This window comes from Dromiciops gliroides, chromosome 3 (genome assembly GCF_019393635.1).
Source record: "Dromiciops gliroides isolate mDroGli1 chromosome 3, mDroGli1.pri, whole genome shotgun sequence".
Lineage (NCBI taxonomy): Eukaryota > Metazoa > Chordata > Mammalia > Microbiotheria > Microbiotheriidae > Dromiciops > Dromiciops gliroides.
This window is the reverse complement of record NC_057863.1, coordinates 300,531,626-301,108,341: the sequence shown is the minus strand read 5'-3', so window position 1 is coordinate 301,108,341 and position 576,716 is coordinate 300,531,626. Positions and strand designations below refer to the sequence as shown.

Here is a 576,716-nt window from a genome sequence, read left to right as displayed (position 1 = left end):
GTCATGAGGAGAGAATGAAAGATAACCCAATGCACAGTCCATGTGTCCCAATGGTATCTATCCAATGTCAGGAGGACAGGAGGAATCCCCAAGTATTTTAGCTGGGTTCTTTATGAAGGGTTCATGGGAGTACTTGGATAAGAGTGATACAGACTGAGTTGTAAATCTGTTGTGGCCAACATCATTGGAGAGAGTTCCCACATCAGTAAGTTCATAGATCCATTAAAATATCTTGCCTTTAGCTGAAAACAACTCTGTCAACATTCTTTGCAGTTACAGTAGACAATTTGTGCCTCTAGGTCCTAATTAGCACAAATAATTAATCCAATAAAGTATCCAGTGTTGTATTTACACTATTCAAAATTATACTTATGTAAAATATGGTCATTGCTTCCAGCCCAATGGAAATAAGCAGTGTGAATTGGAACAATATAACCATTTCATGTGATTCAGTTTCCCATGATTTTAACATTGACTTTGACCTACAGTTATTTTCTTTCTAGCTATCAATAACAGCCAATTTTTAAAAAAAAATCAAAATAACAGGTAGCTGGGGCAAACAATAATGAATAGAACACAAGCTTTGGAATTAAAAATATCAAGGTTCACGTTCTGCCTCTGACATATACGAGCTGTGTGTCAATGAGGAAATCTCTCATTTTCCAAGGGAAGTTTGCAAGCTACAAATTAATTTCTACCATGGAACAAAATATTAGAAAAAAAATAGTATTTTTTACTCTTTCAAGTCTTATTTTTAAATAAATTGATACTTGAACTTATTAATTGATGAAGATCAATCATTATGTAATAACTAAGAGTTTGCCTTTTCTCTCTCCATTAGAGACTAATGGAAATGCTCATTGTGGGAGATTATCTAAGGAAGAAAGGTTCAGGATGGGCAGGGCAGGAGATGGTAATATTGCTTTCTTTAAACTGTTAGGACCACAGACACCACAACAGAAGGGCCTTCATATTGAGTTCTCAAATAGGCAAAATTATAAGATAAGTGATGCTCTTGGCCAATCCAAAACCTGCTTATATAGCATGACCAACACAAGAGCTGGAACAGCTGTGTGAGTGGGATGATTGCTATGAAGGCTACAAAAAAGCAACCCACTCATCAGTACACTATCTACACCTGCTTCTTCTCCTCATCAAGAAGCTTGAAAAACCTCTTGCATATGCTAATTTGTTTTCATCATTCTTTCTCTTTAATCGAGAGCAAGAAAACATTGCTTTATGCTATTCTGGTTTCCTAAAGCAAAGTGTTTTTAAGGAGTGATGATAAGACTTTAATCCAGGAAAAAATATGGCTAATGTGAGTATTGGATGACTCTTTGCCTTTCCTTTTTCTTACATTTCCATGACTGTATCCTTGAGGTCTTAGAAAAAGTAATGGCATGAAACATGTTCTTTTTCAAAATTCCTTAAGTCATTAGAATTCTAATCAATGCAATGGCCAAACATGCTTCTGGAAGACCATCTTCTGCCAGATAGGTGATGCACTTAAAAGACAAACTTATACATACATATATATATATATATATATATATATATATATATATATATATATATATATATGTATGTGTGTATATATGTGTGTGTGTATATATATACATACATACACAAACATACACACACACACACACACAGGCACCTGGCAAATGTAGTAATTGGTTTTGCTTGACTAAGTATATTTGTTAACGTGTTTTGTTTTTCTTTTTTTTTTTTCAAAAGGGGAGGGGTAGGAGGGATAGACAAGTAATACCAATTCAAAAAATAGAAGAGGTTTTTAAAAAAAAAACTAGGAGGAAGAAAATAGTGGTATCTTTCCTACTGAAGCATCTAATAGCTATTGCTGAAATCTATGCAGAATGATTAATTTTTTAGAAAATCCATTTATTAAGGTTTTTTAAAGTGTTTATATTGCTGAAACTTCTCCATTTTCAGGAGGCTTCTCACCCTGAGAGATACCTCTTCTCTGTGGCCTTCACACTCTGGAAGGTCCCTTTACTCCTTTAGTGCCATCTTTTGATTGGTGTGTTCTTCTCAAAACCTGCATTTCAAAGTAATACCCAGGGTATCCCAATACTTCTATCGTTTCTCTTCTGGCCTTTCTCCTGATGTTCTGTAGAATGCCTGTACAGATGTCTTCTTTCCTCCTGCCCAACTCCATGTTAATTTTCATCTCCATATTCCATGGTGTTATCCCCAGGTAGAACAGATGGTCCTTGAGGTCTTTGCTTGTATTAGCATTCACAGTGCTTAGAACAGTGTCTAGCACAAAGTATTATGAATTAATGAATGTTTGATGACTTGTTGACAGGGAAGACTCCAGTCAACAAATAGCGAGAGTCTATGGAAGATTTTCTGGAAGAAGAAAGCTCATTTTAGCTTGGGAAGGAGAAAATTTTGCCAGCTCTGTTTTTAGTTTTAGGCAAGAACTCCAGAGGATATGCCCATTCTATTTACCATTAAGGCAGCCAACTCTTTATCCAGGTTATTTTAAACTATGGCCAACCATAAAGATAAGGAGATTTTTATACAACATGAATGCAGACTCTCACACATCATCATCAGATAGTAAGCTATTTACTAACTTTGCCATGAAATCTAAATGAAGACCATCCAGATCAGTTTCAAAGAGCTGGTAGATTTGTATATTTGCTTACCAGGAATCAGTGTAAATTATGGTGAAGCATCAAAGTTGCGGGTGATGAACTTCCTGAAAGTCATATTTAAAGCAATTGTATTCATCAGATGATAAAACAAAGGATAATGTGGAAATTATTGACAGTATGGACAACAGAACATGGGCCCAATGTGACATTTCTGATGGTTAGAAAGTTACTTAAACCTCTTTGATCCTCAGTTTTCTGATATAAAAGGGAAGGAGGAAAAAGAGAGATGGCACTTGAAAGTGATTTATCTCTGTGATAAGAAAAAAGAAATTTAGGTATAGTAGAATTGAATTTTTTTTTGGTGAGACAATTGGGGTTAAGTGACTTGCCCAGGGTCACATAGCTAGTAAGTGTTAAGTGTCTGAGGCCGGATTTGAACTCAGGTCCTCCTGAATCCAGGGCCAGTGCTCTATTCATTGCACCACCTAGCTACCCCCAAACTTATTTTTAAAAGTATATTCAAAAGAAAAAAAAAGTATATTCAGGGGAAGGTAGGTGGTGCAGTGGACCAGCCCTGGAGTCAGGAGGACCTGAATTCAAATCCAGAGCAGACATTTGAAACTTACTAGCTGTGTGACCCTGGGGCAAGTCACTTAACCCCAATTGCCTCACCAAAAATAACTATATAACTAACTAACTAACTAAATGAATGAATGAATGAATAAATAATAAATAAATGAATAAATGATAAATAAATAAGTTTGATTATTGCCTTTTGTTCAAGGAAGCAGTGAAGCATAATAGAGTTTTTTACTTGGAATGAGGAAGATGGGTTTAAATTCTACCTGCAATGCTTAGTAACTGTGTGATCCTGGCAAGTTACAACTTCTTTAAGACCATTTCTTCATCTATAAAACTATTAGTTATAATAATAGCTAACATTTATATGTTTACTATGTACCAAGCACTATCTCATTTGATTCTTACAATAATCCCAGAATATAAAAGCTAGTATTATCATCATTTGAAAGATAAAAAAGCAAAAAGAAATTAACCTATCTAAGATCACATAACTAGTCAGTGTCTGAAACAAGATCTGAACTCAGATCTTCCTTACTCCAGTTCTGGTTCTCTATCCACTGAACCTCTAAGAGCAGTAGAAAATGGCACCTAATTCAAAAGATGGTATATATATTAAAAGAGATCATGTATGTATGTAGTATAAGTATCAGCAATTATTGGTATACCTCACTTATTTCTAGGTATACTACTTGCCACATTCAAAACAATGAATGTTTCCTTGTAACAATAAATAAATAAATAAATAAAAACAACTGAAAGAATGACTGTGCCTCATAATGTCTACAAAATGCTGTCCTTATGGTCTCCTTTCTCACTGCTGACAAGAAGGAGGAATATTTCATTACCTGTTTGCTGGGACCAAGACTAATCAATATAAGCACTCAGACTTTGGCCTCATTTTCCTTTAATTGTAATTATTGTGTATGATATTTTGCTTTTGCTTTTTGGCTTGGATCAATTTATATAAAATTCTTCCTTTGTTTTTTCCGACCTCCTTACCACTCAGTACTATTATGCAAATTACCCTATTTTTTTTTTTTTTGGTAAATGCTCTATTTCTTCTCTCCCACATAGTTCCTTATATGCAAACTGTCATACTGAAGTAGTTTTTAATGTTTGGGACAATGACACAATTTGGATTGTGTTGGCTCTAACTTTAGAAAATAACCATAAATTGTCCTATATAGAGAAGTATCTGTAGTTATAACCAACTAGTTCTGTTGACTATAGTAGTGGTCTCCTAACATTTTAAATCACATATGGCGTAAGGGGGGGGGCAGGATTCAGTACACATCTCGATTGTATGTATATTTGTTAATTGAGATGTTACTAAATTTAATCATTAATTTTAAATAATGTATACATTCTATATTAATCATTAAAAACATTATAAATTTTTACATAAAAATAATTAAAGTAGATATGATGATAGTGAAATAATGTTTTGGAAATAATGTTTTATTTGTTAACAATACAAAAACATTTTGCTCTTACTAAAATTATTAAGATGGTTTTAGTAAGGATAATAACATGTTTGATTATTTTTGAAAATCTTTAGCACTTTATGATATAGCTAGTCAAATATCTGGTTCTAAGTTTGGTTTATTTCTATACGTGGCTGTCATAGCTGGAAACAATTTCACAAAAATAACAGTTCAAAGTGGAAGAATGCATATGCTTATTAAATTGTGATACTCATTTTTCAATTCCATCTACCTACTATGTAAAGATTTTTGTTGAAATTCAGCCAGTAAATTTTGATTTTCCCTTGATGTCAATCGGTTGTTTGTTTTTTACAAACTAATAAGATATTGCATATTTGTATTTTTAACAAAATCTTTATTTAGATTTTTAAATAGGTTGGGAAAATCTGTATCCAAGGTACTTGAAATATGAAGCATTTATAAATGACATACTTACATTGTATTCAGAAACCCTGAAAAGAGAAAGTAAGTAGGAGAGAACAGTCAAGTGTCAAATTTTACGGAGAGGTCCAGAAAGATAAGGACTGAAAAAGGTCTATCACTTTGACAACTAAAAGATCATTGGAACCTTTGGAGAAAATAGTTTCAGTTGATGAGGAGTCAAGGATTACAAGGAGACTAAGAACCTGGGAGATTAGATGATGATGGTGTCCTAGTAGAAAAAAGGGAAGTTTGGGAGAGAAATTAAGTTTGGGATCAAAGATTATTTCAAGCTTCACTGAATCCCCCATCTATGCCTACTGACTCTTTTCCACTAGGGAAAGGAGAGAGTGGGAGTTACCAGCCATTTGCCCAGAATCAAAAATGCCTTCTGAGGGGTATCTACAACAACCCAGAGGTAATATGGGGGTCAAGGTGTGAATAGCCTAAATTGAAAGGGATAATTTCTCCTATTGTTGGCGCTCATGTATCTGCATTGAAGTTTATTTATAACTGCTCTGAAGAGCCAACATGGGCAACAGAGAGCCATAGGAGGCTGGGGATAGAGAAAGGGAAGCAGAGGAATATTGAGATATAAGACAAAGAGGATGGCACAATTGTGTTGGAGACAAACCTTTGGTAAGAAATGGCAAAGGGTGAGATGTGACCCATTTTACCACTTTCTGATTGGGTGATTATTTACACCTTGGGGTTGGGTTACAATCCCTTTGGGGTCATGCCACAGACCTAGTCTGGGGACTATTAGACTAGAGTATGTTGATAATAAGGTTTTGGAAACATGCCTAACTAGATAACCAGCAAGTCAGTCCTGGAACTATTATTACCATGTTTCTTGTTAGTCATTTAATGGGGAGCCTCTGCTAGGATTAGATTATCAGTAAAGGAGGTCATTTCTGGAAAAGATGATAGCTTTCTACTGAAAGACAGATGAAGTACCTTCCAATTCTTTTTCTGCCCTTTATGTGAGCAGATTCAGAATTAGAAAAAAACCTGGCATAGGGATAGAAAATAGAATTTCAACCTGAAACCCCAAGAGAATCTCAAGGACAAGGGGAACATAAAGAAAATGAACCTTAAAGGCTAAATGTGTATCCTCTGCAGGAAGTGCTAGGAGGAAAAACTATGAGCAGGGGGACAGGCAATGACCTTTGTTGGTCTCTAATATGTGTCCTCTGGCCACATGGGAAGATTAATGTGGTTGTGGGGGTAGGAGGAATTAGAAATACTTTTTTCTTCTTTTTGACAAACAGACAGTCATGGGGAATAGCTCATGAGGCTGTCATTTTCCTCTCTTTTTCTCCTTTTCTCCCTCTCCCCCCTTTCACTCTTCCTCTGCCTCTCTTCTATTTCTCTCTCCCTCAGTTTTCCTCTTTGTCAAAGCTCACTGCAGGAGGGTTTGGATTATAGAGCACTTCTGTATGTGTCCATCCATTAAGAGGTCAAACCATTTCCTTCTAACTTATTCTTCTCATCAATTTCCCTCTCTTCTCTTATGGAATCATACATTTAAAGGAGGTGGATTAGAGAAATCCCTGAACAATGTGAATTATCCCCTGAGCAAACTGTGATTACTGGGGATGGGCAATTGTTTGGAGACCACTGATGATATGCAAAGACCTACCTTTGGACAAAGGAAGATGCATTTTGATTCCTTAGGTAGAAAGATCTTGGAATCTAGCTTTTGAGCAAAGAAAGGGGATTTAGTAGGCAATACAAGTTTAGGGAATTGCCTCAAAGCTAACAATCCAAAGAGTTCCTGAGTTTGAGAGTATGGGCACCAGGCCTTCTGGAGAGAGATTTCCTGATGGAGTACACTCCTTTGATAGTAATAATGATAGCAAATATTAATAGTTTTTTATATCACTTCATGCTTTACCAAGCACTGAATTATATTACCTCATTTTATCCTCAAAATAACCATGTGATGCTGGTGCTAACATTATCCCCCTTTGAAAAATGAGGAAACAAAAGCTGAGAGAGGTTAAATGACTTGCCCAGAGACATACAGCTAGTATTAGAGGCTTTGAACTCAGGTTTTTTTGACTCCAAGTTTGACTTCTTAAGTTAGTTTAATTTCATTTGTACAGTGCATCAGCTAAAGTCATGAAAGGGGTACTGTGGAACATAGGTGGATTTTATCTACTATACCACCTGAAGAAAGTTACCCACAGAATTCCTTTGAATCATCCAACTTGGAGAACAAAGCTAATGAGTTACTCAGAAACTTTAGATTTCATTAATTAAGGTTTGCTTATTCACCAAGCTCCAAATCACGTTTTCCTTTCAGAGGAATAAGACTGTTTATGACTACAAGGAAAAGAGAGATTTACTGGAAGGACCAAGAGTTGTTTCAATAATTATGCCAACTTTGGTTCTGAGAAGTGGGGTTGAATCGGAGCTGGTGGACTAGCTATTTGAAAGTTTCATGTTTCTGAATTTACCAATGTATTCCTGCCACTCCTTAGCATCTCATGCATTTTCTAGGAAGTGAAATAAAACAGCTACCATATTCCCAATGTGTACATTGCACACTCAAGCAAGATTTGGGGGGATGGTCATCCACACTTAGCATGTTCTATGTGATGTATACTTGTTTTATTTCAGACATTTTCCTGTGTTAATACAAATAGGATCAACCAGTTGACTGGATCTTTGGGGTCAGATTCCTAAGATGGAAACCAGTCCATGTAAGTGCAGAATTATTGGTGGTCCTGGGACACAAGTTATAGCAAAGTTAGAGCTAGAATTAGATGATTTGGTTCACAGTTTCCAACTCTAAATGAGATCTCATTTTCCCTAAAGCATACTTAATAATTTATTTTTTCATTCTCCTCATTTTCTTGATTCTTACCATCATCATCCAGCTCATTCTCTTCTTCATTATCCCTCAGAAAACATGGGCTCCTTCTATTTCCAACATTAGTATTGGTGACAATGGCCAAGGTCTAAAGTCAGTCTCATGGAACATATTATGCCTAGTAATTTAGCACAGGTAATTCAAAAAAGGAATGAGGCACTGGAAAGGAGAAAATGGCCATTTAAGAATGGATAGTGAAGTGAGCAGAACTGAGAGAACATTGTGCACAGAAACATCCATATTTTTTGATGAAGAATTGTGAATGACAAACATTCTCAACAATACAATGGTCCAAGATAATCCCAAGGGACTGTTGATGAACATACAATCCACCTCCAAAGAGAGTTGATATTGATGCAACACAGACTGAAGCATGCTATTTTTCACTTTTTTAAATTCAAATTTTCTTGTGCAAAATGACTAATAGTAATGTTTTATGTAATCATACATGTATAAGCCATATCTGATTGCTTACTGTCTCGGGGTAGGGGAGGGAGGGAAGGAGGGATAAAAATTGGAATTCAAAACTATAAAAAAATGTTTATTACTTTAAAAAATAAATTAAAATAATAATAAAAAAGAATGGATAGTGGCTCTCACCTAACTAGAAGTAGATTGTAGGCATGCGTAAGATGAGCCTATCTTCTAACAACTTAATTTATAGTTTTCCTATGGTTTCACAGTATCCTTTTCATGACTTTAGCTGATGTACTGTGCAAATGAAATATAAATGAATATAACAAAATCAACTGAACTCCCAAACCAGAAACAATAAGTAACTTAGTTGCTAAGAAACAGACAGCCTAGTAGCCCAATGCGGTAAATCACACTTGTGTCATGTCAAAATATTTTAAATTTAAAACCATTACTATATTCCCACTGAAGAAATAGCAGTAAGCCAGATCTTACCAAAAAGGGTGGGGGTGAGGGAGTAATTTGCATAAAGTAACCATGCAGCACTAAGCATCAAACATAAGAGGATCAGTAGGCTTGCTACTCTTACAGTCCTCGAGATTAGCAATGTCTACTGTGTCATTAAATTTGAGGATTCTGAAATAATGATTATGGCTGATTGAGGGTAGTGGGAATGGGCTACTCTAATGGTGAATCTGAAGACTTATTGGTGAGTTTTTTTACGTCATTCCTCATAGGAAAAAATTATTTTGGGGGAGGATATAATGTAGGAAAATTCCATGAACAAAAGAAATACTTTTTCATCAGTAAATTTCTAATAGTGCTTGCCTGTACAATTTTAGCATATTTGCTAGTATTGTGTTTCTAAAATACATACTGTGTAGGCTTTGCCTTACCCCAGACCCAGGGATTTTAACTTCAGGGGTCTATGAACTTTTATATGTCTATATATCTATCTATATACATAGATAGATAGATAGATAGATATAGATAGATAGATAGATAGATAGATAGATAGATAGATAGATAGATAGATAGATAGATAGATAGATAGATAATTGTATTTCAATATAATTAAATCCTTTGTATTTTGTGCATGTAAATTATATCACAAATTATATCAAAATGATTCTGAAAGTGGTCCATAGTTCTTCAACAGATGGTCAGAGGGGTCAGTGACACAAAAAAAGATTAAGAAACCCTGACTTGGATGAAGTCTGTAGTTTCTCAGACCCTCAGGCAGTATGAAATGAATGACCACAGAGGCTTCCTTATCCAAAATTTCTCTCTCTCTCTCTCTCTCTCTCTCTCTCTCTCTCTCTCTCTCTCTCTCTCACACACACACACACACACACACACACACACACACATGCACAAACACACACACACATAGGCACACATACACATACACATATATATTGGACTGCCTCAGGACATGAACTTTCACCCTTGAGAGCTACACCTCCCCAACATACTGGAGCAAATTTTATTTATCCAACATTTTGTACATATAATCAAAACACATTTTCCCCCAAGACAGCTTTTACAATTACATCTGAAGTGAGATCTTTTATCTCCATTATTTTGCATACTCTGGTTTTTACATTTGCCAGACCTAAATCTACAAGGAAACAAAGTAATGTTTTGGGTAGATCCAGAAATAAATCCAAAGGTGGGTAAATTGGAAGAGCTATCAGAGAAATGGGATTTTCACTGAGATTAAAATGGAATAAAGAGAAATCCCAGGAAAATGCACCTTACCTCAAACAAAAACAAAAACAAAACAAACAAAGAAACAAAAAACCCTGTTAGCCAAGAACCATCTAAAGCAGAGAACTGTCCTTAACTTGATATTTGAATAATTATATTTCAGGCTCTATCACCCAGGCAGCTAAGTGAGATTGAGGCTAGAGTGCTGGGCCTGGAATTAAGAAGACCTGAGTTCAGATGCTTGTTAGCTACATGCAAGTCATTTAACCTTTATCTGCTTCCATTTCCTTAGCTATATAATGGAACTAATAATAGGACCCACCTCTCAGGGTTGTTACTAGGGTCAAATGAGATAAGCTCTTTTAAGTGTTTAGCACATTGTCTGGCATGCAGTGGGTGCTTAATAATTGCTTATTCCCTTCCTTCTACCTGGTGTTACCTGGCTAGAGTGGGAAGAATCTGAGTCAGGGAGCAATTCTTTTAACATCTCAGTTGTTAGTGCTAAGTTATGTGTTTCCTACAATCAAAAGTCCTCAAGTCATAAAAGGAAACTTGCAGGGAAAGGCATTTACAAATGGAGATAACACTTTTCTTTCATCTCCATATTGCGGTAAAACTCTTGGTGATGCATTGGAGAGCATGTCAGGTTTAAAGTCAGGGAACCTCAAATATAATCCCAGATTGTGTGGCCTTAGAGAAGTCATTTAACTCATATGCACCTCATTTCTTCACCTATAAAATGAAGGGATTTGACTAAATGACCTCAAACTTTAAATCTTTGGTCCTGTCATCTCTCCCAATATCAACTGAAATCCAATCTCTACCATGGCAGGGATAATACATTAAGGTATCAATGAAATTTAATACCTTAGATTAATTTAGGTTATCAGTTAGTTTCTCTAGTGTGATAGCTCAGAGAATGACAAAAAAGATCATTTGCAGTAATGGATCTAGTGGAAGGGTATATATGAGTAGGCTAGAAGAAAGTCATCATTGGTATGGGGAAGCTCAGGATGGGTGGGGACTTTACCACCAAAAAGGAAGAAAGGGGTGTTGAAAAGGGAAGTTGTAGGATATCAAAGACAAGGTTTGCCATTTTCATGGCTTCTCTTTAGGCCCGTACATGTTGACGTATGTATTCTTTATGATGCATATTTTCATCTTTAAAATTCCTAATTTGAAACCTCTGAACTATTTTTCTTAGTATAAAATATGTAAGTTATATAGCCCTTAAATTTTGGTGACATTTATCTGTTTTATTACAACCCTTAAGCATCTGTGATGATATATTCATTTTTCTCAAAGAAAGTCTGATGAGCCTTAAACAGCCTCACAATGGCAAAGATAGAATATTATAGAAAGGGAAGAAAAATCAAAACAGAGACCAGAAGCTGAGCAGCCGCATAGAGCAAATCTCTTCCCAGTCTCTGCATACAAACTAGGACCATCCTGCTTATCACTAAGTAGCAAACAAAGATAAAGGCCAGAGATACTTGGGAGATGTTCCTTGGGTAATTTCCATTGTTGAAAAGTCAGTTCCATTATACAAAGCTCCCCTTGCTAATAGGAAAAATAGCCTGTCATGGGAACTTTGATACTTGTCCTCTTGAACCTCGGGTGGCTTTGTTATTGATTTTCAAGTCATATATGACTCTTTTTGAACCCTTTTAGGGGTCTTCTTGGCAAAGATACTTGAGTGGTTTGCCACTTCCTTCTTCAGCTCATTTTACAGATGAGGAAACTGAGCCAAACAGGGTTAAATGATTTGGCCAGGGTCACACCGCTAATAGGTGTCTGAGATATGAAATCAGGTCTTCCTGATTCCAGGCTTGGCACTCTATCCATTGTGCCACCTAACTGCCCAACCTCAGGAGTCAGAAAATAAATGTCAAATTTTGTATGATAATACATAATGAGTCAACAAGGCTTTATAGTGGCTACTGGCATGCAGTCACCAAGGAGTACTATTGTTACGTGTTCATTTGTCTCCAACAAAAGGTAATTATAAGGGTTTTATGAACAATGATTCTTGAAACTAAAGGAATTTGGGGTTTCTTTCATTTATCCTTTAGTCTGCTCTTTGTCCTAGAGCAGGAAAGAAAAAAAAAAAAAAAAGGGCTATAATATATAGGGACTTCACATGGTATGAAATGGGATTTTACTTAGGATAATAGATCTAGAGCTGGAAGGGTCCTCAGGGGCCATTTAGCTCACTCCTCTAGTTTTACAGGTGAGAAAACTAAGGCTATGACTTGCTCTATGTCCTACGAAGAATCAGGGATAGGCTAATTGTCTAGAAACAGGGGACATGGAATCAGGAGGACCTGTCATCAAGTCCTGATTCAAACATTTACTAGTGGTGTGACTCAATTGACTTAACTTTTCTATGCCTCAGTTTCCTTATCTGTAAAATGAGGATAATAATAATAACCCCTACCCTACAAGGTTACTCTAGGGAACAAATGAGTTACTAGATGTAGAACATTTTGTAAACCTTAAAGTAATATATGAATGCAAGTTACTATTGGCTATTATTAACTGAAATCATAAAATCATAGGCTAATAGATTTAGAGTTAAGATATCATCTGCTTCCATTTCATATTTAGAGGTCATCTGTTCCGACCTCTTCACTTAGCGTTGAGGAAATTGAGGCACAGAGAATGTAATTTGTAAAAGATCACAGAAGTAGTAAGAGGCAGAATCAGAATTTGATCTTAGGGCCCCTGGCTGTGAACTCACACTATACCTCACAGCCCCTTGAAACTTACTTTTCTTGTAGGCCAGAATGTTGTATTCTGAATTGAAACAAGTAAACTGGGCCAATGTAGAGTAGTCTGTGCCATTGGGCTTTTCTCCAAGGTAGAATGGGTATAGTGCCTCTGATTAATAGCCATAGTCCCAGAGAAACCAAGAATGCTTAAATGAGGGTTTAGCAAACATTTGATTCTTCTGATGGCATTTGAATACAGACTGAAACCTAATACTCTTTCTTTTTTCTTTCATTTTTTTTATTCAAGTTTTCTTCAACAAAATGACTAATATGGAAATATGTTTTACATGATTACATATGTATAACCTGTATCAGATTGCTTACCGTCATCTCTGGGAGGGGAAAGGGGAAGAAGGGAAAGATATAATTTGGAACTCAAAACTTTAAAAAATCTGAATGTTAAAGAGTCTTTTTGTATGTCGTTGGGGGAGAGAAATAAAATATTTTTCAAAAAAAGTTTGGTTCTTTTGTGAATTCATTGGTTATGGGGAGTAGTTGAAATCTGTTCTATATGCAGTGAAGCAAGGCACTATAATTAATGGACTATTGAGGTGAGTTTCCTTTGCTAGAATTTTTTTTTTAAAAAGAAGGCATTTGCCAAGGAAAACGCAGGTTTAAATGAGTACATACTATGAATAATGCATATATACAAAATGTGTCTTCACTTTTCATCAAGATTTAAGAGTTAATTGTGGTAAATTCCTATTGTAATGACAAGGATAATGAAATACTCCTCTTACAATAAGAGTATCTTTAATAAAGCTTCCTGCCAACACCTTCCTAGTCCTTCCAATGAATGTCTCCATTTTCTTCCAGTGTTCCTCTTCCCCAGAGAAAAGTTGCCAATTCTACTGGAAATCATTCTTCTGTAACTGAGCTATGATTTCTCATCTCTCATGGGTATCATAGCTCCTCTCTTTTGAAATCAGGCTTTCCGGGGCTGGGGGCGGGTGATTAAATCTTTCAAAAAGTGTACATTTAAATCTAAAAATCATCTTAAGATTTAACCTTTGTCTTTAATGTGAAACAGAGAAGACCTGTACCTCAAGGAAGATAACAGCTGTGAAAAATCTTAAACATGTAACATAAACATTTTTAACCCCTCCAAATTTAATGTTATTTAGGGAATTTTCTCATGTTTGTTTTTCCATAGAGTTTTTTATCACTGCCAAAAGACATGACACATACCCCATTTATTATAGGAATGGCTTGAATATTTTTCCCATTTTTGTTATTCATGAGATTTCTAGTCAATCATTTCTTGGCCATGGAGATTTCATCATTAATTTAATACATTTTATTCAAAGATGGCCTCTGTGGCATTTCAAATGTGTTTTCATTAAACGTGGTGCTGTAGACTTAATGTTAGTCCTCCTCTATTTTTTCCCTTATAAGGTAAAGAAGTTCATCAGTGTCTGTCAATAAAATCTAAAATATATGGTAGCAAAAGTAAGTGAATGGTTTGATATCAGGCTTGATATCTTATCTTTAGATTCTGAATCAAAGAAATGCTTATAGGACCTAAAGAGGAAAAAACATGGCTGCTGGTTTCTATATGAATCTTGGGATATGAAAGAAAATAAAATCTCTATTCCTAAAACATAGTTACATTTTAAGTACCCATTTTTCCTTTCTTGGGACCAAGCAATTTGGTATAGAGCAGATGAAAATTCCAGGTCTTACTGAGATGAGAGTGAAAAAATGGTAACAGGAAATAATGAGGGAGACTCTCAGAGCACAAAAAGGGACATTTTTCTTAGTACTAATCCTGGGAAATATTCCAATAAGCAACAATGAAATGCTATGACAAATGCCCAGACTACAAGTATGACTGTGTTTTAATCAAATATTTCTCTTAGCCTTGATTTTCTATTGCTTACCGAGTAGTATAGATAGATAAGAAATACTTTGGTAAAAAAAAAAAGTGTTATTTTATTCTTTTTTCTTCTTTAATCTGGGTTTATTTAAAAGGATTAACTGTTTTACTAGATGTCAGTGCCTGCACTAAATCTATAAATACATGGATGTCTTCTCTTCCACCTAACTTGCAAATCATTAGATTATACATATGGCTTAACTAGGATGCACCATGGTTGTAATTATGTCTTCTAAGCATACCTATGTATAGCAGTAGCCTGAGTCTGGTCCCTGGACACCAGTTCTCTAAAGGGCTTCTATTATATTTATGCTGTACTTTAGACAGAAAAGAAATTAAAACTCATCCAAAGGACCTGCAAAATTGACTCTCTTATTGGTCCCATGTGAAAGTATTTGGTTGGTATTATTTGTTTCTGTCAACTTTAGAAATAACTGCAGAGCTTATGGAGGCCAAGTCAATATTACAAAAGTGGGTTCAAATTTAGCCTTATAGCAAAAAGGACTAACTCTCCATAGATGGTGGCTCAAACTATTATCAGAACCAAGTGATATTCACTTAGAGCCACTTATAAAATGGGAATTTGGGGTTCCACCAGGCTGTAGTTATCCCCAAAATACCTTTACATACCCTACCACTGCCATCTTCTCCTTCCTAGTCAGAAATACTACATTGGGTTAGACAACAAACTGCAATAACATTGCCTTTTGAAGGTCATTGTCAACATGCAAATATGATGTTTCTGAGTAAAGAGAAGCTTTTTTAACCTTCTCTCATTAAGATATCTATATCTATCTATCTATCTATCTATCTATCTATCTATCTATCTATCTATCTATCTATCTATCTATCTGTCTAAAGTAAATACAATAAATTTTCCACTCTGATTCTATACATGGGGCTGGAATCCTTCTATATAACCTTTATCAGATTACCTCTTATTCTTTTAATAAATTTGCAGTACCAATGCACCACTCCAGTTGACCATCTGTCCCTCATGCTCCACATATGATTCATCTAAATCTTTTCCCAGTCATACAATCTTCCAAAATATTTTTACACCCCTTCTTGTGCCCCATTCATGAAGCATTTAGAGGGTAGTGCAGTAGATGGAGCACTGGCTTTAGAGTCAAGAAAATCCTGAGTTCAAATCCAGACTCAGACATTTACTAGTCATTTAACCTTGTGTAAATTACTTAGCCTCTGTATGTTTCAATTCCCCCATCTGTAAAATGGGGAGATAATAAATAACCTCACAGGGTTGTTGTGAAGACCAAATGAGATGATATTTGTAATGTGCTTAGCACAGCACTTGGCATATAGTAGGGGTTAATAAATGCTTATTTTCCCTTCTACCTACTATGAGACAATCTCTTCTCATTCCTCTCTGCATGATGTTTTCCTTTGCTTTGGTTTACTTATAGTCTTAACCATTATGTGATGATAGTTTCCTATAATGTAGTTATATATCAACACTAGGAAAATCCTGATGTTAAAGAAATAGGCTGTCTGTCAGTAAGGAGTCAAGCCATCAATGGTAGAAAGTTTCTCGTGTGATCCAGTCAAATTTCCTGCTACAACCTTGTTATGAGCCCACCTCATTGTCCTGATTCGATCTCTCTCCTATACATATATGTATGTATGTGTACATATATATGTATGTAGGTATATATTATAGATGTATATGTGTGTATATATACTCAATCAGCTATCCATATTTATATGTGTAATCAAGGATGACAATTCTACCAATCTCTTTTATTTTGCTGTGAAATTCACTGAAGGGTCTCTGATATTTCAAGCCCTAATGAAATTAATATAGCATTTCCTACATATTGGATCATTTGAAGAATCTCACTCTCAAGAGAAAATTCTTCTTTTATTTGAACTTTGCTGAGACTGTCTGACATGACATTTGTCGATGCCCTAGATATTCTCCAACTTTTTTTTTTGTCAGGACCCCTTTATATTCTTAAAATTTATTGAACTCCCCCAAAGTTTTGCTTATGTGGGCCATGGTTATCAATATTTAATTAGAAATTTAAAATATTTACATTAGCAATTAAAGGTTTTTATTACCATGAAACTAATTTTGACCTTATAGACTCCTGTAAAGGGTCTCCCCAGGTACCCCTAGACCACACTTTGAGAATTGGTGTCATATATGAGCACATATTTCACGGCTGAAAACCAAATTATTTCAGTCCCCAGAAGGCTGTCAAAAAACTTATCTGTCTAGTCACATCTGTTAGTCTTGAAAGATTTTGATGTGTGCTTAGGTATCTTATCTAAGGAGATCTTTCAAGGTAGCCTTTTGTTCAAATGAGTAAAATGTTTTCTTTTTTTGTTTGTTTTTTAAAAATTAAATAAAGCATTTTATTTTTTCCCCATTACATGTAAAGATAGTTCTCAACTTTTGTTTATACAAGTTTTCCAATTTCAGATTTTTCTCCTTCTCTCTCCTCCCTCCTCCCTCCCCTATATATATACACACACATATATATACACACACACACACAGACACATACATAATAACATTAATCCTATTTCTGCATTAGTCATGTTATAAGAGAAAAATCAGAGCAATGATGAAAAACCTCAAAATAGAAAAAACAACAGCACCAAAACCAAAAGAAATAGTATGGTTCATTCAGCATCTATACTCCATAGTTCTTTTTTTTTTTCCCCTGGATTTGGAGATGTAAAATGCTTTCTTAAAATCAAAAGACAATATATATTATTATTTACATTGCTCATTCAGTTGTGTGTCTATAAAGACCACTTTCTGTGAAAGTCTACTAGTTCCCTTTGTAAGGTTTCATCAAGGATATAGTTCTTTTTGCATTCACAACCTGCACCCTGACTATCTTTTGAGTCTTCTTACAAACTACTCCCCCTTACACACTCTACTCTCCTACTTGCTATTTTGTTCCATCTTCTATTTCCATGCTTTAACAAAATTCTCTCCAATGTCTTGAATGCTCATCCTCATCAGCCATTCATTTTAGAATCTCTGGCTTCCTTGCTAACTCAAACCAAGCAAACCCTTCTGCAGGGGGCAGATATTGTCTCTCCCTTAGAAAGGAAGAAAAGAAACAAGCATTTATTAAGTGCCTAATATGTGCCAAGCACTATAACGCTTTACAAATATCATCTCATTTGGTCTTCACAACCATGGGAGATATATGCTATTTATTATCCCCGTTTCATAGTTGAGGAAACTTAATCAAATAGAAACTAAGTAATTTGTCCAGGGTCACACTACTTGTAAATGTTTAAGACTAGATTTGAACTCAGGTCTTCCTGACTCCAGGCTCAGCACCATATTTACTATGCCACCTAGCTGCTCGATTAGGATGTAATTTCTTTGAGGGTAAAATCTTTTTCTTCTTTTTGTGTTTTCCTTCAGTATAATTCCAGAATGCCCAAGAGGAGATATTTCTAGAAACCAGATAACTAAAGGAGATGCCAGAGCATTAAGATAAAATGTGTTGATGAAATGGACATTGGGAATGGCCTACTGAGAAAGAGACTGAATGTTCACTTTCCCTCTCACTCCATCCCCATGTTCCACTGTCTCTGTAAGTCCTGCTTACTAAAGGGGCAACTGGCCCCCCAATGGTTCCTGTCATTACATCAGTCAATCTCTCCCTCTCTCCACCCCCTCTCTCCTCTCTCTCTCCCTCTCTTCCTCCAACTATTCCCATCATGGTAAAACACCTAGGCCTCACAATTAATTATCTTTAATGAAGTGTTTGATCAGCTGGGTGACACAGTAAATAGAATGTTGAGTCTCTAGTGAGGAAGAAATCTTCCCGAGTTCAAATCTAGGTTCAGACACTTACTAGCTATGTGACTCTGGGCAAGTCATTTGCCCTGTTTGCCTCAGTTTATCATCTGTAAAAAGAAATGGAGAAGAAAATGTCAAACCACTCCAGTATCTTTTATTTTTTTTTTTTTTGGCGGGGCAATGAGGGTTAAGTGACTTTCCCAGGGTCACATAGCTGGTAAGTGTCAAGTGTCTGAGGCTGGATTTGAAAACTCAGGTCTTCCTGAATCCAGGGCTGGTGCTTTATCCACTGCACTACCTAGCTGCCCCCCACCCCACTCCAGTATCTTTACCAAGAAAACCCCAAACAAAGTAATGATTAGTCAGACACAATTGAAAGGACTGAACAACAAGCAGTACAAGTGAGCATATGGATCATGAAGATTAAATAAAACAACGATGAAATATTCTCCACCTTCAAGTAACTTCAATCAATCAGTATTTATTAAGTGCCAGACACTGCGTTAGGTAGCAGAGATACAAAGACAAAAATTAAACAGCCCTTAACATCAAGATACTTATATCGCATTGTTAGGAATACCATGTAACACATAAAAGAAAATACAAAATATATGCAAAGCAAATGCAAGGTAAATCTAAGTCACTTTGAGGAATCCGGGTGAGGCAGGAGCTTCTGGAGGATTAAGAAAGATCTCATTTAGAAAGTCGTGCTTGAACTTCAATTTAAAGTGTAAGGGATGGTAGGATGTGATTCCCCACCACCCACTTCAGTGGATGCAGTCACAAGATTTAGTCACAGATGATGAAGTTTAATGCGGTAGCAAGGTATTTGGCTCACCATAAAATATATGCAATCCCAATGATACCCTTACAAAATATTGAATACCTCTCTGACATAGAAAAGTGAGCAAACACATTAACCACACCCCTGGATAATTTAAATTGGTAACTCTATGACAGTTCAGAAGAGTACAGACTCAGGCTCAGGAATACTTTGTGGAGCACAGTCTTGTAGGGCTCTCACCCCCGCCAATTACCAGTGGTAATGATATCTAGCAACAACTTGCCTATAGGGAAACATACTATCTAGTAGTTCAATAGTTCCTTGATTTAAGAGAGTTGGATACATAATTGAAGAATCAAAGATTTGCACCCCAGACAGATATGGACAAAGAAAGTCCCATGAAGTAGAAAACAGCTTCAAAGATTGGAAACCCTGGCAGAAAGAAAAGAATAATCTATGGACTCAAGATAATGTTATACCTTACAATCAAGAATCAAGTTTTAGAGGGGATCAGACCTTGGAAACTGAGATAAGCAACCTATCTAGTAGACATATCACACTCAAAAGTAGCCTTATGAAAACTCCATGAAGAAAAAATAGATGTCTTTTTTTTTTTTTTAAGCAATTTGGTCCTCCTGACTCAAGGGCTGTTGCTCTATCCACTGTGTCACCTAGCTGCCCCAGAAAATAGTTTTCTTTGCCATATTTTTCTAACATATCATTACTGTTGTTCTTAGTTTGAGCCTATTCTTCCCCATGATTCTGTGTATTTGTGGGAAAGTCTTCTAATTGGCTAATTTGTGGGAAATTTTCCTAGTAAACTTTGTTGCTAGAAACCAATTATTCCCACTTGCTGATTTTGAAATTTGGGGACACACACCAACAGGGGCTTATGATCACCTACAAGTTTATCTCTGGAACCTAAATCAGTCATGTCACTGGAGATCCAATCTCTAAATTTTTACGTAGAAGTTGGTGAGTAGTTTAGAGGAGGTGCTATAAGAAGTAAAGATGAAAAGGGAGGGTATTCCAAATGGAAAGCCTTTGCAGAGGCTTAAAGACAGAAAACAGAATATCACTTGTAAGGGATGGCCAAGTAGGCTAGTTTGGATAGACTATCAAGTGCACAAAGTAGAGAAATATGTACTATGTCTAAAACATAGGCAGAAGCCACATTAGAAAGGGCACAGAATACCTGATAGAGGAGTTGTATTTTATTCTAGAGATTGTATGGAGCCACTGGAACTTCTTGATTAGATTATTAATTTATTGAAGCCTATGATTTAGGAATATTACATTGGCAGCTGTGTTGACAGATGGATTGGAAAGGAGAGAGACTAGATTCACCAATTAAGAAGCTCTTACAACAGTCTAAAGGATAGGTGATGAGGACATGAATTAGGGTAGTAGCCATGTGAATGAAGAATAGGAGATAGTTGTGGGCATGTTGTGCAGGTAAAATGGAACTGGAACATGTGGTAGAGGTAGGATTCAGAAGCATTGGCAACTGGTTAGATGAGGGACTGAGCAAAGAGAGTAAAGAGGAAATCATGATTTTCAGGTTGCAAATCAGGGTAACTGAAAAAATAGTTAATACCCTTGAAAGGGTGTGTGCATGTATATGTATGTGTATGTGTATATGTGTATGTATATATAGAGACACACATATACACACATGTACACACATATACGCATGTATACACATGTACACATGCATACACATGCACACACACACACAGACATACATGCATATGTACATGTGTATTGTATATATTATGTATGTGTGTGTATTATACACGTACATGTATACATATATTATATACTGCATATTTATTGTTTTAAGTATATAGCTTATTAACATACTAAGGATAATTGATGTATAAATATCATCAGCAGGGATAGTGAATAAACCTATGATTTCACTGGTATAGAAATCTTCTAGGTAAATAAACTTCCTCTACCAATGCAGTTAGGCACTTTCTATACTATTCATAGTCTTAAAGAGTTGCACAGGACACTGAGAGGTATAAGGAGGTGCTCAGGATCACACAACCATAATATGCTAGGTGGAACTTCAACTAAGGTCTTCTTAATTCCAAGGCAAACTCTCTATTCTCTAAGCTATGATACCTTTCTATAACATGCATGCAGATATTAATGTTATATTAAATTTAAATAAACTTATACTCCTTACATAAATTTAAAACTGTAATTGTTATTCCAGTCATTTTTCACCCAGTCATCAAGTATGTACACCCTTACCCGCTCCTTACAATTCTTGGGTGAACTGTTATCAAATCAACACACTAATCAGCCTCTAGAACTGCCCTATTGTTCCATCCTCCTATTAACCAACTCCTCAAACCTTCCCTGGCCACCACTTCCATATGTATTGTCTTCATCTATTTGAATACAATGCATAGAGTGCTAGGCCTTGAAACAGGAAGACTCATCTTTATGAGTTCAATCAAATCTGGCTTCAGACACTTAACTAACTGTGTGAACCTGGACAAGTCACTTAACTCGCCTCAGGTTTACATCATAAAATGACAAACCCACTCTAGTATCTTTGTCAAGAAAACCCCCCAATGGGCTCATGATAATCAGATAAGACTGAAAAAACTGAAGAACAACATTTGAATGCCAAGAGTTGTTGAAGGCAAGGGCAGTCTCCATTTTGTATTGATATTCCCAATGCTGCCAAAAATAATCTTCTAATCCATTGTAGTATTTCACCTCCTGTGCTCAAAAACCTTCAATGACTCCTTCATACATGCACAAGAGTTACTGTGTGGTGTGTTTAAGACTATTATAATCTATACTCCTTATTCTGCCACTTAGGATACATCCAAAAACTGGTCCTAACTTAATTTTCTGGTTTTGTTTTGACTTTTACTCTCCATGTGGTTTGTATTCTACTCAAATGGGATCAGGAAATGGAACTTACTAGGAGGATTTGCTTGAGATGAGCTTTGAAGGATACTAGGGATTCTAAGAGATGGAGTTGAGGGGATGTGTGTTCCAGGAATGTGGATCAACCAGGGAAAAGGCATACAGAGAAGATGGAAAGACTTCTATAATGAACAGCAATGCCAGTTTGGTTAATTGCAAAATGTGGGAAGGGAAGTAAAGAATAATAAATCTAAAAAGTTAAGTTTGGAGCCAGGTTTTCAAAGGCTTTATGACAACGAAGTCGTTTTTTTACCCAAGAGATATTAGGGAAACCGGTAGAAATTTTTTGAGCAGGGGAATGACATGGTCAGACCTGGCTTTTTAGGAAAGTCACCTGAGCAGATTAATGAGGGGAATATTTAAGTAGAAAGACCACTGAGGAGGATATTGCAGGAAGTGAGAAGGGCCAGAACTAGGGTGTTATGATTTGAATAGAAATAGATGGGTGTTAGAAAAATTGTGGAGATAGAATCAAAAATGTTTGTCAACTGAATGGATGTGTGAGGTGTGTGAGAATAAAGAGTATAGGATAACTCTAAGGTTTACCATCTGTTTGCCTAGAAGGATGATAGTGCTCTTGAAAGAAATAGGGAAGATGAGCAGGGTGGGTTTGGGGAAAAATATGAGTTCTGTTTTATCTCTGTTGAACTTTAGATTCCTGTACTACAAATTTAGGTATCTCATTCTGAAAATCAAATAGGTAGTTAGTTATATGGTATTAGAACTAAGGAGAGAAACAATATCTATCTGGAAGTCATCTGCATCTTTATGATTATTAAACTCTCATGGGAGCTAATTAGGTTGGTAGGTGAGTAAAGAGCATAAGATTCAGGATAGAGTTCTGGCATACACCCACAGTTAGAGTGTGAGAGATGGATGATGATCTAGCAAAGGAGTTTGAAGAGTAGTCAAACCTGTAGGAGGAGAACCAAAAAAATTAAGAATAATGAAATCCAAGTGACTAGAAAATATCCAGAAGGGAAATATGGCCACCAGTGGCAAATGCTGTAGAGAAGGGGGGAAGAAAAGGAGGAAGATTAAGAAAAGGCAGTAGGGGAAGACCCACTTGTATAAAAATATTTATAGCAGTTCTCTTTGTAGTGACAAAGAATTGGAAATTGAGAGGATGCCCATCAGTTTGGGAATGGCTGAACACTTTGTAGCACATGTATGTAAAGTAATACTATGTTATAAAAATGACAAGGAGGATTTCAGAAAAACCTGAAAAGACTTACAGTAACTGATGCAAAGTGAAACGAGCAGAGCCAGGAGAACATTGTACACAGTATCAACAACATTATGCTATGATCAACTATGATTGACATAACTGTTTCAGCAATATAATGATCCAAGACTATTCCAAAGGATTCATGATAAAAATGCTATCTATATCCAGAGAAAGTACTAATGAAATCTGATTGCAGATTGAAGCATACTATTTTCATTTTATCTTTTTAGTGTTTTTTTTCTTTTGATCTATTTCTTTTTTTCCCCCAAAACCATCCAAAGTACATGTCTTTATTTTTTAATTTTTTAGCAACAAACATTTATTTTATTTTCCATTTACATGTAAGGGTAGTTTTCAACATTCATTTTCATAAGATTTAGAGTTCCAAATTTTTCTCCCTCCCTCCTTCCCTTTCCTCCCCCCTCCAAAAGATCGCAATCAGGTTATATATGTACAATCCACAACTGTTCTTTTTATCAGTTCTTTCTATAGGGGTGCATAGTAAGCTTCCTCATTAGTTCCTTGGGAATGTCTTGGATCATTGCACTGCTGAGAGTAGTTAAGTCATTTACAATTGCTCATTAAACAATACTGCTGTCACTATGCACAATGTCCTCTCAACTCTGCTCACTTCACTATGCATTGATGTTCATTAGTCTTTCAAGGTTTCTCGGGGATCATCCTGTTTGTCATTTCCTGTAGCACAAGAACATTCCACTATAATCATATAACACATCTTTTCTCATCATTCCTCAATTGATGGACATTCCCTTGATTCTCAATTCTTAGCCTCCACCAAGAGTTGCTACAAATATTTTTTGTAAAATTTTCCCCATTTTCTCTTTTTTCATGATTACTATTGTTAACTGTTTCCCTTCTATCCTATTCCTTTCCCCATGATATTTATTCTATTATCCATCTTCTTTCATCCTATCACTCTTCAAAAGGGATTTGCTTCTGTCTGTCCCCTCCCCAACTCTGCCCTCCTCTCTCTTTATCCCCTTCCCCTCCTATTTTCCTGCAGGGTTAGAGAGATTACTCCACCCAATTGAGTGTGTACATTATTCCCTCCTTGAGCCAATTCTAATGAGATTGAGGTCTTTGAGCCAATTTTGATGAGTGTTAGGCTCATTTACTGCGCAGATTAAATAGATTACTCCACCCAGTTGGGTGTGCCTGTTAGTCCCTCCTTGAGGCAGTTCTGATGAGTTTAAGATCTTTGAGCCTTTTCTGATGAGTGTAAAATTCATTTACTGCCCTGCTCCTTGAACATCTCTTCCCCCACTCCATCAGCCTTTTCCTGTTACTTTCATGTAGGATTTCACTTCTGCCCCTCCCCCTCCCCCAGTGAATTCCCTTCACCCCTCAATTTAACCCTAAAGATGTTATCATCTAGCTAAGTAACACAGTGGACAAATTATCACCCCTGGACCCAGAGTGATCCCAGCCAAAACCTGCCTCAGACACAAGGCAGTCGCCCACTGTATGACCCCAGGTATGTCTCCCAGCTCCAATTTTTTTTATGGTTCTATAGGGTCTTGTGTTTGAAAGTCAAATTTGCCATTCAGTTCAGGTCTTTTTACCACAAATATCTAAAAGTCTTCCTTTTCATTAAAGTGCCATTTTTTTCCGCTGAAAGATAATGCTGAGTTTTGCTGGGTAGGTGATTCTTGGTTGTAATCCCATTTCTTTTGCCCTTTGGAATATCATATTCCATGCCCTCCAGTCCTTTAATGTAGAAGCTGCTAGATCTTGTGCTATCCTGACTGGGGCTCCACAGTACTTGAATTCTTTCTTTTTGGCAGCTTGCAATATTTTCTCCTTGACATGAGAGCTCTGGAATTTGGCTATAATATTCCTAGGAGTTTTCTTTTTGGGATCTCTTTCTGGAGGTGATCAGTGGATTCTTTCAATTTCTATTTTAGCTTCTTCTAGAATTTCAGGGCAATTTTCCCTGAGAATATCTTTGAAGATGGTTGTCTAAGCTCTTTCCTTGATCATGGTTTTCAGGTAGACCAATAATTTTCAAATTATCTCTCCTGGACCTATTTTCCAGGTAGGCAGTTTTTCCCAAGATATTTCACATTGCCCTCTATTTTTTATTCATTTGGATTTGCTTTATTGTGTCTTGGTTTCTCATAAAGTCACTGGCTTCCATTTGTTCAATCCTAATTCTTTGGCAACTATTTTCCTCAGAGAGCTTTTGTACCTCCTTTTCCATTTGACTTTTCAAGCTGTTGACTTTTTTCTCATGTCTTTCCTGCCTGCATCACCCTCATTTCTCTTTCCATTTTTTCCTCTATCTCTCTAACTTTATCTTCAAAGTCCTTCTTGAGCACCTCTATGGCCTGAGACCAATTTGTATTTTTCTTGGAAACTTTAGATATAGGGGCCCTGATGTTGACATCTTCCTCTGAGGTTGCCCCTTGATCTTCCTTGTTACTGAAGAAACTTTCTATGGTCCTCACCTTTCTCTGTTGGCTCATCTTGCCTTTCTTTTACTAGACTTTTAGCTCCTTAAAGTGGGGCACTGTTTCCAGGCTGCAGTATCCCAAGCTTAAGAAGTCCCAGGTGGTATGATTTAAGGAGAATCAGGTTCTTCCCTTGCCGGCCTGTTTCCTGGTCCTAGATGACCCCAGACCAACTTGCTAATCAACCAGCTTTGTGTGTTGTGGTTGTTAGCTCTTGACGAGCCTGTGCCCCTCCCCCACCTGGGCCACTTCTACTGGAGCCTACCTCCTGGTTCTCAGCAGGGGTGTAAAATCCAAGTTCTGCCTTAGCACCAGCATAGACCCCTGTAGTCTCTCCCCTGCCCAGGGCTCACCCCACTCACCAGACTATGAGCTTAGTTCCAGATGACACTGGTGCTTCAGCTGATTCAGAGGCTCTGGGGGTCTCCTTCTCTGGTGAAGACTTCCTGAGACTAGATCTGTGTCAGGGTGACTGTGGGGTTGGACCTGACTCCTGTATCAGTACAGAAGCTCCCTCCTTCTGACCTTCCAAGTTGTTTTTGGTTAGAAGATGATTTCAGCACATTCTTCTGTGAATTTTGCTGTTCCAGGCATTTTCCTATGGTGTTATTTGGATGTTTTTTGGAGCAATCGTGTCATTGGTTCGGGAGTTCACTTTCTTTCCTCTGCCATCTTGGCTCTGCTGATCTATTTCTTCTTTCACAACATGACTAATATAGAAATATGTTTTACATGATTGCACATACATAATATATTTAACATTTTTAACATTTAAGGGAGAATGGAGAAAATTTGGAACTGAATTTTTTTTTTTTAGTGAGGCAATTGGGGTTAAGTGATTTGCCCAGGGTCACACAGCTAGTAAGTGTTAAGGTCTGAGGCCAGATTTGAACTCAGGTACTCCTGACTCCAGGGCCAGTGCTCTATCCACTGTGCCACCTAGCTGCCCCCGGAACTGAATTTTAAAAAAAAATGATTGTTAAAATTGTCTTTACATGTAAAAAAATAAAATACTATTAAAACAAAAAAGAGATCTTTGCTAATTGGACTTATTTTGGGGGTTGGAAGTAATATTACAAAAGATTGAGAAAGTAATAGAAGGAAGGAAAGTAGAATTAAGATTAAGTAGCTTTTTCTAGAGAGTTTGTGAAGGGGAAGAGAAATTTAAGATGATAGTTTGAGGGGATAGTAGGGTCAAGAGAAGATTTCCTTTGTGTTTTTGTTTTTTTCACAGATAGAGGCATTTGTATATAACAGGAAAGGAACACATATATAGAGAGATTGAAAATTTCAGCAAAAGTAGAAATGACTGTGGGATATATATGTATTTTGGGATTCATGCAAACAATGATACACCAAAATTAAGACAACATATCAAATATCCAGCACAGGGAGGTAATATTTTAGATGAAGTCAAGGCAGCTTATCAGTGGTGGAAGAGCCACTTTCCATTACCACTTCAATTAAATTTCATGGAAGTATAAAAATAAGCAGTTTATATTTGTGTTCTATTCTTTTTGTTTGTTTTTGTGGAGCAATGGTTAAGTGACTTGCCCAGGACCACACAGCTAGTAAGTGTCAAGTGTCTGAGGCCAGATTTGAACTCAGGTCCTCCTGAATCCAGGGCTGGTGCTTTATCCACCGTGCCCCCTAGCTACTCTTTCTGTGTTCTATTCACAGTACAATATTTAGGCTTTCTATTTATTCATTTATTTATTCATTCATTTTTGTTTATTTGATTATTTATTTATTTGTTTGTTTTTGTGAGGCAATTGGGGTTAAGTGACCTCATGTTTACCAAAACAAAATTTACTAAATATTTTGTCTACTTATAAATTAGTTGTTTTGTTTATAAATGTTGGGAAACATCTCATGCTTCCAGATTATTGTTGAATGTAATGAAACTAACTCATAAGTTCATTTTTTTTTAAAGCTCAATTCCCATATTTTAATTTTATTTCAAAGAATCCAGTGTACCCAGTATTGGGAAAAGAACCCAAACCACTGGAAGTTTTAAACTGAGAAGAGTTAATACTTTCATTGAGAATGTTCAGATTTTTTTTCATATTACCAATAAATATTTCATTATGTTTAAGCTACCAATTTTTTCAGCCAAAAATAACTATGTGGAACTATTAAAGAAAATTGGAGAAATGGAAATTGTCATGCCTAAATGGCAATTGTAGCTAGAATATTTCAAAGGGAGAATGGAATAATTTGAAAGAGATTTTAACATAACAAAGTATGTAACCAGATATTTAAGATAAATAACCACTTTTCTCTTTCAATAGATGTCACCTTATTTATTAATAATTGTTATTTAATGAGGATTTAATCTACTTTTTGAAACTATCATTCTTGGTTGATTTGCTTGTTATGTAAGAGGAAGTCAAAGAGTTAAATGAATTTAATCATATGTTAAAGTCATTTTATTTAAGAAACATGAAATAAGGTGTTTTCCAACTATTTTTTGCAGAAACTGAGCATAACAATCATTCAAATATAGTAAGAGAGTATATACTGATTTATACATGAAAGGTAAATAATGTTTCCAAAAAAATGAAAATTCATCTTATTGACTCACCCTCTTTACTTTGAGAGGTAATAAAACTGTTATACTATTTTAAACTGTTTTACCCATCCATTCATTTATCCAACAAATATTTAAAATGAAAATATTTAAAATTTAGTTTTGCTGGATAGTGTGTAGCTTCTTTTCTGACAAGGAACATATGCAAAAATTGTAAACTTCTTTTCTCATGGGTGTTTCATTTTGTTTTCACTTATAAAGGTTGTTCCAAAAGTCTTAGTGTAGTGTTAACCTTTAGTAACTTAAAACTCACTTTAGTAACACTAAGATTTTTGGGACACCCTGATATCTATGATTAATGATGAATCAGCAGACTGAGAGAAATTTGACATTCTGCTCCATATATACTTGAATAATTAGGGGGGAAACCCTAATAGCATTCAGCAAGTTCTATTTTACAGTGACATTCTGTCACACAAGCTGATTTTTGGATATGCATTTATACTCATCAGATTCAAAATCCATATTTGGGGTTTGCTAATATTTCAAAGGCATGCTTTTTATACCAAATGGGCCTACTCACTTTTCCAAGAACTTGGCATTCCCTCTTCTGCCCAGTGCTTTTGCACATGCTGTCCTCCATATGTGAAGAACAATCCTTCCTCACCTCCACCCATGAAAATCCTTAGCTTTTATCTCTTACAATGGAAGGCAGTTATTCCAAATTCTCATTGGTCTTCCCACACTTATGGCCTGTTCAGTTCCATTTAGGACTGAGCTTGGTGAGGGCTTCCAAGAAAAAACCCCAGCAGAGAATGAGGGAGAATGCTTCTTAAACTAGAAACAGAGTAAAACTCCTTTGAGTTTAAGTCACAGTAGTCAGATACAATATGTCCTAAAAGAACCAGCAAATTTCAGAACCATTGTCAATGCACTTTGAAAGATTGTGGGGGGAAAATTAAGGGTATTATAGGACTAGAAAAGTACAAGTGTCCCCATTTGGAAGAAGAAAAAGGAAGAGAATTCAACCTATAAAACATGCTCCAAATAATTATTTAAGGATGTAGCTATGGTCTTCTCCAGGAGGAGTTGGGCTACTTTAACTCTTGTTGGAGTTGTATAGGTATGTGTTGCTGGTTTGTCTTGGGATTTCAATTGCCAAACCAGATGTCATCTACCAGTTAGAGCAAGACAAAGTACCTTGGATGGCAAAGGGAAACATCTCGAGATGTCTAGGTGAATTAGTATTTATTCTGAAATGGATATCTATACTTGGTGGTAACCTTGACAGTTCAGGAGGTCTAGAGGTCTTGAGTCCCATCAGGTAGGTTCTAAATGGCAAAAGGGGAGGAGTTCCTAGAAACTAATCCACTGCTTTTGGAGAATATGGTCATGAACTTGAAAACTGGCTTGACTGGCTTGATGTATGAAGTTTTTCAGACAGTCCAATGTCAATGAAAAATGCAAAATGCCTAATTAGCAGTCCTGCTAATGAGGTTTAAATATCAGGCTCCCCACAGATTTCAATATTAGTTAAAATAAGTTACTGAATCATGTTTTAAGGGTTTTTTTTAATGTCAAATGTATCTGAGTCATTCATGTTTAACATTTCTTTTCTGTGTAGGAATAAGATGCTTATTTCATACCTAGTTCATAGTGAACACTGAGTGCATTTCTATCCCCCACCTTTTCTAGGAAAGTCTACACATGTCATAAACTAAACTATGAGTAAATTTGTCCCAGGAGTGCAAATTTAATTAAATTAATTAATTAAAGGTTTAATGTGCCAAAGAATATAGAAATGGATTGTTTTATTCTCTCCTCTCAATTAAAGGTTAGGTACCCCAGGACTGAACCCATTGAAAACCAGATGCTTGGGTACAGAACAGAAAGTGGGAGCAAAATCAGCAGCAGTTTCCCATTGTGACATATAGGCTGAAACATGTATCATAGTTAGAATACATGTATATATGCATGTGTGTATATAACATATATGATATATATGTACACATGTGTGTGTTACTTTGGGTAGTATTGCCCCATTTATTATACTGGTGCAGTTGATTTTGTCAAAATCCAGGCAAACTATAACATTTCTCTGATCTACCAGCATAGCAACCCTGTCAGGGAGTAAATGAATTTAGTATGTGCTTGATGAAGCCAAATTATCACCAAGTCTTATCAATTAATCAAAAAGCATTATTAAAAAACCTACTGTGTTGGGCAGGTAGGTGGCACAGTGGATAAAGCACTGGCCTTGGATTCAGGAAGACCTGAGTTCAAATTCAGTCTCAGACAATTGACACTTAACTAACTGTGTGATCCTGTGGAAGTCACTTAACCCTCATTGCCCTGTTTAAAAAAAAAAAAGATAGACTTAGGAGCCAATTGTCACTGAAGCAGCTTTAAAAAAAAAAAAAAAAACTACTGTGTTGCCAGTACTGTGCTAGGCTGTGGTGATATAAGTACTACAAATGCAATAGTATTTATCCACAAGGAGTTTTCATTCTAATGGGTAGACAATGAGAATTACTCTGTATATATAAATAGATGTATACATATATTGATATTTATATATAGACGTAGTTACATATATGTGTGTACGTATGTGTATATGCATATATATGTATGTATATCTGTAGATAGATAGATAGATAGATAGATAGATAGATAGATAGATAGATAGATAGATAGATAGAGATATTGTTGTTTTTCAGGTGTTTCAATTGGGTCCAACTCTTTATGACCCTGTTTGGGGTTTTCTTTGCAAAAGTACTAAAGTGATTTACAATTTCCTTCTCTAGGTCATTTTAAAGATAAGGAAACTGAGACAAACATGATTAATGGCTTGTTCAGGGTAACTGAGGTTAGATTTGAACTCAGGTTTTCCTGACTCCAGGCCCAGTGCTCCATCCACTAGGCTAAATATGCAACAAAAAGACAACAGCCCTTTCCTTATCCCTCTCCTGAATGATCTTTATACTTTCCTCCAGTTTCAAATGCAATCTTTCTGAAAAGATATGTGTGTATGTATATATGCATATTTGCATCCCAAGCATCCAGTGCTTTGTCTGAAACATAGTAAGCAATTATTAACATTTTGTTGAAATGAACTGAACTGAATTTGTATTTTTTAGTATTTTGTCTGACAGCATGAATGCTGATAGTTGCTTATGTACTAAATGAATTAAAATCATAATATTCATGAGGGCAGTTAGGTGGCACAGTGGATAAAATACTAACTCTGGATTCAGGAGGACCTGAGTTCAAATCTGGCCTCAGACACTTAGCACTTACTAGCTATGTGACCCTGGGCAAGTCACTTAACCCTCATTGCCCTGAAAAAAAAAAGCATAATGTTCTAAATTTTAGAATTCCATAGATATTTTCTGCATCATAGGCTATGTCCCATGTCTAGGCTGAAGCACATACTATAACTAGAGCCACTTTTCATTTACTCATAGGATTTCACAGTGGAAAGAGCTTTAACTTTTTCAGATAAAGAAACTGAATTCTGAGAAGTTAAGTGATTTGCTCCAAATCACCTAGGCTTTGAATCTAGTCTTCTGACTACAGATAAAGGGCTCTTTATACTAAACTACACTGCCCTTCAAGGCTAGTAGGATTTAGGAATGTGCATCAGAAGTTTAGGTTAGCAGCCCAGGCTAAAGTTATAAATTTAGGAATCTTTCACATCGAGGTAAAACTGTGACAGCTCTTCTAGGTGGAGAGTGGTTATTGTATGTGTTGTAAATCTTTAAAATTTGTTACTATGGCTGAAGCATTTATGGTACTAGAGTGTTGGAATAGGTGATAGAATGGAACTTTTTCACTTTCTAAAGTGAGTGTAAATTTTCCCTTTAAGCAACAGAATGAACCAAAGGAATTTTTCTAGTCAAAATGGACTGTCACACAACATTTCATCCCTATTAAAGCTTGCAACCAGTGTTAAATCCCTCCATGAGTCATGAGTGAGCACAAAGCATTTGATACCTTAGTGTATTATGCCAAGAGCCTTGATGATTGGAAAGAAGCAGAATTATTTTCATGGGGTTTTTTTCTGTGCAACCATTATGTTTTGGTGAGGTTTCTCCTAGGAAATCTTGAATAACTAGAACAAGTGTGGAACAAGAGTTTACATCCTGTCAGGGACTTTGGATTTTTATTTGAATTGTTTCTGACAAGTGTTTGGCAGAGGAATGTTTATATGTCGGGGGGGGGGTGCACAAAAAGAAAACAGACAGCTGTGCTAGTGTTTAAAACAAAAAGCCTCTTCATCCCTAAAGAACTGGGAAATATACATAAAAATAGATTTGTATGGGAATTCAATTGAAAATATATGATGGAATTATAAATCTTTGATTTGAACAAATGAAGGCTTTCTGAATATTTCTCTTTAAATTCTCTTTCAAAATACTGAAATGTCAGCATTGAGAATTATTTCATTTTCCTCTTGTTTCTTTACATACATGCACACACAAGCACACACACACACATATATATGTATATATATATATATATATATATATATATATATATATATATACATGCATTATCACCATCATCATCAACATGGTCATCATCTCTTTGACAATTGTGTCTGTGTGCAGAAGAGAAAGAAACAATTATGGCTGCTGGGCCAGGTATCACCACAGGAAGTGGACTAAGGCAAAATCATGAAAGATACTGTCAAAGAAAAGCTGAAAAATTTCTTTGGGGTTCAAGGGGTGCCCCTAAGGAAAGATTTCAGACCTTGGGACATCACCCCAAAGGATGTGAGTGGATTGTGACCCCAGAATAGAAAGAAACTGGTACTAGAGAAGCCACTAATGGGGGGGGTCACAGAGGAGCTAATCTGATTTGTGGTCATTTGGGAAGGAAGCCTAGCATCTGATAGTTGTCTATTTAAAGTAATTACTATTATTAATTAGGAGCTAAGCTACATCACTACCTTCTGTCTAGACCTTCTAAATATTGGGAAACTGAGCCAAAACCTATATAAAATCAAGTAAATAAAAAACATTTATTAAGTGCTTGTGTTTATCAGTTTTTATGATTGGCATAGGGCAGCTAGGCGACACAGTGGATAGCATGCTTAAACCTCTTTGCTTCAGGTTCCACATCTATAAAATGAGCTAGAGAAGCAAATAGAAAATCACTCCAGTATCTTTGCCAAGAAAACTACAAATGGAGTCACAAACAAACATGACTGAAAAGGGACTGAGCAATAACAACAACATCAAATGTCAAGTTCTGTGCTAAGCACTTGAAATTAAAAAAAAAAAAAAGCAAAAAAACCCCCTCTCCTCAAGGAGATCACAATCTCATGGTAGAGACAATATGCAAACAACCATGTACAAAAATATGTATACAGGATCAAATTCAGAGTATTAAAGGACTCAAAAAGACTTCTTGCAGTAGGTGAAATTTTAGCTAAGACTTGAGGAAGAAAAAAAAGTCAGTCTAGTGAAGGCTTTTCTTTCTTTCTTTTTTTTTTTTTTTGCGGGGCAATGGGGGTTAAGTGACTTGCCCAGGGTCACATGAAGGCTTTTCAAAATGTGTATTTAGGGGCAGCTAGGTGGCACAGTGGATAAAGCACCAGCCCTGGATTCAGAAGGACCTGAGTTCAAATCCAGACTCAGACACTTGACACTTACTAGCTTGTGACCCTGGGCAAGTCACTTAACCCTCATTGCCCTGCCCCCCAAAAAGTGTATTTAAATACTTACTAGCAAAGTTACCAGGTGTATTGGATATTCAAGAACTAACACCTCTGGGAGGAGGGCTTACTGAGCCCTTTTCAGGGCTGCTCATCCACTTTTGGTGTCTACCTGGCACTCAATTCTTACCTGTGTCTCCAAGAAGCTGTAGCATGTGCAGTGGCCACTGTTTCAGTAGATAGACTAAAGCAGGTTAAGGGTAACTGATGGGCCTCACACTTGTTGGTGAGTTAGCGTGGTGTCTACCCCAAGCATGTGAAGACTTCCTCCAGTGAAATGGGCAGATGAGAAAAATTTGTTTCAATGGCCATGAATGCCGAGCTTAGAATGTGGTCAGACATTGAAGATGCCAAAGTCATCCACAGCATCCCAGGCCATTGCCAGTCATCTTGACATTTGTTTTACCACTGAACTTCAATGACTCTGGAAGAAAAAGTGAGGCTGATGACTTCCTGCAATTGTGTTTCACTTCAATTCACACAAGAGTCAAGAAATCATGTCATTGATGTCATTGGTTCTCTTGGAAAATGAAGGACAACAAGATAGTTCCAAAGGACTCATGATGGAAAATGCTCTCCAAATCCAGAAAAAAAAAGAACTGCTGAATCTGGATGCAGATCGAACCATACTATTTCTATTGTGTTTGTTGTTGTTGTTTTTCTTTTTTGAGGTTTTTCCTTTTTGCTCTGATTCTTCTCTCATAACATGACAAATGCAGAAGAAAAAAAAAAGAAAATGAAGGACAAACAGCAACCACAGCAAAATTGCTTTTAGAATTACTCCTTCCTTTAAAAGCAGATTGTATGTATTGGTTTTTGTTTGAAAATGTAAGATATTGGGGCAGCTAGGTGGTGCAGTGGATAAAGCACCAGCCCTGGATTCATGAGAACCTGAGTTCAAATTTAGCCTCAGACATTTGACACTTACTAGCTGTGTGACCCTGGACAAGTCACTTAACCCTCATTGCCCCACAAATTAGCCCAAAACCAAAAAGGAGGATATTGTCTTTCTTGATTAGATAAACCAACACAGACCTATCTAAAGTTATTGATATATTAGTCCCTAAAATTCCCCACTGTGTGCTTTACAATTAGATCTTTCTCACTTACCCTATTGCTCAAACATCACTTGATAAAGTTTTCTCTAAGACCACCTCATTTAAGAGATATGCTGTCTCTTGAGACTTACTAAACCAGCTGTGAAACTTGGGTTTAAAAGTCATTGTAGATATAAATATTGACAGATGCAGGACATGCCTACCTCCCTTTAGATATATGAAATTCAGAATTTTTTTATTATGAACAATGTTCCTTTTTTATTTTGATGTTCAATTTCTTCTAAAATAGGTTCTATTTCAGTAAGGACTATTTAATGACTCTCGATTCTCTAATCTATAGATTGGGGTGAGGTGGTAGTAGGGGAAAAATTTGCTCATATCTTTGAGGGGAAGTATTTGCCTTTTGCAGATCAAAAGTGTGGAGTTGCAAGTGGGCTACAGAAGTCTACTTACATTTCCAAGAACATGATGATAATAATGATCCAATCAGTGTTTGTTTACCATATGAGGTTAAGACAATGGTTCTTGAAGGAAGGCTTATGCCATGTAATAGAAAGAGCACTATACTTTGGAGTCTAGAGTCCTTCATTTGAATTCCAACTCTGCTATTTAGTAGCCACAGAAGGAACTTACTTCATAGAATTTCTGAGGCAGAAGGGACATCAGAGATCATTCATTCCAATAGTGATAAAATCTTGTGTTGATTCTATTTTTCTTTATGCAAAGAACCTCTACTTTATGTAAGAGTCTCCTCTTATCAAATCTAGACAATTACAACAACCTCATGATTGGTTTTCCTCCTCTCTTCCTCTTCTACTCTATATTTCATTTGTTGTGCAGTCATTTGAGTCATGTCTAATTCTTTGTGACCCTATTTGGGCTTTTTTTTTTTTTAAAAAAAAACAAAGATACTAGAGTGGTTTACCATTTGCTTCTCCAGCTCATTTTACAGATGAGAAAACTGAGACAAATGTAATTAAGTCAGTTGCCCAGAGTCACACAGCTAGTACGTGTTTGAGGGCAAATTTGAATTCAGATCTTCCTGACTCCAGGCCTGTTACTCTATCCACTGTACCATCTAGCTGCTGTACATACAGCTTCCATACATCTGTCCAACCACTGATCTTACCATGACACTCTCTACACAAAAATATTGTTGGGCTGCCTGGTGCCTCTAGGGTCTGAATGCAAAATCCTTAGCCTGACATTAAAACATGTACATACATATAGAATAGAATAGAATAAATGGGTGTGTATATCTATATCTATAAATATAGATACATGCTCACATATATACATATAAATACATATACAGAAATATGCCTATATATGCATATATATGCCCATTCATGTGTATATACATATACATATATATACATACACACACACACACACACACACACACACATATATATATATACACACACCTCTTGTATAAATCCTTTTCTGATCCCTCCAGCTGTTAATATAGTGGTACTTTAGTTCTCATCATTAATTGGTTCCAGAAGTGGCTAAAATGATGAGTAATGAACACATTTTTCCCATGAAAGGATAGAATAATATAAAAAGATCTCAAAAACATACCTGCTTGTGTGAAAATCTATAAACCTGGGTACTTTCGTGGTAGAAAACATTTGAGTAAGCCAAAATAGAAGAAAAGAGAAGTGGAGGGAATGAATACCAGACCATTCTGGAAAGATGAAAGAAATGAATGATGCTTTCCAATAGAAATAATAAAACTAGTACAGAGGTAAGATGCAGCAGTAATAGGAGAACTTAAACTTGAGAAGAGTTCATTTATGTGCCTAATATGGGCAATCACTGTGCTAGGAGCTAGAAGAGATACAAAAGTCACTGATCTTATTTCTGCCTTCATGAAGAGTATAATATATCAGGGAGATATGGCAAAGATACTATAAATGTGTAAAATATTTACATATTGCTAAACAAATTATGGTACATGAATGTAATGTAATATATCATCATAAGAAGCAATGAATGTGAAGTCATGAGAAGACTTATATGAACTGATGCAGAGTGAAAGAAATAGAATCAGAAAAACAATATACACAATAATGGACTACAACAATGGAAATGGAAATAACAACAGAAGAAAAGAAATTGGCCACTGTGTTAGTTATCAAGTTCCCAAAGAAAAGAAGAAAAATATCACCTCCCTCATATTCTGTCAGACTTGGATGATGTGATGATTAACTCTTTATTCTTTGTCACAAAGGATGACTCTCAGTAAGAGGAGGGAGTGATATTTTTAAAAATAAAGGTGGCTTTCAATAAAAAAAAATTTAAAGCAAAATTTTCCAAGTAAAAGAAATCATAGGTGTTTGAGTTAGTATTTATTAAAATAAATAAATAATTTCCAATTAATTTTAGTCAAATTTCATTATGATAAAGTAAAAAACCTACCATAAATGAATAATATTATGTATTGATCATTATTCTAAAATAACTGAATGATGGCTTTAATGAAGTAAAGACTCACCAAGTCCATGTTTTCCATCCTGGGAATAAATATTAATATATCCAGACACCGTACTAACACTTTCAAAATGAATCTACATTTCTTTCTCACAGTTCCAGGGCTAGCCCCCTGAGGGTTCAAGAAAGTCACTCTTTTTTTTTTTTTGCAGGGCAATGAGGGTTAAGTGACTTGCCCAGGGTCACACAGCTAGTAAGTGTCAAGTCTCTGAGGCCATACTTGAACTCAGGTCCTCCTGAATCCAGGGCCAGTGCTTTATCCACTGTGCCACCTAGCTGCCCCTAGAAAGTCACTCTTTAATGCCATTATATGGAAGTCCCACTTTGTGGGACAATACTAAGCCCACATACAATGACAGTTTGCTGCCAGTGATTAACATCTGAAGTCCACTTAACCAATTAGCTTCAATTGACTTGTACAAGGGGATATTTACTTTAAAGATGCAGCAAGAACAGAAGTACAAATATCCCTTCCACAAAAACCATTCTCCCCAATATCATATCCATTTCTGGAAAGAGTGTTCCCATACTTAACACAGTTTCTACATAGTATTAATTCTTACCAAGTTCATTTCCAAATGTTTCATAGCCAAAGGATAGACAATTCTGATTTTTTTTTTTGGTGGGGCAATGAGGGTTAAGTGATTTGCCCAGGGTCACATAGCTAGTAAGTGTCAAGTGTCTGAGACCCAACTGGAACTCAGGTTCTCCTGAATCCAGGGCCAGTGCTTTATCCACTGAGCCATTTAGCTGCCCCCATGCTCAGGGGAAAAGCTATAGCCAAAAGGTTCTCCCTGGATGATTACTCTGTTTTGAATAAACCCCACCTCTGACTGGAATCAGACCCTCATAGGATTTTCAGACCAGAACCAACCATGGAACATCCATGCATTCTCTAAATGAGAGAGGACAGTACTTCCATTACACATCAACATGCCTTTCTGGATGCAGTATCCTCAGTCTTTTCCACATGGGTGATCACATCAGTCTGCTCTTACAGTATCTGGCTGCATTAACTTAAGAAACAAGAAAAGGGATGGGTGATGTTAGGGTAGGACAAAAAGAAGGGAGCAGCCAGGAGGAAAATAAATAGACTGGAAGTATTTTGATACTGAATTCACCCACTGGCAAAGCCAAAGAGACACATATACATTCCTCTGTCCAAATCTCATTCCTCTGAGATAAAGATACTGATAAATTACACATCTTGCATACTATACATTCAGTCCTTTTAAGTTCAAAAGGGCATGGATTCATATAAATTAAACTATAAAAAATAAAATCAACATTAAATACAAGATTTAAATTTACACTTAGAAAAATGGTCTTTGTTGAATGAATGAATGAATGAATGAATGAATGATGTTGAATGAAAGCAAATAGTAACAGAAATGAATTTTTGTGTTTCCAATACAGCCTGGGGAAGTGAAAAGAGAGCTAGCTGCCTTTGGAGACAGATGATCTGCATTTGGATCCTGGCTTTGACACATACTATCTATGGGACCATGGACAAGTTACTGGACCTCTTGGAGCCTAGAAAAAAATGGAGATAATACCCATATCATAGGGTAGTTATGATGCAAGCACTTTATAAACTTCAAAACACAAACTATTATTTGACACAAAGTCAGAAAGATATGCATTGTTGCTTTTGTAGGGAAATTCATACTAAGTAAAATATGCTACTAACTTGAAAGTTCTCTGGGAATGAACAGTAAACAAAATCAAAATTGGCAATTTTCTCTGTGACTCTTCAGAGAGACTTCCATGGCAAAGGGGGCCAAGATATGCAAGGCTTTTTTCTCATTTCTCTAGGCTTCTATGCCCCTAACTTTAAGGACTGGAAAAATGTATGCATAATACTCTCTAAGAATATTGAGGCCAAGTCACTCTTCACTGTATTAAAGAATAATGTTTTAGGGCAGCTAGGTGGCACAGTGGATAAAGCACTGACCCTGGATTCAGGAGGACCTGAGTTCAAATCTGGCCTCAGACACTTGACACTTACTAGCTGTGTGACCCTGGGCAAGTCACTTAACTCCCATTGCCCCGCAAAAAAAAAAAAAAGAAGAATGTTTTATTTTTACACAACCAAATTAGCCCTAAAGCTATGTAAACCTTTCTTAATTTCACCCTTTTGTTTCAATGCTAGTAGGGGTTATCATTCAGTTAATAAAGACTTATTAAATGCCTACTATGTGCCAGGCACCATGTTAACTGCTGCAGATATAAAGAAAAGCAAAAGATAATCCCTGTTCTCAAGTAGCTCCCAATCTCATGGGAGAAACAATATAATTATGAATAAGATAGATACAGAATAAATTGAAGATGAGATAGTGAAGACATAAGCATAAAGGGGAATAGGGAAAAGCTTCTCATAGAGCATGAGATTTTTAGTAGGACTTTATGACAGGGGAGAGTCTTCCAAACATAGAGAACAGCCAGTGAAAATGCCCAGAACCTGGAAATGAAGTGTCTTTTTTTGAGTAACAGCATAGGTCAAAGACACAATAAAATGAAAGGAGTACCATTTTCTGAACAAAAAACAAAAACAGAAAAGAAATTGAGTTCACTTCAACATTTACTGTGTGATCTTGATTGAACCCTTCATTTAATCTCTCTGAGCCTCTCTTTGTTCATCTGTAAAATGTTAATAAACTTTGGTAACTATTTTATAGGGCTTATGTGAACAAAACCCTTTGTACAACTTAGCTCAGTATTTCCCAATATTTGTGTTATATATCTGAAAGAAGGGGGAGTGGGAAGGGGAAGCTGCAGATTTTTTTTTAATGGGGAGGTCTGTAAATGAATATATACATATTTACCCATTATTGGTGGCACTATGGATTGATCCAGATATTCTGAAAAACAATTTGGAATGATATGAGATGCCATTAAACTATTCATACCCTTTGAATCAAAAATCTCACTACTGGGCACATACTCCAAGGAGGTAGAAAACAGATATAAAGGTTCTGTGTACATCAAAATCTTGATAGTGGCATTTTGTGGAGTCCCAAAGAACTGTGAACAAAGGAGATGCCTATCCATTGGGAATGACTAAAGAATCATAACACATAAATGTAATGAAATATTACTGTATTTATGAGACATGATCAATATGTAGAAATTTATTTTGATTTGGGGACCCTACCTTTGGGCTGAGATTAGAAAGCCTTAGGCCCTCAGGGTCTCTTCTGTATGGGAGGTGCTGGTGCCCCTCCCCCTCTGCTTTAGCTGAGCCAAAAAGGCCTGTGGGCTGTACAAGACACCAGGTCAGACAGCTGGGGGAAAAGCTCCAGATCCCTCCATCCGGAGGAGATCTATCAGAGAGATCCTGGGCTCATCCAGGCTGGGCTCTGGTGTAGCCCGTGCCAAGGTCCCAGGAGTGCAGCAGGGGCACGGGCCCCAGGAGCCCTGGGTGTGGTACCCACAGGAGGCTCGAGCGCGCCTCCCCTCCCCCCAGCTGCAGCCCAAGGGTGGCTGGCAGATTAGTTTGGCGTGTATGGGGGCACAAAAAGCCCCGAGGTTTGAGTGGAGAGAGGGAAAATATATAAACTGGAGAGTTAGACGTAAAGGGGCAGGCCAGCGGACAAGATTAAGGGGGACTGACAAGATTAGAAGAACAGAGGAGGGCTGACAAGATTAGAAGAATGGAGACTAGAGACACTGGAAGGAGGCCAGAAGATTAAGAGGAAAGTTAGAAGAAAGTAGTTGAGCAGTGAAAGCGGGACATACCCTAAGGCAAGAGGCAGCTACCTTATTATATTAAAAAAGTTCCAGGCCAGCAGGTGGAAAGAGAAGCTGGAATGCAGTCAGGTTGTACATTTTATTTCCCTGTATTCTTATTTTTAAATAGTATCTCATAAAAAAACTCTGCTTTCATTATTTAGTTAAGAGGCTTCTTGATCTTTAGTTTATCAATTTGGGAGCAGTGTGGTAGAACTTTATAAACGGCCAATATTAAATTAATAGCAGTCTTTGGGGCAGCTAGGTGGTGCAGTGGATAGAGTACCGGCCCTGGATTCAGGAGGACCTGAGTTCAAATCCGGCCTCAGACACTTTACACACTTACTAGCTGTGTGACCCCAGGCAAGTCACTTAACCCCAATTGCCTCACCAAAAAAAAAAAAAAATTAATAGCAGTCAGATAGCCAATCAGTCAAAAATCCCAGATTAAGTATCCTAGATTAGTCCCCCCAAATTAAGCCAGTAAGTCAAAATATTTCTACAAATAGAAAGATATAAAAACATGGTAATATTTATATGAATGAAGGTGGAATGAAGCAGAATTAGGAAAGCAACATATACTATAAACAATAAAAAATGTTAACGGAAAGAATAATAAATCCAAACTAAACCCATGCAATTATAATAACTAAGGGGGCCTCAGAGAAAATACAAGAAAATGCATCTCCTCTTTACATTGAAGAGGTGAAAGAAAAAATATATGAATACAACATATGCTGCCATACACAGCTGATGTACTGGCTAGTTTTGTTGAACTACTTGTTTTCTTTCTTTTCTTTTTCTTCCTTCCTTGACTTGTGAATGAATTGGATTTAAGTGAGGTAGAATTGTGCAAAATCATCAGTCTCACTCTTTTCCAGAGTCATTGGGGTCCATTGGAAAGATAAAAGTCTAGAAGGTCATGGTACCCCTTCAGGTATTTGAAAGACCAACATGTAGAAGATGAATTAGCCCCATTTGGTTTATCTTCAAAGGACAAAATTAGCAATAATGGGTAGAAGTTGAAAAGAAGAAAATTCAGGCTTGATACCTGGGAAAACAAGTGGGTTGTCTCTCATTGAAGATGTTCAAGTAAAGGCTGGATGACCACTTGTCCTTGTATTATAGTAGATATACCTTTAGGGTCATGGCTTGGAGTAGATTGTTACCAAGATCCCTTCTGATGATGAAATTCTGTGAATCTTTGGGGGTTTTTCCATCATAGATGTTATTAAAATTAAATGTGAACCTTGGACTTGGTCTTTAAAAGGAGTGTAAATAGAGTCTCTGGAAGCTACAAATATAACTACTAAAGGTGAAAATAAAATACACATAGAAGTAGACTTTGTTTACCAAAGAAAATAGAAGGGATGTACAAAGAAAGCAGACTTGGTTCATTAGAAGAAGGTCTTCACATCATAGAAGAACCCTCACCTTTCTAACAAAAAAGAGAAATCTTCTTCCTTCTCCTACCAAGAGAGGAATAATTTTTTTCTTTCTTTTTTTCAAAGGACAATATAAAGAAAAAGGATTTCTCCTGGGGCAGAGCTAGACAAGCCTACTGCAACTAAAAAAAATGTTATTTTCATGAAAATATGAAAGGAAGTTTCAATCTTCTCAAAGTTGATATGTGTCAAGGAACCAATCATAAAACAATAAGTAAGTGCTGACTATGTGCCAGATCCTCTGCTGGGCACTAAGAATACACATACATGAGAAACAGTCCCTCTCAAAGAAGTTACATTATACTTGATGCAGGTTATAACATATGTGTAGAACACATACAAAGTAAATAATCAGAAATTGGGGTTTGGTAATTAACAACTGGAAGAAGCAGAAGAATTCTCTGGGCCTTCAAAGGGAATCAACAGTTATAAGAGGTGGAATTGAGGACATGTAACATCTGAGACAACCAATGCAAAAGCAGGAATGTGGGATTTGAAATATCATTTGTGAATGGCATAAAACTGGCCATTGGGCTGGAGCATAAATTATGTTAGAAGAATTAATGTGAAATCACTTTGGAAAGATGGCCATAGTGAAGGACTTTAAAAGCCAGACAGAAAAGTATATACATTTTTCCTTAGGTTAATGGGAAGCCATTTCAGTATTTTGAGCTGGTCGAGTGACATGATCAAACCTATAAAGGAATTCTAAATTGTCAGCTTTGAAGAGGATGGAAGGGAGAAAGGGTGAAACTTAATACCATTTTGCTCATTGGCCATTGCAGGGGGCAGCTAGGTGGTACAGTGGATAGAACACCAGCCCTGGAGTCAGGAGGACCTGAGTTCAAATCTGGCCTGAGACACTTAACACTTCCTAGCTTTGCGACCCTGGGCAACTCACTTAATTCCAATTGCCTCACAAAAAGAGAGAGAGAGAGAGAGAGAGAGAGAGAGAGAGAGAGAGAGAGAGAGAGAGAGAGAGAGAGAGAGAGAGAGAGAAGAAGAAGAAGAAGAAGAAGAAGAAGAAGAAGAAGAAGAAGAAGAAGAAGAAGAAGAAGAAGAAGAAGAAGAAGAAGGAAGAAGAAGAAGAAGAAGAAGGAGAAGAAGAAGAAGAAGAAGGCCATTGCAGTACTCTAGGTGAGAGGGAGGAAGGACCTGAACAAAGGTGTCCATGGATATGAGTAGACAATTGAGGACAGAAGGGAAGTTTTGAAAAAAACACACCCCCCCCTCCACACAAATACGTCATTGAATTTTGAACTCATATCCACATCTAAGTTGATAATAAAGGATTGATTTCATTAAGACTCAATGCTTTGCTTTGAAATGTAACAAGGAACTTAATGCTTTGGAATTCTATTTCAACAAGGAAGATTTTTTTTTAGCATCAGGAGAAAATGTCTCAGGGAATGGCAGCTCCATCTGTGCCCAGTGCTTGCTCTCTAAACCTAGAAACAGCTTGTGCATTTTGTCCAACTTTGCATTTTCCTTTAACTTGAATAATATGAAAATGTTTAAAATTTATTAGAACCATCTATGGCACAAGATCAACTGCCAAATCCAAGGACATTTGCTATTGAATATGTTAGTGCAAAGTGCTTTCCTGTCGATGATGTAATCATTGACTTTGTGTCTATTAAGGCAAGAAAAAAAATATTGCACCATTCAATTAGCAATGGTACTTGTATATAGGGAGATTTTGTTCTGCTGTTAATGCTACATATTTGAAATGGAAATAATGTTTTAAGAGATTGAGAAAAAGAAGGGTCATATAGACATTGAAATATTTGTAGCAGTATTTCTTATGAAAATGAATACTCAGAAGCAAAATGGCTGCCCAACAGCTGGAGAGTGGCTGAAAAATACAGAATGTAAATAGAAGGCAGTAAAATGACCATTGGCTTTGGAGTCTGAAGACCTGAGCTTGAAATCCAGCTGTGCTGCTTGCTATCTGAATGGTGTCACTAAATACGTAAGGGACATAGTTCTTCTGTAAGTCAAGGGGGTTGGTCTAGATGTTCTCTCAGATCCTTTCTAGAACCAAACGTGTGGTCTTGTAATATAATATTTTACTATAAGCAAATATGGAAAATTCTGGAAAAAATACACAGGAATACATGTCTGTTGAAATAGACTGAAGTAAGCAGAATAAGGAGAATATACACACCAAATATAAATGAAAACAACCATAAAATATATTGATTCATCTTGTTCCCAGAAATCAAGTGATGATACTCCCTTCTTAAAGAGGAAGTAGATTACAAGTATGGGATATAGCACACACTATTAAAAATATTCCTTAAGTCAATAGGTTTCTGCTTAACAGTTTTTCTTTGTTATAAGGAAGGATTATACAGTGGGGAAGGCATAGGTATATTAGGAAATGACTATAGTGAAAAAAGACAAAAGACATCAGCAAACAAAATCTATATACACATCAAACACTCAGGCATCTAGGTGAAAAAGTGCAGGACCTGGAGTCAGGAAGACAAGTTCAAATCCAGCCTCAGACACTTACTAGATAGGTGACCCTGAATAATAAGCTTAACTTCTGTCTTTCTCATGTTCTCCAACTGCAAAAATGAGGATAATAGCACTTATCTCCCCAAATTATTGAGAATAAAATGAGATATTTTAAAAGTGCTTTGCAAACCTCAAAACACTATAAAATGTTGGCTATGATTAATGTTTTGTTGATCATTAGGTCTAATAAATATTCAAAGTGAAAAGGAAGTGAAACTGAATTTTAAACACCTATTCCTTTGAAATTTAGATGAAAAAAATACCGAAATAAGCTGGATGTAGTATCAAATCTAAGGCAAAAACTGCCAATCCCTTAACCAAACTTCCTGTCTTTGAAAACTATAATATATTAGCAGCAGCAGCCATTTCATTAAATATCTTGTTATAATAAAAAATAAAACAAGTATAACTTGAATAAATGTCCCCATATGTTTAAATTTAATTTAATCTACAGTTCTGAAATCTCTCTCTCCACACTTGTCCCTTCCCTGACGCATTGAGAAAGCAAAACAAAAACAAAAAATAGTTAAAAAATATGTAGTGAAGCAAAAAACTTCTTGAATTAGTCATGTTTTAAAATATAACCACAGACATACACATGTACACAATCATATACATGTATTTGTCTGTGTATGTGCATATAAATGTATGTTGTATGTATAGAAACATACACTTCAATCTTCTGAGGCCATCAGTTCTCTAGAGAAGGAGCATCTCTATCTAGAGAAGTTTCCTTATGAGTACTCTGGAATAGTGGTGGGTCATTGTGTTGATCAGAGTTGCTAAGTCTTTCAAAGTGGTTTATTTTTACAGTATTGTCATTATTGTATAAATGTTTCTGTTTTGAATTCCCTTCACTTTGCATAATTTCAATAATTTTTCCCAAGTTTCTCTGAAAGTTTCTCATTCTTAAAGCAAATAGTATTCTATCACATACATATAACACAATTTCTTTAGCTATTCCCAAATTAATAGGCTCCCTAAGTACTTCTTAACTGAATACCCCAAATTTTGGTATATTGGTATATTTGGAATATTGTCTTATTGTTGTTTTTAATGAAATTATAGATTGCTTCTATGATTTGTCCTTTGACCCACACATTTTTAAGATTAAATTGGTTTCTAATTAATTGGTTTTGTTGTTGTTGTGTTTTTTGTTTGTTTGTTTTGCAGGGCAATGAGGGTTAATTGACTTGCCCAGGGTAACACATCTAGTAAGTGTCAAGTGTCTGAGGCCGGATTTGAACTCAAGTCCTCCTGAACCCAGGGCCAGTGCTTTAGCCACTGTGCCACCTAGGTGCCCCCTAATTAATTGTTAATATTTGTTCCAAAGGCCCTTTGTTTAATTTAATTTCATTGAATTGTGTCCAATAAAAGATGCATTTCATATTTCTGACTTTCTGCATTTATTTGTGAAGTTTTTATGTCCTAATACATGGTCAATTTTTATGAAGTTGTGATACACAGCTGTGAAAAAGATATACTTCCTTCTGTTCCCAATCAATATTCTCCAGAGGTCTGTTATATTTAACTCTTCTAAAATCAGTTTTGTCTGATGCTTCATGATCCCATTTGGTATTTTCTTGGCAGAGATACTAGAGTGGTTTGCCATTTCATTTTCTGGCTTATTTTATAGATGAGGAAACTGAGGCAAACAGTGTTAAGTGACTTGTCCAGGGTAAGACAGCTAGATTTAAAAACATTAACCTAGCAATACACACAGGAAAAATAAAATTGATGAAGGGGAGGAGCAGAGGAAAAAGCACCAACTCTGAAATCAAAGATTCTGGTTTCCCTCTTCTGACACTACTGACATTAATAAAATTGTTTAGCCTCCCTGTGCCTCAATTTCCTTCTTTGTATAATGAGGATGTTTGACAAGATGGCCTCCAATTCTCTCCAACTCTAATGCCATAATTTTAAGGTAAGAATTCATATAGGCCAGCTAGATTGGCATAGCAATACAAATATCTTGGACAGAGAATATTGCTGTATGATGAGCTTTGCCCAAAACTGAATAGGAGACTGAGCTGTGTTGCATTTGTGAAATTCTATGGCACTTTCAATAATCCCAAATGCTTCCTTCTCCCAAAGCTCATTATTTTAACACAATGATCTGTATATCTCTACAACTTCAAATAATGGATAAAAACAAGCTTCCAAGAATAAATAAAATTTCGTTTGAATTGAAATGCAAAAGAAAGATGCATGATGGGTGTAAATAGACTGTAATATTTCACATGAGCATTGCTGTTGAAAACATTATTAAGAAAGAGCTTTTACAGTGAAAGGGAAAATGGGATGAGGGGTAATGGGCAATGCTTGAACCTCACTTTGATTGGAATTGGTTCAAAGATGGAAGAATACACACACACACACACACACACACACACACACACACAAAAACAGTTGGGTTTAGAAATGTATCTTGTGGGGCAGCTAGGTGGTGCAGTGGATAGAGCACTGGCCCTGGAATCAGGAGTACTTGAGTTCAAATCCAGCTTCGGACACTTAACACTTACTAGCTGTGTGACCCTGGGCAAGTCACTTAACCCCAATTGCCTCACTAAAAAAAAAAAGAAATGTATCTTGCTCAACAGGGAAATAGGAAAGGAAGAGGATAAGAGGGTAAGGTGGTACAGCTGAGAGAGTGGTTTCAGAAAAACATGGAAATGCCTATGTGAACTGATGCAAAGCAAAGTGAGCAGAACCAGGAAAGCATTGTACACAGTAACAACAATATTATAATAATGGTCAACTGAGAAAGATTTACCTACTCTTATCAATACTGTGATCCAAAACAATGCCTAAAGACTCATAATGAAAAATGCTATCCACCTGCAAGGGGATAACTGATGAACTCTGAGTGCAAATTGAGGTATAATTTTCTCACTTTCTTTTTCTTGCTTTTTGTGATAAAGCTAATATGGAAATAGGTTCTGCATGATTTTACATGTTTGCTCAATAAATTGTTTGACTCCTTTGTGCTTGGGGCAAGGGGGCAGAAGAGAAGATTTGGAACTCAAAATTTAAAAAAAAGAAAGTTAAAATAAATAAATAATTTAAAATAATTTTTTTTGGTGGGGCAATGTGGATTAAGTGACTTGCCCAGTCACAGAGCTAGTAAATGTCAAGTGTCTGAGGCTGGATTTGAACTCAGGTTCTCCTGAATTCAAGGCCAGTGCTTTATCCACTGTGCCACCTAGCTGCCCAATTTTAAATAATGTAAATGGGTATGAAAAGAAAAATATAGGTAAGTCAGTATTTTAGCCAAAGTGTGGAATAGCAAATTGCCTTCTTGTTCTATTAATTAGCATCCACCAAAAATTAAAAGACCCAGAAGAGTGAATGAATTAAAAAAAAAAACAATGACTATATGCTAAGTACTTTGTTTAGCACTTGGAATATGAATGTATTCATTGTAGGTAATTATGTACTGTATGCCAACTCATTTCAAGTTACCTCTACATTGTGCAGAAGATATACATGTATACACATACATACAGACAAAAAGATGTATATATTGTGCTTATAGACAATATCCCTCTATGTATGTATTGTGCATATATGTATGTATTATACAATCACTGAGGAAATCTATGATTTGTTTTTCTTGATTATACATATGAATTTTAAGAAATGTTTTTCCCCCTACTTTTTAGTTGAATGGGAGGGGGAAGGAGAAAAAAAATCGATTTGTTACATTTTTTGAAAAACAAAGATGGAAAAGGTGATAGAGAATTTAAATGCTGCCTGTACTTTCAGATGAGATCACTATATTATTACAATATTATATTATTAGTTTTATTTAACTATTTTGAGCCTTTTCACAAAGTGGGAGCAATTTGTAAATGCATGTGATATAAAAACAAATAAAACTTTAAAAATAACAAAGCAATTTCTACAAGCATTCACCCCATCAAGTTCACTTACACATGCAGCATCACCAATTGACAGAGCTGAATGACCTCATACTTGCAGGCCACAGGTTCTCTACTGCTGGAATGATTCACTGCTTGTCTTAATCCCTCAGGATACTCCACTGAGCTGCACTGTCTATAACTGTTGGCAAACTTTGCAAGATCTTCCAGCTTTCAAAGTTAACAACACTTTGTTCTATCCCCAAGCCTTCTTCACCCAAGAACAAGAAAGGATAGATACAACAGAGACAGAAGACACAGCAGGACCATATGTTCATAAGCCACATTATGGCAGAGTGGATAGAAATATCCTAAGGTCACTCTCCCATGAGAAAGTCCATAGCAGTCCTTTCCCCACTCACCACTAAGGAAGAAAGAGGGGAGAGAGAGACAGAAAGACCAACAGGCAGAAGCAGACAGAGAGAGAGAAAGACAGAGACATAGAGACAGAGTCAGAGAAATAGAAAGATAATTTGTCCAGTTAGTGCCCTATTTATGTACATAAGTATTGTTGAATATTAAAATATAGCTTTTGCATCTGCCTGCCTCCTACAAACAGATCAGAGAAATAATGTTTAATTTCTCCTATACATCAGAGACAGATAGAAAAAACATACCTGTCCTCCTATGAAAACAGATCAGAGACAGACAGAAAAAATATCAGTTTAATATATTTTTGTCCCAAGAAGAAAGATAACAAAACACATGATCATATCGACACTTCCCTCCTAAGAGAGAAGCTCAGAGGACTCTCCATATCTGAGGGTATATATGCTTTTAGTTCACTGATTACAAGGCATTGTCAGTTTCAATAATATGATACAGAAATCAACCCAGGAGCAAAAAGTAGTTTGACAATTTCAGTTATAACAAATATGGAGGAAATGCAGAAGCATCATGATAAGACTACAGGATTCCAAAAAATGAGGCCTGGAACCTCATTGTCTAGTCCTCTATTATACAAACAAAAGCAGAGACCACCTAGCTACAAAAAGCTTAAATTCTAAAGGAGGAAACAAGATACACAAGTGAATGGTGGCCATGAAGTGGGACTTTTGGTCCTGAAAGTTACAGAGATGGTGAGTGAGGCCAACAAGCGTAGACCTACACGCCTCACCCAGGAAAAAGAACAAAGATGATTTGATCATGGTTCAAGAATGGAATGATTTTTTTTTAAATTGTGGACAAAAATTGCCAGGAAAGCACATGTGACTGGGTTTTAACATTCCCTAGTGGAGAGAAATATTCATATTTGTGAGATAATAGATTTATTTATTCAAATATGGAAGATTCCCAGTCATATGTTATCATGGATTATCAAGAATCAATAATAATTTATCTCAAGCATAATACAGCACAATTCACATGTTGTGTTTGCTTGATTTATAGGACTATTATAGATATAAATTATGCTAACACATTTACATGTAAGAGCATACAACCTATATATCTTAATAACTCTAAATTAATCTATCAGATGAAATCAGTTAAGGAAGAAAACAACTTTCATGAGAAGTCATAGCAATTTGTTTGCATAAGATATATCATTCATTCATTCATCACATGAAACTTCCTAGGAAGCACATAGACAAATGTGTATTGGTAAGGTCACTTTGTTCAATGCAGGAAAAATAACTGATGTAAATTTCAAAAGTCAATCACATTTTAGTGATGGATGTATAATGACTGTGGTAAAAGGCAACTACCACAACGACAAATTTCCCCTTTGCATTTCCGAGCAAAAAGGAAAACAAAAAACCTCTTCCTTGAGGATAAAACCAGTCATCCCAGGTGATCATTGCTTTATCATCCTAATAAATGAAATTAAATGTCCTTGCCTTAGTTGCAAATTGTAAATGTGATGCTTATGCCTTAGGCAGAAGATAAATCTGTAATTATCTTGAGATACTCTGCTATAATAAATGTGATATGGTTGTTAGTTATAACTTGGAAGATCTGATCCATTGGTGACCCCTATAAAATAGGTACCCATTATTCATTGTGTTTTGTAAAGACTATACATATGACATGCTCTGTGTCTGCTTTTCTCCAATATCAGATTCAGTCCATGTTATGAATTTTTGGCTTCTCATTACAAAATGTTGATTTAAAATAATTGTCTAATTACAAAGCCAGCTACAAAAGGGAAAGTTGAAAAATTTTAAAGTCTCTATATTAATCATATTCATGGTATTATATGTTGTCTATATAATTTGTCACAAAATTTAAAGCTACAAGAGACTTTGGAAATCATCTGTTTTAATTCCCTCACTTTATATATGAAAACAAAGACTTACTGAAGATGTAATAGAAGGGTCAGGTTGAAATAGATCACTTATAACATACCTTCTAGCTCATATTCTGAGATTTCATGAAACTGAGGCCTAATGAAATTAAGCTACCAGCATAGCTTGTTATCAGTAAGACTGAGACTAAACCCTAAATTTGCTGACTTCCAGTGCAGTGCATTTTCTAATTAAGTAGTATTGCTTTCTTTTGAAAGAGATTTCTATTATATCCTTGCTTCTATCAATTTAAGATTATATAATGTGAACATGTGGATAAATCCCTAGATCTCTTTTTGTCCTACACACCAAATATTAAAACAAACCCCCAAATTCTATTAATATTAATTGGTTTACATCCCTTGTGCATCAGAATTATTCCTTTTGTACTTATCTAATATTACTCAAGGTTCAATTTTCAGTTTAAATTTCCTAATAATCTTTAATTCTGAAGGCTGATGAAAACAATGCAAAAAAAAAAAAAAAGGAAAAAAAAGATGGTCCAGAAAACTAGGGAGACTTCTATATGTTCAAATAGAAAGTTCAATCACTTTAACAGGAATAATATTGTTTTGAGAAAATACCCACAAGTTTTTCAACCTTTCTAATAATTTTACCATAGTGATTTATTAGACAACATGGCACAATAGAAAGAATGCTGTTTTGGAGTCAGGAGTTGTTGAATAATTTCAGTTCTGTTTGACTCTTTGTGACCCCATTTCAGATTTTCTTGGCAAAGATACTGGAGTGGTTTACCATTTCCTTCTCTAGCTCATTTCATAAATGAGGAAACTGAGACAAATAGGGTTAAGAGAGTTGCCTAGGGTCACACAGCTAGTTTCTGAGCTCGAATTTGAACTCATGAAGATGAGTCTTCTTGTTTCCAACCCCAGTACTCTATCCACTGTGCCACACACTTGCCAAGAGTCCGGAGACCTGAGTTCAAATCCTTTCTTCTGGCCTCAAGGGGAGGAGGAAAGATGGCAGAGGAAAGGCACTGACTCGCCTGAGCTCTTCCCCAAACCCCTCAAAATATATTTAAATAATTATATAAGACAATTCCTGGAGTAGCATAACTCACAAAAAGACAGGGCAAAATCTTTTTCCAGTTAAAAACAACTTAGAAGTTCTGTTGTATGGGATTAGAGTGGAGCATAGTCTAGCACATCCCTGGCCACAGAAAACAAGGGAGCCACTTAATCAGTAGCAGCAGCAGTGACTGCTTCTAGAACTCTCAGTCCACAGATGGTAAGAGGGTTGAACAACTGGCCAGAAGGAGATTACAGGTATCTCTTTTCTAACACTAAGACAGGATTCTGTTGTTTTGCCCAAGTTTGGACACAGATCATAGTTCTGGGTGGCAATTCCAGGGCAAAGAGGAGCACTAGCACACCAGAACTTGAGGCCATAGTTGAATAGGATGCTCTTCACATTTCCAGGGCAGAAAAGAGTACTTGTGGTCTTTCAAAACAGTTGCACAACCCCCTTGAAGCATGGGACAGTGTGCCCTCCACCCTGGAAGCAGAGCCCTATTTTAACAAAGAGGTAAAAGTCAAGAAATAGGCTGGGAAAGTAAGCAAATAACAGAAAAAATTCTGACCATAGAAAGTTACTATGGTGCCAAGGAAGATCAAAACACACTCAGAAAAAGATAACAAAGTCAAAGCTCCTACATGCAAAGAATTTAAAAAAATGGTCTCAGGCCATGGATGGGTTTTAAAGGACATTAAAAATAAAGTATGAGAAGCATGGGAAAAAATGGGAAGAGAAATGAGAATGATGTGAAAAAATAATGAAAAAAAGTCAACAGCTTGGTAAAAGACACACATGCGCATGCACACACACACACACACACACACACACACACGCACACACACACACACATAAACACAAAACCAATGAAAATAACACCTGAAAAACAGACTAGACCAAATGGTAAAAGGGGTTACAAAAAGTCAATGAGGAAAAGAATGCCTTGAAAAGCCTAATTGGCCAAATGGGAAAGGAAGTATAAATGCTCACTAAAGAAAAATACACATTAAAAATTAGAATTATTCAAACAGAAGCTAATGACTTTATGAGAAATCAAGAAACAATAAAACAAAACCAAAAGAATGAAAAAATATCAGACATTGTGAAATATCTCATTGGAAAAACCAACTGACCTGGAAAATAGATCCAGGAGACAGAATTTGAAAATTATTGGACTACTTGAAAACCATGATCTGAAAAAGAGCCAGACATCATCTTCCAAGAAATTTTCAGGGAAAACCACCCTGATATTCTAAAGAAAAATAAAAACTGACAGAATGAATCCACCAATCTCATCCTGAAAGAAATTCCAAAATGAAAACTCCCAGGAATATTATAGCCAAATTCCATTGCTCCCAGATCAAGAAGAAAATATTGCAAACAGCCAGAAAGAAACAATTCACATATTGTGGAGCCACAGTCAGGATCATACAAGATTTATCAGCTTCTACATTAAAGGATCAGAGGACTTGGTATATGATACTCCAGAGAGCAAAGGGACTGGCATAACAACCAAGAATCATCTACGAGGCAAAATTGAGGATAATCCTTCAGGAGGTAGGAGTTGAGCCTTCAATGAAAAAGAAGATTTTAAGGCATTCTTTATGAACAGACCAGAACTGAATACAAAATTTGACTTTCAGATACAAGACTCAAGAGAAGAATAAAAAGGTAAACAGAAAAAGAAAATTATAAGGGATTTAAAAAGGTTAAACTCTTTGCATTCCTACATGGGAAGATGATACTTGTAACTCATAAGAACTTTCTCATTATTAGGGCAGTTGGATGGGTTATATTTAGACAGAGGGCATAGGTATGAGTTAAATATGAAGGGATCAAATCTAAAAAAAATTACAATTAAGTTTTGAGAGAAGAATGCACTGGAAGAAGGGAAAGAGAGAGGTGGAATAGGCTCTGACCACTAAGCTATCTAACTGCCACTACAGTCACAGGTTTCAATGATAAATCATTATGTGCAATAACATTTATAGTGCAAAATGAACCTCTGAGGCAAAGCAACAAGTACAGGCATGGGCCAAAAGTCATGATATTTTAATAACTTTTTGAAAATTATTTTTTCTTTTCTTTATTTTTTACCAGTTATGAGATTTGATTTTTCACACATAGTGCAAATTCGTTTACTATATATGCTGTTTGTGATGCTATAGAATTGTAAATTACAATAAAAAAATAAAGGAGTGGGGGCAGCTAGGTGGCACAGTGGATAAAATAACAGCTCTGGGTTCAGGAGGACCTGAGTTCAAATCTGGCTTCAGACACTTGACACTTACTAGCTGTGTGACCCTGGGCAAGTCACTTAACCCTCATTGCCCTACCAAAAAAAAAAAGGAGGTATTAAGTATTGAAACCCCTTTGTGACTTTTGGCCCACTCTGTATATTTTAAGCACTCCCTATGTGCCAGGCATTGTGCTAAGGGATAGAGATATAAATATGAGCAAAAAGAAAGACATTGTCTGCCTTTAAAGAATTTGCACTCTACTGGGGGAGGACCATGCAAAGCAAGGAGAGAAGGAATAAATATATATTCATTTCCATGCAGTGAACTAAGGGCTTTACAAAATTATCTCATTTGACCTTAATAACAACCCTGTATGGTAGGTGCTATTATTATTTCCACTTTACAGTTGAGGGAATAGGAAGAGAGAGGTTAAGCAACTTGCCCAAAGTCACACAATTAGGAAGTATGTGAGGTTAGATTTCAACTCAAGCCTTCCTGATACCAAACCCAGGGTTCCATCTACTGTACAGTCTAGATTCCAAGAAGAAAGCTGGAAAGGAATAAGGTATGAGTGAAAAGAAAGGGAAAAGGTACCCTCAGGAAAGTCAGAAACACAGCCAGGAAGGGAACAAAGAGTGACTGGACTTGTCCCTTCCCCTTAAAGGGAAGCACAAGGAACTCACCAATGAGAGAAGGATGCCAGTGTGGCAGACGGTTGTTACAGGTTCAGAGGGCAATAAATGTTTTAGGATGAGGAGACTTTAAGCACTAAGGGATATTCCATGATAAGACAAGAAATGATGTTGAAGTCCATAAAGTTAAGAAGAGCAGCAGCATGCCCCCTTCAACCTCCCCTTTGCTAAATTAGCCTCTGATAATACTCATACAAAGTAACTCAAATTCTCTTGAGTATTTTCCCAGTCTCTCCCTACTCTCTTTTCTCTCTGTCTCTTTATCTAGCTATCCTCTATCTTCCCTTTTTTCTCTTTTTGTCTTTCTCTGTTTCTCCCTCTTTGCTGCTATCTCACTCTGTCTCTGTCTATCTCTCTGTCTCTGTATCTGTCTCTCTGTTCCTCTTTTTCTCTAAGTCCTGATATGATCCATTGCCTGTTCCTTTTGTTCTTAGACTAACACATTAATACCAGAAAGTTAAAAGAAAAAGCAGTCAGTCAAGGCTCCTGGTCTAAAAGCCTTAATCCTCTCAGAATTTTGGAATCTGGTTAAGTGGAGTATATGAAGTATTAATCATAAAGCAAGAAAAGTGGTTTGAGAGTGTTAAGAAAACAGAGTTATGAAAAAGTGCATGGTAACTTAAGGGTTAAAACTGAGTCACAATGTATTAGAGTTGAAAGAAACCTTTGAGTTAATCTAGTCCAACTCTCACCCAGTGAATACAAGGCCCTGTGCTAGGTTCTCTTCTCTCTACAATCTCTTTCTTGGTAGTTGCCTGATTTCTCATGGGTTAAATTGTTATATCTATGCAAATGGCTCCTAATTCTTTTTTTTTTTTTTTTTGGCTTTTAATTCTTGATGTTCTGCATTAGTCCGTTGGACATTTCATACTGGAGGTCCTATAGACATCTCAAGCTCAATATATTTAATAAAAAACCAACCTCATTATCTCCACTTTCCCAATCTCCCCTCTTCTTAATTTTCTTGGTTTTGTATAGGATACCACTTTCCATGGGGTGTTTGATCATTTCATCTTACAGCGCTCCATGATGCACATACGCACCTGAATCATGAGCATGACCACCACTAAGATAGTTACAATATATGGGTCAACCACAGTTACTGAGAATGAAGTAGAAAATATTCTATGAAAAACTTATTAGGCTTGCCTAAACCAACATCTTCCATGATGCTCAATTACTTCTATTGATCTCAAATATTGGAATTATCTTCAAATGCTTATTCTCCCTGAACCCTCATATCCATTTGGAATTGACCAAGTTTTGTCAAACCTACCTCTACCACATCTTTTGCAGGCATCTTCTTTCTACTCACACATCCACTATCCTACCTCACAACATTATCACCTCTTGCCCAGACAAATAAAATAGTGTCCTTGGGGTCTCTGACTCAAGACTCTCCACCCTCCAATATATCTTTCCATGCAGCTTACCAATGTCATATTCCTAAAGCATAATTTTGACCATGTCACATGCACCCTCTCCTTCTCAAGAAGCTGCAGGCACAAACTGTAGCCTCTAAAGTAAAAAAAAAAAAGTTCTATTTGGCATTTAAAACCCTTCATGACCTAACTCCAATCTGCCTTTCCAGCCATATCATGCATTACTCTTCTTCACAACCTCTTGGTTGGTTGTTCTTCATTCCCAAAGAAATCCAAAATGACAGCACTATATTTGGGTCAAGGTACAGTGTGTGTCTAACTGTGGCTGATCGGACCAATATGAGCTCAGAAGGCTCTACCACAGGCCAGACATGAATAATCCATATGAACATTTGGAGTGGAGACATTTTTAAATTGGCACATCTTAACATTTCTTTTGAGCTACCATAATTCTGCTTGTCTCAGGGAGCACTGTGCCTTCTTTGATGTGGGCATGCTGTGCTATGCAGTATTTTGACAGCATCTCCCATGTCATGCAATCAAGTCTAAAGATCTTCAGAGAGACCTTGAGAGTATCTTTGTATCACTTCTTTTGACCAACATGTGAGCACCTGCCTTGCAACTCTTACCAAAGCAGGAAGCCTCTCCCACCACAGTCCATCCCTCATTCCTGAATCTTTACCTAGGCTATAGCCTGTTTCTGGTATTCTCTCTCTCCTTCCACTTAATTCTTAGAATTCCTAGTTTCTCTTTCAATATTCAGTTTAAACCCCACCATCACCTCTAAATTACCTCATATTGATTTTGCATATATATAAATGACATATCTCACTTTTCTCTGCCTGGTTTCAAAACCATGAACCAAGATGCCCGTCCAGGTTAAGCTCATCATCTCTAATTTCCTCACCATTCTGTGAAGTCATGACTTAATTGATACCACCTCCTTCAGCCTGCTCTCCCCTCTGACTGGAGGGCTGGAGGGTAGAATGCAAAACACCTCCTAATGCCTTCCTTATAGAAGACAGAAACTGGACTTTACTCACTTTACTTTGCACCCACTTCTCTGCCTGATTTCCACCCATTCCTCCCATTCCTCACCCCCTTCTTTCCTGCCTCCTTTTGTGTGTTATCTCCTCCTATTAAATTGTAAGCTGCTTGAGAGCAGGAATTGTCTGTCTTTTTACTCATGGTATCCCCAGCACTTAGCACGGTTCCTAGTACTTTGTTGTTCAGACTTTTCATTCATCTCTGAGTCATTGTGACCCCATTTAAGGTTTTGTTGGCAAAGATACTGGGGTAGTTTGCCATTTCCTTCTCCAGATAATTTTACAGATGAGAAAACTGAGGCAAATGGGGTTAAATTATTTGATAAGGGTCACAAATTTAGTGTCTGTTGATAGATTTGAACTCAGGTTTTCCTGACTCCAGGCCTGGTGCTCTGACTACTGCACCACCTAGTTGCCCATAGCTAGCACAAAGTAAGTGATTAATAAATCTTAATTGGATTGGGTCTTTCAGTAAATATTTCCTTGGTTTTATGTTGGCTCTGAAAGCAAGCTAGATTTCATTTTTCTCTTTACATCTATCTCCAATTCCTAACACTAAGCCCAGCACACAGTAGGTGATTAATGCTTTTTTAATGGACTGAATGCAGAAATTTCCTCTACAGCAAGTACTGACAAGTATTTACCCAGCTTCTGGCTTAATTCACAAGATTTAGGTCATTTTCTGTCTCAAACAATGCATAAATATGCATGGACAAAATAATTAGTATTTTTTAAACTATAAAAAATTATGGCCTATTGGGGGAAGGTAACAGTTTCTACTGAAGTAAATCATGCCTGATTAGAGGCTTTCAAAGAAATGTTCACATTAATAAAAGGGAAAGAAGGGATGTAATCTATATAGATCTTCAAAAAGCCTTTGGCATGGTTTTACATTAAAACATTGAATCCTCATTGGACAATTCCATCATTGATACATAACAGTCTTAGAGTTAGAAAAGAAAGACTAAAGAGAAACTTCTTTTAATAGAAAAATGTTAATGAAGAGTCCTATGTTACACATGTGTCACTTCATATTTTTGTAAATGATCTGTAACATTTGAAATTTACAATTTTGGAGGTGACACTAAATTTGCAGCAGTAGTGAAAAGCCATACCAGTGGGGATAAATGGAAGGAAGAGAGCTCTTGTAAAATTTATAGTAACTCAAATGATTGAAATTGAATAGTATTGGGGTAGGAGAGATAAAAAACATGTGAAGGCAAAGGGAGAAAGGGACAAAAAGTCAATCTAACTCATTCAAATTATTCAGTCTAGAAAGATAGGGAGGTTTAACTGAAACTTTTTTAAAAATGAGTTTTTATTGGTATATTTTAAGGGAGTTATGTTACCATAATTAACCCCATTATACATCCCTTATAACAAATTATATTTTTTAAAGAAAAAGAAAAAAGAAAGAGAAAAAATAGTCATAACATCACAAAGTCTGAAAATACGTACAATGTACAAAATTGATGGACTGACCACCTCTGTGTAGGGGTAGGGATATCTTCTCATAGCTTTCATTAGAGATATTCTTGTTCTTTGTAATTTTATGATGCACACTTTTTTGGTGGTTGTTCTATTTCCATTGTTGCATGTGTCCTATATATTACTTTCTTTGTTCTGCCTACTTCACTGCATCAATTTGTGTAGACCTTTCCATGCTTCTCTGTATTTATTACATTCATTTTCTTTCCTTAGCACAGTAATATTCCATCACACTCATATACCACAAGTTTTTTTTTCAATTCATTCCCTAATTGATGGCATCTACTTTGTTTTTAATTCTCTATTATCACAAAAAAGTCCTGCCATAAATATGTTTACTGAAACCTTTAGAATGACATGTTTTTGACAAGGAAGATAAGCATAGATTTTGAAAATACCATCATATGGATATACTCCCTTGAAAGCTGGAAAAGGGAAGTTAAGGATAAATAAAAGGGAAGGGGGGAGCTTTCTCTAATGAAGGTTTATTTTTTAAGATATCAAAGTAACTGATTCTAGAATTTGTAACTCAAAACTTTAAATTAAAATGTTTGAAAACTGGGGGGGGGGAAGTAACTCAAATGTATATGAATAAGAGTAATTTCCCAGGTGCTAAATGATTACATAATATAAATAGGCAGTTCTCAGAGGAAAAAATATAAGCAAGGTTTTAATCATTTTAAATGATGCAGGAGGGGGAGAAAATAAATGCTCATTGATTGAAAAATTAAATTAAAATTATATTCTTAGCTTAGCTTAACTTAGTTTAGCTTTGCTTCTTTTATCCAAGTCTTTCAATAAATCTTACACTGATGATTCCCTTAGCATGGTTAAATCTTTTCTTTACTTCTGTGACTGAACTGCCCTACAGTTAGAAAATTTCTACCCATTACTCCACTTATCACTATTCTTTACATTAACTTTCTGCTGATCTGAAAAAAATCTCCCCAAAACGAACAGTTGTGAAAGATTATCACTCTAGTTAAACTGGACAATGTAGCAGAGATTTGTATTCTACATGTCATGGAGGCTGAATCTGGTAGATCTTTTGAGCTCAGAATTCTATAGTGGGCTATGTTAATTGGGTGTCCATACTAAGTTCATTTTTAATATGGTGAGCCCCTGTAAGCAAGGGACCACCAGACTAATCAAGAAGGGCAGACTAACCTAGTTCAGAAATGCAGCAGATCAAAGTTCCTATATAAATTAGCAGTGTGATCAAACACATGAGAAGTCCTTGAGCTTTCAGCCTGGGCTAGATAAGAAGATCTAATCTTAAACAACTATTTTGAAGTACTCACTATGTGCAAGTAAGTAAGAATTAGTAATACAAAGACAAAAATGAAACACATTATTTTAATGAATTTTATATTCTTCCAAGGGGATACATCAGCTAGATATGTACAAAATTAATATGTAGTCATGTCATGGAGGGGGGCAAGGGGATGACAATGTAGGAGCTGGGTTTTGAAAAGAAACTAGGAATTCTTAGAAATGAGAAGGAGAAGGGAGTGTATATCAGGCACATGAAACAGCCTATAACAAGGCATGGAAATGAGAAGTGGACTGTGATGTGTGAGAGATGCATGCAAGTAGTACCCCACTTTGATGGAGTGTAGAGGTTGTAAAGAAGAGTAATGAGTAATAAGGCTGAAAAGGCAGGTTGGAGTTAGGGTATTAAGTACTGTAAATGCCAGATGGAGGAATTTGTATTTTATTCTAGAACTTATAGATTTCCCCTGAAGCTCCATGAACAGAGAAAGTGGGGGGAGAAGAATTGGGGGAAGTTGATATATGGTCAAAACTGTTCTTTAGGAATATCATTTTGGAAGCTGCTTAGAGAAATGACTGGAATGGAGAGATACTTGAGGGAAGATACCATCTAGGACACTATTGCAATTGCCCAAGGAAAAGGATCTAAAATTCTGAGCTAGGGTGGTGACTATGAGTGAGAAAAGGATATGTATGCCAGAGATGCTGTAGAGTTGATGCCAGAGATATTGTAGAGTTGGGACTGATAAAACAGCAATAAATTGGAGATATGGATTACAAGTAAGTATGGATTTGAAGGTAACTCCAAAGATTGGGGCTATTATTGCACTAAAAAATTGAAAACATTTGCAGAGAACTCACTCTTCTTCCTTCCTTCTGTCTTCATATTGCTTAGATGCCTTCCTCTACTATCTCCTATTTCACCCATCTCAAATAAAGTTGTGACCCTTTTCCTTGCCAAACATGCACAAGTGATTCCATTCTAGAACCAAGTAGGTTGTGTATCCTCATGATCCCTCCAAAAGGGGAGATAGAGACTGATGGATATCTTGTGCTCAGGATTGTTTTTTTTGGGGGGGAGGGCAATAAGGGTTAAGTGACTTGCCCAGGGTCACACAGCTAGAAAGTGTCAAGTGTTTGAGGCTGGATTTAAACTTAGATCCTCCTGAATCCAGGGCTGGTGCTTTATCCACTGTGCCATCTAGCTGCCCCCATGGTCAGGAATCTTTAAGCTACAAGAGACTACACTTTCTCCATACTAAATTTGGTATTTCTATGATATACACCAGGAGCAAAGCAAATGTGGGCCACCAGGATTCTTAAGGAAGGGTGAACCAGCCCAGCTCAGAAATGGAGCAGGTCAAAGCTCCCGTACATATTATTAGCAGGGTTTTCCTTGTCCTTTTTCTTTTCAATGGGAAGGTGGGAAGGAGAGTAAATGACTTATTCATTGAAAAGATAAAAATTAAATTTAAGAGACAATTATATTCTTGGTTTAATTTTATTTAGCTTAATAGCTTCCTTTATGCAAATCTTTCCATAAATCTTGACAAATGGTTCACCCAGCAGTTTTGTTGTCTGTTTTCACAAATGACTTCTATGTTCCTCTTTATGCTCTTAATTTTTATTTAGTTACTTTGTGCTATAGTATTTCTATACTTACTTGCCATGCCAACTGGTGGGGTGGACAGAGGCACCATGACAAAATACAATGTTTAAACACAATAACTAATAGGAAATTAAAGTTGACAATAAATAAAGAAATATTTATAAAGCATCTAATTATTCTTAAGGAGATCAAGTTACCAGGCAGGTCTAGGGTACCAAAAGCCCTGGGATATAAAATTACTGAGCCACTGCCAGTGATGAATAATTAGATTATTTAACAAAAAAGCATTCATTAAGCACTTACTAAGTACAAGGCACTGTGCTAAGGATGAATGATACAAACAGGAAGTGAGGTTGTTGAGTCAATGATTCCCTGACTCCACTTGGGTTTTTCTTGGCAAAGATACTAGAGGAGTTTGACATTTTCTTTTCCAGCTCATTTTACAGATGAGGAAACTAAGACAAATGGGGTGATGTTATTTGTCCAGGATCACACAGCTACTAAGTTTCTAAAGTCAGATTTGAACTTAGGAAGATGAGTCTTCAAGACCCCAGCCCAGCACTCTATCCACTTCACCACCTATCTTCCTGGAAATTAGCACAGTATATCTAATCCCGAAGCTCACACTCTAATAGAGGGAAATAACATACAGAGAAAGCTTTAACAGTAAGTCAAATAGAAAGATCGTATGGGATAATTTGGAAGCAAAGATGGTGGTCTGTATATATTGTTCTTACCAGGGCTCTTTGGCTTAGGATACTGAGCTGTCTCCAGCTGGTTTTGAAGGAAGGTAGGAGTAGAAATTGGTCATGGTAGTTTGAGACATTTGCCACATGTCACTTTCTGTCTCATTTTCAGGACATCTTGCTGCCTTGATCTTTGGAACATCTTGGAGAATGGAAAAGATACCATAAGATTAGAAAAGGGCAAATTCTAAAATTTTCAATAAAGGAATGAGACTGAAATCTGAGAATTATAGAAAAGTGAACTTGACTTATTCTTGACAAAATTCTAAAACATTATTCAAAGGATGAGCATTTTGAAAGGAAAGGGGTATCCATGAAGAGTAGTATTTAAAAAGGAATAAGTAATTACAAACCAATTTTATTTCCCTTTTTGATGTCATTTGAATTTGAAGGACTAGATAATGTAAACAAAACACTGTATATAAAGACTTTAGCAATATTTTAGCAGCATTTGACAATGTTCTTCATTCTGTATTTGTGGACAATGGGGAAAATGGTGAACAAAATCTTAGAGGTTAGTTTGGTTTGGAATTGGTTGAATAACCATACCCAGAGAGTAGTCATTAATGGGCAAATATCAATATGGAAGTAGGTCTTAAGTAGAGTACTCCATGGATTGCCTTTGGTCCTGTGCTATCCAATTTTTTTTTGAAAAATGAATTTCATGAAGCAATAGATGTGCCACACTTGCTAACGGTATGAGGCTTGGAGGAAACATGACTACCATGTTAAATAGCAGGCTCCAAAACCAAATAGTTCCGTGTTCTCATCAATTTGGATATTTCTCCCAGTGATGGAGATTGTAAATCATTCACTACTGTTCATCCTGGGCTACTCTTATATTGTTTCATAAGATTGCCACAAGGCATCCTACCAAAATACTGGATACCTTCCTTGTTTTCCCTTGACATCACAAAGATCAGTGGAACTTCATACGTGTGTCATTTCTCATTCTTACCATGTAACCAACCTGCTTTCTATCTTGTTCATATATTTTCCTGATGACATCAAAGTTTCTCTTTAGTTTCTATGTTGCAAACTGCTCAGATCCACCATGGACTTTTCCATTTCCCTATATGTGGCATTAATTTTTAATTCTTCAGAGACTATAGTATTCCAGATCTCATTGCTATATATTACATCCCAGTATATTATAAAATGTATTTCTTTACGATGATATTCAACACTCAATACATCATTTATTTGTCTCTCTCTTCTTGAAGAAAGGTTTCATGATATGCTGCCATGATGCTTCAGATAGAGGAAGGAAAGGGAAAGAGAATAAGCATTTATACAACAACTATTATATGCCATACACTATAATAAGCTTTCAAATATTATTTCACTTAATCCTCACAACAACCTGTGAGGTAGGTACTATCATTATTCCCATTTTACAGTTAAGGAACCTGAAGCAGACAGACATTGTGATTTGCCCAGGGTCACACAGCTATTAAGAGTCTGAGGCCAAATGCAAACTCAAATGCAAACTTCCTAATTCCAGATCCAATACTTAATGCACTGGGCCACCTAGCTGACTCAGCATGTGTGAATGGTCTATAAGCCCTTATCCTTTTTCATTGCTTAATTATGAACCCCTTTCCTCCAACATTATTTTCAATACCTTCCCTGCACCAACTTTAGAATTGAAGTCAACCAGTATCAAAATATATGTTAACTTAGTTTAGAGAATCTCAAGTTCTACTTAGAATTTCTATGGATTTAAAAAATCATATTAAAGAGTTATTTTTCAAAAGAATCCCAATAAGAATAATTGTACCTCCATACACATTTTGCAGATGTGAAGGTTACTAGCAAACCTGAGACTGGTACTCCCAGCTCCTTAGTTACAATTATCCTATATAATATTTATAATATTTACTCTCTGATGCCCCAAAGCCTTTGAAAATGTTTTAGATACCCCTAAGAGTGGGTTTGGAAGAAGCAGTTACCCTCACCATCATGATTAGCTTCAGAAGTGGGATACAATAATTTGGAAGGGGATGGGTTCTCCTATTATTGGAGGTCTTCAAACAGAGGCTGAATGACCATTTTGGAGAATATTTAGAATATAGGCTGAATTAGATGGACTTTAGATTCCCTCTAAATTTTTTATTCTTTCATTGCATTGAGATGTTCTGCCATTCATCACAGATAATATAAAAACCTTCTATTACACCCCTCTTTCTGCTGCCACCTTGGGCAATCTGATTCAAAGGGGTAGTGGTCCTGTCCTCATCAATCTATTTCTGAATCACTACTTCCTATTTGCACCTCATAAATGTGTTCCTGTAGAATAATATATATATATGATTAATGAATATTTGGCAGCACAATAAATGCAATTTGGTTGATGAGGTAGTGCAGCTTGGCTTGAAATACTTTATGTTAGTCTTGGTTGTCTTTACAGCAGACTCTGAAAACAAGCCACAAATAATTAAGAAGATAATTGGATTATTACAACTAAATAACATTTGATTAGACCTTAAAGAAAATGTCCATTAAACTAAAAATTATATAGTAGATCCATAGGGAAGAAAACTGATTAAGAAGACATGTAGCAGGAGACAATAGAAAGAATCTGGAAGTTAGGTAACAGATTAAAGATGTACTAAATAGAGATGTGTGACCTTGGACTGATTCCTTAAAATCCCTGGACCTCAGTTTCCTCATCTGTAAATAAGTAGGTTGAATCAGATAGCTTCCAAGGTCCTTTTAAGCTGTGAAACTGCTGCAGCTACTACTACTACTACTACTGCTGCTGCTGCTGCTGCTACTACTACTACAACTGCTGGCTGCTGCTGCTGCTACTACTACTACTACTACTACTACTACAACTACCACCTCCTCCTCCTCCACCACCACCACCACTACTACTACTAACAATAATAATAATAATAATAATAATAATAATAATAATAATAATAATAAATAACAATAACTAGCATTTATATAGCCCTTTAAGGTTGCAAAGCATTTTGCAGATATTATTTGATTTGATTCTCAAAACAAACCTAGGAGGTAAGTGCTATTATTATCCCCATTTTATATACAGGGAAACTGAGGCTAATATAGGTTAAGTGACTTGCCCAGGTGACAAAACAAGTAAGTGTAAAGAAAATAAGAGGCTAGATTTGAAGCGTGATCTTCCTGACTTTAGGTCCAGTTCTTTACTCATTGTGCAATCGAGGTATAATATATTGTAATTCAAAGAATCATTACTTATACCACCTCAAATCTGCTTCCAAAAGCAAAATGAAGAAATATGAAGTGCATGGTATTTTACAGACAAATTTGAATAACTGAAGATAAGTCAGGATGACAATGATAACAGCATTGTAACAATTATACATTGTGGGATTTATCCTTGGATTTTGGAAAGGTGGAGGGGGAGTTCCTAATCTAGTTATACTACATCTGTGCTAGAGTAAGTACTCTTTTTCAATCACTTTGAGGAGAACACACAGTAATAATGAGGATTGGATATCAGCCAAAGCACACACTTAGAAGTATTAAAATTTAATTTAAAGTTGAGAATACGAGCAAGTAAATGGGAATGAATAGAAAAAAAGCATCATGGTTAAGACTACTGGTTTAGGAACCAGGGCACCTGTTTTCAAATTCTAACTCTATCACTTACTACCTGTGGGATTTGGGGCAAGCCATCTCTACTTTGGTTTTTAGTTTCTTCATCAGCAAAATTATTGGGTCAGACTACATGACTTCTAAATTCCTTTACAGCTTTAAATCTACAATCCCATAAAACCCAAAACAGAATAAAGCTTTCAGTAAATGGTAAGAAGTATAAAAATAACTTCTTGAGGTATACTTGAAACAAATAGATCAAGGAAAAACTACAAGCATTACTTGTAATGGGTAGGATGATAGTAACAAATAAAAAAGAGAAGGTCAAATTAGTCAAGACATAATTTGCTTCTGTTTTCCCTACCAAAGAAAATGACCTTCAAAATGAAAAGAACAGAACACAAAAGGTTATGAGGAAACACAAACCTAAGACATCGTGAGAACACCTAGCTCTCCTAAATGAGTTTGTCACCAGAAACCAATAAAAAAATATCCTAGAGTACTGGATGAATTGAGAGGTTGACTGAAGTTCTGCTATCAGTGAACTTTGAAAAATAGTGGAGAACATGCATGAACTATAAGAAAAGACACATGCATATGTCCTAATTTTCAAAAAGGGGATCACAAGCAAGGATGTATAATATTGACTGGAAAAATTCTATATGAGCACACAAAAGATCTATGATTTTGTCAGTATGTAAAACTCTCAGAACAAGAATTATCTCTCTGCCTGTAATGACTCTCTGATGGTGGATGATTCCAATCTAGTTGTGTAGAAGACATTTTGCACCCAGGTCTTGCTGACTCTAGGTCTAGTTCCCTATAGACTATGTATGCCATGTTGTTTCTCTTGTAAAACTAAAGAAACTATGATTAAATAAATAATTTATTAGTATATAGAAAAGTAATTACCACAAGATAGCACAGATTAATCATGAAAAAATGTCAGGCTACACTTAATTCTTTTATCTATAAGGTTATTAAATTTAAACATTTTATTTATTTTATTAAACATTTCCCAAATACATGTAAATGTTTTTACATCCTTTTAAAAAAAATTAGTTCCAAATTCTCTCCCTCCTTCTTACCTCTTCTCTACTCATTGAGAGGGCAAACAATATATCAATTAAACATGTGAAGTCATGCAAAACATATTTTTTTTTGGTTTTTTGGGTTTTTTTTAGTGAGGCAATTGGGGTTAAGTGACTTGCCCAGGGTCACACAGCTAGTAAGTGTTAAGTGTCTGAGGCCAGATTTGAACTCAGGTACTCCTGACTCCAGGGCCAGTGCTCTATCCACTGCGCCACCTAGCTGCCCCTAAAACATATTTTCATATTAGCCATGTTGACAAACAAAACACACACACACAAAGAAGGCAAAAACGTTTTTAAAAAGTATGCTTTAATCTATACTTAGAGATCATCAGTTCTCTTTCTGAAGGTGATAGTATTTTTCAGTCATGGAACCTTTGGAATTCCCTTGGATAATTGTCTTGATCCGAGTAGCTGTCTTTCACAACTGAACATCGATACAACATTGCTATTACTGTACACAATGATCTGGTTCTGATCACTTTACTCTGCATAAATTTATATAAGTCTCCCAGCTTTTGTTGAAATCATCCTGCTCATCATTTATTACAAGACAATAGTATTCCATCATAATCACATACAACACCTTGTTCAGCTATTCCCAAATTAATAGTCATCCCTTCCTTCCCAATTCTTTGCCACCACAAAAAGAGCTGCTATAAAGATTGTTATACAAATAGTTCCTTTCCCTTTTCCTTTTATCTATTTGGTATACAGACTTGGTAATGGTATTGGTGGGTGAAAAGGTAGGCACAGTGGTATAGCCTTTTGGGCATAGTTCCAAATTGTTCTCCAGGGTGATTGGACCATTTTATAACTCCAACAGTGCATTAGTGTCCTAATTTTTTCCATATCCCATCCAGCATTTGTCTTTTTCCTTTTCTGTCATGTTAGAAAATTTTATGGGTCTGAGGTGCTGCCTCAGAGTTGTTTTAATTTGCATTTCTCTAATAAATAGCAATTTAGAACATTTTATGTGACTATTGATAGCTTTGATTTCTTTATCTGAAAAATGCCTGTTCATAGCCTTTAAGAATTTATCAATTGGGGAATGGCTCATTTATTTTATAATTTGGCTTAGTTTCCTATATATGTGAGAAATGAGTCCTTTATCAAAGATATTTGCAGGAAAATGTGTTTTAGTTTTAAAAAAACAGTTTCCTATTTTCCTTCTAATTCTGGCTGTATTAGTTTTGTTTGTGTAAAAACATTAATTTCATGTAATCAAAGTTATCCATTTTGTTTCCTGTTCTCTCTATCTTTTGTTTGGTCATAAACTCAGCTCACTTGCCTATAGACATATCTCATTCCTAGGGTTCAGGAATAGGCATCATGGGACCTAGATGTTGTGCAATCCAACTCTACCTCTTTTGGAGAAAATCCAGAATCCTTACTTGATTCTGGTGATAATGGATAAGTGGATTCCTTCCAGCCTTCTTTCCCCTCTACCCATCATTTTTTTCAGGAGTATAATGGTGACTCCTATTACTTAGATAAGCAGAGAGTGGCAAACTATAAACCTTCTAATAAGAAAAAGGATCATTGGGCCCTACTATGTTCTCTGCTTCTATGCCTTAAGGTCTATTGGAACAATCATCTGCCCTGAAACTATGTCCTTCATAGCTGTAGCCATTGATATTTTTTTGACCTGCCAATGCACCTTCCTATAGCTTCAACATTTGGATCACAAGGCACTCTAATCCATGCTACAGCTAATTTCTCCTACACATGATGTCTCTTCCAATTAGAATGTAAGTTCCTTGAAAGCAAGGAATATCTCACTTTTCTATTTGGATCCTCAACTCTAAGTACAGTATTACTTATAAGCAAAAAACCCCCAAATTTTTAAAGACATGCACAAATTAGAATTTAGGGGAGGTAATTGGTTTTCACTATGCTTCAAATGAATCCCCCCAAAAGAGGAATTGTTATTATATTATTGAACAAAATGAAAATGAACATTCAAAAAAAAAGAATAAATTAGGAAACTGTGCTTTGTGAAAAAGGAACCTTACACAGACAAACAATATTAGCAATAAACAAATATGATTTAAAAGCTTTGGCATCCAAATTTTTAAGGGAAACAGTATTTGATCTTCAAAAAGACAGACAATAACAGAATGATGTAGGAGACTTCAATATCCCTCTATCAGTTTTGGGTGAGTAATAGATAGATAAACAAAAAAGAAAGTATGGAAAATAATTTTTTCTGGAGAAACTAGAGTAAGAAGACTTCTGGTGTCTCCTAAATGATACAGAGAAATAATATACATATTTCTCTGTGCCCCATGGAAATTTTGCAAAGATTGGCCATGTACTAGGGCATATAGATATTGCGAAAAAATTTATAACAGCAGAAAAAGTCAATATATTCTTGTGTGTGAGTGTGTGTGTATGTGTGTTTTGTGTTGTTTTGTTTTTTACGGGACAATGAGGGTTAAGTGACTTGCACAATGCCTGACTTGTAGCAAATACTTTTTATAAATTCATATTGATTGACATATGTACCTAAATGGAGACTTAACAAAGGAATTTTAAATGATGAGTGGGTCAAAAAAGAAATGATAGAAATTATGTAAAAGCAAATGATGAAACAACATACCAAAATTTCTAGGATATAGCAAAAGTGGTCCTCAGAGGACAGCTAGATGGTGCAGTGGATAAAACACAGGCCCTGGATTCAGGAGGACCTGAGTTCAAATCCAGCCTCAGACACTTGACACCTACTAGCTGTGTGACCCAGAGCAAGTCACTTAACTCCCATTACCCTGCAAAAAAATATTAATAATAATTTTTTAAAATGTGGTCTTCAGAAGGATAATCATAAATTTCCAATCCTACATTGGCAAAATAGAAAAAAGAGGAATTAATGGAATTAATGTGCATTTTAAAAATTAGAAAATCAAGAACAAAAAATGAAACAAGCAAAGATAATTTGCCAAAAATTAGTAGAAAATAAATTGTAAACAAAAAAACCATAAAAACTGAAAAGATGATTCTTTGAATATACTAATAAAATTGATAAGCACAACTAATCTTATTAAAAAGAAAGCAAAAAGTCAAATCAATAAAATAACAAATAAGTAATGTGAACTCATACCAAAACTAGAATAAATAAAAAGAAAAATCTAAGCATATTATGCACAGTGATATACTAACAAAAACTAAGAATACAAAAGAAATAGTGAGATATCTTCAAAAATATAAAATATCCACACTATCAAAAGACCAAAAAGACATCTTCATAAACCCAATCTCAGAAAAGGAAATAGATATAGCTATAAAGGAACTACCATGGGGTGGGGGGAACTCCTGGTCTTGATGGATTCACAGGAGGATCCTATCAAACTTTTAAAGAATAAATAGCACCAATGCTTCACATGTTATTCTCAAAAACTGGAAAGAACACTACCACAAAGAAAAGGAAAGAAAGAACACTACCAGAATCTTTTTATGAGACAAATCTAATCCTACTACCTAAACCAGGGAAATGAAATAAAATCATAAAAAGAAAAATATAGGCTTATATCATTAATGAACATTGACTCAAAAACTTTAAACAAAATTCTATTAAGGAAACTACAGGAATTTATACAAAAAATAGAATCATTATGATCAAGTGTGATTTATTACAGGACTGCAATAATCATTCAACATTAGGAAAGCCATTAGCATAATTAATCATATTAAAAACCCAAACCTAAAAAAAAGCTCAAATGATCATCTCAATAAATGCAGGAAAAAACTTTTGAAAAAATACATCATTTTTATGCTAAAAACCGTAAAAAGTATGAACATAGAGGGAGATTTTTAAAATATCATAAAAAATATTTATCTACAACCAATAGCAAGCATCATATATAAGGAAAATACACTAGAATCTTTTCTAATAAATATGGGAGTGAAGCAAGGATGATTCTCTCCCCATTATTATTTATGTAATTCTAGAAATGCTAGCAATAACACTAAGAGAAAGGAATTAAAGGAAGAAAGAATGGTAACAATAAGATAAAACTATCCTTGTTTACTAATGATATGATGTCTTATCTGGAAAACCCCAACAAATCAGCAAACATACTCATTGAGACAATAAATATTTTCAGCAAAAGTACAGGCTACTAAGTAAATTCAACAACATTTCTATATAACAAAACATAAGAAGCAATAATACCAAAAGAAATCCCATTGCAAATAACTGCAATATACAAAAAATATCTGGGGATCAATTTCCCAAAACACACAAAAGACTTGTATAGATTTAGTCACAAAGCTCTGCTTAAAGAAATAAAGAACAACCTAATTAATTCAAAGAATATTTAATAATCATTGCTAGACCATGCCACTATAATAAAAATGACAGTCCTTTAAAATTGATTTATGCTTTTTATTGCTGTACCAATCATCATATAAAGGGAATGTTATAGAACTTGATAAAATATGACAAAATTTATTTGGATAAAAAAGATTTAAAATATTAAGGGAAATGATCGAAAGAAGTAAGGATGAAAGGGGAATAACACTATATTGTAAAACAGCAGCCATCAAAACTATCTGATAATTAAAGAATAGACAGATAAATGAAATAGAATATGGAAGATTCAGAAACTGCTTGAAACTAAAAAGCTTCTACATGGACATCATTAATGCATCTAGGATAAGGGAAATGCTCAAATACAGGGAGGAAATCTTTGTATCAAATTTCTCTGATAAGGGTTTTATATCCAACATAAATAAATAATTATTAAATATATAAAACTAATGGATTATTATAGTGCATTTATTGCATAATTCTGAATTACTTTCCAAAATTGGGGTCCCATTTTACAACTCTACCAACTATATTAATGTACACATATTTCTACTTTCTAAGTCCTCCAACATTGACTATTGACAACTTTTTTTTTTTTTTTGCCAATTCAGGGTATGAAGTGAAAGCTTAGAGTTGTTTTGATTTGTATTTTACTTATTATTAGTGATTTGGAACTTTTTTATGTGGTTGTGAATACTTTGCAATTAAAAATATTTTGTTCATAGCTTTTGATCATTTACCTATTGGAGAATGAACGCTATTAGTCTTACATGTTTAATAATTATTTATCTTGTATAGAAAACCTTTATCAGAGAAATTTGATACAAAGATTTCCTCCCCATATTTGAGCATTTCCCTTCTCATCTTGGATGCATTAATGATGTCTGTGTAGAAGCTTTTCAGTTTCAAGCAAAGCTTTCTATTTTATCTTTTGTAATTGCCATTTAGAATATATTATAGAGTATGTTGCAAGATGTTGATCTAAGCCTAATTTATACTACTGCTTTCCAGTTTTCCACTTTATCAAATGAGGGTTATCAATTATTAAAGAATAGAAAACTTTCATGTGAATTCCCATAGTGGAGGAAGAAAGAAATTGGTTTTATATGACCAATCCTATTTCTTGACAAGCTGACACTATACATAAATGAAAGAACATTTTAAAATTCCATCTATTTTTTTAAATTAAATTTAACTAGACGAACATATATAGAGCACAAAATATGTCAATCAATATGAATTTATAAAAAGTATTTGCTACAAGTCAGGCATTGTGATAGGCATTGGGCATGCAAATAAAATGAATGAAACAGTATCTACTCACAAGAAGGTTACATCATGATTAAATGTCACATGGGCATCTAAGTTGTATTGTTTAATGTTTTATTGACTAGTTGTCTTTTTGACTAGATAGATTTTTCCATAAGGTATCAAGAAACTACACTTTGTCAATTGCATAAGGGTTCAGAAAAAAATCAACTATTCTCCTTGATTTTCATTGGTTGTTAATTTAAAAATAAAAATATTTTGTATAATGACAATATAACAAATTCCTATTATCTATTCCTAATAAGTGAACTTCTCATTCATATATGGAATTCAGGATATTTTGTTATTTTGGAATATAGATATGTTTTATGTTATTTTCACTGAGTTCCAGAGTTGAAGTAACCTCTTTATGCAATTTATTAAGGGCAAAGTCAGTGATACTAAAACACAAACCTCCTAAATTCCAATTTAGCATTGCTTTCCAAAGTAGTTATTAAGCATATTGTGGTTAAAGACCTACATTTAGATATACTCTATGTTGATTACTTGGACATAGTTTCATATGAAGCTAAAAAATAGATCCTGGACCTATGACTTCATTAGAATAGAGAACTCCTATGTGAGAAAACTACCTCTGAAATACACGTTGGCACTATCTCTACAACTTAGTTTTGGAGAGGTTTCTAGGGTGCTGAGAGTGTGAGTAACTAACTCAGGGTTACACAACTCCTTGTGGGCCAGAGGTGATACAAGAACCCAAGTGACATAGCAAAAAACCAGCATCTTTATCTATCACACCATGCTGTTTCAACACTAGAACTCAGGGGCAGCTAGGTGGTACAGGGGATAAAGCATTGGCCCTAGATGCAGGAGGACCTGAGTTCAAATCAGACCTCAGAAACTTGACACTTACTACCTGTGTGACCCTGGGCAAGTCACTTAACCCTCATTGCCCCACAACAACAACAACAATAAAATACTGGAACTCAGTTCCCTCCCCACTGAATCCCCATAAAATTAGGAGTTTGAACTAGATAATGACTAACATCCTTTCTAATTTTTTAAAAGATATGGGTTTCGGGGCAGCTAGGTGGCTCAGTGGATAGAGCACCAGCCCTGGATTCAGGAGAATCTGAGTTCAAATTCGGCCTCAGACACTTAATACTTACTAGCTGTGTGACCCTGGGCAAGTTACTTAACCCCAATTGCTTCACTAAAAAACAAACAAAAAAAGATATGGGTTTCTGAGAATTCTGTCATCTCTTTGCATTTCTCCATCATCGTAATTATATTTTTATGTAAGGGCCATGCCTCTTATATATCAGTAGTTTGGTTGCTAAGGTAGAGAAGAAAATAAGGAATCGAATCAATGTGTGGACAATGTAAGGTACTAACCCTTTTATATATGAATACTTTGATTACTAAAAGGGGAAGAAAAAGAACGTCTGTGTGGGGGGAAAAAGACCTCAATAAAATCTGGTTGTGAAGAAAAAGTTTTCAGATAAAATGTGAAGGAGAAACACAGACTGTTAGGAGAACCAAATAGGGAATTGCCCTTTGAGAGAGAAAATGTATAAGGGGAGAGAAATGGTGACTGAATAGCATTGTGATACCTTAGCTTATGTATATGTGATTGTTTTTAGAGTTTGAAAGGTTGAAACTGATAGTGGTTTCAGATTATGGGAAAATAAATGACTGTCGGGTTTATATAGGTTCAGAAAGGTGGAAGTCATGAGTTTTATCTCCTAAGAGAAAGATAAGTCACCACTGACCACCACAAAGATCTAATTTAAGGAGGAGTCAAAAAGCTGGGAGTAATGGAAAAAGTCCATATAAGCCAACAAAAGCAATATTAACAAGCTAGCAGGAGAATCAGTTAACAGGAAAGCTTCAGATGTTTTGCTGGAAGCCTGATGATTGGAAAAGAAGAATTAGTTTTTTAGAGTGGACGACTAAAAATAAATTGGGATGGTTTCTGGGAAGTTCAATTGGAGGAAAATCAAACACTTTTATAGTTAGAGTTGTTATGCTCCACTGCCATCTTGAGAAAGGTGTATGCTTTATTGCTCAAACATTCTTAGTTGCTCTCTACTTCCCTCTGTTTCAAGAGGAAGAAAGAGAAGAAAGGAAAGATTTTGCATTTGCTTTTCTATGGCAAGATGCTTGGAGCTCCTTAGACAAGGCAGAATCCTGTTGAGTGAGGATTTGGCTAGGCTTGTCTAAATTGACCAAAAAGCCAACTTATGTAGTTCTGTTCTGAGTTATGCATTTCTGTAAATAGCTGAGAGGTGATTAGATCAAGTGGAATCATGTTGAGTGAAGAGAAATTAGGGTGCATCTACACAACAAAGTCAGCCTGAATAGCTCTGTAGTTCTCTGGCTTCAGAGAATTTGCATGCCACTGCAATAGTATAACATTTTCTCAGCTTTCTCTTAAGGGATATTGTGAATTAAGTGTAATTTCTTCCAAAAAGAACAAGAATACACACACACACACATAGCATCAATATAGTATCCATCCATCCATCCATCTATCCATCTATCTATCTATCTATCTATCTATCTATCTATCTATCTATCTATCTATCTATCTATCTATCTATCTATCTATCTATCTATCATCTGGGACACAGTATAGAGTTGCCCCAACACTTGGATTTTCCCACTCGGGTGTCTCCCTTGTAGGCACCTGATAGAGTTTGAGGCATGACCCCATGTGGTGATGGTCCTTCTCTGGGAAGCTCAGGTCTGCTGGTATGAGGACAGATTGAGGTGACAGAACTACTCCAGAGAGTGACTTGTAGAACCAGTGTTTTGGGGATAGGTTCCAACTGGTGAACATAAAACAACTCTCCCCCCTGCTTAAGAACAATCTTGAATATAGCTTCTATTGTGAACCCATAAAATGATTCTCCTAGACCTTCAATATTTAGGGAGCAGAGAGATATCACTTTAGCCCAGTGTCTCTCTCAGAGATTGGAGAAAAGACTGCCTAGCATAGTGACCCTTTTCTTGCTGCTTTCAAGGGAGGTATCACAATGATTCTTGAATAGGAATGGCAAGAGTCCAGAGATATTTAGACAACCCATGTAGATATACATACATATCTTACATGAGTACACACACCTTAACCTTGCATAAATGAATAATGCCCTGGCTTCTTCCTTCCAGTGCTAAACATAATTTGGATGACTGTCTGCAATTTCCATGTCAGAAATTAACTGCAGAGCAAGAGGGCTCTGTAGCTAAGACTATAAGGACCATAATGGACAGAAGCCATAGATAAGCAAATGAATAAATTTGAGGATAGTTGAAATGTACCAGAAGTCACATAGGTTACTTCTCCAGACATTTGATGGTCAAGGTTAAAGTTCTACTGAGGAAGAAGTGGGATCCATAAAACTGAACTGGGGATAATGTGGGAAATAGTTTGTTGGATCTGTAAATTCAGTGATTTAATTTACAGTGAAGGTATCCCCTTCCCCCATCCAGTGCAGAAAAGGAACTGCTCTGCAATAAATAGTCTTGGAGAATTGCCTGGGTGATTGAGAAGTTAAATGACTTACCCAGAGCCACATAGTCAATATTGTCATTTTAAACTCATCTTCTTTACACCAGGGTTAACTTTCTATCTCCTTCTTCCTATTAAACTGTGAACTCCTTGAGAGTTGTTATTTAGTTGGGTCTGACTCTTCAGGACCCTACTTGGGATTTTTGTGGCAAAGATACTGGAGTGGTTTGCCATTTCCTTTTCCAGCTCATTTTGCAAATGAGAAAATTGAGACAAACCTGATTAAGTGCATTTTCCAGGGTCACACAGGGAATGAGTGTCTGAGGTCAAATTTAAAGTCAGATCTTCCCAACTCCAGGCCCAGTGTTCAATACACTCTGCTACCTCACTGCCCTTGAAAGTAGGGACTGTTTTGTTTTGTTTTTTACTTTCTTTATATCTCCAGTGCTTAACACATAGTGGGCATTTAAATGTTTGATTGACTATCCATTATACCACACTTACTCTTAGGATCTAAGATAAATGCAAAATGATTTGGATGTTGTACAGGAGAACACAAACTGAGACAATCAGGAAAGGCCTTTTGAGGAAGTTGAGAATTAGCTCAGTGTAGTAGGAATCAAGGGGATCCAAAAATCAGAGGTTAGGTGTGTGTTCTATCTGCCCCAAATTATGGCATAGTGATGCAGAATGAAGAGAGCCCTGGGATACTACAGGGAAGGTAAACTATTGCACCTGCAAAAGTGAAAACAAACTGCTTTTATTGGCAGCAAACAGCAAGTGAGCACAATCCATTGAATGATAGCTAGCATTTATTGCACAATTTCTATATTCATAGAGTTCCAAACCATTCTGCATGTTAATGTATTCGATCCTCAGGACAGCTCTTTGAGGTATGCATTATTATTATTATCCCCATTTTATGGATAAAGAAACTGAGGCTTAGTTAAACATTAACTTCACAGGCTCTTCTAACTGAGGAGTACCTGAGACAGAATTTAAAAAATCTTCCTAACTCCAGGTCCCAGGCTCTATCCATTGAACTCCATACCAAATGGCAGATATGGTACTTTTCACTTCTAAGAGGGTAATGAAATTCAGTGTGACTTATCCTGCAATGATACACCACTAAACAGTAAGAAGCATTGTTCTTCTATGCAGGTTTGACTTGGTTGAGTAAGTGAATAGCAGGGGCCCAGCTGCCAGCTCAGTCCACTATCTTGACTTTTTGCTGTCTTTCAGACTTTTTGTCATCAGGTGCCCACCTAAAAGTCACCCAGTCTGGAATGGAGACTGACAGCTCCTCACTCCTACTTTGCTCTCAATTCTGTTTTTAGCTCCACATTACACATTCCCTGTGAAATTCCTGTTCTCAACTTGTGCTGACTCATGGCAATTGTGGCAGTTGAACTGTGTCAGCTGTGTTGGTCAAACCTCTGGGAATCTTACTGCAGGACTCACATGGCAAATTAGCTACTATTGGACAAATAATATTGACAGGAACATGTGTCACTTCTTGCCTTGCTAATGCTCCCAGAATGCAAAAGCCCCACCCACTGAGACAACATATAGTAATAAAGCTGTCACTGTAGCAATCACCAACCAGGAAATATACAGCTTTCCCATTCAGGCAGATTGTTCATGCTGGGGCAATTGCAGATGGATGAATTGGGGGTACAGGATATTTACAAAACATAAAATTACTTCTAGGACCATGGCTTTATGAGGAGGAGACCTTAGAGGTCATCTAGATCAAACCCTACATTTTACAGAAGAAACAGAGGCATAGAGGGGTTGTGGCACTCCTTAAGTAGCAAAGATAGTCATCAGCAGCAGGATTTGAATTCAGAACCCTTTGACTCCAGTACTGTCCCATGTTTCCCTTTTTTCTTTCATAAACAACATAAATATATTAATCAGTTCATGACTGTGAATCATCCAGTGGGGATCCAATAAACATTAGGATTAGGCAAATAACAATAATGGAATCAAATAACACAACACTGGGTTGTGTAAGTGGTGATGTAAATAGGCCAGAAAATGAGGGTACCACATTTGGAGAAGGTATTTGCACCCTTTTCAAACAGAGAAACCCCAGAACTTAACCCCTACATATGTTTTACTTAATTGATAAATTTAGCCCCTGGTTAACAAGTACAACTAGCTAAATAAGAAAACTACCAGATTGAGGGCTGGATTGAACTCTTGTCCTTCCCTGCTCTGTTCCCCATTACAACTGAGGGCATGCTTGTCTCAGGCAATTTGTGGCACTTGTCCAGGGTGCAAGAACTTCTGGCCACAGCTCTGGATTCATACACAATAAAGGATAAGGTTAAACACAATATTGTCCAAAACTTGCAAAAAACTGGTTGTCTGGAATGATAACATTCACAGAGACCCCTCCCCAGAGGATGCTGGAAGTTATGGGCAACCACGGCTTTGATTCTCTGTGTACTGAAAGCAGGTACCCCAATAACAAATAACTAGAAAGCATATTTTTCTACACTTGGAGATGATTGACAAATTTATGGTCAATTTTTTGTTTGTGTGACATTTTATCTTTATGGGCTATGAAATGTAAGCTTTCCTTCAAATGAGATTTCACTTAATGCTTACTTTGTGGTGCACATTTGAAATGGGTTGGAGATTGGTTCTTGTTTGATTCTGCCTGATTTAATTCAGAGCTACATGAAGAACCAATTTCAAAATTAGGTGCATTGTTTAATAAAAAGTATCCTCAGGCAAATGGAAGCTACCTGTTTGATCAAGACAAGCTGTTTCCAATTCACATCAATGACTTTGTTTAAAGAAATATGTGAATAGGAAACTATTATCTTACATATAATACCTTTGTTTTCTTAAATATGAGCAAGAGGAAAAAAAGAAAAAAAAAGATTATGCAATTGTTCTAGAAGTTTATTTGCAAATGAGTCAACGTGTGTTTTGGTTGCCTCTATGGAGACTTGACCCAATTGAAATGGAGATGGGTAAACATGATGACAAAGCTGACTGTCAATGTCTTTCATGAGGGAAAAAGAGTAGGATATATTATGAAATTGTATTACTCTCTAAAATTGGGTAGAACAAGAGCATGAGATTTTTAAATTCTGCAAAGAAAGCACAAATAATTTGGTTGGACTCTGCCTTCAAACAACAACTCCATTATGCTCCTTCCCCAGTTTAAAAGGAAGGAAGGAAGGAAGGAAGGAAGGAAGGAAGGAAGGAAGGAAGGAAGGAAGGAAGGAAGGAAGGAAGGAAGGAAGGAAGGAAGGAAGGAATGCTGTGTTCAATGTGTTTGATTCCAGGACAAAATTGGTAACATTAACATCTCCAAAACAAATTAAAGAAAGCCATCAGTATAAGCATTGATGAATAATGTCCTGCCCTTCATATATGTGACTAATGTTACTAACTCATTATACACCAATTAATGCAAGTACTCTGAATACTTTCTCCACCTGTGGATATCGGTTTGCACTTCCTCCATTAGTATCCCTCTTTCCATGTTGCCCTAGTATGATCAAAGAACATATTGCAAAGTGATTTGTAGGAATGAGACTGCAACAAGTAGCAGAACTCAGCTAATTGGCTATTCATAAACTTCTTCCTTATATGGAACTGAACTCTATTTCCTCTAAATGGCTAAATTTCAAGATAGAAGGAGCATAAGAGCTTTATCTAGTGCAATCCCTTGCATTTCACAGATTAAAAAAAAACAGGGGGCGGCTAGGTGGCACAGTGGATGAAGCACTGGCCCTGGATTCAGGAGTACCTAAGTTCAAATCCGGCCTCAGACACTTGACACTTGCTGGCTGTGTGACCCTGGGCAAGTCACTTAACCCCCATTGCCTGGCAAAAACCAAACCAAACCAAACCAAAACAAAACAAAACAAAACAAAACAAAACAAAACAAAAAAACCCTGAGAAAGGTATATAACAAACATTTGTCCAGTGCTTAGTATATGCTAGGCACTGAGATCCAAATATAAGCAAAAATAAAGACAGTCCCTGCCCTCCGGGACCTTACGTTCTAACGGAAGAAAACTATATGTAAAGGGAAGCTGAAAAGTAGGAGAGGGAGCATGTGCAGGAGCATGATGATGAAACTGTGAGAGTCAGAAACATAGCAGGGAGGAGAATAAAGGTTGGCTGGGCTGGACCTCTCTCCAAAATGGAACCCACAGAAAAAAAAATCACCATTGGAAAAAAAGAGGACTGGAGCAAAGGGATTTTCCAGAATTTACTGAGGCCTGTAGAGATTCAGTCACTTGCCTGAGGTCATACAGGTTTGAACCTTGGTCCTCTGACTCCAAATTTAATATACTTTCCAGTATACCCTTGGTATGTTCACTCATTAGTTCTTATTCTAGGTGCTGAAGCTGCAACTTTTCCCCCCATCTTTTTCTTCTGAACAAATATTTGTCTAAAAAGGGGACAGAAGGGAAACACAGTATCCTCTGAGCTTCTTCAAACAATCCATGGGATATGAATCTATGAGATCTCTGCTTTAAATGACTATCTAATCCCCATTCTTTGCACAGACTGAAAGAAGTCCTGGGTCTTCCAGAAGGGTGGAAGGTACATAAGCTTTGTCACATTAATATATCTAGTATCTCTTTGGGTCAGTAATCTCTTAACATCCGAGTTTCAAAACCAGGTACATCATGCTTTGCATAACCTAAGTGCTGGGTAAATGAGGGTTGTTTGGCAGTTTTCAGAAGAAGAAATCAAAGCTATCAATAGGTAACATTTAAAAAATGTTCTACATCACTACTAATTAGAGAAATGCAATTAAAATAACTCTGAGATACCACCTCACACTAATCAGATTGACTAAAATAACAATAAATGAAAAGGACAAATGTCAAAGGAAATGTGGGGGGAAACGAGACACTAAGGCACTACTGGTGGAATTGTGAACTTATCCAATGATTCTGAAGAACAATTTGGACCTGTGCTGAAAAGGCCATAAAAACATGCAAACCAAGCTAGGTCTGTATCCCAAAGAGACCAAAGAAAAGGGAAAAGGACCTATTTGTTTTGTTTTGTTTTGCAGGGCAATGAGGGTTAAGTGGCTTGCCCAGGGTCACACAGCTACTGAGTGTCAAGTGTCTGAAGTTGGATTTGAACTCAGGTTCTCCTGAATCCAGGACCAGTGCTTTATCCATTGCATCACCTAGCTGTCCCCAAAAGGACCTATTTATACAAAAATATTTACAGCAACTCTTTTTTGTGGTGGCAAAAAATTGGAAATGGAGGGGATGCCCATCAATGGGGAAATGGTTAAATAAGTTTTGGTATATGATTGTGATGGAATACAATTATGCTATAAAAATGATGAACAGGATTATTTCCAAAAAGTCTGGGAAAACATATAAAGTAATGCACGGTGAAATGAGCAGAACCAGAACATTGTACAGAATAAGCAACAGCAATGTTGTAATGATGATCAATTGTGAATGACTTAGCTATTCTCAACAATACAATGATCCAAAACAATTCCAAAGGAACTATGATGAAAACTATTATTCACTTCCAGAGACAGAACTGATGAATGCAGATTGAAGCATACTTTTTAAACTTTCTTTTTCCTTTTTGTCTATTTTCTTTTGCAATGGCTAATAGGGAAATATGTTTTTCATGAAAAAAATAAGGCCTATTGTAGAATATTGAAATAGTTGACAAAATAGTTTTTGCTCATTCAGAAGTCAAGACATAAGGTATAAATGATAGGAAATAGTTTGTAGTAAAAAAGAAAACTGAACTTTAGGTCAGAAAGATCTAGATTTGAGACCTGGTTCTCACTGTATGTATATGGCTGTGGGTAATTAGTGTAACTTAAGAATAACATTCGTGATCTATGGAAAGAAGATAAAAGACTTTTATAATTTTGCAAATTAGAATATATCTTACAAAGCATCTTGTATGTACTAGGATTGAAAATTTGGAACTTGAAAGAGATGTTGGTAGTTATCTAGTCTAATATCTTCATCTTACAAATGAGGAAACTAAGGCCCTTCATTGGTGAAATGACTTGACTATAGTCACAAGGTTAAGTAGCATTCAGAGCCAGGATTAGAACTAGTCTTTTGTGTCTTAAATCCATGTTCCTTCCATTATACCAGATTTAATTCACAGTGTTGTAAGGATCAAATGAGATTGTATAAAAGAAAGCACATGGTAGTCATTAATGGAAATGAAGCAATGTGATGTGGTGGAAAGAGAACTGTATTTGGTTTCAGAAAACTTGGGTTTAATTCCTAGTTTACCATCAACTTGTAATGGGATCTTAGACATTCAGCTTAATGGCTCTCAGATTCAGTTTCCTCCTAAGTAGCAAAGGGATGATAATATTTGTGCTATTTACCTCATGGGGCAGCTGTGAGGATCAAATAAGATAATACAGGCGAAAATACTTTGCAATCATTCAGTGCCATGTGAACCAATGTGAGCCCTTATTATTACAACAGGTTTTTTTAAAAAGACAAACCTATAAAGCTAACAAATAGCTTTAGATTATTTTTATGAATGACTTCAAAAACATATTAGAATAATCTTTTCCCCAATTTTTATGTTTTTCTAAACTAAAATTTACATTAAATTCTTTGGAGAGCAGGAATACTATTTTTATGATCTTCTAAAATATCTAGGGATTTGTTAGGCTAATAAAAAGCAAACCCAGTGTAAGTTAACGGTACTTTTATCATTAAGATGACTGAGGGAATTCCAAAAGGACTTACTTAATAGCTTGTCACTTTCTCTTATTCATTATAATCCAATCACCACAGAAGAGGTTGTATAATAAATAGTGTAATAAAGGGCTATGGTAACAGAAGGCATATATTGTATATTGGAAAGCAATTCATAACTTTTCCCAAAGGGATTGATTGAAATATGTACCTGCCTTAATTTGCGAGCAATCTTTACAAAACCCTCAGCTCTGGCTTTAACTTATGTGAATTTTAAAATTTTTCCTGTCCTGTTGGATAACTGTTCTCTTTCTGTTTTTTTTTAAATAAACAATGCTTTTCTTTAAATGCACACACACATGAAGGCATCATAGCATAGTAAATAGAGTACCAGGCTTTGAGGCAGGGAAATTTCTGTTGAAATCCTACCACTGATATTTACTAGAAGTGTGACCCTAGACATGCCATTCACTCTGTGCTAGTCCCTGCCAATTCTTGAGGACTCACATACAAAGTGACAGACTAGTTGTCAGATCCTTGTGTATTCATATGGCCAGGCAAAAGCTTACGCCAGGGAAAATGTATTTTTCAAATTTTTTTTAACTGTTGCTTTTTAGAGGGAAAACAGAGAAAACGGGATGTTCTCAGCTGTAGCCACTACCCAGCATCAAAGAAAATGGCAAAACTTTTTAGCTGTGTTAGGGGTAAAAGGAAGATGAACTGACATTAGAGACTGGAATGAGGAATAGAATGGATCAGCTACAGAGGAGCAAATTTAAGCTTGAAATAAGGAAAAAGCTCAACAGGTTATCCAAAAGTGAAAAGGGCTACATCTAGATGTAATGGACACCACCTTGCCAGATACTATTTATAAAAATAGTAGTTATTGTCATAATCCAGCTATCCCTTGAAGATCTGGTGAGGTAGAGTCTAACATCTGCAAAGTTCTTTACAAGCATTATCTCATTTGAACCTCATAATTCCATGAACTGAGTTCTATTCTTGTCTCTTAATGTTCATTGCCCTGCAAAACAAAAACAAAAACACAAAAAACCCATATGTAGTCAAGCAAGCTAATGTCCACATTGCCCATGTCTAAAAAACCAAAAAAATATACATGTGTACCTATGTATATATTTGTATACATACATAAGTCTTATTCTTAATTCTGAGTCTTTTACATCTCTATCCAGAAGTGGGTAGTATGTTTCATCCCCAGTCCTTTGGAATTATGTTTGGTCATTATTCTGATCTGAGTTCCTAAGTCTTTCAAAATTGTTTACTTTTACCATATCATTGTCATTTTATAAATTGATCTGGTTCTGCTCACTTCACTTTATATTAGTTTATAAATTTCTTCCTAAGTTTCTATGAAACCATTCTTTCTACCATTTCTTGCAACATAATAGTATTTCATTATATTTATATACAATAAATTGTTCAACTGATGAGCACCCCCGCCGAGATTCCAATTCCTTCCTGCTTCCAAAAGTGTTATAAATGTTTATATTTCCTTAGAGTTGATTTTCCTTCCCATAATTTACCCTCCCTCTAATTCACCCTTCTGTGTTCTCCCCTTTTCCTCTGTTTCCCTGTTGACTGAAGTGTATTTCTATATGGAACTGTATGGATATATGTATAGTGTGTATTCTTGCCTCCTTTGTTCAGGTTAGAAGAAAATAAAGTTTGAATGTCAGTCACTCATCCATCATTTCCTTATTATTTGTGTAGACTTCTTGCTCTCCCTGATTATATGAAATAATTTTCTGTAGCCTTCTTTTTGCTTCTTCTCCCAAACTCTGTGTATTCCTCTTCCTTTCTCTTTACATTATTCTTTTAAAATCCTCAAGACATAATAGAACCATTCCCAGTCCTTCTGCCTAATTAGACTCTTTTTATGATCCTTGATGATGATAGGGTTGAGAGGGGACACATCTATCATCTCCCCATATTTGAAAGTAAGCAATTTGTCCTTGTTTAGTCCCTTATGGTTCTTCATTGATGTTTACCTTTTTGTTACTCTTAAACTCCAGTGTTTGAACTTCAAAGTTTCTACAAGGCTCTCCTTTGTGGGGTGTTTTTTTTTCCACCAGGAAAGGTTGTAATTTTCATTAAAGATATTATATATATGTCTTCATATATGTCTATGCAGGTGTATGTGTATGTGTATGTGTATGTGTATATGTATATATTCCTCTGTAAGATTATATTCAGTTTTGCTGGGTAAGTTATTGTTGGCTATAAGTCTATATCTTTTCCCTTCTAGAATATCATATCCCAAGCTCTCTGCTCCCTTAAAGTGGTGGCTACTAAATTGTATATAATTCTGACTGTGGCTCCTTGGTACTATAATTCTTTTTTTTTTCCTGGCATTTTGTAGCATTTTTTTCTTTGGCTATGCTATTCCTGGAGGTTTTCATTCAAGGGTTTCTTTCAGGAAGTAGGGTTGGATTTTTTTTTCATTTGTTTTGGTTTTTTGTATTTCCATTTTGTACTCTGGTTCTAAGATCTGGAAGTTTTATGTTTTTTTTTCTTTTTTGGAAATATAATATCTAGACTCTTTTTTACTTATGCCATTCAGGTAGTCCAATGATTCTGAAATTTTTCCTTTAATTATTTGAAGGTTAGTTGTTTTTGCTATGAGATACCTTACATTTTCTTCTATTTTTCACTCTTGACTTTAACATTTCTCATCGTCTTATGGAATCATTTTCTTCTCTTTCATCCATTCCAATTTTCAGAGACTTTGTTACTTGCACAAAGTTTTGTACCTTTGTGCTAAGCTATTAATTCCTTTTCCAATTCTTTCTCCTATAGCTTTCATTTCTTTTCCATATTTTCTCTTTAGCTCTCTCTTAAAAAAAAAACTTTCTTGGCATTTTAAACTCTCTTTGAAGGCTTATTTCATCTGCTTCAATAATGCTATGTCCAAGCTGTGTTTTTCTTTAAGATTTTGCTTATAGATATTTTGGGACCATTCTCTGCTTCTGAGTTTGTGCCTTGAGTTCACCTGTTGCCATAACAGCTTTTTTAGGGTGAGATTTGTTCTGTTTCATTATGCTTCCAGTCTGCTTCCTGTCTTCAAAAATTAATTTTAGGGCTGGGTTTTGTGTACTTCTGGAGGGAAGGTATGGGCTAGACCTGTTGCTGCTTTCTTGGGGATATTAAGTGTTATTCTATTTCAGGATCTGGGGTACAGCTCAGACTGAGGACATGCAAGTTTTCAGTGTTCCCAAAGTGGCCTGGTTCAAGGCAAAGTCTGATCACTGCCTCCTTGGTTTGAGCTCTGCAAGTTCAGACTTTGGTTTGTATCTAAGCAATAGTAGAATGCTATTAGACTCAACCACTATCAGCCAGCTGGGAAACCCTGTTGGTTCGATGACAGAATTGTAGGCTCCCCTTTGGTTGGAGATTCCTGCCCTAGTTACTTCTCTTCAAGATTCAGACTGGGTTGAAAGCTGAATATGAGACCCTGATCACCTGGGGGTCCACGTTATATTACTGCTGCTATTTTTCTAAACTTCTTCATTCCCAAGTATGAAGGCTAGAACTATAGACTTCTTCTTATGCTACACCGCCATGCTTGGGTGTAGGTACTTTCCTCCATCTGCCCTGAATCTATGACCCAGTACTGGGAAACAGGCTATGAAGCTGTCATTTAGCACCTGTTCCTGCACTGAGCCAAGGTCAATATTTCACAGTATCCATCTTGTACCTACTCTTGTCCTGGTGCACAGCTTCTCTCTTGGTAATAGAATATTCTGCATGTGGAACGCTCCTGTCTACTCCCCATTGTTTGTGTCCACAGACCTTTCTGTTGGTCTCCCTAGGCTGCCCAGTGATAGAAAAAATGACTCATTGTGCCTTTTTCTTGGATTACAGTCCGGTGTGTTTTCTAGGTCTGTTTAAAGAAGATTTTTTGTTTGTTTTTTGAGGAGAGGGGGATAAAGCAGAGTTATACTTTTCCCTAATATTCCACCATCTTGTTTCTGCCTCCCTTATGAAACACTTGTGATGTGGATGTATTTAGTTTTTTTTTAAGTGAATTAGAGGGAATTCATCATGGTTTGCAAAAAGAGCTTTTGGAATGAGGAAAAAAAATGGTCAGTTAACGAGATCACGATTCATCACAATTACTCTGTAAGAAGAGAGAGGGGGCATGACTTATAGAACAGGCAGGTCTTGAAGTCAGGAAGGCCAAGGGTCAAGTCCTCTCTCTACCATGTAGCTTGGTAGTGCTAACCAAGGGTAAAGTCACTTGGTCACTTTTGCTTTCCAGGAAGCTCTCTAAAGAATACAAGGTAAAGAGGGCTTGTTCATTTGCAATGAGGAAAGGCATTTTTAAAAAATCCCCAGAGTTCCCTTTACTGATAAAGTCATAGATATGAGCTAAGATATGAACAACTAAACTATCTCATTGACACCAATTTAAAGTCTATAGCTCACATACATTTGAAAAGGGAAAGAAGCAATAATAATTTGCATTTCTATAGCACTGATGGTTTACCAAGAACCTTCCCTCCCCCCCCCCCCCCCCACACACAACCCATTCTATGATCTAAGTGGTTCAAGCATAGCCATAGTGCTGTGCTGTATGAGGCAGGGGAAGACTGTTGGATCTGGAGTTAGGAGAGAGTTGGTTTTCTATATCTTATTTAATACTTCCTAGCTATGTAACCATGGGCCAGTTTCCCTCTCTGAATCCCATTTTCCTTATTTATAAAAAGTAAACAATAAAGGGCAGCTAGGTGGCACAATGGATAGAGCACCGGCCCTGGAGTCAGGAGTACCTGAGTTCAAATCCGACCTCAGACACTTAACACTTACTAGCTGTGTGACCCTGGGCAAGTCACTTAACCCCAATTGCCTCACTAAAAAAAAAAAAAGAAAAAAAAGTAAACAATATACTTTTAGTATCTTCCTCATAGGGTTGTTTTGAACATTAAATGAGGTAATACACAATCATAAGCTCTTTAGATTTTGAGCTCCTTGAAAGAAAAAAAGTGTCTTTTGCCTCTTTTTGAATACTCAGCACCTAGCATTGTGCCTAGCACATAGTAGACACTTAATAAATGCTTATTAATCTATTGATTGCTTACTGTACATAAAGTGCTTTGCAAGTCTTATTTAAATATCAATTATCCCTATCACTCTGATTTAACAGAAATGAATTCGAAGCTCAGAGGGGTTAAGAAAGTTGTCCTTGTTTATATTTGTACTAATATCCATACCAAGGTATCTTCACTCCCAGTTCAGCATTCTTTCTTATACATCACACTTCCTCCTCTCTTAATGTTCATACTAAGTCATGCTATTTGAAACAAACCAATTTCCATGTAAATAGGCTTGTGTTTTAGGAGAATATTAAACAGAAACATATATTAAAGGGTAAAATACAGTTTCCACTGTGCTATGGGCTCATATCATCCCAAAGGACCTCTGTAAAAAGTTGTTAGTCTTGGGAAGTAGCATCAAGCTGACAGATTCTTATTAAGAGCCGACTTGAGTTCCTTCTATCAGATTCCAAAACCCATGAAAATTAGATTGACCTATAATTGTGTGACAGTCAAAGAATTATACCCTCTCTAACTAGAAAAGGAGGTATGCAGATATATACAAGCTCAGCAAGTAATATACTATACTGAAGATAAGATTTCTGACTTTGAAGGCATACGGTGAGTCTTCTTGAAGTCAGGGAAAGGGGAGGAGTTGGCATGAAATATATTCTACTAGAAGTGCCCAGGAGACAAACTATACCTTACCATTGACAAATGTCCCCTTTTTCGCCTAGATTACCTTACTACCTGTTCAATTCTTATATCGTTTTATGGATATGTGACATAATTTTCCTCTGTATTTCCAGAACTGCTTTATGTTTATATTTGAATTGCATAATCTATAATTTACATAGTATACCCAATGCATACTTAACAGTGATTTTATGAAATTTGAATTAACCTGGAGGCAAACATCCCAGGTGCAAATCAAAGAAGCAGACATGGGAAGCTTTTTAGAGATTGCGCAGAATAAATATGAAGGTGGGAGGGGAAAAAGAGAATCTAAAAACCATTTCCAATTTTTATAGCATATATAATAAGGAAACAAACACCTTTAGGAAGCACTGAATAGATTCATTTGAGGCAGTGTGATTTAGAGGGAAAATCATTGGAAAAGGAATCAGGGTATCAGGGTTTGAATCTTGGTTCTGTTAACTAGCCGCAATCTTTGACAATCCCCAAGTGAACCATGGACATCTTTTACTCTCTTTCAAAATAAAGGGTTCACACCAGAATTGGGGGTTCTTAACTTTCTTGTGCCATGGACCACTTTGCCCTTTGGTGAAGCCTTTTACATACAGTTATTTATTTTTTTTCCAAGTTCATAAACCTCCAGTTAAAAATCCTTGGACCACATAATCTCCAAGTTCTCTTTGAGTTCTGACATAGTCCAACAAACATGTTATTTTTAAATTCGATTTATTATTTCAACAAACAAAATTCCATTTTTTCCCTTCCATTGAAAAAGAGAAACAAAAAGCCCTGTAACAAATATATAACAAAAATAATTCCCACATTGATCTTTTCCCCAAAATATGTCACAATCTCCCAGAAAGTAGGTATCACTTTTCATCATAGGTCCTCTTGAGTCATGTCAACAAACATTTCTTAAGTACCACTATGTTCAGGTAATGTAGTAAGCACTAGGGATATAAAGGAAAGCAAAAAACAAAACAAAACAAAACAAAAAAAGTCTCTGCCCTCAAGATGTTTACTTTCTAATGGGGAGACAACATGTGAATCATTAGGTCCATCATCATTATCATCATTAGCATTTATATAGTACTTAACATTTACCAGACACTGTGCTGTGTTCTACAAATATGATCATATTTCAACCTTACAATAACACTAGGTAGTAGGTACTATTACTACCTGTCTTTTACTAGTGAGGAAATTGAGGCAGAGGATGAGTGATTTGTCCAGAGTCTCACATACAAGATATATGTATATGCATGCACACATATGCATACAAGTATGTACACACATTTACATGTATGTACGCATGCAAGTATACATGTATATACACATTTATATATACACATGCATACACACATACATGCGTGGATGCATATGGAATTTCAGAGGAATAGTCATTAGGAGCAGGGCATAGCAGGCAAAAATCTCTTGTAGAAGGTAAGATTTAAGCTGTCTTGAAGGAAGACAGGGAAACTAAGATGTGAAAGCAAAAAGACAGACCATTCCAGGAATGAAGGACAGCTAGTGCTAAAGCACAAAAAAAGGAAGCTTCATGTTGGTTTTTGTAGTTTCAGTCATTTCAGTAATTTCTGATTCCCCATGACGCCATATGGGAATTTTCTTGGCAAAGATACCAGAGCGGCTTGTCATTTCCTTCTCCAGTTCATCTTACAGATGAGGAAACTGAGGCAAACAGGGTTAAGAAACTTGTCCAGAGTCACATAGATAGGAAGTATCTGAAACTAGATTTGAACTTGGGAAGTTGTCTTCTTGACTTTAGGCCTGGCGCTCTATCCACTGCATCACCTAGCTGCCCTCATCTGCCTTCATCTGTAAAATGAGGGACTTTATCTCTGAGATTCCTACCAATTCTAGAGAAATGTTGAGTGATTCTGCTGCCTGTTAGATCTTTCCCACACACACCTCCATGGAGTTTTACTCTGATTCTCAGATAACTTAAAGGTTATGAATATTTTTCCATCACAACCCTGTAAGGACACAGGTCTACCACATGGGAGGAAATAGGGCCCTACCATCTCCTTATGCTATTATCATATATCTCTCCTCCATTTCTCAGCCCAGCTCTTTGAAATAAGTTTTCTACACTGCCTCCCTCATGTGGAAGAATAGCAACCAGGCCACTCTGGTTGGATTGTAGATTGTGTGGAGAGAAGTGTAAGATGATTGGAAAATGAAGCAGGAACTGGGTTATGAAGATTTTTAAATATCAAAGAGAAGACTTTATATTTGATCCTGGAGATAATAGGGAGTCACTAGAAAAAGTTACCTCAGCAGATGAGTGGAAAGTGGGGAAAGACTTGAGGGAATGAGACAATCTAGAAGGGAATTGCAATAGTCCAGGAAAGAGATGATAAGAGACTGAACTAGGGTGGTGGCTGTGAGAGTAAAGAGAAGGGGTAACAGGGGGCAGCTAAGAGGCACAGCAGATAAACAGGCCCTGGATTCAGGAGGACTTGAGTTCAAATCTGGCCTCAGACACTCGACACTTACTAGTTGTGTGACCCTGGGCAAGTCACCTAACCCCAATCGCCTTACCAAAATAATAATAATAATAATAACAACAATAATAATAATGGCAGAGTGACACATGTATGCATTCATCAAAAAAAAAACCATCACTCAACAGGAGCTACCTATACTGATGAAAACATGGGTCTAATTTTAAAAAGATGTCATTAAGTAAGCAAGAAGTTTATTTTCTTATATGTGCTTTTATTCCAAAAGAGTTTCATTTTTGGATTGAAATATGTTTTTAAAAATGTCCTATAATGCTTTTCTTAGGGTCCATGCCAAAAGACTAATTTATATGTTGGTAGTCTTAGATGGATTGTAAAATGAAGCCAAAATAAACAGGATTCAGATTATACTGAATACCCCTTAGAGCTATGGTGTATTTCAACAAGTCATTTGTTTACAAACAAATTTCTCCCAGACCACTTTTTCCTGCTTCTCAATCTATGTTACTATATAAAACTGGAAAGGGTGCACTTTGGATCATCTAGAGCATGGCTTCTTAAACTTTTTCCACTCACGGCCCCTTTTTGCCTGAGAAATTTTTACATGACCCCGGTTATATACGTATATAAAATAGGTATCCAGGGCAGCTAGGTGGTGCAGTGGATAAAGCACTGGCCCTGGATTCAGGAAGACCTGAGTTCAAATCTGACCTCGGACACTTGACACTTACTAGCTATGTAACCCTGGGCAAATCACTTAACTCTCATTGCCCAAGAAAACAAATAAATAAAATAGGTATCCATAACCTTTTACTGTTGTCAAAATTTTGCAACCCCCACATCAGTTATGGGAGCCATATGAGCTCATGACCCACAGTTTAAGAAGCTAGGACCTAGAGATGTTTGAGGAATGAGGAAACTACTTCTCCCCGACAACTTAAACTTAAAACCCTCTTCCACTTTTGTCCCCAAATTTAAATGAAGTCATTGGTCTTTCTCAAACTCAAATTGAGTTTTTCCTCCTCAAACAGAGAAATGGAATAAATCAATCAGGCGCAGTGACTAAGGGTTGACTTAGCAGCCTTGATTTGTCTACCTGCTTCCTCAACCATTTTCCAAACCTACCTTGTTTTCCACAGGGTGAAGGGGTTAAGGGAAAGACATTCATTTAGGTAAAAGAAGTGTGTTACAGAGGAGGTTAAAAAAGTACTGTTCTAAAAGTCAATATACCTGGATTCCACTCTGAGCTCTACACTTAGTTTACAAAGGAATTTTGGACAAATCATTTCATGAAGGACTTAGTTATCTCAAGTTGTTGGATTAGATGATATTTAAGATTTCTTCTAGTTCTTCATGCATGGTTGGCAGGGTGTTGAACTTGATATGAAGACTTGGGTTCAAATTCTTACTCAGTCCTTAAAGCACCTTTGTGTCTATGGGTGATTCAATCTCTCTCAAGTCCCAGTTGACTCATCTGAAAATAAAATAATAACTATAGCATGTATATTACAGGGTTGTTGTGAGTCTCAGATGATATTTGGGAAAACAATGCAAAACACAGTATAAATGTCGGTAATTATAAAAGTCTATGATAGCTGGTTGTTCTACATTTCCAAATAGCAGAGTATAGGAAAGGGACTATTGTCAGTGAGGAATTTTCAATAATGGAACAGCTTAGACAGTATATTAATGTTGTTATTTGTCCTTCATTCTTGAAGGGGACCATGATATAGGGAGGTGATATCATGACTTGCACTGAATTAGATTTTTTTAAAGCATTGCAAGGTCATCAGCCTGACTCCTCCAGAGCTATCTGGGTTCAGTGGCAAGATATATATCAGAATGACTGGAGATGACCCCAGATATTTAAGACAATTGAAGTCTAGTGACTTGCCCAGGGTCACACAGCTAGTGTTTATATGAATATGAAGGTAGGGTTCTTCAGGATCAGGAAAAAAATATCTGCTATTGTGATTGAAGAAGGAAAGAGTCTAGAGGTCTTTTATTTGTTATACAGTTCTTTTTAAAGAAAATTACTTAAGCTATACTTCATTTAGTAGTCTATGTAAATGTTGAAAATCAGTTTAAATGAAGATTGTTACACCCTGGAAGTATCTCCAAATTATTATCTATTTGTAGTCCATCAGTTATCCTCCATTTATCACTTATGTAGAACACTACCTTCAGTTTTGACTAAATCAAATCAAAGGCAAAATCCTAATTTAGGAAATCAGCTTCTTAAAAAACCCTGGGTAAAAGTTTTTTGCAGACAGGAATGAATGTTAAATTTCTAGACCTATAAGGACTGAGTGTAAAACTATATAATATTCTAAAAATAGCTTCTAAAGTTATTTTGTGAGCATATGATATACATGTGCAAAAATATGCCTAGCCAATAAGCATTTATTAAGCACCTACTATATGCCAGGCACTGAGGGTATAGAAAAAGCCAAGATATAGTCCTTTCCCTGTGCTTTACAATTAGTCTCATTTGATACTCCTAAGAACTCTGAAAGTAGGTGCTATCATCATGCTTATTATTACAGATGAGGAATTGGAGGAAAACGGAATTTAAGTGACTTCCCAGGATCACACAGCTAATAAGTGTCTTAAGTAAATCTTCCTGACTCTAGGTCCAGTGCTCTATCCACTGCTCCACCTCTATACAAAAAATAATAACTTCAGAAGCTGCTAATTGTTTTTTCTGTTACATAGTTCTACATCCAGAACTGTGAGCTATCTCTTTTTGTTTTTGTTTTATAACGTTCAGTTCTGTCTGGGCAAAATCCTTGAACGCTTGGGAATCTAATCCCAAATAATATGTTAGATGTGTGTTGTTTTAGAGACAAAACTGCGGATATAGAGAATATATGTATCTATGGCTATATGTGTATGGATATATATCCACACACCTATATATGATCACCCCCTATATACTCATTGAGACACACACATATATAGTTATAGATCCATACACACACACACACAGAAATCTATATTGTATACATACTTGCATGCAAGGATGGAGGTAAAATCAGCATTTCTCAAAAAGAAAAAAAAAGCCTAGTCTCATTTCCAAAAAAAGGGGTGAAATAAAATCGTCTCTTCATTCCTCATTCCCCTCCCCCATACCCGCTTGTATATCACTAATAATGGTTTCTGGCTACTGTAAATCACGTTAAAAGCACAGAAGCGACTACTGTGGCCGTTTGCTCCTTGTAGAAATTACCTCCGCAGCCCGCTTTGAAATGAGGAAGGAGGAAACCCCCGCCACTGATGTTTGGCTGTGCTGCAGCGGTTGTTGATGTAATCTCCTAGCCCAGCGGTGTTCCCCATCGCTTCCCGCTTCCCCGCCCCTCACCCCCTTTTCTCCGGCAGACGGAGACAGAGTGCAACTCTTCAGCCACAATAAAGGCTTTTTGTAACTCGATACCTTTGCCCACTAGTGCTGAACTGCTGGAAAGCAGGGGGCGGAAGGTGGGGGAGGTGACCGAGTGAGCCCCCTCGCCTTCAGTTTCCCTTAGAATCGTGATCTTTCCCTCTCCCCATCAAACCCTTTCCTCCACTGGGGCCTGCAGCGGAGGCTGCTGCTGATGCTGCTATCACAGCTGCAGTTAGAAGTGCATCCCAGGCTGTGGGAAGCTCATTTGGAAGATGAGGGGCGTTCCTCTGCTGTGCTCGGCCCCCACAGTTCCCGGACCTCACACACACACACACACACACACACACACACACACACACTTCTTCGTGCAGTAGTGAGTTGCGGGTTCTCTTCTCGCCCCCTTAAGCATCTAAGGGAGGGAGGTAAAGTGTTCGGAGGGGATTCTCCCCATTTCTCCCTCTCCTAGGGCCCTCCTCATTTAAGGGAGTTTGAGAGGATCTTTTGGTGGCAAAAGGTACCCTCGTCATTTCCGCTAGTCTGTGTGGGTGTGCCTGGGGTTTTAATTCTCCTTGCAAGAGGCTAGTCCGGAGCTTGGAGGGTGGGGGTGCGGGGGCCGAGCTCTTGGGAAAGAGAGAGACACCAAGGCCCTGCTGAGAGACTGGAGAGCTCCCCTTTCAAAGCCCTTGGTAGAACAGCCTTAACCTAATCCTTAGTCTTGCTTTAGGAAGGAGCACCTAGGAGCTGTGGTGGTGGCAGCAGCCACCAGTAGCAGCTGCAGCAGCAGCATCGGGTGAGGGCAGCAGACGTCTGAGCCGTGCTCAGCGCCCCCTCTTCCCGCCCGTCCCCCCCCCCGCCCCCCACGGGAGGAAAACAGCAGTATGAATTGGAACCCTACATAGAGAGAGAGACAGAGACAGAGAGACAGAGAGGGACGGAGAGAAGGAGGTGGGGAAACAGCTGAAGGGACTGAGCAGAAGGCGGAGGAGGAGGAGGAGGAGGAAAAGGAGGAGAAGGAGAGAGCTGCGATTTGGTGGCGTCTCCCTCCCTCTCCCGGGCTGGGCTGCCTGTCGCTGATGCTCTGGTTTTGCTGAGAGAATTTGCAGCAGGGAGTGCTACCGGGAAACCTGATACAATAAGGCAGTCTGCTTCCCTTCCTCCGGTTCCCCCGCTCCGACCCATCCATCTACCCAGAGAGCCCCCTACCCTCTCTGCGGGAGAAGAGGAACCAGGAGGGGAAAGATAAGATTTCTAGGGTGCTTTTTCTTTTCGAGTTCTTCGCCTGACAAAGAAATCGATCCCATTCCCAATGGCTCTTATCATGGAACCCGTGAGCAAATGGTCTCCGAGTCAAGTGGTGGACTGGATGAAAGGTAATTCCAATGGTTCAGGCTGTGAGGTTTGGGGAGAAAAGGGAGGGGGTGGAGGAGAATCCCCCCCCCCCAGTAACCAATTAATTCGTCATATCTTCTTTAATTTAGAAATACTCGGAAGGACATGGCTAATGGGTATAGAAATGCGTCTCATCAGCGCCGAGGCATTTGTTTTGTATTCCGAGTGAAATCTCTTCTAGCCCAGAGACCTATGGATTCCCGCCTGCCCCCCCGCCATCATTTTGAATGGGGCGATCGTAGGGTTGGGGTCTTCTGTTAACTATCCTTTAATATAACCCCCAACACACACGCTCAACCCCCATCTTCTTGTTCTGATTCATTCCACCAAGCTGGGGCCCTCTCTCTTCCTCCCCTAGAGCTGCAAGGCAGGTGTGTTTACCGGGGCAGACGAGGGGTTTCCGGGGGTTCTAGGAGAAGGTTGACCTCTCTTCTCTTGCACAGGTTTTGCCCCAGTGCAAAGGAAGCGCAGGACAAATCCGTGCCACCGGGGAGAAATCTTATCGCTGGCGCAGAGCTTGCCAGGGATAGAGCAAAGCTGGGGATAGTGATGCGGGGGCGATGAGAAAGCTCAGACTTTCTAAGTGATCTGTTGTCTCAAGCAGGTAGCAAAGCGTGGTTTATGTGTGTGGCCTTTTAATCGTGTCTATTGCTATTATCCTCTTCCCCCTACTTTTACAGTTACAGGAATGAGAAGGAAAATCACGAATGTGAGAGTCCCTAAATCTGTTGTTTGTTTGTTTGTCTCACCCCTACCTTCTAAGATCGCAGACACCTACTGGAAATCTCTCGCACAATTGCCATCCCTTCCCCCTGCTGCCCCCCCCCCCCCCGCCCTTTTCATTTTCTTAGTCTATCTCCGCACCTTTCCTTCCACCTCTACCCCTCTAATTTGCTAACTATTAAAAGAAAAATGGGAACACTAGTTCTCTAGTTAGAAATGATGAGGCGCTTCAGCGGTATTACGGCCAGTGCCGCGGAGGTGGTAATAAACCACTGAGGCAGCAGGGCTTTCCCCAGAGTCCACGCAAAGGATGCTCAGCGCGGCTCTGGCGAATCCGTCTGCTTTGTAATGCACGATGCTACTGGGATAGAAGAGAAGCGGGAGGATTTCCCTCAGGGACCCACCAGGCAGGCCGAAATCAATTGTTTTCAGTGCTGCCAATTCACCCCCCATAACCTCCCCCTCCCTTCCTGGTTCACTGCAGACTGGACTCTTGACAAAAACACTGAAGCTGCTGGTGCTTATTTATATGGTCGCTGATGATACATTACAATGTCAGGAACTGCCAAACTTCTCTCTCTTATTTGCAGTCTTCTTTTCCCCTATTCTGAAATGTTGCTGCTTCCTCTGGTCCACATATAAAGATATTCATTCCCAATTGGATTTTATTAAATGAAACACGATCTGGAGTCCATTTCAGCTATCCCTGTCTTCCCTAGGACCTTTTTATGAGAATAGAAATTGCTCCCCCTCCACCATCATCCCCCCTCCACCCCCCCACACTCCAGCAGCAAAATCAACAACAAAATTCCATATTGCCTACTGCTAAAATATTGGAGAGTTTGAGGAGAGAAAGGGATTTATCTAGACCGACACAACATGTGACTTTCATGAACTTAAGAGTTTGGAGATGTAAATCCATTAACAAGGGTCATAGTTATGCAAAGTATAAGATGCTCTAGATGGAAGTCTCCAAGACAGCTCATCATTTCTCATTTATGAATGTGCTTTAATGCGGAGGTAAGGTAGCTTGGCTTTCTGTGTCTCAGGTGAGTAGGCACAGCCCAGAGAAGACTAGCGAGATGTTCCCTCTCTTCCCCATACATATCTCTTTTCACTTTTTGTTAATTTCCTATAACTTGTGTGGTTTTTTTTTCTTATACATTTTATCCTCTTTTTCTTCCCTTTTCCATTTAGTTTTCTTTTCTGACCCATTTGTCTTTGGTTTCTTCTTCTTCTTCTTCTTCTTCTTCTTCTTCTTCTTCTTCTTCTTCTTCTTCTTCTTCTTCTTCTTCTTCTTCTTCATCCTCCACTTGTAGACTGTTTTTGCCCTTCATCTTCCCTCTTTGGAAATTTCCCTTCTTACAGTGCCACAGCTATTTCTTCTAGATGAAGAGAAGCTGTGCTTGCCTTCTTCTATGGCAAGCAGGTCTTGCTTCTCTGAGCAAGAAATGAATGCTAAGACACATGGAAAGTGAAAATACTGAACTAATTATTAGTTGAATAACTAAATATTTCTTTGTAATTGATGGAAAGCTCACTTCAGTTTGAGTCTGGTTAAACTCCCCAGAGAAAAACTGTTTTGACTCTATTGGTAGTCAAATTACCTGTATAAACACAATTTTCTCCTCCCTCAAAATTCCCATGATGCCCCTAGGCAGTTTCTTGGGGGCATCATGACACTCATCCTCCATCTTCTCTCTCCTCCTTACTTCTTCCCCCTTCCAGAAAAGTACAATTTCTCCATTCCCAATCCTATTTTGAAGAAAACGCTCAATAGTTTAGGGCCACTGCCACATGTCCAAAATATCATGGGCATGTTATGTATTGACCTTATAAACTTTCTAGAACACCAGTTATCCATTTAAAATTGATCCACTTTAAACTACGAGACATTTGAAACCAGGGTAATATTTTTTAGCTATCATATAAAATTACTATTGTTATCTTGAAGTTGGAGAACAGGTTTCAGTACCTGTTGGTGAAGTTTAAAAAAGGGACTTCAAAAGATAAAGGCAAGGCACCTGAGAACCAAAATCACTGAGTGCATGGGTTTGCACAGAAACGTCCTGAATTAGAAAACTGAAATAATTATTTGAATGATTCAGGTCTTAAACTACTTAATGGTAATATAATTAATTGATTTGAGGACTTGGGTTCTTCCTTCTAAATTTCTTATGTCATCACAGGTTATGACTATTTAAGCTTGGCTATTAGTGGGATGCCATCAGGAAAACAGTAGCTGAAACACTGGAAGTAGACATTTCCTTTAAAAAGGTGACTTCATATGTCACCTGATTATTTTCCTTTCTCTCTGCCTCTTCCCAAATGAATTTTAGTATAGAGCACTGAGAAAATAACTTTTAATCCCTGCCAGAGAAACATTAATATTTAAAACTTCACTTTAATTTAGGCTGCAGCTGTGGTATAGATCAATCATGTTCAACATTGCATATCTTTTTATAAAGGCAGCACGAAAGGATGAATATGACTGGAACAACTGCAGCATTGTGGGAGTTCTTCACAGCTTGCTACACCCTACTAATATGACACTTTCATCATCTTTAAAATGTAAATCAGATAGCATATGTTTTTAGGTATTCACAGCCATAAATAGTTATAACTGTGTGCAGCAATGCACACACTTAGTTCTCATTCTTAAGTATTTTTTTTTATTTGTTGAATGGAAAAAAACAACAACAGTTAAACAACCATGAAAAAATGGCATGGCCATATATTTTTACAAAATACAATTGCTGTATATTTTGAAAAGTGACACATGAATTTAGCAATCAAAGCAAAGAGAGAAGGGTAAACTCAATAAGCAACAAGTTTCCAAGATTCCAACTTATACCACATTTTGTTCAAAATTATTTTGTTAAATATAATTTTGCCTGTGCTGAGAAATAAATATATAAATAAATTGAATGACAAAATTCAAATATGAATTGCACATAGTAAAGATCTGTATGTTACACATAGTGGGTGCTGAATAAATGTTATTGATTAAATGAATGAATGAGTTTTCATTCTCTGCCTGTTTTTTTAACTATTTACTTCCTTATGCATGCACACACACACACACACACACACACACACACACACACACTACTGTTGAAATCTATAGCTTCACATTGCCCACTGATTCCATATATTTTATTCTGGTGCAGTGTGGTTCTACAAGAATTACCATTCCCTGTGTATCAGGAATCTGAATCCATAATTACATCTATGTATATCTGAAAATAGCTCATGATTCTTAAAGTAATAATTTTAAGCCTCAGTATTTAAGTGGAAAAGAAATTCTCCAAACGAAGACTAAATATTGTATTACATGGAATTTAAATTAAATTTGGTAAGATTTAAACTTTAACAACATTTTCAAGAGCAATGGAAAGAAAATTGGCTTTTGGAAATGTAACACTAAATCAACAGGGCATTACGTATCAAAAACACTGATGAATTCAAAATGTTTCATTAGTTTGACTCCCTTCCTAAATATCCAACTCTCTGAAATATGTTCCACTGTGTTTATTTTGACACCCATCATCAAACTGTTGCCAAAGTATATCCTTACATATATTACCATAACTTCCTTCTTCTTTTTGTGAGTTCATCCCCTTCTCACTGAAAATGTGCTACACATTAAGCTAAAATCATACTCCTCCAATATTTTCCCTTTATCTTTGCGGAATCAAAGTCTGACTGTGTTATTATTACCAATTCAGAATCATTTTATTCTCACTTACTCTGGCTTTTCTCAATTCCCCTATACCAGAGGTATGCTCCCTACTACTCCTTACTCCCCAGTCTCTCATGAAACAAACTCACTATTCCCTTTCACATACCATATTCCTACCTTTAATTCACATTTCCAGGTCTAATAATCATACTTCAAAAAAATGGAATTTCATCTTCCATTCTCTAACATTTGAGCACAACTATGACTGCTTCCCCAATGCACTTAAATCTGTATGCATATATTTATGTTAATTTCTTATCTGTCTTTTTTTCTACCTTAAAAGTTAACACCCTCTTTGGGAGAGGATATATTTATATTTTAGTTAGAATTTCTATTATTATTATTAATTTTCAAAATTTTTTCAGGTTGTCATTGACTATGTTTATTTTGAGAACTGTCTGATCATATTTGACCACTAATCTGTGGGAAAATGGCATTTAATCTTGTAAATTTATTTCAACTCCTTGTAAAATTTGGCTGAAATAATTTCTATTTCTTATTATATACCCCTAAATGTTTAGTATATACCAAGTACTCCCTTTCAACAACTGCATTAGTAACTGATAAAATGGCTTATAAGTGCATCATTTCTAGTCTGTAAGATATTGAGAAGACCATCAAGAATGTTTTCTTCCATTTGATAATCCAAACAGCATGTTTTAATTAATATTAGTTTAGACTCATTATATTTTGACTCTTATAGTTATTCACAGTGGAAAGATAACCATGGTTGGAACTGATTAATTTTTTGCCTCTTCTATTGGGGAAGAAAGTGTTTGTAACATAGGAAAAATGAAATAAACAAGAACATAAAAATAAATTGTGGTAGAGAGAAATTATATTTAGAAGGGCATTTTGCAGCTTATCTTTTTTCCTTAAGAATGCTAATAAAGCCTTTTTCTCCTCCTTTTTTTCTGGTGCATTTTATTTTATTTTTACCTAGAGCAAGGATGAAATTTATCTTAATCTTACTTTTATAAAGGATAATGTCAATATTTTCAATAAATCTTTCTTCAACTGAGAGAAATTAACATTTGGAATGAATTTTTCTTTGAAAATAAGTAGGGTAGAAAATTCTATATGTTATACATAATATTATAAATACAGAAATGATCAAATTAATTCATACTATCATCTACTTTTGTAAACATAGATTTGGTTCTTAATCTTCCCGTGACTAGGCAGTTTAAAAAAAATATTCACCAGTCATTTTCAATTTTGATTTTTTTTTTTTGCAATGGGCATGTTATTTATCTTACATGAAGCAGGAATTTACCCTGTCTACATAAAGAACATAATTCATAAAGACAGAATTTCATGGAAATATTAATTAAATATATCCTACACAAAATACTTAAGACATTCTGTGTCAACTCAAGACAAAAGAGCATGTGCAGATAGTTTCTTAAGACCATTATGTAATAAATATTTACTTAGCACATCTATGTGTATGGAGCTGTGATGGGCTTGCCTGTGTGTCTTCTTAGAATTTATGATCTAAAATGAAGAATCAATTCAAGGACACACAGACACAGAAGTGACTGTCCAAGTGCCAAATTAGTAAATTACGTAAAGAAATTTGCATCATGGATATATATTAAGTGCATGAGGTATGCTAGGGGAAAATGACATATTTGTGAGTATAGAGAGGGAAGATAATGCCTCACTCAGTTAAGATGAGATTTGTTGAAGCATCAGAATTTCAACAGGTATGTGATTATCAGAAGGAAAGGCAATAGCGCAACCACATTCAAAGATGAACATATTATAGGAGTAAGGCCACACTACAAAAGCCTATCTGAGTGAGATGATTACATGAAGTGACAGTGTATGCATTTCCCAGGGTGAAGGGGAGAAGAGGGCAGAGAGAAAAGGAAAGTGATAGAGATGATTAGATAGCACAAAATAAAATCTACATTTCACAAAAAATCCATAAGACCCAATATAATATCCTTATTTCAAATAGATTTTGCCTTACATATTTTTATGTTCCAGAAATGTGCAGTAAAGAGCATACAGTGTTTTTTCTAACAGATTGCAATCTACTTTTCAGTAATGATTTTGAAAAAATGACAAAAAACCAATAAAAATATTATTTATAATTAGGGTCAAGCCTTTAAACATTTTAATTTTATTGATCCAAAAAATTATATAACAAATAGACCTAGGGTTTTAATGTAACTATAATACTTTTGTAATATCAGATGCCCTTCTAATATAAAACTCATTCTTACATCATTAATTGCTATTAAGTTTTTTTTTTGTTTGCTTGTTTTTTAGCTCAGTCATCATATATGGTCAGGTCTTTGGTTTTATATAATGTTTCCCTATAACATTTACTGCATTGCACTTAAGGCATGAGAAATAATAGTAACATTAACAATAGATTTAGAAGTCTGAATAATCTCTATTGATAAAAAATCAATTTATTAGAAAAAAAAACTAAGGGTACCAAATATCTTTTTATTTAATGACAGTCTAATTATAGAGTATCTGATTTATTATAGTTATTTTCCAATCAGATTTATTATTTCAGGGACAGTTGAATGAATAAAGAATAAACTCATCATTAGCAGATGAACTGGATATAGTGGTGATTTTCTTTTAAATGATGAAATTCAGTTTTCTTACTACTCAGTATTATAAAGAAAACATAAGAATACTTTGCATCGAGAAGAGGGCATGATATTTGCAATCTTTTTAAATGAAAAGAAAATCCTTAAACCAGCTTCCCACAGATGGCTAAACAGAATGCCAATCAGCAAGCCCTCTTTCCTTTTGAGAATGCCTATGGAGTCCATTACCATCCAATTTGAATTCCCTTGTAAAGAAGCTTTTTTTAGGTACATCATAGAAATGAGACTCATGACCTAACTTGCCTGTCTAGGCTAGAAATAATGCTGCTTGCCATGATCATAACTTAACGTTGGGATGCCATCTCAAAGACCCCAAACTATGATTAGACCTGTTTTCTTTGGAAACATTTATTATTTAATGGATTATTAGCAGACTTTTTGTCTATGCTATCAGCATGATATACCAATGTAGCTTTCTCACAGCCAACCCAGAAGTCGTCTTGTAATTTAAAAATTAAAATGTGGTCATTCTCCAGACAGTGTCAATTTTGAAAATATTATTTGCTTTACTTTCTTAGATATTTTGAAAAGTCATCTGCCTTATTTAAGAATGAAAGATAATAAATGTCTTATTTGCTTCTCTCTATAAATGAAAAAATTATCAATTTCCCTCTTGGTTTTTAATATTATAAAATATTTAAGAGCATTTTTATAGTCTAGTAAAATGAACACTGTTTTGAATTTTTTAATGAACAGAAATGAAAAGCATAGAAAACCTCTTTGGCTTAATGGAAAGTATTATTTTCTTTATTATATTTAGTGTTGAAGTTGTATATAAATTAAAATAAATCAAATGAAAAAATTTCAATAACACATAATGTGAGAATCATGTTAGGTTGCTTATTCCATCCTTGTCTCATTTTGGGAAACAATCCTAGTTATTTTAATAAATTTACTGAGCTTCTTTTTTCAAAGATCCCAGAATAAATCTCCATTGTCCCATGTGTAAAGGGTTCAAGTTAATAAAGTAACATGGTACCATTGGTCAGTATACAGGTGTTTTTAAACAAACATATCATTAAGAATTTATCATCTGGGGCAGCTAGGTGGCGCAGTGGATAGAGCACCGGCCGTGGAGTCAGGAGTACCTAAGTTCAAATCCGGCCTCAGACACTTAACACTTACTAGCTGTGTGACCCTGGGCAAGTCACTTAACCCCAATTGCCTCACTAAAAAAAAAAAAAAAAAAAGAATTTATCATCCTTAAGATCTTAAGTGGGTATACTGCAAGTCTATAAAAAATTGAAGCATGTGTGGCAATTTATTAACCCTTAATGAAGTATTATTTTTAGAATTAATTTTTTCTATCTTTGATGCATATTGAAAAAGTTAACATAATGAAAAATGAAAAGAGCCTCATGGGATAATATAATAGAGAAAACATTTATTAAGTGTCTACTGTGTGCTAGCAACTAGGAGAGATGCAAAATTTAGATGACAGTCCAATAGGCAGGATGAGACAACCAAAACAAAAATACACTGTTATAATATAAAATAGTTTATAATAGTTGCTTATATGGAGTTGCAGAACAAAAACTTTCTGGCCATGGTGGCATTTGGCCAAGGTTTCAGAGGTTGAATAAGATTCTATTCAGGGTTTTATTTGTTTAACAAGCTACTGTTCTTCCTGGCAGGACATTTTGTTTGACTTTGCTGATATTATATTTTAGAAGTTAATCTTTAAAGTTTCGTCTAACTTCTCAGATTTCATCTTAAATTGTAGTGATTAATAGATTATTTTCTTCTCTGACTATTCCAGTATATCAATTCCAGGGAAAAAACAATATTTGTTACAGACATTTCATTAACCTGCCCCTCCTCAAAAAACTATGACTTAATTCAACTTGATTTAGCCTTATAGATATTCCAGTCAAGAGATGACTTTTAGTGTCACGATTTATTGACTAAAACCCAAATTCAAAATGGAATTTGTTTAAAATGACAATGTTTAGGTATCAGTGTTGTCACATCATCAACTTAAAAAACAAATCTATCACAATAGCATATATGCTTTGGGTTTACTTTGAGGTCATTCAGAAGGTAGATCATTCTAGTGAGAAAATTGAAAGTGTAAAGTGGGATTATTTTCACTGCTGGTTTATTCATTTCCTAAAAAGTGAGTTTTTATTAGTCTGACTAATCAATAGAGAAGGTGGTAGAAAGAAATATCCTTTTGATACTTAGAGTTCTTTTTCATTTGAATATTTTGTTCTATTGTAGAAACATGTTGGTTTAAATAGGTTTCATGCATGTATATATGTACATATACATGTATGTATATGTGAATATGTATGTGACACACACATTTCCTCAAGTGATTTCTACAAAGTCTAATTGTAGGCTTTAGTGGGGCACCTAGGTGGAAGAGTGAATAAGAGCTTTGCAGTTGGAGTGAGGAAAACGAGTTGAAATCCCCCTTTGGACATCTACTAGCTGTGTGACCTTGGGCAAATCACTAAGCATCTCTCAGACTAAGTTACCTTATTTGTAAAATGAGGATAAAAAAGTATGAACCACACAGAAAACTTATGAAGTTAAAATGAGATAAGACATATTGCTTTGCAAGCTGCAAAGCACTGTCTGTATAATGCTAGGTATTATTATTAGGCTATCACACAGCTTAGGTTTTGCGTTCTCCAATTATATTATTTAAGTACTTAAAAGAAGCTAACAGTCTGTTTGTTACAGAAGTCCAAAAGAGTTCAATAAAAATTATCTAAGTAATTGTGTTATGTGATCAATATGGAAGGACCAAATATTACCATAGCTATTTATTTATTAAATTTCTTATTGTAGGGCTGATTATAGAATTGGAAGTTGAAGAGGAATGTTTTCATCCATGCCTTTTCTCATTTCTCCATCTACTATCCATTTTCATTTTTATATGTTAATTTAAGGAATATGACTCTTGTATGTTTTTCTCCCAGTCATATTTTAACACTTGGATGAAGAAATCCTATTTTATTTTAAAAAGGTTTTATTGATGGACATTTTGCCTTTCATCGCAGATAATTAATGTGTCAATAATATTAAGCACTTTACATTTTAAAAAAATCTATAGAATCACAGAATTTGAGAGTTGGAAGGGACACCAGTAACCATCTAGCCCAACCAATAAATTGTTGAATGCAATAATAGCTTTTTTTAACTCCGTGTACATTTCTGTCGATCAGCCTCATTGATGGAAGGCACCCTGGAATTGGAAGTACTAAATAAGAACCCTCAGTCAATGTTAACGTGTTTACTCCATCTTTATAAAATGCTTTAATGTTTGTAGCCTGATTAAAGGAAACTTGAGTTATCATTCACTTAGGCCTCAGGCAGAAACTATTTCCTACTTCTTCCTTGTTGCCATTTGCAACTCTTGCATACCTGCATCTTGAAATCCTTGGCCAAATTCCCCAAAAGCTGTATTTGTATAGATAATTGCTATCTATGTGCAGAGGCAAGTCTTTTTACTCTGGGAATTATCAGATAAGAATGACTTATGGACTATAGCCCAAGGCACTGAGTAAAAAAATATAAGGGTCAGTCATACCAAACTTGAGTCCAGTGTTTAAGCCAATCATTGCCTCAGGATCCCAGATTTGTAGATTTGGGAATTCAGTAAACAGATGGTTTTCAGAGTCTTCATAAGTTTAAATATTGTAAAGTTCAAAGTGACATAAAGAAACAGAAGAGTCTATTCGAAAAATTAGAGGTTAGGTTTATAAAGCATAGAATGTTTCAAGTTAGAAGTGAATCTGTGTTTTAATTGGCAATAAACCTCTTGTTTCACAAGCCTGTAGGAAGATGGTAAGGAGAAAAGTAGAATTGGACATAGGACCATAAATAATCTCTTGGGATCCCAGAGCTAAAGCATTTTCTTCCATGATCATTATTTTGGTAACAGTGCTGGATGTGTCAACTTTCCCAATCCCACCAATGTTGTTCAATTAAAAGATGGCATTAAGATCATAAGATTTAGAATTATAAGGGATCTTAGAGGTCAAGTAGGCCAACCCTCTCACAATTCAAGCAACCTGAGATTTAGAAAGGTTAAATGATTTGCCCAAGGTAAATCACAAGCATTAAATCAAGGAGTTGGGCTTCAAAGCCTAGTCTTTAACTTTAAATGAAACACAATTTCCACTGTGCCATGCTGAAACTTTCATTATCTGGAAGGTCATTCTTGTTATCCAGATATCACCATATTTTTTTTCATATTACCATATTGATTCAGATATATAACAGCAAGCTATTGTTAGTATGTTAAATTGCCTCACTATTACAAGTTTTCTGGCATGGTTGTGGTAAAGTTATTTTTCCTTCTAGGTTTACTCCAAACAAAATGCCTTGAATTTATATATAGTAAAACCTCATTGAAAGGCAGCATGGTGAAGAAAGGTTTTGTTAAGCAATTTAATAATGCATAAAAGGTTGTAAAGAGAATGATTGTATCATAAAAGACCTAAAATTCAATGTAGCACAACTTAATTTAGTCAAGATCTTGCTAAATTCGAGACATCACTATTTGGGCTATAGCACCACTCTTACCTCTTCTAGTTACTACTTCCATTATGCCAGTGTCATAGACTCTGTAAGTTCTCCTAACTATTCTTCATGATCAGAAAAGCATGGATGCATTAAAAGATACTTAATTCATGTGAATTAAAATATTTATTGAGTGCATGTCCAGATTTGTTGAGAGGTGTCACTGCATTGGAAGAAACGTCACAGGATCCCAACTACAACCTTTGCTTCAATTTTATTTTAATTATATTAAACTCATTACTATGGTTGATGTCTTTCCACCCCCTCCATTACTCTATATATAACTTAATAAGTTACTCTTGTTTAAAAAAAGGGAAAGAAAAGAAAAGAAAGAAAATCACTTGGTGATCAACCCAATAGCAGTTTTTTTAAACATACTTAGGCTTTTACTCAGATGGTAGGCATACCATCATTGCACCCACTATTGGGCTCTCCAGGCCTAGCCTTTGAAATACCAGAGCCATATCTATGCTATAATGATACAGTATAATAAGATTATCATAGGAGGAAATAGACACAATAATTTCTAAATGTCACTCAATGATTAATACTCTTCTTAGAGTTGGCCTCTGTAATTCTCTGTTAATGAAATAGAGTTCTATTTTTTAAAAGCAGTAATAATTTTGAAAATCATGTGGGTTTTGGAACTTTTTGAGTGTTCCCAACCTTCCCTGAATATGGATTCAATATTTGCTAAATTAAGCAATTTTGGCATAATAAACCCACCATCTTTGTAATATTGTTCTTTTTTCAATATTGTTACCTAATTTACATTCATATTTAAAATAAAATAGACTAAGTTGATATTTTGGTTACTTTGGCTTTTTTCTAATTGTTTTTTGTTATAAAGGATTGATTGCTGGGGAGTGTGGAGAAGAAATATATACAGAATGAAGATGATATAAAAACCAACATATCAATAAAATATATTTTTAAAAACTAAAAGTAAAATATAGATAAAATATTTTCCCACATCAAAGAAAATATTAAAAATCTCAAGATTTGGATTGCCATGCTGACTGAATTGCTTCTAATGAAGATGACTAATAGAGACTTGAAAGGTTGGATGTGGGAATTCGACCCCTGGTTTGGTCATTAAGGTCCTCAAAGTAGGAGAATAGAATGTTTTAGAGATCACCTATTCAATCCTCTCATTTTTACAGATGGAGAAATTGGGACTCAGTTAGGTTAAATGAATCCAGCACTTACTATTATTAATCTATACTGCTCTTAACAATAGAGAATCTCACTCTTTCCACACCATATGATCATTGAGTACTTTTTTTCTCAAGCTGATAAATGTTACCCATAAAAAAGTGAAATGAGCCCAACTTCAAACAAATGCACAATTTTTCATGTGCAAGCAGAATATCTTAATATTCTATTTCTAAGAGCTAGAATTTCACTACTGGCACCTAGACTTCAAAAACTGTTGATCTAAGAGTTCTCTATTCCTGAATAAGTGAATTCTTATAATTTCACATGAAAATGTGAATTTTTAACAAAATTCATTTTGATTCCATAATATTTAGAATATATTCATAATAATTTCACAGAAATCTACAATAATGAAGAGCTACTAAAGTTCTTCTTGTGGCCAGTCTTTTATTTCATTCCATATCTGGCAATATACCAGTATGAACATTTTGTGCTTTCTCCCCACCCCACCCCAAAACCTTGCAGGATATTTGTTGAGTTTCACCAGAAGTAAAAGTACATCCCACCTTTCACTTCTGGTTTTCTCAGTACAATAGCCTAATTTCTGAATGACTCACCTATTCACAGAATCAAAAGTTTTCTTTCCAGTGAATAAGACATACTATAGCAACTGGTTCCATCCCTATTAAGAAAATCCTGCTTCGATATGCTATGTTGATTTTGCTAATCAGGACATAAAGGTAAGTGTAGAGAATCATTTGCCTATGCTGTTAAGAGGCAAATAGACTGGAAAATAAACCCAGCTACTAGAGGAATAGATGAAACCTCGTCTGATTCTTTTGTCTAGGAGCTAACAGGATTTTTTGAGGTGAAGATCTTGAAAGAAGAAAGGGACACCGTTGCTCCATACCTTTTATTTAATTTGTTGTTCAGGCATTTCAGTCATGTCCAAATCTGTTACCCCATTTTGGGTTTTCTTGGCAAAGATACTGGAGTTGTTCGCCATTTCCCTCTCCAGCTCATTTTATAGATGAGGAAAATGAGATAAACAAGGTTAATTGACTTGCCCAGAATCATACAGCTAGTAGTGGCTAGTAATGTCTGAGAATGGATTTGAATTCAGGTCTGCCTGACTCCAGGCCTTGCACTGTATCAACTATACTACCTCCCTACCCCATTTTACGTAATTTAGACCACGATTAAAAAAATAATACTGGCTTTTTTTTCTTTCCACAAAGGAATATCTGCATTGTTTAATGGGGTAAGAAATCTTTAAAACTATTAAACAAATAAATATTCATGGGCTGTTCATGTGTTGTGGGTAGCTAGGTGACACTGGGGTCAGAATCAAGAAGCCTTAACTTCAAATCTTGCCTCAGACATTTACTAGATGTGAAACTCTAGGAACACTTTCTCTTTCTGAACCTCAGATTCCTTATGTGTTAAATGAGGAAGTTGGGATCAAAGCCTTTTAAGGTTGCTTCCATCTATAAATCTCAGATAATATTAGATTTTTTGGTTGTGTTCATATGTACATAGAATTCGGGGGCATCTAGGTGGTGCAGTGGATAAAGCACCAGCCCTGGATTCAGGAGGACCTGAGTTCAAATCTACCCTCAAACACTTACTAGCTGTGTGACCCTGGGGAAGTCACTTAACCCTCATTGCCCTGCAAATATATATATATATATATATATATATATATATATATATATATATATATATATATATATATGTATATATATAAATGTGTGTGTGTGCATAGAATTTATTTCAACATTTGTTATTCTTGAGGTTGGGACTGAAAAATGAAGTTAGAATTAATTACTTAATCTTTTCTAATTATTCTTAGGGTTATAAACTAATCACTTGATGATTTGCATTTCTTTTTGTAGTTGGACAAGGGTTTTCAAATTCCATAATCTTCGATTGCCCATCCTAAAAGAAAATAAAATAGGTTTTTCAAGAATAGCACATCTAAGACAGACCCACAAATGTCTTATGAGAATAGAAAAGTTGACATAAAGAGTATAAGTCAATATGGCTTAGTAGATCAAGTACTAATCTCAGATAAGACCTAGATTCAAGTTCAGTCTCCTGACTAATAATGACCAGGTGACCTAGGGGTAGTTGCAATCTCTCAGTGTCTCAAGCAGCTTTCTAAGACTAAGTTTCACAACAGCTGCTGATTTTCACTGGTAGAGTGAGTTTCTTCATTTTGTTCAGTTATTTCAGTTGTGTTTGGCTTTTTCTGAGTCCATTTGGTTTGGTTTTTTTTTTTTAGCAGAGATACTGGATCAGTTTATTATTTCTTTCTCTGACTCATTTTGTATATGAGGAAACTGATGTATATAGGGTTAAGTGACTTGCCCAGGGTCACACAGATAGTAAGTGTCTGAGACCAGATTTGAACTCTAGAAGATGAGTCTTTTTGACTCCAGGCCTGGTACTCTATCCACTTCACAACCTAGTTGCCCTAGTTTCTTTATTACATAGCCCTAAACTGATGCAATAACTGTTTTTGATCCTCCCCTGCACCACGGAAAAAGGAATATAATAATTTATCATGTGTGTTGTTTGTTGATTCTTGAAAAGGATTTTACTTACAGCAAAATAGAATCTAAAAAGATAACTTCAAATAATGTGTCTCCCATGCATATGTTAAAATCATGTAAGAGACAGTGTAGTGCAGTGGAAAGAATACTGGATTTGGAGTGAGATTATTGGTTCAAATCTTGGCTCAGCTATTTGCTACTTTTGTGATTTGAGAGAAAGCACCTAGCTTCTCTTGGTTTCTGTTTTTTTGTTTTTTTGGGGTTTTTTTTTTGTAAAAGGAGACAATTGGAGTAGAAGACTTTGCAGAGGCCTTCCTTCTTTAGTTTCTTATTCTCATGGACTTTGTTCATTACATTATTTAGAACCATAGGAACATAGTGCTTATTAGAATGCTGTTGAGATTAAGAATTCCTCAGTTTGTGGTTTAGTCAGATGAAAGCAATTCGCTAATATCAGCTGAGTTTGAAATCAGCCAAATCAGTAAATAATGGAACCACAATTGAATGCATGAGATAACTGTTGGGGTTATTTGATGGTAGCTTTTGTTGTTAAGGTAAGTCGAAATGTAATTGTTATGATCATAACAGCAGCATACTTGAGTCTCTTCATTTATTTATCAGTGTCCACATAACATTTGCTATAGTAGGAATTTGTCATCATTGTTTTGGGTTTTACAAGTATATATTCTTTTTTAGTCATTCAGCTCTGTTAGCTATACATCAATGTACTATTTTTGCAAGTGGAGACCACCAGCAGCCTTGGCCAACAGGAAGAAAGAGCAAACTGGCCCACACTGGAAATGGAGCTAAGCCTTTCTCATTTGGTAGTAGATTTGGGCCATGAATACACGTTCAGCTTAGACAAATGATAGTGAGGCCCAGTATCAATAGATTTATAGATTAATGTATAAATGGTAGATAGACAGATATAAGTAAACTAGTGTTATGTAAGAAATAGAACTTGGTATATGTGACAGTGGAGCTGCATATTGGAAAATGGAGGATAAGATCACAGAATGCAAAACTTTTTCCCAGGGACTAATAGAAGTGTATTGTACTTGTGAAGCTAATAACTTTCTATAATCAGCATTTTGTAGAGTCAATTATACTATGGATTCTGTATCCTGCCTTCACAAGGCAAATGTCAGACATATGGCTGGTAAGCATCTTTCTTCCTGTTGGCCAAGTCAACCACATTCTTTCTGATTCTCCTATGTCATTCTTGTCATCTAACAAAAGAATGAGAGAGAGAAAGATCTAGTTAGAAGCAGTGTGGTGGCAAGACAGAGTATTGGTCAAAGTATTTAATGTAGAAGTTCAGTATTCTCCATATGTTGTCCAAGTTCTTTGAAAAACGTATTTATGTGTTTGTTCCACTATGTCAACTTTATCTGAAAAAACGAAGTTGATTTTGATGTAACTAACCTATCATTTTAGAAAATATTAAATCCTCAAATATTTTACAATCCAAATCCAGGGGAAATTTTTTTTAGTTGCCAATTTTTTAAGCAACTGAGAACCGAGAAAAATATAACAAAAATTCAAATTCATATAAAATTCTTATGGCTGGTACTGGCCAACAAGTCAACAAGCATTCTCTAAGGATCTATTATGTGATAGAGACATTGTGCTAAGTATTTGGGATACAAAATGGCATAAAGATTTCTTTTTTTTCAAGGTCATGGTCTTATGCCAATAGGCGGACACAATTCGGATTAAAGATTAAAGGGACCACACGAAGTTAAAAAAGACTATATCACAGGATAAATTGGTAAATAATCAACAGAGAGAAGGCACTATATTATAGGTGAACCTAAGAAATGTCATTTGTAGAAGGTGGGATTTTTAGGTGGACTTGAGGAAACTACGGAGGACAGAAGATTGAGATGAAAAGTGAGAGAAAATTCAAGGGGACCCCACTGAAAATAGAGATGGAGTGTCTTGTTCCAGAAAACAAGAGCCCAGATAGGATTTTACCTCGGTGGTTAGCATTAGAGGGATGCTCAGGACACATTTTCCTTCTATCACCTTCTGATGCTCTGTGAAGCTGCCAACATTTGTGTCTAAGTTTCCTTGGATAGGGTTTTACTCTCAGATTTTTTCTTCTCTTTTTGATTTGAATGTCCCATTCAGGATAAATTTAACTTAGTCTTTAGAAAGAATTTATTTTTCTTATTTTTTTGCTTCTTAGTTTTTTAACCCCTTACTTCATATCAAGCCCCTTTCTTCCTCATGATTTATTTCCAAAGCCTCAGATTTTAAAGCAAGTAATTGACAATTTAATGAAGTCACAAAACATAAGGTTATTGTTGCCAAAGGTTTTTTTTTTTGTCTTTCACTGTATTGTACATAAGTTGAGCTTTGAGACTCACCCTATGAAGTAACTGTATCATGGTTTCCCTACTGCTTCTTAGAAACATCCTATCCAATGCTTCATGACTATTTTCTAAGTTACTATTAATGATGCTCTATTCCTCATTGACCTTGTCAGGGATCTATAAAAGTTTTATCATTGTTGATGCGACCAATGATGGGCTCAATTCATTGTTAAGTATGAGTTCTGACAAAGAAGCCTATATGACAAAAATAATCTCCATTATTATGCAGTACATCCATTTAGGGAATAAGAAAGTGCTGGTTCTCATAGCAGAAACAATGAATTATCAAAAATAAATTAACTGAATAACTTTAGAGCACTGAAAGCAGGGGAGACTCACTGGTGAACAATGGCTTTTCTCATTTTTATTTTGCAAGTAGTAGTTGAGATGAGTATGAAGAGCTCTATTATGATTAAAAAGCAAATTGACCATATTATCTGCAATAGTTGATGGAGCAAAAGATTTTCTCTTGGGGCCTTTCCCACAGCTAGTGTTTTGGCATTTTGATACAAATAAGTGTTTTCCTTGTTAGTCTCATATTTGTTTTTTTTTAAACCTATTATGTGTTTTCCCTTCCTTTACTTCTTTTTCCCTTTTACTTCCTTTTCCTTTCATTTTCTTTTCTTCTATTCTCCTTTCTGTTCTTTTTTCTTTTCCATTTCTTTTTTCTTTTTTCCTTTCCTCTCCTCTCCTTCCCCTTCCTTTCTTTTTTCTTCTCTCCTTTCTTCTTTTCCTTTTTTCTCTTTCCTTTCCTCTACTTTTCTTTTCTTCTCTTTTCTTTCTTTTTTAAAAACTGGGTCTCCCTATCTTTCTTTGGCTATAAATGGAGGGGGATGCTCAAAAAATTTAACCCCACTACTGCAGGATTTTTTATCTGTTCTGTTTCCAGCGTTCACTGGTTTGTCTTTTGTTATGCAACCTGGTGACTCACACATACACACACTTTTCAGGGGCTCACCACTTTGGTTCCAGACTTAGTACAGACACCTGATAAGCTTAGCCCATTGCAGCCCAGAAGTATAAAATTCAAGACACCTACCAGCCTCAGCTTCACAAATAGCTGGGATTACAGTTATGTGTTACCATGCTCGGCTTGTGGTTTCCAGTGTAACTCTGAATACTAGAATCTCCGAGTTGGAAGGCCCTTGAAACCTAATCTAATCTCATTCCTTCCCTGAACCACCCTGCTTACCTTCCACTGGATCTATTGGAAATTTTCCAGTGTCCTCACTGATCTACCCAGAAATACTTAAACTAATCTAGATATGTCACAGAGTACAATAGGACTATTATATCTATTATTCTGTCCTCCACACAGCACCATTCCCAAAAGTTTGTCATATGGTTGACTCAGTGAGTTTGTGATTAAATAGGCCCTCTCAGTCTTTTGCCAATAAATTGCAAACCACATTTTCTCCATTCTGTAGTTGTGCAGTTGATTTTTTAAAGCAAGCTGCAGGACCTCACATGAATCCCAAATTAAATTTAATCCTGATAGATTTGGCTCAATGTTCAGCCTGTCAGGAACTTTTTAGTTCCTAATTTTGTATTTGACAAAATTAGCTGTCCTTCCTAGCTTTGAGTTCATCAGTGTATGTGATAAGCATGATATCAATGTAATCAAGCCAAGTTGTTGATAAAATGTTGAATAGGATAGGGCTAAAGACATATGTCAAGATAATTAATTGAGTTACTTTCTTATGTGAGTGAACTGAAATCAGTGAAACTGAAAGCCATTGTTAATTTCAAAGGTTTTTAGAAAAAAAAGTTATCAACATGATTCTTTGCTCCTTTTGTTCTTTTTAGATGATTAACTTTAATGATACTATATAGTGCTGTGAAAAATGTGAGTTTTATGAACTCCTGGAATGACAAGTTCATTTCTCTAGTTTTCTTTCACCCTTGAATCAACTCTGGCATTTTTTTCTGCCACAATTTGACACTACTAACTTCCCCTCTCCTGATCTATTCTCTTCTCTTGGTTTTTCTTGGTACTATCAACTGGGGCAGGTAGGTGGTATAGTAGATAGAGAATCTGGGCCAGAAGTCAGGAAGACTGAGTTTAAGTCTGGTCTCAGAAACTTACTAGCTCTGTGATCTGGGGCAAGTCTTTTTCCTACCATCTGCCATAGTTTACTCCCTCTATAAAATGGAAATAATAATAGCACCTCCCTTCCAATGTTATTGTGAGAATAAATGAGTTTTTATTTAACACAGTTGCCTGGAACATAGTAAGTGCTATATAAATGTCAGTTGTTGTTTCTTCATTCTCTTCCTACCTATATGATTACTCCTTTTCATTTTTTTCTGGTTAAGAATCACACCACACCTCCTAATTGCAGATATATCACAAGGCTATGCCATTGGCTTTCTCTTCTTTGTATCTTCTCTTAGTGACTTCATCATCTCCCATGGATTGATGATTTACAAGTAGATAAATTATATAAACTATATATCCAGGGCCCCGGTTTTCTCGTGAGCTTCAGTACTATGTGACCATTTGCCTAAAGACGTTTCACATAGATCTGCAACTTACACATATCCAGAGCTGATCCTAATCCGGTCTTCCCCAACATGCATTATTTCAACTAAAGTTCCTTACTTCTTCTCAAAGCTACCACCCTTCTAGCTCTCTAGTTTTTGAACCTCCAGCCTTATCCTTGACTTGTCCTTCTCCATTCCACATCCTCACTCTTTGCCTATCTTTTGTATCACATAGCCATGTCTTAGTTCAAAATGTCATTCCCTACCTGGACTATTCCAACCTCCTCCTAATTGCCTCTGCCTCACGTCTCTCAGTTCTTCAATCTCAAGCCCCCTTCCTAACTCTAATCCATCTTTCACAAAGCTTGAAAAGTGACTTTCTTTGAGCATATACCTAATCATGCCTATGGATAAAATATAGACTCTTTTTGCTTTTAAAGCCTTCAAAATCTGGAGCCTTCCTACACTATAAAACAGTCAAAAATAGCTTCTTTGTTCTTCACAGAACACTCCATTTGCCATCTTGGTGCATTGGACACTAGCCAATTCCCACTAGCATTCACTCCTTCCTCATGTTTTTGTTTTGTTTTTGCAGGGCAATGAGGGTTAAGTGACTTGCCCAGGGTCACACAGCTAGTAAACGTCAAGTGTCTGAGGCTGGATTTGAACTCAGGTCCTCCTGAATCCAGGGCCAGTGCTTTATCCACTGCGCCACCTAGCTGCCCCTCTCCTTTATTTCTGTTTCATAGTATCCCTCACTTCACGACTCAGCTAAAAGATCGCTTTTTTTCTCACACACCTCATAACCAATACCTTGGCAAATACTATTTCATTCTACAACATCCTTCATACATGTCCTATTCTCTCTTCTGCCACCAGTATAGTCCAGGCATTCATCACTTCATGCCTGGAATATTTCAATAGCTTTCTAGTTGGTTTTCCTTGGCACAAGTCTCTTCATTCCAGGCCATTCTCCACTCAGGTGTCAATTGATCATCTAAAGTATAGTTCTGACCACGTCACTCCCCTCTATTCAGTAAACTCCTGTGGCTCCCTATAATCTTCAGGATTAAATATAAAATTCTCTGTTTGACATTCAAAGCCCTTCATAACCTGACCTCCACTTCTTTTTCAGTCTTTTTATACTTACACGCTTTCATATACTTTGCAATTCAGGGATAGTGGCATCATTACTGCTTCTTGAATTCCACCTCTTGACCATAGTATTTTCAGCGGCTCTTCTCTATATCTGGAATTTTCTTCTTCCTCATTTTCTCTTCCTGGCTTCCTGGACTTCCTTCAGGTCCCAAATATAAATCTGTCGATAGATAGGTAGATAGATAGATAGATGATAGGTAGATAGATGTAGAGATATAAACATATAGATATAGATATACACACACATATACAAATACATATGTATGGTATTTGTCTATCTCTATGTGTGTGAATTTAATTTATATTTATACATGTACATGGCACATCTCCTGATAGAATGTAAGCTTCTTGAGGAGCAGGGACTTTTTCATTGTTTATCTTTCTATCCAATTACCTATCATGTAACACATAGCAGGAACTCCATAAATGCTTATTGATTGGTTGATTGATTGAAATTCATGCAAATTTTAAAGTGAATAAATACCATTCTTTTGGAAATTGGAACTAATTCTCTTGAAACAATCAAGATTGTGCAGTAATAGCTGAGTTTTTGTCCACAGCTTTGCAATTAACCAGCCATATGACCTTGGTGAAGTCCACACTCTCTCAGTCTTAGCTTCCACATTTCTGAAATGGGGGAGGAAAATTCAATCAGGGGTTGTTTTTTATGTCATGGGTTCCTTTGGCAGTTTGGAGAAGTATTAGGACACCCTTCTCAGAATAATGTTTTAAATGGATAAAATAAAATAAGAAGTACTACAAAGAAAGCGAATTATATTAAAATTCAATTATCAATTTAAAAAAGTTATTGGGGCAGCTAGATGGCACAGTGGATAGAGCACTGGCCCTGGATTCAGGAGGACCTGAGTTCAAATCCAGCCTCAGACACTTAACACTTCCTAGCTATGTGACCCTGAGCAAGTCACTTAACCCTAATTGCCTCACCAAAAAAAAAAAATTGATTGAACCCCATTTAAGAAATCTTGGATCTCTAATGTTACTCTGACTAAAATATTTTCATTCTATACTGCTTAAAATCACACACAACTTGTATGTGGGAGAGAGGGCTGCTAAGCAGATTTAGCGATGAATTTCATTTGTTTCGGAGTCCTGAGTAGGTTTTTGTCCTTCAGAGTTTGCAATTAAACTTCATGGATCAAAACTCTGTATGTTCTTTCTTTTCCCAAGGACTTACTATGTTAATTTTTTCCCCTCTTCATCTAGTAAGAGTAAACTGATGTGTGTTTTTATAACTTTGTTGATTTCTGACTTGATGTTCAATTCTATTGAATTTCAGTCTACAGAAACATAACAAATTAGAAAAATATATACATTTCCATTTCATATACTTAATATGTAAGTTGACTGTCATTTATGTATTTACATATACACATATAGAGTACTGAATATATATTCAAGATGACAAGAAATTATTTGACAAAAATCATTTGATATTTTAAAATATTACATTTTACATTGCTTAATTCTTCAGTTTTCTAAATTTTTTTAATGTGGAAATTATAAAATGCATGTGTAAGCTAAAGATTCACTCTTGAAGTCCACAGGTATCTCTTTATCACTTACTATCCATTGCTGCAGGAAACCCCAGTCACTCTTTTATTATATTTACTTCCTCATGATCATGGTCATCCTGAGCAGATTTCCTTCTGCATGCCTGGACAACTTCATTGGGTAGATCAGAATCATTTAGAATCAAGCCACAAAGGTCAGCTTACCTTACCATCAGAAAGCAGAGGAGACACATTCTTTTGAGGCTTGATCGCTAGGCAACAAGCTCCTCCCTTCCCTCTCTCTTTGGTTTCTCTCCCCATGCCCCAGTCCTCAGAAGTATAAATATCTCATTTTTACCATAGAGGCTAAGTGGTAAACTTTTTGTCTGAGGGTCTTCATTTTTTCTTGATAAATTACATTTTGAACTTCCAACTACATTTAGTAAACCTCAAATGTGTGAAGAAGGCAATTAGAATAAAAACAAAACCAAAACCAAGAACAATAAAAATTTTAAAGCCTAAACTTGCAGGTTGATTTAGTATGTTTGAATATGAAATCCTATACTTTTATTGGATAAACTATTTATTGAATATCAAAAGAAAGTAAGGATGAAGGTTTTTAAGTTCAAAAAGGTAGTAATGTCGGTGGCATCTGTTGAGGGATATTCTTTGCTGTTTAGTATGTCATCTTTTATGTTGTAGATATTGTGCATATTATATTGTTCCTTTGATTCTTCTTTCCTCAATCTCAATCACCTCATATATCTAAGTATTTCTGTTTCCTTGTATTATTCATAAATGTCATTCCTTATGATACAATCAAATTCTATTACACTCATAAAGCACAATTTATTTCAACCAGTCTCACAGTGTTAAGTATGTAGTTTGATTTATCCAAGTTTCTGTATTTGTTTTTCCTTTTTGCCTATAATAGTTACTGCTTGTTTGAATGCTTTTGTATAGATAGGTCTTTCCCCCTGATAAGTAACTTGCTTGGGTTATAAACCTAAAAGTGAGATCATTAGTTCCAATGTTATGAAGATTTTTGAAATCTGTGTTGTGTGATTCCAAATTACTTTTTAAAACAGTGCGAACAATTCAAGACTCCATTGGCAGTGCCTATTTTTCCATAGTACCACCAACAATGAATTTCTTCAATCTTTTCTCATCTTTGACCATTTTTATAGGACTCAGGTTAGTTTGCATCTCTATGATTATTACTAGTTTTTTATCATTAGTTTCAATATTTTTTCAGATGGTCATTGACTGTGCTTCTTTCGAGAATTGCCTGATCATATTTGACTACTAATTTGTGGATAAATGACATTTAATCTTGTAAATTTATTTCAACTTCTTGTAAAATTTGGCTGAAATAATTTTATTAGAAATGTTTAGAGGGCAGCTAGGTGGCACAGTGGATAAAACACCTGCGCTGGATTCAGGAGGACCTGAGTTCAAATTCAGCCTCAGACACTTGACACTTACTAGCTGTGTGACCCTGGGCATATCACTTAACCCTCATTGCCCCACCCCCCAAAAAAAAGAAAGAAAGAGAAAATAAATGTTTAATATACTATTTGGTTTATTTTCCACCTCCCTCTCCATTGTGTTGTTTTTATTCTTATTCTGATAGCATTTTTATTGTATTTTGAAATAAAATTTCTATAATTATACCTGTTATAATAAATATTCATCTACAAATCTTTGAGAGATGCCACAATGGGGAATATATCTGTTATGTATTTAGCAACATTTACAATTTTAAAAACATAGTTGATATGTAAATTCCATAACTGCCTTTCATTGTATTCTCTATACATATATAGTAAGACTTGGGTGTTAAAAAGACTGAATTAGGTTTTTATTTAGAAAAAAACTAGTTTGAAAAACTGTGAAATGAAAATATTTTATTTGTAACATTCTGCTTTTTTGAAATAATGCCTATTCTCAGGAAAGTTTATTTTTTCCTAATATAAATTAAGATGGCATTGAGAATTTGAAGAAAGGTTCTGATGGTCCATTGAAACTATTCTGAAGTCATTGATTCCAAAGAGAGGAATGAGAACAGATGCATATGTATGCTTTTGAAGGCAATGACTTTCACCATAATTACAAGAACAATTTTCAGATATCAGACTCACATTATATCTTTCCACATTTTCCATTTATTTATTGCTTAAAACTAATTCAAAGAGGACTTTGAATAATCTTTACAATCCAACAAAACAGACATGTTTGGGAATCATTTTATGTCCAAACTTTAAGTTGTAGTGCTAGGCAAAATTTATACACATAATATGTATACATGTGTACACACATGCACACACATACATGAATATTTACCCAAAAGAAGCAACACATGCATATATTTATATATTGGATTCCCATGTATTTACATGTAATATATACATGTATATATGTTTGTGTTTATAGTCTGAGCTAAAGAGAGATTGAATATGTCATAAAATATTTTCCAAAACTAAGCAGATACTTTTGTAAAAATACCAAAGTACAAAACTGTTATAGAGCAGTTGATCAACATTCTGATTCTTCTTTTAGGAAATATTAAAATGATCTTGATAAGAGGTATCAAAATTGCAGCTGGACAAAACCAACTTAACATATAATTGTGGGAAATTTCAGAAAAATAAACAAAAATATAATACAACAGAGATAATGCTAATTTGTGGTTTTCAAAGTCAACATGTAGTCTGAAGAAATAATTTCTATTTGCCTTTCATACCACTAATTAAGACCAGCAATTCTCAAACTTTTTGTCCTCAGTACCCATCTTTACACTTAAAAATAAGTGAGGACTCCAAAGATCTTTTGCTTAAGCAAGTTATTTATCATGTTGAAAATTGAACCATCTTAAATATTACTATGAAAATAATTTTGACCTTGAAATTTATCTGAAAGATAAATACCTCATTTTGAGTACTGCCAATCTAGATCAATCCAAACTATTCATCTTACATGATGGAAATTGGACCCCTAGATGTTATAGTTAGTTAAGGGAGCCAAGGATTCCTGATTGCTAATCCAGTATTCCAATACTGGACTTCTGTGACTGTTAAAAAAAATAAAACAGTCGGGGCTGCTAAGTGGTGCATTGGTTAAAGTGTCGGCCCTGGATACAGGAGGACCTGAGTTCAAATCGAACCTCAGACACTTGACACTTACTAGCTGTGTGACCCTAGCCAAGTCACTTAACCCTCATTGCCCTGCAAAAAAAGAAAAGAAAGAAAGAAAAAGAAAAGAAAAAGGAAAAGAAAAAAAACCCCAGCAACATGTTCTGTTTCTTATAGTTTCAGAGTTGGACAGTATTTTGCTGGATGACTTTGAAAAGCTCACTTTGTGGGATGACATCAGAGCTCTCTTATAATTGTGATTGAGTTTCCAAGTTGCTATGATGCAGTGAAAGATTCTGAGAAATTTTGTGAATAGAGAGAAGGGGATGAATGGGAGCAGAGTTATAAGGGTAGAATTGACAAGACAGAGAAAGAGAATGAATGTAAGGGTGTTTTCCTATTTCAAAATTCTTTCCCATTGCATTGGCTATCTTTTTGTATTGTTTTTTCACCATTAACACTTCAAGCATTCTTTTTACCAATATGTGACTCATCTTATTCTTTATTGTCATTATTACTATAATTAATGTTTATTATTGTTATTATTATTATTATAAGAGCTTAATCACTTAAAAAAAGAATCATGGCATAAGGCAGTTTTGTCTTTTGCTGACAGTCTCTGGTTTCTGATCAAAGATGGAATGAGCACTTTAATTGCCCCTTCCTAAGAAGTATTATCTCCTTAGGACAACAATGAGTCATATTCCCAGGCCAGCAGGGAGATGCTAGCATTATTGGCAGCCACCTGCGCTCTTCATGTTCCATGACAAATGACAGACTAGCTCACTGTGAAACTGAAATCTGTCTCCCAAGTGTGTTAAGTCCCTGGAAAAAATAAATGTTAAAAAATTCAGGACTGGACTAAAATTGGGATGACTCCCTTCTTAAAAGCAGCAAGTTTGAACTCATCAAATGGGACATTTTCTTTTCTTTAAGTTGCTTTTTGGAGCAAAAATAAACATTTCCTCTGGCTAATATATTAAAATATTAATATTCTGCTTTGTTTAAAATGAAGGAATTAAAACTTGACACCCTGTTTTGGTATCTTTCATTTGTTAATCATTTTTGAGAAAGTCCTGCTCAGTAGAGAGGTGAAGACCTTCTGAGTCCCTGTCAACATGGGACTGTGCAGTTGATTAGAAGACAAGCTGTCTATATTTTTATATGCTGTTAACCTAGTTTTTCTTGGGCTTCTAGCTTGTTCTCATCTTATGATTTTTTGAGGAGGTTTATTAGAACTATTTCTCTATTAGTGAGCCAGTATAACACAGTGGATGGAAGGTTGACTTGGAGCCCTGAAAACATGATTTTAAGTTTCATTTCTGATATTTACTGTGCGGCCTTAGCCACACTACTTAACTTCTTTAACCTTAGTTTCTTCATCTGTAATTTGGAGATAATAACATTTGTGGTGCTTCCCTCACAGGATTCTTATGAAGTTCAAAGGAGATAATGTTCATTAACACTATTCAAGAACATGGGCTTTGGAGTCAGAGGACTCAAGTTCAAGTTTGACCTCTGACATTTACTACCTGTGTGAATTTTGGAAAAGTCACTTGGTCCTCAGTTTTCTCACTTGTAAGATGTGGCAATTGGACTTGGTGGCCTTTGAGTTACTTTCTAGAATCAGACCTATGATCCTCTGAATACCATCTATCGTCATCATTAGAAAAAAACTAATTAGCTACTCTTGAAAGGGATCATAGGATTTGTGAATTGAAAGGACTTTAGTGATTTTCTAGTCCAAAGTCCTTATTTTACAGAGGAGAAAACAGGTCATACAGGTAGTAAGTTTCAGAGCCACAATAGAAATCTAGGTTTCCTGACTCCAAATGAGTGTTTTTGTCCTTGCATCTTCATGAGGCTGTCTCAACATCAAAAAAGAAGATTCAGATAACCAGATTTAAAGTACTATTTTATTGAAGGCATACATACAATAATTTTTTTAAAAACTCATTTGTTGCTAATGTTAAAGTTTCCAAAATGGATTTAAAAATACAAAACTTTTCAGTGAAATGGTTTATATGTCTATGCCTACCTGTACAAGTTATCCTATCCAAATTATTTTGCTGAGATGTTAACTGTGTAGCCCAGAAAAGAACTTTGAGGGTTTCTTTACTGTCTTTGAAGTCTTGCTTCAAATGTATGATTCATTAATTTTAAATGGGCTAATTTAACATGTTTGGGTAATATTTTTATTTGTATGTGGGTTGTTTAGTGATCTACAGTAAAGAATAACTCCAGTTGCTATGTAATTATTTGCAGTTCTCAAATTAACATTTGAAAAAGTCTTAATCACTTGAGTCCATTATGAAATCTATTTTGCTGATAATGTAGTTGCATTACTTTCTTCCTAATTCAGAGTGAGGTAGTGAAGGCTTGCTCTCCATTTGGTCAATGTTCCATTGGAACATTGTCTGCTCTCAGGTTTGAGTTTTGGAGGTTTAGACCCTAAAAAACATCAAAGATTCAACTGACCCACAATAACTCCTAGTTGTTTATGTCTTGGAAGTATAAGACTAACAGAACAGCTATCCTTAGCTAAAATATCATGGTTCACCTGAACATTTAGAAAATTTGGGGGATGAAGAAAAAAAAAACACATTATTCATTCAATCTTCCCTTTGTGGCAAGAGAAAGCAAGGTAGGGGAAAGTGTTTAGAACTTCATTCTCTTCTGTCTTGATATTGTCCCTGGGCTTAGATGATAGGGAAAAGAAAATTCTACTTTTTTCTCTCCTTTGGTAATAGGCCAGTGAGCAATTTCATTTATCTGAATTCCAACCAAGCATAGGCAGTAGGCATAGTAGATAGGGTACTAGACTGAGTCAAAAAACTTGAATTCAAGTTATACATATCACACTAATTATGTAACTTTACATAAATAACTTGACTTCCTAGTGTATCAGGCAACTCTCTGGGACATATTTATTAAGTAGGTCATAGACTTGGTTGAGAGGATACCTGTGCCTTAAGTCTTCTACTCTGAAGAAATCTATATTCTAAGTACAGGGCCGTCTATGTGAAGCTTTTCTGCTTTAAAATTTACATTCCTCATCATTTAATCAACAAGCATTAAAAACTTAGTATATGCTAGCCTCCCCTTATTTTTTTTAAAGAAAGTGACATCACAAATGGCAAATAGTTTTTGTAAATATAGGCGCTTTTCCTTTTTTCTTTGATCTCTTCAGGATATAAATCCAGATCTATATGGATCTGCTGAACCAAAGTTTTATAATTTTTAAACATATTTTTATATTTGCATAGTTTTATAGTTCTTTGATCATAGTTCCAAATTGTCCTTCAGGAGAACAAAGTTTACAAGTCTACCAACAGTTCATTAGTATACCTATGTTCTCACATCCCCTCCTGAATTTGTCATTTCTGATAAGTATGAGGGGGTACCTCAGAATTTTTTTAGTATGCATTTCTTCTAATCAAATAGTGATTGAGAGGGTTTTTTTCATAAAACTATAAATAACCTTGATTTTTTATTCTGAAAATTGCCTGTTCCTATATTTTGACCATTTATCAATTAGGGAATAGCTTTTGTTTTTATAAATGTTGTCTAGCTCTTTTTTTAAATCATGGTCTTCAATAGTCCAATATTTCTTAATTTGTCTCTCCCTTAAATCTGTTGTACAGGTTCAGTTGTTTATCTGGTGAAATATTTCACATTTTCTTCTATTTTTTCATTTTTTTCAATTTGTTTTATTGTTCTTTATATCTCATGAAATTATGAGCTTCCACTTGCCCAATTGTATTCTTTTTAAATCATAAAAGTATTTTATTACTTTCCAATTAAAAATAGTTTTCAACATTTGTTTTCACAAGATTTTTATTCCAAATTTTTCTTCCTCTCTCCCTTACCTCCCCTCTCCCCAAGACAAAAAGCAATCTGATATAGGATATATATGTACAATCACATTAAACATATTTCTGCATTATTCATGTTGTGAAAGAAGAATCAGAACAAAAGGGAAAAAACCTCAAAAAAGCAAAAACTAAAATAGAAACAGTACTGTTCAATCTGAATTCAGAATCCACAGTTCTTTTTTCTGGATGTGGAGAACATTGGCCATCATGAGTTCTTTGGCATTGTCTTGGATTATTGTCCAATTTTAATTTTAAGGAATTATTTTCTTCAGTGAGCTTTGTACCTCTTTTTCCACTTGGTCAATTCTGCTTTTTATGGAATTCTTTTCTTCAGTGAATTCTTTTCTTTCCTTTTCCATTTGGCTTATTCTGCTTTTTAAGGAATTCTTTTTTTTTTCAGTGAATTCTGCCTCTTTGATCAGTTGGCCAATTCTGTTTTTGTAAGGTGTAATTTTCTTCACTATATTATTTGTGCCTCTCATACCAAGCTGTTAATTAACTCTTTTCATAATTTTCTTATATCTCTCTATTTTCTTTTTCCAATTTTTCTATACCATTGTTATGCCTTTCTTTAAGAGTTTCAGGAATTCTTGTTGCACTTTTGTCCAATTTGTGTTTTCTTTAAGGCTTTGCTTATAGCTATTTTCACAGTATTGTCTTCTGAGTTTGTGTCTTGGTCTTCCTGCCACTATTGTAGCTTTTATGATCAATTTCTTTCTTTTATTTTTTTGGGTCAATTGCTCATTTTTCTAACCAATTTCTTGACTTTGTACTTTATGTTAAAGTTGGGCTCTGCTCACCTCAGGGTGGGGTGGTACTATCCCAAGCTTCAGGCTTTTTAATACTACTGTTGTCAGGGCTAGTTCTAGGGCTTTGCAAGTTTTGGAGGCTTCCAAGGTGGTGATATCTGCAGAGATATGTAGTCATTGTTCTCCTTGTCTGTATTCTGGTCTCTAGCTAGAAAAGTCCCCTGCTCCCTTGCAGTTGCAAGTGCTAGTACTCCTCTTGATCTGAAACTGTGGCTAGATCCCTTCCTCTCTTGTGACAAACCATAAGCACTCCTCACCATCCCAGAACTGAAACCCAGAACTGCTTATGGGTAATATTGTTGCCAAATAGTGCTAGGTCCTGTACTTAGTGCCAGAAAAGGGTCCCCTGTAATCTCTTTCTGACCAGTTGTCTGACCCTCTTTTCATTTCTGTGCTGTAGAGCTCCTGAAACTTTTGTTGCCATGTTGTAGCCCCCTCCAAAGTCCACCATGTATGTTTCTGCTAAGTGTGCTCCAGGCCAGCACCTAGCATCATGTTATAGACCTCTTCTACTGACCTCTTAAATTGTCTTAGGCTGGAAAAATGTATCATCCTGAACTTTTGTTGGCTCTGCCACATAAGAATTAGATTTAAGGTGTTACTTTAAAGTTGTTTGGAGGGGGATATTGGAAGAGTTCAGCTGGATTGCTGTCTGCAGCCAACAATTTTGGTTCCATATCCTGTGCTAGACACTTTGTAAAGCCCTTCATGGTGAAAAGAGATACCAACATAAAGAATGAAATGATCCCTGCTCTCAGGAAAAGATAGTGATTGCTCTTCCATTTAGGTGTGTATGGAGTTTTTCATGGATACTTCTTTGGGGTGGGGGGAAGAAAAGGAGTAGTTTAGAAATTATTTTCCCCCCAAAATCATTTTAACATATTTTGTACTTAACTAAATCTGATTTTAGTTTAAAAAAACACTATGTAGAAGAAAATAGTTTTTCTTTTAATTCAGTATATGTACACAAATTAGGAAATAAGGAGCACTGCAGGGAAGAAGTAGAAGCAGAGACAACATTTGATTCTTGATATGTTACAGACATCCCCCTTAGTCTGTTCATCTTTTTTCCTTAACAACTGACCTTCCTGCTCTTTTATAACACTGTAAATATGCAAATATAGTTCAAAGTTCTCCTAGTCCCAGTCGTTTTAAAAACCCCAAAAAACTTATTTAAACATATGTGAATTATTTAACAGTAATGTAGTCCAAGTTCCCAGAATAAATAATTTCCATTTCTACAACAGCTGTCCCTTGTTTTAGCTTCTGCTCCTTTTGGCTGAGTTGTACCATTTTTGAACAGTGAACTATTAAATTGAGGATTCTGTCAAAAGCCAGGATGTAAATGATACTAATAGCATTAGAATGAATAAGCTTAGAAAACTGGGTTAAGAAATGATCAGGAGGAAGCAAGAGGATTGGATAGTCCATTAACAAGATAAATGGTATTCTAATAATCAGGAATTGGCTGCAATTTAAAATGGCAAGGTTTTGACTTTTTATGTCATATGGCTTAAGGCAGCCATTGCTATTTTAAAAAATGATAATAATGTGGCATTATATTTTTGATAATTCTTTAAAATTATGCCTTTATGGTTTAAGTGGTAGTAGATTGTACTATGAAAATAAATATATGGACCATCATTATTTTTTTTCAGTAGCCGGCCATATATTTGGATTTTGAATCTTACTTATTTACTACATTCTGCTATTGCTAGACCAAAACCAATCATTCTTTTCTCTATGTGTGACAATTGGAGTTAAGTGACTTGCCTAGGGTCACACAGATAGTAAGTGTTAAGTGTCTGAAGTCAGATTTGAACTCAGGTCCTCCTGACTCCAGGGCAGGTGCTCTATCCACTGTGCCACCTAACTGCTCCCAGCCAATCATTCTTAAATGAACAAGAGCATTTATCTCTACTGAGGACTTTTTGTGGTTAATTGCACTTGGCAGAATAATCTTATAGCTGATTTGACTATTGACTAGTTAATTCCCCTGAGAAATCAAGAAAAAAACCTCAATTCACTAGAGTATAAAAAGACCTTGAGAGGAATTTCTGAGATCTTGATATTTCTTCTTGCTGTGACATAACATAAAAATGAACCAAGGTACTAACATTGGGGATAAAGAGTTGGAGATAGACCCAGAGGTATTGTGGAGATAGATATGATGGTCATAACAAATGAGTGGATAATGATGTAATAAAAATAACTTACATTTGTATAGAAGTGTAAGTTTATACAAAAGCTTTCACATATGTCATCAGTGTATTGTTATCTTAGAATAAGAATAGAGGGAGAACCTCATATTCAGTGGAAGAGGGATTAGACTTTTTTTCACTATTTCCCAGAAGCCAGAACTAAGACCAAATGGTGGCTGTTTCTTTTTTTAAAAATAATTTAGGGGGGTGCAGCTAAGTGGCGCAGTTGGATAAAGCACTGGCCCTGGGTTCAGGAGGACCTGAGTTCAAATCCAGCCTTAGACACTTAACACTTACTAGCTGTGTGACCCTGAGCAAGTCACTTAACCCTCATTGCCCCATCAAAAAAAAGTGTATTTTCCCAGTTACATGTAAAACAATTTTAACATTCATTTTTTTTTAAAAAAATTGAGTTCCAAAATCTTTCTTCCATACCCTGCCCCCATCCTTGAGACAGTAAATAATTTTATATAGATTAACCATGTGCAATCATGTAATACATATCTCCATATTAGTCATGTTGTAAAAGAAGACATAGGCAAAAACCAAGAAAATAAAAGTGAAAAAATAGTATACTTCCATCTGTATTCATACTCCATCAGTTCTTTTTCTAGATAAGGATAACATTTTTCATCATCAATCCTTTGGAACCGTCTTGGATCATTGTATTGCTGAGAATAGCTGTCATTCTCAGTTGATCATTGTACAATATTGCTGTTACTGTGTTTAATGTTCTTCTGTTTCTTCAAAGTTCACTTTGAATCAGTTTTTGTAAATCTTTACCGGTATTTCTTAAATCATCCTGCTCATCATTTCTTATTGTACAATAGTTTTCCATTATCATCATATACTACAACTTCTTCAAACTTTCCCCAATGATGGACACCCCACTCAATTTCCAATTCTTTGACACTAGAAAAAGAGGTGCTATGACTATTTTCATACAAATAAGTCCTTCCCTATCCCCTTTTTAATCTCTTTAGGATATAGACTTAGTAGTGGTATTGCTGGATCAAATGGTATGAACAATTTTATAGCCTTTTGGCCATAGTTACAAATGACTCTCCAGAATGATTGGTCCAATTTGGAACTCTACCAACAGTGCATTAGTGTCCCAATTTTCCCACTTCCCCTACAATGTTATCATATTCATTTTCTGTCATATCAGCCCTTTGATAGGTATGAGATGGTAACTCAGAGTTATTTTAATTTTCATTTCTCCTATCAATAGTGATTTATTTAGTTACAGTGCATTAGTTACAATAGTGCATTTTTTAATCTGACTATAGAAAACTATGATTTCTTTGTCTGAAAACTGCCTGTTCATATCCTTTGACCATTTATTAATGGGGGAATGACTTCTAGTGTTATAAATTTGACTCAGTTCTCTATATATTTGTGAAATAAAGCCTTTATTAGAGATACTAACTTTAAAAATTATTTCCTAGCTTTCTGCCTTCTTTCTAATCTTCATTGCATTGGTTTTGTTTATGAAAAACCTTTTAAATTTAATAAAATCATCCATTTTATGTCTCATAATCCTCTCTCTATCTCTTGTTTGGTCATACATTCTGTCCTCCATAGACCTGATAAACTACTCCTAATTTGTTCACGGATCACCCTTAATGTCTAAATCACAAAATTGACCTTATCTTGGAATAAGTTGTAAGATTTGGATCTATACCTAATTTCTGCCATACTGCTTTTCAGTTTTCCCTGAAAGTTTATGTCAAATAATGATCTCTTGATGCAAAATCTTGGATCTTTGGGTTTATCAAACACTATGGTCATTTGCTACTGTGTATTGTGTACCTGATCCATTCTACTAATCCACCACTCTATTTCTTGACCAGTGCCATGTTGTTTTGATGATTACTGCTTTATAATACAGTTTGAGATGTAGCATGGCTAGGCCAAAATGGTGGAACTTTCATAGAGATATATCTCAGTTTGATGTAAGGAAACATTCCCTAATAATTTGATCTACCTCCAGGAGGGGTTACATCAAGAGATCTAATGAGTTCCTTCCTCTTCAGTGGAGATCTCTAAATAGATGCAAGATGACCACTTCTAGGGGATAATTATATCCCTTAGATATTACAGTGGGATCCCTGTTCAGTTTTGGTTTAGACTAGATGGCATTTCAGGTTTCTCCAACTATGAGATTCTGTGAATATACATATAACTGGATCAGTCTTCTAGCTTTCATTTGTCCATTTGGAAAATATTCTGCTATTTCCATCACAGATAAAATGTCAATAGAGGCATACTCTATATTCCTACATATGATACAATTTTTAGAATTACTGTGAATGTTTTGTTTTTAAAGCCAGTCATCCATTTGCAATCTTTTCATACTACTTCTTCCACATACTCCATGATCCAAAAAATGGGATTTTTGCAAATGACGCCACATTTTCCCAACTCTATGTCTTTTGAGTGACTGTCGCCATGCTTGAAATTCTATCCTTCCACATGTTTGCTTCATCCTCCTTCAGTACTCAGCTCAAATTCCACTTTCTACAAGGGTCTTTTCTCCAATACCACTTTCTATGCCTTTTGAATTATTTTATCATGTATGAATCTAACAAGCCTTTCTTTATATCCTCAGCATTTAGCAATGTGCCTGACACATTTTGTTGTAGTTGTTCAGTCATTTTTCAGTCATGTCTGACTCTTCATGATCCCATTTGGGGGTTTTCTTAGCAAAGATTCTTGCTTTGTTTGCCATTTCACTCACTAAAGTATCTGAGGCCAGATTTGAACTCCCAAAGATGATTTTTCCCAATGCCAGGTCCAGTACTCCTATTCATTGCATCAGCAGCCCTTCCTACAGTACATTGAGCAATACAGATGGCGATATTGACTCACCCTTTGGATTCATCCCATTCTATAGCAAAGAAACTAGTGTTAAAAGATGTTAGAGTGAACTAAATTTACTTATAGGGCTTCTAAATAGTGATTAAATACTTGTGATTGAGTGTAAATCAACCCCTAACATCCTGGATGAGCTCCTGAGATGTATCCTTTGGTTTGTCTTCTTTCCCCTGAAGGAATCTAGATTCCTTTATAGTGAGTACAGTCCTAGAGATTAAAACACTATGTGTGGATCATTTCTCTGGTGTGGATCCCATTCCAATGTAAAACTTTAGGGAAGTCTCTAAGGCAAAACTTCGATATATCTTATGTCTAGGTCTCTCCAAATGTGAGTAACAGTGTCCCTTCCCAGAAAGATATTCAGTGTACAATATAGATATGAATATGGGACAACTCTTTGTTTCTTCCACCACAAAAACATCGCAAGAGAGATGGTGGGTAGTAATGACCTATAGAAAATTCTATTTTAATTTTGCTAATTAGCAAATATTTATTAAATGTTTGTTGGCCAATCTATGAAAAAAAGACCTGGATTCTACCCTTTAGAATCTTTAAATCTATAGGAGATGCAAATATGGTACTACCAAATACCAGCTCACCCTTATGTCTCTTGAGTATGGTGCTTCTGAATCCAAAGATGTACTTCTAAGCATTCTGATTTAATTCTTCATTCTTTTATGAAAAAGGAAAAAAAAAAACAGAAACAAGATCATGGAATTTGTAGTCTATTCATATTATCTATAATCAAGAAAATATTATGTAAAGCATTTTTCTTAGTCAATCAATAAAATTTGGAATATTGCCATTAATCTTAATCTAAAAGTTTAAGGGAAATTTATATTGGATTATTTATTAAAATATATGCTTATGATAGACTATATTTGAAAATGTTATGAGATATACTAGGTAATGAACTTTCAATGATAATTTAATTTTAAAATTTTTATAGAGTAAGGCTTTTCCTTTAACATTTAAAAACTGAAATAGAGGGGCAGCTAGGTAGTGCACTGGATAAAGCACCGGCCCTGGATTCAGGAGGACCTAAGTTCAAATCTGACCTCAGATACTTGACACTTACTAGCTGTGTGACCCTGGGCGAGTCACTTAACCCCCTTTGCCCTGCAAAACAAAAAAAAACACAAACAAAACAAACAAAAAAACCCTGAAATAGAAATTTTTGTTTTGTTTTGTTTTGTTTTGTTTTGTTTTGTTTTTTTAGTGAGGCAATTGGGGTTAAGTGACTTGCCCAGCGTCACACAGCTAGTAAGTGTCAAGTGTCTGAGGCCGGATTTGAACTCAGGTACTCCTGACTCCAGGGCCGGTGCTCTATTCACTGCACCACCTAGGTGCCCTTTGAAATAGAAAATTTTATAATTAGATTATAGATTAAAAGTTAAAGACATAATAGACTTAAATTTAATTTTAAAAATACTTCTTTCTCTTCCAGTTACTTAAATACATGAAAGCATTTTGACATTTAATCAATACTCGAAATTACATATGCTAACAAAAACAACCCAGAAACTATAGATTATTCAAAATTATTATTTGCACAATGTGCTATGTACTGAGAGTATAAGAACTTTATTTTTTGGTAACTGACTTTTTTAAATGATTATTTTTCTGATTACAGTTGTTTTAGCATTAGATTTTAATCAATGAACACATATATGTGGGCTGAATCCATAAGTAAAGCTATAAGTTTTCTATGGAGAATCCACATATAGGTAACTAAAAATGAATAAGTAGAATAGTATAGAGTTGAACAAAAGACAGTTTTGCTACCTAAAATAAAATAATGCAGGATTATTTTGTCCTCCTCTCCTCTTCCCTGTGGGGAAGAGGGGTGTCAGACTGCTCTTCTCCGAATTCTAGGGGGGATACTGTGGAAATTTATTTTGATTTGGGGACCCTACCTTTGGGCTGAGATTAGAAAGCCTTAGGCCCTCAGGTTTTTCTTCTCTGTGTGGGAGGGGCTGGTGCCCCTCCCCCTCCACTTCAGCTGAGCCAAAAAGCCCCATGGGCTGGGACACCAGGTCAGACAGCTGGGGAGGGGGAAGCCCCAGCTCCCTCCACTCTGAGCGGATCTATCTGAGAGATCCTGGGCTTGTCCCGGCCGGCCTCTGGCATAGCCCATATAGAGGTCCCTGGGCACACAGCATGGGGCATGGGCCCCTGGAGCCCTGGGTGTGGTATGCATGGGATGCTAGAGTGTCGCCCACCCCCAGCTGCAGCCCTAGTGCAGCTGGCTGATTAGCTTGGTGTGTATGGGGGCACAGGGAGCCCGAGATTTGAGGGGTGAGAAGGAATATATATAAAGGGAGAATGCTGAAGGACTAGGAGGAAGGGAGAGGCCATAAGGTTAAGAGGTTGGAAAGGAATGGACAGAAAGGTGCCACAAGGACCATAAAGAGAGGAGGAGATGGTACAGGAGGTTAGAGAAACGGGGGCGGGAGAGCAGAGGGCACAGAAGTGGTCAGCACAGGGTACAGGTTGGAGAAAGTGAAGATTAAGAGAACAGGGATGCTGGAGCACTAGGAGAATGCTAGAAGAAGGTCCATTGGTATGTAGGAGGAGGCTAAAAAAGTTCCAGGTGCAGCAGGTGGAAAGAGATGCACCGGAACGCAGTCAGGTTGTACATATTATTTCCCTGTATTCTTAATTTTAAATTGTATCTAATAAATAAACTCTGCTTTGATTATTTAGTTAAGAGGCTTCTTAATCTTTTGCTTATCAATTTGGGAGCAGTGTGGTGGAACTTTATAAATGGCCCATATTAAATTAATAGTACTCAGTTAACCAAATACTCAACAGTCCAGATTAAGTACCCCCAGTCAGATTAAGCCCCCCCAAATTAGCCTCAGCTAGTTAAAATATTTTTACATTTGAATGGCGACCCAGATGGGACACAGCCCAATTATAATTTTTCTAAACTTATAATTTTTCATATAATCATATTTTTCATAAGTTCAGTTATATTTTTCAAATTAGATATAGTTATTAATAATTTTTTTTTACAATACTAAGGGTTTGGAGTTTCTAATACTGTCTCCCATAAGCCCACATCCACTGTGTTCCCCAATCATCAATCAACCAATTGACAAGATATAGAAAGAACAGTATTTATAAACAATCTCTTTGAACTTGGAAGAAACTGTTCCCTTTTTCACACAAAATTCTTGGATACAGGAAAGTAGACTCAAATACTTATGAGCACATATGGCCAAAGGATAGATTCAAAGCTCCTGGTTGCTTGAAGCCTTTGTTAATGTACCAGGTTCTGTGAAAAGTATTGGGGATACATTGAAAGACAAAAAAAACAGTCCCAACTCCTAGCTCATAGTCTAATGAGGGAGATGATTTATAAACTTCTGTGTATAAACAAGATATGTACAGAATAGCATGGAGATATAGTACTTAAGAGAGGGAAGGAACTAATCTTAAGGGAGATCAGGGGGCAGCTAGGTGGTACAGTGGATAAAACACTGGACTTAGATTCAGAAGGACCTGAGTTCAAATCCAGCTTCAGACACTTGACACTAGCTGTGTGAGCCTGGGCAAGTCACTTAACCCTCATTGCCCTGGAAAAAAAAAAAGAAAGGAAGATCAGAAAAGGATTCTTCTAAAAGACAAGTAGGATTTTACTTGTGACTTAAAGGAAGACAGGGAAGCAAAAGTGATGGAGATGAAAAGAGAGAATTCCAAGCATGGGACATAGCCAGTGAATATGAGTGTTTCCATGATTATAAAGATAGTAGGGTAGAATAAGGTAATCGTTCTTAACAGACAAAGAACTTTTTGTGCCTTTTATTTGAACTGGGACTGCCTTATTGTACTGTGCTTCATAGGAAATACATTTCTTAGGAGTCACATGATCACATAATGGGTCCATTTAAATTACTTCTCCATTTCTCTGAATATTTTTTTTTATTGTGAACTTAATCAACAAATAATTTCTGTTTAAAAAATAAGCAGTTTATATAAGAAACTGTTTATAGTATGTGAAATTCATTGCTTAAGAAGTATATGTTAACAGAATTTTTAAGGTTTTTGTTTATTTTTAAATTAAATCTTTATCAAAATTATACTGCATATTGTCATTTTGTGTTTTCCACAAGTTTTTTTTAGATTGTATTGATATTTTAAAAATAAAATTATATCAAGGAATTGAAATAGAATTAAGTCTACATATATACTTAAAATAGGAAATGGAAAACAGAAAGACTTCAAAATGGGAGGGAGACAGATTTTTTGAATAATAGTGAGAATTCCTTTTATATAAGTATGATGCATGAGAGCTCCATATTGTAAAATAATTAAATTCACACCAACACCAGAACGAGTTTATTTTTCTCTTATTTTTTTCCATATTAAATAGTTGTGATTTGTTTAGTTTGCTTTGTTTTTTGTTTATATGGGTTTTAATTAGTATACCATTCCAATAAAATTGGGGAAATATTACCAAATAAACTACCACAATTTTCAAAATGACTGTTTTGCCTTGACAGATTAGAACTGTACATTTCTTTCTGAAGACTTGTAAAATGGCTTTTCAAATCAGAATCACTAATTTCATCATTTGGACATAATAACTTGTTTAGAAGTGGAAAATAATTGGTTAGTACAACTTGGGATTTGAGATGGAAAACCCTTTTTTTCATGTAGAACCACTTCTACAGTTATTTGGTATGTGTCATTTTGGGGAAGTAATATTAGTATTAATTTAAGGATTTTGTATGTGATTTAAAAAAATGAATTGGGAAACAGAAGCCCATCTACCACATGATGGGAAGTGCTTGAAGCTAAGACAAGAGGGTTGCTTTTCTAGGAACCGTTATTTTGAAGTGACCTGATCCTAGAAAAAAGGGGGCTGGGGGTATGTTGTTTGAAAAGGGTTTGTTGGTCCACAGACAAATTTAAGAAAGATGATAATTCAATTTTTAAAAGTGACATATGGTTTCTTTGTTTTTTGTTGTTGTTGTTGTTGTTGTTGTTGTTGTTGTTTTTCTTTTTTTTAGGTAATGGGGGTTAAGTGACTTGCCCATGGTCACACAGCTAGTAAGTGTCAAGTGTCTGAGGCCGGATTTGAACTTAGGTACTCCTGAATCCTGGGCCAGTGCTTTAACCACTGCACCATCTAGCTGCCCCTGACATATGGTTTCTTTAATCCATAGGCTTCTCACCAAAGTATAATTTTAAAAATAAAGTCTTATGTCTATGATAAATTGGGTACTATTAATATAATGAAGAGATTCTGACTGAATCTTCAAGGATATTAATATGATAAATGTTAAAATAAAGAAATAAGGATGGAGGGATGGAAGAGAGGAGTTTCCTGATCATCTTGATGAAATTACAGCATAGTAATCTTTGTTTAGGACTTGTCATTCTGTCTCCCTATGCATAGGAAGTAGAGATATATATCACTTGGTACATCAATGAGGAGTCTTAGTGATAGGAGAAAAAAACGAACTAATTGGCTTAGACTATTATTTTGTAGCATTAGTTTTTTGTCCACTGTGATGAAAGAATCAAATTCAGAATCACCTTTTATCTCTGACACACTGAGAGAGAAACTAAAGTGAGAAAAGAGTAGTCCCATTTAGATTTCTTCAACCCCAAATCCCTGAACCCTGATATCCTAGTCCCAGCCCTAGTGTGTTGTTCAGTAGTTTTTCAGTTGTATCCAACTCTTCATGACCCCATTTTGGGATTTTCTTGGCAGAAATGCTGGAGTGGTTTGCCATTTTCTTCTGCAGCTCATTTTACAGATGAGGAAACTGATGTAAATAGGGCTAAGTGACTTTTTCAGGGTCACACAGCTAGTAAGGGTCCGAGGATAGATTTGAACTTAGGAAGATGTCTTCCTGACTTCCAGCTTGTACTGTATACACTCCCCCCAACAACAAATCATCTTACAAGGAAAGTGACAGAAAGTTTTAGCATTGAGAGTTCCTCAGCCCCAGTCCCCTGGGTAGAAGCAGGATGAATTTCTGGAGTTCAGGAGTTCTTGGACCTTGCATTAGAGAGAGAAAAAAAGGGTGCAGCTAGCCTTCTGGTGACATCCCTTTTCACTCCAGATAAGCTTTCAGCTTTATAGTGCTATTTTGAAGTATGGTAAACCCCTATGAAGAAGAGAAATTTGGAGTGAGAAGGGATGTCACCAGAAGGCCACCTGGAGGAGTTGGGGAATTGGGGTTGATTTTCTAATTTGCTCCCTAAAAAGCTCAATTTTGGTGTCCTTTCTGGGAAGATTCCAAATCTCAGAATGGTGCTACGAACCTGGACTATTCATAGAAGGAGGGAGTAGTATATTTATTATGTATGAGTTGTTGTGTATCCTTTATGTGGATTTTATATTTTCTACTGAGAAGAATAAAAATTGTCCTGGATCTGATATGTACTTTATTACCTGCAGTGCTTGTAAAGGAGCTGGGGACCCTTTTACCCACATTTGTGGGGATCTAAATATAAGCTACCTTTAAGCTACATTCTGAGATTTCTTAGAGGGTGGGAGGATATGAAATGTGTTAAAAAGTGAGATTAAGATGTTAGCATTTTGGGGGGCAGCTAGATGGTGCAGGGGATAAAGCACCAGCCCTGGAGTTCAAATCCAGCCTCAGACACTTGACACTTACTGACTGTGTGACCCTGGGCAAGTCACTTAACCCTCATTGCCCCCACACTCCACCCTCCAAAACAACAAAAAAAGTCCCAAATGTTGGCATTTCCCTGACCTTTGAACAGTTCTTCTAAACCCAGACCCGATAGTATTGGGGAACAATTCATATATTTAAGAATCATGCAGGGTATCCCTGTGAACTGTAGGACCACAGGAAGAAAGGTGCTCACTAACAACCCTGAATGCTTTTTTTCATAAAGGAAATTATTCTTTTCTCTTTTTTCTTAATTCCCTTTTTTCCTTCTATTGCTAATTGGAAGCCAAGAGTCACTCCTAAAACTGGACCTATTTATTGTTAGCCTTTCTTTATTTTAAGATGCTGTGCCTTGGGTCTCATAAGGATACAGTTTACAAGGAGGGCCATTCTGGAACCAATTCTAACCTGTGAGAGCCCATTTGTAAATGTTTAGCATTAGTGAAACCCGATATCTGCAACCACTTCCAATTGGTGTTTAACTTATTGTTTTGTTGATTTAAGAAATATTAATAATGCTGATTAGATTTTTAAAGTGTGTGCCTATTCCCACCCCCACCCCCCAGAGTCTGGGTGTTAAACATTTACCAACACAAGCCTGCATTGCTCTATAAATGTTGCTTGAGGATTGCAATAGAAGGATCCAGGGATGAAGTCATCACCAGATTAGAGGCTCATAATAATAACTTGCATTTACATAGTACTTTAAGGTTTGGGAAATGCTTTATACCCATTATCTCATTTAAGTCTAACCACATGCCTGCATGACAAGTAGTCCTGTACATTGGAAAGAACATTGAGGCCTAGACTCTAGTCACAAAGTCCTATCAATAACTTAACTAATTTTGAATAAGTCTCGGAATGTCTCCAGGCTGTTTGTTTCCCAAGGGCCCTGGTGGTAGCATGATGGAGGAGAGAGTGCACAGCATTGGGTCAAATGGTTCCTTTTGATGCCCAGTTATGCCACCTTTTAGCTATGTGTCCTTTTTAAATAATTTTCCTCCTCTGAGACTTAGTTTCCTCATCTTTAAAATGGTGATAATAATATTTGGGCTGCCAACACCCCCCCCTTTAGTTTATATTCACAGAGAGTACACAATACCCCTTATCCCTCTGCCTCATTTAATATAATTCACATGCAAGTCCTAATATAATTGAAAATTAATATTATATTAATATAATTTGAAAACTAAGGACTACATTCACCACCACCACCAACAACAACAACAACCTTGGTCATATCTTTCTCAGTTTTATATTTCAGACATTGCCCTGAAATCCAATGCTCACCTTTCTACCAACATTTTGCACACTAAGCCTTCTACCATGGAGTCAGCTATGGCCATATCCCATGGCCTGTTTTTTTGTTTTGTTTTGTTTTGTTTTTGTTTTAACAAAAGAATAGTATGGTTCATTCAGCATCTATACTCCGCAGTTGTTGTTTTTCTTCTTGGATTTGGAGATCCTCTTCTATTATGAGTTCCCTGGAACTCTTCTGTACCATTGCATTGGTGAGAAGAATATAGTCCATCACAGTAGATCAACACTCAATGTTCATGATACTGTGTACAATGTTCTGGTTCTGCTCATCTCACTCATCATCAGCTCACGTAAGACCCTCCAGGTTTCTCTGAACTCCTCCTGCTCATCATTTCTTACAGCACAATAGTACTTCCATTGTATTCATATACCACAACTTGTCCAGCCATTCCCCAATTGATGGGCACCCCTCAACTTCCAATTCCTTGCCACCATGTAAAGAGCAGCTATAAATATTTTGTACATGTGGGTCCCTTTCCCCTTTCCATGATTTCTTTGGGAAGAAGACCCAAAAGTGGTATTGCTGGGTCAAAGGGTATGGACAGCTTTATCACCCTTTGGGCACCATGGCCTGTTTTTAAATAGGTCTGGGAAACCAGCTGTGTCCAGTGTCTTTCCTCCTGACACTCTTTCCCTTTTCCCCCACCTCAGACACACAACTATACTTTTTATTTCCTGGCATTCTCAACATCTCATAGTTAGAATTGGCATCAAGATTCAGATCCAGACTTTAGAAAAAGAACAAGAGTAAATCATAGACATAGTTGAAATTACATGACATTGGAATTGATGAAATGGAGACTCCTAAACTGATTAGGAAGTTATATTATGGGGAAAGGGGACACCTGAGTTTTGCATCACATTCAAGTTGCTCATATGATTGGGAATATTGAAACCTTAAGTTTGATTTGAAACAATCACATTAAATCATAAAATTGAAAGAGACTTAAGAGCCTCATTTTAAATCTGAGGAAACTTAAATCCAGAAAGTCAAGTGGTTTGATCCAGGTCACCAGCTATTAGTGACAGAGTTGAGATTAGAAAGCAGGTTTTCTAATTCAAAATGGAGTAAATTGAGCAAACTTTTCCATGTTAACCATTGCTTTGAGTCCTGGGGAGTTTTAATAATAAATTATGTGTGAATCATTGACCATGCTTTAACCTGTGTTTAGAATAGACAAGTGAAACCTGGAATAGTGGGGAGTGGGGAACAAGACCTGGAGTCAAGGGACATGCTTACAAATACCAGCTATGAGATTTAGTACCTCTGTGACCTTGAGAAAAGTCACTTTACTTTGCCCAGTGCAGTTGTCTTTTTGAAAAGACAATAGTAGGGGGGCAGCTAGATGGTGCAGTGGATAAAGCACAGGTCCTGGATTCAGGAGGACCTGAGTTCAAATCGGCCTCAGACACTTGACACTTACTAGCTGTGTGACCCCGGGCAAGTCACTTAACCCTCATTGCCACACACAAAAAAGGGAGAAAAAATAGAAATAGTAGGATTAGATCATCTCCTAAGATCTTTTCTGAATTTAAATCCATTGAGCTCTCTGTTGAAGTTCTTTAAGGGCTAACACAGATGCCACTTCATTCTTCTGTGACATCAGCTTCCCTTGTGAAAGTGAGTTCTCCCTTGTAATTATTTCATATCCCTCTGCATAGATCTATTTTTTCTAATTATAGTCACTCACACTCCCTTTATTATATTTGTGCACATATTTTCTCTATTTAGAATTTTTATTGTGATGGAACCCTCTGGTTTTTAACCTTTGTGTGTCATAGGCACCTTTGCTATGCTAATGATGCCTATGACCAACTTTCAGAATAATGTTTTCAAATACATAAAACAAAATACATAGAATTACAAGGGAGACTAATTAAGTTGAAATACAGTTATCAAAGGTTTTTAAAAAAATTTTAATTGATAGACCCTTGCTCTAGATTACAAGCTCCTTGCATTCAGGATCTGTGCATATCTTTCCTCTCCGGTTTGTAGCACAATGCCTAGCATATAATAATTGTTGAATTGGATAATTAGATAACAATAATTATAATTGTATAATAATAATAAGATGTAGAAAGACAATATGGTATAGTGGAATGTACATTAGATTTGGGGTCAGGTGTCATAGATTCTCAGTTGTGCCATCAATAATTGTTGCATTCCCTCTGAGCTATCAGATTCTTCATTTGCAAAATCGGTAAAATAATCATAGCATTGCCTACTTCACAGGATAATTGTGAGCATGAAATAATAGAGTATATGTAAGGCAACTATGATGAGAGCTAGTATCATTGTCATTGTCATTATTACAGAAAAATAAGAAATAAGGAGATATTGTTATCTTTTTAGGTACTTGGCATTATGTCAAATTTGTCCTACATAAGGGTCACTTTTATTAATTCTATACTATAAAGTCTCACATTTCTGTTTTAGCTCCTACACTAGATTTCACTTAAACCTCATTGCTATTTCTCCGAACATGGGTTGGACAAGCTTTTGTTTGTGAGACATTTATAATAACAACTTGCTCAAAACCATGCTGCATAGCAGAGTATTTAACAGCATAATCATTCATTGTAGATTTTCTTTTTACAACTTGAAAGGTGTAGAAACAATTCCAGTTAAGCCAGAAAACAAAAATAGCTTAATAATTTGAAAGAATTACAGTGGCTGAAAAATAAAGAGCATTTGTGATTTACTAGATAAACATTTATAAAGTGCTCACTTAAGTGTCAGACAGTGCTAGGCACTGGGGAAACTAAGAAAAAAAAATGAATACTTACCTTTAAGAACCTAGGCTTCTAAGATAGAGAGGTGGGGGAGGAGAGGGCAATAACATGAATATAGAGAAGCAGCACAAAATACACACAAGTAAAAATTAGTAAAGAGGAAGAGGGCATGAAAAGCTTATGAGATTATCATGATGAGGGAAAGTGTCCTATAGAGCAAAGCATCTTAAACTGTTAGTTATACCCCATAGGGTTGTGTAATGGAAGGAAGGAAGGAAAGAAAAAAAGAAGAGAAAGAAAGAAAAGAAAAGAAAAGAAAAGAAAAAAAGAAAGCTGTGTACATTATGGTTTATAGGTTAAAACTATCAGAAAATGGACTGTGAATGAGCTGTCATGCTCTTTTCAAAAGTAGAAGTATATTAAAGATTATTCAAGATTAAGGTGAAATGTTAGTATACTTAGAAAGAAATCTATTATCAATACATTAGAATAACACACTAAATAATCAACAAAAACCATTAAGTACTTATAACATTCAAATTTGAGAAGTAGACTATGATGAGTTGGAAACTGGAGCAATATAGGGACATTGCTTTCTTCTTGGACAATGGTTGCTTTATTCTCCTTATTTTAAAAAAATGCTACCAATCCTGATGATTTTGAAGAACTTTAAATGTTTAACTGAAGTTCATTCATTTGCAAGTGAACACTTGAGTTTCTAGAGGCAATTTATTATGTAGGTCACCCATAATTATCTTTTTAGTATGATGACCACTGATGAAATGTTCCTTTAAGGATAAGGGATAAAGCTTCAACATTTCTTGGAGGTAAGTTCATTTTGAGATTGAGTTATATAACTTTTATCTTTAAAGTACTCAATACCCTTATGTAAAATACAGTTGAATCTAAAATATGAATCATTTTCTTAAATTATTTGCAATTCACTTAAATATTAAATTAAGGAAAAATGAAAAGGAAACAACTCATTCTTTTTAGTTGTTAAGGAATCCATCCGTATTAAGGGTGTTTTAACAGCTTTAGGAAGTAATGTTGATAAAATAAGTGTGTTGGTCTTTTGAATATCTTTCTTCATGATTTAATGATTTTTGGCTGAATTTCGAACATGTCTTTAGTTCCTCCTTTCTTCTAGACAAGAGAATAGACCTTTTGAAAACTTTTTTTAGAAATGGGAAATGTGTTGTTTGGAACAAGTAATATTTTATTCATTAGCATATGTGATAATTAAAGAGTGAGTACACAAAGCAAAATGAAGAAACTTAAGGTACAAACTTATTGCATTGCTTGCCATTTTTTCTGTCTCTTCCATGTATAAATGTATATATAATGAATAAATATAATGCCAGTAGCTCATACTTATAAAATGCATTAAGGTCTACAAGGCACTTAGAAGAACACTATAAGGTAGGTAATGCAAACTAACATTCACTTAGGCAAACGAAAGAAGCAAGTCAACCATCCAAATTAAAGGTAGGGTTACAAATGTTTCCCCTTTCTCTTTCGCTTTCCTTTTTCTTTGCCTGTTGTCTCTGTACCCTTTCATTTTTGGAAGAAAGGCCCTTTAACTGGTATTTATGTGGGGGAAAACTGGGGGAGGGGGGGAGTAATTTAATGTATTTTCAATCTCTCACAATGCTATTAAGATGGATTGGTGAGGGTCGGGAATGAATGCATTGAGTCCAATTCATGCTTCCAAATCTAGTCAGACAAATTTACTTGACACATGTTTTGTGCACACATGCAAAATAAATATGTCTTACTTCAGAAATTTTTTACACACCATTTCTTCCTTATTTTATCCACCCAATCAATGCCCCATTCTTCTTCATAATACCACTTACGCCAAAGTAACACTTATGAATGTCAGGCCATTCAGCTCCACCAGACTAGGTTTATCTCTGGGTGACTTGTTGTCCCCCATTAGACAGTTACCTCTCTGAAGTTTGGTTCTGGCACAGGATCTCCTCATATAAGTTGCATAATCTTCACAAAAGTGATTAGACAAAACCCCACAATTATAACATAGTAGGTAGTTTTCTGTGGTACAATAGGAATTATTCCTGTCAGAAAATAAGAAAATATCAGGGCCAAAATTCACTTATTGATGTCTGACATCATTTTAACTATGATGAATAGCAGGCATTTTAAAGAAGCCACAAACTAAAGAGCCACCGTCCTAGGATCAAACTTCAATATTGTTTAGATAGTCAACACATATTTCTTTTCTTTTCTTTTTTTGTTTTTGTTTTGTTTTGTTTTTTGCATGGGGCAATGAGGATTAAGTGACTTGCCCAGGGTCACACAGCTAGTAAGTGTCAAGTGCCTGAAGCTGGATTTGAACTCAGGTCCTCCTGAATCCAGGACTGTTGCTCTATCCATTGTGCCACCTAGCTGCCCCCGCCCCCCACACATTTCTTAAATGCTTACTATGTGTTGGTCTCCTGAGTACTAAGAATACAAGTAGAAGCAGAAAGACAGTTTCTGCCCTCAAGGAGCTTACATTCTGCTAGGGGAAGACAACACATGGAGAAGTTGAAAAGTAGGGGAGTGGTTGACTCCTCAATTCCTAATCTTATAGCATAATTTGAATGATTTACAATTTCCTTCGAGGACAAACTCTGAAAGTTGATAATAATAATTCAAAGATAGTGATAGAATTTGTGATTTTATAGATATGGGGAACTTCTGGTTGGGGAAACTCCCTCCATCAATGCAGATCATCCTTTTTTTTCCTGCAATCTAGCCGTTCATATAAGTGGGAAATATAGACTCATTATGGCCATTTTTTCTAGTAAAGGTATCTGATGTATACAAAAGTCAGTTTTATCCTCCAGAAACCATTTGACGAAAACATTTATTTCTTTTCATCAAAATGATAATAGACATTGTTTTAAAACATTATGTTAACAATTAGCTATTGTGTTTGCTTCAAATCAAACTGATCTCCCTTGGTTTTACACAGTTCACTTCAGGTCCTGAAAATATCATAAGAACTCACATCAATGAGCTAGAACTTTTTTTTCCTGGTAAAATAAAATCTAGACAGCAGCAGTCAGTAGACACTTTTGTTTAGGACTGTTATCTCCAATTTGTTTTTGATTGTGCACTACATAAGGAATTTTTTTCCCTGGTAAATATGTTGGGGGTGGGGTGAAGAAGGAAAGGATTTCCCAATGGTATATGTACAGCTGCTTCAGTAAGTGCTCAGTCTGGAGAAAGGTTGTTATTGTCCTCAGGGGTAATTCTGGCCTTTGAAGGGGGATGGTTGGGAGCATTCATGGTTGTAGGAGAGGTGGAGTGAGTTCAGTGTTGGGTTGTAATGGGTGAAGGGTAGTTGTAGTTGTCTTGGAGACAAAAGCCATGATTGTGGGACAGATAGGATGTTATCCATCTTCTGACTCAGATTGACTGATCACACATCCCTTAAAGTCATTCCAAGGCACTCTGGTCTAGAGCTTTCACTCTAAAATAAGGGAGATGTATCGGATAACCCGTATAATTAACCAATCAATAAGTATTTATTAAGCATCTGCCGTGTGCCAGGTAATGTGCTAGGATCAGAAGATATCAGTACAAAGAATGAAACAAGCCATTGTCAAGGAGCCTACCTTGCAGTGCTATGAACTTTATAGTAAAACCATTATTCTGCTTTTTAAAATCTTGCTTCTAAATGCATAGTCCTCTGATTCCTTAAGAAATGAAAATTGAATTTAAGGAATTTCTAATGATTCTATTACTTGTACCTCATTACGTGCAAAAGATGTGTTCCTGAAAAGGTGGTATCTAAATCAAACTTTTGTAAACCATACACAAAAGTGAAGGGGATTTTGTATTTTAATACACCTACCATGAATCCTTTTGTGGATAATTACTCCCTAATTTATTAGGTTTATATATATATTATTTTTTTAAGTGAGGCAATTGGGGTTAAGTGACTTGCCCAGGGTCACACAGCTAGTAAGTGTTAAGTGTCTGAGGCCGGATTTGAACTCAGGTACTCCTGATTCCAGGGCCAGTGCTCTATCCACTGCGCCACCTAGCTGCCCTATATATATTTATATTTATATTTAATTTTGGTTGTACTGAAAGTTAAATACACCTTTTTCTTGTTGGGTTGGGGAATGATTAGCCCTGCGATTTTATCAATGTAAAAATTTTGCCCATTGCTGTAGCTTGCTACCTGGTCTGTACATGATACTCTTAGAGTGCTCTCTGAGGACACCATAAGGTTATATGACATGTCAGTGGTCAGATAGCCAGGATATGTCATAACCCAAATTTGAACCTGAATCTTCCCAAATCCAAGGTCTATCTTCTATCCACCAAACCACACTCCATCTTTGTATACCTTCATAGATTCACAGCACTTGAGAGCCATATGTGCCCCTATGGATTATCTATTCCAAGCATTTTCAAATATCAATTTCAAATTTTCAAATTTTGATTTATAGTAAAATATTTTTAGAAATGATTTAATCCCAGGTACTAATGATATCTAAAAATTACTAACCCTATTTTTCTTTTAAATAATCTTATATTTTCAAATTACTTTTATTATAGGTAAAGCAACTTAACAAACAACTTAACGTAAAGGATAAAACTGTCCACTTTCAATATATTTTTAACCAGAAGAGATATTGGATGTTATAGATCAAAATGATTTTACTTCCATAAACCCAGATCTGTGGGGATTATTTTAGTTCAACACATTTATGCTTTCGTTATGTTTATGATTGGCAGTCAGGCACTACAGTGGATAAGGTGCTAGGCCTGGAACCAGAAAGACCTCAGTTGGGGCAGCTAGGTGGCACAGTGTATAGAGCACCGGCCCTGGATTCAGAAGGACCTGAGTTCAAATCCGGCCTCAGACACTTAACACTTACTAGCTGTGTGACCTTGGGCAAGTCACTTAACCCCAATTGCCTCTCCAAAAGAAAACAAAAAGAACAGAAAGACCTAAGTTCAAATCCAACTCAGACATGTGTTGGCTATGTGATCCCAACCAAGTAACTTAACCTCTCTTTGCCTCATTTCCCTCAAATGTGAAATAGGGATAATAGTAGGACCTACCTCCAGAGTGTTTGTGAGAATCAAATGAGATGATATATGTGAAACCCTTAGCACAGTGCCTGCTACATAATAGGTGTCACATAAATGTTAACTATTATTATGAATGTTATTGCAAATTTAAATATTTCTGTCTTTAAATTCATTGTTTTATTTGTAAATATCTTTGTAAATTTACTGGAAGCATTGTTTCTCTCCTCTCATTGGCATCTTTTGTTCAGTCATATAGTTTTAGGGAAGCTGAATTAGATTTATATTGCTTTTTGTGCAACATTTAAATTTAAAAATATTGTTAGCATGTACTATGCATGAGGATCCCTATCAGATGATGGAGATAACTAAAAGCATATTTATGCTTCTGTATTTGTAATAATACAGAATAGTAATAATGGTAATAACAATACTTATATAGTGATCTAAGTTTTCCAATGGGTTTTGCATTTGTTATCTCATTTTTATCTTCACAACACTGTAAAATAAGTGCTATTGTATTTCCAAAAGGTATAAAGAAAATTTATTCTGATATCATATTTTATCACCACTCTACCCCAAACTCCTAGGCTTATATGTAATAAGTCCTAAGGGCTAAGGTAAAGTAGAACAGCTTACTTACATGTAAGTACTAAATGCTGTAATATACTGTTACTACTGCTGCTGCTGCTGCTGCTGCTGCTACTACTACTACTACTGCTGCTGCTGCTGCTGTTACTACTATGACTGAGGTAGGAGCTATTTTATACATGCAGAAACTGAGGCAAACAGAAGTTAAATGACTTGTTCAGGGTCACACAGGTAGTATTGAAAATTGGATTTGAACTCAGGTCTTCCAGGGCCTGCACTCTATCCAGTAAGCCACCTAGGGACCTGACACAATTAACAGAAATGTTATATTGACTCCAAACTGCTATTGCTATCTACACGAAGTAATAAATCATCATTGTGAGAAGCAGAATAAAACCTGAATCACTGATTATTAATCTGGGGTCCACAGACCCTAGATTATATAAATTCATTCCCTTGGAAAGGGAAAAAAAGATGTAATTTTTATTTCAACATGATTTCCTTTGTAATTCTATGAATTCTACTTTATGCATTTAAAAATATTTATTTGGAGAAGGCTTTAGTAGACTGCCAAAGGAATCCATAATATAAAAAGGCTTAGAACTTCTGATGTACACTGATGAGGATATTCTAATTTGAGACCAACTCTCAAGAGACAGATGATAAGTGTCACAACATGTTCTCACTGGTTTTGACTCAAGACCAAAATGAACAAGAGGCTTGGTTTTCAATGATTCCTATGGTTTTATTCTTCAATATACTAATTAAATCTTTTACTATTTAAAGGGTTCAGTAGGTCAGGCAGTGAGGCTACCCACCTCCCATTGACATTCTTGGACAAGTCATTCAGTTTTAGGAAGCTGGAATTAGACATATTCCTAGAACAATTTTCAAAATGTAGGAAGATTTTGGACCCTTCAAAAACTTTTAAAAGATAGCAAACATTAAAGAGAACAAACCTCACAGAAAATCCATCAATTTTCCAAGATTGCATTACTTATCTTTGTGTCTGAAGTATACCATGTTAGAAAATAAATAACATTATTAGATTCAGACACAATTTAGAGAATAGAAGAGCCAACATAGCTATAACTTACTGCCAAATGAGATGAAACATCATCAAATACAATTGCTCCATTACTCTGCATATTCAGGGCTTCGTAGCATCATTTTTAGTTTCCATTATTTTTGCATCACTAGATTGCTTTTTCGACACTGCTACAAATTTCTTATCCCAGTTTTCAGGTAGAATTCATGGTTTTTTTTAAAGGATTTTAAAATTGGTGTAGAGGTTTGTGAAGCCGGCTCAGATTAAAAATGAAGTGAATACATGCCTGCCATGACTGAGTATTGAAGATGCAAGTTTCTATTTTTAATCCTTTACCTGTTTTGTTTCTTTGCCTCAGGGAGGTCAGAATCTGATACACAGGACAGTGTACTTTGTTGTTATTGAGTGACCCAAATTATTTTTAGGTGTTTGTTCATCTTGTTAATACTGAAACTACACGGAATTTGGTTCCTGCCTGTCTGTTGACTAGGAAAACATATTTTAGGTACTTATTATGTCATAACATTTTATTAGCATATTTGCTATTCTTTTCTTGAAAAAAAAAAGATTATTGATTCATTTTAGGTCATAGCAAAAATCTTTGATAACCTGGAGAAGTAACCTTGAATGCAGGAGACCAAGCTTTAAGATTGTTATATGGATTACCGATTTAATAAAGCAACAATTATGTCTTGTCTTACTCATAAAGTTTAAAATCTAAGAAGAGAGGTGTATATTATCATTGTCAAGGAAACTAAATTAGACATCTCATGGACTTGCAATGTCTTCTGCAATTTCTAGGGGGTTCACTTATCATGTTTATCTCTACAGTTTTCCTTTTATTGCTGCTTGTTTGAAGCCCAGGGAAATTGCTTGGAGTTTATTTTGAATTTTTGGGTTGTCCAAGACCCTCAGTTTGTGTTTTAGTTCTCTTTCATGACACTGATTTACCACTATCTGTGTATAGGCTGTGCAAAGTTTCAGAGCCATTTGTGTGTGTGTGGATGCAAATCTTGCATTCCATTTGGTCTTTTCATTGTAGTTCTCAAAAGGCCGGATTTGAGAATAAAATTGAATAATGGCCAGCCAGAAAAGTGTTTGCACAGCTGCATTTAGGCAGTGACCAAGCCTTTAAAAAGCCTAGTAGGAGGAGAAATGAATAGAAAGACTTGTTGCTTTAGTCATGAAGTTTCTTGGACACTGCTTTGTATGAGATGAAGTCATTACATATGTTGGGTCAGGGCTCTTCTTCCCTCCTTCCCCTCCCCTCCCCCCACCACTTACTCTGGTCTCCCAGAACAACTAATTAGCCTCTCTGTCATTCTAGTAATTAGAAAATATTTTTCTAGGATAAAATGACATCAGTAAATAATGCATGTAATGTACCTAAAATTAAATCTAGCATTAAACGTCACCCTGACAGCTGTCTAATGCAAAGCTATGGGGGAAGACAGTATTGAAATAGCTGTCTCTTCGCCTCGTGAGGTGTAGCCTATGAAAGTAGGCTACCAAGAAATAATTTAATCAGAAGAATCAGAACAGCGTTAAGCTCCAATAAATAGTGGGTCAGCATCAATGTCAGATTCAGACCGACAACATATTAAGTTATGACTTGCAACTTTGCAAATAGCTTTGAAAAGTTTGCTCAGTGATTCCTGGCAAAAAATGGCAGTTTCACAGATTTGGATCTGGAAGGGACCTTAGTGACCAATTAGTCTAACCCCCTTTATTTTTTAGGAATAGTAACTGAGGCCTAAAGAGGAGAGGTGACTTGGAGGAAAGTGTTACAAGAGTAGCCATTGATGGAGAAGGGATTTGAAACTTGGTCCTCCATTTCATATGAATCATAAATTGAAATAATCAGAATAACAGAATAGGTTCTGTTGATGGAGCCATTGTTCAATATATGTATGTCTTTGACACAAAATTGAGTAGTTTGTTTATTTATTTAAAACCAGGATTCAACATTTCAGGTTTATTTGCATAGGTTTGAAAAAGGGCTTCTTTTAACTGGTGCAATTATGGCTACAGTCAGATGTTACCTTTTTATGATATATATAATATGTATATGCATATATACACATACATACATATATGTGTGTGTGTGTTTGTATATATAGGTAGGGCAATGTGGTTAAGTGACTTGCCCAGGGTCACACAGCTAGTAAGTGTCAAGTGTTTGATGTCTGATTTGAACTCGGGTCCTCCTGAATCCCCCTAAAATATTTCTTGATAATTATTTTAGTGCTTAATATAGTGAGGGCCCAGGATCTCAGTGTGAGAACACCAATGCAAATAGCAAATAATTAATAACCTTCAGTCTTAGAGAGTTGACTGAGGATCACGAAGGGAAAATGTGATCCATGATCACAAAGCTACTAAATTTCAAAGGCAAAACTTGAATCCATACCTTCCTAACTCCAATTCTAATATTGTATCCAATATATCTAAATGTAAAAGAAATATTTGAGTCATGAAGACTCATCTTATTCAGTTCAAATCAGGCCTCAGATACTTTACTAGCTGTATGACCCTGGGCAAATCACTTAGCCCTGTTTGCCTCAGTTGTCTCATCTGTAAAATGAGCTTGAGAAGGAACTGGCAAACCACTCCAATATCTCTGCCAAGAAAACCTTAAGTGGGTTTTCATGGTTAGACACAACTGAAATGACCTAAACAACAGAAGAAATTCTAGTGGTATAAGATCTTTGTTATGGTTGGAAAACTACAACTGGGTATAGGCCACAGGAGATTCATCAATTTCTTCTTGTTGTTTCATTAATTTTTTCTCATTGCCTTAGAAAACACTATAGTGTATAGAAGTATGTATAGAATAATTTTCCATACCTATTTGTGTTTAGTGGTAGTCAGCTGTAGGGTGAGGGGTGGGGGAGAAAGATACAGGAAATTTACTTGATAGCTTTATTCTATATTTAAAGGGAATAGCAAGTTGTACATAGCAGCTTTTCAGTTTCATGTGCAATATTTTTTTAGAATTATGCTCTGTTATAAAAGTGTTTTATTCTGTGAATTAAATAATTTTTAGATTAAAGAAAAGAAAAGAAAACACACTAGTGTTAGAGGGCTGAGATCCCCACCCTAAACCTATCCCAGAGCTCACATGTTTCTGTATCTCTTCAGCATGCTTTTTTTTCACAAAGTCTCTGTGAGAAAGGTAGCACTAGGATATTCATCCCCACTTTACAGATAAGAAAACAACTTCAGAGTGACTAAGTGACTTTCCTAAGGTCACTTTGAGTCTCCTGTTTGCCACTATTGTAGCTTTCTTTCTCTCTATTGTCCTCACCTGGCAGCATAGTGCCTCTAGCTATATGACCCGTTTTTGTGAGTTAGGAGGTTGGGAGCCTGAAGGAAAGCTGTGTGAGAGCAGTCACTAGTTTGTGGAGCCTCCTTGCTATTTGGTGTGTGCTACATACTAAACTTTACCTGAAGGGTATTATGATATGCCATACTCAATGTAATAAGGCTAAAATACTGCTAACCAGTAAGAGAGAAGCAGTTATTGTACAATCTCTCCTTTATGAAGTCTTTTATAAATGCTTAATGACAAATGATCAGTTTTTTTTTTACTGTCTATAGTTTCCTTCTCCCTTTTCAAGGGGTTGTTTTACTGTTTATTCTTGTATTTAATTGATTATGATGATGACAGTAGGGTGAATAATAAGGCAGGTAGTACTAGTCAAGGTTGATAGATTGTCATCTTTACTTTTGGGGAAAATCAAGAAGAGTTTCTAAATAATATTTAACGATTTTGTATTGTATTATGCTGCAAAAAAGGCATAATATATGCAAATAAGGCTTTACAGAAATAATATCCTCTGGGATAATTTTTAAAGTATACAACAGACATTTTCCTCATTATTTTAGTTGCACTAATAACTTGTCTAGTCTAGATCATAATCAACTTGCCCCTAATGGGATATAAATTTTACAGTGGAAACTTACTGCTTGTGGCTAATGTCAGCATAAAATGTCATTGTCTAAGGAAAATTTCTCTTACATAAATCAGAAATGGGAAGCTAAATGATACATTGGTATAATTTAGAAATGTATATGTTCATAGATACATATACATACATACACATTTATAATACACACTTACAGTATCATTTTGGTTCATGAATTCCTGAGAAATTGTCAAGGCCATGTCTTTTCATTCCTTTGGTAAGAGTTGCTTGGCTAATTTCTATTTCTTGGCTATGTTACGGATCATAGTATTCACAATGCTCTAACAATACATTCGTGAAAGCCTAAATTGCATGTTACTTCATTATATTCATGTCACACTTCAAAGGGATTTGCCCCTACGTGATTGAGGAAATGACACTGTAATTTGTCCAGAGCTTATTGTATCAATGATACTTCAAATACCTAGGTCCAAAGGTTGTTGTTAGAAAACTGTTGATTTTCCTCCACCTTTGGCAGGGGTTTTTAACCTGGTCTGTCTGAAAGATCCATGGAATAGATTTTATTGGGGGAGGAGGCATGTACTTGGATAGGGGAAATGCATCTTTATTTTCATTAATATTTTGATTTCTCTTTTAATTCCATGTATTTTATTTTATCAAAATATTATTCTGAATATGTATCCATAGGTTTAACTAGATTTTCAAATGTTTCATGAAACAGAAGTGATTAAGAATTCCTGGCCTCTTGGCACTTTACAGAGAATCTCTCTCCCATTTTGATTCTGGGTTCACGGCTGTGTAGGGGTGAGATGGGGTTGGAAAGGGATGTGAGGTTGTGATAACAGAAAAGAGAAGATGAAAGCTCACTTCTTGGAGCTTTCTCATGGGACAGAGTCTTTTTTGTTGTATCCTTCAAAGAATCTTGTACATTTCAATACTAAAGTAATGCACTTTCGGGGAGGAAAATATCATGTTCTGTTAGAGAAAATTTTGCCATAAGGTGTTCTGGAATTGAGTGATGTGCTTGGGGAGAGAATGTGAAAGTATATGAGTAATTGGCAGACACAGACTGAAATAGAATTTGTCCAGGGATAGTGGCCTAATTTTGTTAACATAGTTATTTTTAAGGAATTCCATAAGACCTATATTTGTTATACCCATTCTGAAAATATTGACGTAAAGGAAAATCACAAGTTCTCCAACAGGTGATTTGGTATAGATATCCATAGAGATGAGATTAGCTGGTATTTTTCATTGGTTGCACAAGAAGCTAAAAACTCCTCACCCATATTATAAAGGTGAAGAGAAATCATTATAGGGTAGATGATTGATAGATAGGTAGACCGCTATAGCTAGACAGATATAGATGTAGATGATAGATAGGTAGGTAGGTAGATAGATAGAAAGATAGATTAGATAAATAAACTGAGGGATTGAGAGATCTAGATAATGGATATAGCAAGGCAAGAAAACCTTGAACAGTATAGATTTAAAATTATAAAAACAAGGCTTATTGTGTATTATGCATACAATTCAGGAGTTGTTTTGAGATTAGGCTTAATAGCAGAGGAATCTTGTTCTTATCTTGTTTCTGTGCCAGGTCATGTCAATACATAATTGATGGTTTGCTTAGTCATCAAGTGAAATGATTGATTGGCAGCCACCCCATAGCCAATCCATAGTTAAACTCTGTGATGTATGTATCTTTTATGCATTTTAGTCCTGTCCTATGAATTTCATTGGTGCAAAGAACTTCCAATTTTAGAAATTCCATCCATCAATGAATATTGGAGATTTATAATTCATATTCTTAGTGCATGATTTCTGTATCTGGGCTTAATGAACTTTTTTTAAATCATAATTTTGATAATTACATTTCAATATATTTGGCTTCCTTTCTAATCCTAGCTATTTTATTTTATGATTTTTAAAACATATTTTGAAAAGAGAGCCAAAGATTTCATCAGGATGTAAAGGAGATCCATAAAACTTAGAATAACAACAACAAAAGTTAAGAATCCCTGGGTTTCTTTTTCTTGCCTCAAAGTAGTCTGGAGACACTGATAAGTTATGTAATCAATCTTCTAGTATATAAAAGACAGGACTTGAAACAAACTAGGTTTTCATAATTTCAAGGCTGACCCTTTATCAATATACCAACCTGCTTTATTATTATATTATTGTTTTCTAAATTCTCTTTACCCTGCTGCTTGTTATGCTCTCCATGAACCACCAAATCACAGATCTGGTAAAGATCTTGGGTCATGTAGAAAGAATAGCACTGTGTAACTCTCTTGTAATTTTTTTTTTGGTGGGATAATGAAGGTTAAGTGACTTGCCCAGAGTCACACAGCTAGTAAGTGTCAAGTGTCTGAGGTCAGGTTTGAACTCAGGTCCTCCTGAATTCAGGGTCAGTGCTTGATGCACTGCGCCACCTAGCTGACCCCCTTGTACTTTCATAGTGTATCTTGTGAACCCCTATCATATGTCTTGCTAAGCAGGAAGTTTCATGGTGATGGCTCCCTTACCTTATTCTGCTTATTATTCCTTGCAATGCCCACCACAGTGCTTGGCATATGTTCATGAAATAAGCACTCAATGAATATTTTTAGAATGTCAAATGTGGGCTACCCTGCCCATTACTATATGGGTTTGATGACAACAGTTTTATAAAATTTTAAAGTCTGAGAATGTGTAAGGCTCTCCTTATCAACTCAAATGCCACCCCCACTCCAACCCAGTTGAAACCATAATATTCTTGCCCATTTGTTTTTTATTATAAATTTCATTATAATTTTACCTGTCCTTGAAAGTTTCAAAGCATCAGAAACTGGTACCTGGTACAGACATTTGAATTCATTTAGCAGAATCTCTTCTTTTTCAATTCAAGAAACAGGCCTATAGAGGTTATACAATTTGTTCAAGTCACAGAGAATAATATGGTAGAGCGGAGATACAATCTAAGTGTTCTGACTCCAAATCCAACATTGTTTTTCCACCATATCATCCTGCCTTCCTTTTGACTGATATAAAGTTTATGAATTAATCTGATGTGTTATCATTTTTAATACATTAATCTGTTTTATCCATAAACATCAAATATTCTTCCTCTCTTTATATCAGTCATTATAGTTTAAATTCATCCTTATTTTAGTCATAGGTATTTCTAAATTAATTTCCACGCTTTTATTATTTTTCCCTCATTTTTGCTGCTGGTATATGAAAATTAATTAATTTTGTACACTAATCTTTGTTCCTCGCTCGAATTTTGTAATTGTATTCAGCCTCACTAATAAATTGTCTCCATCAATTCTTTAATGTAAAACAGTTGTATTTTCTATCCATGGCATTAGTATGTCACCTAAAATTAATGTTATTGTGAATTTCTTATTCCCAGTGTTTACTTCTCAGATACCTTTTTCCTGATGTTTGAAGTTTCTAGAATGTCTAATGGGATGTCAAATATAATGTAAAAACAAGCAACCTTGTTTCTACCTGTTTTTAGTGAGAATACTTCTAATCTTTCTCATTTCATATTATTTTGATATTTTGACTCTAGGTAAATATTTTATTGTGTTGAGAAGAACGTCATTCTATTTTCTTAGAGTTTTTCATAACAAAGAAATATTCAATTATGGTAAGGGCTTTTCTGAATTTATTGACATAATTGTATGGTTTTTTGAGTGCTTGGAGTTTATATGTTTAATTATGTTGATGGTTATAGCATTTTTGAATGTTTTGTATAAAATGAACTTTACCATTATGAAAAACTCAAAACAAATAATTTCTACTTACAGTTATGGATTGAACATGTGATGTTCTTGATTGCTAGTGATTGCTCCTTTATTGAAGTTACAAATATATACTGAGTTGGTATACAAGTTACATATTTATACTTATATGAGATCTATACCTGTCATTCATAACTGTGTATCTAGATGATACATGATTTAGTAGAAAGACTTCTGGATAAGTAAGAATTTAAGAGATTTGAGTACCAGTCACTGACTTGCTTTGCAAGCTTGGGCAAGTCACTTAAATTTTCTGGGAATCAGTTCCTTCCTTCTATAAAATGATGGGCTTGCAGGTGTGTAAGATGACTATCCTGTTAGTAAATCTACTCTGATATTTCTTAATCTGGTATTGCTATTTTGTCCTTAACCTTTCAAGTTTATTCTATTGAAGAAAAGTTTTCACTTATATATCTGTACTAGTCAGAGAGAGAGAGAGAGAGAGAATCTTGAAGTAATTAGGAAGATCTGAGTTCAGACTCACTTCTATTTGCTAGTTCTGCAGCCACTGACAAGTTAAAACCACTCAGCCTCTTTCAGTTTCCAAATCAGTAAATGGGGATAATAACACTTATTTCAGAGTTGTCATGAAGCTCAGCTGGGATAATATATTTAAAGCACTAAGCCAAGGTCATTGATTATTATCTCTAAGATTATTTCCTGTTCTGCCATTCTATGATTTTAGGGGTTATTCCCCTAGTTGAATATTAAATTCTTTCAGCATATATTTAATTGTTTAAAATTAAGAAATGAGAAAATGGGGGAGGGGATACTATAGGGAAAGATTCTAGCTTTGCAAAATTTGGGGCAAAATAATATATTACCATTTAGGGTTTATTGAGCCACTATTCCAGAATTCTTAAAGACAAAATAATCTGGAGAAAGGGGAGGCATCACAGGAAAATTAATCTCTGGGCAGCCTTTGGTAGAAAGACATGGATTAAAACAGGCAATAATGACCACTGTTGTTTTTTTTCTCATCTCTAAAAATGATTACAGGAGATTACACCATGACTTTAGGAGATCCAGACATTTGGCTTTTCACTTTGTCACTAATAGACTCAGAAGGCCTCCATTCTTTAAAAAAAATCCCATCCCTAAACCTATGCGTCTTGGTTGTTATCTATGGGGACCAATTTTTAATTGGGGAGTGTTAGCTAAGTGGCTCACCACAATATTGGGGCAAGGAAGGAGACCAGCAGCCTCTCTCAAAACAGAACAGGATTTATTTTAACAAGAACTAACTTAAAAAAAAAAACACAAACAGGATCAGTAGGATCAAGGGAAAGGAAATAAAATGGGGAAAGGGGTAATTATCCAACCTAAAAAAATACCACCACCCAGAAATCAGCTGAGAATACACAGCAGATCTCCTGTCGCCTTCTAGCTTCCAGCTAGAATGGCAAATTCTCCTCCCCATTCCCAGAAATCTCCACACAGCCTCCAGCCAATTGGCTGGCTGCTCTGACAGTCACATGACTGCCCTCACTAGGCTTCCAATCATTATAATTTTGCCAGGCCCATGTAGGCATCGAGTGGTGATGACGTGAGGTGCCAGCACCACAACAACGGCTATAACCAATGGGTGGAGCACTGTGGGGTTTGCTAAGCCCCAGGCCAGTGGGTGCCGAGGCATAAAAGCCTCAAATAACAATTAATTCTTTACATATCCCAATCCAGAGGATGGTTAATCCCTCTGGAATATCATATTATATGCCCTCCAACCCTTAAATGTAGAAACTGCTAGATCTTGTACTATCCTGACTGGGGCTCTGCAGTACCTGAATTCTTTCTTTTGGCAGCTTGCAATATTTGCTCCTTGACCTGGGAGCTCTGGAATTTGGCTATAATATTCCTGTGAGTTTTCCTTTTGGAATCTCTTTCAGGAAGCTATTGGTGGATTCTTTCAATTTCTATTTTACCTTCTGCTTCCAAAATGTCAGGGCAATTTCCCCTGACAATTTCTTAGAAGGTGATGTCTAAGTTCTTTCCTTGATCATGGTTTTCAGATATACCAATAATTTTCAAATTATGTCTCCTGGATCTATTTTCCAGGACAGCAGTTTTTCCAAGAAGATATTTCACATTGCCCTCTATTTTTTTATTCATTTGAATTTGCTTTATTGTGTCTTGGTTTCTCATAAAGTCACTAGATTCCATTTGTTCAATCCTAATTCTTAGGCAATTATTTTCTTCAGAGAGCTTGTGTATCTCCTTTTCCATTTGGCTTTTCAAGCTGGTGACTTTTTTCTCATGTCTTTCCTGCATCACCCTCATTTCTCTTTCCATTTTTTCCCTCTACCTCTCTAACTTTAGTCTTCAAAGTCCTTTTTGAGCACCTCTATGGTCTGAGACCAATTCGCATTTTTCTTGAAAGTTTTAGATATAGGGGCCCTGACATTGCCATCTTCCTCTGAGGGTTGCACCTCAATCTTCCTTGTCACTAATGAAACTTTCTATGGTCCTCACCTTTCTCCTGTCTGCTCATCTCACCTTTCTTTTACTTGACTTTTAGCTCCTTAAAGTGGGACACTGTTTCTAGGCTGTACTGTTCCAAGCTTCCAGGGGGGTCCTAGGTGGTATAATTTTAAAGAGGGGCAGGTTCTTCACTTGGCTGGGCTGTTTCTTGGTCCATAGATTACCCAGGCCAACTCACCCAATCAACCAGACAACAAAACCCTGTGTGCTGTGATTGTCAGCTTCAAACGAGCCTGCGCCCCTCCCCCACCTGTGCCACTGCTACTCAAGCTTACTTCCTGGTCCCAGCAGGGGTAAAAAACCCAAGTTCCACCTCAGCACCAGCAGAGACCCCTGTAATCTCCCGCCTGCAAAGGGCTCAGCCCTCCTCACTAGACCATGAACTTAGTTCCAGACAACACTTGCACTACAGCTGATTCAAAGGCTCTGGAGGTCTCTTTCTCTGGTGAGGCCTTCCTGGGATTTGATCTGTATCAGCATGACTGTAGGGTGGGCTCCACTTCTTTTTTTTTTTTTTGGTGGGACAATGGGGGTAAGTAACTTGCCCAGGGTCACACAAGTAGTAAGTGTCAAGTGTCTGAGGCTGGATTTGAACTCAGGTCCTCCTGAATCCAAAGCCGGTGCTTTATCCACTGCACCACCTAGCAGCCCCTGGGCTCCACTTCTGTCTGGGCACAGCAGCTCCCTCCTTCCAACCTTCTGAGTCATCCTTGTTTGGAAAATGATCTGAGCACATGTTTCTGTGGATTTTGCTGCTCCAGGAATTGTCCCTATGGCATTATTTGGAGGTTTTTTGGAGTGATCGTTTCATGAGTTGGAGAGCTCACTGACTTTCCTCCACCATCTTGGCTGTGCCCTGGAACTCCTAAACCTATGCTTCTCTATAGTTGTGAAATGCTAGGACAACATACCATTAAAGGGACAGTCTTCTAAAGAAAGGAGCATGGCATGAGGTCTTATGTTTGGGACCATTACCTGTAATGACAGTACTAATAGACCTGAGAAAATTCTGAAAATGCCTTTAAACATATTCTCTGTTTGCCCTATTTATTACTTGTTAAGTATGGCAGACAGTTCCCCAGCACTGAAGGTTAGCATTCCCTAACTACAAACAGACTTCCAGTAGTCTTCTTTCTGTTTTCCCTTTATGTGAAAAATAGAATTTTAGCACAGAGGGCCATCTTCAAAAAAATCTCAGAACAGAGATCAGTGAATTGATTTAATGACTCATTATTGTTGAGAGGAGCTTTCTTGATCATTATTGCAGAGCTATTATTTTGATTTGTTAAGCAAAGACATATTTATGTGTACATGGAGAGATAACTTAAAATGACTCCATTAACAGCACATTCTAGAGAACTCGCACGTATTCCTCACTTGGATGACTAATATTCAAGGAATTAAAAAACAAGAATATTCATGACACTAAAACTTTATTGAATATTGATATGTGTTTCATATTTAATTCAGGAGGCATTTTAGGACCTTATTTGTGGTTTCTCAAGACTATTTCTATGTCATTAACAACCTCAACAGGTTTTCGTTGTAGACCATACCACACCTTTAGAAGAAAAACAGTTGGGAGCAGCTAGGTGGTGCAATGGATAAAGCACCAGATAAAGCAGCAGTCCTGGATCAGGAGGACATGAGTTCAAATCCAACCTAAGACACTTGACACTTAGTAGCTGTGTGACTCTGGGCAAGTCACTTAACCCTCATTGCCCCTCAAAAACAAAACAAAAAAGAAGTAAAACAGTTATAATTTGAACTTCCTGACTGATTAAGCCTAGGAAAATGAGAGTTTCTTCTATAGAGTACAGTTTATAGTTAAAGACTGAAAACTAGGAGAAACTCAGAGATACTAACAACAGAAAAAGAACAATGAATCAATTTATGTTAAGAAGGAACTAAGATCTTGGATAAAATGTTATGAATGCTAGTTATTCATTTAAAATAAGGAGAGGCACTGGCTCTGTGATTTCACAGGTAGAGGGACCTCCTAAGTGAGAAAAAACCCTCTATCAATACTGGGTGGCACCTTGTTTGGAATTTATACTCTCATAGAGTGCCTAGAACACTGAGCAGTTAAACAATTTGCTCAGTGTTACACAGTCCTACAGATCAGAGATGGAATGCAAACCCAGACTTCCTGGCCACCTCTTTATTCACTGTATCACACTGCCTCTCTACTTTTAAGTAAGATGAGAAAGAAATCAACAAGTATCAGTTGATTATGAGCACTGTGCTAATAGAATTGAAACTTTGCTAGGGTTGGATATAGAAGCTACCTTGTTTCAAATCTCAGCTCTGACATTTATTAGGTTTATGATAACAGGCAAGTCTCAACCTCTTTGAACCCAAGTTTCTTCATCTGTAAAATGGGATTATTAGCACAGATGGGTTGAATCTCACAGGGCTGTAAAGATTAAATGGGATAACTGATAATGTGTATAAAATACTTTGTGAATCTTAAAACACTCAATTAATATAATGAGCTATTATGTAGGAAGCACATACAGTCACTTATAGCATTTAAAGTCTTTTAGAGAGATGTGATATGAACATTAAAAATAGATATAACAAAAGATTAAATTAACAGTTCAAGATAAAAGAAATATTCACATATGCATAGAATAAGTGAGTTAACCTGAAATGGTTTAGTTACATGTTATAGTTAACTAAATGTTCCTATCAATCTATAATATATTGTATGGGTATGATCATTTTTTTCAGTGTGCTGGGGGAGACAATCAGGGTAAGTGATTTGCCCAGTGCCATACTGCTAGCAAATGTTTTGAGTCCAGATTTTAATTCAGACCCCTCCTGACTCCAAGGCTAGTGCTCTATCCACTGTGCCACCTAGGCTGCCTGACACAATTAATTGGGTTTTTTGTTTGTTTGTTTGTTTTTGGCGTGGCAATGGGGGTTAAGTGACTTGCCCAGAGTCACACAGCTAGTACGTGTCAAGTGTCTGAGGCCGAATTTGAACTCAGGTACGCCTGAATCCAGGGCCAGTGCTCTATCCACTGCACCACCTAGCTGCCCCCGACACAATTGTTAAGGAATTGGTAGGCAATTTATTGTATTTAGGATGTTCAGAGGAGAGAAATCAGATCAAAATAGAGTGGTTGAAATGCTCAATGGACAAGATAAAATTTTGAGCTTAAGACTTAAGGCTTCAGAGGATAGTGAATGGACAGAGAGAGGAAGAGAGAGACCTTTTGAGAAAGCTGGCCCACCATGTAGCAAAAAATACAAAGATGAGAAAACAGTGCTTTAGAACAGGCATTAAATTTATTTTAATGAAATGGGTTATCTATGGGTGGGAGAAAAAGGCTGAAAATGCAGGTTGGTAAGAGCCATATAATGTCTTTAATGCTACATTAAGGAGTTGCTATTCAGTCAACATGCATTAATTAAATGCTTACTATGTGCCAAGCATTGGGAATATGAAAAAAAAAATTTTCAAAAGCATGGTCTCTACCTTTAGGGAGCTCACAATTAATATCTATATCCATTTATCTATATCTATGTATCTATATACAAGATCAATATAATTTAGATTAAAGTTATCTATTTCAGTTGGGATGTGAGGGATCAGGAAAAGATTTTTCAGAGTTAAGCTAAGAGTTAAGCTAAGGATGCCAAGAAAGTGAGGAGTTTGATCATGGTGGAGAGGGGGGCGCATTAAAATTGTGTAAGATAGCTAGTGAAAAGGCATGTATAACTATGAGGAAAATGAAGAAAACCTCTTTTTCTTTATGGGAAATGAGTTTGGGGAGACAAAAGACAGGAGGATAGAGATCCTCCATGTTATGAGTTACCAAAAAGTCTTTGAATATTTGAACAACATGGATATTTAGCCTGAATTTTTCATATAATATCAAAGGAGTTAGAGTTGGAAAGATTTTAGAGATGAAGTTGATTGAGTGTCTAGCTCCTAGAAGGCAATTTTTGTTTCATTTTTCTCTTTATATCTCCAATGCATGATACACAGTAGGTACTTAATGACTACTTGTTAATTCACTGAACATTTAATCCTGCCATACACAGATCATCTAATCTAAATATAGTACTCTTCCTATTAATCAATTAAATACGCATTTACTAAGCACTTAATATGAATTAGGCAATGTGCTAAGAACTGGGGATACAAAAAATGTAAAAAAAAAATCTTTGCCCTCAAGAAATCCACATTCTAATGGGGAGGAAACATGTAACCTAGGTACATGCATGATAAAAATGGAATAGATAGGAGGTAAAGTATTGGTTGATTCTCTATAATACACTCTTTTACCTTTTATCTTTTGTCCTACCCTGATATTTCTGAGCAGAATATTACTTCATTGCTTCTTCTTTCCAGCTTTTTAAGTAAAGGACAGCTAGGTGACACAGTGGATAGAGCACCTGGGCCTGGAGTCAGGAAGACCTGAGTTCAAATCCAGTCTCATACAGTTACTAGCTGTGTGATCCTGGGCAAGTCACTTAACCCTGTTTGCCTCAGTTTCTCATCTGTAAAATGATCTGTAAAAGGAAATGGCAAATACCTTCAATAACTTTGCCAAGAAAACCCCAAATGACATCTCAAAGAGTTGGGACATGACTGAACAACAAAAACAAAGTGCTTTATTGGCCAAGTATCTAGGCTAATAAACAACTTGAACTTTCTTTTTTTTTTCTTTCTGTCCCAGCACCTACAACAACAAATACCAAATACCCACTTGTTGAAGTGAATATAATTTAATATCAGGATTTGAGAATGGTTAAAAATGTTTTAAGGCAAGAAAAAAAAGCTTCTTTTGATTGATTTTACTACTGCTGTATGTGTTTGTTCCACTTCCCATAAGTGTGTTAAATCATCAATTTGTTCCTTCTTCTCTAGCCTCATTTTTTGTCTTCCAAAATTCTCATTTATTCTCACATTAATAAGTATATAACTTTCATACAATGGTGTTTTTTAATAAATTCATGATTTGTTGCTTAAATGAAAAGCTTTGTAACCCTAAGAACTTGAATGTAAATTTCTGATTTCTCTAAGTTCTGGGGCTGGGGGGTGGGGGGTGGAGGTTTGGGGGAACTTTTAACCTGGTCTCAAAACCTCTCCAAAGTTACATGCTTTCACAAAGAATTCACTCCACTTATTTTTGTGGTATTTAAAAGTCGAATGATTAGTCCAAAATTTCAGAAACATACTGAATTATAGGCCTAGCTTCAGACTGGCACAGGAACACTTACTGTTTTTACCTTTCATCAACTTAAATGCTATACTTTGTATGAAACATATTTCACTGTGTTGTAGTTGTCAAAAATAGTGAAATATATGGGCATAGAAAATATCAATTTTCCCAAACTTTTTAAGTCAATATCTTGTGACTTCTTGTGACAAAGAGTCATGGTAGCATTTAACCTGTGTCCATGTTCTTTCTAAATCCTTAACAACAAAGCACAGGAATTTAGATATTGAGCTGATGATATAAAACTCTTCTGACATTTTTTTCCTTTAAAATAATTGATATGCATTTTTGGACCCCAAGATTTTTTTTCTTCTCACATAGTTATTGAGAAGAAAAATTAAGGGATGTGGGGAAAGACTACATTTTTTAATGAAGTATGGGATTTGAAGGTAATAATCCCCCCATCTTCAGGATTATTTTACAAAAGCAAATAGATTAGTGGTTGTTTTCAAGGATAGTATTCATTTTCTTTACTTGTGATGGAAGTAAGTTTGAAAGCCAGGTTTCACATGGAAATATTGAATACTTTATATTTCTGTGTTTTAAGTTTGGCTAAAGATTGTAGGAGGGGAATTTCTCATTAAATCAAAATGTGATAATTATGATTTAAGTGAAATGATATACAATCAGTCAGGGTTTATGAATCATTATGTATTTGCCATACCAGCCTGGGAGTGAGAAAGCCTAAAACTCACATCTTGTGGTATGATCTGTTGCAGTTTTACTTTGGTATTTGAATCCCAAGCATATAGGATGGTGCTTGACTAACTCATAGCATTAATCTATAGATCCAGTGATTTGGTAGATTATTTCCTCTATGTCTCATTTTCTCTGTTTATAGAATGAGTAGACTGGCAAACAAAATTTTCCTAAATAATTTTAAGTCTTTAATTACAAAATTTATAAATTAGGATGTATCCTAGAAAATTGAGCTACATGGCTAAGTATAGGGAAGGGAATTCCAAGAAAATTGCCATAGAGCATAGTTGTTTTCATAATTTTCAAATATGACAGAAAAGATATCTCCATAAAAGTTAAGGAATCAATAATACTATTCTGATAGAAATAAGATTTAGCAGTATGCATATTTTATCAACTCTCCATTCCTTCTCACCCTGTGTGTTTTTTGTTTGTTTTTTCTGTAAAGCCTCCAGATAGGATCTAGTTAACATAGTAGAAGTTTCTATTTTTTCTTTAATATCTGGAATGCCAGTATACCACTTGATAGTAAATGTTTCATCTCCCAATATTGCTATGTGACTTGTCCATAGCTTTTTCTACATGCACATCTTCAGTAATGTCTTGTAAGTGAATTCTTCTGTGTTTGCCCCACCCTGATATTTCCGAACAGAATATTGTTTCTTTGCTTCTTCTTTCCAGCTGTATTCTGTTGAATAAGAAGAGCTTTTTAAATAAAAGGGTAGCTAGGTACACAGTGTATAGAGCACTGGGCCTGTAGTCAGGAAGACCTGAGTTCAAATCGAGCCTCACACAGTACTAGCTGTGTGATCCTGGGCAAGTCATATAGAATATGAGGCAAGTCAACAAGCATTTAAGTCAAGAATTGAAACTTAGTGATAAAGACAGGTCTGCCTGTTTGTTTGTTTTTTTATTGAGTTCCTTCCTCTCATCTTTTATAATTTGCCTTTACTTTATACTAACAATGGTATTACAACCAGGCTTTACTCAATTCTTTTCTAAAGAGTACTGCTTAATCATTGTGGTCATTTAATGAATAATAGTTATGTGGCGGGAAATCCTATTTGGGGGGAAAAGGGGAGAACGAAATCAAATAAGTAAACACATCTACCTGATAGTCTAAAGTAGTTTAGGAATGAATTCCCCCAAAGGATCAAGTGTAGAATTTTTCTTTTCCTTAATTCCAGCTTTAAGGGTTACCATCTTACTCAGAATCTTTTCACTTATCATACATAATTATAGAATGTCCTTAAAATTCTTTTCAGCTTTACTTTTTCCACTTATTGTTGGGGTTAATCTCTTTTCCTTTTTTTCTCTTCATTTTTTCTATAGGCCTGGATGATTGTCTTCAACAGTACATTAAGAACTTTGAGAGGGAAAGGATCAGTGGGGACCAGCTACTTCGAATTACACACCAAGAACTGGAAGATCTGGGAGTCACTCGCATTGGCCATCAAGAACTTATATTGGAGGCAGTGGATTTACTGTGTGCACTGGGTGAGTTCTTGTAGGATATAAAACTTATGGGAAGGAAAAATTAATTTTTCTATCACTAATATAATATTTTATTAATATGATATTATGAGATGAGTTTAGATATTCATCAAGGGTATTTTTGATGATTATGTTAAAAGGGAAGAGAAAAAGTTTAAAAAGTGATATTCCACAGTAGAACACATACTTACCGTCACACAATAGATACAGAGAATAAAAAAAAAATCTCAGTGTGTTTATTGTTTGTTGATTATTTTAAAAATGTGTGGACCAAAACACCACCTTAATGCATTACTCTAACAAGACAATTCCCACATCCAGAAACAAATCATATAGGATTCTTTGAAAGATATAATAGCTGAGATAACATTATTCAACAATTCTCTATTATTAATATCCAATGAGGTAATAACAGAGAGATATAGTTTGCTAAGATATTCACCAATGTCAGAGGAGGTTCAATATACAGTTGTAATTGAAGAGAGATTACAGATAAATGATAAGGCCCTTCAGTTGTTCCTGTTTGCACTTGTACATTATGCTTATTACATGAAGCCACAGAGTTTCCTATAATCAATCAAAAGAACTTGAGACCTAATTACTCAGTCAATAAAAACTAAACTGATGAAAGTCCCATATTATCAAAACTACAATATGTATTTAGCTAGACAGCCTATTGAACAGATACATTCATACATGTGCACACACACATCATACACTTGTACACCTTGGACAGTCCACTGCAAATGGATAATTAATTGGGTCCAGAATTCAACAGGAATAAGACTGGATTTCATTTGGGAAATTGCAATGACGCCAAACTTATTCCTTAAACAAAGTACATCTTTTAACAGCAATGTCCTTCCACTGATTTTTATGGCTTCAAGGCATGAAGCAGTATAGTTTCTAAAGAATTGAGTTGAGGATCAGCTAATGGTCAGTGGAGATATGTATAGTGGGCCGAGCAGTCTGCAGGCACATTAAAAAACAATTATGAAAGAAAAGCAGTATAAAAAATGCCAAAGAAATAGAGCTAGGTCTTGATTTTGGTGAATGATGAATTACATGAAGTTGTCTCATTATTCTGATTCATCCTGCATATTTTCCATTGGACCAGAACTACATTTTACAGGAAAAAGTATACCCCCAAATAGTAAAACTACAAATATATACTACCATTTTACAGGTCACTAATCCTGTATGTGAGTTGTGCTTATCATGTAGTGAGAATGCAAGGTGACTGATGTATACTGTCCACATACTTGGAATTCTCATAATGTCAAGAGAGTATGAAAAAAAAATCCCTTATAGGAAACTCAGAGAAGGACATGAAGGAGAGTGACACAGTTCAGGCATGATAGATTATGACCCTTGCCACTGAATAGAACACATATGTCAAATGAAGAATAACTCATATTCCCCAAATTCTCATCTGATGGGTACTATCCTTGAATTCAATAGTTTATAGAATCCAAAACTTAAACTTCAATCTAAAGTTTGAGCTTTTCCAGTCTTTTCCATCTCCAGGTCATTGCCGGGTACCGATTACAGATATAAGTTTTACTGCTCTATAAAATTTTTACTACAAAAATATTTTTAAAAACTTTCAGTTTTTTAAAAATTTACTCTTCTGCCTACTTCTTTGCACATTACCACTTTCTACCCTATCCTTTGACACCACTTCTATTTGGCGATGTACCTAGAAATTCTGAATATTCCATAAGAACAAGGAAAAGCAATCCGGAATAACCATTAGGTAAAGAAAAAATAAAATTTTAACTTTTTGTAACTAAAATTACTAATTTACTAACTCTAATTTAACAATAATTAGAATAATAATATCACCAGACTTGCAAGATGTTAAATTAAAATCCACACAAATTATCAGTATTTCTATATGCAATAATACCAATTAAATCCAATAGAAGAGATAGAAGGAAAAATCCCATTAAAGTAACTACATAATGTATAAAATATTGGGAGTCTACTTGTCTTCAATTTATATCTTCTTCCATTTTTCTTCCTATCCCCCATAAAAAGCTGAAAAACCTTCCGCTCACATACACACACACACACACACACACACAGAAACACATATTCACACACATACACAGAGTCTTTGGAGAGTACAGTTTAGTCTGTACATAGTTTTTTAGTTGAGAATCAGTGCCAAGTTACAAATTATGAAGCCCCATATCTCAGCTGGTGTCACCATGTTCAGCTACTTGGGAAACTTAAAAATAGCAACTTGCTCTGAGAGTTTTTCATACTATTCTTTGGGGAAATTCAATCAGTTCTAAAGCACCTTTCCCTCTAAAGGTATTCATTTGAAATTCATATTGCAGGCATTGTCTCTGAATATAAAGAGATGACAGAGTAGCACTTTTATGGAAAAAATCAACCTGGGAAAAAAAAGTCATGTCATTTCTCATGGTTTCTTCCAAGCATTCCCCTTGAGAATTATAAATTACACAGTGAATGATTATTCCAGTGCATTAAGAGATAGCTCATGTAGATAGCTCTTAGAGGAGAGAAGTGGATATTTAAATGATCCCTATACCAAGTTCTCCCAGGGCACAAAATATTTCCCAGGAGAAAGTTTCATGCCAAACTCTGCCCAACTATATTTATAAAGCCAGATTTTGGTTTCTAAAACTTCTTGATATCTCATTCTTAAATGTCTTCTCTAGAACCAAATCTGATCTTCAGATTCTCAAACTTTTTTGATATCTCATTCTTAACTGTCTCCTTCCCTGGGTGAATGTATTATTGTCCAGTCATGGAATGGGTGCTCCTACTAGATTATGGTAAAGTGATCACTGGATCACTTTATGAAACAGGCACATTCCAATAAAGTTGCCTGTGAAACACATTTCTGAAAAGTAGATCCTATTTTCCAACTGAGTTCCACTATAAAAACTGTAAATATTTTTCCAGAGGAAAAAAGTGCTCCAATATACTGAGTTGGATAGGCTCATGATATTTATGTTTATAGTGGGTGCTATTTTTGTAGCAATTTCAACTCATTGTTGTAACTTCCCCTGTCATTGAACATCTTTGTGCTTTGTCAAAATGTTTCTCCTATATGACTCCATATTTCTAGATCCTAAAACTTAGGGTTTTTTTTCTTTCTTTTTTAATTTGGATGCTTACAATCTAATAGAATCTAATCTAAACAAATCTATTTGAGCTAGGTTTTTTTTTCCAATTAAATGATTCTGGGTACCATAGTAAACTCTCCCAATGAATCTTCACCTTGTATTTCTAACTGGAAGACACCTTAGAAATCATCTTGTCTGAGGAAACTGAGACCCAATTCCTCAGTACTATTAGCTTAGAAATTTCTTACAACCTGAGCTTTTAGTTCTATTTTTAAAAAGTAATTTTCTCATTTCATAGATTTTTAAGATCATAATTGTATGCAATTTGCCCGAGGTAAGCAATATGTTTATAGTCTATATTATAAATACATTTGTACAACAGTTTCATCTCATCATCACTATAATAACAACAATTCTAATACCCTTGTGTAATGCTTTTTCATTTACAAAGAGTATTCATGTAGATTTGTTTATCTGATACTACAGTTTTAAGGAAGCCTGTAGAAGTTGTGGTCATCTTATTTTGTGGGATTAATCAAAGTGAACTTTCCCAAATCACACAATAAGGGACAATGGAGAAACTCAAAGCTAGGATTTGGGGTCTCAAATTTAATACTTTTCCCCCTGTATCATGCTGTGGTTAAGGCATTTAGAATACCTTATACACAGTACAAATCTAATAAAAGTGAGGAGAAATTTAATTGCTTTAAAATACTGCTGAAGTAGCTGCACATTAGTATTCATAGAGGAATAAATGTCATCATAATGATTTATTTATGCATGCAGTTATTTTATAGTTATTTTTGTGAACACATCATAGGGAAGTTACAACACTATTTTTCTGTTTGTTTTGTGTGTGTGTGATGCAGTTGGGTTAAGTGACTTGCCCAGGGTCACACAGCTAGTAATTGTGTCTGAGGCTGGATTTGAACTCAAGTCCTCCTGAATCCAGGGCCAGTGCTCTATCCACTGTGCCACCTAGCTGCCCCCTATTTTTTCTAGATATAGAATTACCCTAGTTGTTTTTTGATCCATGATAAATAAGCTTCATTAATGCTAAAAAGTAAAAAAAAAAATCTAAAAATCAAATATATATTTTCAGGATTCCAAAAATCTTTTAAAATATTTTGTTCCTTTATCTCACTGTTTTTCTCTCCTTAGCTTTAAGTATGGAATGGATATAATCCTTGAACTGAAATGCTATGTTAAGGAAATACTCCTGAAGAAAACTTGGCATTTGTTAATTGTTAAAGATGATGAGTATGCCAGATAGTATAAAGACCATGTGGATTTGGGCATAGGTGTAGATTGTATGCCATATAAGGCAATATCTAAAGTTCAAGGGGCCCTTTTTGTGGCAAATCCACTTGGTTTTCCATTAGTAAAGGAGTCTATTCTTGGGTATTTGCTTCAGGGCCCAGAATTTAAACTCATCACTGAAACTGACCTCTTTCAGACAGATTTTATAGCCTACATTAGCCAAGAAAATGAAACTCAGGCAAGAGAAGGTAGAAGATGAAGAAATTCTGTCCTTCCCTATCTAAGAAAAATAGTCCAATCCTACATTTGGCCTGAAGGCTATATAGAGGTTGTTTCAGGTAGATTTCCTGGGTGGGAGGGAGCATTTTGAGGTTACCTAAGAGATAAAATAATAACTTATTGGATGAATGGTGTTGGTATTGATCTACCTGTAAGAAAGTGGACTATGAGAATTTGTGGGATAGAATAGTTTTTAAATAGAAGATGAAATCTTTGGTTTTGAGGAATGTTGTTTTAATGGTATTTGTAAGGTTTATGTATTTTCTTAAAAGTTTGATTTTGAGGGACTGCTCTATACAAAGCATTCTTTTTATACTAATTGTATAAAATTTGAGGTTTAAACACATGTTGGTCTGCCTATATTATGTGCATCTATACTGACTGATCCTGGATATGTTGCTAAAGAAATTGAGTCCCACAGCTTTTGAGGAATCTTTAAGAGTTCCTTCACTCAGCTGTCAAAATTCTTGAAATTCCTAACTCTTATGTCTACCTATATTATTCCCCTGCTCAAAAAGCTCCAGGGACCCACTTTTGCCTCTATAAAAAAATTTATACAATTCTGATCATCTTCTGAAACTTTTCATAGTCTGTCTACATTCTGCTTTTCTTGACTGACTGGATACTACTTCCTTTTATACTTGTCTTCCTGTTTATTTTCTCCATGCCTGACACTGACTTCTCCTATCTCCATAGCTTTGCTTGGGCTGTCTCCCATGCCTAGAACACATTTCTTACTCATCTCTGCCACTAAATATAATTTACTTTCTTCAGAGCTCATTTTCTCTCCCTTCATTTGTGACCCATTCCTTGGAGTCTTGCCATATCCCCCCTTTTGGAAACCACTGGTAAATAGGGTTAGGGTCACAAAGTCATGTGGATCAACACTGAAGTTGCCTTTGTACGCCACTTGTATTGGTTATTTGGCCTAGCAAAGTCATGAACGTCAGAATTTTCATGCTAATACAACCTGACCTCACCCTCCCCACATAAACTGTGGTTATGTAGGACCTTCTACAAACTCTAGTGACCCCATTCGAAGATGTGCTTAGAATTCTGTCCCTTACATCAGCTAATTCTTCCACACTACTCATCCCTGAATTCCAAGGCAATTGTAACACACAGTAATTAGTAATAGTTTCATTTTTTTACCACACCCTTATGTACTGGTCCATAATAGTCCATTGATGGTAGAATGAGCTATTTGTTATGGAAGATGAATGCATGTGGGCAAACACAACAGACCCAAGTACTGTCAGGACAATCTTGGCAATTGTAATGAAGTGTTCTGGCTTTGATCCTAAATACATTTGACCTGAGTGGATAGCCACAAAGGTCAACATTCAAAGTATTCTTCAAGCTTCATCCCCTTCTCCTGTACCACTATAATATAAACCTACTGTAACATTAATCATATTACAAACCTCTTATTCTATGACTCTTTCCACTACCCTGTGCTCTTACCTGTGCCCCCACCCCTAACATCTCCCAAACTTCTGAACAGTAAGGCTTGTGGAGGAAAGTTGTCCAAAAGTTTGTCTTTGCTATCTCAAAATGGAAAGTATATCTATATTATAGACCTGAAGTTATTTTAAAATGAAACCTGTTTGGAAAGAAAGGGATAAAATTTCTGAGCTCTCAGGATGTCTTTCAAACCTTTGTTTTTATGATTGATTCTTCACACTAGAATGAAACATGTAGATAGATTGATGAATTGACAGATTAAGTAGAAATAGATACACAGTAGACAGGTGAACAGACTGGTAGATAGATAATAGATAGATAGATGATAATAATGATTTTGATGGTGGTGATGATTATGATGATGATGAAAGATAGATAAATAGATAGATGGATGGATGGATGGATGTTTGATTTGGTCTATTAAATGCTAATATTTGCTGTGGAGGTGCACCTTTGAAGTCTTACTGCATTTAGGTAAACAAAAGACAGTATTGGTGATGAGAAGGTCATGAGATGTACAAGTCTCTAGTACTGAATGACCATTCCTCTTGCTGTTTCCAACTCCATTCCTTCCAAGAACTCCCTGCCATGTCTGGTAGTCTAAGCCTACTCTAGCATTAAAGTCACCCAGAGTTATAAGCTTTTTCTCTTTTGAGACACTTATGATGAAGGTCTTCAAGCCTTCATAAAATTTTTCTTTGACCTCATCAGGATGCATCATGGTGGGAGCATAGGCACTGATGATAGTAGCATGACATTTTCCTCTAAGTGGCATTGTCATGAGTGCATTGTCCTCTAAGTGCATTGTCATGAGCCTGCCATGCACTCCTTTTTGTAGGCATATAATACAGGTAGATAAATATTAGAGAGGTAGGTTGATAGACAAAAACATTTGCTAAGAAAACTCATGTTACTATGTCAGAGAAATCTTGCTGCTTTGTAGGACAATGTGCTAAGATGATCTTAAATGTCACTTTTTTTTTAAATTCAGAACTATGGCCTGGAAACTGAAAACCTCAAAACCCTTTCTCACAAGTTAAATGCATCTGCCAAAAATCTGCAGAATTTTATAATTGGAAGGAGGAGGAGTGGCCACTATGATGGGAGGACTAGCCGGAAATTGCCAAATGACTTCCTGACCTCTGTTGTGGATCTGATTGGAGCAGCTAAAAGTCTGCTGGCATGGCTGGACAGGTAAAATCCCTCATATATTTTATAGTACAAACACATATGCAGATATATGAAGTCTTTTATTTTTGTATTATATCATTGAAGTTAAGCAATATATATTTAATTTTACTGTACTAACATATTTGCCCTTAAGTGATTTTAGTTGAAATATAACATTTCATCAAAAAAGTATTGCCAAAATAGTCTCAATAACATAAATGCTTTTGCAATAGTATAATAATGAGTATCTAGTTCACTCATATAAATTTAGTTGCCATTTTCTGAAATCAGGATTATAAGAATGACAAAGGATATACTTTTTGCAAATTTCTCATTAAAAGTATATATTCTTTCCTTGAATTTGGTAATGGACTAAGAATCCTAGATGTATAGCTGCTACAAATACAAGTTGTCATTAAATAGGTATGTATGCCAATCATTTGATTAAAAGCATTTATTAATTGACTATGATGTTCCAGGTATTGTGCCAAGGTGCTAGGGGTCCAAATAAAAAAGTGAGAAAATCCTTTCCCTTCAAGAGTTTACATTCTACTGGAAAGACATGGCATTTTTAAAGATAAGTAATTATGGGACATGTAGAATAAATAGTGATTTGATGTGGGCCACTTGCAACTGAGAAAATCAGGAAAGGCCTCAAGCAGAATCTTGAAGAGGGCTAAGAGGTCAAGGAAGTGGATGAAATGTAAGACAGTGATCTATGGCAGAGGGACAGTCAATGCAAAGATGTAGAAACAGGAGACTGAGGGCCATCTATAGGAATAGCAAGTAGATCAGTTTAGCTCTAGCAAAGTGGGAGTGGAAATAATGTGTAGTTGTCAAATCAAATCAAAATCAACAAGCATTTATTAAGTGCCTGTTATGTGGCCAGCATTGCTGTCAATATAAAGGCCAAAAAAGCAGCTTGAAAATATTGGACGGAGTTGCATTGTAGAAGTTTTTAAATGCTGAGTTTATAGTTTAGACCAAAAGCAGACCAAAGGAGAATTGATAAGGCTTCTTCAGGTGAGGATAGGACACATTCTCTAGGAAAAGTATTTTGGCAATTTTGTGGAGGATAGATTAGAGAGGGGAGAGACTGAATAAAAGGAAATAAATTCAATCAATTGATGAGCATTTATTAAGTGATTACTAGATGTCAGGCACTAGGGATGCAAAGACAAAATGAAATAATTCCTGTCCACAAGGATCTTCTATTCAATTGGAAGAGATTTTAGATATAGATATAGATACAGATACAGATACATCTGTATACACAAATGCATATACGCACACACAAATATTTATATTTGTGTATATGTATACATATGTGTACATGTGTGTATATAAACACATCTCTGTTTAGATACATGTGAATGCATATATAAAATAAATTCAAAAGAAATACAAGATAGTTTGAAAAGGAAGAAAGAGCATTGACAGTTGGGGGAATCAGAAAAAGGCTTCATGTAAAACACAGTGTTTGAACTGAATTTTGAAGGACTCTTGTGGGATTCTACATAGTGCAGGTGATGATGTTATATCTTGTGAGAATATACATGTAATGTCATGTGTAAAAGGAACAATATGGAGGACTAGACCTCACAAACTCTGAAAACACCTCCAAATAAGAATTATGCTTAAGAGGTATAGTAACTACACCTGTCTCCATAGGCCAAGGCATTAAAAAGTCTAACAAGTTAACAACCTGAGGAATTAAAAGCAGACATGGCTAATCCCTATTCTGTTACATCCTCTTTCAGGCCCTTTTCTTTAGCAGGGTACCAAAATCTAACCCATGAGCTTGTGCTCTGGTATCCACTCTAATTCCCTTGTTGCTCCCATAGACTTTGTTAGCACATTCTGACTGTCCTCTCAATTTTGGTGGCAAAAAGCCAAAGACCTTAATTCTATCCACCCCCTCTTAAGGAAGAGAAGAAATACAAGATAGGAGAAGCATACTACACCTAGAGCAGCCATGTTCTGCAGCAATGAACAGCTCAAGAACTAAAGACTGGAGGGAACTGGGACACAGGCATCTGTATGAGCCTCCAACAAGCCTGAAGGAAAAGGAACTGATAAATAGTTAGACCCAGTGCTACCTACCCAGAAGTCATTTGGGGCAGAGAATTCCCCAACATTGGAAGAGGCTGAGACAACTTTGATTTTCAGCATTTGGGGGATGAACAGTCAAAGCAAGAGGTGTAAAAAAGTGAGCGATGGGGGAAATAAGGGGAAAAAACTGAAATTATCATAGATCTCAAAAATAAATTTTAGTGAAAATCTTGAGCACAAGCAGATAAGTCAACAGGAAAAGTATTGAACACAGAAGGGGAAATGGCCACCAATATATGTAAATTACTCTAAACATTTCTGAATAAATACTGAAAAACAAAATTTAACCAACACTGGAAGTACCAGAAAACTCTATGGATTTGCAAGAGTACATGAAATCACAGCATGTTATTTCCAGATAATGTAAGAGAGAAATGACAATCATGCCCGCAGAATTTATGAACAACATAGTAGAAATAATGGGCAGAAGAGAAAAATCTGAATCCAGAGTGGTGAGAACAAAAGAGAGAACAATTTTTTTTAGAATATAAATATACTGAAGCATAACCTAGAAAATAATAATGGAAAAGTAATAATGTTAGAAAACATGATCTCTACATAAGGAATATATTTGGATCTCAAAGATAGGATAGATAGAGACAACTTAAAGATTTATAGATATCCCAGAAGAATATGACAAATCACAAAAACTGAATGCTAAAATCCAACAAACAATACATGAAAGCTGCCCAGGAATTCTGAAAACAAAGTACAAATTGAAATAGTCCACCGATCACCTCTAGAAAGGGGGGGGGGGGAATACCTAATCTCTACTGCAAAGGGATTAAACTGAACAATTTCAATATCATACATACATACATACATACATACATACATACATGCGTACGTACATATGTACTGTACATTTGTCATTGGGATTGTTCAGTTTAACTCCTTCGTGTCATAGTGTGTGTATGTGTATATATATAGCATATATATAAATATATATATGCACACATAGATTTACAAGTATATGTTTATATAAATATACATTAGAGTTTATATGTATGTACACGGATATGCATTTATACTTATTAGTCTGCAAGTGACCAGGAAAAAGACCTAACAACATAAAAGAAAAGAAATTTTAAAAATACAAGACTATTATGCACTCCATGGAAATCACAGGAGGGAATGGAATAATATAAAAGATAGTTATCATAAAAACAAGAATGTTTGATACATTCTTACCAAAAAAGATATGAGCAAATTATTCACTTTGCTAACACAAAAAGGAAAATAACAGCTACTACAGAAAGCAAAAATAACAAAATAAATTATACCATAGTTAGATACTGTAAAAAGGAGTGAAAGAGAAAGAGAATTAAACCTATGCAGTTAAAAAAGCCCTATAACAAGAAAGTAGCAACAGAAGTTCCTTTTGGATATTTCTTTCTAAAAGTATACAAGATTCTACCAAAGGCAGAATTTAAATAGGTGAAGTGCTGTTGAAGGAACACTCCTAAAACAATATAACCTAAACCATACTCCCTTTTACAGGTGAATTAGTGATTTATTTGTGCAAAGAAAATGCAGGTAGGTCAAGGTGCATTAAAATAAAGAGGGGAGGTAGAATATAGAGGGGAGATGTATGGTGTACCCTCATCAAGTTAATGATAAACAGTGAAATGAAAATAATTCCTGTTGTCTATCAGGAAGAAGAGGGGCTACAGGGAAATGGTTTGAGGAACAGTCAAATGAAAAATTTTATATGGGAAGAGAATGATTCAGCCCTACTGAAAAGCCCTCTCTAGAGCAAAGATATATTGTATAATAAGAGAGGGGAAATTTATAATGGGAATTATTTGCTGGAATGAGATGCTCAGAGTGTGGTACTTCCTTAGACAGAACTCTGCCTCAAGAGAATGGCAATCAGTGCTCTTGGAGATAGCCACCATTCTGGATGGTGGGAATATATGGGCCAATAAAGGGAATTTCATGGAAAAATGGGAAAGAAAATTATCATAGGAAGAGCAGGGGTTAGAAATGAGACCATGCCAGTTAGGTGGCACAGTGGATAAAGCACTGACCTTGGATTTAGGAGGACCTGAGTTCAAATCTGGCCTCAGACACTTGACACTTACTAGCTGTGTGATCCTGGCAAGCCACTTAACCCTCACTGCCCTGCCAAAAAAATAGAAAAGAAAAGAAAAAAAAAGAAATGAGACCATGCAGTCAAGGATACAGAGAAATTTTTACTCTGTTGCAGTATTACTTTCCTCTCCATCAAGTAAGGGAACCGATACTACTAAGACTGAGGAATAACAGAAAAAGGTGGAAGGGGAAAGATATACAAGGCAATAATGTAGAAATTGTTTAGAAGGAAACTTAAAATAGGTAATTTAGAAACTTTAATTCCATGAAGATCATGAAGACTAAAGAAATAAATATACAAGTATCATGAATTAAAAACTAAAAGTTTACAAGTGACAAATAGCGAAGAGAATTAATGAAGAAAATGAGGTGAAGGAAACCTTTATAGAAAAAGATGCAGAAAAAGAAAAAAAATCTAACAAAATAAAGCAAAGGAAGGGGGAAGGATTTTCATTATTTACTTAACAGAAAAAGAGAAAAGAAGTAGAAGTGTTAGATTACCAGATTAAAAAAAAGAAAGGGGCGAAAAAGAATTACTAAATTACGTAAGATTCCAAAACCAATTAAAAGGATGGTAAATGGAAAGAGGTACTTGATGATTATTATAAAGCCTGTGGAAATAGGGCTACCTTAAAGTAGATTAATCAAAAGAAATAAAGAAACTAGGTACTATCCTAATAGAGCATACACACACACACACACACATATGTGTGTGTATAGGTATGTATATGTATGCATGTATGTATAGCTTGCATAACTTTTCATGTGTATAGATTAAATAATTAAATAAAGTAAAAGAGGATGACAAATTGGATAAAGAAGCAAAACTCATTAATCTGTTGATTGCAAGAAACACACCTAAAAATCAAAGACATGCACAGAATAAAAATGTGGACCTGGAAGAAAAATTGCTATGTATCAGGTGAAACCAAAACAACAGTTTTAATCATCAGAAAAACAGAAAGAAAATCTTATATTATAATACAAACTAGGAAATTGCATTATACTTAAATGAACTATAGACAACAAGGAAATATCAGTATTAAAATTAAATGCTCCAAATGCCTTAACATATAAATCCATAAAGAAAATATTAAATGATTAGAAAAATGCAAACATGGTAATTCAATAAAACCAGAAGACTTTAATGTACCTCTCTCAATTTTGGACAAATCTAACAGAAAAACAAAAAGGAAAATATAGAATTGCAAATTTTTCAGGAGAAACTAGAACCAAAATATTTATGCTGTCTTCTAAATGGGATTGCTAAAGAGCATACAGATTTCTCAACACCAGACAAAGAAAAGTAAGAGAGTGAAAGAGGCAGAGTTATAGAAAAGTTAATGAATTGATGACAAAAAGAGTTTAAGATCCCTCTGGGACAGATGAGTGGATATTGTTAGGTGGTACAGTTGATCAACCAGAAAGACCGAAATTCAAATCCAGCCTCAGAAATTTGCTAATTTTGTAACCTTGGACAAGTCTTTTAACCTCTAGCAGACTCAGTTTCCTTATCTGTAAAAACAATTATAATAGCACTTGTGTTCCAGAGCATTGAGTAGAGAAAATAAGGTAATATTTATAAAACATTTTGCAAAATTTAAATATTATATAAGTGCTGATATTATCTTTATTGTTGTATTTAGAATAGTATTGAACCTTATAGGTTACTAAATCTAATTCCCTCATTTTATGCATGAAGAAACAGAATTCAAAAAGTTACATGACTTATCCAAGGTAACATGGCAAATGATAAAGCCAAGATTAAACTCAGGTCTCCTGATTCTAGTTCTCTGAGCAGGAAATTAGAGGTGTGAGTCTGGCTTGGAAGAGATATGTATTCTAGAGATCAAGATTTTGGAATTGTCTGCATAAAAATGACAGCTGAGATCACCAAGAGAGTAGAGAGAGAGGAGGCCAGGGTACAAGGATGAGCCCTATGGTACACACATGCAAATGTTTCATAACATGGATGATGGACCTACAAAGACCAAAAAGGATAGTACTAAGAGAATCAGACTATGAATGTTACAAAATCCCAGTGAGAAGCAAGTGCAACATAATAAAGAATGATGAGGTCAAAGAAAAAGGCCATTGAATTTGGCAGTGAAGAAATCAATGGTGACTTTGGAAAGAGTAGTTTTAGTCCAAAGGCTGGAATGAAAGCTAAGATGATCAGTAAGCAGCAAGTAAGAAAATGACCATAAGTATAGATTTTTCTAGAAATTTGGCTAAAAAGGAGAGGATGGATATAGAACAGTAGTTTGCAAGTATAGGAGAGTTGAGAAAAGGGTTTTTATTTACTGAGGAAACCTGGACCTTTGTAGAGAGTAAGAAAACAGACATTAGTTAAAGAGAAGTTGAAAATCAGGGAGAGGGGGATGATTGAAGGAGCAAGCAGCTGGAAGAGGAAGAAAAGTAATGTATCAAAGGCACAAGAAGTAGGGTTTGCATTGGAAAGAAGGTCCATATCCTCAGAGACTGGAGAAAAAAATTGATGGGATGTTTTTATCTGCAAGTTTTCTACTGTTGACAGACAGGTTTTATCGGTATCCCCTTCTTCTTCCTGCTTTTTCTCCCAATTTTCTCTAAGCATAAGTCAGTCTGTCTTTTTATATGCAAAACAAAACTACTGACAGCATTGAAAACTGATCCTTTAAATGTTTATAGAATAAGATGGATAGCACTGCATAGGAATACTATAAAATATAAAACCAACTGTCCATTTAAATGAGATAATTGTATCTCTTATTCTAGAAACCTAGTTCATTACATTTCCAAAACCAGATATCAGTTCTAAAGCTAACCAAAGTATTTTCCCCTTCTCTTTTAAACACTGAATTGAATGAAATAGTTCCTTAGAAGCCTCTCCCAGAGGAAAAAGCCTGGAAGTTAAATCACAGTCAGTAACTTTGGAATTTATTTTCAGCATGTGTTCACTTCTATTTTTAACCCACACCCTGCTGTTCTTCACACCTCATCTTTCTTTAAATTTATTTTATAAATCTGTCCTGTCAATCTATGTGTGGACATTTTAGACCTTTTCATATAATGGCCCCATACCAGCACCAGTAAAAATGTCTAAAATTATATTGAGTTACCAATGTGGTCTTTCGTGGTTTTCTTTGAATTGTCAGACATTGAATTCTGCTCCTTTGAAAATGCTCACCAGGGGAATGGTTGCAGTTCTTCTCTTTTCTGTGGCAAGAATTTGAAGGGCAAAAATAATTTCCAAAACTATGGTTTATCTGCAAAGGACCAAAAATACTCCAAATCAGCAGGTTTGAGGTTACTGTTTAATGTGAGGTCTCATCTCCTTAGTACAACTACTTAATAACTTTGTCCTGATACCTGTTCTTGCTTCCAAGAAGAACAGCACCATTGATGTTAATTCTTTTGCTTCTAGATGATACAATAAGGCATAGATTATTACAGATCAGGTGGAAGTTAAGTAATTGGAAATTTCCAAAGCTAATCTTTTCAATTTATCATCCTTGAGTGAGGGCCCACAATGAATAAAGCACCCATGCCATCTTAGGTGTTGGAGGAGATACAAAAATAAACAAGGCATTATCTCTGTTTTCAAAGATAGATGTGTACATTAATGAGATGATGGTTATAAAAATACAGTTGGCCAGAATTGGATCCCTATGCACCAGTCCCACAACTAATATAAGAAAACAATAGCAAACAACATTAGAATCCATTATATGGGGAGCCAAGAATAGATGGTTAGTTCAATGAGTCATGACTGATCCATCTTCAGAGTCAGATGTTGCAGAAAAGTTGAGGAGATTGGGGACTGAGAAAAGTTCATTCAGGACATAACAGGTGATCTTCAAGAAATAATTTATAGTCATCTGAAAACTCATTATTGATTAGAAAAATGCAAATTAAAACAACCTTGAGATATAATTTTACACATATTCAAATTGGCTTAAATTATTGAAGGGGAAAGCAGCAAATGTTGGAGGGGATGTAGAAGAAATGGCACATTAATTCATTGTTGGTGGAATTGTGAACTGATCCAATTATTGTGGAGGGCAATCTGGAATTATGTAAAAAGAGTTATTAAATTGTCTATACTTTTTGACCCAGCAATACCACTAGATCTGTTTCCAAAGATGATTAGAGAATAAGGAAAAGAATCTATATGTTCTAAAATATTTATAGCCTCTCTCTTTGTGATGGCAAATTACTAGAAATTGTAGGGATGCCCATCAATTGGGGAATGGCTGAACAAGTTTTGGTCTATTATTATGATGGAATACAACTATGCTACAAGAAATGATGAGCTTGATGACCTTAGAAAACATGAATAGATGTGTGAAATAATAAAAAACAAAATTAGCAGAACCAAGAGAACAATGTATGCAGTAACCGCAATATTATTTTAAGAATAATCGTGAATGAATGTCATTTTGACTATTGTAAATACCCAGATAAACTACAAAGGAAGTATGAAGGAAGACACTATCTGCATCCAGAAAAAGAACTGATAAATAGTATGTATAGAATGACTACACACACACACACACACACACACACACACACACACATTTGTGTCTAATGGCAGCCATCTTTAGGGGGGGAGGGAAAAAGAAAAAAAAGAAATCTGTATGATAATTTTATATAGTTAAAAGGAATAGAAAGTTGTACATAATAGATTTTCAGTTTGATGTGCAATCATCTTTTTTATTATACTATGTTATGGAAATGCTTATTTTATTCCAAAAATTAGAAATAAGATAAATAAAACATTTAAAAAAACTATTACAATGTAAGTTATTGGAAAGAGATGTACAAATGAAAATGGATGAGGACTAAATTGTTGATTAGGAAGTAGAGACAAGCATTTTAATCTTCTGGAAAGATGTTTGGTCATGATGGGAATAGATAGGAAGATATCTCTTCAGAAAATACTAAGGTGGAAAGAAATGTGGTTTTTATTGGGGGGGGTAGAGAAAACATAGGAAACCTTTGCATGTTCCTAGTCAGAAAAGAAAGATCCAATGGAGAAGCAAGATACAGTTGCACATTGAAGATGCAAAAGAGAGAGGAGAAGATTGATGGAGCAATGTCCCGGCAGAGAAGGTAGGAAGGAAATGGATGCAGGGCACAAGTCCTGAAATCAGAGAGTTAAAAGAAATCTTTGAAATCATCTACATAGGTACCATGGTATAGAGCCATGGGCTCTATAAAACAGGGATTCTTAACCTGAAAAGCATAAATTTTAAGGAGTCTATGAACTTGGAACTTAAATTTTGATAACTGTATTCCATATAATTGGATTCCTTTAAGACCCTAGGTATTTTAGTTTATGCTCTTAAATACATTATTCTGAGAATAATGCAAAGGTATCCATGACATATACCAAAAGGTTAAGACACCTGCTATAGAGAAAGAGCACTTTATCTGGAGATGTGGATCAAATCCTGACTCCACTGTTTACTATTTTTGTTATATTAATCAAGACTATAGGCTTCTATGAATCTCCATTTCCTAAATTTGTAAAATGAAGGAACTCCATTTTAGAATGAAGAATAAAAATTTCTAAGCTGTCTTCTGGCTCTAAACCCTAGTCCAATCTCTACTCAAATAATTAATCCTATGCACTAATCCCATGTCCTAATGAGTGGTCTTATTCTTCTATTTAAAGGCCTCTAATGGCAAAAATCATCACCCTGGCAGCACAATCTCATTTTGTTACTGTTGCTGTTGTTCAGTCATTTCAGTCATGTCCTACTCTTTGTGAGGTTGGGATTTTCTTGACAAAGATACTGGAATGGTTTGCCATTTCCTTCTCCAGATCATTTTACAAATGCAGAAACCAAGACAAAGAGGGTTAAGTGACTTACTCAGGGTCAGAGAGCTAGTAAGTGTCTGAGGTCAGACTTGAGGTCAGGAAGACAAATCTTCCTGACTCCAGATCGAACTCTATCCACTGCACCACTTAGCTGCCTTTGTTCCCATTTTAATAATTTCTAGTTTGAAAGATTCTCTTTATACTGAATCAAAATTTTCTGTTTGGAATTTCCAACTTTTTTCTTTGAGTCCCAGCAAAGCAAGTGAATGCCATTTGGGTTGCAATGATGAAAGTAAGTTCCAATAGCATTGGTGTATTCTTTAAGCTAGCAAATAGTGTTAGAGAGGGTTGTGTAGGGAGGTTATAGGAGCAGAAACAAAATGAAGTTTATGGAAGCTGTACCCTTGCATGGTTGGGACTATGGAACTCTGGAACTATTTGTGTGCTTGCCTTTGTGTATGTATATGTGTGTGTGTGTGTGTATCTATATCTATCTCTATAACTATATCTGTATCTATATCTATATCTATCTGTCTATCTATATATATGGTGAGGGTGGTAGGTGAAGGAATGGGGAAGTGTGTGCATACTTATTAGCAGTTTTGTTCCCTAAGGTTTTTGTATCTGTAAGCCATTGAGCAATAGTATTGCTTCAAAGCCCAGACACACATGTCAAAACAAAAGGAGGATACCTAAGCAAGGTTAAACTGAGTTTTTGATTGGATTGCACCATTTGAGTTCACACTGGAAGATGTATAGTCACCCACTGCCCTGGGGCTAAATTTTCTGACTTCACAGTTGAAAGGTATAAAGGGATCTGACTGGGAGAATCTTTGTTCAGCTTTTAATGACCCACCAAAATTGTAGTCATTTCTATTATTCCTTTTCCCCTGAGTTATGCATAAGTATGACCATTAATTGAAGAAAATGACATGACATTAACTTATGGTACTGCATCATGATGATTTTTGGAAAGAGCCCAAGTTTCTATAGCTGATTTAGATTCAATAAAGAAATTTTATCTTGACCTGCAGAATCCTTAAATACATTGGAAATATGGAAAAGTGTTTTCCATTGGGAAATAATAGATTTTTCCTTTTAATTGAAAGTAGATAGAACAGTGGAAAAGCAACTATAGAATTAGGTATACTAGAAGTTTTGTATATCAAATGGATTTTCCTTTTTCTACAATTTGAAGAACAAATGATACTATTAGACATATTTATGAGGACATTCATATTGTGCTAAATCTTATCATTTAGCAAAGTTTTTCAATTTTATAGACTTTGACTTTTTAAAATCTAAAATTCTAATACTTTTTGATCAGAACAGTTCCAGTGCTTAAAGTACCTTTTTTTATGCTCCAGTGCAGCAAAAATAGTCTGATGATTGTTTTGTCTATTTTTGCTTTTAAAAAACCTACTATGCAATTAGATTTTTAATCTATTTCATGTAACTGAGTCTACAGATCACTAGAAAGATATTTGAATACATGCATGCATATATGTATTTATGTATGTATGCACGCATATATGCATGTATATACCTGCATAGGGCAGCTAGGTGGTACAATAGAGTGCTGAGCCTAGAGTCAGGAAGGCTTCTTTTCTTGAGGTCAAAGCTATTTTCAGACACTAGCCGTGTGACCCTGGACAAGTCACTTAACCTTGTTTGCCTCAGTTTCCTTATGTGTAAAATAAGCTGGAGAAGGAAATGGCAAAGCATCCCAGTATCTTTGTCACAGAAACCCCCAAAGAGCTCATGAAGAATCAGGCATAACTGAAAGATGACTAGTATATATATATATATATATATATATATATATATATATATATATATATATATATATATATATATATATATATATACACACCTACATATATATTATGCACATATACACCTACATATATATTATATAATAATATAATATATATGGATATGGATATATATCCATATAAATTTCTAATTAACTTATAGGTTCTTAATGTTTCATTTCATCAGTCACTGAGACATTTATTGTTAGAAAACACTACCACTTTTAAGTGGGCTATGAAATGCCAATGAATTTGAGTGAGAAGATAAATAATTCACTCAGGCCCAAGAAGATTGAAGAAAATATGAAATGACCTTATTGAAGTTGAAAGTTGAGAAATTTAAATTGGAAAAATGTCTCTGATAATTACTTTATGATTTCATCTAATTATTAGAAGTATTATTGTGACATGTAGAATCTCCTTCTCTGAAGGGCTTTAATACTAAGGTCAAATCTCTCACCTCTATAATTTTTAAAAATAAATTTCAATTTTACATTTTATTTTCATACCATAATCATCCCCACTTATATACTTCAGTTCTAAATAAACATCTTTTTTAATTGTCAAAGTGACCATGTCTGACTGTGAATATAACATTCAATACCAGTATTCCTACACTTTTCTACCAGAAGAAAACAGACATGCTTTATCATAAATTCTCTAGGACCAAGACTCATCATTCATTTAATCAATCTTTCTTCCTTTTAGTCTTCTCTTTGACTAAATTATTGCAATCATTGTGTATATCTATATAACTATAATTGAAAAAGTAAAGTATCTATGAATTGGAAATCATGAACACTTTAAGTCATTTATTTTATCCTTTTCAAAATTAAGATTAATTTTTTTCAATTTTCAAATTTTTTTATCCCTTTTGCCTTGTCCTGATAAAGAAAAAGTAAACATTTGCAACAAATAATCATAGTGATCTATAATTAATTCTCCCATTGGCCATGTCCAAAAATGTATATCTCCTTTTGCATATTAGTCCATCAACTAGTATCATCAGTCCTCTAGAATTCAAATTAATCATTGTTCTAACTGGAATTACTATGTCTTTCAAAATTGTTTTGACATGTTGATATTATAGTATAAATTGTTCTTCTGTCTCTATTCATTTTGTTCTATCATTTTAAATGTTTTTCCAAATTACTCTAAAACCATCCCCTTCATCATTTTCACAGTACAACAATGTTCCATAATATTCATATTCCATCGTGCGTTAACCCATTCTCCATTTTTTTTTGTGGGGCAATGGGGGTTAAGTGACTTGCCCAGGGTCACACAGCTAGTAAGTGTCAAGTGTCTGAGGCTGACTTTGAATTCAGGTACTCCTGAATCCAGGACCAGCGGTTTAACCACTGCGCCATCTAGCTGCCCCCACCCATTCTCCATTTGATGAGTAACTTTTTGGTTTCCAGTTCTTTGTCACTCAAATATTTATATTCTGGGGGTACACGTTTTTGGATATGGCCAATGAGGTAATTTTGGCATCTCTAGGCTTCTTTTTTGCAAGAGTATTACTTTGTTTTTCTTTTGCAAGGGAAGAAAGAAAATAAATAAATTTTTGAAAATTGAAAAAAATTGAAAAGATAGACTAAATTGGACTAACTTAAATAATGACAAAACATGCATAATTCTCAATTTATACATATAAGAGCTTTTCTTCTTTAAAAAAATCTCTTTGGGATATGTAGACTTGGTAGTGATATTGCTGGGTCTAAGGATATATATGGTTTAGAAACTTTGGTGATATAGCAATCAAATGTATCTTGATAGGATCTAAAATATCTAAAGCTTAATTACCCTTTTCTGTCTCCTAATCCATTCCTACCACTAGGAAGTTACATCTCTGTTTAAAATTGGCCTCTACAGAATGATAGATCACATGGAAGGATAGATCATATAGCCCAAGGCAAATTTATTCATTAATAAGCACTTAGTAATCATTAAATCACCATTAAGTATCTGGGATACCAGTAGAAAGAATGCTCCCAAAGAGTAACAAGTACATATATATGCATATATATATATATATGTATATATATATATATATATATATAAAGAGAACAAATGCTACTAATTGCAAAGTAAGTAGGAGGGAGAACACTAGTATTTCAGAAGATTAGGAATAACTCCATGTAGAAGGTGAAAGTTGAATTTTATATTGAAGAATAATAAGGAATCATTGAGCCTGTAGTGAAAAGGGAGTACATTCTAGACATAGGAATGACTAGTGTAAACTCACAAAGATATCAAATGAAGATGTCTCTGTAAAAACAACAACAACAACAACAACAAACAAACAAAAAAAAAAAACGGAGAGAAAGCCAATTTGAAAGGACTGTAAATTGTGAGAGGGAGAGTGATATTCAAAGAAGTTGGAAAGATAGGGTAAGGCCAGGTGAAGTTTGTAAGACTTGAACAAGGGGGCAGCTAGGTGGCACAGTGTATAAAGCACTGGCCCTGAATTCAGGAGGACCTGAGTTCAAATCCAGCCTCAGACGCTTGACACTCACTAGTTCTGTGACCCTGGGCAAGTCACTTAACTCTCATTGCCCTGCAAAAAAGAGAAAAAGAAAGAAAAAAGACTTAAACAAAAGAGTTTAGATTATATCCTAGAGGCAGGCAATAGGGAGTAACTGGAGCTTATTGACCAGAAGAGTGACATAGTCAGATATACACTTAGGGAAATTACAACAACATCTCTTTAGAGAATGGACTGGAGTGAAGACTTGAGACTGGGTACAAGTTTGGAGGCTTTTGCAATAGTAGGTCAAATCACATCAATAAAAATTTGTTAAACATCTATTATGTGCCGGCTACTGATAAACATTGAAGAAATAAAGAAAAGCAAAGTAAACAAAAACCAAAAAGTATTGATGATCCTTGCTATTGATGATCTCACAGTCTGATGGGGAAAACAGCATGCAAACAATTATGCAGAACAAATTGGAGATACCAGAAGAAAGGCCTTAAGATTAAGGAGGAGCAGAAAGAATTCTTGCAGAGAGTGGGACTTTAGCTGATATTCCAAAGAAGCCAGGGAATCCTGAAGATGAGGAGGGAAAAAGTTCCAGACAAGAGAGCTGAAAATATAAGGAAAAATCAGGAAATGGAGTACCTTGTAGAAGAAATAGCAAAGAGGCCTATGGCAGTAGATCCTAGAGTATGGTCAGGATGGTAAGATGTCAGAAGATTGGAAAACAGAAAGAGGTGAGGTTATGAAGGGCTTGCAAAACCAAATGTATTTAATGCTGAAGACAATAGGAAGCCACTGAAGTTTGGAATAAGGAAACGACATGGTCAGACAGAAACTTTAGGAAGTACAATTTGACAGCTGAGTGAAGGATGTATTGGACCGGGAAAGGACTTGAGGTACGGACACCAAGCAGCAGACTATTGCAATGATTCATTCATGAGGTACTTAGCATGCAGCCAGCACTCATAACTATCTGTTTAAAGTTTCTTTTTAAAAATTTACTTAAATGTCACATTTACCAAGCTTAAGAAAAAGATCTTTACCTTGAATTTATATTCTGCATTTAGAGTCTAAATATGGCCTTTAATATCCAGTGATACACACTGACTGTACTGTATTAAGTATGTTTTGGGGTGGTTCAAGAATGATTCCTGTTCAAACCAATTTTCTTTTCCTTTTATAGATCTCCTTTTGCTGCCGTGACTGACTACTCACTCACCAGGAATAGTGTCATCCAGCTCTGCCTGGAGCTAACAACAATTGTTCAGCAGGTATAAACCCATTACTTATTTCTTATTTGTCAGCTATGTTGTAGTCACTCCTAATGGGACTAGTCCTTTATTCCAAGATTTTGTATTAACTGATTCTTAAATTCTTCACTTGTAGAGGAGGTCTGTGGCAATTATATTAGGTATTAGAAAAAAATAAGCAAATATTTCTCAGAAAGGGTTGTGCACAGTTCTATGTAAAGAGGGATTGACTGTTTTTGAAGGACTGGAAGAACCTTCATGCGACCATAGATTTTGAACTGGAAGAACTATTGAGGCAACTGAGTTCAATCCCTTGATTTTTCTCAAATGAGGAAACTGAGATACACAACTAAGTAAGAATCTGAGGCTGGTTTTCCAGATTCCAAGCCAGTAATTCTATCCGTTGGGTCACCTAGCTTCCTTATAACAACATGATCCAGAGACATGACTCCTCTACCTCCCCTCAGCCTAAAGATCAAAGATCTCATTATAACAAAATAATGGAATCCTAGAATTTTATGGACTTCACAGTCTCCTCTTTCCCTCCCTCTCTCTCTCTTTCTCTCTCTCTCTCTCTCTCTCTCTCTCTCTCTCTCTCTCTCTCTCTCTCTTTCTCATAAACACATGTAGCTCACTATAAATAAGTATATACAGATAGGCAATAGATAGATGGTTGGATGGATGGATGGATAGATAGGCCTTGTAATTTTATTGAATTGGCTATTACCAAGAATAAGTGCAGACTCCAATCCATACATGCTTTCTTGTCCTATTCCAATTTTGTTCATATTTTCCAAAGATCCTCCAGAAAATATATTGCAATTTTTTAAAGATCTTTCCTTATATAGGGCTTATTAACTTTTTTGTGTCTTGGACTCTTTTGTAGTCTGGCAAAGTCTATAAACCCCATCTCAGAATAATGTTTTTAAATGTATACAATAAAATATTTAGAATTACATAGGAATTGAAATATAGGTATCAAAATCTTTTTTAAAAAAACAAGTTCATGGACTTCTACTTTGGAACCCCTACTCTAGATTTTTCTACATTTTAAAGGTTCTTACAGATCACTTGGGCTTTTTCCCAGTGTTTTCTCTTGTTTCTACTGTGTGACCAGCTCATCTTCTTTTCCATTTCTACATTTCTTCAAAGTAGAAATCACAAAGTGTCAGTCACTACTTTAATTCCTCAGAGACTGGGATATTCTGAAATTTGTAACCAGTAAGTAGCACCAAGAGGTCATTTGTCTTGAAAATATTGGTCTTTGCACTATGAAGCAGCTTAGTATTATTAAAAAGCCATCTTTCATGCATCTCTTTGACAGACCTGGAGCAGTTATGTCTGCTTTTAAAGTTTCCACTAAGATTCAAGAAAAATTTTCCTCCCGCTTTCTTTCTGCCTGATTGTGGCAGTCTAGATTGAATAGGGGAATACATCTTTATGTGAATATTTTTAGAGTCTTTTTATAATTTTTATTTTTGGTAGGCATTTTGGAACAGAAGTATGACAAAAGTATCCTGGCTCTGCCAATTTGCTAGACTTTTTGAGGTTGAGCAAGTCCTATAATATTAGTTTGGGATTGATGATTTAGAATTTTTTAATAATATAAGTCAGATTCTGAAATAGTAATTCTTGCAGGATGTGACCATTTTGATGATGAGGGGCAGAAGTGTGACTCTTAAGGTCTGAGGTCTGAACTTATTTCCAAGTCTAGCAATATTAACTTGCAGTTACAAGCCTCCCACCTAATGGTAGAGGTCAATGGTACCTGGAAGTCCCAGATTGATTTTTTTAAAAGAAGCTCAAGTCTTGAATCCTATAAATAAAACTGAGTTTTATGTTGGAAAAAAAAAGCAATCTTTCCCGAATGCAAACCACCTGGCTTTCTTACTCCTATTCAGTTCTAGTGTCAAGTCTTCAGTACCTGTCTCAAATACATATTCCCTAGCACTAACTACAAACCAAACGCATGTCATAATATGGGCAATACTCATTTCCATTCATTTTGTGTGTGTGAACACACACAACCACAGATACACAAAACACATTATATGTGCATGCATGCCTGTAAATGTGTGTACACACATACACATGCACCCAAGAATTAAGGGGAAGGTTTTTTTTTACCCTCTCATTCTAAAAAACTGGACCTTTCCCCCCAAAATACTCATGGATGCCAGATGATCCAGCAAATGGTGATAAGTTCAAACAATGAACAGGACCAACTGGAGATCTTTAAGTGACTTCTATTTTTATTTCCTAAAGCTACACCACAAATAAATTACTTTACATGACAGTTATTTAGGTATATGAACAGATGTATGCAAATAAATACATGTAATCCTCAACAAAGAATAATTTTCTAGTTTTTAAAGTAAATAAAGGTCCATTTTTCTGGACATCAACTAAACCTTTTCAGGCCCCTCACCCCCATGGTGTTTGCCTTTTTCTAGTTCTACTTGAGTATTAACCTTTCCAGTGAAAAGTAGAGAAGGTAAGCTATATGGGGAAAGAGGTTGAAACAGGTGACTAAACTTATTGCATGATTATTGATAGATTTAATTGATCACATTTAATTAATTAGTTTTCTCCCTGAAAAGAATTTTCATAGTTTATTGTCAAGAACTTTCTCACAAAAATGATTTTTATTATATATTTTTAAAACTTCCAATTCTTTTTGTTAGACTTCTAAAGATTTTCTTGCATCATTGCCCACCAAAACAGCATATTTTCTGTTTTGTTAACATTTTTGGAGCCAAACTTTTTCACTTTTGTATAATGAAACATATCAAGATTCCCATTAGAACTGTATTATGGCAAGAGATGTCATTAGGCATTGAGTCAGGGAGTACTTCAAGGAAAACTGAAGCATTTCCTAAGATTGTGTTGCCTTGCCTAATGTCAGTGACTTCCCTCTCATCTCACTTCATTGGGGTAATCAACAGGTCCTCTGATGAAAATATAAAGACAAAAGTGAGATACTTCCTGCCTTCATGGAGCCTGAGTTGTACTAGGGGGTCACAATAGAAACCAGGCAGATTGGCCTTGCTCTGAGGCCAATTATCTTTCCTTTTCCCAACGGTCCAATTCAGTGGTTCACTAGCCCTTTGGGGGTTTCTGACAATGGTCCAAGGGTTTCATGCAAAAAAGAAAATTGTAATGTCCCTTAAATGGCAAATAATTATTGAAAATGTTGTGTAGTATGAAATAATCCTGGGGATTCACCATAACTTTTTGTTGTTGTTGCTGTTGCAAGAGGGTCTCAGGACAAACAAACAAAAAAGTTTTAGGAGACACCTCACTATACCATGCTACCACTTCAACATATCAATAATAACAATTTATGTAACCTACAGTAGTAGCTAATATAAATATAGTACTTTGTGAAATCCTTTACACATAATAAGTCATTTGATCCTCACAACAATCTTCTTAGGGTGGGTATTTTTATCATTCCCCATTATGTAGACAAGGAAATAGAGAATAAGAGAGGTTTAAGTGAATTGCTAAAGGTCTCACAGCTAGTAACTATTAGAGGCAAGACTGGAGCTCAGCTCTTCCTGCAATAGAATAGACAAATAGAAAGATCAATACAATTAGAGTGAAGGAAACAGTTTCTGTATTGTTTTTTTCATGTGCATAATTTTAAGCATGTGTTCTGGTGATACCATATTCCCTAGTAGTACTGAACAAAAGGATTTCCTTCAGAAGATTTCCCAATAATCTCCCTGTTGTTGAAGGGGATTGATTTAGATCTAAGAATGGAATTAAAGCAGGTAGCAGAAATTTGAGTGAACTTCCCATATGCTACAAATGGAAAGAGATTGTTTCTGACTTTTTAAATTGTCAAATGTACACTCAGTATTTTCATAACAATGTCAGATGGGTAAAAATCCCAGTTTCTCTCTGTCCATGCTAGTTTTGTACGTGTGTTTTTATTTTTTTTTTATTCTGAATTTAAACACCAAATAAAGTGTCCATTCATGTGTACACTGAAAAACTGGAGTGGCTTGTGCGTGGAACTGCTGGTTTCTATTATGTATAGCTTGCTTTTCTTTTATATAATAAGCTCAGCATGAACTTCCAAAGCTGCTCTGCTTGTCTGTGATTCCTTCTAGCTTTCCTTCTGTTCTCTTCTCAGTGTTTATTTTTTGGAGACCTATCCACAACCCTTCTTTCATTCCTCCCTGCCTTCCTTTAGAAAAAAAGGGGAAAAAGAAATATGAAGCAAAACTCTTATTACAAATACGCATAGTCAAGAAAAAATAAATTTCAGCATCAATAACATCCTAAAATATTCATCTTATTCTGCATCTTGTATCCCTAACCCTCACTGTCAGAAGATAGGTAACATGCTTCAGTATTAGTCCTCTAGAATTGTGGATGCTTTGGTCATTACACTGATCTGAGTTAAGTCTTTCCAAGTTATTATTCTTTGCATTATTGTTGTTGCTGTATAAATCATTCTTCTGATTCTGCTCACTTGTTTAACAGGAATTCAGGAATTGTCCCATACAATTAGTCTAGAAAAGTGCTTCCTTAGCTTTTTAGTCTCAGGACCATTTTACACTCAAAAACTATTGAGAATCCCTTAAGCTTTTGTTTACATGGCTTATATCTATCAATAGTTACTATATTAGAAATTAAAACTGATCAATGTTTTAGAATATTTAATTCATTTAAAATTGTAATTAATTTTAAATATTCAATTTTTAATTATATATAATTTTAAATAATTATAATAAATTGGAATAATTCAAATAGAATAACTTTAAGTTACAATTTTAAATTATTACAATTATTTTAGAATTATTTGATAAAATTCATTCAATAATTTAATCCAATAACTAATCTTAAAATGATACTACCATACACAAATAACATTTAAAACATAAATAACATATTTTATTTAAAATAAATCTATTTTCAAAAACAAAAATCATAACTTGGAAGAGTGGCATTGTTTTATATGTTTTAGCAAATCTAATTTATTTCTTAATAGAATATAGCTGAATTTTCATATCTGCTTTAGAATCAATCCATTGTGATTTTGGTTGAAGGATATGAGGAATCCAGTCTTACTTAGATATGCAGTTGGGAAAAGGAGAACTATTTTCATAGGCACATAATGACTTACTTGAGGCAGGTATGTGGTTCACTGGATAGAACACTGAGCCTATAGTCAGAACAATGTGAGTTCAAATACAGCTTCAGACACTAGCTGTTGATCTCTGGGCATGTCATTTAACCTCTATTTACCTTAATCCACTGGAAAAGGAAATGACAAATCACTCCAGTATCTTTACCAAGAGTACCCCGTGAATCACAGTCATATATGACTGAATTGACAACAATAACAAAATTATGTAGTTATTATTATGATAATAGTCTTGACCTCAGAGTTCTTCTAAAAAAGGCTCAAGGACCCCTATGTGTGCATAGTCCACACTTTACAAACTATTGATGTGGAACATTTAAAATATTTAAACATCATTACTTTAGATCTGGGGAAAATCTTATACATCATTTATCCCTTCTTCATTTGTCAGATGAAGAAATTTTAGACAGATTTTAAAACAGGACATGGTAATACATTAAAAATCAATATTTATATTTATAAATATATTTATATAATAGAAATATTATATATTTATAGGATTCCTAAATATTTATAAGATAAGATTCCTAAATTTATCCCTTTTTCAAATGTTTTCAAAAAATCTTTTTCATTAAGCTTTCTACATGTATACATGTATATATAATAGCATAATTTATTATTTAAACTTTGTTGATAGCTTTTACTTTCATATCACCTAAATTTTCCTACATCCTTCCTTGCCCCTTATCCCAGAAAGTCACCCCATAAAACTAAGAATTTTGTTAAAAAGATGAAAAAGACAAAAAATAATCAGCGGATCCTATAAATTAACCAAAAAATCTGAAAATATATGCAATGTTCTATATCCATGGACCTCTTACCTCTGCAAATAAGTGAATGGAGGTATCATCTCATATCTTTTCTTTGGTATCTGAACCTTTCAAAGAATTATAATCATTAGCCTTTTTCTTGCCAAGCACTATACTTTTGCAGGTTTGACAGTCTTACAGATAATATATGAGTATATATGTATATGTGTATATTTTTTAAAAGAAGGTACTATTAGTAGGCTTTAATTGTACTTATCAATGCCAATAAAATCTTTATATTAAGATTCTGTTGGGGCAGCTAGGTGGCACAGTGGATAAAGCACCAGACCTGAAGTCAGGAGTACCTGAGTTCAAATCCGGCCTCACACACTTGACACTTACTAGCTGTGTGACCCTGGGCAAGTCACTTAACCCCCATTTCCCCACCCCCCCAAAAAAGATTCTGTTGCAAGATCTTTTATTTTTTGGTTTCTCTTAATTAGTGTGCCTCATATGTCCAAACTTGAGATATTGAAGTGTTGTAAATTAAAACTAGTAACTTAAAATCGAGCATTTGAAGTGTTTTAGATATAAATTTACCATTGAAAAACCTTCATTACTTTTAGTTCTTTAAGTAGCATAAATAGGTATGTATAGAGTTTTATGCATGCCTATAATGATGTAGGAAAAAGCAATAAATTTAACTCTTAATCTTGAAAATAAAATCCTGATTAATTGTGAATGGATATACCTGGTTCTTATTCTGTTTCTCTCAAACATATGGAGTTGGATTATATTTCAGATGTAAATTTTGAGTATCTTAATTCTTCTGTGACCAACAAGTAGTCAAGAATGTGCCTTCATATGGTATCGCTAACATTCTCTTAAAAAACCCAGGGCATGGGATGATAAGAGGCTTTTCCCTCCATAAAACCACTGTACATAACAACTGTCTGCTCATGACAGAAAGGGAGAAATGAAGCCAATGTGTTTTCCTTAAAGGAATAAAACATTCTTTTTTTAAATACTAAGCAATAATGTTAGAATTGAAGAACACCAGATGTTACCAGTAGGACTTGGAGAATTAGAATGTGATTCTGAATATTGCACTGAGGGAAAAAAAAGTTCTAAAATAATTTGTAGCAAATGTAAACTTATGTCATAGAGAGATGCATGAGAACACAGTTTGTATCAGATACTGTACCCATATTGCTATTTTGGGTCCCCACCATCTGGAACTAACAAGCAGTTCAGTTTTTGTTTGTTTCCCACAGATATGGACACCTGCTATTGACAACTACTCCATAGAGAACAAAGCACATTATATTCTTGCCTCCCTACAGGAACTCCTAACAGCTGCACTACTTGGCATAGCATTTTTCTTTATGAACTCTGAGCAGGATAGCAGCCAGTTTAGGTTTTGCCATATACATGTTAGGAAATGTTGTTTCATGTAGGGAAGATTGTTTTGTGGCTAAGCATCCATCAGGCTTCAAATCTATTAGGCCCTAAATGAGAACAGTATGTTTTAGGGGGGTTTCCCCTTTAGCTTTATGAGTTTTTTAAAATGATACATTTTGTTTTGACCCAACAGAGGCTCTGTCCGGCCAACAGTCAAACCACTTCCCAAAAATATGTCCCCTGTAAAAAGTTAAAACGACTTAAAAATCTGATTTAAGAGCAGATTGTAGGATCAGAGAACTAGAGTTGGAAGAGACTTGAGTCTATCTAGTCCAATCCTCTCTTTAAAAAAGGGTCACAGAGGTATCCAGCATCAGAGATAGGATTTGAATCTTAGTTCTCTGAATCCAGGGCCAGTGTTCTTTTCAGTATTCCTTGTTTCCAAGGACCCTGAGGTACAGGGAAATGAAAGGGTTTGTATCCTGTTACAAGTCACGGGTAGTGAGCTTCAGAGATATGTGTTTATCTTCTTTTTTACCATCAACTAGGAAATCATCAAATAAAGAAAAAAAGCTTGGAAAAAGAGGATTGCTAATGCAACTACAAAATTATAACATTCAGCTTGGTTTTTAAAAATGCATTTAATATATTAAATGTAACTTGATAGTATCAACATTGAAACTCTCTTCTGTGTACTTTATAAATATTTCATTGGTCTTTTGTCCTTGTATTCATTTTTGCATTCTTATCACTACCTTCCCACTCTTTCTCCAAATTTCCCCTCTCATCTCTCCTGAAAAGCCCTCCCTTGTAGCCAATGCTCCATTTTTTTTAATGTGCCATATTGTCTTTTCTTAATAGCAGCATGATATTAAATAAAAGGCAGACCTCAGTGTTAGGAAGATCTGGGTTCAGTTTCTGCTTCTGGCCTATACTGGCTATGTGACTACCACAGAAATAGAAAACAGTAGCAGTTTGAGGGGATGGCTAGTAGTCCTCTTTAGATTGAATTTAGAGTTCTTGAATGAGCAGTACACATAAGGTAGCTCAGAAAATGCATGTAAAAAGAGACAGACAGACAGAGAGAGACAGAGGGCAACACAGAGAGAGACAGAGAGAGAAGACAGCAAGAAATGTATGATTATCCAGAAAAGGTGATTGAGGAGGTCAGACATAGAGGAAGAGAGCCAAAAGAGAGTGGTGTCCTGAAAACTAAGGTATTCTAGGAGGCAGAGGTGAGTACGGAGTACTAGAGACAGACAGGGAGGTGGGAGGTGGAGTGTCAGATGTAATGAACAGTCAAGAGACAATTTTAACTGGACCACAGAGTGATTTGTGATAAGGATGGAAAACCAAGTTGATCATGTTGTGATCATCTTTAAATGCCAAAATAAGGAGTTTGTAATCTGTCCTGGAGATGGTAGGTGATCACTGGAGTTTACTGAGTAGAAGAATAACATAGAATGCACTTCAGGAAAACTGGAAGATTACTGTGGAAAATGGATTGGAATGAAATAAAATAATCAGAGAGAAAAACTAGGAAGCTATTATAACAGAGAGTGTCTCAGAGAGGTTAACAATATCTAAAATTGCTGTGAGATAAAACAAGGATGAGGTCTGAGGAAATACCATTGAATTCTCTCATTAGTGATTTTGAAGGGTTTTTTAGATAATAATAGTTTCATATCTAATCTTGAAAATTGTTCATCTTCTTTGACTTCTTATTTACTGTGGATATTACTTTGGGATAGTGATTTCTTCCTGGCTTGATGTACAGGCCTTTAATACTTGCAGCAAATAAATCCTAGGCTAGTGGATTGCTCTAATTTTGGAGTTCAGAGCTGCAAATAGGGCTATAGCTGATCAGATATCTACACGAAGTCTAGAATTAATATAGTGAGGCTCCAGGAGTAGGGGGATAATACACTACTTAAAAGGAGAGGCAAAATAGCCCATGTTGGGGACAAAGTCAAAGCTTCCATGCTGATCAGCAGTGGGAGCAGGCCTATGAGTAGCTACTATACGTCCAGTCTGGTCAAAATAGGGAAATTCAGTATCAAAAGAGGGAGGAAGGAAGAAGGAAGAAAAGAAGGATGAAAATAAGGAAGGAAGGAAGGAAGGAAGGAAGGAAGGAAGGAAGGAAGGAAGGAAGGAAGGAAGGAAGGAAGGAAGGAAGGAAGGAAGGGAGGGAGGGAGGGAGGGAGGGAGAGAAGAAGGGAGGGAGGAAGGAAGAAAGGAAGGAGAGAAGAGAAGAGAAGAGAAGAGAAGAGAAGAGAAGAGAAGAGAAGAGAAGAGAAGAGAAGAGAAGAGAAGAGAAGAGAAGAGAAGAAAGAGAAGAGAAGAGAAGAGAAGAGAAGAGGGGGAGGGAAGGGAGGGGAAGGAAAGGGAAGGAAAGGGAAGGGAAGGGAAGGGAAGGGAAGGGAAGGGAAGGGAAGGGAAGGGAAGGGAAGGGAAGGGAAGGGAAGGGAAGGGAAGGGAAGGGAAGGGAAGGGAAGGGAAGGGAAGGGAAGGGAAGGGAAGGGAAGGGAAGGGAAGGGAAGGGAAGGGAAGGGAAGGGAAGGGAAGGGAAGGGAAGGGAAGGGAAGGGAAGGGAAAAGGTAAAAAGAACAGTGTGTCTGCCATCACTCAGGTCACAGCATTGTTTTGCTCACTCCTCATTCTTTCAGTTAATTTTGAAGGGTAAAGCATCCTTCCTATGATACTGTGGATTCTGAGGCACTTGAATCCATTCCTGAATGATATATACTACTGATACTTGTACTTCATCTTTAAAACATACTATACCCCTATCCCCCATCTTTTCTCTCAGTCTGCCATAAACCATTCAATATCCAATATCCTCTCTTCTCTCATTCATTCTTTCCCCCATACTTCATGGGAATGATTCTAAACTAATTTCCTTTCATCAAACATCTTCACCTAACTCACCTACTGACTCAGTCTCATTTAATTTGCAGAACTCTAGCCCACCTTGTGACAGGGCATTCTGCTCTCATTTCTCTGAAGTAGATGTTGAGAATAAGTGTTCTGCCAATTAAGTGATTGATTTGTTGATTCATCTTTCACTGCCTTTGATATGGTGCAGGATATGAGTCATCCAGGAGAGAAATGACCCATATTTCCTGCTATTTATATGACATCTTAACTTGCATAGCCTTGATTTTTTTTCCAAGTCTGAAACAACAATTTCATCAAGGTATAGAGCTCTTGGTATGGAAAAATCCTTCCACACATAAGTAATTCATCCACTGCTTTATTCTTAGACACTTGTTCATGGCACTGAAATTTTAGGTGTTTTACACCCAGCATGACTAGTAAATGTCAGAGGCAGAAGTCTACATCTTCCTGACACCAAGTTCAGCCATCATTTCACTGTTTTATTGCTTCTCATGTAACTTATACCATATATAACCATACCATACCATGATACCACAGATAATATATCTAGATATGTTGTAGGTAGCTAAGTGACTTAGTGGATGCACTCTTAGACCAGAAATCAGGGAGACCTGAGAAGAAATTGTCCTGTTTTTCTATTTGCATCACCATCTTTTAGCACAGTTCTCAGAACATAAGTGCTTAATAAGTTTTTAATTCATTCATTCACTCCTATTTGAAACTTGTTAATGTCCCTATGCATCCATATTGGATTTTTTAGACAATTCTTTCTTGTCTTTTTTCATCAGAACATAGAACAAATAATCTCTCACATTCTATCTTTTTTTTTTCTATCTTCTTGAAGTAGAAGGATACTCTCCTTTGGGAACATTCGTATTATACCATTTTCTTAGAAGCTTGTGTTGTTTTTTCTTATCTCTTATCAAATTACCTAATTAAAACAGTATTTAATACTTTCTAGTAGTCATTTTCTTTTTTAACCTAATCAGTTTCTTAGCCCTGGATTCCTGGGCTGGTTATTAAAAATTTACTATATGTAGCTTGGACTCAGACCCACTTGGCTTCTTCCCAACCGTCTTTATGTCATGCTACACTCATAACTTCCTTCTTCCTACCCTGCATTTCTACTTTAGTTCCGAGAATAGTAATCAGACCAATACTATCAAAATATTCTTCCTTGTGCTGCTCTTCTATATGGGTTGTCTTTCTGTATCAGAACATAAACTCCTTGAGGGTATATTCTATGTCAGTGCTTCTATTTGTACAGTGTCTAGAATATAGTCAGTTCTTAATAAATGCTTAATAAACCACAATCCATTGATTTTCTTTTCTCTGACCAAGAAAACCAGAACTTTGGGTTTGCACATGTGTAAGAAAGAATGTATGGTGAGCTGTGAGATAAATGAAAACCTGAGAGCAATCCAGAGAATAGCTACTGAGAGTTGGGGGCAGGAAAATAGTTATTAGTTACTCTCATGAAGATGTCTTTTTCCTGTTGGTATTTATTAGTTGATAATATTTTCAGAATTAGGAGTATAAAAAGCATTTCAAGATATTTTCTCCTCCAGGAAGATCTGAATCTAAATCATCATATATTTTGTCTTATATTTTTCTTCTGACATGAATTTTCTAATAAAATCTTATGAATAGATAAATGTTATGATTTGGGAATATAAATTATAGGACTAATAATTTTATATTTAAGTGGCTTACCAAAAAAAAGGAATAAATAATCTTTCCACTAAATCCCATTTATAATTTCTAAGTTAATTAGTCTTTTGCTATTAGAAGTGAAGATATTCTCATTAAAATTAACACGTAGTTTTTCATTAAGAGAACTAATTATTTTTTATTTGAGTCATTTGTGAATGACCACCAACCAGACAGGTTTTGAGTATAAGACTGAATTTTAATTATCTAGCTTAGTCAATAGAATATCATCACCAGAAAGTTAGCCTAAGATGATTTTTTTTTCTGTTCACATGAAAGTATCATCTAAAGCATGGATGGCTTGTAAAGAAACATTCATGAAAAAGTTCTTATGCTGATAAAAGTACAGATTCTTGAAATATTAAAGGCAGTGATGATGGTTCAGTACTTTCTTACAACACACATTTTTAAAGAACTCTATATTTATAGTTTCCTTTAGAAGCCCTTGCTTACCACCCTTGAAGGGTGAAAAAGATCAATATTTTTCCTTTTATGGATAAAGAACTTGAGTCACTGAGAGCTTGATTATTGAGGGTTCTTCACTTTTCTCTCTGTGGCAGAGAGAACAGAATATAAGAAAAGAATGCTAGACATATAAGTGCATCTCCCCATTGCCTTCTAATTCTATTCCATTCAACCTAATGAATACCTATTAAGAGTTTCCTATAGGGGCAGCTAGGTGGCACATTGGATAGAGCATTGACCCTAGAGTCAGGAGGACCTGAGTTCAAATCTGACCTCAGACACTTGACACTTACTAGCTGTGTGACCGTGGGCAAGTCATTTAACTCCAATTGCCTTACCCCCCCCAAAAAGTTTCCTATAACTGAGGAGTAATGCAAAAATAAATAAATAAAATAAAACTGGTTCAAATTCCTTGCATTCATGGCCAACCAGAATCTGACTCTCATCCCCCTTCCCAGCCTAATCAATTCATGTTTCACTTCATTTAATCTGCCTTCCAGCCAAACTAGAACATTCTCCATCCCCAAAGCTTAAAATCATAGAACAATAAACTTGGAAGGAGGCTGAATGATTATATGCTCCAGTTTTCTCCTGAATAGATCAATCTCTCTACCTCACCCAGCATAAGAAGTCACTCAGTCTCTACTTGAACTCTTAAATTGATGGGGGACTCTCCTGGTTGAGCATTCTATTTTCAGTTATCTCACAATTAGTTAGGAAGTTGCTTTTTATGATGAGTTGAGATCGATTTCCTTGTAATATCTTTTATTTTGTCCTGCTTCTTAGCTCTGAAAACTAGAAGTCTAAATTGTTTTCTGCACAATAGCCCTTATCCCCCCTATTCTTCACCTCCATGCTTTTATTTATGTCATTCTTTAAAACTGGAATGTCGGGGCAGCTAGGTGGTGCAGTGCATAGAGCACCGGCCCTGGAGTCAGGAGTACCTGAGTTCAAATCCGGCCTCAGACACTTAACACTTACTAGCTGTGTGACCCTGGGCAAGTCACTTAACCCCAATTGCCTCACTAAAAAACAAAACAAAACAAAACAAAACAAAACAAAAAAAACTGGAATGTCCTCTATATCCCTGTAGCCACTTTTGAAATACTAATCATTTCTGAAAACTCAGCTAAGATATTGCTATATATGAAATGCCCTTCTACCTCCCAGCCAAAAGTTCTCTCTCCCTCCATTGAATTCTCAATAGACTTTTTATGTTTACTATTTTTATTGTAGTTTTTGTTTGTTTGTTTGTTTTGCAGGGCAATGAGGGTTAATTGACTTGCCCAGGGTCACACAACTAGTAAGTGTCAAGTGTCTGAGGCCGGATTTGAACTAGGTCCTCCTGAATCCATGGCTGGTGATACATCCACTGTGCCACCTAGCTGCCCCAACGCCACCTAGCTGCCCCTATTGTAGTTATTGTATCTATACTGTACAGGTCTTATGAACACAGAAATCTATAAGCTCCTTTAGGGCAGGGGTTGTTTTCTCTTTATCTTAGTACCTCCCCAGCACCTAACACAGTGTCCAGCACTTCCATGATAAATTTATTTTCCCAATAAACTTCTTGAACTGAATTGAATTGATCTAAATTGATGCCAAGGAATATACTTACAAAGCTTTGTAAACTTTGTAAGCTTGTTTATCTTTTTTCAAGCTAGTTAAGGAAAAGGTTGGCATTTAAAATCATCTAGTATATAGACTGAGTCAAGAAGTCTTCATGAGAAAAAAATGTTATAAATCAGATTGAAGTTTAAATACTATTGGAAACACGTCACATGAATGAATACCAAATTTACTTTAAATGAATTGCTTATATCATACACAGCTGAACTGTGTCATCTAATAGCCAAATTCAGCTATCAGATAACGTATACACAGCACCCACTGTCGTCACTGGGAATTGTATGGGAATTTCTGGGGGCAGAAATTATGCTTAAGTTGCCAGTAAATGAGGCCAATTTATATAAGCAAGGTGTAGATTTCTTTTTTTAAAACCATCTAGGGCATGCATTCATTACTAGACTTTCAAGAAATCTCATCTGAACATTTATGATGATGGCATTGCTTCAAAATCTGTTCTGTTTCAAATTATGTTTCACTCAGATTTAATTATTTTTATTCCCTTTGCAACAAGGTAAGGTGGTCAATATCTAAAAATACACTATCATGAACGGCTTTTCTTTTTCCTTTGCAAATAGTGGGTGGTAGCATAAGACAGCTGAAAGGGTCATAAGATACCTTAAAGAAAATTTCTCACTAGTAAAATCACAGATCTGGACCAAAAGGCAAAATATTTGATTTCAGTTTTGATATGATTGGATAGCGTTTGTAGTTTCTTCAGAAAAATTGCAATTTTTCTGATCCTTACCTCCCTCCCCCCCCCAAAAAAAAAGTCTTTAGGAGACATTTTCATTATGAATTAAGAAAAAAATCTTAAGAAACTCTTTCTTGAAAACTGAAATCTCATTTAAAGTCCTGTCAGCAGGGAAAGTAAGGAAAAGAGATTTATGCCCACACATTTCTTGTCAGTGTTGAAGTAATCATCATGATGATTTCCCTGAGTATATCAGCTCATCCTCAAATTATTCTGAGTAATTTTTTACACTTTCATCTTCAATGTGAAAAAGAGACTCAAAATGTGACCATATCACAAATGAATACAAAACAGTGTTTGCTAACAGAAAGAGGATATGAGATATAGAGAGGGGGCCTGAACAGAGGGAAGACAAAAGGAGGCAAAGAGGAACTGGCTTTAAAATAATGGCCCCACCAAGATGATTTCTCTTTGCACTCAATTAGTTCTGAATTGGTTTCCTTCAGTAGAGTTAACTTCCAAAGATGGCATAACCTAGAAAACCCTATAACCAATCTGTGAAACTTGTGAAAGCTCACGAAAAAAGTTAAATGAAGTTTTAAATTATCAAATTACTCTCCACAAGAGAAAATTTTTCTCCAGATTCAAATAAATTGGTACCTTCCAGATTATACTTTTACTAAACTTCTTTCTTTTGTCTTTGCTCACTCCCAAATAAATTTTCTAGTTACAATCATTAGTTATCAAAACAAAGTGTGGGGGCCAGCTAGGTGGTGCAGTGGATAAAGTACCAGCCCTGGATTCAGGAGTACCTGAGTTCAAAACTGGCCTCAGACACTTGACACTTACTGACTGTGTGACCCTGGGCAAGTCATTTAACCCTCATTGCCCCACCAAAACAAACAAACAAAGAAACAACAATAACAACAAAAAAGCAAAGTGTGCAACAATAACATTTATACAACTAGCTGGAATTTGTTCTCAGAGTCTTTAAATATCTTCATACTAGTTGTTTTTGCAAAAAAGTACATTGGATTGCTTTTAAGAAGAAAGAGAATTGGGGGCAGCTAGATGGCACAGTGAATAAAACACCAACCCTGGATTCAGGAGGACCTGAGTTCAAATTGGGCCTCAAACACTTGACACTTACTAGCTGTGTGACCCTGGGCAAATCACTTAACCTTCAATGCCCCGTGAATGAATGAATGAATAAATGAATGAATGAATAGACAGATAGATAGATAAAAATTAAACAAATGAAGGAAGAGAATTTTGGTTAAATACTTATTCTTCAACAAGCACAGATAAATTCAACAAATATTTACTAAGTGCCTGCCATAATGTGCAAGATGTTTTAAGCCCTTGGGATAAGACAAAAAAGAAACAGGCCTTGGCCCTCAAGAAGCTGATAGTCTACTGGAATATCAATAGCTGCTCTTTTCATTTTTACTTATGTCTTTAAAAAAATAGCAATCAATTAAAAGAAGTTTGTTGAGAGCCAACTTTGTGTCCAGAGGTATGCTAACTACTCCATAAATAGAGAAGGAAACATAAAGTCTGGTCCTACCTTGCCCTTGTAACTTTATATTGCAAACTGTAAACCCTATGTACAGTTTTTCTAGTAGACTTAGATTTAGCACTTGAATTTTACATATCTTTTAAAAATTATTTCTTCTTTCCACCACAATTGAAATGAAAAGAAACACAAAATCCTTATATTAAGTATTTATATTCAAGCAAAATAAATTCTTTAATTTCCCATGTCTGAATAGATATGTATATATGTGTGTATATATGTGTGTGTGTATATATGTATGTATGTAAGTGCCAAGGCTGGTCCTGCTAATACTTTCTTGAGGTATCAAATGATAAATTATTCCAGACCCTATCCAAGGTATCCACAAATCTCTCTATCTCCTTATAATGACTTGGACTAGGAAAAAAAAGACTCAGTTTGACTTTTTTTCTTGGACATACTGATCAAGATTCTGTCTAGTATCCTTTCTAGATCTGTTTAGAAGAGTTTGAGCAGGGGAGGTGGGAGCTTATCTGTACGTCTTCCTACTCAACCATCTCAGCTCCACTTGATAGATAGTCTTTTTTGATATTTTTCTTTTATTTTTTCCAATTACATGTAAAACAATTTTAACATTTTTTTTAGATTTTGAGTTCCAAATTCTCTCTCTCTGTCCCCCATTGAGAAGACAAGTAATTTTCTATAGGTTATACATCTGCAGTCTTATAAAACATATTTCCACTTTAGTCAGGTTGGGAAAGAAAACATAGGCAAAAAAAACCCCCCAAACAAACAAGAAAAAATTTTAAAAGATGCTTTGATCTGCATTCAGATTTCATCAGTTCTTTCCCTGGAGGTGAATAGCATTTTTCATAAGTCCTTCAGAATTGCCTTAGATCATTGTATTGGTGAGAATAGCTAAGTCATTCACAGTTGACCATCATAAAATATTGCTGTTACTATATGCAATGTTCTCCTGATTCTGCTCACTCCATTTTGCATCACTATATCTAAGTCTTTCAAGTTTTCTCTGAAACCATCTGTCTGTAATTCTGATGGGTAGTCTTAACATGCTATTCTGACAGAGCTTTTTGCTTCCCTATGCTAAATATTTTATACATCTTCTTATGAGCTGTCTTCCCCCTTTAGAATGTAAGCTTCCTGAGGTTTAGGAAGGTTTTGTTTGTTTGTACTTATATTCCTAGCACTTAGCATAGTACTTGAAATATAGTAAGTATATAGTAAGTAAGGCAGCAAGATGGTGCAGTGGATAGCTATCTGGGTCTGAAGTCAGGAAGACAAGTTCAAATCTGGCCTCAGACACTTACTGACTGTGTGACCCTGTGCAAGTTACTTAAGCCTGTTTGCCTCAGTTTCCTTATATGTAAAATGATCTGGAGAAGGAAATGGCATATCATTCCAGTATCCAATACCAAGAAACCTTTAAAAGTGGTCACTAAGAGTTGAACACAACTGAACAACAATGACGATATTAGAAATATTGACATTATATCTGTTATCAGCATTTCAGGTTTCATGAAGCAGTAGCATTATACTCTGTATGACTTTACAATTTTGGTGGAGATACCAGTTAGGAATGTTTAAGTTCAGAAAGAAAACTTTTAAAAAGATGCCCTCCCTATGTAGAACCTGGAGCAGGTTTAGTGGTGAGAAATTCCTTTTGCAATATAGATGGAACAACCTGAAGGAGAAATAGGCTGTAGGACCAGCCCCTCTCCTTCAAATAAGTTTGGTTGTTTGTTTGTATGGTGAGATTTATAGGAAATTGGGCTTAGATAAGCTTTAACACTCTGATAAAAGGATCAAACATTAATTCTGGATTTCCTAATGCTAAAAATATTTACTTGCTATAATCCATATCTGCATTAATTTCACTATAGTTTCTCCACCAGAGTTTTTCCACACTGGCAAGTGTGTTGGACTTGTAGTTGGGAGAGATCTGGGTTCAAATCCTTCCCCTGACTCCTATTATGACCATAGGCTGCCTGACCTTGGGCAAACCATCTATACAATGAAGATAGTCATATCTGTAGCATTTACAGGGACTTCTCAGGTTATTCCTTTGTAAACCTTAAAGTATCATATAAATGGCAGGTGTCCTCCTTATTACTATTATTCTTTCTGTTGTTACTAGTAATCAGGTTTGCAAGCATAAAGCATTTTAAACTGTGACTTAGTAAAAGGGGAACCCCTAGAAGAAGGGTTCTTAACCTTCAGGTGTGTCATGAATTGCTTTGGCAGTCTGTTGAAGTCTATGGATTGTCTCCCCCCACCCCTTCAACAGAATAATGCTTTTTAATGTATAAAATAAAATATTTAGGATAACAAATGAAACTAATTATATTGAAATCCAATTACCAGAATATTGAAGAAGGAGAAAATGGTCATGGGTTGAAGGTTAAGGATCACTGTGCTAAATTTTTTGTCAATATCAATGAATTATCTTATTTTTGTCTAGCTCTAGAAAGAAGAGTTATTAGTGGGTACATTTTACATCATGAATCCCATTGCTATTCCAGTGAGGTCTACAGATCCCTCAAAACAATGTTTTAAAATGTATAAAATATGATACATATAATTCTTTTTTGTGAAGCAATTGGGGTTAAGTGACTTGCCTAGGGTCACACAGCTAGTAAGTGTTAAGTGTATGAGGCTGGATTTGAACTCAGGTCCTCCCAAATCCAGGGCCAGTGCTCTATTCACTGCACCACCTAGCTGCCCCAATACATATAATTCTAAAGGTGACCAATAAGGTGACCAATTATATTGAAAGACAGTTGTCAATCTTTAAAAAACCATTTAATAGGGGCAGCTAGGTGGCGCAGTGGATAGAGCACCAACCCTGGAGTCAGGAGTACCTGAGTTCAAATCTGGCCTCAGACATATAACACTTACTAGCTGTGTGACCCTGGGCGAGTCACTTAACCCCAACTGCCTCACTAAAAAAATTAAAAAAAAAAACAGTTAATAAACCCAAACTTAAGAACTTGCTCTCAAATAATATTTTTGCCACTGTGATGAAGAATGTTTCTTTGTCATTTTAAAAAAATGAAAATAAATACACAAACTCATTCACTCTCAAATTTAGTTCCTTAATGAAGTCTTCTAAATTTCAGAGACCCTCTGGAATTGTATGGGTTTCATCCACAGACTAGAGCCCCAGAGCTTCAATAGATTGCACCCAATTTACAGTTCTTGTATTTTATGGGGAGGTTCCAAGATCACTATGATGTGATTTTGATTAAAGCATTAGTTTCTAAAGAATATCAATTAAAGGGAACTAAGTAAATAGAAATTAATTAGGAAGAAACACAATTGTCTTTCTTAGTGCTATCAATGGGTACATTTAAATAAGATTCTTATAATGAGGGGCAGCTAGGTGGTGCAGTGGAGAAAGCACCAGCCCTGGAGTCAGGAGGACCTGAGTTCAAATCCAGCCTCAGACACTTGACACTTACTAGCTATGTGACCCTAGGCAAGTCACTGAACCCCAATTGTCTCACTAAAAAAACGATTCTTATAATAAATGGTATTGCACCTAGTTTGTCCCAGATTTTGGTCCTAAATGCTCCAGTTTCCTCCCATATTCCTCAGTTCAATTTCAGATCACCTAGAATGCTTAATATTCAAGTAAAATTTGAAAACAAACCCTGGTTATAAAAGAAAGAAGCATTTCAAAGAATCATGGCAGTATAACCATAGGGCAGTGAATAAAAATGGAAAATTTGTTTAGGTATGGTTCAACAGAAGTTAATATGGTATCAAGCATAGATTTAGAGCTAAAAGGAACCTTAGAAATCATCTAGTTCAATCCCTCCCTAACATTTTACATATGTCAGAACTGAGACCCAGAGAAACTAAATAATTTGCCTAAGTACACACAGTTGAGCAGAGCGAGTTTTCAAACCTAAATACTCTGATTGCAAATCCAATGTTCTTTCCATGACTTGCCCTTGCATGAGTGAAAGACTGATGACCATTTTAAGCATCTTTAATTATCCACAGCTCATTATCATTATGTAGGGGTATAATGAATGCAGTTTTACAGATCTGGGGTTCAGAGTCAGTTCCTACATAATTGTCTTCAAACAGTGCTAGTTATGAACAAAAAACTGAATTTGGATGAGATTCAATGGAGTTAAATAAGGACAGGAGGGAAAACATGGCCTGACAACTGCTGAGGCTGGTGTCCAATGTTGTAACTGGAACCAGTATAATTAGACAAAGCTAAATTAGATAATACACATAACATCCAAGGTCAAAACCAATCGAGGAAGAATTATTCAAATTAACAAGCAGTAGAGAATTTGCTATCTGAATAGTCAGTACTAGAGCAAGGGCTAAGACATAAAGAGTTACCAAACTTCAGAATCCAAAACTGTACATTAAAACAAAGATCCAGCCAAATAAGAAGATGTTAAGCTGATGTTAGCTCACATGAAAGTTTGGCTTTCTGTCTTCTTTTGAAGCCAGCATTGACTCAACTCAGTTCCTTGGGCAGTCATAAATAGAGCAAGTACCATTATATAAGACCAGACAATAAGCTTAGGAAATCCAGTCAAGAGTCCAGATGTGTAAATTAAGTAGACATTAATACATAGGGAACAAGAAAAAAATTGAAGGGGTGATGGCAAATTGAAGGAGCAGATGGAAACTCTGTCCTATTGGCAAATTAAAAGGACAAATTTCTGCAGAATGAAAATCTGCACAAGCATAGGAGGAAACTATCTAAACTTGATAATAGACCACAAATGAAGTATATGTTTTGGTGCAGTGATATGAAAAAAAGTCACCAGGTTCATGGGATGAGAGATTATATGTGTAGGAAGCATAATGCTAATTGTTCCACTAGATACTGCCTAAAACAGATCTTTGAGTTTGAATGCCCGTTTGGGGAGCTTTGAACCATAGCTAAAATATGAGAAAATTGAGGATGCCAAATAGACCAACTAAGCTGTGCAATATGTTAAAAATAAAAAACAAAAGCTCTGAGAACCTCAAATTTTAAAGTTGTAAGGGACCTTAGAAGTAATTGGAGCATAAGAATTAGACATTAAAGCTTCTCTAGATGTCATTGAGTCTAAGCTTCTCACTTTACAAATGAAGAAATAGAGGTTTAGAAAAGTAGATGTCAAGTCCAGTTCTTATTCAAGGAACTGGGTTGATAGATACAAGCAGTGTAAGTGGAGATTGAAATGAACTGGTGACTTAGAAGGGAGAAAAAACAAAAACCTTTGCTGAAATAGAGTAAAGAGATTGAGAAATGACAATTCTACTTCTGTTTAACACAAACAAAATGATAATAGCTCCCATGTATATAGCCCTTTAAGATTTGCAAAGTACTTTATATAACTTATAATTAGTCTTTACAATAACCTTATGAAGTAGATATTGTTACTATCCCCATTTTATAGTTGAGGAAACTGAGAGATTAATTGACTTGTCCAGGGTCACATAGTTAATAAGCATCCAAGACAGAATTTGCATCCAGATCTTCCTGATGCCAAATCCAGAAAGAACTCAACTCTCTATTCCACAAAAATGACAATGAGCTTCAATTGCAGGAAGAAAGATTTTCAAATAGCTGATGAAAAACAATGACAACTTGCTGACTGTGAAAGTAGAGGTTGAAAGAATTCTATCCCGAAATATACATTTTTGAAAGAATAGACAAATAGTTTGTTTAGATTTACTACTATCTGAAGGCACCAAGTCAAAGTAAATGGCCTATAAACCTCTTTCTAAGCCTATGATTCTCTTTTTGAGTGCTGACCTAGACTTAAAGTAGCATCATTTCTTGTGTAATTTTTGAATTTCTTGAAAGATATTTTATTAAGCACTATCTTATTAAGTGACCAAATCTTGTGCAAAATCTCTAAAATAAGTTGGTTTCTTTTGACCAAGAGACTGCATTCTAAATAGAGGAAATACACAAAGACACATTCGCCAAAGATATTTGTCCTACAATGTGACTTTTTGCCAGCTATGAGGTCAATGTTGAAGTTAAGGTTCCTTTTTTATTTAATTTTTGGTTTACTTGGTGTATAAATACTAATAAATAAGTCCTGTATTAAACCTAGAGATGAATTTGTTTACAAGGCAAGCATAGTTTCTCATTCCTTTCCCTTTTGTAGATATTAGAATTTCCATGGTATAGAGAGCAATGGCTGTTTGCTGGCTCTCAGAGAATATGGGTTCAATTCTGGCTTAGCCTCTCATTGCTTATTTGACCCTGGGTAAGTCAAAGGTCTCTTCCAGTTCTGAATCTATGATCTTATTATCCTGTCCAAGCAGACTTAGAAGATTTAGAGTAGGAAACTGACCATGTTAAAGCTAAGAATCTTCATTATATGGCTGAAATACAAAGAATTTATTTGTATTAATGAAATCCATATTGTCTCCTGAATTACCAATCATTGTTTTAATTATAGGCTATGTAGCTTAAATTCAGTTATAATTTTGGTCAAAGGAAAGGAGTATAGATTATAAAATAATGAGTAAGTTCTGAAGTTCCAAATATCTCTTCTAAGAACATAGGGATTGATTTTTTTAAAAACCACACATTTAAACTATACTTCAGAAAGCTCAGAATATCATGGAAAGATCATAGAAGGTAAAAATGAACAATCTTGTTTGTGTAAAGTTTTAAAAGATTTGAACAAAACTGAAAATAATGAAGTTAAAATTGGAAGGGAAAGCCATTAGCTGAGAAAAGTTTTGCTCCAAGTTTCTCTGATAAAAGCCTCATATCTAAGATATATAATGAACAGATCCAGATTTATAAGAATAGGACTTATTTTTAAATAGATAGAGGGTCAAAGGATACGAATGAGCAGTTTTATGAGGAAGAAATCCAGCCTATCAACAAGTATATAAGAAAAATGCTCCAAATCTCTAATAATCAGAGAAATGAAAATTAAAGCATCTCTGCCATCCCACATTAACAAAAAATTGAAAGAACAACTGTTCTTTGAAAAGAAAGTCTCATTGATGCACTATTTGTGGAGTTGTGGGTTGCTCCAGGATTCCAAAAAGCAATTTGGAACTCTACCCCCAAAGTCACAAACTGTGCATAACTTTTGACCCAGAGATACCATGAAGGGGGATGTACCCTAAAGAGATCAAACAAAGAGGAAAAGGACCCATATTTGCAAAATATTTATAGTAGCTCTTTTTCATTATAGCGACTCTCTCGAAACTAAGGGGATGACCATCAGTTGGAAATGGCTGAACAAATTATGATATAAGAATGTAACGGAATATTATTGCAACATAAGAAATGGCAAAAGGGAGCATGTCAGAGAAACCTGAGAATACTTGTATGAACTGATGCAGAGTGAAGTGAGCAGAACCTGAAGAACAATATATTCAGTAACAACAACATTGTAAAGAAAAACTACTTTGAAAGATTTAAGAACTGTGATCAGTGCAATTATCAGCTATGATTCCAAAGGACTGATGATGAAGCATGCTACCCACCTCCTGACAGAGAGGTGATGGAATCAAGATTCATATATGACTAATGTGGGAATTTGTCTTTCTTGAATATATATTAATGTATGTCACAAAGTTTATTTTAATTGGGAGGTGAATAGGAGGGCTGGGCATAGTCTATCCCAAAAGAAAAGATATAAAAGGATCATTGAAGTAATTTTTAAATGCACAGAAGATAACAGAAGGGAGGCCAGAAAGAATTACAGATAAACAAGACAACTTTGAAAGTTGCATGTTGAATATATCTAATGTTTTAAAAGAAAAAATGTTGCATTTAATAGTGACTCACTATGTCATGTATAATTCTCTTTCTATTGTGTTTTATTGTGTTTTATTGTTGTGTTCTATTGTGTGTTTATGGAAATGCTCATTTTGTTTGGTGTTTGTGAAGTTCAGAATAAAAATAAAATCTAAAAATATATAAATGTTAATGTCTGAAATAAGGCATTTTCTATTTCACAAATTATAGCCCCAGAAGTTATGTTTTCTGTCAGTAATGAAAAGAAATGTAATCCAAGTTTTCTATGTAATTGAAACTAAAAAATTAATACGAAGTATTCAAAGTAACCAAGGTAGCTCTTTAGGCTTCATGTGCTGGTCTATTCATTGCTATTTAGTCAGTGAGAAAACCATGGAATTTCAAATTCTGTAGAAGATGTAGGGCAGGGAGTTCTTAGTTTTCTCTTAACGACATAGCTGAAAAACTTCAAACTCATATTTCTTCAAAGTTGCATTGCAGAGTAATTAAGGGACTTCACATTTGGGAGAAACTTCAGTGAAGTCTTGCTTTTAGTATCAGGCACAATAAAACATCTTTTCTACATAAGAACATAACTGCCAGTTTATTTGTAAATACTGAGAGTTCTACTGTTGAAAGTTTTATTGGGCTCACTAATGGTGATGCAAATAATTGTTAAATATGCTAAAATGTAAAGGGGCAATCAACTCCATGTACCTTCTACCTTGAGACATCAACTTTTTTTTATTTGTTTCATGGACCTCTTTGACAGTTTGATGAAATCTATGGGCCCCTTCTCAGAATAATATTATTTTCAATTCATAATTGAAGAAAATACTAAATTTTAGTTGGAGGTTAGTGGAAAAAATTTTTAAATGTTTTTTTCCCTTCCAAACTCACAGATCCCCTGATGCCTATTCTGTTCTACCTGGATAGTAAGCAGATTTATATGGCAAAATCCCAACATTCTTCTCTTGTCTTAACATCTCCTCATGACCTTTGCAGCATGAGTTGGTCAGTCTAGGTACTGACCTCAGAACCCTATACAATTGGGAGGTTACTGTGCTCATCATTTAGGTATCACAAGCCAAGGAGAAACTCCCAGTCTATGCAAAGAGTCAGATATAGGTCAGTCAGCTGAATCTGACCCCTTGTGCCCCCTCTATTCTGCTTCACTCCTGAAACAAAGAATCTGTGTGGCCAAGTGGAAAAAGTGTTGGACAAATACAAAACAATTTTCATTCAATCCTGGCTGTCCTCCACATTAGTTATGTGACTATGACCATGTCACTAAATCTCAATGAACCTCCATTTCCTTATTTGTAACATAGGACAACTAATGATTGCTATGGGGCTTACTTTGAATGGAATGTTATGAGGCTCAAATGAGACCACACCTATAAAAAGCTTTCTAAAATTTAAAGTGCTTTATACATGTTGTTAATTATTTTTACTTCATTAAGAGCAAATAGATGAATCACTTCAGTGAAAGAGCAAAAGACCAGCCTCCCATGTCCTCTTCCTGCTTTGTGTTAGTCTGCCTTGTGCTTACATGAAAATTAACTCTTCTCCTTCAGAGTGGCATTGTCCAATCTATTAATACCAATATACTTTGAAATAGCTCATGGTTAATTAATACTTCACAGGTGTGAGATCACTAGATGCTTACCAACTTGCCTTTGAGGCCCTGAAATCTAAATTTTCTCCTCTCTACCTGTTGTTGTCATTACAAAAAGCATTACTGATGCTCCAGGTTTTCATTTTCTATAAAACATTAGAAACTTGAACTTGTATATTAGCAAAAATAAAAGAGGATTCAACTTTACAATTTACTTAAATTAGCATCTAAAAAGATATCATTAATAATTTGATACAGCTAGACATTTTTACATTGACTTTTTAAAAGATTTCCACTTTGTAATTTTGCTTGTGCAAAGGTACTTTGATGGAAAAAGTTTATGAATCTCTTGATGAATGTACGTGGCATTTTCACCTAAGTGTGTTATCTTCAGTAAGTTATCAATTTCAGTAAAAGCAAGTCATTCCAGTTCCCTAAGCACCAAAAATAACATGGCAGAGAAGATCCCATTGACAGAGGTGGATTAGGTCAGCTATGCTAAATTGAAACCTTCCTTTAAAACTAGAATTCTTAACCTTTTTGGGTCCTGGCACTCCTTTGGGGTCCATCTCAGGAAAAAATGTTTTAAATGCATAAAATAAGTCATGCTAACAAGCATTTATTATGTGCTTATTATATCAAGTAATGTGGATAGAATATAAAAAGATTACATTGGAACACAATTATATTGAAATAAAGTCATATTTTTCACAATTCAGCTAGTGGTGATGTAGAAAGAGAACTGGGTTTGGAATCAAAATGACCTAAATTTAATTTGGCCTCAGACACTTATTATCTGAGTGACCCTGAGAAGTCACTTAATCTCTGTTTGTCTCATTTTCTTCAACTATGAAAGAGGGATAATAATATCACCCACTTCCCAGGATTATTGTGAGCATCACATGAGATATTTGTAAAAATCACTTAAGCACAGTGCCTAGCACATAATAGATGCTGTATAAAAGATTAGTACTTTCCATCCCTCCCCATATTCTCAGGTAATTTTATGGACTCCCTGAAATCTATGTGTCGACTTCTTGGGAGTTTATGAACTTCTGGTTAAGAATCCATGCGTTAGAATACAAACTCATTGTGAATATGGATTATTTCATTCTTTGTACTTATTACCTAACATAGGCCTGACACACTGTATGCACTTAATAGCTATTGATAAATAGGTTAGTTGATTGATTGCTCTTGTATGATCATGTTTTTTCTCTTTATAGTTGGAGAAACAAGTTCAGAGAAGTTAAATTAGTAGCACAACATCACAAAGCTAATTAACAGATGAGTTTCTCATAAGAACTAGGAGAGAGTACAGTGAGTTTCTGTAGAGTATCGCATAAAAGATGGTGGTACAGAGGGAAATAAGTAAATGTTGTTACACAAAGGTTGTATATTTGCATTCAAAAGTAATTGTACAGCTAAATACTTTAATACATAATTCGGCAATTCTCGAAATGGGGACCCTTGGGAGTTGCTCAGACCCTTTCAGGGGGTGCATGGGGTCAAAACTACTTTCATAATCATACTAAGTTTTAACTTTTAGTGTGGCAATTATCCATAGATAAGAATCACATTAACAAAAACGTGGCGTGTGCCTCAATTATTTTTATGAATGTAAAGGGGTCCCGCGACCAGAAAGTTTGAAACTCAAACCACTGACCTAATCAACCCTGGGTTCTGCTGATTATCCTTAATTTACTATATCTAGGCGCAGTTTCCTACTGAATGAGAAATTCATGCCCCCTTACCCTCAAAGCTTCATTCAGAGTTCTGCACTAAGTGGTCAATTAAACAATGTTTATTAAACAGCCACATCCATGGCACTGTCCTTGGTGCTGAGAATGCAAAGATTAAAAGGTGATAGTCCCAACCCATGAGGAGCTGATAGTTCTCTTTTTGCTTTTGTTTGGATTATATGAGGATATACATGAAGCTAGGTGAAGATTAATTCAGATGTTTATTAAACATCTGCTCTGCAAAAGTTACCATTTGGAGGTACTGGAGATAAAAAAGGTGGAAACGTTAATAGACCAAACCCTTAAGGAGTTATGGTCCTAGTCCTAGTTTATTTACTAATTTGGCAAATTACTTTATATTTTTGAGACACAGTTGCTTCATCTATAAAATTAGGGTTGATTGACTATATGACTTCAAAGATACTCTTCAGTTCTATGATTCTTATACTTTCATTTCTACAAAAATCTTCTCTTGTCATAGCAGGTGGCAAAAGGAAGAAATAATACTTATAGGTTTGTGGGCACTTGAGACTATCAAAGGGGTGATAGTGAAGTCATGTGAAGTATATTTAGAATACATTAGGTGAAAATACATCTGATTAGTACCCCAAGTACTGCAGGATAATGGTGAAGGGAGAACTGACCAGTCATGCCTCAGTGTTACTAATAAGTGGAATATCATGTTTATTCACCTTAATCATTCATCTGTGTTCTTCAGGACAAATAGTCAGCTATCTTTGATGTATCCAAACTTAGTTCAGGGACCTGGAAGCCCTTTCCAGAACATTTCCTCCCCAATCACCTATTCACTGTACTATTGAACCTTCTTTCTTGGAAATTTTCCTGATATTGGCACATGGGGAGGTTTGGTTTGTCATTATGATGTGAAGCTGTGGGTGTAATAATTGGCTAGAATGTGCTCTTCACTGGTGACTCACAGGGAAGCTTCTGTCTGCTAAACTAGGAATAAGCCACATCTGGAATTTTTGTTGAATGATTCCTTTTCTTTGTGCCTAGTAGACTGGCTGCAACATTTTCCTCTAGACCATTAAGGTGTATGTTGCAATAGGACATGATTTTGAATAGTGATTTTGTCAAATGTCACCAATCAGTATGATATGTTGTATGGCTGTAGGAACCACAGATGGAAAATAATGGGACTAACAATGAATGATTATAGGGTCCATTTTTTCCATTGTTTTGCCCCAAATAGTAAAATTTTTCACCATTTTCTAAGAAAAAATATAGAAATATACGTGTGTACATGTATACATATATAATCTATGTATAAGATATAGTTTTAATTAATAATGAAAAGATAATTATGGATGTATATGTGAATTTGTGAATAAGTCATTTTGTCCTCAAAACCAAATTGAAATTTGATTCACTCTTCTATCTAATTATCTGCTAAGCATAATTTTATCGTTGGGGAAATATTAAGTGTGACTATATACTCTGGAATATTCTATCTTCTTTCATGTTAATAAACAAATAAATGCAAAGTTGGACACCAATAACTCAGAATTCTGATCTTGCCTATGCCACTTATTTGTGACTGTGGGGTTTAATACAAGTGAGGGCACTGTAATAGGAAGCTTGTAATATCAAGCATTGTAGACCATTGTGAAGAATAACTTTAAGATTATCAACACTAAAATTTCTAGAATTTAAACCTTTTAAACTCTGTAAAATATACATTCTTCCTAAAAATTATTTTATTCTGGTAACTTTATTTCAAAAGACAGTTCTTATTAAGAACTTAAATATTTCCTAGCTGAATTTAAAATTATAATTGCATGCAACATAGCAGTATCTTACATCCCAAAGATAAATATTTCCCTTCATCATACGAAAGGCACAACTTGATTTTTATGCTATCTTATCATCCTATTTGCTAAAGTTGTGACTGTGTGCACATATTGCTAAGAAATTTTATTTACATTTGATGATATATACCTCAGGTGCACCAAGCTTACATAAAATCCATGCATTGAAAAATAAGGAATAGAGAGTGTTAACATGTAGGAAGAAAAATTTTTCCTCTATTCTGGCGAGCAAAGTAATAATGTCATTGTTCCACAGAGAGGATAACTGATTATGATCTTGTGTGGGAGTAGTGAGGCAGTGGGTGGCAGTTTCTTTGCATACTTACTTTGCTGAAAAGGAAAAAAGTTCTTAAAAGGAAAAAAAACTTCTATACATAATCTGCTTTCTAACTAATTCAGTGACTTGAAAACATATTGCATGGTTTGGAGAAGAATTTCATGGAAAATGATGAAGAAAATGAGCAGACAAAGATTTTTCAGTCTTCAGAAGTAATGGAAATATAATGGAAAATAATTTTCTGCTGCTGATTATTTTATTAGCAATGGCTTACTTTTTTTTTTTTTTTAGTGAGACACTTGGGGTTAAGTGACTTGCCCAGGGTCACACAGCTAGTAAGTGTTAAGTGTCTGAGGCCGGATTTGAACTCAGGTACTCCTGACTCCAGGGCCAGTGCTCTATCCACTGCACCATCTAGCTACCCCTGGCTTACTTTTTTAAATAACAATTTTGTTCACCTAAAGAGAAATGGGTATGTCACTCATCCACAGATAATGAAACTATATCCAAATATTTGATCCAATGCATTAATTTAATACTTCTTCAATCTAAAGCATTATAGCAGGTACCAGGGACATAAAGACCAAAAATTGAAATTATCCTTTGGCTCAAGTAGCTTTCATTCTCCTGAGTGGGGATAGGGGCACAATATGTACTCAGAATACTCAAATATTCAAATGCATCTGTTATTTCATTAATTTGTGAAAAGTCCCTTCAATATTTATAGCATCACATCATATCTACCTACCTGTGCTATACATGAACATATGTAAGAAAATAAACAAAGCAATTTCAATATGAAAAAAAAATTCATGAAGCTGTAGAAATAAGAAAAGCCCTCTATAGGAAATACATGATTTGTGTCTTAAAAGAAATAACTAAATGGTGTGCCATGAGCTTCTCTAATTGTGCTTTGGAATTTGGAATTGCAAATAAAGGAACATTTAGAAGTCATTTTAATATACTTTTTATATACCCAGCATACATAGCATGGTAAGTATAATATTGACAAAATAAACAAATGTCTATCCTTATATGTCATTGAACATTTTCATTAACCTCAAAACTGATCAGGAATTGAAACTGATCATGAAAACTTAACAATCATGGCTACTCTTATTGAGGTGAAATTGTACCCAAGTGAGTCTCTTGACTCTTGAAGTTCTCCTGTTGCCAATTTAACTTCAGCATGGGCCAAAAGTAATGAATAAGTCTGATATTCTAAAAATTGTTTGGTAATTTATTTCCAAATATGTATATATTTCCCATATATACTGTATATGATACTAGGGTATTGTAAATTATAAACAAAAATAAAGGAGTTATTAAATATTGAACCCACTTCATGACTTTTGGTCCACCCTGTATTTCATATGCTATGATTCCTTATGACAAGGAATAGTATACTGTGAGCAAAAGTAGCTGGAGAACAATTTATCTTAGGGTTCCATGAGGTAAACAACAGAAAGCAGCTGGCTGCTCCCATTGGGGACCAACCATGCACAGTCATGGAAGATGGCTTGGTACAGAGAATAGCTCATGGTCCTGATTGGTTGGAATTGAAAATGCAAAGGGAAGTAATATGAGCTAACACTACAAAGCTACATGGGAGCTAAATTATCAGGCACCTTAAAAGCTAAGCTGAAAATTCTGTATAAAATCCTAGAGGAAATAAAAATCCATTCAAGTTAAATGTGTGTCTGTGTGTGTCTGTGTGTTTGGTCAATGAGAGAATGGTCAAGATCCTTGTTTTCACATTTGTGTAGTGGATGGGTTGAGGAAAGAAAAGCAAGATTACTAATATTAAATTACTCATGGAGGAAGGAATACATAATTAGAAGACTGCAACAAATGGTTCAAGGAGGGACATTGAGAGAATTAAAGTGAAACTAGTTGAAGTTTGGGAAGAATTATTTTATTGTAAAATGGGAAAAGGGTTGTCAACAATGACTACATAAGTGTAAATGAAAAGATTGCTAAAATGAAATTGAACTCTTAGCAACTGAAAATTTAACAACGATTCCAGAGATCGCATAAAGAAATATGCTGTCTTCCTTTGGGGGCAGAGGGAGTTACAAAGGAAGGATGTGAAATCCATTGTCAGAGGAAGTCCCTGTGTGGAGGTTTTTGCTTAACTATTTTTCCTTGTTACAAAATGGGTTCTTTTTCAGGGAAGGGAACTGAGGTTTTCCAAATATGAGATAAAGATGGCCCCATACTTTCATTGGTATGGGAAATTTCTTCTAATCAATGTCAGCACCTTCCCGCAACATAGTCTTAGAGAGTTTCCTGAGATGATGAGAGGTTAAGGAATTTGTCTAAGGTCACATAGTCAGTATGTGTCAAACTAAGGCAGAACTTGAAACAAGGTCTTCCAGACTCCAAGACCATCTCTATCTACTATGCAAGGATACATCACTGAAGATTATATCAGGGTATTAAAATGAAATTTTCTGTGGAGTGTAAAGGCCTACCCGAGTTATTGAGGATATATTTTTCCAGGAATAATTTCAGGATGTTTCTACTTAAAATTCAATAGAATTTCTAAGTTTAAATGTGTTGTGTTAAAAGGCATCTCTGAATAATAAAGGTGCAGCTCTCTTTATATAGCTTTCTTATCCATGTAAAAAGCTTTGTTTAAGCTAAATTTCTTTATAATTATCCTATTTTCCTATTAAATTTCCTTACAAAATTGTAGTTTAGGAAAAATTAGCCTGTTACCATAAAATTGCACTTAAGAATGCAACAAATCTCTACAACTCACTTACTGAAACATTTTGGTAGACTATTAGTAATAAATAATTAGTATGGCATAGTAGGTACAGAGTTTGCTTTGAAGCTAGGAAGACCTTGATTTAAGCCCATCTCTGACCCATTACTGACTGTGTGATCCTAGGCAAGTCAACTCTATAACACTCTAAGCTGTAGAGAAAATACCAGCCTACATTAGTACAGGAACTTCTCTGAGAACTGTCAACATCAGTGAAACTATAGGTTCAGTTCCTATTAAGAATACTGTTTCAAATATACCAGAAAATGTCATTCCTAAGTATATTATTTTAATTATGGCATGTCACCTTAAAGTTCACATTAAAATTTATAATCGAAGCATAATATCATGGGTTGAAGTCATATGATTCTATTATTCTCCTTATACTTTTAAAACAGTTACTGGGAAACTCTTTGGTTACTCAAACCATGTTCTTTAGTGTTTAGCTTTAAATACAATCTTCCTTCATATCCACTTGCTCTCACCACCTGGTTTGGTGCATTTAATCTCCTGGGGCAATACAACTAAGTCACATAGGTAGAAAGTTGGTGTAAAATAAGGTAAATGGTATCTGAATTAAAACTTGAAGGATTCTACAAGGACCCAAAGTACTTGGATATTTCATTACTTCATTCCATAAACTATTATCGTGTCAACTTTGTGCCAGACTGCTCAGCGGTATTTTTCAATTAATTGTAGGTTCACAACCCTTCAATTTGGTTTAGGTTACTTATAGTCATCCCTGAAAAGGGGTATTATTGTATATTCAATTCAATGAAATCAACATTTATTCAGTGCTTATTATGTTCCAGGCATATGCTAAGCACTGTATATGATTTATCAGTCTATTACTGGTCTTTATTTACTTGGCAAATCATAGAGTTAGGATGGACCTAAATAGTCAGCTGAGCTATAGTATACCCCACAAGTGGTCAGGTAAACTCTGCTTGAAGACCTCTTGCAAGAGCAACCCCTTCCCTCTCATGGCAGCCTGTTCCATTTTTGCACTGCTCTAATTGTTAAATAACTTTTCCTCACATTAAACCTGATTACAATTCCCATCACCTAGTACTGCTAATTCTCCTTCCTGAATGGGATTGAGAAAAGTAAATATAATCCCTCTTTTACATGACAACCACAAATAATTGAGGACAACTATCATTTTCCAGGCCTGAGTCTTCTCTACTTAGGGCTAAACATCCTCCCTCCCCCCACTTTCTTTGTCTAAGTCCCCATAAGGTTTGATATTGAAGTTCTTCACTCTCCTAACTGTCCTTCTCAGAATATTCCCTAGCTTATCCATGCCCTTCCACAAATATAATACCCATAACTTTATCCAATATTCTAGATGGAGTTGGACCCCAAAATATACTTGTCACTAGCAAAGTTTTAGAGGCATTAATTTTTGGAGGGCAAATGGTTACATAGCATCTTTGCCTACACTTTTAAAGTTGGGGTTTTTAAGATTATCTCCAACTGAAATGCCATGAGAAATCACAAAATTTTTAAGTGAGGTAGGATTCTTTTTAACTTGATGTTTGTTTCTTTTCTCCCAGGACTGCACAGTATACGAAACAGAGAATAAAATTCTTCATGTGGTAAGTATGCTTATAATTCTTCACTAGATCATATTTCATTTTTGTTACTAGCATAAGTAGGTTAAAGACTGCAGACCCCACAATTGATATGTCACCCCAAAATCTATGGACAAGGTCAGTAAATTGCATTCCTTATAATGAAAGCTACAAAGGATTAACACATACTGTACCATCCTGCACTGTGACCTGGAGAAAATGCTCTTCTACTCTTACCTAAATTCACTGTAAGTACATTCCCTTTTTTCTCCATTTCATCCATCAGGACCATGAAGTTTTAAATTACAAAAAGTATATTAGAAAGACCTAATATAAATAATATGTCTAGCTGAAAACAAAAACAGAAGATTAAAGTGCCCAGTTTAGACATATAAACGAAAATTTCCTTCATAACATGGAATGAATAGTTGTTTGTCAGATATCATAAATCAAAAGAGGAAAGGTGCTAAATAATTCCTGGGGATTGTTTTCACTTGAAGAACTGGGAATAGGTAGCCTGAAAATTTCCCATTAGCCAAATTCTCTTACATTTTCCTGATAATATAAATTTTCCCTCTGGCGAAATAACAGGCCAGGCTTGTTTTCTTGAATTGATCATATATAAAGATAGGCTTCAGATTTTAAGTGCTTTCTAGGTCTGCTTCCTTTAGAATAGTAATGAAATGACATTTCAGAACTGCATATTTGTCATCTTACTAGGTGACAGTCATTTTTACCCTCTTTTGTTTTTTTTTTATTTTATTTTAAGAGACCTCAACAGTATTTTTTTACCATTCTTTACTAAGGAAATTGCAACCATTGAAAAAGGTACTCAGTAGACCCAATATAGCCACCAATCTAGAAAAGTAAACTGCATATCAGGGTATCAACATACCCAGAGGAATATGTTGTTTCCAACATGAGATTTCAATCTAGTTTGTTTTTAGGTTTGGTTTTGTTTTTCAAATGAGATGCATAAAAACCTTATACATTATCACATATATTTTTGTTTGAGAGGTATTACAATAATTGAAAATAGGTTCTCAATGGACAATAAGGGAGAGAAAGAGTAAGGAGACCTGATATTAGTGCTTTCTTTGACACTGATTTTCTCTATAGGAAAAAAGGCCAATTATTTACATTTTGTTTCTGAATTTTCCCATCTAAAAGATAGCATTAATAATAATACTTGGTTCCTGTCACCCACAAAACTGAGATCAAGCTGCAAAACTTCACAAAGATCCTAGAATCTTACTAGTGTCATAGATCTTGACCTGGAAGGAAACTTGAAAGCCATCTAATCTAACCCATTCATTTTGCTATTAAGTAAATAGAGGCCAAGGGATGGTAAGTGACTTGTAGAAGGTCACACAAGATACATGCCTGCATGGAATTATTGGGATAAGAAATATAAGAAGGGGGCAGCTAGGTGGCGCAGTGGATAGAGCACCAGCCTTGGATTCAGGAGAACCTGAGTTCAAATCTGGCCTCAGATACTTAACACTTACTAGCTGTGTGACCCTGGGCAAGTCACTTAACCCCAATTGCCTCACAAAAAAAAAAGAAAAAAAAAGAAATATAGGAAGATTGCTTTTATTCACAATTTTTAAAAATTTTATTTAAATATGACCCACCTGCAAAATTGAAACTTTTCAGCATCTAAGTACTCTCTAAGCAGTCCTCAACTTCCTGTAATTATTTACCTTACCGATGCCAAAAGAAAAAAATGCAAGAATTATTCCCTACATGGGGCATGTGGGTAGGCTAATTGCATCCTCTTTGTCTTGTGAATACCGAGGGAAGTAGCCGAGTGAAGAGTTTTACCTCATTCATGTAGTTGATAGCTGGATGAGATCTAGAACTGGAGGCTATGGTTTCTCAGACCTGCTCTTTCAATCCTGAGCCAAATGAAATACCTTCTACTTCATCATTTGTGCTAGATATGAATATGATGGATGCATCAGTGATCTGCAATTTAATCAGTGTAGATCCTTGTTAAAGAGGGCATTTGTGATATTGTTAAAGGTTTTTGAGCTGTTGCTGGGGCTGACAAATTCATCACCCCATGGCCACCTGGTTGACAAGCCTCTGAACTTTCCTAGACAGGTCCTTGAATGATAAATATATAGTTCATCCTACCACACAGTGTAACTAAGGAATGTAAAACTAAGTAAACATTGTTATTCATAAAATGGGCAGTTCATAGATTTATTATCCATATTTTATATTGTTAATTCTATAATTAATTAATATTTCCCTTCTTGCAGTCCACATTTGGGAGTACTAGATATTCCTGAAACTCAATGTGTTACCTATCCCACCTTCATCCAGGTCATTCCCTATGGCAGTAGGCATTACCTCCATGTCTACCTTTTAGATTCCTTATCTGTTTTCAAGGTTTAGCAAGGGGGCAAACCTCTCCAAAGAGCTTTCCCAAATCCCCTAAGATTCAAGTGTTTTCACTCTCCTCAAATTTTCACAGAGCACTTTCTCTAGATCTCTCATTTAGCTGTGTAACTCTGGGCAAGTTAATTAACTTCTCTGAGCCTCAGTCTTCTCATCTGCAAAATCATGGGGCTAGATTCGATAATCTCTAATTTGTCTACCACCTCTAAATCTATAGTCTCATGTGTTCTAATCACCCCTTACCCTGAATTATATTTATCAGTGCATGCATTATTCTCTCCCTGCTTCTATTCCAACAAAAGCTAAGCCCCTTAGTGTCAGAGACTAGGTTTTCTTAAACACACATACACACACATATGCACACACACAACTTGTGTATCCTTAGCATTTAAGACAATGCCTTTGCTAAGATGGCTATAAAAATAAATGTTGAATCAATGTACTATAAATTATATACCACTCCCTTCCTCATTGTGATGTTACTAGAAAACTTTATAAGATTCAAGTTTCCAAAGTGTTATGTTATTACTATTACTCAAAATTATACCCTCCAGAATAATGATAGATGGAAATCCTTTATACCATTTTTTTTAAACTGGGCTTGTGATTTCATCAGGGTAGGAAGCCCCCACTATATTCTCTGCTTATAGTCTTACTGACTTGCCTAGAACACTGAAAACTTACCTGATTTCACCAGAGAGTCAGACAAAGAGGATACTTTAGTCCAGGTCTTCCCAACTACCAGACCAAGTCTTTATCTAATACATCATGCTTCCTCTTATATTCTATTTTCTATAAAAATAATTCATACATGTTCTTGAAGTAGCTGTTCTATCCCTTTCAATACTAGAAAGATCAGATTTGATGACACAAAATATATGATGCAACAATCTTTTTTTTCCGTTACAAAGTGGGAAAATATAACCCTTGTAGTTAGAGGTATTAATCCTTATAGTTCCCAATAAGGCAATTTGACTTTATCAAAAGAAAACAAGGGTGAAATAGATAACTAGTATGTATGTAGCTTCACATCAGCAAACCTTGGGGATTAATTTAGAATTGGTCAGCTTTAAATCTTATAATATGATTTTCATAGCATCTGCAAGACTAAGCAAATGCAGTACCTAACTATTTACAACACCTTAATGTTAGTAAATCTTAATAAGTATGGTTAGTGACATAACTTCATTGTCCACAAATGTGTCTGTTATAATTCAACTCCTTTGTTGCTCTAGTTTTTTTAAAGGCTATTTAATGAGGCAAAACAGTATTGAAATGACTCTCATTTTCACAGCACAAATAATTTACAAGACCAAAGAGAATTCCTCTTTGCTATGTTATGCTATTAATTGTAGTTTTGACCGGCTACCCACACACTGCTTTGGCTTCACTGAAGAAAGAGAGCAATGCATTTATTTCAGTAATTCACTTCCTTCTCAAAGCATAAAGATTTCTGCCTAAACAAACATTGGAAGAGATGGTGTGTTCTTATTTCTATTGCTCAGTAAAGATTCTGAATGGAGGACTGGGGGAAATAGATAAGACTTTATCCCTCATCAATACACCAAAGAGTCATTCATCTCTCTCTTCTATTAATATTAGTAATAGAATCTGGCAAGATACTATTTAGTTTATAAAATACCAGGAAGTTCCAACTCCTCAAAAATAACTAACTTCGGCCACTTTAATCATAAAATCTTTTATATGATAAGAATATCTGTAGTAGATTAAAAAATGCAAAATAATATTAGATATTCAAATATAAGCAAAAGAAGCCTATACATACCATAAAAATGAAATCTTTGGGACTACAGAACCCTATGGCATTTTATTTCTGTGGAAAATTTTTATTTTAACACAGTTCTTTTGGAATAAATATTACACTGTCCTATGACAGAACTGGAATAATATTTTTCATATAGGTAGTTCTAGCACACTGAAAGAAATAGAAGAAATATAAGAAACACAAGTCCTGTCCTCATGGAGTTTACAAGATATGATCCTTTTAAAGAACAATCAAAGCCTATTTTTATTTTTAAAATGGTAGGGAAAGCAGTATATAATGGTTTAAATTGAGTACAATATGTGAGACAAATATGATTTCCCACAACTTAAATTAAGGGATGAATTAAAATTTAAACCAGATAGGACATTCTCTCCTTGGGTTTTTATATCTCATAAAGTAATTAATTTTGTTTATTATTATTATTTTGAAAAATACTCTGGACAGAGTTCTGCATCCTGGTGCCCTTCGGTATTTTAATTATTTTATTAATATCAGACTGGATCATGATATCTTTTGTTTTTTTCTTTTACTTAAACCAGAAAAAGAAGATTAGAGTTTGTATAATTGGATTAGAAGGAAACATTGAATAGATTTGAACATTTAATACTTGAATATGATCAGTAGCATGTTATAAAAGTTTGCTTTTCATTCTATTGATGTGCAAAGCTGAAAAAGATCCATCTTATATCTTTGACTAGTAATTTCAGTGTTCAATAAACTAGATTTTGACTAGATCGGAGATGGAGGTGAAGAGATTTAAAGGGAAGTAAATGGATACATTTTTCCTCAAAAAATATTTGTTAAAATTAGAAGGGAACTCAAAGGTCTCCTTTTTTTTTTTTTTTTGGTGAAGCAATTGGGGTTAAGTAACTTGCCCAGAGTCACACAGCTAGTAAGTGTTAAGTGTTTGAGGCTGGATTTGAACTCAGTTCCTCCTGACTTCAGGGCCAGTGCTCTATCCACTGTGCCACCTAGCTGCCCCTCAAAGGTCATTTAATCCAACTCCTATTTTAACCAAATCATAAGGCCTGCCTATATCATTCCCAATGAGCATGAGGAGCTCCACTTATAAGTTTGTCATTAACTCCACAGAGGCAGCCCATTATATTATATTATATATACAGCTTTGTTAGATTGCATCTTTCTAGTTATTCAAAATATGCCTCTTTGTAACTTTTCCCTTGTGCTCCTATTTCTGCTATCCAGGGTCAAACACAACAAGTTTCCTTTATCTTCCCATAAGAATCTTCCTCTGGCTTAGCATTTTCTAAAGGACATCATGTTCTTCATGGGCAGTGCAGTGAAGCAGTGAAAGTCCTGCTTATCCTGGTTGTCATATGCCACCTGTCTAGGTTGAGAAAAAGATCTGATACACACTGCTCAGAACTAGGAAGCAAATGTTGCTATATCCCCACCCCCACCCCTACTGCCACCCCAACTCAGCTGTAATTCATTCTTTGCTGTGCTAACAACTTTGTATTTGGACGGAGGAAAATAATAGGCAAGATATAACATTTCAGAATTAAAAGTTGCCCTAGAGTTGCTCTAGGCCAGTGGTATCAAACTCAAGTAGAAATGGGGGGTCACTAATTCATAAATAAGGGAATGTGTGGGCTGCATATTAAATTTTAAAATGTAATGTTATCTATGTTTTATTGTATTTTTATTTATTTTGTTAAATATTTCCCAATTACTGTTTTAGGTTTGTACTCAGGAGTGTTGTGAACTGTGAATTTCAGATCTCTGATCTAGGCCAGTCCCTATCTGAAGCATAAATTCTGTGCGCAATATCTTTGACAAGTGTTCATACAACCTCCACTTTCCCAGCCTCTACTGGGATAGGAAATTGTCTCCTTAAAGAATGTACTTCCCTGTTGGATTACACTAATTGTTAGTTTATACTGACTGAGAATCCACCTCTGCAACTTCTATCCAGTTGCAACTGGTTCTATAATTGGGGGGAATGAAGGGAGAAAATATAATCCCTCTTCTGCATAAAAATGTCTCAAATATTTGCAATCATGTTTCCCTTAAACAGCCTTATATATCATATTCCCTCTATCCTTATAAATCATCATGATATACACATGTGGGTCCTTTTCCCTTGCTTGTTTTTGTTTGTTTTGGGTGGCAATGAGGGTTAGGTGACTTGCCCAGGGTCACACAGCTAATAAGTGTCAAGTTTCTGAGGCTGGATTTGAACTGAGGTCCTCCTGAATCCAGGGCCAGTGCTTTAACCACTGCACCACCTAGCTGCCCCATCATCATGATATATAAATAATTTTTTCCTCCAGGAATTAGCCCAATTCTTTCAACTAGTCTTCCTATGGTATTGTTATGAGTTTCCTCAATATCTTGAGCCCTGGTCTCTAGTCTAGCAATTCTTAACCTTTTTTGTGTCATGTACCCTTTTAACAGTAATGTAGAGCCTATGAATTCCTTCTCAGAATAATGCTTTCAAATGCAATAAATAATATACATAAGATTATAAAGGAAACTGGTTATATTGAAATACAGTTCTCCAAATATTTAAAATAAATCATGACAGATTAGGAAACCTTGCTCTAAACTAAAGCAGTTTGTCCAAATGTGGTCTAAGGAGACTATCATCTGCCTCATTTTGGATAATCCAATATTTCACTGGTGTGGCTACTCCTTCCACTAATGAAGATTGCACTTTCTCTCTACCTTAGTAGACTAGCTTCATGATTCATGGCCAAGTACTGTGTGCATATTTTTAGTTTTAATTCCCTCACTTGGGGTGCCAGTCTTCTACTGATGAACCTCTCTATACCAGGAGGGGGCAATATTCAGAATAAAGGAATACAGTTCATTGTGGAAACCCGAACTTGAAGCTTTTACATCTTGGTTGAATCTGTCAAAGCTTGCTTGGTGTAGCTCTCCAGAACCTAAGTGGTATCTTCTCTCCATGATGAGAGATTAGAGTATGTCTTTAGGTGATAGTGCATACTATTAAATGTATATGATTTCACTAAAAGTGCCAGCAAGCATCATGAAGGATGTCCTGCAAATAGAAGAGGTATTCATGCCTATTGGTGGCATGAATCCATAAGTGTTCCCATTTGAGGTCAACATTGTGCTAATTCTAATGAGCTCTAGAATACTATAATAATATAATATAATTGAAAATCAATTATCAACCAAAAAAAGATTGATCAGCCATCCACACCAGAAAGAAAAAGATGAAAATGATCATTGCCTGAATTATGACATGCCACTTCGTGGACATACCACTGCATTAATCCATCAAGATATATACATCTTGGAAATGTGCCATAGAGGAATAATGAGCTGGGTTGGTCCAGAATTAAATAAAATTGGACTGACTTATCTTTGGAAAACTTCAATTTTAATGATCCTGGCCTATTTTATTCCATTAAATCTTCCTGTCTTAATACAAATGGTTTCATAGTGATGCTATATGTGTATATCTATGAATCATGGAAAACTAGTATCTTAGAAGAATCAAAATTGTCATTGATCTAAAAAGGAATAGGAAGATGCATGGAACATGAAAGTTGTCTTCAGCATGCTAGTAATGATAAATTTTTTGTGATCCATATAATAATAACAGCAAAATATGATAGCTGGACAACCTGAGTGCTGCCCAAGTCGCCATGTATATTAAATGTCTTATAGAAAGACCTCTGGCATGTGTGATGGATTGTTTGTGGGAAATTTATTAAAGGGCATGAACAGGAATCACTTAAAATGAGGTGGTTTTAATCAATGACATTGTGTACCATGGAGGGGGCATCCATGCAGGTGAGAACTCATAAATAATTAAAGTGAGTTTGATAGAAGAAGTGACATAAAAGCCATTATTAAGAAAAAGATGTAAGTCAACCATGTGACAAGAATGAAAGGTATGAGATGAACGACCCAAGTGATGTACTGGTTGTAGTCTATCAGTCACTGAATAAGCATTTATTAAACACCTGAGATGTGCCAGGTACTCTGCTATGGTTTTTGTATTATGAGAAAGGGCTGCTTTGGATTTGTAGAATGAAGGGACATTATTTAATTTCAGATGATGGCCACAGAATCTTAAACTTGAAAGAGATGTCCAGAGCTCTCCTAATTTATTTCTTTTTTCTCTAGAAAAAAATTTTTCATTAAGGAAATTTGGGGTAACAGAGGTAGGAACAGTATTGAGCAAGTCCTTTAGTGTCTGGTCTCAGTGAGCTGAAAAATAAGGAGTTCAGGGCTTGATTATCTCCAAGATTCTTTCCAAATCATGATCTTAGAATCTAATATTAATTGGGGGAAAGTTTCATTGAAAAGATCTGAGTAAAATCCTATTTTTTAAGAAATGCACTTCTGTTACTTTCAGATACAGATAAGACAAGCTGCTGATTAAATGTTCCCAAGTCAAAATCCTGATTTAGCTCAGAGACTCAATTGTAGAATAAATTGAATTTCATTTCTAAGCTACTGCACCCAGCCTAAGATGACTAGATATTTTAGGCCTCATTGTCATCTAAAGCTATATCACTCCCAAAACTTTGAATTGTAAAATTCTAATTTCAGACTGACAACCTGCTATCCTTCTTACTCTGTTCCCTTACTCCCGGTGACCCTTCTCAGTATTCTATTTTTTAGGACCTCTGGTCTCTCAGCCCCTCCACATTCTTTCAATATCTCCCCTCCATTCTAACTTCACTTACTTCTGTACCTGGACTGAACATCAATGCAATAAATAATCATCCCCCTAGAATCTCTTGACTTTGCCATTTCTACACTTCCTATTGTATCCTGGCTAAGCTCTAGAATCCATCTTTATCATGTTTTTTAAAAGCAAAACAAAAATATTTTCATGTGTTTCAATACTTTATTCAAATCATAGTAGAATGTTCTCTTGTCCAAACTAAACAATTCCATGTCCACAAATTTTTCTTTCCTTTGACACTTTCTTCAGAAATAACTTTGTTACTCTTTCTTGAACTATTATTTCCATAGCCCTTTATGGCTAAAGTTGGTCATGACTCACTAATGAGAATATGACTAAAGTAGATTATAATGGAAGGCATATTCTTAGGCCATGGAAGGTTATGATATTTTTATGATGTCTTTTACACCACTGTTTTGTTTCACAATGGCAACATATTATTAACTCATATTCTGCTCATAATTACAAACAATTGGCCTGCAAGAATCTTTTAGGTTAAGTATATCCTCTTCAAACTTAATCTAATGGGTATCATTCCTTAATGGTGCAAAGGTAAATATTTATCATGCAAAGCTGATTTTTTTAAATCTATACGAGATGGGTGTTACAGTGATTATCACTTCTACTCCCACGTACATCATTCACTATCACTTTTATTTTTTCTTTAAAATTCAATGTTTAATATTCAAAATTTGATGACAGCCCCTAGGTTTTGACCTCAGCCCAGGTCTGGAAAGCCATGGTGCTTCTCATCTTTAGAATAAACAAGATAAAAAGAGATAAAATAAATTTAAAATAATTTTTAAGCAAAATTATTCTGTTAACCAATAACTAATTGGAGGCACCTAGGTGGTACAGTGGATGGAGTGCTGGGCCTGGAGTCGGGAAGACTCATCTTCCTGAGTTCAAATAGGGCCTCAGACACTTACTACCTATGTGATCCTGGATGAATCACTTAACCCTGTTTGCCTCCGTTTCCTCATCTGTAAAATGAGCTGGAGAAGGGAATGGCAGACTACTCCAGTATCTTTGCCAAGAAAGCCCCAAATGGGGTCATGAAGAGTCAGATACTACTGAAACAACTGAACAACAAAATAACACTAATTAATAGCATTTAATGAATGTGAAATACTTAGGCCAAGCTGATCACAAAGTGACAATAAAACTGTTATAACAAGAGTCATTTTCTATCTTTGATCAATTTCTTAGTCACCTTTGGAAACCACAGCCTAACAATTGATGTTATTCAACCATGAACTCTCTGCCATTCTTCTTTTAAATGTCATCTGTCAGATTCCAGAACACGGATTCTCCACTTAGAGTCTTCACTGAGCTTAGATCTCAGTGCATTAACCAGCGAGGATGAAGAGAACACATTCAGCTATAAGGAGCCTGTAGTCCAGACCTGGTTACTTTCTTGAAATAGCTATACTTTTAAACACAGCATCCTTTCAAAATTCCACCATTTCTCTCTAGTCATTTGTGAGTTGAAATCCCCTATCTCAGCTGTAGAATGATACTAAATCAATAACCAATCATTCATTAAACACCCATTCTGAGCAAGGCAATGTGCTAAATGCTAGATACAAAGCCTCAGTGCATGAATTCCTGCCTTCAAGGGGTTTAGGTTCTGTAGAGGAAAACACACACATGTCTGTATGTATATGTTTATGCCCATAGAGATACACACACACATATATGTATATATATATATATATATGCATACATGTGTACATCTATACAAAATATATAAAAAATAAACACAAAGTATTGTAGCCAGAGGCTAGCAAGGGAGAGATACTAGCAGCCTGAAGGAGCATGAAAGGTAGCATTTTGGCTGAGTGTTGAAGGACCTAGGAATTCCAAGAGACAGAAGTAAGAAGGGAATACACTGGGGGCAGCTAGGTGGTGCAGTAGATAAAACACCAGCCCTGGATTCAGGAGGACCTTTGTTCAAATCTGGTCTCAGACACTTCATACTTACTAGTTGTGTGACCCTGGGCAAGTTATTTAACCCTCATTGCCCCACAAAAAATAAAAAGGGAATACACCCCTAGAATTAGTGGCATTCAAAACTCTTCTGATTATTAAGAAGTCCTATCATAATTACACCCTGTGTGGCACCTAAAGAGTATAATCTCATGTATAATGCAGATTTAATGGGATTTTAAAAAATAAAATTAACAAAAACCCTCAAATTTCTTTAAATTAGTGAAATTTTTCTGCATTTTCTACAATTTCCACATTATTTCTTTTTTCCTTTTCATAAAAAACCATTTAATCAATGAAGCAATAAAGTTATACTTTTATTAAAGATTTTCAACATTATTATTATTTGTTAATCTCATTTGTAATTTATCTCACTTGGTTATTGTGACGATGAAATAAGATATGTATGCAGGGGCAGCTAGGTGGCGCAGTGGATAAAGCAACGGCCCTGGATTCAGGAGGACCTGAGTTTGGGTCCAGCCTCAGACACTTGACACTTATAGCTGTGTGGCCTTGGGCAAGTCACTTAACCCTCATTGCCCTGCAAAAACAAAAACCAAAACCAAACCAAAAATAAGATATGTATGAGAAGCACTCTGTAAATCTTAAAATGCTATATAAATGTAAACTATTATTTTTCATTTCATGTTATAGGAGCTTAGGATATGCAATAGAAATTTTTCTGTTTGTGGAATTTAGTAATATCTGAATGGTCTATCTTAGACCCCTTCTCTAGAGTTGGATTTATTGAAGCATCTGAAGAACCTTTTTATAAAGGTGCTGTAGAACCATCACTACCACAACAATAGTAACAAAGGAGCTAAGATTTCTATAGCACTTACTATGTAAGTGCCAGGCACGGTCCTAAAAACTTTATAATTATTATCTCAATATTTTACCCTTACAACACATGTTCATGCATAGCATTATTTATCGATCTCTATGTGGATGTGGATTTTATGTGGATACATGTAAGTATACATTACATAGCTATACTTCATATAGAGATACAAACATAGCTATGTATTTAACTATAAACAAGGTAGTCCCTGACCTAAAGTTTCCAATCCAATAGGGAAAGTGCTACATGTATATAAATAAGTCTGATATAAACTAGAATGTAATAAAACTAAAGGAGAGATCCATGGAATTTAATTTATTAAAAAGTCCAGAGTACATTTTATTGTATTCAATATTACCTCCTTTATTAAGAATTGTTTATCTAGATGGTCAATGGTTGCATATAAATATCTACAGTCTTATTTCCCAAATTTCACGCATTTACGTGCATATCTAGTTTATTTTATATCATTCAATTCACCAACTATAAAATATCCTCTCAGTAGAATCAATAACCATACATAAACAGTCTACATTCTATAGATTTTTCATTACATCCTTAACCTTTTTCTTTGATTCTTTTTCTCAGCAATCAGGAGGTAGTCAAATTTTAGCTATTTTTTACTTGAACTAGGAATCTGCCAGTATCATTGTGGAGTCACCAGTCAGGATCATTTTTATCCTCTCTTGCCTGTCTGGAATGTTTTAAGTGTTTATTATTTCCAATCTTGAAAGCAGAGAGGCCTCTCTCATCTCTCTTACCTTCAAAGTTGGAGTTTCTGGCTCCAGGGTTTTGTTTTCTAAATGCTTCACCTTTCATAACTTTTTTTCATGTTTCTATCCATGGTCTCATGGTTTTGTCACCTTTCACTTTCCCAATTTTTATACTTCAAGTTGTAGATGGCCACTGTCTCCTCCAGAAAGGAAATCCTTAAGCATATATACTTTCATCTTTTATTTTGAGACCTCACATATTATGTTATTGTACTTCCCTAATATAGTTAAAATATATTTGTGGAGCAATTTGAGCTAGATTTCCTTTCCTGCCCTAGCTGTTTAGAAGCTAATTGAAATTAGGGTTAACTTCAGCATATTCACTGAAAAATCTCTATACAAATACAATTTGCTTATTATCTGACAAATGTATAATTTCTCTTGGTTGCTTTAAAATGAGAGTTAGAATTATTTTAGGCACAAAAATAAATACATTGTGATACTATATTGGCCAAATTCCCTTAATCAGGCCAATGAGATGTTGTAAGGCATAAGCTTACATGGGCTAGATCTGGAGGTCATACAAGTCAAATTGATTTATGACTCAAAAGTTGTCATTGGTGAGTGCTGGAATGGAAAGGAACATTGTGATTCAAGGATTGAACTTATTAAATCTAGAAGGAGCATGACTGGAGGTTATCAACAAGAATCTAAATGGGATGATATAATTAAATAGAAGCAGAGATAGAATTTTAAAATATTAGTGATTAAAGTGAGTATGCTGATTCCTTCTCCTGATCTGATCCTGTGTTGGGAAGTATGGGGAAAAGGAGTAACCAGTACTGAAGAGTGTGGCAAGGATATGTTGCCTTCAGGAGAAAGACAGGTTTCAATAAGCACCAGAAAATGAAAAGAATAATTGAAAAAAATGAATTCTAGGCTCTCTTTAATAACAATTAGAACTAGGGATTTTTTTGGTAGCAAAACCCCCCCCCAGGAAATAAAATATGGACCTATTAATTGGATAATAGTTGAACAAATGGAATATGAATTTAATGAGTACTATTGCAGAGAAAAAACCAGCAAATATGAAGGATTTAGAGAAACATAGGAGGTCACACTGATTGATACAGAATGAAATAAGCAGAGTCAAGAAAACCCTGTATAAAATGACTGCAGTAATTTTTTAAAACATTAAGATGGACAAATTCTTGTTAATTTCAATTACTAAACTTAGTCTTCAGAGAATACATGATGAAACAAATTTCTCTTAGCTTGGTAGAAAGGTGGGAGTAAAGAATTGCATCTACTGTCAATAATATTTTTATCAAGCACTTTTCCTTAAATGTTTTTCAGTATTAAAAGAAATAGTTCATGAGAAGGTATATCACAAGTTGCCACAGCAACAAAAAATAAAGTTGGTGTTCCCTAGGGCAGAATAGAGTAGGGGAAAAGCAGAAAAGATAGGAACTGAAAAGGGGTTGAATTGACCTAAATAAGGGTGAGAATACAGGGAGGTAAAAGTTAAAGGGATTTTCTCCTAGACATAATGTATTTGTGATTCATATAGATTAGAAGAGAGGAGTCAGGAATTTGCTAGTATCCAGAAGGCAGGAAAACTACCAAATAGGGAGAACAGTAAATCTCCCCAAGGTTCTAATTGCAATTTTGGTGTAAATCTTCCTTTTTCTTCAGAGGTCCTTTCTCTCAGAGAGAGCTCCTTTTGTTGACTTAGTTCCCTAGAAGTAATTAGGTGACAAGGTGGATAAGGTGTTGTCCCTTGAGTCAGAAACACCTGAATTCAAATCCAGCCTCAAACACTTACTAGATTTGTGATCTTGAGTAAGTCATTTAACCTCTTTTTGCTTCAGTTTTCAAAACTGTAAAATGGAAATAATAATATCTACCTTCCATAATTGCTGTGAAAATCAAATTAGATATTTGTAAAAGTGTTTCACACAGTGCCTGACACATATAAAGCACGAGGTAAGTATTTATTCTTTTCCCCTCTTCAGCCAAGGCTTAAATTTATTTGGAATATTTTTGTTACTTTTCTGGAAGTTTTATTGAAAGAATAGAGGGTATACAGAAAACTATTTCAAATCATGATAAATGGCATATGATTCAACAAAACTCTTTTTGAACTGTTTTTTTTAGAGGAAGAAATGTTAATTGACCTACACAGTACTTAAAACAATTATTTGTAAGATGAAATGTACCCCATCCCAACATTCATGAGAATCCATCACAGTTAAATCTTAGTATTAAGACACTGTAATCTATCCTACTCATTTGAATCTAAATATATGGTTGCAAAGTCTCTGTGAAATATGTGACTATGTTACTGTATCTTTTTTGCTATTTCAATATGTTCTAGTTTGGCTAAAACCAAAATGTTATTGCAGCATTAATTTTTAGAACATATAAACACATACTGCCCCCGAAGTGATTAAATTTCATGGAAAAATAACTATAATGAAAGATTTATTCTAACCAACTTTGCAATATGCCATGGGTACTTACATGTATATATTTCAGAAGCTTTCAGTGGATAAAGCACCAGCCCTGGATTCAGGAGGACCTAAATTCAATCTGGCTTCAGACACTTGACACTTAATAGCTGTGTGACCCTGGGCAATTCATTTAACCCTCATTGCCCCACCAAAAAATATTTGAGAAGCTCCTGTTCATGTAATTTTTAATATACTGTCAGAAATTTGTTCTCTTATTTTGGATAGGGTATATTTTCCAAATCAATGATTTCTCCTCTGACTTTAAAAAATATATCTTGGGTAATTGAGAGTAAGTAATATATGGTGTGACTGAGAAAACATTAAAGTGTATGATTCAACCTCTTTAGGGGAAAAATGTGAAAATAAGAATGGTAGAAATTTGGGGGCTAGCATGTGATACTGGCTGAGAGGGTATTAAATACAACCTATGTTACACAGTGTTACATACTTTAAGCAAATATATTATCATCAATCATCATTATGATTATTATCTATTTTTATCCTTGGATGAAAACTTCCTGGTCATTATACTGGTAAAAGGGAACAAGATAGGATTCATGAACTTAAGTAGGTAAATTGGCATTGGGTTTTAAAATAAAAAAAATATTTTGCAGTTGTTATTTTAAAAATAATTAGACGGGAGAAAATGATAACTAGCTAAGCAGTTGAGTTTATCTTGTGAAACTGCCAATGGTCTTCTTTTATGTTGCTTTATTCTGCACATCATTATAACATGCAGTCTAATCTTCTTGCATAACTTTTTGCAGAAATAATATGAGTTCGAAAGTTAATGAGGGATGGATGGATGGATGGATGGATGGATGGATGGATGGATGGATGGATGGATGGATGGATGGATGGAGGTCACTTGCTATCTTTTCTTGATGCTTTTGTTTTTCTTGAAAAAATTTCAACCTGGTTAAGCAGATATTTGATATCCTTTATAATTTATTTGGAATATTTATCCTAATATTTCTTTTTTGCTTCCAGTGTAAAACTCTTTCTGGAGTCTGTGACCACATTATCTCCCTTTCGTCTGATCCCTTGGTTTCACAGTCTGCTCACCTGGAAGTGATCCAGCTAGCAAACATCAAGCCAAGTGAAGGGCTGGTAAGAAGTACGCAGTTTATTAAAGCCATCAGCCATGAGCAGTTAGTTAATACTTTGGGGGGTGGGCGGGGCAATGAGGGTTAAGTGACTTGCCCAAGGTCACACAGCTAGTAAGTGTCAAGTGTCTGAGGCTGGATTTGAACTCAGGTACTCCTGAATCTAGGGTCAGTGCTTTACCCACTGTACCACCTAGTTGCCCTCTATGATCTATTTTTAATTAAAAATTAGATAACACAACTGATTTCCTTTCTAATCCTGTGTATTTTATTTTATGCTTTTGAAAACATCATTGTGAACATGAGTCTATAGGCATCAGCAGACTGACAAAAGGGTCCATGACATATAACTGGTTAAGATCCTGTTGTTGGGCTAGTAGTCACGAATCATTTGGTTGTCATATGTTTATTTTGGTTATTCCTGGATACCTAAAATTTGGAAGTAATAGAAGCAGAAATTAAGTTCAGCATGCTAGGCAGGAAGCAAAAGGTAAACGTTCAGCATAGAGAAAGAAGAGAAATGAGGGTCTCAATCCCGATTGCAAGGATGAGAAGAACGATCAGTCATATCAGTCCTAGAAATAGAGCCATTTAAAGGCATTTACTGCCCTGTTATTGGGCACCCTCTATGAAGAGAGTAAGCAAATCTCTAAATGTGTTGCAGTGGAAGTCACAAAAGCAATTGGTTTCTTCTCTTTCTCCTTCTTGATGCCTGATATTTAACCATTTCCCCCTCTCTTTAGCAGCATATACTATCAGAGGAAGAAAGACAGGAGGGGGGGAGGGAGGAAGGAAGGAAGGAAGGAAGGAAGGAAGGAAGGAAGGAAGGAAGGAAGGAAGGAAGGAAGGAAGGAAGGAAGGAAGGAAGGAAGGAAGGAAGGAAGGAAGGAAGGAAGGAAGGAAGGAAGGAAGGAAGGAAGGAAGGAAGGAAAAATGAATTTAGGTGAGTCAGTTGTGTTTGTTAGCAATTCTCTGAGTATAAATTGATTTGTATTATTCCTGTCTTCCATTGCACTGGAAAGCAGTCTAGGATCACTCTTTATTTAGTTAGACTTGAGCCTGAAAAAAAAAGTTTTGAAGAATTTTATTTTGTTAGTGAAATATATTTAACTTCCAAATCAATTTCATACATTGTTCTTAAAAAGCATCCTCTGTCAGCAAACAATTTCTACCTCTCTAATATAATCAGAATGCTCTTTCTTCATTACAACTGTAATCATAAACTAATTATGTTTAATGCAAAAATGAGGGTTGATTGATCAACCAACCCTGATGTCTTTATCAGGTGAAGCCATATCTTGGCTGGATCAATAAGATATGTAAGCTAGGTTTGAATGAGTCCTAGAAATATCCCTAGTTGCGATAGAAAGTCTGCTTAATGTGGTTTAAGGACTTGCTTGTGCCCTGATGAAAACTTGTGTAAAAGTAGTAAGTTTAATTTGGAATCAGAACCTAGCAGGGGAAAGGAAGGATTGGGGAATATAAGAGAAAGGACTGAGCTGGAAAAAAATCAGCAACATAATGGATACAGGCAATGAGAGAGAGAAAAGGTAGAAGTAACTGTGGCAAAGAATAGAGAGATCTAGGAGGATCATTGGTCCTACAAGCATTTGCAGCAAAAGACTCAGGCTGAAGCTGCCAGTTATATCCATATCTTCAAGGACTGAGAAGAGTTCCAAGACAAAAGTCTTCTCTCTCCCAACTTCCCCTCTTGGTACCTATTTATTAATAGACATTGTAACATCCTCTGCTAATGTCTTTACCTAAATATTTCCAGTAACCTGGATTTTTCCTCAGCCACAAAGATGTCACAGGTTAGCTAGAGATATACAATTAAATTAAGGCAGAGAACTGAACCTCTGCCTAAATGTTAGAAATTTTCCCAACTAGGGCTGCTGAACAATTGTGACTGTACTCCTAACTTTTCAATTAATATAAACTTCCTAAAATAGCAGAGCAGAGAACTATGTGGATCTGGGAAGCTTATCCCAAAGCTTAAAATAAACTAATTTTTGTAACATGGGGTGTGGCTTTATTCTCCCAGGTTCAGCCCATTAAACTCACTGGTTAGGAAGGAGAAAAAGGGTGGGGGCAGCTAGGTGGTGCAATGGATAAAGCACTGACCCTGAATTCAGGAGGACCTGAGTTCCAATCTGGTATCACGCACTTGACAATTAGTGGCTGTGTGACTCTGAGCAAGTCACTTAACCCTCGTTGTACTGGGAAAAAAAGGAAGGAGAAAAAGGAAGTGAATAAGCATTTATATAGCACCTACTATATTACAGGCATTCATTGTGTTAAACCCTTTTTACAAATATTATCTCATTTGAACCTCACAACAACCCTGTGCAGTAGGTACTAGTTTTATCTCATTTAGTAGTTGAAGAAACTGAGGCAAAGGGAGAATAAGTGTCTTGCCCAGGGTTACCCAGCAGGTAAGTATCTGGGTCCAGATTTGAACTCAGGTTTTCCTGATTCCAAGCCCTTAGCTCTATTCATTGCAACACTAGATAACTAGTAATAGACTATAATACTCACTTTCAAGTAACAATAATCTGAGATAAATAAATGGTATGGTGGATGAGTGTTAGACTTGGACTCAGGAAGACCTCAGCTCCAATTCCATCTTAAATATTTGCTTAGCTATGTGATCCCATGGGCAAGTCACTGTCAACCTCATCTTCCTTACCTATAAAATGGGAATAATAATAGCACCTACCTCACAGGGCTGTTTTGAGGACCTACTGAGCTCCTAAGATTCACTGTCATTGAAAATTTGTCACCCTATAGCCAAGCTCTGTTCAGTCCTCTATGTTATCCAGGCTGGTTTTCAAACAGACCTAAAATCTAAATAGAAGGTCATTCCATAATGAGACTTCTTAGAGCTTTCACTCTGCCTTTGAGGACCCAAGCTTGCCTCTAGAATAAGATGAGACTAATTGATCAGTCTTAATCTGCAGGATATTAGGTAGTTTGGACAGATAACTGGCACAGTGGTTAGAACACCAGGAGGACCTCAGTTCAAATTTAGCATCCGACACTTGACACTTACTAGCTGTGTGACTCTGGTCAAGTCACTTAACCCAGTTGCCTCAAACATCCAGGGCCATCTACAATCATCCTGATAAATATCTTGCCACTGGTCCCATTTAGTCTAGAGGACAGAGTGTGGCTAGTGACTTTGCACAGCCCTTCCTCACTTAGGTCCAATTTATTGCAAGTCATGACTTCTTTCATGGTCCTCTTCAAGAAAGAAGGACAAACAACAATTAAGTAACTCAGCACAAAGAACAGAGGGGCCTCCAATTCAGGTGTACTTGGGTTCAAGTCCCTCTTCTTGTGACCCTGGGAAAGTCATTTAATTTCTCAGTTGTTTCAGGTAACCCTAAGTTGGTAAAGAAGGTAATGACCAGGGGCAGGTAGGTGGCACAGTGGATAAAGCACTGACCCTAGATTCAGGAGGACCTGAGTTCAAATCTGGCCTCAGACACTTGACACTTATTAGCTGTGTGACCCTGGGCAAGTCACTTAACCTTCATTGCCCCGCCAAAAAAAAGGCAATGACCTTTAGTAGAGAAGGTACTGACCTATGTTGATAGAGATGAGTTCTCACCTGGAACATGGATGAAATAATAAGTTGGGCGGGGGTGGGGGGGAGAGGCCATCTATAAGTATAGAGATTTGGAAATATTCATTTGTTTTTATTTTCTTTTCAGAATAACTAAATATGTAGCTTTTCTGAAAAACATGTCCTGAGAACATTCCCTTTATGCCAATTTTAAGTGTTCTTGAAGATTTTTTTTATCATTTCTAAGTGATTGAAAGTATAATCGGTTTATTCAGGTAGTAATCTTAAGACATATTTCTTTAAAAAGAAATTAATTTTAAGTAATGGGATCTTCACTAGGAGGAAAAACCTATTCTTTCTTTTTCTAATAAAGCTTTAATAACCTTGATAATTAAAATAATTTAAAATGAGAATACTTAATTAAAATGTGAAAAAAGCAAATCATGGGTTCCTTCTTTCCACATTTTAAATGTTAATAACTTCAATACATCTTTAAAAGATTATCAGCTATACTTTTTAATTTTATCTTTTCCTAACAAGCTCCTCACAAATTAAATTTTCTGTAAAATCTTTTGCACCCTTCTTTCCATTGTTGTTTTTGCTATGCATTGTCATTTCATTTCAGACTGAATCTTATTCAAATGTCATCACTCATCTTATTTGAGTGGAATTTCACCTTCTGTCTTATATTAGATAAAACCATACATTGATACATATTGGTCTGGATAGTCCCTTTTTTGTTGGTTCAATCATTTTTTTAGTTGTGTCTGACTTTTCATGACCCCATATGGGGTTTTCTTGGCAAAGATACTGGTGTTATGCAATTTCCTTTCCATCTTATTTTGCATTTACAGATGAGGAAACTTAGGTGAACAGATTTAAGTTACTTGCCCAGGATTATACAGCTAGTAAGTGTCTGAGGCCAGATGTGAATTCAGGAAAATGGATCATACTGACTCCAAACCCTGGGCTCTATCCACTGTGTCACCTAGGTTCCCCTTCTCTGTGACTTAGTGTATGCTCTTCAAAAGTTGCTATAAACTATCATCTTATAGGCAATCTTTAATGATCCAATCTACCTTAGCTACTATGACTCTAGATAACAGATCGAAATTCTATTTAGAAGTCAGTACACAGGGGCTGTACTTGAAATCTTGAGATTTTTGCAAAAGCTTCATGTGTTTGCATTCTGGTAGCAATACCCTTTGAAAACCATCATGCACTGGAATAGCATGTTTTGGAATTTTGTCAGAAATTTATGAATAAAATTTGTTCCATGAAGATGCAACAATATGAAAGAAAGGGAAAAAAGGAAAATACATATAAATGACTTGAGGGGTCCCTGAAATGTCCATTTGCCTTTTGATAGCTACTATTCAGGTGTCAACAAGGAGCAACTACTGTCTTCCTGTAAGATTCTACATGTGGCTTTTAATTTGTTGTTTTGTCCTTCATTCTCAAAGAGGACCATGACATTGGGATAATGTCATGATTTGCAGATTTAAGTCAGGGAGGGCTGTGCAGTCACCAACATCAATCTCTTCTCCAGAGCCATCTGGATTTGTTGGCAACATATATAGATCAGGATGACTGGAGATGGCCCTGGATGTTTAAGGCAATTGGAATTAAGTGACTTGCTTAGGATCACAGAGCTAATAAGTGTCTGAGATGAGATTTGAACTCAGGTCCTCCCAACTTCAGGGCCAGTACCCTATCCACTGCTGATAAGGAAATAGATTTTAGGATCTTCCATTGTCATGTTTATTTTCCCAGAGAATGTGAGTAGCTTTGTAAATAAGACAGACATTTGTCTCCTCTTATGAAGTACTTAGCTTTCTTCCTGCAGAAATAATTATAATTACCATGCTTGATTTAAAAAGACATGCAGGAAACCCAATCCTATCACCAAAAAAGTAATTTGTAACATGAAATTCAAGTCAAGTAGTTACCCCTGCTAACATGGAGTCTTCTCTTTTTCATTAGTGAACTCTAGAAACCCAGATATTCAGATATAGGGTTCCTTCATCATTTTAATGATAGCAGTGTACACTCAAGAAAGCATGTGACAAGTTTTATTCCACTGATTATTTTTTTCATATGTGAAATTATTTTTTGAATGGGAATTTTCCAAATACTTCAAAACTGGTTTCTGATGATGTCTTTTCCTCAGGGCATGTACATTAAATCAACATATGATGGCCTGCATGTAATTACTGGAACCACCGAAAATGTAAGTATTGTAGAATTTGTCCAGGCCCAGAAAAATGTTTTTCCTCTTCTGTTCTTAAATAAACTACTGTGAACTGGAGTCAGCTTTTAAATAATAGGATAGATTAAGATGCCAAAAATGGTTTACAAAATTGGTGTTGATCTCAGGTGTTTTTCAGCTATTTTTTATTCTTGTTTAACCCTGTTATTTACTGAAATTAAATCAAACGCTTTTCTTCCATGGTGCCACTTGTCTTAGACATGTATTATAAATTAGTGTGACTTAGAAAATAACAGTAATAATCCCTTATTCTTAATTCTATAAAATGTATTAATATTTTGATAAGACAATTTATGCAAGAAAGAATATCAGGTAACTCAAACATCTGAATATATACTCAGGAAAATATTGTATAATACATAGTAGAAATGAATCAGTAACTAGAGGTCAAACAGAAACTTCAAAGGGTAAACTTTATTTAAAAAATCTTTATTGTCTTAAATATCATTTGAAGTAATATCAACATTGAGGTTACTATAGTACATATTCATTTTTTCTCCTTTTCACTTAATTCCCTTTTTTAAAGAACTGTCGTTTAAAATTGTTTTGGTTTTTCTCCTAAGACTTAGCTAAATCATTGTAAATGTTTATGCATTCAGATTGAAACATACATATTTTCAAGTTAATACTTTTCTTCAACATTTTCCCAGAACTTGTTCTCTTGAATTTTAGTCTTATTAAATTCTATTTATTATATTATTTTCTTGTGTTTTTATATTTTTCATATAGAAATTTTCAAATACTTGTATTTCTTATCATTCATATAGTGTGTAACATGGTTTGGTTTTGTTTTGTTTTGTTTTTGGTGAGGAAATTGGGGTTAAGTGACTTGCCTAGGGTCGTCACACAGCTAGTAAGTATTAAGTGTTTGAGGCCAGATTTGAACTCAGGTTCTCCTGACTCCAGGGCTGGTGCTCTATCCACTGCGCTACCTAGCTGCCCCTTGTAATATGGTTTTATAGCAATTCAATTAACATCCTCAATATTTGGTTTTAAGTTTGTTTCACTGATTGATAGGTCCCATGAGAGGAAAGCCGAATATTTTGTTTTTTAAAGCAATTTGTACAATATACTACCTTTCCAGTTAAACAGACGTTTTTCAAATTCAGGAAGATATTTCAGTTTCTACTCTTTTCTATTCTAACTCTGTAATATCTCTTCTATTATTTTTCTGAGTTGTTACACAGATATGAATTATACCGTAATTATGACATGTTCCCTCCACCACCACCATCAACACTAATTTCTGGGGCCAGAATTGATTTGCTGTTACAGCTAAGGCCATTGATTTGAATAACTGAGATCAACTTGTTGGTGAAACTGCTTTGTTATAAGCAATGGGAGTATTTCAGTACCCAAATCCTTTGGATAAGGTCTTCTAACCAAGGCGAATAGCTTGTGGGAAATTTCATGATATTTATTTTTAATATTTGATAAATTAAAGTAGTTTTCTTTGGAAATGTCTTTCACATCATTAAAACAATAGATAACTAGAGACTTCTAGGGGATATCTCACACTCAGATGTCTTATTAATAAGTATTAACTTTTTAAATTATAGCACTCATCCATTTTGACTACTGCTACTTATATTTTTGTTTTTTATTTCATAAAGATTCATTAAGCTAATTCAAGGGTTCTTAACCATTTAGTGTCATGGACCACTTTGGCAGTTTGGTAATATCACTTGTCAGAATGGAGTTTTTTAAATAATTGAAGGAAACAAAAAAATTTCAATTAGATGTTAATGAAAATTAAAATGTCATTTTTTTTCCATCCAAGAACATGGATCAGTCTCCCCTGAAATCTATCCATGGGCAAGAGGTCTATGCCGCACAGGTTAAGAACCTCTGTTCTAAAACCTTGTTGGTCTAAAGCTAGGATGTCTTAAACTATTTGTGTATCATGGACCCTTTTCATAGTCTGGTGAAGCCTATGGACCTTTTCTTAGAGTAATGTTTTAAATGAATAAAATAAAATAATGTAAGATTACAGAGGAAGTAGGTATATTTAAATAGTTATTAAAACATTTTAATAGCCCCAGGTTAAGAACTATTGAGCTCATCTAAACAAAGGGGAAAAGAAGTCTGAGTCCTATACCTTGAAGGGCTACAAGCAGCTTGCTTTTAGCCAGATCTGAGACTCCTTCTTTGTGATATAATGAAACCTGAAATGGTACACATTGTTAAGAATGTGCATTCTGGGGCAGCTGGATGGCAAAGTGCATAGAAAACGGGCCCTGGATTCAAGAGGACCTGAATTCAAATCTGGCCTCAAACACGTGACACTTACTAGCTGTGTGATCCTGGGCAAGTCACTTAACCCCAATTGCCTCACAAAAAAAAAAAAAAAAAAAAGAATGTGCATTCTGCCAGGATATTAAAATTAGCATCTTGATTTTCAAGTAGTAATGATGATTTTTGTCAATGTGGTTAACTATGAAGATAACCTCCCCAAACTAAGCAGATTAAAAATTCTTTGAAAACCCACAGTCATGGGGAACTGCCCGAAGACCTAAAAGACTGCATCATTTTCAGTGGTTGCATAGCCAGTGTGTCAGAGGCAAGATGTGAACCTAGGTTTCCTTAACATTGAGACATTACTTATCAACTAAGTTATAGTGCTTCTTTAATGCTAAATATGAAGCAGTCACATATTTTCAGTATAGTTCAATAAATAATGCCACCAATTTGAGTATATCAATAGCATAGAAACAAAACAATATAAAAACTACATTTTAATATCAATTATCCAGGTATTACTGCACAGCTCTCATTTCACAGAACCTACAATATCATAAAGTTAATTTGCTAAATTCTTTATTTATTTTCTAGAGCTTGGTTCTATGACACTTGATGAGAAAAATTATATCTTTTCCCAGTAATCTCTAACTAAATTTTAACATTTTTTTCAATCATGAATGAAGGAGGGGGAGCTAGGTGGCACAGTGGATTAAAGCACTGGCCCTGGATTCAGGAGGACCTGAGTTCAAATCCAGCCTCAGACACTTGACACTTACTATCTGTGTGACCCTGGGCAAGTCACTTAACCTGAATCGCCCTGCAAAAAAAAATCATGAATGAGGGAAACAAATATTATTCTGAGAATAATCACCAGACTGCCAAATAGGTCCATGACATGCAACAGGATGAGAAACACTCCTCTGGAGATATGTTGGTGTTATTAGCCTTCTTTTTCTTACCCAATATAAGAATAGAGTGAAAAGTTAAAAGATTGCTGAATCCAGTGGAAATGTTATTTTAATTAATTTGTTTTAGTTTTGTTTGCTAATATATTGAAAACATAAAAAGTATAAGGAATAATATGACTTGTAATTAAGCACTTAGAGAGAAAATTTTATATACTATGAAGTAGAGTTTTGATATCATCTCAAAGGTAGGGTACTAGGCCTGCCTCTTCATCTTTTAATTTATTTTCTCTAGGTTTTTCAGTACTATTATTATTAATGATGCAATAAGTTAGCAATTTAAATATCTCATCTCCAAAGCCTGAGTATTGCTTATGCATGTATGCACTTTTGAAAATATTGATTTTCTGATATTCACTTAAATTATTTATGCTAAATAGCATATAAAAGACAATATTTTGAAATATATTTATGTTGCAGTGGAGACTTGAAAGGTTGAATGTGTAAGGTTTGTAAACATTAATGTAAATTACTATTTTTCATTGGAAAAGAACACTGAGAAACTTGATTATTTTTAATAACAACTACCTATGCTTAGTTTAGCATTTTTGTTTCCTGACAGTAATATAAAGTGAATATTTTGCTTAGATAGTGTATAAATGGTCATTAAAATCATTTTTAAAGATTTATATATATATATGTATATATATTTCTATACTCTAAATAATAAATAAGATTTATTTTCATTCTTTTAGCAAGAAAGGAAAGATGGGATAGTAAAAAGAGGTCTGGCTGTAGGGTTAGGAAGTCTTGGTTTCAAGTCTAGCCTCTGACACTTATTGTCTATGTGACCCTGGGCAAGTCACTTGACCACCCATTGCCCCAAGCAATTTTCTAAAACTATATGTTGCAGCAGAGTTGATCATCCAGAGTGATAGAAAGGGTTCTTCAGGGAAATCACAAGTCTCCTTCCACCAACTCAAAAAAATAAACTTTTTTTTTAATTTAGAGAGAAATTTAACAATGAATAAGAGTCATGTTATCTTTTCTTTTATTTTTAATTTAGTCACCTGCGGATCGATGCAAGAAAATCCATGCTGGCGATGAAGTGATTCAAGTCAATCACCAGACTGTGGTATGTATGCTTACATTAAGTGTCAGTGGGGGGAAATGCTTTTAATTTACTAAAACATGAAAGGAACAAGAATACATTGGGCTATCTGCTCATAGGCACACACACACACACACACACACACACACACACACACACACACACACAAAATCAAGTAACCTCTATCAATGGTGGATAGCTACTTTATTCTTCCAAATTGTTTGATGATATACCAAATGTGGACCGCAAGAACATAAAAATTCTAGTGTTTGTAGTCACTTGCTAACTCTCTGGTAAGAACTGGAACACATCGTCTTTAAATTGCAATGAAATGGGAGAACAGCAATTGCAAATGAAATTTTTAAAAGGATGACATAGTATTGTTTCTTTCATACTATGAGTTTTTATCCTAACCTTTTAGAAACTAAGTGATGACATAGAAAATGTAGATTTCATTCATAATTGCATTAATCCTCTGAATGCTCGCTTAGCATTAACTTATTAATTGTGTTTTTAATAGGCTTCTGATGGTTATTTATATTTAGTATAATAGTGCTATTCACAAAAGATTCTTTATTTTGGTATAATTTCATTCCTAATATTTTTCTGAAATTTTAGATAATGATAAATTCTGATTCTTGACAATGCAAGATCCTTTTCATTTGAAAAATCATAGTCAGTTCACTTTTTCTTTAAAAAAAATTGAAAGCATCTTAAAATGAGCAGCAGTAAGAAGTCAACAAGAAGCAAAAATTAAAACAAAAATCCTAGAGTACTAATTCAGTAATCCTCACTTGTAGAAGTATATTTCTTCATTCTTTGCAAGGATTCCATTTATTAAGCCAATCAGCTCTTTGGAGATTATCATAATATTCTGTCACATCTTTTGGTATTGAGTATACTATTGGTATCAGAAATTTACCAGAAGAAAAACTCATTTGGAGGACTAGGAAACTTTTAATCACCATATTGTAAGGAGGGGCTGAGGCATAGTTAATATTTCTCAGTAGTTCATATCTCCTGGGTAAACCAACCCATTTAGCTTTCACTTGAGAAACTGAGAGTCTATGTGATGTTTCGAAGGCACCTAGACACTAATAATTAAAGTCGTGGTGTTTTCTTTGATGTGCTCATTATCCAAGTACAGTAAAAGTTAATAAAAGCTTAAAAAGTGAAGTCTGTGGGTGTGAGGAGGGGATTGAATAGCATAGAAGATTGCTGACAGACAAAGCCTTTCACATGGAAATTGCAAATCTTTCAGTGGCTGGAAAACTGTCTCACCCGCTAATATAGAAAGTGCCTACACAGACTGGAGCTTCAAATCTTCTGCACTGTGGATGTGAATGCATGGAGCAGTGGGGGTAGAAAACAGCTTTCCCAATAGAGTGTCAAGAGCTAGGCCTCAGGGAGACAGACAAGTATTGTGAGAATTACTCCTCAATCAAACCAGGCAGCAACTTCTGGGGTCTTCTTCAGAATGTGGTCAGCATGGGATGGCAATTATCTTCAGCTCCAGTTAGGATACCCATGCCCTCTCTTTTTTTTTTAACTTATTTTTAACAAGTATAAACTCTGTTTGAATGTGAGTCTAGTGAATGGAATCCAGGAGGCTTTAAATTCATAAGGAAAAATGCTTGCATTGCCTTTGAAGTTTGTAATTGTTATTCTGCTTAAGAGTCAATGAAAATAGAAGTGCATCATGGCATTATCAAATACAAGTATCTCAGGAACATCTCTGAGTGAATTAGGAAAATCAATATAGGTTGGCTATTTGGAAATAATTCCATGAAGATTAGATTTTTATGCACCTGAAATTTTTTTCAATGTCTTTGTGAATGTTTTATATCACAAGAAGCAGAAAGAACAATCTGGAAGATATTTCCTGGAGGTCAAGAGACTTGGGTTCCATTCCTGGCTCTATTGGTTTGCTAACAACTAAGTAATTAAATTAGTTACTAAACCTCCCTGGGCCTCAGTTTGCTCATTTGATACCCTACCTCTGATTGGGGGAATAAGGTAAAAGGGGGGATAAGTTCAGAAAGGCAGGCAAAAACAAAGTGTCCGTTTAAAAATAGGAGAGGAGAAAAGAATTAAAGGCTGGGAATGAACTTAACTGGAGAGACTACTCATCACAGGATAATAGCTTTGAAGCCAGGGGAAACTGAGACACAAAGAAATTAAGCACCCTACTCAAGGACACATAGATAATAAGAGGGGTACCTTGGATTTGAACTCAGGTCCTGTGACTCAAATTCTTTCCATTGTACCACATACTACTGAACCTAGAAATATCTTTGACATGTGACTGATGAATAATATTGCCATTTGAGACTTGATTTTAGCAGCAAAATCTCTGTTAGAAGTTATTAACCTGCCATTACCCACCACCTCTGATGTCACTTCCATTGGGGTCAGAGACAGATGTGGTCTTTTGTACTTAGGAAACTGCTTGGAAAAGCCAAAACTTGGCTCTGTATCACAGAGGAAAGTGCATATCTTTAAAATGTATGAAATTCCTTGGATATAGACATGCTAGCTAAAGCAATACATTCTTAATGTTAATTATTGTGACTTATCCAAGTTGAACCAGAAAGCTGATAATGGTTGTTTTCCAATTTATATATATAGTCAGCTCTCACATTCCTAACATATGGTATTCAAATCCCCTGACTATCACTTTGCTGTCTTACTTCTAGACTGTAAGCTCCATGAGAGCAGGGGCTATGTCTTCTTTAAATTTTCTCTCTCCCTACAAAGGGCTCTCTCAGTAGGTGCTTAATAGCATAAGGAATCGAATTGGTGAATGACTGTCTACCTTTTGGCTTTTGTATAGTTTTTGGATGCCTCCTGCATTGTGCAAGAACAAAAAGAAAACAAAATTTTAAAAATTGATTTTGATCCTATGTTGTAGCTCTGATGAAAGATGTGATTGAGACGCCTGGTTAAAATGAAGTTGTCAAATTATGTTTTGCAATTACCCTTTCTATGCCTATGTCTTTTTCTAATGGAAAATGCAGTTGGGTCTATGTTTTTGATAAGATATTTATATTAAATTGCAATCTATTAAAAATTGAAATGTACATTTAATTCTAGTTGTTTATATCTATTAATCCACTGAGCATAATATTGAAATCTTGTCTCTCTCATTATGTCCTAACTGAAAACACTGTTAATCCTTCAGTAAAACAAAATTCTATAGATGCTAAATTACTGTGTAAAAAATGGGTTATTTTCTTCTTTTGAAATACAGTAGGAAGGGACATGACATAATGTTGCAGCCCAAAGTCTAAGAAAGTTGTATGAACCAAAGAATAATTAAAAATCTGTTTTTGGAGTTGCTAAAAGAGTGACTAAGTTGTCCAGCAGAATTATTTGCTTCTAATTTTGATTTCTTTTTTAAACTTGAACTTTCTTAAAAATCTTTTTATGCTTCTTTTTAAATTTGAGTTTTCAGTTTTCAAAGTAGCAAAGTTTTACATATATAGAAAGTTGTTAATGCTCCAGGTAAGAGGCAAGGAAAAAGGAATTTGTAAATAGACAATTTAAGGAGACTATAACCACAGTTTACAATCTCTAGCAAGAAGACTTAGCTCCTCAGGCACTACTCACGTTCTTAAAATTCTACCCCCTCGGTCTTCTACTGTAGAAATCTACCACTACACCTTAGTTCGAACCAGCTGCCCAAATTTCACTTTTAGTGGTTATTTAGTTGGTAAGAATATTTATAGATAATAAAATTCTTTGGGGAATATTCTAAAAGCAAGAACCCATAAATTTCCAAGTCATCAATGCTATCCATATGCTTTAAAAAAAAACAAACAAACCAGTAATTCTGTCCACATACTTTCTTAACTAAATCAAAAGTTCTGAAAATTGTCTTTTTTCACTACTGTGTACTAATAGTATGTATAGTATTAGCAATCAATATATACACATATATTTGTGCATGTGTATATGCATAGATGCATGTGTTTATATGTCTCTGTGTATGTATGCATCTGTAATGTACATATACATGTGTCTACATATATAGATACACATTTGTATCTACATATACACACATAGAAGAAGCCATTTAGCACCCAGATGATTATGCCACTGGAAGGACCAATATTTTCATCTAAGGATTAACAGTTCTCAACTCCCAATGAATTGAAAGTAGATAGATAAGGACTTTCAAGAAGATGGCAACAGAATTTGGACTGCAGTATGTCATTAACTAAATGGGAAGAAAGTTCAGTTTCTCTCTTTGATTCGCCTTTGCCCAAACCCTTTAAAGATTCACACCAGGAGTTGGTGAGGAGAAAGAGGAGGACAACAGGGGACCAAGCAGAAACTGATGTTGGGAGTTAGGGAGTTTCTTCTTAGCAAATTCATTTTTGCTTCAGTAACTGAAAATTGCTTTCAAATTTCTTTAGATTGTTAATATCTGATAGTTTTTTAACCATAGACATTCTTTTATAATAATGGTTTACATTTAACATTGTATCTTGGAAGGTATTATGTGAAAGGGGGTAATTTTTGGACCAAAAGATAGTATATGTTTTAACACTATTATATTTGCTCAGAGATCCTATTTATTCCTTTTCATCTCATCACTCATGGCACTGTCTGATTTAGTTGCTATGAAACTGTTAGATAAAATCCTTCTAATGAGCCATCTTAGAAGTAGAGGAGCTCATAGCAACTAGAAGCCAAAAATTCCTGAAGGCTTAATATAAATCTCCTATTAACTGTTTAGGCTATATGCAAATCCTTGACTTTTAATTTGTTTGTAGTTACTGATAACATTTTAACATTAATTTTTAATAGTATCTCCATTTCTTATATTAGGATCACTAGAGTAAAATGCATATTACTTTGTAAAACAGTTCTTTTAGTTTGATAGTTTGTTGATTACATGACATGTTAAATTATATACTCTATTGATTAACTGAAATTAAAACTATTGTAAAAAGTGACCACTCATTATATTCTGATGATCCTAATGTAATAAAATAGTTTATATAGAAAATGTTATAGTATATATTCTAACACTTGAAATGTGTTTGATAGTCTAGCATAATGATTTTATTAGAAAGGTTTCCAGATAGGAAAGATTACTTCTTTTAAATGATGCTCAGGATCTTATGGACTACATACATGCTAATTTATTAAAATATATGCCTATATCTATACCTCCAGTATTACCCTTTTCCAAATAAAAAGAGAGAGGGATAAAGACAAATCAGAGGAAGTAACAGATTTAGGACAGAAGATAGGAATGGGCAATTGATAGATATCATAGATTGTAATGAAGAATTGTTGAATTTAAAGTAAAGTTCTTTAGAGCATTATGAAAGAGGAGTAAATACAGTAAACAGTAAAAGTTGCTTTCAGTTCCTTCTAGTTGCTTTTATTTCAGATATTAGTTCCCATCTATCAACATGATTACAGGAATTAGTATGATAAGGGGAATTTTTATATATGGTACTCAGTCACAGAACCCCCCCCTAACATTTTATGTCTTCTTTCTCCCTGAATTCTTTCTTGCAAGTCAGGTTGTAGTTCTTTTTTCTTTATTTTTAAATTAGACACATCATAAATTGAGCATGATGATGTATCTTCATCTCCAGGCTGGCTGAAGATGTGAGAAAATAAAGATTTCTAAGAATAACTTCATTTAAATCTGTGAAATTGTTTGTAGTTATGCAGCAATCCATTGAATATTATTGTTTCTTTAAGAAACATTCTGTGACTCTAACAAAGTGCATCTTTGTTTTGTCTTTTTGTTACCAAAGATATTTATTGCTTCATAACTCACATTTTTAAGATGCTTGCACCTTTGCACATTGCCTCACTGTTCACTCTAACAATAACTTGACTTTTTAAAAATTTTAGCAAAATTACAAAATATATACTGTGACAATTCTTGAATATGTTTTGATTTTTGCAAATGTTTACATTTACTTGGTTTCTAGAGTATGTTAAAGTATAATTCTTAAATATAAATATATGCATGTACGTATAAATGTTCTGCTCTTTCTCAGAATTGCTAAATGGTAGGTCTTTATATGAACATATTTTTTTTCTGTCCTTGGGCTTGGGATTAGGGGAGATTACTTTAAAATGCATGAACATATATGTGTATTTCTTCCAGGTACAAAAGGAATAATGAAATCAAAAGAGAGATTTAATATTATAAAATCCATGCAAGAATAGTAACATTAAAATTTTATCCTAAGAAAATCTAATTATTGGAAATTTTAGTTATCAACCTGTTTTATTTTTATTCTTTTTTTTAAAATGTTTTGAAAAAAATTTTTTCTTGGAGAAAAACTTACCAGGGGAATATTTCTGAACATAGATTAGCTATAATTTAGTGAAAGAGACAGCTTTTTTCCCCCCTCTGGCATTATGAAAGATAAACCAATAGAGCTCCTTGAATGAGTAAAGTTTGATATGTCTTCACCTTTCACTGTGGTGCTGTTACATTCCTTAATAGAACCTTCTACCCTCCTCCAATTTAGGGTAGCCTGTGCCTTTGAGGAATCAGTGCACATTATAAATGTCCAAGTAATGAAATAAAAATAGTGTTCAAGTTTTCAGAGTGTTTTACTCATGCATACCATGAAGTCAAGGGGGAAAATGATAGATAGATAGAGAGGTAGATAGGTAGGTAGATAGATAGATAGATAGATGATAGATAGATAGATACACATAGACACACATATATATGTGTGTGTGTGTATATACATAATGCATATTATATATATAGACTATATAGAGAAAAATCTCTATGTGTGTGTGTATATGTCACACATACACACATATACCATATTTAAAACAGCAATAAGAAGGGATATCCCCCATACTGGCCTTAATGAGTCTCTGTATTAATTTATTGAGAGAGGCAGGCATGTTAATGAGGCTAAGAGATCTATTAAAAGCATAGGCTAGGGAGGGAGAAAAATTGGAAATTGGAAATCTTATATAAACAAATGTTTAAAACTATCTCTACATGTAACTGGAAAATAATAAAATGCTTTTATTTAAAAAAAACAAACAAAAAAGCATAGGCTATACCTGTTGGAGATGAAGATTAGGCTATTAAAGATATGTCACTCTTTTCTATGACCTGGGTAATTTAAGGAAGTATAGGGGGAAAAAATGATGGTTAATAGCTCGCCTTTCATTCAATTCCTGCTTTAAAAAATCCATCAGAGAATTCCAGTGTAGAGTTTGGGACTTTTGATGGCATATAAAGGACTCCACAAGAAGGTTTAAAATAACCGAAAAAAAATAGCTTCTGCCAATGATTATTCTGCGTAAAACTGGGGGAGCACACTTGACTCTTTCTCTTCTGTATGTTTATATATTTACACATTAGCAATAGATTATGATGTCTTCCATTAAAAGTATCTTCACTCTTTGTTCATCCATTATTTGTCTATTAAGATATAAAATACTACAACAAATTTGTATAAATTCAGAATATAGTATTAATCATGATTTAAAGTTAACTGTAAACATGGGTCAAATAAAGTAACAACTGCTGAGAAGGGCTCACACTGACTTCCCTCAATTAGTATTCTTTTGAGTTAGAGTGCATGTTTTAGAGTAGCTAATTTATTTGGGGTATGGTTTTTTCCCTTGTACAAAGGAAATTGAAATAATTAATTCTTATTTTTATTGCTTTCATGTAAATGCTTTTATAATCTTTTCTCAAGGAAATCCTTCTTTTAGTCTTTTGTTAAAAAAAACAAAACTAAAATTTTACTTAGTGTAAGTGAACAATGGATGATTTCTGGCTAATCTTAATTATATATTTTCATGTTATGGTAGAAATTAAAATTCTAGCTCTTTAGTAGAATGAGTATTTTTTGAAGGCTATTCTTGGATACATTTGACACATGCATAATTCATGATTTACCTTTTTTATTGCAATGAATGAATGATTGTGGAAGGGGCTAGATGAGGATTCTTCCAAATGTACTGTAGTTTAATATTGTAGACCTTGTTCATTAATATTTTACTAAAGGGAAAAAATTGGGCAAATTTCTTAGACTGGTAATGCTGATTAAAGTCTTAAAAGTATAAATCATTAAGCACTGCAAGGTCTGTGATATTAATAACTTCTTCAGAAGACACAAGTGTATTATAATTTATTAGTATTAAGTTGATATTTGCATGAAATTTTCTACACATCAGCTTGTATTGACTAGTTAAATGTGGTGAGGGGGTATGCATTGTGAGGAAAATGTTATTTCTATCACACACTTTAAAATCATCTTTGTAATGTTACAAAGGAGCAGGACTCTGTGGAGAATATGTCTTCACTAGGAACATCTGCTACAGGCCCCATTTACTAGCTTTAGTGGAAGGGTTTTATGTTAAATTGAGTTTTTTCATGACTTTCCAAAGGAGCAGGAGGATATTCTTCCAGGGATGAATAATACCAACACAGATGGTGAGATTCATCCCTTTAAAAACTCTGCCTTTTAAAAATTTCACTTCCCAGGATATTTTAGCTTCACATTGGCTACAACTTCTATTGTATGTGCATTATGTGTATGTGTCTAGCTACAGTTATGGCAAATTTTATTCTCTACCTTTTTGAGACAGAGGGAAGATCTATAATTTTCCATACATTGTCAGAGAATGTTATGCTGCCCTATGACAATGCTCTCATAAAAAGGAATAGGTGAGTGGGATCATCCCAGAGTGAGCCAGACAGGCTTAGCTTCTTCCATCCATAACCCTACAAGGGATGTTATGGCACATTCTAGACTCAAAGTGGGTATGTTGCACCTTTAGCGAGTTAAAAATTGGCATGATATTCACCAGCTCTTTCTTGGAGCCTCCATTCTTGAAGCACATACTTTAAAAAAAAAGTAAACTCAGAGAATTGAAGAAATGTACCTTTCTGGGGGCATCTAGGTGGTACAGTGGATAAAGCACCAGCCCTGGATTCAGGAGGACCTGAGTTCAATCTGGCTTCAGACACTTGACGCTTACTAGCTGTGTGACCCTGGGCAAGTCACTTAACCCTCATTGCCCCACAAACAAAATGAAAAAAATGAAATGTATATTTCTCCCTTCTTTGCAGAGGCCAGGAACTGTGAATGTAAAATATTTAATAAACTGTAGTATACAGTTGATTTTTTGATAGGTTTTGCAGCATTCTTCTTTTTAATTAATCCTTTGTTACAAGGGATGGCTAATGGGGGAGTCGTGATAGTTACATATTTATAAATGAAGGTGATATCAAACAAAAGCCATACATAAAAAATAAGATTTTAAAATAATGTTGGAAAACTCTAGACATGTATTCTAGACATATAGTCTGTCATTCAAAGACCAGCACAGCTAATTCTGGTGGGGTCCGAGTGGCCACAGTGTGATTAACTTCTTGGTAACGACAATATTTAAAGACCATCTACCAGGTCACAGAGGTGATGTCATCTTTATCAGTGGAGGGAGTACCCATGGGAAAGAAATCATAGGTATATTTCCAGTATTTAATCACTTTTAAAGTCAAAGACGTCTTTATGCTCATTAAAAAACTCCATTCCTTCAGTCTGTCTGTTCTGTGTTATTCAGTCCCCTGTAAAGAACAAAATAGGGTTAATACCCCTTTCATAAGGATTTCGTTCATTTGAAGGTATTATTAGTTGACCTCCTATTTTTTAGCATGAGTACTCTTACTTTCTTCTGCCAGGCCACATCATATTGAAAGACTATTGAACTTAGAATCAGAAGATCTAGTTTTGAGTCCTGGCTATCTACCCACTTCCTTTCCAACCTTGGGCACATCAACTGACTTCAGTTTCCTAATCTATAAAATAAGGGATTTCTCAATCCACCTAGATATTCCAATCCTCTGACCTGTCTGATATCCCCTTAATTCGTGTTCTTGTTCTCCAGAATGACTACAGAATTTCCATATCCCTCTTAATGGCAACCTCAATTATAGAACATGCCTTTAAGATCACAACTAATGCTGTGTGAAAAGGGAAAGGATACTTTCTCTGCCATGCATAGACAGTTTACTTTGAGCTCTCTGTTTTTAGTTTCTTTAGCTTTTAGCTGGTATTTCAGCAGGATATTATTACTTCATTTTCAAGTTGTGATCTGCTGTGACACCCCACAGACTTTTTCTACCATATTTATGCATAGTTGCTCTTCTTCCTTCATGTGCTTATGTAGGACCTGTCCAAGGTAAAATGTTGCTCCTCATCCTGACATATGGTATTCCATTATCCTTTAGCAACCTCATCTTCCCTAAATATTAGCAACAGCTGATAGGCAGGCATAACATTATGCCAAGTATTGTGGAAATTTACCTGGGGGATCCATATGAGAACCCTAACCTTTGAATAATGAGATATTAAAATTAATAAAAAGAGAGTGGTAACTCAAGGAAGTACACTACCTAGTTGTTGTTTTTTTCTATCAGAGGCCAAGTATTACCTTGTAGAAATTAAATACAGGCTGTTCTTCCAGGGAGAGGAATAGGTGAAAGACCTTAAAGAAAATCTCTGTACTTAAAGCTTATGACAAAGGATGAAGAATTCTTGGATAAATTAAAAAAAAACTAATTGGGGCAGCTAGGTGGCACAGTGGAAAAAGCATCAGCCCTGTATTCAGGAAGACCTGAGTTCAAATCCGACCTCAGACACTTGACACTTACTAGCTGTGTGACCCTGGGCAAGTCACTTAACCCTCATTGCCCCTCAAAAACAAAAACAAAAAAACAAACAAAAAAACCTAATCCATACAGGAAGTCAGGAAACATAAAATGTGGGAAGATGAGGAAAATAAATTTTGAATCACTATAACTATTACAAATATTTTGCTTTTCATTTACAAAATAGATCTAGGTTTTCTGAGAGGGATTCAGGATTCCATGCTTCATGGAAAGATAAGGTGAACCCACAGGTACTGGAGGATTCAGTATTATTACTGGCCCAAATAAAAACTGCTGGGCAGTATGACCATGTACATATGTACACATGGGTAATCAGTGTGTGTTCTGTCTTCCTGATGATTATATTTGAAACATGACAAAGAGCCTTTCAAAATGTATTAAATCTAGTTGCTACTACCTACTTTTACTGATTCATGAATCTGCCAAACAAATTTTCTTAAGATCATACAAAGAGACTCTAAAATCCTGGAAAGGAAAATGAAGTACTTAAGGTCACACATGATGCTTTTGTTATATCTTTTCACTGAAGGCTGGCGTTTTGGAAAAGAAAGAACTATGGACTGACATAATCTTATTTTGCAATCCTCTAAGTATTAATATCAAGTGAGGACACACAGGCTCACCAAGCATATTCAGACCTGTCATGGAGGATGCCTAGTACATAATCCAAATTGAAGAGAGAGTCCACAGAGATGGTGAGGTCTGTAAGTTCCCGGCTGTACATGAGTGGGTGTGCATGTCCACCAATCCTCCCTGAAGCATGGCAGAGACTCCTTATGGAGATTCCCTAGTAACTCAATAGCTGAGGGACTTCTATTATGGAGATTTCAACTCATCAATGTTTAAAAAACACAACAAACTTTATAACAATGGAAGCTGTCTGAAAATAGAATCAGTTTCTTCATTAGGTAGTGAGTTTTTATAAGTTGGTGGAGGCAGGATTAGTTGAAGTTTTTGGAAGAAGCCAGATCACTCTTGTGTAGAGGTAATCACTGTGGTGAGTAGAATTTTGTACCAGATGACCTCCAGAGAGTCTTTCAACTCTGAGATACTGTTCGACGAGTCTATAAGTGAAATGAAATATGACTGGTAAGTGATGGTGATTTTGGTATTCCTAAAGGTATATCCTAGATCTTGGCCTATGTAAACAGTGTTATATTTTACTAAATTGCTAAAACAGTGATATATTTTTGTGAAGTGGCATATTCAAATGATTTTGATCAGACCATTAGAGTCATAATGTAATTTAAATAATTAGATGAAACTTGGAATGGCTAAAATAGCCCCTAAAGTTCTTGTCATTGTGACCAAAATAAGTACCTCTCCATTTCCTAAAATGGCTTCCTTCTATGACCACGATTCCACCCAATGTCTATTGAATCCACCCAATGTCTATTCACTTGCCATAAACTCATTACTGAACTTTTTTTGTTGCTGACCAAGAAGGTAAAAAAATCCTTTTGATGAAGCCATATTGACTCTTGGTGATTACCTATTCTGCAAACTTCCATAAACCACCCCTTACAGCACAATCTAGGATTTTGTCAGGAATAGCAACCAACCTAGCTTAATTCCTTTCCATAGCCTCTCAAAGATCAATGATAGAGGCTCAGTGATCACAACTCTTAGGTCTGGGCCTGGGGACTTGAAATCAACTTGGGCAGTCAGGCACCTTCTTACTCAACTCTCAAGTAACTATTTCTTTTCTGATCCTTCCTGTCTATTGTGTATACTAATAACTGGGTTATCCAATAGTTATCAAGAAGCCAGGCTTTCCATGGATTCTAACCCACTTTGGTTAAGTCATGAATTCTCCTTAAAACTTGCCTCCAGGGGGCAGCTAGGTGGCACAGTGGATAAAGCACCGGCCCTGGATTCAGGAGTACCTGAGTTCAAATGCAGCCTCAGACACTTGACACTTACTAGCTGTGTGACCCTGGGCAAGTCACTTAACCCTCGTTGCCCCACTTAAAAAAAAAAAAAACGTGCTTCCTTTCCCCTCCCCCCTTTTAAAAGCACGCTAAAGAGAAAGAGCTCTTTATCTGGAGTTAAGATCTGAGTTCCACCTATAGCTCTGCTACTTAATATGATATTCTACAAGTAATTTAAGGTTATCGACCTCAGTTTTCACATTTGCAAAACTTGAACAAGTTGGTTGAACAAGAATAAGAAATTAATGGTGAATTATATTGGCTATCATTTTGGTTGTTCGAATGAGGTTATTAAATGCTTCTGCCAACCATAAAGTGATATGCCATTCTTTCATGAGCTGGTAAGGTTTTAGAGAAGGGATTCCTACTCTTTTAAAAGTTACAGTAGCCAATTCTTTAACTAGGGGGTAATATATTTTACAATTAAATTAAAGTGAACTAATACCAATCTGAAAAATAAATGACATCTCTAGATATTACTGGAGATATGTTGAGGTTTTGCAAGAACAAGTCAGTTTTAATGGGGAAAGACTGTCATAAATACTGTTCATCTTTACTTTCTAGCTCATAAAAAACTAATAATTTTTTGAGTTTAAAGTTATGTAAGTTTATGAAGGTCTTCCAGTTCAGCTGAAGGCAAGAGGAACAGGTGATTATATTGATATGTAATACAGAGGGAAAGAATTAAGGATTGTAGGCATTATCCAAAAGAAAAAGAAGGGCCTAACATCTATGTAATTAGTCATCATGGCATATAACAGAAAAAATGTTAGTAGACTGAAATTACAAAAATATAGGCCTTCTAACCACATTCTTCCCTCTTAAGGAATTTCTGAGAATACTTGGAAATTTTCTCTCCCATGACTCCTATATAAAGCAATTAATGGAACTATTATGTGTCTATTTTTTTTAACTCTGAGAAAACTTTGAAGTTGTATTTAGTTCTGGCTGCTCCAGAGAGCTCATGGTAGCCTTCAGAAATTGAAGCTGAAGTTTTTCTCAGATCATTAAAAATGTATTTTAATACCTTTCTGATATATCTGACAGCCTTAAATCTTGGATTTCTGACCTGATTAGTACATTAATTTTAAAAATCAATCAAAAGGGGCAGCTAGGTGGTGCAGTGGATAGAGCACCAACCCTGGATTCAGGAGTACCTGAGTTCAAATCCGACCTCAGACACTTAACACTTACTAGCTGTGTGACCCTGGGCAAGTCACTTAACCCCAATTGCCTCACTAAAAAAAAATATCAATCTAAAATAGTGAACTTGTGATGCTTCATAGTACAATCTTAACAAATATAATTCAACTGTCTCACATTTTCCCTCCTTCAGCCTTCTAATAATAATAATAATTAATAATAAACCCACCTACTATGCTCCAGGCAGTGTGCTAAATGCTTTATTATTATTATTGCATTTGATCCTCACAACAAACCTTGGGAGATAGGTGCTTTTATTATTATTCCCATTTTGCAGATTACAAAACTGGGGCAAATGAGATGTGACTTTCCCAGAGTCACACAGCTAGTAAATGTTGGAGGTCAGATTTGAACTCAGGTCTCCCTGACTATAACTCTTCATGACTACTACACTATATCCACTATGCCACCTAGCTGCCTCAGAGTATTTGGCTTTCTGTTTCTGCATTTTTATTGAATACTCCTGTAACTCAACAAACTATACTGATTAGTTTCTTCTTAACACTGATGAATTTCTAGATAATGTATTTGTGTTCTTGGGATAGGTCAGTCCTAGTTCTTGTTTCTATTTTGTTTTAAAATATTGTTTTGCTATTGGTAGTGGTTCAAGGAAGGTTGTAGAGAACTACTAGTAAAGCAATGATAGGTGGGAAGATTTAGACTTTGGATTAAATTTCATATGGAATAATTTATCAGAGTTTTTCATTCTATCTGGATAAATTCTTCACTTAAATCGGCTGAGAAAAGGAGGAAAATAATTGCGCATTTCCTATATTTCTAGTGCACTTTTATTAGGACTCTACTACCTGAAGTGATGCTTGCCTTAACCAAACCAGTAGTATGGGAGACTATAAGAGCAAGGAAAGGAGGTGATGATTTATTTTGCCTTTCTAATCCCCCTTGCCTTTATTTTTTCACGTGTGTGATCATGGAAAATATTTCCATGTTGATCATTTTGTATGACTCAAATAAAAAAAAGTGAAAATAGCATGTTTCAGCCTTTATTCAGACAGTTATCAGTTCTTTTTCTGGAGGCAGATAGCATACTTCATCATGAGTCCTGTGGGATTGTCTTGGAAGATTGTATTCTGAGAATAGCTAAGTCATTAACAGTTCATCATACAATATTGCTGTTACTGTGTACAACGTTCTCCTGGTTCTGCTCACTTCACTTTGCATCAGTTCATGTAAGTGTTTCCAGGTTTTTCTGAAATCATCCTGCTTGTCATTTCTTATAGCCCTATAATATTACATCACAATCATATACCACAGCTTGTTTATCCATTCCCCAATTGATAGGCAGCCCTTTGATTTCCAATTCTTAGTCACTACAAAAAGAGCTGCTATAAATATTTTTATACAAATAGGTCCTTTCCCCCATTTTTATATCTTTAGAATATAGACTTAGCATTATTATTGCTGAATAAAAGGGTATGCATAGATGTATAACCCCTTTGGGCAAAGTTCCAAATTGCTTTCCAAAATAGTTGGATCAGTTCACAATTCTAATAACAGTACACTAATGTGTCCCAGTTTTCCCATACCCTTCCAAAATTTATCATTTTCCTCTTTTTGTCATATAAACTCATCTGAATAGTATGAAGTGGTACCTCAGAGGTGTTTTAATTTGCATTTCTCTATTCAAGAGGGATTTAGGTTTTGTTTTTTTCATATTACTCTATATAGCCTTGATTTCTGTCTGAAAATTGCCTGTTCATATTCTTTGACCATTTATCAATTGGGGAATGACATATTTTTTTTATAAATTTGACTCTGTTCTCTATATATTTGAGCAATAAGGACTTTGTTCAATACTTGTTGCAAAACTTTTCCCCAGTTTTCTGCTTTCCTTTTAATTTTGATTGCATTGGTTCTGTTTGTGCAAAACTTTTTAATTTTATATAATCAAAATTATGTATTTTACATTTTGTAATGTTCTTGGTATTTTCTTTGATCATAAATTCTTCTCTTATCCATAGATCTGACAAATAAACTATTCCATGATCTCCTAATTTGAAGCTGATGACTTTTAAAACATCAACATATAATTAGTTGTTGAAAATGGACACACTGAAAGGATATTTGGCCATCTAAAGTTTCCCATATCATTTTGACTTCATTTTATTCTTAAACAACTTTTTGAATCAAATAATAGCTTATTGAAAGCATCACTATTGCTGATCTTTTACAGGCAATTCTTGCTTAGGGATATTTTCCATTTCTCCCAGTTGTAACTCAACAGGCCACTCATTTAGACATCTGTGCTGGCTAAATAGCCTTCCTTGGTAGGAAGGATGGACACTTAGATGTAAACTCATGTTGTATTTTCTTCTTACCATGCAAAAATGGTTTCTATGACATCATGATTGCCAAATACATCATTATAATATGCTAGCATGACTTTGCAAAGAATTCCTTCTTAAAATATAGTAAGGTCTTTTCCCTGGCTCCATCACTAAAGTGGATTTCTTATTAATTTATTACCAAATGAGTCTGTATATTTGAAAATACTTTAGGAAAAATAAAAAGTTTGTTGTAAACATTTAGTATAATCACCATTACCATAGAGCTTTGAATTTCCCAGATCTTCCTGTTGTTGTTTGTTCTGTCGTTTTTCAGTCATGTCTGATGCTTTATGACTCTATTTAGGGATTTCTTGGCAAAGATACTGGAGTAGTTTGTCATTTCCTTCTCCAGCTCATTTTGCAAATGATGAAACTGAGGCCAAGTGGGCTACATGACTTGCCCATGGTCACACAGCGAGTCAGAGTCTGAGGCCAATGAACTCATTGAATGAGTCTTTCTGATTCCAACCCTAGTGCTCTAGCTACTGAACTACTTACCTATGCCTATTTAGGATTTAAATTTAGACTTTGAGGGAACCTACTCAAATCCCCTCATTTTATAATTGAGAAGATGGAGACCCAAAGAGATAATAGCATTTATGTATGTCACACAGACAATAAGTGACAGAGATGATAATTAAACCCAAGCCTTCTGATTCCAAATACAAATTCTCCTTTGACCATCCTTTTTGGAATCCCAATTTCTTGCCTTCTTCCATCTCCCCTCCAAATTCAGATAGATTTATAGCTTCATAAGAACATTCTCATATTTACATTTAATTCAAATATAAAATATGTCTCTGCCTTATCTCATCCTTTTTTTACTTATCCCTTTCATATTTCTGTCTTTTAATTGGAATTCTAAACTGAAATCAAGTTACATCAATCAATAAACTTTTATTAAGCACCTTCTACATTAGCAGAAACTGCTGAAAACCTACCATACTATCTTGCATCATCCTGAACTAACTCATTTCTAAATTACTTCCTCATCACAACTTCTGAGTGGTATATTCTGCTTTTGTTGGGAGAAACCAGCCAACTAAGAGGGGCAAACAGTCCTTCCTCATCTGCATCTAGTCACCAGGAAGACCTTTTTGTTTCCTGATCACTAGGAAGAAATTAGGCAGACTATTAAATTTACAATTTTAAGTTATATTCTCAATTCAAACCAACTTGGCTCCTAAGATACTTTTCAAAAGAAATTCTGACAATTGCACTTATATTTATGAGGAGAAAATTGTTTGTTTGTTTGTTTAATCTCTTTGCTAAGTGTAATGTTTTCAAGGTAATAAGAGAAAATGTGGCATCTGTTCCCAGACCCTCCTATAAAATGAAGTTCCAGGATTTTAGCTATTTGACACTTCATCATAAGCCATTGCAAATTAATGGAAATGATGTTGCCTGTTTTTTTTTTTTTAGAAAAGAAAAATGGGTAATGAATGAGGTAATTTAGAAAGGCTAATAGTTAAGTCAGATTTTTGGAGAATTTTTAAAGTACTTCTTTGTAATTAGATAATATTTTTGGGAATGACATTCAAATAGGATAGCTTCATTAAATCCTACATATTGTATCTGAAGTTTATAAGCTCATTTGATACACAATCACAGTAGCTATTACATGCAAGTAGCATTACCTTGTAATTTTTTTTTTATTTTAGTTTTATAGCCTAGTAAAAGGTTTCTTTTATTGAATCTTTCTTCCATACATCAGAATGTAGCCTTGGTGTTATTGGTACCAAATACTAAGATTATAATATTAGCCCCATTTGGAAGGAGAGACAAAAAAAGCCACATAGACTTGAAAGAGTCTAGGGCAGGAGCAGGGGTGCAACAAAGACTAAGTGTTTAATTTCAGGATGTTGTTTAGACTTATTCCATCATTTTTTCTGTAATATGAGTGCTTAGAGAGAGTGCCTGGTAGAATGGATAAAAGACTAACCTCAGAATCAGGAAGATGTGGGTTCAAATCCTATCTCTGGCACATCCTGGCTGTGTGACTCTGGACAAGTTATTTAACCTCTCCATATCCCATGTAACTCTATGACTGCAAGTTGTAGAACAAATCTACACTGATAGATGGAGTTTTCCCATAGGGAATTCCCCATACTAGTGAATAACAAATCTATGCTTTTGTCCTCCCCAAAGAAAAATGAATACTTAATTTTCAAATGAAGCTCATGGTTTGGACTAGAGAGAAGGGCAATCTCAATTGTGGCATTGCTTTCCATTGTAACTGTGTTCCATATAGAATGTCTGTTGTAGCCTTTGGTCTTCTGTGGTAAATGTCTTTTGTATTGCCTGGTAACAGACCCTATTGGGATAACTTGGTTAATCAATTCAAAGATTCATTGTCGTTGTTGTTTCTTTGAGTATAAATCCTAAAAATGTTTATGGTGGTACGCCTATGATGTCATTTTTACTAATCTTATTAAAGGGGGAAAACATGGAATCTTGAATGTTGTACCTCAATTTTATTGTGATGATTTTGCTGGTTACCAGGTGGGGTGGCAGTTGAAAAATTTGGTGAATGCTCTACGAGAGGACCCGAGTGGTGTTATCTTAACTTTGAAAAAGCGACCTCAGAGCATGCTTACCTCAGCACCAGCTTTACTGAAAAATATGAGATGGAAGCCCCTTGCTCTGCAGGTAATGAAGCTTAATCATAAGTCATACACCATCATTGTAGCCATAGATTACCACAGTGATGCTTCTTTATTATTGTGCCTCATCTCAGCAGCACATGGATTATCTTTGTATGCTTTGGAAAATTTGTTTGTGAAATGATCTCTTAACAGCTTGCCCTGCTAGGCTCAATTGTGGTTAAATTTGACAGGGTTATTACAATTAATCTCTAGTCTATAAATGGCCTTTACCCTCTCCCCTCACACTTCTTCACCAATTGATTTATAGACATTTGAAGTATTATCAAGAGAACCACAGGATACCTCCTGTGGAAAGAATCATAGAACATGAAAATGTTTGGTTTCCTTTTGTGCAATGACACTTCTAAAGGTTTTATTTTGACATCACACACACACACACACATACTCACACATACAGAGTTTAGACACAGCTAAATGGTAGCTTACAGAATAATTTTTAAATGCCGCAAAACAGTAATTTATAATACCATGAAGAAAATGAGTTGCACTTTAGTTTTGAAAATATAATCAAACAGTTTGAATTTACCCTTTCTTTCATCATCTCCTTTACATAATAATATAAATAAATAGGTAGATAAAAACTAGTATGCCAAAAAATTGGAAACCATTGCATTGGAATTTCACTGTTTTATTTCAGTAGGAACTACAATCATGATTTATACTCTGGACATTATTAAAATTATAGTCATTAAGAAATAGATATCTAGAGGGTGATAAAAGTATGCAATTGATTGATGAACGATGAGAAAAAATTCCCCCATTATGATTAGGACATAATCTTTAATAACATTACAGAAGACTTCTTTTCTTTCTTTCATGAAATCTCCATTTTAAAAAGACTATTATTCTGTCTGAAAAAAGACTAGGTTTTGAAAAAAAAATTAAGTGGCCCATCGAACATTATACATTGTCCAGGTTGAAAGAAAGAAAGAAAGAAAGAAAGAAAGAAAGAAAGAAAGAAAGAAAGAAAGAAAGAAAGAAAGAAAGAAAGAAAGAAAGAAAGAAAGAAAGAGTAAGATATGAAAATACCATTGCTGTCACTTCTGCTTAAAATATTAACAACTTTTATAATTGTCACTAATATCTTTAATAAATGACTTTTCTAATGGCTAAACTTTCCACCAGCTTTCAACATAAACAGCCTTACACATTTTCTGATGTGCTGTTCATTGGACCAAAATTTAGCATTATATTTGCACCAAATGAATGTCATTGAATTTTTTCTACAATAAGGTCTTTGAATTTCTAGATCTCTTTTTCCCCAAAAGAATACATATGTTGACTATCTGTTAATCAACAATAACTGATATATAAATTCTTTCGAATGTTTAATTAAGGATCTTTGCTATACTACAAGGTGAAAAATGTGAATAAGTCATGGAATCAAGTTTTAGCATGTCAGAAGTGGGCACTAGATACTCTCACATCATTTCATGGCATTCTATTTTCTCACTGCATCATAAGTTGCTTTGTTCTTCCACCCTATTGTTTCTCATTGGCATAGCTTCCACGGAGGATCCTTCATCAGGGTCTAATGGGTCGGGGTCAGAGTTGAGATGAAAATGAAGGCCATTTTTCCAGAGATAGCCTTTATTTTCCATGAATTTGCAATGATATTGAATAATTCTTTTTTTAGCCCCTCATCTCTCATTTCAAACACCAAACAATCAATTCCATGTTCTGTGCACATTATTCCAAAAGAATATCTTGACTAAAGATATTAATGATTTTTCCCCCTACTTTTAGAATGTGGCTACAAACACAAAATGAAGTGGAGAATTAAGGTAACTACAGTATCCAAATAAGAATCACTTTTGACTGAACCAAATAATTAAGGGAATCCTTAAGGGAAGAGTATCATCTTCAATTGAATAATTGCTCTAATTACTTCACTTTCTCAAGTACATTTTGTAGGTTTGATGAGAAAGCAAGACAATAAGAACTTTGATAGAAAACTGTTTCAACCTATTTTTCATGCCAATGTTACCACAGAATAGGCCTAAAAACATTTAGACTGGTTTTCTAGACACCAAGGAATCTGTCCCATTAGCTGATTAATTGAGTTCATTCCTCAGTGTCCTCTTATTGTAGTTGTGTTATTTTCAGCGTCATATTTTTCACATGGCTCTAACAGATGCAAATGGTACCTGTGTTCGAGGACCTGTATCCACATGTCATGTATAGATATTTTGCAAGTGACCTGTTTCTGTTATAGAAAATAAGATACAGAGAAGTCACCATTTGATCCTTTCTGTAATGAGTGAATCTTAATAAAGAAAGATCAGTTTTGACTTAAGACTTCCTAGTGGTGTCAAGGATGTTCTTATGAAGAGACTGTGTGCTGTGGGATTTATGGAGTAAGGAAAACTCTCTTTCCCACCAGTATCATTTCCCCGCATTTCATAGTTATCAGATTCATCCATGAGGTCAGATTTTGATGAGTAAAAACAAAAGATAAGTAACTCTGGAGGTAGAATATGTGAGGTCAAACCTAGTCACTGACACTACCTGTGTGATCTTGGGCAAGCTACTAAGTCCTTGGGTCTCAATTTTCTCTAGTAAAATGAAAGCATTAGACTAGATGGCCTTTAAAGTCTCTTCTAACTCTAAATCAATCAATTAATAAACATTTATTAAGTGCCTACACAGTGCTAAGGATTGGGGATACAAAAAGAGGCAAAAGACAGTTCCTGCCCTCAAGGAGCTTACAATCTAATGGAAGAGGCAACATGTAAACAAATATACACAAAGCAAGCTATGTATAGGATAAATAGCAAATAATTAACAGCAAAAGGACACTAGAATTAATAGCGGTGGGAGAAGGCTTCCTTTAAGAAACTGGGATTTTAGTTGGGACTTCAAGGAAGTCATGGAAATCAGCAATTAGAACAGAGGAGGGAGCATTCCAGGCATAGAATGTCCAGAGGGAACAGTCAGAGAAAACATCTGTAGCTGAGAGATGGAGAGAGCGTCTTCTTTGGTTATCCTATGCTAGGATAAAGGAAAGACGGGTAATAAAATGGTAGGTGATAAGGGAAACTGTTCCTACCCACTCCCCAACTAAGTCTGTGAATGACTTTGCTCTTTAGCAGCAAAATGGTTCTGTTGTCATTCTCATACAAGGAATAAGTGCTAAAATGAACAACATTGAAGGTCTGCAGAATAGGAATAAGCACTAATATCATTTTCAGGATGTCTGCTTATGATACTAATACAAATACATCAGGGCAGCTAGGTGGTGCAGTAGATAAAGCACCAGCCCAGGATTGAGGAGGACCTGAGTTCAAAGCCGGCTTCAGACACTTGACACTCACTAGCTGTATGACCTTGGGCAAGTCACTTAACCCTCATTGTCCCACAAAAAATAAAAAATAAAATAAAATAAAACAAATACATTGACATCCAGAGTCCTCATATAATCACTTAGATTTGTGAGAATCCAGAATCCAGAATAGAGAAATCATCTTTGTTCTCTTTTTGTTTCATTCTTATTGTACTGTTATTGATTAGTTCACTACCACTAGAACCCTTCCAACTATAATAAAATGGGGAAGAGTGCAAAAAAGAAATTCTCAACATCATTTCTTTGGGTGTTTTTCATTTCAATTATAGTATATGCTAAATTATTAGTTAGGGTTAATTTTCAAGTTTTAGAATTCCTGGTGAAGTAAGCTCAGCAATACTTTGGTGTATTTACAATCTAAAAGAGGAGAAACATGCAAACAAATACATATGAAGCAAATTATATATAAGATAAATAGGAAATAAGTAATAGGGGAAGGCCCTGAAATTAAGAAAAGTAGAAGGTTTTCTGTGTTTATTTTTCATTAATTATCCCCAAAATGGTGATTGTCTAGATATAAAAGTGTAGATCATAAATGGGTAGATGCTAATATGTGTTCAAATTATTCTTTAAATACATTTTATGGTTAAGAAACAATTGTTTAAATTTTTAAGGAACTTATGCTGCAAATTCAAATAAATTAGCCATGAATTAAGGTTATTCCCTTTATTTTAAAGCAAAAACATGAATTCTAAGCAGGATTAAAGCTTCAATAAAAGTTTTGGGTGGTTTTTTGTTTTGTTTTGTTTTGTTTTTGTTTTAGTTTTAGTTTTGTAAGTATTGAAAATAGTAGTGGTTTCCAGCAGAAATAATCCAATGATGAACTTTGATTTGCATTTCCTTTGGTTCTCCAGTCATGAAGTGGGATGGCTAATTAACAAGAATAGCCCATCCAACTTCCTTTCCACCCCTCACTTACAGTAAGTTCTTATTTGTGCATTTCTTGAAACTTGGAAATCCTAAGGCATACATACTCATCTCAAAACATCCAATTTAAGGAGGAAAAGCTCCAGGCCTTCAAACAACTACTGTTGTTGTGTTCAACACTACCAACAATCTTTTTTTAAAAATAAAAGTATTTTATTATTTTCCAGCTACATGTAAGGATAGCTTTCAACATTTGTTTTCATAGGATTTTTAGTTCCAAATTTTTCTCCTACCTTCCCTTTCCTCCCCCTCCCCAAGACAGAAAGAAATCTGATATAGATTATATTATGTACAATCACATTAAACATATTTATGTATTACTCATATTGTGAAAGAAGAATCAGAACACAAGGGGAAAACATCACAAAAGAAGGGAAAAGAAAATAGTACAAAAGTAGAAAAAGTATGGTTCAATCTGCATTCATAATCCACAGTTCTTTTTTCTGGACTGCCAACAATCTTCTAATGATGTATTAAGCAAGCAAAACTTCTTTGTTATGGGTTTGTCATTGTTGATAGATATGTATGGATAACCAGATCGTCATCCCAGAGGCCCGTAGTAACACTTTTTACTTTTAGAATGCAAATCAGAGATAGCCTGTGTCTTCCATGCTATATTGGAAAAGCATCCTCTGTGGCTGCTTTACCTGACAAATTGTGATAAATATTTGGGGGGGGTAGTGGGAAGAAGAGAAGAATAGCATGACTTCTTATTGAGGCTCCTTCGAATCAGGGAGAAATACCAATTCAATTGTGAGCTAACCATGAGAAGTGATTTTTAGATATAGATATTTTTAAATGATTATCCAAAGATCACTTGAATTGGTTGTTCTTGTGACAAATATCATTCAGGGATTGTGTGGGCAAATTCAATGGGCACAGAATGATTTTCTTAAGAGTCTCTTTGAAGAGATTATTTATTTATTTATTTTTTCATAACAGTCCAAAAATAACTCCTTACAGAACATATCCTTAAATGGTCATTAAAATTGGTAGAGATATGCAATTCATTGTGCAGATAGTTCTTTGACACAGAACCCTGCATAATGCAAAGTCAAACTGTATGTATTCTTGAAATTATATTCATAATCTGTTTTTAATTTATAATAATTATACTTATTTCTAATCCATAATATCTACCTACATTTATTTACATGGTTTTGTTTTTTCATTGTGACTTTTGCCATAGATATCTATATATCTAAGTGCCAATTTTGCATGACAATGAAATATCTTGGATGAATAGGAGAAAGTTTTTCCTTAAGCATGGGGAGGGATAATCCTTTTTAAGCAATGAAAAGAGACCAACTTCACAGTCATTATGCCCATCAAATGACATTGTTTTCCCTGAATAACTGAAAATGCTAATTATGTGAGCAATATTTATTTATTTATATTATGTTCATAATAAAATTATTTTAATACAAAACAGCACAAACAACTTTTTTCCTTCTCAAAATAATAAACCAAAAACTATTTTACCTGTAGAAAATCAAAAGTTGATATTATAGGTTAAAGTCTTTCACTACTAATATATAAAACTGCCAGGAATGAAGCCAGTGTTATTGATAGAAAAGGGTGGGAGAATCAATGTTTAACCAAAGATGTAATTCTGCTTGACAGCAGGGCTCAAGTGATTCTATTTTGCACATATCCAGATTAGTAAATAGCTTCAGGCATCTGTCACATCAAATTAAATTAGCCCATTGTTTCAGTAAATCAAATGAAAAGTCTCAGACACACTTGTGTATTTTAACAGAAATTAATGAAAGAATCATATAATTATGATTATGATTTAGAAAGCTACCCCATGCCTTCTTTCCTTGATAGCATAAGAATGATATAGAAATTCAAAAGATTTTGCAGAACAATATTGAATATACCCCTAAGACTAAAAGGTGCTAGGTAAAGTAAATCAATGTACACTCAGAGCAATGGAGTGCATTCTGTTAGATGATTCAGTGGAGTAAATTAATCATTGGTGAACTGAGACTTGACCAAGGACTAACAACAGTATATGATTTAAAATTGTTGATGTGATGTATAAGGCATGGATTTTGTGTGTGAAAGTCATAATATACATATATATTTATATACATACATACTTGTTAATTTATAGATTTGTGAGTAACTATACATAATCATTTTTATAGATGAATATAAGAATGATTTCCTGGTCAAATTCATAAACATATTCCAAAAATTTCTATATCATCTACATCATTTTATACTGAAGAAAAAATTTCTCATGTTCACTCAAGAATAAAATCATTCCTGTTGTATAATATTTAGACACCAGAGAATCTATCACATAATTGATAGAAGAATCATTCATTTAGTTTTTCTAGCACTTAGATGTTTTTCAGAATGTCTAGCTATAATTGGGCAGGGGAGGGGTTGTCTCCAATTTTTCAAATTAAAGGTAATGAATGGATGGTACAAAGATTGGATGTGAAAAAAGTAAAAGTGTTTCTAATGACCAAAGCCACTGAATCCTCTTGACTTTTAGCCAAATTCTCAAGAATTAATGTCCATTCACAGGAAAATATTCAGAATGATTTAACTTCTCTGGATCATTTATTTGGCTCAACTATCCCAAGATGCCACATTTATAAACACATATAAATCTATATGTGTATATATATATATATATATATACATATGTTTAGATATATAGATTTATTTTTGTGGGACTGGGGAATAAAAATAAGTTATGTTATCAATAATAGAAAGAAAACCTATATTCATGCCATGCTGGACAAATGGGAGATTTCAATTCATATAAGCCTACAGTGGCCCCAGAGTGATGGCCTAGTTTCCAAATTGGTCTAATCAGATTTCTTTGTCATTTTTCTAGAATGGAAAGCAAACTATTGATTGTCATTTCATTAGCTGGTTTGAGTGTACATGGAGTCTATTTAATTTATTTCAAAATATTATTTTAATTGGAAGTTTCATTTATAGTGTCCTTTAGCTGTGTAAGGGTATACTCAGAATCAGTAGTTTAATATGCAACAAAAGAAAAATAATGTGATTAAGGTGGTGAGTTAAACTGATTTAGGTAAAAAACATGACCCAAAATTTGTACAGGGTCCATAAGATGTAAAGCTGGAAGGGGCCTTACAGCCAGAATCATAGTATTTTTCTCCAGATGTAAAGATGAAGGGTGCTAACCAACCCTCTCATTTTGAAGATGAAGTGAAGCAATTTGCTTAATGTCACACATATAGCAAATAAAAGAACTAGAATTGCAACCTAAATTCTTGCTTGGCCTAGTAAGGACTAATTTTCTTAGCATCTGAGGTGATTTGAGACTCAGGAAGAGTTCTCTCAAATTTAATATCTTCCAGAAGTATTTGACAAACCAATAAAACAGGTGGGTCCAATAAGAAAGTTTAAAATAGAATACAACAATCTGTTGGCAACATTAAAAAGTATATGCCAAAAGTCAGTCTTCAAATAATGTTGAACATAAATGAAAGGGGTAATGAAAGTTGTGTAATACTACATTTCTGGAGTATTTTAAATGGTTCTTAAAATGGCATCTCTAAACTGACTTGAAAACAGATCTGTTAGAATAATAAAAGTCCCTGTACTTTGTGTTGCCAATTTGATACAGCAATATAAAATATATTCTGAGAGCTGGATTGTGTTGGTATGATATTGAATTTTAATGAAGTAGGGAATGGATGACACTACCTCCCAGAAGATCATTGTGGGCCTTTTGGTTAGAAGTGTTTAAGGAAAATAACATGTGCTAACATTTGTTCTGTTTTCAAGATTATTAAACTCCATAAAACAGGTCTCTTTTATAAAGTGAAAGCACCATCCTGTAATGAATTCCTTCCAGTATGCAACAAGTCCTTCTATAAGCTCTCTGGTACTCTCTAAGGCCCAACCAAGCCCTTTTGAGTGGGATTCAAAATGGAGTCATGTCATACCAAGCTGTGCACTTTAGAGAGGATTATTGAAGCAAAGCTTCGTAGCAATTATTATAGTACTATGTTTCTAATCACAAGAATACATATTATGCACACCCTCTAATCACTGGCAACATGCCTAATGCAGATACATATTTATGCCAACCTGGAATTGTGAGCAAAGTAGGGAGAAACATAAGGGTTAGAGAAGAAAAAGTAAAAACAACCTTGAGATAAAGATTCAAAATTACAAAATGAAGGAAGTGAAATAAGTGGTCTTTGTTTCAGTTGTCTTCTTTTCACTCTGACATCCCATTAGCCATGAATGAAAGCAGTAGCAATTGTATTCTTTTATTATTAAGAATGTCATAAATGGTGGTGACTTTTATGGGGGGAAATGGAAGTAAATACTAGTGTGAGCTTTAACTTGCTTCGTATGTAATTTTATCTATTCTTCCACATTTAGTTAAAAAAAAAAGTAGCTAGCTCATGTTAATTTTATGCCATTGCATCTCGTCAAATCTCAGCATGTACTCTTTGGAAAGAAATATTGTCTCATTTTCAGGTGGCATATCCCACCTCCATAGAGGACCCCTGAGGAATCGCTCATCTTACGTTCCATAGTCATACTTCTCATTGATTGTTTCTACTATGACAAGTTTGATTTCAGCTAAATGTGCAGAGCAGGATCTGAGGAGTAAAGTTGTACTAGGTGATTTCCCCTCAGCAGAACTCAAGGAAGAAATTGAACCATCTTTTATCTGGACTTAGCATTTTCTCTCTCAATAATATCCTATAACTTAAATTTATCAGGTGGCTCCTCTTCTCAAATGGTATAAAAGAGATCAGAGTATGACAGAAATGATATCTTAATGATTTTGAGAGAAGGAAGAATGACTGGTGCTTGTAGAGAAGAAAGTTATGATAGAGCTTCACAGATCTCACCAAGTTTCTCTGTTGCCTTATGCAATGAGAAAACAAGATAGTAAAATCTAGAATAAATATAAGAACTAAACCAGGTAAACTGAGAAAACTTACAGCAGAACCAAATGTAAACCTGCAGAAGCAACATAAGATTGTAAAACAGTCCTGAATTTTGGTCCAAAGGCTGTAAGTTAAAATCCCAGATCTGCCACTTACTTCTATGACCTTGTTGGGCAAGTCATTTAACTTCCCCAGGACTCAGTCTTTTCATCTGTAAAATGAGAGTGTTGAACTATATGGCCTCCAAGGTCCTTTCCAGCTCTAAATCTATGATACTAACCAAAATCAAACAAAATAAAAGAAAAAAAAAGAAATTGAGTCAAACACTGAAAGGACTAGTTAACTCTGTTGAGGACTTTTGAATATGATGTGTTTTGTTCATTGTGTGGATTTCCACAAAATAATAAGAGGCATTGTGTTTAAGCAATATTATGCCATTTGTGTCACCTGGAAAATTTTTACTTCTAATTATTTGGTTAACATTACACCATTCACTATCTGCTCAGTTTTTTGTTTACTTGATTTGTTTTCAATTTTATTTGTTTAAAGAAGATCTTGAATAATCAATATTTATACCATCTGGCCATATTGTTTGAAACATGTTGCCTTGTGCATGTTTTTGGTGACTTCATTTCCTTCTCTTTTATTAATTTTAAAAGTACTAGAGAGATGTTTGTATTTTCAGAATGGTACTTAATTATCCATACATGACTCTTTTATGTTGCTATGTATTAGCTGTTTTCCCTTTTCTACCAATTTGACCATACTTAATACTACCTACTCTATATTTCATACTTCAACTCTTCATTGACCAACTAAAACCTAAGCTTAAAGGATTCTGATTCTTGAAAACAGTGTTTGGTTTGATATTATGTTGAAATCTGCTTAACAAATATTAATATTTCTCAATTTGTAAAATATGACATTTCTAATGAAGCCACTATCTCTAAGTATGTATTTATATAAGTAAACAATGATGGGGAATTAAGTATTGTCATGAATAATCATCAACTTTGGGGAATAACATTAGAATATTCTTTTTGTTTATGATAAGTTTATTAATCATTTGTATACAATAATTGAAGTACTTCATTGTGTAAAAGCCCTAATGATTTTTTATCAATTTTATTTGCTTTAATGATACAAATATATATTTAGATAGATTTATACACACATTCATGTTATTGTATACAATGGTGCAAATATATAATTTAAATCTCACATAATTATATATACATATATTTTGTTTTAAATAAAAGCATTGAAATCTTTCACTTATTACCATAAAAATCCATATCAAACCATGATCATATGGTAGGAAATGTAGCCTACAAGATGGTAATTATTCTTTGTAGTTTCTGATTAATTGTGCTTTTCTCTATAAAAAATGTAAAGTTGAATTATGTATGTCTACATGGAAAACCAGTTTAATTTATTTGAGCAAATTAGTCAATTCAGTGAAATAATTGGTCAGTTTGCTCAAATAATTGAATTGACTCACTTTGCCATTGTTTTGATTAATTAATTTAGCAAATTCATACAGAAATTGTTGGAATTCCTAGCTTATAAAAATTCACAGACAATAAAAATATAAAAATTCTATCACGAGTGATAGAATGAACCAGTAATATCTACAACAACATGACAAAGTACACATTAAAATAGTAATTTAGATAAACTTCAGTTTTCAACATAAGTTGGCAAAAAATAATGCTTAAATATTTTGAAATGACCATGCTATGTTCATATTTCGAAAAGGGATTTGGTAGGAATCTAAAGAGAATAATTAGTTCTCTGGTGCTCTCTCTTATACGTAATCTCCATGTTTGAAAATCTTTCATAAATGTAAATCACAAAACCCCTTATGCTTATAAAGGGTAAAATGACTTTTTTAAAAGTTTCAGTGGGAGATCCAGAAAGGAAATTCTAGCTTTAAAAGGAAATGGAGGGCAGCTAGGTGGCGCAGTGAATAGAGCGCTGGCCCTGGAGTCAGGAGTACCTGAGTTCAAATCCGGCCTCAGATGATTGACACGTACTAGCTGTGTGACCCTGGGCAAGTCACTTAACCCCAGTTGCCTCACCAAAAAAAAAAAAAAAAAAAAAGGAAATGGAGAAGGTAAGGAATGAGAGCACAGGAACTTGGGGGCAGCTAGGTAGCTCAGTGGATAGAGCACCGGCCCTGGATTCAGGAGGACCTTATTTCAAATCCAGCCTCAGACACTTAACACTTATTAGCTGTGTGACCCTGGGCAAGTCACTTAACCCCCAATTGCCTCACAAAAAAAAGAGAGCGCATAGGAACTTAAGATTCTTATATCTTATTTTTAGAATTAATTAGTGCCAATATCCTAGACATTTTATTTTTTTCTGTTATCTAGTATTTATTTTCTTGCTCCCACATTTTCTAAAAAGAAAAGAAGGAAAAAGGGAGAAAGGGAGGGGGAGAGAAAGGAAGGAAGGAAGGAAGGAAGGGAGGGAGGGAGGGAGGGAGGGAGGGAGGGAGGGAGGGAGGGAGGGAGGGAGGGAGGGAGGGAGGGAGGGAGGTTCTTATATTGCATAAGCAGAATATGTAAAACAAATTCCTACAATGGCCACATACAAATAATAACAATATTTTTCACATGTACTTCTTTCTCAATCAGATTCCATTTTAATTCTGTTTTTCAAGGTCTCTATGATATATAATGAGGGTAACATCTGAGCTGTTCCATCCTACACATTTTACATGAGAACTTAGAGAACTTGGGTCTCATTTTGGATGCCTTGGAGAAGTGTTATCTCATAGCATCCTATTTTCTAATGTGGGAAGTACTCCCCCATATCCATGAAAGTGCTAGAATCAGAATATTCTTTCTTCTATTTGCTAAATTACGATTACATGTCCTTTGGGGTTTGAATGTGGATATGGACTTGGGGTATTAAAAGTTATCAGTGATTGTATTTTTCTTGATTCAACTTCTCTAGGTAAATGTGAAACATTTACAGCTCAACACTGTGAGCTGTTCTTTGAGATATTTAGCATGAACTGCACACCCATTTTTCAGTTTCCTGAAGTTAGAATGTCCCGGCCTATACTAGACTGATGTGACTCTGAACTTTCAATTAGAATGACACATCTTCTATCAAGTAGAGTTGGATATTTAGGTGACCTTTATAACTGCAAATTCGGGGGCAGCTAGATGGCACAGTGCATAAGCACCGGCCCTGGATTCAGGAGTACCTGAGTTCAAATCCGGCCTCAGACACTTACTAGCTGTGTGACCCTGGGCAAGTCACTTAACCCCAATTGCCTCACAAAAATATAAATAAATAAATAAATATAACTGCAAATTTCACCTTTTCCAAATTGGGGGCCCATTTCATATGATCCCATTTCTAACAGTTGTAAAAATCTTAGAATGTCTTTCACACAAGAATTCTATTTTCATAAAACCCTACCTATTTCACTTATTCTGCCTGACTATTTGACAGATTACAAAACTGCCTTCTCTGCACACTTGAACATACCATAATGTCTATCACTTCTCTACCTAGCTTTGATAAATGTTGCTTCACATTTTATCCACAGGTATATTGCACACCCAAAAAAATGAGAGGGAAGAGTGAGAAAGGGGGGAGAGAGAGAGAGAGAAGGGGGGGAGATTATCTATGCTTTTATGCTTTCTAGTTTGTTTGTTTTTCTTATAACCATTCCACATAGATGGAAACTTCATATTCTATTCATCAGGATATGTGATTTCAGATTCCTCTTCAGACAGGCCATGTAATGGAAAAGGATAGAACCATAAACCAAATAGTGAAAGAGAGACTGCCCAGTGAATGAATAAATAACATATTTTACTTTGGTGTTGAACCTAGTTATTTAAATGACTTTTTCATTAGTGTGTAGTTGTATTGACACATTATTAAGTAGTTTGTAGATGTCTTTATATTCAAGGAACATATTAAAGGAACAGAAGTAAAAATCTCTACAGTAATTATGAAAACTATTTTTAATCTAGACTGAAGAGTGAAGATGCAGTTAGCCCTGTAATACATTTTGTGGTTTTGTTGCACTATTATTTTAGAAATATTTATTTTAAAATTTGGATAGCCTGGGCAGTTAACACTAGTCAGTGTATGGGCAACAACTTTTATTTGAAATATAATTTTACAGGTGTGTAGGGTAATGGTAGACTTATTAACCATTGTTACAAACTCAAAAATGACTAGTGTGTTAATAACAGTGTCTCTACAGATTGCTTTCTTGAATCACAGATTCATGTTTTCACATACTTACTGGTCTTTTGGGGAAGTCAGGAATCTCAAACACCATTAATTAACATAACAAGAACTCAACAAGAAGCCTTACTTTTACTTTATATAACAAACTGACTCTGTTAATGCTGTGATGCAGACAAGCAGAAAGAGATTCTTGGAAACGCAGCTAATCTAGACTATAAGAAGCCTTGAAATATACCTTCTCTAGATGAGTGATATACGTCACATTGAAGCCATTACTTCTAAGCCAGACTATAAATTGACCTTGAAGTGGATGGTAGTTGATGACAGCATCTAAGACTAAAGACCGATTTTCCTGATTTTCTTTTGTAGTGTTTTCCAAGGATTTATTTGATCCTCAACATTTGATCTAACTACAGGCTATAGTGGTTTGTCTCTCAAAAACACAGAAATGCAACTTTTTTTCTGATCCATTAATCTTCATATGAGTGAGCTTTGAATCCTTTTATTTTTTTTTTACATTTCTTCTCTTCCCAGAGGGTGGGAGGGAATATGAGAGACCCAATAATTTTCACTTGCTGTGGAATAATGAAAGATTATATGTCATTGCTACCTTCTAAATACTCAGTCCTATTCTGATACCCAAGGAAGAAGAAAAGAAGAAAACTCCATTCCTATAAATGAGTTCCAAAGAATTTGTGTAACCTAAGTAACATGAATCTTTTTTCAGCCAGTTCAGAAGCATAAAAGCATAAAAGAAGCATAAAAGTAACTATTTCTCTTTTCTCTTTGTGAATGCCAAAATAATTTTCTGTTTAAAAGAGAACACAGTAGATGATATTAAAATGATAACCATGTCATTGTTGTTGTTGTGTGTTGTTGTTGTGTGTGTATGTATTTTTCTTTTTCATTTTAACCAGCCTCTTATACCTAGAAGTCCCACAAGCAGTGTTGCCACGCCTTCCAGCACCATCAGCACACCCACTAAAAGGGACAGCTCCGCTCTTCAGGACCTCTACATACCCCCTCCTCCAGCAGAGCCCTACATCCCCAGGTATAGCTTTGTGATACTGTGCTTTGATCTGCAGCCTCTGATTCACACCAGCCACTTGGGAACAAGCATGAGTCTTTGCTAGGGTTCTTTTCCTTGACTGTTTTTCTCCTACCAGTACAATATGAAAAGATTCTAGAATATCCCTGCATCCCACACATGATACTGACATGTATCTGTGACAACAAAAGCAATAACAATTATCCAAGCTCCGTGGCTAGAATGCTCCAGACTCCTAAATTGTTTTGAAGGCTTTTTTAAAGGAATGTAGCAGAGGATATTAATAACATCATGTATATTTGTGAAAAAGAGGCTGTGGGGCATAGGCATTTGAATTTTCTGACCTTTACATATTTGAAATGTCTATTTTTATTGTCTTTTGATAAGAAGAAAGACTTAAATAAAGTGAGTTCAGAGCACAATAGCATTGATTTTTAAATGTATTTTCTAAACTGAGAGGTCTTACCTCCATTTCACTTCCAGACTCCTGCTTGAAATTCCTGACATGTCTGGAAGAGTGTAGCTTTTCTGCTGTGATTCATTCTGTCCTGAAGTGTTCTCACATTCAACCTGGTGAAATGCTGCAGTGCAGAAAACTCAGGGAGGGCTTAACACTAAATGGGAATAATTGACAGCAGAGGCAAGAATTTGCTTCCATTTTTAAAATTAGCTATATAGTTCTTCAAAAACTCAATTGGGTAATGATTCCAAATCTTTTTTTTTCAAATGGCACATCAAACATTTAATGTTTCCAGAATCAAGGGTTTTTTATGTGTGTATGTGTTAATAGTGCAAACATGGGCATCAGTGACTACAAAATTTAACATTATTGCCTAGAGTCACTAGCTTTCTTTACAAAATCACTGAATCTTAAAATGGGAAGAGACTGTAAAGACTCTTCTCTTAAGCTATCCTATTCAATTATCACCTATACATCCTCCAGAAATAGTCATCTAAACTTCCCTTGAAGACTTCCATTAAGAGGTAAGTCATTACCTCTTGTGTCAGCCTATTCCACTTTTTGATAGCTTTGCTTGTTAGAAAGTTTTTCCTTATATCTAGCCCAAATTTACTTCTTTGTACCTTCCACCCATTGACCCTAATTTTGCCCTGTGTGGCCAATCAAAATAAAGCAAATATCTCTTCCATATTTCAACATTACAAATATTGGAGGATATCTATCAGCCCTGTCCCCACCCACTTTGTGTTTTCTCTTCTTCTAGCGAAGCATTCCTAAGTCCCATTACCCAACTTTCATATATCATGCTATCTAGTCCCCCAACTATGCTGGTCACTCCTGTTTGTTAATATCTTTCTTTAACTTTATCACCCAAAACTTAACATTCCAGTAGTGATCTGAATTAGGACTATACTATCCTGTATCCTGGACACTGGTTTTCTTAATGCAACCTTAAATTATTTGAGCATTTTGGCTATTATGTCTCATTGTTAACAAATTGAGTTAAGAGAAAAATTATATGATCTTTTTCATGTGAACCATGATCATTTGAACCTGGGTTTTTTTCTTTATCTAAATGTAAAAACTAACATTTACCTATGTTGAATTTCACCTCATTGTGTTTGGTCCATTCTATGATGTCAAAGTCTTTTCCCCCCTGACTTTCATAGAATAAGTCAGCTTTATTTTACCAGCTTCCTATCATTTACGTATTAATTAAGCATACCTTCATCTATATCAGTAATAAAAATGTTAAATAATACAAGGGAAAAGACAAATTCCTGGGAGACTTTACCATTGTGTTCCTTCAAAGTTGACAATGACCCATTAATAGCTATTATTTGGGTTCAGTCATCAACCATTTCTGAATCTCCATAATTGTGCTGTTGTCTATTCCACATCTCTCCATCGTGTCCAAAAGGATAACATGAAACACTTTGCTGAAATCCAGGTAATCTTTATGCAATATTCTTCTGATTTAGTCATGTAACATATTCACTAAGAAGCTATCTGACATGACCTTTTCATGATAAAGCCATGCTGACTCTTAGTGATTATCATTCCCTTTATTAATATTTACAGACCATCAATTCGATATGTTTTATAATTCTTTGAGTAATCAAAACCAAGTCTATTGTATGTAATTTGAAGAATCTGCTTCCTTCCTTTTTTCTCTTGAAAGTCAGTTTAGCCTTATAAGGTACTATGGCAATTCTTCCATTTTCCATGATCTTTCAGAGATCACTGAGAGTAACCTAGAAATGATTCTTTTAGTTCTTTTGGTGCCCCAAGATGTAATTCTGGAACTGAATAGAATTTGTCACTAACAACACCTGACTTTATATCCCTACCAACACCATTTTGGTTCTGTTTTTTCCAAACTAAATGATATAAAAATTATTGTGGCTTCTCTTTGTCGATTATCATCCACCCACTAATCAATTTTGCTTTTTTTACAACTAACGTAATAGCTTAATAAAAATAACCACATCTAACTTACTAAAGCTTCCTTTTTTGTCCAAAGCACCCTTTGCCAAACTCCACTCATGCCAAACATTAACACTTATCATTATTTTTTTTTCAAAAAAAAATTTTTTGGTGAGGCAATGAGGGTTAAGTGACTTGCCCAAGGTCACACAACTAGTTAAGTGTCAAGTGTCTGAGGCTGGATTTGAACTCAGGTCCTCCTAAATCCAGGGCCAGTGCTTTATCCACTGTGCCACCTAGCTGCCCCTGACACTTATTATTCTTACAGGATGACTGCACATTTTTTAGCCATAAATAACTTGTTATGTTGGCCAGTGAATTTCATTTGTTTTCACAGAAGTCTTTTTTTAACTGCTTTCCCATTTCTTTCTTATTGGAATTGCTTTTATTTTCATCTTTAGAATTTCTTGAGCATCATATTCTTCTGAAGAAAATTTCCTCCATAGAATTTTAATCTGTAGGATACCAAGTAGCCTTTCTCAGAAACCCTTTTAAAGTTGTTCTTCAAAAATCTAAGGTACATGTTAGATGCTTCTTAGCTTTTTTCTCCTCTCTCCTAAATTCTAAAATGGAACTATTATGTTCTCTTAAAGTTCTTATCTTCTTGCTTCAGCAACCATTTTCTCCTTTGTAGTGAGCTCAAGTTCAAAATAATATTTCTCCTTTTTTTGTCCATCTTTGAAAGGTTAAAAATATCATTGAGGAAGGCTAGTAATGTATTCATTATTCTGCTTTTGATGAAGTAGAGCCCCAGATGTCCAGATCATCAATATCCCTCATCATTACTATATAATATCTCCATTCTATACTTGTATTCTGTTTTGTAAAGAGTATATATATATATGCATATATACACATATATACTTCACAAAAGAGATGTGGAACATATACATATATGTATTCATAAATACATGCATACATACATGTCTTTAGGTCAAGGAAATTGTAAGATTTTATAATGATAATATTACTTCAGTTTCTCCTTCTATTGATTGTTACCCTTTCTGCCACACTACCTCCTTGAGATTCATGCATTTCCTCACATGAGTATAGCTTCCTAAGGTACAATGCATTTCTGCAAGCACCACCTCTTTATTCTGTTCTTCTGGAATAAAGCATAGCCTTCCAGCATCATATTTTAGGGATGAGTTCTATCTCAGCATGTCTTAGGAATAACCTTAAGGTCAAATTTGCTTCCTTGCTTTCAGATTTTGAGTTTATGTCATTAATTATCCACATTTTGGGAATTTTCACATAAACATCTGAAGTCATGAATACTTTCTGGATCCTATTTTCAATTTCTTCTTTAAATCTGTTACCATCTCTACCATTATTCTTTCAAATATTGTAATGACATCACTATAGTATCTTATACCTTGGCAGCTTCACATGCTCAAATTTCTCCCTCTAATTAACAATTTCAAGTTTCCATTCAAATATGTATACATATGTGTGTATCTTTTGCCAGCCCCAGATAAGAACCTTCCAATCCTAACTGAAAGCCTTTCACTTCTATATTTTGAGCCTTTGGTACCTAGATATATAATTTCACTTTGAAGTCAAGTGCACATGAACGTTTATGCCCATTTGAAAGTTTCATTTTTATTTCATGAGAAGGCATTAGATGTTTTAGAGTGTTGTACAATAAGGAATAATGAAAATATATGATTGAAATATGAATTGAATTATCTTTTCTTGATTGTTTTTCTTGATTTTAACTGGAACTAGGAATGACAGTTTACAGAGCTCTTATTCTCCAGGTGAATAACCCTAAAGGATTAAGTAATCAGGACTAAATAAATCTGTATTAAAAAAAAAAAGTAAATCCCTTTCTAAAGTGACAAAAAATTTTCCCATTTTGCCCCTTCTTCCTAGGTAACAAAAATGAGTTTCCTGTAAAAACAGTATACACCTTTATTAAATAACCCATGAAAACATAAATTGACACTATTAGGTCACATTGATGTGGTGAAGCTATGAATGAGAATGAGATATCATTCATAGTGAGAATATAATGAGAGATATTCCTCATGAAAAATTTCAAGAACTACCCAAGGTGATCATATTTATCTTATGGATCACATCAATCCATATGATGGTAGCATTCCTTTAGAGTAACAGACTTTTCTCCAAATTGGAGATTCACCACCTTGGATAAGATATGAAGTATTTTAAATTCAAATTTAAATGAAATTAAAGTTATCATAGCCCTAGGGTAAAATGAATTGGAACAATACATTTGTAATACAGGTTAGGTGGAATCATTTTTGTGTAACTACTGGGCTTCTAATATATTTATCCCAGGAAAGACATGATAAACACACATGTGTTATTCTGGTTTCTCTAAAATGGCAAACATTTGGCTATTCATGATGAACTGGATTATAAAGCATATTTCTAAAATCATTGAATGCAAATTTCCCATTCTATTTATGCTTCATATTGACATGCAAATTCATGTAAGCATAATAATATTATGCATGACTTTGGACATTGCCAGATTTCTCATCTGTAATACAATTTGAAACATGCACAATTTATATTTGGACAACTGTGAAATTTAATTACTGTTGTCTTATTTCTCCTATTTCTGTTGTTAAATGATGATGAAATAGAGAAAGAATATTTATATTACTAATGCATTAAAAGAGTGAAGATCAAGAGAGAGAAGAACTGAAGTGATATTGTCATCATGGTTTGCTCTAGACCAGCTGGACAGAAGAAAAACAGGAGGTGATCAGAAAACAGATAATGAGCCTGCAATTTAATTGACAGTTAAGGTTCCCTGATGATCTGAGCCTCTTCCTGTTTTACTTTTTTTTTGTAGTTTTTCTACTCTCCTTGAATCAATTTATGATGAACCATCTCAAGATGGAAACAACCATGGTTCATGGTCTTCCTTCTTATTAGACAGGTAGTAGATCATCATTATTTAATTTCTTCCACATAATGTGGCCATAGAATTAAGATGTTGTGAGTTAGCCATAACATAACTTTCAGTTCCATTTGATTCAGCTGTATTTGTAGGGATTTTAAAGCCTAAATCATAGAATATAAGGATGAAAATAGATCTAAAAGGTCAGTTAATCCTGCCTGAACTTGAATTGTAGAGGAGAACTTGTATTCCCCTTTTAAAGTACCTCCCAAAAATTGTTATATAGTCAATTACTTCTCAAAGACCTCCAATGATGTGGCCTCATCACATTCCATAGATTTCTCTGATTGTTAAGACATGATTCTCTACATTGAATTGAAATTTTCCCTAAATCCTCCACTGGTTGGTCTTATTTATGTCCCCTGGAGATCATAAGAATAAGTCTAGCCAATTTTATATATGAAAATCTTTCAAATATATGAAATAGCATGGCTTCCCTAAGTCTACTTTTTGTTCAACTAGGTATTCCCATTTCCTTCAGCTGATCTTTGTATCATGCTTTCAAATTCCTTCTTTATCATAGTCACTCTTCTTTGAATCAATCCTACATTGTCAATTCATGTAAATGTGACAATCAAAATTGAGTGTGATACTTGAGCTGTGGTGTGACCAGGGAAAAGTATGGGGGGACCATCACTTCTCTTACTATTGAAAGTTAGCTTTTATTATGAAAGTAAAATATAATCACATTAGCTTTCATGGCTGCCATGGATAAACAACTCTTATAGGACTAGCATGCCAGTATGATCTCCAGGTCCATTTCACTTGAACTCTTGCCCAGCTGCATCAACCCCAAACCTGTTCTGGTGCAACTGAGTTCTTAAGCCATGTGGTAGAATGTGTATCCTCACCTGTAGTTCAGCAAATGCTTGAATGTGGAGAATTTGTTATGAGCATTTAAAGCCAGGTTAAGTATCAGTACTCTCTCAGCCATTTGAAAGATTCATATCAATTTACCCAAGATATGTGTTAAGGAAAATAGATAAAACAATTTTCCATGCTTTGTGACACCTTTAGGTTTCAAGAACTTTGTTTAATTATTCTGAAGGGCCTAAAAAGGCAGCGCAAGTTCCCATGTATTAAAAATAATGCTACATAGTTCTAGTGGACCTAAATCGTTCCAAGAAGTTTTTTTTTTCAATTCGATTGGTCCTGAACCAGTAGACCTCCCTAAGTACACATCTGAAGATTTCTGTAACCTTGATGTGGCCTCTGATTTTAGCCTTGAAGTAAATTTCCTATCTACATAGCATAATAGGAATTAAACAGCTGATTTCAACAACCTCTTTTTATCATTCAAAACTTATTTAGACTCATGTTTTTACCTCTTAAGCTTTATAATACAGAATGTCACTATCTGATTCTTATGCCATTCACTCATGCCAGTGATTGGGATTCATTATATAAAGAATCACAAAGAAAAAAAAATAACTGATGTTGAACAAAAAGTATTTTCATCTATAATCCATATATTCCTAAAATGACATCTCTCTGCTATTCTCATCTATTTTCTCTTTTTTCTAACCACTAGAACAAAGTAACACCAATATTAGCCATCTTTCATGTAATATCTCCTCAAATACCAGAATACAACCATCATGTTACCTTCCTACCACTATCCACACACACCCTGCCAGTCTTCTTTTCTCCATACTATACTCCTAGTTCGTTTAGTTAATTCATAGTTTCATGTCCCCTCCCCATCTTTCTCACCCTTTTCTGTAGGTATTTCATTTTTCCAATGTACTCCCTAAAATGTGGAGTCCAGAACTGAATACAATGTTGCAAATGTGGTCTTACCAAGGCCAAGCAGATTAAGATGGTCAGCCCCATCATTCTAGACACCATGCTTTTTTTTAATATATCCCAGAATAGCATCAAATTTTTAGCTGGCAAATAACAGTATTAGTTTATGTTGAGTTTATACTCCACTATAATCCCAAGGTCATTTTATGTTAATTTATATATCCCATATCCTGTACTCCTGAAGTTGATTTTTTTTAACCCTTTAGGTCTTTATATCCCTATTAAAATTAATAATTTTCTTCCACTCATTTTTCTAGTTTATTGAGATCTTTGAGCATTCTGATTTTGTCATTCATCACATTAGTTATCCTTCCCAGCTTCATGTCATATGCCAATTTGATAAACATGTCACTTCTGCCTTCACCTAAGACAATGATGAAAGTGCAGAATAGAACAGAGCTAATAACAGAACTCTGCACTGCTCCTCTGGTGTCTTTTTTCTAAGCTGACATCAAAACAATCTTTTTAATTCAATTAGTTTTGAATGTACCTTAAAGTATTGTCATCCAGTCTATATCTTTCCATATTGTCCAGAAGGAAAGATGAGGTTCTTGGTCAAATAGCATCCTGAAATCTATGTCTATGTCATTCCTCTAATGTACCTTCTAATAACCCTGTCAAAAAAAGGTAATGAGGTTATTTGGCTCAATGTGATGAACATTTTCCTTTCAAGATGCTTCACAAGTCATCACTTTGATAATATATTCTAGAACTCTGCCAGAAATCAAACCTTCCTAAATCAACCAACTAAAACTTGGAATAATACACCTTCCTCTCCTTTTAAGAACTGGAACATTTACCCATTTCCAGTTCTGTGGCCTTTCTCTTTTTTCTACTGTTTTTCCAGGGAGGAAGACATATTTAATAGTAAAGAAGTTTAAATGGTCCCTTATTTAATTATTTTCAGAAATTACATTATCCATTGATATGGTTGTTAATATGCTCCTGGAAATTTCCTTTAATTTCCTGGAACTGGATATGGGTCAAAACTGGAAGAACTATAGAGACAGCTAGAGACTTTGAACTGTGCTAACACTGCTTTTAAAGTGTATTTTTTTTTTTAGTTTTTTGTTCTTATCAGTGTATTCTTATATCCTAAAAATGTCACTTGCTATGTATGAAGGAAGATAAAGGAGCATAGGAGCAGACATCAGGGGACCTGAGTTCTAATTCTAGTTCCATTACCTCTTCACATAAATTGGAGTAAATTGTTTTACCTCTCTAAGCTTCAGATCCCTCCACTATAAAATGATACAATACTTGTTCTGCCTACCTCATGGAATTGTTTTGAGTATTAGAGAATATATACAAAAAGATTTGAAAATTGTGAAGTACTATATAACTGAATGATCTTTTTATTGTTATTTCTCTTTCTCTCCACTCCTTTCACCTTCTTTCTGCTCTTTTCCAAATCTCCTTTTCATTCTCCTTCCTTCCCACCATAGGGATGAAAAAGGAAATCTTCCCTGTGATGATCTCAGTAGGCACCTAGTGGGCAAGCCAGTGCATAAGGGATCTGAATCTCCAAATTCATTTCTTGACCAAGAATATAGGAAGAGATTTAATGTGGTTGAAGAAGATGCTGTTTTATATTGCTATGAATATGATAAAGGAAGATCAAGCAGTCAAGGAAGAAGAGAAAGCACTCCAACTTATGGTAATTTTTTTCTTATTCTGTCTAGAGTTTTGGTAGGCATGATTTACTTGTTATTCACCTCAGACTCAATGAAAACTGCTTTTAGGGGTTTGGACAACTTTTGATGAGGTATATGGCTTCTCTGTGCATATTTAATTGACCTGTTGATTTTATTTTCTTTTGTCAAACATCATTTATTCCACCAAATGAGTAACATGAGCTATAACTGTAATGATGAGCTCATTAATAGTTCCAAAAGCACTGTTTTCCATTAGTAGAAATATATGTAGTTAGAAGTATAGTGTTTATCCTAAGATTTTCTCAATACCTTATAGCATTTGTCTATGTCAAGAGGTCCAAAATCAGTACAATCTAAGATTTCATCTGTTCTGAATTCTTTTTCTAAGGGAACCATTAAATGTACAAGAAGAATGCAATTGTTCACACCTTTTCCCTTTTTTTGGAGATATGTTATCAAAGAGATCTTAAGATTTGTCTTTTATTCATTCATACATGTATTGAGGGCCTACTATGTGCTTGATCTCACATTAAATCCTAGCAACATATTAACTTTTTCACGTGTTCCATGATTTGCTAAAAATTATTGAAATTGAGGTGAGTGTTTGGATAAAATGTAACATTAAAATAAGAAATCAGTTGTCCAGTACTTAATGAAGTTCTACGCACTTCTTTGAGCTTCCTACTCAATGTCCTAAGGAAGTCACGGTCCTTTCTTCAGGTGCTTGAGAAAAACCTAAAACCAATATCATTCAAAAAATATGTATGACTTTTTTCTCAGGATAGAGAGGTACTTAGAACTACAAAAGGAAATAGTAGAACCTATTAAAGTATAGAAGATCCTTTGTTTTATACCCTTTTGGGAGCTGCCTAATGAAGAAAAACTAAGGAATCTGCGCTAAGTTGTACCTAAGGGATGGAAAGGAGTAATACTAATATTTTTTAACTTTTGAAGCCAATATAATAGAAACAGACTAAAGGTTTTGTGGAATTAGCTAGAGTTTAGCTTTGTTTTAGTGTTCCCAATTTCTAAATTATTTACCCATAAAAGCACTCAGTAGAAATGTTTGTGGGATAACAACATAGTTTTCATGCTGAGATTTTCTTGAAATTTTGAAGCAGTGGTAATATAATTAATATATTTATTTTAAATGTTTTAGTAAACAATTCTATCTATCTGCCAGGCATATGCCTTTTAAACCATATTTTTTTTCCAAAACCATCATATGTTATGTGATGCTATGCTATATCGCTCTTATAGGAAGAGTCAGAATTTGATGTATATGCTTTAAAAAAAAATTTCTCCCCTGTACTGTTTTATCAAAATTTATAAAATATCTCATATTACCCTAAATTAAAAATATACAATTCAAAAATGCACATTTTAGACTATTAAAGCATAAAGTTGCACTAAGACTTTGGAGGCACCTTATATGCTATTTTTTTCTGAACACCCATACATCCCAAAGTAAGCAATAGTTACTTTTTTCCCCTACTCTGAGGAATTGCACCCTTATGGATCTAAATCTCTCCCCCACCCCATACATACATCTTGCCTCCCCTTCCCCAGTAAGATAAAACTTTGGTTAGATGTTGGTAGAGAAAGCATCACAAGGTTCAGTTCTCTAGTAAGTCTCCACATTGGGATAAATAGATATTTATCCTGTCTAAGGAAGAGATTCCTATGAGCCCACATCCTGACAATAAGCATGATTCACTCCAGAGGAAACCCTTAATAATATCAACCTGAGTGTTAGCTTTTATTCTCTTTTCTCTTTGTGCCCCTAAAAATCTCTCCAGCCCAGTGGTCTATTCACACCAGAAGATGCCTAACCCTATCATAAGAAGTACAGGGCTTGTTGTAATGGACTTTATTTTCTCTGCTACAGCTGATAGAAACTTTGGTTTCACCTATAGAAGGGTTGCTGCTTTTTGTTCTTTGTCTTCAGTATATACTAAGTCCAGAAGCCAAGTTCCTAACTTCCCCCACAATTTTCTCAATTGTGCTAGCCACCATCACATTCTATACAGGTTACCCCAAAGCTTTTAAAGCTTAACAATGCACTAAGATTTTTGAAACACCTTGTATTGTAATTGGCTATGAACATATAGATATGCAATCATTCTTTCTCTTCAGTTTCCTATCCATCCTGAGCCTTTCTGAATTCAATTTGATTATACAACCATTCATTAAGTGCTCACTAAAATAGTACTGTTGTCCGTGGAATAAAAATCCAAATAAAAACAGATTGTACCCTCAAAGAGCTTGCATTCTTTTGGGAGAGTGAGGAGGAGCGAAGACATAAACATGAATGACTGATCAAAGGAAGAACAAGATAAGTGGAAAGGAGAAGTCAAAAGTTCCAAAGGTCCAAAGACAAATTTCATGAGGAAGAGATCGCTATTTGTAACATGTTCAGGATAACTTGTGTGTCTGTGATATTATAATTCTGCTGATTGCAAATATTTGGTCATTAACACCAAAATACTTTTGACTTTTCTTCTTTGTTCATTTGGGCACCTTGGTGATTCCTGTATCTTCCCCATATTTCCTTTTCTTTCTCCACAGTGTGATCTTGAAGCTCACTTAGAATCATGTACTCCTTTTTTACAATTTTCTAGGTTGAGCTCATCCTCTTTACTCTTCCTAGTAGGTCCAAAGCAAAGCCTAATTTTTTTTTTCACTAACCTCCAATTGGCCTACTAGACTCTTACTCAGTCAACAGTGCCTTACCTTAAAAACTGGGAATAAGAAAAATCCCCAGAATATGGACTTGACATCTTTATCAAGAGACATTTAAAAGACATATGATATATACAGAATCCTCAAAAATCTTGATCCTATATACAAGGCTGTCTAAAGTGATTGGGCTGGGTTTAACATCCAGCAGGTGCAAAGTCAAAAGCCAAAGAGTTCAATTCACAAAAAGTTCTAACCAAATAATAAGAGCAAATCCTTCTCTCTCAGAATCTCAGTATATCTCAGAATCAAATATATAAAACAAACAGCTTCATGTCTAAATTAAATAGTCAGTAGATAGCACCTTTACTAAGATCAGTATATTTCTATGAGGTCTTTCTTGTGCTAATTTTGACTTATATTATCATTGTTCACTGGGGCAGCTACATGGCACAGTGGATAGGGTGCTGGGCCTGCCTGGAGTCAAGAAGACTAATCTTCCTAAATTCAAATCTGATCTTAGATACTTCCTAACTGTGTGACCTTGGGAAAGTCACTTAACCCTGTTTGCTTCAGTTTCCTCATCTATAAAATGATCTGGAGAAGGAAATGGCAAGCTACTCCAATATTTTTTGCCAATAAAACCCCAAATGGCTTCATGAAGAGTCAGATGCCTGAAAATTATAGAACAACAAATCATTATTCATTATATTAAATTTTTAAATATTTTCTTAGGTATTTCTAATCCTGAAAGGAAACGTGCGGAAAGGGCAAGAGAGTCAACTTCCCAAAGCAGAAAGACTTGGGTTCAAGTTCCATTTCTAACATTTTTGGCCAATTAAGTTACTTGTCTCCTTAGTACCCCAGCCAATTTTAATAACACTATGAGTTTCAGAGTAATGCCAATCTCCCTTGATAGAGAGGATTTCCTTTACCACTGAAATCACAGATCCAGTTCAAAGAGTCCTTCTCTTTATATTTTCAACAAATATAAGTAATATATTCTTAAGGTTGTTAGACTGATGAGATATTATGCCAAATAAGTTTTATGTCAGTTAGGTGACATTCAGTAGACCCCTGGGCCTGGATTCAAGATCAGGTTTCTAGTCCAGCCTCAGATATTTATTACCTGTGTGACCCTAGTCAAGTCACTTAATCTCTAAATTTCCTCAACTTTAATATAGGGGTGAAAGTAATAGATTCTATATCACAGGATTCTTATGAGATATGGGGAGATATGGGTTCCTATGAGATATTATTTCAAATGAAATAATGTTTAAGTCTTTTAGCATAGTGCCTGAAATATAATAATTAATAATTGTTTATATTTGCAAGGGGGGATCCAATTATACCTGAAAGCAGCAGAATCTGAGGAATGAGGTAACACTCTGGTGGGATGTTGAAATCTTAGTTAATTATATAATTAGAAATAGTATTAAGTAATAGCTAAGATGTCACCCCTTCATGTTAGAGCACTTAAAACATCAGGTGGACCCCATAAAGTGGGTGCCCAAAACAGCAAAATTTTGGCATATGTATGAATAATGACAAGAAAAGTGCTAAAGAGGACTGCCAAAACTTAATTATAAGAAAGATTCCAAAGTGAGGCTTAACTTAATTGTTAACTGTTTTTCCCATTTGATTCAGCCAATGATTGAAAATGGAGCCTATCCCTGCTTCCCCTTTACTTGGCTATTCACAACCAATTTTTCATTGGAGGTGATGAATTGATGAGGTACCAGTATAATACAGTGATTCATAATCAGAAAAGTGATTTCAAATCTTACTTGAACTCAGTAGGGTTCACTTTCTACCCATGGCCTTTGGTAAGTCACTTACCTTCTCAGCATCTCAGTTTCTTCTGCAAAAAATGAGAGTGTTGGACCTGATGACTTCTAAGGTCCCTTCAAGCTCTGAATCCATGATCCTGTTAATATCCTCTGAGCTAAATCATGACATTGTTTTAACCCTATTCCTGCAGCTTATTCTGCCCCAGCTCTGTTTTAGGTAGAAGACTCCAGGCTAAAGTCAGAGAAGTATAAAGTTTGTAAGGGAAAGAGGGAATATGACAAATTCCCTAGTATTCAAGCCTCTTTTCATACCTATGTTATATATCTTAGATGCCATCAGAGGTCATCCAGATTCTCAGTGAATAATATGAATAGAATTTGTTTCTAAATATGAAAGGCATGAGAGAGATCTATTTAAGGATGCTTTTCTGTCAAGTTTTTTATAGACAGATACTCCAGAAAATGGACTGGCAGCAAATCAATTTCTTGATGATGACCATACCTCTATCTCAGTTCTTATATTAACAAAGATCTTCAATTTCATTCCAAGTAACCAAAGTTTGAAATTAAAATTACTCTGTGCTGTTGAACAAACATGAAGGGTCATCCAAATGACCCTTCTAGCAAAGGTGGAATGTATGTGTCTGACAGTTTATCCCCAAGTGACTCTAATGAACCTAAATTTAACTATAAAGTATGTTCATTTCCCCTTAAGGTAGGAAAAAAATGTTACACAATATGCCTTGGAGTATTATAGACATTTTAACTTTGGTTTGGTAAATTTATTAGAAATTCAGAAAGAAAATAGTGCGTATATGGTATTTTCTTTTCCGGTAATAGTGGGCTCCATGCTTTCTATTAATTCCTTGGTAGGAAGTTAGGCTCTTAGAGGTACTGCCTGGTAGACCTTTTAGTGTACTGCAAAATGTATACTAATAGATTCAATGTCTTGAGTGATTGCTTTACTCACAGAAAGTACAGCAAGAAGAATCTGCTTCAGGGACCCTGATCTAAAACTCCTTTTCACAGTTTATGCTCAAGTCAAACTGAATTATTCATCCCCCATATCTATGATTTGCTTGAGCTATCCTCTATAATTGAAATTCCTCTTTGGGTATTGAAATCCTACCCCCCTTTTATGGCCCAATTCAAATGCTACCTCCTTAATGAAACTTTCCCCCTGATCCTCCCCCTTGGCTATGCACTTCTCATGTGCACTTATTATTTTGTCTACGTCTTATGCTACCTTTCTAGACTGAAAGCTCCCTGAAGACAAGGGCCTTGTTTTATTTAAAAGCAGGTGAATGAATGAATGAATAATAAGATAGTCAAAAGCAGAATCAATTATGAAAACATGTCCCCTAAATTTATACCACATAACAATAAAGCTATATGCAAAGTTTGACTTTTCCACACAAAATATTTCTTATGGGGCAGCTAGGTGATGCAGTGGATGAAGCACCAGCCCTGGATTCAGGAGGACCTAAGTTCAAATCCAGCCTCAGACACTTGACACTTACTAGGTGTGTGACCCTGGGCAAGTCACTTAACCCTTATTGCCCTCCAACATATATATATATATATATATATATATATATATATATATATATATATATATATATATATATATGGGACAGAGAAAAATACCTTTACTGTCTTTATTATAGATTATGGGTCATCATTCAGTAGGTTATGGGGTAGAAAATTCCAGAAGTATAAAAATACAGTTTTGTAAGGTTTTCTTTTCCTTACCTCCTTCTGAAAAAGTAACCAAAATGAAAAACTATCCCAGTTTATTCCTTCCTAAAATGTTTGCTAGCATGTAGGCATAGATGAAAGCTGGGACAGATGGGTACAAAGCTGACATAAAGCAATACCTAAGGCAATTGCTAAGGACATACAATGCCCACCAGGAATATATTCCTTTCTTACCTTTTTTCTCTTCACCTCCATTTTCTCTGTGATCCAGTCTTTTTCATTATTCCTTCTTCTCACCTCAACCCATTTTGATTCTTCTCCCTTTAGACATTTTCTGTTGTTGTTTTTTTTAATCCCCTGCCTAAACCTGAGACCTCTTAGTAGGACCCACTGGCCTTTCACTAACACCTATATCAGCACCCCATACCTGAGAAGTTCGTAAGAGGATCGATTTAGAGCTGCAAGTTCTTGGCCGATGAGCAAAATTGCAAATTCATTGATGGAAAGAATTATTGTACTTCTCCCAAAACTAGAGAATTGTCATTCTTGCCTGGGTCTGTTTAGAACCAAAGTCAATGTTGTTGTTCTTGTTGTTGTTTTGCTGTTGTTTTAACTGCTGTTTGAAGGGATCTTATAAGTCATCTAGCCTGACCTCTTTATTTTACAGGAAATGAGGCCCAGAGTATGATGACTTGCTAAAGGGCATATATGTAAATGGACAGAGCCTGAATTCAAATCCGAGTCCTCTAACTTCATATAAACACTTGTTCCTTCTATTTGCCTACAGTAATGAACTGGAATTCAAATAGATTTTAATGACTAAGTTAGCAATAATGTAGTATGTGGTACTTAGAATGGGTACTCAGAAAAATATTAACAGTAAAAAAAAAGTGATTTAGTTTTCCAAGGTAACATCAGTGCATCCACCAAAAAAAGTGTTAAGAAAAATGGGAGGGCAAAAGATATTCTTTTAAAATCAGCTATACCTTATCTTAGAATATCTGCTAATTTGCCAAAACAACTGCCTTCAAAATTAATGAGACTAGGGGCAGCTAGATGGCGCAGTGGATAGAGCACCGGCCCTGGAGTCAGGAGGACCTGAGTTCAAATCTGGCCTCAGACACTTAACACTTACTAGCTGTGTGACCCTGGGCAAGTCACTTAACCCCAAATGCCTCACAAAAACAAACAAAAAAAATAATGAGACTAATAAGCTATCAATGAATCATTTGGCAAGGCAGCGAAGCCATTTGCTATGTATGCCTTTCCTCTCTCTCCCATTTGCAGGCACTTCATACAACCTTGGAAATCCATAAAAAGACAGTCACAGTTGGTCAGTTGCCCTTGGGAAGGAATTGGACATTGTTATAGAAAGAAAGCATATTTCATCATAAAAACACATAGAAATGTTGATTGAGAGCTAAGAATCAAAACTCTTCCTTGATTTATTGAAAAATCTCAGATTTCACAAAGACCAGGAGAGTGTCCACAAATAAACTCCTTGGTCTTCAGAGTAAGCTGTTTCTTAGTTGCATATTAGCAGATACTGAAGAAATACATGTATTTCTATGACATTTAGCCATAAGATCATTTTTCATATGAGTAGTTTGACAACAGAATATCAAATGCCATTTTCCTTTTACATATATCAATTACTGGGTGCTTTAAATTTATATATATATATATATATGTATATATATATATATATGTTTGATAGATAGATGATAGATAGATAGATAGATAGATAGATAGATGATAGATATTTTAGCACTCAAGTTGGATTCCCCTAGATGGTTAATAGAAAACGCAGCATCACATAGTAGGTAGGGTGCTATACCAGTCAGCAAACTTTGGGTTCAAATCCTGCCTCAGACACTTATGAGCTATATGACCCTGGGCAAGTCTCTTAACTTCTCTGTGCTTCAGTTTCCTTATCTGTAAAATGGGTGTTGACGGCAGTTCAAGTCTCTTCCAGCTTTAAAGCTATTGTCCTATGCATTTCATCTGGACTGGAGTATAGGAGACTTCATTGCCAATTCTTAGCACTCTGGAACATCCTTCCTACCTCATCTACCACTGTACTGTGTCTTTGAGAATAGCAAAATTACAATAACCCGGTAACATATTGCAAATTTGTCACTGTGTCAAGTGGACCTACTCAGGTCCTATTTTATTCCTGATTTCAAAAGCGTAGCACATCCTGTTCTCTATGATTTTGAAGCTATGTAATCTTCACTAACAGAAAAGGTTTGGGGAGAGTTGAGAACCTCAGCAATGAAACATTTACCACTTTGAAAAAAAGAGAAAAAGAGGGAAGATGGAATCCAAATGGAAACTTGCAGATTTAAGTAGCACATACCTATTAGCAGATACAGATGTAGAATTGAAATGTATTCATCAAATCTCTAAAGAAGAAATATGAACCCAGGCAGAAGAGCTCTAGCCTCAGTTCCCTCAGCTGACAAATTGAGATCCTGATAGCTTCACTGCCTGTCTCACAGGATTGTGACAAGGATTAAATGAGATAATGTGTGTAAAGTGCTTCACCGATTATAAAGTGCTCCAGAGATGGAAGGAGCAGTTATTATTCTGTAATCACTATAATAACTCTGGATTTTTAAAAAAATAGCGCCTTCTGTAATCAGGGCTATTTGGTCAGCTTAGTAAAATAGTCTTGTGACCAGATATGACAGTAATTGTGGACTCAGACAATGCAGATAGCTGTTAAAAAAGCAATTTCATGACCCACAGAGTCCCCAGCAAGTTGTAGACTATGCTGAGGTCATTTCCTAATGCAGAAAGTAAAAGAATCTTCAAGGGACATGTACCTACTAACTTTTTCCAGGAGGGAAGGATTTTCATTTTCTCCTTAAATAGTCTTTCTTTTTGGAGGAAGAAACACCCAGGCTTTTTCTTCACATTATTTCCATCCTGCAGGATCCTTCCTGGGAAACTAACCTTATATCTGCCTCATATTTCCCCTCAGTGGTGCAATGAAGGGTGGGTCATAGCAAATGAGCAGTTAAGGACTGTAGAAAGTAGGAAGTCCAAGGAGATGGCAACAACATAGAATGCCCCAGTCAAACTTTCAGTCTCTCCCAGGAGCATGTTATCTCTCGACTACTGGGCCTTACCAATTTAGTCTCATAAAACTGTGAACAATTTACTAGCACACTTCTAGCCTCTCTCCCTTTTTTGCAATAAAATAATGACTAGAATGAAGCAAGGTAAACAAGTCCCGGAGAGGAAAAATTTCACAAGATAATTCAAGGAAGAAAAAGATGTCACCAAGATTAAGGAAATGAACCTTAAGAAAGGATGTTTTTTATTAGGTGTGGGCTTTATGTAGGATTTGATGAAAAATAAAAGATTAGGACTGAAAAGCCAATGCAATTATTAAAAGACATAACAATTACTAAATATATTAATTAATTTAAAGGCGAAGATCAGAAATTCTGCTCTCCCTACTAGACAAGAAGAGAAAATTCAACTGACAATACTGACTTAAAATACCACTCAAAACAGCCTACAGTTAGAGTTCTAAGCTGTCACTAGTGACAAATAGATACAGAGGCCCACTCTCCTTCCCCAACATAATAAGAGGTTCAGTTTCTTTTTATTCCCTAAATTATATTACCTAAAAATAATGATCCCCAAGCCATTTTGAGGATCAAAACTCTTTCCCTCTCAGGCCCTGACATGTTAGTAGCTGTAATAACTACTGATTGAGAAAATATAAGATGACAAAAAATCATAACAAACTGAGTAAAGCTTTTTAAATGCATTTGTCTTTTATTCATCACAATAGCATGAAAAATAGCAATACATACCTGTGCAAAACATTATTCAATCCTCAGGAGGTATGTTTCTCTATTTATTATACCAAGTCACACTGCATATTTTATTGGCTAAATAAAGATCAAGGTGACAGTGCTTAGTGAGTGGGGAAAAAAGTGAATTTCCAAATGCCTTGCCATAACAATGACCCCAGGGTGTACTCAGAACTACTGAGCAAATGAAGCTGGAGGCATCAGTTCTTAACCTTTTTTGTGCCATGACATGATCCCTTTGGCAAGTGGGTAAATCCTAAGGATCCCTTCTCAGAATAATGCATAAATGCATAAAATAAAATGCATAGAACTATGAAGGAAACCAAATATACTGAAATACAGTTATTTAATTTTTTTTCAAAAATACACATGTAAAAGTTCATGAATCTCCACTGCTTTGGCAATGTCAAGAGAATTGTGTTATAAAGATGTAGAATTAACAAAAAGACCTTCAACCTTTTCCCCTGTGTAACAGGCAGCTAATGGTGTTCAGTGAGCCCAAAGTCAGGAAGATCTGCGTCCAAATCAGCTTCAGACACTTTACTAGCTTTGTGACCCTCAGCATTGTTTGCCTCAGTTTCCTTATCTGTTAATTTTGAATAATAGAAGCACCTACATCCCTGGCTTATCATAAGGATCAACTGAAAAAAAAGTTTGTTTAAGAAAGAAAGAAAGAAAGAAAGAAAGAAAGAAAGAAAGAAAGAAAGAAAGAAAGAAAGAAAGAAAGAAAGAAAGAAAGAAAGAAAGAAAAAAAGAAAGAAAAATTCTTAGCATAGTGCCTTGCACATTGTAGGTAATATGTAAATACTTGTTCCCTCATCCTTTGTCACCTGACATAGCATCAAATATTTGGAACAGAAAGGGAGCTCAGAGGCTATACACCTGCCTCATTTTACAATTCAGGAAACTGAGGCAGAGAGTTAAGTGACTTATCCAAGGTTACACAGGTAGCAAATGATGGAGTCAGGATTTGAACCATACCTTGATGTACCATGTTGACTCCTCCAGCTAGGGAAATCTAATGGGGACAACCTGCCTTTATATTTCCTAGTATTATAGATGTTCAGCAGGGGAAAATAAAGCCCAATATGTTGTAAATTTGCCTAGTTATAAATTTGGAGAAATGTCTTTTGGATTAGCCTGCATCTCTAGTAACTAAATAAATGTTTCAACTATAAGTCCTTGTGAAAAAGGTTCATAGAGGAGAAAATATCCATCAAAACTTTACCCAATTAAATATAGTCTAAATAATAAATATAGTTTAAATAATATAGTCTCCACTAAAAGCTTCTTGTGTTTCTAAAGTTTGACTTATTTCAGAAAAGTATCCCTTCTTCATGTCAGTGTGTTGGCCATGGGCAAAATAGAAAATAAGGTAACTTCTACAGAGCATGGGGAGAAGAGGGGTATAAAATATACAAACACACATATATGGATAGATACATGCATACATATATACACATTAAAATATATACATACATGTATATGCAGATATCATACCTGTTTATATGTGTTTGTGTTTATGTATACATATGTGTGTGTATGTGTGTATTAAAGAGAAGACCAGATATTTGAAATACATCCCTAACTGAAACTTGCAATATGTTTTCCAGTAGGAAAAAAATGTAATAAATTAGGGTAAATTGAGTTAGGATTACTTGAAGGAGTACTATCCTGTTACTGCTATATTTTAGTTCTATTATAGTTTAGTAGAATTTTGTGCTGTGGTCTAGAAATCTCACAACCATTTATTACATTTTTCCTCTGCAAAAAGAAATGTGTTCTGAGTTCCAAATAACTAGGTCATCCATTCTAAAGTAGAGTGTTTCCTAAAGAGATAATTAATATTTTATTTCTTTATTTAGCCTTGGCTAAAAAGCTAAGAACTGAGTAGAGCAAATTTCAGTGGTGATAAAAGACCAAAATTAAATAAGGAAAAGAGTGCCTAGAACAAACTAGATCTCCTCAGGTCAGTTGAACATTGTATCATTTCATTCAGCGTTAGCTAGAAGCAACGTTGGAGACCATCTAAACCAAGCCCTTTATATTAAAGAAAAGAAAATGAAGTTCAGATAGTGGTTAAATGACTTTTCCAGGGTCATATAGTTACAAATTGGGATTAGAATGCCGACCTTCTAATTCCCAAATCCAGTGTTCTTTTCACTAAGCACCCTGGACTGATGACATAACTCTCTAGGGTATTTGAGTAATTAATAGATCCATTCACCATTCTTTTCAAGAAATGAAAGGGAATCTTAAAAGGACTGAGAAAAGATGGATATTGTTCCCACCATCCTAAGGTGGAACAAAAATGAATAGAAATCAAATACCGATTGGATCAAAAATCAATAGGTAGGAAAATACTAGAATAAAGAATAAAAACAATTTTCATCCATCAGGAAGTGTACAAGCTACCGCAGAAAAAATCAGTATGGCTTTTTGAAGAGCAAAACATGGCAGACTAATTTAATTTCCAGTAGAGCTACAGTATATAGGAACAAGTTTACAGAAACAAATCAATTCCTTACCTCTACTTTTCACCCTTTTTTTGATCAGCAATAGAAATGTTTTCCAAATAGGATGACCTGGCCAAACATCTTGTCAGCAGAAAATGGCAATTAGATTTATTTTTAGTTATTTTTATTGAGCATTTTCCCATTTTCCCCCAATTGAGGGAGATTGTATTCACTATGCCAGGCACATGGATTAAAAAAAAATAGCTGACCACCTTGCAGATCTTTAGTAAAATGTGCTTTTCTATTAATTGGGGCACATTGAGATGCAGCTTTGGGAAATGGCTATTTTCTTTTTGTTTTCTTGATGCATATTATAGTACTGTGCCACCTAGTCAAAAAAGGAGTGCTGTGAGCAAATCCAATATGAGTGCCCAATATAAGGACCCCCAGGAAATCAGATCCAGTAAGCATGTGATGACAGAATCACAAAGAAATGCAAAATGTAAAGCATGATAGAATGGTATTCTTGTGAACTAATTTTTAAAACTAACATTTTTATTTAGATGTTTGTTAAAAATAAAATAGTGGGGGCGGCTAGGTGGCGCAGTGGATAAAGCACCGGCCCTGGATTCAGGAGTTCCTGAGTTCAAATCCGGCCTCAGACACTTGACACTTACTAGCTGTGTGACCTTGAGCAAGTCACTTAACCCCCATTGCCCCGCAAAAAAAAAATTAAATTAAATTAAATTAAAATAAAATAAAATAAAATAAAATAAAATAAAATAAAATAGTAACATTAGAATTTGAGATAGCCCTGATGCCTAGAATCCTAAGAACAACAGACCATTTAGTTTTCCCATGAATTTTAAAAAATTCTATTTGGGCTTCTAATTGCACCTAAATATAGGTGAGTTGACAAATTGCAATCAACATAATCTGCATGTTTCAAATTGGAAAGACTTTAAACCATCAACTGTATTCTGATCTGCCAAGACTTGTCATTTATACTGGAATTTTTCTTACTACTTTATATGAATGCTCTATTAAACTCATGTTATAAAATTTTGATGCAATAAAATATGAAATAAGAAGCCAGCCTTACAACCAACAGCATCTTTTATACTTGCACAAATAATGTGTTTACTTCTAAAAATTACTTTCCAACATTGATGTTTCTGTGCCTTTTAAAAAAAAAAAAGAACTCCATGTCTTTCAAAAGTTATATTTTAATTACAGTCATGTCTTTCTGAATTTCTTGTGCAGTGTACATCTTTGATATTCAGGTAGAAATGCTCCACACTGATTATATGATTTATCATTCTGCCAAGATCTAGAATAAATGACAGGCCACTTTTTCTTACCATGAATGCTAAAAGTATGTGCCATCCTGGGCCTTACTGTGCCAATTGGTGTGTCCCCCAACCAGCTATGGACATACAAGAGATATAAATTATAATTCATGTCAGAGAGAGTCACTACAACTCATACCCACTTTAGGTTTCCAGAAGTGATGTGAATATTGGAAAATGGGATCTTGGTAGCCAAATAAATACAATGATAGATGCATAGATGATAGATAGAAAATAGATTAGATATAGATATTAACACAATAAATATACAGATATGCTTAATAGATATAAAATCTGTTTTTCTATATATAAATATTAAGAGAAAAATATTTAGATAATAAAGTATAGATCTAGATATGATATCAATATGTATATAATTGATCGATATGTAGATATTGAGATAAATATGTAGAATTAAAGTATAGGTAAACGTAGAAATGCAGATAAATATATAGCTATAATTGGCATAGATACAAATATCTTTGTATAGACAGATATTAAGAGAAAAAAACATATAGAAGATCAGATGAAGTAGACTGATATAGGTATAATTGACAGCTATATAGAGAGATATTAAGAGAAATAGTGATAAAATATGTGTAGATATATGAATATTAAAATAATTGGCATAGGTAAAAAGTATCTGTGTTAATATATGTATATTAAGAGAGAGAGAATTTTTTTTAGTCCAAAACTCTGATTTAATTTGTGTTGGGAACTCTTACTATGGAAACTCCCATTACCAGTGAAGAGCAGCAACCAGCCTGAGATTGGAGCACTGAGACATTAAGTGATTAGCTAGTATGGTAACACAGATGGTATGTGTCAGACTAAAAACTTGAACCTAGTTCTTCCTCACTCCAAATCCATTGTATCACACTGCCTCTCATATAAAATATTCTTCAAATAAAATACTCTGAAATGAGTATAGATGCCTGTCTTTTGGTTCCATGACTTAGAAATTACCAGTCCATTCTGCAAAGTGAAAGCGAACCAGTTATTTCAAAGAAGCCCAAATGAAAACCAAACCAAATATGATTTTTGGACTGAATTGTCTACTTTCCAAGTGGTTCTGTTGGCATATTATAGACATGGTAATGGATGTAATGCTTTTCAAATGTCAGTGTTGTATGATACTGTGAAATACAGCCTGCATTCATTTGGCAGCCCGAATCTGTGAAGCAGGATGGGGGAAGTGGCTGAAGGTCTTGTTCTTCAGTTTTTGTCCAATCATGCTGCCCATGACTGACTTTAAGATCGCAGACAAGACTGGCTTTGTGATTTGAGGCAAGCCACTTATCTACCCCCTTCTGTGAAATGAGTCATGTTGGCCCAGTGCCTACTTCACAGAAACTTAAATTCTTATAACTTCAAGGAATCTTAGAGATCCTCTTCTTCAATCCCCTTCATTTTATGGATGAGGAAACTGAGTCTCTGAGAGGTGAAGTGATTTGTCCAAGGTCACACAGTGACAGAACTTCAGTCACTTGACCATAAATCCATTGTACCACAAATGAGATCATGGCTAAAGCTGTTCACACACCTTGAAAGAGAAATGTGGAATAAAAACTTTTCTTAAGCTCATCTGTTTTATATCTAAAACTTCCAAATGTTAGTTTAGATGAATAAACCACCCCTAATATTTAAATGGAATTTTGCAAAGCATATTAAATCAATTATAAGGACCTGTATCCTTTCTGTTGGTATTAAACCAAAATAGAAACCAATTTCTGAGAGCCACATATTGACTTATGGGACCATAAACTATGCTGAATTGTACTTTTATTTATTTTGTTAAGTATTTCCCAATTTCATTTTAATTTGGTTCCAGAGGAGCCAGGAGTTTGACAACCGTGCTGTGGCAGATGTATTGAAATCAACTCTGGCATTTTATAGAATAGTTCCAAATCCTATTCATTGGTATCATTTATCTGTAATCACCTAAGATACCTATGGCATAATTTTCTCAAATATGTTAGCTGGCAGAAGTGTTTTGCTGCAATTCCCTGCATCACTCTGATGTCCTTGAGGTCCATACCAGATAGCTGAATTCAAAGTGAAATTGCCTTACACTGAGAACTTTTTAGTACTTTTACTAATTAAACTGCTTGGAGTGGCTAGGTAGTGCAGTGGATAGAGCACTGGACTTGGGATCAGGGAGACTCATCTTCATAAGCTCAAATCTGGCCTCAGATAGCTACTAGCTGGGTGATCCTAAACAAGTCACTTAGACCTGTTTGCCTCAGTTTCCCCATCTGTAAAATGACCTAGTGAAGGAAATGGCAAACCACTCCAGAATCTTTGCCAAGGAAATTCCAAATGGGTCAGACAAAGAGTTAGGCATGACTGAAATGACCAAACAATAAAACAATCAAACTGCCTTGGAATGGAGTCCAATACCATCTCACCTCCTTGAATTCTGCATAATATAGGAGAGAGTGATAAACCAAAATGTTATTATAATCCTTATCAGGATGAATATATTATATTGCCTAAAGGAGAATATTGTGTGGTTGTCATGAATAGCTATTCCAGGATTTAGCATTTATCTATCAACCTCTATCTATTATTACTGAAAAAAATTAGAAATCTAACTAGAAATCCAATATATAACTCCATATAATAGTTTCAATGTGTGTGCAGCACTCAAAATAGCTAAAATGTTCTAGGTAATTTAGATTTTTCCTTTTAAGTCCAGTGCACCTACATTAACCCTCTGGGAAAACTGCTCAGCTTTTTACTGTCTTCCTTCTGAAAATTTTTCCATATGCCTATAGGAAGTTAATAAGATGCTTCTCTTTCCCAACTGGAAAAATTTCAAGTGCTAGTGCAGTGACTCAGTTTCTTATTAATATAGCCCTATTGGAGAATGGTTGGAACAATGGAGCTGAAGTCAAAAAGTTCAAATCCCACGGTGGGTTTCAGTTTCAAATCCCACCATGGCCACCAGTCCTGTGACTCTTCTCAAGTCATTTATCCTCAGTGGCCTTCAGATTCCTCATCTATAAAATGAGGAAGTTGAACCTAATGATCTCTATGGACCCTACCAGCTCAAATCTCTGATCCTATGACTCTTCCACAGCCTATGATGATTTTTAAAAACCCAGTGTGCCTGAGACAGAAAACCTCAGTTCTCTAGCCATCATTATTTAGCTTCCACTTTCCCTGGCAAAACGCCACAGAGAGACAAGCAGCAGCCGCCTTTTTTGATTTCACCTTCTAGATCCGAATGTACCTTTTCTTCATCTACAGCTAATAACACAAAATGCTGACCATGAGTATGGTGAGTGTGTGTATATTAGCTGTGTCTGAGAAACAGGACAAATATGACCAAACAGAGGGGAAAAAAGATGTGATATGAATTTTGTTCTCTGTGTTTAGGCAAGCTACGGCCTATATCTATGCCAGTGGAATATAATTGGGTGGGGGAGTATGAAGATCCCAGTAAAATGAAGAGAGATAGTAGAAGAGGTAAGTGTCCCAGAATCTCAGGGTAGGCTCTGTATTGTTTAAACTGTAAGTAAATTTAGATGTTCTTTAAAGTAGGCTCTTATGGTTTAAGATTAGTATTTTTCAAATCATGGGGTTTTTTTCTGTGATTGACATAAGAAAGGCAGTTTGGCACTATGGGTAGAGAGCTGACCTTGAAGTCAGGAAGATCTGGGTTCAAATCCTGCTTCATACTGGCTGTGTGACCCTGGGCAAGTCACTTCAGTGTTCTAGGTCACTCTTAGATAATAAGTCACAGAGATGCTGACCTGCATTGGTAGAAAGAGTTTCTTCATCCAGGAGTTCCTTATACCAATGAAATCACAGGTCTAGACCCTATCATTATTCTTGTATTTGACAGAACATTGTGCTTTATTTAGCTGAACCACCAATGCAACAATCTTAGGCCAGGTGCTCACTGATACATTTAAAACGTTAATTTTTAATCTCTTCTAAAGAATCCTATGTAAGACATGTGGATTTAGTTAAAAGAGATGTGAATATTGTATAAAAATGAAGACTTGATTGTTATTTCAAAATGGACATTAGGAAAAATGGAAAACTGATGAAAATTTTATCAGAATAAGTACATACAGCCAGACCATAATTAATCCCCATTGGACACAAAAATCTAATTCCATCTCAGAGCTGTTACTTCTTCATATTTCAGAGGGCCATGATTTGAGTACTGCATGTGCTGCCTCTGTCAATGGAACTCAAAATCCCTACACACTATAATAGATAACTTTTTTGAGTTGCAAGGACTAACTTTCTGATATTGAGACTCTCTGAATGTAGCCAGACATTCTCAGATGATGGAGCCACAATCCATAATCAATTCAATACTCAAAACATCTGTAGATTGATAGGAAATGCCAAGGCATTCGCTCCATTGACATTGCCTTGAAGAATCCAGTCACCTTTAGACCTTAATGAAGGCTCTGTAGAGGGGCTTTCTGATGTTATGACCATAAAAGTAAATATTTGCTTATGTGCTCAGGATAAATAAGAGAGTGGGCCTAATGAAAACCAAAAAATAATAATTTTTAAGTACATACACAGTTATTTTGAAATGGTGATTATCATGCATATATGTCCTGTCAGACTCAACTACTATGTTAATGACCTAAAATATCACAAGCTTTTTTTCCCCCTCATTCTGTTTGGTGTTAGAAATATATTCCTAAGCAGAGATGGAATGTGGGTAGGACAGGATTCTGCTGTGGTATTTGCTATAGGAAAATAGTTTTGTTCTAATCTAGAGTTGAGATGAGGAATGGATAGAGGTCAATAGAACTGATATTGATGGCATCAATAATGAGAATTTGAGCCATTGGAGATTTGGTGGGCCCAACAGAAGTTGAGTCAGCCTCATAATTTTTTAAACCTTGCTACAAAAACTGTGCTACTGCTTTCCAAAAGTCATAAGGCTGTGGATGAGGCATCTTAAAGAAAATTCACTAAAGACTAAGGAGTCACTCTAGGCTAAGGACTTAATTCACTAAGATAACTTATTACTTAATTAGACAAAATGATTTTGAGTTTTCATGTTGATATTAACCAACTTTTAAAGTATTCATTTCATTATTACACATATCAACTAGGTGGCACAGTGGATAGAGTGCTGGCCCTAGAGTCAAGAGGACCTGAGTTCAAATCTCACCTCAGACACTTTTTAGCTATGTGACCATGGGCAAGTCACTTAATCCCAATCACCTTAAACATCTGGGGCCATCTCCAATTCCCCTGATATATATCTTGCCACTGGACCCAGATGGCCCTGGAGGAAAGAGTGAAGCTGGTGACCTTGCACAGCCCTCCCTCACTTAAATCCAATTCGGTGAAAGTCATGACATTACCTTGATTTTATGGTCCTCTTTGAGAATGAAAGACAAACAACAACAATAATAAATATCATAGACTGATCATAATGAGCATCTTTTTCCTTAGCATTTGTGGACCTGATTTTATAGGGATTTCCATTCTGACATATTGATGCACAAAATAAAACCTTATTGAGTTGATTTATCTATTCAATTTTCTAAGTTTCAGTTATTTCCAAACTTCAATGGATATTTCAATAGATCTGTGATCTCATTAATATGGTTACTCCCTAAAACAATACAGATAGCATCCTATATATGCCCTCTCATCCTGTGTTACTTTTGTCTATGTCTTCTTTTAATTGTCCATAAGGGGTCCACTCAATGCACTGGGGACCTTCCTCTAGAGATCTTGACAGAAATTTTTGTGACCTAACATTATATTTGCAACAAGTTTGGGGGAAATGAAAGAGAAAAAATGTTTATCATATGTCACCTCTAGAGCACTATTGTTAGGTTTGATTTTCTTACAAATAGATTCTTAAGTCAGCAACATGTCACATAGAATACCAACCAGAACATGAATTTTAATCATTTCAAGGAAACTAGCATGCCATGTGCTGCCCGATCCAGCTTGTTCCATAATACCAATTCATTGAGTGTCATGTGCAATTTTATTATGCAGAACATGAATTTCAAAATCATGAGTCAGCTTAAAGTTCTAAGAGTAAAACCATTAATATAATTAGCAAATGAGAATTGTAGTTCTGGAAGCCAGTCACTGAATTACTTATTCTAAGTGATGCTTTTCTCTTTCTTTGTTTAGAAAATTCCCTTCTTCGGTATATGAGCAATGAAAAAATTGCTCAAGAAGAATACATGTATCAGAGAAATAGCAAGAAAGATACAGGGAAAAAGTCTAAAAAGAAGGGAGATAAGAGTAATAGTCCAACCCACTATTCCTTGCTACCTAGTTTACAAATGGAAGCTTTAAGACAGGACGTCATGGGCACACCTGTGCCAGAGGCCACCTTATATCACGTGAGTAAAATTCTCAAAGGTTTGCTGTTACTGACTTTATAATAGTATTTGTATGTGAGTTTTGATGGTGGTAGAGATAAAGGTGAGTGGTGGATTATGGATCATTTTTATTGTGGTTTGTCACCATTTTAGGCTATTGAGTCAGCTCAGTGGTGGCATCTGAAGTAAGGAAGACTTGCATTCAAAACCACCATCAGAAACTTACTAGCTGTATGACCTTGGACAAGTCATTTAACTGCTATCTGACTCAGTTTCTTCATCTTTAAAATTAGGATAATAACAGCACCTATGCCCCAAGATCAATGTGAAGAAGAAATGCAACTTTTAAAGCGCTATGCTAGCTATTTAAATGCTAGCTATTATTTCTGGGTCCTCAAGATTACATGTTCATTCAGGTTTTCTTCATAAAGACAAAAAAGCATAATTATATTTATCTGTTATATGTCCAATAAACATATTGAATATATATGTACATATGTGTACATGTATAGATATATATTAACACTGTTTTTATATAAAGCATTGTGTTGATAGAAAAGTCACAAAATTTTGCAGGAATGTAAAAATGTTATGTCTACATTTTCCTTCATTTTTGCTCATTCTGACTACATCTTCAATATATAGAGACTTTTTTTGCTCTAAAGTAAAACTAAATTAAGCCTATAATTTTGAAAAAAGAGAAATCTGTTAAGATAATGGGAGTGTGCACACACAACTTAATAATCTTCAGCAATGAAAATGAAGAGAATAAAATGTTAGGGAAATGACAAATATCCTCTCCCCCACTGGGATTTGCTCCAGACAGATAATTTAAAAGTTGAAACTCTTAGACAATCATCAAAGACAAACAGTGAAGTTTTCTATGCTCTGTTGAAGTACAGAAATATTGGACTGTAGTTAAACAGACTTAATCATAGGTTAATGAAACCCGGAATTCTTTTTTTTTTAAGCATCTAATTGCTTTCAGCATTCAAAGAGAGAATAGCTATTATACAGAATTTTGCAGTGAACTGTGGTATTTAGAAGAGAGAAATGTACTCAACTTCATTGTTTCATTTATGGGAAAAAGTTAAACACTTACACAAAGAAGAAAGCAAAAATATCTAGGAAAAGCCAGGCCACATCAGCTGATTAGCTAAATAAACTTAGAAAAATAAATAAGCAGCACATTGTAGCCCTAGGAACATAATATGTCAGATTTGGTGTGGGAATACTGTTGCAACCTAATTGTAGTTACTGCTGTAATAAAGTGTGTTTGAAACAGATGGGTTTCCATCATGCCATAATGGAGCCAACTATCTATTCATTTGTTGGAACAACATGTTTATCTGAAGGCTGTCTTTGAGGCTCCAATGTTTGATTCTTCACCATCATCAAGAGGTCTTGTGGAGCATTGTTGATAATGCACTTCAATTAATAAGGTCTGAGAGACTACAAAACACTCATTCCCTTTCCCAGTCACATGCCCAATTGTACATCAACTCATACTCAATAGATCTGCTCAACCAGTAAGTTTTGTTTTTGCCAACACTTTTCAGCTGGGATATAACATCTAAATAGCAGAACCTTTGAGAAGTGAGGGAAAATACTTAAGCAGTGTGTGCAGTAATCAGAAAAATTAGAGCAAATGATTCCTGTAGTGGGAGATTTATCCATGTGGAGGTTGATTGGTTTATAATGGGTTTCAATAAGTTTATTAACATAGCAATTTCAGGGATCTAAATGTGTTTATAAATTACATTCCATTCTGCATATTTTAAACTGAAATCAAAAGAATTTTTAAAAACTCTAATGCCAAATGCAGCCCTGAAAAGAAAACTGCAAATTTATTTCATCATTTGGTCATGTTTGTTTCTAGTTTTCCCTCCTAATTATAAACACAATTTTATTAAATTTTTGACAGCCACCATAAATTACGGTCTATCTAGAATGGCTGGGGAGTGAGTTGTTCTGGTTAATTAATTATTCTAATTAATTGAATTGTTTTGCCATATACTATGCATTAGGGATCCCATCTCCATCCAGTGTATAAGGAGGAGCTACTTTTTATTTCTCCAAAGTCTTGAGATCACATTGCCAGAGGAATGGGAGATCAGTGTTGACAGTGAAATCCTTCAAGAAGGAGAGTAAAAACCAGGAAAGGAATGAGGGTATGATGGTGGCAGCCATCTTGTACATTGCCTAGATAAGACTTTGAGCTCTAATGGTGGATTCCAGTCCATTATCCTGGAATCCCACAATGTTTCTGGTATACTGATTTCCAAATAAATGGAATAAAATGCACTTAAGACAAACTATCAAACATAGTTTACTTAGTGCCATTGTTATAGGGTAGAGCTTTTAGAAATAAGATTTGACTGAATATGCCCTAAGGGCAGTATCCTAAAATTGACCCTTAAAGTTCCCCTTTTGGTCAAATTGTTAATAACAACTCATCTATTCTGCATGTTGTTTTCATAAAAGAGGAATACAAAAAAAATGTATTACCAGTTGAGTTTTCTGGTTGTTAAGATTGTGAATAAATTTCTCTCTTAAAACATACCTAATAACAACTTAAAGCATTGAGTTCCTTCAAGTATCACATTCTAACAGTGAATCAGACTATGTCTTAATCTGTGTCCTAATGATAGCTAAAAGTATCCCTTAATAGTAGCCTGTATAATACTTTCCTTTTCACTTATAAATGTTGTAGATGAGACAAGTAGGTTCAGAGAAGGGAAGCATTTTGCTCAAGGTGGCTAGTAAAAATCTGATGATAAAAAATATTATTCTCCATTAATAGTTGGTTCATGATCATGAAGCCAAGTGTATTCAATTATTCAACTCTGGAATCACACCTGTGATTAATATCACCCGAAAGAGCTACTTAGGTACTACAAACCTTATTTAGTTTAGTATAATGCAATTCTTAATACAGAAATTGTCAGACTTGAGATTTCATATATAAAATCATAGTTAGATTATCTACTTTTACTAGAAAGTTCAAAGGGTAGAATTCCAGGCAATAGTCATCACTCAAGAAAATTTATCTGTGATATTATTTCATTTGATTTCTATTTCATCTTTAGGATATATTAACTTTATGGATCTTAATGGTTTAGAGAATTTTTAGAAAGTTATTTTAAGGGGAAATATTCTGCAATAGGTCTGTCTACTAACATTGTTAAAGTACTTAGAGCCAAGATTCAGTGATAAAAATTTGGGTTTCATTATAACAACAAAAAATTATTTATTTTATTTTCCAAATTATTATTTTTGTTTGTGATGTTTAAAATCCAAATGTGTGGTCACCTTAAATTAGAAGCTTTAGCACCAGTCTTTGGGCATTCAGCATTTCTTAAAGCATTCTAGGTATTAGGAAAAAGGAAAACACGTAGAGTTCAGAAAGTTAAGAAAAGGCCTATCTAGCCTATAGTTCCAGCCTGGTCTAGTTCTTCCTCAAGTCCTCTACCACAAGCCTGCTTCAACCTTAAACTCTCTAGCAAACTGAGTGTGGAAGCTTTTTATAGGTCTGCAGGATAGAAGGTCCCTTACACACTGCTTCAAGCTGATTGGTTAGCATCATTCAAATCCATTGGTTCACTGGACTTGAAGGTGGTCTCATGTTGATTTCAAAGTCTTTAGCTTCTGAGAATAATACCTTCTTAAGGGCTGTGTGTGTGTGGGGGGGGGGGGTTACAATCTAATTAACTTTAAGTAGGCTAATGGAAAAGTCAATCACTCTCACTTAATTCAATCAGTTTAATTCAATCTCCAGGTGGGCCTTTGAGTATCTGCCAAATCCTATTTTTTTCTTACATGTTGTTGTTTAGTCAATTAGTCATGTCCAACTCTTTGTGACCCTATTTGGGGTTTTCTTGACTGGAGTGGTTTGCCATTTCCTTCTCCAGCTTATTTTATAGATGAAGAAACTGAGACAAATAGGGTTAAATGATTTGCCCAGAATCTGAGGCCATATTTGAACTCAGGTCTTCTTTACTCCAGGCTCAGAGCTCTATTCATTATGTCACCTAACTACCCATAGACTTATTTTATATAAGCTCCTCAACTTGGCATTTAGAATCTTTCATAACCTAAGCCCAACCTAGCTTTCTAGGAAATTTCCTTTCCTACTCTATTCCTTTTAATGTACACATCCAAACTAATCTTATTACTTGTCCTTCCACATGGCACTCCATCTTCAATCTCTGTGCCTTAGTTCTGGCTATGCTACATGCCTGGACTGTGATCCCTCCTTAATCTTAGAAACCCTAGTTTACTCAAACACAGTCTTCTATATTAAGCCTTTTCTGATGCTACCCCCACCCAGGTGCTAGTCCCTTCCATAATAATTTTGTATCTATTTTATATACCTATTTGGTACATCTTTTCTCTCTCAGCTTGATCACAAGCTCCTTGGTGGCAGGGGCTTTTTAAAACTTTTGTCTTTATATCATCAGCACCTTTATCTCCTCAGTACCACAGTCCCTGACATGGAAGAAGGTCTTTATTAAATTCTTGTTGATTAATTAATTGATTAATTGATTTAAACCTTTCTCTAAATAAAGTTTTTAAAACTCATTAATATATAACAAATGAATTAGGAAACCCCAAAACAAAATGTCATGTGAAGTTCAGGGTGGGGAAGATAAGTAAGAGAGAAGGATCAGATCTTAATGGAGGATGTATTTACATTCCATTTGAAGAGATAGGTAGGAATTTAGTTGGTGTCAATGGGAAGGGAGAATAGTTCAAGCATAGAAAAAAAAATGTGAGGAAAGGCTTAGAATTGAGAAAGCCATGATTTGTCAGTGTATGTGCATAGCACTTCTAGCTAAAGTTGAAAAGATTAAGTGATACCAGATGGCATAAGACTTGGAAAGTCAAGCAAAAGAGTCATCAATAGGTAGCCACTGACTATTTTTGAACAGAGTATTGAGATGATTATACCTTAGCAAAATAAAGACTACTCTGAAAGTAAAGGGCAGATTGCAGGGGGTAGAAATTAAAGGTGAGAAAACTTGTTGGTAGATTATGAAATAATCTAGGAAGATGTGTAGTGAGGCAGCAATAGGAATAGAATGTAAAAGAGGAATGCAATAGACTGTCAGAATTAACATTTATAGCATTTAGTAACTTAGCATTTGAGAGGTAAGGGTTAAAGTATAAGAGGATCAAAGTTTCAGATGTGAAAGGCTAGATGAATGGGAATGGTAAAGTCAGAAGAAAGAGCAGATTTAAAGGTAAAATACAATAAGCTCAGTTTTGGAAATGTTCGGTTTGAAGCACTGGGATAATATGTCAGTTGTAAGGGGCTAAAATTCTAGCCATACTATCTAAAATCTAATGAGTGGTTGCCAATAAATTATAAGCTTTAGCAATAGTTTAGACTTTTAAGCATTTATTAAGGAGAATAAGAATCTGGTAAAGAGAGAGAGAAAAGCCTAGATTCATCTATCTATCTCAGGGAGCTACAATTCTCCTGCTCAGCTCTCCACAAGAGTCCTGGTAAAAGACAGCCAGAGCATCCACCTCCCCGCCTCTTCCTGCCACAAGCAAATGTCACTTCCTGACGCCAAAGAAAAGCTGCATGGCCTTGCCCTCAGAGGCCTTCTCCTCATGGTGGAGCTTTCCTATAGTAAGTCTCCAGCAGGTGGCATCATTCCAATCATTACACAGTACAAATATGTTGCAGGCATATACAAAACCAAAGTCTACAAAAGAGGGAAAGACTATCAGCCCATTACAAACATGCTGTATTCTTGACAAGCCAATCTACTTGCCATTTTGTAATTCCATCTCCCACTGCCACACTTTTGCATAGGCTGTCACTTAGCCTGGAATTCACTCCTTCCTCACATATACCAATTGGAAAGCCCACTTTCTTAGTGTCTCATGTGTAATCTCTTATGGAAAATCTTTCCTGATCTCACTATTTGTTAGTTTCTTCTCTCTCCTCAAATTATCATGTTTATATTTACCTGATTATAGGTCACATTCTTCCAGTCCAATATGAGCTTCAGGGTAGGAATGTTTAATTTTCATCTCTGAACCAAGCACAGGGCCTTGTACCTAGTAGATCCATAATGTATACCTGTTAGATTGAAATGGGTTGGAGACAGAAATTTGGTTGAAGCCATGGTGGTGAATGAAAAAGATAGAGAGAAGAGAATAGGACCACAGATTGAACCTTGGGCAAGGGGGCTCTATTAATGTGTTGGAAAGAGAATAGGAGGCTAGTTAAGGAAACAGAGGAATGACTAAATATGCAAGAGAACCCAGGGAATATATCATCTCTGAAATAAAGGAAGAAGGAAATACATAGAAAGGATTATCAACCTTATCAAGTACTATCTAGAGTTAAAAGACAGTGAGACTTGGGGGAAAAGTTCTTTGGATTTGTTGATTAAGAAGTCATCAGTGGAGGGGCAGCTAGGTGGTGCAGTGGATAGAGCACCAGCCTTGGATTCAGGAGGACCTGAATTCAAATTCGGCCTCAGACACTTAACACTTACTAGCTCTGTGATCCTGGGCAAGTCATTTAACCCCAATTGCCTCACCAAAAAACCAAGTCATCAGTGGGAATAGCTATGTGGTGCAGTGGATAGAGCACCGGCCCTGGATTCAGGAGGACCTGAGTTCAAATCAGGCCTCAGATACTTGAGACTTACTAGTTGTGTGACACTGGGCAAGTAAGTCACTTAACCCTCATTGCCCTGCAAAAAAAATATGTATTCATGTGTCTACAATTCTATAAAAGCTTTCCCTTAACCATTATACCCAATTTGGCTACCATGTCTTTGTTATTCTCCCTGCCAAACTTCTTGAAAAGAGTTATCTCCTAATGCCTTCTAGTCTTCACCACTTACCCTTGTCTTAAATGTGGCCTTTCTCCTTCAACTATCCAGAAAATGCTCGAAAAGTTCACTAATGACTTCCTTTTCTTGTGGGACAATAAGGTTTAAGTGACTTTCTCAGCATCACACAGCTAGTAAGTGTCAAGTGTTAGGCCAGATTTGAGCACAGGTCCTCTTGAATCCAGGGCCAGTGCTTTATATCCACTGCACCACCTAGGTGCCCCCTGAATACATTTTTAAAGTGATATGTTGTTCAGTCATTTCACTCATGTCTGACTGTGACCCCATTTGGGGTTTTCTTGGCAAAGATACTGAAGTGATTTTCCATTTCCTTCTCTAGCTCATTTTACAGATGAGGAAATTGATGCAAACACAGTTAAGTGACTTGCCCAGGGTCACACAGCTAGTAAGTGTCTGAAGCCAAATTTGAACTTAGGAAGATTAGTCTTCTTGACTCCAGGCCCAGTATTCTGTTCCAACTAGCTAAAAGATGAGAACTTCCTATTACTATCCTAAAGTTACAAAAAAGTTGGGAAAGTGAGAGGTTATATTGTTGTTGTTGCTCCAAATGCTTAAAAGGTCGATTTGTCTCAAGTCTTTAAGAAATATTTGTTTTTGGACTTCCTTATAATGAGATGCTAGACCTGAATTGATTTCTGTCCAGCTTCCTACCCTCTTTAACTGGCACTGAGGAAATAACAATGCATGTTAATATTTTTATTAAACTAAGGCAAACACATGGCATTGCTTCTAAACTAAAGAATGAGCAGGTGTTCTGAAAGATCTATTGGAGGAGGAGGGATATATCAAATGATACAGTTAAAATTGTCTTGGACCTCTGAGGCACAAACAAGGAGAGCACTAACACAGCCACACTTTGTATGGTTGCTTAAGCCTATTAGACTCTGTAAGAATTTATTTTTCCTCCTTCATTCCATTTTTGCCTCAAACTTTTGCTTTCAGCAATTGAATTTCACTGAGAAGATGAGCTCTTTCTATTAAAGACCCTATACCTTGTTCAATCTTCATGTTAAGAACTTCAGGCCCCCTCCAAGAAACTGGACTACTTAATATTCCTTGATCCTCTCTTGTCTTTCTTCTACCTCCTCACATAAATAACCAACCTGTGTTTGATGCATGCAGCTCATTCTCTTTATGAGTCTAGCTAATGAAAGTCTTCTTTCCCTTCAAGGCCTAGCCTAGTTGCTGCCTCCTCCACAAAATCTTCTCAGATTCTGTTAGCTAAAAGTGATCTCTCCCTCTCAACATGTTCATGTAGAACCTTACATGGATATTTCCTTTCCTTTTAAAGTTTGAATGTAATTTATTTCAGGATTTCACTTTTACTCCCCTTTAAATGGTTCTTATTAAAGAAGATTCAGAATGTTATGGGGAGGACTGTAAAGTGAATTATTCAGAGGAATTAGTGACATTAATATACTCGGTGTATATATTATAGTAAAAATAAATAAAAAATAAACAGAGACTTTAAGAATTGGGCTGAAAATAAACTCACTTAACTCAATTTGAAATTTTAGGAGTAATTTTTTGTAAAGGCTCTATCTGACATTAATATCTGCAGTAGTATTTAGAGAACAAGAGCTGGACATGGTGGCACATGATTATAAATTAAGCTACTAGGGAGGCTGAGGCTGATGGGTCTCTTGAACTTGGGATTTCTGAGAAGTAATGGACTCTAATGATCAGGTTTCTATAGTAAAACTTATCATCAATATGTAAACCCATTGGGAACGCAGAGGAAGAATGGTACCAGGTTTCAGAGAGAGGGAGGAAGAAAGAGAGGAGACAGAAAGACAGAGAAGGAAGAGAGACAGAGACTGAGAGACAGAGAGAGAGACAGAGAGAGAGAGAGAGAGAGGGAGAGAGAGAGAGAGAGAGAGAGAGAGAGAGAGAGAGAGAGAGAGGCTGAAATAGAAATAGAGACAAGAGTTAGTATAAAGAAATATAAGTTCTAGTTATGGCTCTGATATTTACTAAGGCACCTAGGCAGCGTATTGGACAGGGCATCAGATGTGGAGCCAGAAAGATCTAAGTTCAAAATCTGCCTCAGCCATTTAGAACATGTGTGACTAAAAGTCACTTTATTTTATGCCTGTTTTCTCATCTATAAGATATGGATAAGAATTGTATCTAACTCACAAGGTTATTGTGAGGATCAAATAAAAGACCATATCAAAACACTTTACAAACTTTGATTTGCTATTTATAAATAATATTATTTTTACTAACCATGGGAAAATCACTTAATTGCTTTTAGACTTAGTTTATTCATTATTCATTAGTCAATTGGAGTAATAAGGGTAATATGAATTAACTCTAAGTACAGCTACAGGAAAAGCACTTTTGAAATACTAAAGCATTACATGAATATGAATTATTATTTTATAGACCCCTTTTCGGGGTTTTGGAGCTCATCTATCATATTCTCCAGGCACTTGGCAAATTTTTGAATATGGTAATTTGTCCAGATTAGAACTTGTAAAATGAATTCACAAATAAAATTAATTTTAGACCTTCTTGTTAGGAGGCCAGAACAACTAACATTTACGTATGATTCTAAAGAAAGCATGTAAGCCTACTTTGGAGAAAAAAACAGCAATGAATACCCTACTTTTAGAACCTAAAAAGCAGCAACACAGATTTTGAGTAGGTGTCCAGAAACCTGGAGTGTTCCTTTTGTACCAATCTGACATATGTTGCTTGGTCCCAGTCTTCATTACTTGGAATCTTTTTGTTGGCATTCATATATGGAAGTTTAATGGTGTTTCATTTCTGGTGCATGCAATGTAATTTTAGTCTTTCCAGTCACTTTGTGAAGGTTTTTTTTAACAAAAACTTCTGAAAAATATTCTCAAAATATATCTGATACAAAAGATGAAACCTTGCCTAAAGATAAGAAATGGCCTGCTAATGTCATCATATTTGACACTCATAATGAGTTTTACCTCTAATTATAATTAGAGTTTAGTTTTTACTCATGAGTAATATAACTTGCCAGACAAGTGCATTGTGTCAGTGTCAAAGTAACTAATAGAAATGTACTGTGAAAATAGAAAGTAAGGGGAGGATGAAAGATTTCAAACATTTCTCATTCACTTAGCATAGAGAATTTGCTCATTTCTGGACCATGCTGGATAAATCAACTATTGCTAGAATTTATCTGTATGAACACCTTGAGTAGGGATTGTTTTCATCATTTTATTTGTAGCCCTTGTGCCTAGAAAAGTGACTTGCATTTTTAGTTGGTGGTTAATAAATGTTTGTGGATTGATTTGAACTTGATCTCATATAATACAGAAAGGTGTTCTCTTACCATGTCCACACATTTATGTTAAGCAACAGTCCCCCATTGGTTGGTCTATTATTTCTAACTTTTACAAAATCCTTGATGCTAGAGAAAGAGGACTCGAGAGAGGAATAGCTCTGTTTTCTCTCTGCCGTTTTTTGTTGTTCAGTCATTTTCAGTCATGGCCAAATCTTTATGACTCCATTTGGGTTTTCTTGGCAGAGATACTGGAGTGGTTTGCCATTTCCTTCTCCAGCTCATTTTGCAGATGAGGAAACAGGAGCAAATGCGGTTAAGTGACTTGTCCAGGGTCACCTAAATAGTAAGAATGAGGCTGAATTTTAACTCAGGAGGGTGTCTTCCTGACTCTAGGCATGGCACTCTATATACTCTATCACCTAGATGCCTACTGCCATTTATTAGCATTATTAGATTTGTCCCAAGCCCTGGCTCTTTTTCTACATTTTTATCCCATTTCTCATGCCATTAGCCCTTTCTCTTTGCATGTAAAGAATTCCATTAAATATTTGATCCATAGAATTTTTAAGATCAATCAATAGTTTGCTGCATAGAAATCTACCATATTAGCCTCTATAAATACAAAAGATATTTAAAATTAAACATGGATAGAGTGCTGGGCCTAGAATCAGTAGGACTCATCTTCCTGAGTTCTAATCTGGTCTCAAATACTTACTAGTTGTGTGAACCTGGGCAAGTCACTTCACCCTGCTTACCTCAGTTTCCTCATCTATAAAATGAGCCGGAGAAGGAAATAGCAAACCACTTCAATATCTTTGCCAAGAAAACCCCAAATTGGGTCATGAAGAGTTGGACATGACGAGGAAAAAAGAATAACAGCAGACTGAAATGATATTTTTCTGAGCAAAAAGAAGTTGGCACTTCTGAAATCTTTTTTTTTAATCTGTTACCTTGCATAAATTTCTTTCTCTTTCTAATCCAATTTTCCCATTTGCAAACATAACAATTCTTCATAGTTGCTTTAAAGATTAATGAACCTTAGGGAAGGGAGGAATAGAAATGCCAAATAAATTCTCAACATTATCATGATGTGATTTCAACCCCAATCATAGACTATTTTTAAAATTCATTATGTCTTTAGCCTTCCCTACTTTTGTTCTTGTTTAATCTTAAACCATCTTCAGTGTATACTTTAAAGGCAAGAAATGTTAGATGCTGTCAGTCAATCAACAAGCATTTATTAGGCTCTTAACTTGTGCGCTGCATAGGTCATATGAAGAAAAAAGCAGGGAAATTTCTGATGGAGCTTATGTTCTGTCAGAGAAGACAAAGTATCAAATCTAAATAAAAGAGAAGGGGAGTTAGAAAGTACTTTTAAGATAACATTTCTAGTAGATGAATTGTAGCGTGTGTGTGTGTGTGTGTGTGTGTGTGAAGTTTAGTTTTATCTCTTTGAAAAGTTTCCCCATTGTATAAAGTATATTCTCCTGGTCAAGGTCTCTAACTAAAACCCAAATATAGAAAATTATCACCAAAGTTGCCCTACCACAAGACATGGTTCTGTGTTAAAGGGTCACTTTTCAAAGCTCCAGTGGCCATGAATAATCTTTTTACTCATCAGGGTATTTCAGTGAAAGCTAAGATTCTTGGAACTCACTGCCCTGAGTCACAGCTGAAGTGTTTTGTTATCATGAGGTATGTATTCTTTCCTAGGACAATCAATTTAAAGAAATAAAAGGAGCCCAAAATGAATGGTTATATCAAGTTCTTTCAAAAATAAAACTGTTAAAATGATAGTCAGAAAGTGAAACATCAGTGAATCATAAAGTTCAATTAAATAATGACTTATTTCCCTGATGTGTGTAGGTATAGAATGTCCCCAAAGCCTTAGTACAGTTTTGAGATATTAAATCTAATACTACACAAAGACTTTTGGTACAAGCTGTAAAAATTTTTTAAATAAAAATGTTTAAGTTACTGTGTGAAACAGCTTCTGTTTTGTCCTTCTTGGTGATATTCTTAGCAATATGTTGACTATGCATCCTATGTTACTGGGTCATTCTTTCAGAATGTTTATTTTACATACTTATTCTTCACATGTGTAACTTATTTCTTTATTTTCCTCTTTGAATCCTCTTTGAATCTAGCAGAGGAGAAGCAACATGGTATACTAGATAGAGTGCTGAGCACAGGGTCAGGAAGAGCTGGATTCAAATCCTACCTTTGACAATTCATAACCATGTGAAAGTGGCATCTTAACATGAGTTTCAATTTCCTCATCTGTAAAAAAGAGATTTGTCTAAATTGTCTCTAACATCCCTTCCAGCTCCCTATCTATGATATGTGCATAATAAGGGGTTCATAAATGTGTGTTGAATTGAATTTGGTTTACTAACAGACTCCCAAACAGAAGCCTCTGGGTGGGAAATATGGTTTCCAATTCTTTTCCAAACTAGCCCTCTCTAATAGTCAATAAAGGAAAGGCGCCCTTACTAACCTTTCGAGTATTGAAGGTCAAACATCTGGAATCTCTAAGGATCAATGGGGTGGGGGGAAGGAGATTCAGTCACCTTAAACTCTTCAGGTCAGCCTTTTCATCTGTAAGGTCTGACCATTTTAAATTTGCATATTCATAGAATATCTGAAAATGACTATGCTTTTAGTGTGGAATATAATAGGTGACTCTACATGCAACTTTCTGAATGGAAGTTGGAAGGCAGTGTCCTACAAGATGAAATTTCCCCCATAGAACTGAAGGTGATAAGAGTGAAAATACTGGCCTTCCCCACTTCAGGAAGGTTTATCCTAAAAAAAAAAAGTGAACAAAATTATGAGAACCAACAATGAATCCAGTGGAAAATTGCATAACAAATCAATGAAGGTTCACGTAACTGGAGAAATGGAAGAATTGGAGGATCCTAGATGGAGGGCTGGAAAAGTTTATACTTTATAGTTGGCTTTTCAAGTCCACACTTAGAAGAGTCATATTAAACACATTTTTATCAATAAAATCTCAGGTTGCCTTTCCTGATAAGCCTTCAGAGGTAGCATGGACCTCTGTGCAAAGATAAGACTCCAGAAGTCATCTACTCCCTCATTTTACAAATGTGGAAACAGGGACCCAGAGAAGTTAGATGACTTGCCCACAGTCTCACAGATACTGAGTGATGAAGCCTGGTATTCAAATCCAAGTTTCCTGAGTTGTCTGGTTAGAAGAATAATTATTAAGTTATTTGTGGCTAAATAGGCACTCATCTTTGGATCCATTGACTTCCTCATCAGTATGGACATGGGGTTTTTAAGTTGCTTTGAGTTTTAATTAATACTTGATGTAAGTTTGAAGGAAAATGTGATTACAGTTCTAGCTCTTCTACCCTGAATGAGCAATGTAAATTTTTAGCCACTGTTTTCCTTATATTTCCAAAACTAGGTTATTATCATAAGCTCCCTCTTTCATGAGGTTTTGGTAAATGTTACTAAATAGTATTGCAAATGCCTTTGAACCAGAACAGCAATATCATTTTCTAATTTAAAGAAATTCACAGAAGCATATCAATGGGAGGTGGTTTAATACAAACTTGTTAGCCTTATTGATATTTCTCAGGCTTAATTGTATGTTCTTAAATTTCCCCCCCACTTATGTAGCTTCTGTCACAATTCGTGTTGGGGACAAAGGGAAGATCATCAATAGGTAGATTCATGCCAAAGAATCATTCTTTTTGCTTTCCCTCCCTTCATTATTTACTCAAAGTTACATGAATTAATGTATATTATTTTCCAAATTGTAACTAATTATCAGCCACCTTTCACCTGTCTTCACTCAGGCTGTTAGTTGAAGAATTTGTCTAATAATGGAGGACTTTCTTTCTGAGGTTTATGAGTCCTCTCTAAAGAAGGGAGGGGTATTTTAACCATTTTCCTGATAACTTTCATATGTTCAAATTCCTTTGCATGAGTCATTGGCCCAGCCATTGATTTTTTAACTTTCTCTAGATCTCTCCCAGCAGCAACTTCTTTCCTAACTTACCACAGTTTGTAGCCTTAAAAATTCTTACTTGGAATGGTCAGGTAGCATTTTTCAGTCAATGAAAACTCAGGTTACATTTGCTGCCAAATTTTCAGAGTTTGCATGTACCACTGTTCCTGGAAGACTTGATACACAATGTCCTACCACTGCTCAAAGATAATCCAGCATGTACTGTCAAAACATATGTCAGGATGTCCCAGCCTCCTCAGGGGCTCAATGTAATGTTATAGAACCACATGGTGCCTATTTCAGTACTGGGATTTTCAAAGGAATGGATGATGGAAAGTCCTGACAGTCATTTAAAGGGATATATTAGGACTATCAGTTAAAAAGAATCCTTAAGAGCACATCTTTACATGCCATAAAATATTTGAAATCTCTTAAATATTTTTTCTCCTCCCAGCTACTTTGCACTTCACACACACACACACACACACACACACACACACAACCTCTCCTCCATCACCACCCTGACTTGCAAAAATTTGGCATTCTTTGGATTATGCCAAAATATAGAATCTGGAAAAATGCATCCATTTGAGCTGCCAAGTCAGAAAATTTCCTCTCTGCTCAGAAAGTGGAAGGAGGAATGAGGTGCCTTTGTTTCAAGTGATTGAAGATTACTTTGCAATTTTTCTTATCAATAAAGCAACAGGGTTTTCTTTTGGTCACTGAACAATCTAAGTATTTCACAGAAAATTAAAGCAAGAGGAATTTTCTTTATGACAACAAGAGAGAGCAATTTGATTGCAAATTTTTCTTTAAACTTTGGCCATTTACAACTTGAGAAGAATCTATTAAGGGAAAGCTTTCAAAATGAAACTTGAGAAACTGTTGATCTCTTCCAAAATTGAAGTAAACACTTCCAAAAAATTCAGGAAAAGAATGACCCAAATAAGCCTACCCTTCTCCTTCCTTCCCTATACAAAAAGTGTTGTCAGATGGGGGTTGGCGCTGGAGGGATGGGAGAATTGAACAGAATATCTGTCAACAAAAATGAGAAGACAAATGGTCTTTTCAGACAAAGGTATGAAAAAGCATCTTTTGTAGCCAGTCAAACAGAATGTTATTTCATACATCACCATGGTCGAGAAGATTACCAACAATGCTTCCATAATGGTCCTTTATTTTAACACATTCTATTTTTGTACATGCAATTATGAATTCAACATATTTATTCAGAGTTTATCATGTAATTATTTGCATAAATATCTTTTGACACGGATTTAATGCACTTTGCCAGTCATATCTTGAATTTAAGTTTTAACTATAATATACAAACAGCAATCTCAGTATCAAGATTGTTAACAAGCTTGGATAAAGTATTCTCCCCCCACCCCTTCAAATCTACCAAAAGGATATAGCCCATTAGGAAATAGAGCATTCAGTAATATCATGCATGATTATTGCTGGCAAAGGAGCAACTCAGCATTCCGGGACAGGGATTCCTCTGTTTTGAAACAATCAGCTGATTTGTACATACGTGCTTCATAATCTCCCAGATGTGTTGATGGGTGTTCCCAAATATTAGAGTTTGTAGAGAAATCTTGGAGAGATAGTGGGTTCCAAAGTAGTTTAAGCTAATAATGTAGGAATTTCTGAAGTTTCTTCTTTAAAGAAGGGAGGGGTATTTTTTTTTTTTTTTGGTGAGGCAATTGGGGTTAAGTGACTTGCCCAGGGTCACACAGCTAGTAAGTGTCAAGGGTCTGAGGCCGGATTTGAACTCAGGTCCTCCTGAATCCAGGGCCGGTGCTCTATCCACTGCGCGGGAGGGGTATTTTTAACCATTTTCCTGGCAACTCTGATATCTTCAGATCCCTTTGGATAAGTCATTGGCCCTGCCATCTTTTTTTTTTCAGGGCAATGAGGGTTAAGTGACTTTCCCAGGGTCACACAGCTAGTGTCAAGTGTCTGAGGCTGGATTTGAACTCAGGTCCTTCTGAATCCAAGGCCAGTGCTTTATCCACTGTGCCACCTAGCTGCCCCCTGAGGACTTTTTTTTCCTGCCATCTATTTTATATCTTTCTCTAGATCCCTTCCAGCAGCAACTTCTTCCTTAACTTAATTTGTAAGGAAACATCAAGGAAAAAATAATGTAACAAAGTTAAAATAAATTTTATAGATGATGGCATTGAGGGGGTAAATCAAGTATCTTTATGAGGAAGGCTTTAATATATCATCAAAATAAGCATACATTTTAAATGCTTTATAAATGCCCAATGACTTGGACTATCACCATTTCTTACAAATATTTTTTAAAATTCAATTTTATTTTATTTTCAGTTCCAAATTCTCTCCCTCTCTTCTTCCCCTCCCTGAATCACTGAGAAGGCAAAAACAACAACATTTCAAATATACAGTCATACACAACAATTTTCTACACTAGCTATATTCCAAAGAAGGAACAGAAGAAATAGAAAGAAGTAGAAGAAAATATGCTTTAATATACACTTTTAGTTCATCAGTTCTCTTTCTCTCTGGAGGTAAATAGGATGTTTTAGCATAAATTCTTTGAATTATGATTGGTCATTGTGTTAATCAGAGATACCAAGTCTTTCAAAGTTAAATGTCTACAATATTGCTGTTACTATGTAAATTGTTCTCCTGGTTTTGTTCACTGTATTCTGTATCAGTTCGTTCAAATCTTCACAGCTTTTTCTGAAATCACATCCCTTATCATTTCTTATAGCACACTAGTATTCTATCATATTTATATACCATAACTTGTTCAGCCATTCCCCAATTGATGGGCACCCCCTCAGTTTTCAATTCTTTGCTGCCACAAAAGAACTGCTATAAATATTTTTGTACACATGAGTCCTTTTCCACTTTCTTGATCATTGAGTCAAAGGGTGTGTACAATTTAATAACATTTTGTGCAGAGTTCAAATTGCTTTCCAAAACAATTTGTGTACCTATTTTGATTTGGCCCAAATTAGTATATCTATTTTCCCACATCCCCTGCAGTATTTATTATTTTCTTTTTTTATCATCTTAGTCAATCTGATGGTTCAGAAAGAAAAAGATAGTAAGGTAATACCTCAGAGTTGTTATTTCCTATAGCTTTAACAACTATATAGGAATCACCACCATATAAGGCCAAGAGAGTTCAGAAATTTTCTCAGCCAGAAAAGAGACAGGTCATAGAAGACCAAAAACAATTTAGAATATAAATTCATTCACAAAATACTATAGAGCGTGACAGTCTAAGATTGAGGCAGCTAGATAGCATAGTGGATAGACTGCTGGGCCTAGAGTCAGGAAGACTCTTCCTGAGTTCAAATCTGGCCTCAGATACTTACTAGCTTTGTGACCCTGGACAAGTTACTTAACCCTGTTTGCCTGTTTCCTCATCTGTAAAATGAGCTGGAGAAGGAAAGGGCAAACTGCTCTAGGATCTTTGCCAAGAAAACCCCAAATGGGGTCAAGAAGAGTCATACATGACTGAAAAACAACTGAACAACAAAAACAAGTCTAAGATTACTTCTCATTAGCTCATAAAATAGTGAAGAATAAGGGGCAGCTAGGTGGTGCAGTGGATAAAGCACTGGCCCTGGATTCAAGAGGACCTGAGTTCAAATCCGGCCTCAGACACTTGACACTTACTAGCTGTGTGACCCCGGGGAGTCACTTAATCCTCATTGCCCTGCAAAAAAAAAAAAAAATGTGAAGAATAGTAGGGAGAAAAAGCAAGTCTTTGGAAAACTTGTTGTGAGACTCAACCAAGTGTAATACTTCCAGGAACATTTTTAGATGAAATTAAAAAGAGGACAACAGTGGGGAAGGGGAACAGATCTCTTAGCCTTTCCATATCAAATTAGTTTCACCCTTGTGGAAAACAACATTTAGATTATAGAACCTCACCCTGTGTGCACACATGAAAATGTATGTAGAAATAGCACCAAAGAAGACAAAGTCATGAAAAGCATCAAACCAAGAACACACAGAAGAATCCCATACTGAAGGTGAAACAGTTTTTAACATATCTAGAAAAAGTACAAAATCTCAGAATGAGAATCACAGAATTTTTAAAGTTGAAAACACCCTCAACACCATCCAAATCACAACTGAAAGGTAGACCCCCCCCCCATAACGTACCAAAGAGGTGGTCATCCAGGCTCTGATAAAAGATCTCCATCCAGGGAGAACCCATCACCTCTTAAAGCAGCCCCATTGAATTTTTTTTTACAGGGCAGTGGGGGTTAAGTGACTTGCCCAGGGTCACACAGCTAGTAAGTGTCAAGTGTCTGAAGCCCGATTTGAACTCAGGTCCTCCTGACTCCAGGGCCGGTGCTCTATCCACTGTGCCACCTAGCCGCACCCCACCCTGCCCCCATCCACTTTTGAACAGTTTTCATTCTTAAAAAGTTGTTGTTTTTTCCTAACAAACTTAATGTTTTCCTCTTTGCAACTTCTATTTATTGTTTCTGGTTCTACCCTCTGGGATGAAGTAGAACAAGTCTAATCTCTCTATATACAATACCTCAAATACTTGAAAATTGCTATCATGCCAAATCTCTTCTCCTGAGTAAACATTCCCCAAAATTTCAGCCAATATGCGTAGGACATTAGTTTGAGGTCCTTGTGGTTGACCTCCTGGACACTCCAGCTCTCTTTGAAAGTCCTTCTCAACTATGGCACCCAAAACTGAACAAATACTCCTGATATTATTAGATCAAGGCAAAGTACGGAAGGACCTTCATTTCCTCTTTCCTGGAAGCCATATTTCTCAATGCAGCCCAAGATCACATTAGCCTTTTTGCTTGCCTCATTACATTGCTTATTCATACTGAGTTTATGGTCTACTGAGACCCCCATATCATTTTCAGACAAATTGCTGTTTGACCATGCCTTCCCCCATTCTTTACTGTAGGTTGATTTTTGAACCCATTTAAGACAATGTTTTATCCTCATTCATTTTCATTTTATTATATTCAATATAATACTCTAGCCTGGCATTCACTGTGCTATCCCCATTCCCAATTTAATATCATCTGCAAATTTAATTTCCCTCAGCCTATTGAAGAATGAAGTGATTATTAATGCTGTACAAGTGAGCTGGGCTCACTTTTGCAAATGTTGAAGAAAGTAGGCCAGATTGCATTATAGAAACAGCACTTTCAGTAAGCTCCTTGACACACAAGCCTATCTTTTTAATATTATCTTAAATCCAGGAAAACCTAGATTCAAGTCCCACTTCTGACAGATACTGACTGTGTGACCCTGGGCAATTCATTTAGCCTCTCAATGACCTAGGCAATGGACTGAAACTGTAATTTTCAGAGAAAATGCTGACCTGTATCTGTAGAGGGACTTTACTCACCCAGGAGTTCCCTATACCAGTAAAATCATAGGCCCAGGGCCTATTCCCCCTTTTTTTCAGTGATGCTATATGGCCAAAAATCTTGGAATAGTGTCAAAGATTTTAAGCTGTAAGTGACTCAAAGGGCAGTGGAGAGATATTTGGGAGGTTATGATGTATGTGAGAAGTAGCATAAAGATGTTGTACAAGAGATGTAAGCAAAAGGAAGTGGGCCGGCTATGGCTCAGGAGTAAAGGATGATATATGGACAGCAGACATGCTACACTAGTACCCTTGGAATGCTAAGACATTGTAGATTTAGAAATGAACATGATAGTTGTCATCTAGATCAACTGTGTCATATTATAGATGGGGAACCTGAGGCCCAAAGAGGTCAAATGGCTTGCCCAACATTACACTGGTAAGAAACAGCAGAGCTAGAATTTTATCCTAGGTCCTCTGTCACTGAATCTAGTGTGTTTTTTTTTTCTTCTATGCTACATTGGGTCTAAGATTTATGTAAATTGAATGAGAATTTTGGGAAGGACTTAGACAAGATGGGATCACTGGATAAGTTGAGGATAAGTAACCATCTACAGAGTTGGAGGGGATATGTGTCAATAACATCATTGATCCTTTGAAATATTGGCTTCTACATACCTGTTCTATTTAATAATGAGGTTATATTCATGTAATCTTGATTTCTAATTTCCTCTTTTTCACTTGGTCATAGCCAACTATTTGGTAGTGTCAAAAAGGGGGAGGTTGTGTGTACCACACTTCTACTCAGGTAACTTTTCATTACTATCTCTTCATGGTGTTTCTTTGATTAATCCTCCATAAGAGAAAAAAAATATGCATCCAATTAAATTTCTATCACTCATATTGGGGGGAATGAGATCATTTGCATTAGAAAAGGCTATATAAAATATAGTTTACTTCGGGACAGTTTACACTTCAGGATAACTTAGGACAAGTCATCCGGTGACCAGTGACATGAGGAACACTTTGCTGTCAGGAACTTAAAGTCTATGTAGTAATTTAAATCATTAGAATCCTTTTTTGCAAATATAACTTCTAATGTAATATTTTAGATTGCCTAGTGAATAATTTAATTGTTTTTTTCACCTAACTTTCAAAAGCTTCAGACAATTAAATTAACTCCTTCAACATAGCAAGTGTTGTTCCACTTTAAAATATTATAAAATTTCATTTAATCAGATATCATTTTAGCCTTTATTTGAGGTAGACAGCTCTTATCTTCAATAGAGCTAACGGGGCAGCTAGGTGACGCAGTGGATAGAGCACCGGCCCTGGAGTCAGGAGTACCTGAGTTCAAATCTGGCCTCAGACACTTAACACTTACTAGCTGTGTGACTCTGGGCAAGTCACTTAACCCCAATTGCCTCACTAAAAAAAAAAAAATAGAGCTATCATTATTGAGGGTTTAGGAAACCTCAAATTTCAAAAGGGACTAGATTGGGGGCAGCTAGGTGGTGCAGTGGATAAAGCACCAGCCCTGGATTCAGGAGGACCTGAATTCAAATGCAGCCTCAGACACTTAACACTTACTAGCTGTGTGACCTTGGGCAAGTCACTTAACCCTCATTGCCCCAACAAAAAACAAAAACAAAAAACAAAAAAAAAGGGGACTAGATTGATTAAGTTCTATAATAGGGGTCTCTGTGGAAAACCATGTCAAATGCATGGTATTGTAAAGAGAACATGAATGGCATAAAGTCTCGGTTTATTTTTATTTTAAGCAACCCTTCAATTTTTGATGAATTATCTGAAAATTTAACATTGGAACATCATAAGTTATAGCTCTTTGAATTTTGTATATTGAATTTCACATAGACTAACCTTCCAAAAAACAATCACTGACATTTTGTCATCTTTTAAACTAGTAAACTGATAAAGAAAGAAAGAAGGAAAAAAACAAAATGAGAAATTATAGAAATAAAAACCAGGAGACAATTTTACAGCCAAATAATTTAGGGGAAAATAACTACATTTAAACTGGTCACACTTAAATAGAATGCCCTGGATAGTTATTTTTAGTTAACACAATGCCTTCAAAGAAGAAAAATATTTATGCTTAATGAGTTATGTCTTTGGAGCTTTCTTAAAAACTGATTGGGAGTTGTTGCTGAAGCAATGTCATTTGAACCCAGTGTTCTGAAGCTTTCATTTATGTTTTGTGTACCTTGAGCACTTGATAGACAATTTATTCTAGTTTGTGTCTACAAATTACCTTGTGCAGGTATTCAGAGCTAGAATTCACCTCTATTAATGTGTTAATGATAAATGTATAAGAGGCAGTTGGTACAGAGGATAAAGAGCCCTCTAAGAGATAGAAAGACACCTATGCTATGTTTTGAACTTGGTACTCTGTGTTCAGTTTCAATTTTAATTTTCCCAGAAATCAATTTAGAAATTAGAAAGGAGAGAGGTAAAACAGAACAGCAAGTTCTGGGCTCAAGTTTTACCTCTGACACCTACTAGCTATGCAATGATGGATAAATCACTTACAATATGGATACATCTCAATGCTAAGACTCAAAATGGCAGATTAGGTGTCATCTGTATAGGTAAAGGGAATTTGCTCACTGAGAATTCCCTATGCTGATAAAATCACAACTAGCCCTTCTAAAAAATAACAAACAACAACAACAACAAAAAGCATGTGTCCAAAGTAAGCAAATGGTAATCTAGTTACAGGCACCTAGGTGGCCCAATGGGTACAGTACTTGTCTTGGGGTCAGAGAGACCTTAATGCAAAGCTTACCTTAGACAAATATGAGCTGTGTGGCCCTGGGCAGGTGACAGCCTCTTACTCTCAATTTCCTTATGTGCATAAAGGAAATAATAATAGCACCCACTTACAGGGTTGTTTTGAGGATTAAATGAGATAATATTTGTAAACCACTTTGCAAATCTCAAAGTACTGTATAAATAGTAACTATTACCATCCAATCATTAAAATGTTGCATTAGGTTTCATATGAGCAAAGATCTGCATATAGGAACCTCACTAGTGCTAAATATGAACTTAACTCAGAGAGGCACAAGGATACAGTTCTTTTTGTTTGTTTTTAAGCAGTAGAAATGGAGACAGGAGAAAACTGGGCTCTGATCCTGACACTTATTGTCACTTAACCTCTCAACCTCAGTTTCCTCATATATAAAATGGAGATAAAAATACCAACCCCCCTCAAGGGTGGTTGTGAGAGTTGAATACAATCATAACATAAAGGACTTTGTACAATTTAAAGGGCTAAACATTTTTCATTTGGGATGTTCCTTTAGGATTAACCACTCTGCCATAGCAAACTTCTTTTTTGACTTTAAAAAATAAAGTCTTTGATTACAAGTCAGTTGATTTACTTTCTTTGCAGATGCTGGTCTCTGAGTTTGGTGAGATGACTCTTGTTAGTTTATGATAGTGTTCTAAACTGGCCAAGTTTGATTCTCTGTCATCATTTAACCTCCAGCAAATATAATTTGAAATGTATTTCTGCAAAATCTAATAGTACAATGTATCAAGCAGGCAATCATTCAGGCATTTTGAACACAGTTCCATTAATGTGAATTTCAAAAAGTAATTTGCTTTTGCAAAGCATACAGTTTTTAAATAATTATTAAAGTCTAAGGGGGATTTTTCCATTTTTTATTACTATATCATGAAAATCAATCATGCAGAGTGTGTAGAGTAATAACAGACTCACACTTTAAAATGTATTTTGCATTCTATATTTGGAATTAATTTCTTATTCATTTCTTTTGAATTTCTTCTCATGAATTCCATTCATTTCCCTTATTGAAGAGGAATAAAGGCATTTAATCTCAGGTGAAATGATGCAAAGAAACTAACATAATTGCACAGTCATTGAGGAAATAGTGTTGTTACTAAATTTTCTTTCATCTAAATAGATGTTTATTCATATAATACCTAAGGCATAAGAAAACTGCTCTTTATTGGCATTTTATTTCAGAAGAAATGCAGAACTAGAAATTATAACATCAGTGAATGAATTGTTTCAGGAAAAGTACTGAGAAAAATAAACGACTTGACCAGAAAGATGATTAACTTTACAAAAAACATTTTTTGATCAAACAGCAATCATTTACTAAGTGCCTACAGCATGCCAGGCATTGTCCTAGATGCTGGGGATGCAACAACAAAAATAGTTAGTTTTCGCCCTCAGGGAGTTTATATGCCACTATTTTTCATAATGAAAAGTATAACTACAATATGAAACATAATGTAAAGTATGTTTGAAAAGAATTTTCCCGTGAGGTAAATTATTAAGTTATGTAAATAAATTATGTAAATGGGAATTCTTTAAAACTAATTCAAATATATTAAGTATGGATCTCAGGCTTTTTCTGTGACACAATTCATTGGATAGGAGAGTATACTAAGTCAAAAACTTAACCTACTTTACAATTATGCAGCACTATGATTAATAAAAAAAGAGTTTATGGATTGCTACCCAGTGACACCTATTCTATGTTTTGAACTTGGAACTTTGTGTTCAGTTTCAATTTTAATTTTCCCAGAAATCAATTTACGAATTAGAAAGGAGAGAGGTAAAACAGAACAGCAAGCCGCAGAAAAGGAATCTTTCCCTAGAATTTAAATTTAAATCCAAAAGAAAAAATAAATTATTTCGATGAAATAATGAATAGAATTTATATACAGAATGTTTTTTGATGAATGTTCAGTCCATATTCTTAGCCAACTCATCATCTTCTATTTTCCTGCTCTCTTCTACTTACGTTGTTTCCTGTGAACACTCATATCAGAAGATAGGCTAGGCCAGAGAGTGAAAGTAAAAGATCACTCTGAGATCATGTCTATATAATGCAAAAAAATTAACCATTTTCATAGAGACAGGAGAAGAAATTAGTCAAACCAATTAACTGAAAATTTGATGGATTGTGTTAAAACAGCTGAGACTAAACAAGTCTAGTTGTGTGTTAAACTCGAATCTTTATTTGCCACAAAAACATTTGAAGGAGATAGAAGTATCTTTTTTGAGATACCTATGAATCAAAATTATCTATGCTATGTCTGACTCCCATGACTTAGATAAGCAGAACATGAAAGCATCTGCTGGATTCAACCAATGAATCAATGTTCCATCTGTAATTCTGTCAGACGTTGCAGGACAGCACAATAGTTAGATATCATGAGTTTGGTCTTTTTAAAAAGTTATTCAAGGGGCAGCTAGGTGCGCAGTGGATAAAGCACCAGCCCTGGATTCAGGAGGACCTGAGTTCAAATATGACCTCAGACACTTGACACTAGCTGGATGACCCTGGGCAAGTCACTTAACCCCCATTGCCCTGCAAAAACAAAAAACAAAAACAAAAGTTATTCAATTTTGGGATACAAAGTTAAAGGACAACTAGTCTACTTCTGATTTTCAATATTAAGAAACTTAACTAGATTACATTTTAACTAGATTCAAGGTTTTTAGTTCATAACTGTTTTCTATAAATATGCAAAATGGAGAATAAATATTCCATTTAAAAGATATTTGGGGGGCGGCTAGGTGGCGCAGTAGATAGAGCACCAGCCCTGGATTCAGGAGGACCTGAGTTCAAATTAGGCCTCAGACACTTGACACTAGTTCTGTGGCCCTGGGCAAGTCACGTAACCCTCATTGCCCTGCCAAAAAAAAAAAAAAAAAAAGATCTTTGCCAAACTTTTCAAGAAAAATATGACTTGAGGCTTCTTCATTGTTTCTCAATTTGTGAAAACGGTAGTGTAACTTTGTTTTTTAGGACATAGCATTAACTGAGCTGCCTGTCATCAGCAAATCCTTTAAAATAAGGGGAGGTATGCATTGCCATAGAAACTGTAAGTTGTAATAGCTTGTTTTAGTTGAGAAATGAGAAAAGGAAGCTTTCTGGTATGCTGCTGCTTTCACTGGGGAAAGAAATTGTGTTTCAAATGGATAACAATTTTAATAGCTTGCTTTCAGTTGAAGAATGCCTCAAATCATTTGGGTTTCTAAGCCCTACATTTAAAAAAATAAAATAAACCATGTTCCTTTTTTACAAGCAACTTAACAATGACTACAAAGACCCACAATTGGGTTACATCAATTTTTGAAGTCTGACAGTTCCTCATAAGTCACTAAAGGGGGAAAATAAGAAATGGGGCTAGTGGTCTGCTACTAGGAATAGCCTGGAAGGCCAAGAAAATTGTCACTGTGTTTCTGGAAAGCTATATAAGTATTTTTGTCAATAGAATAATTTTAATGGAAATTGGAAGGTTTGCAACATAAAGGTAATTTACCAAAGTCTTTTTTGTACATTAGAGAAGATTTTTGTAATTAGAATTCTTGTTCTCTAATTTTTCTATTTCTTAAGTTCATTTGACCATATAGTGAATTTTCTTTAGTGTATGAAGGAAGGTAGTCCTGCTCAACATTGTCAGTTTTGCAAATAGCACAGGAAGGTATCAGTATTATTGTATAAGCAAAAAGGATATGAGTCCTTAAGTTCCAAACTTTCTGAAGCTGAATAGAGAGCCCAAGTTATACCCACTTTTCTGTTAATAAGTGAACTTGTCTTTTTTGGATTGCTCACTTTTTTTTAGAAAAGAGAGAGATCGGGGCAGCTAGGTGGTTCAGTGGATAAAGCACTGGCCCTGGATTCAGGAGGACCTGAGTTCAAATCTGGCCATAGACACTTGACACTTACTAGCTGTGTGACCCTGATCAAGTCACTTAATCCTCATTGCCCCACAAAAATGAATGAATGAATGAATGAATGAATGAATAAAAATAAGAGAGAGAGAGAGAGAGAGAGAGAGAGAAACAGTACAGCAGAGTGGATAGATAAGAGTCCTGGAAACCAGGAAGCCCTGGATTCAAGGATTACCTCTGACACATACCAGCTGTGTGATCTAGGACAAGTCACTTAAACATTAAATACCTGGATCACTTGGGTTTATTTCAGTTTACTTATAATCTCATTTATCTAGTCAACTCTTTCTGCAATTTTTAGCATCAATTTAATCTATAAAAAGGAGAAAAATCTAACGTGTCTCTCATGATAATATCTTGTATTTCTTTAGCATGTTAAAGGTTTCCAAAGATCTCACCTTGCAACAAACCTGTGAGGCAGTTATTACAAGTGTTATTATGCTAATTTTTTACAATGAACCAATTAAGGCTTAGAAATGTGAAATGACATATTCATAGTAAGTGACAGAGGCAAGACCAAACCTAGGATTCCAGACACTCTGTGTAATAGTCCACCTTGCTACCTCCTTGTCCTCCTGGGAAAATTAAGAAGATGAACCAGATACCATATGTAACCTCATTTTGGAATGCTTTGATAGCAAAGTACAAGGTTCAAGTGTCATCTTCTAGAATTAAATATTCTTGTTAAGTGGAATAGCCCTGGAGTGCAGAACAACATCCACTAATTCTGTGTTCACTATTCTTTCATGTCTTTGATTCTAGACATTTCAGCAGTCCTCTCTGCAGCATAAGTCAAAGAAGAAAAACAAAGGTAAGAATTAAAAATTGCACATAAATACTCACTCTCAGTATCTATTGAGTGCCCACATTGTGCATGGCTCTCTGTACTGAGCTATTGTTGTTATAATTCTGTAGTTCAATCATGTCTGATTCTTTGTGACTCTGTGGACCATAGCATGCCAGGCCTTTCTGTCTTCCACCATCTCCCAATTCTACTGTGGTGTGAAGAACTAGCCTTTCTAAATTAGTCTGAGGTTTTCTTTTAAATTCTGTTCTCTTGTATTTAAGGAATAGAAAAATTTGGAAAAAGAGGACCTAAGCTCAGAACCACCTCTGCCTCCTGTGTGACCTCTCTTGGCTCAGTTTATCCATCTGTAAAATGAGGATGTTGTGCTAAATGACTTCTAAAGCCCCTTTCAGCTGTTAAACTGATTCTATGACTCTAGTAAACACAGCCACCAGTACAAAAGCTGCCTATCAATAAATAAGCATATATTAAGGGGCTGTTCTAGGAGAATGCCTCTTGCTTTCATCAGAAGTCATGGTCTCATAACCTATAGCATAGATGGGATAGCAAATTCCTTACTGACCTGTGATTCCCTTAGTGGTGAAAGAGAGCTGAAAGGTGTTCATAAGTGTATGGCCTATGTATAAACAACAAAATCCAATTAAGGGTATTCATCTGTCTTGTTGGAGCCTAAACGTACCTTTTTGTGATCTGTGGGTTTCTCTCACAGTTTCCTAATGAACAATTTTTAAAAGTATTTTCATCCATTGATGTCTTTAGGTCCAATTGCAGGCAAGAGCAAACGACGAATTTCCTGTAAAGATCTTGGCCGGGGTGACTGCGAGGGCTGGCTTTGGAAAAAGAAAGATGCCAAGAGCTATTTTTCACAGAAATGGAAGAAATACTGGTTTGTTTTAAAGGATACATCCCTGTATTGGTATATTAATGAAGAGGTAAGCCATAAACATATTTCCTTTTTGTGTTAATGATTTTAGGAAAAATATCCAAAACATATATCCAAAGCATATAATCACAGGAAGACCATTTCACAAGACTAATGTTAGTCGTCTTTCCACCTGTACTCTTTAACTAGGCATTTTTGTGGGTTCTAAAATGATATTTGCTTAAATTATTTTAAATCTCTTTGAGTACAATGAAACATAGCTGCCCATTCTCTGAATATAACTAAAAATATCAAGCTAACTCAAGCAAAAGCCTGACTAAAAGGATTCATGGAAATATGAGACCATATTAAAAACTCTTTGCCTTTGCTCAAGGTCTTGTTTACTTTCTTTTCTGAATTTTTATTTAGAATTTTAAATACCTGGATCCCTTGGATTCAGTTCAGTTCAGGGAGAAAAGCTGCTGTTGGAAATCTACAAAAAGCTATTTTGATTGGCCTAATATCCTGTTCAATTGAGGGGAAGAGAACCAATTCACAAAATTTTAGAATCATAGAATCATAATTTTGGAATCATCAATAGCCACTCAGTAAGCATTTATTAAACACCTACTCTATGCCAGGCAATCTCCTAGGTGTCAGAAATATGGGAAGGGACTTGTATCATTATTTAAAAAAAATATGTATAGCTCAGGTATGCCATTCTTCTGATTCTTTTTTTCTTTTTTTTGCACAAGGCAATAAGGGTTAAGTAACTTGCCAAGGGTCACACAGCTATTAATTGTCAAGTGTCTCAGGCCAGATTTGAACTCAGGTCCTGAATCCAGGACCAGTGCTTTATCCACTACTCCACCTAGCTGCCCCCTTCTGATTCATTTTTTTGATAGTCTTTACTAAGCCCATACTTGATAATAATATTTGTCTGGTGTAAAATTGTCCTTCTAGCCACATATTTACAAATACCACCTTTTGGAATTATACCAAAATACAGTATGCTACATTATCATGAAGCTGCTCAACTTGCCAGGAGAACTGTCTTTCTTTAGATGTTTCTCAATGTCTACATTGGCCTTTACTCTTCTGCCACAGTTGTATGCTTATTTATAATTTTTTTAGATGGTATTTCTCCTACGTGAAAGAATTATGTCAATGTATTCCATTGGCTTTATTTTTCTTATCAAATAGCAAAATGATTGCTATCTGGGGTAGAATCTTTGAGTAAATTTTTGTGGCTCTTATGGTCACTACTTTTTCTCTTTTTTTGAGGCAATTGGGGTTAAGTGACTTGCCTGGGGTCACATAGCTAGTACAGAGAAGTTATTTTCACTTATATTTTTATATATTTTAGATATCATATGCTTTTCTATTGCTTGTATTTGGTTTTGCTATTCATCACCCATTTTCCTTTGTTACATACTTTTGATAATTTGTGTGTGCATATCTATGTAACAAATACACTATTTTAGACCACTACAAGAGCACTTTAATTTCAGTAAATAACATACTTTGCTTTTAGTCATAAATTGGCCATAATTTTTTTCTTCATTGAGATGATCTGGAAAGAATGGCAAGAAACACTTCGGTGTCCATGTTTTCATTTGCTGTTAGACCACTGAACAATGAATCTACTGGTTTTTAAGTTATATTTTATCTTTCTTAATGTTAACAGTATAGAATTGTGGCTATTCTTATCTACCAGTTTCTAAATGTTATAATTGGTTAGTTTATATTGTCAATGGTGAATTAACAACTCTTCAGAATGATATTATTAAGGGTAGCTAGGTGGCGCAGTGGATAAAGTATGTGCCCTGGATTAAGGAGGACCTGGGTTCAAATCCAGCCTCAGACACTTGACACTTACTAGCTGTATGAACCTGGGCAAGTCAATTAACCCTGATTACCCCACCCCCACCCCCGAAAAAATGAATGATATTAGCCCTTGGGAAGTGAATCAGTTCAATTCATATTACAAGCCATGCTAAATTCCAATTTCTTTTTGTTTGGAAATAACCACAAGAACAAGAATAATAGCATTTATGTACTACTTTAAAATTTGCAAAATGCTTTCTATGTATTATCTCTTTTGATCTTTATAGTAGCCCTTACAGGTTAAGTAACTTGCACAGTCCCACAGCTAGAAAGTATCTGAGGCAATATTCAAATTCAGGTCCTGATTCTAAGTCCAGTAATCTATCACCAGTATTCTAGCAGCACCTAATAAGTAAGAATGCAGAACTTGAGGCCAGGAAGACCTGAGTTCAAGTCCCACTTCAGACATTTGCAACCTGTGTGTGACCCTGGAGAAAGTCACAACCTCTTAACCTCAATTTCCTCATTGATAAAACGGAGCTAATAATAGCACCTAATTCATAGGATTTTTTGAAGATCAAATGAAACAACATATGTAGAACAACATACAAACCTGAATTTATAATACCTATTAACATATTGATATAGGAGAAAAAGAGCAGCTTGGTGGTACGGTGGGCAGAACACCAGTCCTAGAGTAAGGAAGACCTCGATTCAAATCCAGCCTTGGACACTCTAGCTGTGTAGCTCTCAGCAAATCACTTAACTTTGTCTGTCTCAGTTTCCTCCTCTTTAAAATGAACTGGAGAAGGAAATGGCAAACCACTCCCGTATCTTTGCCAAGAAAACCCCAAACAGGGTCACAAAGAATCAGACAGAACTGAAATGACTAAATAACAAATAGGAAAAAAAGTGACAGTAAATGAAGTGGCAGATAATGATCAAATTTTCATTCATTCTTCAAAAACCATTCAGTAAAATTCAGTACTATAGGCACTGCTATGTGAATTTAAGATAAAAGCACTGAGTAGTATATTCCAAAGAATGAAAATGTCCCCAAATCTGAAAAAGAGACCATTCATTTGTTCCTTAAATGGGTAACATTGAAGAAAATAAATATTGTAAAGAATCAAGAAAATATTTTGACCAAAATGTTTAGCCAGTGTTTTCACATTGACCTTTTCAATTGAATATGCTCACACAACAATTATTGTCAGTAGAATCAATTTTTGTTGCAAAGAACAACATATTTGTTTGTGTAGACTATAGAGCTGGAAAAGACCTTAGAAATCATTCAGAGATCAGAAAATAGAAGAGAAGAGAAAATATAGAATAGAAAATCTGGCTGTTTTTGAGATAGTGCGAGTCCATAGGCAAAATTAGAATGAAATGTTTAGGAAAAGTGCAATGTCATTTCAACCAGAATGATCAAAAAGTATGGAATAGTGCCCCCCCAAAAAAATGAAGAAAAATTTAGGAACGAGATCGTGATAATCTCAAGTGGCATAAAATAAAAACAAAGATAAAGTTTTTATCTAAACTTAGGCATTGACAAATTAACCTATCATAGTTCCTCATATTTAAGGAGGAAAAAGAAGCATTTATTAGGTTTACATAGTGTAATTTAAATACATTTTATATGTAGAATGTTGTTAAAGAGCACTTTTAATTACATACCATGTACCCAATCTAGATAGTCAAAAAACTAATTGATCTCTACTAATACATACAGATATTCTAGAATATGCAAAATGGTGGTTTTGTTTATTTAATAAAATATGGTTCATGTTTGTTGATTTCATTTTTGGGGACCAGCATGTAGCATAGTGTCTTGCTAAGGGGCACTCTATCTTTTTTATACATTGTATATTTTATTATTATGTATTATTGAAGTGAAAATTTTTAAAATTGAAGTTGTTTGGGCATTTTTCTACATTTTTAAAGTCTAAATCTTCATATGTAAATGTAAAAAAAATCATGCAGATTGCATTAGTTCTGAAATGGTAAAAATTTGGACCTGAAGTCATTACTATGCTAACCAAGGGCTATCAATATTTTATTACCTTGCTGGAAAAAATGCTTATTTGAATTTTTTTATTCACCTCTAAGTTAACAAATTCTAACTTCATAAAAATGAAGAGGTTTTTTAATGACATGTTTCATTTTTAATTGAATTGTTTCATCAAAAAGTTACTCAGAAGATGATGGAAAATACTATTTTTCAGAGGTGGCATGAAATTACATAGAGTTCAAAAGGAGGAGCCACAATTGTCATTTCTAAAATATCATTCTGGCCTCCGATTTAAGGGAACAAAATGAAAAGTCAGTTTGATACATCATTGGGAATAAATTAGGTGATTTAACTGTCAATCTTCTGTAGATGATGTACTAAAAATAACTTTTTTTATTCTTTAGGATGAAAAAGCAGAAGGATTCATCAGTTTGCCTGAATTTAAAATCGATAGAGCCAGTGAATGTCGCAAGAAATAGTTAAGTGTGGTTTTGATTTGCCTTTGCCTCCAGACTGGGGTCATGATCACAGAAACCCATAGACTTGTACTCTTCTCATAGGATGCTCTTGTTCTTGCTGGGCAGCTGTTTTCAGTTATCTCCAACTCTTTGTGATCTCATTTGGGTTTTTCTTAGCAAAGATACTAGAATGGTTTGCCATTTCATTCTTCAGGCCATTTTACAGATGAAGAAACTGAGGCAAACAGAGTTAAATGATTTGCCCAGGGTGACACAACTAGTGTCTGAGGCCAGATTTGAACTCAGGAAGATGAGTCTTCCTAACTTTAGGCCCAGTGCTCTATCCACTGTGCTACCTAGTTACCCCCAAACTAGGCTAGACTGAGCAATGTAAGTATGTGTGACCTAATCAGAGAAGTAATATAGATGGATAGTTTTGTTCTTCTTTAAGACTGTCATTTTTCTTCTAAGTTAGAGATGAAAGATTTTCTTTTCACATGAGCAGTAGTATTGTATATAATATATACCTATTTTAAAAGCATTAGTTTTTCTGATCAAATGAGATTAGAAGAGTCAGGATACCAGGGCCTTATCTCTGGAATTGGCTCCTGTGTGACTTCATGAGATAGTCACTTAGTTTCTCCCTCTCTCTCAGTTTCCCCTTGTATAAAGGGAGAATAATTATGGCTACTCTACTTAAAATAATCCATTGCTGCATGGCCTCTTGCCTCATTAGGATCCTGATTTAATCAAGTCTTCTTCCTCCCTTCACTTTGTTTCTTTGATTTTTGTCCTTCATGAAAATCTTAAAATTGAAAAGAAATTGCTTGGATTGGTTGGGTTAGTTGCCTTTCTATTCTGTTCTTTTTCCACATTCTTCAGCCCCTCTTTTTTCCCTTTCCTTCACTTACATAGTGTCGAAACAATTTTAAGGTTTGACTAAATCGTGCCATGTTCCCCTTTATTTGACCCAGATTTTTTTCATTATTAACTATCTGAATAGGACTCTCAATTGATGCATGGATCCAGAGATCAGCGATTACAAAAAAGCTATTTTGAAAATGTCCACATGTATCTCTCAATATGTAAACTGCTTAAGGTACTTGGGAATAGTACTAAACTTGGAGTCAGGAAGATCTGGGTTCAAATATCTTCTCTGATTGTTGCTTGACACTGGGTAAACCATGTAATTGATCAGAATTTAAAGCAGCTTCCTGGGACCTACCAACTGAGGCATATTTGTCTCCAATCTGCATTGAAGGAAGGAGTCCTCATATGCTGGGAAATCAAAAATCATTTGTGTATTAGCATAGGACTCTATTTGAATTTATACCCACTTCTTCCACTTAGGTGGTTGATAAAATGTAATGACTAAGCTGATTTCTTGAAAGACTTTTTTTTTAAAAAAAACTGACCTTCCTGTCATAATGGTAGAACTACTATTCATATGGACACAAAAGCATTCTTAAGGTATGTTCATGAATAACAATAGAGTGTTTAATTTTTTCTGCCTGGAAATAAAATACATATTACTTTACCTACTTTTATATTCTGTTCCTTTTTACAGTGCATTCAAAGCTTGTCATCCTAAAATCAAAAGTTTTTACTTTGCGGCCGAACATCTGGATGATATGAACAGGTAAAAAAATTAAATTAACCAAACTTTACAAACCACAAAAAGCTAATCTTATGTGTTGGGGGACACCTCTTATGATTGTAATGACTTTACAATGATGCTTATGTATATTCAATAGTAGGAGTGTATCTAAGACCTAGAAAGTTTTGATTAGTGTACAGATCCCCCCCCCCTTAATTGAACCCAATCATCATTCCATAAGACTATTGGAATATCTAATTTTAATCTGTGACTTTTTCTTTGGTGTCAAACAGTCATGATCACTCACAGCTATTCAGTGAATTTGTTAGTTATCCAAATGAATATTAATCTAAATTTGAGCATTTTTAAAAGCAGAGCTTTTTTTAATTGAAACTCTCAGTTGATAGAGATAGATATATACACAAATATGTGTGTGTATGTATACATGTGTATACACGTATATGTGTGTATGTATATATATATATACACACACACGTGTGTATGCCTGGAATTCTCAATAGCTGAAGTGAAGTGTCTTTCATCTCAGGTGCTCTATGTCTAAGGAAGCTGACATTTTTTCTTTTTCTTTCTGTTGCTGACCACTTCAAAATGGCCAATTTTTAAAAGATTTGAGAGGTGTATGAATGGTCTTCCTTCACCTTCTCTCATCTGAATAATTGCAGTAGTCATCTTGTCTCCAGTATCCTCTCTCTCTTATCCCTCTTCTCTCCCTAATTTCACATAGCTACGAAGATCAAGAACCCTAAAGTACACTTCTAACCAGGTCATTCCTTAGTGAAGATCAATTCCAGTGGCTCACACTTGCCTCTAAGATAAAATACATACTTCTCCATTTGGCATTTAAAACCCTTCACAATCTGGGATGAGCCTACCATTTTAGCTTATTGGACATTACACTCCTTCATGAACTCAATATTCCAGCCAAAATGGCCTGATTGCTATTCCCTTTTCATTTCCCACCCCCATACTTTGCACTCACTGCCCCCCATTTCAGAAAAGCCCTTCTTCCTCACCTCTACCTCTTGGAACCCTAGTTTTCTTCAAAGTTCATGTCAAGCACCACTTCCTACAAGAAATTTATTCCAATCTCTCCACCTCGTGCTCTCCTTTCCCCCAGTGTCTAGCACTTTCCCACTGAAAATTATTTTGTTTGTACTTTGTACTTAATTTTCTTTGTTCTTTTGTCTTTGTATTGCCAGTGTCTGGTACAAAGGGGGTTTGTAACAAATACATATTAAATTGAAGTGAATTGAATTGTGATGATCTGAGGAATCAAGGAAAATTTGGCCATATGCAACTTGATAATTCATGGAGAAATTCTTCCCAGGAGCTAAACAGTTCCCTAGATGGATGGATACCATATTATGTTTGATTTGAGCTATTTGTCTCCCTTCATGTCTCCAAAACCCCTCCCTACCTCCTTCTCTCTCTCTCTCTCTCTCTCTCTCTCTCTCTCTCTCTCTCTCACACACACACACACACACACACACACACACACACACACACACACACAATATTGAAAGTAGATAGAATGTTTAGCTAAATCTGATCATTCCCCATTAATTGACACAGGTTGACCAGACATATATATAAATGTTGTACCTACATAAATGTGGACCAAAAACAACACACACACATGCACAAATGCACACATGCACATGCACACACACAGACTGATTTTATCTACATTTTAGATCCAATGTTTGTCACCCTATATTACTCATAACACCTTTTGCCATCTTTTCCCTGGCCATAATGAATAAGCACCCAAACTTTTAAAATACATAAATAATTGTGTGCTTCCATAGATAAAATAAAGGAGATTACATAAAAGCCCTAATGCTTCTAGCTAGAATCTAGTTCCTAGGCTTTTTTCCCCTAATGCAAGGAGATGAATGTTGTGGAAGAGTAGGAGGCAGATACAGAACCAGATGGTGCATAAAACTTGATAAAAATGATTTACTATTAATGAGAAAGCTGAGCTTTTTATGTGATCTACACTATCTTCTCTTGATTTATATGACTTGATTATGGAAATGCCACTTTCATTACTATTTGAAAAACTAAACAGTTTTTTGTAATCTCAATTTAAACTTCTCCACAAAATGGAGAATATTGATTAATTTGTACTGGTGGGGCCTTGTTACTTTGATTTTTAATTGCTCTGCCAGGCACCATTGAGCTGGAGGCTCACAAAGCATTGCCCACATATTGAGCTTACTTACTTCAGAATAGATGTGAAGAGTTTACATCATGATCAAACAAAAAAGTGAGTGACCAATATCCATGAGTAACTCTCATAAAATCACATATACTGTGAAGGCTGGCTTTGTCCACAAACGAAAGAAAACATATGCACCACTAGTAAAAAGAATTGTCTACAGTTGTGGACCAGTTCAAAGGAATCACCAGGATCTTAGAATGATAATGAATGACCTCTTTATCTGTGACTCATTCTAATCTAATTTTGTTATCTTAAAAATGACACTAATTTTATGCTTTGTTTTTCCCCCAAAAAAGCAGATTTGTCACTTACTCAAAAAACCCACCTCATCCCCCATGGCCTTTTTCTTTTAAATAGCTCAAAAAATATCCTGACCTCACGGTCCCTGTTCCCAGACATAAATCCTGATATTTTTCAGTGACATGTTTTATGAAATGCTAAAATCAGCCACCATTTTTGTTATTTTCATTTTTTCCCAAGAAATGTGTCTAAAAACTGTCCTGTATAAAAAAAAAAACCTTCAGAACACCTCAGACATTTAAGAGTATTTATAATATAAGCTAAAAATGAGGCAATATGACTTTAAGAGCCACCCAGACTACAATACTGTCTTTTCTTTTTAATTATAGTTCAGTCATCTTTCTCCTTTTGTTCATACTCATATCCCTGACAATGACTTTAATTAGGGAAACATTTTAGTACCACTTGTTATTTTAGGTGAGACAAGAGGTACAAATAGCAAGAAAGTACTTGAGGGGCATTATTGATGGGAATGTGCTTTCCTCTGACAGGTAGGTTTCTTTACTTTTACATAATAAATTGTTGGTGTGAGTGTATGCATATGATTTATAGACACATACCTACATTTTCACATATAAGAAAATCTTTTCAGTAAGCAAATCATAGCAACTTTGAAACTCTCCTTTAGATTAAGACTTATGTGGAATTTTCTCAGGCATTATCATATTTGCTTTTTTATGAAAATATGATTGTATTATCCCATGCCACATATGAAAATGGATTATCCATCCTAAAAGCCAAGCGCTCCCCTTTTGTAGTCCATTCTTATTTGAAGAAGCTTTGGTCATGAAAGGTAAATTTTCTCTTAATGATTTTCCCCATCTGGATCCTTGTGAAAGATCCTATGTTAATATAATGTGTCAATCACTTGACAGGCATTTATTAAGTACTTACTATGTGCCAGATGCTGAGCTAAGGGCTGAGAACACAAAGAAAGGAAAAAAAAATCACTGTTCTCAAGGAGTTCATGTTCTAATGGGGGATGGGAGAACAGACAATATGTAAATAAGTCTATACATATGTATGTTTATATGTAAGCATATAGATATGTATATACATATATGTAAGATATATTCAGAGTAGATGGAAGGTGATCTGAGAGGGGAAGGCATTGTCAGCTGGTAGTATCAGGAAAATCCTCCTGCAGAAGTTGGATTTCAGCTGAGTCTTGAAGGAAACCAGAGAAACTAAGACGTACACTTGAGAGGACAGACCATTCCAAATATAAAGGAGACTCAATATAAAGGCACAAAGACAGAAGATGGACTGTTATCCTTAAGGAATCACAAGTACACCGGTGGATCTGGGTCAAAGAGTTCATGGAAGGAAATAAATAAAGACCAAAGTGGTAGAAAGGTTTATAAAGAGTTTTAAATACCAAAGAGAGGAGTCTATCTACATTTGATCCTGGGGATCCTGGGAATCCACAGGAGGAGAATAGTGGGGTAACACAGCTAGACCTACACATAAGGAAAATCACCTTGGCAGATGACTAGTAGATGGTTTGGATTAGGAGAAGACATGAAACACAGAGACTGTAGAAAAGGCTATTGTAATAAATGGTACAGTCAAGAGGTGGTAAAGGCCTCAACTAAGGCTGTGACTGTGTGAGCGGAGAAGAGAAGACATATAGGAGAAATATTGTGAAGGTAGAAACAAGATTGAGTAACAGGATGGATATGTAGGGTGAGAGTATCTATAGAGTAGAAGATGGTACCAAGATTTTAAGCCTGGGTGACTGGGTGGGTAGTGGTACCCTCAGTAGTAATAGGGAAGTTCGGAAGAGGGGGGCGTTTGGAGAGAAGGATAATAATTTCTCTTTTCTGCGTGTTAGATGTGGAATGCCTGCAGGATATCCAGTTAGAAGTGTTAAAAATGCAAAAAATGATGTATGAGTGTATCTCGGGAAAGAGGCTAGAACTAACCATATAGTTTCAGAAAACATCTGCATAGAGAAGTTCACAATTATTTACACCATTTTCTTAAATGCCACAAGAGTACACAACGAGCTTCTTCTAACACTTAGTTGACAATTCCTTTCATGTTTTTTTCTAAGAGGCTTTTTTTCCATGAGCAGAGAAACTCTGCATTACTCTTCGGAAAAATTCCATCTTATAAGTATTTTAAAAAATAATGGATGCTTTGGTAGGCCACTCAAGAAGTTTTAAAGTGGTCTTTTAGTTTTACATCTTCAGTGAATCTTATAGAAAAAAACTGACCTTTTGATATTCTTTGATCTCTAAAGGACCTCATTGTTTTTATAATGCTCATCAAGTGGAATTTCCTTACAGAATTGTGTACCAAATAGAGAAGTATGAAGAAGCTGGGATAAAAATCTTTAGTGGTATTAGCTAAGGTGTCCTTTTCTACTTTATTCATAAAGTCTTAAGTCAGATATTCTCCAGAGTACATAGATAAGTTATTTACCTCATAAGTCATGTTTCATGGGCCAATCTTAGAGTTGAAAAGAACTGGATATAAACCCCACCACTCTCCTATAGGCACTGTTTCACTACAAGCATATTTCCTATAACTCATCAGGAGATTAGTTGTCAGCTTTAACCTTCAATTAATGATTTTAAAGGGCTTAATTTGCATGTCTTATTGATTCGTGGTTCAGAATTTTCTAATATGTCTGTGTATTTTGTTTTATTTTTTTCAAATTTTGGTATTGTCACTGAATTTGATCATCCTTTATCGTATCCCTTTTATATTCTGCATTACTTCCCAAACTTAGGTGATATAATATTCTTATACAATTTGGGGATTTTGGTGTTGGAGGGTCCTTTGATTATTATAATGCCTGGCATATAGTAAGTGTTTAGTAAATCCTCGTTGACTGACATAGTTTCTTTTTAAATTTCCTATTCTTTCAAAATAGTATAGGGTCTAAATGACTATCACTCTTAAAACAAAGGGTTAAAGTGCTTTCAGGATAGTTTTATTTTCCAAGGATAAGACTCTACAACTCCTTTCATGACATTATAACCATCTAAATCCATGTTGCCACCTCCCGGCATAAAAGATAAAATATGGAAATAGCTTCAAAGGATGTTGTCTTTCACTTGTCAAGATGGATAAGTTTCTATCTCTGTGTAGCACAAAAAGAAAAAAAATATTGGGTGCAGTTATCCTCTGCTGTTGTTTTTGGACTATGTTATTCCAATAAGCAATAGAATTATCTCAGATGATATTTTTAAAATTATGCAAGATCTAAATACTGATACCAAGTAACAGTTTAGAATGCAGAACCCACTTTATTTCTGATCTGGAAATAGATTTGATACATAATTCCAGATTTACCAATGGGAGGTTGTCACGTTGGTTTAAAGATTTAGTGATTTGAGAGGCTGATGTACTGTGAGCACTTGGATAATGAACACAGTGAAAGCCCCCATGGGGGGAAGGAAAGAGGCTGCATTGCTCCAGGCAGCTGACTGCAGTTGACCGTGGCAGTACTCCTAAAAGACAAAAGAATAGCAGTTTATTTTTAACTTATTTTGCTCAAGGAAATAAATCTTCAGGATCTGAGGAGGGGTTATAAGTGTGCATGCTAACAGAAAAATAACAATCACTTCACATTGAGAGATGGAGTTCAAATTTATCCCCATGATGACTTTTTTTCCCATTCCATAAAACACATAATGTGCTTCATCAAAACATATAACATGATCATTAAGACCCTGTGTTTGCTACACAGAAAACGTATTCCTCTCACCAAAGAGCTCTGAATCTTTTTTTTCCCCTATCAGACCAAACTAAGCCTAAATATGCTTAAATCTTTAGAAAATGGTGTTAGTTCTAGGCCTACAGACAGCTGAGATAATTGGGGTAGTGTCACATCTATAAACATTAAGCTTAATGGGGCTTTGATTATTCCCAAAATCTTTATTTTACAAATGTGGTACATCTTCACTAAAGCTTTTTCCATTGGAAATAGGACCTTTGGTAGGAGAACAAATTGTATGGTGGCAAAATGATAATCCTTGGGGACCAGATAAATCATAGTATGGAAGAAAATGCCATATAGAGAACAATCTTTCCCATATCCCCTTCAGTTCATTTACAAAGTGTAAGAAATCATCATGTCATAGCAGTATTGTTGATTTTTGAAAAATATTTATTCTTTCAGATGGCTAAATAGACTTAACATGCTAGCTGCTGGGTATGCAGAAAGAGAGCGGATCAAGCAAGAACAAGGTAAAGTACAATTCATTTAACTTTCATTTTTACTTATTATCCTTGATTTTTTTTTTTGTGGGAGTGGGAGGAGGGCAGTTGAGGGCAATCTGGTATATACCCTGGGTCAGGAAATTATCACTTTCATAGGGTTTTTTTTTTCCTTCTCCTTACATCCTTCTGTCATGATAGAGGCAAGACATAGCCTTTTCAGGTTCTGCATAATTTATACATGCAAGGGTATATATATTTAAAAATAATGAAGCAGTGTGGCATTGTGAATCAAGGGCCAATCTTAGAGTTGAAAAGAACTGGATATAAACCCCACCACTCTCCTATAGGCACTGTATGACCATGGGCAAGTCATCTGACCTGTCACTGCTGTAAGACTATAAGTTACAAATGAGTTGTATTGGCAGAAGGAGTTTCCATACTGAGAGTTCCAATCACTGTTAAAATTCCAGATCTAGCCTTTTTTTTTAAACAATGCATAAAGTAATAATTGTAGTTGACATTTATATAGAACATTTTTATTTATATAGGTTTACAAAGAACTTTACAACCATTATTTTATTTGAATGTCCCAACAACTCTGTGGGTAGGAGCAGTGTGGTATTGTGAAAAAAATGATAGGTCTAGAGTAAGAAGACCTGGGTTCATTCCCATCACTGATGCTTACTATCTATTTGATCTTGAGTAAATCAAACCTCTCTGTGCCTCAGTTCCTCATCTATAAAATAATAATAATAGCTAACATTTATGTAGTGCCTACTATGTGCCAGGTACTTTATAAATATTGTCTCATTTTATCCTCACAATAACTTTGGGAGTTGAGCGCTATTATTATCATCCCTAAGTTACAGAAGAGGAGACTGAGGTAAATAGAACTTAAGGGACTTTCTGAGAGTCAAACAGCTGTCTGAGACTAGATTCAAACTGAGGTCTTACTGATTCCAGGCCCTGTACTCTATCTACTGTGCCAACTAGTTGCCCATAAAATGATTGGTTTGGATTAGATTACTTCTGAGATCCCTTCCAGATGTAGGTCTGTGATTCTATAGGATAGGTGTTGTTGTCCCCATTTTACAGGTAAGGAAACTGATGTTCAGGAAGATTAAATGATTTATCCCCATGGTCATGGTTTATGAGCATTGGAAGCAGAATTTGAGCCTGATTTCTGCTGATTTCAAGGCTTTATACATAATGCCTCCCAGGCCTACTCAGTGACAGAATTGTTCTATTTTCAGAGCAGTTCCTGAGTAAATAACAGGGATTACTTGTTATTCACTCTTTTCTCTTCAAATAGCTTGTGATAGCAAAATATTCATAACTTGCAAACATTTTGTCTGTTATCACTAGTCCATGGAATTAAGAGTTTGTAGGAATTATAGAGAAGAAAAGGGGAAATGAGAGACTTATTTAATAGTAGCACAGGCTAGTATACCTCCCAAACATGTTGTGACCCTGAAAACAAAGGGCTCTTATATATAGATTGCTTATGAAATTGCTACCTTCATGGGTAAAAATTTTCATAATTCTCTTTTCTATAATTGTTTAATCTTCTGTAACCCTATGGATCACACTTACTTTAAGATTACAGAAGATTACAGAGCATGACATTACACTGTGGTAATGGACACTCACTACTCACACACACACACAAACACAGAGCTATGAGATAAAATAGCTTTGAGGCAACTCTGCTTTTTCCAACCATTAACCAAAATATTGTTTCTATTAAGCCTACAGAAGTCTAAGTATTTTTCCAATATGACTTGAGGCATTCTGAAGGCAAGAGATTGACGTATGGGGACCACATATTTGTATTTGTATCTCTAGAATCAGAATAGAATCCCAACAGATGTGAGAGTCGGGTGACTAAGAAAGCTTTGGCAGGATTTGGGGATCTCTGGAGTTAGTTAATAAACCCAACTGAAATTTCAGAGTAGCTTCTAAACTGTAAATTCCAAAGAACTTGTGATACAAAGTGGGTCACTTGACCAGTCAATAAATAAATGCTTAATGAGCATTATGAGGAACATAAAAGAGACAATTCTCAGTCCCATCATTTTCATGAAGTAGCCTAAGAACAATTTAAGATACAATATATTAGGAGATGTTAATTAACATTCAGTAGAAGGAACTAAGTAATTATATGCTAAAAGAATCCAGAGTAAAATAGATACATAATTCAGTGAGGTTATTCACGGAAGGCATGACAGAAAAATAGAGTTTCAAGTAAGATTTTAAAGAAGGTAATCATTATAGGGGAGGAGGAATTATCTTCAAAAATAGCTGACTGTGATAGCATATGCCTAGAATCCCAGCTACCTGGGGGGGTCTCTTGAGTTTAAGAGCTCTGAGTTGCTGTGGACTATGCAGTAGGATCAGATGTCAGCACCAAAGTTCAACAATTAGGGAATGAACCCTTGCCATGGGGATGAGGTAGGACCAGAGTAAGCAGATTAGTGGAGGAATCAGCCTACTTCCAACCTAGGTAAATTAGGGAGACTCAGTCTTCAAAAAATAAATTTAATAATAAATAATATTTAATATACTTAATATATAACATTAAAATAATATAAAATATTTAGTTTAAATAATGTATCTTTTATGTAATAGAATGACATTTGTATTACATATATTTTAATAATAAATATATTTTTTATTTCCAATAAATAATGTGGAGGCACTCTGTCAAATAGATATGTGCAAAGGCACCACAAAGGAGGTTTCAAAATACCCAGTGTCCAAAGTTCACTTCTTTATTCTCAAATTGATTTTATTTTGTCCTCCTGGTTGAAATTTTTTTAGCCAGAGTTAGGGGTTAGAGGGGCTAGAGGGGGAAGCAAGCCATTCCCTGTTATATTTTTATCCAAAACCACTGAATAGTCAGGTGTAGTGGTGTATTCCTGTAGTCCTAGGCCCTTGGGAGGTTGAAGCTAAGACTAAGGACCACTTGAGTCCAAGAATTCTGACCCATAACATTTGGGTGTGTTCACTAATTTTGAAATCAATATGGTGAGCCCCAGGAATGAGGAATTCCAGAGTTGCCTATCCCAGGACAGAAATGGTGTAGGCCCACAAACATGGAGCCTTTCTGGAATTGAGTCAGCTTCATCAAATCAAAAGGTTAAATAAAGAGGGGCAGCTAGGTGGTGCAGTGGATAGAGCACCGGCCCTGGAGTCAAGAGTACCTGAGTTCAAATCCGGCCTCAGACAATTAACACTTACTAGCTGTGTAACCTTGGGCAAGTCACTTAACCCCAACTGCCTCACTAAAAAAAAAAAAAGGTTAAATAAAGAGTCAGAGGTGTGGATGTTATACTGAAAGGAAAATGGAACTTCAGAAAATAAATTTATATGAATAATACCTCCTGTATTTTGTCCCTCAGCATCACTTTGATGCTGAGCATGGTCTTGATTAGAACAAATTTTCTTTGTACGATTTTTTAAAATTTTATAACCAAAATTTCTTATGAATGAGAACATTAGAAAAGCATTTTGTGTACACAAGTTCAGCTAACTATTTACTTCATAGTAACTTACTCCATAGGTTCGAGCTGTTTGTTTCATCATGTGAGTATATATTTTAGCATGTTATAATATACTTAAAATAATAATAAAGAAATGATAAATAGAAGTATGCATAGAATGATTTTACATGTATTTATATATACATACAAACATTAGTGTCAAATGGGAGCCATCTCTAGGGTGGAGGGGGGAAGGGAAGAAAAAAGATTACATGATAACTTTGTTATATATTTAAAAGGAATATAAAGTTGTACATACTAGATTTGCAATTTCATGTACAATCATCTTTTTATTATACTATGTTATGGAAATATTTGTTTTATTCTGTAAATTAAAAGTAAATATATAACTAATAATATTTATAAAGTCATGATAATAATAGTTCACATTTATAGCATTTATAATTGTAAAGCACCATATTTAATTGGATTCTCACAATACCCAGGTATTGCAAATATTATCACCCCTGTTTGACAAATGAGATAACTGAGGCTCAGAGATATTGTTATTTTCCTCAGGTCATGCAGCTAGTAAGGGAGAGAACTTCATGCCTTCTGATGCTGCTGAATCCAATAAACTTTCTACTATAGCACACTAAAAATTCAGGAGATACACAGATATGAAATATAAGATATAGATAACATAAATTTGTTGTTGTTTAGTTTTGTCCAACTCTTTGGGACCCAAGTTGAGGTTTCCTTGACAAAGATACTAGAGTAGTTTGCCATTTCCTTCTCCAACTCATTTCACAGATGAGCAAACTGAGTCAACAGTATTAAGTGACTTGCCCAGGGTCACGCAGCTAGCTAGTAAGTGTCCAAGTTTGGATTTGAACTCAGGTCTTCTTGACTACAGGCCCTACACTTTATACAATGTACCACCTAGTTGCCCCAATATATGGGTAATATATAAGATATAGATATATAGTAATATAGGGATAATATATCTATAAAAACAGATATAAGAATCTAGGACTTAATTCAAATTTCACCTTAGGACATTATTAACCAAGCATTTTAATGTAGCTCAGGAACACAGAATTTTCCACCTTCAGCATAGGATCAGACATTTAGAGCTAGAAGGAATCTTCATCTAACACACTTCCATCATTTTTTAAATGAGGAAAATAAGTCCTGGATAGGATAAGTGACTTCACCAAGGACAAGCAGATAGTAAATGGAAAATATGAAATTCAAACTCTAACTCCAAATCTGGCTTTCTAGCCATTGTACCATCCTGCAAGTTTGGATGATTATTTATAGAAAGAGAACTCTCTTCATATATGTGCTCCCCATTTTTAATACTCCTGTGGCACCATCAAAGCAGTATATTTTAATACTCCTGTGGCACCATCAAAGCAGTATATTCAGCATTGAAATTTAAGAATTTGGGGGGCAGCTAGGTTTTACAGTGGATAGAGTACCAGCCCCGGATTCAGGAGGACCAGAGTTCAAATCCAGCCTCAGACACTTGACACTTAGCTATGTGAAGCTAGGCAAGTCACTTAACCCCAATTGCCTCACTAAAAAAAAAAATGAAGAAAGAAAAGAAAAAAAAGAAAAGAAATTTAAGAATCTGATCATGAGAAACTTTATATCAAATAGTTATTTGGAAGTAAGAGAAATTCTAATAAAATGCATAGGAAAGACCTTTGTCATAGAGAACTTGTCAAGGATTATTTTCACATAAATGTCCAGTGTAGCTGAGGAATATCACATTAACTTGATGAAGATCTCTCCTTTACCTGAGAGACATAAAAAATTAAGTCTCTTTATCAATTGTCATCCTCTAGAAAGATGTGCCAACATAACCAATAAACTAATGATTTATTAATCTTTTTTTTCAATTTAAATTCATTTTATCAATACTTCCTTTTCAGGTATTTATCCAATCTTTATAAAGTTTTCATAATTATTAAGTGAATGCAATAAATAGTCATTTTATAGTTTTTTAAAATAATAAATAGTGGTCTTTGGGAAAATGCTTATTGCTATAATAAAACCAGAAGGTTAGTGGAAATTTGCTATTCCCTATATTGTAGTGTTTATCATAATTAGTTCTTCATTTAAATCTTTTGTTTTGAATGCCACAATAAGTGAGTCAGGACTTAAAACTTAATTTTTAAATTTAGATTTAGGGCCAATGATGAGAAAAAGACATGTACTTTTATGTAGGGTGAAGCAACAGTGTAAAGTTTGAAAAAAAATGTATTTTAAGTCTTGAGTACCCTTGAGTTTTAGCATAACCTATTAAAAATTGAGTTGTGGTGAGAAACATGATGGCTTCTCTCTGTGATATCATTCTTGGTTTTTGCTATCCATCTCACATGCAGAGCTATAGTTAAAAAAGAGAGAAGGGGGAGGGAGGAAGGGATGGAGAGAGGGGGGGTGGAGGAAGGAAGGAAGGAAGGAAGGAAGGAAGGAAGGAAGGAAGGAAGGAAGGAAGGAAGGAAGGAAGGAAGGAAGGAAGGAAGGAAGGAAGGAAGGGTGAGTTTTCTCCAGGTATTTAATCTTTTTTTCTGGAAAACCTAAGAAACTCTAGATAGGTATTATGAAAAATGCCCCCCTAAAAAAGCTGGCATCATATGGTACACAGGTGCATAGGCACAGAACTACTGAGAAGAAATAGTTTCTTCAAACTTCAGAACTTTGAGAGATATTGGCACAAATATTCACTATGATGGAAAAGGTATCGTGGGTATTTAGAAAGTCTCTTTGTCCATCCTGTTATAGAAAATGTTTTGTATATATATCTTCACTTTAAGAAAGATGTGGGGGGCAGCTAGATGGTGCAGTGGTTAAAGCACCGGCCTGGATTCAGGAGTACCTGAGTTCAAATCCTGCCTCAGACACTTGACACTTACTAGCTGTGTGACCGTGGGCAAGTCACTTAACCCCCATTGCCTAAAAAAAAAAAAAAAAAAAAAAAAAAAAGATGTGGAAAGAGGAAAAGTTTTAAGGGGAAACAGTAACAGGGATTGACCAGTGACGCAGCAATGTAAACAGATGACTATGTTGGAGGCTTCCTGCGATATCATTAGCCTAGTTACTTCTTTTGAGTAGAGCACCAGGTAGAAGTGCTGAAGTGAGCTCCATCTTTTCTCTTCAATGACATTCATTTTATTTTGTTGTTCTTTTCATAATATGATATTTCAGACTATCTTGAGGCTGCAGAACACAGAGCATACTAAAATTCAAACCACCACCAGTTCCATAGATTTTGGCTTTTGGGAATAGTGTGGGAGAATTCTAAGCAAATGGATAACTGCTCAAACAAGTATTTATTTTCAAAGCATTGTCAAGGCAGCTAGGTAGCACTGTGGATAGAGCATCTGCCTTGCGGTCAGGAGGATTTGAGTTCAAATCCGGCCTCAGACACTTACTAGCTGTGTGACCCTGGGCAAATCACTTAACCCCTATTACCTCCCCAAAAACAGCATCTCCCAGGTGTCGGGCACTCTGCTAGGTGTGGATGACACTAAGGCAAAAATGAAACCATGTATGTCCTCAAAGAGCTTACATTTAACTGGAGAAGACTGCATATATGTATAGAAGTCTATGAAAGATAGATAACACAGTAATTTGGGGAAGGAAAAGCATTAGCAGTTAGGGAAGGGATAAGATAAGGCTTTATGTATAAGGTGGCACCTGAGCTGATTTTTTATGAAAATTAAGGATTCTAAGAGGAAAAGAGGCGAAAGGCATACTGTCAGGAATAGGAGAAAACAACTGCAAAAAGGTATGAAGATGATGAAAAAACTGTAAGAAAGCTGTTTTGAAAAAGATGAAAAATTAATAAATTAATTAAATTTTTTTGAAAAGCTAGTTTGGCTGGACCTTGGAGAACATAAAGGGAAGCTCCAAGGGCCTTCATTGCACAGTGGCAAGGCCCTTAAAATTACTTCCCCATAAAAATTTTAGGCCCTTAGAAACTTGCTTAAGCTACAGCATGTCAAGATTCACCCTCAATGGTCTTGGCCTAAATGTTCATTAAAGTGAGCTTCAGTTGCCAGATATTTCCTTTGTAGGACCTAAACCAGATTTTCTGGGCTGTCCACCAGAGAACAGACAGAGAAGACTCCATTAGTGCTGGTTGATTTCTCTTGACTCGTTTATGGGCAATTTGGTGCTAGCTCATGTTTTAAGGGGTGCTTTTAGATGAGCCTCAGTGACAAGTTGTTCCACTGAGAAGCCAGATATGAATTCAAATTTATTGCAGGAAACTGTTACAGTAATGGCAAACTTTTCCCCTGGTCTATATATTTTGGTTCTAGATATCTTCCTGAACCTGCACCTTGGTGTAGCCTACTTAATCCCTCTAGTGCTAGGCCATTTTTGTTCACTTTTGCTTGAGATTCTTAGCATGAAGAGGGAGAATTGGAGATTACTCAGTGGTCCATATCTTTAGGATCCTCATACTATGTTTTGTTTTTTTTTTTGGTGAGGCAATTGGGGTTAAGTGACTTGCCCAGGGTCACACAGCTAGTAAGTGTCAAGGGTTTGAGACTGGATTTGAACTCAGGTCCTCCTGAATCCAAGGCCAGTGCTTTATCCACTGCACCACCTAGCTGCCCCTCCTCATGCTATCTAGATGTAAAATAAGCTACATCTCTTAGATTTTGTGGATTGATGGAAACTGAGCCATTCGGCAAACACTCATTAATGAAGCAGATATTATGTATCATCCCTGAGCTAGGTAAATGGAGATACAAAGTTTAGTTAACACACTCTCCCTACCTTCCTAAAGTTTAGAGTCTTGTTAGGTAAATTGGAGAGGTATAGAAAAAAGTAGGATGTGAGGTGAAAAAGGGAAGGACATCATCAAGGGATCAAGAAGACTTCATGTAGTATTTAGCTTTTGAAATGGAATCCATAGAAATTCAGTACAAGAGGATAAAGGAGGGAATTTTGACAAAGGGAAAAGCAAGAGTGGCAGAAAAATACAAGTTGTATTTATAAAACAGAGAGTAGCCCAGTTTGGCTAGGAAAATATGGAAAGACATAATAGGAGATTAGGTTCCTCAGTGGGGGGAACGATTTTTTTTTCTGTGTCCTAAATACCAAGTGCAGTGCCTTACATATGTTGTTATTGTAGTTGAGTCATTTCAGTTAAGCCTAACTCTTCATAACTCCATTTTAGGGTTTTCTTCACAACGATACTGGATTGGTTTGTTATTTCCTTCTCCAGCTCATTTTATATATGAGAAACTGAGGCAAATGGGGTTATGTGACTTGCCCAGGGTCATACAGGTGTCTGAAACCATGCATCAAGAAGATGCATCTTCCTGATTCCAAGTCCAGTGCTCTATCCACTTCACCACCTAGCTGCCTCTACACATATTTGACACTTACTAAATAACTGTTGCATTGCCTTGAATTGTATAGTGCCTTGAATGACTGGCAAAGAACATTGAGCTGTACTTGGTGGGCAGTAAGGAATCACTGAAGATTGTTGAGCAAAGAAATAACAAGATAAAATATATGCAAAAAGAGTAGTCTGGAAGCAGTGTGAAGGATAGATTAGAGGATGGAAAGGAAGTAGGAAAGTTAACTAGGAGGCTATTTCAATAGTCTTGGAAGATGGTAATAAGAGCCTATACTAGAATCATGGCAGTGGGACTACAGATGAAGGAACATATGCAAACATACATGTTTCTGAGATTGAACTTTTGTTAAAAAAATATTTGAAAACTGACGATATGAGTGAGGTAGAGAAAAGCATCAAAGATTCAAAATTTTGTTAAGTACAAATTCTTGTTCTTTGGTTAAACAGAGCATAAGGAGAGCTAATAAAATGATTTGGTAACAGAGGTGGAATGTGTAATGTGGACAAAAGTTCTTGCAGATTATCTGTCCAATGATAAATTGACAGGCAGATGAAATCAAGAGAGGGAGAAAGAGAGAAGGGGGCAGAGAGAGAAAGAAAGAGGGGGGAGAGGAAGAGATGAAAGAAGGAAGGAAGGAAGGAAGGGAAGAGGGAAGGAAGGAAGGAAGAGACAGAGACAGAGACAGAGAGAGAGAGAGAGAGAGAGAGAGAGAGAGAGAGAGAATATTTACCTTCTTCCCTGTCCCACAAAATCCATTGGTTTGGATAAAATTACTGGGTTTTTTCTATATTGAGCATTCACCTACTGGCTGGGAGTGGGAATTGGGAATGAGATATTCATGAAACATTCAATTATGTACCTATTCTGCTACTTTTGGCGTAATCTTAATGTGTCTCTCAGGGTTGCCCCCACTGCCACCAAAAAAAAAAAAAATACAGGATCTGCCAAGTCATTTTGTCTACCAGCTTACATTTTCTTTCCTTTTAACAGAATTCTGGAAGTCTGGAACTTCCAGCCCACACCGGCAGATTTGCCCTTTTTCATTTGGCAAGTATCAGTGATTGCCGTGTGTTTCAAAATAGAGGTGGGAGTATGGTGTCATGGCGACTGATGTCAGCATGACTCTGGAAACAGGGTTGGTTAGATAACCAGTCCATTGAAGACAGTGAAAGGAATTTTCAGCATTGTTTTTTTTTGAGCTCTCTGTATGAATATCTCCAGCATGTGTGTGCATATGCAGCATGTTCGTTGTAATCACTCCATTTTTATGGTAGAATGGTATAACTGAAAAAAAAAATAATATCCAGTGACCTGATTCATCAAGATGTGAAATGCCTCAGCTTGGAACCTAGGCAACCCTATAATAAACTTCAGCATGGGCTCTGCAGTACTCCCCAGAAACATGGAGACAGAGTTATTCTCTTTGAGAGAAGAGTCACCATGAACTGACTCTGTCAAACGGAAATAAGAGCATTTTGATATGGCCCTTCCATTTGTTGTATTCAATTACACATCTTTGAAAGTTTTACCTGGAAGTTTGTTTTTCCCCATATCCTAACGGTCTGTCTATCTGTGTGATTTTTAGATTACTGGAGTGAGAGTGACAAGGAAGAAGCAGACACTCCCTCGACACCCAAACAAGACAGTCCCCCACCCCCCTATGATACATATCCAAGACCTCCTTCAGTAAGTGAGCAACAGAAATTTGCTTTTCTGTGTAATAGCAGCTGCATTAAACTGAAATTCTTCAAGTCAAAAGATGGTGATGGTGACCGCAGAGATGTTCATGATGAGTATGATGATGATGGGGGGGGGGGGGTAGTGGTGATTGGAAAATAAAGTCAGAGTTCAGTATCCTTAGAGAAAAAGAAAGTTAAGATCTATAACCAAAAATGCAAGAAATAGGCACCATCAGGGTACAACGCATTTACCAGGCTACTCCTGCAGTCCAGGTGCTGGTGATGAAGATTTGAATTTAGTTGGTGGCTGCATGAATAGAAAGAGATAGTGTAGAGATGTTCCAGACCTAGCGTCAATAGGATTTAGCAACTAATTGAATATATTGTTGGTGGTGGTGGTCCTTTATTGTTTAAGAGGACCATGACAGATGCCATGACTTGCAACAAATTGAATTTAAGTGAGCATGGGCTGTGCACTTTCTCCTCCAAAGCCATCAGGATCCAATGACAAGATATGTTATCAGGATAACTGGAGATGGCCCTGGATGTTTAAGGCAATTGGGATTAAGTGACTTACCTAGTGTCACATGGTTATTAAGTCTCTGAGATCAAATTTGAACTCAGGGTCCACCCAACTTCAGGACCAGTGCTCTTATCCATTAGGCCACCTAGCTGCCCCAATTGTTAATCCCAATATAGGAGGGCAAAGGAGAGGGAAGACTTAGAAGTGACTCCAAGGTGTGAAACCTGGATGACTAGGAGGAGGTTGGCCAAAAAAGATGATCATTTTTATGAAGAAAATTTGCTAGAATGGTGTTGGATTTTAACAACTGCAGAAATATCAGGTAAAAAGTATTTCTGAGGGGGCAGCTAGGTGGCACAGTGAATAAAGCACCAGCCCTGGATTCAGGACTACCTGAGTTCAAATCCGGCCTCAGACACTTGATATTTAACTAGCTGTGTGACCTTGGGCAAGTCACTTAACCCCCATTGCCCTGCAAAAAAAAAAATATTTCTGGGAGTGATTAAAAAGGAATTATGCAAAGAATATATGCCTCTAAAAGAAACCTAATATTTTCCTTACAAGTGTTTGCAGTACAAACATTTTTGTGAAGTTCAAATATGAAGTACAAATATGAAGTACAAATATGAAGTTCAAATATGAAGTACAAATATGAAGTTAAATAAATTCTGTAAAGCAATAAAGCAAACCTTTTCCTAGTTTTGGGAGCATTCAAAAGAGTATCATAATATATACATTCATTTGAAGTCCAGATCAAACACAATATATATTTGATATAGATATTATATTATATTGTATCATTGTATAGTATAGTATGTTATATTATATCCACTCATAATAAATTAGATATAAAGACATATAGAAACACAGAAGCAACCTTAGAAATCATTTAGTCTGCTCATTCCCATTTGTAGATAAAGAAACCTTAGCCCTGAAAGACTAAATAAAAACACAAAATTAATAAATGTTTGCTGACTTGACTTGAAGAGCTGATTTCCTCTCATTCCTATGCAAATACACTCCATAAATCATTGGTTGGCTAAGATCATGCAATGACAATGGTGTCGGTTACAAAACGATAAATTAAGTGGCAGGATACAGCTGTCATATTTCTTCCTCCTTTCCATTATATAACTCTGAATATTGAAGTGCTGCTAAATAGCATTTAAGGATCACTTTACTGACCTTGGTCAAAAAATGTTTATAATCATAAACTGAAGAAAATCCTCTATTTGATTATTAGAATTCTTGACTAAAAGTTCCCACAAACCATAATCTTTATAATATCAAACCATGAACAAGGAATGACCACTCATAATTATTGCTTACTCATTAAGACTGCTTAGCTTAATATAATTAGTAATGTCTTTCAATGAGGAATATTTTTGAATTGACCTGAGATCCCCAACTGATCAATTAATAAGTGCTTACTACATGAGAACCATTGCAGACTATAACCCATCCATGCTTTCTTATCTGATGCTATTCTTATTCATGTCTTTCCCTAGACTCTTTATCAAAGATCCACCCCACACAGTAAAAGTTCTCCTAGAATTCATTAAATATTTAAAAATTTTAATACCAGTACAGCTTCAAGCTGCCATCTCCTATCCCTCACTTTTGCTGGTTCTCCTAAAATTAAAAAGTACTGATAGCTTTTGCTTTTTATATCGTGGTTATTCCCCAATATAATCACCTTGTAACAAGAACATTCTGCTTCTGTAATCCCCCACCACTCTACTGATAGGAAGGAGATGTTTTTCATGGGCTGTTCTCTGGAGCCAAAATTCTATCTTTCCTTTTTTTCAATCATGTATTTCTACCATTTTTGCATGTAAATCAATAAGGGATATATACTTAAATGCCCAAGTATACATGAATTGCATGCTCAAATTTCCTAGCAGAGCTTCTTCTTTGATTACTGTAATGACAGTCTTCACGAGGCAATCAGGGTCTTACATTAACAAATGAATAACTATCCCATTAGAGCTACTAACTAGATCATATTTAATAAACTGGCTAACAGTTATTCTGTTTACTAACACTAGCTTATTTATCCATAAAGATTCATTCTCTCCATCACTGAGATTTAATCCTCTACAGAGCAAATCAGCACAATAATTAAATTAACCTGGCAGCATTGGCCTACCCAGTGGAACCTTGGAACTACCCCCTGGAGACTTTCTAAAAGGGAGATGCTTAAAAAGATGAGCAGCTGAAACTTCTACCAAGTAGAAGGAAAAGTGATTTAATAAATGACCTTAACACTATAGCAGAATTTAGCAAAGGATCTGGCACAAAGAAGGCACTTAATAAATGCTTGTTGACTTGACTTAAAGGGCTGATTTCCTCTTATTCCTATGAAATTATACTTCATAAATTAATTATCAGAGTTGCTAAGATTTCATAATGACAGACAATGGTGTCAGCTATAAAACGATGAAGCGGCAAGATACAAGTAACATATTTCTCCCTGCTTTCCATAATGTAACACCATTCAAGAATTAATATTTCAAGGTATTTCAGATTATTATTTTAAAAGAAGAGAGGGAAAAACCCAACTCTAGCCTTGTTTAAATGGCTCACTGTATACAATAACACCTAAAATTTAGGAAACCAATGATGCATATTATGACTTAAGATGAGGGAAAGCAAATAGCTGCTGCTTAGAGAAAATGCCCAGTTCTATCTCCTTCCCCCTCTAATACTCACTGTAGCCAGAGGACCCCAAAGCAATCTAAGAACTCCACTGGGCAAGGAATGTCTCCACCCAGCCATCCTTGGTCTCAATTATAGCAAAAATTATTAAACTGACTTTCTAGAAAAAAATTAATCTTTTAAAGCAGGTAATCAACCATATCAAATGAGGGTTTGATAACAACCAGGAAGCTTACATGAAACTTAGGAATGCTTCACTTTTCCTGTCAGGGAACTGTGCTGTCACATATATTTCTGACATTTGTACTGCAATAGGATTTTATTTATCTGCAGTGCACACGTATCTGAGCAGATGCTAAATATAATATATGTTAAGAAGTAACTCTGTAAATGCTTTCTTTCCCTGGAAAACAATTTAATGTGAGGACTCATGATACAAAAGGCTATGACAGATTTTCTACAGGGTCTGTAAAAAAAGGAAATTTGCTAATAGAGGAACAAAATGTTCTGTTACATTGTGGGGTTTCTTTTCCCTATGTCACATAAATTTTTTAAATGGGGACTTTGCACTAATAAGCATTTGTGGGTTCCAGATAGATACAAATTAATTTGTAAAAAAAAAAAACTGTGGCATTTGTGATAACCAGAGCAATAATTCTAATAACTGTTATAATATTTTCTTTATAATTGTAAGCATATTTTGACTAAGGTCTATAAGTGAACCTTAAATGCTCCTTAAAAGTACTTTAGAAAATTTAATTTTTTTAGCTTTAATTCCATATGCAACTTTTTTCTTTTAATGTAGGCAGTTTATTTTTTAAATTTTTTCTCATAAAAGTATTTTATTATTTCCAAGTTACATTAAAAATAGTTTTCAACATTTGTTTTCAAAAGATTTTTAGTTCCAATTTTTCTCCCACCCTCTCCCCAAGACATAAAGCAATCTGATATAGGCTATCTATCTATCTATCTATCTATATCTATATATAGATATATATGTGGGTGTTGGTGTATATGTACAATAACAGTAAACATATTTCTGCATGTTGTAAAAGTCATGTTGTAAAAGAAGAATCAGAACAAAAGGGGAAAACCTTGAAAAAGAGGGAAAAAAAACAGAAAAAGAGAAACAATATGGTTCAATCTGCATTCAGAATCCACAGTTCTTTTTTTCTGATTGTGGAGAACATTTTCCATCATGAGTTCTTTGGAATTGTCTTGGGTCATTCCACTTCAGAGATGAGCCAAATCTATCACAGTTGATCATCACACAATGTTGCTGTTATTGTGTACAATGTTCTCCTGGTTCTGCTCACTTCATTCAGCATCAGTCCACTTAAGTTTTTCCAGGTTTTTTCTGAAATCTGCCTGCTCATTATTTCTTACAGCACATTAGTATTCCATTACATTCATATAGCACAACTTGTTCAACCATTTCCCCAATTGATAGACATTCCCTCGAATTCCAATTCTTTGCCACCACAAAGAGAACTGCTATAAATATTTTTATACATATGGGTCCTTTTCCCTTTTCTGTGATCTCTTTGGGATACAGACCAATGTAGGCAGTTTAAATGTTTAACCTTGTAATTTGTTACTGACAGTTTTTCCTTTTAATACTTTCTCATTTAAAAAAATAAATAAAAACCTGCCATGATTTTATTTTAATGCTTCCCTATCCATGTCCATCACAATGCAAGTTCGATGCTAGTCAACAAGCATTTATTAAGTACTTTTATTATGCACTAGGCATTGTGCTAGGTAATAGGAATACAAAAAAAAAGCTTTTAAAAAAAGTCTTTTCCCTCAAGGAACTCATATTCGAATAGAGGAGGCAGCATGCAAACAACTGAGCATACAAGGTTTATACATTCTAAGTGTCAATTAATCTCACAGAGGAGGCACTAGTAGTGGGGGTTGGGGGGGCATCAAGATTAGGAATAGCCACCGGCAAAGAAGATTTTAGCTAAATTTTGAAGGAAACCAGAAGAGAGGTTAGGGCAACAATAAAGGGAGAGAGAGTGGAAATGGAGTGCCCCATTCAAGGAACAGCAGAAAGGCTGGCGTCCTGGATCACAGATACAAAAAGGGAAGCCAAGTACAAGCAGATAAATGTTGAGGTTTTAGAAAAACCCCAGTAGGGATGAAGTTTGGTAACAAAAGTATCCACTTAATTGCACGAGTTCTTTTGCCTGGTAGTTACCAAAGGTATTTTCCTCAATGATAAAATGGTGCCCATTATTTCCGTGGAGACTGACCAAATACAATCCTTCCCACAGATGAGCTGTGCCAGTCCATACGTGGAACCCAAACACAGTCGGCTCTCCTCTACAGAGACCTCTCAGTCACAGTCCTCTCATGAAGAATTCCGCCAAGAAGTGGTTGGGAGCAGCGCAGCCTCCCCCATCCGTAAGACGGCCAGTCAGAGAAGGTCCTGGCAGGATTTAATCGAGACGCCCCTGACCAGCTCAGGATTGCACTACCTTCAGACTCTCCCCCTCGAAGACTCAGTATTCTCTGACTCAGCCGTCATCTCTCCGGAACACAGGCGGCAGTCTACCCTTCCAACTCAAAAATGCCACCTGCAGGATCACTATGGGCCATACCCCTTGGAGGGAGAGCGAATGCAGGTGTTGAATGGAAATGGGGGTAAGCCTCGCAGTTTTACCCTTCCCCGGGATAGCGGGTTCAGTCACTGCTGCCTGAATGCACCGATCAGCGTGTGTGACCAACCCGAGGATGCTCAGCAGACCGAAGTGGAGGAGGACGAAGAGGAGGAGGATGAAGAGGGGGAAGCTGTGGGAGAAAACATAGGGGACAAAAGTAAGTATATTTGTTCAATTGCTTAACTTTTATATTAAAAGTCTTAACCTTTCCAAAAACTTATTTTAATAGAATTTCTTTTCCTTTTTTTTTCCTTCAAAGATTGGGTCTCATTGCTTAAGTGATTAGGTCTTCTTTGGTGGCCTGCTTTCAGTATTTTAGTCATTTGAGGAAAATGAAGAGGAATGTAGCTTCAATTCCCAAAATCATCAATTACAACAAATTATCTTTTCCCCAAATTCTAGGGCTCATTCTAAGAATGGCCACTTTAATTCCCTATTTCTTCACCCATTCATTTTGGTTCCCATTTGTGTACATTATCCCTTTAGCCCATAGTTTTGTTAAGGGATTATAAATGTTTTGAATATGAAATAAGAGTAGCTTCAACCTGAAGAAGAAAAGAATATTTAATTTGCTACTCTAGTCTTTCCTTTTAGATAATTCAAAGGGAGAGATTCCAGAGATCATTTACATTAAAATAAATTTTCCCCATAATATTCCTATGAACTGTAAATATACACATATACATAGATAAAATTTGATTTCCAAATAATTATCCTACCATAGTCCCTTCCTGTTCTTACCACAAGCATTTTTAATACAATTACTCTGTATAGAATACTAATCAAGATACAGGTACAAAGTTTAGATATGACACGGTCCCTGACCTCATGGTGTTTATAGTCTAATAAATATAAATGTATTTTGTGGATTGCTCCCATGATCTGAAATAAACCTTTTTACCATAAAAACCAGTTGGATTTGACCTAATGAAGCCATGGGTTTGGCACCCCAAAAATCCAGGTAGCTTTGCTACTTGGGGTGATGTGTATTCTACTGGCTATACCCTTAACCTCAGCAAGTGTGGGATTCTGATTACACTTGGAGAATGGGTAGTGGGCACAAACTATTGCCCCTGATAGAAAACCAAATGCAACTCAAAGCCAATGTCTACTAATAGGTCAATTGCTCTCTATTTATCACAAGTAAAGTTTAATATATTTTAAATAATACTTTAGGGTTTATTTTGAAGCTTATCTATAAAATAGTCAATCCCTGTTTTCACAGGGTTCTTTATGATATCAATTAGTATGATGATAGAATGCATTAGCTCACATTCCCTAAAGCATAGCAATTGCACATAACAAGGAGCTGTATAACAAAGTTTTCGGATAAGGTGATTCTCCCCCAAAGTAGCATCCCGGTAGTTTCCACTGCACTTGAAAAAGATCCTTCTTCTGCCGTTGCTCTCCTTCCTATTTGCTTAAATTCCGTAGACATAGCATTAGATTTCAAAACTATTTAGGAAGACTCTGACAAGGAGGCATGCACAAGCCATCTAGAGGATGAAGTTCAGAAATTAAAACTCAAATCAATTTTACTATTAAAATTATTAGAAACATTAGTTTAAATACTTTGAAATGTACTGAAAAGGGAATTAGAAAGTTTCTTTTAGCTCTTTCAATTTCATTCAGTGTGCCAAACAACTATTATTGTGTTGCTTGGGGGATTTTGTTTGTTTTTCATGAAGTGGATTTTTTTTTTGTCATCAGTTTTAAGTGGCATTAAAAACCAGACATAGACTGCTAAACTCAATTTTGTCCAGAAATAATTTCATCATTATTAATACAGCTAAGAAGCCTTTGAAGTTTAACTGATCTTTTAGGCTGAGAATCTAATAATCCCTTACCAATGCAACATGTAAAGCTGGGAAGATGAAGCAGAAGGAGAGAAGTAGTTGGGTGTATTTTTGTTCTATTTTATCAGCCTTTCAGTTGAACATTCTCCAACGTCGTCAGATTTACCCTTCCTTGAGCCCCTTCAACAGTTCCCAGTCTTTTCAGGCTGTTTTCAGCTTTTGTTTTGTCAATCATTTAGTAATCTTTGGTATCTTATAGTGGGGTGCATTTATTTTAGAGTCATATAGATGCCTCTTCTGCGTCAACTCCGCAAGTTCCCACATGAGTTGAGAGGGCTGCTGATTTTGGAGCAGCCGCCACATTTAGCACAACTCTTTCCCCCTTTTTGCATTGTTATTCAACTGGCTGTTCATGTAAAACATATTGCTTGGTTTCATACTGTACATTTTATCTTTGTGCTTCATGATGTGGAACAGTCCCTGCCTTTTCATATGTCCCTTACTAATGGGCAGTATGGTTTGATAGAATTGCTTTGACATCCCCTTCTCTGCCATTCACTATCCCAAAGGCACAGAACTTATCTGGATAATATATGGAAGTTGCCACCTGCTTACTTTAGGGTACCTCCAAACTCCTCCTGACTAAAATTTATTTTATGCCAGAAGTCTTGCTAAATGGTGGAATGTGTGTTTAACTTTCCTTTTCCCATAGTATTTCTCTTCTTTAGAGACTGTGTATATGTATATGGGTGGTTTGATGAATGGGACTGTGTATATGTATATGGGTGGTTTGATGAATGGGAAGTAGAAATCTTATTCCCAGTGATCCAAATGTGACCTCTCCAGTTTAGATAAGACATGCTATGTACATTTACAAAGGCAAATGGACAGTATAATAGGATAGAGTTCTAGACTTGTCATCAGGAAGACCTGACTTTGAATACCGCCTCAGAAGCTTATTAACTGTGTGACCTTGGGCAAATTGCTGAACCTCTCTAGGCCTCAGTGTGCTTATCTGTAATATGGTGATAATTATGGTATCTAACTCACAGGATTGTTGTGAGGTTCAAATGAGATAATAAGTCTCATTTATATTTAATTATATTTAATAAGTCTCTTAAATCTCTTTATAAACTTAAATGCTATACAAGTGTTAGCTAGTTTTATTGTTGTTGTTGTTGTTATCATTTTTATTAGGTTGACAAGAAGAGTCTACCATCTAGATCACTTACTCAAATAGCCTCATGTCTATAACAAGGTTCTTGCCTATAGTGGAAAACAAGATAGAAACTATACCTGTCAGGCCCTATCTTATATTTCCTTTCTATGTTCTGCAACAAAGGGTATAATTCTGACCATGTAGTAGGTGGGAAGCAAACTTACCCTAATAACATGGTACTTCTGTCCTGTTTGGAACCAGCACTTGAACTGACCCACCACACTGAATTTTCATCAATCAGATATCGACCCATAGAGAGAATAGATTTAATTCTTCCATTTCAAAAGATTTTCCTGAATTCAGTCAAGAAAATAAAAATAGGAAACGTGGCAGACGCTTCTAAACTGAACAGGCTGTGATTGACAATAAAAGAGTTGTAGTGATTATGGAAGTTTGTCAAAACACAATTTCCCAAATCCACAATTCAAATTCTATTCCAGTTGTCTTAAAAATGCTAAAAGGCCTTGTATATGTTGCTTTGCATTATTTTGGCCTTCAGTATTATGTCCCTATAATTATAAAGGTACTTTATATTTTCCTTTGAAATTGAGGTGTTCAGCTCCAAATCTAGTTGTAATTTGCTGCAGTTGAATTGATGTTGACTTGAAATGGGCGATGCTAAAATACACGGGTGTACAGTTCTTTAGGTACTGAAAAGACTCATTTAATATATTGTGTTTGGGTATATATCACTGTAAAGGAGTCAGATTTGGGAACTTGAGGAGTAAACACATAATCATACCCACCTTAAGATAATTTCTGGATTCATTGAATAATAAATAAGTCAAATGGACATACTTGTATAATGAGGGTACAAGAAGATATATACACCACCACCTCTCTCACATCCTGAATATTTGCTTTGCCTGTTCTGAGAAATAAGGCCTCATACATATGTTTCTGAATCTTGGTTTACCAATTTGGCTTGGCTCAGACCACCAACTAGTTCTGGATGCCCCACAGATGTAAGAGGATGTACAATTTTTAAATTACGTAGACAAAGGGAGCTAAATCATCTAAATTAGGCTGAGCAAACACCAGCTGCCTTTTAATACTCTAACCGTGAGTAAGTCAGATTAGGTTAAATACACGGATGGAGTCTCAGTCTGCACTGATGGATGTTCATATCTTACTCTTCCCATCTGTATGTATCTCTGTGCCACATCCCTTCTCTGTCTCTGGGTAGAAGAGCTATTCTAACTAGCCTACATCTTATCAGCACTAGAGAAGAAAAACAATGAGGTTTGATCCCAATTAGCTTCAACAGGAGCTTATGAGAGTATATCTGTTCATAATACTTCAATTAATTGAAAGTATATGATATGACAGCTTGTGTCTACCAGGAATAATCACAGAATGAACATATGAAACATATTATAAATGCAAAGAGTTAGGAGATAGAACCTGGACCTGTGATTTCATTGATATTGCAAAGTCCCAGATAGGGAAACTCTCTTCTAGTGCAGGTCAGTATTTTCTCTATAACTTAGAGCCTTAGAGAGTTGCCTAGAACAATAAGAGATTAATTGACTTGCTCTGGATCACACCAAGGCAGGGCTATATGTGAGTGGTATGACTTGAACAACAGGTCTTCCTGACTGTAAGGCCAGCTCTCTGTGCACTCTATGAATCAGCCTTTCTTACATAATTGCAAACTCCAGGCAATATTGTAAACTATCTCAATTCTACTGGAAAAATCAGGTATTTCTATTACCTTTATCACTGGATGCTAGTTGCATAATATTTTAAAACATTTTAAAGCTTTTTTTTTTCAAATCTTCTCACTGATTTTTCCTATGGCAGTTATGGTAGCATCTAATTTCTACCTTCATGTTTATCACTATTTTCATTTACCCTTCATGGATAGAATGTGCCTCATTTCAGCAGCCCATGATTCAATTCAGTTAATATTAATATGCAGATATATCATATAAGAAATTGTGCTAGATACAGGTTACAAGTTACAAAATTAAAAAGAAACATTATCTACAGTCAAGGGGGATGCCATATAATAGTGGACATAAGATATGTACACCAATACAAATAATGCCAGATATAAGTACTATGAGAAAATTTAAGGACAGAGAGGTAATGCCTGAGCTGAGTTCCTTGAGAACAGGGAGAGTTTCACTGTCGTCCATATCCACAGAGCTTAGCGGGCAATTTGTAGGAGATTAATTAATGTTTTGTTAAATAGTGATGGATTGATTGAAGACAAGGAAATAAACAAATATAGATGAATGAGAAAAGTGTATTCTAGGCACAGGAAATGTCTTGTTCAGATGCAAAGGAGTGAGAAAGTGATCGTGGAACAGGAGAGAATGTCTACAAGGAGAGAAAGGGGGTAAACAACAGCTTCCAATGCTATAAAAAGGCAAGGAAGATGAAAACAAATAGCCATTAAATCTGACAATTATAGGTTTCCTGGTGACCCTGGAAAGAAGCACATTCATAGACTGGTGGGGTTGGAAGTAGAGGACGAGGGTTTATAGATCTCGAGCCTCCCTCAGATGCTGTCTAGTTCTGCCGCTCTTACAGATGAGGAAACTGAGGCCTTGGGAGATTAATGACTTATATAAGGTAACATAAGCAGTGTTGGATGCCCAATTTGAACTTTGTTCTTTTGACTCCAGAGCTACTGTTTTTCCCACTATATTACACTTACTCCTTATATAAGTGTCATAAATGATAGTTGAACCCAGGTCTTACTATAAAGCCAATACATTTTCCATTGCACATTTTGCCACTCCAAGGAAAGAATGTTTAATAAAAAGTGGAGTCAGTGAGGAAAGAATGCTCTTTCTAAAGGTTTGACTATGAAGAGATGGAAATATGTAAAATAATTATTTGAAGAGTCAAGGGAAGGCTCTTGGAGACAAAAGGAGGAACAAAGGTCAAGAAAAACTGAGCATATCTTTGTTGGTAGAAGAAAAAGAGCCAGTATAAGGGGGAAAGATCACCAGTTAGTAGGCCTTGTTTTAATTCATACTTAACTTCAAAGTGGGTCAAATGAAAACTAACTAGAAAAACTGTAGACATTTGTTGCCTTTGTGTAATAGCTAGTTCTATGAATGAATGAATGAATGAATGAATGAATGAATGAATGAATGAATGAATGAATGAATGAGTGAATGAATGAATGAGGTTGGCAAGATAAAATCTGGCATATTTACAAATGATTTAGGACTAAGAGATGTTTCCCAATGACTGTATTTAAAAATACATCTGGGAAAAAATAATTATGACCTAAAGTTCTTTGTATAGAATTAAACTGTTGGAGGAGGTCAGAATTCAAAGTTAGATGAGGTGTCTCAATATACTGTGCTAGTCATTTAATTTATCTGGGCCAACAGCCAACAAAGGAAGGGCATGATGACTATACCACTGCAGTGGGAAGAAGTCTACATGAACATTAGCCAACTCTTGCCATTTTAAGGGCACTGAAAGAATTCTCTATCGAATCACTAAATTCAGTGTGAGGTAAATTTGGGAGCAGGAGGAGGATGTAACTTGGCATGTAGTCAGTGGGAAGTTATTCTAGGAATATGGAATTTCTGTAAAGAGAAAGAGGCAGCCAAACCAGGACAGGGAGAAAGTCATTTCCAAGCTTGGTGGCAGATCCCACCACTTTTTGTCATTTGAGAGCAGTAGTACTAGCACATCAGACTCATTCCTTAGTTTAGAAATTATAGATGGTCTTTGGATGGGGATAATCATAAAGGGATTTTCAAGGCATAGTAGAGTTCTCAAGGGAATAAATGAAGTGGGGCACAAGAGCTTACAGAGAAAAAGAGGTCTGAAACATTGGCAAAAGAAAAGAATCAAGGGAACTTAAAGATAAAGGCAAGATGTTTATATTTTATGGGAAAGTATTTCCTAGAAAACATTTAGTCTTTTTAAAATGTGTTGAGTACCATCCAGATTGGTCATATAAAGAAATCACATAAAAGAAGAATATAATGAAGTAACTCATATTAAATATTGAGCAATTTTTTTTGTTTTCTTTTCTCTTTTTTTTTTGGTTTTTTGCAGGGCAATGAGGGTTAAGTGACTTGCCCATGGTCACACAGCTAGTGTCAAGTGTCTGAGGCTAGCTTTGAACTCAGGTCCTCCTGAATCCAGGGCTGGTGCTTTATCCACTGTGCCACCTAGCTGCCCCATATTGAGCAATTCTTTATGGTCATTCAATTCATATATTAATTATTGTATATAATTTTCAGAAACCAAAAATCACATATGATGTACTAAGCTTTAATGTTAGCAAAGGAAAGAAGGAAGGAAGGAAGGAAGGAAGGAAGGAAGGAAGGAAGGAAGGAAGGAAGGAAGGAAGGAAGGAAGGAAGGAAGGAAGGAAGGAAGGAAGGAAGGAGAGAAAGAAAGGAAAGAATCCTTATTATGATAGTCTGTTTTTCTTTTGTGCAGCTTATGCATATTTTCTACAGAAATGAGCTTGAAAAAAAAAAGATGCATTTGCATTATTTTAAAAATTAGTTGGGCCCAGCAGTTCATCTGATGAGATACAACTAAATGTTAGCAGCTTGATTATGTAGACTTTCTTCAATTAATTTTAAATTTGCATTATTAGCTAATTTCTAGGGGCTGAAAAGATTTTTTTTTGCTTGTTTGTTTTCATATATCATTGCACATAGTTCCCCTTCCTTTTTGTCTCTGTATATAAGGCAATGCAAAAATAACAAAATGCATAACCTTCTCCTCATTGTGTATTTGATTCAGCTTACTTACCACTTGGGAAATAGCCACCATATTTCTGTTGCTAGCTTCTTGTCATTCCTTCCCTCTTAAAACTTGAAATCACAAATTATTTTTGTCAAAAAAATTTAGATTTTAATTTTAAACATAATGTTCCTATTATGTCTTAGGGTGGAAATGGAATATTAGCAAAAAGAATAACCGGTCTTTGTATTACTATAGTTTCTCTAAGGCTCAAAGCTTTCTTCTCTCTTCATAAGGGAGATGTAAAATCATTATCATTATTGCCATTTCAAAGATGAAGAAAATGTGACCAAGAGTAGTAAAGTGATGTTTGACAGAACATGAGCAGATGTACGAATGTGATCCCACATAATCTAGATTAGGCAGTTTTTTTTTTCTCTCTACCACAATATACTAGCTCTCAGGAAAGAGGAGGGATGACTCTGAAACCATTAGTAGCACTTGGCTCATCACTGCAGGTCTCCTTTGGAAATGTTCCATCTTATTCCTTACCCAAGTTCATCTTAGCTGTGAAATGTGATGAAACTGCAGCCCAAAGTGGTTCAGTTGCACCTCAGTGAATAACCAGCCATCCTGCTGCCACCAGCAACATATTCTCAAAAGAAGTGTTAATAAATAAATAATGAACCCAGATTTAAAGGGTCATTAAAAAGGCTCTAAATGATGCTGAGTAGTTCCAACATCCTGGGTAACTGATTCAAAATTAAAGTCACTTTTGGGAGAATGAGAAATTCTCCTTCATTCTAAGAAAAGAATTTATGGTATGTATTTTTAAAGTAAATACATTCAAATTCATCAGCAATATTATGTTTTACCACATCAGGACACTGACAAGATCAGCCATTCTTTCTCAAATTAATGTAGTAATTTTGCCTATTTTCCTCAAATCTTCTAACTTTAGTAAATTTATTGTCTATATCTCATTAATAATAGTCACACACCAAAATTATTATCTTTTTAACTTGTCCAACTTTGACTCAGGTAAGAAACAAGGATACTATCTATGATATTTTTCTTAATCTACTGATTCCTGTGAACAAATAAAATCTCAAAATTTCATGATTTCTTGTTCAGTTTTTGGTGTCATTACCTAGGAGCTGTAAGGTCAAAGAATTTGTGAATATTTAAGAGAAAACAAGAGCCCAGTCTGAAGAAGGTGATCTAAAAAAAATGAATGAATGAATAAAAAGAATATAATCTGACAAGATGAGGGGCACAAAAATCTAAATTCTTTAAGTAAACCAGACCATATTTAATTAGCCATTTTAATCTGTATTATAAAATTGTGTCACGGGGTGGCTAGGTGGTGCAGTGGATAGAGCACTGGCCCTGGATTCAGGAGGACCTGAGTTCAAATCTGGCCTCAGACATTTTACACACTTACTAGCTGTGTGACCCTGGGCAAGTCACTTAACCCCAATTGCCTCACTAAAAAAACAAAACAAACAAACAAATAAAATTGTGACACTATATGGGGATGTGACTTTCTGAGATTTTAGGTAATCAGCACTATATGATCAGCAAACAAAAGATTAAGGAATAATAAAATCACAGATCACATCCTTATTTCTTGATTGCCTCAAGGGCATCCTCAGTGAGATCCACAGTCCCTGAAAGGAGAGCCACCTACCAATACACAGGAAGAAACAAGTAGATGAGGATTATAAATTGCTTTAGCTATGTCCAGCAGTTGAATGGGCAGCCCATAGAGATACATTTTGGATAAATACTGCTAAAAGACATTGAGTCAGTTATATAATTGAATAGGTGTAAGACAGTGACTAGATTGCATTTGAGGAAGTGGAAAGCTTTTTCAAGGACCCAGCCTACTTCCTAATATAAAACTGATATTTCTACACTAATATTCTCCTGAGAATCCTAATTGGCTATAGATCCTAGAACATCACAATTTCTGAATAACCAAAATTGCAGGTGATTAACAAAAGTGAATGGAAAAAATGCATGGTTGATTACAGTGGCTTACTAATAATGACTTGTACACAAAAAAAGTGTTATTAAAGACATCATTTTTTTTAAATCCATGATCAGAAAAGGAAGTCTACTGGTTATGTTGTAATGGTGGAGAATAATAGTTGATTGTCTGATACTAAACTGGAATCCCTAAAAGGCTCAAAGACCTAGACATTAAAACAAGAGTTCTTAACCTAATGTCCATGAACTTCAAGTGTAGATAGATAAATAGATAGGTAGGTAGGTAGGTAGGTAGATAGATAGATAAATAGATAGATAGATAGATAGATAGATAGATAGATAGATAGATAGATAGATAGATAGATAGATAGATAGATAGAAGATAGCAGTATATATGTAAGAACTTTATTTTAATATCATTGGTTTCCTTTATAATCTTATATATTCTATTGTAAATATTTAAATATATTATAAACAGAAAACCATCAGTCATCTTTAGTAAACTGCCAGTGATCCACAACACATAAAAGGTTAAGAATGTCTGCACCTAGAGAAAGGCATTGAGTGTTTTGGACAGATTTTCTGTGGCATCTTTTCAAAAGAAGATGGGTGACATCACTCAGGATGACAGATGGAATGGTTGGGTTAAAATTTGTATTAGTGGAAGTAAGCACAGTTCCTCCAAAATAAATCTGTAATCACCTGTATACATGTGTTACAGTCTTTTGGTTTGTTGCAATAAAATACTTCAAAATGTGGAAGTAAAATAGTGAAGACAGCAAAACATTCCAGAAGTCAAAAATGAAGGTAGGGAGAGAGAAGCAAGGACAGTCAGGAATAATTCTGAAAGGATACAACTAGGTTTGTTTTTTCTTTTTTTTTTTAATTAGAATTCAAATTTTCTCTTGACTGGCCACATCAGCTAAATTGAAAACAGGTATCCCTGTTGAGACCTGTGGAGTAGAAATTTAGATCCAGGTGACCCTAATATTCTAAATCATTCATAATCTATTCTCCCCTTAAATTATATATGTTACATAGAATTCATTCTTTGGAAGAAGATTGGTGTAGACATCTGTGGTTCAAGATTCAAAAATACTATCAAATTATACTATTCAATCTAAAACATAGTAAATAGTATTGGAGATGGAGAAGAATGAAAGAGGAAAAGAAAATAGGGAACACATATCTGGGAGTATTCTTGCTATCCTAACCCAGACCCATTGTCATTTTTTATTGAACAAAGAAGTATTGACAAGTGTATATATTCATTCATTCAACAAACATTTAAGTGCTTACTATGTACTAGGCACTAGAGATACAATAACAAACTGCTACATTTAACATCAATGTCATGCCACCAACGCCAGTGAGATTTAACACATTTCCAGGTCACCCACTACATATTTAAGCACCACCACTGTGACCTCCTCTTCCCTCCTACCCTTTACCCCATCCCTGCCTACCTTAGCACATCCCTCTTGGCCAGAATCAGATATACTGGAAATTAAACAATTAAATAGAAAACAAAAATATTAACATCCATGTTATTTTTTTTTATATATTTTCTGTGTTCTCTCTTTCCTGTGTGTTTTAGATGTCTGTTACTCTACATTTACTTTGTGTCTTCACAGTGAGCCCGCATGAGAACAGAATAAACATTGAAAGGTCCTTGTCAATGGTTTAAAGGCCTTGTGAAAAATAAACTTATTTTCATAACTAAAGCTATTTCTTTAAAATATATATCATTTTGTATTTATCCATCTTAAGTGTGTTATTAATGCTTTCTGGGGTTTTTGATTCCAAAGTAATTTCCCAATACATATACATCATATGAATATATTTTTGTGGATTTGGGGATTTGAAGCTAGGACACAATACTCTAAAAATATCTTAACACGGGGGCGGCTAGGTGGCGCAGTGGATAAAGCACCGGCCCTGGAGTCAGGAGTACCTGAGTTCAAATCCGGCCTCAGACACTTAACACTTACTAGCTGTGTGACCCTGGGCAAGTCACTTAACCCCAATTGCCTCACTAAAAAAATATATATATATATACCTAAAATATCTTAACACGAATGCAAACGAAGAGATATACAACTTCTTTCCAAAAGTGTTGATCATTTTTAATCATAGAAGAGAGAGTTTGTTACAATTTGCAGGTTTTAAAAAGTTAATAGAAAATGGAAAGTGTTTTTCAATTTGAATTCATGTGGCTAAACACATTTGTCCCTTACATAAAACTGGGTAAGCATGAATAGTCAGTTAACCTCTCACTTTAGGGCATGGAATAGGAAAATTCTTTGAAATGATATTTCCATGGAGTAAAGATGGTTCAGAATTTGGGTTCATTTTTTCAATGAAGCAGAAAAAAATGACCAATAAGTATTTGTGTTTGTTGTCCTTTTGTCTTCATGCTGAATTCAATTCATTTCAACAATCATTCAGCACTTACTACATATATGTAAGTCAGCCTGGTATAGTAAATGGAGAGCCAGTCTTGACTTCAAGATGGCTAGGGTTTAGGTCCTGCCTTTGACACATAATTAACTGTATGACCCTAGTCAAATCTTTTTTTTTAGTCCAGTAGGGTTAAGTGACTTGCCCAGGGACACACAGCTAGCAAGTGGCTGAAGCCAGATTTTGAACTCAGGTTTTTCTGATTCTAGGGCCAGTGCTCTATCCACTGCTTGACCCAGCTGTTCTCCTGGTCAAATCTCTTAAATTCTCAGTCTACTAGGAAATTCTCTAATACTATAAATTGTGGATCATTTGTCTATCCATAGTGGTAGCAGACTTTTACTACACTCACTACAGATCCACTGTGGAAAAAACCTAGCCCTCTGTGAAAGCACTGAATCCTACAGTTTGAAAAATATTAAAGAAATAGCTGTTCCAAAGAGAAGCCATTTCTTGCTTGCTTCATGGTATGAGTTCTGGTTTATTTCCTTAGAATCATTATGTAGTTGTGGTGGTGGTGTTCTTGTTTTTTAAGTATTAGCAAAAATGTCCCAGAGAAGTAGTTTTCTGCTTCCTTTTAAGTTTCTGGTTAATGAAGAATTAAACAGAAAATAACACTGTGTTGTTTCTGCTATGGTTGTTGAAAATCTTTCTCTACTCGATTAGTCTACAGACCTATTGAAGTATTTTGGGGGTCATAAATATAATTAAATCTTCCTTTGGTAATTGGAAATCTCAGTGTGAATGTGAATGTGAATTCTCATTCTTTGGCACACCTAGATTGCTATTTTAGATAAAGAAGATATAGAAAATTAAGCTTAATGTGTATATAACAGTAATTCTGATAAGGTTTGAACTGGCTACTTTACAAGGGTGACCTAAGTGGCTAAAGACCCCATTAACTTTTTCCTCCCAGCTCAGGAAGATAGCTCATTCCCACCATAATAGCTAGCAATAATAGCTAGCATTTATATAGCACTTAGAGGTTCGCAACGCTCTTAAAAATCATTATCTCATTTGATCCTCATGACATCCCTAGGAGGTAGGTGCTATCATTATCTTCACTTTACAAATTAGGAAACTGAGGCAGGTAGAGGTTAAGTGAATTCCCCAGGATCACAGATAGTAAGTATCTGAGGGCATCTGAACTCAGTTCTTCCTGACTTCAGGTACCATGCTTCACCCATTTTGCCATCTACCTGATTTTTGATTATCATCTAAACATTATTTGAAAAGACTTTATAATGAAAGTCAAAAGTCAATAATAGTCATTAAACATTTTTAAGTACCTGTTACATGTCCATCACTGTGCTAAGTGCTGGGAATACAAATATATCGAAAAAAAAGATGGTCTCTGCCCTAAAGAAGCTTATGGTCTAAGAGGGAAGACAAAACAAAAGTATGACTTGTTTATTCCATTGTGCTTTAAATTCCATTGCAGATTACATTTCATTCTTTAATAAGCTTGATTTCTATTTATGCATCTCTTCTATAGGTAGCTTAAACAGAAACCAAATCCAGGCATGATGTTTTTAGCACTAAGGTTTCATAGTTCATCTTCCCCTTTTCCTCTGCTTCTATAGCAGTATAGTGTTGCAAAATTCTCATTGGTTATAAATGTGACAAATGTTACCTTCTTTTTCAGAGTGCCAAAATAATAGTCTACCCTAATAATGATAAATTGTGTTTTATCTTTAAAAGAGGGAACACGGCAACTCTAACTAATAAAACTATATTTCTTCTTGACAGCACTATGCAAAGTAAATGAGTCAACCCATGGAGCATCCTACATACATTGTACAAATAATTACTACCTATAAAACAACATTTTTCAATCAGTTTTGACTGGATCCCTTGGATTTCCAGAGTGGAACCAATTACTCTTATCTTCTTTTAATATCATTTATGCATCACTTAGAAAATAAATTAGAATTGGATTAAGCTCATTTTTGTGGCATTTTTTTCTCTTTGGATTGATTCATACAATAAAAAGTTGGCAATTATGTTTGGAGAATGAGATAGTTTAGTTAATCATTGGTATGGCTAATATGGATGGGAAAACACATTTTGAAAATCAATTTATATAATTTAATTTTTCTTGGAGATTCAAAAGTCCTTTTTAATACCTAAGGTTCAATAATATAAACATCAGTTCCCGTTGTAATGTAGTTATACAGAAATACCTGTTAAGTGAAAGTTATGGCTAATAGACTGTGAGGAGGAAAAACTGAATGCTGGTATCTGGGAATCTTGGTTCTACATATTTTTAAACATAGTTTTTCACTTTCTTCTTTATTTAATAACCCTACCTGATCATCATTCCAAGTTTTATTTTCTTTTTGTTTCTTTGGGGGGAGGAGGGAGTCCTACATACTTGTTTTTTACCTTCTTTTCTTTATTATATTTTGGTCAATATCCTGTCATGGCACATGTAAATTGAGGAGCCATTGTTAGTACTACTTCTGCAAGTAATGTTTCCCTCAGGAGAACACTTCCCTGGAGGGTGGTAGATATATAATCTTCCCCTAATCTAGGTTCTTAAACTGAAATCCATGAACTTGCTAGATTGTTGAGAGAGAGAGAGAGAAAGAGAGAGAGAGATATGATAGGCAGATAGATGATAAGCAGAGAAAGACAAATTTATTTCAATGTTTATTTCCTTTATAATCTTATGGATTTCATTTTATGAATTTAAAAATATACAAAGAAATGAGTATGTGATAGGCTTCATTAGGCAGCCAGAGAGGGCCATGAGTATCACACACACACACACACACACACACACACACACACACACACACACACACACGCACTTTTTGTTTTTTGTTTTTTAGTGAGGCAATTGGGGTTAAGTGACTTGCCCAGGGTCACACAGCTAGTAAGTGTCAAGTGTCTGAGGCTGGTTTTGAACTCAGGTACTCCTAACTCCAGGGCTGGTGCTCTATCCACTGCACCACCTAGCTGCCCCCACACACACATTTAGAGTACTTTTGTGTCCAAGTTTCTTTGGTTCAATGTGGATTCAGCACTGTGAATTATCAAAAGAAGATTTTAGAGCATCCTTGATAATCAATCGTATATGTAGACAATGTACTGGTTCCATAATTTGTTGTTCTGCATCTCTGTTTTTTTCTGTTCTTTAGCTACACTAAAACAGTGTTTTCAAAAAGAAATGGCAGGAGGTATATCTTAGGATCAGTGATGGGCTTTAATATAATACTGCTACAAATCCTGACTGGTAGGGTCCCACCCCTAACTTTAGAATGTATTATCTTCTTTGCAACCTCCAGAGTTATTGGGCTGCCCACTCTTGATTTAGATTCTAGAAGCCAAGGCTTATGGAGGGTTCTTTTTTTGTTCTCCTAATTAAAAGAGCTATTATGCACCAGCACCAGAGGTAGGCTAGATGTTTACAATTCCAAAAATAATTTTGTACAAAGGCAGGAAAGCATGTGAATGACTAAGTGGGGCATAAAGCCTAACTTCTGGATAGTAGGTTAGCTTGTAGTGTCTTTGTGGCATATTGTGCTCTGGTATTGAGATATTGGACTAATGTATATTATATGTTAATTGTGATATCAAGATTTTCATTGTATGCAGTTATACAATATATAGTGTGATAGGCTATAGTATATGCCAGTTGGTATAGAAACCTGACACATTATGAGAGGATGAAAACTTGGAAGGAACCTTAAAGGATACTTAGTCCAATCTAGGTACTCTCCTAGAGCCTGTAGAAAAAGGAGACAAAACTAATGTGGTCCTGCCCCTCAAGAAGAGGAGACATTCTCTTGAGGAGACAATATACTTATCTCTTTTTGCTTCAACCATTCATCATACACATAGTTTCAAGATTCTTTACTATCATAGTTACCTTCTTCTGGAGTCTTGCTAGCCTATTAACAACTCACTTAAAATTTGACAACTGAAACTGAACACATTAATCCAACTATAGTTGTTTTTTATCATAAAAAAGTGGAACAATTACCTCCCATGATCTAAGGATTGTATTTCTCTTAAAGTCCTATAAGTTTGTAGTAGCTTTGGGGGCATCAGAATTAGTCCATGGAGTTTTCATTCAACTAAAGCTCCTGTCTTTTTTAAATGAACTGCTGTCAATCCAGATCTCATTTATCTTTACCTCAGATAGTTGATATTTTAAGCCAAAATGTAGGGCTTTTCATTAAGATTTGGTTCGTAATTCTAATTCTTCAACATCCTTTTGGATCCTGATTCTAGATTTAACATAATAGTTATTACTCCTGGCTTAGTGTTGTTTAAATTTGATAAGACTGATTTCTATGATTTCATCAAATCCTTGCTAAAAGATAAAAAGTGTGAATAGGTCAGGAAAAAAGGCAGAATGCTGCATCATGCCCCCTTTCTCTAAGGTGACAGTAATCCATTAAGCAGCCTTCCAATAGCTAGCATTTATATAGAGAGAGCACTTTAAGGTTTGCAAAGCACATCTAACAATACCCAGTATTCTCTAATTTCATTTTTAGAAACTTCAAGATGATATGTTTGTATCCTCCCAATTTTATTGGTATTTACACACATCCAACAACTTATTTATTATTAGTCAATAAACATTTATTAAATGCCTGCTATGTGCCAGGCACTGCACTAAGTACTGGAGATCCAAAAAGAAGCAAATAAGTCCCTGATCTCAAGGAGCTCACAATCTAGTTAGGTGAGACAACAAGTCAACAAATATGCATAAACACTTTAGATATACATGATAGATAGGAAATAATTGGGAGGGAAGATACTAACACTAAGACAGGTTGGGAGAGGCTTCCTGTAAGAGATAATATTTTAGTTGGGACTTAAAAGAAGTCAGGGAAGTCAGAATATGGAGATGAGGAGGGAGAACATTTCAAGAATGAGAGAACAAAAAAAAATGTTGCTGTTCATAATTAAGTCCAAAATAGCAATTCTCCCCAAAAGGCCCATATAGATTTTTTTAATCTCTTGAGTGATGAAATCATTAGTAAGTCAAAAATTTTTCATCTACATGCTTTGACAGATTCAAACTCCTAGCAGAGGTCCCCAAGGACTAATACAACTTGCCTCTGTGTGGGTTACATAATTTGTATTGAGAAAATATTATCCCATTTTTCTATCAGGCAAGACACTTTGTAGTATAATCCCCCCATATCATTTTTGTTTCTTGTTCTTTTTATATTCTGAGTCAAATGTTCTTCCTACACTATACTTAAATTCTTATGTTTGTGTGGGTTTTTTACAAGTGAATATCTTCTCTCTACACAATGGTGCCATAGACACACTTTTCCTTGGAACAAAGTGTACCTTGCAATTCGATATTCCAGTCATGAATACAATCCCAACTCTTCTGTGTTGCCTATGAAATGGACTTTACCTTGTGTTTAAATTTCAATTTCACTTTGTTGGCTACCCCAGGGTTCTGTGACATTTACATCCTATTTTTAATTATTCATGGTAACCAAGCACCCATGCAAAGCATTTCTGATCATCTAAAAATTCTCTTTAACAAAAAGCTTCAATATCATTGGCATCATCTACTTACCTTGTATCATTCAATAAATTTGCCAGAGTTGTTAACAAGAAAACTTGAGTTGAAAATTAGCTTTGGCTTATTCCCTAATCATCCTGAGATGGCTATATTTAAAAGCAGTGAATGTTTCCAAAATAGAGACCATGAAAATCAGAGCCAATGGTTTAAACAATGTCCCAATAGAATGATTACATGATAATTGAAAGACCAAGATATCTAGAAAATCTCTATCACAAAAATCATTATCCTATTAAAATATATTAAACTGACTTTTGAATTAATTAAGAACTATAGTTTTATCTTATTTGAAAAAGGAAATTTGGTTCTGTAATTTAATAGTTTTTATCCATAAATTGGGAGGGAGAACTTTATAAGAAAAAAAAAGCAATAGCTCATCCATAAACTTTATTGTTTTATAGATAGAGAAATTGGGGCAGTGGAATAGTATTATACCAGGTAGAAGACAGTGTTATAGCTAAAATTAGAAGATATGATGTTGGGAACCCTGCATCTACAAATAATAGCATTAATAAAATATCATTCATATATAATAATCAATTATTAAAGAACATGGTCCATTTTCTAAATTTGGTTATTTTCAAAGCACATAAACATATGGGAAAGAGAATGATTGAGGTTTCACTGCCATTTTTCCAGAATAAAGTCCTGCCTTTACACATCCCCATTGTATTGTCATTCCCAAATGAATAAACATTTTCATTCCTAAAACTTATCCTAACTCAAACTCCCTAGATTTGTATAAAACTTCAGATTGTAGAAGGAAATGATATAAAAACCACTAGACTTTTCATTTTGTTCAACATTTCAAACTCTGAAGATGGGTTAGTCTCACTCATTTACATTATTGATAGGGAGAGCTAAAGGAGATCAGTCTGAATTCGGATAAAATGCTATATCAAAACTGATAAAATAATAAAAATTTAATCCATTGTGACATTTTTATTCTTAATAATTCATAAGTTAATGAGCTTGATATATTTAAAGTAGCAAATATCACAAAAAGAGAAATAATAGAACTTTTATTAGTATAAAATCTCAACACTGACCTCTGCTCTAACAATATTGCAGAGAATAGAATAATAATGGAAAAAATAAAATTAAGAAAATGGCATACTATTTTTTCTTATTATATGATCTCTAATAATAGTCGTGCCAAGTGTATTCTGCTGTTATTCATCAGTTTCATTTTTTTAAATGCTTTTTTTTGTGGGGCAATGGGGGTTAAGTGACTTGCCCGAGGTCACACAGCTAGTGAGCATTAAGTGTCTGAGGCCGGATTTGAACTCAGGTCCTCCTGAATCCAGGGCTGGTGCTTTATCCACTGCACCACCTAGCTGCCCCCCCCATCAGTTTCATTTTAAAAAGTTTATTCTGATGAAGGTATTTTTTCATCTTAAAAAAAAAAACATGTAACTGTGAATTATTATTACAACATAGAAGTAATAGTATTAGTAATAATAATAATAATAGCATTTATATAGTACTTTAAGTTTTCCAAAGTGCTTCATATATGTTATCTTATTTGATCCTTACAATAGCCCTATGAGGTCAGTGTTACTATTATCCTCATTTTTAAAATGAGGAACCTGAAACTAAGAGGTTAAGTGATTTGTCCAGGATCACACAGCTCATAAGTGTTTGAGGCAGGATCAAAGTCAGATCTTCCTGACTACTAGTCCAGGAAGACTATCTACCACACCACCTGACTGTCCCTAATGATGGCAGTAACGAAATGGAATGCTTACATAAATGCTGTTAACTATTGAGACATATAAAGACCAGTTCTTAAGAATTTAATAGCAAGGTGGAAATCATTTAATCAGATAACTAATTTGGTAACTTTTATATTAGTATTTTTCCATAATCCCTTTAAGATTTTGTTTCGTTCAGTCAAATGTGAAGGGACATCACCTTGTGCATAGAAATTCATTCCTATGAGTTAACTAACATATCTTTTTTCTTACACAAGCCGCAGTGAGAGAAGTCACTAATAATAATTTCCTCCTAATAAGTGTCTGGTAGCCAGGTGATGCAGCTGGATGTGGAAAATCTGAGATCTAGTTCAGCCTCAAACATTCAATTAGCCTCTATGTGCCTCAGTTTCCTCCTATGAGTTTCCTTCTTAATGAAATTAGATAGCAATAGCACCTACCTGTCAGGGTTGCTGCAGGAATCAAATGGGATAATATGTGTGAAGTATGTAGCCCATAGTAGGTGCCATATAAATTCTAGCTAACATTATTATTATGATGGCTCATGAAGAAGTAGCATATGACATGTCCCAAGTCATGGAGTAACCATTTTGTGGTTAAACTGGTGAAAACACCACATCCTATATTACCTCCTTCAGGTAAATAGAAGTAAAAGCAAAAAACAAAATCTCAAATTCATGTGACCTGGCTGAAATGTGGTTAACACCCACAGCAGTAGGAATTGCTTTAATACCCCATCTCATCAATGATTTCTCATCTTCAACATACAATTTTTTAAGCAATAAACATTTTTATTTATTTATGATTTTGGGTTCCAATTTTTATCCCTCCTTCCCTCCCTGCCCTCCCTCCTTCCTGAGGCAGTAAGAAATCAGATATGGGTTATACATGTACAATTATGTAAAACATTACCATATTAGTCATTTTATATAAGAAAACTTGAATAAAAGAAAAAATTAAAGAAAATGAAAAATGGCATACTTCAGTCTGTGTTCCATCAATATCAGTTCTTTCTTTGGAGGTGGATAGTATGTTTTATCAATCATCCTTTCGGATTGTCTTGGATCATTGTATTGTTGAGAATAGTTAAGCCATGCAGTCTACACTTTTAGTGAACTCATTCTTAGGCATGACTAAGTGAACACCTATGAAATTCTTTTTTATTTATTTTATTCTGAACTTAAATAAAACATTCATTTCTATAGCATAGTAGAATAAGGGAAAAAATGATTGTACATGAAACTGCATATCTGTTATGAACAACTTGCTATTTCTTTTAAATATATAATAAAGTTATCATGTAACTTTCTTCTCTCCCCTTTTTTCTTCCCTACTCCCCCTGCTCTAGAGAAGACTACCATTAGACATAAATATGTATGTTGTGTATTTATGTAGAATTATTCTATACATACTTCTACTTACCAATTTCCTTCTCTAGATGCATATGTCTTTCATATGTCCTTCGTAGTTGATTTAGGCATATATATAATAGTCAAAATAGTCACTCACAGTTGTTCTTAAAACAATATTGTTGGTGCTGCATACAATGTTCTCCAGGTTCTATTCATTTTGCTCTTCATTATTTCATGCAAGTCTACGTATTTCTAAGATCCTTGAGCTCATCATTTCTTATAGCACAGTAGTATTTTATCACAATTATATGCCACAATTGTTCAGCCATTCCCCACTTGAGGGTGATCTCCACAAACTCCGGTTTTTTGTCACCACAAATTCTTACCATCACCCCTTCCCATTCTTTCATCTCACCCCCTCCTTTCCAGCTGTTAAATCAGCTACCTTTGTAATAATTAACTGTAGGTTGAAGAAGAGAAGGTTTTCAAGTGTCATTTCTTCAGTTGTTTATTAGGAATACCTATTAGTCCAAAGACAATATTAGTATATGCTTTCATTGTCTCTTTTGAAACATTAGAGCCTCTTGATTCTAAGGAAGCACTTAAAATTAAGAATGCAGTTACATTATTAACCTTTATTTCCTGACTTTCGATACTGAGCTTGAGATTCAACTTAGCTTCATTGGATTTGGTTATTTATCTCCTACCTTTTCTAGCTGATTACCATGGTAACACTAGAAGTTAGATACCAGCTGATGATCTGCAGGCTTTGTGTCTGCTGAATGCAGTATACTGCACTTTACTTTGGCCAGCATGTTCCCACAGGGAGTTATGGACTGAGATTCTTTCCCTGCTTTCCCTCTTACCAGGCTGACTTTCTAATCACCAAGAAGATCCTATCGGTGGGCTTCAAAGCTGAGCTGTGCAGCTAGCCAAAGTACAACTTAACCTAGAGCATCCTTGAGAGCCAAGGCTTTCTGTGATGGAAGTCTGTGTTCTATTAAGACCATGTGTCTGTTACTTCAATAAATTTATTTTCCATGAAAAAAAATGGGCAGAAGGCTTCCAAAGGGACAAAAAATAATGTTTTGATGCTATTGCCCAGAATTTCTATTATTTCCAACATAGTTCATTTTTAATATAATTTATGATAGGATTCATACTAGAATAATTCAATGCATTTCTGTTCTCATTAATGTAGATACTCCCTCAACATAGATTGCTGCCTATCCATACTGTCTTGTCCTAGGTGACTCTTGTTCATGACCTTCCTGTAAATCCTCTGCAGAGAAAGGAAATTTCACTAGACTCCATCAATCCTAAATATATTGTAAGATTTACCTATCCTTTCTGAGAAATTCAATGCTGCCCATAGTTTCAGATTCTGTTAAAACTAGAAAAGGTAGCATAGATCTTGTAGGCAAATAGAGAATGTCAAAGAGCAAATTTACACTTTGAAATGCTGAATTCTAAATGTATTCTGAGCCAGCTAGCTCGAGAAAACTGAGGTTAAGGTGAGGAAATGAATGCATTTGCAGCTTCGGAATGAAATCAACTCTACAATTATAATTGTGTTTTTGTTTTGGTTGGTAGCAGAAAGTTCACAATTCATTGCTGTATTTGAACTACAAATTAATCTGTAATACGCAAGGGAACTTCTGACATTTTAAACATTTGGATTTTGCAAGAGAAATCCTTGCCCTAGTAAAATCCTTGTAAGATCCTGGTTTTCTCTAATTACTCTGGTTGAGTACAAAATTAAACTTGTGATACCAACTCTCAAATGCAAGTAAAGCAAGAAGTCTTTTCTAAATCTTATGTGGTCATTTTTATTTTTCCATAAAATTGTGACGAGATCCATTCAGGAATAGTTGGTTAAAACTTATTTTAAAGTATAATAGTATAAACATGTTATTCAAAAAATTTCATCTTTAAAAGGAAAATCCTTTCTAAAATATGTGTTGTTACAAATGAGAAAACTGAGACACAGTGAGATAAAATGATGTTTCCAAGGTCATAAAGATACTTCTCAGAAAGGTTGGGACTAGAACCCAAGTTCCCTGACCCATAGTTCAGTGCTGATTATATCATATACCAGTGCTTCACTACATAACTGAAAAAAAGGAAGAAAAGAATATGGTAAGCCTGCCCCCTGAGTGTTGACACCCTTAAGTCTTCCCAAAATGTTATTTGGATTTGCATCTTATCTTCTCTTAGTGTTTACTTCTCTCTTCAATGAGAAAGATATTTTAAGTTGTCCCCATTGCTAAGAAAAGCAATCACATTTGGGCAGTCTACCAAAAGTAGGTTCCTTTACACAGTTGCCAGAACTGTTAATGAGCAAATGATTCCAAATGTCAGACTGGTATGTCAAGGAGCTTAGAAATAAGGCATTAACATTTAGAAGCTATTGAAGGGGAAAAATCTATATTGCAATTATGTCTAATATTGCAAACTCAGAAAGAAAAGTAAACAAGAAAAGTTAATTTCAAGCCACCACAACCTTAAACAATGTTAAATTATGACCTTAAACCTTCAGCATTGCAATTGCTTCTCCTTCCCTCCCACACATACTGTCTTTCCACCCACACTGCAAAGGATTTAGTACTTCTCATTTTTTGCGAATTGACAATTCTCTTTCCTCCCACTCAGTCGCAGAGGACAGAACATTCTGCTAGGGCTGCTGTCTGATATAAAGGATTACACAGGTAGACCACACTAAAACTGAGCTGCCAGACCTTTAAAGATACATTTTATTTTAGTGTGAAAGTAAGAATAGAAAAAAATCTGTATGTTCAAAAGTTCATAGAAGCTTATATCACATGACATATAATATATAATTATTGTATATTTTATATCACATTTATTATATATCTCACATTATATATAAACTATAATCATAATATGCCCACACGCCACATCATAGCATCCCTAAACTGCAGCATGTCAGAGTTCAAAGGAATCTCAGTGGTCATTTAGTTCAAAACATACTTCAAAGAGAAGCTCTTCTATGACATAGCTAGAAAAGGGTCATTTAGACCAGAGATGTCAAACACACACCTACAATACTTCTGAGTGGCATAGGAACTAGTTTAAAATGTAATTGGGAAATATTTAATGAAATAAATAAAAATATAAAACGTAGATAACCTTACATTTTAGGGCAGCTAGGTGGTGCAGTGGATAGAGTGTCAGGACTGGAATCAGGAAGACATCTTCCTGAGTTCAAATCCAGCCTCAGACACTTACTAGCTGTGTGACCCTGGGCAAATCACTTAACCCTGTTTGCCTCAGTTTCCTCATCTCTAAAATGAGCTAGAGAAGGAAATGACAAACCAGTCCAGCATCTTTGTCCAGAAAACCCCAAATGGGGTCAAGAAGAGTTAGACTTGACTGAACAACAACAACAATTATATTTTAAAACTAAGTCAATATGCAGCCCACAGGATTCCTTATGTATGAATTAGTAGTTCTGTTTCTGGTTGAGTTTGACACCACTTATCTAGACTTTGATTCAAGACTACTAATGGAAAGGAATCTACTACCTCCTAAGGCTGCCCATTCCACAGTTGAATATCTCTAATTGTTAGGAAAAATAAAAGATTCATTTATCTTCAATTGCTTTCCATAATTATTAAATCATGCTTCTTAAGTAAATCATTTGTTGGCTAAACAGTAAAGTTTACAAACTTTGCAAAGCAACTTGACAGTAAACGTCAAAGTCTATACAATGCAGAGAAAGTTGAACATGCTGCAAGGCCACATAGAGTAGGAGGAGAGGGGAGGGGTTGATCCTATTTTTGGAAGCAAGTAATAATGTGTAATGTAGAGGCCCTACCCAATCAAAGTATGCACAAGTATTCTGTGATTGTCATCTGCTTACTGTTTACTACAGAAAAGAATTTTAAAGGAATTTAATTTTAATTTAATTTTAATGGGGGGAGGGCAGGGAATCAGTTAAGGCTTCATATAGAAGTTGGATCCTGAGTGAGATCATGAATGAAACTAGGGACTTTAAGAGATAGAAGTAAGAATAAAGTACATTCCAAGCATGAAAGACAATACAAAGACACCAAGCCAAGAGATAGAATGCTATATATCAAGAACAATAAGGTCTGTTTGCCCAGAGTCTGATCTAGACTCTATACCCATAGTTCATGAATGTCTAGTATGCATAATATATAATTAAGCCTGGAAAGGAAAGTTGGGGACAGGTTGTAAGGAGTTCTAAGTGCCAAGGAGAGTTGCATTTTATTCTAGAAGGAATAGGGAGCCTCTGGAGTTTATTAAGTAGAGGAATGATATTGTCAGACTTGCTTTAGGAAAGTCATTTTGGCAGCAATTTAGAGGATGAATTTGAGTAGAGAGAGAATTGAGGCAGGAAGACCTCTCATTAGGTAGCTATTCTAACAGTCCAGGTGACAGTCCAGGTCCTGAGCCAGTGTAGTGTCTGGATGAGTAGAGAGAAGACACATGTGAAAGGTGCTATAGAGGAAGAAATGGCAAGATTTGGCAACCAATTGGATATGTGAGAGTGAGGGAGAGTGAGGAGTTGAGTATGATATTGAAGTTGCAAACCAAAGTGACTGGAAGGATCAATAATGCTATAAAGAGAAATATGCAGTTCAAAATGTCCAATAGCTACTTTGTGATATGGAACTGGTTTACTATAATAGATGGAGACTTAGGAAAGTATTTGTAGTTTAGGAGTTGGTTGGTCAGCATTTGGTTTCGGGGATGGGGATCATTTGCATGCTTGTTTCATTTCAGCAGATTGCTCTGTTCCTTGAAGTTGGTTTCATTTCCTGCATTCATTTTTTTTATCAATTTGGTGCTTAATATTTACTTGCTCCACACTGATTGATTGTCTTCTGTGGGCTCAATGTGACCTTCCAGTGATAATGGAATCCTCTTAAAAAGCATTTTCCCTTCATTATAAAAATGTAAGACTGTCAAAAACTGAAATTTTCTGTAAGCAAAAATGATTTTAGTAGAACCAATATGGCATCCTCATTCATATTCTCAGGTTTCAAAGCAAAGCATCCAGTATTTTCTTTTGTCTAAGGACAAACGTCAATCATTGCAGCTAATGAAAGGGGTTACTTTAAAACATTACTTAATGTATTAATTAAGATAAATGGACATTTAGTTTTTATGTACACAATATATTATGGGGGAGTTATAGAGGAGGAGGAGAAATATGCATTATATAATATTGATTTTTTTTAAAATCTATATTAAAATGTTAGAAAACATTCCTTTTTAAAATATAGCCTTAGGGGGCAGCTAGGTGGCTCAGTGGATAAAGCACAGGCCCTGGATTCAGGAGTTCCTGAGTTCAAATCCAGCCTCAGACACTTGACACTTACTAGCTGTGTGACCCTGGGCAAGTCACTTAACCCCCATTGCCCCACAAAAAAATTAATTAATTAAAATATATTTATATAGCCTTAAATGTGTTCCGTTCCAGAGATTATGAGGCATATACAGAAATGGCAGTTATTTAAAAACAGAAGGATCATATCTCTGTCCCCACCAATAAAAGGGTTTGTTGTTTTGTAAGAAAAGAAAATATAGCTTTGAGTAGCCAATGACATGAAACTTCATCTAGTTGTAGGCCCTAAATTTACATAGAAAAATTCCAGCTCTTAAAGTAGTTTATAGGCAATGAAATGAAAGGAAGTTCTAATGGATAATATTTGTTCTGTATCCTTTCTAAAGCTATACTTTAGGGGAACATTTTGTTGTCCACTTAATAAAATCCAATCTTTTGAATTATAGGATTTCAACATTAAGAACCAAAGTCAAGGGTAAAGCATGCTATAGCCACACCATGAAGGTATCATTATTCTTTTTCAGTTGCAACATTTTCATCTAATGAGGATAATCAAATATAATGCACAATTTCAGTTAGTAAAGAATGGGGAGGGAATAAACATGTATCTGGTGCATACTGCATGCCAGCCACGATCTAAGCAAGTTCTTTACAAATATTACCTCATTTGATCCTCACAACCCTATAAGGTAGGTGCTGTTGATTTTACTGAAAGATCAATAGGCCTTCCCTGTAGTCACAATTTATCAAGAATGGGTCTTTTGCTCTTTCTAGTATGTTAATATACCATCTTAGACACATTTCTTCTTCTCAGGACCCATTTAACAATAATTTAAGGGAAGCTATTATTGCTAACAATACTATTTCCCCAAACGTGTGGTTGTACTATTTGTTTAGATAGTTTGTCCTGTTGGCTTTAGAGTCTTTCCTTTGAAAAATCCATCATCCTAGCTGAAAACTTTATTTGGTGTTTGCAAAAGGACATTGATGGTACTTCATTATTCTTTCCGTATCATATGATCTCCTGTGCTAGGTGGTATGTAGATGTCGTCATTACTTAAAGAGTGACTGACTAATCTTGAAAGGGCAGTGCCTTAAAAAAAAAAAAGTTTGTTGTATTGAAATTGAAAGAACTTTGTTTTCAAAAGGGGTAGAGGTGAAAGGGTGGAAGGGCGGATAGCATGAAAATGTGAAATTTTGTATGGTAAGAAATTTTCTGGCTCTAGAATCATAGAAACCAGCTTCAAAAACTTGTCTTTTACATTTTTTTTGCTTGTGCAACAAGTAGGTATGTCATGATCCTCTGTGGACATCAATTTCTTCAACTATAAAATGAGGACATTAAACTAGATGGCCTTTAAGATCCCTCTGAGCTTTAAATCTACTATGTTTTTAATAAGAAATTTGACATAATTAACAAAGAAGACATTTTGGTTCATTTACTGAAATATAAAAAATTAGTCATAGGATCAAATCAGTTTGCTCACTTAGTTTGGGACAGCAAGGTAACACAGTGAATAAAGTGTCTGACTTGGAGTCAGGAAGACCTGAGTTTAAATCCAGCTTCACACACTAACTAGCTGTTTGACCCTGGGCAAGTCACTTAACCCTGTTTGTTTCAGTTTCCTCATCTGTAAAATGAGATGGAGAAGAAATGGCAAATAACTCCAGTATCTTTACCCAGAAAACCCCAAATAAGGTCATGATAAGTTGGACAGGACTGAAAGAGCTAAATAGCATTTGATTCAACTATTGAATTTAATCAACTCAGATAAAACAAATACACACACATATCAAGAAACTTTACATTTTTAAGTTACATATTTCTAAATAGAGGAAGGGGGATATAATGGCTAGACTGCAGGCATAAAACCATAAAGATTTTGGTTCAAATTCTGCATCTTACACTTCTTGGTTTATATGACTGTGTACATGTGATTTAAGTCATTAACATATATGCTCCTAGGCAACTACCTAAGATTTAGCTTTTAAGTCTTAGCTTTTAAGATCCTTTCCAAATACATATATATTTATGAAGAATGCAAATATACTTCTATCTATGCATATATCACTTATTTACTATGCAAAAAAGCAAGCCTGGGTTGTTGTTGGGGTTTTTTTTCTCTTTATGGGATATAATATTCCTTGTAACCATTTTCATTCTGTATATGATAACTTGCTTTAAAATGAGGCTTCATGGGGCAGCTAGGTGGCACAGTGGGTAGAGCACTGGTCCTGGAGTCAGGAGGACCTGAGTTCAAATCCAGCCTCAGACATTTGGCAACTTACTACCTCTGTGACCCTGGGCAAGTCACTTAACCCCAATTGCCTCACCAAAAAAAAAGAAAATGAGGCTTCTAACATCTTAAAAATTACAGATTTCATGTAGAAGTCATATTTCTCCAAAATCTAAGTTATCTGCCCTCTGAGGGTGGTCATACATTCCTCTGCAGGCAGGTGAATAAGAAGCCAAACGAGCCAAGAATATTTATTTCAGTTTGCCTCAGAGTGAACAGGAAGTGCCAATTCAGTTGCTAAAGTCTTGAATTGGCCCTGAAATGTAATAGTTGTAAAACATTTGGAATTCTTCACATTTTAAGAAGCTGTCAGTTTCATTTCTTTACAAGAAAGTTTTCCCCCTTTCAACTCTGTGATTCAAGCAGGATAATAGGTACTTACTATCCATGTATATACATATATATATGTATATGTATATTATTATGCATAAAGCATATGTGCTATATATGTATTTGTGTGTATGTTTATATAAGTAATATATGTGTATATGTATAAATATATGTATGTAATACATATTACTTGAATTTGAAAGGGAAAGAGCCCACATTAATTATAGAAATGAATTTCATAGTACTTTTTAGACTCTAATCATATAAGTGCATATGTTCATTTACTCTGAAATATATAAGCAGTTCTTTGGTCATTGTCCAATCATGTTTGACTCTTCGTGACCCTATTTGGAGTTTTCTTGGCAGATACTGGAGTATCTTAGCTATTTCCATCTCCAGCTCATTTTACAGATGAGGAAACTGAGGCAAATTGGGTTAAGTGACGTGCCCAGGGTCACACAACTAGTGTCTGAGGCCACATTTGAACTCAGGAGATGAATCTTCCTGCCTCTAGACCCAGCATTCTATGCACTATGGCACCACCTAGCTGCCCCAAAACAGTACCACCTCTCGGTAGTTACAATGCTGGTCTTGAAATTAGAATGCTTATGTTTCAGTCCTAACTCTTCCACTGTGTGACCTTGGGAAAGTCACTTCAACTATTTGGGCCTCAGTTGCTTCACTTGTGTAATGGTTTCAACCAGAAAATCTCTAAAGACCCCTTTCTTCTTCAGATTTCTTGTTGTTTGTCCTTCCTTCTCAAAGAGGACCATAACATTGGGTGATGTGGTCATTTGAACTGACTTGGATTTAAGTGAGAGAAAGCTGTGCAAGGTCGCCATCCTCACTCTCTCCTCCAGAGGCAATATATTACATATAGATATATAGAGAGATATATGAAGAGAGAGAGAGTTAGATAGAGATAGAGAAAGAGAAAGAGAGAGGAGATAGAGAGAGAGAAGTAGAGATAGAGGTAGAGGTAGAGGTAGAGGCAGAGATATACGGGGAGATTTGAACTCAGGTCCTCCTGACTCCAGGGCCAGTGCTCTATCCATTGCATCACCTAGCTGCTCCCTTAAAATCTATAAGGTCCCAGTATATACAATGCTAGAGCTGGAGTCAGGAAGACCTGAGTTCAAATCCAGCCTCAGACTTTTACTAGCTGTGAAACTGAACAAATCACTTACTTAATCCTTGTCTGCCTTAGTTTCCTCCTCTTTAAAATGTGAATGATTATCATCACCTTTGTCCCAGGATTGTTGTGAGGATCAAATGAGATAATGCTTATAAAAACACTTTGCAAACTTTAAAGTGCTACATAAATGATGGCTGTTGCTATTATTAATTATTATTATTGGTTCTGACATTCTATGCCTCTATAACCCCAGGGGGAAAAAATGTTTTGTACTACTTATAAAATCATAGAATGCTAGAGCTGGAAGGGATTTTAAAGGTCATTTGATCCAACTCCCAGTTTTAACAAGATGCAAAAACTAGCCCAGACAGAGTAAGTGTTTACCCAAAGTCACAGGAAGAAAATCAAAATAATAACTCACTGTTTTATGCTGCTTCCTGGTTAGAGTGTACTTTGTGTATACTGTATTAATCATTGAATCCTCACAGGGCAGCACTGTTGGGGGCAGGATGGTAAAAAGAATATTGCCCCATTTTATTAAGGACACTGAGGCTCAGAAGGGTCATGTATTGCCCAAAGTCACAAAGACTTCTAACTCCCTATCCATTAATCTTATCACAATACCATGCTTCTTCTAGATATACCAAGATAAATGCTGATATGATCAATTGGAAATAATACTTTTAAAATAGGCTTTTAAAATTAAAACCAAATCTAGAGTATCACGGGGCAGAGGGGGAGGCAGAGAAAGGCTACATTTTGGCAAAACTCTTTTGTTTCATGTATATATGTATATATGTACATATATAAACACACATACATATATACAGTGTTGCAAAAACCTTACTGTAGTTTTTTGGTTTTGTTTTTGTTTTTGCAGGGCAATGAGGGTTAAGTGACTTGCCCAGGGTCACACAGCTAGTAAGTGTCAAGTGTCTCAGGCCAAATGTGAATTCAGGTTCCCCTGAATCCAGGGCCGGTGCTTTATCCACTGTACCACCTAGCTAACCCCCTTAGTGTAGTTTTAAAGTACATTTTTTAAACTGCTTTTGGGACACCCCAGATAGATAGATAGATAGATAGATAGATAGATAGATAGATAGATAGATAGATAGATAGATAGATAGATAGATAGATAGATAGATGGATGGATAGATAGATATAGATATATGCACATATACATATATTATACATATACACACACATATAAATATGTATATAAAAATATATATACATACACATACACACACACACACATATATGGGCCTGTATATGTCTAAGACTTTTGGGACACTCCATATATGTATGGGCCTGTGTATGTCTATGTGTCTCTTTACACATGTATTTCACACATGATACATATATGTGTGTATATACAGGTATATGTGTGTGTGCCTATATACGTATAAATGGCTCCTTTGTCAACAAGTTTAGTTCTTGTACAAGCTGCTTCAGATTTAGAATGGGCTAAGACATTTGATTTCTAGAAACTAATTTAGATATTTAAAAGTTCTATTGGAAAACATTAAACTTGCTCTAAAGGGCACAAGAAATTTATTTATTATTTTTTTTCCGTAAAGTGGCCTGAATTTCAAATGTGGCTATTTCCTGTTACTATATTCCAGGGAAATTACCACCAATTGAAAACCGTGTTTTTAGATTTTTCATAATAAAGCACATTATTAGTAGGAGTAGAGTTGTAGTGATACTTATAGATTGTAAAGTACTTGAGGAAAGAAACTTTGATTCCCACTTCCATTTTTCTATGGCATCTAATGCCAAGCTAGTTCCCCAAATCCTTCTAAAATGAATGAATTAATGAATGAATGAATGAATGATCTGTGTCTGAGATTGATTTCTATTTTCTGTTGTAAATGGTCATATGGGGATTTGTAACAGCTACCTAACCTTAACAAAATTAGATATGCTTAAGTATTTCCTATGAAGGATCAGTAGAATCCTTGCCTGATCATTAATTGCTACCATATCTTTAAAATATAAAAGACCTTGTCTACTCTTACTAGAAGTCTCTGGCAGTCCCTTAATTTGAAGAATGCTTCAGGTCAGCCACTTTATAATGTGGATACAGATTTTGGGATTTTTTTTAACTTTTTTTTTTTTTAGTAAAGGATAATTGTTAGAATACAATGTAAATAAGACTTTGGTTCTAGCACTAATTTAACCTAAAACTTTATACCAATTTGACTTCGTATTTTTTAGTCATTTCTTCAGTCATGTCTGATTCTTTGTGACTCCCTTTTGTGGTTTTCTTGACAAAAATACTGGAGTGAGTTGCTATTTCTTTCTCTGGCTCATTTTACAGAAGAGGAAACTAAGGCAAACAGGGTTAAGTGACTTGCCCAGGGTCACACAGATAGCAAGTGTCTGAGACTGGATTTGAACTCGTGGAGATGAGTCTTCCTGACTCCTGGCCCATCTCTCTGTCCACTGCACCACCAAGCTGCCCCCTTCCAAAAACATATATTATTTAAATCCAGCAGGGAGGTTTTAGACAATAGAAGAGCTATTGTCTGAGCAGGGATGGAAATGTAAAATTACACATTTATAAAGGAAATTCCCTACCAAATGAAACTCATAAATTACTTATATTTTAAATGGAAAGATTTAATCCTTTTATTGCCTATGAAAGTAGCTAGGTGGTTCAGTTGATAGAGCAAAGGGCCTTGAGTCAGGAAGACCTGAGTTCAAATATGGGCCCAGACACTTAATAGTTGTGTGACCTTAGGCAAGTCCCTTAACTTCTGTTTGTCTCAGTTTTTTCATCTGTAAAATGAGGGTAATACTAATAGCACCTACCTCCCAACTTGTTGTAAGAATCAAATGAGATGATAATAATTGTAAGCACTTATCACAATGCCTGGTACACAGTGTTTACATAAATATTAGCTATTGTTATCATTCCTTTTCAATGACAATTCACTTGAATGTCTACTGTTCATTATCTACTCATCACCTCCCTCCCAATGAAAGGGAAAGAGACTGCATTGTGAAGCTCCGATGTGAATGGAATGTGAAGCACTTTGCAAAACTTAAAGTAAGATATAAATTGTGGTGGTAGTTGAATCCTTTCAGCCCTGTCCAACTATCCATGACCCCATATGGGGTTTTCTTGGCAAAGATATTGGAGTGGTTTCATTTTCTTCTCCAGCTTGTAATGATTGGAATGACACCACCTGCTGGAGAGTTACTGTAGGAAAGCTCCACCATGAGGAGAAGTCATCAGAGGGCAAGCTATGTTGCTTTTCCTTGGTGTCAGGAAGTGACGTTTGCTCGTGGGTACGGTCTATCAAAGCTACCAGCCAATTAGCTTGGAGATGTGTGCGCAAGAGGATGGGATGTTCCCAGTTTCTCAGGAGGTTTGTGGGATGAAGGAGGTATGGCTCACTCTCTTTCGTGAAGATTCTTGTGGAGAGCAGAGCTAAAATGCGCACTCCCTGAGATAGATAGATATAGGCATCTAGGCTTCTTTCTCTCTCTTCACCAAATTCTTATTCTCCTTAATAAATGCTTAAAAGTCTAAACTCTTTTTTAAAGCTTATAATTTATTGGCAACCACTCATTAGATATTTTAGACAGACTAGCTAGAATTTTAGCCCCATACAAGTTCATCTTACAGATGAGGGAACTGAGGCAAAGAGTTAAGTGACTTGCTATGGGTCATACCACTAGGAAGTATCTGCGGTCAGATTTGAACTCAGTAAGATAAATCTTCCTGACTCCAAGCCCAGCACTCCATACACTATAGCACCACCTATTTATAGATACCAATTTACAAAAAATTATTATTTTTAGCCTGTAATCACCAGGCCTCCAGTCTAGTGCTGACTTCATTCCCTAAGCCTCCTACTGCACTCCTGCTGAATTCAAGTAGTGTTTATAGAGCAATTCAACCAGGCTGGGGGAGGCTGTGTAGAAATGTATGCAAATACCTTTCAATTTAATTTGCGTTATTATTAACACTTCCTAAAGTCCAGAAAATCAGCAAAACAATAAACTAAGCACTCATTTATAGCCGTTAAGGATTTCTGAGATATAATTGCTCAGACTAAAAATTTAACAATGGACTCTCAACTCTGTACAAGTTGGATCCAGCACACCCCTGGATTTATTTTCCCTTGCTTTCTGTTCACTTGTATTGAACCTGAATATTCTCACCTTCTCTAAGAACTTTGGGTTGATGGAGGTAGTAAGTGGCTCACCTATTAGTAACTGCTCCCTCTTGCACCTGCAGAAATATTTTGTCTGCTTCTTCTATGTTTCCCACTATTTCTTTTAAGAGGTAAGAATGAGTCTATCTCCTATTTCCTTCATCTCTTGAGTATTCAGTCCCATGCTCTCTTTGGCTGATGTTTCTGATCTATAATTGCTGCCTTTTCATCCTCCCATCTCTTGTAAATTTGTACAAACAGGTTTTCTATGCACCTTCCACTCCTCCTCTCCCTGCACCTCTTCTTCCTGCACTGCCCCCCGTTCCCCCCCCCAGCTATCTCTGTATAACTCAAAGGTATTTCCTCCCTAGGGATCAGCAGATATTGCTGACAGATATTATTGGGATGTATTCTTTATTACCAAGCTGTTTGCATATCTAATGACCATTTTTAATGGTACTTGCATGATGATTCATTGCTTGGTAGTCTTTAATGGGACAGGATTTTTTTTACTATAATAGGAAAAATAAATAGAAGGAAACTGACCTTCTAATATCCTCCATGGATTTAACTTCTGGGTTCTCAGAAAACTTGTAATTGGAAAAATGGCTCCACTTTGTGTTATGTGCTTTTTACACATATTGTTGATAGTGGGAATATGGATGTACCTTAGTATAATAGTAAATCCAGCTCCATCATTCCATTCCAAAGGAACCAAATAATTGTTATAGAGCATCTACCTCTAATTCAGCTAAGCTAATTATTTCTCCATGTTCATTATTGCACCTAAAGCCTATCAAATAGGAATCATTCTTAGCAGGGATTCAATGATCAATTATCTTTGGATTGTCATGCTTGTATTGCTGATATTGCAAAATTTGGTTTTTTGAAAGGTTTGAAAATTATTTTTATTTTATATAGTATCTATGATAAGTCATTATTTTATGTTAAGGGCCAATAATCAACCAAGGGGGAAAAAATCAATCAAGGGACACATAAGTTATTTTATCAGGATGGAGAACCCCTTCCACCTTAGCCTATAGGATAATAGATTTAGAGCTAGAAAAGTCCCTAGAGGTCCAAACTCTATATTTTACAGATGAAGAAACTGAGGCCTAGAATTCTTTTTTTTTTTTTTGCAGAGAAATGACGGTTAAGTGACTTGCCCAGGGTCACACAGGTAGTAAGTGTCAAGTGTCTGAGGCTGGATTGGCACTCAGGTCCTCCTGAATCTAGGGCTGGCGCTTTATCCACTCTGCCACCTAGCTGCCTCCAGAGGCCTAGAATTCTTAAGCACCTTGCCCAAGGTCAGTCACAGGAGAAGTAATTGGTTGAGCTAAGATTATTAACTCAGGACCTATGGCGCCAAATCCAACGCTCTTTCCACCAGCTGCACAGCTAGTTAAGTGTTAGAGACAAGGCTTAAATCTAGCTCTTCCTAACTCCAAAGGCATCAGTCTAACCCATTTCCCCAAGCTGCTTTTAAATGAGAGAGAGAGAGAACTTAAAAGAGAAAGCTAGATAATAATAGAGAAGAAAAACACCCAAGTTGAAGCAGAGGGAGATTTACATTGAAAGGCCCAAAAGTGTAAAGGAGATAGAGTAAGCTATGGAGACCCTAAAATATTTGGGGGGGGGGGCAATGAGGGTTAAGTGACTTGCCCAGGGTCACACAGCTAGTAAGTGTCAAGTGTTTGAGGCAGGATTTGAACTCAGGTCCTCCTGAATCCAGGGTCGGTGCTTTATCCACTGTGCCACCTAACTGCCCTGAGACCCTAAAATATCAAAAGACACAGAAATAAATATAAAGATGAAAACATTCAAGTAATTGACAGGACATTTTAGGATATTACTACTGTAGACAAAGCTATGTCTTTGTACCTTTTATGACGTGCACCCATTCACACATTTTAATTCATCCCTTACCAAACTACAAGTTGGCTTGCATACATATACTATGTTGTTGTTGTTGTTGTTTTCTGTAGAAACAGTATTATAAATTGAAGTTAGGTAAAATAAAAGGTATTGATAATCTATTTCAGATACATTTATAATTTAAACTGACTTTTATGAGCTACTCAGGAAAAACACCACCATTTATGACATTGTTTCTATGGAGAATTGAGTACTAAATTCCAAATCACTGACTTACAGATTTTGGAACACACCTGTTTCTAAATTAGAAGTTGTTTATACTTGCAATTAGCTGAGCTATTATAATAATTATACCTGGCATAAGTAATACTATTAGTTTATGAAGTGCTTTACATATATTATCCCCTTTGAGCCTGGGGGAAAGAAGGTAAAAGTAGGTGCTATATTATCCCTTTTTTTCCCTTAATAGTCTTCTTTTTCCCAATTACATGTTAAGTTTTCAACATTCATTTTTGTAAGATTTTGAGTTCCAAAGTTGAATAGTTTTCAACATTCACTTTTGTAACATCTTGACTTCTAAATTTTTCTCCTTCCATTCCTTCCTTCCCCCATCCCCAAGATAGCACACAATCTGATATAGGTTATTTATGTACACTTATTATCCCTTTTTAAAAAATAAAGAGTCTGAGAGAGGGTAAGTAACTTGGCCAGGGACTCACAGCTAGTAACGCAGAATTTGAACCCAAGGCTTCCTGACTGGAAATCTAAAATGCAGTCTACTATATGATTCCGTGTTGTGATTAGACTTCTGATATTTACCTACCTAAAGTCCAGGACCAATTAAGTATTTATTAAAGAATATACAAACTTTCATATGTCATCTAAACAAATAAAATAATTTGTCTAATTTTATCCAAATTAAAAATTCTTGGCACGCCATCTTTATTCTCAAAAAAAAATGAAGTTGGCATTTCATATTCACTCAACACCTTTTTCCCAAATGTAAAGAAAGATCATATAATCAACAAAAAAATTAATCCTTCTGATTTCTGAACTGTGCTTCTTCCTATTTTCTAGTTACCTAGTGATATAGGAAATATTTCTTTCCCCATTTGCCAAAGTAAGTTGCCAAAAGGCTTTCTATTGGTTCTTTAAATTTATATGTTCTGCTTTTATCCCATTATTAGTTTTTCCTTCACATGTTCATAGTACTCTGCTTTGTCATGTGTCTTAATAGGTATTACAAAATGCTATAGTTTAAATCAGTCCTTGGCCAGAAGTTGAATTTCTCATATTAGTATATGCTAGCAGGATCCACTGTATATTCTAACAAAAAAATGATTCCTGTTTCTTAAATCATTCAATTCTGTAGTCTCAGTTTCCCCAGGTAAAGATACCCTTGGGGTACCTTGCCCCAGGATATATGCCTTCTCATCAAATATGAAGACACTTTCAGTTATTCTTCCTCCATTACTGTCAGACTTTCTTCGAAAGAGACCAATGTATCACTTCTTATGTTGAAATGCATGACTTTGCTGGAAGAAACAAATGAAGGAGCTTCTCTTTGATCAATTTTTCTACCACTTCATAGATTAGGAACTGAAAGAGTAGGCAACCTGAGAGTGACACACCTTAGGTAACTGGATGCCAAAATGAGCCAAATAACTTTTTCTTGTAATTCTTGAATTGATGGAGCTCAGGCATAATCTCGTAGAGGAAAGAAATACACTTTAATGTGATTATTATGACATCATTTAGACTGTGATTTTTATATATAAAAAGCTGTACTTTTAAAAAAATATATGGATTTTTTAAAATAAAATCAAGATTGTAGAAAGATTTATCTGTCTTGGGTTACCCAAGAGAGATATTTTAAAGGAAACATTGCCTTTTTTAATGTATAAGTAGACTTGCATGCAGATAGGGAAGAACTTATGGTACTAAAAAAACACATACAAGTCTTGCCAAATTTTGATATTTTCTCTTTTATCAGTATTGCATGATTCTATTTCTAATACAATACTAATATGATATGGAAATGATAGCACTCGCAGGTCTTTCATCATATTGTATCACTGCTTTATCATATTAGGCTAATACACTGCGAGAGTTGATAGAACCTCTCCATGCCCAATCGGATCCACTTCTCTTGGCACTGAACCCAATGGACTCACAGATTGATAAGCTAAAGTTTAGAGAATTTAGATCGGAGAGAGTTGACACGGCGCAGACTCAACTTCAACCGCTTGCAAGCAACTTAATGGCCTCCGTTCCGAAAACTTAATAAGTCCTTCTTTGATGTTTCTAACAGAAAACAGACTTTTATAAGTTTAGACTACCAAATGTCTACATTTGGGGCCTCCAGAAAGGGATTTTAAAGGGGCAGAGCAATCTTATGAAGAATACATCCTTTCTACACTGGGACTTAGGCATAAAATCAAAGCCAAGCAAGATGGAGGACAATAGCTGAAAAACTGCCATCTCTATGGGAGAACAGAAGGGGAAGAGGGTTTTTTAACAGGTCAAGGGCTCTTGATTGGTGACACTTCTATTGTATTCTTCTGACATCAAGGAAATAAAGAGGGATCAGCTTTGGTAACTATAAAATCCTGGCTTTTTGTGGACTCTTCACTATCCTCTGTCAGGAAAAGTGGAGGAATAAAATCCTGTATAAGTGTGCTTTGCATTTTTTTTAAATTACAAAAAGTTGATCTGTTGTATCATCCTAAATTAAGTGTAATCTGCCACAGCAAGGTATACACAGCTTGTTCTAAGACTTAATATGTCTAATATTTTATCTTGCATATTCTGATGTAACTGAGACTGACTTAGATGACAGTGATGAAGAAGATTCCACAAGCTGGGCTTTATTAGATCCCTCAGATAAGATTTTCAGTTCTTCTTTGTCTTCTGGGACTTGTATGGAAGTGTTGTTGCCTCATAGGACAAATATAAGGTGTTATCTATAAAACACTTTGACTCCATAGGGCTATAAGTTTGTTTTTCAGACCAGGTTTTTGTCTGGATGTCATTCAAGCTAGATTCAGATGTTATTATTTATTATTATGTGCTGGGCATTCTGTGGCTCAATATTAGCCTCTCTCTCTGTAGTGGATGTGAAATTCCTTTTATTTAGTTGAATATAGATATACCATAATAGTTTCAATGCTAATTACTGGATATTTCATACTGTGTTATGGACAGATAATTTAAAACTGTATTTTGAAATGTTTTTTTCTTCCTGTCACCGCAGTGTGTGGTATTGAATAATGTTAATATCTGTAAAAATATATATTATATAAAAATAAAAATGTATGACCAATTGGTATGTAATCATTTTAGATAGAAAAATAGTATGCCAAGTATATTTGATGGTAATTTCCTTCCTAAAGAGAAGTAAAACAGAGATGAAATTCATGTTGTAAATAAAATCACATCAATCTGCCTTATAGCTATTGCTAATTTTAATATATTTCTTTAAAATATTTTAAATACTATGGCTATTGATGTGAAAATTCATCAAAAGTACCTTTTATTGGTATTTAGTATCAATGATTTTGAATTGGAATGATCACCACACTTTAACCATAGCATAAAACTTCATGACCCTGATAGTTTTCCCTGATTAAGGAGTACAGTATCCATATTAATGTCCAAATACAACCATTGCTACTTAGCAGAGCAATGTTCTTTCACGGATAGTCTGCTTAAGATCTAGATGTTTGACAACTGATCAGATTTCCCCCAATTCCCAAGTCTTTCAATGCCTGGTAAAGGAAGCATCCAATGGAACACCTAACTTTTTACATGTGAAATTGTCTTTCTAATCACACTCCTTTACTTGAGGCAATACATGGATTCTCTGTCAACAAAGATTTGGAAATCTAGAACATTCAAGATTAAAGCTAATCTAAAAGGCTGAAAACTTAATGAGTACATTACATGGTTTTCATTATACTTCATTTACAGGCAGTAATAAAGTTGCTCTAAAACTAATTGAGGGTCCCAACATCCCTTCCTTCCTTCATTTATTTACTGAATTTAAAAAATCTGTTCGAGTACTTACTATGTGTAAGAAATAAGATAAAGCACTATATGCAGGGACATTATTAATTACCATTTTGAACAACATTAATCAATGGTACATTTAATAGCCTTTGCCTGTGTTGGGGGCAGCTAGGTGGCACAGTGGATAAAGCACCAGCCCTGGATTCAGGAGGACCTGAGTTCAAATCCACTTGACACTTGACACTTACTAGCTGTGTGACCCTGGGCAAGTCATTTAATCCTCATTGCCCCACCAAAAAAAAACAAACAACAACAACAACCAAACCTGACTCTCTAGGTGAAAAAAAAAAATTAGGAAATATCCTTTGTCTGTGGCCAGAAGAAGCTTACATTTTGACATTATATGGCAATAGGTTAAAACCAGTTTTCTTTCTTCTGGGTGTTTTCCTTTTCTCCACACCTATATTGAGGCATTCTTTATCACTGTGAAGGAGAGATCTGAGAATCATAGAATTAGAGATGCTAGGGACTTTAGATGCCATTGAGCCCAACTCCCAAATTTTATAGATGAGGAAACTGAGTCTTAGAAAGATTTTAACCAAAAGTTTACCCAAGGTCACAGAGTTAACACCAATGTCAAAAGTAAACATGATTTAGAGCTGAAAGGGACCTCAGAGTTCATCTAGTCCAACCTCTTAATTTTACAGATGAGAAAAATGGAAGCTCTGGTGGTAAGTGATTTGTCCTAAATCCCACAAGTACTAAGTAGAAGAGCTGGTGTTCAAACCCAGGTCCTCTGAATCCTAGTTCAGCAGGAAAACACACTCTACAATGTCGAATGCCTTACATTACACTGACAGAGGCCCCCTCTTGCCTGCTTCAGTTACCCATGCACTACTCCATCCTCCTCCCTCCATTTTGTTTATATTTGTATTCTGTAGTGATTAATCATTTTAACTGTATAAGAAGTCTGAATAAATGGTTCATGTTTAATTTGAACATTAAGTAATGACTTGGAAAACATAAGAACCAGGGTGTTATCAGCTCACAGTAAAGAGCATTTTAGATGGGAGGTCAGGGGACCTGGGTTTTTAAAACCTGGCTCTGTTATTTATTACTTGTGCATGTCCTAAGGTGAGTCACTTAACATCTATGAGCCTCAATTTACACATGTGTAAAATTAGATAATTAGACTAAACAATCTCTCAAGTCTCTTACAACTCGAAATCTGTGCTCATATGCTCTCTACCACCCTCACGGAAGTGCATAAAAACTTCTTATGTAAGGCTGATGTCACCCTGTATATCAATAGACTTTTACACAGAGTGACACCAATAAGCTGGTCCCAACATCCAATATACTTGTGACATTCATGCAAAAATGCCTTGTCCTTTGTGAAAGAAAAGGGCAAGCATTCCTTGTGCAATTAAGAGAGATAACAAACCAGTGAGACTTAAAAGAAACTGCTGTTTATATAAGGATTAAGGCCTCCAAAATTTGCTTGATGACTAATGCTGTTATGTGTAGCATCCCGAGCCATGTGTCACTGAACCTTTTCCAATCTTATGTGCTTATAGCAACAGAGCCTTGGAACATAACTCGCTTTCTAAAGAACCAATTGTTTTCATAGGTACAGAAGCTATTTTTTTTTAATGAATGCTATCTTCTTCCTTAAATGAACATCATGTCTTCCTTAAGAGTGAACAGAAAGAATTCTGTAATCATTTTAGAATCTAATGGGGGTATTTTATTTTTTGCCAGAAGGTTCACAGAAAACAACCAGATTTTGGTTGTCTTGGTTATCCAGATTTTTCTCTAAACCGTTCCACCTCCCAACCAATTAGCTTTTTCTTTGGCTCCCAATTTGACCTCACCTGCAAAGTGAACTTTTCTTTAGAAATTTTAATAAAGATTCTCCTAGGGGCAGCTAGGTGGTGCAGAGGATAAAGCACCAGCCTTGGATTCAGGAGTACCTGAGTTCAAATCTGGACTCAGACACTTGACACTTACTAGCTGTGTGACCCTGGGCAAGTCACTTAACCCTCATTGCCCCACCAAAAAAATAAAAATAAAAATAAAGATTCTCCTAGCTCATTTATCACCTTGCAACAAAATTTTCATGGTGGAGAGATTCAGAAGGAAATTTAGGTTTTGATTTTTCTCTCTCTCTCATTATTTCTCATCAAAGTTAAACAAATGCCACTACAGCAAATCAAAATAAAAAAGACAGAATTGAATAATCACAGAAACTATACAAACTGTTGCATGGCTCAATCTTCCCACATGAAGAGAGAGAAGCAGAAAGATACAAAGACAGAGAACATTGTCATTACCCAGTTCACACTCTGAAATACAAGAAGGGAAACCAAAGGAAAGATCTCTTCCTATTTGAGAAAATTGTCACCGTGTCAATAAGAAATTTGCTAGAATTCCAACCTACTGTTTTATTTTAAACTTAGCTAACCTTTCCCATGAGCTTTTCTTTTCTACCTGCAACCATGAAAATATATTCAAACTTCAGGGCCCAACAAAAGAACCTTTTCCAAGCTCATCACATTCTTAGATTAGCAGAATAAATGGAATATAAATGAGGCAACAAATGATAGTCTTGCCTTTTCACCTCCAGCACCTGCTTCAGTACATTTGCCATCAGAACTGAATTTCCCTGACACAGCAAACAAATAATCAGTGACTTAATCGTAAACCCTATTGTCATTGCTGGAAATTTTATAGGAGGGAGAGAACTTTATCTGTCCTCTTTGCAAAAACAAAAGAAAAAGAAAAAAAACACACATCTTAATTTGCCACTGGCCTGGCTTACACATTTTTTAACATAAATAAGAATGTTTTCCTCTTGGGGTTTAATCAGGAAAAAAGTGAGGGGTGGGCAAAAAAAAAAATTTCATTATATAATAAATGAATCCATGAAAACAGCATAGCTATAATTTAGATATGCTTGTCTACAATTTACCAGCTCTTTAAAAACACTCAGTGATGTGTCCAAGAGCTAGTTCTAAGCCAGGACTCTACTAACTGATATGGCCCATTTAAAATTTGAGTCTTCAGGAAAGCAGACCTCACCAGGTTGTTTTTATTGGCTCTAAGCAAGCCCCAGTGTCAACTAATAGGTTTAAGAGAAGAAAGAAAAGGAAGGATTTTTAAGAGAAAGAAGCCAGAAGAGGAGAAATGAGAAGAAGGAAAAAAAGGAAGAGGAAAATAAAGATGTTCCAGTGTTTGTTATTGCAACATTTGCAGAACTTGGCTTAACTGGTATCCATTCAACAAAGGGCAAAGGAGCTAATTTTTAATAATGGAAAATAAAGGTCTGTTTTGTTTTGAATGTTGAGTTTTGTGTTGTGTTTTAGTTGTTGAGTACAATAGATAAGATCCTCCTGTGACTCTGAATTCTCTTTAAAATATAAGAGAAACCTATCCTTTGTCCAGTCCAGAATTGTGAAGGCTGGCTAGTGGGTTGCATTTTGTTGTAGCCTGGCAATATAATCCATCCTGCTTGCTCCGTTCCAGTACTTTGTATGTGTATGTGTATGTGTTGGGGGGTCGGGGGAGACACATTAATAATCACTGATAGGAAAGGTATGTACTGTGCTATTACCACATTGTAAAGTGTGTTCATGTCCTGTCTACTGAGATGCCCTGTTTAAATGTGCTAACAAGAGAAAAGTTAATACTCTGGACAACTGTCAAAATTCCTCATTGATTGATGCCCTCATCTAGTTGTCGTCTTTTTTCTTTGAAAAGAAAGAGAAAAAGACATAATTTGTTTTGTTATTTGTGTAACAGAATGACTACATAGACCCCTTAATGCATGAAAAATATTAACAACTCATAAAATACAAAATCAGCCTTAATAGGCTCTATTATTTAGAGAATGGGAAAAGCAGTCTAGGTTAAAATGGTTTTAAGATAAAATAGAGACTCATTGACATTGTTAGGTAATATAAATCAGAACCATAAGGAAATAAAAAATTATACCACAAAAATACTCCAGCCTCCTTTAAATCCTAAAACTATAATCTAAATCATTCTCCCCTTCACCTCTTTTCTAGAGTTGAAAAATTAATAATAGTGCATGCCACCCTAAATCTTAACTACTATAATTCACATCTGGTGAGCCTCTCTCCTGTGTCTAACTCTAAAAATCCAGCACAAAATTTTATTTGCCCAGTTTTCTTAGCGTTAGCTATTGCCTGGAGGCAAGAGTCTGGAGTGACTCAATAATTTTAGGGTCCTTGGCTGGACTATGATTTTATGAAATAGTAGCAAACCTCTTCTCTACGCTATCACCTTAGTTAAGTTATTCTTTAAATGTGCCCCAGTTTCTAGAACTTGGTTCTTACTTTCTTATCTACCTTATGACTGTGTATTCCTTTCTCCAAACTAATCTCTGTAGTCAAATCACTACCTTCTTGTTAGTGTGTGAGGCTTCCTACCTTTCAGGGCATCCCATTCACTCATCCCATTTCATGGCAATAAAAGACATTGAGTTGAAAGAGGATTAAAAGAAGAAGGATTGTAATAGACATTTGTAACTTTACATCTGAAGCTAGTATTAGGAATCAAACCTAGCCCAGTATTTAAAAAGTGAATATTCACTCATAGAACACATTAAGCATATTATAGGTGTTTGTGTAGGGGAGAGGGGTGAATCAAAATGATCTCTACCATTTTGATGGGAATACCTCTCTCCACCACCACCACCACTACTGTGGAGTTTGTCCATATTCTATGAGAAACTTCCCTGATGGAGCCCCCTTACATTTATTTTATTTTCTTTCAGGTGCAGACCTGTGATTCCATCAATGCAAGAAACTCCCTCCACCAGTGCAGATCAGGGACTCATCTCTAATTAATCTGAGAGTTGCCTGGGGGCACTGAAATATTAAGTGACTTACCCAGTGGTCACATAGGACTTGCACCCAGTCTTTCTGCCTCAGAGGCAGCCCCTTGGTCCACTGAACAATGCTGCCTCTTGGGTGCTTAATAAATGTCAGGAAATAACATCCAACTTCTGTTCAATGATATTAATGCAATGTGCCGATAACCTCAAGAAATTTCCTAATGGAGGGATGATAGCTCTGAGTGACTAAAATCACACTTGTTGGAACATATTGCCTTCAGCAAAATAGTTGAATATGAAATTTATATGAAGCTCTTCTTTAATTCTGAAAGAGATCCATTCTTTTAAGCTAAGACAATAGAAATATGATTTGATAATATGGAGTCTTGGCTTCTAGGATATAAACTGCCTTCTCTTAGCTTCTCACATTACAATCTTCTGTTACATGTCAAATTCAAACAAATACTGGAACAGTTGAGGAACTTTCTGAAAGCTCTGTAGGGAAGTACTAGTGAAGCAATTACAAGTGGCTTCACTAGACAATAAATAAACTGTCAGCACATTAGGTACAAAGATCCAGATTGAAAAAGAGCACAGAAAACACTGAATTCTGCTTTCACAGGCCAAAATTATTTGTATTCTCCAGAGTTGCAATAATAAGTTTAAAAAAAAAACTTGATATTGTCTCATTATACAATTCTCTATCCCTAAGGCAAAAGGGGTGTGTGTGTGTGTGTGTCCTATAATAGAAGCACTTTAGAGTCCTGGCAGACAGATCTCAATGAAAAGAGGGAAATGAGAAACAGGTAGGAAGGAAGGAAGGAAGGAAGGAAGGAAGGAAGGAAGGAAGGAAGGAAGGAAGGAAGGAAGGAAGGAAGGAAGGAAGGAAGGAAGGAAGGAAGGAAGGAATCCATTTCCTAGAATCATTCTCTAACAAATTTCTTCCTGTTACATTCTGATTTAAAGTACCCTTTTACTAAGTTCAGTTTTGTTTTTTCTTTCAATTTGGAGCAATGGCACGTATAATTGCTATCATATTTTATGGTGATTTTACCACTTACTATGAGAGTAATGTGACATTCTATAATTTTGCTTGTTGTACTCTTGGAAGATTTATTACAATAAAAGGTACTTTCAAGTGTATCAATACTAGTTACTATGAATTCTAGAGAAAGACATTCTTCAATCAGAAACTTTTCTTCGTTAGCACATCTAATCTCGTTATACTGATAATTTATCTTCATTATAATGACTCAAAGCACTATGAGATGTTGAAGTGCATTCTAAATCATCAAAAAATGATGAATTTATTCATTAGATTGTACTTGTAGTCTCTGAGAATTGTCAACAAGTATGTACAAATCAAAACCCTCTCAAGAGGCAGAATGAGGTATCAGAAAGAGTCCTGGACCTGGATTCTGAGAACCAGATTTTGCATCCTAGCCCTGCTGGTGATTCTCTAAATGACTGAGAAATCATATAAGGTAGCTGGGCCTTCATTTTCTTATCTTTTAAATAGGAAGAGTGAAACAAGATGACCTGTGAAGTTCAGATCTAAATCTATGATACTCATCAGAATATTTAATCAGTCAGGGCACTTCCCTGCTGGTAATGAAACTTTTCCTATAATATTCTTTATCACATTTAGCCAGCTGTTTGCAGTTTTGTGAATGGTATTAACATGTTTTCCATCTAGTTTATTATTCTAGTTTTCAGTTTTAGACAGAAATGATACATCTTGATTTTAAAAGTAAAGAAACACTGGAATAGGCTTTGGTTTGGTTTAACGTGTCAAATAATAGTTAATGTTCTCTTCATTTTCATTTTTGGACATTGCAGATGAAATAGGAGAAGAAAACCTAGCAGACTCATTGCAAGATTTATACAAGGCATTGGAGAGAGCCAGTTTGTCACCTCTGGGAGAACACCGAATTTCAACCAAGCTGGAATATAAGAAATCTTTCATTAAAAGGTGTAGTGATCCAATAGTGAATGAAAAACTGCATAGGCTGCGAATTCTAAAAAGCACTTTAAAGGTAGGATGTACAAGCAGAGGAGAAAAAAATCCTATTTCAAAAGTTCATTCTTCAACTACAAATGAATTGTTCTAGCACAGTATAGAAATTCAAAATAAGATGTTTTCATTTGTTGACTTTGATTATTTTGGGGGGGATGGGAAACCAATGTGAAAGAGTGGGAAAGGAGGTCAGCTAGGTGGAACAGTGGATAAAGCACAGGCCCTGGATTCAGGAGGCCCAGAGTTCAAATCTGGCCTCAGGCACTTGACATTTACTAGCTGTGTAACCCTGGGCAAGTCACTTAACCCTCATTGCCCCGGGAAGGGGGGGGGGGGGAAGAGTGGGAAAGGAAAGTCCTGGTCCTCTTAGTATAATAATTGTATTGAGAGGAGAAAATATGATCTTAATTTTTCATTAAAATCTCAGATAGGTGTCAAATCCTTTGTAACAGCTCTGGGTGAGAAACAGGAAGCAATATGCACATTTGCTGAAAATACAAAGCTTTCGCAGAAAAAAAATTTGCAGAAAATACAGAGCTTTTTCTAAGTGTTTTAATTTCCTATGATAAATATTCTATGTGCTGTAATTTCAGAGAAAATTGCTTAAAGAATTGGAATAAAAATAGTAAGCTTTTTAGTGTTTTAAAGTTTGCAAAATGCTTTACAAATATTATCTCATTTGATCCTCACAACAACCCAGAGAGGTAAGTTTTATTATTATCCCCATTTTACAGTTGAGGAAACTGACAGAGAGAGATAAGTGATAATAATAATTATTATTATAATTATAAGATAAAAGAGATAAGATAAGAGTTATCCAAGGTCACACAGTTAGGGAGTGTCTGTGTTCTATTGACCAAAGTAACTAGCTTCCATATAGGGTACAGCATGATTAAAAACACAGAGTCCAGAAAAGCAGAGTTTGTTATTTGGGGGACAAACTCCAGTATTACTTGGCAGGAAAAAGATAAGGTGCATGGTATACTAAAATGGGAGGATCTTGAATGCCAAACAAAAGTTTGTATTTTACCTTACTCAAGTAACTGAAGAATTTTTTTTTGAGTAGAGGAGTCACATTATGAGATCTATACATAAAACAAATTAAACATTTAGCAATAGTGTAAAGGATTGATTGGAGGCACAGAGGCAGGCAGTCAAATTAGGAGACTAGATGGATAGTGATGGGGGATAATTAGCAAAGGGAGAAATTTGCTTTAGTGAGGGGTAGGGACAACTTCTCTCTGATAGAAAGAAATGAGAGAAAAAGTAGTGTTACTGTATTTTAATACCTCGAGTATAGGCTTTTGGCAATGTGTGTTAGATGGCTTCAGTCTTAATGTGTTAAATGGCTTCAATCTTAAATAGAGAACTAAACCATCTACCATAATCATGAGGAATGAATATATGTTTGAGAGCTTGGGTGCAACTAAGTAGCACAATAGATAAATGCCAGGCCTGGAGTCAGGAAAACTCATCTTTGGAAGTTCAAATCTGGCCTCATTCACTTATTAGCTGTATGACCATGGGCAAGTCACTTAACCCTCTTTACCTCTGTTTTATCATCTGTAAAATGAGCTGGAGAAGGAAATTACAAACCACTCCAGTATTTCTACCAAGAAAATCCCAAATGGGTGAGGTTTAAGGAACGACTAATGGCATATGTCTAAAGTGAGGTGAAGAAGGTTGTTACTGATGACATAAGTAAGGGATAGTGTAGTCAAACTATGGTCAACATAAATATTGAAAAAGTGGTCAACATGAAAATGGGAAAGGGGTGGAGAGAAATCTGAGTCAAGTACTAAGGTCATTAATGAAGTTAAATAATTCAGAGATTGGTGAATAATGGTAAAAAAGGTGGGAATTGTTATAAATAGATTGCATGTATCTTAAAAGAGGACGAACTATTAAGGGGTGGAAATAGAGAAAAAGTCTGGAAGTGCTATCAGGAAGAAAAAAATCTGCCAAATTCTTTTGCTCTGTAAATGTGGGTAAGTGAGTAGTAAAGTGGTCAGCAATGGATTGCAAAGATCATTAAGTCCCCTGGGTAAAAGTAAAAAGTAGAAAATTCAAGGATTTAGAAGAATTTGTTGCTAATGGGAAATATGGGGAGGGGGCAGGGAAAGAAAGGGTTGTTGCTGTTTAGTAGTTTCAGTCAGTCAATTCTCCCCTGGGGGAATTGTTAACAAGTATAGTGGAAATAGTTTAAAAGACTGGCAAACTGAGTAGGTGTGGACCTTCACTGGAGTAAAATTTATTACAATAAGAATCAGTTGAGGAGAAGGTTATATAGTCACAGATCATTTTGATGACTAGGATTAAGAAATGAATGTAATAGGAAGTAGATCAGAGTTATCAATATGGGAAGGAAAACTATTTTATTATCAGAATGTAGATAATAGAAGAACTTGAAATGTTAACCTAACGTTTTCCTTGGAATATGGTATTAACTATGCTATTTTGTTTTTCAGGCTAGAGAAGGAGAAGTAGCCATTATAGATAAAGTTCTAGACAATCCAGATTTGACATCGAAAGACTTTCAAGAGTGGAAAGAGATGTACCTTGACCTCTTCTTGGATATCTGTCAAAAAAGTACCCCAAATGACCCATTAAATGTTTCTTCTGAAGTAGATGTACTTATATCCTCTCTAGTGCATACCCATTCATACATTGAAACGCATGTGTAAGCGTCTTGTCTTCACACCATCTGGCACCCTCCTGTCCTTTGAACAAGTGCATAAGGTAGTTTTTATATTCATGTGTGGGAAACTTGGTAAATTATATTTTAATGTTGCTGAACTATATGAAGTAAACCTCATGATATCACTGTCTTTAATGAACATTTGTATATTTTATATGCAACCAGTGCTCGGCTTGTGTTTACCTTGTGCAAAATAAACCGTCTTTAATAATTTAAAATTAATTTTTGCAAATAGCTGTGGAGACAGAAAGACCTCAAGTAGTAAATCCTGAAGACAGTTTACTATTGGAACTTTACTGTCCCTTTAAGTTAATTTTATATGAAACAAAACTTTAGAACTGAATCACATTTTTCAGATGCAGACATCTTGTGGGAAAGAACATAAATCTTTTATATTTATTAAAATGTGCTAAGAATTTTCTTAAACACTGCACAAAGTTTAATGCTGTAGGTTTATTTTTGTGAAATGTAGGTTAGTACAAAAGAAAGTTAAGCAGAATAGAAAATCATTGCTATAAGAAAAGTTCAGGTATAAGATATCCATGTCTTAATAGTTAATTAACTTTTGAAAGCTAGATAATGAAAATGTTATTATTGCAAATCTACAGGAACTCTAAATGGTATATCAGGGGAAAGCTTTGTAAGGTTTTTTTGTAAAAAAAAAAAAAAAAGACCAAAATCAAAGAGATAGCTGCTTTATTTTTTCTTGGTTTAAATCTTTCTTTATTTTTCTAGTGACGGGATGTTGTGAGAGTGAATAGGAATTTGAGTATTGATTTTTCTTTAACAGATTTAACTCACCCAATAAGGCAGCTACACAAATAACACCAACCTCATGTTTTGAACTACAATTCAAAAAAAAAAGTCACTAAGTATAAATTCAATAAATGGATTTTACAGTTAGCTTACTTGTTTTCCTCATCTATGAATTAGACTAAATAATTACATTTAGAGACAAGAAAGCAAAAATAACTAATAAGTTAAAGTTTGGATGTATTAAAAATTTGGGAAATATTGAGGAAAAAATTAAGATGTACTTTGTGTGGGGCAAAAGGGTACTGTCTATTCAGAAATGTTCCAGTGAGTTATATGTGTGAGAAACAATGGACATTTTTCTTCTATTCTTGAACTGTTCTATAAAATGGAGTGTGTATGTGGGAAACTCCTCTTCATATATTTATAATTATTAGCTTGTTTTTGAACGTGATCTCAGCATGATGATGATTGTGCTGCTTCTCAGTGTCTGGCTGCATAATTTCAAAGTCACAATTTGATATTTTAAGAGGAGGGGTCACCCCCTCCCCATCACTGTCTATCTTGAGAACTACTTTTAATCAGCTTTATTACTGTAGCCTGTTAAGCTCAGTGAATGTACTTTAATCTTGAAGAGCTCAGATACTTTCCAGTGATTATCCTCGCTGTGGAAGAGGAAGTGAAAGTTACACAGGGGAGCCTTCTTTTGTTTGCTTTAAAAATTACATTTGAATTGCTATTGTTTTGCAAACTTTGCACAATTGTACAGGGAAAGTGGCCTTTCTGCTGCCCATTTTCGGTACTTCTATATGTTATCAAAATGGATGAGGAATCACATCTTAATGTTCATATGAGATAGGATTTGAGGTCCAGTGTATTATTTTTGTCATTTTAAAAAAATCTATTTGTAAAAAACAAAACAAAATCAACATTTACTTACTGCATGAGTATGGACACTGATAACATTAAATTTGTGGATTTTGTACATTTAGTTTAAAAAAAAAATGCTTGTCCTGAAATGAAGTGTGCTCTTCTAACAAGCATTTAAAGGCCTGTTGTTGTTTAATGGACCAAAAACATAAATATATCCATAAAAATATTTGATAGCAATGAATGAGTAATGCACATGGGACAGATGATATCACGTGGCCACCAGGCAATTAAAGGAAAGGACTAGGTCTGTTGCCATGCAACAGTTTTTCTGCCTAAACTTTACTTTGGTTAACAGGTAAAAATTAAACCTTTATACTTTTAAAACACTTGTGGATAGCCTGGCATGAAAGTGTGCATTGACACCATTCATTGTGATGCCTTCTTGAATAGCATTTCAAGTGCTAATCTGACTATTAATTTCTATGAACATTTATTAAGCACCTACTGCAGGTGCTGTATTAACACGGAGCCTGGAAAGGGAAAAGGGAGCATTGTAGAGAGAAGTCAGAACAAATACAGCTATCAAAGGAATACTTATAAAGCACTTCATTTATTAATATAAAACGTTTATGCATTTCATACCCTTGTAACCAAGTCATGTAGTCATCCTGCTATATTAAGTGTTCTAAATGTTATGCTGTAGGTGGCCCAAGCCTGTTTAGTTTAAACAAGCATTCTCTCTGAGACCTTTAAAAACTGGATTTTCCAGTTCATTTTGCACAAAAATAAACCTTCACCTTATTGTGTATTCCATCATATAGCTTTTCCCCCCAGGATGGAGGGAGGAGGTGATAAAGAAGAAGGGAAAAGAAATCACTTTTCTTTACAAAAAGAATATGTGGGAATCTGGAGAGCTTTTACTTAAAGAAGATGGATGCAGAAAATATTTTATTTACTGTTAGACCCCCATCTTAATCCTCTTCCTTATGAACAATAATTACTCATGTATTAGTGATACTAAAATGCTATCAAAACCATGCCAGAAAATTAAAAACAAACAAAAAACCCTACCCAAAGGCCATACCACAAGTTACTTTCCCAAAGATTTTCTCAGTTCAATATTTGCATAAGACATTAAGTAAGATATAATCACAATTATAGCTATGATATGTTCAAAATCATAGTTTTCCTTCCAGCAATTTTATATTGTTTAATGAAGACTGTCTCAGTCAACTATTTACTAGAATAATACCATCCTCTAGAGCTATCATTGCTAACATTTTCCAACACTTGAGTGGCTTCACTTTTTTTTTCTTTAGCTTTGGCACAAAGATGATTTTTATTCAATTCCTTGTAAAATTCAAATTTTCAGTTATAGCTTTTTAAAAATAAAAGGGGATAACTACTCTAAAACTTTGCTAACCCAGTTATATTTTTCCAAGAAATCAGGTTGCTGAAGCTAAATCATATCTTTCCTCTTTTCTATCTTCTCTTTTACTTCCATTCTGCCACCTTTTGAGGGGGAGGGGAGGGGAATCCTTTCTGGAACTTAATGTCCGGCTGAAACTGTCTTCAGTCGTAGTACTTCGTTCTATCTGCTTGTCCATAACCTTCACTCCGTGCAATCTCATAAGATCTAAAGTTACATTGGAAGAGAAAGAATATCATTTTTGGGACAGTGTGCTAGTCAGGGACACCCACTTTCATAACTGCGCCAAGACAACTGCTTGCTGAAATGAGAAGAGCATGAGTTAATGCACCTCAGCCTGTGTTTCCACTTTCTTTATCTTTTCAACCCTTTCCTCTTCCTCCTCTTCTGATAATTGCAATACCGCGCACTTCAGACCGCTCCAAGCCTGGGGCATGTAGCAGCCAATGTCCTCCCAGCAGTCGAGGTCCAAATCGTACCCTACCACGTTTCGGGTGGGCACTTGCCTGGAATCTTGCCACTTTAATCCACCTAGCAGGAGTGCAGTCTCCTCCACCACGGCCAGCCCATAGCAGAAGCGGTCATAGAGCAGGGGCCGTAACCGCGTCCACTGATCTGCCCCGGGATCGTAGCGCTCAATCTCGGAGAAGAGCTCGTAGCGCCCCAGAAAAGCAAACACTGCACCGCGTAGCGTGGCCATGTGGTGCCCAAAGCGGGCGATGCTCATCGGTGCCCTCTTACTCCACACCTTCTCCTGTGGGCTGAAGGCGTACACGTCCCGGATGCTGCCACCTCGTTCCAAACCCCCATCCTCCGGGCGCCCTCCGAGCTTTCCCCCGGATATATACACGGTGCCACAGGCCCCTACCGCTCCGGCATGACCATACACTGGCTGTGGCAACTCCTGGGCCGCTGTCCAGCGGTCTCGGACCAAATCGTATATCTCCACTGAGGCCAGGGCGGCCCCGCTTGTGCCCACACCGCCGACAGCTAAGAGGTTGTTGCCCACCGCACCGCACCAGAAGTGGGCTCGGGCTTTTTGCATGGCAGGCATAGGAGCCCACACGTCGAAATGAGAGTCATAGCGGTGCACTTGGGCCGTAACCTCCAGTGGGAAGGTTGGAGAAAGAGAAGCGGAGCTGTCTGTGGGACTCTCCCCTCCCAGCACGTAAAGGAAGTTGCCTATAGTGCACACGCAGTGTCCCTGCAACGGGGCGGGGAGCCTAGTGAGGCTGCGCCAGCGGTGGTTGTACACATCGAAGGAGACCACATCTTGGGTCAGTTCCCACTCATCCACTTCCTCAGGTTGCACCTCCTGTTCAGCCGGTTCACCTGCAGCTCCGCCGACATCGCCTCTATCTTCTCCTCGAGGGACTTGAACATCTTCAGCACCTTGAGTCACTGCCTCTTTGGCCCGACGCCCCCCAACCAGTAAGATGCGGGTCTGGGGGCTCCTGCAACTTGTCTGCTCGCTCTGCATCAGGGGCTGGCGCGAGATAGCTGTGTGGTAGCTGATAGCCTGGATAATTAGACCCTTCACTCGGGGAGGAAGGCTGAGGCCCGATCCTGAATAGACCCGACGAAGCACCTCAGCGGGCACCAGGCCGAAGCGTATGCGTTCCAGAAGACTGCAGCAGTGCGGGAGGCGTTCGGCTGCGGGATCCCGCAGCAACCAACTCAAGGCCAGGCTCAGTAACCGGGCCTCGGCCACGTATGGCACGTCGGGGGAGCCCAGCACTGCCTTAAGCGAGCCTGGGTTGAGCTCCAGAAGCCCCGCCGCCTCGGGGCCGCTGTCCAGCAGCGCTCGCATGTGGCGCCCAATAAAGCTTTCGGCCGCCGACAGCGTGTCAGCCAGGCCAAAGCGAGTGGCGAGGTTGGCCACGAAGCAACAGTTCTCCAGGCCCAGGTGACGCACCAAGTAGCGGCTGCACAGGCCTACGGCCTCGCTCACCTGTAGGTAGCTGGCGGCCTCCAGCGTGTCTTCCAGCGTGTCCATGGACAGGGGCAGCCAAGCAGTATAGATGAAGTCCAGGAGGCGCTGAAGGCCGGTGGCCGAGGGCACCTTCAGGTGGATAACAGGGGCCCGAGATTCCTGCGTGTAGCTCTTGAATAGAGCTTTAAAGTAGTCGCTGGAGCACGCCAGGAGCGACCTGTGCGCCAGGAACTCGCTGCCTTCAGCCTCCAGCGTCACGTCGCACAGGAAGCCCTCGTCGCGCAGCACCTGGTAGTGGGTGAGGATGGCGCCTCCGTGAGCTTTGCAGTAGGACAGAAAGTAACTCATGGTGCATCATGCAAAGGGGAGTAGGCTTGGAAGAAGAGTAAACCAAGACCAAGCCCCACACCCCCAAACCTCACAAACCTGCTCGGGCTCAAGTCACCCGAGTAGCGGCCCCCATTATCTATTACCCGAGTTGGCAAGCACCCTTCAAAGTCCGGATCGCTTTCATCTCTCATCTAAATCTGAAAGTTGCCACCCACCCCCTCTCCTAGCACAGGTGAGCCATGCCCTGGCTAGGGAAGGTTTCCCGTAGTTCAGACAGCCCACACGAGATAAGAAGGTGGAATCCACCGGACTTGGACGCGTTCCAACTTCGACGGGTTGAGTGGCTGCTGGGGCAGAGAAGCTTTTTAGAAATGCAGCCTTTGGGAGAGAGTCCCAGACGGCCCAGCAAGGACAGCTGTGGCGCCGCACCATCACCTGAATGAAAGGAGCTTCTGTGTCCCCCGGCTGCCCCTATCTCCCAATCAGATGAGTCTTCGAACTCTGACAGGTAGAGGCAAAAAGCAACGACAGATGTGCAGACGCGGTAGAAATGGATAGGATGTGGGAGTAGAGGGCTCTCCTCTCCGTCTTCCCCTAGCCCCTCTCAGTAAGCCCAGTCCTGAGGGTTTTCACCTGCAGAAAGTCAAGATTCGAAACTTTCCTGCTAAAACACACGCCCGCCCGCCCGCACTCACACACATACACAACAGGGGCCGGGGACAACTGGCTCCTGGGGCGGGGGATGCGGGGTAATCTTTTACCCTTGCTCCGCGTGAGGGATTAAATCAGACCTGACGGGATTAGAGCAGGAGGCCAGGCAAGTAAATACGGTTAGTCACTGGTATAATTGGACATGCCTGGCCATCCGTTCCCAGTGCTGTACATACTATCACCGTAGCTCATAGATACAGGAATAGAGCTCAGACACAATCCTTTCCTTCCACACCAGCCCGCTTGTACTCGCCCCTCTCGCTCCTCCTCCTGGCCTTACAATTTTGGATTGTAAATCAAGGACTGAGACTTGGAGAGCTGAAACTTTCGACTTTGAATGACCTGACTGGAACTCACGAGGATGACCCTTTCGGATAGCAGTGTATCAGGAATAGAACAAAGCTGCGAGTGAAATGGGAGGGGGGGGGGCGGGCGGCGGGGGTGCAAACTGGAAGAAGCAGGAGTGGAGAGGAGGGTTGTGTCCCTGAAGACCTAATTAATACAGGAGCTGAAGCTTTGTTCTCCAGGCTAGCTTGTCACCTCAAGCCCAGGACTTGGGGCAGCATTGTTTCACGAGTTCCACTGGGAAAGGGTCCGCGAGAGATCAACTTTCAGTTTGGAGTAGATCCTAATTAAACCGCAGTTAAGAGGGATTAAACTGTGATATTTTCACAGTAACACCCAGGAGATTCAAGAAGAACTCCTGCTGAGCTGAGACACAGGATCCGTGGGGTCACGCAGACTCTGGACATGAAGCTGACTAACAGCAGCCTGTAACAAGTCAGTGATACCTGGACTTTCTAATCATTTGATTGGAAATTGGGGATTTTCAAATTCAGAATCCCCATTGCTGGAATCTCACATGGGGCAATGCAGTGGAAGGTGTGACTTCCCCATTGCTCTCCCCCATACTTGACTCACTACCAATTTGTACATGTCATCTTCATCTCTAGTCTCCTTTCCAAAAAGCAAGTAGGGAAGTAAATTGTATGTGCTTGAAGTAAGTTTACTTTAAGAAATTGATATCCAATAATTCCTTCAGATTAGTTTCCCTGCTTTGTTACTTGATCTAAGAGCGGGTCAATCATCCTTTATTGCAGAATGAGATAATGAGTCTTTCGAACTCATCCGAGGCTGATGTCTCAAAGGATTTCTTTTCTTGGAATTATTCTTGGAAGCTGCAAAAGGAAGAAACCCCACCAGCGTTTGCAGAAATGCGCACCGGGGTTGGGGGTGGGGGGTGGGACTTAAGCTTTGTACAGATCAAATACTTTTTTCTTACCATCTCCATATTTTTAAATAAATAAATTTGTTAAATTAACAGATCAATAAAAATGGGGGGTTGCTGCCACCCCAATGTGGAATGGTGGTGTATTTGTGTTTAAAACTTCTCATTTTAGTTTGTTTTAGTAAGCTTAAGGTTTATTCAATAGGATCTGGAAGAATTCACATTTCTGACTTAAAAAGATAAACAATTTCCAAGTAGAAGGAAGGGCCACAATGGTCTTCCTCATCTCCTATACTCCCTGACCTGCAGACTCTTAAAAGTTTACATTAAAGTTCTAATAGCTTCCTTACTTGTCTATTTAGTGTTCTCTCTTCACCAATTTGGGGCATTCAAAAAAGTGCAGCAAACATCATTAGGGATATTTTTATCTTCTAGAAGCTGAGAAAAAAGACATGAAAATTAATTTTCCCTTCTTGAAACTGTAAGATTCAAGACTGGTCTCAGATTGGATATTATTTTAACTCTACAGGCTAATATGTTTTAAAATCAGGATGCTAGTGATGCAGGAAGATATATATATACATATATATATATATATGTTAGTATCCTTGGTTCCAAAGCAAAGTAGCACTTTATATGTTTATATTTCATTTCACAAAATTATAATGAATTCAAGAGGTTTTTATTTAAGATTTAAAGAACATTAGAGCAGGAAGAGATTTAAAAGATCATCCAATCCAACCCTCTTTTAAAGATGCAGAAACTGGGGCCAACAGGGGTTAAGTGACTTGTTTGTGGTCACAGGGCTACTTAGAAGCAAACCTTGGCCTATAATCTAGGACTTCTGACTCCTGATCCAGGACTCTTTCTGCCATGTTACTTAATGTGATGTTAAACAAAATAATTGATATCACATACAGTTTTCACATGCAAGATCAACCAACATTAAAATATAGATTTCAGTTATTTTAAAATCTATAATTCTGTCAAATCATAAACAAACAAAAAGATGCTAACAGAAAGATGAGATATTCACACACCAACAGGTGTATATGCACATTCCAGCTAAGTCAAAACACATGGAAGGACTTTGGATTTAAATGTAGCATAGAGTTTAAGAAATAAAAATAAAATAGTTTGCTGGGGTGTTTTTTTTTTTTAAAGGAAACATTGCAACATCCAGTTCTACATACCAAGGCTACTTCCTCATCCTGGCCAATAGCCCATGCTCATGCTGCTTTGCTGATGTGGATATGGTGAATTCTGTTGAATGAGAAATTCTGTATAATAGATGTGTTCACAAATTCCTGTCTATTTAACAGACAAAGCAGTCAATATATTTAAAGATGTTGTCCTTTCAGTAAGATATTTATGTATCATACCAGTATTTGAATACCTGTACAATGTTATACATTCTTAATAAAATTCTAAATGGTTTTCCAAATGCTGTGTTGGGAAAGTTTAAATTGTATAAATTTTTTATTGGGATGAAGGGGAGGTTAATAAAGAGGTGCTTTTTGGGTAAACCTAAATAATGTAGCAAAGAAAAAACAACTTTAACTTCTATATTAATTTTTAATGTCAAAAAGTCACAGAAGAAACTTCTTGTGGAGACTCGACATACTCTTAAGTAAAAAAAAAAAGAATTGTACACTGGACATCATTTGGTTAAATTTATTAAGTAATCAGTCAATTGTACCTTTTTACCTTTCCTTACATTTTACATTTTCCTACTACCAATCATCAGTTAAACATTAAGAATAAAATTATTTGTGCCCTGGATTTTGGTCATGGACTCACTTAAAACCTACATTTTCCTGCATCCCACACATTTCTGACACTGTCTGCATTGTTTCTTATTGTAAGTTAGGGGTTCTTAACCTTTTTGTGTGTGAGGAAACCCTTAGACTATTTGGTGAAAACTATGAACCCCTTCTCTTAAAATAACATTTTAAATGTATAAGGTAAAATCCATAGAATTACAAAGGAAAACATTTATATTGAAATGGAGTTATCAAAATATTTTTAAGGTCATGGACCCCAGATTGAGGAATCTCTGCTCTAAATTAACATTAGCTGTTATATTATAGAACTATGGTAACAAAAAACTTTTCACACATTGTGGAAGAAAAATTCTTAATTAATTCAGCCTTTCTCTAAGACTACTTTTTAGAAAATTTGTTTCATCTTTCTGTAACATCTTCAAGATTTAAAAGAATTCAAATGATAGTATATTTTTTAAAGTAGCCAGTCATTTCAGCATTTGTGAAGTCTGCCAGGTTGACAAGCCTTGACACCACAGCCTTCTACCAATTCATAGTCCAAGATCCCAAATAACAGCACTATTTCATTCATACCACCCCCACAAAAACAGCTGGGAAATTCACTCAATCATTAACTATCCCTGTAGTGTGCCAAGCTCACTAACAGCTGTATCTGAGTGTGTATTCAACTCAACATTTATGAAGAAGAAACACAGCCAGACAACTGTGAAAGACCAGAGGCCTGGGGAGGTGAAGGAAAAGGGGCAGAGAGATTGGGTAGTGCCATTGCTTCTCATCCATATAAAGTCCAAGGTCATCCACTGCATCCTGGGCCATCATCAGTCATCTTGACTTTTGTCTTGTTGGAGTCTGATGACTGAAGGAGAGAGTGAGCCTGATGCCTTTTTGAAGCTCTTCTCACTTAAATCCAATTTACACACAAGATATCACCCTGTGATGTCATTGGTCCTCTTCAAAAACAAAGGACAGTGCAGCTAGGTGGCTCAGTGGATAAAGCACCAGCCCTGGATTCAGGAGAACCTGAGTTCAAATCTGACCTCAGACACTTGACACTTACTAGCTGCGTGACCCTGGGCAAGTCACTTAACCCTCACTGCCCCGCCCCCCCACCCCTAAAAAGGACAAAACATATAAGAGAAATCTAGAAATCTGGAAATGTGTCGACTTAAAGATCATCTAGTTCAGCATACTTAACCTTTTTTGTATCATGGACCCCTTTGGTAATCTAGTAAATAAAGCCTATGGATTTATCAAAATAAAATATCTTTAAATGTATGAAATAAGATACACAGGATTACAAAGAAAAACAATTATAATGAAATAGTTATCCAAATAATTTTTTTTTTGATTCACAGACTCTAGGTTAAGAACATCTGATCTATTCCAACCCTTTCTCTGTAGAATGTCAATTGGCATCAAGAAGACCTGCTTTCAAATCCTGCTTCAAGCCTTTACCCACCCTGGTCATGTCACTTAACCTACTATCCATGCCTCAGTCTCCTCTTCTGTAAAATGAGTGTATAGGACTTGATGTCCTGTCTCTAGTAGGCTGGTATACAGAATTTTATACATTCCTTATTTAATGCTGTTGCAATTTTGAGTCTCCAGTGCAATGATGAGGCATTGTCAACACGTATTGGGGTTTTTTTGGCTTAGGTTTTTTGTTGTTGTTTTGTTTGCAGCATACCTTATTGCCAGTATCTTCGACTATTTTAGGCTGTTTTGTTTATATTAATCTAACTGTTTCAGTGGATTAGATGCCACTTTATTAGGAAAGAGATTTTATCCCCAAGAAACTCGAAGCATGAGCATCCATTTTAGTTTTTCCCTCTAGAACAGTATTTGGAATACTAGTGAATAATCACTGATGCCTTTTTCTAATAGAAATCATACATGCACCCAATGTCCAAACAATATCTTATTGATTACATCATTGTCTGGCAGTGGATCTGAAGGGCCTTTTTGTGACAAAATAGCACCTAATGTTGAATGGACCATAGTCCAATACACACCAAACAGAGGCTTAGTCTAAAAACAGAAAAACTATTCATTATTTTTGACCATAGACTGACCTTTCTAGTACATATGACTGCATGGGGTGGTCTTTCTGATATGAATACTTTTTTTATTCTAGAAACTAAATTAAAACCATCTATTATAGCTGGTCCGGTGGAGCAAATGTTGATAGGAAGGCCAGGCCAGGCCTCAGCTGGCACATGCTGATGTTATTGAGAAGCAAGTATGGGGTAGCATTCTCTGGAGTGATTGCTTACTTTATTACAAGCAGCCTCTTAATTTCAGCATCACGCTCATCCAATGAGTGTTTGGCAATTAGTACCAAAGGATATTGTTGTGACAATATGCTGCTCAGAATGCTGAATCAGTCATTGCCTGGTACACTCCAGATTCAATGTCTTCTCTATCATTAGTCTAGTGACTAAGAGTGATTGTTTCAAGCCTGTCCTGATTCTCCTTTCTCTCTCTCTGACCATTCTGCCTCTCTCCATCACTGATATTTCTACTCCTGCTTGACAAAATAATTGTTAATCAAAACACAGTGAGTCTCACTGTGCTTCTCACTATACACTCACTATTTTGGGAAGTTCTTCTTTTCACATGCTTTCAATTACAACACAGTGACTCTCAAATCTACATTTACCATGCTCTTTCATCCTCTCTAAGTTTTCTAGAACAATAGTCTCCAAACTTTTTTGATCTTCCACTCCAATTGGTTAAAAAAAAAAGGCAAACACCACAAATGTGTATATTTACCAATTTAGAAACAAATAATGTAAATATATTATGTTATTATATGTAATATAACAATATAAATATTCTATATGGTGACATAATATATATTATATTATTTCAATAATGTACATAATTGTATGATAGAAATCCTTTCTAAATTTTTCATGTTATATATAATAATGAATTAATAATTATACAATTAAATATATAATTCTAAATATGCATGTGTTCTGCTGTATAATTATGTACATTATATAACATACAACAAATAGATATTTTTAAAGAATGAGATAAAGGTAAAACAATATTTGATTTTACAGTCATTAAGAAGCCACTGAAGTTTACCTTTTAGGGGAGTTTTATGGTCAGATCTGGGCTTTAGAAAGTGACTTCAGAAGCTGTGTAGAGGATGAATTGGTGACTCCAATTGGGAGACTACTGAAATAGTACAGGTGATAAAGCCCTGAATTAGGATGGTGACTGTGTGAATTGAGAGAAAGGTCAGATGCAAAAGATGTTGTGGAAATAGAAAGGAAAAGATTTAATAACTGATTGATTATTTGGGGTGAGGGAAAGTAAGGAGTTGAAAATTACACTGAGGTTGTAAACCTAGGATAGAGATACCCTCAAATAAAATTGGGAAGTTCAGGAGAAGGGTGGGTTTGAATCAGGGGAGATAATGTAAGGAGATCTGCAATGCACATCACAACCCAACAGTGCCTGCTGGTTCTGTGAGGCTTGTTGTCCTACACAAAATGAGAAGGGGCTGGGCTCTTACTCGGCCATCACTGTCCCAAAATGCAAAGTTCAACTTCTGAGGGTTACTTAGTACAGCCACGAGGTGATCGGGAGGACAGTGAGTGAGTGTGGGACAGGGTAAAAGGAAAAGATGGGGTATTGTCCCCATGTCATGTGTGTAGTTAGTGCTATATGTTTAGCCAGGTTACCTCCTGTGTTGGGCCTGAGCCAGGTTCAGAAGGGTACAGGTGGATATTGGAACTTTGTAAAGCAGAGGGAGGGGTTAGATTGAGAGAATGAAATTAAGTGTGGTTGTGTTGAAGACAAGCCCCTATCATGACTAAATGTGAACCATATTCCCATCTTCCAATCAGTTGCCATCTCACTTCTTAGGGTCAGGCCATCCCCAACTTTGAAGACCATGTCTAAAGCATAGCTCTACCTATATATGCACCAACATCTAAGATTCTTTTGAAAGTGGAATTTGTCTTTTTCCTCTAGTCATCCCTTCATAATTTTCCCATTGATAGAAGTAATAAGACCTAACTTTATATAGCTCTTACTATGTGCCACGCACTGTGCTAAGCACTTTACAATTATTTTCTCATTTGATCTTCACAAAAACTCTTGAAGATAGGTGCTATTTTTATCCCCATTTTGCAGTTGAGGAAACTGAGGACAAATATAGGTTAAACAACTTGCTCAAGGTCACCTAGGAAATGTTGAGTTGATTTGAACTCAAATCTTCTTGACTTTACTACCTAGCTGCCCATAAATGTTTGCTGAATTGAAATTGAATTATCATCAATAATACCACCATAACCACCCCCCTAAAATAAAAACCTTAGAGTTAGGTTACTCCTATTACTGTCCTCTGACAGCCAATACACCACCATTTTCTGTTGATTTTCCCATATCCCTTCTCCTCTCCATTTCTTCAGCCACCACCCCAGTTCAGGCCTTCATCACATAATTTCTTAAGTTTAAGAGCATCCTAAGAACTTTCACTTCCTCCCGTTCTCCCCCTTGAATAAAGTGGAACAATCTCTGAGCATTATTTACATGAAAGGGAAGTAATGAGATGAGCCTCTAGACTAGGAATCAAGAAACCTGCCTCTACCACTAACTGGATGGATAACCTTGGCAAGTGGCTTACCCTTTCCAGGTCTCAGTTTTCTTTTCTATAAAATTGGCTTTTTTCTATAAAAATTGTACTACTTCTAGCTCCAGAATTATAATTCCTTCATTCATTCTTTTTTGTCTGTTTCTTGAAAAACTTTTAATGCATCCTAATGTAACTTAGGATGCATCCCCAAAATTAGGCTAACTAGTGCAGCAGAGACAATAATTAGACATACTTCTCAATACTGCAATTAAGCTTTATTAATCAAATCATGCAAATATTAGTTTATATTACTTGTGAATAATAAAAACACTGATTTATATTATCTATTCGATAATACAAACATTAGTTTATATAATCTATTAGCTAATACAAACATTAACCACAATAGGCACAATCCAAAAATCTGGTTTCTGAGGACTTCTCAACAAACAATTTCTAATAGTGGTACTCAATGAAAAAGTTTCCTCTGTCCAGCCAGAGGTCATATGTCTCCTTCTGAGATGGTTTCTTGGCAAGTCTGCATATCCACATCACTCAATCAAAATTGCCCTCAATTAAACATGGTGGATGCTTCAGTTTCAAATGCTGAGAAAGTAGGAATCAGCCTTGCTTGCAACCCAAGATCAGACTGAAGGCTGTGAGTCTCTGGCAGATAGCTTATAGTTTTAGGTATGGGCATTAGCTAATTGCACACAAATTCTGATTGGTGGTCAGTGACATAATTGGTTTACTAATTAATGTGATTGGTGTCTGCTGACATAAACTACTAACAATGCTCTTTACCAAATTTTCACATTGGTAATCTGTCCCATCTGGGGTTGCCATATATTTACCAGTTAATTCTGAACACAAACATGTTGTTAAACAACCTATACCACACATATGTTCATCTTAATATTGAAAAAGAAGTTATAAAAAACAAATATTGCAGCAGCGAGGTGGTGAAGTGGATAGAGTACCAGCGGGGAGTCAGGAGAACCTGAGTTTAAATCCGGCCTCAGACACTTAACACTTACTAGCTGTGTGACCCTGGGCAAGTCACTTAACCCCAATTGCCTCACCAAAAAAAAAGAAAGAAAGAAAGAATAAACAAATATCAATACACTTCATTACAAAATGGTAGACTGATACAAAATAGAGTTAGTTAAGTCAAAGTAACAAATTTATTTTCAGTATACCTATAGTTTCCAAACTCTTCAGCTTGGCTTTCAAGGACCTTTGCCAAGCACCACCTCAACTAATTCACCAGTCTGTTTCTTAGTATTGCCCTCAACAGCCTCATTTCTAGCCAAGCTATCTCTGTATGTGCAATTTGCTCATTACCATTTCTATACCTTTGTGTGTGCTATTACCTTTGTCAGTTCACATTTATTACCCTTTGCCCTCCAATACCCTGATCAAAATCCACCTTCTCCAAGAAGACATTCTTAATTCATTTCATTGAACTCTGTTGAATCCTTTACTTACCATATGGCCTTAATTGCCATTTGCCTTTTATCCCAGATTATATAACATTCTTTAGCTGCTGATAGCTTTTAATGGACCAAAGAACTTCAAAGCCTTTGTTAGTCTGGGATAAGGGGACTCCTATTGTTCTTTTAAAGGCATCAATCTATAAGCCATAGATCCCTGGCAAAAAGCATCATTCTCCTTCCCCCCTCCACCAATGAATGACTGGCTCTACTTCCAGGCTGTCCCCAAACCATTGTTTAGAGGTGTCCTTTTTAAGGAAAGCAACACTTGGGAGAAGGTATTTGCCATCCCTTCCACTACCACTACTACTAACCAACCACTTGACTTACTACTGATACCTCTTATATGTCTTGTCGTCCCTAATTAGAATATGAGCATCTTGAAAGCAGAGACTCTCTCTTTTTAAAATTTGTATCTCTACCCTTTAGCACAGTGTCTTGCCTATAGCAAGTGCCTAATAAATGCTTTTTCATTCATCTATTCATCAATGTCTTTCATAGATCTGAATGTAAACACAGAGAAACAGTGGTAAAATGCTGTTTCAGCCCCCTAAAGAGAGCTCTACTTCAAGAGCCCTTTAAGTCACTTCTAGTGCTTGAATAGACCAATGGCCAGGGCTAAAAGAATAGAATAAAATAACAGTAATGCCCCCTAACCTTACCTCAGCCTCCTTGTGCCCCCTCCCCTCCCACCAACCATAGAAAGTCTGGATTATCATGGGTGGTTCATTTGCAGAGAAACTCCTGCACCTGAGGCAAATGGTCTTTAGTTAAGAAGAGATAAGACCAAGGGAAGAAAAGATACCCTATTCTCACCTTCTCAAATATCATAGGGTAGGGAGTGGTCAGCAGAGCAAACACTCCTGGAATGCATTAAGTTTTCTAGCCTGGACCAAAGCCTAGCCGCTACATCTTAGCCACAGCTGCGTCCATTTGTACTCCCCTATCTTCCCCTAAGAATTCCAGCTCTGCCTGCTCAAACTGGCATTTTTTCAGATTTGTGAATATATGATTCTGTCACAGATGTTAGAGGGTGACTTTGCCTGGCTGTCATTGTTCAGTCATGTCTGATCCCATTTGGGGATTTCTTGGCAAAGATACTGGAGTGCTTTGCTATTTCCTTCTCCAGCTCATTTTACAGATGAAGAAATGAGATAAACAGGGTTAAGTGACTTGCCCTAGGTCACAGAGCTAGTCAGTATCTGAAACTGGATTTGAACTCAGACCTTCCTGACGCCAGGACTAGTGTTCTATCCAATATGCCACCTAGATAGGACTCAGTTTTGCCTGAAATCTAACAAATAGATAGAAATGTTATTGACAACAACATCATCATCATCATAATGCCATATAAGCATCTAAGGTTTCCATTTGATCTTCACAAAAACCTTGTGAGGCATGAACCACATGAGAAGGAAACTGAGGCTTAGAAGTTAACATGGTTAATAAATATCAGATGCCTGTAAAAAATGATAAGCAGATGGGTTTCAGAAAAACCTGGAAAGACCAACATGAATTGATGCTGAGTGAAATGAGCAGAACCAAGAGAACATTGTACACAGTATCAACACTTCAGGATGTTCAACTATGATAGACTTAACTCTTTTCAGCAAAACAATGATCCAAGACAATGCCAAAAGACTTGTGGTGAAAAATGCCCTCCACATTCAGAAAAAGAACTATGAAGTCTGAATGCAGACTGAGGCATTTTGTTTTCTCTTTTGCTGTTGCTTTTTTGTTATTGTTCTTGTTTATTCTTGTGGGGTTTTTTTTCCCCTTTGTACTGATTAATATAGAAATATATTTAACATGATAGTAATGTACAACCTATATCAAATTGCTTGCTGGCCTTGGGAGGGGGAAGGGAAGGAGGGTAGGAGAAAAATTTGGAACTCAAAAAAAAAAAACCCCTTTACATGTAATTTAGAAAAATTAAAAATAAAAATTTCAATAAACAAATGAATGAATGAATGAACTGATGAATGGATAAATAAATGCATGGGTGAGTGGGCAAATAAGTATGTGAGTGAATGAATGAGTAGATAAGCAAATGAATGAATAGATAGATAGATAGATAGATAGATAGATAGATAGATAGATAGATAGATAGATAGATATCAGAAGCAGAATTTGAATTTGAGTGTTTCTTCATTCCCAGTCCAGCCCCTTTTCTATGCCACACTGCTTCAAAATAGCCATCGTTCTATCTGGTAAGTCTTAAAAAGTTGAGTTCATTAATCTTTGGAAAACTATGAGGGCATTGTCTATCTCAAACAGTATAATTCTGTATTCACATTACCACTGAATTATATAAAATATCATCTTTTTCTCATTCCCATCCCAAGTCTAAATCATATCATAGTTCTACCCTGCCTTAAAGGTATGCTTGATGAACCTGGTCCAGGAAACTGGAAATCCATAGTGGAGGATATCAATTCTGAACCCTAATGATATTATAAATACAATAACAGTAATAGAGGCTTAATTTCCCATTCTTTTTCTTCATGAGCAATATGAAACCTTGCCTGGGAAGACCTAAGGATGGAAACTTCTTCTGAACATTTTTAATCTTAATTCCTGGTGCCTTTCCTGACATCTGATCAGTGAATCAATGTATACTGTAGGGATGAGACCCAGGTTATCAGGTTAATTATGTAGGCTTGGGGTCTATGTCAAAATTGCAGGCCCTTTTGGATACCAAACAATCCTGGATCTGCTTGAGATTAGATGGCTATGTGACTGATATCTAGTTCTAAACAGGCAGCCAAGTTGATCACCTACCTTCCCTGAAATTTTGTACCCTTTGAATAGAGAACAGGATTAATCCTACATTCTCATAATACACAGGTTATGATGAGAAAACTGATGCAATAAATAATAAACATTGTGTTTTAGTATTTTTATGGGCAAGGTACTATCCTGAACACAAAACAAAATAAAAAAACAATCCCTTCCATCATTAATATTTCACCCTACTGGGGTACAATGCAACATGTAGATTGATCAGTTATTTCTAGAGCAAGATACTACCCATGTAGCCCTACCTTGTCCCATCACAATTTTGGTTCTTGAGTCACCAGCCCCAATCATAACTAGCCCATACTGACACTGGGTTTCTCCAACAGTTATACTACCAACTGTTTACTTTGGACCAGTTTTATGTCCAAAAAATTGAATGAAGACTAGAATTGAATTGATTAGCCAACAACCATGGAAATTCCAGTTGGAGGAATATTCTTATTCTAAATATGTGAGATGGCATTCGGGATTGTTGGAAGAAGTTTGTTTCCATGGAGGCCCCTTTACTGCAACCTTCAGGTTCTCTATTCCCTTGGGCCCTAGGTCTGGGACTCTGCTCACTAGTGTCCCAGCCATCTATATATATAAAAAAAAAACAAACCCAAAACCCAAAACCTACACACATTCCCACCATGGTTCTCCATGATGACTTGATTCAGTGCAAAGTGGGTCATTCAAAGCCTCAGTTACCATAGGGAACCCTCAAAGCGGGAAGATGTTTACTCATTAAGTAGGGCACATGTAGGCAGCCTGCTCTATCAATTCAGAAGCCAGGAAAGCTACTTGGACCCACTAAAAGGGAAAACAAGGGCAAAGATCAGAAATTAGATCATTTCTCGGGGGTGTTTCTCTGGGCCCAAAGCCAGTCATTCTTTATGCAGCACAGCTACCCTGACCCCAAAGCCTCATATTTTTCATCATTGTTTGGCTCAGCCTTCATTGTAATTCAGATTGTGGCACCCACCACAGTTTCAAACAAGTTCCTAGTAGCTTGGGGAGTCAGATCTACTTAGAATGCAGTGATTGTACTGTTCCTTTCTCCACTTTAGGTCTATGTCTGGGTGGAATTAGGGTTCAAAACATCAGGGCCTGTGCTCTCTTCCGCAGCACATATACTAAAATTGGAACGATACAGAGAAGATTAGCATGGCCCCCGCGCAAGAATGACACGCAAATTCGTGAAATGTTCCATATTTTTAGGGGCAGCTAGGTGGTGCAGTGGATAGAGCACTGGCCCTGGAGTCAGGAGTACCTGAGTTCAAGTCCGGCCTCAGACACTTAACACTTAATAGCTGTGTGACCCTGGGCAAGTCTCTTAACCCCAATCACCTCACTAAAAAACAAAAACAAAAACAAAAAACATCAGGACCTGTGTCTGAAATAGTACCATAGGGCTAGTTAAAGCCTTCTCACTTTGAAAGAATGGGAGTGGAAAATTCCTGAGAAGTTGTGCTAACCAGATTGAGAACTTCAAAATACACATAAAATATCTCACATTAAGTTGATCAAGGCTTATTTGTAATCTGTAAAGTGATTTAATGTGTCCATTCACTCATACAAGAAGGGTACAAAAAGTATGTATTCCCTTTTTCATTGCCATCCTTGGTCCCCACTTTGGTCTAATTCAGAGAAATGAAGCTATGTTTGCAACTGCAAATTTTCAGCCAGGCAAAAGATCAATTGTGGATGTGCAAATATGTTAGGGGTTATATGGTCTTCTAATGAAAACTGAAATAGAGGAACTGGAGTCTCTTACCAATGAACCCATCTTGGGCAAGAACCCTTCAAGTACTTTGAACACACCAATCAAAGCAGGTCAGAAAGGCAGGGGTAGAATTTCTTTAGAGTCAAGTATCACACTTTATGGTTAATTTAACCACTTTATCTATAAGTCTCTCTTTCTCCTCTAGTTGAAGGGGCCTGATCTAACCAGCTTATAGAATTCTAGCCTTTGACTATGATATATATAGTTGTAGCTCCTGAGATTCCTTCCAAGAATATAACCTGGTTTCTTATATGAACCTTTCATCTACTCTCTATGTATCTTATACCCTCTCTCCCTCTTTCAGTTCCCTCCCCAAAGCTTTTATCCATGTCCTTAAAGGGTTATCATTCCACCTTTCACTACTACTCCAGTTCTAACTGCAGGCAAAGTATATAGACTTATACATATGGAGGTCTATCCCTCCATGAAGATACTATGGACTGACAGATCTTTCAAATGAGCCCTGATGTGAAACATTCTAACAAGAGCTCAAAGGCTTTTTCTCCAGATAAACAGAGGCTCCCTTCAATAAAAATGAAAGTGTGCACAGTAGATCCCCCGTAGCTGAACTGTATGACTGATGCCTTTTCCAGTGGACTGAACCTATGCTTTTGTTGTCAAGTACCTTTTTCCTTCTTTAGCATGGAGGAAGTCATAGGTAAAAATATGTCTTAAAAACTAATTTCAAAGTGTCCCTGCTTTGTGAGTGTCTATCTGGGGACCTGAGGAGGTTCTAGGGTTTCAAGAAGCTGGCAAAAATCAGGAGCTGCATTTTGTACAACTTTCCCATCCTCTACATCATCCCCCCACCACCACCAAAAAAGGACCCACAACAGTATAGAAAATCTAGTCATTGGTGGCTTAATCATAGTTCAATGGCACCTCCAAAATCAACAGTCCTTGGTAAGTTTGTGTATCTATCACTAGTCTTCCAGTAAATGGGTAGCACTCACCCTCAACAGACAATTTTACATTGCTCCATAAGTTCAACTGCCTTGGTGCAACTGAGCTCATCCCCAACATATAATTGGTCAATGAATGAGAAGCAACATGGCTTCATGGAAAGACTTCTGGATGGATTGGTAGTGAAAGGGCCACAAATGAATCCCTTTTTTCCCATTTACTATCTGTTTAATTTTGGAGAAATAACTTCTTTGGGTCTTTATCTGTCTGCCTATCTTTCTGTCTATCTATCTATCTATCTATCTATCTATCTATCTATCTATCTATCTATCCATCTACCTACCTACCTATCATCTATCATCTATCTAATGTATATGTATATGTGTATATGTATATATGTATGCATGCATGTATGTATGTATAGTTGTTATTACATAAATTGTTTCTCCCAGCTCTGTTCATTTCATTTCACTGAGCATCAGTTCATACAAGTCTTCAGAGGTTTCAGTGAGACCACCATTTCTTACAGCAAAATTTTAATCCCCAAATACTTATTTGGTGTAAAGGACCTCTTATAGTTGTAACCACTGATGGTGTGAACATTATTTAAAAAAACAAACAAACAAACAAGTTTTTCCCTGAATTTCTGATAGCATTCTTTTAATTAATTCATTTTGAAAGGAATTTTAAAGATCTCCGGAGGTGAGGAAAATGTCACACAGACCAGACCTCTCATGATATTTACTAACTTTTTTTAAACTGCACTTTAAATTTACACAGATCTTTCATTTGAACAGTCCCAATGTTCTGTACATAAACATTAAAGGCCAAACTTAAAAACAAAACTCATGCCAATGTGTTTTTCATCTGCAAATATCATCTTGTGCATCTGGTCATTTCTAGGCACAGCGTATTTACTTGCTTTGTTCCTCACTGGGTTTAACTATCCTCAATGAGGAGTTCTTGAGCTATAGCCTTTCTTTCCCATGTAGAAGTCGTACCTTAAATAGTTCTTCTGATAGAACAGTGGATACCTATTTTAAAAGAGTGTAAGCAAACACCCCCTCTTCCCTTGAGAGGAATTATGTATCCAAGTTGAATATTTATATATTTAGATGGAGCTGTGGTCTTCCTTTTCAAATACACTCCCAATGCAACCCCTCAATGCCTTATTATCCTGTGTGATTTTTCATTTATTTTCTTCCTCAAAAATGTACTATAGATTATCTTTCCAATGATGGGACCTGATAGCAAGAGGTCCTTTTAATATCTTAGGAATATTGATGTAGCTTTGAAGCTATTGAGCTGTCATCCCTCACTTTTGCTACCTGACCCTCCCACCTTTTTTTTCTTGACAGTGATTTTTTTTTATATCACTTCTTACAAAGAATGTTATATTTAGTAATATTGTGTGGATGATTTATGCCCACCAAATTTTTTAAATTTAAAAGATTTAAAAATTTTAGTATAGCATCCCACCATAACCTGAGACTCTATCCCTACATTCTCGGTTCCAAAAGATTAACTTTTGCCAAGAGATCTAGGGATAGAGTCCAAGGTGGGGCAGGGGGTATATTATACTAAGATTTTTTTTTTTTGGTGAGGTGATTCGGGTTAAGTGACTTGCCCAGGGTCACACAGCTAGTAAGTGTCAAGTGTCTGAGGCTGGTTTTGAACTCAGATCCTCCTGAATCCAGGGCCAGTGCTCTATCCACTGCACCACCTAGCTGCCCCTATACAATTTTTAAATAATTTTTTAAATTAAAAAAAAAATTGCCAAGAATCAGGTCTTTCTGTCACTTCCCAGCTATCTCCAGTCACCTGGATTTCTTTTACTGCCTTCCCAGGTCCCCTTTATATGTAGTCTTTCCCTTTTTAGAATGTAAGTCTTTGTAGAGCAGGACTATATTACTTGATTTCACTGGTATCGCTAGGTGTTAGCATAGTGCCTGTCACATAGCAAGTTTTTCATAAATGTTTCTATATATCTATCTGTGTATATACATATACATGTAGATTTGGTGTATCTATAGCTAGATTTGTAGCCATACAGCTTCACCAATTGAAAATTAGTGTTTAAAAGGATAAGCTTTTGTGACAGTGAGTCTCTTAGGATCATTGAGAGGATCACACTGCTGCACATTCATTTTGGAACTATTGGAGGAACTAAGAATTGGTTCAACCAATCTGAAAAGCAACTTGGAAAGTGACTAAAATGCCCATATCTCTAATTCAGAGATTTACTACTAAGAATATACCCCAAAGAGGTGTGATAAAAGGATAAAAAAGAAAAGGGCCCTATATATACACCAAAATATATATAGCAGCAATTTTAATAGAAACAAAGAATTTGAGACATAGTATAAGCTCATTGATTAGAAAATGGCTAAAAAAAGTTGGCATACCAGAATGTAATCGAATATTACTCTGCTTTAAGATACTTTTACAGAGAAGCATAGGAAGATTGATAGGAAATGATGCAAAGACAAATAAGCAAAACCAGGAAAACAATATGCATGATAATAACAACAATGTAAAGGAAAAGAACAACAACAACAAATAATAATAATTTAACTCAATGCTCTGAAATTATAATGACCAAGCTTAGCTCCAAAGAAGAGACATGACAAAGCACCTCTTTTTTCCTGAGATTGAGGAACGAATAAAGATTCTAGATGTGTATTACTGCAGATAATATTAGATTTTCTCAATATATTGATTAATTTCACTGAATTATTTTTCACTATTTTTTAATTCTTTGTAATATAAGATGGCTTGCGGAGGGGATATTGGGAATTGTATATGATGAAAAAAAGCTAAAAACACAAAATTATTTTTTAAAAAAATAAATCACATCAATTTCTAAATCCATACTACTTTAATCTTCTCTTCCTACTCAAACTCAAATGTTTGGTTATGGAACTTCTCCAATACATGTGTATTTGTCCATATCTGTATACTAACTCAATGTGCTGACTATCTAGCTGTCTATCATAATCTGGGTTATAGGCACTTTTCAACCATTTTGTTTTTCTAGTATAAGATGATTAAACCAACTTCTTTCAAGAAATTATTCATTTCACTGAAGAAGTTTTGCATTATTACAGGATTTAATGTATTTTTACTGAGGGGACACAACATACCCACATCTAAGAATAATACAAACTGGGGAGTAAAAGAGGAAAAGGAAAGATCAGATAAAGTGCTCTACTATTATTTACAGAAGGAGAACATACTATCAGCTAGCGGGTTAGGGAAGGCTTCATTAATATATCTATACTGAATATTAAAGGAATTAAAGAAATTCAGAGAGTGATAATGAGTAAATATATTCCAGGCATAGGGATGTCTACATAACAGTCTGTATGGTAAAAGAGGACATATTGAGAGGGGAAAAAGCTAGTATATCTAGAGTGTAGATTATATTAAAAGACAATCATATATATATATATATATATATATATATATATAACAAGTTTGCCAACCTTAAGTTAAGAATCCCTATACTAAAGCTTATGCTCTCATTGTTATGCCTATGTGAGTATGAGGCACCAGAGTAGGACTTTGGGAGAAAGAGTATTTTAATAATTATTTAACAATGTTGGCTAAGAATGTATACTATATGGGAGACTGATCAGTGAGAGCCCAGGCCTTATGAAAATGTACAGTGTTGTTGCTTTTTAATTTATTGCTATAGATATCAGCTTGGGGTAAGCATATTATTATTTATTAATATTATATACCAGTAAAGAATTGGTCACATGTCTCCCTAACTTCTCATGGTCTCAGGCTGTGTGGTATAGAAAGCAGGATGACAGTTAACACAAGCAGGAAAAACACCCCCAAAGCCCAGAAGACCTAAAAGCTAGAGAGAGCTTCTTGCTCTCCTCCAAGAGTTTTTATACTCCTTTAATAAAGGCTGGTCACTATACATTGATCAAAGCTAATTGGTTAGCATCACTCAATTCCATTGGTTGACATGACTTGAAGGTGGTCCACATTAAAATGAATTCTGCAGATGATAAAAGGGGAAAAAAATATGCAAAACACCCTTATTCAAGTTGCTTAAGGCAAAGTTCATTATCTAGGTGTGGCTTGATCCCATCAGTCCTTCACTGAGCCAGAAAATCCATCTCCATTTCTTTTGTTCCCTTGGGTTTGTCAAGGGGAACTGGACTTTGGGGGGGGGGGGGGAAGGACTGAGAAACTGATCTCTGGGTCCCCCCAAGAAATCCATTATTAATAATTATTTTCTTACAGTGTGCTCTGAATGATGCAATCCCCCCATAGGGACTTCTGAACATGCATAAGCATTCTATATGTGTTTCCTATCTCCTTACCACATGGTAAAGAAAAAGCCTTCTGTACAGTCACTGAGCCATACAAAAAATTCTGGTGTGTTTTCTGTACTATCTATCCTTTGTTATAGTCAAAATCTCTTGTATATCATTGATTTACTTAGTGATTAATGCATCAGTATGATTTAACTAATTAACATTAATTAGCTTTTACAAAAGGATACTGATTGAGAAAATTTTGTTTTCTCTTTTTTTGTGGGGCAATGAGGATTAAGTGACTTTCCCAAGGTCACACAGCTAGTAAGTGTCAAGTATCCGAGGTTAGATTTGAACTCAGGTCCCCCTGAATCCAGGGCCAATGCTTTATCCACTGTGCCACCTAGCTACCCTAAGAGAAAATAAATTTCTAAGGCCACATTCTCCCCTCATCCCTAAGGAGAATAAGTTCAGATTTAAAGTTGCTATAAAGCAACAAGCCCCTTGAAGTGTTAGAGGAGTGTCTACTCCAAGTATGTGAAGACTCCCCCCAGCAGAATGAGCAGATAACTATTTGTTCCAATGGCCATGTGAGGAAAAGAGGAATGGTTTCCTCTCAATAAGAATATAATAGTCACCATTCAAATTATACCCGGGGCAGCTAGGTGGCGCAGTGGATAGAGCACTGACCCTGGAGTCAGGAGTACCTGGGTTCAAATCTGGCCTCAGACACTTAACACTTACTAGCTGTGTGACCTTGGGCAAGTCACTTAACCCCAATTGCCTCACTAAAAAAAAAAAAAAGAAGAAGAAATTATACTCCTCCAGACCTGTTTGAGGAAAAAGGTCTCCTCCTCCCCTTCCCCCCCCCCAAGAAAAAAAATTAAATGGTTCAGGGAAAACCTGAGCTGGTCACAATTAGGTCCATTCTTGAGCTGTGTCCATATAAGGGAGGAATTGAAGAATCTTCCCCATTGGCTAAGAAATACTGCATTCCAATTAGCTAGTTTTTGCATGTAGATTGTAACCCTAGAATAATCTGACCAATGATGAAAAGGGGAGGGTTCATTCATGTTAGGGACTAGGGGACGCAAGCCTCCATTTTTTGGTCACCTGCCAGCTGCACACTGGGTGGCCCGTTCTCCCGAGAATGACAATAAATACTCCTTTGACACATCACCACCACTGAGTTTCAGAAAATTATTGAGTAGGAGTCATTTTCCTCACAGGCCATGAAGGCAGTAGAAGCAGGCAGAGTGGAACTCTTAGAGCTTGGTCACGCATCACAGACACCAAAGTTATCCACTGCATCCTGGGCCATTACATGGCATCTTGACTTTTATCTTTCCAATGGACTTGGATGACTTTGAAAGAGAGAGACTGATGAGTTTGCACAATTCTGCTTCACTTAAATTCAATTCATGTTCCAGTCAAGACATCATCCCTATGAAGGAGGAACAACAATATGTTCAAAGCATTTGCCAAACCAAGTTCTCTTCCAAACACATAATAAGAGATATAGAAGGTTGACCCAGAAAACAGTATCTTGGCTACCAGGCTTGTTTCATTGCTAGGGCTGGATCCCCCCAAGAAGACCACTCCTCCCTTGGCTCAGCTTTGCCTCAGAAGAAGTGTGACAGAAATAAATGATATCATGATCCTAGATTACATCACCAATACCTTCAACAAAGAAATCTTGCCCCTTTGGCAGTGTTTTGTACACCCACTCAACTCTGGCTCCACAGCCAACCAGAAGGCAAAACTTTGGTAAGCAAACAGGTAACAGCCATAGAATACAAGTGGGAAAGAGTGGAGAGGATTGAGTAACATCCATCACAATGCACATGTTCATAAACACTGGGCTCTCACGGGCCAGTCCACCATTACAAATGTAATTAAGATACTTTGGGAGTGATGAGTCATGAGGAACAAAAGAAATCTAGAGAAGTGGAAAGAGTTAGAAAAACAAATTGGATCTAGATTCACAACTGGAGATCTTAACATCATCGTCTAAAGCCCTCATTTTAAAGATGAGGAAACTGAGGACCAAAGAATGTAAAAATGGGTGATGAGCTGGAGGTTTATTTCATATTAGAAATAGTTTACAGGGAGGTGGGGGTGAAGAGCTAGGTGGCACAGTGGATAAAGCACCAGCCCCTAGATTCAGGAGGATCTGAGTTCAAATCCAGCCTCAGGCACTTGACACTTACTAGCTGTGTGACCCAGGGCAGGTCACTTAACCCTCATTTCCCTGTAAAAAATGAAAACAGAAATAGTTTACTTAATGGGTGATTCCATAAAGGAGTTTGGGCTTTAAGTGGTGGTGCACTGGACTTAGAGCCAAAGGACCTGAGTTTGAATCCTGACTCTGCAACTTACTACCTATGTGATATTGCACCAGGCTCTTAAAATCTGTGACTCAGTTTCATTCCCTGAAAAATAAGGGAGTAAGATATGATCACTGACATGATTTCCAATTCTAAATTTGCTGCAGCAGAGGAGGAGATGGAAAGGTGGTACTAGGAAAGTTGTGTCCACTATTTGTGGGCACTGACTATATAGATATGATCTCATTTGACCCTCATAACTCTGAGAGGTAGAGGCTATTATCCCCATTTTGGAGTTAAGGAAACTGAGAGAGTAACTTGCTTAGGATCACACAGCTAGTAAATGTCTTCAGTCAAATTTGAATTCAGGTCTTCGTGACTCCAGGTCCAGTGCTCTATACAATAAGACACTTAGCTGCCTCTAGGGAGGAAGAGGGAAAAGGAAAAGGGGAGAGAGAGGAAGGGAGAGAAGGAAAAGGAAAAGAAGAAAGGGGGGAGAAGGAAAAGGAGAAGCAATAGCGGTAGTATGGTGTAGGGAATTTAGAACTGGATTCAAGTACTGCCACCTACCACCTACTTGCTGAGTGACCCTGGGCAAGTCACTTAAACTCTCAGCACCCTGAGGCAATTCACTGAATTCCCCACCCACCCCCCAAAAAAGTGCTCAGCACAGTGCCTGGCATAGGTGCTATATAAATGCTTAGGACAGTTATGTAGTGGAGAGACCACTGGCCCTGGAGTCAGGAGGTCCTCAGTTCAAATCTAGCCTTAGATACTTACTAGCCATATGACCCTGGAAACGTCCTCCAATTAGAAATCAGATCACCTAATTATACATCCTCTTTTGTATCCTACTTATTGTTATCTTTTAATGCATAAAAATCTGTCTCTCCCTCTATTCAGGGCCCAGTGCCAAACTGAGGAGGCCTGGTTCTGATTTGTTATGCAGTTGTTCTGCATTGCCTAATAAACTGATTTGCTCAGAAGCTCAAACCTTTGTTTCCTCAGTTATTTCATCTTTTACCTGTCACAAGACAAGAGAGAGACAGAGTACATACACACATAGATGTGCAGACACACACAGACAAAGGAACAGATACAGAGGCAGAAAGACAGACAGGGAAGGACAGAGACAGAGACAGAAAGGGAGAAACACTCAACTTATTTTATATTAAAAACTCCTTTCTTCATCAGTAGCAAATCAACCAGGGCTTCTAGTTTTACATAAAGCCAAACCATCCAAGCAAAATATTCTGGCTTCTGTTCTGGATAAGAATTTATGGCTTTCAACTGAAATCAAATCTCCCAGTTGATCTGTCATTTTTAGCAGCTCTTGTACCTTCATTGGGTCAGCCTGGAAATCCACCCCTGACAGAAGTGTGATCCAAAGTGCACATCACTACCTTTGCAAATTGCTTCAGCCACCCAAGCACTGGGCGGCATCCCAAAAGCTCTCTCCATAATGTGGACTTTCCAACCCTTTTGGCAGCCATACTAGGAAGGTCCTTGACCCTTACAGGTGGTCTCTCTAGAGCACAGCTAGGGCTGCTTGGCAGGAATGTAAAGAAGAATGTGTCACTGCAGCTGCTAGGGAAGGCACTGAGAAATTGGCATCCCTTGGGCTCTGTCAGGCACCTTGTTACATGCACTAAATTAACTCCCTGAAAAAATGAGCCGGTTGCTCTAAATATGCATACAGCATCTGCTCTGCATTGTGACTGGTGACCTATTTATTTATGTATTTATTTATTCCTTCAGCAAGGTAAGGGAGTGGTTTAGATGAGGCAGTATAATAGAGAGAAAACTATTAGACTGAGAGCTGAAAGACCTAAGTTTGAATATCAGCCCTGATAGTTAATATCTCTGCCACCTTAGGCAATTTATTCAACAAACACTTGCTAAATGCCTACTGTGTGTTAAGCTCTGAACATACAATGTTTAAAAATTAGTTACTGCCCTCAATAATTTACTAAGGAGAATATAAATGCATACTTATTAATAATACAAGGTAGAACAGGACAGAGGCAGAGTGGGAAGCAGGGAATTTTTTTTTTTTTTTTGCGGGGCAATGGGGGTTAAGTGACTTGCCCAAGGTCAAACAGCTAGTAAGTGTCAAGTGTCTGAGGTCGGATTTGAACTCAGGTCCTCCTGAATCCAAGGTCAGTGCTTTATCCACTGTGCCACTTAGCTGCCCCAGCAGGGAATTTTTGAAATTGGAGCATAAAACATGAACCAGGAAAAGTGTCTTGAAGCATTCTGGGTTTGGGGAAGCAGGGCCTTTCAAGAACCAAATGAGGTAAATACTTGTATCCCTTTTTTTTTTGGTTTTTGGTTTTGGGCTTTTGGGTTTTTTTGCGGGTCAATGGGGGTTAAGTGACTTGCCCAGGGTCACAGAGCTAGTTAGTGTCAAGTGTCTGAGGCCGGATTTGAGTTCAGGTACTCCTGACTCCAGGGCATTATCCACTGCACCACCTAGCCGCCCCTATCCCTTTTTATAGACAAAGAAACTGAGGCTCAGAAGGGTTAAGTGACTGTGATATAAAAACAAAAGATTAATAACTGTTAAATGAATTGCCCTGGGGCAGCTAGGTGGCACAGTGGATAAAGCACTGGCCCTGGATTCAAGAGGACCTGAGTTCAAATCTGGCCTCAGACACTTGATACTTACTAGCTGTGTGACCCTGGGCAAGTCACTTAACCCTAATTGCCCTGCCAAAAATGAACAAATACATATAGACATACATATACACTTACATGCATACATACATAAAAAATTAATTAATTAAGTTAATAAATAAATGCATACATGCATGAATGAATGAATAAATGGCCTGGATAGTTCACCTGAACTGAGGGCACAGTACCAAAAAGTAGAGAAAAAATGTTTAGGAATAATAATAATAATAGCAAACATTTATATAGCACTTATTATATGCCAGGTACTGTGCTAAGCATTTTACAATTATTATTTCATTTGATCCTCACAACAACCCTGGGAAGGAGGTACTATTATTGTCTTTATTTTACAGATGAGGAAACTGAGGCAAATGGAAGTTAAGTGACTTGACCAGCATCACACAGCTAATAATAATAATAATAGAGATTCCTTTGTTAGATCCATGAGTCATGTCCACTAACTGTGAACATTCCCAAGGTTTTGTCCTGGACCTTCTCTTTTGCCTCTAGATGGCCTCTCTTGCTCTCTTTATCAGTGTCCATTATCATCTCTATGTAAATAATTCCCATAATCTACATATCTAGCTCTGACCTATCTTCTGGCCTCCAATCTTCTATCTCCAGCTACTTTGGACATCTCAAATTTTATTTCCCAAGACATCTCAAGCTCAACGTATCCAGAACAGAACTCATTATCTTTCTACCTCTTTTTCTACCTATAATTATCTTTCTCTAGAACAGAACTAATTATCTTTCTACCTAACTCTATTCCCAAATTTACCATTCCTCTTGCATGTACCATAATCTTCCGAGGTACCCAGATTTTACAATCTCAGTGTCATTCTCAATTCCTCATTTGCACTCATCCCACATTTAAAATCTATTATTGAATCTTATGTTTTCTTTCTTCACAACATATATTTATATAATATATATGTATGCACACATATATACATACATACATGCATGCATGCATACATATTTGTATGAATGTATGCTGTGTGAATGAAGAGAAGGGAAATATATATACATATATACTACACACACATCCACACATACACTCCCTTCTCTTCATTCACAAAGCCACCATCCTGGTGTGGCCCTCATCACCTCACACCTAGACTATAGCACTGACCTTCTGGTAATAGCCTGTCTCAAGTCTCTCCCCCCTCCAAATCTCTCTTTCCTCTACTAAAGTGATTTTCCTTAAGGAAGTGACTATGTCACATTCCACACTCAATGAATTCTAATGGCTCCTATTTATCTCCAGAATCAAATATAAAAATCCCTTTTTTGGCATTTAAAACACTTCAAAATCTGACCCTTTTGTACCTTTCCAGTCAGATATTACTCTCCTTCAGCAACTCCATGATCCAAGGACATTGGCTGTTGCTCAACATTTCCATCTCACAACTCTGTTGTCCTCCATTACTGAAATGTACTCCCACCTTACTTTTGTCTTCTGGCTTTCCTGGCTTCTTTTAAGACTTCAGCTCAAATATTACTTTGTACAGGAGTCCTTTCTCTGTAATCTTCTATCTCTTTCCCTCCCACCTTCATTGCTTATACCTTCTCTCTAAGATTACCTTCACCTACTCCCTTTATGTCTTATATGTACCTATTAATTTACATGATAAATTTGTATGTTAAAGCAAAATTTGCCAAATAGAAAATGAAGAAAATAATTATTCAAAAATTAAAATTGGGCAAGTGGAAGCTAATGACTTCATGAGACACCAAGAAACAATAAAACAAAATTAAAAGAATGAAAAACAGTAAGAGCAGCTAGATGGTCTTGTGGATGAAGATAGAGTGTATTCTTGACATGAGGGACAAGGTATTCAAAGGTATGGAGGTGAGAGAAAGCATGCTGGGTATGGAGAACAGCAAATAGTCCAGTTTGGAGCTTTAAAAAGGTGAGCAGCTGATGTAAAATCTGTTGGAGCCAAGGGATAAAGATTTTTCATTAACATTTTGTTAGAATAAAAGAAATTAATTTGCAAATGACCCCATACTGACAACATGAAACAACAACAGTATAATGATTCTTAGATAATCCTGAAAAACTAATGGCAGTAATTCAAGTAAAGATTCGCAAATGAATGAAATTATGCAAAGTTATGGTGACATGAATGTGATGGATCAAGTCGTAAACCAACCAACCAAACAATTTATAAGTACTTAAGTACTTTTTTAAAATTTAAGTACTTTAAGTGTGCCAGGCACTGTGCTAAGAACTGAAGATACAAAAATGAAACATTGTTCCTACTCTCAAGGAGTCTACATTCTAATAATAAGCAAGAATGATGGATAGCCAATAGCTACATGAAATACAGCAGACAAGAACTTGTAATAAGATATTGTCTGTAGAGAGGAATGATAAGGGATTTTTGAAGAGGATAGAAAAGCTGAAATTATTTTAAAAGGTTTCATGAGAAGGCAAGGTTTAGTACAATTTTTAAGAGAATTGCATGATTTGAGGAAAAGAATTGTAGAAAACAAGACATGGCCTCTGAGCAGGTAGGATGACATGTGCCACAAGACTTAAATTAGAGGCCACAATGCAAACAAACTCTCCTAAAATTCCCCTTTAAACAATTTTAAAATAATACCTTAAATCATATTTTGCAGTGTCAGAGACAAGAAAAGGTTGGGGTGAGATATTCCACCCTAAGACATCTTAAAAAGTTGTCTGTGACATCAGAAAAGGGGCTAGCCCAGAGGACACAAAGCTGCAACATCAGTTGTTGGCCTTGGAGGAAGCAGCAGCAGCAGCTTCAGGAGCTATCTGCCCAGAGACCATAAAGAGGTCAGACATCTGGTCAGAAAGAGATTATAGAGCACCCTTTGCTGGTGCCGGGTACACTTAATGTTCATTGAAATCTTTATTGCCCAGGTTACAGTGTCAGGGTGGAGAGGAGCAGGGGTTCTGGAGCTAGTTCCAAGGTAAAGAAAAGGACTAGCATTTACAGCTGCAGAAGAGCAGAGGACCTGGTCACAGTTCCAGGGTCAAGAGGAATATTAGTACTTGCAGCTGTAGGGGATCAGATGCCCTTCCTGGGTAAAGACCATAGTATAGACAAGGAGAGCAGTGACCATATCTCTCCCTGGATCACACCACCTCTGAAACACTGAAAAACTTGCAAACCCTCAGAACTAGTTCTGAAAACAGTAGAACAAAAAAGCCTGAAATTTGGGATAATACCTCTCTAATCCTAGTGAGGGAGGAGGCTAAAAGGCATTAACAGATAATCTAAAACTTGATCAATAGTAGCTGGAAGGGGGGCAGCTAGGTGGCACAGTGGATAGAGCACCAGCCCTGGATTCAGGAGTACCCGAGTTCAAATCCGGCCTCAGACACTTAACACTTACTAGCTGTGTGACCCTGGGCAAGTCACTTAACCCCAATTGCCCTGCAAAAACAAACAAACAAAAAAATAGTAGCTGGAAGGGTTAACAGAGTAACTATGGTTTAAGTTTTTATCAACTGTAACTAAGAGGGTTTGAGTCCCTATAAACCAACAATATCAACAAAAGCTTAGGGAGGGTAACCAGGGACCATTAATCATTAAGATCCATTAATATTCCAAGATGACAGGAAACAGAAACTGCACTTAGAAACCAGTTCTTAAGTAAAGAGATATCATAAACAGAGACCCTCTGGCTCTGATAAGTTTAACTATGTCTTTATGAACATGTGCAGAAAAGACCAAATGTGTCCTTAGGTACACCTTATGACATTTAAACCTGAAAAACACAACCCTAGTGAAAAAAGGTCCTTGGAGGACATCTTAGGACCCCAGAAAGTCCAAAATAGGATATGAACCTCCCTGAGGAGGAAATTAAGATAATGAGGAGATAACCTATTTTTCTTCACTATAAATATATCCATTTTTCTTCTCCCTATTTGAGACACCTCCTGGCAGTCTCCCTGTGCCCTTACAGTATTTTAATAAAACTTGGGAAACTGAGTCACTGAGTCTTGTAATTCTTTGGGATGCCTCTTTGATTAATTATACCCATCCCCTACATCACCAGAAGACCAGAGCCCAATTTTCACATAAAGTTCAAAGTCAAGAAATAGGCTAGAAAAATAAGCAAAGAACAAAAAAAATTAAATTAAAATTAAAAAATAATTATTAATAATAGATTTCTTGGAGGGACCCAGTTTTAGTTGGCTGTATCTCCCCCTTATTCTAGAAAGTTCAGTTCTTAGGAGGAAGTTTTAATCTTGGTCAGGGCAAGCCCCAGGGTGTACAATAGGAATGGAGATAGACTCTTTTGGTAGATTGGTAAAGGGCTGATGGAATTAAAACCACACCTGGACTTCTCCTTCCTTACCCTTCAGTGATGGTCTCTTGCATTCTTCTCCATTAGGTCATGAGATCATGGTAGAGTTCATTTTAATTTGGACCACCCTCAAGTCATGTCAACCAATGGAATTGAATGATCACAGTCAATTAGCTTTGATCAATGTATAGTGACCCACCTCTATCAAAAGAAGATAAAAACTGAGACCACTTGAGGGACATATTCTTTTTTGGCATTCTTGATTTCCTTCTGTTGCTTGGTGTGCACTCTTAGGAGAGGGTAGGTTGGTAGGCCATGTGCTCTCTGAGAAACTAATGACTCCATGAGACATACAGAAACAATAAAATAAAGTCAGAAGAATGAAAAAATAGAAGAAAATAAGAAATATCTTATCAGAAAAAGCAATAGACCTATAAAATATATCAAAGAGACATGATTTTAGAATTATTAAACTACCAGAAATCTGTGATTTAAAAAAAAACAGACATCATGTTTCAAGAAATTACCAAAGGGTAAAATAGAAATGGAAAGAAATAATTCATCAACCCCTGAAAGAGATGCAAAAATGAAAACTCCTGGGTATATTATAGCCAAATTCCAGAGCTCCTAGGTCAAGGAGAAAATATTGTAAGCAGCCAGAAACAATTGAAATATCTTGGAGTCACAGTAAAGATCACACAAGATTAAACAGTTTTCACATTAAAGGATCAAAGGACTTGAATATTCTGAAAGGCAAAGGATCTAGGATTACAACCAAGAATAACCCAACCAGCAAAACTGAGTTTAATCATGGCAGGGGGAAAGAGGGGGTGATGAACATTTAATGAAATAAAGGACTTTCAAACATTCCTGATAAAGTAGAGCTGAATAAAATATGTAACATACAAACACAAGACTCAAGAAAAACATAAAAATGTAAATATGAAATAGTAATCAGAATACACTCAGTAAAGTTAGACTATTTACATTCCTATTTAGGAAGATGAAAACTGTAATTCCTAAGAATCTTATCATTATTAGGGCATTTAGAAGGAATTTACATAGACAGAGGACATGAGTATGAATAGATTATATTGGGATGATCTAAAAAAAATGAAGTGGTGAGAAAGAGGGATGGACTGGGAGAAAGGAGAAGGTAGAGGAAGAAATAGGGAAATTATCTCACAGAAAAGATGCATGCAAGGAAAAGCTTTTACATTACAAGGGGAAATGGGGGGGCGGCGTTTGCAGGCAATGCTTGAATATCATTTTCATTAGAATTAGTTCAAAGAAAGAATACATACACACACCCTCATTTGGGTATATAAATCGATCTCACCCAACAGGTTAATAGGAGGAAAAGAGGATAAAAGAAATATGAGGGGAGGATAAAAGAGAGGCAGGCTAAGGAAGGCAGTGGCCAATAGCAAAACAGACTTTTCTGGAGGGACAGGATAAAAAGAGCGAGAGAGGAAAAGAAATGAACAAACAGGATGGGGAAAATACACTTTGTAATCATAATTGTGAATGGGATGAACTCACCCATAAAATGGAGGCAGATAGCAGAATGGATTAGAAATAAGAATCCAAAAATACATTGTTTACATGTGACATATTTGAAACAGAAAGACATAGCATTAAAATGAAGCTGGAACAAAATCTCATATTTCAGCTGAAGTAAAAAAAGGCAAAGGTAGCAATCTCAGACAAAACAACAGTAAAAAATAGATCTAATTAAAAGAGATACTCAGGAAAACTACATTCTGCTAAAAGATACCATATACAACAAAGTAATATCGAGGTGTTTTTTGTTTTGTTTTGTTTTGTTTTACAGCAAGATTCTCTTATAAAGATTTTTTTCTCAAGTATATAGGAAATTGACTCAAAATTTATAAAAACAAGAACTATTCCCTAATGGATAAATTGTCAAGGGATATGAACAGACAGTTTCCATAAGATGAAATTAAAGCTATCTGTACTCACATAAAAATAACTATTGATTAAAGAAACAAACGTACATTAAAGCAATTCTGCAATACCACCTCACATCTATCAGAAATGACAAATGCTGGAGAAGATGAAGGAAAATACATACTATAATGAACTGTTTGTGGAGTTGTGAAGTAGTCCAACCATTCTGTAGAGTAATTTGGAACAATGCCCAAAGGGCTATAAAACTATAAATATGCTTTGACCCACCAATACCAGTACTAAATCTTTATACCAAAGAGATCAAAGAAAAGGGGGGAAAACCTAGATGTATAAAAAATATTTGTAGGGGGCAGCTAGGTGGTGCAGTGGATAGAGCACCAGCCCTGGAGTCAGGAGTACCTGAGTTCAAATCCAGCCTCAGACACATACTAGCTGCGTGACCCTGGGCAAGTCACTTAACCCCAATTGCCTCGCTAAAAAATATATATATATATTTGAAGCAACTCTTTTTGTGGTTGCAAATAATTGGAAATGGAAGGGATGCCCATCAATTAGGGAATGGCTGAACAAGTTGTGGCCTACGATCATGATGGAATACTTTGTGCTATAAAGAATGACAAGGAGGAAAGCCTGTTGAACTGATACAAAGTGAAGTGAGCAGAACCAAGGGATCATTGTACATAGTAACAGCAATATTGTAATGATGATCAACTGTGAGATAACTACTCTGATCAATGTAATGATCCAAGATAATTTCAAAAGACTCATGATAAAAAAAAATGCTATACACATCCAGAGAAGGAACTAATGAATGAGTGCAAATTGGAGTATAGTTTTCTCACTTTCTTAATTTTTCTTGCTTTTTTGCAATATGAAAATGTTTTGAATTATTTCACATGTATAATTGAAATCATGCTGATCTTCTCAGTAGGTAGAAGGTAAGAATTTGGAACTTAAGAAATTTTTTAAATAATGTTTAAAATAAATTGTGAATATGTTTTTTAAAAATTAGATGTAGGTAAACAAATTTTGTATTTGGTAAGCAAGTATGTTTATTTAAATGGAACAAAAGTTATGTGCTTAAAGAAGTAAGGCTAAGTTGTATGAAACATTTAATTTTAATGTCTACATTACTGCTTTTATTACATCTATATTATTATTTGAAATGTGTACGTTGTTATTGCTTTATTTAATTTCATACATTTTATCATAGTAAAATCAGTAGAACCCTGGACCAGAAGACCTAGGTTCAAGTTATCACTTGACTACTCACTAGCTCTGTGAACTTGGGCAAATCATGGAATCATAGCTGTAAGGCTAAAGGGACCTCAGGTCATCTAGTTCTTCCCCGTCATTTTACATATGAGAAAACTCAGGACATTTAGGTCCATGAAAATGAAGAGAGACTTGGCTAAGGGCCTACAGAGAAGAACAGCAGAGGTATGGTAGAACTTGGGACCATGGCTTTTTTCTCCTGCCCCCAGGGAAGCTCTCCTGAGTAAAGCATAAATAAGAATGTTGATGTTATTGTTTTGAAGAAAGCACATCCTAAACTATAAATAGAAATATTAGCTATTCTTATTATCTGTGCACATTGAATTTATTATTATCTTTGCTTGTTGGATATGGCATGAAAAGAAAGGAAGTGGTGAATATCTGCATATGTTACACTCCATATATAGAAACTTGCCCATATGTAGGCAAACTTATCTAAGCATGGCTATACTGGTTCAAATGGAAAATCACTTTTGGTTTTTTAAAACCAGCTATTGTGTGATGCCAAGAGACGGTTATAGTCCTCTTCTCCTTCTTGTTTTTTTCTTCCTTTTCCTCCTCCTCCTCCTTATCTTTCTCTTCTCTTCCTCCTCCTTCTTTACCTTTTTGTATCATGGATCCCTTGAAGCTTATGAGCCCCTTCTCAGAATAATGCTTTTAAATGTATAAAATGAAATAGACCTGATTAAATATGAAGCAAAATACATAAAAATAATTATTTTTTTAAATGGATAATCAGAAGAGGTGCCAATATGGGCAGAGGGATCTCCAAGGAGGGGAAGGTCACAGGCAAAGAGGCATGTTCCAGAGTGAGAAGGCTGGTGATGCATACTAGAGAAATACAGAGGGTAGGAAGTGTAACCAAGGCTTTCAGATCCTCTTGCCACATTCATATGGAAAGTTTTTCCATCTTGATAGAAACTAACACATCTGGCGCTCCATTGGCATACTCTTTAAGAGCATCTGTATGGTCATGGAAGGCATTAGAAGGGGTGTTTCATGGAAGTTCACACTTAGAAGACATCTAAAAAATGTTGGTTAAATGTTAGGTTAACTTGGATATCTGTCCATCACTGGTACTTAGAAGAAGTGGTATGATTGTGTGGGTCAGCCTTGGGAACAGAAATTCCAAGCTAAAGGTCTATCTCTGATGTACACTAGCTGAATGATTGTGGGCAAGTCACTAAACCTCTCAATGCCCCGTCTGAGACTCTAAGATACAGACCAGTTATCAGCCTAAAATTATGGAGAGTTGCCATAACAGGTGTTCCCCTCACCAACGTAATGACATGTCCAGACAGAAAGGAAGAAAGACAGACAGACAGAAAGAAGGAAGGAAGGGAAGGAAAGAAAGAAGAGAGAGAGAGAAGGAAAGAGGAGGAAAGAAAGAGAGAAAGAAAGAGAGAGAAGGAAAAAAGAAGGAAAGACAGAAAAAGAAACAAAGAAACTTAAATGAAAGCTCCCAGGGTAGCTAGGTGGTAGAGTAGATGAGCACTAGCCCTGAAGTCAGCAGGCCATGGGTTCAGACCCAGCCTCAAATACTAGCTGTATGACACCCCAATTACCCTTAAAAAGAAAAAAGAAAAAAAGAAAGCTGCCTAGGAAAAACTGAAGTTCAGCATTTTTGTACAAGACTTAATGTAACAAATATTTTTGATAAAATTCATACTTAGCCAGTCCAGGGTTCAGCAGAAAAATACATTCTAGTGTTACTAAGGAGAGAACATTTTTACCAATGCATTAAAGTAAATTGAAGATATTTTTTCATTGTTTGGATAGTTAAAGTTTGAGGCCTAACATTCTACCTCTGATTAAGGCCATTTGCCTTCATCTTGATTTCAGACTTAATATCTTTGCTTATATTTAAGCAACTTAAAAAGAAAGTGTGACTAGATCTCACCAAGAAAAGCACTTTGACAGCATCTGTGTACTTTACTCTTATTCAGTTTTCCTAGAGAGATGCAAAATCACAATCTCCTCAACATTCAATGGTGTTATGGAGCTAGAAAAAGTAATAACAAAATTCATGTGGAAGAACAAAATCTCAAGGATAAAGTAGTAATTATCAAAACAATCTGACGCTGGCTAAGAAATAGAATGGTGAATCACTGAAATTGATTAGGTACAAATTACATGATAGTAAATACCATAGTAATCTAGTATATTATAAACCCAAAGATCCAAGCTTTTGGAACAAAACCTCATTATTTGACAAAAACTGCTAGAAAAACTGGAAAACAGTATGACAGAAACTAGGTATGGACCAACATCTTACCCCATATATCAAAATAAGGTCATAATGGGTGCATGATTTACACATAAAGGGTGATACCATAAGCAAATTAAGAGAACATAGAATAGTTTACCTATCATTTATGGATAAGGGAAGAAATTAGTACCAAAGAAGATGTAAAGAGCATTACAAAGATAATTTCGATTATATAAAACCAAAAGTTCTTTTGCACAAACAAAACCAATGCAACCAAAATTATAAGGAAAACAGAAAACTAGGAAAGAATTTTTGCAACAAGTATCTCTGATAAATGTCTCATTTCTCAAATATATAGATAACTGAGTCAAATCTATAAAATTCAAGTCATTCCCTAATTGATAAAAGGTTAAAGGATATGAAGAGGCAGTTTTTAAACAAAGAAATCAAAGCTATCTATTATCATATGGGAAAAAATGCTCTAAATTACTATTGATTAGAGAAATACAAATTCAAACAATTCTGAGATATCACCTCACACCTATCAGATTGGCTAATATGACAAAAAAAAGGAAATATTGGATTTTGGAGGGGATGTGGGAAAACTGGAACACTAATGCAGTGTTGCTGGAGTTGTGAAAAGATCTAATCATTCTGGAGAGCAATTTGGAAGTATGCCCAAAGGTTATAAAACTGTGCATACCCTTTGATCCAGCAATACCACTACTAGTTCTATGTTCTAAAGACATCCCAAAAAGGAGAAAAAGATCTATTTGAACAAAAAATTTTATAGCAGCTCTTTTTGTGGTGGCAAAGAATTAAAAATCAAAGGGATGCCCATCCATTGGGGAATGACTAAACAAGCTGTAGGCTATGATTGTCATGGAATATTTTTGTGCTAAAGAAATGATAAGTATGATTATTTCAGAGAAGCCTGGATTTACATGAACTGATGCATAGTGAAGTGACCAGAAATAGGAGAACATTGGACACAGTAACAACAATATTGTTCAATGAAGAACTATAAATGACAGCTATTCTCAGCAATACAAAGAACCAAGGCAATCCCAAAGGACTAATGATGAAGTATATACTGTGTGCCTTCAAAGGAAGAATTGATATTGATTGAATACAGACTGAAGCATGCTATTTTTTTACTTTCTTTTTTTCTTTTGTTCAAGTCTTCTCACACAAAATGACTAATATGGGGGGAAAAGCCTCAATGGTCAAATCAACTGACTGGGACCAGAATAGGAAATGATTAGGAAGATTAACTGCTTAAACAATCTAAATGAGAAAAAATGAAATTATTATACTCAATATATAATTTGTGCCTTTGAGGTGAATGCTCCTAGGAAGGCACAGGTTATCTAGAGAAGTAGTCTCCCAACTTTTTGATCTCACACCTCCACTGATAAAATATTTTGAGCACATTCCCCAAACATGCAGCATGTCCTGAAAATTTGGTGCAGTTTTAAGTTATAAATTTTATATTTAAGCTTATAATTTTTATAAGTTATATAAAGCTATATTTAAGCCTATATTTATGTAAGCACCAAGATTTGGGGGATACCTTGAATATTTACTTATTTATAGATTATAGGCATATAGCAATGATTATGTAAATTAGAAAACATAGCAAACAAAGAAAAAGAATGAAATAGAGATGAAATAACATTTTTATTTGGGGGAAAGATAATACATTGAGATATTTTGAGGCACATCACAACCTATCCATACCTGTTCATATTGTGACTCACTTTGTCATACCCAAAATGAATATGGGAGCAAGGGGATGAGCTTTTGTTTGAAAGTCACTGACCACCTCATGCAGTAAGCCTCCTGAAGGCAGCCTTTCCTGCTGCACTCACTTCTGTAAGGGGCTAAAATTCTAGCTATACTGTCTAAAATATCTAATGAGTGGTCGCCAATAAATTATAAGCTTTAGCAAGAGTTTAGACTTTTAAGCATTTATTAAGGAGAATAAGAATTTAGTGAAGAGAGAGAGAAAGGCTTAGATTCATCTGTCTATCTTGGGGAGCTACAGTTCTCTTGCTCCGCTCTCTATGAGAGTCCTGGGAAAAGAGCGGGAGAGAACCAGCCTGGCCCCTTCTTCCTCGCACAAGCAACCGTCATTTCCTGATGCCAAAGAAAAGCCACATGGCTTGCCCTCAGATGTCCTTTCCTCATGGCGGAGCTTTCCTACAGTAAGTCTCCAACGGGTGGTATCATTCCAATTGTTACACTTCTCACCCCTACCCCAATGACTTCCCAATAAGATTACATTCCATCTACACCACATATATATCTTATAGGAACATAGTTATTTCCATTTTGTCTTTCCCCATTTGAATGTGAGCTACTCAAGGTCAGGAATTGTGGGGGTTTGTCTTTTTACAAATACCCCCAGTGCTTACCACAATGCCTGACACACAGTTAACACTTAGTAAAAAAAACCAGAGTAACTGTCCCATCACAGAGTAAATTCTCAGAGGTACCTATTGCAGTCAGGTAGATGCTAGGAGGGGGTGGGAATTTTTCCTGATGTCACTCAAGTAGCTGCTGTTATGGGTGCCTGGGTAGTTATTTGGTTTTTAGTTGTCCTGAGAGGCTGAGGCAGTACTCTGAAGTGGGGGACAGGAAGGTGCTGTATACTTGTATGGAAGAGAAAGGCATCAAGTTGAGGAGTGTAGGAAGCTTAAGGGTGGGAGTGGTTGTGTTGGAGATAATTGGGGTGATTTGCTCAAGATCACACAGTATCAGAGTTGAGATTTGCAACCTCAGTGTATGAGGGCAGGTAGGCGGTATAGTGGATAGAATGTTGGACTGGAAATCATGAAGACTCATCTTCCTCAGTTCAAATCTGACCTCAGACATTGACTAGTTGTGTGGCAAGTCGCTTAACCCTGTTTGCCTCAGTTTCCTTATCTGTAAAATTAGCTGGAGAAGGAAATAGCAAAACACTCTAGTATCTTTGCCAGGAAACCCAACTGGGGTAATGAAGAGTCAGGCACAACTGAATCGACAGAAGAACAACAACAAAATCTTGATCCTTCCCAGTATACCTAGTACAGTATTCTTTCTTCTCTAGCACAAAATCAATCCAGGCATTCATCCAGATGTTATCTTCTCATAGCACTAAAATATAGATTAACAGAATGTTTCATTTAATTTAACAACAATTTTTATTGAACTGGCTGAGAGCGTTGGCATGTGTAAACTCTACTATGCCAAAAACAACCAATAGAAGCAGTTGGTTGAACAGTTAATTTGATGGAAACACAAAATTTGCCAGAGCAGACATTTGGTACTTTACATGGTTAGGCAGTGTAGAATGCCAGTGTTGGAGTTGGGAGACATAAGTATTTTTGAAACCTGTTTCTAACAAGTACTAGCACTTGACGATGGAGCCTCAGTGTCTTCATCTATAAGATGTGTATCATGACAGCACCTACCTCCTAGAGCTGTTGTGAGAGAATCAAATGGGATACTTGGTACAAGAGGTTTTGAACATGTTAAATCCCAATATAAATGTAATCAGTTACAGAACAGAAAACCTGGAATGTTCAATGATTTTTTTTTAATTTTCAATTTTGTATTGATACAGGTTTAGTTTCAGCAAATAGAAAATACAATGTGATGTCAGGCCCTTTTAGTTAAACAAGGCCAGTATTTATTACAGTAGAAAGAATGGGGCTTGGGCCTTCTTTTGGCCCACTGGGTAACTTCGGTTCCTCATCTGTAAAAATGAAAGGGTACAGAGTAACAGCCTCTAGGGTACCCTGTCACTATTACTACCTGATCCTAAGAAATTGGAATTAGAATTTGTTTATTCAGTTGGAAACAAATTGGCATCTTAGGATCACTTTGAAATAAATTAGTAGTCAGCCAATAATAGGACTGCATTCACCTTTTCTGGGGCTACTCTTCCTTTGCCCCTCATCTGGGTAGCCAGGTCAAGTAGGGAAGAAAGTTCTTGCCTGCTTCTGTGACTGACTAAGTCATTTGTATGCAGAGGGGGATGCACCCAGTCTGTAGTGGCTCCCAGTCACATGTCGAGCCAGGCTATGTGACATTTAGAAGGTTAGGTTGACCCAGATTATCTACGAGGCCTCATTTGGCTTCAGAAAAACAACTTGGAAACTTTCAGGCCTCCTTACTCTCTTCAGAATGAAATAGATGATGAGTGCTCAATTGTGCATGCTGCAGATACGTTTTCATCCCTGAGACAAATAAACATTGAAAGAGCAGAATTTTGATGAGTGATCCAGAGAGGCAGGAAAAATTCTGAGCTATTTTGCTGGTATTGGGAGATCCTGTCTGGCTTTAAGAGAAGTTGGTTTGAAACCTCCTTTCTTTCTAACAACCTCCTGCCCCTTATTTGTCTGGTACTAAGTATTCCCTCCTCACCTGCTTCATCCCCTCCCTTGGTTGTTTTCCCACATTTCTTCTTTATTCATGCAAATTAAAATGCAAGATCAGGAATGAGCTCCAGTCGAGCCATTTTAAAGCCCTATAGGATATAAAGGCTTGCCAGGAAATACAGCATGTTTCTCCCAGATAAAAATGTATCCTTCACCTCCCCAGGAGCAGAGTATGTACACTGCCTCAAGATTCAGGTCCCCAAAGTCACAGGTCAACTCCTACTGATTCACTTTGGTTGGTAGGCAACCAAAGCTGTTAGTCCCAAGAGCTAAAGATTGTTAAATAATCTTCTCTTGTAAAGAAAATGAGGTTTTATGTTTGTCTAATTACTGATTAGAAACCTGTGTGATTGCAAATAATCTGTTTTCTTGCCCATAACTTAATTATTGAGAAAGCCTAAAAAAAAAAAAAAGCAATGCATTCACATCTAAGTCTTGTTTAATGCACTTGTCACAGATAATTATGAGCACTTTCTAGCCTCAGAAGGAGGAAGGACTAAGAGGAGACCTGAGAGTTCTGTGGCCAGTACTATTTACAGTGACCACATTCTGAATTCCCATAGTTAATTTCCTAGCCAGTCATAGGCTCTGTCTTTCTTTTCTGAACCAAAAGAGAACTAATTAATCCAGGGTGACTCTGTTTGCCCAGTGAAGATAATGGGGCAATCTGTGGTTGAAGCAAGATCTCTTAGGAAATTAAGGCTGTAGGTATTTTGGTCTGCCTGTGGGTAAGGGAGCCAATTAATGAGATATGGATTCCAGCATATCATGACAGAGTTGATTTTTCCTCCCTTTACCATTAAGGGAAATATGATGAGAAAGCATTAAGGAAAATCAGTAAGCAGATATAACCACAAACCATTCAAAAGACCAAAAGGAATCTTCTAGTCTTTAGGCTAAGGATCCCCAACCAGTAGGCAACTGGATTACAGAGCACTTTGCCATGTTCAAACACTTTACATTCAGTATTAAATCTGGCAACAGTCTTGAACAGCATCTCCATTTTCTAGGGTAGGGGATCACGTTCTGGACTTGGAGTCTGGAAGCCCTGACTTGTGAATGGAATGTACCACTCAGAGCCAAGAAGGCCAACTTCTTATGTAGACAAGAAATTCAGCCTTTCTGAGGCTTAGTTTTCTCACCTGTAGAAAGGGAATAATAATACTAATAGTAACTACATAACAGGGTTGCTGTGTGGCTCAAAAATGTCTGTAAAACACTTTACAAACCTCAAAGCACTATATGAATTCCTGTAACCATCATTGCCATGATATTCAAAGTATGTAAGAATACCCTACCTCAAGAGCTGGAGCCCCAAAGCCAGTCTCCTCCTACTCATTCTTTGTGATAGTCAGCAACGATAGTCCTGAGAACTACAGATGGTTTTGTGATCATATAAATGATTCTGTATGCAATGTACTATTATTTGTTGTTCAGTTGTTTGTTTTATTTGACTCTTCCTGACCCCATTTGGGGTTTTCTTGGCAGAAATACTGGAGTAGTTTGCCATTTCCTTCTCCAGTTCATTTTCAAGATGAGGAACTGAGGCAAAGAGTGTTAATGGACTTGCCCAAGGTCACACAGCTAGTAAATGTCTGAGGCCAGATTTGAACTCAGGTCCTCCTGAATTCAGGGCCGGTTCTTTATCCACTGTGCCACCTAGCTGCCCCCTCATTTTTAAAAAATGTCCCTAAATTCTCCATTTTTATTGAGTGTATCACCATTTCCCCTGACACTTATGTTTAATCCCTATAGTTAACTTTGACTTTTTCATATCTCTCATTCCAGTTTTGTCTGTTTAACAAGTGGGCTTAACTGTGGTTTCTGTTGTTGCTGCTGCTCAGTTGTTTTAGTTATGTTCTATGCTTCGTGATACCATTGGGAGTTTTCTTGGCAAAGATACTGGAGTGATTTGCCATTTTCTTCTCCAGCTCATTTTACATATAAGGAAACTGAGGCAAACAGGTTTAAGTGACTTGCTCAAGGTCATACAGCTAGTAAGTGTCTGAGGCCAGATTTGAACCCAGGAAGATGAGTCTTCTTGACTCCAGGCCTGGTACTCTATGCACTATGGTGCCACCTTACATGGGCTCAGTTGGGGCTATGTACCAGAAATAAGGATAAGAACTCCAAATCCAATAGCAGTGAAGCAAATGTTTCAGTAAGCTTTTCAGTGCCTTCTAGTATATCCTAGAAAGGCCAATCCACTACTTAGGAGAATTATAGGACAAGAGATGAGAGAGTAGGGAAGTGGATGGCTCTGAGAAGCTTGCAGCAGCCCACCTACAACAGTCCCGTCTGTCCCAGTTGTGTCTATAGTCTTGACTTACGTAACTCTGGGAGGGAAGAGTCAGGAGCTTATATGACTTGTCTGAGTGTAGTTCCTAGCTGGATCTTACACAGCTGGGAAGGCAGGACACAGAGTACATCCAAGAGTAAATCTATCCCAGGCTGTTGCAGCTGCTTTGGGGACTTAGAGGGTTTCACAGAAAAGACACCACAGCTAATGTTGTTCAAAGGAGCAGGTCTTTCTTATGTCTGGGTTTTAAGTCATACAAAGGAGGCAAATAAGGACCAAAACAAGATACCTCAGAATAGGCAGAGATGATCAAGGTTAACCAAGGACAAATGTCTGGTTAAAAGCCCTACTCTATATACTGCAGGAAACAGGTCAAAAGAGAATCAGACTAGATAATGATCAAGAAATACAAAGAGAAGGGCAGCTAGGCGGTGCAGTGGATAGAGCACCAGCTCTGGATTCACGAGGACCTGAGTTCAATCCGGCCTCAGACACTTAACACTTACTAACTGTGTGACCCTGGGCAAGTCACTTAACCCCAATTGCCTCACGAAAGAAAGAAAGAAAGAAAGAAAGAAAGAAAGAAAGAAAGAAAGAAAGAAAGAAAGAAAGGAAGGAAGGAAGGAAGGAAGGAAGGAAGGAAGGAAGGAAGGAAGGAAGGAAGGAAGGAAGAAAGAAAGAAAGAAAGAAAGAAAGAAAGAAAGAAAGAAAGAAAGAAAGAAAGAAAGAAAGAAAGAGAGAAAGAAAGAGAGAAAGAAAGAGAGAAAGAAAGAAAGAGAGAAAGAAAGAGAGAAAGAAAGAAAGAAAGAAAGAAAGAAAGAAAGAAAGAAAGAAAGAAAGAAAGAAAGAAAGAAAGAAAGAAAGAAAGAAAGAAAGAAAGAAGAAATGCAAAGAGAAACAATTGTGAGCATCTTGATCCAAGCCTAGGACTACAGAAAAGGAGACAACTAAAGGTCTGCAGGCACTAAGAGAGGATCCCTCCAAAAAAAGTCATTGTGAGTTCAGGTTAACAAGTCAAGAGTTTGACAGCAAAAAAATGAAACTGCCTCCAATCATTTCTGTTCTAATCATCAGAGTCTTGCCACCTCTCAAATCTAGAAATTTTCACTAGCATGGAATACTTTCCCTTCTCACCTTCACCCCCTGGCTCCCCATGCTTTTTCCAAGTCCCCAAAAATCCCACCTTCTGCAGAAATCATTTCCCTATCCCCCTTAATGGTAGTGCCTTTCCTCTATTGATGATTTCCAAATTATGTTGTATATCTTGTTTGTAGATAGCTATTTACATGTTGTCCCTCCCATAGACAGAATTCCTTAGTAGCTGGGACTGTCTTTTGCCTTTCTTTCTACCACAGCACTTAGAACACTATAGAACAACATAGTAGTAACTCATCATTTCCTAACTGACTGATGGACTGAAAACTAGAAAGAACACTGGGAGGAATTAGACTTAGACATTTTATATCATGTGTCACAATAAGCTCCAAACGGAAACATGACCTACATATAAAAGGTCACATCATAAACAAATCTGAAGAACAGGGAAGGAGATGAGTAAGAGCTCCCAGCCAAAAAAAAAGGATTGAGAGGATCAAAGGAGAGAACATGTACAATTTTGACTACATAAAATTGAAAAGCTATTGCACAAACAAAATTGATGCAGTTAAATATAGAAGGAAAGCAGTTACTTGGGAAGTATCTTTATAGCAAATGTATCTGATATCCAAAATATATAGGAATTTCATTCAAATAATTTTAAAGAAGAATTATTTCCCAATAGATAAACTGACAAAGGATACGAACATGCAGTTCTCAAAAGAAGAAATGTAAGATATGAATAACTATGTGAAAAATGCTCCAAAACACTAAGAGAAGTGAAAAAATAATTCTAAAGTTCCTCATATACATCAATTTAGTTAAGATGACAAAAACTAAAGATTAAAATTGTGGTGAGGATATTCTATTGTGGGAAGACCATTGCACTATTCATAGAGTTATGAATTTGTCCAGTCATTCTGGAAAGTCATTTAGAACTAAGTCACTAAAACAAGAGATGCTGTTACTAAGCATATACCCCAAAAAGATGAGAGAAAGATGAAAAGGAACCTTATATACAAAAATATTTATGGCAACACTTTTTGTTGTAGCAAAGAACTGGAAATTGAGAGTGGCTATCAATTGGTGAATGGCCAAACAGATTATGGTATATGAATGTAATGGAATATTATTATGCAATGTTGAAAGAGATGGACTCAGAGGCTTTTATGAACTAATAAAGACAAGTGATGAGAGAAATTATTATTTTCTATTATATTAATAACTAATTATTAAATTAGCATTAAGGCTCCTCTCTATTTCCTCATTCAGGGACCAGCTCCTATAAATCAGTCTCTGAAGGATGTTGCTGATAGAAAAGATTGCCCAATTCTCTGGGAACATGCTCCTTGATCTTAGGCAGGACCCCACCCAATTTAGAGTGTAAACAGAATCTAACCTAGGTGAATTCCAGCCCCAAAATGTTGTCTATGCCCTTGAACCCTTCCATTGGAATTTACTGTAGTTCAGCTCATGAAGGAGAAAACTGACCAGAGTGGTCTGGGTAGAGATGGATTCCTTTGTCCAGATTGCAAAAGGCAGCTGAGTCTCGGAGATCAAGCCATGTTCTCAGCAGGAGGGACTGTAGACTCTAAGCCCACCTCCTTATTTGAAAATCCACCCCCTCATTAATTGTTCACCAATCAGGATTGGTTTTTATCTGTAGGGGAACCCCCTTTTCTTTTTCTTTTTTTTGGCGGGGCAATGGGGGGTTAAGTGACTTGCCCAGGGTCACATAGCTAGTAAGTGTCAAGTGTCTGAGGCTGGATTTGAACTCAGGTACTCCTGAATCCAGGGCCAGTGCTCTATCCACTGCGCCACCTAGCTGCCCCGGAACTCCCATTTCTAAAAGTAGATTAAGGCAGTCAGTATCTCCATTAGGTGTCTTTGATTGTAAAGAAACCAATAATCATCAATTTATTAATTATCAGCTAGACTAATTAATAAATTGATTATTAATTACCCAGAAATTCTGTCTCATGGGATTTTCATTCATTAAAGTGGGAGAGCAAGGAAAAGAATGACTATAATAACTGGGGTTTTTTGTTGTTTTTTTTGTCTGTTTGTTTTTTGCAGGGCAATAGGGGTTAAGTGACTTGCCCGGGGTCACACAGCTAGTAAGTGTCAAATATCTGAGGCCGGATTTGAACTCAGGTACTCCTGAATCCAGGGCCAGTGCTCTATCCACTGCGCCACCTAGCTGCCCCCATAACTATGACATTATGAAGAAAAATAACTTTGAAGCTTAAAGAACTCTGCTCAATACAATAAACAATCATGACTACAGAGGACTGATGGTGAAGTGTACTATCTGCCTCAAAATAGAGGTGATTGCCTCCGGGTACAGAATAAGACATTCATTTTTAGACATGGTTGACAAATGGATTTACTTTGTCTGATTATGTACATTTAATTTTACATGGGATTTTTTTTTACATTGGTGGGGTGATTTTGGAGGGTAGAAAACATTTCAATATGGTAATGTCATAAAAAGGCAGGGGAAGAAAAGTGTAATTGAAGAATTTTTTAATGCATGGAAAAGAAAAGGAAGTTCAGAGGAAGACAGAGAGTAGGACAGCTTTGAAGTTAATATGTTGATGGTTAAATATTGGTTTTTTCAAATAAGCTTTATGTAATAGAGGTTTGAAGTTTCATATATAATCCTCCTTTTCTGTTATCCTCCATATATGAAAATGCCCATGTTTGTTGGTATTTGTCAAGTTGAGAATAGTTATAAAAGGCATCAAGAATCTGGCTAAGATAAGCAAACCAAAAATAAGGGGAAGGGGAGAGAGGAGGAGAAGTGAGGAAAAGACAATCAAGGGTATGAGAAGAGAAGTCACTGTAGCATTGGGCATGATGAGGGAGGCTGGGTTCTGAAGTCCACACAGCAGGCTCATCTCACTTCTAGCTCAACATGGGCGTACCTGACCTGGCTCACCCCAAGGGATAGTCACTTGTGTCTCCTCAAATTTCTGGTAGCATCTGCACTTATCTTATTGTAGTTATCTGCATAAATCTCCTCTCCCCCAATTAGAATATAACCCCCCACTGAGAGCACTGTCCTTTTCTATTTGTTTCCCTAACACATAATGCCTACCCTGCAATAATGTTCACTGTACTGAATTGTATTTCTTATGTTGTACTGAATTGTAATTCTCATGTTCTCTTTGGGCCAGGAAAAGGTGATAAAATTATGCTAGTCCTACAGCTACTCAGATAGATAAATGGATGGATGAATGGATGGATGGATGAATGGATGGGTGGATGGATGATGGATGGATGGATGGATGAATAGAAAGATATTTTCTTTTACAACCTGCAGGAACCAGACAAACATTTGTCTGTTTATCAAGGACATCAATGAAGTTCATTTCTGTGATCTGAATTCTGAGGCATCAGGGACTAGATTGAAATCAAAATTTGGTGATTGGAAAACTCATAGCCACTGCTGGCAACTACTCTCAATAGCTACCTAAATGGGGTGAATTTAAAAGAGCAAATATGCCTGGAACTGCTTCCAATCTCTCACCTACTATACCATCTCCCTTATCTCATCCCAGTACTTGTCAAATACTGCCCTGTGCAAGAAATTTCCCAGGCTAGGTGCACCATGTGATCTCACCTCCCTCACTATAAGCACACAATTTTGTGTGTCCACATACATTAACCAAAATAATTTTCTAGATAGAAAAGCAAAATATAGAAATCAACATCATACATTGAAAAGAACTCCTTCAGGAGTCAGAGAAACATGTGTTCAGATCACAGCTCTACCACTCAGTAACTATAAGATCTTGGATAAATCACATCACTCCTCTGACCCTCAGTTTCTTCATTTGCATTGGGATCAAATTTATCATGGGGATCAAATGAAATAATGTATGTAAAACACCTTGTAAAACTTAAAGAGTTTTGTAAAAGTGATCTCTATCATTTGAATAGATGGCAAAGATTTCTGGCTATTCCTAAATATCATCTATTCAAGGTGATCCAGCTCATTGTTAGTGCTAAATCAATATTAACAATGTAGTGTATGTGTGTAGGCCTCCACTAGTCGCGGACGACCACAGATCAGCGCCTTGAAGAGCCACAGGCCACAGTGTGGCTGTGCAGTCCGATATGGGAGCCGCAGCTCCTGAGTGACTAATAACAAGTAACTGCCGCATCCCGTGTTGTATCTACCCCATGAGGAGTAGCTGGAGTGTCCTCTCCAGGGTGCCGGCCTGGGTGGATCAATATGGAAAACAAGCTGTTGCCCATGCAGCAGGTTTTCCCTCTCCTCGACATTGGTGGATCCAAAGGAGAGGCAGAGCCAATACAGTTTGGCCCTAGTGCTGCCGCAGGAGTTGCCAAAGGGATGTGATATCTAACATCCAACTGCCTAAGAGATTCCGCTCCTGATTTTTACTTGGGGTTAACTCCCGAAGCCTTTCCCATATATGGGTATAGCCGCAAGGCAGCGGAGGTTTAAAATCAGGGTTTCCTTCCCCTAAGCGGGTTGCCTGCCAAGGCTAACGAGCCCCACCTGCCCAAAGCGACTGGTTTTAAGGCTCCAGTGACTCTCCTTCACCCCTTCTCCTGTTAGTGGAAATAATTACACCAGGAGAAGGCCAGGAGTTGGGCTTTGGTTGTCAGAGGCTATTTGAGACACAAGCTATTGGAGCATTTTATAGAGAGTGGGAGCTTATCCCCACTCCCACCCCGGCATGACAAACCTTTGGAACCAACATCAACAACAGAATGACAACAACTAGGATTTATATAGTACCTACTATGTGGTGGACATTGTGCTAAGCACTTTGCAAATTTGATCCTCACAACCCTGGGAGGTAGGTGCTATTATGATCCCATTTTACAGTTTTAAAAACTGAGGCAATCAAAGGTTAAGTGACTTGTCTAAGGACATACTGCTAATAAGTGTCTACACCAGATTTGAACTCAGATCTTACTGACTCTAGGCCTAGTGCTCTATCCACTGTGACACCTGGTTAACCTTAGATAATCTAAAGCTATCAGATGAGATAAAGTCTACTAAGCAATTTGTAGACCTTGAAGCAGCATATAAATATCATTGCTGTTGTCCTTACTCTTCATAATTGCTGGTGGATTCCTCTATTGATTTATTTTTTGTTTAGGGTAATGCTAGGTGTAGCCTAAAAATAAAAACAAAAAAAAACCAAAAAACAATTACTTAGTCTTAATCAATTAATTGTAAGAGAAGATAACAGTTTCCTCTTCACTTGCACTTTCCAATTTTACATTTGTGGATTCTATATTGTGTAACCTGCAGCTCAAAACCAATTTTCGTAAGACTTTCCTCATTAATCGAGATTGATTATTCAATGCTCATGCCTACTGGAGAAGCAGAGTGGACAAGAGCTTGAGAGAAAATGAAAGGAGGCATATGGTTCCAGATTCTATTCAGGCCTCTAAAGGGAGAGAAAGGCTGTGGGAATGAACCATATTCCTATTCTCAGTTTACTGCACTAGAGACTTTCTAAGGGAAATTTTCCCTTGAATGAAATCTGGGACTCTTGGTTGATCTGAGATATCTAGCTCTCAGTGGGATAGCTCATTCATTTTATGTATTGTCTGGTACATTCTCATCTGTATACCTTCTCTGATTTCTATTGGTTACTTCCTTGGATAAATGGATTTATTTGCTTTTTGCTACATGAATTCTTTGTGGAACTGACATTTGGTGGGAATGAAGTCAAACCTTGTATTACATAGCTTGGAATACCACTTCCTTGTTCAGGAATTGTGATTAGAACCTCAGTTTAAAGCTAGAAATTATTTCCCCTAAACTTAAATACTTGGGCAGGGGGTTGGGGTGTGTATGTGTAGATGGGGGGGACGACAATGTGGATAGATTTCATTCCTTCCCAACATCTTTTCTCTAAGGTGAGTGTAGTGGCCAGCCTCTGGCCCTGATTTCCTGCTTCTCCTCCTGTTAAGTCTCCCCTGGAGAAGGGTAGGTAGAAGAGACTCTAGAGAAATCTATTCATGGTTCATTGAAAGTCAAATTTAGACAAACTCATGTGGACATACATAAACCTACAAAACATCACACCCATTTGCAGGTGGAAGTGAGCTATATAAAGAAGTATATACTTTAATGTCCAAGTTATATAACAACCTCTAACAAACTTCTGCCTACCTGGAATTTTCAGTAATGGCAATATTTTGTCCAATTAGAACACATAAACTAGTAAATCTATAAGATATATTTGTCCAATGTTACCATTGAGTAACTGACTACTACCAGTTGGAATCTGAGTAGGCCTGGATCTATCAGTAAATGCGATTAAAGCTAAATCATATAATTGTATTCAAACAGCTACCCACATAAGGATTTCTGATTTAATGGTCTACTACTACAAGACAACTTAGCACCATCTTAATGTTGCAGTGGAAAGATAACTAGATTTGGAAACAGAGGACATGGGTTCAAATACCAGCTCTGGCCCTTACTAGCTGTGTGAACTTTGGAAAGTCTCATAATTTTTTTTGGCCCCAGTTTCCTCATCTGTAAAATGAAAGGAGTTATCCTAGATGTCCTCTAAGGTTCTTTCCAGTTCTAAAATCTATGATCTTTAATAAATCATTATCCCACTGTCATTCTAAACATCTTGCCTTTTAGAAAGCTGTCAATTGAATATTCAGCTCCTTAGGACAACTTTAACATTTTTGTTTGGTCATCAGGGATCCAAATTGGGCCCGCTTGGTTAATGCAAAAATGTGGTCTGCTATCTTTCTCTAACATTTCTATCCCATTATTTCACCTTGAGAAGTATGTCAACATGACAGTATACCAGATTAACTGAGTCTTGATTCACATTCTACATTTATTTGACATTTATTTTAGTTCATAAAAAGTTTTATTGATATAGTTATACAGGTGAGGGAACTAATATTCATTTTATTCCTTTTAAATATTGATAAAATATCATGGGGAATGGTTGATGTGACTTCCAATGAGAATGAATGTGATTTAACATTCTGTGTTTCCGTTCATCAGATCATAACTTATTTTAAAAACAACCCCACCCCTGCCTCCAAACAGGGCTTGCCTGGATGTTTTGTTCTGCAGGTGCCCTAACCATATTTAAATTAAGAATGGCAGCCAACAGGAAAGATAAGATATAAATGTATAAATAGCTTGTTTCTTCTGGAGTCTCTGGTATTCAGGAAGCTCATAATCTTCATACAAATATATAAAATATTTTAGTGATCTACATTCATTGGAAACCATTCTTTTTCTCCTTGGGTCTTCAAGTCAGGCCCTGTGAAAAGAAAAAGCAAGGGATCTCTTTTTAGTTTTCACAAGTTATTTTTGGAAGAAAGTTCATAAATAAGTCAGGGCAGAAACAATGAAAAATTGAAGCTCCAGCCTTCCTAGGACATAGCATCCCCTCAACTCCAATAACCAAAGTGAACTCTAAGGTTTGCACCATCAGCATTAATCCAGGTTACTTAATAGATTGAAAATAAATGGCATGATTTAAAACTCAGGGTTTCTTACTGGCACATAATAAGTAAATGTGTGAAATGGAATTCCATTTGGGTAATTAGGGAAGATAATCCTCACTTGTTTCTCAGGAACTATTCTAAATTTAAATTCAGGAATAGGATAGGAACTGGATGAGAGGCATAAAGAGGTTACCAGGGAGGTTGTAGCTCTGCCAGGGTCACATGGTCAGGTCAGTATGGGTCAAAGGCTAAACTTGAACCCAGGTTTTCATAGCTGCAATGCCAGTTTTCTATTCACTCTACAACTGTTGTTTCTTAGGAATCCACACAAAAACATCAGAAAAGGTTCCCTTGCCACTTTGATGACTGCTGGTAGAGTAGGACACTTTCCTTTGGGGCCCTCCCCATATCTGCAATCCAAGGGGATGCTTGGGAATCTATATCTCAGTTCTGAAGATTGTCATGCTTTGCAAAAAGTTAATCGACTTCATTCTTCAGGTATGATTGCATTAAGAAGGCAATATAATATGCTTAATATCTTCTCACCTTTTCATTGTCACTGGCTGAAGAAGAATGAAAATTAAGCCGATGAGAGAGACCATTAAAGCCCCAAATTATGATTCCGGTTAGTATGGGAACACAGACAATAAGCAGGTTCCTGAGGACTATTGTTCAAGAGGGAGGTTTATGCATGAAGAGGGAAGTTCACTGCCATGGCTGTGCCCAAGCTGGCCTGTTGTGGGCTTGATTTCCTTGGGCAAGCTATGGATGGAAACTCAATAAAAACAAAAGAGCCCAAAGTTATATGTACTACTCCCTAATATAGCAGCTATAATAATAATAATACTCCCCTAGATTTGGCGTTAGGGGACCTTGGCTTAAGGTCCTAGTTCTGCCACATGCCAGCTTTGTGATTTGCCCTCAGAGTGGGTACACGTACCCTTTAGCTTCAGTTTTCTCATGCTTAAAATGAAAGGTTTGAACAAGACCAAGAGGTCTTAACTCTTTTGGAGGCATGGACCCCTTTTGCAGTCTGATGAAACCTATGGACTCCATAGTATAATATTTTAAAATATATAATGCAGGAGACATAGGATTACAAAGGAAACCAGTTATATTGAAATATAGTTACCAATTTTTTTCTACAGTTCACATACCCCAGGTTAAAAACCACTGAACTAGAGAATCTATAAGGCATCTTTCTTGTCTAATAAAACCTATGAGGAGAATCTTTCTTGGACTACCTACCTCATAGGGAAATGTGAAGATCAAATGAGATCATATATGTAACATGCTACATTAATGAGAGATACCTTATTGTAGTGGATAGAGATCTGGCCTCTGAGGCAGAAGTACCTTAGAACTTCCTCTGACACTAGCTATATGATGCTGTGCAATTCACCTAGCATAAATTCATTCTTAGAGACAATCTATCTATCCATCCATCCATCATCTATCTATCTATCTTTACACATATATGTGTGTATATATGTATGCATGTATATACACATACACACATATAAACATACATACACATGCACACATACATATATATCTCAGATAAATTGCCCATCTACATTGAGCTCCCCCCCCCCACCGGAGCTTCAAATAATTATGAAACCACAGGTGCAAACAAAAACAAACTATGTGTGATGTGGCCTTATGGTAGAGGGTAGGCTACTTGAGGGCAGGGATTATATATATTTAATTTTTGTATGTGGCATGGTTTCTTATACAGAGTGACTCCTAAATAAATGTTTTAATATGCCCTACTCCATCTCCTTCAAAAACCAAAGGACTAAGTTCAAGTTATCAGTCAGTCAGTCAACTATCATTGATTAAGAATATAGTTTGTTCTGAGCACACAAGACAGAAAACCTCCAGGGAAAAAATCCCGACAGTATTGATAGTTGTACAACTAGAAACAGACACTTTCAATATCAATCCTCCTGGGGAAATCTTGTCCATGGCTCCTGCCCTCACATTTCTGTTGCCTTAATTTTGTCAGAAATCATCCATTTTCAATCCAAGCAAGCCATGTTCTATGTACAAGTGTCCCTCCATGTATAGTATAGATATTGTTCCTCATTTTGTTTTCCAAATTCCTAAGAAAACTTCTAAACAGATACCCATTCCATTCTAGGAATAAATATGCTCTGTTGCAACCACAGCAGGAGGGAACTATAAAGAGAGCTAGAAGTGACAGTAACCCCTTCAAGGGGTCCCTACCCCTTAAATCCATCCCCAGAATGACCTATCTACTTGAGTTTGCCGAGAACATAATCAAAATCAACTCACCAATAAAATATGCTAGACCTGATATACCATCACCTCCTCAATACCTACATGCTGGCTTGTGCCCCAGTGGTCAGTGTGTATTCAATAATATTTACCACTAACATCACTGTATTTAATGACATATGGCAAGCATATCTTTCTCTTTCTCTCCCTCCTTCCTTCCCTCCCTCTCTTCCCACCTTCATTCTTTCCTTCTTCTCTCTGTCTCTGTCTCTCTCTCCCTCCCTTCGCCCTCCCCTCCTTTTTCCTTCCTCCTATCTCTGTCTCTGCCTCTTTTTCTCTCTATCTCTGGAAAATATGACTCAAGCAGTTTTTTGACAAGGAAGTGCCCAGTATTTCACTGGGAACAATTTCTTCTAGGTTGTGTTTGCATATGAGGGATCTCTGGACAGGGAAATATTCCCCAGAAAACTAACTGTTCAGTCTTTGCTGCAAAAGTGAGAGACTACAAGCAAATTCTTCTTGAAAAAAATACTATCCATTATCTATGTTCTGTAGCTATAGCACACAGTTATACTGAGTGACTACAAAAACAACAGTAACATTAATGAGACAGTGGGTTGTAGTGAGTTGAGAGCTGTTGGAGCCTAGAAGACATGAGTTCAAATTCCAATTTTGACACATATAGGCTGTGTGACCCTGGACAAGTCACTTAACCTCTCAGTGTCTGAGGTAATTCTATGAGACTATGGGTTGCAGAGCAAGTAATGATGTGCATTGGTAGAAGGAGTTTCCTCACATGGGGTCCTCTATAGCAATGAAATCACAGTTCCATTCCAAACAATAAAAGTAACAATTGATATTTAACATAGCATTTGTAAGGTTTGCATAGGGCTTTACATACATTTTCTCATTTCAGCTTCACAACAACCCAGGGAGTAGAGTCTTTGAGTATTATTTTGCCCGTTTTATCAATAAAGAAACTGAAGATCACAAAACAAATTAGCAGCAGAGATGGTATTTGAACTCAGGTTTCTCCTTATTCTGGATTCAGAAATTTTGCCTTTAGATACTATAGATTATTCTAAAATTCATTTGCTATCTCTAAATTGCTGGATTTTTCATTGGAACAATAAGCTGCACACTGCCATGTGTCCAAAAGAATAAAGAGAGAAGTGTGCATGGATCACTGTGTCCAAAGAAGAAAGATATACATTATTCCTTCTCTCACCCAAAGTATTATTCTTGCTCCTCTCTGGGAGCTCTTTTCCCATTTAGGACAGGAGAATGTTAACTGTGTTCCCTCTACAATACTGAAGAGAGATTGGGGAAAATGACAGTTGAAAGAGCAGTGGTCTTGGAGTCAGATCAGGACTTAAATCCAGTTCCCATATTGAATGGCTGAGTGAATTTAGATGGGCTAATCTCCTAACCTCCCTGAGTCTTATTTGCTTCATCTTAAAAAATGAAGATGCAATACCCACCTCATTGAGTTGTGGAGGGACAAGTGTTTTGTTGTAAACCTTAATGTACTATGAACAAGTAACAATGTTATGACTGGTTGGAACAAGGAATACCAGGATAGTTTCAGCAAAGAACTGTAATAACTTTCATGAAGTTGACTACTAAATATACTTGGATTCAGGTAGGATACATCAAGAGACCTATAACAAGTGTGGGGCAACTAGAACTTTGTCCCTAAAGGGAATTAAATGTAAAAGGTTCTGAAACAACTAAACTTGGTAGCTGATTAATAAAAATAATTAGGTAAAGTAGGAAGCTATACATGGTACACTTCCTTTATCTAAGGTGAGATCCCTTCTGCCTCTTCCTGCTTCTCCCTACAATCCCTGAACATTTTGTGAAGTTTATTCCAGGAGTTAAAATTGCTCAACAGAATAACACCACTAAAATCGGCTACAACTTCAAGAAAGGTAGGCAATGATATTTGCTCTCAATTCAAATGCCCCAAGAGATGTCCAAGAGATATTTGCATATCCTGCAATAACTTACTTATTCCTTCTACCTTCACCCCATGTACCAATGAGGATAAGATGCCCTCTTCCACCCCTGAAAGAAATAACATGTGTGCTAAAGAAAAACATCCATTCCCAGGCTCAGAAATCCAGATTTGGCCGATCACATTAAAAAAGGCAGAACTTGGAATGAAGTTGAGAGCTAAAATTGTCCCATCCCGTAAACCATACTTGTTCATGTTGTTTGAGTGCAAGCGCATTTGAGCAGAAAACTCTCTCCTAATGTGCCCTTTAGGAAGGCAGCTTTACTGCAGGGGCCACAGCTGTCACATCCTTGCATGCATGCTATTCTGTTCTGGGATGGCATGTACAGGCATATGGGAGAATCTGAGGTATTCTACTAATGGCATTTGACCCATGCACTAAAACCCTAAACACACAGAGATTCATCATCTAAGCCATACTTGGGAAACCAGCATTTTGCTAACTGAGAGGATGCATTGAATATCTCTTCTTGTGTCAATATCTCTCCATTAGTCCAGACTGAAAAGCATGTGATGTTTATTTCTTGCCATGATCCATTTATAGATGTGTTACTCACTGCTGCCACAGTCCCCCATGCATCATTTTAGGAAATGTGGATCACTCTATGCCTTTGCTTTCATTAGGCACTTTGACCAGCCACTCAGCTAGCTCTACATTGCCTTTGTTAATTTCATACATGGTGTTGTCACAAACCTAGAAACACAAGCGAGCTTGGGAAGAGCCATTGGAAAGAAAGCACCACATGCCCCCTGGTGCTGCTTTCAGGAACTGTGTACCAGCCCATGTAAATGAGCAAACTGGCCAAGACACTGAGCATTCGGAAGGCAGCAGGAAATTAGCAAAGGACAGGAGTATGATAGAGGTTTGGATAAAAGGTGCTTCTCAAGATAGGAAACACCCACAAACCTAAATTCAACAGACTTCCACTAAGCACCTACAAAGGCCCTTAACCTGGGATCTGTGTACTAGTTTTTGTTTTGTTTTTTTTACATTTTAATGACTATTCCAATATAATCTGTTTTCTTTATTCTGCTATGTGTTTCATTTTATGCATTTAAAAAAACATTATTCTAAGAAGATATCCATAACCTTCAATGGAAATGAGCCCAAAGGGGCCCATCTCTCTCTCTCTCTCTCTCTCTCTCTCTCTCTCTCTCTCTCTCTCTCTCTCTCTCTCTCTCACACACACACACACACACACACACACACACACACACACACACACACACACACACACGAAAGGTTAAAAATTCCTGGTCCAATGTGTTTAAGGAACTATGCTGGATTCTGAGGAATTGAAGAACAACACAGTTCCTGCCCTCAAGGAAGTAACCAGTCTTATAGTGGGTTTCAGGGACAACTAGATGGTGGTAGAGTGCCTGGCCTGAAATCAAGAAGACTCATTTTCATGAGTTCAAATCTGACCTCAGACGCTTACTAGCTGTGTGACCCTGAGCGAGTCACTTAACCCTGTTTACCTCAGTTTCCCATACGTAAAATGAGCTGGAGGGACAGCTAGGTGGCACAGTGGATAAAGCACTGGCCCTGGATTCAGGAGGACCTGAGTTCAAATCTGACCTCAGACACTTGACACTTACTAGCTGTGTGACCCTGGGCAAGTTATTTAACCCTCATTGCCCAGCAAAAAAAAAAAAAATGAGTTGGATAAGGAAAAGGCAAACCACTCCTATATCTTTGCCAAGAAAACTCATAAGGGGTCACAAAGAGTAGGACATGACTGAACAACAACAAAGTTCATTTAAGATGGTCACAAGGAAATAAATCAGCTACAAGATGGGGTGCAATAGGGGCAAAGGAGAAGTCCAGACAAAGTGTTCTAGGGTATTTTGAGGAGGTGATCACATTCATCTGAGGGGAACAAGGAGAAGATTATATAGGGAGAATGAGATCTGGGCTCTTAAACCCAGGGAAATGTGTCTGCTATTAATAACTCTTATGCGTAGAGAACATAGCATCATAGGATTTAGAACTGGAAAGGTCCTTAGAGGTCATCTAGTCTAGGGGTTCTTAACCTAAGTTTCACAGACTCTCAATAGGTTCCAAGATTGATTTCAGGGAGTCTAGGAACATGGATGGGAAAATCTTCATTTTCATCTGTATTATCTTTATCTTTATTTTCTCTAACCTCTAACTGATATTTAGCATCTCTTTCCATTTATTTTAAAATATTATTCCGAGGAGTTCCTTAGGCTTCCACAAATGGCAAAGGAATCAATGTTACACAAAAAGTTAAGAACTCTGGTCCAACCAGTGCAGAAGAGGAAACAGAAACCCAGAGACACCATGACTTGCCAAAGCTATACAGGAGATAAATTGAAAAGCCAAGATACAACCCCACATCTTCTGACTAAACCCAGTGCTCTGGATAATACTCTGGGCTGTACTTTACATTGAGGAACTTCATTCTACTGGCTTCTGACCACTCCTGTTCCAATATTACATTCCAGTCCTGTATTTTCAAGCACTAACCATCATCTTGTATCTTTGTGTTACTTGTAGAAGAGCATGCTTCTTCATTTTTTTTTGTGCCAGTGTATTCATGTTTTTCTAAGATCATCGACCTCATCATTTCTTATAGCACAGTGGAAATTTACATGACACTTTTATTATGTATTTAAAAGGAATATCAAGTTGTACATAATAAATTTGCAATTTCATATGCAACAATTTTTTTATTATGCTACATTATGGAAATTTTTGTTTTAATCCATACATTAAAAATAAAATAAATTTTAAAAAATGAAAAAGAAGAGAATTCTTATTCCATTAATGAAAAATCAAGACACACTTCCAGGATTAGGACCAATCTCTAGAGACTTGTTTATGTCCTTCCAAACCTGATGATGAAGTCCTAATAATAGAATATACTTTCATATGTCTCAGAGAGTAATGGTTCTAAGTCATTCCCCCCCCCAATTAATAAGGAAGATAAAGATATTGGCACAACGGACAAATTCTGAGCCTGGAGTTGGGAAGACTCATCTTCCTGAGTTCAAATCTGGCCTTAGACACTTACTAGCTGTGTGACCGTGGGCAAGTCACTTAACTATCTTTGCCTCAGTTTCCTTATCTGTAAAATGAGCTGGACAAGGAAATGGCAAACTACTCCAGTATTTTTGCCAAGAGAATTCCAAATGGGAAGGTCAGACACAACTGAAAAATGAATGAACGACAAAAAATGTTACATGAAGCAGAATCTTTTATACTGGGGGTGGGCAGGTGCATTAGAATACCTTTAAGGTCCCTTCCAACTCTATTATTCTACCATCCTAAATACAATGTAGTATAAATCATTGTGATGTAATTAATGAAGTGCTAGACTTGAAGTCAGAAAGATCTGATTTCAATTCCTGCCTCTGACAATTTTTAGCATGTGACCATGGGTAAGTTACTTACTTGCTCCAAGACTTAAGTTCTTCATCTGTAAAATGGGCAAAAAAACTTATAGTACTTAACGCAGGGTTGTTGTGAGGCTCAAATGAGCTGTTATATACAAAGTATTTTGCAAACTTTAAAATATTATATGAATGTCAGAATGTCTAGGGAAGTTAGGTGGCTCAGTGGATAAAGTGCTATATTTAGAGTCAGTAGGACATGAGTTCAAATCTGTCCTCAGACACTTACTAGCAGTGTGACTCTTGACAAATCACTTAACCCTATTTGCCTCAGTTTCTTCATCTGTAAAGTAATCTGAAGAAGAAAATGGCAAACCACTTCAATATATTTGCCAAGAAAACCCCAAATGGAGTCACGAAAGGTCAGACATGATTAAAAACAACTGAACAATAAAAATGAATGTCAGATAGTAAATGCTCTAGATCCATCTCTTGTTTATTCACCAGTTGCTGACCTATAAGTTTGATAAGTAATGTGTTCCGTGCTTTTCTCATTTTCTTGTAAAATCTTTTTATCTAGGTCATGTATCCATTCTGATCCCATCTTGGTAAATGGTTGTAAGATATTGGTCCATGCCTAGTTTCTCCCATACTGTTCTCCAGTTTTCCCAGTAATCCTTACCAAATCATAAATTCTGTCTTTACACTTGTCAAATACAAAATTATTATTTTTATTCACTGCTGTAAACCATATGTCCATTCTATTTCACTTTTCTACTTTTCTATTTCTTAGCCAGTACCAGATAGCCTTGATAATTACTGCCTTATATAGTTGAAGATCTGATGCTGCTAAAGCTCTTTACACTTTTTCTCATTATTTCCTTAGATATTCTTGACTTTTTGTTTTTCCAAATGAATTTTGCTATTATTTTTTCTAATTAATGTTCAAAGTCATAACTACAATTTGTGAATTTCCCTCCATCTTATTTTTACATTCTATTTTCCTTCTCAGTCTCTATTTTCACCCTATCCCTGTTACCTTATCTTCTCCCTTTACCCTCTTGTTCTGCATTTTAGCCACCCCTCTAAGGCATGAACTTTTAAAAGTTAGTTCATTTTTCTGGACCTCAGTGCCTTCGTCTGTTAGATTTGGAAAGAGGCACTGGATCATCCATAAGTTTCTTTCTTTCAGGAATAGAATCCTGAGGTAAACTTAGTTGTCCCATGATTTAAAGTGGACATTCCAGATGGAATCTTACAGCCCCCATCATTGCCTGCTCCACACTGGCATATGTTGTGTGGGACTATAGGAACCCTTTCTGAGAGACATATCTATGAACCACCCCCTACAACTACAATAGAGGTGAAGGACATCCTAGGTAAACACCATGGTGGTCCTACAATTCGTGCCTCCAATCTCTCTCCCCATCCTCAGGATAGAATTCTGCAATCTCTTGCCTTTCCCAAACAATTCTTGACAGGCTCCCTTCATTGATATCATTCCATGACTAAGTCCTGTACTATTACAATGAACTTTAAGCTACCAAAGAGATAATCTTGTTTTACTAAGTAGGACCCTCCCTTCCTCCTCCCCCCAAAGATGTAGAACAGTTCCTGGGTTTGACAGTCATTTTGCTTTAGAGCAATCTTCGTTGTAATTTGTTGCAATCATAGGCATGTGTAGACTGTGGTCCAAAGTATGCCATCCAATCCCAGGGTAACCTTTGCCCTGACCCCTCCCCTATTGAGGAAGGGGTATGAAAGCATACCCAGACAAACCTATTTTCATGACTAAGGATAGAAGGAGATTGGATCTTTAGGTCTAGCATGGAAATTTAGGATTATACTCATAACTTTTCTGATCTGTCCAAAATATTTGGGATTTTCAAACTTTCTGAGCTTGTGAAACCCTTCACAAGTTTCGTAGAACCTAGTTGGGAAGCCACTAGATCAATCAAGTCAAGTCAACAAACATTTTTAAGCACCTACTACATGCCAGGCACTGTGATTAAGTACTGAGGACACCAAGAAAGGGAAAAAAGTTTACTGCTCTCAAATAATTCATAGGAAACAATATGAAATAAACTATGTACAAACTAGATATACACATATAGGATAAATTAGAGATAATCTCAGAGAGAAGGTACTGAGATTGAAGATCAGTAAACACTTCTTAAAGATGGAGGTATTTAAAATTAGACTTGAAGGAAGCCAACTAAGCCAGGAGGATGGACAGGAGGAGGAAGAAAATTCCAGTCATGGCAGCAGCCAGAGAAGATAACTAGAGAGTCATGTATATAAAAAAAAAACACCAAAGAGGCCAATGTCCACTGGATCACTGAAGAGGGAAGTGAGGTGTGAGAAGACTGGAAAGGTTAAGTTTGGAACCATAGTAAGGACTCTAAATTTAAATATAACTGTAAGAAAGACTTGACTAAACTCCTGGTAATCAGCTAACAAAAGAAAAGAAACAAATGTAGTCTGTCCTTGATTTTTGCCCCAACACGTTCCACAATTTACCCACAGAATTTTGCATTCCATTCTCATAGGATTTAGAGCTGGGAAGAACTTTAAAGAGTACTATAACCCAATCCCCTCATTTTACAAACAGGCCCAGAGAGAAGAAGTAAATTATCTGAAGTCAAACAACCAATTAGTAAGAAAGCTGGAGCTCCTGAATACCACTGAAATCTCTTTTTTCTTTACAACACACTGCCTTCTTTAAAACAAACTGATGTAGCATCCACAAATGCACCCTACACATTGACTATACAAATTCAATTCAATACAACAATAAAGTGTTCAAATGTTTATTCCATTCCAAATATTTATTGCAAGTCTTTTTCCTACAAAGTTCAAGGCATTGTATTGTTGGATACAAAGAAAAAATAAGATTTAACCTTCCCCCAAGGGGCTTACATTCTATTGTAGGGGCATAATGGCTACAGAAATAAGAAAACAGGAAGAAATTAAAGGAGAGAGAAGAAATAATAATTGAGGGGATTAGAGAAGGCCACAGAAGAGTTGATAGCCAAACCGAGTCTTGATAAGAAAATGCAGATTCTGAAAGAGAAAAAAAAGGGACCAAAATCTATTAATTAACCAAGCAAATATTTGCATCAATTAACTTGTCTAATCTTTTTAGTTATCGTGGAAGGTAGCTTCCTCAAATGTTCAGAAATAAGAGATAAAATCTCAAATTTAGGGAGCAGCCAGTGGTTCAGTTTAGCAGAAACACAAAGAATGTAAAGGGGAGTTTTTTGAAGTGAGGTTAGAAAGGTAGGTAGGAGGGGGCAGCTAGGTGGCGCAGTGGATAAAGCACCAGCCCTGGATTCAGGAGTACCTGAGTTCAAATCTGGCCTCAGACACTTGACACTTACTAGCTGTGTGACCCTGGGCAAGTCACTTAACCCCCATTGCCCCGCCAAAAAAAAAAAAGAAAGAAAAAAGAAAAAAGAAAAGAAAGAAAGGTAGGTAGGAGCCAAATTGTGTAGGACACTAAATGCTAGGCTAAAGAATTTGTATTTGGGCAGATGTGTAGAGGATGCACTAGATAAGGGAGATCTTGAAAGCAAGGAGGCCATTACCATTGTCCAAGTGTGAAGTGACAATGGCCGGAACTAGGGTAGTAGTTACGTAAATTAGAAAGAGGAAAAGATCATGGAGATGCTGTGGAGGTAGAATCACCAAGACTTTATAGCTGATCAAATATGAGACAGGTGGAAGAAGGCAGAGGGCATAATAAAGGATGAGTCCAAAAGGGTGCTTGAGAAGGTGGTAGTAGCTTCAATAACAACAACAAAAGACAAAAGAAAAAGAGGAGTTATCTGTGGACAAGAGGATAGACTCCATTTTGGACTTACTGAGTCTCATCACAGATTTATGGGGCTCAATTTAGTAGGGAGAGCATCTATGCCTACATGATATGGGTATGCAAACACAGATGATCAGCAGGCAGTTTGTGAAGCAAGAGAAAAGTAAGGGCCAGATTCATTGTTGTTGTTCAGTCATTTTAGTGGTGTCTGACTCTTTGTGACTCCATTTGGTGTTTTCTTGGTAAAGATCTTGGAGTGGTTTGCCATTTCTTTTTCCAGCTCATTTTTCTGGTGAGGAAATTGAGGTAAACAGGGTTAAATGACTTGCCCAGGATCACAAAGCTAATAAGAGTCTGAGGCTGGATTTGAACTCATGAAGAGGAATCTTCCTGACTCCAGGCAACAGGAACTCTATCCACTGTGCCACCTAGCTGCCCCAGAACAGTGTCACAGAAGCCAAAAAGCAAGGAGGAAAGAGTGATCAGCACTGTGAGCAGAGAGGTCAAAGAACACGAAGGCTGAGATCTTTCTCAAATCTGCTTCTTCTTACTCATAGAAGTTACTTTAATAGGGTTGGAACCTTCACATAATGATCACCTCCACCACCAGAAGATGTTAACTTTCTCATTCCTCAGTTAATCCCTCATCACCAGCAGCAGAAAGATTATTCTACCTCACTCCTCCAAAGGACTAAAATATAAATGATTGCTTTTGCAGTTGTTTCTCCTTCAGTTCTATTCATTTAAGACTTATCTAATTAACACTCATTTCATTACACTTTTACTCACTTGTTTGAAGCTTCTGTAATAGGGTCCACTAAGCATCCTGAGTGTAGTGTGTGTGTGTGTGTGTGTGTGTGTGTGTGTGTGTGTGTGTGTGTGTGTGTGTACATGGTGTTGGGGGAAGGATGGCCAAGATTACTAGACATTCTCCCTATTATGTTGACTAGAAATATTCTTAGAATCTTCTCAGAACACTTGCTACTTAGTACAAGTAAAAGCTCATAATGGATCCCAGTCTCAAAAGAAATGTCAGTTCCAAATAAAGTTTAAAAAGACTGATTTTTTAAGAAAGTAAAGCAAGGTTTAAACCACTGATTCTGTGCTTCTTTGTTTTTGGTTTTTGGTTTTTTTGCAGGGCAATGGGGGTTAAGTGACTTGCCCAGGGTCACACAGGTAGTAAGTGTCAAGTATCTGAGGTCGGATTTGAACTCAGGTCCTCCTGAATCCAGGGCCAGTGCTTTCTCCACAGCACCACCTACCCGCCCCCAGATTCTGTGCTTCTTAAGGCCAATAGTGTCTCCAGGTTATTTATCTCTGTGACAGTGGTAATACTAATAATAATTCCTATTTATGTAAAACTTCATGGTACAAGGGGCAGCTAGGTGGCGCAGTGGATAGAGCACCGGCCCTGGAGTCAGGAGTACCTGAGTTCAAATCCGGCCTCAGACACTTAACACTTACTAGCTGTGTGACTCTGGGCAAGTCACTTAACCCCAATTGCCTCACTAAAAAAAAAAAATAATAAAAAAAATAAAAACTTCATGGTACAGATAGCAACTACTTTACAACCATCCCACAATATAGGTAGGCCCTCTTGACCACTCTTTCCCCCTTCTCATTGAGCCCCACAGGTCTATCTCCCCATACAACCATCCCTATATACACATTTAGGACTGGATAAAAGACAGATTACTTGCTGACTCTGGCTATCTATCTATCTATCTATCTATCTATCTATCTATCTATCTATCTATCTACCTACCTACCTACCTATGTCACTTCCTCCCTCAGGGTAAATCATCCAATATTTATACATCATCACAGTTTTATTTTCAACAAAACCAAACACATTGGAAGAAAAGATCTTAATCCTTATTCCCAATATATCATTACAGCTGAGAAAATCAAATGTTGATTTTGTATTTTATATTTGATTCCATTCTTTGATTCTATTCTATAGCTGCTTGATTCATGTTTCTTTGTCTCTGAGTTATGTTCAGAAGTTTATGAGTCCAGAAGTTCAGTTTTCTTCTCTGTTAAGTTTAACAAGTTAAGTTTCCCTATAAATTACTTTAACTGAAAGAAAACCAGTATCTTTAAAGGTACAATTAGCTGCCCTTATACAATTAGAAGAAATCTGTTATCCTTGAAGGATGCAAGTGGATGCCAGGGAGTCTGTTATCTCTGCACCACTGAATGTTCTTCAAGAAAGGCTGGTCTGGGGGCAGCTAGATGGCGCAGTGGATAGAACACCGGCCCTGGAGTCAGGAGTACCTGAGTTCAAATCCGGCCTCAGACACTTAACACTTACTAGCTGTGTGACCCTAGGCAAGTCACTTAACCCCAATTGCCTCACTAAAAAAAAAAAAAAAAAGAAAGGCTGGTCTGGTATGTGACCCTAACTAGCCATGCAAGTAGGAATCACCCATGAGCTTCCCATAGCACCAAGGTGTAAAGAGAGGTTGTTGCATCCTTCATTCCTGACTTCTATCCAATCATATTGTTTTCTATCATCTATGACACCTCAGACTTTGTAACCAATCATATTGTTTTCCTGTGATGCTTCCTATTCTCTGTTCTCTTGTACTTTCCCAAACTAGAAGAAGCCTAGTAAACCCTACCTCATGGTCCTTTATCTTACTAAGGAGCTGAAAGAATGATTTTATTAATCATTGTTAGCCCTACCAATAAATTGAACATGCTTGGAACTTTGTGTCTCTGTTTACCTTAATTTCAATCATGACACAGCATTAGGGGAATAATTCAAGTATTCAGGAGGGAATCTGTTCTCCCACTCAGCAACACATCAAAGGACCTTGGGGATCTAGGTTGGGTTTATCAGTGAGAGATGAAGTTAAAACTAGCTGTTCTTTCCCCATTACCAGAAGAAAAAGCCTAATTACCCCCATTTTATAGATTAAAAAACTGAGATTCAAAGGGTTTAAGAATTTCACAAATGCATGTTTACTGATTCCAAGTTCAATATTCTTTCACCTTCAGTCTTTCAATTGCTGGTGATTATTTCTATGGACAGAAATTTTTCCAATCTCTTTCTTCACAGCTTAAGGTTAAGAGAGTTAGTCAAAAGCCCTTTGTCCTGATCATAGAGCTTAAGCAAGTCCTAAATGCTTCCCAGACGACCCTTGTTCTATCTCAGAGTCAAAGTTCACCAATTTTAGAGCTAGAAATTATTTTAGAAGATATTGAGTTCAATCCCTTTGTTTTGAGTTGTAGAAACCGAGGCTCAAATAAATAAAATGACTTTCCCAAGGTCACATAAATAGTAAGTATAAAAATGGGATGTTTACCAAAGAAAGCCATTTATCCAATTCAATAGCAAAACAGAAATCAGAAAAAGTATACATAAGAGAACATTTATCAGAAAAAACAGAGTGAAGGAGCCCTTCCATTGGAAGTGAGGTAATTTAGTTCAACCAAGAGAGAATCACATCTAACCCAAGAGGTTTCCCAGAGCCTCTAGTGTAGCAAGCTGGGAACAGGGATGTGATGGAGACATCGTATGTTGGCTTCTTCCCAGGGTCTTTTCCTTCAGCAACCTAAAATTAGGGCTGGATTTTAACCTGGATTTTCTGAATCTAAGGTCAGAGTGCTCCTACACCCAACACACCTTCTCACAGAGATTCATAAAGGAATTCATAAAATGAGAAGGAACCTTGGAGAGCAATGTCTAACCCTCTCAATGGTGCTCTACTAATTTTGAAATGAATAAAGGGTAAAGGCAGGGATGTGTTAGAGCCAGCTCAAAAATTAGCTATGATTATTAAACTTCCCATGTGAACATTTATACCTTGGAAATCTGCAAATGCTACAAATCAAGGCTTCTGTTGCTTTCTTATGGTAGGTAGATAATAGGTAGATCAGTGGTATCAAACTCAAATGGAAATAGCAGACGCTAAACTCTAAACCATGCATAAAAATCCATGCAGGTCACATACTGACTTAGAAAAACCACATGTTAACAGTACCTATGTTCTATTATATCTTTGTTTATTTTTTGTTAAACATTTCCTAGTTGCATTTTTTTTGTTTGTTTTTTGGTTTTTTTTGTGGGGCAATTGGGGTTAAGTGACTTGCCCAGGGTCACACAGCTAGTAAGTGTTAAGTGTCTGAGGCCAGATTTGAACTCAGGTACTCCTGAATCCAGGGCGGGTGCTCTATCCACTGCTCCTAGTTGCATTTTAATTTGGTTAGGGCTGTACTTGAGAATGTGTCAGTCAGATAGCTTGTGTTTGATATCTCTGGTGTTATCATTGTTGCTGTTGTTCAGCCTTCATTATCCAAGAGGATCAATGACATCATGAGAATGATATCTTGACTTTCATGTGAATTGTATTTAAGTGAGGCAGAGCTGTGCAAAGTCATCAGCCTCACTCTCTCCTTCAGAGTCATAGAAGTCCAGTGGCAAAACAAAAGTCAAGATGACCAAGTGATGGCTCGGGTTGTAGCAGGTAACCTTGGCCTTTCTTAATTAAGGTCTTTCCTAGGTCTCAGTTTGTCTAAGGCAATGCCCATTCAATGACTAAGGGCTAGGTAAGAATTGAGACAAAAGATGGTCTATTTTACCATCACAATAGTATCAATCTGGGAGGGGTGTGGACTTAAGAAAATGGGGAAAATGTTAATAATGCAGTTGAGGGAATATTTTTTTTTTCCCAGAGAGAATGCTTTTAAACATTTTCTAGCACAATGCTAGATAAGGGGTCCCTATGCAAAACTTTTACTTTGGGTCCAGATTTTAAACTTATGCCACTAATATAAGAAAAGCCCTGTTGGCCCCACAAAAAGCAGTGAATAAAAGGTGAGCTTGGACTTCCAGGAAATCTGGACAAATTCGTATTGAATTCTACCCAGTGCTCTGGGACCTCCAGAGAATTAGGCTTTAAATCAAGTGGAGACATAAAATCTCTGTCCTAGTGTCTTAATTGGTTGATGTGGGTGAAAAATGGGATTTTGAGGGAAGAATCATAATAGATCTAGGGTATCTAAGAGGTCATATAGTCTATACCCTTAATTTTCCAGACAAGGAAACTGAAGGCCAAGGAAGTTTTTTTGTTTTGTTTTTTTAATCACTTGCCCAGGGTCATCTAGATAAATATCTACCTGCTTCTAATGAGTTAACTCTCTATAAATAAAACATTAATAGTGGTCACACAACATCCGGGACAGTGACTTGAACATAGCAAATCCATAATAAAAATCTGGTTAATTGGATTATTTTGAAATACAATTCAACATTTAGGCAAAGGAAGAAGAGGTTGATTTTCTTTCCACCAAGAAAACTGGGCACGTAGGAAATTGTGCTTTCTGACTGATTGTGCTGATCAGAGCAAAAGGCCTTATTGTTCTTCAGTTAATTGAAAGACTACCTCTGATACACAAGAGGTCTCTCCCCAGGCTCCTTCCCTCAGATGAATCCTGCTTTAAACATGACCCTAAACAGAAAGAAGTCAGTGAAATCATTTTATTTTTTGGCAATGTGCTCTTAAAAGCCTGTTTGGCTTGAGGAAGTGAATCTTTCAGAGAGTGACTTCAGTCTGGGTGGGTCTAGTTTATTTGAGGTTCCTGAAGCCTGAAGTCCACAGGAGGGATTTGGCCCTGCTCAGTTTTGCTTTCACTGCTGCCTTCAGGTTTTTCTAAGAGATCAAGAGAGCCATAAACACTAGTAGGATGGAGAGGAATAGAACAGAAATGGACCCAAATTCATGGGGATAGAATTAGTTTTATCTAATTCTCCTGACCTCATCAACAACAGAACAGGATTATGCCAGCTAGCATTTATACAGGTTTTAAGGTTTTCAAAGTGTGTTATCTCATTGGATTCTCACAACAACCCAGTGAGGCAGGTTAAATCATTATCCCCATTTTCTAAGTAAGAAAACTGAGGCTGAGAAAGGTTAAATGACTATGTCTGTAGATGTACACAAGTTAAATCAAGTCAATACATGTTTATTAACTGCCTACTATGTCAGACACTGTACTAAGAGATGGGGAATACAAAGAAAGGACTATATATTTTGCCACCAGACCCAGATGGTTCTGGAGGAGAGAGTGAGGCTGGTGAATTTGCACAGCCTTGAATCACTTAAACCCAATTCACTGTAAGTCATGATATCATCACGATGTCATGGTCCTCTTTGAGAATGAAGGACAAACAACAAGGACAACAACCAAAGGGAAAAAAGATGCCTTGGTGATAGCTATTGCAGTGATAGAAGGCAAAAAGTATATACATATATATATATATATATATATATATATATATATATATATATATAGTGTCCCAAACTCTGAGTGAGATTTTAAGCCATTAAAACTGCACTAAGACTTTAAGATTTTTGGGACGCCCTGAATTTTCTGCAGGAAAGGACTTTGAAAGCCACGTAGTCTAACCTCCTCTTTTTACAGATGAGCAAACCGAGTCCCAGAGACATCATAAAGCTATAGCTGGAAGGGACTTAAGAGGCTCTCTTGTCCAATTCCCTCATTTTACAGATGATGAACCCAAAGTCCAGAGAAGTAAAGTGACTTGTCCAAAGTCACAGGATGCAAGTATCAAAGATGAAATTTGAACCTAGGTCATCTAACTCCAAAGCACAGTATTAAGCCATGATTCCTCTTAGCTTTTTTACCTGACAGTTCTGAGATCCTGAATGACTTTAAGAACTTCCATTTGGGGGCAGCTAGGTAGTGCAGTAGATAAAGCACAGGCCCTGGATTCAGGAGCACCTGAGTTCAAATCTGACCTCAGACACTTGACACTTAGGAGCTGTGTGATCCCAGGCAAATCACTTAATTCTCATCGCCCCCCCCCCCAAAAAAGAACTTCCATTTACATTGAGAATCATCTAACCCTCATGATTTTTGATAACCTAGAATTCTATAGTTGTCAGAATTTAGGGTTACTCTAGTTAGAATAGAATTGAACTTTTTCCCTGGAGGACTGAACTGTGTAATTCTTACTTACTAGAAGATCTGCCTTGTTCCTGATGTCATAATATTTGAAAGCAGACATGAGGCCTATCTCTTCTTCAAAATTTACTTCCAATCAATCAATCAATCAATCAGACACCTTGCCATTCCAAAGTCCTGGCTCCACTTTAATTTAAAGAGAGAAAAAACACAGCTTCTCTTTTTAGCTACAGCCCCACTATGTTGAAGTTCAAAGTAATTAAGCTAGAATTAAGTTCACAGAACCCAATCTTTTGTTTATACACCAGTCTGAAACTAGGCAATGAGCTGCCTTGGAAATATTGTGAGTGAGATTGTGGAAAAGATTCCTTTGACTCTTCATCAAATATTGAAGACCCAGAGTTCGTGGAATTGTACCTAATACTTATATGGATTAAGTTATAACACAACTTGTATGGAAACACAAGTGTTTTCACAAACATTATCTTCATTTGAGCCTTATCCATTCATTCAATAACTATTTATTAGCTTCCTAATATGAAGCTTAAAGTTTAGGAAGGGGATAGCAGGCAGACCAGTCTAGATGAAACAGCCAGGCTCCATGAGGGAGAGGGGGGGCAGCATGTGCCAGGAAAATCAAACCAAACTCACCACTACCTTAAACAACATCTCCCCTCAGACCCTAATGGAGACACTGAAACCAAGAGTCTTGGGAATAGCAATATCTCCCAAACAATAGAACCTGCCCCCTTCTTCCCATTGTCTTTATTGAGAGGAAAATTCAACCCTATTAGCAGCAGCTGCTGGCCAATGACCAAGTCTTTGCTAAGAAAACCCCAAATGGGATCACAAAGAGTTGGAACCAACTGAAACAACTGAGGCACATAAATACTGGAGCTCTGGGAGTGGCTGCACACCCCACCACCACCACACCCTCACAGACAACATTCAGGGAAGCAACTACTATGGAAGAGTCATCCATCCCCATCAATTTCCAACCAACTGCCACTCATAAGATAGAAAACCAACTTATCTGAAGCATCAAGGAACCCCAAGGAAGAGACAAAAGGTAGCATGTGCCACTCATCACTATCTAACCTACCAAATCCCCCTGAGCCCTGATGGACACAGTCCTGGAACCTGAACCTAAAAGCATTAGGAATTTTAATACTCCCAGCCCCATGTATGTAGCAGGTGTCCTGGTAAGTGACTCTTGTGGAAATGCAACCTGGCAACTATTCCCATTGGGCAGCTGGGTGGTACAGTGGATGAAGATAGGCCTGGAGCCAGAAAGACTCATCTTCCTGAGTTCAAATATGGCCTCAGACACTTACTAGCTGTGTGATTCTGGGCAAGTCATTTCATCCCGTTTGCCTCCGTTTCCTCATCTATAAAATGAGCTGGAAAAGGAAATGGCAAACCACTCCAGTTTCTTTGCCAAGAAAACTCCAAATAGGGTCACGAAGAGTCGGACATGACATAAAACAACTAAACAACTATTCATGTAGGGAATACAGCCACAGATACTCACAACCCAGAAGAGAAAGTTCTTTCCACCAAAGTCCTTAGTACTCTCAGATGATTCAATATTAGAAACCAATGTCAGTTTATCCATGAAAATAACACTAAAGAAGAGGCATTGACATCTGTCTTAGATCATCTGATTAGAAGATGAATCTTTCCATATGCACTATCTCCTCCATTAAGAATGTAAATTCCTAGGGGGTAGCTAGGTGGCACCATGGATAAAGCACAGGCTCTGGATTCAGGAGGACCCGAGTTCAAATTTGACCTCAGACACTTGACACTTACTAGCTGTGTGACTCTAGGCAAGTCACTTAACCCTCATTGCACCACAAAAAAACAAAAACAAACCAAAAAAAAAATAATGTAAATTCCTTGAGAACAAGGACTAACTTATTTTTCTATTTGTACTTCCAACACTTAGCATAGTGTTTGACACACAGAAAGTACTTAATAAATGCTTTATACATTCATAGAACCCAGACACAAATGTGAAATTAAAAAAAAAAACATGAACAGAGATATAACTGGAACAGGACAATTGGAGTTTTACTTCATGGCATTGATATTTAGAGAATACTAAAAGCATTTGCTCTAAGTGACATGCTTATCAGAAAACTCGAGTCTATATTGAGTAGATGCCTTTATGCTTAAGTGCTAGGCTCCTTTTGGTTTTTGAAATTGGGGTGAGAGGGTCGGGATTGAAATTACCAGTCATGAAAGTGGGAAACTAATTGGATCATTTAAATCAGATTTCTTAGATGATTAAAAAACACACACAATGTACAACTAGATTACAATTTCCTTGAGGACAAGGAATGTGTTAATTTCTATTTTGTATCCCTTAAACTAGCACAGTGCCTGGCACAAAAATGGTACCTTATGAATATTTATTGAATTGAACTGAATGTAATAACATTTGGAGGGTATGAAGGGGACTAAAATGGATAGAAAACACTCCCAGACTGTTTATAGGATGGCAGAGAGCAATCAAAAAGTCTAGGACATTGGGCTTTGGTGTGCTTGAGAGATCAGCTACCCCTAGACAGGAGGACTTTACAAATGGTGTCATTCTGGCAATTTGAAAGAAGCAACTTGTCAGCATGGTCCATTACTTCTACCCACTTTATTCAAGGCTCAATATTACCCTATGAATCACTTAGTATGTCAGCTCATACAGTGAGAGTCTCCGTATTCCTTTGAATATTATCTGCCTAATCAAAGGAGAATGGTTAAGTTCAGATTTTCAGGGTAGGTCACACTGGGATGCCTCCTGAGCTCCATGGTTATTTAGGACACTATATTAAATTCCCTCCTGAATCTTAAAGTAGATACAAAATAATCTAGTATTCTTTGAATTTCCTTTCCTTTTTCTTTGAAGGTCTTTTCCTGGTCATTTGCCAAATTTGTTGTTTTTCTCACTGAATTGTTAAATTTAACCACTAGGTGTCTTGGAATTTGTTGCCTTGAGTTTGGGGTTTATTTATTGTGCATTTTTTTTTCTAGAGGCAATCTATACATTCTTTCCATTGGTATTTCATTTCCTAAGTTCAAAAATTCTGGGAAGTTTTCTCGTATTATTTCTTGCAGTATGGTGTTCAGTTTTGCGACTTGTCATGTTCTCCTGGGAGACTCACAATCCTTAGGCCATCTCTATGCAACCTGTCTTCAAGATCATTATGTTTTACTTAAAGAGAATTTTTTCTCTTAATGTTATAGTTTTTACTTCCCTTTTTCTAGACTTTTCTGTGTATCTACATTCCCAATCAGTTGCCATTGTGAGATTAAAATTGGATATTAGATCATAAATCTACCCTACTTATTCCTCCAAAATGATCTATTTCTATTTTGATTTTGCCTGTAATTAGAATTAGAATTTCTTCTCCAAGTCCTACATTCTCTCAATTCATGCCCCTCCTTACAACAGTAACAACACACCTTAGTGTCCTTGTTCCGGTGTTCACATGGCTGACTAGGAATCGCCAGTGCCAGAATGCTCTGTTTAGGGTGATCTGGACCTTCCTCACGTGAGTCAAAGACATAATTTGCAAGTTCCTTAATCCTATCTACTGTGAGAGTTCTCCAGTCTGGACATTGTTTCAGAAAGTATCTGCGTATTTCTGGCAGTGAATTATAAACAAATGTGTTGAGAACAATATAGGAATCTCTTAAATCTACTGGATCCAATCTGGTGTACTGTCTAGCGGCCTCACAAAGTCTATCATAAAATCTGTTTGGTCTTTCATTAGCCTCCTGAGGTAGGCTTAAAAATTTCTGCCAGTTGGTGCTCCTTTTTTGGTATGTTCTATAGTTTCCTGCAGGGGGAGCAGTTTCTGCTGATCTGATTCTAAACTTGGATCATCTCTAGTAGAAAGAGCCATCTTGACGAATCTCTCCATATGTGACAATTTCCCCCATATTATAACAATGATAATAGCAAAAATAAAATCCTTACCATGGCAGATTCAAGTTTTTCTATTCTGCCGATTATTTTTGCCACGAAGACCATAAATTATGCTTTCATGATTCTCATTTCTCTTTCAAAACCACTGAGAAACAGTGTGTTGTGTTTTATATTCTCCCCAAATTCCACAGGGTCCTCTGCCTCCTCAAATGCTATCATTTTACTTTGTTTTGCAATATTTATTCATATATTCCTGAAATCTTTTACTAGATCTGGAGGTCATATTTCTTTCTGCTACTAATATTTTCCTTGTTGATTTATCCACTTATGCTCAAAGTTTTTGAGTTTTCTCCCTTCTGAGATCTTTGGTAATTTCAGTTCCCACCTTATTTTCCCTTTTTGCTCATTTTCTGACTCCCTCCCCTTGGATAATGGTTCCCTTGAAGGTTGGATCTCAAAGTGTCTGAAGACTGAGATGATTTCTTTCATTTGGAGTTTGGATCTCTGAGGCTCTATAGAGGTTGAGAGGTTGAATTCCACTCCAAGTCCAGACATGTAGCCTATACTTTTCTCTATGTTCTTCTACCCTTCTGCAGAGATCTTTTGAAGCATTCCCAATGCTGACTATTAAGACCTCAGAAAATTTCTGAAGTTTGGAGCTCGGGTCTCTACACCACTAGAAAGAAGGAGGGGATCCTAGAGAATCAACTCAAAAATTACTTGAAACAATTAACAACTTTAACAAAGTAGCAGGATATAGAAAGAAGGAGGGGAATCAGGATGCAAGGTTACATTTTGTGTCAAGATGGCGGGTCTAGTGTGCTAGTTCATCTTTGCTGCCAGTAGCATGGTGGGTGGTGGGTAGGCATTAATTCATGAGATTGTTTAACTTTATTTTGAGTTCTTGATGTTGTAGATCAGGGAGACTGCTAAAAGTGTTTTATCTTTGGTACATGATTTCTCTTTTGAAGGGGTATGAGACATCATGAGCAACAGAAAGAAATGTCTAGTCCTCCATCTTGTTTGGCCACATGACCGTAATATGTCTTCTTTTTTTTTTTGGTTTGTTTTTGTTTTTGTTTTGTTTTGTTTTGTGGGGCAATTAGGGTTAAGTGACTTGCCCAGGGTCACACAGCTAGTGTCAAGTGTCTGAGACTGGATTTGAACTCAGGTCCTCCTGAATCCAGGGCTGGTGCTTTATCCACTGCACCACCTAGCTGCCCCTAACATTTCTTCTTAATCAGTAAGTAAATAAGACCAGTTAGAGCCTTTCCATAATATTAATCAAAAATTGGGTTTTCTTTTTTCATATTGGGTATAGTGGGGATTGTTTACTTTTTCTATCAAAGCACCATAGCTGGTTATAGTCAGTCCTTTTCCTGGGAATCTGTTGCAGATAGTGGGGTCCTAATTGTCAGTTTAAGAGGAATTATATCTAGTGTTATATATGTGAATTTAATAATGTGAATACTACATATGTGAATTTAATACCTACTGTTTTATATTTGTGAATTAACAATTATTTTTCTAATTAGCTTCCACTTTGGAAAGTATATATGCCATATTCAACTGCATTGGAAAATATCAACCCTCTCATTGATTGGGAAAGCCACTTTTGAACTCTTATTATTTCAACTTCCTTAGTTATCAAATGACAATAAAAATTCCTGTTTCATCTATATTACAAGGGGTTTTGGAGGATCAAATGGAAAAATGGATTTAAAAGTACAAAATACATAAGGTACTTTCATTACATTTCCTAAGGTTGACAACTTAGCTTGTGATTTAGAAGCCACAACAAACAAGTGTCCTTTCATTACTAGACACATAACAAGACTTCAAATGTCTGTTTTGTTCTTTGAACTTTCCTATCATTTAATGAATAGTGCTTGGCATATGGAGGGTGGTTAATAAATGTTTATTAAATTGAATTGAAATGTCAGATTCTAAAGAAGTAGGATAAAAAACTTGATTTCCACAGTAACAATACTTGAGGAAAGGTTTTTAGTGAGGCCAGTGACATGATAAAGTACACATTAAAAACCCAGGCCCTTCACCCCCAGCAGCCAACATAGGTCACGTTCAGACCAAGACTGTGAAGAAGGTGGCGCGGGTCATCATCGAAAAGTACCACACCCAGGGCAGCTAGGTAGCACAGTGGATAGAGCACTGGCCCTGGAGTCAGGAGGACCTGAGTTCAAATCTGGCCTCAGACACTTAAAATTTACTAGTTGTGTGGCCCTGGGCAAGTCACTTAACCCCAATTGCCTCACAAGAAAGAAAGAAAGAAAGAAAGAAAGAAAGAAAGAAAGAAAGAAAGAAAGAAAGAAAGAAAGAAAGAAAGAAAGAAAGAAAGGAAGGAAGGAAGGAAGGAAGGAAGGAAGGAAGGAAGGAAGGAAGGAAGAAAGAAAGAAAGAAAGAAAGAAAGAAAGAAAGAAAGAAAGAAAGAAAGAAAGAAAGAAAGAAAGAAAGAAAGAAAGAAAGAAAGAAAGAAAGAAAGAAAGAAAGAAAGAAAGAAAGAAAGAAAGAAAGAAAGAAAGAAAGAAAGAAAGAAAGAAAGAAAGAAAGAAAGAAAAGTACTACACCCGCCTGGGCAACAACTTCAACACAAATAAGTGCGTGTGAGAGGAGATCGCCATCATCCCCAGCAAGAAACTCTGCAACAAGATTGCCGGATATGTTACTCATCTGATGAAGCGCATCCAGAAAGGCCCTGTGAGAGGTATCTCCATCAAGTTGCAGGAATAAGAAAGAGAAAGGAGGAATAACTATGTCCCTGAGGTCTCTGCTTTGCATCAGGAGATCATCGAAGTGGACCCTGATACCAAAGAAATGTTGAAACTCCTGGACTTTGGCAGTTTGTCCAACCTGCAAGTTACCCAGCCCAGGTTGGGATGAACTTCAAAATACCAAGAGGAGCTGTTTAATGTTTACTTTTGTGTTCTTTGCAATAAACTTGGGAAACCCCCCAACAAAAAACCCAGGGTGCTTCTGAGCTGTGTGTAGATATGGATGGATGGATGGATGGATGGATGGATGGATGGATGGATGGATGGATGGATGGATGGATGGATGGATGGATGGATGATGGATGGATGGATATATACACATATATGAATATACACACATATTTTTTTAAATCAGTATAAAAGTGTACAGATAAATTTTATTTTATCATGCTGTTGGACAGATTTATCACAGACTATAGTTTGTTATTGTTGAAAAGAATAGGTAACTCTGGTAGTCAGGGCAACAAAGAAAGATAAACTGATCCCTGCATGGAGTGTTTTGTTCTATTTCTACTTACAAGTTGGGGAAATGGAGAAACTTTATTTTTTCCTTATACAGGAATTAGAGAAGAATGCAAAAAGCTCAGAGGGAGTTGCTATTCAAAAATAACAGGGAAAAGTAGGCTGGGGGAGAGAAGTACCTTGAAAATTTCAAAATAAACCAAAAAGGCTTTGAAACAAAGTGGTTATAATTTTATCTTCTCCAATGCTAAGTGCTTTGAGGCTGTAAGGCATTTATCCATTAAGGTTCCCTGAAGATACCTAAGGAACACAAGTTTAATAACATTAACACAATAACATTCTAAAAGCCACGTGGAACTTGATTGCCTCCTTCTGGGGGAAAAAATGCCTTCACTTGTTAAAGCATCCCTGAGCCTATTAAAAGAAAACCCTCAGCCCAGAAATCCTCTTTCTTACATGTTTGAAAGGGACATAACAGAATCATTTCAGGCACTGAAAATTAATAAGCCTTTCCACGTTCAATGGGGCTTCTTATATTCTCTGGATTAGAGTGTGAAGATATTGTTCTTTTTAGAATTCCACGATTTGGATCATTGGACAGATCACTCACAACCTCTGGTAAAGTGCTTTATCATGGGATCTGGGTCAACAATAGTCCAAGATCCCTGTGGATTCTTTCAGCACATTTGATAGACTATAATTTAGGCACAAGTGAAAAACAGACCTTGAAAAAATCATACTAGCAGAAATGAAATGGATTATTTTTTTATTATTGTTCTTATTACCAAGGAAGTAGATTAAGAAAAGGGAACTTGAGCAAATTCATATTAAAATGTAGACAGACAGACAGAAAAAGAGACAGATAGATAGATAGATGATAGATAGATAGGTGTTAGATATGATACAAATTCTTTCAAGGACCAGTCAGAGCAAAAAAATTATCTTGGACACATTGAGGAAAGGGTAATAATAGTCCGAAGTTTTTAAGCACTTTACAGATATTATTTCATTAGATGTTTACAATGACCCTGTAAATTATGTTCTGTTACTATCTTCATATATATACATATATAAAATACACATATACATATATCCATTTTTCAAATAAATTGCCATTGATATCCTTTGTTTTTACATCACCTAATTTCCCCCCTGCATTTCTAATCCCCCACCACTCCCAGAGAGCAATTTCCCACAACACAGATTTTCTATTGAAGAGAAAAAAGAGGAAAAGTCAGCAAAACCAATCAATATATTATTTTTTAAATCTAGCAATATATGCAATGTGGGCCCCCATTTTTTCAAAGGAGAATAAAGAGGAAAAGAGGAAGAAGAGGGGCAAGTAAGGTTGGATGATGAGGAAGAAGAGTTGTCCTCTTGAATCTCTTCCAAAATTTCTCAAAACATTCATTTTCAAGTCCATTAAACATATATTTATTAAGCACCTACTATGTGCTTAAGGAAGGTAAAAAGTTCCTGGCTTCAAGAACTAGGGCATATGTAAATAATTACATACATTCAAGATACATACAGGATAAATTGGAGATAATCAAGAGGGAAGGCATTAGCATTTAGGAGAATTAAGAAAGAATTCTTGTTGAAGGTAAAATTTTAGCTAAGACTTGAAGGAAGCCAAAGGAGACCAGAGACAGAGATGAGAACTGAAAGAATCTGAAGAGAGGTTACTGAGTCATGGTGGTAGAGGGAAAGCCTAAGAGTAGCAGTGAGGAACCAGGAATATTCCAACCCCCCTACCACCTTGACTGGGAATCAGTATTTCTGAGTACCTTGTAGTTGCTGTTATTTCCATGTACGTTGTTGGAGTCATTGTGTATATCTACTTATTTCACTTGCATCAGTTCCTGTTTCTCTGAATTCATTATATTTAAATATAAAGTATATTATATGTATATATACTTTATATATAAAATATAAAGTTTGTTTTAAAGGTGTTCCCCGGAATCTTGGAAAATTTTTGTTATGACAGATCTGTACAAAATCAAAATAGAAAAATTTCCTATTGATGCCCTGCTAATGCTCTCATTCACAGAGGTCATTGTTCTGAGTGTATTGAGTGCCAAAATAATGTAAAAACTTCATACAAGATCCATAGTCACAAAAAATAATAATAAAAATAAATAAATAAACAGATGATAGATGGATGCATGGATGGATGCATGGATGAATGAATAAGTAAACAAATAAATAAATGAGTGAATGAATGAACAAACAGATAAATAAATAAATGAGTGAATGAATAAATAAATACATAAAGGAATGAATGAATAAATTAATAAATAGATCCATAGTCAGTTAAAGGAGGTTGGCCTAACCATTCATGCCAGGGAAAGAGTAGGTGAAAAATTCAGCTATGTTTACCTTGGGCAATATACTTACCTTGGGCAGGTACCATGTTTAGATGGACAATAAACTCGGCCAGAGTATGAGGCCAGAGCACTGGATCTCATTTGCAAGAACTGTGTATGGTTTTTAAAGACATCAAGCAAAAGCCATCTTTTATTACTATTATTTTTTTAAACCATTGGTGGTGCCCTAGTGATGCTACAGGGCTGTGAACTGTGTAACACCACATTCTCATAAGAATGACAATCATAGAAGACCCAAAAAGAGGACTCATGGAAGATAGAATGAGGCTGCAACATTTAAAAACAACTATATTTTGTATGTTAGAAGTAGCATACAAAACTTAAAGGACATATATGATAAAGAAAGGCAGTGAGCTGGGAATATAACAAAAGGGAGAAGTAAGGAAGGAGAAAACCTGAAACATGGACACAAATCCATATCTTAGTAAAAGATCCAGAAGGCCTAGAGAGGATTGAGTGGCTCCCACTGGATATTTATGGAAAGGAATGGATGAGAGGCACAGGCTATTTGGACACATGTAGGTTACGAGTTATGCCAATGGAGAGAGTGCTTGAAGCAGACGTCACAGGTCACAGATACATTGAAGTACTTAGATAAGTTTACAGAAAATGAAGCATTTTATTTTTTTTTATTTTAGTTTTTTTGTTGTTGTTTTGTTTTGTTTTGTTTTTTTGCAGGGCAACTTACCCAGGGTCACACAGCTAGTAAGTGTCAAGTGTCTGAGGCCGGATTTGAACTCAGATACTCCTGAATCCAGGGCCGGTGCTTTACCACTGCGCCATCTAGCTGCCCCAAATGAAGCATTTTATAATATTCACATAATAAAAGTCATAGTCAATCTTGACTCTTCCCTTTACTTCATACCTCCTAGTCAATCAGTTGCCAAGTCTTGTTGAGTCTAGCTCCACAACATTTCTTGTATCTAACCCCTTATCTTCACTCACAAAACTACCACCCTGATTTCAGCTTTCATCACATATCATGAGCTCAGTAGCTTCCTAAATGGTTTTCCTACTTCCAGTCTCTCCCTTTTCTAATCCATCTTCCACAAACCTGATAAATTAAAATTTTTCAGGTTTGACTATGTTACTCCCTTGCTCAAAAACCTATAGTGGCTCCCTATTGCCCCTAGGATAAAAATCAAACTCCTAGCAATTAGAGTCCTTCACAATTTGGCTCTCACCAGCTTTGGGGGACTTATTTCATGTAAATTCCCTTCACACACTCCACTGAACTCTACTTGCCATTCCTTTCCTATCTCTGAACCTTTGAACAGGGCTGTCCCTCATGCCTGAAATACTCCCCTTCTTCACCTTTGCCTCTTATTGCAGAACTCCTAGCTTCTTTTAAGACTCAGTTCAAGGGGGCAGCTAGGTGGCGCAGCAGATAAAGCACCAGCCCTGGATTCAGGAGGATCTGAGTTCAAATCTGACCTCAGACACTTGACACTTACTAGCTGTGTGACCCTGGGTAAGTCACTTAACCCTCATTGCCCTGCAAAAAAACAAAACAAAACAACAAAAAAGGTTCAGTTCAAGTACTATTTCCTGCTAAAATCTTCTACAGTTTGAAAGTTCTCTTTTACAATTACTTTGTTTTTACTTATGTGTTTGGATAACATCCTGTCTCCCTCCCTCCCTATGAGGTAAGCTCCTTGATGGCTAATTTTAAATGGTTAATGGTTTTTAATGGTTTCATTTTTAAATCTTTACATCCTCAGTGTAGCAGAGTCCCTTGAATGTAGGAGGCCTTAATGTTTTTGGAATTTGAATTTAAAAACAAATTCAAGCCAAACTTGTGTTCCTTAGTAGGTATCTTCAGGGAACCTTAATGGATCAATAAGAATGATGAATAATTAGCATGTTTGTAGCTTCACTTTCCAGTGTCTTTCACCAAAATGTTTCTTGAAACAACTCAGTAAGTCCATTAATATGATATGAAGTCTTGGAACTCACTTTTGGTCAGGTCCCATGGTTGGTTGGTGAGCGGTCTCCTCATTAGGTAATGTAGGGCTTGAAGCCATGTGTTCTCACTCTTAGAAATATGGTGCTTGGCGGGGAAGGGGGGTGGTTTGGGATATATGACATGTAGTCAACTCTTTACTAACATTTAATATGATTTAATAATAATAATAATAAATGCTTAATGCCAAAAAATATGATATGAAGAACTAGCACTCAGTATTCTCTCTGCCAACCAGGAGTTTTGTCTCCCTCCCATATACTTGTTCAGTTGTTTTGCAGTTGCATCTGACTCTTTTGACCCCATTTGGGGTTTTCTTGGCAAAGATACTGGAGTGGTTTGCAATTTCCTTCTCTAGTTCCTTTTACAGATGAGGAACTGAGGTAAACAGGGTTAAGTGACTTGTCCAGGCTCAAACAGCTGGTAAGTGTCTGAGACCAGATATGAACTCAGGAATATGCATCTTCTGAACTCCAGACCAGCACTACATCACCTAGCTGCCCTTACTTGGCAGTATGCTAATCCACACACCCCACCCCCCCGTCCTGCTTCAAGCCTTCAATAGAAACCAGGTTACATATTTATTGATGTATAATAAATGGAAGTGTCTAAAGCGAGGTCTTGAAAACAATTTGTTCTAACCTTTTGGCTGCGTGACTTCAAATAGACCATTTCACTTAGCAGTGGAGATGGGAGGGCCCTTCTTCCTCTACTATTCTCTGTCTATTCTAGTTTTTTTCTCTATTGTTGACACTATTAATTTGTCCTTCAAAGAAGATGTTTGCTCAGCCAAGGTGAAGTCATTCTGACCTCTCTCTAAATCATTGCAAATACCAAATTAATCAAGTATGCGTGAATGAGAATTCTTTGTCTATTTTTAACTAAACAGAGTTTTCGATAAATTTCCTGAATGAATTGGTCTTTCTGGACTGAAAGGGCAGCTACCATCTCCATAATATAAAAAATGAGAGCATTGTTCAGTAGTAGAGTAGTACCTGTTCTTTTGCAAGAAAAGACTTTTGAAAGAGAAAGCTATACTGCCTATTCTCTCTCCTTCCTATACATCAAGGCCCCTGGCCATCTGTCAGCAAGACATACTTTGATTTTTTTTCCAATTGTAATGATGAATTGCTTCAAGCCATCAAAACTCTCAAACCCAGGATTCTCTATGACCAACAACACATAGGTCCAGGACAGTAGACTTTGGCAGGTTAATATTCGGTTTTGTTTTTGTATTTTTCTTCTGAGTGGGTTAATGGAGCCACTCAGGATCAGTCCAGCAATACGGACCTTATTGGCATAATACTCTTCCAAGTGACCTTATGTGTACAGGGGCCCAGGCCCATGGTTTTAAAGAAAGGGATCTACTAATAATTAGGCGTTTAGATAAGGAATTTTCATTTCAGTTACAGACTCCTGATTTTCCCCTCATGAATCTTCCTCTTGCCCACGGACCACGGAATGTGGAGGAAGCTGAAACAAACAGTGCTGTCACGATGCACTGGCTTCCTGCCTTGTTGCATGCTGTGTGATTCAACCATTTGGCTCTTTGAGTGGGCTGTGTGCTCAGTGTGCAGGGGGAGGGAGAGAAAAGATCCAAGGAGAAGAGAGTAGGGCAGGGTGCAGAGGAATGAAGCAAAGTTCCCTGACCACTCTTCACCTGTCTGGTGAATCCAGATTTTATACAGTGTTGGGCTCAATATGTTTTAATTTGTGCAAAAATGGAACATGTATAGGCCCAAATCTATTTGTGGTCTGTTCTTTCTGCCTCTATCTCTGTCTCCTCCTGCTGATCCTTCTTTCTCTTCACTTCCCTTATACATACATACAAACATACATACATTTAGTCAGCCAGTTAACAATCATTTATTAAGTCCTTGCTTTGGTAAGTACTGAGGAAACAGAAAAAGGTAATGGTAATAATAATAATAATAATAATAATAATAATAATAATCCTTGCTAACAGTCTGATGGGAATGACAACATGTAAACAAAAAGAGGAGAGGGAGACAGAGACAGAAATGGAGACAGAGACAGAGAGATAAAGAGAATAGAAGGTAATATGTAAGGGAAAGTTATTAGCGGCTGGGGAGACCAGGAAAGTCCTCCTGTAAAAGGTGGGTTACATAAAAAAGAGCAGATTCTTATAAAACCGAGGCTACTCTAGCCAGAGAGAACACATCTGAAATAAGGCTTAGTATTTGGAGATCTGAAGTAATTTGAAATGATTGCTGGATTGTTCACTGCATTTTAGCAATTTTAAGGTAAAAATGACCCATCAAAAAGCTGTTGAGGGGAGAAAATCATTATATTTGAGGCTCAGTACTGGAGCTCAAAAAGAATTCTTGGTGGATATTCAAGCAGTGTTTGCGATTTATAGGCTGAGAGGAATGTTTCATTTAAGTGTGCCTAATTCCTGTTTCCATAAGGTCTTGTAAAATTGTTGTTTGGTTGTTGTTTAGTAATTTCAATCATGTCCAACTCTTCATAACCCCATTTGGAGTTTTCTTGGCAAAGATATTAGAGTGGTATGAGATCAAATTTGAATTCAGGTCCTCCTGACTTTCAGGACCAGCATTCTATCCACTGTGCCACCTAGCTGCCCTAAGCATTGAACAATATGACTATAGTAATACTTTTCCCATAAACAAAACCAAATGGTTCTGTTTCTCTGAGAATCATGTCAAACATCTTAAATTTAAAATGGAAAGAAAGCTTTCAATAAATCATAAATTCTGTCCCAACATTAACCCATCAGGTGTAGTTGAAACCCTGAAGGATGATCTTGGATGGGGAAATCCTCTAAGAACCTAAGCCCAATGTAGTGTATATAAATAAGAGTATCAATTGTAATTGGAATCTGGATTTTTGAGGAACTCCCATGAAAGACTATATAGAGTCCTTCTGTGATTTCATGTTTACATATTACAATCTTCCCTTTGGATATTTGATTCCATAACATTATATTCAAAATCTTTACCTAAAAAGATTCTGTACAATTATAATTCTTCCTCATCTCTGTGTTTCACCAGAATTGCTGATGGGACTTTTATTCTGTGCTTTCAATATATACTCATAAATGTTCTATTGCCAATCCAGGTTTCTTGCTAGGAAATCAAACATGAGATCTTACAAATATGAATCTTAATACAATGTCATTTATGATGGTTTATTGGTTGAAAGAGCAACACAGCAAGTGAATTTACTGTCCATTGCCATGACTAACTGGAAGCCTTTTCTCATTTAGCCTAAAGGGTTTTGCTATTTCTTTTTCCTTTCTTTCTCTTCCTTCCTTCCTTTCCTTCTTTTATTTTCTTCCTTTCCTTCCTTTCCTTCTTCTGTCCTTTTATCTTTCCTTCTTTTTTCCTTCTTTTTTGCCATTTCTTCCTTTCTTTCCTTTTTTAATGTCTTCACTGGCTACACTTGTTTCTGAAACAAAAGTTTCTTTTAGAAAGAAAAAAAAATGGATGGAATCTTAAAGCAGTTAGACCTGGTGAATAGATTGAAATCCTGACCCAATAAGTGGCAGCAATAAAAGAGAACATTCTAAAGCCAGAGGAAGAGCATCCTCCACCAGTCAGCATCATATTCCAACATGAAGGCATTCTATTCAAAAAGGGAGAACACAGTTCCTAGAATCAGGTCAAAACATCACATATTTCAAAGTTGGTGACAAAAATTGTGCAGTACAGTAAGAGCAGAAATTTCCAGGAGATAACTTTTGAGTTTAGATCTTGTGAAATAATAAGAAAAAGATGATGTAAAATGAATTATCTTGATTACATTTCAGAGAGATGACATTTCACATCATCTGTCAAATTAATTAGCTGTAATTTATGTGAGTTTGCTAACTCTAGCCGAGAGAGGAAAGAACAAACTTCCAAATTATGTGAGCTATTAGTTTTTCACCTTTGGTGTCATAGATCTCCCACCATTTGACCCAGAAAACATAGATGAATAATAAACCTCACTAGAGTTCAAATAAGTACCTATATCCCATTGAAACAGTGGGAAGACAACTGGACTAGGAAATAGCATACTTTCCCTAAGCAACTCACTTGACACTTCTGGGCATCAGGTTTCTTTTCTGTATCTCCCATTCTTTTATGTTCATTATGGTGGGTTTAAAAATAAGATTTCCTCCCTAGATCTACTTAAAAGCACTTCTGTTAGTCAGTTGTCAATTAAGCAATAAAACTTCACAATGTAGGGACCATCTATAGAAAAAGTCTTTACATAATAGGAGAAAGTTATTGCTAGTTTTTTTTTTCCCTTGCCATTTACCCTGCTCCACATTTAAAGAAAAATAAAAATTTAACATTTTTGTTACAAGTTGCAAAACTGACACCATCCCCCAAAACCTCACTTTGCATAATTTCCCATATGTTCCTATGCCTGTATTAGGCAATCTTTTCGTCTAATTGTTTTGCAGATGGGAATAGGCTCAAGTAAAATATTAAAAGTGAAAATACAACCAAGAAACTTCCGGCTAAGATGGAGGTGTGAAAGGTTGTAGAAGTTCCTAGATGTTCAATACATATACCAGCAATGATCTAAAAAGGCACCATATAGAACAATATTGAAGAAACTCAAGGAGAAAAAGTGGTTCTTTCATCAGTGGTAGGAGTGAACAAAACAGAACAAGTCAAATGCCTCAAGAAGAAGCATGCTACCAGGAAACCCAACACAAAACTAGGTGAATAGGTTGGGAGCCTAAAACAGTACATGGAAGCCAGTGGGAGGGAACAGGGAGAAGGGAAGGGAAGGGAAAAGAATAAGAGAAGTTCACAGAAATGCCCAGGCTGAAGACAGTAAACTACAAATCTCTGAAGAACACTGGAGCTTGGTAATGCTCTGAGCACAGACACATAAATAAAAGTGAAAGCTGGTGGCAGAAGCCCTCAAAATTGAGGTCAGGACCAAAAACGGCCCGAGAACCTCATCTAAGGGTTTAGAAGTAAGCTAAGCCTGCCACCAGAGGAGAAAAACTCAAATCAGTAAACTAAGGTTGAAAATGAGACTAAACAAAAGAAAACACTAAACACTATCCAGAGATATTGTAGATCAAGAGACACTGAAGAAAGTAAAACCAGAAGGAGTAAATGACTCTACAAAACTATAAGCAGAGCCTCGGTGGGGGAAAAAGTGGTATAATCATAAAGACTACAAGAGTACCTGAAAGAAGTGAAGCAAGAGATAAAAAATGGAAATATAAGTGAAATACCACCATAGTTTTTGAGGAAAGTAATGTGTAACTTAGAAAAGAAAGTAGATGGCCCAACCATTTTGGAGAGAAATTTGGATATATGTCCAAAAGACTATAAACTCCACTACCCTTTGACCCAACAATGCCACTACCAAGCCTGTATTCCATAGAGATCAAAGAAAAAGGGAAAGGACCTACATGTACAAAAGTATGTATAACAGCTCTATTTGTGGTGGCAAAGAATTAGAAATCAAGGTAATGATCATCAATTGGGGAATGACTAAACAAGTCATGGTATATGAGTGCTATAAAATAATATTGTGCTATAAGAAATGATGAGCAGGAGTGTTTCAGAAAAACCTGAAAAGACTTACATGAACCGATGCAAAGTGAAGTGAGCAAAACCAGGATAACATTGTAGACAATAACAGCAATATTGTACTACTGTGACTATGACTGAATTAACTATTTTGATCAATACAATTATCCAAGACAGTTCTAAAGGACCTATGATGAAAATTCTGTTGACCTTAAGAGAAGAATTGATGAAGTCCGAATGCAAATTGAAGCATAGATTTTTATTTCTTATGCATTTTTTCACAACATGGCTAGCATGGAAATATATTTTGCATAATTTTGTATGTATAATTGATATCACATCTTGGCATTACAATGGGTGGGAAAGGGTTGGGAGGAAGGTAGAGAATTCGTTCAAAACTAACTTTTAAATGAATATTAGAAATAAATAATCATTTTTAAAAAGAAAGTAGAAAATCTTATACAAATAATGGATTGTCTGAAAGATAAATGACCAAATAGAAATCAATGACTTCATAAGAAAAAATTATGGGGAGCTAGGTGGCACAGTGGATAGAGCACCGGCCCTGGAGTCAGGAGGACCTGAGTTCAGATCTGGCCTCAGACGCTTAACACTTACTAGCTGTGTGACCCTGGGCAAGTCACTTAACCCCAATTGCCTCACTTAAAAAAAAAAAATATGCAAGCAGCCAGACAGAAAGCACTCAAATATTCTACCAATAAACTATGGTCAAGATCACAAAAATTGTAGCAGCAACTACTATAAAGAAGAGAAAATCTTGTAATGAGATATTCCAAAAGCAAAATGTTAAAGGATTAAAACCAAGAATATCTTCCTTGTACTACCAAGTATAATGTCATGGGGAAAAGAAATTGATTTTTAGTGGAATCGAGGACTTTTAAATATTCCTAATGGAGGGTGCAGCTAGGTGGCGCAGTGGATAAAGCACTAGCCTTGGATTCAGGAGGACCTGAGTTCAAATCCAGTCTCCGGCACTTGACACATACTAGCTGTGTGACCTTGGGCAAGTCACTTAATCCTCATTGCCCTACAAAAATTTTTTTTAAAAGTATTCCTAATGAAAAAAGACTCACTAGAAATTTTGATTTTCAAACAAGAGTCAAGAAAAATGGAAAAGGTAAATATATTTGATCATCTAGAAGGGTTTAAACAATGTTAAAGTACATAAATTCTAACAGAGAAAGAGGCAAATTTTCCTTCAAAATCTTAATGTCTTCAAGAATAGCAGAAAAGCATTAAATAAGATGAATATAGGGACTAGGGGTTATGCTGTTTTAAAGGTCTTAAGAGATGAAATAAAAGGACAGGAAAAGCAATATATTGGGGATAAAATAAAAAAAGAAGGGGTTGAACTTTCTAAATCTCATAAAAAAGAAGAGTTTACAAACATGGAGGAATGGGTGGGAACAGTGGGTATCATATAAATCTGACTTTTATCTGAATAGGAATAAGGAGGGTTGAACATTCATTCACACATACATGGATATAATTGTAATGATACATTAAACTCAATATGGAAACTAGAAGGCATAGACAAAGAAAAGAGAGAAATTTAGAAAGAAGGAAGAGTTAGAAAGGAAAGAGTCACAAACAAAATAAAGATGTTAAATAAAGAGTGGAAAATGTATAAGGATACAATGGAAAGAAATTCACAATTAACAATCACAACTAAACATAAATGGGATAAACTCACCCATTAAAGAGAAGAAAATAGCAGAAAACCCAAGTTTAAATCTGTCCTGACACTTATTAGCTGTGTGAACTTAGGTCATTACCTTATACCCTGCTTCAGTTTCCTCATCTAGAAAATGGGGATAATAATAGTATTTACCTCCCAGGTTTGTTGTGAGGATCAAATGAGATAAGCATTGTAAAGCACTTAGCACAATGCCTGGCACATGGTAGATGCTACATAAATACTAGTTTGTTTTTGAATGATTGATTGGTTGATTTATTGATTGATTGTTGTTGTTGTTGTTTTATAGAAATGGTTTACATTTTTTTCACCCAAAAGAAAAAAAGATTCTGAAAGTGCTTAATTTTGCCTACTTTTTTCAATTATGTAAAACATTTCCATATTTGTCATTTTGTATAAGAAGACTCAAATGAAAGAAAGTGAAAAAAATCATGTTTCAATCTGTGTTCAATCAATATCAGTTTTCTCTGGAGACAGTATGCTTCATTGTTAGCCCTTTGGGATTGCCTTGGATCATTGTATTGCTGAGAATAGTTGTCATTCACACTTACTCACTGATCAATATTGCTGTTACTATGTATGATGTTCTGGTTTTGTTCACTTCCCTATACATAATTTCATACAAGTATTTCCAGGATTTTCTGAATTCATCCTGTCTGTCATTTCTTATATCACAATAATATTCCATTACAGTAATATACCTTAGCTTGTTTAGCCATTCCCCAGTTGATGGACAACCCTATGATTTCCAATTCATAGCCACCATAAAAAGATCTGCTTTATATATTTTTGTACAAATAGATCCTTTTCCCTTTGTTCGGATGTCTTTGGGATATAAACCTAACAGTGTTATTGCTGGATCAAAGGGTATACATAATTTTATAGCCTTTTGGACGTAGTTCCAATTTGCCCTCCAGAATTGGTGGATCAGTTTACAACTACACCAATAGTGGATTAGCATCCCAGTTTTCCCACATCCCCTCCAACATACAACATTTTCTGTTTTTTTGTCATATTAGCCATTCTGATAGGTGTAATACTTCAGAGTTGTTTTAATTTACATTTCTCTGATCAATGTGATTTAGAGCATTTTTATATGACTATAGATATCTTTTATTTCTTTGTCTGGAAACTGTCTGTTCATATCCTTTGACCATTTCTCAATTGGGGAAAGACTTGTATTCTTATAAATTTGACTCAATTCTCTATATATTTGAGAAATGAGGCCTTTATCAGAGATACTTATTACAAAAATTATTTTCTAGTTTTCTGCTTTCCTTGGTTTTGCTTGTGCAAAAGCTTTTTAATTTTATATAATCAAAATTACCTATTTTATATTTTGTAATACTCTATCTTCTTTTGTTTTAAATTCTTCCCCTGTCCATAAATCTGATCAATAAACTAGTATATGCTCCCTTAATTTGCTTATGGGATGACCCTTTATGTGTAAATCAGGACATATTTTGACCTTTTTTTGTTATATAGTATGAGATATTGCTCTATACCTAGTTTCTGCCATACTGTTTTCCAGTTTTCCCAGCAGCTTTTGTTAATGAGTTTGTTCCAAAAGCTTGGATCTTTGGGTTTATCATATACTAGATTGCTATAGTCATTTGTTATAGTATTCATGCCTCAGTTTTAAAATGGGAAGTGGTCTCAGGATCTCCTTAGGGCTTAATGAAATGGGAGGTGTTCACTTAAGAGGAAATATAAAAAGATATCCAAGATTACCTTGCACTCTAAATATTTTCACTCTGGATAACAATTAAGAACAGCCTTGGATTTTTCTTAGTCAGGCAGAAAACTAAGTAAATAAGCATGCAGATTCAGAAGGGCCTATACTTAGAAAGTCCTCTGTGGTAAAAGAAGAGAATCAGCTGATAACAGCCAAATTGCTGAAATGTTATATGGAAATGGAGCATTGTTTTTCCTCCTGAAACAATTAGCTATAATAATTTTCCCCCTGGACTAAAAAATTTGCCACCTCATTTTTAAACTGAAAGGCACATTTGTCTAAATGTGTTGCTTCCTGTGGCATTGTTTTTGGGGTTTTTTTAATAGTTATATTAGGGGAGACACAGCCAAGATGGCAGAGTACAGGGAACAACCTAGCTGAATTCTCCCAATATTTCCTTCCAAACAACTTTAAAATCACCCCTCAAATTAAATTACAGAGCAACAGAGCCAACAAAAGTTCAGAGTAAGACATTTTTTCCAGACTAAGACAACTTAGGAAGTTGATTGGAGAGGTCCATGACACTGGGGTGAAAGCTGGCCCAGAACACAGCAGGAGCACCAACAGGGTATCTTGAAGGTAGCTAGATAGCAGCAGCACCTGCTGCTGCTTCAAAAATTCTCAGCCCAGAGATGGTAAGGGGGTCAAAGAATTGGTCAACAAGATTACAGGTAATATTTTACTGGCACTGGGCATAGTTAATGCTAATTGTCAACTTTATTACCCATAAGAAGTTCTGGATCACATTTCCAGGGTAAAGAGGAGTTATTGTGATCTGTTGCAAGGGGAACAGGGGCCCTGGTCCTAGTTCCAAGGCAGAAAGAAAGACTAATGCTTGCAGCTGCAGGAGAGTAAGGGACCTGGTCACAGTTTTAGGGCCAAGAGGAGGGTTAGCATTTGTGGGTACAGGGGAGGAGGTACCCTTACTTGGTAAAGACCAGAGTGCAGACCAGAAAAATAGTGAAGACATCTATCCCCAGATCACACAACTTTGAAAACACCAAAATCTTGTAGACCCCTAGAACTAGCTATGAAAGCAGCAACACAAAAAAGGCTAAAGCTTAGGACAGTGCCTCTCTACCTCAAGATGAAGAGAGCCTGACTTTAATACGAAGTTCAAAGTCAAGGAATAAATTGGAAAAGTGAGTATATATATATATATGTATGTATGTATGTATAAAATAGAATTGGACCATAAAAGGCTACTAGAGTGACAAGGAAGACCAAGACATAAACTCAGAAGAAGACAACAAGGTGAAAGCAACTACGAACTACAAACAACTTCTCAAAGAAAAATGATGATTGTACCCAAGCCCAACAAGAATTCCTGAAAGAATTAAAGAAAGTAATAACAGTGGTAGAGGAAAAATTGGGGGAAAGAAATTATAGTGATACAGGAACATTATGAAAAGAGAAATGATAGCTTGGAAAAAGCACCAAAAAAACCCCAACAAAACAAACAAAAAAAAGAAAATAACTGCTTTAAAGAAAAAAAAACAGAATAGGCCAAATGAAAAAAGAGGTATAAAAGCTCACTGGAGAAAATAATTCCTTAGGGGCAGCTAGGTGGCACAGTGGATAAAGCACTGGCCCTGGATTCAAAAGGACCTGATTTCAAATCCGGGCTCAGACACCTGACATTTACTAGCTGTGTGTCTCTGGGCAAGTCACTTAACCCCAATTGCCTCACCTAAAAATAAAATAAAAAATAAAAAGCTCTAGATGACTATTGATAAGAGAAATGCAAATTAAAACAACTCTCGGGCATCATCTCATACCTATCAGAGTGACAAATATAACAAAAAAAGAAAAAGAAAATATTGAATGTTGGAGGGAATGTGGAAAAACTGGGACACTAATACAGTGTTGGTGGAGTTGTGAAAAGATCTAAGCATTCTGGAGAGCAATTTGCAACTGTGCCTAAAGGGCTATAGAACTTTGATCCAGAAATACTACTGCTAGGTTTATATCCCAAAGAATATCCCCCCAAAATGAGAAAAAGACCTATTTGTACAAAAATATTTATAGCAGCTCTTTTTGTTGTGGCTAAGAATTGGAAATCAAAGAAATACCCATCAATTGAGGAATAGTTAAACAAGCTATGGTATATGATGGTGATGGAATATTATTATGCTATAACAAATGACAAACAGGATGATTTCAGAAAGGCCTGGAAAGACTTATATGAACTGATGTATAGTGAAGTAGCAGAACCAAGAGAACATTGTACACAGAGACAGCAATATTGTTTGATGCAGAACTGTGAATGGCTCATCAATTCTCAGCAATACAATGATCTAAGATAAGCCCAAAGGACTGATGATGAAACATACTATCCACCTCCAAAGAAAGAATTGATATTGATTGAACACTGACTAAAGCATGCTATTTTTTTCTTTCATTTTTTTCAAGTTTTCTTCTATAAAATGACTAATATGGTAATGTTTTACATAATTACACATGTACAACCTATATCTGATTGCTTGCCACCTCAGGGAGAGGGGAGGATAGGGAGGGAAAGAGGGATAAAATTTGGAACTCAAAACTTTAAATAAAAATGTTTATTATTTAAAAGAAAAAAAGAAAAAGACAGTATTAAAATAGAGGGCTAGAGCAGAATTTCTGGTGCTTCAGCTGAAGTAAAAAAAGGCAAATGTAGCAATCTCAAGCAAAACAACAGTAAAAATAAACCTAATTTTTAAAAGATAATCAGCAGGGGCGGCTAGGTGGTGCAGTGGATAAAGCACCGGCCTTGGATTCAGGAGGACCTGAGTTCAAATCTGGACTCAGACACTTGACTTACTAGCTGTGTGACCCTGGGCAAGTCACTTAACCCCCATTGCCCAGCAAAAAAATAAAAAATAATAAATAATAAAAAGATAATCAGCAAAACTACATTTTGCTAAAAGGTACCATATACAATGAAGCAACATTTTTTACAGCAAATTTCTCTGCTAAAGGCCTTTTTTCTCAAATTTATAAGGAACTGAGAGTCATTCCCCAATTGATAAATGGTTAAATGGTATGATCAGGCAGTTTTCAGAAGAAGATATCAAAGCTACCTATGGTAGTAGTAGTAGGCCTCCACCAGTCGCCAACAACCATGGATCAGCACCTTGAAGAGCCACAGGCCACAGTGTGGCTGTGCAGTTCAATACAGGAGCCACAGCTCCTGAGTGACTTATAACTGGTAACTGCCGAGTCCCGTGTTTATCTACCCCGTGAGAAGTAGCTGGAGTGTCCTCTCCAGGGCACTGGCCTGGGAGGATCAATATGGAAAACAAGCTGCCCATGTAGCAGGTTTTCCCTCTCCGCTACACTGGTGGTTCCAAAGGAGAGGCAGAGCCAATACACTTTGGCACCAGTGCTGCCACAGGAGTTGCCAGAGGGACGTGACGTCCAACGTGAGCCTAAGGGACTCCGACTCCTGATTTTTCCTTGGGGTTAACTCCTGAAGCCTTTCCCATATATGAGTATAGCCGTAAGGTAACGGAGGTTTAAAATCAGGGTTTCCTTCTCCTAGGCGAATTGCCTGCCAAGGCTAACGAGCCCCACCTGCCCAAAGCAACTGGTTTTAAGGCGGCAGTGACTCTCCTTCACCCCTTCTCCTGTTAGTGGAAACAATTCCGCCATGAGAAGGCCAGGAGTTGGGCTTCGGTTGTCAGAGGCTATTTGAGACCCACACTATTGGAGCATTTTATAGAGAGTGGGAGCTTATCCCCACTCCCACCCCGGAAACTACCTATAGTCATATAAAATGCTCTAAATAACTATTGATTTAAAAATGCAAATTAAAACAACTTTGAGGTACCACCTCACACCCATTTGAAATTACAAAGGCTAGAGGGGCAGCTAGGTGGCACAGTGAATAGAGCACCGGCCCTGGATTCAGGACGACCTGAGTTCAAATTCGGCCTCAGACACTTTACACACTTACTAGCTGTGTGACCCTGGGCAAGTCACTTAACCCTAATTGCCTCACCAAAAAAAAAAAAAGAAGAAGAAATTACAAAGGCTAGAGAGGATGAGGGAAAAATAAGTATACTGATAAACTATTGGTGTGGTTGTAAACTATTCAACCATTCTGGAGAACAATTTGGAACTATACCTAAAGGACTACTGACCTGGTAATACCACTACTAAAGCTGTACCCCAAAGAGATAAAAAACAAAGGAAAAGGACTTATATGTACAAAAATATTTATAGCAGCTCTTTTTGTGGTGGGAAAGAATTGGAAATCAATGGGATGATTATGAATTTGGGAATGACTGAACAAGTTGTGGCATATTATTGTAATGTACTATTGTGCTATAAGAAATGGCAAGAAAGATGGTTTCAGAGAAAAAAAAATATGGCAAGACCTATATGAACTGATGCAAAATGAAGTGAGAATAACTGAGAGTTCATTGTGCACAATAACAGAAATACTGTAATAATGATCAACTGTAAAAGACTTGGTTGGCTACTCTGATTACTACAATGATCCAAGACAACTCCAGATGACTCATGATGAACTGCTATCCACCTTCAGGGAGACAACCAATGACTTCAGAGCACAAAATAAAGTATAATTTTGTCAATTTATTTTTGAGATATGACTAATATGGAAATATGTTTTGCATGATTCCACATGTATAATTAATTATTATTATTTTTACTTACCTTCTCATTGGGTGGGTGAGGGTGGGGAGAGGAGAGAATTTGGAACTCAAAATTATTTTTAAACGTTAAAAATAATATATTTTTTAAATAAATGGTTATAGCTATATTAAAATTTCTCTTGAAGCTAGATCATTTGCTGCAAGTACCTTATTTCATGTATCACTCTGCCCTCCTGCCAACTCTATTAAAATCATGTCTTGAATTTGGTAGCAATGATAATGGTGTATAATACTTAAAGTTTTTAAGGAATGAATGTCTAATATCTTCTTCACTCAAAGATGACATTCCTCTTAATTATTGGTCTGTAAATATGTCTTATCCAGAAAAATAACTATCCATTCAAATAAATTCAGCTGAATGCTTGCAGAACAATTTTCTCAAAGTTTTTCATACTTTTCTCTTTTTTCCCCTCTAAGGAGCACAATCTAAATCCCCAGAATCTTTGAACTATTTTCTGGCATTTTCCTTCCTCCAATTTGCAGAGAAATAAAGGATCAATGAACTAAGCTGCAAAACTTTGAACTCACGGCAAAAGCGCACTTAGCCCTTGCTAGATACAAGTATAATTTCATGTGTAAGATGCCCCAAGACCCTTACCCTAATAGAGTATTTGGAGAGCATAGTAGAATCCAGTGGACCTGAAAGAATGTAAAGGTAGTGACTGTTTTGTCTTTATATTCCTAGCCCCTAGCACATGGTAGGTATTTAATAAATGCTTGATGCTTGATTGATTGTCAAGGGCTTCTACACTGGTGCATAATGATTGTACTATGAAGCTAAAGTGATTTTTCCCCTGTATGGAGCAGCTAAAAATTTCTTCCATACTCTGGTTCTGTGGAAGTCATTGAAATTCACATTCAGGGTCAGTGTGTCCTAGTTCAGGACTGAAATTTGAAACTAAAAGTTATAGATTCTGCTGAGAAATTAAAAACTATTTTAGTTTCATAATCTAACTTTATGTCTTTTTCTCATACTACTTCCATACAAACCCCTTTTTTCCCAGCTAGACCGGGCAACCAGTCATCAATTGAATACACCATGTGCAATCCTAATTGGTTCCTTTGATCCTTTATTACTCTAAGAATTTTAAGCAGGAATAAAAAAACATAAGAAAATAGACCAAAAATGGAAAGGATTGAGAAGAAAAAAGAGAAAATATGCCCCCTACACACACATATATGCATTCCTTGGGTATCTTTTTTCCTATCTAACAATCCAACGCACAGAACAGTTGAATTTCAGATTTGAAAGGGACTTCTATGGTTATTGGGCTCAATTCATGCCTAAAAATGAATCTCAACTCCAAGACACCCAAGAAGTGGACCATCTTCCAACTTTTGCTTGAAGATCTTCAATAAGGGAAACCAAGGAACTGATTCCACTTTTGAAAAGCTTAACACTGTCTGACACATAATAGGTGATTAATAAATGCTTATTTCCTTTCTACCTACCTCCATTAAATTTCATATTTGGAATTGGTGTAATGTTCTACATTAACTGCATATTTAATAAGAAACTATCATTTGCCTTTACCTAAACAGGTCATAAAAATATCAAATATTACAAATCCTTGAGCCACTGAATACCTCCTTCCAAATTCACATTAAACTATGAGTCTATTTTAGCTATGGCCATTCGACCACTTCCAAGTCTACCTAATTAAACCATTATCTAGCTCATATTTCTCCATCTTGCTTCTAAACAAGAAAAATGTGGAAAATTCTATCAAATATTTTGCAAAAATCTAGAAAACCTATATCTATAAAATTCCTCTTATGTACTAGCTTAGTAACCCTGTCAAAGAAAGGAAATAAGGTTAGACTGGCCTAACATTGTGGCTCTTTGTGAGGAATTCTTCCTTTTCTTGCTGTTCATTATCCATACATATAATAATTTGCTCAAGAATTTTGCCCAAAATTTGAGTCAAGGTAATTGACCTATGGTTTATAGACTCTTCACTTTAAAACAAACAAACAAAAAAAGAATTAAGATATAACTGGCCCTTTTCCATTCCTCTGGAATCTCTTCCATTCTCCATGATCTTTCAAAGATCATTGGCAGTCACTTAACAACCACGCCTACTAGTCCTTTCAGCGCCTGAGTTTGAATTTTATCTACACCCAATGACTTAAACTCATCAAGTTCTGCTAGGTGTTGCATTACTCTCTCCTTATCTCTCTCTACTATCAACTCCTTTTAGCCAAATTTGTTTTATCCCTTCTGACCTAAAGATCATTCTCTTTTTTAAAATTTTTATTGTTAGTTCCAAATTCTCTCCCTCCCTCTATGCCCTCCCTCACCAAAAGTCAAAAAATATAATACCCATTAAGATTATTCTCCTTGGGGGCAGCTAGGTGGAGCAGTGGATAGAGCTCTGTCCCTGGATTCAGGAGGACCTGAGTTCAAATCTGACCTCAGACACTTAACACTTACTAGCTGTGTGACCCTGGGCAAGTCACTTAACCCCAATTGTCTCGCCAAAAAAAAAAATTTATATTTATATATATATATATATAAAGGTTATTGTCCTTGGTTATATATATATATATGTAAGATTATTCTCCTTGATAGAGAAAAACCAAAGCAAAATAAGTACTGAGCAGCACTACTTTAAGAGTCATCAATTATTATGGAACCCCAGCCCCAGGCAGCAATAATAACACTTCTATGGTCTTCCTCATATATTGGTCATATGTATTCCAGTTTTACCTCTAACTTAGAGTAATTAAGATAGATATTCAGACAGATTAGACTTTCAATGTACCTTTGAGTCTTTATAGGAGAATAATAATGATATGAAAAGCTATACTAAGTGCTTTACGCAACTAGAATTTTTAGGAAGGAAAATCATCATCCAAATCTTTACTTTAGGGACACTTTTTCAGAGCAATAAAAATGTGGTTTTAGTTTTGGAAGCTGATCCCTTTATGAATATTTTATTGAACTGGAAGTTTTCCCTTTAACCACTCATCTTAGAGTAATGAATCAACTTTTTTGCTCATGCCAACTAATCACCATACTATATTCTTCCTTAAACTAATCTAACACGTGCTTTAAGACCTTCAGACTAAATTCTCTCTGGAACCAGAGATGAGATTAAATTTAGAACAATGTAGTTTTAATAAAAGCAAACTCCCTAAAGATAGCATTAGAAACCCATATGTCCAACCAATGTGGGAATTTGTTTTGCTTGACTATACACATTTGTTATGGTATTTTTGCTTTTCTTTTTTTTCAATTGAGGGGAAAGGAAGGAGTAGGGATTAGGGATAGGGTTCCTTCTCCTCCCCATTCCTCAAATGAAAAGAAAAGAAAAAGAAGGCAAGAAGAGATCACAAATAGGACAGATTTGAAAGCTACATGTTGAATTTACTATATGCTTAGAAAAAAAAAGCAAACTCTACATCTTACCTCTAATTCTATTTTACCTACAGTCCCCTCCTATTCTATAGTATTTATGGAAGTGGTCATTTTATTGGGTGTTTGTTAAGTTCAGAGTTTTGTTTTGTTTTGTTTTTCCCAAAGAAATTCATGTGTCTAAGTTACCTTCTTTGATAATCATATGCTTTTTTTTGTGGGGCAATGAGGGTTAAGTGACTTGCCCAGGGTCACACAGTTAGTAAGTATCAAGTGTCTGAAGCCAGATTTGAACTCAGGTACTCCTGAATCCAGGGCTAGTGCTCTATCCACTGTGCCACCCAGCTGCCCCTCTTTGATAATCATATTAATAAAGACTACAAAAAGTTGATTTCCTTTCTCTGAGTTTTCCTACAAGGAAATGCTGAAGTTTTTTTTGTTTCTGTTTTTGTTTTGTTTTGTTTTGTTTTGTAACAACCACATTGGAAATGTTTACCTCAGTTGGCAAGATGCATAAAAGAAGTCTTGAATAAGAATAATAAAATATTAGTTTGCTCAGTTATGCCATAAAAGTAAATGAATGTTGCAACATGCTGCCAGCCAAATCCCTCTGAATATACATCATTTACATCAAAGTCTCTGAAATTCTTTCAGCAGTCACTGGTCTACTATATTTTGTTTTTACTCTTTTGTTTCTTTAAGCATGCTAAAAATCAGAACCTGTTCTTTTACTTTACATAAAACAGTTTTTTTCTCTATCTTTAGGCTAAAAAGAATAAGTTTCAGGAGGACAGTTTCAAATGTACCAGTTAAATCAGTTTAGGTGTGACCCAAATAACTTGGCTTCCTTGAAGCCAGGTTGAGCTATGCTCTCAGAACAGAATGTTTGTTCCAATTCTGTTCCCAATAGATGGTTAATTCACTTCAGGACCCTTGGCATTCTACATCTTACTCTTCTATTTATATAACTAGCAAGTTCTTCATTAATACCAACAAGGAAGGTTAAGCCAATGTGTGTCATTTTGAGGAGGAGAAGGAGAGGGAATCTTTCTAACAGGATCAACAAATTCCTCTGTTATTAACCCAGTGTAGCCCTCTGTCATTGTGACCTGACTGATTCTCATTAGTTCAGTCTACTTGGGGAGCAGAGGGAATAGTGCCATCAGGGTCAGAAATGGTTTTGTTGCAAATTGTAGACAAAGAGAGAATTTAACCCATATGTCCAGAGGAAAAGAGGAATGATTTGAGCCTAATGCTCCTCCTGCTGGCTGAATTCCCATTCAAGTCCACAGGAGGTTGATCCACAGATGGAGTACTGGATGGAGCCCCAGGCAGGAGATTACTATTGTAAGGATTGAAACCAAACTGAAAAGAGAGTCACAGTCTGTGATCTTGGTGTTTCATCTGTTCATATTCTAAGTTCTCTGAGGGGATCCTGACTCTATAAACTGGGGCTGGGCTCTAATTCTAGGTTCCTATGACTCTGACTAAGCCAGCCAAGGGACAACTGTTTTAGAGGATTGGCCTGTGTGTGGATATTGGTATTTTAGTTTCCCTGACATATAACTCTCCAGAAGGAGAATCCTCTGGGACACTGTCCTCTAACAGAGAGGCAGAGACCTCAGGACACCATGAGATCACTGTTGGAGACACTGCTGCTGGGGAGGGGGGAGGGGGGGCGGTGTTCTAGGAGCATGGTAGAGCAGGGTCAGAGAAGAACTGGCCTGCAGTACGATATCTAGGGATAGGAAGTATATTTTATATATATAGTAGATTCCTATTTTGACTATTCTTGCTAAATAGTTGCTAAGTTCAGTTGTTTCTAAGTTGCAGAAGAAATCAAAATGTTGTCATTGCTTTCTTTCTTTTTTTTTTTTGTGGGGCAATGAGGGTTAAGTGACTTAACCAGGGTCACACAGCTAGTAAGTGTCAAGTGTCTGAGGCTGGATTTGAACTCAGGCCCTCCTGAATCCAAGGCCAGTGCTTTATCCACTGAGCCACTTCACTGCCCCTAACTTTTTTTTTTCTTTTTTTTGTGAGGCAATTGGGGTTAAGTGACTTGTCTAGGGTCACACAGCTAGTAAGTGTTAAGTGTCTGAGGCTGGATTTGAACTCAGGTCCTCCTGACTCCAGGGCCGGTATTCTATCCACTGAACCACCTAGCTGCCCCATCATTGCTTTCTAAGTTTCAATAATATGAGACAAAGAAAGTCTCAGTCATCTCATTCTTAGTTATGGCTTTACTCAACTTCCAGGTAGAAAAATGGAAATATGAGGTTGTTATTTCCTGCGTTCCCAGCAAGAGAGGGAAAAAGTGGAGGTAGGAAAATCTTTTTCAGACACCTTCCCATGCATTCTCTCTCTCCTATGTTACTTTTTCCAAAACTAGATATGAAATCAGAAGAATGGAGGCTTCTGAAACTCATACTTATGTCAGGCATTAGAAAAAAGTAACCAGCCAAAAGGAGAAATTCAAACCATAAATGGACCCATGAGAACACACTTCTAATCCTAATAGAGGAATGCAAATTAAAACAAATCTAACATTTCACCTCACAGCATGAAAACCAGCAAAGATGAAAAATAAATGTAAATAGTCAATGTTGGAGAGTCTTTGGGAACATGGGCACACTGATGACTACTGGTGGAGCATTAAAGTACTCCAACTCTTCTGTATTTCAGTTTGGAATTATGCAAGTCGGGCAGCTAGGTGGTGCAGGAGATAGAGCACTGGCCCTGGAGTTAGGAGGACCTGAGTTCAATTCTGGCCTCAAACAGTGACCCTGGACGAGTCACTTAAACCCAATTGCCTCACCCCCCCCCCAAAAAAGAAGAAGAAATTATGCAAGAAGAGTGACTGCAGTGAAGTATATTCATAGTTGCATTCTTTGTGAGAGCAAATAATTGAAAAACAAAGTAGGCCCCTATTGAGTGAGAAATGAATGAAAAATTTGGGGAATAGGATATTATTGGGTGGTATGAAATTACAAATATGAAGAATTCAGAGAAATATGGAAAGAGTTGGGCAGCTAGTTGGTACAGTGGAAAAAGTACTGGCCCTGGATTCAGGAGGACCTGAGTTTAAATTCTGCCTCAGACATTTGATGCCTACTAACTGTGTGACCCTGGGCAAGTCACTTAACCCTCATTGCCCCACCAAGAAAAAGGAAAAAAAGAAAGAAAGAAAGAAATATGGGAAGATTTGTGTGAAATTATAAAGAGAATAATAAACAGAATCCAGGAAACAACAAACACAGTGACCAAAGAAATATAAATGGAAAGAATATTAAAACAAACCTGAGGGGACAGCTAGGTGACGCAGTGGATAAAACACTTGCCCTCGATTCAGGAGGACCTGAGTTCAGGTCCAAATTCAGATACTTGACACTTACTGGCTATGTGACCTTGGGCAAGTCACTTAACCCTAATTGCCCTGCACATTAAAAACAAACAAACAAACAAACCTGAATGCTATATAATTATTGTGAATAAAAGTGCACCCAAAGAAGAACTGAGAAAATATACTTCCTTCCATTCACTGTAAAGTTTGGAACTATAGATACAGAATTCTGCATACATTCTCAGACCTGGTCAATGTGATGGATGACTGCTGGATTGCTTTTTTTCTTTCCTTTTTAATCTATGTTACAAGGGAAGGCAGATCCAAGAGGAAAACTGACTTTAGCAACATAAATGAAAAGATTAGTAATAGGAAGTTAAATCCTGAGAAATGGAAAAAAAACAATAAAGGTCCCTATGAAAAGAAATTAAACATACCCTCTCTCTCATAGCAGAGAGGTGGTACTCTCTCCGTTCCTTATCTTGTCTTATTTCTATAGTTACAATTTCTAAGCACAATTTGAACATCATGGACATCCTTGATAGTAGTAACACCAGAATAGAATATTTCATATATTGTAAGACAAGGTTTCTATAAAGAAGGCTTTCAATTGTTTTTTTTTTCATCCTAAAAGAGGGTTCAGTCTGGAGGGGTGGGTTTAAAATTTACTAGAAAGGTAAAAGACATCAATAAAACATACACTTTTTTAAGAAGAAATTAAAATTTAGTCAGTACCTAAGTTAATGTTTGCATCTGCACACATGAATACCTTTATCCCATATGTAAAGAGTTGAAGGAAGGATGGCTGGCCTCCATCATACCAAGAGCTGACAGAAGTACCTATCTTTTCCCACCCACTGTACCCTCCCACATACCCCAAACCTCTGGAATTTCAGATACCACCTGCTTGGATTTTTTTTAACATTTTAGAAAAATTTTTGGAAGTTAATAAAATCCTCACCTTTCTGTTTTTGACTACTGCTCTGCTTTGGGGACATATTTCAGTTCACTTTTTACATTCTGGATTTCTGATAGGTTAACTGCAGGGCCTGGTAGTTTCTTTGCTCCTGGAGGGACCTTCTTTTCTTCTGTGGTAGGAGGAAGGCTCTGGGGAAAAGAAAGAGAAAGAAAAGGTTACTGGAGTTAAGGAACCAAAATTCTTTCTCTGATCAGTGCCACACTACTCAGAAGCATCACACACTATTATAGATCACTCACTCTAACTCATCCATTTTGCAGACATGGAAACTGAATCTCCAAAGGTGAAGGAATTCATCCAAGATCACACAGTAATTGACAACCTGGGTTCCAAACCATACCTTCAGTCTCCAAATCTATCACTCTTTTAAAAAAATTATTGTGAATATATACAGCAAAAAAAAAATCTCTATTTAACCAGCATAATACAAAAAGAGAATTGTGTTGGAAATTATAAATATTCATTTCATATCAAATTTTTAAAGTGTATAAGACTCATACATTACTTTGAAAAGTGTCTTGCTTGTATGTACTTTCTTTAGAACTTCTGTTGCCTTTTAAATTAAAGAAAAATTTGAATGGCTCTGTCTCTCTCTCTGTCTCTCTGTCTCTCTGTCTCTCTGTCTCTCTCTCTCTCTCTCTCTCTCCACTTTGTCTCTGTCTCTCTTTCTCCACCCCCCCTTTCTTGCCTCCTTCTGTCTCAGTTTCTGTTTCCCTCCATTCCTCCTTCTCTCTGTCTCTGTCTTCTATCCCTCTCTTTTGGCATCAATATGAATAATTCCACAGACACCACCCCCTAACTAAAACAGAGAGAGAGAGACAGAGAGACACAGAGAGAGACAGAAAGAGAGAGAGAGAGAATATGCACAATTAAGCAAAATGAATCCTCAGAGTTTCCACATCCAAAAATGTAATTTTTTCTGTATCTTTTTTGTTTCTTCGTTTGTTGGAGGTTTTTTGTTGTTTTTGTTTGTTTGTTTGTTTTTTCTGGGGCAATGAGGGTGAAATAAATGACTTGCCCAGGGCCACACAGCTAGTAAGTGTCAAGTGTCTGAGGCCACATTTGAACTCAGGTCCTCTTGAATCCAGGGCCAGTGCTTTATCCACTGTGCCACCTAGCTGCCCCATTCTTTCTGTATCTTGAGATTATCATCTCTGGGCAAATCAATAGTTTGTTCCTGGTCTTTTTGTCATGCTAAAGAGTCAAAGATTATATTGTCTCTACAATGACACCCTTTCATATAGAATGAGATTAATTCAAAAATTATCTGCACATTTATTGTATATTAATTGTAATACATGTTCATACTATGCCTGGGATGATCTCTAATTGTACCACATTTTTAGTCATTTCCCTCCTAATATCTATCCTAAAATATTTAAAGACAGTCCAACTGATGGACCTAATGAAGTTCTTAAGGGCTTCCTGTGTAGTACTTAATAAACAAGTGTAGAGGAAAAAAATGTCACTGTGAATTACAGACCTGTAACTAACATAGGGAAATGGGCTCTGCCTGGGGGCTGGTAAATTTTATCCCCATGGTGATCACTATCCCTGTGCCTTACCTTATGATCCTTTTCCAGTCCATACAACTCCACAGCATGACCCACCCCTGCTCCAGCCTACCACCCTCTAGCTCCTCCTCCAGAAAATCACCTCTCCCCCAACCCCTACTTTGATATGCACTGGATTTTGTTAGGGACAGGTTATTCCCTTTCTTATCATGACTAAACAGATGGTCAGACTGTTTATCTTTGCCCTCTCAATTGAATTTGCTCATAAAAAACCCCTTAGTTCTGGTAAATTCTACTAATACTGTTATTAAAAGTAGAAAGACCGGGTCAGCTAGGTGGCATAGTGGATAGAGCACTGGCCCTGGAGTCAGGAGTACCTGAGTTCAAATCCAGCCTCAGACACTTAACACTTACTAGCTGTGTGACCTTGGGCAAGTCACTTAACCCCAATTGCCTCACTAAAAAAAAAAAGTACAAAGACAAACCATGTCATTTTCCTGGACTTCAGTTTCCTCATCAGTAAAATAAAAGTGTTGCAATAGATGGTCTCTAACATGCTTTCCAGCTCTAAATACTAGGATCCCATAAGTAATATATCATTAGAAAGACTTGAGGGGCAGCTAGGTGGTGCAGTGGATAGAGCACCGGCCCTGGAGTCAGGAGTACCTGAGTTCAAATCCGGCCTCAGACACTTAACACACACTTACTAGCTGTGTGACCCTGGGCAAGTCTCTTAACCCCAATTGCCTCACTAAAAAAAAAAGAAAAAGAAAAAAAATTAAAAAGAAAAAAAGAAAGACTTAAAATGACAGTACAACACATGGTTTCCCTTATCAAAGAGTAGTAAAGTGTTCTAGCTCTGAGCAATGACATTGGAAACCTATATTGGACCTTTACCTGGGATATAAAAAAGGTCAGTTTCTTACCTTTAATTTGCCATTAATTTGTGTGTAAATTTTCACATAGAATACCAGGCCTGGAATGAAGAAAACTGAACTTCCTCAGTTCAAATCAGGCCTCAGACTAGTTGTGTGACCCTGGACAAGTCATTTAACCCTGTTTACCTCAGTTTCCTCATCTGTAAAATGAACTGGAGAAGGAAATGGCATACCGCTCCGGTATCTTAGTCAAAACCCCAAAGGGGAGCACAAAGTCGGAAATGACTAAGACAACTGAACAACAACAACAACAAAAGCATAATGTAGGCAATTGAAATTAACTCTGCAATGTGATTTTACCTCCCTTTACGGACTAACTAGTTTCCCGAGGATTAGCAAAGCATTTCTTGAGCAAAAACCAGACTTGAAGGCTGAATGACATAAGAGAAAGAAGCTAGGATTAGGAATCAGAAAAACTGGCTTATAGTTCCAGCTCTGTCACTTACTAAACTATGTGATCCTGAATAAGTCACTTTACACTAAGAAGCTGTTTCTTCTTCAATAAAAAGATAGGGTTGAACTAGACAACCTCTAAGCTCCCTTCTACCTCCGGCAATCAATGACTTTAAATTTCACCACCTCCTCCATGACTCCATCCCAGACTTACCCCAGTCTGCAATGACCTTATTCCCTTCTGAACCCAGAGAGCTCCTTTTCTTTTTTTCTTTTTGTTTTTTTGGTGAGGCAATTGGGGTTAAGTGACTTGCCCAGAGTCACACAGCTGGTAAATGTGTCCGAGGTCAAATCTGAACTCAGGTCCTCCTGAATCCAGGGCCAGTGCTCTATCCATTGCGCCACCTAGCTGCCTCGAGAGCTCCTTTTCTATGGGTCTCATCTCTTATCCCTCAAGTCCTTTTTTTTTATGTTGGTATTTAATTCTTTTATTTTTTTTACTTTTCATATGTTTTATCTTTTCTACGCTCCTTGAAAGCAGGGACTATGTCTCACCCCTTTAGGCATCTCTCCCCAGTGTCTTGCATACAATAGTTGTTCAAAAAGTGTCTTTGTGGCATAGTCTTGAGAATTGACAGTGATAATCTACAAGTCATAAGTAGTAAATAGGTATCTATACAATGTTATATATGTGTGTAGTATGATACCTAATGTAATTGGTTTCCATATATGGCTTAAGAAAATTCATCTTTAGAGCCGCACTTTGAATTTGTGATTAGGAAGTGCTTTTAAATCAATCTACTAATTAATTACCATTTATTAAGTGCCTACCATATGCCAGGCACTGTACAAAGTGCTAGGACTACAAAGGCAAAAAAAAAAGTTCCTCTCAAGTTGCTCATTCTGATGGGTTAGACTGGTTTGAAGGCTGTGTAGGAGCCGATTCTAGCTCTGAGCAGCTGCCTGATGGCCCATCTCATAGATAGAAGACACCCCAATATTTGTTAAGTAACATTCCCAGTCATTTTCCATCACTTACAACTTCATCCATTGAGACAGAACTCAGAGGCATCTCGTCAACTAAGAACATTCTTTAAGTTCCTTGGGAGGAAAAATTCCCATTGAAATATTAGCTACACTGTTCACATGGTAGATCTATGTATTGAAAAGTTGCTATCTAACTATACTGTCTAAAATTATATAATGAGTGGTCACCAATAAATTATAAGCTTTAGCAAGAGTTTAGACTTTTAAGCATTTATTAAGGAGAATAAGAATCTAATGATCAAAGAGAAAGGTAAAAGTCTAACTATTTCTAAGAGATCCTATCATCTGACCTGCCATGGTGAAGTCAGGAACCAAAAGGACCCAACACTTCCTTCTTCCTCCCAAAAGCCTCCTGTCAAACTGGGAACATCCCATCCACATGCACACAGCTCCAAGCTAATTGGCTGGTAGCTTTGATAGACAGTACCCACAAGCAAATGTCCCTTCCTGACACCAAGGAACTGACCACATGGCTTGCCCTCAGATGCCTTCTCCTCATGGCAGAGTTTTCCTACAGTAACTCTCCAGCAGATGGCATCCCTCCAATCATTACTGTATATATAAATAAAATGCCACGAGTCAATGTTAACCTGTTTCAGGCTTTAAAGCATATTATAATGCTTTTAAAAAAACAACAACAGGGATGCTCAAAGCTTTTGTATGTTATGGGCCCCTTTCGTAATCCAGTGAAGCCTATGGATCTCTTCTCAGAATAATGTTTTTAAATGTATAAAATAAAATATATAGGATTATAATGGAAACTAATTATATTGAAACAGAACTAACAACAAATATCAAGTTCACAGATCCCAGGTAAAGGACCTACCTCCTGCAATGTCTTGAGAGTGGTTCAAAATTAAGAGTTAAATCAGAAATTCAGGCCAAGTTAAAAGGAAAAACAAGCTATGTATAATAGGGATCTGAAAATTCATGTACAACTTTCTTTTTCCTGTCCTATTCCATATGTAGAATTGCCCATGGGGAAGGTCAAAATAAAAATAATTTTGTGAAAAATAAAAACTTTTTTTGAAAAAGGAAATTCATTCCAGGCATAAACTTTTGTGTTTTATTCATTATAAGGAGCCTATGGTCAACTGCACAGTTTTTCTGAAGTCTAACCAATGCCACAAAGAGCACACAGGCCCCAAGTTAGCCATGGGATGAATCAGATTCTTTTCTCAACCTCTTCTTTTCCTTCCCTTACCCTATCAAGTAATTACAATGCTCAAAAATCCCAAAACATAGATCTGGAAGCAGAGAGAACAGATAAGTCCTTATTTCTTCACTAATCACCATCCTCGAGCCCCTAGAAAAGTGAGGGAGCATTCCTAACACATATTGGAGATGAAACTTTTTTCCTATACAAAAAAGGAAAGAAAGAAAGTCATGTTTGAAGGAGCTGCCACATCTCTACTCTTTCAGTCTGGTGGGACCATCATGCTACCACCCCAATCTGAACACAGATCCAGAGATTTGCAACCTCTCTACCTCCAGCCTGTAGCCTCTACCTGCTGTACAGAACATCCCTTGATAAATCTCATTTGGATACCCAATTCTCATGCATTGGTTTTCTCCTTTTCCACTCCCTGCCTGGACTCTGATTTATTACATAATCACCTGTTTGGAGAGAGACCTTTGACACCAAATGGCAGAAGCAAAATGGGTAGGTGAAATTGATTAATTTTCCTTCTTTAAAATGCCTAGAATCCACACCGATAATCTTCTTTAAAATTGCTACAGGGCAGCTAGATGGCACAGTGGATAGAGCACCAGCCCTGGAATCAGCAGTACCTGAGTTCAAATCCAGCCTCAGACACTTAACACTTACTAGCTGTGTGACCCTGGGCAAGTCACTTAACCCCAATTGCCTCACTAAAAAAAAAAAAAAAAATTTGCTACAGTGAGTTGCTCTAATGTAATTTGGATCAAGAGTACGGTGAGGGGGCAGCTAGGTGGCACAGTGGATAGAGCACCAGCCCTGGATTCAGGAGGGCCTGAGTTCAAATCCGGCCTCAGACACTTAACACTTACTAGCTGTATGACCCTGGGCAAGTCACTTAACCCCAATTGCCTCACCCCCACCCCTGCCAAAAAAAAAAAAAAAGAGTAGGGTGAATTGGTGATCCTTTAGTAAGTCTAATTCACAGGCTAAGTGAAAAAAATACAATATTGAGGTACTTAAGGGCTAATGGCATTTTCTTTTGTTTGTTGCTTTTGATTCTCTAGTTACTGCTTTAGCTAACCTATTCATTACCCTCGTACAATAGTAAAACAGCACAATGCCATCTGCACCTACAGCATATAAAAATAATTGCCCTCTCATTGGTATATAAACTATGAGCCACAGGACTATATTTCCTCCCCTTGTACATACATTGAGAAACAAGAATGTAGAAGTCCAAAAACCATTTGCTGAAACTGGCACTCTAGAAAATTCTATTGGGACTTCCTTTGAAAGAATGTTTAACAGGCTGTAAAAATGGTTTTTAATACATAAGGTGGTAAGATGAATGATGCTTCCTTCCTTGAAAATGTTTTAACAGTTTCAAGAGGGATAAGTTATAGTAAGGAAATGGAAAGAAAAGAAAAATGTTTCGAATTCAACATGTTAAGCACATCGGTAAAATCACATTCTATATCTCTGTAACATTCCACCATGTTGTATTTGCAAACTTCATACACAAAACAAATGTGTGCATTTGTATTTATATGTGCAAAGAGGTGTTATGTGAATTTACAAAGAAAAAAAATTAATGATGATGGAAGTAGTAGCTAATGTTTAAAAGGGATTTTCTTCCAAGGAATTTAAATCTTAGTGTATTTTATTCTTCTTTGACAAGATACAGAGTTTTGTTCTCACTTGATGAAGATGCATATGAGAAAATAATGGTGTTTTTCAATTTAGGCATTCAAACTGTGTATTATAAAGGTGGTAGCATTGTTTATTTACAAGGCTTTCTCTTTTTTAAAAAAAGTTAACATTGTGTGTTAGCTTCTTTCATTTGCCTTAATTTAAGAATCTTGCTTTGTTTTGGGATAGGAAATCAGCAGATGGTCACTTTTCATATCATGGTGACAGAACAGCTCAACATTATAAGGACCTCAGAGGCAATCTAGTTCAAATAATTCCTTCCAAAGAATCTCATCTTGCAAGAATAGTCATAAAATAGCCATTCAGGCTTCAAATGAAGACCTTTGGTGAGGGGGCAACCATTATCTCACAAGGCTCTTGGTTACACTTTTAGAAAATTCTAATGATTAGAAGTTTTTCCTTACACCAAACCTAAAGCAGTCATTCTTCAACTTCCATCTACTACTCTTAGTTCTTCCTTTTGGGGCCAAGTGGAACAAGTATGGGCAGCTAGGTGGCACAGTGGATAGAGTAGCAGGCCTGGAGTCAAGAAAACTCATCTTCTTCAGTTCAAATCTGGCCTCAGATACCTACAAGCTGTGTGACCCAGGGCAAGTCACTCAACCCTGTTTCCTTCAGATTCCTCATCCGTAAAATGAGCTGGAAAAGGAAATGGCAAAACCACTCCAGTGTCTTTGCCAAGAAAATCCCAAATGCAGTCGTGAAGAGTCAGAAATGACTGAAATGACTGAACAACAAAGAATAAGTATGACCTCTCTTCCACAAGACAACTTTTCAAGTACTTGAAGTCATATTTTCTCCTAGCTAAATATCAGCAATTTTTTCAGTGTCATGGCCTTGAGTACTCTCAATATGCTGGCTATAATCCTATGAACCTTCTGAACGTGGTCCACTGAGATCCCCAGATCTTTCTTTACCTACCAGCTTTGTGTCATCTGTATGCTATGTAAGACTTCATCTGTAACACTGATAAAATTGCTGGACAGTATGAGGCCAAGGACAAATACCTTAAGTACTCCACAAGATACTCACCTCAGTGTGAACCTATTAATGGCTCTTATTTGGGTAGCCATTTAACCTGTTCTATATCCACCTGTGTCTGTTGAATACTGTGCTAAAATCAAAGTAAATTCTATCTATAACGTTCCTCTGATCTGCCAGTATAATAATCCTTAAGAAAAATACAATGAAGCTGGTCTGACATGATCTGTTCTTAAACTTCTCAAGCACCATTCCCCCTTGTGTATGTTCATAAACTACACAATTAATAACATATCCTAAAATTTTTCCAGGACTTGAAGCTAAACTCATTGACCCAGCACTTAACAACAGTTCCTGACACACAGTGGTGTCAATAAATATTTATTGATGGATTGACTGATTGAACTATAGTCTATAAATGCCATTCTCTTCCTTTTGAAAGCTGGGACATTTTCCCTCTCCAAATTGATATCTCTCTCATTCTCTATGATCTTTCAGAGATTTCTGATAGCACATCAGCTATCACATTTGCTGGTTCAGCACCCTGGGATATATTTCACCTGAGCCTGATGACTTAAATTCATTGAGAGAAGCTTGGTATTCTCTTTTCTATCTTCCTTCCTTCCTTCCTTCCTTCCTTCCTTCCTTCCTTCCTTCCTTCCTTCCTTCCTTCCTTCCTTCCTTCCTTCCTTCCTTTCTTTCTTTCTTTCTTTCCAATGAGGGCCAATAAGGGTTAAGTGACTTGTCCAGGGTCATAAAGCTAGTAAGGGTCAAGTGTCTGAGGCCAGATTTGGATTCCGGTCCTCCTGAATCCAGGGCCAGTGCTTTATCCACTGTGCCACCTAGCTGCCCCAGTATTCTCTTACTATATGTTTATTTATCTTGGATTTAAATACTTAACTATCCATTTTGTTCTGTCCTTTCTAATCTAGCTTTACTGGATGCTAACATTCTTTAAATTCATCTTCCATTACTTGCCCTTGTTTCTATCTCCAGTACTTGTCTTTCAACCCCAAACTGATCAAGTCATTGGTATCCAACCAGATCAGTCTCTTTACACAGATCCTCTTTTTTCCCCTCAATGGATTTTTTTTTCCTTTGTGCCTTTTGACCTTTATTCCTTAAACTCTAGTTAATGAAATAACAAATGATGACTCTAGAGAACCAGTGATAAAACATGTTACTTCCTTCCTATTGTGATGAAATAATGGGATTTAGCAGATACTCAAAGACCCACCTAGAGATTAATCTAGACTGATTGAATCAAGTGAGAATGATTGACTGCTGATTAGCCTACTTCAAGTTAACTGGATTGTAATCACACCTGGCTATCCCTTAAGAAGGTATTGTTCTCATAAGCTAGACTGTGAACTCAACTTGAGAACGCCTTCAGAACCAATGGATTTGGATGACACCAACCAATCAGCTTGAAGCAGTGTGTAAGGACTGCCTCTGTTCCAGACCTATAAAAAGCTTCCATAATCAGCTTGCGAGAGAGTTCCTGATTAAAGCAGGCTCTTGGAGGAGGACTTGAGGAAGAAGCTAACCAGGCTGGAACTCTAGGCTAGGTAGGACTTCTTTTTCTTAACTTTCTGAACTCCTTGTAAATATCTGTATGCTTTAATAAATGTTTAATGACCAAAGACTGGTGCTGAAGCTTCTAATTTAAGGCGATCACACAATATAGATTTTAAACATCACACTATTAAAGAGGTGATGGACTCAAGCTGAAGAATAAGATACATTTTTGGACACAGTCAATATGGAAATCTATTTTGCTGGACTATTCATATTTGTTACAGGACTCTGGTTTACTTTTCTTTCCTTTTTTTCAGTTGAAGGGACTGGAGAGGAGAGGAGAACTTGCTACAGAGTCATCAACAAGAAAAAAGAAAACAAGAAGGCTATTGAAGCTTTTTCAAATATACAAAAGAGCACAGAAAAGGAGGATATCTTTGAAAATTCTATTTTGGATTTACTATATTCTTTAATAAGGCAAACTGCATGAAAGAGATTTATGTTTTCATGTACAATCTTTTTTCTGGCTCAATTTTGTATATGAAAGTGATTGTTTTATTTGGTGTTCAATAAGTTCAGAATGAAATGATTTCTTTAAAAATGATTCATTCTTGAGAGCTTCCCATGCTTCTTGAGCTGACTTCATCTATGAAATCTAACCCCCTTTTTTAAGTCTTTGAAATTTGCTTTCCCAATATCCAGGGTGAATGTCAGATTATTCTCAGCTTCTCTCTCCCTCAACATAAATTCTAACATGAAGTAATCACTTTTCTCCAATGTTTCCATCATATCTCTCTCTCTCTCTCTCTCTCCATCTCTCTCTATCTCTCTCTCTCTGCAGGGGCAATGAGGGTTAAGTTACTTGACCAGGGATACACATCTAGTAAGTGTCAAGTGTCTGAGGCTGGATTTGAACTCAGGTCCTCCTGAATCCAGGACTGGTGCTTTATCCACTGAACCACCTAGCTGCCCCCCCATCATTTATTTCAACAACCATTTCCTCTGTTAGTCAAAATAAAGTTCAGAACAGCAGGTCCCCTTGTTGCTTCCTCCACTTTTTGAAGAATCAAAGTATCATGAAGGTGTGATGAGGAACTGATCAACTCAAAAGAGCCCGAGCATGTATAGAAGGTTTGGCTGATGCCATCCCCACATGGCTTTTGGAAAATGTATTTATTTTGTGTGTTCCTAGTCTTCTAGACATAATGAAAGCCTCTTAGATTGGCTATGCAGCTGATCTAAATTTAAAAGGCAGTTTAAAGGACCCTCATCAGTAAGAGCAATTCTCTTACTAGGGGCTATTCCTAGAATTTGTAACACTGGAGAAAGTGGAGAACTGCTGAATGCCTTTGGGTGAGGAAGGACTTCAGGCCCTCTCTCACTAGTAGCTGGTATGGAATTGAGAGTGCTTGCTTTTGTCTTTTTTGTGTCTATTCTTATTGTTTTTAAATGAAGAAGGTTAGAGATGGCTATTTCCTTGTATATTTCTAAAGGTCAGGAGATTAAGCCACCAGAAGAACTGGGAACAGGGATCATTCTGGGTTTAGAGACCAGATATTCCATGATCAATTCCCCAAAGAATGAGTTTCTGAACCCTGCCTGTGGTTAGGAGATATGCCCATTTTAAATCTGGTAGGATCAAAGCTAAATTTAAGCCCACTCATTCTAAGGACAGAGCTGGTGAAGAACTTGCCCAAGATGTTCGAAGGAAATGTTTTGTACTTCTGTTCTAGCTATCACGGGACCAAATTCTGGGGCTTAACAGTAAGGGGAACAGAGAGCCAATCAGTCTTCTCAAAATGGTTCAAGCTGGCTCCAGCACACCTGTGGTCTATCTCCCTCAAGTTTTGGTAATACCTAGAAGTACAAAATTTGCCTCTTTATGTTAGGGATCTCTAGTTCTTGCTTATTATTCATACATTGTACATTCAGTTATAGACATGTATGATGGATTTTATTGTTGATTCTTTTCTTGGATTTTGTCACCTGAGAATACCAGATATCTCTACTACTAATCTTCCTATAGGCCAGATAGGTGGCACTGTGGATAGAGTGCTGGGCCTGAAGTCACAAAGATGCATATTCCTAAGTTCAAATCTGGCCTCAGACACTAGCTGTGTAACCCTGGAAAAATCACTTAATCCTGTTTGCCCCAGTTCCTCATCTGTAAAAAAAATAAGCTGGAGAAGGAAATGGCAAACCTTCTGTATGTTTGCCAAGAAAAGCCCAGATTGGGGGGGGGGGGGTCACAAAAAGTCGGACATGACTAAACAACAATATCCACAGTCTTCCTATAGTTAGCTGTTAACTCCCTATGGCATTTAGTTTGGTTGATACAGTATTTTTAAACTCTGACTCCCCTTCCAGTTAAAAGCTTTCTTCATCAAACTTTAACTAACAGATGTGTTTATCTTATTAATTTCTAATTTGTAAATAGAGGCAGTTGAAGGTAGGATGAATTTCTTGGTTTAAAAAATTAAAGGGGGAAACCACAAATCCCTTTTCAATCAACAATTGCCCTACTCTCATAGGTGGCGCAGACTCATCTTCATAAGTTCAAATCTGATCTGACCAAGTTTTTCACCCTTCATTTTCAAAGAGGACCAGTGACATCATGTAGCAATGTCTTGACCTGAGCATGAATTGGATTTGAATGAGGCAAAGTTGCACAAAGTTGTCAGCCTCCTCTCTCTTCTTAGAGCAATCAAAATCCGGTGGCAGAACAAAAGTCAGGATGACAGGTGATGAACTGGGACACAGTGGCTGACCTTGGAGTTTTCAATGTCTGACCAAGCACAGTACCTGCTTCAGTTTCCTTCATGGTCACTGGAACAAATTGTTCTCATCTGCCTATTCTGCCATTCAAGGGTGTTGATCTGTACCAGGAGAGGGCACTGGATACAAAGACTATATCTACATTTACGTCTCAGTTCTACCAGGCAATTTAAATAACTTGTCCATGCTCAAGGCACGTAATAAATGGCAGACCTAAGACACATTTGAACACCCAACTATACAGAACCCCCTGACAAGAGAGAGAACTTGCAGCAATTTATAAATTGCTTTGGGGAGCTTTAGAGTACATTTTTACCACGGATGCCATGCTACAAATGAACATTAGGTCCCCATTCAAGCTCACAGTACCCAACCAAGTCCATGATGCCACTGAGACCTAACCAATTCTTTACAATTTTACTTCTAAAGGAAAATGTGTTCTGAAAGCACTCTGGAAGTTGGGACAGTGGAAACATAAGCTTTCCCTCTACCCTACCCCACCTTACTGCAGCTGTGGCAGCTGGCCTAACCATGAGAGTTGCCAACTGTCAAAGAGGATGGAATGTAGCTCCAGGGGGCACATTCCACTTCCCTTCCCAAAGTCACCATAGTCATTGGTTTCCCAGCCGATAAAGAGCACAGTGGCTGAAAAAGTATTTTGCGTTCTTTAGAGCTCTGGAGCTGTTCCTGTTCATAGCATGGCATGGTGCAATCTTTCATTATAAAGCATTCGCAGAATCCCACATTTTCGGAACTGGTAAGGACCTCAAAATCCAATGCAACTCAATAAATTCTTTTTAATTTATTATTATTTTTTTATTTTAGTGAGGCAATTGGGGTTAAGTGAGTTGCCCAGGGTCACACAGCTAGTAAGTGTTAAGTGTCTGAAGCCGAATTTGAACTCAGGTACTCCTGACTCCAGGGTCGGTGCTCTATCCACTGCGCCACCTAGCTGCCCCAATAAATTCTTAAATGCCTACCATGTGAAGGATACTTAGGCTCATTCTGGAAAAAATATAACACATTTAGATAATGTCTTAAAGTTTATGAACCACATTTCTCACAACCCTGTGAAGTAGGCATGGCAAATATTAATAACCTTTGTTATAGATGAGGAAACTGAGGCATAGAACTATTATGTGACTTGCCCATCAACTTATAAATGACAAGATTTTGAGTGGAATTCAAGTTTAAGTCTCCCGATTCCAAATTCAATGTTCTTTCCAAGAAACTTGCTCCCTCTCACCCAAAGTTACCTTCTGCACTTTACATGTGGGGAAATAGAAGCCCAGAAATGCAAAGCAACTGCTTAGGTCTGCATAGTGGTTTTTTAAACCAGAAGATGCTTTTAATTGGACATTAAATGAACTTTCCACTTTTAGGATGTGCCAAAATCATCAGAGAAAGATAAAATCAGGGGAAAATCACAATTACTTACAAAATACTTCCCCGAATACCTAATGAGACAGTTGTTTGGGGGCAGATATTAATTGTTACATCAAGAACCAAGTGACAGAATATCTGTGGGATAGTGGCAGAGCAAAACCAAGGTCTGATTTATAATCATTTCAGTCAATTTATTGAGAACAATAAGTTCATCGAACCCATGACAAAATTAATCAGAAACAACTGCTTATCATTTTAAAGGCAAAATAATCAATAATAAACTAAATGTCTCATAGTGTTAGAGGGAACCATCTAATCCGAGGAGTGCTTAACCTTTTTATGTGTCATGGATGCCTTTGGCAAACTGGTGAGGCCCCTGAATCCTTTCTCAAAATAATGTTTTTGAATACATAAAATGAAATATATAGGCTTATAAAGGAAACCAATTATATTGAAATACAATTAAAATATATTTTTTAGGGGCAGCTAGATGGTGCAGTGGATAAAGCACTGGCCTTGAATTTAAGAGGACCTGAGTTCAAATATGACCTCAGACACTTGACACTTAACTAGCTGTGTGACCCTGGGCAAGTTACTTAACCCTCGTTACCCTGAGAAAAAAAAAAGAATCTACAAAAATATGGGTTTTTTTAAAAAATAAGTTCATTTAACCCTGTGGTAAAAAACTTCCGGTACGCGGACTTAAAAGTAAGGGCAGGAACAGAAGTTGGCAGTTCTCTGGCTGATAAACTTAGCCATGGCGGTGCACGCAGTTGAGAAGAGTGGTGAAACACGTGGTCAGTGTTCAGCTTTGGGTGTGCTGATTCTTGGCCTGGCAGGCAGTTTGGGATTCAGTGAGTTTTATAAAGGAAAATAGACTAAGTTTAGATATAATGTCATTCATCTGTATTTCTACTTCCCTATTTCCCTAATTGGTATCACCTTTTGTTGTCTAATTAATTCCCAAGCAATAAAAACTAATCCCTCACAGATTAAAGCTCAGAGGCTTCTTTTTCTTAGTGGTCTGGAAGATATATATAAAAGGGAAAAGTTAAAAGGGGGAATTTAATGCTCCATATATCCAATTTTGACTCTCACAACCCCATTTAACCTTGGATCTAAGGGAAACTTATAATTTTACAACTGAAGATACTGAGGCTCTAGGAAAGTAAATAATTTGCCTAAAGTGACACTGGAAGCATCACAGGGTGGGACAACCCCAGGTCCTTTGACTCTATTTTTTCCAGGGCAAAATGCTACTTTGTTACTAAGATGTAATCCAGAACCATGGCAGCAAACAAAGGGAGATATTTCTATTATATATATAATATATGTTTCTAAAGAAACTTCCAGATTATGTTCATACCTCCACCACCTCGTGCAACCCTTTGCTCTTTCTAGGAAGCTCAGAGATTATAGGTCATAGGCAAAGCAGTGTTAGATAATGGATAATCCCAAATGCATTAAGAATAAGGATTCTATGTCTTTCTCTGCCAGTGACTCTCTGTGTAATGGTAGAAGAATAATAATACTTCTTCCTTTCCATCTAAAGGAAAAGATCACTTTCACTATGTACCTAAGTACCTATGTGTTGGAAGAGTTTGCTTTGAAATCTTTTATCAAAAAAAAAAAGTACATTACAAATGTAAACAATGCCTGGTGCCCCACCATTGTCCACTGTGGGCGCTCAGCAGAAAGGACCTAGACTGAATCTTTGGTTTTCATTGTTATAATTAACCCTGTTTGTACTTTGTGACTATGATCTGATTTCTGGGTGGGTATTGTGTAAAATCAAAATGAATTGTGGAATCATAGAAGGCTACTCTATTAGCATTTTATTGTAAGCCTTCTCACAAACAATAATGAGAGGAAGGAAAGTAGAGCGAGTTGGGAACATATGTGTGGTGTCAATGCACTGTTTCTATTGTCCAAAATCCCTTCGTGTAGGTTTCTAGAGTTGTCAGGCCAACAAAGGCCACAGGAATGAACCCCTAGAGAAAGGCATTGCCATGACTACCTGAAGGGATTCTGGAGTGATATCAACACAGAAATAGGTCACTGAAATGTCCATAAGATTGCTCACAAGTAAATGAAAAGAGAGAGACTTTCAGCCGAGGTCCGAGGGTTCCCAAATTTAGCAATGCCCCAGTGTGGTATAGCCCTACTTGTTATTCTTGGAATCTTTAACTACCAAGAAAATCTAACAAGAAAACCAAATCTGTCACACCCCACTGAGCCATCTTTTAAACTGATACCCCAGTATTCATTCTTTTCATTATGACCTTTATCTTAGGCTAGTTTCTTCTTATCCGTTTATTTATTTTTATTTATTTGTTTGTTTATTTTTGCGGGGCAGTGAGGGTTAAGTGACTTGCCCAGGGTCACACAGCTAGTAAGTGTCAAGTTTCTGAGGCTGGATTTGAACGCAGGCCCTCCTGAATCCAGGGCCAGTGCTTTATCCACTGTGCCACCTAGCTTCCCCCGTTTCTTCTTATCCTTACTCCTTTTTATCAGCCTCTCCTTTTCAAAGTTAAATTAGAAGGTGAAGCAGTCTGTTCCCATGAAAACTGTTCTAGTTCATCTTCTACACAATGGCAGTAATGACTGTTCCATGGAGGGATTTAACAACTGAAATTTGCCATTGAAAACTGACTTGCCAGGGGCAGCTAGGTGGTGAAGTGGATAAAGCACCGGCCCTGGATTCAGGAGGACCTGAGTTCAAATCTGGCACTTGACACTTACTAGGTATGTGACCCTGGGCAAGTCACTTAACCCTCATTGCTCCACCAAAAAAAAGAAGAAAAAAAAAGAAAACTAACCCACCTCCTTTCTACCAAGCCAAAGAGATCCCTGAAATGGGGGGGACTATCTCACTCACCCCTGTCTAGTGGCAGATTTTTGGGCTTCTGGGGTAAGATGCACCAAAGTAATGAGAGTCAATGCAGTAGCTCAGAGGGACAGATACATTCAGAAAAACAGATTAGGCTAAGAATATTCCATTCTAGTCCTGACCTGGGCACCCTCCTCCCTTTTGCTCTTCCCAACTACCCTTTATGTTTTGCCTCCTTATATTAGAATGTAAAATCTTTGAGAAATAAATTCTTTATTTTTACATGCCTAGCACCTGATATGGTACATGGCACATAGTAAATATGTAATAAATGGCCTATCCATCCATCTTTCTATACCAGTTCAAAATGTCTAGTTAGATTAGGAACTCTGGGCCTGGAAATGGAGGAAATGGAAAGGAGAGGCTCCTGGCCATGGAAATAAAATCCTCAACTTCTTCTAAATTGCATATTTCTCTTTGGCATAAGAACTTAAAGCCACTTCAAGAATGTTCATAGGGAAAAGATTGGACACAGAGAATAAAGTTTTATTGTAAACCACAAATTTGGTATTTGGTCACTTGGTCCAAGAGTTAAAACAATGTTGAAAAAAAGGTTTAATACCTATCTGCTCTGTCCTATGGGCCCCATTAGATTCCATTTCCCTTGCCTTATTGTAGCAAATGCTTCTATAACTTGTAAATTATTATTTCTTTAGAGACAAAGTCCCCCAGGTTTATCAGGGATATTACACAGAGGGAAAGAAATAAACATTTAAAAGAAAACAAAGAACCTTCATCTTGGCTTCGTTATTAGCCTTTATAGTCTGGCCTCCATTTTAGCTGAGCAATTTCTTAGTGAAGAAGAGGAAGGGAAAAAAAGGCACAGGGAGGATTATCTGGGAGAGCTCATTGCAAAAGTGTTGGCTGTTGGAATTGGTGGTGGTTTTGGAAAGGAAATTTTTGACTTAATGCACTTGAAAAGAAATTTTTGGTTGTTTTTTAATGCTCCTACACAATTTTGTTTGCTAACTACATGCCCACCCATTCAACTTGGGTGCACCTCAAAAGTTGCCTTAAGTCCATCGCACTCATACAAATGCAAACCTTCAAGCCAGAGTAAATGCAGCAAATTGACTAGGTATAATTATAAGAAACAAAATGCACCTCTGCACTCTCTCTTCACATTACTCCCCTCTTCCAGAAACCAGCCCACAAATCAGTCAACACATATTTAGGAAATCCTTTTGTCATACAAAGCATTGAACTAAGTTGAAATACAATTGCAGGGGAAAATAGCCTCAAAACTAATTAAGCTGGGGGCGGGGGGGGGGGGGGGGGGGGATCCATTTCACTGAATATACTGAGGAGATAGATGGAGGAGCTGTCTCCAGACTAGATTGTTCTCTCAGACAGTCATTCTCTCCCAGACTCAGAATGAGCTGCTCATAGCCAAATTCCTAGCCTCTGCTCCCCTCTAGTGGGAAGAGATGGAGCCCACAAAAAAGCATCTCAGCCCATGCTTTTCTTCACTTTCCCTTACCTCATCTGTTTCAGGAGTGAATTCTTTTCTTTTGGGAGGCTGTCCTGCTCCTGGCCGAAAGGCTCCCATTGGGATGTTGATATTTGCCTATGAGAGAAAAAACGTTGAGAGATTGGCCACAGGAAAATAATGATCCTGCAACAAATTCCCGGAAAGGCATCTTGCGGCACAGCTAACCACCAGAGAGGGGAGTAGGCTGGGAAGAATGTATACAGATATTGAATTTTCAAAGGATGACACCTTCATGTGTTTGTTGTAACAGAACTACCAGCATGTCAGTCCAAAGCTATTTATAGCCAACCTCATTACGACACAGTGGTTCTACCCTTCAGGATTAGAGAATATGAACTGAAGACAATAATGGCTGTTTCTTTCTTGAGATGTATAGCTTTATCCTGTTCTCTCTTTTGTCCATGATGGGAATGCATATTCCCTAAGCCCCGAGAGGCAAGTATTTTCTGTAGCCTGATTCGAATCTCTTCTACTCCTCCACATTCACCCAAGGCTTTTATCCGCAGTGTAAGGGAGATTTAGCTAGGCTAGACATTCTCCCTCCACATCCTCATTCCATAAAAGTTCACAGACATTACCAGCATATAAATGAGTCTTTACTCCCCATTATGTAGGCATTTGTGGTAGTGACTGAGAAGGACAGCAGACTGGGGAATCAAGGCTCCCATATACCATTGAGATGATTTAATACAGTAATTATACTAATCAACAACATGCTGGGATTATGATATTAAACTTAAGCACCCTAAATTTTAAAACTCCTTAGGAAGAATGCTAAAATACTGCTAGTTTTATAGAGCCACTCATGAACAAATGAATGATAAAGCATTTATTAAAGGCTGAGTATGTGCCAAACACTGTACTAAGGCCTTAGAATACAAAGAGGAAAAAGTGAGACAGACCTTGTTCTCAAGAAGCTCACATTCTAATTGTCAAAGATAAGGGAAGTCAGCTGCTGGGCAGATAGAAAGAGGTGGGGAAGGTAAAGCCCAGGGACCCTAACAATGCATCAACAAGTGCTATGGAGTGTGTGTCGGGGTCTAGAAGTCACAGTGGCAGAGGGGCAAATAGTAGACCCCAGAGAACCCAGTGGTGACAGGACCCAGATGGTAAGTACTGGTACTCCTCCATCTGAAACCCAATAGTTTGACTTTGAAAGAAAGAAAAATTATTTCATTTGAGCCTCACAGTAGACCTTTTAAGTAAATATTATCACCCTCATTATACAGATGGAGAATATAGATTCAGAGAGGTTAAGATATTTATTTGCAGGGGCAGCTAGGTGGTGCAGTAGAAAAGCACCCACCCTGGATTCAGGAGGACCTGAGTTCAAATCTGGCCTCAGACAATTGACACTTACTAGTTTTGTGACCCTGGGCAAGTCACTTAACCCTCATTGCCCTGCCAAAACAAGCAAACAAAAAACGATATTTATTTGCAAATGGGCACCAGCTACTGTCGGAGAAAATATTGTAACTCAATTCTTCTAACTTCTGTGTTCCTTGTCTATAGAGTGAGACACTTGGATTTGATGGCCTCTAAGGACTCTTTCAGCTCCAAATCTATGATCCTGTGACTCCAGGTACAACATTCTAAGCACTGAATCATTTTATATTTCTCAAGTAAATGAAATAATTGAAAAGCAAAGTAAAAATGTGTTTATATATAATTGAATCATGGGATTTAAAAGCATTATTCAGTTGTGTTCAAGTCTTCATGACCCTATTTGGGATTTTCTTGGCAACGATACTAGAGTGGTTTGCCATTTCCTTCTCCAGCTCATTTTATAGATGAAGAAACTAAGGTACAGAGGGTTAAGTGACTTGCCCAGGGTCACACAGCTAGTAAGTGTCAGAGGTCCGATTTGAACTCGGGAAGATGAGTCTTCCTAACTTCATGCCCAGGGCTCTTTCCACCATGCCACCTAGATGCCTGAGAAGGAATTTAGAGTTCATCAAGTGACCCTCTTATATATATCTTATATCTTAAGATATGGGAAGGGTGTAGGGAAAGCCCAGGATTTTTAAAACATTTGAATATGTAAATATAATAAAATGAAACATTTCAATGTAAATGGTAATTTTTTTGATTGGCTTATGATTTCACTTAAATGGTATATATAAAGATGGTTTCCTGAACAGAGAGAATAAATTCCTAACACTTATGATAGGCATTAGATGACTATATTACAATGTATAGTTTGATTTCAGAGTGTATACCCCCAAAAATGATTAAAATCTTTGGGGAGGGAAAAAGAGTGTTTGGATAGAATTTTTAAGGTTCAAACTCATTAGATGAGAAGTTAAAGAGAAAATATTGAAAAATCAATGAAAGGAAGTTTTTAAAGGACCCAGCACGTCACTTCTAGGAATTATCTGCTATTATTATTTGAAATGTTTTGTTGAAAGTTTTGCCTCTTTTCTCAAGCTATGAATGAACTGATAGATCAATATCCTACTACTTCAACAGATGCCTTTTTTAACAATGCAAAGTATACCCTCCAATGATGCAAATTGTAACCCACCAAGTCTATGTGATTTTTGTCCATGTCTTCTTATAGCCCCTCCATAGGTGCTCAACCAAGGCACAAAACCAAAGGTAATTCCCAGTGTCTTAGGAAATATCCTAGACTGGGTCAAAATAGAAGAGGGATCCTTTTAATGGACAATGTTCTCCAGATACTCCTGTCAGCATCAATACAGATTGCTTACATCAAATCCAGGAACATTGTATAGCTGTCTCAATAAGAACCATGGCTACACAAAAAAAAAGATCAATCAGGTAGGGAGCAGCTAGGTGGCAGCTAGGTGGCACTGTGGATAAAGCACCAGCCCTGGATTCAGGAGGACCTGAGTTCAAATCCAGCCTCAGACACTTGACACTTACTAGCTGTGTGACCCTGGGCAAGTCACTTAATCCTTATTGCCCCCCCCCCAAAAAAATCAGATAACCTAGGAGAATAAAGAATAAATATATAGCACTCTAAGATTTGCAAAGAACTTCACAAATATTCTTATTTATCATCATAACAACCCTGGGAGATTACTATTATCATCCCCATTTTAAAGACAGGAAGACTGAGGCAGGTAGAATTTAAGTGGGTCACATAGCTAGTAAGTGTCTGAGGTCAGATTTGAACTCAGATTTTTCTTACTCTAGACCCATATCTACTCAATGCATATGGCCCAAGTTATGACAGATAGCTGAGTGGTGGTCTACTGACAGTGCCTTAGCACATAAATCTTGGTTGTAGACACTCAAGATAGACAATGAAGTGGGGTCAGCATTGAATAGAACATACCACATTTGGGAAATTGTGCACCATTTTTACTAATTCCAAACTTCTCATTATGGTTAATACATATTTATTTAACAGGAATGTTCTCTTGGTGATTCTGTATAGATATGAATCATGGACCAATATGATCTCAGAATAATCAAAATTGTAAGTAACCTTGAAGACAATGGAAAGATGGGTGGTAGCTGTAAGTGGGTGATAGCTGATCATTAATGATTGCTTGTATGTAAAAAAAAGTCATAAAAAGCATCATCAAGGGCAAGTGTGATTAGAAAAGAAGGTGGGTCAATTCTTCAAGGAGAACAAGGAATAACATATAAACAAAATAAGTATTTCACTAGTACCCAGGAAATATCGAAATACCTAGAGGAATACCAACAGCATGTTGGAGAGACCATCTCTACAAAGGATTTCTGGGGGGAAAAATTGTTGTTGTTCAGTCATGTCAAATTCTTCATGACCCTATTTGGGGTTTTCTGGCAGATACTGGAGTGGTTTGCCATTTATTTCTCCAATTCATTTGACAGATGAGGAAACTGAGGCAAACAGGGTTAAGTGATTTGTCCAGGGTCACATAGCTAGTAAGTATCTGAGGCCAGATTTGAATTTAGGAAAATGAATCTTACTTCAAGCAAACCCTCCACTCTATCTACTTCACCACCTAGCTGCCCCTTCTGGAAACATAAAATGGGCAAGAATTACAAAGAAAGAGAAGACAAATAGATTGCTATCTGCCACCAGTGGAGACTAGAACCACATTAAAGAGACCATGAATATCAAAAGATCAAAAGGACAAAAGAATCTAAAGAGGCAGGATATGGTAGTGGGAAAACATACTAGAGCCAGAACACCTGGGATCTAGTCCTAGATTTGCCGTAGAACACTAAGGAAGCAATTTAATCTCTCTGGGCTTTTTTTTTACTCATCAGTTGGAATAAATTATCAATAAAGCCCCATTTAACTCTGAAAATCTACAATTTCTGTTCTTCAATAATGCAAAATTAAATGTGAATACTAAATACATCAGAAAAAAAAGTTGAATCTTTCATACAAACAGAATTAGGACACATAATGGCCAAACTAAGTCATGCTTTCGGGAAAGGCTGTTATGTGCAAAACTATGCATTTTGATATCCTTCTGCAAGAACTGCAGCTTTATTACATACAAGTACTTCTTAGTCATACTCAGCTTATGAAGTCTTACCTAGTAGAGACCCTTAGGAGACTTGCCCTACTGAACAGATAAGAATGGTTTGTAGGTTTCATAGCAATTATTTGTATTTGTAGGTTCTTGAAAACAGTTAAATTCCTTAAGAATAAAGAACTCATTGTTGTGAACACTATAAATAGTGGTAGGAAATGCTTGACAACAACAACTCTAATTTTATGAACACGGGTAAGAGTCCGTAAAGAAAAAACTGCTGGTTATTATTGTAATATTTAAAATATGTGTTCACCATCCTGAGGGCAGTGTTTATTTCTGCTCATAAGAAAAGGTGGGATAAACAACCTGCTGTGGTTTTAAATCTAGATTACATAAATTAACTGCAAACGTGATGTTTACCAACAGGACAAGAATGCCTTGAAGTTTTATGTCCTCTAAAAGAGGAGATAGCATTGTAAAGCACAATGGATATGGAATAAAAGGGCCTGGGTTCAGATTCCTTCTCTGTCACTACCTTAGGCAAATTATTTCATATCTATGGGCTTCAGTTTCCTCTCCTATAAAATGGGTGTCAGCATCGGGGGAGGGAGGGTGTGGAAGGGTGAGGTTAGGTAAAATGACCTCTAAATTCCCTTCTACCTCTAAGCTGTGATAATAACATTTGAAAAGTCTTACATTTATGCTGTGGGAAACTGATTGGTGTGTGTGTGTGTGTGTGTGTGTGTGTGTGTGTGTGTGTTAGCAATCATGAATTGCTGTTACCTCAATGACTGGGAAGGGTACTGAGCTGTTTCCCCAGAACATAGCTCCTTTTTAAGAGGAATATCAGCCAAGTACCTGGGAAAATATTTGGTAATAGAACACAGAAGTCCTCAAACCAAAAAAGAGGATATTGAGAATCAAGGTCGGGGGCAGCTAGGTGGCACAGTGGATAGAGCACCAGCCCTGGATTCAGGAGGACCTGAGTTCAAATCTGGCCTCAGACACTTGACACGTACTAGCCATATGACCCTGGGCAAGTCACTTAACCCTCATTGCCCTGCTCCCCCCCCAAAAAAAAGAGAGAGAGAGAGAGAAAATCAAGGTCTCTAAGTCATCTTCAGGAACTAAGGTCTCTAAGTCATCTTCCTTCCAAACACTCTTGGAAGGAAGGAAGGAAACAAACATTTATTAGGTACCTACTATGTGCCAGTCATTGTGCTAAATGCTTTACAACTATTATCTCATTTTATCCTCACAACAACCCTGGGAGTACATGCTAACATTATCACTATTTTACAATTGAAGAAACTGAGGCAGACAGAGGTTAAGGGATTTGTCCAAGGTCCCATAGCTAGTAAGTTCCTGAGTTTAGATTTGAACTCAGGTTTTTCTGACTCCAGGCCCAGAATTCTATCCATTGAGCCACCTAAATTGGATTCAGGTGGGTAAAAGAGGATTTCCAAATGGGAACTAAAATGGAAAAAATATTATTTTCTCAGAGGTTAACTCAGTGACGTGAGGTCATTCCCATTGCAACACATTTATTCATTCCTGATGTGTACAAGACTTCCAAAGAGATAAGCGAAGTTAATAAATGGACATTTTTTCATAACTAATAAAATCTAAAGAAGTATATTTCTATATACTTGGAGCATGGAGTAATGATCAGGAGAATCCCTAAGCAATATAATGGATACCTCAATCCACTTGATGAAATTATAGAATGTGGACAGACTGAGAGGCATGGGCTTCACTGGGAGGACACCAAGATCCTCTGATTGGTCCCTAGTGACTAAGGCTGCATTAAAGATTGCTAACTGAGAGTCTGGGGGATAAATCCATTAAAGGAACCTCTCTGAACCACAGTCTATAAGAGCTAGTGGAAATGGTTCCATCTGTCTCTCTTTTTAAACTCTTCCCTTATCACAAAATTTCTATTCCTTAGCCTTTCAGCAGCAAAATGAGGAGAGGACCTCTCTTCTCTCTTCCTCTACCACCACCACCAACTGAAGGAACAATAGTAGCTTACAGCAGAAGCACATTTAATAAGAGGAATGAATTTGCCCAGAACTATCTTAGACAGGAGTTTCTTGAACATTCAATCCCCAGATGCTTTTCCTTTCTTTCATTTCCTTTTCTGAGTCTGGGTCAGCAAATAGCAAACAAGATAAATGGCATTTATTCCAGCCTTGACAGTTATCTTATGGGGTGATTATTCCTGAATTTAGTGTTCAGGTGTCAGTTGACCAGAGAGAGAAAATTTTCCATAATGGCAGCACACTTCTCAGAGGAGAGAAGGACCTCTGTCAGAACTTCCCTGCATCTGGAGAGCTAAAGAGAATAATGCTGGCTCCTCAGGAGATCTAGACCTTGCCAGCCCTCCATGATAATTGCTACAGATTCGTAGAGAGCACAAGTCTTAGGGGAATGGGAAATACATATATTTTGAAGTTACACAAGAAGTCTTTACCTTTCCAGGGGCAGCAGAGAATGGAGAAAATAATTGAGGGTTTTATGTTTCTTAGGTTGTTCTTTATCCCTGAGTCTTTTTCCCCTTTGTATTTTCTGTGGTAGAAATTTTTTTTAAACTTTCCTATACCTGACACACTGGTTACTTTCCTGGGAAGGTACTCTATTTCACAAATGTGAGGAGACCTTCCCACTTTTCAGCTCCCTTTTGTATATTGTCTTTCCCTAACATTATAAAGTCAAAAACTGTCCTTTTTTCACATTTGTATTCCCAGCATCCACCACACTGCCTAGCACATAGTAAGTACTCAATAAACATTTATTGACTGACTAATTTACCCTATACATGATCCACACCTAAAATCATTGTTTTAGAGATTTCCCCATTTCAATCCAGGCTAAGGACTTAGCTGGAGAAACGGACACCCTTTCTGGTGTTAAGAACCCCAGGAAAGACCAGGGTTCATGTGAGCCCAGATCCTCCCGCAGATACTGAGTCACAAGGTACAGATAAATGAAAGGGGTTACCTGCACAATGTATTCAATGAAACAGTATGGACCCATTTCCATAGGATTTCATGTGACCAAATTCTCATGCATAAAACAGATTTAGGGTTAGAGGGGGAGGCACTATACCCACATGTAAGTTGGCTGATCACACTTCTATCTCATCACGTGTGAGGGAAAGTTTGAGATAGTGGAAATATGAACCTTGAATTGGGAATCAGAAGATCTGTGTGAGAGTCCCATCTCTGCCAGGAACTCACTTTGGGCACATTACCTCACCTCTCAGTCTCAGCTTTCTCATCTGTATAACTAGAGATTATATTAGATGACTTTCAAGGCCCCTTCCAGGTCCAAATTTTTTATATAGATCTGTATTTTGAGAAGTGTCTTCAAAATAAATGCATAAAAATATACATGCTAGAGGCAGAAAGTAAGTAAAGACCAGATTGAAAAATGTTGGGATGGCTTCATGAATAGTTTCTTTTTCAGGAAGCTTAGTACTTAAAGAAACTTTGCCAGAATATTTTTAACACAAATACTATCCAGAGAATTCTGAGTGATCACAGGCACTCAATTAAAATAATCAGAATTCAACTATTTAGATAAAATGTTATGCAGTAAAGTCGTCATAAACCATAAGTTTTCAGATGACTAGACCTTACCATCCTCTCAATCTCATATCCCTGCTATCTTTCTTATCCAAATTCCAAGAAAAAAAAATTAAATGTTGGGGTAGCTAGGTGGCACAGTGGATAGAGCACCGGCCCTGGAGTCAGGAGTGCCTGAGTTCAAATCCGGCCTCAGACACTTAATACTTACTAGCTGTGTGACCCTGGGCAAGTCACTTAACCCCAATTGCCTCACTTAAAAAAAAAAATTAAATGTCTATTCACTTCTTCCATTTCCTCTCTTCTTATTCATTCTTCAGCCCTTTATAATCTGCCTTTCAGGTTTATAACTCAACTGAAACTGTTCCCAAAATTTACCAATCAGTCTCTTAATTGCCAAATTGTATGTACTTTTTGGGGGGCCTCATCCTTCTCAACCTATCTTAAAACAGCTAGGTGACACAGTAGATTAGATGGCAAGGCCTGGAGTCAGGAAGACCTGAATTCAAAAACAGTCTCAGATACTAGCTGCATGACCCTGGGCAAGTCACTTAACCCCTGGATGCCTCCATTTCCTCAACTATAAAAAAATGGAAATAATATTAGAGTTTACCTCTGAGAATTATTATGAGAATGAACTGAGATAATATTTGTAAAACCCTTAGCACAGTGCTTACTAAATGCTTGTCTCCTTACTTCCTATCTACTGAATTTTATATTTTCAGCCACCTACTCCTGATGGATACTCTCTACTCTCTAGGTTTTCACGATACTGCTCTCTCCTGGTTCTCCTGCTTGTCTGACTTCTGTTTCTCAGTCTCCTTTACTAGTTCATATTTCATATCAAACTCACCAATTGAAGGTGTTCCTAAGGGTTCCATCCCAAGTTCCCTATTTTCTCTATATCCTCTTGGTGATCCCATCAGCTACTATAGGTTTTAGTTATCTTCATGCTAAGGAGATATAGATAGTGATATATAGATACACACACAGATGTTGTTGTTGTTTATCCTTCATTCTTGAAGAGGACCATGATATCAGGGTGCTGTAATGATTCAGTGAATTAGATTTAAGTGAAGGAAGACTGTGCAAGGTCACCAACCTCACTCTCCTCCAGAGTCATCTGGGTCCAGTGGCAAGATATACATCAGGACAACTGGAGATGGCCCTGGGTGTTTGAGACAATTAAGGTTAAGTAACTTGCCCAGGGTCGGTCGGTCACACAGCTAATAAGGGTCTGAGGTAAGATTTGAACTCAGGTCCTCTTGACTCCAGGGCCAGCACTCTATCTACCGTGTCACCTAGCTGCCTTTATATATAGATATACATATATGGACATATATACATACATACCACACATGTGCATATGTGTATGCAATATGCATGTATGTATATACATATACATATTATATGTATATATGTACATATTTATATCTATCTCCATCTCTACATATATAGATACACATACACATACACACACATATATAACTAGGACTGTTATATATATATATGTGTGTGTGTGTGTGTGTGTGTGTGTGTATTTATAATTATGTGCACGTATATGTGTGTGTATGTGTGTGTACCAGTCCTAGTCTATCCCCTAAGCTTTAATCCAATGTCACCAATTACCTATCATTTCAAACCAGATGTCCTGAAGACATCTCCAACTTACCATGTGCAAAACTGAACTCATTATTTTCCCCCAAACACATCCTACTTCCAAACTTTCCTATTTATGTCAAAGATACCACCATTCTTCCATACTTTTAGGTTTGTAACCTTGATATTTTCTTCAATTTTTATCTCTCTCACCCCACATATTCAATAAGTTGCCAAATCTTGCTGTTTCTACCTCCACAATATCTCTCAAATCTGACCCCTTTCTCTACCACCTTAGTTCAGGTCCTTACCACCTCTTGCCTAGGTTATTGCAATGGCTACCTAGTTGTGTGCACAGCTATATGGTGTAGTGGATAGAGTACTTGGCTTGAAATCAGGAAGACTCATCTTTCAGAGTTCAAATCCAGCCTCATACACTTACTAGCTGTGTGACCCTGGGCAAGTCACTTAACCCTCATTGCCCTCATTGCAAAAAAACCCAAACAAACAAAAAAAAAAATGAGACAGACCTGATTGAAAAACAATTGAACTGAACCTAATTGGTCTCCTTGCCTCAAGTCTCTCCCCATTTCCATCTATTTCCCATAATGCTGTTAGTGTGGTTTTCTTTATGTATTGATCTAACTATGTCACATCCCTAATCTTCTGATGAGTTTTTAAAACCTTCCACAATTTGGCCTCAAATAATCTTTTTAGCCTTGTTGTGCATTACTCTCCCTACCATATTTTGCAAACCAGCCAAAGTGTCCTCTCCATTCATCACAAACAATACTCCATCTCCCAACTTCATGAATCTGTATTGGCTTTTCCCCTGGTATCCACATCCTCCTCACTGCCACCAAATTGAATCCCTCTCTTCAAGACCCAGGTCAAGTATTACCTACTTCCTGAAGTCTCTCTGCCACCTCCCCCCAACTGTTAGTGCCCCCTTCCCAAAACATTTGTATTTATTTTATATTTATGCTCTGTGTACATATATATGTGTGTGTGTATTCATATGACTATATAAATATATATATGTATAGGTGTGTATATATCCATTAACTTGCTGTGTAACCACAAGCAAATAGAGTTCTCTTGGTGACATCATTTTTCCACCTGTAAATTGGAAGCAAAGTATTTTACCTCTTTCAAAAGGGTGTACAGAATCAAGAACTGATTTTCTAAACACAAAGCAAAACACCCAACAACAAAAAAATCAACTGAGATCAGTGAATAGAAATAGTTATAAAATTGGCCAAGGAGCTCCTCTGTAGCCACATAGAATAATTGTTATAACAGCAGTTCTGAACAGCCACAAAGGAAATCAGGCTCTAATATTTCTCTTTTCTTAATGCAATTGAACATGTTCTCATTATCCTCCCTTTTTCCTTTTCCTCTTCTGTAGTTCCATCTGCCAGATACTTCAAAAGACCTTCCTGCTTCAGCTGGCATTGCTCATTTCTTTTCCAGGCTAGGCTTTGCTAGTTACATCCTAGAAGTTGGGGATAGAAAAGATGAATTAGATCTCTAGGCTTGTCTTCTGCCAGAACTGGGTTGAGTTCCCCGGTAGGCAACCTATCTGATGTGAAACTGATCCTACAATTGGTCTCAACAGATGGACAGGAATAAAAATGAAGTCCTTGTAAGGCAATTCCTCCACTCTCTTAATTATTTGTATTGCTCTCTGCATAGCCTCCTATTTAGCCTCATCTTTGGCATATGGAGGATTCCAGAAACACTATTCCCCTACATAGTCAGTAACTTTCATGGCATTTGATAGAAAAATGTATCTTTCCCAGCTCTGTTGGATTTGGGGTGTTCCTATTGAACACTGTTGGTTTTTATCTGCCATTGCTTGACATAACCTCCCTCTCTCTCATCCTCATACCCTTCCCTCCCCACTCTTCTACTTTTTGCCTCCATCTCTCCCTGCAAGAGCTGGCCAACACTTACCACTTTTAAGGCTTCTCTGATTGCACACTTGTTTTTAGATGATTTTCCACTGATATCTTTGTAGTTTTCAAAGATCCTCAAGCCCCTCCCAGAAGCTTAGTATTCCTCCTGTATAACCTCTGCTAACTTTAGCTGTGGTGAATGAACTTTTGGAGTGGGGCCAATGCTACATTGTTGCATTTTTAAATATGGTAGCCTATAATATGGAAATGTTTTACATAATTGCATGTGTATAATCTTTACCTGATAGCTTACCATCTCAGGGAGGGAAGAGGGGAAGGAAAGAAAAAGGGATAGAATTAGGAACTCAAAATTTTAAGTAAAAATATGTTTATGTTTATATATATATATATATATGGTGATCAATTTAGTATGGCAGTAAAAATTAGCCCTGGGGTTTTTGATTATCAGATGTAGTGAGAGACTTGTTTTGATAGAGTAGTTTGGGAAAGGAGAAAGAGAATAGTAATATAGTTGTTAATGAATGTTGAATGTCATCCCCTCCCCAGAAAAGGGGAGGGAAGGGAAGGGAAGGGAAGGGAAGGGAAGGGAAGGGAAGGGAAGGGAAGGGAAGGGAAGGGAAGGGAAGGGAAGGGAAGGGAAGGGAAGGGAAGGGAAGGGAAGGGAAGGGAAGGGAAGGGAAGGGAAGGGAAGGGAAGGGAAGGGAAGGGAAGGGAAGGGAAGGGAAGGGAAGGAAGGGAAGGGAAGGGAAGGGAAGGGAAGGGAAGGGAAGGGAAGGGAAGGGAAGGGAAGGGAAGGGAAGGGAAGGGAAGGGAAGGGAAGGGAAGGGAAGGGAAGGGAAGGGAAGGGAAGGGAAGGGAAGGGAAGGGAAGGGAAGGGAAGGGAAGGGAAGGGAAGGGAAGGGAAGGGAAGGGAAGGGAAGGGAAGGGAAGGGAAGGGAAGGGAAGGGAAGGGAAGGGAAGGGAAGGGAAGGGAAGGGAAGGGAAGGGAAGGGAAGGGAAGGGAAGGGAAGGGAAGGGAAGGGAAGGGAAGGGAAGGGAAGGGAAGGGAAGGGAAGGGAAGGGAAGGGAAGGGAAGGGAAGGGAAGGGAAGGGAAGGGAAGGGAAGGGAAGGGAAGGGAAGGGAAGGGAAGGGAAGGGAAGGGAAGGGAAGGGAAGGGAAGGGAAGGGAAGGGAAGGGAAGGGAAGAAAAGAAGAGACACTGCCCCCTCCCCATAGCAAAAATGAATGAAGAATGCATGCATGCATGAATGAATGAATGAATGAATGAATGAATGAATGAATGAATGACAGGCAAACAATACTTATTACTAGGGTACCTAACTGATTTTACTTTGGGGGATTCTTGGAATTTGGAAAGAATTCAAAGCAGTAAAATTTCCCCTCCATAATCTTAAGAAACTCCCACTCAGCTCCTGTTCCACATCCAACATGTTTGATCCCAAAAGATTTTCTTCCTTCTCTGTTCTAAACACAGTCTGTTCTGTTCAGTAATTCCCTAAATGATTCAACCTTAGTCTTATCATCCAGGGCAAAGTAGGTTTCAAGAACGTGCCCAGTCATTAGCATAATAGTAGCAATTGTTAGGGACAGGTTCTATTTCTACTGAATTTATAAATGTCCACAAAAAGAGAATGTTCTTTTAGCAAGCATGTAATGCGTTGTCTCACATAACAAATGAGGGGTCAGGTGGTAGAGACCATTAGTTGAAGCTGGTAATGCAACACATCTGAGACCCTGAGTGTGTCACATAGCAACGTTCTTAGTCCATTCATATCTCTGTCCATTTAAACTTTGAGATGAAATGTTATTTATTATTCACATAGAAATTTAGAGAATAGGCACATTGAAGGTTAAATGCAAGGAATTACAAAATAAGGAATATCAACCAATCAGTAGTTTCTAATAATTAATTTTAGCCACATTTAAATATTTATTATCCTTAATAATAATAGCTGAAATTTAAATAACATTTTAAAGTCTCCACAGTGCTTTACAAACATAATCTCATTTGAGTTTCCCAAGTCCTCTGAGAGGTACTTAAAGGTGTTATAATACCCATCACATAAAGGGGAAGGGGGGGGCACAAGTTGGACAATGTTATTCTCTTATTTTACAAGGAATAAGGGAAAAGAATAAAAAAGAAAAAGTAATGTATTCAAAAGCACATGGCTACTTAGTTACAAAGTCTAAATTAGAACTATTAGTCTTTTGATGCCTATTCCCACACTTTTACATTACTTTCTGCTTAGCTCTGCTGTTAGGCAGGGTTGTAACACACAGGTAGGTGATACAGAGAAGAGTGTACCAGACTTGGAGTCAGGAAGAATTAAGTTCAGATTCTACCTCAGACATTTACTAGCTATGAGACGCTGGGCAAGTCACTTAACCTTGTGAGCTTCAGTTTCCTCATTTATAAAAGGGGGGGCAATAATAGTACCTACCACATAGGGTTATTGCAAGGATCAAATGAAATAATGTATTAAACCCTTTGAGGACCTAAAATGCTAGCTATTATTATTACATAGAGGCATATAAATTAGTAGATGATCAGAATTAAGATGGTTTTTTTAAAAAAATCTCCCTCACCTATACTATCTTCTTCAATGTTGTTTAAAGTTCACTAATAGAAATTTAGAGAATCATAGTGATGTGACTGGGAGGGGCATTTGATGTCTTCCTATCAAAACCCTTATTTGGGGGCAGCTAGGTGGCACAGTGGATAGAGCACCAGCCCTGGAGTCAGGAGTACCTGAATTCAAATCCGGCTCAGACACTTAACACTTACTAGCTGTGTGACCCTGGGCAAGTCACTTAATCCCAATTGCCTCACTAAAACAAAAACAAAACAAAAAAAACTTATTTTACAAGTGAGGATATTCAATATTATTTTGTATTAAATATTGCCCTCGTTGGGGCAGCTAGGTGGCTCAGGGGATAAAGCACCGGCCCTGGATTCAGGAGTACCTGAGATCAAATCCGGCCTCAGATACTTGACACTTACTAGTTGTGTGACCCTGGGCAAGTCACTTAACCCCCATTGCCCCGAAAAAAAATATATATATATATATTGCCCTCTCTGTGACTTTAAATGTATTTCAATAGACCTACTCCTGAGAGTTATAAATCCTTAAGTTGCTAAAATCTTGGTGTGAATAATTTGCTTTTCTCACCAGGGAGCCCATGATAACTTTGAGAGATTGGGAGAGAGAAAAATGCTAAAAAAAGGAGAAAACTTTGAGTCACAATTTTGCCCAGGGTTGGGTCTGGGTACTAGCTAATACCACCCTGTAAAGGTACCAATGGAAAGTCTTTCTCAATTTCATGAGACCACAAGTTGGTGACTAAGAACTTTAAAAATAGTTCTTCAAAGGAGGAAAGACTTTGTTCTGTCTCAACACAGTTATGTACTCAATGAAAAACTAAAGTGGGATTCAAAGAACCTGGATTTTTATGTTTGGAATGCCAAGTTTCTTCTTCATGGGACTTAGAATTAATCATTCTGTGCTTCTTGCTTCCTCTCTTCGAGACAAAGTCAATCATTCTTGTTTCCTTTTCCTTTCTGCCCAGAGGTTTTGATGATAAAAGGTATTATAAAAGCCCTCTGGATCCATTACACTTCATAGCATGGGAAGCCTCCCCAAATAACAGAGTACTGCATATTTGTGCATTGGCAACTGTTTTTTTTTCTGCTTTCCTTCAAACTATCAAGAGCCATTTTTTGAATCCTTGCCCTTTAAGCCCAGAGTAAGGAATGTTACACTAATGGAATGTTCAACTTGAAGAGTCTTGGAGTTGCTCTCAAGAAGCTGTTAAGCTTAATTTAGGAACAGCCAAAAGATACTATGATTATCACTTTAACCAGAAAAGAAAAGCCATCATCAGTTCAGTTTTGGAGGAGATTTTTTAAAAAATATATTAAGCCTAAACAATGGAAATGACCATCATTGGCTCCCAAAACAGGGGGCAGTCTCTGAAAAGCAAAAAGCATGGGACCTGGTGTCAATGAGCTGGATGTCATTTAGTCTCATTAGGGAGCTGTTACCATGCAGATTGTTGATAGGATTAGATGTCACAGCAGTTCTAACTTTCATCACAACCTGTCATGTCAAATTCTTTAATTGCAGATATCAGATCCGGTGCATCCTGATATCTTCTTGATTTCTCCTACTTTCATGACAACATTGGAAGAACCTGTACTTAGACATCTTGGCCTAGGAAATAGCATGACTCAAACAAAAATTCAATAGAACAAGAGTCCTCCAACCTGGGTGACCATCAACTGAAATCCTTTTTATCTGTGCTTCTACTGAACTGGTTGGGGTTGTATTCATCCACACTAGAAGGAACTTTGGTATGGAGCCCAATGCTTTCCCTTGATGAAAGTTGATGTTATGAGCGGTAGACCATGGCTCACTTCCTCTAGAGGTGGGCAGAGAATAACTGAGCTCTAGTTTCTCACCACACAAGTTCACTGAGTGAATGAAGCCATTTGGAAAGAAAGCAAGACTATGTTGGACATTACTGTGATGGCTTTTGGCTCTATTTCATTGACCCAAGAAGGGTGTAGTAACCCTATTCTTCTAACACCTGACCACATGATTCAGTGTGGATTAGCCAAATTAATTTGATCCAGATAAGACAGATCAGATGCTGACAGAAAAGAGAAAAATGTGAACTGTATGAGGTGAATTACATCAGTCCTTCAAGCCAAAATCACCCTAGTGAGGAAGTTCCATCCTTGACAGCTAATTCCCAGGACTTCAGTCAGAATTGAAGTATTACTGGTATGAAATTTTCAGTCCTTATGATTGTTAAAAATCTTTTTCAAAATATCCTTTTCCTTTGCAATTTTTTTTTTACATTAAGTTGTTTTAGGCACTTAGATGAAATGGTGGAGAGAGTGCTAGACTTGGAGTCAGGAAGACCTGAGTTCAAATCTCACCTCCAACATCGTCTGACCATTGGCAAGTCACTTAACCTATTTCTTAGCCTCAGTTTCCTCATCTGTAAAATAGGAAAAAATTATTATATCTACTTCCCAGGTTGTTGACAGGATCAAATGAGATGTACTTTACAAACTTTAAGGTGCTTAGATATTGCTAGTTATTTTAATTTAATATGATCTTTTTTCAGTACCCCTCAAATGACATCAACTATTCAAAGACATGGTACAGCAGAAAAATTAGTGTCTATGATACAGGATCTGAGTTCAGATCCCACTTCTAACACATAACCTGTGTAACCTTGAAAGAGTAACATAATTCCTGTGAACCCCCATTTTGTAAAATGATGGGTTTGGGTTATATAGCCTCTGAAATACTTTTTTTTTTTTTTAGTGAGGCAATTGGGGTTAAGTGACTTGCCCAGGGTCACACAGCTAGTAAGTGTTAAGTGTCTGAGGCCGGATTTGAACTCAGGTACTCCTGACTTCAGGGCCAGTGCTCTATCCACTGTGCCACCTAGCTGCCCCTCTGAAATACTTTTTACCTCAGCATCTATGGTGCCAAGAAATTTCAAACAGCAGTCAATCCTTTTCCTAAGAGGGAAAATATTAAATCTCTTCCTCTTTGAAGGTGTATTAAAGCATAAAGTTTAATGGAAGAAGTCATACCTCACCCAAAAAAAGGAATTGTTGATGGCATGGCCATTGGTGGTTGTGGGGGAGGGTTGGTTCAGTTTGTTTTTTAGCAGAATAAACATTATTAAGATTGTTAATAGTTCCTTTTAAACTGATGCTGACATATTTCTACATCTGCCAAGTTAAGGCTAATACTGGTACATTTTAAATGAAAAATTAAGAAAGAGAGTAAAGCAAGGAAAATCAGCAGGTTGGGTTTTTTTCCTAAAACATAAGAGTAGATCAGTTCAAAGGAGAAAAATAAGCAGCCTCATAAATTGCCTGTGTATTTATAATGTATAATAAGACAACAGCAAAATTCGTTTTAGCACATTGTCAGTGCTATGACCTATGAACACACTTTACATACTTAATTTGTTGAGCTTCACAAGGCCCCTATGAAATAAATTGTATTATTGTGTCCATCTTGTAAATGAGGAGCCTGAGGTTCAAAAAGGTCATAGAACTGGTTCATTGTCACATGCCAGTGAGTATTAGAGGCTAGAATTAAGTCTAAATCCTTCTGACTATGAGGAAATAAATACAGTACTTGGGGCACCATATCATCCTAACTAATCTAATTCCCCTACCCATTCTCATTTTCCCATGGTTATACAGCTAGTAAGCATCAGAGGTAGCATCCAAATTCTGGTTTTCCTGATTCCAACTCTAGTTGTCTATCTAATACATGAAGACACATGAAATAAATGTCAGACACGGAACCAAGAATAGAGAATAGTTAAATTTGTAAGCCTAGGACTCAAGTCATTTTGGCTGAGCACACAAGAAATTAGGATATGTCCTACTCCATGAGACAGAAGTTCATCTGGTTGCACAAAAAGACCACGCAAAATGGCATTATTGCCAATTAGTGAGGCCCATCCTAGGTCTTTTGTCCAACACAGTGTATACAGGGCATGCTGGACATCTTGCTCCATTAATTAAGAGCTTCATTAATTCAAGGATATGCATTAGTCATGACTGATAAAGTGCTGTGCGTTCCCTCACAGTTCCCACCACATCTTGTGATAGGATTTCTCCACGGTCCAGTGGCTCCATGGCAACCCCCATACCTGTACCACTCAAGAGCAGCCTCCATGGCTTCCCACTCTATTTCTGACATGATAAAGTGTCAGAGCTAAAATTAAAATGGGGCTCTTTAAAGCATTATTGTATTTAAGGCAGTCTAGAAGAAAAATTGGAACTATTCCCTACAGTGAAAGAGATTGTCTCCATTTTTATCAGCAGACACTGATAAGGACCAAAGCTAGAGTCAGGATGTTGCTTGGCAATAAGTCTAATAGAAGAAAAGTTGAAGGGACCCTTAGGGTCCTTAAGAGAATTAACAAATCAGATTGGTGACTGTTCAAGCAATATTAAAATCTTTTATTTTACTTCATTTCAAAATGCATATGCCCACCTTTGTGGGGCAAGCTAGGTCAGTCTGGCCAAATGGAGACTAAATATGAGAGAATGAAAAAAGGAGAGCTTGAATAGATAAGACAGGAAAATATCCTAGGACACACAAAATACCCAAGAACACTTTCCTTCAAGAAAGCACTATTTCAAACCCAGATCAATCAATGGAAACATGAAATTGAATGTATCATTCATGTTCACCTGGCAGATATTTTTTAATCAGCATTTAGAAGAAAAAAGTATTTTAATTCTCATTCATAAATCCATTGTTTTGTTTTCTTATTTAGAAGAATTAAGCAAAAATAGCTTCTTATTCTTCACTTGTGCACATAACCCAAAAAGAACTTCCTTCTCTTCTTAGAGTTAATGATCAACTAGTCCAACTGCAATGAACAAAATCAACAACTATATATATATATATATATACTTTATCAACCAAACAAGAAAGAGATACCATAGTTGTTACTAAAATATAAATACTGTTGCTTACCTGAATGGCCCTGACGTTAGAAGCTGGCTGTTTCGACATATTCAAGAAGTCTTATCCCTGAAAAACAAGTAAGAAAATGTTAGACCCTGAAGCTTTCAGATTCTCCACCTTGAAAAAGTAGAATTTAACTCGTGATTCTACTGGACAGTCATACCTTTCACTAGTAATATATCCTTTCAGTCTCAGTTTTCAAAGTTATTTAGCTATTCCCCTTTCAAATACCTAAGGGAGAGGGAACACCTGAGCTTTCTTGATAAATCATTCATAGGAAGAAATGATGATATCCCTTGCACCTAATGTTAATGAGAGGCAATCAGAAACTCAAAAGGTGCTATCATCTCCTTGCCCCATCCCACCTACATGAGGAGAGCAAAGAAAAAACATTGTGGACATTGACCCTCCATTATTATCCATCACTGTGGCAAACTTTCCACTTAAAGCTAGACTTTGTAGATGAGAGAGGTGACCTAGAGAAACACTCCTTCTCTGGTCTTTGTTATCTAAACCATCCCTCTGGCACTCTTGTGTTGCCCTATATTATTAGTTGTTACTTTATGTGCTTGCTCTACCCACCCACCCTCTTATATTGTGAACTTTTTTATCTTTGTATCCTCAATGTCTAGCACAATGCCTTGCATATAGTAGGTGCTTATTAAATGCTTATTTTGATCATAAGATTATAATGCCTAGTTGTGTGACCCTGGACAAGTCACATAACCCCAATTGCCACACCAAGGAAAAAAAAAGATTACAATGGGCAGCTAGGCAGTGCATTGAATAGAGAGCTCCAGTCCTGGAGTCAGGAGGACTTGAGTTCAAATCTGTCTTCAGACCCTTAATAGCTGTGTGACTCTGCACAAGTCACTTAACCCTGTTTGTTTCAGTTTCCTCATCTGTAAAATGAGCTGAAGAAGGAAATGGCAAACCACTCCAGTACCTTTGCCAGGAAAACCCCCCAAAATTCACAAAGAGTAGGACGCAACTAAAGCAACTGAACAATAACAAGATCTAGAATTGAAAGGGACCTCAGAGACCATCTAGTCCAACCCCCTGATTTTATATATGAAGAATCTGAAGTCAGAGAGGTTAAGTGACTTGCCCATGTAAGAAAATGCTTGCGTGTTTTTGAATTTTGTCTGTCTCATTTCAACTACTAGATTGACATCTCCTTGAGGGCTAGACCTTGTATGTTACTTGTTTCTTTGTGTTTACCATAGTACTTACCACAAGATCTCACACATAATGCATAGGAACTCATGGGCTTTAGTACCAGAAGATACTCTAGAGATTGTCTAGTCTAAACCCTTAATTTTACAGTTAGAAACTGAGATCCTCAATAAATGTTGATTGATTGATGCCTTTGGGATTTTGACAAACATTGTTTCTTTTCTTTTAATATGAAATTTTTGTATTTTTTAATCATAAAAGTATCTTATCATTTTAAGTTACATGTAAACATAGTTTTCAACATGTGTTTTCATAAGATTTTTAATTCCAAGTTTTTCTCCCTCCGTCCTTTCCCTCCCCCTTCCCCAAGACAGAAAACAATATGATATAGGTAATCTATGTACAATCACATTAAACATATTTCTCCATTAGTCATATTGTGAAAGAAGAATCAGAATACAAGGGGAAAACCTCACAAAAGAAAAAAACAGCCAAAAAGTAGAAACAGTATGCTTCAATCTGCATTCAGAATCCATAGTTCTTTTTTTCTGGCATGTGGAGAACATTTTCTACCATTAGTTCTTCGGAATTGTCTTAGATCCTTGCACTGCAGAGAAGAGCCAAGTCTATCACAGTTGATCATCACACAATGTTGCTGTTACTGTGTACAATTTTCTCCTGGTTCTACTCATTTCACTCAGCATCAGTCCACTTTAAGTCTTTCCAGTTTTTTCTGAAATCTGCCTGTTCATCATTTCTTACAGTACAATAGTATTCCATTACATTCATATACCACAACTTGTTCAGTAATTCCCCAATTGATGGGCATTTCCTCAATTTCCAATTCTTTGTCCCCACAAAGAGAGCTGCTATAAATATTTTTGTACATGTGGGTCCTTTTCCCTTTTCTATGATTTCTTTGGGATACAGACCTAGTAGTGGTATTACTGGGTTAAAGGGTATGCACAGTCCCATAGCCCTTTGAGCGTAGTTCCAAACTGCTCTCCAAAATGGTTGGATCAGTTCACAACTCCACCAATTTTTCCACAGCTTCTCCAACATTTATAATTTTTCTTTTTTGTCATATTAGTCAATCTGATAGGTGTGAGGTGGTACTTCAAAGTTGTTTTGATTTGCATTTTTCTAATCAATAGTAATTTAGAGCATATTTTCATATGGCAATAGATAACTTTGATTTCTTCATCTGAAAATTGTCTGTTCATATCCTTTGACCATTTCTCAATTGGGGAATAACTTGCATTCTTATAAATTTAATTTAGTTCCCTACATATTTTAGAAATTAGGTCTTTATCAGGCCTCTGGCTATAAAAAATGCTTCCCAGCTTTCTGTTTCCCTTTTAATTTTGGCTGAATTTCTTCTGTTTGTACAAAACCTTTTTAATTTAATATAATCAAAATCATCCATTTTGCATTTCATAATATTCTCTATCTCTTGTTTGGTCATAAATTGTTCTCCTCTCCATAGATCTGAGAGGTAAACTATTCCTTCATCTCCTAATTTACCTATGGTATCACCTTTTATGTCTAAATCATGTACCCATTTTGACCTTACTTTGGTATATGGTGTAAGATATTTGTCTATGCCTAGTTTCTGCCATACTATCTTCCAGTTTTCCCAGCAGTTTTTGTCAAATACCGAGTTCCTATCCCAAAAGCTGCAGTCTTTGGGTTTATCAAACACTAGATCACTATAGTCAAGGAAATTACTATCTTAAAAGATATGGTAATAATCTCCTATTTGTATTTCATTAAAGGTTTTTGAAGCATTCTCTCATAATTCTGTGATTTAAGTAATGTGAATATAATAATGTCCATTTTAGAAATAATAAAACTGAGGCTAAGAGGTTATGTGGCTTTCTCTGAGTCACATAGCTGGTAATTGCCCAATGCTAAGTTGCCAAACTCAGGCCTCCTGCTTGCAAGTCCAATGTCTTTCTTACTATGTTTGGTAGCATCTCAATTTAATTGAATTATTGAAATTCATTAATGAAATAAATGAAATTAATCCTTTGTTCAAATCTCCAAGTCTGGAAAGTTCTTTCTTTGTATAGGATTTTCTCCACTCTAGTATACAAGGATGTTGGGAAAGAGCACTGGGTTTGCAGTAAGATAGATTTAGAGTCTACTTATGCCCTTAGTAACTATGTCATTTGGGAAAGGTGTGGGCAGAGAAAGAGGAGAAAGAATAAATGCCTGATAATTGAATAAAATGTTAATTGAAAAATAGATAAAAGTAGAATCACTCATTTGAGTAAGCTCCCTCTGAACCAGGAAAGAATGTCAAACAAGAGAAATTCTCTCTCTGCCACTTCCTGCTTGAAGGTGGCAAACCTCAGAGTCAAGGCTCTAAGAAAAGGCTTCTGCCAATTCTAGGCTTAAAATCCTTTGCCTTAGCTGAAAAGAGGATTGTAACACTCCAACTGAAAAGAGCACCATAACACCCAGTCAACCTAGAGTCTGGAAGGGATGAAGATTGCAGCTATCCATCAAAGAGTGAACCTAGGGAGTCCACAGGATTGAACTGACCAGCACACCCCCTGAGAAGAGCCCAGTAGCTGAGTGGCCTGCCTGCTTCAGTCAGGTAGCAGCCAAGTCTAGTAAGAAGCAAGTTCAGCCGCCAAATGAACTACTTGGCACAAATGGCAGATTGGCCATCCTACCTCCCCTACAAGGTGAACTGCCCATCCAGCAGAAATGCCATGCCCTGCAAGAAGCCCTGAACAATGGAGCATTACTGATACCACACCCTGAAGCAAAATTCATGAGGATCCTCTGAAGAAGAAAAAGACATCAAGGCTCTGCTCATAATGATTTGTGCATTGACTACACAAGTGTTGTTTACATGTGTGCCTTAATCTCCTTATACTGGAAAAGATGCTGATGTTGGAAAAGATTGAAGACAAAAGGAGCATAAGGCAGATAGTGTAATGGAAATAATGAACATGAGTTTGGACAGACTTTGGGAGATAGTGGAGGAAAGAAGGGTCTGGAGTGCTGTGGTCCATGGAGTCATGAAGAGTTGGATGTGACTGAATGATTGAACAATAACAGTTTTATTTATATTAACTCTCCCCACATAGATTCTATGTGTATTTGGAAGAAAGCATACCCTAGGTTTTGGAGGGAAATGCTTTGTAACTATTGTACTTGTCTTTTCTAAGATAGATAAATAAATAATCTTTTTGGGAAAGTCACTTAGTTTGGAGTCTCTGTTTCCTCATCCACAACATGAGGTTAATAATACTGGCCCCATCTCCTTCAAAGGGTTGCTATGAAATCAACTGAAATCATTTCATGTCTCTACTAGTTGAAGTCCTCCTTTAAATCCCAGATCAGGCACTACTTTCTGAAGGAAGTCTTCCCCAATACTCCAGCTCCCTTCTTCTCTGAGTCTTTCCTCTTCTCTGAAGAACTTTTCCTACATAGTTAAGATTTAGAACTGGATATGAGCTGTTGAGGTCACCTACTCCAACTCCCTCATTTCTAGGCCCTTAGAGTTGAAGTGACTTGCCCAAAGTCACACAGAATTCAGAACTTAAGCTCCTTGTATCTCATCTCTTCTATCCCCTTCCTTAAACAACAGCTATGAATATCATCTATATTGTAGATAATGAAGCGCATGTAAACATGAACTATTCTAATTTGGTCCAACTGTTCTGTAAAACAATTGGTAATCATGTGAGAAAAGTCACTAAATAGTTCAAAATCATTGATCCAGTAATCCCATTACTAGGAATATGCTTCAAGACAATTAAGGGGGTGGGGAGGGGAATCTCATATTTACCCAAAATAGTCACACCAGCACTTTTTGTGTTAGCAAAAAACTTGAAACAAAGTGGATGCCAATATATTGGAAATTGGCTGAATAAGCTGGCATTTGAATGCAACAAAATAGTATTGAATTTTAAGAGATGATTGATATGGGGAATTCAGAGACACATGGGAAGATTTGAATGAACTGACAGAGAATAAAGAAAGCAGGACCAGGAAAACAGTGTGTATACAAAAACAACGATGCTATAAATAAAAACAACACTGAGGGACCTGAACTTGGACTGAATTCAATGACTAATCTTGGTCCCAGAGTATAGAAGCTGAAACACACTTCTCTCCTCTCAGTGAAGATAAGGGAAATGACTAAAAGAGTTAATGTTACATATGCTGACATATGGTTGCAATATTAGTTGTTTCTGCTTAGCTATCTTTGTTACAAGGGAGAAATGTAAAGGGGAAGGATCATTTTTGGAAAACCTATACTAAAACAAAAAGCATCAGTAAAAATTTTAAATTAATTTTTAACATATTAATAGACACAAGCCAATATCTAATGATAGGAAATCTGAGTTTGAATGCCTCATGGCCAATAAATATTTACCTATTGTATTGGATCAAGGATAGAAGGAAAAACTCTTGTCTCCTGACCTGAATGGTGAATTGGAATTTACTGGTCTACATTAGTCATTTCTTTTTTCTTTGTATTGTCAGCAGAAGAAGTCAAAAGTTAATTATTCTATTAATTGGTTGTTTTTTCTGCCCAAAATCAAAACAATGTTTGAGATTTCCCAGAATTGAACTTTTAAAAATAGATAATTTCTCGAATCAATAGATTATTCTGGTCACAGCTAATCCATAATTTTGTACTCAGTGGAAGGGTCTTCAAATCAACCTTCATGGGATTCATAGGGTGAAAATAGTACAAGAATTAATTAAGACTGTTGACAAAAATGACAACATGGGAATAGTCAGTATTGGAGGGGTAGTAGAAAGACAGTACACTGAAGCATTGTTGGTGGAGTTATGATTTAGTACAATCATTCTGGAAAGCAATTTGAAATTATGCAAATAAAATGGCTAAATTGTCCATACCCAAGGTCATTGACAAAAAAAAGGTATCATATATACCAAAATATTTACAGTGGCATCTTTTGTTATGGAAAAGAACTAGAGGGCATCTAGGTGGCACAGTGGATAGAGCACCTGCCCTGGAATCAGGAGGACCAGAGTCCAAATCCAGCCTTAGATATTTGACACTTACTAGCTGTGTGACCCTACGCAAGTCACTTAACCCTATTCTCTCTCTCTCTCTCTCTCTCTCTCTCTCTCTCTCTCTCTCTCTCTCTCTCTCTCTCTCTCTCACACACACACACACACACACACAAACAGGAAACAACGTAAATAATCACTAGTTAGGTAATGATTCAACAAATTGTTGAACATGAATGTAATGGAACATTACCCTACTGAAAAAAAAAATGAACATAAGGAATATAGAGAAGCATGGAGAGATTACATAAATTGATATAAAATGAAGTAAGCAGATCCAGAAAAAAATATATACAATGACTTCAATAATGGAAAGAACTACAAAACAGTCTAACAAATGAATGTTGTATGGGGCAGCTAGGTGGCACAGTGGACAAAGCATCAGCCCTGGATTCAGGAGGACCTGGGTTCAAATCTGACCTCAGACACTTGACACTTACTAGCTGTGTGACCTTGGGCAAGTCACTTAACCCTCATTGCCCTGAAAAACAAAACAAAACAAAATAAAAATGAATGTTGCAATATTATAAAAATAAGAGTTAGAAAATACCTTACCCTGGTCCCTTGAAGAGATGGAAAGGAGATAGGGAGTCCACAGGTGCAGGACATTGCATATAAAGTTTGGTTTTTTTATTGCTTTGATCAGTTTATTTGAATTTTTCTATTCTCTTTTTCTTAAAAAAAAGCCTTCATCACAAGGCCAATGGGAGTGGGGAGGGGGAAATAGAGGGGGAAGCATAAGTGATGTAATAACAAAGATATCAAAAATTTATAAAGGAGTAAGACAAATTCTGTTGATTGGAAGGGGGAAATAGTTATAATACTGGCTCGTTGATAGGCATTATTAACAATGTAATCTAGTAGATTCTAATTTAAAGTAATTATTTTTGCTAACTAGGTGCTAAACTACTTGTTAGTAACTAAGTGTAGTTTCTCTGCTGCCTCAGAGGGACTGCATGTATTAAAATTTTCCACAGGTCAAAATTTCAGAGTCCTGGTACGAATTTCATTGATAGGACCCTACATAGGCCCAACTTTAGAGTGTCTCACTGCCAGACCACAATCAAAGCTTATTCTATATTAATAACAATTAAAGAAATTATAAATGCAAGCATAGGGTGATTTTTTTCAGCCTTGCCTATAGCTAGGAACAGAATAAACTTATCATCATAGATATTGGCACCTGTGAACATTGTGGGAGGTAAAATATAGGAGAAAGGGATCTGTGAGTCATGTTTATGTTGTCATGTGTCTACATAAAACAAAATAAAAGAAATGCTATTAATCATTTTTGCCCTCAAAACTGCAGGTGTCTAATGTTATGAAGACAAAACAGGTAAGTCATTGACCCTTTTCACTTTCCCACTGGCTGACTTGGTGTTGTCTAAATACAAGCTTCCTTCGTGCACCTTTGGACAACACTATGTTGATATTTTGCTTTTTTTTCCTGTTAAACCATTTCCATTTTTTTTTTTTTTGGTGAGGCAATTGGGGTTAAGTGACTTGCCCAGGGTCACATAGCTAGTAAGTGTTAAGTGTCTGAGACTGGATTTGAACTCAGGTCCTCCTGACTCCAGGGCCAGTGCTCTAACCACTGTGCCACCTAGCTGCCCCCATTTCCAAATTTTAAAAGTAAAATGATGAAACAGGCAGTTTTAGGGTGTGTTTGCTATATTGCATATAGCTTGATTGGATACCACCACTTTTACTTTTCTTGTTTGAATTTAAATCAATAAGTACTCATTAAGAGCTTACTATGAGCCAAGCAGCATTCTTAGGCACAAAAGGCAAAAATAAAATTGCCCCTGGCTCCAAGTAGTTCACATTCTAAAAGGGAAATATGTACACAGATAAATAAAAACAAATATATGTGTGTATGTGTATAGATAGATATGTATATAGGAAGATTGTTGTTCTTGTTTGTCCATTGTTCTTGAAGAGAACCGTGACAGATGTCAAGACTTGCAATGAATTAAATTTAAGTGAGAAAGGGCTGTTCAAAGTCACTAGCCTCACTTTCTCCTCCAGAGCCATCTTGTTCCAGTAGCAAAATATATTATCAGGACAACAGGACTTGGCCCCAAATTTTTTTAAGGCAATTGGGGTTAATTGATTTGCCTAGAATCACACAACTAGTAAGTGTCTGAGGTCAGATTTGAACTCAGGTCCTCCCAACTTCAGAGCCAGTGCTCTATCCACTGCACCACCTAGCTGCACCAACATAGAAATATGTATATAGAAAGTATAGAGTAGACATGTAGCTCTCTCTCTCTTTCTTTCCATTCATATATATATATATATATATATACATGTAAACACATATACACATATATAAGTACCTACATATATTTGTGTGTATGTATATGTATTTGCAAAGTGCATACTAAATAGTTTCTGGGTTTGGTATGGAAGATAGTAGGAACTAAGAGGAATCGACATTTTTAATGGTGCTGATCATTGGATCTAGGACACAGTGGGATTCTCAAAGGAAAACTATAGTGCTGTGATGTTTTAATACATCTATCCTCAAAAGCTATTTAAAGTTCTACAAATCCACAATTCCCTAAGGGATCTTAAATGTATTGAGAAAAAGGTACTCTGTCTTTCTAGTTGACATTAGAAATTAAATAAATAAATAAGGACATACTCCAAAAACACATTCAAAAGTATTATATACAGGGCAGGGCAAAAGTCACTACGTTTTAATAACTTTTTGAAAATTATTTTTCTTTATTTTTCACCATTTACAAGACTTGATGTTTCACATGTAATATAATTTTTTTTAATTTTTTTTTTTAGTGAGGCAATTAGGGTTAAGTGACTTGCCCAGGGTCACACAGCTAGTAAGTGTTAAGTGTCTGAGGTCGGATTTGAACTCAGGTACTCCTGAATCCAGGGCCGGTGCTCTATCCACTGCGCCACCTAGCTGCCCCTTCACATGTAATATAAATTCATTTCCTATATATAATGTATACGATGCTATGGTATTATAAGTTAAAAAGGAAAAATAAAAGAATTATTAAATATTGAAACTCCTCCATGACTTTTGTCCCACTCTCATAATCTTAGAACATAAACTAAATATGAGAGGCAGATAAGTAGCAAAATGGATAGAGCACTAAAACTGGAGTTCAAATCTCACCTTTGATACTTACCAGCTATGTGACCCTGTATAAGTCATTTAACCTCTGCCTGCCTCAATTGTCTTATCTGTAAAATGGAGGTAATAATAGCAGCTCCCTTCCAGAGTTGTTGTGAGGATCAAATGAGATAATATTTGTAAAATGCTTTGTAAACCTTAAGACACTATACATATCCCAGATATTATTATTCTATTATTAATAGTGAATGCTTATGTCTTGAATAAAGTTCTGAAGTAGTATGGTGTAATAGACGATCTTTGTACAAGTGGCTGTGTGCAAAAGTTTCATCACCTTGTGGCTAAGTTGGTGATTTGTTGTTGTTCAGTCATTTTCAATTTTGTCTGATTTTTGATGACCCCATTTGGGATTTCATGCCAAAGATAATAGAGTGGTTTGCCATTTCCTTCTCTAGCTCATTTTACATATAAGGGAAACCAAGACAAAATTAAGAGACTTGCCCAGGGTCACACAGCTAGTAAGTGTCTGAGACCAAATCTTAATTCAGGAAGATGTCTTCCTGAGTCCAGGCCCAGCACACTATCCCAGCTCAAGCTGATGATGGCCCTGTCCAAATTTTGCTAAGCTAGTTCTTAGACTACAAAGACTGAGCATTAAGTGAAAAATACCTAAGTTCTAGTCCTGACTCTGACATGCTAGTTGTATGAGCATTGGCAAGTCACTTAGCCTCTCCATAACCACGGTTATGGACAAGCTACATCAGTAGAAGGTGGTTCCATACAAAAAGTTCCTAGCCAAGATGAACTCACAGATCTGCACCAAAGAGGAGGCTCTCCCTCAGATAGATAGACAGAAACAGATTCAGACACAGACACAGAGGTAGAGATGGGGAGAGAGAGAGAGAAAGAGAGAGAGGATAGATAGGTAGATAGATAGATAGAGATAGACAGACAAGCACACAGTTAACAATGAATTTCTGTCTTGATAAGGATAAGCATGTAAGAAAGGAAAGACCAGGGGCAGCTAGGTGGCACAGTAGATAAAGCACTGGCCCTGGATTCAGGAGGACCTGAGTTCAAATCCGGCCTTAGACACTTGACATTTACTAGCGGTATGACCCTGAGCAAGTCACTTAACCCTCATTGCCCCACACACACACACAAAAGAAAGACCACTAGATTTAGCATCAAAGCACCTGGATTTAAATTACATTTCTGCCTTCGGTAAGTTACTTCAATTCCCTGATCCCCAATTTTCTCATCTATAAAATAAGGGAATGTGTTTGTACTAGATGATCCCTAATCCTGTTTCCAATTCAAACAAACACTATGATTTCATTCAATCCTACGCCAACTGCTTAAAAAAATGAAAAAGTTCAGTTCATAGAGAGCCATAAAATTGTTTTGTTTTGTTTTACTAATTTTTCGATGTATAATCTGAACTAACATCTTGTTTTGGTCTAAAATCAGCATCTCCTAAATCTTCTGTCTCTACTAGTGTTTTACCTTATCTTTCCATTTATCTCTGAGCATATATATAGATGCATATAGTTGGAGTCATGCCTGCTACACAGTTCGGATCTACAGACAAATCTCTCTATGACATATACCTTGAGCTGTATTGAATGTCTACAGGAAGTTGGTCAGATTCCAACCCTAGCTCCTAAGAGAAAGTATACAAATGACACATTTGTGTAAGTCTCTTAGGCGGCTGTTCCTGCTGTCCTCATTTACTTCCAGAGAAATCAGGGCAAAAGCAGACCAATGAGTAAAAATAGACAATATTTCCTGGCTGTTTCCCTGTCCCTCGGTTCACCTCCATTACTGTACCGAATGCTGTTTCATCTTTCTACAGCATTTGCCAACCATTTACCAAAGCTATACCACAGACAGACTCATACCACTTCCCAAGGTCTTATAAATCTCTTTAGCTCAAGTTGAGATCCTGTTCTTTGAAACATGACTATATCCCATTTAGTATTCTGCTAAAATCTGCAAACTACATGACCAAAAAGTCATCTATTAATTCTGACTTTCAGAAATACCTTACTGAACTGGACACCCTTCCCAGCTTAGGATGAAAAGACGAAGTCAGTCTGTTGGCTACTCCACACACTGGCATTTACCTTTTATGGATTTTATGCTTAGTCATATAAACTAGAAATAGTGCAAGCCCCAAGTTTCGAGTGGGAGGCATTTAACATTCTACTTTTAAATCAAGCTTTTTTACTCTCTAGTAAAATCATGTCATCCAGGTAAATAGTTGCTAATTACATTGGTAGAACTCATAAAGAAAGCCAATGTTTGGAGATATTTTATGAAAAGGTCAAATATAGAGGCAAATCTAAAACCCACAGGGAATTCTCTTCTGCCTGTCAGTTAAATATAATTCCTGAGAGGGGTGTAGAAAGATGTGCAGCTGTCTGGACTGACTGACTCCTCATTCAGTTTGCCTTAAACACGCCGAGGGAAGGAGGGAGGGAGAGAAAGAGGAAAGATACCATTACCCTCTCCATGTTTCATAAATTGGTGCCAACAACAACAAAAAAGGACAGTCAGTAAATGCTACCTTCTTACCCATACTGTATATAGATGCACGTTGTTACAACAACAGGGTCGTGGACAGATGGCTATAGAGCACTGACTTTGTGTGGAGAAGACTTGAACAGGAACTGTACCACTTAAATAGAAACATTTAAAACACTTCTGAGCTTGAAAAAGTATAACAATACATGGCCACTACTTTGCATTGCAGTCAGACAAAAGCATTATATTGTAAGTTTTCTCAAACCACAACACTCCTGATTAAGCATCATAGCCTCCTAGGAATGAGACCCAAATCTGTTTGCCCAGCTTGTCTACTTTTGTAACGTCCCAAATTTACAGCACATTTTCAGGTCACACTTATTTCATTCCAATACTTTGGTTTTTTGTTTGTTTGTTTGTTTCACTGAGTCAGAGGAGCTTTCAACTCAGCTTCCCTTTGGAGCCAAACAAACTAAAAAGAAAACAAAAACAAAAGTTGTTGCAATGTACAATCAACTCACAAATCAGCTGCCCCTGCTCCCTGCCAACAAGCAGACAAAATTGTGAAGGGAGTAAACACTTCAAAGTCATCTATGAAGGAATTCGTCCTAGAAGAAAACCCAGTTTCCACAGCCAAGTCCTTTAGCTTACCTGGTTTATTTATTTATTTAGTGTATAAAGAAAAAAAAAAATCCGAGCAGTCAGGTGAGCGAGTACAATGCTTCCTGGAGGTTGGGAAGGAGACACTGTCTTCAGTAAGCTGTGATCCTGTTTCTGGTTCTCTTCATGTGGCTGAAATAACTCAAGTGCTTTGTGTCCCAGCCGGCACTGAGAGCCACTCCAGGCTGGAGTAGAACTCCGTTTGGAAGTAAAGTGTTAAAAGAGAATTCCTGTCATTGCTTACAGTTGTTCTTCCTAAATATAGAGGTTGACACAACCCGTAACTCCATTCCCTCTAAAAGGCTCGGCCATGCCAGAATCAGGGCTCAAATGTCAGCTAGTAGGTGTCTAAGAAAACACCTTGGGCTGTTAATTCTCTGGCCTCCTGTTTCTCACAGCTGATGCTGTATCTTTTCGTGCAGTCTGAAGGGGGCATTTCAAAGTGTGAGAAACAGAAAGTTTCCGGACCTGGCTCTATAGGCAGATTGGAGTAAGTGCCCAACGTAAATGTAATTCCAAAGCACTGAAGACAATAAAAAGTCAATAAAGGTCTAGGAAAATGTTAGGAGGGCCCAGACCTAGTAAAAGAGATAAAACGTTCCCAGTGCAACATAGTATCATGCAGGCGTTCTTAATCTTTTTCTTTTTTGTTTTGTTTCATGAACTCCTTTGACAACATGCTGAAATCAATTCCCCCCTTATCAGAATATGTTCATAATTGTTGCCTGTGTTCATAATTGAAGGAAATGCTGAATTTCATGTAGACATTAGAATGATAATAAAGGCTTTTTTTGTGGGAGCAATGAAGGTTAAGTGACCTGCCCAGGGTCACACAGCTAGTAAGTGTCAAGTGTCTGAGTCTGGATTTGAACTCAGGTCCTCCTGAATCCAGGACCTGTGCTTTATCCACTGCACCACCTAGCTGCCCCAATAAAGGCTTTTTTAAAACCTTCCAAGTTGGGAACATCCTCTTGGTAAATACATTTTTTTAAAGAAAAGTTTACAATTCAGAACAGTTGCTGGTTTAATTTCAGAAGGAAAACCCAATATGTCATAAGAAGAGCAGATGTGTCCTACTCTAAGACAATCTTGTAGACAAATCTCTGACTCTACTAACCAGCAAAATTAGGATAGGATGACACTTTACAGAAGAATTCAGTAGCTGGTTCCTTTAAAAGAGATACACTAGTGCATTTGAATGGAATGAAACATCAGTTTGTTTCAGGAGATATTTTGTTGTGCCAACTTTCAACAGAGTAACCCAAAAGTCTTCCTGTAGTTTTAAGCTTGGGACACCCCATACTTCAGATATTCCCAGGCCTATGATTTTGTGAACATGAGAACTCCCATCATTAATTGCAAGTCATGTTCCCTCAATACCTTGCATGGATGATCTTTCTAAGTGTTTCCTTAAGCTTCATCACTCTGTGGCCAAATGGGTAATGGCCCTGGCCAAACTTGGCTAGGCGGGTCCTCAAACTAGAGACCCACCATCCTTCACTGGGCCTCCACTAAAAGATTTAAGAGAATGTATAAGCTTGTGTCTCACAGGCATAGCCTTATGGAGGTCAGAATGATGCTGTGATGAGAGCTCAGAGGAGACTTCAGTGGAAGTTTGGTTTAATCAAATTTTAGAAACCATAATAATAATAGCTCAAATTTATATAGTGTTTTGAGGTTTACAAAGAGCTTTATGAACATTTCATTTGATCCTCACAACGACCATGAGAGATAGGCGCTACTGTTGTCCCCATTTTACAGATGAAGAAATTGAGTCAGACAAGTTAAGTGATTTGCCCAGGATCACATAGCTAGTAAATGTCTGAGACTGGATTTGAATTCTGGCCTTCCTGAATCCATTTTCTGTGTTCTATCCACTGTGCCACCCAGCTGCTTCCAAAACAGACTTATTAAGGTCTTATTTGATCTAATTTATTTTTTGGAAGGGGATGGGGGAAGTTTGGCTTGTTTTTGACAAACTTCTTTTTTTCACAAATAAAAAAGTAATATTTTAGTTCTGTCCATTTCAGCACTTAGCTGATTTTCCTGGTTCGGTTCTAGTTTTTGCCTCATTATTCAGTCTGACTCAAGTGCCCATTTAAAATATGATTTGATCTACAAGGATTCACTTTTACACACCACTCTTCTGAAACACATACCTGAGATGAGAGAGTTATTCCCCTGCACTTAAGAACAGCATGAGGGCACAGGCTTTGAAAACCTTAATGCTTTCTCAGATGTGTTTGGTTTCTCCCATGAGAACCCAGAGAAGCCAACTATAAAAGTGACATCACCATCCTGTGTGCCCCTCTAACAACATACTCAGTGATGAGATATTATGGATTCCCAAGCTTTCATTGCTCACTTTTGTACCCCTGCCCCCTCCCCCAAAACCCTCCCATCCTGCAGCCTCTTGGTGATTGTACCCTA

At 36.2% G+C, this 576,716-nt stretch overlaps 3 protein-coding genes and 2 non-coding genes across 15 annotated transcripts; 3 read left to right on the top strand and 2 right to left on the bottom strand.

The window, feature by feature from the left end:
* Positions 1-95,824: 95,824 nt before the first annotated feature.
* On the top strand, positions 95,825-418,807 carry CNKSR2 (connector enhancer of kinase suppressor of Ras 2). 10 transcript variants are annotated; one of them, XM_043991402.1, is made up of 24 exons: positions 95,826-96,632; positions 167,289-167,452; positions 174,546-174,748; positions 190,216-190,303; positions 224,045-224,086; positions 239,991-240,110; positions 245,845-245,904; positions 250,156-250,224; positions 268,872-269,018; positions 283,351-283,484; positions 288,755-288,841; positions 292,114-292,325; positions 309,507-309,596; positions 312,264-312,478; positions 339,413-339,461; positions 340,218-340,390; positions 344,563-344,636; positions 346,184-346,255; positions 352,891-352,958; positions 362,791-362,847; positions 363,386-363,486; positions 368,940-369,483; positions 415,937-416,133; positions 418,583-418,807. In XM_043991402.1, exons 1-24 carry the CDS (start codon positions 96,569-96,571, stop codon positions 418,796-418,798), a joined length of 3,246 nt encoding a protein of 1,081 aa, XP_043847337.1. In that variant the 5' UTR covers positions 95,826-96,568; the 3' UTR covers positions 418,799-418,807. The 10 variants fall into 10 exon arrangements, with proteins under 10 accessions (XP_043847340.1, XP_043847337.1, XP_043847342.1 ...); XM_043991405.1 differs by lacking the exon at positions 309,507-309,596 and having other exon boundaries at positions 95,825-96,632; XM_043991407.1 differs by lacking the exon at positions 268,872-269,018 and having other exon boundaries at positions 95,829-96,632.
* Positions 191,590-191,720, top strand: LOC122752370. Its single transcript, XR_006356122.1, has one exon. It is a non-coding gene; the product is annotated as a small nucleolar RNA SNORA31 (small nucleolar RNA).
* A 3,376-nt stretch (positions 418,808-422,183) lies between the features above and the next one.
* KLHL34 (kelch like family member 34) lies at positions 422,184-427,821 on the bottom strand. Its single transcript, XM_043991412.1, has one exon. It carries the CDS (start codon positions 424,146-424,148, stop codon positions 422,190-422,192), a length of 1,959 nt encoding a protein of 652 aa, XP_043847347.1. The 5' UTR covers positions 424,149-427,821; the 3' UTR covers positions 422,184-422,189.
* A 10,009-nt stretch (positions 427,822-437,830) lies between these two features.
* Positions 437,831-437,937, top strand: LOC122752064. The gene has a single exon (XR_006355868.1). It is a non-coding gene; the product is annotated as a U6 spliceosomal RNA (small nuclear RNA).
* Positions 437,938-473,052: 35,115 nt separating this feature from the next.
* On the bottom strand, positions 473,053-574,683 carry SMPX (small muscle protein X-linked). Of its 2 annotated transcripts, none has more exons than XM_043995678.1 (5): positions 574,278-574,683; positions 561,770-561,826; positions 542,685-542,771; positions 524,873-525,018; positions 473,053-473,497 (listed from the first exon to the last, which is right to left on the bottom strand). In XM_043995678.1, the coding sequence occupies exons 2-4, from the start codon at positions 561,806-561,808 to the stop codon at positions 524,887-524,889; spliced, it is 258 nt and encodes an 85-aa protein (XP_043851613.1). In that variant the 5' UTR covers positions 561,809-561,826; positions 574,278-574,683; the 3' UTR covers positions 473,053-473,497; positions 524,873-524,886. The 2 variants fall into 2 exon arrangements, with proteins under 2 accessions (XP_043851613.1, XP_043851612.1); XM_043995677.1 differs by lacking the exon at positions 473,053-473,497 and adding an exon at positions 484,082-484,362 and having other exon boundaries at positions 574,278-574,682.
* Positions 574,684-576,716: the final 2,033 nt, after the last annotated feature.

Coding starts and splice junctions, on each gene's coding strand:
- CNKSR2 (XM_043991402.1), top strand. CDS start 96,569: ATGGCTCTTATCATGGAACCCGTGAGCAAATGGTCTCCGAGTCAAGTG. Junction 283,485..288,754: donor GCAGAGCCCTACATCCCCAG/GTATAGCTTTGT, acceptor TTTTTTTTGTAG/TTTTTCTACTCTCCTTGAAT. Junction 369,484..415,936: donor AGAAAACATAGGGGACAAAA/GTAAGTATATTT, acceptor TGGACATTGCAG/ATGAAATAGGAGAAGAAAAC.
- KLHL34 (XM_043991412.1), bottom strand. CDS start 424,148: ATGAGTTACTTTCTGTCCTACTGCAAAGCTCACGGAGGCGCCATCCTC.
- SMPX (XM_043995678.1), bottom strand. CDS start 561,808: ATGTCGAAACAGCCAGCTTCTAACGTCAGGGCCATTCAG. Junction 542,772..561,769: donor CTAACGTCAGGGCCATTCAG/GTAAGCAACAGT, acceptor TTTCTCTCATAG/GCAAATATCAACATCCCAAT. Junction 525,019..542,684: donor TCACTCCTGAAACAGATGAG/GTAAGGGAAAGT, acceptor TCTTTTCCCCAG/AGCCTTCCTCCTACCACAGA.